Below are 517581 nucleotides of genomic sequence, written 5' to 3' on the forward strand. Positions count from 1 at the left end.
AAAGTCACTTGTAGCTTTGCTCTGTGTTGCTGTATGCCTTACTTTGCTGCTCAGCCGGATTTTAGTTCTAGCTGTATACATCTCAGGCCTGTGGGTTGGAAAAACAAACTGCAGCCTGACAACCAAGAATAAGATCTTTTATCGGATGAAAATTATTGGGGTTTGAAAGATATCAGGAAGCCTTTCTCTGTGAGTCTCTCTACACAAGACTTCTAACGTGTGTTTTTCATGTGTTGGAAGACACAATGTTAGCCAGGAAGCATAGTTTTAAAAGACAGAGCTGGCAGAGATCGCTCCATAGGGGACAGATTTTCTCACAGCCCTCTGCCGCCTCTGGCATGCAGGACTGTCTCCCCTTCTGGAGTGTTTGCCCTGCTGAGCCTAAGCAGCAAGGGTGGCAGGGCAAAGGCTCCGGAAGGGGAGACAGTCTGGCATGCCAGAGATCGGTAGAGGGCTGTGAGAGAATCTGTCCCCTCTGGAATGATTTCCACCTGTCTTTTAAAACTACACTTCCCGGCTAACATTGCCTCTCCTGGCACTTGACGAACACGTGTCCAGGCATCTCATGTAGAGACACTCTGTGTCAAACATTACCTGTCCAATTCAATGACAGGAAAGTTGGACAGTGTTTAGGGTTTGCAATATCTGATTACACACGTCTAGAGTGTCCACTTTTTGTAGGCTGGGGCTGTGTCTGAGTGGTAGAACCCCTGCTTTGCATGCAGAAGTCCCCAGGTTTAATCCCAGTTAAAAGGATCAGGTCATAGAAGATGTGAAAGACATCTACACAAGTCTCCAGAGAGCTGCTGCTAATCAGGATAGACAATACTAAGCTAGAGAAACTGACCCAGTATAAGGCAGCCTCATGTGTACATTCACTAAATTGTATGAATGTAGGCTCTATGCAGAATCACCTGAATGCATCAAGTACGGCTGCCAACCTTCAGATGGGGCTTGGAGATCTCCCAGAATTACAACTGATCTCCAAACTACAGCGATCAGTTGCCCTGGAAAAAATGGTTGTTTTGGATGATGGATTCTATGGCATTATGCCCTGTGGAGCTCTCTTACCCTCCTCAAACTCTCCCTTCTCTAGGCTCCACCCTAAAATTTCCAGGAAACCTTAGCAACTTTAGCATAGAGATTGGGAGCAGGGAGATCACACACAATCCCACTCCCCTCCCCCCCCAACCCCCCTCAAAATAACATGTGTACAGCACTTAAGAAGTGAACACCATGGTAGCATAGTTTTTAATCATGATTTCCAAATATACCAGTATCAAAAAGAAAATGATTTGTCTACACATAAAGTACCTTAAATAGCAAGTATGGTATAAAACAAAAATACTAAAACCTCCGTGCAACTGAACTGTAGCTTGTAGGTATTATGGTTGATGCTGTATAAAGAGTAGACATGGGCACGAACAGAAAAAAAACAAACATGGTGTTTGTTGTTCGTTGCCATCCACGAACAACAAACAACAAACATTGACCAACATGACCTGTTCACGAACATGTTCGTTGTTCATTGTTCATGGGGGCCAGCAGGCTCTCCTTCAGCCATCAAGATTCCTACCACACCACTCCTAGAAACCTTACCTGAGCAGGCAGCAGGAAATGCACCAATAATAAATAATAGCTTGGCCCCAGAGCCTGGCAGTTGCCCTGGAACCTGAAGGGGTAGATCCCTACCTCACCACTCCCAGAAACCTTACCTGAGCAGGCAGCAGGAAAGGTACCAGTAATAAATAATAGCTTGGTCTGGCAGCAGCCCTGGAACTTGAAGAGGTAGATCCCTATTCCACCACACACAAAGAAAATTCAAGCTCCAATGCACTCTCCCTGTCTCTCTCTCAAAATGCCAACAGCAACTGTCTCTCCCTCACTGTCTGCAAAACCAGAGCTGGGAGCCCCCCTCCCCCCTGCTCTTTGCTTCCTTGTAACAAATTTGGAGCTCCACACTTGAAAGGAAGACCTGCCTATCAAGCTAAATTGGGCTTAGATTGGGGTTTCCAGGGCAGCAGCAGGAGTTCAGGCAGAGTTCAGGCAGTTCCTGCCTCCAGTTGCCAAGGGAATTGATTGCAGGTGCCAGATTGTCGGGCTTGACGAACAGCAACAAACAGCAACGAATGAGGCTTGCAACGACCACCTGTTCATTTAGAATGGGGCCTCAAGAACAGCTTGTTCGCAAACAGCAGATTGGGCTGTTTGTGGCTTTTTTTAGTTCATATCGCTGTTTGTGCCCATCTCTAGTGAAGAGTTATAGCAGTCTAGCACAGTCATGTAATTTTTTAGGCAAAAAGAGTTGACAAAGCAAAGTTAGGCATCAGTGAACTCAGAGTGACTCTGACAGCTCCTCAGCAAGCTGTGTCACAGACCAAACCATCACCCTGTCATTAGAAGCACAACAAGCACAGCTTCCAGACTGGATGCCAAGGAGCCAGATGCTATAAGAAACATGTAGAACTGAAATGAACTTGTTCTGCAAAATTATCCTCAGAATTCTTCCCTAAGAGTTTCAATGTTGTTTTTCCCCCTGAATATGCTCCCAATATTTTATATCTGAATTCAGATCTAGTGATGTTTGATGTCAGTACTGATGTTTGATAATATCTCATAGTTATAGTTAACCCACAATGCTGTTTAGAATTGGAAATGTGTGTGTCTTGCAGTGGTATTTAGTGGCTGAAAGTTAATTCAATACATAATGTAATACATATTTAACACACCCCTAACCTTAGAAGATGAGAATGTCAAATTCATATACTGACTTTTATATCCAACATGCAAATTTCTGATTCACCAAAAATGATTTCTAATGCAAAATGCTAAATTTGAAATGCAAATTTCAAGTCTAAAAAAATTCTATTGGAAATTTGAGTCATAAAACTTTTAAATATTATAAGAATTCTACATATTTAATATTTTCCAATGTTCACACAATGTTTTTTATTTAAGGTACATTTATGTTCAATTGTTTGTGAATGTTAATTTCTGCTTACTATTTGAGTCTTACTGAAATATGTTCTCCACGGCATTCTATATTTGCTGCCCGGAAGTGCTGTTTTCCTCTGATAATTGTTCACAGACTTAAACATCTAGTGAAGTATATCCAGAAAGTGCATGTAGATTTAATAAAACAGAAACATTTTAATGTTAGAAATTGGATAAATCAAGAAAATTGCTTCCTACAGTATCTGTATTTTACAACAGCTTACTGCACTCTTTTCTGTAATTTGAATGTCTTTCTTGCCTACATGTGGCATGGGGGTGAGAATTGCTGCATAAAAACAATGGGAATATTCTTTGTTCTGGCTTTGTAAAGTTTCCCATACCAGTTAGGGTTACCAGTCAAAAGAAATCTGATGACTGTTTCATACACTGGTTGGCTTGGCTATTGTATGTTTGCTTCATACTTTGAGGAGAGCTGTCAGAGAAGTAAAACCCATTTTTCCCTTCAGACATTTCCACCTACATGCCTGTATAGTTTCGGCAGTGATTCTGCAGCCCTGAGCAAACGTCCAGAATTACTGCCACCCCGACTAACTCCCCTGCTGAGGCTAAGCCAAGGATACCCCTCACCCTTTATGAGGCAGGTGGGAGCCATTTAGCTGTCTTCTTGAGCCCTGGACGAATCATGCAAAAGCAGCCACAGCTGAGCCAGTTGCCCAAACCCCAGACAGGATGGATGCCTGCTGTTTCTTCTTCTCCTCTCCCACCCTGTGGGGGTGTGTAGGCAATTCTCCTCTCCCCAAATACAAGGCCCAGGTTTAGGTGAAGAGATAGCTCTTGTGCTGGACTCTGACCTGGATCTAACTAAAACTACTGGGCTCTGCCCCCTTTCCATACCTGGACCTGTTACAGAACTCTGGCACGTCTGCCCCTCCAACAGGTCTGCCCCGATGCCAGAATGTTTTAATTCAGCTTGACAGTCCTAAAGCCAATGCAAGTGCAAATTCTTTCTGAATGATGTTTATTCACCAAATATTCCAGTCAATGAGTAGTTTACAAAAAACCCTAGCCAAATTGATGTATTGTCGAAGGCTTTCACGGCCGGAGAACGATGGTTGTTGGGGGTTTTCCGGGCTGTATTGCCGTGGTCTTGGCATTGTAGTTCCTGACGTTTCGCCAGCAGCTGTGGCTGGCATCTTCAGAGGTGTAGCACCAAAAGACAGAGACATCTCTGTCTTTTGGTGCTACACCTCTGAAGATGCCAGCCACAGCTGCTGGTGAAACGTCAGGAACTACAATGCCAAGACCACGGCAATACAGCCCGGAAAACCCCCAACAACCACCTAGCCAAATTCTTCAAGGTTCCTGTACACATTTTGTAGTTAAAAGTGAAAATCCAGAGAATGGCAACTTTGAAAAAAGTCAATATTTTGTCCATGACTCTAACTTTAGGTCTGACCTACTTTAAAGTCTAACAATCTTTGCTTCAGAGTTTTAAGTTCTTTTTACTTTTGTAACCCATTTATGTTCCATTTGCAGAGCAATCATCCACATTTTATCTCAGGGGAGTCTGTAACAAACTTTAAGTGTCTGACAGTACATTTTTGGATACTTTAATAGTTTAGATAGGGCTACTCTGACATCCTAGCTTTCCTTGGCCGAGAGGGGAGATTTAGGTGTTCTCCCCCCCCCACATGCTGCTTCCACCTGGGTAGGATGTAAAAGGGGGCTTTGGGGAGGTGGATGGTTCGGGCCTTTTGCCTTTCGCCTGCATTTCTGTTGGGCTCCTAGTAGCGTTTCGGCCTTGGGCTGCACGCTTGGTGGCCATTTGGGGGCTAGATGGTGGCGGTGACCATTTTAGGCTATTGGCCTGCTGTTAGGTCATTGGTCTATTTTGGCCTGGGTTTCCTGCCATTCTAGTGGTGTCATACAGCACGGGGCAGTGACCTGGGGGCACATAGTTGGCCTGGCTGTAGTATACCAGCTTTAATTCTTTATCGGGGTGCCTAGTGACTGTAACCAGTGGCTGGCATCATGCCTCCTAAAAAGGGATCTGGCCCTGCCAAGGGCAAGCAGCCTGCTAAGAGGGCACCCACTAAACGGCCTGAACCACAGCTCAGCTCTTCTGAGGATGAGGATGAGCAAGTTACCCAACAGCAGATACTTCCGCGATTAGTAGTCTTGAAAGGGGAAAGGCTGGTTCTGAGGGGTCTGCTGTTGGTAAGAGCCGCTCTCGGCCTCTCCGTGGGACTTCCAGGGACGCTGTTAACAGAGATATCCTGTGGCATTTTTCTGTTCTAGAGCAAGCAGCAGGAGCGGAGGTCGGAGAGTCCAGCAGGGGCCCATCAGGTGTGGGCCAGGTGAGCAAAGCATCATCAGTGGACATTGAGCAGGAGGCTGTTGTGGAATCGGCACCGGTGGCATTGGCTGTCGACCCTGTGGATGTTGGGGGTAAGGATGTTGTGCCTTAGTCTTCCTCTCCTTGGCCATGGGGGCCTTGGGGGCAGGGAGTGCCTCAGTCAACTTCCAGGATGGCTGCAGGGGTTGGCCAGCAATTTTCTGTGGCTATGCCTGCTTTTGGCCAGCAGTCCTGGGCACCTCAGGGCCTGTGGTTGGCTGGTTCACAGCAGGCTGTACCCCCACATCTCACTTGGAGAGGAGTGGATGGATCATGGGGACAGGGTCAGGTAGGAATGTGGCCTGGATACATGGGCGGGCCATGGGGGTTTTATCCTTATTCCACCTTGGCCTATAGGCAGGTGCTATTCAACACTCTCCCCTTTGGGGATATGGCACTTCCTCTGGGCGACCACCTGACGCAGTCAACCCATGATAAGATTCTCAAGGGAGAGTTCATTGACGTCTTTACCCTTCTTTTCCGAGATTTGGAAAAGAAGGATAAAAATGATTTGGATGAGCAAGATAAAGAGAAGCTTAAGTGGTGTCGTGTTGACCGGACCTGGGCTAATTGGTTACCAGGCTTCTTGATTTATGGTCAAAGCACATCCTCAGAGGACTGCTTCTCTGTTGCAGTACCTGGATATAATCTATAATGGGTACGCTGGCTTCTCAGGTGCTGCTTGGATGCAGTATGATGAGGAGATCAGGATGAGGGCGGCTCTCAACCCTAGTTTGCCTTGGGACCTCATACACCAGCAGCTTTGGCTGCAGGTCATGTCCCCAGCGAAGCCTAACTTAGGGGACCAGTTGGCCAGTGGCTATCTGGTGCAACATCCTGCTTCATCCAGTTCACTGGCTACTACCCGCTCCACAGCGGGGCAGCAGGTTCAACCCTGGCTGCTTTGTTGGGAGTTTGCCTTTAAGGGACAGTGTAGCCGAAAGTCTTGCAGGTTTAGGCATGAGTGCCCTGCCTGTGCCGGAATGCACCCATGCAACTCCTGTCCCAGGGTAGGCAGAGAAGTGGTATTAAGAGGCCTGGAGGCGCCGGATCTGGTGGGCAGCAGGCTTCTGGTAAAGGGGCCCAGCCCGGTAAGGCTGAGGGTCCTTGAAAGTCTGTTGCAGGCTTATCCTCATAGGCAGGATGTTCTTTATTTGTTGCAGGGTTTTACATTTGGTTTTAGAATCCCATTCTGGGGGCCTCATTCCCCTTTTACGGCCAATAATTTGCACTCTGTTATCAGGATGGAGGACATAGTAAGGACCAAGATAGCTAAGGAGTGCACTGAAGATTGAGTTTTAGGCCCATTTGATGCTCCCCCAGTTCCAAATTTGAGGGTCTCCCCATTAGGGGTGGTACCTAAGAAGGCCGTTGGGGAGTTCCACTTGATACATCACCTTTCTTTCCCAAAGGTGGAGTCGATAAATGATGCCATTCCGGAGCATTTATGCTCGGTTCGATACACATCATTTGACCATGTGGTCAAGGTGATACACCGTTGCAGGGTATCTGGGGTCCACAGCCCAGCCCCCGGACTTACCTGGAGAAAACGATGGGAGACCCCCGGGAGACAACTGACCAGCTGCCTCAATAGCCAGTTGTCCGGGGTTGAGCAGTCACAGCACCCTAGCAGTAGAGTCAGGGTACCCAGAGACTCCAGAGAAGGCAACACAAACAGCAGCAAGCGTGGGAGGGGGAGAGCCAGAGGGGGAAGCCAGCCAGGGAAGGATAGCCACACCCAGCATCAATGGACAGGCAGCCCAGATGCTGGCCAGGGCAGCACCTCCGGAGCAAGGCCAGGGAAGCGCAGCCATGCCCAGCCCCAATGGATAGGCAGCCCAGATGCCGGCTGGGGTGGCACCTCATGAGCAGAGGCAGAGATGGCTGAGGCACATCACCTGGAAAGGCCCTGCCAGCCCAGTGCTGCAGGAAAGACTGAAGGGGAAGGAGGAGAAGGAAAAGGAGGCACACCTGGAGGAAGCCTCAGCTGGGCACATTCACATTCAGCCCCACCCTGCTAGAGAGGCAAGGAAGGCCAGGAGGAGTTAGTAAAAGAGAAAGAACACCTGAGAGCAGACACAGCTGGGCGGCATCAGGAGAGGGAAAGAGCTTGGAAGGAAGGGCTGGGGCAGCTAAAGGAAACCCTATAAAAGCTGACTCAGAAGAGTGTTCGTGTTGGGTTGTGTAGGAGTGATGGAGTGGAGGAGGAGTGGAGAGAAGTGCGCAGGCAACCGAGCTCTCCCGCTCGGTTGCCTGCGCCGCCGCAGATGCCTGCCCGCGGTGGCTGCGCCTGGCTCGGGGCTTGTGCTGGCGGCGGCAGCGGCGCGAGGTGGGAGGGATAGGAGGCTGGTGCTTTGTGGCGCGCGCTCCCGCCTGCCGCGCCTCCTCCGGCGCTCCCTCCGGCACCCCGCGCCGCGCCTCCTCCGGCGCTCCCTCCGGCACCCCGCGCCTGCGGCCACCGCCTACCTGGCCTTAATAGGCGTGCTGGCCCTGCTACCAATCAGTGAAAAGGACAGGTGATTAAAGCTGCAATCCCAGGTACAGTTGCCTAGGAGTAAGACCCACTGACCACAATGGGACTTACTTCTGAAGATACGTGTTTACTGTAAGCACATTAAAAATATGTTTTTACAGATTACAACCACTGAGAGTAACCTGCAGGGAAGGGCATACACTCAGATGATCTCTTTTGGTGTCTTCAGTCCTAGTTCAGTGTACAAACTGAAACAAACTTAAAAACTAAAACACGAGCTGTGTGTAGATGAAATATATCCTCGCATCTGAATAATAAGAATCTCTTTCTGTATAGAATGGAGGAACAGAAGAATTTCCAAATATTTGTAAAAGAGGAGGCCACTATGTTTGACATCCTAGTAGATCCTGGTTCCAGTTTGGCATGGTCAATAGTCTGGTGTTGTTGTTCCTTATCATTCCTAACCCAGGCATTTCAGCACTGTGACATGGCAAGTTTTAGGACTGGGATTTTAATATTAAGAAAAATTGTTATTTTAACAGGCATGCTGTAATTTATCTTTAATCTTTTTTAGTGGTCAGCCCTTTTGATGGGTGCTGAAGAAAAACCACGTCATCGCTATGAGGCCTCAGGTTTGGAAGGGTAACCAATAGATATTTATATCCCACTTTTCTCTCCAACTGGGACTCATAACAGCTTCCACTTTACCCTTCACAACCGCTCTTTGAGGTAGGTTGGGCTGAGAGAGTGACCAGCCCAAAGTCACACAGTAAGCTTCCACAGTAGAGTGGGCAGTTGAAGGTGGGTCCCCCAGATCCTAGTCCAACACTCAAACCACTGCAGTATACTGGCTTTCAGACAGTGTCAGTGGGGGGGGGGGGGGAGGAGCTGCATGGATATTGCAAATCTCAGACATCCTCTGAGTTCATGTACATTTCCCAATATTAGAGGTGGTATCTGAACTATAATTATCCATCTCTCTCTATAGTAGATATGGATATAGGGTCTACTTTCAGATACTTAAATATAATGATACATATGCATGTGTGTACCCTGTTATTTCTGTTTTCATAATGCAAAAATTTCTCTCATAGATGATCATGGGCTTATACTCATACACACATAAACATAATATTTATGGACCAGCACAAACAGCATATTTTGATTACATTTATGAATCTTACAGTATGTTTTTAATGAAAGTGCTGAGACTGGCTAACATCCTAGTAGATGTTAGTAGAGTTACACCCTTCTAAGCCCACTGACTTGAATGTGTTAGAAGAGTATACCTCTTCTATGGATTGCACTGTTAAGTGACTGAATTAATAGTGAAAGTATGTCCTTCAAACTGCAAGAAGTCATGGACAATCTCATTTTAGCTTACGCATTTTGTTTGAAATTGTGTTTATACATGATAAAGTCTCTTGACATACACAAGGCCATTAAGTGTTGCATGTTTGAGTACTGCTTGGCATATCAGTTACAGTTTATAACAGACCATTAATTTTACTCAGTTATCCTTGAAGTCTCTTTTACACAATTCCTTTTTTAAAATAAAACTCCTCTGATTTGCTTCAGCACACAAACCTTGAAATGTCTCACAAATTAAAATAGGGAGTCGTTTTCACACCTTCTGCCTGGATTTTAAAAACTCCTTTTTCCCCCTACTTCTCATCTCTGAGGAAGGGAGCTCTGAATTTTAGTTTTAGCCCAGTTTTACAACTTGTCAAGATCACTTGAATCTTGCTTCTGTCTTCTACTGTGTTTGCAATCCCTCCCAATTTAATATCATCTACAGATTTAATGATCATCCCCTCTATTCCTTCATCCAAGTCATTTATAAAGATGTTAAATAACACAGGGCCCAGGACAGATCCCTGAGGCACTCCACTTCTCACTCCTCTCCAAGAAGATGAGGAACTGTTTACAAGCTCTCTTTGGGTGCGATCTGTCAACCAGCTACAAATTCATTTTACACTAATAGGATCCCAGCCACATATTACCAACTTGTCAACCAGACTATCATGTGGAATCTTATTAAAAGCCTTACTGAAATCAAGATAAACTATGTAAAGATAAGCCAATTTGCCTAACAGGCAAAATTGGACATATTCTTGTAGCAATTCTACATATTTCAAGGTAAGTTTCATTAAACTGAATGACTTGCTGATGAGTAAGCAGTCTTCTGATTTCAAGCATACTGAAGCCTATCAACGTACAGCTGTAGTCAGGATGGGATTGTGGAGATGGCTCCTGACCAGTCTGGACCATTGCCCTTGGGCTGGGGGAGGTTTACTGCCTCATCTTCACATTGACCTGCCTACACGCTGTTAAGGGTCCTGAGCTGACAGTGGGGCAGTTTTAGAAGTGTTAAGGAAGAAAAATGCTTTTATTTCATGCCCTTTATGTTCTAGTAAATTACCAAATACTTCATAATGTAATTAACTGAAAGGGCTGGCTTAACCAATAAATGTTTATAGACTGCTAACATAAATGCATTTAACTTAACTTTCAGCAGGTAAGGTATAAAAATAACACATGTATAGAGTCCTAGGGCTTTAAGCAACTAGCCGTCTTCATTTCCCTGCATGTTGGTTTTGATGATAGGTTCCATCTCTGAAAAATTTAAGAACTTTACTCATGAAATTTTCAAATCAGTTACCCTTATAACTCATAGGGCTCAAAGATTAGTTGAAAAAATAATTTTCAGTATAGCAATTTGCATTTACACAGCAACTGTATAGCATTCACTTATTACAGCAGAGGAAGTTAGGAATGTCTGGTGACATACTGAAGAGAAACAACAACACTCCATGAACCTTGAAACCAACAGCTTATGGGAAGAAATTTGGAGGTTTATAGTGAAGGTTGGCCCCCTCACTCTCTACCTTCAGGAGGCAGCTGAATATTTTTTTAAAAAAAATTTATTTAGGATGGCTTTTGCCTAATCACTTTTTAATGTACGGGTAGTTTTAAATGTATTTTTATGTTTGCTTCTGTTTCATACTGTAAGCCACCTTAAGTTCTTCTAAGATGAAAAGGTGGCTAATAAATGTTATAAATGAGGAAAGCAAAGCAAAACTGAAGGAGGGGTAACCACTAGAGTCAGGCATAAACAGAAAAACAAACAAACATGATGTTTGTTGTTCATTGCCATCCACAAACAGGGACTCACACAAACAACCACGAACATGGCCCTGTTCAAGAACATGTTCATGGTTGGCTGTTTGTGGGGTCCAGCAAGCTCTCCTCCAGCCATCATCCAAGTTTGGTCAAGATCCCTACTGCACCACTCCCAGAAACCTGACCTGAGCAGGCACCAGGAAAGGTACCAATAATAAATAATAGCTTGGTCCCAGAGCCTGGCAGCAACCCTGGAACTTGAAGGGGTAGATCCCTATCCCACTATACGCAAAGAAAATTCAAGCTCCAATGCACTCTCTCTATCAAAATGCCAACAGCAACTGTCTCTCCCTCTCCACTGTCTGCATACTAAAGCCAGAGCTGGGAGCCCCCCTCCCCCCTGCTCTTTGCTCTCTTGTAACAAATTTGGAGCTCCACACTTGAAAGGAAGACCAGCCTATCAAGCTAAATTGGGCTTAGATTGGGCTTTCCAGGGCAACAAAAGGAGTTCAGACAGAGTTCAGACAATCCCTGCCTGAGTTGCCAAGGGAATTGATTGCAGGTGCCAGACTGTCTGGCTTGACAAACAGCAAGGAACGAGGCTTGCAAAGACCACCTGTTCATTTAGAATGGGGCCTCATGAACAACTTGTTCGTGAACAGCAGATTGGGTTGGCTTTTTTTGTTCATATTGCTGTTTGTGCCCATCTCTAATAACCACACAAAAGTGGTAATGCCAGATGAAGACAGCTGGTGCGGTCCTATCTCTGACAACCCATTACCTGTCCTAGGATGTTGCAAAATGAATAAGGGACGTGTAAATTATGAGGTGCTAATGATAGAATGGCCATGGATCTCAGAATGTTTGAGAAGTATGAAGTCCAGGAAAGAAACAATGTGAGGCCTTTTCTGCATAGGCAATTTTTGCCGCTTTTGGCCCCACACTTCTTTGGGTTTTCTTCTGAATTCTGGAAGCTTAACTCCAGATTTCAGTATGGTGCTTTCAAGATTTCTCTTTGGATTTTCTGCCTATGCTTATACCCCAATGCAGTTTTGAGTCCACTTTTTTAATCATGCAGAATTTTCCTTTCATTTCCCCCCCTCCATCCTGGGTTCGGCGCTCCTCCCCCTCTGCAGGCCACTTCTCACTGATTGGTCTCTCCATCCTCCTCCCGCTCCTCCTTTCCTCTTCCTTCCACTCATCCCCCTCCTTTTCCAAGACACTTCTTTTTTGTGTGTGAAGAAAACTTAATGACGTTATAAGATCGTAACACTGCTGTTATGGCATTGAGTTGGTTTACCCCTCAGTGCTGGCTTCTGCCTCACAGCTCTGGGTCAGCCTGCACAGGGACCTCCAGTTTGGAGCACAGAACGATTCATAAATCCTAAACAAAACTGTCTACCCAGAACATGGCTGTCCTGTATCAGGGGAATATTTTTTAAACCAAGAATAATTATGTTATAATGCTACAAAGCTATAACGTTATTATGCTTGATTTTAATTTCTTTCCCAATACAGAACAGCCATGCACCAAGTAGACATTTTGGTTTAGAATTTATAACATACACACCCGTGAGGTCCAAACCTGAGAACGTCATTAAGTTTTCTTCACAAAAAAAAGTAAGTTCATTATAAAAATATAAAGATAGTTAATTTGTGTTGTAGTTATATGGATCTCTTTTAGGTTTCTATGCTTTTTGGATAAAGGTTCTGGGTTTGGGGTGACTGCATCAACACTGCATTCTCACCATATTGGGTTTCTTTTCACTTTCATTTCTCTCTCTCTCTCTTATTTTTACTGCTTACACCTTACCGCTGGGAGCTTTTGGTTGTCATAACATCATAACATAATGGGCATACACAAACAAGGAATGGTGGTGATGTGACGGCACAGGTGACATTGACGCCAATGATGACATCTACATCTTACCAAATACCCCTCTTTATTTCATGATAGTATGGACAAAAAAAGATGGCATGCACACAGGATTAAAAGTGGTGTACAGAAATGTAGGTGGCCAAAATGAATCTAATCCTTGAGTGGACACTCAGAAAGAGAGGAATAAACCACTGGTGCAGAAAAGGCCTGAGTCATGTAAGGTAATACAGGTAATGTAACAGAAATTACACCATACATTTAGTCTTAGGAAACAAAAATAAACAGAATGCTTAGAACCTCCTTTAGAGATTTTTAAGAGGCCAGATAAACATCTTTTTGAGTAGTGTTTTTAAAATGTACGGCAGCATTTCATTGCAGTATCTGACGGAAATTATCTTAGAGACTTTCTGCAATAATAGTGAAATAAGTTGCAACTGAAAATCTGTTTATGAAAAATATACTAGTTGGCCAGGGTCTAACAATGTATTAGTACTTTTAATCAGACAAATACATGTCAATCCGACCTGTTCCACTTTAAAATGCAGGGTTCACAAAAGAAGAATTGTTAAAGCAAAATATTAATTTAGACTGGTGGTCAAAGAGCACAGATTGAGTCTAGATATCATAAAGATAGGAAATGGGGGGGGGGTATATGGAACAAACTGAATTTGAAAAATTGTTATGTGCCTCTGATGAAAAGTTGATGAAAAAGATGTATATATTTTTAATGCAAATGAAGAAGGAAAATGAGGTGGCAAAAAGTTGTAAGATTAAATGGTCACAAAATTTAGGATATGAGATTGATACAGAATAATAGAATAAAGTATGGAAGAGTAATATGAAAATAACTAAATCGGTTAATTTTAAAGAGAATTTGTACAAAATGTTCTATAGATGGTATCTAACTCCAGATAGATTGGCTAAAACGTATAAGAATACTCCAAGTAGATGCTGGAAATGTGAAAAATCTTCAGGAACTTTTTATCACATGTGGTGGACTTGTAAAGCTATATGTAGATTTTGGATAATGACACATGCATTACTCTATACAATTTGCAGATACCAATACCTTTGAAACCTGAATTGTTCCTATTGAACTGCATCCCAGATGGATACAACAAAAATCAAAAACATTTTATAATACATGCAGTGACAGCTGCTAAAATTTTATTAGCATTTTGTTGGAAACAGCAAATAACACCAACTCAAGAAGAATTAGTGGAAAAGATTATGGAAACAGCAGAAATGGATAAATTGACAATGATATTAAAACAGAAAATGGAAGAGGAGTTTTCGGACCCTGGATACTGGTTTATAATTGGATTAAAAATAAGCATAAAGATTTGAACTTGCCAAGAATGTAAAAGGACTTAAATGTTTCACTATTAATAGTATAACTTATTTACCAAGAATGTTTAATGATACACTAAGTATTGTTGTAAGCAGACTATTATGGATACCTTTTTTTCTTTTTTCTAAACTTCTTCTCTTTCTTTTCTTGCTTCTTTATATTCCTTCTTGCTCTTCTGTTTGCCCTTTATTTGAAAAACTAATACAAAATTTAAAAAATAAAATAAAATGCAGGGTTCATCTATTTTAGGCTATGCACTCATCCCAATACGTATAACACCTAGAGGGCTTTTCTCATACATTCTGCATTCCCCCTACCTTTCTCCCATTTTTATGTGCAAAAAATCTTTTAGACGTTTCAGAGGAATACTGGCAGTGATTGGATAGATTCCCATATCTCTGAGTTAATCCATTACCCATTAATTAAGAATGAAATTAATTAAGGATTACAGCCCCAGAGAACACTTTTAAATGATAGCATGCTGTTCACTTGCTTGAGAAGACAAGTTAGCTGAACAGATAGAATTGTCTCAGTTTCCAGGGTATATGGCATTTTAAAGAATTCCTTGAGATGAATATTATGTAATGCATAATATCAAATGGGAAAAACGTTGATCCAGAGATCTAAAATTTGACTAAAGAAATCTGACAACCCATCTCAAATCCAATAATTTTTTCAACACTATTTAGTAATGTAGCATTACTGTTGGTGGTGGATGTTATTTTTTCTTTCTCCTTCAGAGCCTGGTACCAAAGTTAAAAAATCCAGTGCTTTTACCACCCACTAACTGGCTTGAGGAATAATCCACCAGGACTTTCTTCAGAGTAAGCCTCCAAGAAATGATCATGAGCTGTGCCAGAATACATCCTGGTACTTACAAAGCGATAAAAAAAAAAATCAGATTTGGTTTGTTTGTCATTGTAAATACTTTAGTTGGGTTCTTTAATATGAGAACTAAAGATAATATCCTTGGTTTTTAAGGTGTTATTGGACCCAGATCTTGTTCTTCAGCTGCAGACCTGCTATATCAGACAATGGAAATTTCCCATTGATTCAATCAGAAACACAGTTCCAGGTGTAACTACACACACACACACACACACACACACACACACAGGGATACATTTTTTTTAGAAGTTGTACTTTTAATCCAAGGGGTGGAAGGAAGGCAGCATAATATAGCCCAACTTTATCAGATCTCGGAAGCTAAGCAGAGTTGGTACTTGCATGGGGTACTTGCACCAAGGAAGAATTTGCAGAGGAAGGCAATGGTAAACCACCTCTGTTTCTCACTTGCCTTGAAAATCCCTTGATGGATTACCATAAATCAGTTGCAACTTGATGGTATTATACACATACAAACCAAGAGGTTCTTTCTTCTTAATGTTAAGCATTTTCTTTTTATAGGACCTTAAAATTCTCACTTGCAGATCTGGTACAGGTACATGTGATTTAGCTTAAGAATGGGCTTTTCCTTCTTCCCTCAAGATTTTCAAGTGCACAGTGGGTGGTTCTGCTTTATATACAACTATTGGTGGTGATAGTGCTGTCAAGTCTTAGCTCACTTATGGCGACCCCTGGTGGGGTTTTCATGACATGTAGTTTGCCATTGCCTGCCTCTGCAACCCTGGTCTTCGCTGGAGATCTCCCATCTAATTACTAACCACGGCCAACTCTACTTAGCTTCCAAGATCTTTTTTTTTAATTTTTATTGGTGAGTACATAGTTATTACATACACTCCCCATCATACCTAATTTATTTCAACCCCCACCCTTTCCCTCCGCCCTCCTTGTAGACTTCCAACAGCTTTCCAACCCTTAACCTATCTTATTACTTAACTTATTTTCCATTAAATTCTTCTAAATCATATATGTATTATATCTCTTACTCTAAGCATATTCAAATTCTCTTATATATACTCTATCAAATCCACTAATATATCCATTCTCTACATCACTGTTTAAACTGTATATTTTTTATAAAGTCTCTTAATAGTAATACTAGCTTAGGTTAATTAATAGCTAAATTTTCCCATTAATGGTAAAGTTACTTCTCTCTTCTATTTAAGAAATCACAAATTAATAGTTCTCAAACTGCCACAGTCCTCCTTTCACATCCCATTTTTTTTCTAGATATTGTTTCAATTTCCCCCAATCTGCAAGATATTCTCCTGGATCAAGGTCTTTGAGTTTTCTTGTCATTTTATCCATCTCAGCCATGTACAGCAATTTGTAAATCCAATCTTCTGTAGTTGGTATTTCTTGTACTTTCCATTTCTGCGCATATAGAAGTCTTGCTGCTGTAGTCATGTAAAATAACAATGTTCTGTACTGCATTGGAACATCTTCCATTCCCAAGTTCAGTAGCAGCAATTCTGGGTTCTTATTTATTTGGGTTTGCAAAACCTCATTAATTACTTCGATTATATCTCCCCAGTATTGCTTAGCTACCTCACAAGTCCACCACATATGGTATAATGATCCTTCATGCTTTTTACATTTCCAGCATCTGTCTGACATATTAGTATTTCCTCGCGCAATTTTCTTTGGTGTTAGATACCACCTGTACATCATTTTATATACATTCTCTTTAATATTTGTACAAGTTGAAATCTTCAGTGTATTTTTCCACAAATGCTCCCAAGCTTCCATTGTTATTTCTTTATGAAAATTTATTGCCCATTTCACCATCTGGACTTTAACTGCTTCATCTTCCATGTGCCATTTTAGAAGTATTTTATAAATTTTCGAGATAAATTTTTTACCTTCTTGTAAAATCACTTCTTCTAATTCCGACTTTTCCAATCTTATTCCTCCTTTTGAACAGTCCGAGTTGTAAAGATCTCTGATTTGCCTATATTGAAACCATCCATAATGAGGAGATAACTCTTCTTGAGTTTTTATTTTTATCCTTTTATGTTCCATTATTGTTATCTCTTTATAGGTTAAACATTGTTGTTCATTATAAACAGCTCTCGGATCTATTACTTCGTATGGTACCACCCATGAGGGGATACCATCTTCCATATAGTCCTTGTATTTCTTCCAGATTGTGAAAAGGCTTCTTCTAATATAATGATGCAAAAACATAGAGTCCGCTTTTACTTTGTCGTACCACAGATATGCATGCAATCCAAACAGTTTATGTCCCTCCAAAGCCAGCAATTTCCGGTCTTTTAGCATCATCCAATCTTTTAACCATACCAAACATATTGCCTCGTAGTATAATCTTATATTTGGCAGTTGCAGTCCACCTCCTCCTTTCGAATCTTGTAATACTTTCATTTTCACAGGGGGTTTCTTGCCTGCCCACACAAAGTCTGAGATTTTCCTTTGCCATTTATCAAATTGTTTGAAGTCTCGGATAATTGGGATTGTTTGCAACAAAAACATCACACGTGGTAACACATTCATCTTGATTGCTGCTATTCTTCCCAACCATGACAAGTTTAATTTATTCCATTTTATCAAATCTCTTTCTATTTGTAACCACAATTTCTCATAATTATTTTTAAATAAGTCTATATTTTTCACAGTCAGCTCAATACCTAGATACTTCACTTTATTGGTTACCTCACAATCCATTATCTCCATTAGTTCTTGCTGTTTTTGCTTTTGCTGTTATTCTTACACAATATCTTCGACTTCTTTTTATTCACATAAAATCCAGCCAAGTCTCCAAATTCCTTTATTTTATCTATTATTTTTGGCATGTTGTCTATCGGATCTTCTACTATTACCATTACATCATCCGCAAATGCTCTGACTTTGTACGAAAATTCCTTTATTTTTATGCCTCGAATTGTATCGTCCTCTCGTATTTGAATCAACAATATTTCCAAAATCAGAATAAACAACAATGGAGACAAAGGGCAGCCCTGTCTTGTACCTTTGCTTATTTTCAGTTTTTTGGTCAAATCATCATTCACTACAATCGCTGCACACTGGTCCTTATAAATTTCTTTCACTCCTTGTATGAACTTTTCTCCCATTTGCAGCTTTTCCATAGTGGCAAACATAAAGTCCCAATTCAGATTGTCAAATGCTTTTTCCGCGTCCACGAAGAAGAAACCAACTTCCCTATCACAATGCTTGTCATAGTATTCAATAGTGTTTATTACTGTCCTTAGGTTATCCTTAATTTGTCTATTAGGTAAAAATCCAGCCTGTTCTTCTGCAATAAATTCCAACAGCCATCCCTTTAACCTCTCCGCCAAAATTTTTGCAAATATCTTGTAATCATTATTCAACAACAAAATTGGCTGATAATTTTTAACATTAGTAAGATCTTGTCCGTCTTTCGGAATCAACAATATGTTGGCTTCGTTCCATGAGTCAGGAATCCTTTGGCCTTGCAAGATTTCATTCATTACCTCTCTTTAAAAAGGTGCCAATTCATTAGCCATCATTTTATAGAACTTTGCCGTTATTCCATCCAGACCTGGTGCTTTCCCTAATTTAGTTGATTGTATAGCTTCTTTTATTTCTTCCTCTGTCACTTCTCTGTTTAACTTTTCTTTCCATTCCTCTGACATCATTGGAAGCTTCGTTTTCTCCAAATATTCCGCTATTGAATCTCTGTTCACCTCCTTTTTTTGGTACAATTTTGCATAGAATTTTAAAAAAGCTTTACTAATAGCTGGTTGATCCAACAGTATTTTATCCTCTTCTCGGGTTTTAATTATAGTTTTCTTCTCTTTTTTCTTTTTTAATTGCCAAGCTAGATATTTCCCAGGTTTGTTTGCACCCCCAAATAGTTTTTGATTCATTTTTTTCAAATTCCACTCCAATTCTTTATTATTCATTGCCGTCAGTTGTTCTTGCAGAATTTTTATATCATGGTATATTTTCTTCTTCCCTGGTCTTTTCTTAAGTTGTATCTCTTTGGCTTTAATTTTTTCCATAATTTCATGTCTCTTTTCTTCCTTTCTCCTTCTGTCTCTTACATTTAAGTCCATTAATATTTCTCTTGTCCCAGCTTTGTAAGTGTCCCATACCTTGTGAGTTGGCACGTCCTTATTCATGTTATATTGTATAAAGAACTTGGTCTCTCTTCGTAGCAACGCCATATTATCTTCTATCTGCAGCAAATCCTCATTTATCCTCCATCCTCTTCTTTTAGTATTTTTCCCAAATTTCCACATAACTGGATTGTGATCTGAGCCTACCTTGGGCATTATCTCCACATCCTTAGTCCATAACGCCAGTTCCTTGGAGGCCCAGATCATATCAATTCTTGATAATGTAAAGTGTCTTACTGAATAAAATGTATATTGTCTATTTTGGGGGTTTTGTCTCCTCCATACATCCTCCAGTCTTTCTTGTTCTTTAATCGCAAAAAAAGATTTTGGCAAAAGTCCTCTTTTTTTATGTGCACTTTTAGATTTCTTGTCTTCTTCCAAGTTTGTAACTCCATTGAAGTCACCTGCCGGAATTATTTGATCATAGGTCAGTTCGTCTAACTTTTTCTGTAAATCCTTGAAAAATTTTTCTTTTGCACCGTTAGGCGCATAAATTCCAATCACCAAGGTCTTCTTTGAATTCCAAATTATTTCCACTGCTATATACCTACTCCCCTCTTCTTCTTTTTGGAAGCCGCTGCAAATTCATTTCCAAGTTTTGCAAGTTTTAAATATTTTACATCCTGCTTTTTAATATGTCTCTCTTGCAAACACACTATATTACATTTTTGTTTTAAAAGCCAGTGGAATATAATCTTGCATTTAGAAGGTGAATTTAGTCCATTTACATTCCAAGATATAATTTTACACTCCATGATCAAATTTTAGCACTCCTTGGTAAGTCTTTTTCATCGGCTTTAATAAACATTTCCATCTCCTGACCAGATCTGATATTCCTCCTAGTTCCACCAAATTTGAAAGCCAGCCCTTCAGGTATTTCCCATCTATATCTAATTTTCAAGTCTTTTAACATCTGGACCAGCTCTCTGTACTTTTTCCTCTCCAGCAACACCAATCTGGGCAGCTCTTCCATGATTCTCACCGCTTTCCCGTCGACTTCTAATCTTGAAATTGTTTACTCACGATTGACTCTCTGATGCTTTTAGTTGTGAATTACACAATCCTATCTCTTGGTAGGTTCTTTTGAGCCACAAATTTTGAATTAATCCTGTACGCCACATCCAGAAGAGCTGCTATTTCCACTTCCTCTTTGTCCAGGTAACCTGCCAAAATTTCTGTAATATGCTCTTGGGTTGATTTTTCCAAAACTTCCGGGATTCCACGAAATCTGAGTTGTTTTTCCATTTGTTTACATTCAGCTACGGCCATTCTTCCCTTCACTCCTCTCATCTCCATTCTGTGCACATCCGCCAAAGTGTCAGCTGCGTTTTCTACTGCATTAACTCTCTGCTGTGTGACTTGTAGGTCTTTTTGGACATGGTCCATATTTTTAGATAGCTCTGCCATCTCCGATTTAAAGGCCTCTTTAAAGTCCTTCAAATTTTTTGCCATCTCTTGCATCATATCTTTAAGCTCTTTATTTCCTTCCATGACTTTTTTCTCCATCTCTTTATTTCCCTCTGTAACTTTTCTATCTAAATTTTCCAGCTCCGTCTGCCAGTCCTTTTTTGACATTGTGGGGCTAGCTTTACTTTGCTCCCACGAGTCAGCTCTTTTCCTTAACTCCGTGATGCAAATTTGTTCTTTTATTTTATTTTTAAAAGTCCGAATTTAAATTGTTTTTCCAAAAGTTAGTGTTTACTAAATCCAAAATGCCAGGCGTCTTTTCTCTATGATCTTATTTGAGGCAGCTGCCCTTACCCTTGTCCAAGATGTCCTACTTCCTTTTTCCTTGAAGTCAAAACTCTGCCCTTCTTCAAAATGGCGATATTCCATTTCCGTTGGTTACAAGCCACTTCTCTCCCATCTCTTTATGGTTGTGACGCACTTCCTGTTCCTCTCCGTTGCACAGCAGCTCTCACGATAGTGAAACTTTCTCACAGTCCACTATCTCCTCCAAGCCGCAGGTATGTAAACAATATTCGTGTTTCCGCTCTAACTTCTCTTTAAAAAGTCACTTCTTAGCAATTTTTTTGCCGGAACTTTCTCAATTATTTATTAAGTCTCTCGCAGCTTTCTAATTCTCTTTATCACTTTATTTCTTATTGTAATCTGTCCCATACTGAGAGATAGCAATCTTTACCTTCTTAGACGTTTCTCTTGGGTTGTAATCACTGCTTCAATTATCCAATCAATTCAAAGTACTTCTTTGTGTTGCTGAAGCTTGGGCATGAGGGTCTTATGTCAGAAAATGACTCCAGAGCCGCTGCAGAGATCTTGGCTGCCTGTCTTCGTGTGGGACCTCAAGGGTGGGTGGGGGATCGTTGTGTAGACCCCCCCCTCACACCCGAAATCAACGCACTCTCAAGATCTTGAGCGTACTTGCTTGTTCTCCGCCTGAGAACAGGGGGCTATGGGCAATTTGTGCCCCTCCAGCCCCTACAAACAGCGGCACGGACAGCTCAGCTCCCTGAACTGCATTAGACCTTCATGGATCCCAAGCCGGAAGTCCTTAGCTTCCAAGATCTGATGAGATCAGGCTTGCCTGGGCTATCCAGATCAGGGCATATACCACCACTACTGTAATGAAAAGTTTATATCATGGTCATAGGCCTATATTCTATGCCACTGTGTACATTATATATTATCTGTTTTTGTATTACTGCCCTGCTCTTATGGCATTGTTCTCTACTTTTGTCATTTTCTGCACTGTTTGACATGTCATGTCTGATTTTTTTTGGATTTTTTTTTACAATTTTTGTAATTGTAGTCCTATTGCATTACTGATTAGCCACACAATCCTGAGGGTGTGTGTGAAAAGCACCCTGGAAGCCACCTAGGAGTCACACCAATGTATCCTGGACTTACACCAGAATAACCTCTCCTACAACAGCACAGCAGTCCAGCACCACTCTGCCCATGCCCTCCGCCTGTGCCCAGTCACAGTGGCCAAACAGGCATAACAACAGCATAACTCTCTGCACCTGCATGCCAGGGAGCAGGGCATGGGTTAGTCAGCTCCATAAACCATTTTGGACTTCAGAACACCCCAGCAGTGGTGGAAATGTATGCCATGAAAAGTGACAGCATAACCCATAGGTGCTCATTGTATAGTAAAAGATCCTTCCCATGCCCAACCCCGTCCATGCAGCCCAATGGAGCATAGGATGCCAGCTATCGCAGGGACCAATTTGCTTGCACCACTGTGGTGGCTGAGCCCCTTTCCCCACACCCAATCAACTCCTCAGGCACCCTACATAATATCCAGCCAGGACCAGAGGTGGCCAAAGGCTCTGTTAGAAATCCCCCTGCTGTGGGGACTTAGAGCATGAGGTGGGAGAAGGTGCTTATGATGGCAGGGCAGGAGTGCACAGGGGGAACTTTGAGAAAATCTGTGCTTGCCTTGCATTCATATATGGGAGGAGAGCCATATCCAGAATTTCTAACAACTAACACTCAAGTTCCCTTGCAGGTTACCTCTCTCCTGAGTTCTGGCTCAGGGAGAGGCGAGGGCACACCAACAAGTAAGGAGGAGCTGGGGAGACAGCTGCCCTGGCTTGCTTGTGCATACCAGCCTCCCCTCTCCCCTGCCCCCAAATGCTGATCTTGTGGTTGTGGCTCACTGGGGTGGGGGGGGGGGGCACGCAGACCATATCCATGAGCCAGCACAGCCCATTCCTTCCACACTGGCAGTCATTGCCAACATGCATCCAGATATCCTCTTCACTTTCAGGAATTCAATAAAGTCTGTGTTGAACAACAACTCCCTCCCTGTCTGTTTGCTTGCCTGTGCATGACCTTCCATTTCCCCATAGGGCTGCACTTTCACACATCCCTGCGAATGGTCTCTGACTTGCGTATGGATGGGGTGGCTCCAGATGCCTCTGTGCCTTTGTGTGGCTCTGCTGCCAAAAGGGGCAGGTGTCCAATGGCACCTTGGAGGCTCCAGCTTCCCTTCCCCTGACCCCCCTCCAATTCACTGCAGGCAGCGGGGTAGGACTTGTAGTGTTGTCTGTGTGTCTGATGGGGGTGCCATAGAAGACTCATTCTCTGACAACGCTGCTGGCATCTGATAAGCTAGACAGAAGACAGCTGCATATGGAGGACAAGGCTGATGCCACGATGGGAGGAGGAGGGTGAAGCGATGTCCTAGGATCCTTGGAGCTCCTCCCCCAAAAGGCCTTACCACCATCCCAACACCTGAGCACAATTTTCAAGGTCTAACCTGCATTCTCTTCACATTTGTTTGATGCAGTGCTGTTTTTCAATGGAGCCACTGCAAGTTGATGGGCATTTGTGCCTCCCATCATCCTCAATGGGCCTCCCAACCTCTCCCGTTGTTTCTAATGGGCATTCTTGTCATTCGTTTTGGAACCTCCACCCCACTTGCCTCTAAGGAGTTGCCTTTCCAAGACTTGGGGGGCTGATCATGGGTGCCAAGGGCTGCAGATGTGACCCTTTCTGTGTCTTGCTGCCTTTCTGGTCTAACTTTTCAAGGAGAGGAGTGGGGGGGGGGTTGAAAGCAACTGGTGCTTCAGCTGCCAACCTGGCCCTTGTCAAGAATGGGGGTTGGGAGAGTGGGTGGATGGCCCCCTATCTGCACCTTCAGTGTAACTCCACCCACAGGGCAGGGCTCCTCTCAAGGCAGGAACCTGTGTTGGGGTGTGGCAAGCCTGATTGTGGAGGTCTTTCTGCCCTGTGCACCCATACTCTGCTGGGCAGGGGAGTAGCATTGTCAGCTGGCGATGGCAAATGTGGTCCAAACTGTGGACTGACTTTGCCTTTTCTTGCCACTCATGGCACTGTCAACTGCAGCTGCCCTGCAATTGGCAAATTCTGCTGGTGTAGCCAGAACAACTAGGGTGTATTCTCTCCCGGCCATGCCTTCCTGGGCTTGGCTGCCAGCACAGCTTTCCCGGCAATGTCCTTAGGGAGTGGACTAAGCACAACAAGGGAAAAACCCCGGATAGTGAAAACTGCAAGCAACAAGTCCGGGAATACACAATAAACCAACAGTTCTTATAAACAGTATATTGGTGCAAAAGTGCAGAAGTGCAAAGTGCAAATTTAGAATGAATAAATATAATGTACAATAAATACAATAAAATCTCCTGTTTCTTCTGTCCAAGTCATTATGAAATGGTAACAATGTCCATAGGGAATGCCGTGAAAAACCACAATGGGGACCCAGCAATATTCAAACAGAGAGTCACAATATTAGAAAGGGGGTGACCCCAGTCCACGCTGAAGAGAAATCCAGATGTGCCGACGGGATTATGCGTGCATGTTATACAAATCCCGTTTCGTATAGATCATACTACTTCCTGGGCACAATTAATCCTGGATGGTCACCAATTTTCTAATCTCTCCGATGTGACTACTCATAAGTTTTCCTCCCAAATTCAGTACATAACAAACATAAACCACGACTATAATGCAACGGACTAGCAGTGCCACAATTACACAGGTGTGCAGCTGCTGGCACCCTGGCAGGCCTCAAGATTGCGCAGCCCTTTTTTCATGCTATTTGATTGCATTGTTTTATACCACCTTTAGTCTCCATGAGAAATGGAGGGCTATAAGTAAGTAAATAAATAAATGGTAATTCTTATAGTTATTAAGGTACCGTAGCATTGTTTGTTGTTTTTGCTGCAGTGGGCTACTCTTCTAGAATGCATAATCAACATAGGCTGTACATGAACATTATGCCATAACAAGGAGAAAGCTGTATGGATGAAAATGTTGTATATACAGGAATGGTGAGACTTGTAAGGAGTCTTGGTTCATCCTTCATAACATAGCTAGCATTTTGTATGCCATCTGGTTAGAAGAGCACAGAAATTGACTGCAGGGAAATGGCCATCTGTTTTTGTCAATAAAGAAGCCACATGGATTGCTTGAGGATTGATGCAAGCCATTTGCAGTCCAGTGGATAAGAAGAGGCAAGCCTTGCCCTTAGCATTAGTAAAGGATTTTGAGTTTTTAATTATTATATAAAAGGGAGGGGGAAAACTTTTTTGGCTTATGCATCTAAGTAATTGTAAATTTGGGGTGCTTTCTACTGGGGTTGTAATGCTTCATTACCTACTCACAGATAATCTCTTCTATCTGATACAAGATGGCATTGGGTCTGGTACCCAAGAATGTTTGCCATTGGGATCATCTAACTGGGAATCAACATTTGAATTTTAAAAAGAGGTGATATTTTTGGGTGGAGGGGAGGAAGAAGGGGATTAATTGTGATATGGATTCTGAGAAGCCTATTGCACAATATCAGTAGCAGGTGTGCATTTGTAGACACCTAGTTAATGTTATATTAAATGTAGAAAATGCATAAAAAATGGCTCCCTATGGTAATTCAAAATATGGCTTTTGCCTATAACAAGAAAAAAGGAATAGTACTTGGCCTTTTTATTTTTAAAAACCAAGGTAGTTTCCTATTGCACTGTCTATTGAAAATCCCATCCTATTGATTGTATTGACTCACATTGTGTACTCTGCCATGAGTCTTGGTGAAAAAGTGGGCTATAAATCATAAGTAAGTTCTGCCATTTTTCCTACCTTTGTATAATAAGGTACACGTGGGAGACCTGCAAGGACCTGTGAGAACACCTATTTTCCCTTCTTCCAATATTTCCTCTTTTGCTGAAAGCCTCCATAATGTCTACCCTTTTCCTGCTTCCTCCTCTCTGTCCCACCCACCAGCGAACCTACATTTATGTGCCCCCTGTCCCTCTTTCCCTCCCCTAGCATCCTGAAAGGTCCAGCTGCTAGGACAGGACTACCACCAGGCTGTGCCATGTCCAGTTGCAGGATGAGGGATCTGCAAGGACCTGTGTGTGCTACCTCACTTTCCCTTATATCTCCCTGCCCAGATTATTTTGTGTTTCCCTCATCCTGGTAGCCCCTACATCTCCACTTTCCCTGTTTCCTTTTCACATTCTCACCCACCCTCCAATCACCCTTTTATCTTCCTCCAATTTACAGCTATATTTACTATTTACTTAATTTATACCCCAGCTTTCTTCACAATGAGAATCCAAAGCTACTTACATCATTCTCCAGCCTGGAGCTGGGTTGCCAGCTCCAGGCTGTGAAAATCCTGGAGATTTTGTGGGGTGGAGCCTAGGGAGGGTGGAGTTTGGAGAGTGATGAGACCTCAGTGGGGTATAATGCCCATACAGTTCACCTTCTGAAACAGCTGCTTTCTTCAGAGGAACTGATCCCTGTGGCCTAGAGAGCAATTGTAATTCCGGATCTCCAGTCACCACCTGGAAGTTGGCAAACCTACAAGTTGCCCCACAGAAATATGATATTCCTATTTACTCTATCACAAGTTGAAAACCCCATTGGCTTTTGCCTAAAGTTCCCTTGTAAGTAGTTCCCATGCCTCAAGAACAATATGCCATTAGATAGCTATATAATGACATTACATACTCGCCATTGCATCCACACCATCCAGGAGTTGGAGTTGTGACTGTAGCTTGGGCAATTGCTGAAGATTTGAGGATAGTGCCTGGGGAGAATGGAGTTTAGAGAAGGGAGGGCGCTCTCAGTGTGTGCCAATTTTGCCAATCAGTACAACCAGATATGTGGTTAAAGCTGGGCAATACCTTTCTCCAGTAGGCAGTAGGTGCAATGCAGCTTCCGGCCTTGTGTACACAGAGATAAGTCTACTTGTGGAGGTTTACAAACTTACCGCTGCACAGAAGTGAACCCAGATCCAGTATTAGGAGCAAGATGTTCTCTCTAGATACAGCACTTGTCCTTGGAACCAAAGGATATAGGTTTCTGCTGCTCCTGTCACAGGGCCTTGTGGAGCAGTTCTCAGTCTATTGTAAAAGACAATGTTGATCTTACTCAGCAAACAGCAATGGAATTAAGAGAGGTTTGCTAAATATCAGTAAATAGCTGAATCCAAGCTTCAATAGTTAAAATAGGTAAGGCTGATCTGATTTGTACTCCATAATACTGGGAGATAAAAAATGGCATAATGAAGGAAAACACATGTGGGATTGTTGAGATGTCACAATACTAAACTGGGACAAGAGTGAGTAAATACAATGTGAACTGTACATTTGTTTCACCTACCCAAATGCCGCTCCTGATTCTCAGTATCTGGGGAGCATTTATGACACAAAACAAGCCCTAATATTTTTTTGTCTTGAAAAGCTGGGGTTCCCTGGGAAAACAAAGTTTTCCCTTTCCTCTCTCCTTTGTTGTGCATAAGGGTACATTGTTTCCACAAAACAGAGAGGACAACAGAAATAAAGCCTTCAGGGGAGGCTGATGCTTGGAGAACATTATCTGTTAACACAACCTGTGATTACTTATTTTTATTTGTTGTTTTTATTTCAAAAGACAAAGGACTTCAGTGCATACCAAAGAATGAGCAGCCTTTTTAGCTTGTTCTCAGATAAGGGGTGTGTGTGTGTGTGTGTGTTTCCTTGTAACCACTATATATGATTCTTGGATTTGTTTTTAAAGACAATGCCTGCTATGTTGGACAGAGGAGACACATTCTTAACATAAGATACTGAGTAAGTAACCTGCAAAGCCCATTTGCCTGTGTGTGAACTGGGAATGAGCTCGTTTGGACTACAGCCTGATCAGCCACAGTCAGCAGAGTGTGTATGGAGACTGGCTGCCTCTTTCTGCTGGGCCATGAAACTCATTCTGTTCCCAGGAAAGAGTTTACATGCAGATGGAACACACATGTGATGGTTCCTTCCCTACAGCAGCTTCCCGTACAAAATCCGTGCCTAGCTTTTCCTTTCCAGCCTTCCATGATAAGTTCAATAGCAATCCTCTCCACGCTTATCTGGGACTGGGAGCAAATCTCACTGAATTCAACGAGTTTTACTTCTGATTAAATGTGTACAGGATACAACACTGGAACTGTTTAAGTATATAAAACAATTTTCTAAGGAAAGTTCTGAATTTCGTATTTTTGCAACTTACCTCAGCATTAAGCCAAATATTTCTTCCATCATATCAGGACAGGATACCCTAGTCTGTACTGCATATTATAACAAGTGCTCTTACTTGAAAATCCAGGGGAAATTCTGTTCCCTATTGAACCAATTGTCATTTTGCCAGTTGATACGGAATGTTCATAGAGGTTCTAGTTGATTATAGCTTCACTTCTGTGCACCAGATGGGTTGATGCTGCTACATGCATGATTGTATTATCCATAAAGGAGTGTGCATCTATGTTTAAAACAGAAAAAGTCCGATTTGTTATTAGAATTATTATAAAGAAATAGGAAAACTAAAATTGATTAATACTACTTTATCTGTCTTATTCTGGTACCTGACTCTGATTTAGAGAACCAGAGGAAGAGGGTGAGACTCTGAAACTAAAGTAGAACCTTTCCAGTCAGTAGAATAAAACAGATTTCACAACAGAAGAGAATTGTTCTGACAGACAGGGCTGCCAGAAAGGACGGACTGGGGGAATAAAATGAGAACAGACTTACTCACCCTGGCTGCCTGAGTTGGGCTAATTAAATGACCCAAGGTCGCCCAGCAAGCGTTCATGGCAGAGTGGTGATTTGAACCTGAGTTTCCCAGTTCCCAGTCAAATAATCACTACACGCTGGCTCCCGTGATATGAAGGATAACAGCAGCCCTGCTCAAAGGTCCTTCAACCAGTTATTAGGGAGAGTTTTGTGGAATATATATAAGCAAGGATTGTTCATTCCCCCCCCCCAAACCCAAGAGGCTGCTGGAGATGCTAAAAGCCACCATGGGTGCCAACATACCACCGAAGCGTATCTTACTCATAGTCACTGCTGGTATAGGATGAGAAATGGCTTGCATCTGTCCTTGTCTCCCAAACCTATGCCTCTGCCTCCTGGCTCCTCCCAGAGGACAGCACCTCTGCGGCATGTCTTGGATGCAGCCACCAGTAGCAAGGGATGAGGTAACAGAATATCTCAAACAACCCTCTATATAAACAGCATCCTTCCACCTGCATCTCTGCTTGAAGTGCTTCTGTTCTCATGGAAGCTGAATGTAGGGTATCCTATTTTAGACCTCAGGACATTCCTCGAGCCTAAGGAGCTTTCCTCCAGCTTACCAACAGCTTCAAACCTTTTTTAGTTAGGGTGGTAGAGTCAGATCCAGTAGCATCTTAGAGACCAACTAGGTTTCCAAGGTGTGAGCTTTTGAGAGTCATGTTTGAGTGTGACTTATTTGCTATTTCTGCAAGTGTGTTGCTATTAAGCTAATCTGTGAAGTTAATTTTAGTATAAGCTTGTCTGTTAATTCTCTACAATATCTGTGGGTTGAGTTTAAAATCATGGCCTTGGTGTTTGGGATCAGGAAAGCTTGAGTGCCTTGCATTACCAGGTGAAGACTTTGATTTGCATCACCAACCACAATTTGACTCCACTCTGTACTGCTACCTGTTCCCTTAGAGTGCAATTTGCAATCCACTGAGCCCACCTTCATTGTCTCTTTGCCTTGCTAGAGTGTTTCCTCGTGCCAATCTCCCCATACTGCCCACTGCACAACTCTGCTGACATTTCTTACAATCAAAATGTACTGCATATCCTCTTTGTAATATCACTTGCCTTACGCATGTGCAGAACATCTGTTGGCCTAAGTGACTGTGCGTAAAACTGGGACCTTGGCTCCTGAAATTTTCCAGAAAAGATCCCTTGAGTGAAGGATGTAATCCTCAGAATTTCATTAGAAAACAAAACAGTTCCCACTGAAATGTCTCCCACTGGACCCAGATTTAGATAGTAAAATGGAAGTATGTAGTAGTAAACTAAAGAACTTTTTAAAATAAGAACAAAATTAAAATGGAAAAAAATATTCACTCTCAGGGTGTACCTTGGTCTCTGATTTTTCTTCACATCTATCCAGAAGCAGCAATTTTTGGACCTCTAGGACTGCTGCAAGTAGACAATTTTTAACCCATCTACTACAATTTTGTCCACGAACTGATTTTTTTTCCTCCTCCTTAGTCCGAAAATTAACAACAGGAAATTTTGAAATTGCCTGTATTAGCATAGTCAGCCATAATCCTGCTCTTATCAAAGTGCTGTAAAGAGAAAATATGGTGAAATTGTTTGCTAGTCACCTCCACAAAGGGTTATTTTCTGCTTTCAAATGACTTGAATGCTTCAGACTAGTTCTTCACACAAAATTTCACCATAGATATTTTTGTGTGCACAAATTCAACTATGTATTTCTCCTGCTACTATTTGCCGAAGCATTTTTCTATGTAAAGTGACTCTTGATGGTAGTTAGTACTATCCCACAGATAAAAAATATATGTTTTTTAAAAATTGGATTTATAAAACATTGGACTATTAGTTATGATTTAAGACTAAAATATGGATATATTTTCACCAATTATTATTTTAAACACATCTTGCACTTAGCTACTGTAAGGATTAAAATTGGGTAGGAAGTCAAATGTACACCTTCCTTGGAGTAGTCAAGAAATAAATGACAGTTTAACACTGTCAATAAATCTGTCTTGAAAAGAGTTATTAACATTTTTGTTACCTCCTCTGTCAAAGACTTGCTTTTTAACAACTGAAGATGTACTTTCAAGTATACAACTGTGCATAGATTTCTCTGAATATCGGTATGAGAACTGTGTTACATAGCTGTATGCAGTCCCCCTTCCACCTTTTTTCTTTCACAAAATGCAACTACAGAAATTGTGGAAGGAGGATACTTAACCTTTTCCCTCTTCAGTATTTTACAGCGATTTTACTTATTTAAAATAGCATTTTTATTTGTTAACATATTTTTATCTACCCCTTCCTTCAAGGAGTTTGGGGGTAACATATTTTTTTAATCTCCTGTATCATTTTACCTTCACAACAAAATATACAAAATGAATATCCCACCTTTCTGTCCAAACAGGGCCACCATGGGGCTAACACTTACAAACAAAACATTATGTAGCACACCATAAAATCAGTTAAAACCAAATATAAAACATGTATTTAAAAAAACAAAACATGTGGCAGGAAATAGAGGTCATTAAGAAAATGCCAAACTAAACAAAAACATCTTCACTGGCCTGCAAAAGACAGTGATGGAAGGGGACAGATGAATATCCCTGAGGAGAGAGTTTCACAATTAGGTTAAGTGTGTGTGATTGTCTCAATATCAGTCCACAAGCTTCATGGTAAAAACAGGGATTTGAACCTGTTTTCCCCAAATGTTAGTCTAACACTCTAACCTCTATGAGCCAAGCTACAAGAGACGAATTCCACGAGGAGGAGCATGTGAAGGGAGTCGCAATGTTAGCTGGGAAGCTGAGTTTTAAAAGAGATGGGAAGGCTTTGTCAATTTCCCCTCTACAGAGCCAGGGAGATCACTGTTCAGAGGGTTTGTTAATTTTCTCTTTGCCTCCCTAAGGCTCTGTCAGTTTGACCTCCCTTTCTAAGTGGTGAAGAGGAAATTAACAAACCCTCTGAGCAGCTATCTCCCTGGCTCTGTAGAGAGGGGAAATTGACAAAGCCGTCCAATCTCTTTTAAAACTCAGCTTCCCGGCTAACATTGCGAGTCCCTTCACGCGCTCCTCCTTGTGTAATTTGTCTCTTGTAGTTTGGCTTTACATCACATTGGATTTCCCTTGTGAGGGAAAAGATATTAGAGCTGCTTGGAAGGGGGGAAATTTTTACCTGGAAAAGTACCATTGGAATCCCTCCCTGAAGGTCTTTCATGCAAGACTGTACAACTACAGCTACCTATTGTAAAAGAAAACAAAAATTGGAGGAAAAGTTCTGCTCTCACTTGGCCAAACTGATAGGGGCAGGTAGTGTGAGGGGAAGTCATTACTTGCAACTCTCAAGGTAAGGGACATTTTCCAAAGCACTTTGGCTATCTTGTGGCAGCTAGCCAACAGATAGCCCTAATGACCAAGCTGTTTAAACCAAGAGTTCTGCGCTGTCACCATATAGCCTCTTGGTAAAATATTCACTTTCCCAGTGTACATAATACAGCCATTTTGGAAACTGAGTAAAAACTTTTCCCATTTGTTGCAGTTTTTTCCCTACTACATGCTGACAGGATATTGGTAGTCTTGTGCGGATGTATGTGGAGTTTGGGTACATATCCCATTAAGCTGCATCTGTCAGTCATTGCAGATGGGAAATAGAGAGAACATTGGAGAACACTTTTGGAGCACTCTTTGCAAGGAGAATATAGTTTTCCTCAGCTTCCTAGGATTTTGTGGGCCAGGATCCACCTTGGAACAAGTCTGCCTCACTTTCACAAATCCTTACGGCTCAGAATTGGTGGTTCAGACAGGCCTCCCTTAACACATCTGACATGTGGAGATGATGATGAGTCAACTCAGTCAAGTATAGTGCAAGCAAGTGTCCCAAGCTACCCAAGTGGGGAGGGTTGTGGGCAGTTTTATCTTTGCTACCTCGGTGGCATTACCACTAGAGAGATGAAATTACTGTTCTGCATGGTGGTTGTTCCCTCTGCAGATGGTGTTAATAAGTTGTAGCTCTTTACCCAAATGCATTTCTCCATCTCTTCCTTATATCCACATGCAACTATGAGATCCATCATCACATGCAATTGTCTTGAAAGGAAAAGAGAACCTCTTTCCAAAGAAAGGCTGCAAAGAATGGAACTCGATTCAGCATAGACAAAAATCAATGCAAGTCTGTGAAGTGCGCAAGAGACTGGACCTGACAAACCTGTTTTCAGCCCTCAAGACAACTATTTACTCCAAATCTAGATCCATCTTTGTATTTCCTGTACTTGTTTTCCATGGAAGCCTTAAGATCACCTATCCAAAATGTGTTGTGCAGATAGAAAAGGAAGGCAATTCCAGGGGTTCCTGCTGCCTCATCCCCAAGTAGCGGTGTCCTTTGCAACTTAACACATTCCTGTCACAGGTGCTGACTGGGAATGAGCAATTTCTACAGGTTTAATGTATTAATTCCTCACTAAGTCCTTGTTCTGCCTGGAATTCTAGTTGGGTGACATCAAACATCTCTTTACATGTCTTTCTTTGGGTGGCAGGAACTTGTAACTGTGTAATGGTTGAAGTACAAAATGGTTCTCTATGTGTTCTAGATTTACAGTGCAATCCTAGCAGCAGAAAAGAGTGAGCTGTGGCTCATGAAAGCTCATACCCTACCACAAATTTTGTTAGTTTTATAGGTGCTACTGGACTCTTGCTCTTTTCTTCTGCTACAGACAGACTAACACGGCTATTTTAGTGCAATCCTAAGCAGAGTTACTTTGCTTATGACTGCACTGTTAGTGAGTTATACTTATTAGAGGCCAAAGATTTAAAGCTGTGGCTCCAGGAGGTGTACTATTATTTTAATTATTTACTGTTTGAATTCAGCAGCTCGTTCCCTTCTCTGAGTCCCTGTCTGCAAACAAAGATGAATGTGGAAAATGTCTCAGAGCAAGAGGGCTGCAAAAATGGCTATTTTTACCATTTTTTACATGATATGCTCCCTTTGGAATATAAAACATAGCACTTGGCATAATAATTAATCACATGCATGCCACTTTACAATGTTCCAAAGTTCTTTACTATCTTTATCCATAATTTTTGCTCACACATAGCAACTCACTAAAATTTCAAGTTTAAAAAAAAATGAGGAAATTGGGCTGAGATGCAACATCTCACCCAAAATCTCAGTAAGCTTTTGCCATTAGACTCCAATAATATCACACAAGCCAGTTCTACCATTTTCTCAGTAAACTACAGGACTGACCTACAACAATCACAAGATACATTTAGTAAATTCCCATGATCCAATGGGGGGGGGTTCCCACATGACTCAGATCTAAGCAGAAGATTTACCAAACACTCCTTCCACTTCTGTAAATCAATCTCTTGGAATAGAGGAAGTAGAGTAAGACAAACTCATACTCTCCATCCATAAATATACAATGAAAACTTGTTTTTGTATATATTTACACAGTACACAGTTTGTGCTATGGATGGATACAACTTGTATAGCTCAGCTTGTAACTCATCATATTTCCACTTCAGTCATTCAACCAGTTACAGACATTGCATATACTTCAGTGGGTCTGCTCTGATGGAGGGGTAGACTGGCCTTTTAACTTACTGGGAAAGTTCTTGATAGGCCATTGCTCTGGACAGATGGCAACCTGGAGCAAGCTAAGTCCCAGCAGCTCTGACAGGACAACGGGGACTAGTTGGCTTGGGCTCTTCAGTGGTACCAACTATGGGTGTCACATCACTAGTTCCCTGCCCTTACTGCTGTTTGTTGGCAGCAGCATGGGAGGAGACCAGGGGTGAGCAAATACTACGGGCTACTGGCATACTAGGGAAAACCCTAGTATGAATCACTAGTCAGCCATGAAGCTCAACTGAATTGCCACGTTTACTCTTCTTCTTGTGTATCACAAGCTTGTTCTGAGAGTAAAATAATACATTTTTTCTGAGCCTTTTCAAAGAAAAGGAGGTTCCTAATATGAAAAATTAATGAAGTGTGAGGAAATTTCTCAAATCATTGGACCTTGCTTCCATGCAGTACGCTCCAGATCAGGGTGTATAATCTTGCCACTAGGAATCATACACTTCCTGTACATGTAGTTTATATTTATATCTCCCATTAATTAAACACAGTGAAATCCTTTGAGGACTAAAGGCAATGTAGACGGAAGCCTCGTGCTTATAGCACATTTATTTGAGATTTGTAGTGTGAATATTAAGTGCATGTTTAAATACATCTTCTGGTCTTTTCTTTTAGATGGAAAATACACGGATCCTTTTGAGATGTGCAGCCTGATCCTATCCATATGTATCCCGAAGTCAGCCTCAGTGGGATTTCCTTCCAAGGCAGCATGCACAGGATTGCTGCCTTTGGCATGGTTTTCATTTACCTTTTGTAGGGGATTAGTCTGAATGGACAAAAATGTAACAAGTCATAATAAACATGTTACTCCTTGAACTTTCCTTTCTTCCATATGTTATGTTGGTATGTCGAGATAAAACAAGTCAGAACACAAGAGTTAAATTGACAGATCATGAACATTTATCCTTGATTAGGGCTATTCCAATGCTACAGCCTCTATGTGGTACTAAAAATAGTTCTGGCATGATGGTGTAATGTACAAAACCCCTTTCAACCAAATTATACCAGTGTTGCGTAGTTCTTTGCTAGGTTTCCTGGTATGTTTGTGGACAAATGGTTCTCTGAGCCTTCACATCAAAGGCACGAACTTCAATTCACCAAACTCTCTTCAGCCCACAATTTCTTGTTGGGGACACAAGCAACCAACAAAGATGCACTAAGGCCGTATCAGCCAGGACAGAAAATATGTCTCCAAATGCAGTGACAATCATTCCACAAAAGCACAGTACATCATGCTTAATTCACTTAGGCCCATGATATACTGGCCCCTTTTCAAAGCTCTTTTCTCACCTCAAGACGACTAAAAATAAATCAGCGCCAGGACATCTAAACCCATATTTTTCTCACCCAAGTTGCCTTCACAGCATTATAAGGCACAGAAAACGCAACAGGTGAGTTCCTCTTTGCACTGCATCTTGGAATTCAACACATAAACAGATAGGTAAGAAAGGCAAAGGTACAATCCACAAAGGAGTCTTCAAAGAATACTATTTACCTCATGAAAAGGAAACTTCTAGCTACTCTTGTTCCTCCAGGCTTCCCCAGCCAGATCTAAAAGGCTTGATCGGCCCTTTATCCCGCCCCGTCCCGCCTTTCTTCTCTTGCTCGTATTAGCCTTTTTGTTAATTCCCTGGCCTTGCTCCCGGGTTGGAAATGACTGCTATCTGTCTCCTGGGTCACATACCACGTTGCCTCTCCTTTGAAGCAGTAGCCCCCACCCCACACCCAGTCTGCAGAGCTTCACCGGCGTTTCCCCAGAGTTTACACGAGGAACAGATTGAAGCACAGCCACCCTTTCAACGCCTCAAGAGGAATCACCCTCTTGCAGAGTCCAGCGAGCCCCTTTCCCCGCCTCAGGCCCGGCCCGGCCCGGCCCACCTTTCTCCCCACCCACCCTCTCGGGTCCATCAGCTGCGCCGCCCCGCCCCGCCCTCGCGCTCTCCCCTCCACCCCCTCCTCACGCGACTTTCTCCCCGAGACCCCTCCCTCCTTTCCGAATCTTCCCCGGCCGTCACCTAGGAAACCAGCCGATACGGTGTAAATAGGCACCCTGCAAAAGCAATGCAGCTGGGTAACAAAGGCGTCGAGCCTCTCAAATGAGACTCGGCAGAGGGGGGCGGGGGGGGGGATCGCCAGACTAGCTCTATTTGCCCTCTCTTTCTCCTTTTGATGGAGATGCCGGAGAAGCCTGTAGACAGGATCCTCCTAGACAGGATTCACAGCACTTTAAACCAACTGCCTCGAAATTATGCAGATGGAGGTAATTCGGTTATGTTGCTGGTGAAGAAAATCAACAGACTCCAAAGTCCTCTTTGCAAGCACCTGGATGGGAATGGATTTCTACAGATTACGTTTCGGTTGGGGAATGCTACATGTGCACAAAAAGGGTCGTTTTTCATCAACTTGTGCTGCCGACTGCCGGCCCGGTTTCTCTAAAGGGTAGTATGCTTGTTGGCACGATGCGCAGCTACCCCCCTCCTGAACACAGCAACCCTAGGAGGCTAGAACTTGGAAACCTGAATAATGCATCGAATTGGAGTCGTCGTCCACCACCACCATCACCAACCCTTTCCAAAAGAAAGAAGTAACGATTAAAACAAAGAAATCGCGGTTGGCACTGATGGTTTTCCACCATGCGATCCATTTTTCCCCTTAGTCCAAGCTGGGGAAAGGAATTGTATTGGAAGAAATGGAGCGGGGTAGGAAAGGGGCTGAGGATGGAAGAGAGAAAGCTTGATGTGAAAACCAAATGCCTCGTGGTGTGTTTTGCCCACAAGAAATGAAATATTCCTTGACTGAGTGCCATCTTGCTAAAAATACTAGAATATTGGCAATGCGGGGAGGGGCTCTTGAACAGCCACGAATCTGGACTCGTCACACAATGCAGGCTTTAGGGGAAAGCAAGATGTGCTGTTGTCTCTTGAACACTCCATCACTGTCCTTTTTTCAAACAGCATTGCTTTCAAACCCAGAAACAATACGTTAGGTTTCCTGGTGTCGCTGGGAGGGAAATAATTCTCGAGCGATCTCCATTTTTTGCTTCTAAAGCAGCACTTACTATATATATGGCAACATTTCCTATCAGGGAAATGTAGGGTTCCTATGTAGGGTTGCAATCCTGTGCATAGCTAAGCGTGTCTAAACCCACTGATTTCAATGTGTGGGGGCTCTCCACAGAATCAAGATGAGCGTTGGCCAAGATGGGAAGCCCCTCTCCCCCACTTCTCGCAATTCAGAACCTTGTTATTTTCACACAAACCATCATGGCTCCGACAGGAACAACAGTTGCCTAAATGAGAACGAATTAGACTCGAGTTCCATTCGGCTAACAGCATTTTCAAGACACGTGAATGCCTTTCTTTTTGGAAAACACCCGAAAAAGATATTAGCTTCAGCCATTAATTTCATCTTCTTGAAGAAAAGGGCTTTGCAGTCTCAGCAAACATATTTTAAAGATACAAATCAAAGCTAATCAGGCTGCGGGATTTAATTAGACCCGTAGGCTGCTCGCAAAATATTTTATTTCAAGCCAATATTGGGGGGGAGGAGAAGGGAATGTTCTTTCCATAGCAGTGGTAACAGCAGCAGCTGCTTTAAGCATTTTTCACATCTGGCCTACAGACCTAATAATTTCAACTCATGATCTCGTTGGGCGAAACTTGATCTACGTGGTTTAAATACCTTTCAAATTTGGGGCGAGTGAACAATTGCAAGCAATTAAAGCAGAAACGCAAGCCTCGCTATCTGTTGATTTTGCTGTAACGACGGAGGGTGGAGAGGAGGGGAAAGGAAGGGGGTGGCAGCGGGGGCGAGAGGATGAAATCACAAACACACAAGTCAAAGCATTGTCTCTAATTTAACACTGGGGGGGGGGGAGAGGCAGACACCAAACAGACTACCAGTAAGACCCCCCCTTCTTTTAAAGAGCATTCGTCTGCTACCACAAGGGAAGGGCAATACACTCTAATGTTCTTTTTTTCTTTTTAAAGTGAAAGAGAAATCAAGGTTCCTGCCTTAATCCCATTAATTTATTTATATTCTTCGGAGTATTAATTATCAGTCCAAGGCCGATTTCAAATTATTGCAATCGCGGCTCCATTGTTCGCTCCAATTGGAGGCCCCGCCCCCTCTTTTGTCTGGAGGCGCAGTGATTGGTCGGCGGCGGGTGGGGGCTGCCGTCAGCGCTCGGGAAGCCCATTCATCTGTGCACTTGGGCGTTGGACTCCGCATCTTATTAGCGACCAGGGAGATTTCTCCATTTTCCCCTTGTCTACAGTACGGCTACAAATCTGGGATTTTTTATTACTTCTTTTTTTGTACTAAACTTGGGCTTCTAATATTTTTGCTCGACTTTTTTTCCTTCCTTTCCCCCTTTCCTCCTGCGCTGCTGCCTTTTTTGATCTCTTCAGCTTTATTTTTTTTCCAAAAAACACCAGGAGTGTGTGTATAAATATAATCGGTTCTCTTCTCTTTTTTTCCTCCTCCCCCTCTGGTGTGCTTGCGTGTGTGTGTTGCTGCTCTTCAGGCTGCTGGTCGAACAGCATTTATACGAATCCACCGCTCTTTGTTTCCTCTCCTCTTGGATCTGTTGAGTTTCTTTGTTGAATAAGCCAGCATGGGTGCCCAATTCTCCAAGAACGCTGCAAAAGGCGAAGCTTCTGCCGAGAAACCCGGAGAAGCAGTGGCTGCATCTCCTTCCAAAGCGAATGGTCAGGTGAGAAGGGGACGTGGATTTTGTTTTAAAATCTTGCATTGCATTTTATAGTGCTGCTTCCTTGGTTTTTCTCGCGGGGTGTGCATGGCTTATGAAAATCATTTCTCTGTTTTAAAATAACTTAAATGGAAAGGTGTGGCTTTTTCGTGCAGTTTTTTTTTGGGGGGGGTCTTGGTTTTTAAGGTTCGAATCTATATTTCAACCTTCCTCATTTTGCCCTGTTTTTAAGCAAAATATGGGAGGGAACAATGTAGGAAGATTGTCCTGTGTTACAAGGCAGCGTAGTGTTGTGCTTAAACCGGGAGCATCTTTGTCTTGAACAGTTAGAAGATCTTTGCTGTATGTGTGAGAGCCGAGGATGATAATGGCTGTCTTGATGGATAGTCTCCCATGGTTTCCTGTACTGTAACACTCTATTTTCGTCTCCCTCTTCTCTGGCGCGTTGGGGGGGGGGGGTCGTGGCGCTTGGTGATAAGGCAATGGCAGGAGAAAACGGGGGGTTGGGGGCGCTGGAGAGTTGTCCGTATTGAGGAAGGGGCTGTTGACGAGATCTTCTCCATCTTGCCTGCTGTACTCGTTGGGTTCATAGCCCAAGCTTAGCGCGCGTGTGTGAGCGAGACCTCGGAGGGGACGCGCGCGCCCGCATGGGGATGTGTGCGTGCGCCTGTTGTATTAACTGTTGCTATGGAATGCAGTAGAGCACCGACCCCGGCGGGGTAACTGTCGGGCAGGTTTGGACTTTTGCACGCCGTTCACATGCGGTTCGCTCTCTACCCCGTGCGCCAGAATTGTGCGCGCGTGCTCTAGTCCGGGCTTGGCGCTCGCCTGTGGAGCGAGGAGCAGCGACAGCACCACGCCTTTTCGCTGCAGCTGCTCAAGGGACTTTTTCGCCCGCCCTTCTAAGACGGAGGCTTGTGAGAAATGCAACAAATGGGATAGAGCCAGACAATGGCGGGAAGGAGGCATTCTGACTTGAACGTTGGTATTGGAGGCGAAGAAGGGGAGAAGTAAGGCTGGCTTGGTTGGGAGAAGCGACGGGGAGCTTTGTTCGCTTCGGCTCCGTAGTTCTGGCCAAAGCGCGAGCAAAGCTGCCTCCTGCCCAGCCAGCTCTTCGCTTCCAGTCTCCTCCCTCCTTGGCGTCCTGGAGTTCTCCCTCCTCCTCCCCCCCCCCCGTTTCTCTCTCTTTTTTCCAAGATGGAACCACACTGCCCTCTAGAGGTGGAGATTCGCTGCAGCAGCGTCGCCTCGTCTCAAGAGGGCTGGGGGCGGGGGCGTTTAAATCCCAGGGGGAAACATGGACAGCTGCCGCCCCTTGTTTCTCGAGACGACGCGAACTTCCCGTCGTGGTCTGATATTTAAGCGTGGCTGGAGTCGGGGGTTGGGTCTGAATTGTGCATCACCCTGGTCAGAGTCTTGAGAAGGTGTGCTGCTTTTCTTCTGGTAGGGAAAACAGCAGGAAAGTCTGGCATCATGCCTTGCCCCTGTTCTATTCCAGTTAATATTAATGAATAGGCATCTTGTGGCACCTGACAGGCAGCTATGTTTTCTCTTGTTTTTCCTTTGTTGCCACAGATTAACATGACTATGGTTGGAATCCTAGCGTTAACAAGCCTGTGTAATACAGGTCAGACAAATAACCAGCCTGGGGCTTGATCAAGAGGCTTCCAGTGTTTGTGTGGGGGGAGGGGCTTTAGAATAAGATGTGAGGAAAATGGGCATGGTCTTCAGACGTGGCGTCATAGAGCTTTCAACCAATAACACCCCACTAATTTCTTCCAGGAGAACGGCCACGTGAAGGTGAATGGTGATGCCTCACCCGCAGCAGCTGAGGCAGGCAAGGAGGAGGTCCAAGCCAATGGCAGCGCGCCAGCAGAGGAGTCAGTGAAGGAAGAGCAGACCCCTTCTGAGCCAGCGTCCGAGAAGGAGGCAGCGGAAGCTGAGAGTACAGAGCCAGCCTCTCCTGTAGAAGGGGAGTCTTCCTCGAAGACTGAGGAGGGAACTACCCCTTCTTCGAGCAACGAGACCCCGAAAAAAAAAAAGAAGCGCTTTTCCTTCAAAAAGTCCTTTAAGCTCAGTGGCTTCTCCTTTAAAAAGAACAAAAAGGAGTCTGGGGAAGGAGCCGAAAACGAAGGGGCAGCTGCTTCTGCAGAAGGTGGCAAGGATGAAGCAGCTGCTGCTCCAGAGACTGCAACCAGTGAGGAGAGCAAAGCTGCCCCGGAGGAGTCCGCTGCTGCTGCTGCTGCTGCTAGCACAGAGGAAACAAAGGAGGAGACTGGTGGCTCACAGGAGGCCAACTCAGACGAGACTGCACCAGAGAAGCCTACGGGAGGAGAAGAGGGAAAGCCAGCTGAAGAGCAGCAGAAGCCCGAGGAGAAGCAGGAAGAGGTGACAGCTGCCCCGTGTGCTACCACTGAAGCTGCCTCAGCTGAACAAGAGGCACCCAAAGCAGAGGAGCCAGCAGCAGCTCCCTCACAGGAAGCTCCATCCGAGTCTAGTCCAGAAGCTCCAGCAGCTGAGTCAGCAGAGTAAAGAATTGGCAGTTTTGCGATGATGGAACTTTTCTTCCCCCCTGTTTGTTTGTTTGGAGTGGTGCCAGGTACTGGTTTTGGAGAACTTGTCTACAACCAGGGATTGATTTAAAAAAGATGTCTTTCTCTTTTTTTGTCTCTACCCACAGATCCCATCTCAGATCATTCTGTTACCACCGTTCCAATTGGTAGAGGGGAGACTAAGCGTCTCCTTCCTCCTTGTTCCTCTTTTTTTTTTTGCATCAGTATTAATGTTTTTTGCATACTTTGCATCTTTATTCAAAATGTAAACTTTTTTTTCTCTTGTCAGTCTATGGACATGCCCATATATGAAGGAGATGGATGGGTCAATAAGGGATAGCAAATGAAGTGATAGGGGTCACAATGGGGAATTAAGTGGTGCAGATAACTTGCCAAGAAAATGTGCCACAAGAAATAAGGGGTTAGTCTTTTTTAAAAAGAAAGTTATTACAATGTATTTTGTGAGGCAGATGTTCTATAAGGTTTACAACACTACAGGTCTTGACTAAGAAGGAAGAAGAAATTCCAATACTCAGATTTTAAAAAAAAATCATAGTCTTAGGAAATTCATTTAAACCATAGGAACTTTTCACTTATCTCATGTTAGCTGTACCAGTCAGTGATTAAGTAGAAATACAAGTTGTATAGGCTTTATTGTTTATTGCTGGTTTATGACCTTAATAAAGTGTAATTATGTATTACCAGCAGGGTGTTTTTAACTGTGACTATTGTATAAAAACAAATCTTGATATCCAGAAGCACATTAAGTTTGCAACTCTTTCCACCCTGCCCATTTTTTTGTAAAATTGCAGTAATCTTGGACCTTAAAACACACACACACAATTTTAAACTCAACCAAGCTGTGATAAGTGGAATGGTTACTGTTTATACTGTGGTATGTTTTTGATGACAGCAGACGATGCTTTCTTATTCCAGTTGTCTTTGAGAATAAAGAAAAAAACCAATTTCAGATGCAATGGTTTTTTGTGTAGCATCTTGTCTATCATGTTTTTTGTAAATACTGGAGAAGCTTTGACCAATTTGACTTAGAGATGGAATGTAACTTTGCTTACAAAATTGCTATTAAATTCCTGCTTAAGGTGTTCTAATTTTCTGTGAGCACACTAAAAGCGAAAAATAAATGTGAATAAAATGTAGAATTTGGCTGTGTTTCTTTTTCTGGATACTCTTTAGCTCAGTAAGTTGACTGTATTGTCCAAATTTGTATAAAGAGGCACTTGTTTGCCATTTAATGTTTCTCTTGATTTCTAAATAATGGAATTGTGGTCTTCTAGGCCCTCTAAAAGCAGTACCTGTAGAACAAAGTTCTCAAAGGGCTTGTAGATGCATTGGATTTAAATTAAGCAGCCTGTGCCACTCTGGACACTTAATTGGCTTATATTTGGGGAAACAGAAATTAAGACAAACTAGAATGTGTTCAAAAACAGGCTTGCACCACTTGACTTTAGCTAGAGTGGGGTTTATATGTAAGCAAAGCCTTAAGGACCAGTCTGTGGTACACTAGATTATCTATTCTCTCAAGTTGACTTGACACTTTGACTGTGCGTGTTTGGAATATCTGGAGCCTCAGCTTGAGTTTTCAAACATGGATACCTGAATTCAGGTGTCAGTACAGCAAAGGTCCAATCTTACATGTGAGTTTTTAACCATTTCAACATATACTTCAGTGCTTGACTTCAAGCATTCAGCCTTGGTAGTTGGGCCTTAAAGTAAAAGCTTTTGTTCTACCAAATTGTTGAGCAATATTTTTGTATGTTACTCTCAGCCATAGGTAACAAAACATTGCTATGTTTGTCTATAAAATAGTCACTTGGTGCTTGCCTTTAACTGTTCAGACTTTTGGGCTAATTTCCACCATATTGCTCAGGGCAAATTATGCCTTAATAAAACAGTAGGCTTTTGTAAAAACAACTGCAGAGTAGTAGTGGTGTTCAAGGGTGGAAATTGACTCAAGGAAGTGTTGCTCCTAGGTTTATAGGTGAAATTTAGTGTTACACTTAACTTGCTTCCATCTATGTTTTCAGCAGTAACTTACTTTGGAAGCAATTACACTTCATTTTATGAGAGAGTGGCACATTAGCACCTTGTTCCCTAAAGAACAAAGTCAGAGCTGAATGAAGTTCAATGGATTCCATACTGAATACATACTCTTATTCAGCCGTCCACATCTTTTATTTTTTATTTTTTGGCTTGTATATATACTCTGGTCACCCTGGTATTCTCTGTAGTGTTAGAAATGTATTGACTATTATGCTTTAAATGGCCATGGGATGAAATAAATGGATGTAAAATGAGATCCTCAATACCAGTGTCATTTTTGGACTTCATTGCTTGGGGCACTTTTTATTCAGAAAACTTGCTGTAACGGGTTTATAACTTAAGGGCTGTGCATCTCTGTTGTGTGACTTATAGTAAATGTACTTTTTGGTTTAAGTCAGCAAATATAAAGACAAGTCTGAGTCTTACTGAATTTGGTACACACATCTTGAGTTGAATGGAATTCCTCCCTTTCAAGTCTTGCCTAAACTTCAGTTTTGTACCTATATTGAGTTCAGTAGACATGGGACTATTGTGCATTTTAGATTTGTTGAGGATATTGTTGAATTGGAAATGCATGTAATGAGACATGATTAGCTGCAGCTTTTTGACAATGTGCTTATATGACATACATACTGCAAACATTTGACTCCATGGAATATCTTAGATTGCTCTTAAACACTCAAGGGTGAAAGACCAGACTTTTTTCTTTTGGTTCAATAATAAATACCTTTCCCATGCCTAATTCTAGGTTTATTTACAGTGCCATAGTTTTAAGACCACTGACTTCACTGGATTTAGATGAATGTAACTGCTTACTGATACAGTGTATTCCTAGGCAGAATGATTCCGGGCATTGGATTTCTATGGGTTTAAACTGGAACAATGGCAGAGGGTTGCACTATAAATGTATCATAATAAGTAATACTGTTGCACTGTTTAAGTTTGTGTCACAGTTTAACGTATATTTACTTCTTTATTACTTCCAGAATGTGCCTGGTTTATATAAAAACACTGTTGTGAATAGAATAAGGTTGCTCTGTTACCACTTGAACACTGATCCCAGACTAATTAGTCTTGGCAAATGAGTTATACTAGTGCAGGAAAACTAGGTTTAAGATACCAAATGAAGCATTTCTTAGCGAGCAAGCTTCAATAATACTCATTTCTCCTTGAATTAGCTAAAATAGACACCACTGAAAATAACTGTCTTATCAGGCAAAGATGTTAGAAAAGACAATGGAATTATGTAAACAGTTTACCAAGGGAGTGGCAGCTGTTGAGTAGGTAGTAATTTATATAAGGCTTGATGGACAAAATGATTTTAAGTTGCAGTCCCAAGCATTCTTAGCTTAGGGTCGGCCACTTGGTGTAACTTACGAATGTGTTCTGGACTGGGATGTTAATGTCTTATTTTAAAAAGACTCGTGACAACAATTTAAGGCTGTTCTAAGCATATGACTGCATCTTTCAGCATGCTTATTTCAAAGCCACTGAAATCAATGTGGTAAATATGATGGGACTTGATCTATGCATTTCATCACCCAATTCCAAGCTTACTTTATTTTATTTATTTCAAATTTGTATTCCACCCTCCCCGTGAGCGGGCTCAGGGCGGATAACAACATATTAAAAATACAATTAAAATACAATTAAAAATTCATGTTAATTAAAAACCACATTTAAAACAGGATGGTGGACAGCCTTCACGGGGGGTGGTGTTTATACACCCGTTTTTTCCAGGCTGGCGGAGGCCCAGCCTCAGCCATATGCCTGGCGAAACAACTCTGTCTTGCAGGCCCAGCGAAAAGATAGTAGGTCCTGCCAGGCCCTGATTTCAGCAGACAGAGCGTTCCACCAGGTGGGAGGCCGGACCGAAAAGGCCCTGGCTCTAGTTGAGGCTAGGCGGGCCTCCTTGGGGCCAGGGGCCACCAACAGCTGTTTGTCCCCTGATCGGAGTGTCCTCTGGGGAATATATGGGGAGAGACGATCCCGTAGATACGCTGGTCCCAGTCCGCACAGGGCCTTATTCAGTCCTACTGATTTCACTGAGAGCTCCTATTAAGTGGATTGAAGACTGTAACCTTGGGATGATTGGTCTAAAGATGATATTTGAAGCCAGGTTTTATTTTTGGTGCTCTGTTCACTAGCTTGCAGTGGTCCCAATCGAACGCCACTTTTCACAGATTAATAATGCAGTCCTAAACTGAGTTACTCACATCTAAGCCCATTGGTTTAAATGAACGTAGACTGGAGTAACTCTTCTTAGGATTGCACTGTAAGACTTCTGCAAATTGGATGACTTGCCATTTGAGAGGAAATTTCAGCTTCAGCATATTTGGCATAGATCAATTTCCATTTAAAAGAATTTGTGTAACTTTAGCCAAATATGAGTTTTGCTCAATACTGTGTTTGCAGTTATCTATGGGTTTATTAGAACAACTTCAGCCGAAGGGAATTAACATGCAGCAGCCTATCATATTTGATTGGTATCCCATCCTTCTCCAAGGAGCTCAAGGTAGTATACATGTTCCCTTCTACCATTTTCACAACTGTGATATAATTTAGGCTGAGAGAAAAAATCAGTTCAAATTCACCCAGGGAATTTCATGCTTAAGTATTTCAACCTACATTTTCCAGAACATGACTGACACACTAACCACTGCTCCAGATGTCTCTGACACTCTAGCTTGCTTTTGTGGCATCTGTGGTATATTGAAATCCGTCAGGTAACCTGTGTTATTTAATTCTTTAAAACGAGGTGGTTATGAAGCTTGCACACATTTTTATAAAACTACCTACGATTAATGTCAATCATCCCAAGATTTGCTTTCTGTATGAAAATACTTAATCTAAGAACAACAGAAAAATAATGTCTAGTAATAGAGTTGTCGAATGAAAGTTGTGAGTATTGGCTTACTTCCAGTGTTTTCATTTTATATGCATTTCAATTATACCCCAACTTGCTCCCCAGTGGGGACCTAACGTAGCTTACGTAGTTCTCTGCATTTTATCCTCACAAAACTCCTGTGAAGCAGGTTGAGCTGAGAGAGTGAGTGGTTCAAGGACACCAGCAAGCAGTGATTTGAACTGGATCTTAGTCTGACACTAACCACTACACAACACTGGTTTTATAGTTACATCTGCCATAGTAACTGTTTGCTTCTAATACATTTGTTGGCTTTGATTTAAAATTGGAATTCATTTGTTTACATAGGGTGGGGTTGAATCTTGCCTTTCATCGCAGCCTTCTGTTTTTTTTAAAAGAAAACTTTGGTGGAGTACCCCTATCCTATTTAAAGTTTGTAAAGTGCTACAAACTGGAGAGCCAGTTCGGTGTAGTGGTTAAGAGTGTGGGACTCTAATCTGGAGAACCGGGTTTGATTCCTCACTCCTCCACTTGAAGCCAGCTGGATGACCTTGGATCAGTCACAGCTTCTAGGATCTCTCTCAGCCCCATCCACCTCACAGGGTGTTGTTGTGGGGATAATAATGACACACTTTGTAAACCGCTCTGAGTGGGTGTTAAGTCTTCAGGAAGGGCGGTATATAAATCAAATATTATTATTATTATTAAATTGGGAATGTTGATCAGTGTACCTTTGAAATACCTTCCTTTCATACAATGGGATTTTTAGAGCTAGGCCACAGTCCTTAGGCATTAGAAAAATGTTTGGGGTTGAGCTCTGTCAGACAACAGCAGGAGAAAGTTTTGCTTTCCACAGTTCCATTTGTGCAAGAGCTGTAAGATCAAGCTCTGATTGTTCACTTCTGTTCGGTGCTACTACGTACAAAAATCAAAAGGCTATTTGATACTGTCATAATAATCCAGTTTGGAAGTGTGATATGATTTGACTGAAAAGTTTTGTTGCAGGATGCTGAAATATAACTTGTTCTACAGCTTTTGCGAGTGGAAATGTGAGACAGGATATGGTCAAGTTGATTTAGTGACTTTCCTGTGTTTCCACTGGCATGAGAACTTCTGCACAAGCAAAAATGTTCCATGTGATCCAGCCCTATGAGTGGAGATGATCTCAAGAGTTAACCATCTTCTTACCTGTTCTGTGTCAAAAATTACATGATTTGAATGAAATTCCACCGCCACCTTATAAGAACAGAATACCCTTTACATTACATTTGTAATGTAAGGTCTTCATATTCCAAGCTACAACATACTCCAAACAGCAAGAAGTTTTTGTTTTGTTTTGTGTGTGTTTTTCATGTGCATACGCACATAAACTTACTTTGCTTTCCATTTTTAAAGACAAAGGTGAAGGATTTTCCAAAATTCAAAGCCTCCTTGCAAATCAATCTGTTTTTTTTCCTTCCCTTCCTTAAACGAATCTTTTGATGAAAAATGGAGCGCATGCTCCCAATATTTAGAATTACTGTCTTCCTGATTAGTATTCTAGCAGAAAATGAATGTATCCCAGTGTAAAGAAATGTAATGATAAAACAGGCAACGTCTTGATGCGTTGGGTGCTATTTTTTTTCCCTTGGAATGGAAATGACAAGTTTTGGATTTTCCTGTTACCACCACTGAACTGAAGCTATGTCAAGTTTAATATTCCTAGTTTATTTAAAATATGATCTGAATTTGGCTATATCTTTGATCTTTTCTTCCAAAAGTAATAGTTGTTTATAAATATTCAAAGAAAGGGGGGGATTGAGGCAGCCAAGTCATGAAGCTTACAGGAGTGCTGTCAGAAATAATGAACCTATTGAGAAAAGCACTGAAAACCACATAAATAGAAGTTTTAGACCTCTTACACATAACAAGCATTGAAAATAACAACCCAAAGGCCTTCTTATGTATACACTATGCATTTAAGCTTGAATGCTCTTGAGAAATTATGTGAATTACAAGATCTATTTGTTTGTTTCCCAAATGCTTATTTAAAAGTTCTGTAACTAATAATTATATAATATGTACAACAGTTGTTAGTGGAATTTTAAAGTGTTTTACAAGGCCTTGAGTTGTTTTAGGCACGGTCATGTCAGGTAATAGAAAATTGGTTGTAACTGGGTTAGACTTTAAGAAAGCAGTGCATTTACATCCATTTAACGTTAGCTTTTTTTGAGAAACATTTAAGTTGAAGGTTGTACTGTTTTAAGTAAACAGAAGCTTGATAGATTTTGGAAAAGTGCCTTCCTGATTTGTGATGCGAACTGTTGTTACTGCTAAAATTTCCTTGAGATAAATTAATATATTTACAGAGAAGATTTTATGGTTCAGGAAGTTTAAATAGAAGTGTAGATTAGAGTACTTCTGCTCTAAAATTCCTCTAGGCAAACAGGAGAATACATATGTATGACTACATAGGACAATAAACTGTCATTAATCAAATAACTGGTTATTGGGAATGCTCACTTGTCTTTTTTTATGGATTTGACTCAGAGTTCTTCAAGATGAAACAGGTTTTCTATGTATTGTGAATACACTATAAATATATTGGAAGAGGGGCCTCATTGCACTTGGAATGTAATCAGGATATTTTGCGCTAAGATAAAAGAACTCCAAACCCAGTGGAATAGAGTATCCAAACAGAAATCAAGTTAGCTATTCTGATTTCATATATCCCTGTAAGATCACTGGTAAGCGTTTTCAAGCCTAAGAATGTGAATGTAAAAAAAACACCTATAAATCTCCATGGAATGGAATTGTACCGGCTAATATGCTTGCTTAGTTCCAGGTAGACTGATTGTGATTACATTAAACACCTTTCTTCTTTGGTTAGTCTGTCTTCAGTGTTGGTTAATCTTTTTCAGTGTTTTCTGCCTTTATGCACTCTGGAAGAAGAGATTCCAGAATGGAGAAAAAAGACTACTAGCTAAACAAATAGCAAAGAAAAAAGGCATTATAAAAAGTTACAGAAATAGAATGCCAATAGGGATTTTAGGGTGGTATTTTTGTTCACCAAGAGAAATCCCAATGCATCTCAAAATGAGGAATATTGTTCTACGAATAAGCCCTACTGAATAAAATGGAATCTGTGTACGAATAGACCTCCTTATGATTGCTCCCTAAGAGTCTTTGTAGGAGAAAAGAACAAGAAAAGCAGTCATAGTAGTAATGGTGGTAGTTCAAATACAACATCATCTTAAAGGTATGTGAATATACCATTAAAGAGCCAGAAGCAGATCACATTGTTACAGTGGAAGCCCAATAGTTAGAAGCTCATTGCAACAGAAAACAGTTGAAGAGAGCTATAAGCAGTGCAGTCCTATGCATTATTACATCAGTCTATGACTATGGAAATCAGTGGGCATATGCTGGAGTAACTGCATAGAATTGCTGTGTAAGTCTCAGAAAGAAAATTTCTTGCTCACGTTTTCAAAGCATACGCCGTTTTGGTGGTACTGACAAGCATGTGCATGAACAGAGTAATCATATGGAGAAAGGTAAGAAATTGTGAGATTGCATGAACCAAGCATCCACCAATGCTGACCATAGAGGAGAAAAAAGATTATCATTCTTACTTCTCATACAGTGAGCGGAACCTTTCAAAATCTGTAAAGAACTAAACCACCTTGTATTTGGTTGCATTTTAGCCCACTCCTTTTGCACAGACAACTTCTTTTTATATTTAGCAATTGTCTGTCACTTCTTTTTAAAAAAATCTTAAATCACACCTTTTATGGCTTTTCTCTACAACCACTGATCTCCAATGCTGTTTCATTTGCAGTATCACACAAAGCCTGAAGGTACTTGAAGAGAGGAGGATAGAGTGAGGAATGTAAAAGCGTAACCGTGGGTGGCTTTCAGGCACATATTCCAATATGGAGGGGAGGTCTGCATGTACTTTTATATATGCACGCGCACACACACACACACTCTCTCTCTCTCTCTCTCTGGGATTTATTTGAGGGGTTACAGCCTCCTTTGAGGTGAATGGGGGAAATAGATATATGGAAATTTGATGTGCTTATGAAACAGTGTGCAAGGCTCTGTATTGGAATAGTGGTGTGACTTTTGTGAATTTATACAGACCCTCCCTCCCTTTATTATATATACTTTAGAGTTACAGAAGGAAAGACAAAGTCATGGGAATAATAAATACGTTTAAAAAATAGAAACAAATGTTAATGTTAACAGTAAGTCTCAATTTTAAAAAATTGAGCCAACCAAAGTTTGTCATTTTAAAAGCTCCATTGATTTCAGCAGAAGAGTTTCTTCCATTGAATCAATAGGACTTGAAAACACTAACCATTGGATGGCTGGTGCTCCTTGATTTTGGAGGAGGGAGTCCATAATTTTTCACATCTGAAATTAACAGTTCCAAAAAAATGTAGCTTGTCATTAATTGCATAAGCAAACTCTGTTGACAGTGGCATATACATATTAAATTTATGTATTTATTTAGATTTTTATACCCCACCTTTATCCTCAATTGGGTCCCAAAGTGGCTCACAACATTGTTCTCCCCTTGTCCCTTTTTCCCTCAAAGCAACAACCTTGTGAGGTAGGTTAGGCTGAAAGAGAGTGACTGGTCCAAGTGACCTGCATGGTGGAGTCATGATTCAAACCTGGGTCTCCCAGGCATTAGTCCAGCACTCTAACCACCACACCATGCTAGGACAGGGCCAGATCTAGAGGGGGGGCAGGGGGGTAGTCTGCCCTCGGCGCCGCCAGGGAGGGGGCGCCAGAAGTAGCTCCCAGAGCGTGCAGGCAGCAGCATAGGCAGCCGTGCTGCCTTTTGCTTGCCCCGCAGGACAGGGGGCGGCTGGCTTGCCGCGCACCCCCTGTCCTGCAGGGCAGGAAAAGGGCAGTGCGGCCGCCCACACCATTCACTTGCCCTGCAGGAGAGGGGGCAGCTGGCCGCCCCCTGTCCCGCGGGGCAGGTGCATGGCGCGGGCAGCCTCACAGGCTCCCACACTGCCTTTTGCTTGCCCCGCGGGACAGGGGGCGGCTGGCTTGCAGTGCACCCCCTGTCCTGCAGGGCAGGCAAAGGGCAGTGCAGCCACCCATGCCACTCGCTTGCCCCGCAGGAGAGGGGGCAGCCAGCCGCCCCCTGTCCCGTGGGGCAGGCGCATGGCGCGGGCAGCCTCGCAGCCCCCCGCACTGCCTTTTGCTTGCTCCGCAGGACAGAGGGCGCGCGGCAAGCCGTTCGCCCCCTGTCCCACGGGGCAGGCGAAAGACAGCGTGGGGGGCTGCAAAGTCGACCGTGCCATTCGCTTCTGAAGCGAATGGCGCGGGCAGCTTCTCAGCCCCCCACGCTGCCTCCGGCGCACAGCGTGATGACGTCATCAAAATGACGTCATCACGCTGCGTCAGGAGCGTGCGTGCGCCGGCAAGCGTTGCCCCGGGCACCGGGAGCACTAGATCCGGCCCTGTGCTAGGACCATGCTTACTTGATCTGTGCCAGCAAAGCATCTCATTGGACCCATTCGTGTTTCAGGCTGTAACTGACCTGGCATTATATTCCATAAGTATTTAAGTTGGCATAAGAAGAGAAGCATAGACAGATTAGTCATTAATGGCACCTGAAGAGGAGGTCTCAACTTCATTGTAATTTTTATTCTCTACTAAAACATCACTATCAGCTAGTTTATACTCATAATGCTCATTGGTGAACAATGACATCAATGATTTATTGAAATACAATGCAGTAAATTTAACGTATGTAGCTCAGAGTTACGAAATCAAGTGTGCCTTTTAAAAACAGACATAGGTATCTCTCGGGTATTAAAACAAGAGTTTTTGAAGATACAAAGAATACATTTGCCAGTTCCATTTCTATAGCTAAAACGATATTATGATGATAGATGTTCCATAGGGGACAAAAACACAAGAAGTTTAATATTTTGAGTTATTTAAAACGTTAACTGATTTTAATATAAACAGCTTGCTCATCTCTACCTGCACTCTGTTACAGTCTTTTGTCCCATCTCTTCCCCCATAAAGCCTTTATTTTCCATTCTTTCTGAAGCTTCCCATTTCCATATTGCCTAGTCAGTTCTTTGAACCACACTACCTATCACTTTTTTAAGGACTTTTTTGACTGACCAAGAGCCACCGGTGGCATGCCTACTACCCTGCTATAGACTCAAAGAACGCCAATTTGAACTGCAAAATATATCCAGGGACAATTTTGGTCTTAATGTTTCCAGGACCATACTACTGAAAAGCAAGAATGTAAGAGCCAGATGCATTTTTAAAGGGAGACTGGATCTCCTCCTCAGGTTTATCCTGAAACATTTACGTAGATCCTACATTTCCAAATGAAGGCTGGTGTACATATTCCTCCACTGATATTTTTCTGTAGAAGATAAGAACTTCATATAAGAACAAGCTTTAGGCCCATGGGTAATCACATTTGAGGGCAACAATATGGAAATATCCCCAGTCCCATAATTCCCCCCCCTTCAGGGTTCTGTCTGCCCTCAGAGGCTTCAGTAGACTGATTTCCACCCGTTTGACTGACTGGGAATTCCATGCTCCTGAATCTTATTTAATCCTCATTAGGCCAGTTGTGAGGGATGAAGATGGGTTTTTCTTTTAGCTAATACACAAAGTCATATTTTTCTTCATACTTGGGGATTCACTGTTTAGAGACCCCAACCTTGTCTGTAGATGGTTTAATTTTCTTTTCACATTTAGCTCAGGGCCAACTGCTTTACTAATGGCATAGTGATGATTGAACCCCAAAAAGTTTGTTTTTAGTTTAAATAGCCCATCATCCATCATAATCAGGCTAGAATTGCAGCTTTTACATGCAGTCCAGAAGAACTGATTTGTTAGAGAGACTCCAAACACACCTGAGTACAGCCCTATAATAATGAATGGCAGAAGTCAATTTATTAAATATAGGTACCTATTGATTAGAGCTTATGGCTGAGAGGTGGAAGAGAAATGTTCTAATTAAATAAACAGATTTGATCGCTATGTTAAAACTAAAAATGAAAAAAGTCTCCATTTTGTAGAAAGCTCTTTAGTGCCACACTGAGGTCCCTATAATGTACTACTATGAAATCTCTATTTCCCATCTGTGATATACATGGCCACAGAGGAACTATGGTGAATCTTGAGTAAAAAAGAGGTAATCAATGGAGAAAACACCTATAAAGTATAGGAAGTGCCAGCCATACTTCCTCCATAGTGCATGCTCTTCCTGAGCAAAATCCAGCCAAAATTATTGCCAGTTTAGGCTGGTTCACACACATTCATATTGATCACCAGATAACTGCAATGAAGTGATGACTTCATGGGTAAATGGCCATCACACACCACAGACAGAACTTTCATACCAGCTCATACTGCCTCTTATGAAGTGGTCTTCAGTAGAATTAATACATTCACCTGCCTGACATCAAGTAACAGTTACCTGGTGTAGAGCGATCAGTGAAGTGACTGCACACCTAAAATAGTCTAAAAGACCTTGCATTTTAAACAAATACATTGATTCCAGTGGGGCATAATCACAGCTAATATTTGCTAAGTAATGTACATTGGCTCTCCTCAAAATATAATTCTGGTCTTGTTCTACCTACACTTGTTCCTAATTGGAATTCAGGGCCAACCCAAATGCTGGTATTGCCTTTTAAAACCCTATATATCCTCAAGCCAGCATACATTAAGTATAGGGTTGCCGGGCCTATATTTGAATGTGAGGCATTGCATGACATGGTGGTATCATGTCACCATGTCATGTGATGCAGTAGGAATTTCCAGTTCATTGAGATTGGGTAAATTCCAAGAAAATCATGGACACAGCAACTGAAAGTGATGTTGCATCCATGATGTCACCCCCCCCCCAATTTTCTCCTGCTGTAAGAGCAAGCAGTGTGGGGAACAGCTACTGGGGTTGGGAGGTTGATCCTTTATGGTCCACTTACCCTGATATAAACCCACTTGACCACTGAGGTCATCTTCAAGGGCCCTGTGACTGATAAGTCAGTATTTGTGAGTAGACATGGGCACGAACCAAAAAAATTTAACGAACCAGCAGTTCGTAGTTCAGTGCCAACAACGATTCCGAGATCACAAACCGCAATGAACATTTTCTGTTACCGAACTGCTTCGCGGTTCGTGGGATGCGGAACGGTCCCCGTGGCACTTAGAGAGCCATTCCTGGGGAGTCTTTTGCAGGCTCTCCTACAGCCATCACCCAAGTTTGGACAAGATTGCAAAAGGGATCTTGGAGTTAAACCCTCTCCAATCCAAGGCCCCCAGGAAACTCCCACAAAAATCCAAGCTCAATTATACTCTCAGTCTCTCTCCCCAAAGGCTAGCAAGTGGCAAGCAAGAGCTCTGTCCCACTCCACTGCTTGCTGAAAGTGAAACCCAGCCTGGGAGCCCATGGCTATTTATAAGCACAGGTCCCATTGAGCAACGCAGGAGGTCTGTGTTTGGCCATCAGAGCTGCCTATCAGGGTTTGCAGGGATGAAATTGTTGTGCCCATGGCTACAGAACACTCCCTTCCCCCTCCCTCCCCTGGGTGTCTTCTCCCAACTTGTAACTGCTTTGCAGCTCCATGGTTGGAAGGAAGGCCTGCTGATCAAGGTAAGCTGGGCTTCCATTTGGGTTTCCAGGGTGAAAGAAGGAGCGCAGACAGAGTTCAGGCATTCCCTCGGCTCCGTTGCCAGGGGAATTGATTGCTGGCGCCTGACTGTCTGGCTTCCCGAACCGCAGCCGAACGCACCAAACCAGGCCTTCTCCCGAACGCTGGTTCGTTGGCTGTGGACAATCACAAACCGCCGGATCGCAATCGCGCGATCACCAATTTCGTGGGTTTTTGAAGTTCGTAATGCAGTTCATGCCCATCTCTACTTGTGAGTGCACTTTTCTTGATTACAAAGTGTGTGTTTCAGATTGCTTACTTTAGACTCTAGTTACCAGAGATCTGGGGCAGGGGAGGGGAGAGTAAGGGAAGGAAATGATGCAACTACTTCTGCAATGCTAAGAATGTTTTCTCAAGAATAAATAAAAAAAATACTTTATTCCATGTAGTCCTGTTTAGGATTACTTCTAAGCAGGAGAAAATTGGTCATTTCAACCAATATTTTGATTGGTATCCACGAGTTTTAGAAATTTTGGGTATTCTTTTAAGACTATGGGTGTAACTCAGCTGTTATTGAAATTAATGGCAATACTGCCCTTTTGAGATACATAGAGTATTTATTTGCTGAAATTTATTTAAAACATTTATGAGTCTGCTTCTCTCCCAGAGCTGGGGCCCAAGGCAGGTAACAAAATAAAACCATCCTGAACATTAATATAAACAGCTTTCAAATATCCTACAATATCATGAAAACAGCCAGTAAATACAAACACACACACATGAGTGATGGCCTCCTAAATGCAATTGTCAAATAAACAGCAAAAAACACTGCAAGCCCTCCTTATCCTATGCCTCCTTCACATCCCAAAAAGTTCCACCAGACAACTCTGACATCAGGAGACCACTTTCCTCACAGATGTGCAGGGAATTTTCATACAAGATGAAGACAGCCACTGAAAATGTCAGTGAGAAGTCAGTGGCTGAAAGCACCTTCATGTGGGTGCATGGAATAGGGAAAAGACAACACTGTTCCAAGGGAGGTTGCCATACACAACACATAGTTGTTTCAGAACCTAAATTAAGAGCAGCATAGAAATCTCTATAATCAAATTAGCTACTCAAGTATTAGATAAAAAGGAACATTGCAAAGAAAAAAAATACAGAAACTGTGGATAACAATAGGGTCAAGAATCAACCCTTGCTCAGATGAAATCACTATGGAGCATTCCATAAGGATGTACGTGCCTGCTTATTTATATGATCTAAATCTTGTTAACAGAGCAACAGTTGCTCTTGGGTGCATGCATTATAATTTCTCTGTAATTCTTTTCAGATGGTTGAATTAATTTTCCTGATTCAGCAAAAGTTGCATGTTGAAAAACGGCACGTGACCTCTCTGCATCCAGTAGACTTATTCAGCAGGAAACACCTTTGAGAAAAGCCATGGAACTGTTTTTGCTTCAATATTCATGTATGGCATGCAAGAGCTGGCTAGATCATAGGTAAAAAGTTCAGGACAATAATTCTGTCTTTCTCTATTGGGCCACAATTTATTTGTCAAGCTGCATGCTTATCCAGGAAACCAATCCTATATGTTTACAATGAATCCATCTGGAAGGGTATTTGTTGGAAGTGGGTCAGGGTTGGCCTTGCTGTTAACCCCCCTCCACCCAGTGTGATAACATACTCTTCATTTCTGGCCCTACCTCAGCAGGTGCGCCGTGTTTGGCATTAATACTGGCTTCTTGTGGTATGTGTAGGAGTGTCCCAGGAGAAAAAGTCACTATTCAGCCAGCTGGGAGCAAACTGAGACTATTATTCCGGGACAACCTCCAAGTCTGAGTGATCCTTAGATTCCAGCTGCCAGACAAGGATTCCGCTGTTGCTTTTTGCAGTTCTCCCATGTCCTGTGTTGTCCAAGCCTGGCTAATGTTAACATTTTGTAGAAATTACTTTTCTTGCTCAGCCTTCTCGAGAGACCAACAATTTTATATTAAAGGGTTTTTTTTAAAAAAAATACATTGAAAAAAACAATTATGGATTCACTATGGTTTTCTCAAGTTATTTCATACTTATGACACTAGCTGAAGATGAGTTTAGTTGTACCTCTGCAGAGCTTTCTAAAAATTGCTGTTTTTAAGTGTTAGCTTACATTGCTGTATATATTAGAATAAGTGTGTGTGTGTGTGTGTGTGTGTGTGTGTGTACACACACACACTTATACTTTGTCCTCACTTCCATTTTATCCTCCCAACAATCCTATAAAGCAGACTAGGCTGAGAGTGTGTGTGGTTGACCCAGAGTCACCCAGCACAGCCGACAACAGCCAAGGACTGTTGCAGCAACCACTATGTCACACATTACTTGGGTGATTTCTTGTTTGTGGGGCCAGCTGGGCCCATGCTGTGCACCAACAGGCTGGTCTACCTGGGCATACTGACAGACTTGGTGGTCAGCACCTGCAGCTGATGGTCATCTGTGGCATGATTGATACAGCCCTTGGGAACAAAAAAATGTGTCCCAAACGAGATTCAGTCTCTCCTGAGCCACTTGAAATGTGCATGCAGGGTGCTGGACCCCGGGAGGGCTTTCTGTGCCTTTCTGTGCCTGGCCAGGGTGACTGCAGGGGCTATGACCTCCCATCTCCACATCCAGATCACCAAGGGGATGAAGGAAGACTTGTGGACGTGGCTCGTTTCCTGTCCAACTTCAACAGCACCTCCTTCTGGTTTGAGTAGTCAGATGAAGGAGCCATCTTCCAGGTGCACTCCAATGCCGCAGACGGTGTAGGGTTTGGGATGTACCTGGACAGGAAGTGGTGTGCTCAGCAATGACTGGCTGCCGGGCTGGAGACTGGGATTAGCAAGGATCTTACATTCTTGGATTTCTTCCCAATTCTGGTTGTGGTGGTCCTATGGCAGGATATGTCCTGGCATACAAAAAGAGAGGCTCCTCCGGAAAACAGCAAAGAACAAAACAGAGGAGGATACAAACAATCACAAAGTTACAAAGCTATTCACAATCTATTAAAGTGCCCAGTGCAAACAGAGAATAAATATACACACTACAAACTCTCATTCAGTCATTCATAGTACCCCATATAAATAGCAATAATTTACATTTCAATAAACATCTCAATAGTCCTTCTAGTAATTCCAATCACTGTCCAACAAAAATGAGTAATCCATCTTCTTAACTCTATGTCATGTCTGTCTACCTACATGCCATGATTGTGTTGCTGACATTTATTGTTTACTACTGCTGACATTAGGCTAAAGTCATGCTACTGTGTTAATGTGTCTTAATTAATATGCACTCTCTCTCTCTTCTTACATAACTGTTGTGCAGATGTTACAGAGGACCCAAGCAAGGGCCTCTCCCTTATCCTAGAGAAATATGCAAATCTCAGCTAGCTGTAACCTTGAAGTATCTAAATGCCAGTTTCAGCTACTCTCCCAGATGCTGGGAATAAGTTGTTGTCTATCTGAGTCATAGTCATAACTAAGTTGATTCTCACAGAACTTGTGTAAGCTTGCGTGCCAAAACTCTAACTGTTGTTTGAAGCGCAGGAAAATGAAGTATAACAGAGATTGCCTGATTTGAATTGCCACTTCTGTCAAACTCCGTGATGGAGTGCAGACCTGAACTGTATGGATTCTAATAAAGCTACTTCTTATGAAACCAACATGTATTCACTACAGATGGGCTTTGCAAATCTACCTGCCAGGGACTGACACTCTATCTCTTGCAGAGCCATCAGGATAAGGTCTTAAAGTGACATGCGCAGATGAATTATGGACAAGGCAGGTAAGTGCATTGAATTCAAATATGTTGTTAATATCCTCTTTTTCTGTTCAGCTCCTGACAGGTCGGATACTACATCCCAGGGGGATGGACCCCTAAGAGCCCAATAGGGAAGCCAGCTTACTCAACCTGTTTCATCAATTCCACTTTTTCAAAGGTAACAACAGTATATATACATCCCCGATCAAATGGTCTGAAACTCATGACTCTCCTGCAAAAACTGGAATGGATATGTTCCGGAACAAGAAGGTGCATTTTTGGTGCAACCATCAGGCAGTGGTGCGAGTCATGCCGTTCTGAGAGGGTTATGCATCTGATTCAGGAATTTGTTTTGGTCTGTTTGGGTGCTAACATCGTATTTTCAGCTTGTTATAATTCAAGAGTAGATAGCAACATCATGGATGCCTGATCTCACTTTCTGGAGGAGATATTCCAGGCTTTGGCACCTGGAAGTGGTCTGGATCCCTTTCCAGGGTCGGTGTGGGAGTCTGGGAATACTTTATCTTGCAGGAATTATTGAACTCGTTGGTGCCATCCACCAGGCAAGTGTATGCAGTGGCAGTCTCATCATTTTCGGCATTTTCCAACAGATCAAAGGGGCAGGGTCAGAGAGAGCACTATTGGAATACCTGGTCTATTTGCACAGAAAAGGGTGCACCCCCAGGACTACATCTCTCCATCTTGCAGCCATTTCCTGTTTCCTCAGGATTGTGGGCTGGCCATTCTTGAGTGGTCCTGCATGACTCTGGCTCACAGGGATGCGAAGCAGCCTATCACTGTGCCAGTCTTTCAGGGATTCATGGGTCAGTTCCCCAGCATCTGCAAGTCACAGTTCAAGGAAACGCTGTTCTGAGAAAGTTTCACTCTCACTTTTATGGAGCCTTCTGGGTGGGGGAACTGGTAGCAGCCTCAGCAGGGGACTGGAAATCCAAATTCAACCAGAAGGGGAGGGGAGCCTTCGTATGACTGCACAGTGTGGCCCCGGGGGGGGGGGGCTGTCCAGTCTTTCTGGCCATCTGGGCATATGTTCCAGGCTCCTTGCTCATGCACACTGACAGAGCATTTTTTACCAGATTCCAATTATGGGCAGGGTTAGAGGCTGCTGGATCCCTTAAGGGATCTGGGGAGTTTGGGTTCCACTCCTTTAGGATCAGAGGGGCTAACAGTGTGGCAGAAGCAGGGGTGCCCCCATCTCGCATACAATCCACTAGATGCTGAGCCTTGAGGGCATAAAAGGGCATACAAAGGATACATATGGAGCCTGTCAGGTACTAATGCTTCTTTGTTCTAGTTGCAGGCAATTTGGATCCCAGAAGCAGGCTGGCTGGTGAGTAGGCACAGAGGTGGAGGCAGCGCTACATCAAGTGTACTTGAGATGGATTGCCTCCAAGGGGCTGAGGACCTGAGTAGTCAGGGCCTGGCTGCCAGGTTGTTTTGCACCAGTCTCCTTTTGGGGGGGTCCAGGAAGCAATTTTTCCCTAAAGGGCCAGATTGGCCATGGTCTCCAACTTAGCTGTGGATATTTGGAGCATTGAAAGGAGTTGGTCTTCAGGGGCCAGATCCACTGAGGTGAGTTGTGCTGATTGGGAGCTCACCTTGCCCCTTTTTAGGATCCCCTTAAGGGATCTTGGGGGAAGCTGAAATGTAAGCACCTTGGCTAGCCATTGCAGGCTACACCTCGGGTGGCAGGGGCTACCTGGCCACACCTGGACAGGAGTACGTCACCTGCCATCTTGCAGTGCCCAGCAGGCATGCTGGGGAAGCAACCAACAAGCAGCAACAGGCTGCTCGATGCAGTGGATCTGTTGTCCTATGCCTCGCCAATGCTCCAATGGCTGTAATCAATAAAAGTTGTGGTGTGTTTCATCCAAAATGCTGTGTGTGTTGTATATTCTTTTCCTGGGGCATCAACCTCACCATCACCCATATGGATGCAAAGAAACACTTGGCTGCCACAAATATATTCCACTCACATTATTGTAGTGGATGCAAATTTCTGTCCTAGTTGCTGTGCAGTATCTTATTGCCTGATTCACATCTCCTTCTTCTACACCTGAAGATGGTCAAGATGATCCCATGTGATGTTGCACTATTAGCACACAGTAAGAATTAATAGAGTTGGGCTGGGATCATCAATATATTACCCTAGAAATAGGGGCAAGTGCTTGTGTGAACTTCAGATATGTATCTCCTGCCCCAGCTTGCAGGACTTTTTAGGTCTGTGTAATTCACACACTCATGTTTGGAAGTAATATTGAGGGAAATGAAGGGGAGGCAATTCTGATACAATAGAATGAATTTCATTGACTGCAGAGGATGGATGAAAAGGTAGAAAGAGCAAGACATTTAAACTGGATCCATACAATGAATGCATTCATAATGCGAGCAGCAAAATTATCTAGTCAAAATGAATACTTTACAATTACATGGAAGATCGATAAAAGCTCCCTGTGTATATGTTCCTTTGCATGACAGTTAACCAATGTGAGAAAAGAGGAGGAGTATTAAGCCTCTGTTAAAGAGGCAAGACCATTTTTCTTCAGGCCTGTTGGCAACCCTATACCAACCTGATATAACTCCAGGAATTTTCCCCTCACCATAATGTGTGAATATATGGTGGGAAGAAATTTGCGGATCTTTCAGTTTTTCTTTGGAGAAGGAATAGGTCAAGGACACAATAACTGGAGGATTTTATCTGCAAGAAACAGAGAAGTGGTTTGACTGCAGGAACTGGGTGGGAGTTGAAATACTATTCATAGGTGTACCCCTTCATCCTCTGTGACCATCAGTGCTAACCTAAGCAGAGTAAACACCCGTCTCAGCCCACTGATTTCAACAGGTTTAGAAAAGTGTAATCCTGCTTAGGGTGGCACTGACATCTCCGGCAGGATTGCCATGTGCCCACTTCCAGCAGAGAATTCCCTGCTTTGAGTCCTCCACTCCTGCCACCACTCAACAGGCTGGTGGGGAGGAAATAAGACCAGCAATCACTGATTCGCCATTGGCATGACTTCAGTTCCAGGGCAAACCCAGAAGTGACATCATGCTACTCTAGGACTCAGTGGAAACTGAATCCTAGAGCAGCATGATATAAAGTCTAGGTTTGCCCCAGAAATGACATTACACTGTCATTGCGATGACACCCACCCATGTCCCACACCTCGGTCTCCTGCCATGTGCCAGATGTAAATATTGAGGACTTTCTGGATGCTGTTCAGCAATGGAAAGTTATGGCTTTTAAAGTATTTGTGAACCTTTGTAGGAACCATCTCCCCCCCCCCCCCCATAATTGCTGGTGGTCACAGAAAAAACAAAGTTCCACTTCTGTTGAGCTCTTTGACCAATCTTTACTATACATTAGTTCTTCTCTGAACATAAAATAAAAGTGAACTTTCCAACACCCCTGATTTCCCCACCCCATAAGCATCACATAATGTGTCAATAACAATATTTAACATTTAGCCTATTATATCCAGATTGCAAAAGCTGGCAAACTATATATCTTGTATGGTTTGTGATAGGAATAATTAAAAGTAAAGTTTTGCCACAGATTATGAAGTATGATCAATGTTGCAATATGTTGTTTGCATTTAGAATGAAATCCCAGAATGTGTCTTACAGTGCAAGGCTAATTAGCAGACAGAAGGTTTGTCTCCATAACAGCAATTCTATATTTTTTACATCATTCAGGTTCAAAAAATTCCAGCTCTTTAGAGATGACATGTTCTGGGAATGTAAAATAATTCTGGGATTCCTGACCTTGAGGTATAATGCAAAAATGCTAATCAACCATTTCTTTGCAGAGATGGGATGACAAAAGCACTGCGAACAAGCCATTGGACTATGAAACTCTCTGGAACAAATTTGAATTCAGCAGCTTTGACAAAATGACCTACTCTTTTTTCTTTCTTTCTGAAACTGATGTTTCAACTACACAGAGAATTTAAACATAGTCCTACAGTGAAAATGATTAATTTGGGGGAACTGGCACTATTTACCTTTCACCAAAAAGTATCCATGGAGGCAGTGATGTTCTTTGTCTCCCTTAACATTAGTATTGTTTCTTTCTATTTTTTTGCCTCAGTGCTAGGATTTGTACAATCATTTGTGTACCAGATATATTAACCAAAGAAGACATGTGGAACAAATATCCCTTACCCCAAATGACTATCATCTGTTTTTCATCATTAGAAGAACTACTTGTAACAACAACAACAACAATATACCACCCTTCAGGACAACTTAACACCCTATCAGAGGTATTTACAAAGTATGTTATTAATATCCCCACAACAAAACACCCTGTGAGGTGGGTGCTCCTAGAAGCTGTGTCTGACCCAAGGTTACCCTGCTGGCTTCAAGAGGAGGAGTGGGGAATCAAACCTGGTTCTTCAAATTAGAGTCCTGCACTCTTAACCACTATACAAAACTGGCTCCCACCAGATCATCATTAGCTTTACCAAATATTTGAATGAGCATGAGGCTGGGTTAGTGAAAACTGGGTGACCTTGGTTTCATCAACCAAGGAATTTTGCCATTCATTTACTAATCATATTTTTATTTAGTCCTTCTAAAGAGCACAAGGCAACATACCTGCAGCTGTATCATTTAACTTCACAACAGTCCTGTGATGTCATTTACTGACTTGCCAAAGGTATTCACATCTTCTAGGCAACTTGTATCTAGTATCAGCATAATTTAGTACAATGGCTAAATGGAACAGAACTGAACAGAAGCAATAGTGCTGTAGTAGATAGGGTGTCATACTGGGACCTGGGGCACTTGGGTTGAAGTCCTCACTCATCCATGAAGCTTGCTTGATGATCTAGGATCTCCCCCACTCAGTCTAACCTACCTCACAGGGTTGTTGGGAGAACAGAATGATGAGGACTGTGAACATTGTCATGAGCTCCTTGGAGGAAGCACAGAATGCAAAACTGAATTATTCAAGAGGATTTTTTTACTCAGATAGGAGGGCTGTACTGTAGGGAGGTAGTCTCAAGGAGATGCTTCACTAAAGAGATAGGGACCACAGACTTCATCACTATATTGCCTTATGTCCTATCTGTTGCTTTATGGCTCTAGTGGGTAGTTCTATGTTATCTAATGTCAGCCCTTGAATTGCTTAAGTTCTGTTTCAGCATACCTTCAACTCTCTATTTGATTTTTGCTGATGTTATGTCCTGGTAAACTTCCATTTACAAACCCCATGGCATTGTTTATTGAAATGTCCTTGATATTGAATCCACTAATCTAACACTATGTAATCTGTCTTGAGTCTCAGTGAAAAAGGTGGACTATAAATGACATAAGAGAGAGAGAGAAAGAGAGAGACCTGGATATAAATAATCTCCTTGGCTTTTCAATAGTAAGGCTGCCTACAAGGTAATTTGTATTTTCTGTTATAGTGCTTAGCTGTAGGCGCCATACAAACCAAGAAAACAGTAATTTCCACTATAGATACTACCAAATTCCACCACTGGAAATTAAACAGGAACTTTCTGGAATCTGTTAGGATTTGATCATTACCATTATGTGAAAGACTACTTCACTGAAGGGGAGATGATGTCATCATAGCACATTCAAGTTGTCTCTTTGTATATGCAGTAAGGCAGGGTACACAACTGAAACAAGTAGCTCATAACAGATATGGACTGGAACTAAATGCCCTCCCCTCATGGGACCAGACTGCATTGTGGCCCACAGAATGTTGTGGGGGTGGGGAGGGCCAGAATGCCACTTCTAGGCCGGGAGGTGCTATTCGTTCTCAGGAAACTTTTTTGTTGTATCCAAGGGTCTTATATCTGTGAGGTCCTGGTTTCCAACTATGATATTTCTTGGTTTTCAGGCTAGTGGGATACAACAGAGATTTTTTTTCTGTTGCAAATGCAAGCTCCTAGGAACTAACAGAAATTTCCCACGAGCAGCTTAGAATATTGCCAAGAGGTCCCATTCTGCATACCCTGCCCACAATTTCTGGCAGCACCCCTGGAACACAGTGAGAAGGGGTGTGTGTGTGTGTGTTGCGGGGGTCAAATTGACTTTTTTTGGTGTTCTGTTCCCTCCACTCCCAGAAACACCTTGCTCCATCTGTGGCAAACTATTTCTGGGGGAAGGTATCAAAATGCCAGCTCCGAGATCAGAGTCAGCATTCTGATATACCTGCTAGGGTTGCCAGCTCTGAGATGGGATATTCCTGGAGATTTGGGAATGGAGCCTGAGGAGGATGGGGTTTATGGAGAAGGGACCTCAGTTGAGTAAAATGTCAGACTGTCTACCCTACAAAGTAGCCATTTTCTCCAGGGAAACTGATCTCTGTAGCCTGGAGATCAGTTTTCTAGGAGATATTCAGGCTGTAGCTGAAGGTTGGCAACCCTATACTTCCAGCTGGTGCTCCTGTTTGCATGCAATAAGGAGTTTCTTGGGGGACAGGACTCAGAATCAGAAATTCTCAGCTTCTCAATATGATGTGATGAAAATTGGGAGAGGGCTTCAGATGGAGAGGGGGCCCAAGGACAGGTTGCACCATGTGGTTCCATTGGTAATAAGCTTCAACAGCTGCCAGAATCCTCTAATTCTGAAACCTCAACCAATTGTGGAATCCAAAATAGATTGTTTTTAAAAAATTAATTTAATTATATAAACAATGATACCAACCAAAAAGAACCATAAAACCATGAGATACAGAGAGGAAAAAATCATAATATTAAACCATGGAAAGCAGTAAAAGAAATTACACTTCACAATCTGTTACAAACCCAAGAATCATAATGGAACATCTAAACTTTGTTTCATCAAAGGAATTACACCTTTAGCACATATAAAATCCAGAGCTAGTTTCCATATTTTATCATACTCGAATAAAGGAACTACCATACGTAAATCCCCAAAGAACGGATTATGCATAATCCTACCTGTCAAATATTGCTCCCAGATTTTCTGGTACCATTTTTTGCGCAATGATCCTGTGAAGGATTTCCAATTCCTAGTGATAACCAAACGAGCAGAAGCAACCAATATTGAAATCAGAGATTTAGTATTTTTATCAAGCAGAGAATCGGCCCAGAAATCTAATAACAAAAATTCTGGGGAATATGGCAATGAAAGACTCACCATGTTGGATATCTCCTTATGAACCGCCTTCCAAAAATCCTGAACCAGATGGCATTCCCACCACATATGTAGAGTTGTGCCTTCCTGCTTACAAGATCTCCAACATAGTGGGCTCAAAGACCTGTTCATCTGGCTCAATTTGTGTGGTGTTAAATACCAGTTGGACAACAACTTGTAAAATTGGAGTTTAATGTTCCAGCAACAGAATTTGTTGGAGGGGGAATTCCATATCTGTTTCCAATCTGATTCCGAAAAGGCCAGTTTTAAGGAGTCAGACCACTTTTTTTGGTATGGTAAAGGATCCTTATGTATTGCCATTAGTTAAAGTTTATAAAGGGTGGAAATCATGTCCCATTTACCATCATTCCCATTCCAAATTATTTCCTCAAACGGGGTTAGTGGCTGAAGCAAATCCTTGGACCTGATCAGATTAGTGATTAGATGTTTTAACTGAAGATATCTAAACCAAGAAATCTTAATTCCAAATTTTTCCTCCAGTGTGGATTTAGCTAGGATTGCCCCATCTTTAATCCAATTAATAATCATCGACAAACCAGAGTATCTCCATTCCCTAAATTCACTTAAATCCTTTCCTGGTGGAAACCAGTCTTGATTAATGAAGGATGTTAAGGGAGAAATACCCGGACCTTAGATTTTCCTATATTTGTCCCAGGTTTTAAATATGTTGTCTAATAGGAGGTTGGAGGAAATCAAAGCAGACCTGTTTTTAGCAAGGGACCAGATGGTTACTGATAACGAAAATGGTGAGGAGAACAAAATAGATTATATAAGGTGACTTCAATAGACATTAAAATGAAAAATATGGGTCTGAGCAAAACTTGAGCAAAACTGTGTGATCCGAATTCTCTTCTACCAGCTAATTGAAGATAAAATCATACACATTCAACCTGGCAATGTAGATGATGACAGAAGACACAAAAACATTCACTTGCTTCCTTACTTTCACTTCAGGTTCTGCTCATAAGGGTAGGTGAAAACAGACCTGACCTTTTCAAATAATGACAAACAATGGCTATAAAAAACAAATCTATTGTCACAAAAGTTTTCATGGCCCAGGACTTGGGTTGCCAGCCTTTGGGGAGGGCGGAGGCTACAGATCTTTCAGAGGTACAGCTGATCTCCAGACAAGAGAGGTCAGTTCCCCTGCAAAAATGTCAGTTCTGGAGGATGGACTTTATGGCATCACATCCCTGCTGAACTCTCCCTCTCCAAGTTCCATCACCAAATCTCCCGAAATTTCCCCAACTGTAGTTGGCAGCCCTGCTCAGAACCAATTTTGTCATGCATTTAGTGATCACTAAGTGGGCAGGCTTATTTACATGTGGATTTAGTAAGTGAAGCAAAAGGGCACGACAAGACTTTATTGTTTTTTCCTATAACAGAATAACACTATAACCTCAACAGAACTTCCTATATTACAGGTGTACCTTTTACCTGTGTTCCTGAATGTCTTAGCTGCTTTTCTTTCAGTAATAAGATTCAATAAGAACAAAATAACAAGGATGCATTCAAAGCAAAATGTCTTGATTCAGTGTGACATAGTTAAACTGGAGCTGATTCAATTGTAATTGGAACAAGAACTCTATTATCATCTTAACTTCATATTGCTTCTCAGTTTACACAAATATATAGCATTAAGGGAAGGGGATGCTACATAAACTTATGCTTTCATGCCAGCAAATTCAGCCAAGCCAAGGTCAAACTGAACAGCAATGAGTTGTCTCAAAAGTCCCAAACTTTATGTGCTGAAGGATATCCTACAAATAGAAGAGACAATGCTGCTCATCCTATCCAATGCAGGCTTTTTTTTAAAAAAAAGTACCACTTTAAACTATGGGGATACAGACAGGGTTGACAGTGCCAGCCAGCCAGTAGTCAGACACTGTCTGAAACAAGTCGGGCCCAGTGGGATTCAATATCATTCCGCCGGGCCTGTAAGACAGAGTTGTTCTGCCAGGCTTTTGGTGGGCCTCCTCTTTAGCCTCCCACTGGGGAGAGGGAGTCTCTCCTCCTTCTTGGTTCCTGCCAGTGGTTTGTCATCATCTGCCACCAGGGACTCAGGATGATAAGGTGTGGGTTGTGCTATAGTGCCACTGGAGATGGTTGTTGTACTACTACCAGTCTTGGATGCTGTTTTATATTCTATATAAGGTTATTTTAACTGTGGATATTTATATATTGTATTGTTTTTATGTATGTTAGCTGCTCTGAGCCTGCCTGGCGGGGAGACTGGATTACAAATCTAATAAATAATAATAATAAGACAGGACATCACACACCCCATGTCCCCGCCCTTGAACCTCCCTCCGGGCAATTCTAACTGATAGGATGGATAGGGTTGCCAACTCTAAGTTGGGAAATTCCTGGAGATTTGGGGAAAGAGCTGGGGAGGGTGGGATTTGGGGAGGGGAGAGAGCTCAGCAGAGATGTGATGCCATAGAGTCCACCATCTGAAGTGAACATTTTCTCTAGAGAAACTTCTCTCTGTGGTTGTAATTCTGGGAGTACTCCAGCACTACCTGACAGTTGGCAACCCTAAGGACAGATAGTATTGGGAGGAGTTGGTCCTACTTATTACCCTAGCCACAAGATGTTCTAGGGCCTTAAAGCACTTTGAATTGTCCCTGGAAAAACATGTCTACCTAAAGGGTTCTTGAGATAATTTGCAATTCAAAAACTATACGATTTCCCTCTTCCCTGGCCATCTAAAATCTAATCTTAAAACATAATAGAGAACTATAAAGTCATCATTGCCAGTTTTGTGTTTATTGTGATTTGGTATCTTTGATTTGTTTTAGATTATAATGGTTAATTTTAATTGTTCATATGTATTTCATGATGGTGGTAGAGAGTGGCCTCAAGTCATAGCTGGTGTATGGCGACCACTGGGTTGCCAAGAGACTAACAGAAGTGGTTTGCTATTGCCTGCCTCTGCAACCCTGGTCTTCACTGGTGGTCTTCTATCCAATTACTAACCAAGGCCCACCCTGCTTAGCTTCTGAAATCTGAGGAAATCAGGCTTACTTGGGCTATTCAGGTCAGGCGATGTATTTCATAACAGAATTATCATAAATGCCTTGGACCTGTTTGTGAGCCAAAAACTAGGATAGAAATGGAACATCTTCTCAATAAAGTAAAATAAATACATAAACCAATGAAACTGTGGTCTGTCCACAAATATTTTTTTTTATATTAACCACACTTACCTATAACTTTTTCCCAAGGGAGTTCATTCTCCTTTACAAAATCAAAGATTCTCCCCCACCAACTTCATGTACTAAAAGTGAATACAGTGAACACTTCAATGAATAAAAATGGTATTGACATCTAACACTTACTCCAGCAAATACACTGTTTGGCCTAACAAACTACTGCTCATTATTCATTCCTCCCTTCCTTCCTGAATTCAGGGACTTCCTTTTTACATTTAGTGCTCATTTGACCTTTTCAAGATTTGTTTTGTTGCCACTGCTTTATTACTAGACTGCTTTACTGGGATTTCTAAATTAATGATTCAAGAACAGTCCACTTTTCTAGGCTACCTGCTGGGAAGAAGGAATAAAACTACTTTACAATTGTCTATTAAATGAATCAGCTCACACTGGAAATATCATTCACATGACTTTTTATAGCATAGACTTGGATAATCAAATAGACTGAGCATTCTGTTTGGTAGGCAAAAATGTTTAATGACAAATTAGCTGCTCACACTATTTAATGATACTTAACATTTTCAAATGCATAGGCATTTATGTCATTAAGATGCGCTCAGTGAGTTATGTGTGCCACCCTAAGGTTTGTCTAGTATGGACTATTAAAAGATACACACCTAGATGGGCACAGATTTTCTGGTATCCACTTGTACTTATCCACTTATTCTTGGCTTTTGTGGACTAGTTTATCCATTGAAATTAATTTTTAAAGAAAGGACAAACCCCACCCTACTGTTCCTCTCACAGGAAACCATAAAGAGGCAGAAGTGAGAACATAATTTAATAAGCAGAACTGTGCAGAGCAACAATGAACATCTCTTATTGTTAATTTTCATATTATTTAAGGATTATTACCGCCTCATGTCACTTCTGTGATGCTGCTGCTTCTCCTCACGTAAATGTAGCACCCCCCCCCCTTTCTGCTCAGTATAAAATAGCACCATCATTGTTTTTGACCTATTTAATTTTTAATATGAAGGTTGTATTTATATGTTCGTTAACATGTGCCTTCTGGATGAGGGCTATTTTGAAATGTGGACTCCATGGAATTATATGCCAAGATTTCTCCCCTCCCAAAATTCCATCTTTCCCAGATTCCACCCTCAAATGTACAGGAATTCCACAACCAAGAGATGGCAATCTAACCTGGAGGATAGGATTTCAATAACAGTGGTAATTGGCCGGGAGGGGGGCGGGCTACAAGCAGGGCAGGAAATGGTTATATCTAACTAGTCAGGAAACAGTGTGGGTTTCTAGGCTGTAGGCTCACTTCTGTGATATTGTCAACTGTTTATGAAGTTTCAGCATAATACTGGAATTTCTGACTCCTGAGATTGCTTTGAACTGACACATATATTGGAATTCAGAAGGGGGGCTGTGTTACAAGTTTGTAGTAGGCACAGTGAAATTGTGGCTGACCCTAGCTACAAGTTTAGTCAGCCTGCCAAGTTAACCTCCCCATAGGTCCAGAGACAGTTGCCCCAGAAGTCTCCTTCCTCTGTTTCCAACCCCACCCCCCATTCTCATATATGCTGAGCTGTCACAATATATAATGCTTTAAAAAGTTAAATGTATTCATTTATATTATTTATAGTTCGCAAAACAGAAGCAAATTGACATGACCTATTAAACAATATGGAGAAACTATCCAGTAGAAGCATAATTTCAGCAAAAGACTGTACACAGTAGAATCATAGAATCATAGGGTTGGAAGGGACTTCTGGGGTCATCTAGTCCAACCCCATGCACAATGCAGGAAATTCACAACTACCTCCTCTCCCCACACCTCCTCTCTGCTCCATGCCCAGAAGAAGGCAAAACACCATGAGGATCCCTAGCCAAACTGGCCTGGGGAAAATTGCTACCTGATCCCAAGGTGGCGATCAGCCTTACCTTGGGCATGTAAGAAGGGGCCACAAGAACTAAGCACTGATGTAACCCTTCCTGCCCTCTCTCTCATGATCTGTCAGGGTTTACAGAATAAGCGTTGCCATCTAGTTTCTGCTTAAAAACCTCCAAAGAAGGAGAGTCCACCACCTCCTGAAGAAGCCTGTTTCACTGAGGGACTGCTCTAACTGTCAGAAAGTTGGTTGTTGTGGGTTTTCCAGGCTGGATTGCCGTGGTCTTGGCATTGTAGTTCCTGACGTTTCGCCAGCAGCTGTGGCTGGCATCTTCAGAGGTGTCAGGAAGTTCTTCCTAATATTTAGCCAAGAATTCTTTTAATTTCAATCAGGGCTCATGGGGGGGGGGGACGCACCGAAACTGCATTCCAGAAGATCCAAAAAGAGATCATGTGGGTGATTGCCCCACCCACATGATTCCTCTTCCTCCCCGCTGCCTCCCCACTGCCCGTGTCTTTAGCCGCAAGCGGTAGCGGAGGCGGCAGCAGCAGCAGCAGGTAGGAAGCCAGGGGGTGCACATGGGGGGCCTCCAGAGCAGGCCCTGTGGCCAGCCGTCCTGGCCTGCGGGGCAGTTGAGACGGTGCATGGCCTGCAGCAGCCTCTGGAGCAGGCCCCGTGGCCAGTCGCCACTGCTGGCCTGCGCAGGCGTTCCTCCAGGCCTGCAAGCAGTGAGTACATGGATCTCTGATGGATCTCTGTTTTGCTGCCTTTGTTGTCTGTGGTGAGCTGCTCTAATCTGTCTAGAAAAGCATAGACTGTACCTCCCCAGATACCACTTGCAATATTATTATTTTTTTAAAAAATCTGTTTTGCTGCCTTCGTTGTATGTGGCGAGCTGCTCTAATCTGTCTAGAAAAGCATAGACTGTACCTCCCCAGATGCCATTTGCAACATTTTTTTAAAAAATCGGTGATGTCAAGGGGCATGAAGCTCTTTTTCTACAAAATGACCTCTGATTTCAACCCATTGGTTCTGGGGAAGTGGAAAACAACTCTGTGCCATCCTTTATATGACAGCCCTTAAAGTACTTAAAGATGGTTATCGTATCATCTCTCGGTTATCTTCTTTCCAAGCTAAACATACTGAGCTCCTTCAACCTTTCCTCATAGGACTTGGTCTCCAGACCCCTCATCTTCTTCATTGCCCTCCTCTGGACATGTTCCAACTTGTCTATATGTCTGTAATTGTGGTGCCCCAAACTGAACACAATATTCTAGGTGAGGTCTAACCAGAGCAGAGTGATACCATCACTTTGTGTGATCTGGACACTATGCTTCTGTTGATATGGATTAAAATTGCATATAGTGTAGTCAACAGTCCTTTCCCCTTTACCAACACCTCTCTCTAGACCATTTCCTTACAGCAGTCCTACTACTTGTGTGAAAAAGCCCTTCTGAATAATTCAGTTTTGCATAGTTTTGCAGAAAACCAGGACAGGGGGAGCTTTCCTGACCTCTTCAGGAAGGCCGTTCCATAAGGTGATGATCAGCACAGAGAAAGCATGTACACAGGCAGTTGTTGATTCTGCCCTTTGGTAGGGTGGCACCTGCAGAAGGTCCTTTTCAAATACATGGAGCTGACATAGTGGGGCACATGGAGAGAGGAAGTCCTGTAGATATGATGGACAAAGGTAATGAAAGGCTTTATATATGATAGGCAAAAACTTTGAGCTTGGTAACTGATGGGAAGCCAATGGAGTGACTGCAGAATGGGAGTAATATGCATGCTCCGCCTAACTTCTGATAATTGAGCTGCTGGATTCTGCACCAGCTGGAATCTTCAAGCTGACTTTGAGTGAAGACCTATGTAGAGTGTATTACAGTAGTCTAATCTTGAGGTCACCATGGTGTGGATCCTGGTGGCCAAATGGGCCATATCATGTTAGGGGGACATCTTCAAGGCTATACTTAGTTTGAAAAAGGCATTTTTTACAGTTGCATTTACTTGCTTCTCTAGTAATAGTACTGAATCCAGTATAACCTCCAGACTCTTAACCAATGCTGCAAGTGTCAACTGAACCCCACTGAAAGCCACTGAGATCCAGTCTGGTGTAGTGGTTAAGAGCAGCAGGACTCTAATCTGGAGAACTGGGTTTGATTCCTCATTCCTCCTCTTGAAGCCAGCAGGGCGACCTTGGGTCAGTCACAGCTCTCTGGACCTCTCTCAGCCCCCCCCCCCACCTCACAGAGTGATTGTTGTGGGGATAATAACAACATACTTTGTAGACTGCTCTGAGTGGGTGTTAAGTTGTCCTGGAGGGCGGGATATAAATTGAATGTTGTTGTTGTTGTTAAGTGGAGAGCACAACATTCTTCAAGACCTCTGCCTTTCCAACCAGTGCCACTTTTGTCTTGTCTAGATTCTGTTTCAATTTGTTCGTTTTCAACCATTTGACTGTTGGGCAGTGCCTTAAAACTTCTACTGCATCATCCAGGGATTTGGATAGAGAGAAATAGAGCTGGGTATCATCTGCATATTGATGGCATCCAGTTCCAAAGCTATGAATGATTTCTCCTATAGGTTTTACATAGAAGGGGAATGACACGGGATAAGATTGCACCTTGTGGAATCCTGCAAGATAGTTCCAAATTGAACATAGCTGGTATCCCACAGCAACCTTTTGAGTCCGTTCCATGAGGAATGATTTAAACCCATCCAACCACATCCCCAGAAGCCCACTTCTGCTTCCAAATGCCTTAATATGATGGCATGATCCACTGTATCAAAGGCTGCAGATAGATCCAAGAAAAGCAACTCTGATAGAAGAATCTGGTTGATGCCAATATTAGGGAGTTCTTTGCATATCCTAACCTAGATATCCCAGGCTAGCTTGATTTCATCAGATCTCAGAAGCTAAGCTAAGTAGTTTCAAACAAACATGGGGCTCTAATAAAAACCTCATCACAAGTCTTTCAGCACACCTCAAAGTCAGCTGAAGTGATGTAGAATAGGGGTAAAGGAGAGAAAAAGAAGGGCAAAAAATGGGGAAGTTGACAAAGAAAAGAGTAGAGATGGGGTCAGAAAGAGGGAGGCAGGGAAGGTGGATGCAAGTGAACATTTTTGTAGCTGGCTGCATTAAAATTGTGACCCAGAGTGCTGTAATAGTTACAGTGTTGGATTAGGGTCTGGGAGATCTGGGTTCAAATGCTCTTTTCCATAAAGTTCACTGGGTGACCTTGGACCAGACACACACTCTTGGTGTAACTTTAGCTCACCACTTGTTATAAGGATGAAACAGAGAAGGCGAAAACAATGTAGCTTCCTTTAAGAAGCTCAGAGTAGAATTTTTTTTTAAAAGGTTGGAGGATTGCTGCTTTTAGGGCTTGTACAAAACTCCTTCCTCTACTAGACATGTCCTAGGAGTGTTTTATAAGGTTTCAAAGCATAGTTTCCTATAAAAAATATTAAAATAATGATCAGATCAGCATCTGAGTAATCTATAAAGAAGGCAACCAGAAATGTGTGACAGGGCCTCTCATGTGTTTTTCCGGGCTGTGCAGCTGGGGCAAAAGCTGGCATTGGCTTCTTAGGGAAGTGGGGAGACTGCATTTATTTCTGCCTACCATCCGCTCTGACAACCTGTTATTGGCATCCCCTAAGAATATACAGTCAGGGTTATTTTTAATACATTATTTACAACCCAGAATCTCAAGTACTGTAGCCGAACTACTACAGGTGGTAAATGTCCGGTGCCCACTGTATATCGTCTGTGCCATCTGTGCCAGTGAGTATATGCCAATGAGACTGAGCAGGCCAATAAAAATAGCTTTCAGTAAACAGAAAATTATTGCAGCAGAATAGAGTGACACTTAACAAAGACCTTAATGACTGCATCCACAGTAACATCTCTGTTCATTGCCAAACAGTGTGTATGAAATACCACTATGCTATATAAACTTTTTAAAAAAGCACATAAGGATACTTTGCAAATATCATTGTGGTCCAATAGAGAAGGCATTTTATTTATTTATTTATTTATTCAATTTATATACCGCCCATCCCAGGGGCTCTGGGCGGTGAACAGTTAAAATTGATAAAAACAAAAACTAAAATCAATATACAAATAATAAAACAAATTAACAAGGTGCAGTGGTGGGGAGAACCTTCCCTACCCCAAAGGTGGGAGGCCGACATGGCACCGCCCCCTTCAATCACCAAACGCCTGGCGGAACAGCTCTGTCTTACAGGCCCGGCGGAACGATAATATGTCCCGCTGGGCCCGGGTTTCCATTGACAGAGCGTTCCACCAGGCTGGGGCCAGGACTGAAAAAGCCCTGGCCCTGGTTGAAGCGAGGCGGGCTTCCTTAGGGCCGGGGACCACAAGTAAATATTTATTCGCTGATCGGAGCGATCTCCGGGGAACGTACAGGGAGAGGCGGTCCCGAAGATATGCCGGTCCCAACCCACTCAGGGCTTTAAAGGTAAGAACCAACACTTTGAACCTGATTCGGAATTCAACCGGAAGCCAGTGCAGCTGGCGCAGGACGGTGTGATGTGTGACTGGTAAGGTATAACAGTCAGGACCCGTGCCGCCGCATTCTGGACCAGTTGTAGTTTCCGGATCAGGCCCAGGGGTAGCCCAGTGTAGAGTGAGTTACAGTAATCTAGCCTGGAGGTGACCGTTGCATGGATCACTGTAGCCAGGTCCTGGGGCGTCAGGTAGGGGGCAAGTTGCCTGATCTGACAAAGATGGAAAAATGCAGACTTGGCAACCGCCGTGACCTGGGCCTCCATCGATAGGGAGGCATCCAATATCATCAATTTCAAATGTGCATGATCACGTTGGAAACTACATTTTTGTAAATATATATCAGTCATATAATCTTGAAACAGAAAAGCAGGGTATAAATATTTCAAATAAGAATTGTATTTTCATATGTAAATATACATCACATCTCTTTCCCTTTCTCTCACTCCCTCCATTTGTTCTTAGAGCATTATGATAATAGCAGCCCTGGGAAATGTAGTTATTTTTAAAATGCTCTTTTATACCATGCTGTGTTCTTTTGCTTGCTTTATGTTGCATTACGCTTGTATACATTCAAGTATTTGTTATTTTGTATTGTATGCCGCTTATGCTGTTGCTTTTTTCTGCTTTTATTGTTTGCCCCTCTTTTTCATTTTTGGTTTTATTATAGTGTGTGTTTTAACTGGAAACCACCTCAGGAAACCACCTCGGGTAAGTTATGATATTTAAATATAATAAATAAACCGTTCTCTTGGGCTTCAAAGTTCAGACTCAGGAGACCTAAGGAAATTTCCTTCCTCCTACTCTATCCTGACTTCCACATTGTTAATTTTTCAGCTTTAGTTAACAACATTCTTAATTATTCAGGGGTTTTGTGAAACTTTAAGTTTCTCAACTGCATTGCTGTTTGCTTTGTAGTTATCTCATATACTGTGAACAACTTTTTGCAGTCAATGTTGCATACCTCCTATATGTTTTGCTATAGAAATGACATATAATAAGACCTGGGGTGCTGCTACGATAGCATTCTGTGTGCCCCACTGGAAAAAGGACTCATTGCCATCACAGACTCTTCCTTGCTACCGAAGGATATGCACCTTTAAAAAAAGTATTCTCTCTATGGAGGGATCTTTCTATGGGCCTCAAAGGTTATTTTTGAAGTAAATTACATCAAAATTGCAGTAGGGTGCCACCCACTAAAGACCCCTCAAGTTTCAAGAAGATTGGGTTAAGGGTCCAATTCTTCAGGCCCCTGAACAAGGTGCCCCCAGCTACTCTGCATTGTTTCCTACCACAGATGGGGAATCCAATGCTTTCTTTAGGGCAAAGAAGCTTTACCCAAATACACAAGAACAACTACTGGCCAAAAAGAACCAACAAAGCCCAAAAGAACAAATGCCAAACCAGAGAATCCCAGCAGAACCAACCGGGCAACAGGCAGCCAAAGGCACACACTTAAAAAAAAAAATCTTGCCTTAAAGCTGCAGCTGATTGCAGCAGATCTCCCACTCCCCTTTCCAGTTTCCTGAGCAAAAAAAAAAAAAAAGGAGGGAGAGGGAGGCGATTCTCACAGGCTAATGGCATTGCTTGTTAGGGGGAGCTCAACAGTCATGGCAGTTCTTTCATAGATCATATGAAAGAATTGTTGTGCTAGGACAGACAGTTGAGCTTCTCCTAACAAGTGATGCCATTAGCCTGTGAGAATAGTCTCCCTCTCCTCTCCCTTTTTTGCCTGGGAAACATGTGAAAGTAAGTAAAACAATCTGCTGTGATCTGTGAAATGGTGGATAGAGTTAATTCCAAATATTTCTGGGAATAATCAGGACCATCAGTACTGGTATATATGATAATCCTGGAAATGATTGGGATTCCTGAAAGTACCTCCCTAAGACTGATAAGGTATTTTGGGGGTATATTTTTGGACCGGATATACCAAATTGCACACCCCTATTGCTACCACATAAACCCAGAAAATTTGGAGACTGGAAAAAATGGGAGCACTGGGGTTTGGTGGAGATCTAGGGCTTCACAGGGGTTAAAATGATCACAATTTCCAAATTATTTTTCTTGCCTTCCCTTATGCATGCAAGTAATATTTTTGATCATTCTTCTTTTCATAACAAGTCAAAAAGTTACAGTGAATCAAGTCAAGCTAAAGGTTAGTTCGCTAATCATAAATACATTCTTGTCTGCTTCCTCTGGAAAAAGCATGTCCAAAGCACTGGATTACGTGGTAATCACTTCATTAAATATGCTGCATGAAAGGTTATTGTTCTAAATCCCATCTTTGTAAATATTTTCCTTGGTTCTTAGCAAACTCAGTTTAGTAGGGGCATTTCTGCTCTTTTATTCTAAAATGCATGGACTGCAACAAGGAATAATAGCCTTCCTTCACCATCACTGTTACAAAGATGAAGATATACTTTGGAGACAGCAGCCGTCTGTATTGCTGGTATAACTACATATAGAGTAGTTAATTACTGTATCAAGGGCCATTTTACTAGAGGTTCAACCATTCCACCCAGCCACAGTAGCAGCCCTGCAATATCATCCAAAATACCGATGCAATAAATGTTACCAAATAGGTATGGCCCTTTGGACTTCATACCTTGTGTGCAAAAGTGAAAACAAAGCAACCTAGTTTCAATACTGATCAGTAATTCTTAAACCTGAACTTTGCATATTAACAGCTGAAAGGCTCAGTTTGGGAAAAATTCACAAGGAATCAGGAATTACTTGTGTGGATAATTGGATGGATATTTAGATTTGATTGCAACGGCTATCTCTAGTGGATTAGTTCATGTAAGAGAGTGTTTCTCATAGACACAACCAACTGCATACCAGAAGTTCTGTTCTGGGTAGTTTGTAGAGCATAAGCAAAGTGCACAATCATGGCACTAGACCAAGCCATGAATTGTTAATACCATAGCAAAAAAAGGATGACTGGGGACTTCTCATTGGATCAAATCCAAATAGATTAGAGAAATTGAGATGTAAGGCAGATATATTGCTTCATGTTTATTTTGTAGGCACACTCATTTTGAATTCATCATCAAAGTCTGTTGAAACTTTGTGACTGCCATGATTTGATACATCAACTTGATGGAATTAATATGTATAAGGTAAGCGGACTCTATGTTTCTGCATCATTATATTAGACGAAGCCTCTTCATGGTCTGGCAAAAATATAAAAAATATTTGGATGAAGGTATCCCGACGTGGGTGGTGCCATTGGAAGTTATCGACCCGAGAACAATTTATAACAGAGAGCATTGTTTGTCATATAAGGAGGTGTTGAAAATGGAGCAAAATTTGATTAAGCTTAAAACAGGAGACGAACTATCCGCCCACTATGGATGGGTTCCAGTACAGGCAGATTAAAGACTTATATGACTCGGATAGTTTAAAATCGGGATTTAAATGGAAAAATTCTGAGTTGGAAGAAAGTATACTACAAGAAGGCAAGAAAAAGATTTCTAAAGTCTATAAGATTTTGTTAAAATGGTATACAGAAGATGAAATTGTTAAAGTCCAGATGGTGAAGTGGGCCATAAATTGTAATAGAGACATAACAATGGAAGCATGGGAATACTTGTGGAAAAATACATTGAAGATATCGACTTGTACCAATATTAAAGAAAATGTTTATAAGATGATATATAGATGGTACCTAACGCCGAAGAAAATAGCATATGGGAAAAGCAAAATGTCAGACAAGTGCTGGAAATGTAAAAACCATGAAGGTTCATTATATCATATGTGGTGGACTTGTGAGGTAACAAAGCAGTTCTGGGGAGATATCACAGAAGTTATGACTGAAATTTTACAAATTCCAATAAATAAGAACCCAGAACTGCTGTTGCTAAATTTGAATTTAGAAGAGATTCCCAGGCAACAAAGAACATTACTATTTTATATGACAACAGCGGCAAGAATTTTATATGCTCAGAAGTGGAAGGCACAAGAAGTACCATCTATTGAAAATTGGATACAAAAATTGCTGTACATGGCAGAAATGGACAAAATGACGAGAAAGTCGAGAGAACAGAATCCAGAGGAATTTTTCAATGACTGGGGGAAACTAAAACAGTATTTGGAAGTGGGACATAAGGGGAGAATTATGGTTGTTAGATAACTATTAACTCTGCAGAAGGGAAGAGATACTGATCTTTACAAGAGTAGAGAAGAGATAAGTTAGAATTATAATGTAACCGATAGTTTGTTGAAAGGTTTTTTTAAATTCAATTTATATTATCTATACTAGTAGTGTATTAAGACAGGCAAGAGAAAAAGAGATATAAGTAGTAGATTTAGACAGCGGGTTGGAAAACTGTTGGAAGTCTTAGATAAAGTGGGGAGGGGAAAGGGTGGGAGAACATGGAAATGAGGGTATTAACTGAAAATCTGTAATATTAAATTTTACTCACCCAATAAACATTTCTTAAAAAAAAACATGTATAAGGTAACAGTGTAAAATCATGTAAGTATTTCAAAGCCAGAAATTGCTTTTGCACATTTATAGAAAGTATGTATGTTTCTATTCCAGGTCAGTATGATGTACTGGTGTCAAACTAGGATCTAGGAGACCAAAACTTCACTCTGTCATGGAAGATTGCTGGGACACCTTGGGCTAGACACACACACTTAGCCTAACCTACCTCACAGGGTTGTGGTGAGGATAAAATGAAAGAGAGAAGAACAGTGTAAGCTGCATTGGGTCCTTATTTTGGAGAAAGGCAGGGCATAAATGAAGTAAGCAAATAAAGTGCATTATTTGGCTAGAACTTGATTTATTCAATAAGCTATGATCTGATAAAGACATATTGCATCAAAATGTTCTTTAAGTACTTCTACTCTGATAATTTTATATATAAAACATTCCCTACCACTGCAAAAACAATTGCAGTCACTGATCCCTGTCAGTCCTTTAAAAAATTTCAGAAATCTCTGTTTACTCACAGACTAGGATGTCAGTCGTTAAAATGTGCATTATGAACAGAATTGAAAGAACAGTATTAGGAGTGGGAACCAAGAAGTTTCTGTTTAAATTTTGGTTCCGGTGGGCTCTGGAACAATCCCGTCTCATTACTGGTTTGTTCTGGCTGGAGTGGTGCCAGCTTGGAACTGGTGTCTTTTTTCATTTTTGTGAGTTTCAGTCCATTGCATGCACATTGGCTGCACGTGTAAATGCACGCTCTTCTTTTTTTGGGGGGGGGGGAGAATGAGCCTCTGGGGCAGCTGTTTGCACACACCACTAAAATTTCAGAGAACAAGTCTATTCATGCTTAACCAAAAAACACAACATCCAAAACCTCATCGATCCAATGCATTTCTCGTCAAGCACATGAAAACTAACATAAGGCGAGCCTTGGCAGGTGCACACAATGATGGGGAACTGACTGGCAAAGTGGTGTAGGCATGGTGCAGAAGCAGGAGAGCACTCTACTGCCAGGCAGCACAGTGAAATTAAAAAAAACACCCAACTTTCCAGCTTTAGTGACAAAGCCAATAAATTTTACCTTTGAATCCTGCTGTTATGCCATGCTTCCCTGTGCCTTCTAGTTCCAGTTCCATGACGAGGGGACATTCAGACAAATCCTCCTTAATCTGCTGCAGGAACCCATGCTGGGCTTCTGGCTGCTTGCCTGTCTTTGCACTGTGCAAAAACGAGCGTAGAAAGAGAGGGCCAGGGTTTTTTCCTTCATGGGGAAGTAGAGGGAGGAAGGCCCTCTTTTTTTCCTATTTAAATTAGTAAAAGTGGGAGACTGGACAAGTTGCTTGGACTGGACAAGTCTCCCTTTCCAACTAAAACTGTTAACCCAGAGTTGAATGAAAAGAAAGGAGGAGGAATCATAAGAGAAACTCACCAAGCGAGTCCTGCTGCTGTGCCCCAAAATAAAAAATCTGTTATCAGTTCTTCCAAATGGAATACTGATTTGGAAATACTGATCTGCATGGGAGTACATGCATCTGTGAGAATTCAATGCACATGACTGCTACCTCCCCATCATTTAATGCTAGATTTAACAGTTTTAATCAGAAAAGCCCCAAAAGCCAAAAGGCGTTCTGGACCAGATGAAATTTCTCCTGGTGCTCCTTGACCCCCTATCTTTGGAGAAGTTCTTTAGTCACAGTGAGGTGGCCCTGGCACTGTGGCACCTAAGCAAAGGACAGCAGCAACAGAAGGCCACTGAACCCCTCACTGAGCCTCTCCTTTAATAATTACTTTTTCTTTCCAATTTCCCCCCTAGTCTGCATAACATGAGCCTTTGTGGTAGCTGGGAACTCAGAAGCTGAAGGAGTGTGGGCATGCCTGTGTGGATGCTGCCATCAGCCTTTCCTTGCATTGTCCATAAAAACGCACAGAAAGGGATGGCAATTGACCATGCCATGGCATCATGCCATTTCCCCTCCCTGGCACAAGCAAACCTTTGGTGATTTGATTCCTATGAGCTTCAATATCAAAGCCATACCTGTACCCAAGAAACTCTGAAAAATGCACTCATGCATGCTGCACACAATCTCATTCTTAGCAACGGTGTTAAGGGCTCAGTCTCCTCCCTTTGGATCCATTACTTTGCAGACAGACATCTTGCCAATAAGATGCTGCTAGACAACCCACCCCACTTCCTGAGCGACCTCTGCGTGATAAGGACTGAAACAGAACACACACATTTTTTGGAGGGGAGCAAGTGCTCATTACAGTCCCATTTCCCATATTTGGTTTATCATTCCATACGCTGCTTTAACAAGCCAAACCAGCGAGTTCTGTGAGTAATTTCAGCTTTTTTTCCCTTTATGCATACCCTTAATCAGTACTGACATTTATGTAGGTCAGTGGTAATGCGTTGTCAATCATTTCATTTCTGGCTTTAGAAAAACCTCAGCAATTTTGGGGGCACAGCAGTGGCACTTTGATAAGCAAGTAGATAGCTTTCCAGACAAGTATTGCTTAAGGCAGTATTTCACTTTATTATGAATTATTCTGCAAGGCGGTTTCAGAGAGCTGGTTTCTGCGCCTGTACATGGCTGCATAAACAGAATGTTATTAAGCACTTGGCTATGTCTGTTCAGTTTGCATGTTATATATGTCCAATTAGAGGTGGCTGAGAAGCAAACTAAACGATGTTAAGAGTTGGCTAAATATACAGAAGTCTTAAAAAATTGCTCATCTTCATCATCATCTGCAAAAATCTACAAAGTTAAAAAAAATTGCTAGAACCATTCACATGGTATTGTTTTCAGAAAGAATAGCACAGTTCATTCACCCCTTGTAACAGTATCCCTTCATCCCAGATCCATATTTCAAATAATCAAGTACCTGGAATCATCATAATACTCTTGTGTTTCTAGAATTCTCTGGCTTCTTCCATAGCAGAGTTTCCCAAGCATTGAGAAATCTATTCATGTGTGCATACTATGCAATAATGGACAACACAACCAAGTACAATTTTTTTTAATAAAGATATAATTACAAAAAAGAGTAAAATCAGCTCAGGAAATTTTAATAGATCAGATTAGAAGCTTAACATAATAACTCACATCCATTTTAAATACTATTACTTAAAGCCTGATGGAAGGAACAAATTTTGCCTCATAATTAGAAAACTCACAATACAACTTGCCAAAAACCAGAACACAGTTGTTTGAAAATAAATATGCTTCATGCCAAATAGTAAAAAATGAAATCAACAGTCTCTTTCCATATGAAAAGTTCCTTTCAGCAATTTTTTCACGTTAGTATTGTGTCCTTTAACAGATGTGAAGCTTTACATTCAAGGATTGCTGAGCTGTTCTGATTTTGCTCTGTTCAGAGGGAGGAAAAAAGCCAATCATTAATATAGGCCATACTTTATTTCGTTTCCTGATTATTCAGACAATGAGGTTTACAATGCTCACATTATAAAGTATTTTGGCTAGTGCTAACACTGCTTTATTACCATCCATAATGTAAAACAGGTGCATAATTAAAATAGGAAAGGTAACAAATGTTCTGAAGCAGCTACCTATTATAAAATAGCTACAGTTTACTTACCCTTTGGTGTCTGTCTTTTCACCACTACTGTCCTTGGATTTATCTTCCTCTTTAATATCTAGAAGTAATGAACAGTGGCATATTTCAATAAAGAACATTCCCAGATGACAACTGAGAACTGAAGTACTGCTAGGCAAAATGACAGTAAAAATTACCTCATGAAAAAGGATTCAGAAAAATTGTACAAATGCAAAAGTCAACTTAAGATTTTTTTAAAATGAACAAATGATAGAGGTTAAAGATGTTAAAAAGCTGAAAGTACTAAAAGAGTTAGGAAATCTTGGACAAGATGCTTCACATTTGTATCGTTTTTTCAAGTGTTGGTATTACTCTAAATTATATTTTTCAGCCAGTCATTTTTAGTTCCTGGTGTTATAATCCTTACAATGAAATTCTGAGGAAGGTCAGTATTAATGAGCCCGTATTACAGATGTAGAAGTTGAGGTGCAGAGCTGATGGCTTGTAGATAAGAGATGGGCACAAACAGCAATATCAACAAAAAAAGCCATGAACAGTCCAATCAGCTGTTCGTGAACAAGCTGTTTGTGAGGCCCCATTCTAAACGAACAAGTAGTCGTTGCAAGCCTGGTTCGTTGCTGTTCGTCAAGCCAGACAATCTGGCACCTGCAATCAATTCCCTTCAGAGTTCAGGGACTGCCCAATCTAAGCCCAATTTAGCTTGATAGGTAGGTCTTCCTTTCAAGTGTGGAGCTCCAAATTTGTTACAAGGAAGCAAAGAGTAGGGGGGAGGAGGGCTCCCAGCTCTGGTTTTGCAGACAGTGAGGGAAAGACAGTTGCTATTGGCATTTTGAGAGAGAGACAGGGAGAGTGCATTGGAGCTTGAATTTTCTTTGTGTGTGGTGGGATAGGGATCTACCTCTTCAAGTTCTAGGGCTGCTGCCAGGCTCTGGGCCAAGCTATTATTTACTACTGGTACTTTTCCTGCTGCCTGCTCAGGTAAGGTTTCTGGGAGTGGTGCGGTAGGGATCTACTGCTTCAGGTTCCAGGGCTGCTGCCAGGCTCTGGGGCCAAGCTAGTATTTATTATTGGTACAGAACCTGCTGCATGCTCAGGTAGGGTTTCTGGGAGTGGTGTGGTAGAGATCTTGATGGCTGGAGGAGAGCCTGCTGGTCCCCATGAACAACGAACATGTTTATGATCAGGTCATGTTCGTCAATGTTCATTGTTCGTGGATGGCAATGAACAATGAACACCATGTTCATTTTTTTTCCTGTTCGCGCCCATGTCTACTTGTGGAAGCCCACATATTAAGTTCTTGACAAAAGAGATTCTAGATTCACAGCTCAATCACTCAGTCACTACACTATACCAGCTCAGAAACTGAAGACAGCCCACCAAGCACAAGGTTTGACTCTCTACAATGGTGAGACCCTGATTAAGAGGGTCTGTTGGAGACTGACAGAACTCAGTTTCCTGGCACATCAAGGTTTTCCTGCTTGTAATCCTGTTGAAGCTTTGATCTAGAAGAAGATCAAAGCTCTAGAAGATACTTCAGGCGGTCAACACAATCTCTTAAATACCCACAGGTGCCACCTAAAGATTTATCTTCTTGGTATTCCAGGAGCTAGGACAATGAAACTGCATGGACCATTTCTTAATCACTGGTGGAAAATCAAACTAAACATGACTTAGAGCTCATCTTTGAACCTGCTCTGTAACATGCAAAGAATGCATATTTTACCAACACCACATTATCTCTTCAGTGTGGTGTGCCAAAGCTGTTCTAATTTATAGGAACCACCACTTATAGACCCTTTACCATCATGGCTTATACTGGAAGAGAGGAAATGGCTTATTGGTTAGTGAAAGCAGTTCATCCTTCCTTAACAAAGATATCCTGTGATCTTGAGAGAAATACTGGTGAAAACTTTTCTGAAGAATCCCTCTGAACCCTATGGGTTTAGATAATTAATGGCCATTCTTATATCCCTTTTGTGTCATATACACAAATGATAGAACAAACGATAGCATCTAATATTCTTGAATGGTTCTTACTATCTATATTCTTTTCATCTAGATTTCAACTTAGGTTTGAGTGAAACCCTAGTAAATGGCTACTACCAGAAGCTGGATGAAAAATGCCTACCTGGTAATTCTTTGGATCTCTTTGGCAATATTAATGGTTAAGAATCATTTTACTCCAGGAGCAGGAGCACATTCTGGGTTATACAGGGCTACTTTCCCTCTATTAAAGTTCAGATTCACAGCCTAAAAGTATTCTTGAATCTGGATGGATTCCTTGATATTCAGGTGGCTACAGATTGCCACCTGTGGCATGGTGGGGATGGTTATGTGCAACACAGCCTTATCAGACATGGCACCAAAACTGTGAAATTCCCTGCCTTTCCTCTGCCTTACCATTACTGATCATCAGATACCCGGCATTTTTCTGAAGGTTGATGGGATTTGATACGTACTTCTGGCAGGGATTCTGCTGTTAGATCTGGAATGAAGGTGGTGGTCTACATTTGGCTTACTAAGTCGGAGACTGTGCGAGCCTGGCATTATCCTAACCATTTTTTGTTAGAAGAAAGTTCTATTGAGAGCAGCAGAAACAGGCTAGGGAGACAGTTGGATGACAAAGGGTTAAAAGGCCTGGGAAAGAAAGATGGTGAGGTGGAAGAAAAACTAAATGAATTCTTTGCATCTGTTATCACTGTGGAAAATGGGAGGCACATACCCATGCTGGAGGCACTGTTTTTGGTAAGGGCATCTGAAGAACTGAGGTGATGAGAAATGAAGTTTTAAGACTACTAGGCAAACTGAAAACCATTAAGTCTGCAGGTCCAAATGACATCCAACAGAAGATTCTTAACGAACTCAAATATTAAACTGTTGGTCCACTAACAAGAATATGTAACTTGTCACTAAAATGGGCTGGATGACTATAAAACAGTAAATGTCAGCCCAGTTTTTAAAAAGGGGTCCATAGGAAATTACAGGCTAGTTTGTCTTAACATCTGTTTCAGATACTTTAACAGAAAATGTTATTAAAGGAAGAATTATTAAGAACATCAAGAAACAGAGACTACTGAGGAAAAATCAACACGGTTTCTGCAAAGGGAAATCCTGCCTCACAAGTCTCTTGGAGTTCTTTGATCAGGTTAACAAGCATGTGGACAAAGGTGATCTGGCAGAAATTACATACTTGGCAGTTCAAAAGGGTTTTGACAAGATACCTCACCAAAGACTCCTGAATAAGCTTAGTGATAATGGGATAAGAGGGCTTCTCCTCTCAGGGATTAAAAGTTTGTTAAATGACAGGAAGCAGAGAATAGGAATAAATGGACAGTACTTGCAATATAGGAAGTAAGCAGTGGGGTCCCAAAATGATTAGTATTGGAACTGGTGCTATTTAATTTGTTCATAAATTATTTGGAATTTGGGCTGAGCAGGGTAGTAGCCAAGTTTGCAGAAGGCATCAAATTATTCAGAATATTTAGAATGTGAAGAGCTGTGGGAAGAACTCATGACAAATGAAGTTCCACACATGGCTATGTGTAAGGTGATGCATACTGCAACAAAAATCCTAATTTTAAATATATGCTGATGTGGTCTGAATTGGCTAAGGCTGAGATTGAAAGAGATCTTGGGGGATTTTTGTGGAAAACTCAATGAATATGTAACCAAGTGTGTGGCAGCATGAAAAGAGCAAATTCCATGCTAGAAATTATTAGGAAAAGAATTGAAAATAAAATCATAAATACTGTAATGCCCTTGTATAAAACTATGGTGCAGCCTGATTTGGAATACTGTGCGTAGTTCTGTTCACCATATCTTGAAAAGGACACTGCAGAACTAGAAAAAGTACCAAGGAGGACAGCCAAGATTATTGGGGAGTTGGAGCACTTTTCCTATGAGGAGAGTCTGAGACTTTTCAGTCTAGAAAAAAGGCTAAGGGAAGACGAGACAGAGGCTTATAAAAAATTATACTTGGGGTGAAGAAAAGTGGATACAGGGAACACTTCCTCCCTTTTCCAACGAAAAGGAACTTTGGAGTTACCATGAAGGTTTTTCTTCCACACAAAAAGTGCCTACATTTTGTCCCCGGAAAAGATCACTATCATTTCAGGGGTTTGCCCTTCAGGCTGGCATCAGCTCCAAGGGCATTAATGAAAGTTCAGACTGCCCTCCTGAGATTATGGGAGGAGTACCCAAGCAGCACGATGTCTACTTCTCCTGAAATGAGAATTGTTGTGAAATAAGTTCAGATCAGAAAAATACTTCTTTATTCAACAGGTAATTAAACTGGAATTTACTGCCCTGGGAGATAATGATGGTCATGAGTACAGTTAACTCTAAAAAGGGGTTAGACAGATTCATGGAGGAGAGGTCCATCAATGACTACTAACCATGGTGGCTGAAAGAAGCCTCCATATTCAGGGCGGCAAACCTCTGAATACCCGTGCTGGGGTTGGGGAGGAGGCAGCAGAAGGGAAGGGCTCTGTCTCTATGCTCTGTCTGCTGTCCAGGATAACTGGTTGACTACTGTATGAAACAGGATGCTGGATAGACCTCTGGTCTGATCCAACATGTTCTTATGTAAACTGATGATTCTAAACTAAAGAGACCAGAGAGTGAAACTAGATTAAGATGTTAACCATTTACCTGCTTTTTTGTCATCTGTTTCTTTTTTATCTTCCTCTAGTCGGGCTTTCTTTGCTCCTTTTTTATGATCAGCAACATTTCTTCGCCCTCCTTCCCCTTCATCTTCAGAATCAGAAAATTCTTCATCACAGGCTATCCGTTTATCAGATGCTCGAACTACAATAAAAAAGCAAGACAAACAGACTTCTCAGGATGCTTTTTTCTTCATTACATAGTCACTAGATTTTTCTTTAAAGGTGGGATTCACTTCTCTTACCATGGAAATGCTGCTGAAACCAGGATCCCATGGCAAGTTTCTTCCTATGCAATATACATGGATTGCTGCCATCACATGGAGATGACAGTAGCAATCTGCTCAGCAAGAAATTATATGTTACAGTTTGTGTGTGTGTATACCACAGGGATACAGTTTTCCACTGCAGCATGCCTGCAATGGGTGTGCTTCCTGGCTCTTGTATAGGCTCCTGTTTATATGGAAGAGTTTCTGTTTTAGGACTAAGAGCATACAACTGAATTTCCAGCAGGACAATGCTAAAGCATGATCAGGATTGTCTGATACAGAAGAAGCATCTTTGACAATGATCAATTTGTGCTGAACGTATTAGCCTGAATGGCTCAGTCACAGCCAAAAGGGAGACAAACTTAAAACCTCTGGCTTTTACTGCAAACAAACAGCTGCAATATGTACCCTGCCAAATTAATCCCCTTCCTGAAGATGAAGGAAAACAAAGCTAAATGTTAGTTTCTAATCATTCATATATGACCAGTTCTATAATACTGATTAGTTATGATGTATCGTTACTTAAGTTCCAGGAATACATTGATCAGGTGGCAAATTAAAGCAATAGCCATAAAAAGGTGGGACAGAATTTCCTTAGCCAGAGTAATAACCAACCTTAAATATTATGCCAAGTACCTAGCTACCAAAGTTTGAGATGAACACAAAAAAGATTACAGCAATTCCGTATGAGAACATAAAGGGCAAAGATCCTACAGAATAATCATAAATGGTAGTAGCAAGGAGGATTAACAACCAGTTTCTCTCCAGGATTAGTTAAAGTAAGGGTCTCCAACTACCACTCTCATACTATGGGCTCTCCTCCCCAACATTAAGCCCCTCTCCCATTATTTCTTTTCAACTTTCCATTAAAAAAAATCCAAATTAGAAATCTGGGGGTCCCTGGAGTATTTTTTTTTCTTTTGCAGTACATGAAATGTTTTTAAAGCAAGGTGTTACTCACTCAAATGGTGTAGAATAAAGATATAAAACCTTTTATAGAATTACATAATTCTTGTGTATACTGTGGATATGTACAAGGTATTTTAATACATATCTTCATTGTTAGTTACTAATTTTGCCCACAATTAATATGCCATAATGTGTATGACAAAACACTGGAAACTCTAGTATTGTTAATGGTAGAAAAAGTTTAACCCAGTATCCAAATATGCTGCTAGTCCTACTGTAACTGTATGAGACTATTTTTGTGAAAACAGAACATTTTTCTTTGTATACTACATCATTTTCTACATTCAGCTTTTAGTTTTTTCTACTTCTCAGAAAACTAACACACATGGACTAACACAACACAGAATCCATCTGTTTGCAACTTTGCCTTTCATATTGGATTATATTTATAAATTTGCCTCTGAAAAACTAAGGCATTTCTAGTTCTAAATTTCAGAAATATACTAAATAGTACATTTTTATGCTAAGTTATAATATATTTAATGTTAATGCAGTAAATCTAAGTTTGATAAGAAAATATCACATATAATCTTAACTCCCCCCTCCCGCCCCTTTACATTTTTCTCCCAAAAGAAATTTTTAAAAACCAGTTGTTTTCTATGGCTTCAAAATTCCCAGAAAGTTCACACCCCTCATCTGGACACTTAGAAGTATCCCAGACCACTTCTTTGCAATATGTATACTTGTGCAGCAACAAGTGCGATGTTCTGTTAGGTAGGAATTCATGCTATTGGGAAAACTGCTCTTGTTGACTTTCTGTCATAAGAGATTCTTTGTCCTGGATGACTGTGTCCCCTACTAGTTCTTATAGCTGCTGCTTCTCAGACAGAGCTCTGCACCTTGCTCTCTTGTATTCAAATATATTAAATTCCCAAAGGAGACAAAAAGAAGGCTGGTGCTGAGAAGGCCTTATTTGTGTCATAGTCAGATTGCCTTCTTTCCATGGAGCTGACTGGACTCTGCACAAGGAAGCAAAGCCTTACTTGTGAACCCCCAGGCAGGAGAGCAAGCCAGCAGCAGTGAAGTCTCATGATGGCATCATCTCTTGCTCAGCATTCCTCATGCCGTGACCAGGAGGGTCCTGGAAAAGACTGTGAACAAGCCATGGAACAGACAAGGACTCCATCTGGCAGCTCCCAGGAATAGGTGGCTGGTTGTAGCAGAGATTAAGGGTAAAGTGCCCACTCTCCCACTGCATGAGGTCTTTAATTGGCAGTACTCTCAAGAGTACCCTAGCTAGGTCCAAGTGGAATGGGCCTTGTGAAGCAGAAAAGCTGCCCATAAACGTTACCAAGGTGGGGAGTAACTTAAATGCAGGTGTGTGTGGGGTGGGTGGGTGGGAATAGCAGGTAGCAGGCAGCTTTGATTAAATACATGTGGAGTTTACCCATCCTTTTGTTATAGCAGCAGCTAGTATAGAGAGCCCTTTTGCTTCAATAAAGGGGAATTGGGCATTGAACCACAAATCCCCCTGGGCATGCACCTACCAACCTTCTTTCCCTGCACATACGGCAGGTGTCAGAACAAGTATCAGCAGAAGCCAGGATGCTGGAGGATACTACACTGAGATAAAGAATAATGAAGGCAATTCTGTAAATGTAAACAATGAATGCTGAAAGATCTGACTGCTTAGATTTTATATTAAGTTTTCTAGTATTAGGCTCCTCCTTACTAGAAATACGTTTATCGGGATCTTCACCATCTTCATCACCACTGTCTTCATGAACAGCATCTTCAGGAATAGCTTGCATCTGTACACCAGGTGCATGGGGCAACATGCGCAAATTCTCAAATAAGCGTTGCCTGCAAGGGAAATAACATGGAGAAAAGTAACTTCATGATAAAATTTTCTTTCCTATAGAATGGTTGTTTGGATTGGTTGTTTTTTAACATGCAAAATACCTAGTTGCCCCATGAAAAGAAAGGTTGTATAACATGAACACCAAAGGCAGGCAGTGCTATCAAAAAGGAAAAATACAAAAGGGTTTATACAAGCTGAGCTATCTATATTTGAAACACACACTTTTAAAAATACCACTTAGAAGTTATTGCAGGCATTCAAGTTCAGTCAAAACTAATTAGTAACATGAAATAAAAGCAAAATTTCTTTTAGTTGCTAAACCACTTAAACAATCTACTTTGACCAGATTAATTTTCAGACTGGGCTAGTAAAGTTTTCCTCACTCCTTTTTAAATATCATTTTTTACTGCTGTCAAGAGTCCAAAATCTTATTGAGCCCTCACTTTTCCTGATTCCCATAATTATGCATAACTTATGAATAAAGACATGCCTTTATTCAACACTTTGCATTAACCTATATTCACATTGGGATAGTAATACTTACTTAATCTTTTCCATATATTCTGGAGTGTTCTGGTTTGTCATATTTGATGGGCTTATATGTAACTTGAAATCTGGTCCGAAATACTCAAAGTAGTCATTGTATGGCAATTCTGTTTTTTTTTTAAGAAAAAGAATGACAAAAGCTTCTTAGAACCCAACAACAAAACTGTCCATGACCTCCAGATCATACAACCTATTAGATCACATTGTAGAAAACACTGCTTATCGCTTTCCTTCACATTACTTGATATAGTTAATGAAAAGTTAATTTATTCTTTGGATGTAATATCCTTGGCATCAATATTCAAAGACTGATATATAAATTAAGAATTTTGTACATGAAAGGTTCCCAGAAATTTACCCAGAATACAGACACCAGCTATCCTTATAAAGGAGGTTATTTTTCAGGATTCACAGAAACTCTCTACAAGAGAAATTCAAGATCTACGTGCAGCTTCAATCATGGATATGGGCTCTGTGTGTGAGAGTGTTTCACACCCCCTCCTCCTTGCCAGCTAACTGTCTGTAGGGACATGCACTGTTTAGCAGTTTTTTCACCAGTTACTTGTCAACAATATGAGCTGGATACAGCTACATACATTATGAGTATGAACACAATGCACGTGGGCTGCTAGAATTTGGGATCTGACGAAGAGAACTGTGGTTCTTGAAAGCTTATGCTACAGTAACGTTAGTCTTAAAGGTGCTACTGGACTCTTTACTTTTACTAGAGGTAGAGAGGCAACTTTCAACCTTCAGAGTCAGGCATGTTATTTCTCAAAAACTTACCATTAGGAATTTCACAGTCTAAAGCTACAGCAGTCTCATAGGTCCAACAGCGAGCAACATTACGGATGGTATATCCACCTCCTCCAAGCATCAGAAGAGGCAAGTTGAAAGTCTTCACAACTTCCACACATTTAGCATGGCCTGCCACAATGAGAGAAATTTTAAATATGTTGAAGAAATGCAAGAACTACAGAGTGGAATGAGGACAGATACAACATCTCAGTTTGGGAATCTGCTTTTCTGTTTTGCATTTATGACAGCAATTTATACATAGATTTCCTTGATGCTGTCATAAATGCAGACAAATGCATACACAGCTTAACCAAAATTAATAATGTTTTTGTTATTTACCCTTAGAATGACTGCAATGTGTATCAGTAATGTGGTTGCAGCAAACTACTGGCAATCGTATTTCATTCATCATGCCTTGTTTTAGAGCTGGTTTTCATAAGTATATGCATCACTTGATTACATACAACTAAAGTCTAAAGATGTTTAGATCGCAAAATTGGGCAATCACACGTTATATGGAACATATGTTTCACACATTTCTTTTGGAAAAGAGTATGCACTCATTACTCAACCATCACTGTTCAGGTAAATGTCAATGTGAACCACCTTCATCTGTGAACCATTTGAGGTGCAAAAAACTGTGAAGTCTCATTTGTATATACAAGTTATACAATGACCAAACTGAATGACCCATCCCTTTGGAATTTAGTTGAAAAGAAAAGAATCAGAGGGAATAAAAAACAGAATGAAAACAGATGCATCATGATTATACAGAAAATGAAATATGCTAAAGATTAATGCTTACAACTGTCTGAAGAAAAAAAACTAGCTAAGGCAAGGCACCCAACGGCTATCTGGAATTATAGAAACACTGTCAAAGATACGGCCAGGAATATTGGGGAACAGTCGCTGGTCTTGACCAAAGGGTCATGGCAGATGTTTCTGCAGGCCAGAAACAGCTTAGTTTCTCAGCTAAGCATGCCAAACAAGGAGTCTAGAGACCCAGAACAGAATAGCCTTGGAGAAACGTTAGCAATAAAGGGGTAACACAAAAACATGGTCTTTTATAGATTAGATACCGTTTAATTCATATTAATTAATACAATGTGTTGAGGCCCAGAAGTAGAAGCATCTGAGAATGACAAAAATCTCCAAACTTCACAAAAGTAAGCTATATTTCAAAGACGGGGTGTATCAAGTGAGGGTCTAAAGGTATTCATAGGCATGAGAATCTTGTAATAGTTATTTTTAAATAAGCTTTGTTATGATAAAAAGTAACAAGAATGAACTAACTTAAAAGATATTTTAAGAAGATATTGAAGTAAAGATAACTAGAGATAATAATAACATTTGATTTATATACCACCCTTCAGGATGACTTAACACCCACTCAGAGAGGTTTACAAAGTATGTTACTATTACAAAACACCCTGTGAGGTGGGTGGGGCTGAGAGAGCTCCTGAGAGCCGTGACTAGCCCAAGGTCATCCAGCTGGCTTCAAGTGAAGGAGTGAGGAATCAAACCCGGTTCTCCAGATTAGAGTCCCGCGCTCTTAACCACTACACCAAATTGATGCAGTTTGGTTTGGTAGTCCCTTAGAAATACCAAATTCCAGTGGATTCAGTGGAATTTGGGATTACTAAAACTGAAAAGGGAATACTGAATCAGAGTCAGTATTCCCAAACGGAAGTTTATCAAATTAATTTGGTTTAATTCGGTAACATTAGATAACTACAGCTGGGTTGTACCTTTGCTGTTCCTTTCCTAAGGAACAGCAAAAAAACAGTTTCTCCCCCCTTTTCCCAGATGGGAGAGGGAAGATGGGAGGGGAAGTGAAACAGAGGCAGGAGAGAGGGGGAATGAGGAAGGGATGGGGAATGAGTGGTCAATCCTTGCAGAAGCTCTCCTTCTCTGGCCAACAGGATTCTCTAGAAGGAAAGTGCCTTTTTTTTTAAACTGCCCTGCAAGGAGTTAAATAGGCAGGATTGCCTCAGAGCAGCCTCCAAGTTGTGTAGTGTGTTTCGTTTCGTCTTGGAGATTGAGACACTACCTGTCCGCTTCTGGCAGTTGGCTCTCTCTGACCTGCTGCTGGAGTGGATTCCTGCTGCCCAGTGGATTTCTGACTGCTGAGACCTAGACTGCTGCTGCACCAGGAGGACTTCTGCATCTTCTTGGTTTCAGAGTCACAGACTCAGTGGTTTTTTTCTGTCTTTAAAGGGGATTGGCCTGGTGTCTGGGAAGGATAGGGTTGGGGGAAGGGAAAAGTTTTAAGTTTCCCTTTTTTTTGCTGTGTATGTGTGTGTGTGTGTGGGGGGGGGTGATTTAGTGTGGCTTTTGTGTGTGGGGTGTGTGCACACTTTGGTTTGGCTTTTACTTATTATTTAGTGTTCATTTTGCTGCTTGTTCTTTTTTGGGTGGGTTTTTAGTTTTATCCTGTTAGGGTGCTTTGTTCTTAGGTGTTTTAGAGTTTCTGCTAATTAAATTTACTTGTTCTTCGAGGAGGTTTATGTTTTCCCCTGCTGTGGGTGCTTTCTTTTCATAGTTGGCATTAGTTGCTGTGTAAATTTTAGCTGGTTGTTCTTTGGAGAGGAGCTGTTTTCTCCTGTTGTTGGGGCTTGGGGTGCTGCGTTCTTTACAGAAGTTTGATTGGGGTTTTTTTGCTGGGTTCTGTTTTCTGTTAACATAGAAATGTGGCTTGGTTTACTGTAAGGTTTGCTTGTTGTTCTTCTGGGGGGGGGGCTGTTTTCTCCTATTGTTGAGGTCCTTCCTGTTAAACATTAATTTAAATTAACTAGCAGTATTTGAATGCACTTTGGGAATTTCAGAAAGGGTGGTGAACTTTTACAAAACGTTTTATTGGTTAGGCTAGCTGTAGGTCTTGTAAAACAAAACTGTAGAGCCAGTTTGGTGTAGTGGTAAGAGTGGCGGGTCGCTAATCTGGAGAATCGGGTTTGATTCCCCACTCCTCCACTTGTAGCTAGCTGGGTGACCTTGGGTCAGTCACAGCTTCTAGGAGCTCTCTCAGCCCCATTCACCTCACAAGGTGATTGTTGTGGGGATAACAACAACATACTTTATAAACTGCTCCAAGTGGGTGTTAAGTTGTCCTGAAGGGTGGTATATAAATCGAATGTTGTTGTTATTATTAATTTGTAGCTTTTAGAGAATGACAGAGGATTCCCCCCTCCCCTTAATAGGCTTGTATAGGAATTAAGAATGGTTCAAGTGTATTCTAGTCAAATTATATAGATAAATAGGCTGCCCATGGTGATATTTAACTATGCTTTCCCTGCCCATCTTTGCTTCCTTTGTTCCAGGCTTGGCACATTAGAAGCAGTTTTTTGGAGTTTGTTATAGGCTAACCTGTAGACTGGGTTTATGGGTATCACTTGATCCATGAAGAGGAATTAAGCTGCTGCTTGCTACTTGCTAGATAGTGCCACATACTTAAATAGTGCCTTTTAAAAAGAGATTTGTGTGTTCATCTCCAGGTTTAGACCCACAATCATTAGCAATCTTTCAGAGTAGGGGTGGGTGGGTTTTTAAAAAAACTTTTTGGCTAGGTGCTTTGGTGAATTGGTAATTTAACTGTTTAATAAGATTAGTGTAGGTTACAAGGGGCAGAAGAATGAATGACAGGAGACCAGAGAGGGGCCTTGGAGGAAAAGGTGAGGGCTAAGACCAGAGGGGTGGAAAGGAGGGCTGTGACTCTCCCCCCACCTGTGAGGAGGAGGTCCAGCACAGCTGCCATTCATCAGCCTGGTTTTTGGTGACAGCAAGACCTGAGGCGGCTGCAGGAGCACAACTCCCATAGGTGTTTGAGGCAGCAACTGGCACCAGCGTTCCCTCTAGTGTGCGCTCATGCACAATTGTGCACGGAATCTTACTTCTTGGTGCACAGGATTGCTCTCCTGGGGCCTCACCTTCCTGCTCAGCTGGCGCCCTCTGAACAGTAAGGATGGGGCAGGATTGTGCCGGGGCAGGATTGGCCCGTGTGGCTGAGGGCTCGGGGATGAAAGATGGCACAGGATGGGGCTGGGCCAGGCCCGCGCCACTGAGGGCCCAGGGATGAAGGATGGCGCAGGATGGGGCCGGGGCAGGCTTGGCCTGGGCCACTGAGGGCCTGGGGATGGTGCAGGATGGGGCCATGCAGGCTTGGCCTGCAAGGCTGAGGGCCCGGGGGTGAAGGATGGCACAGGATGGAGCCGCAGCAGGCTTGGCCCATGAGGCTGAGGGCCCAGGAATGAAGGATGGTGTAGGATGGGGCCAGGGCAGGCTTCGCACAGGCCTGTGTGGGACATTATTTTTCTCCAACCTACATCCCTCCCCTATGGTCGTCAGCTGCAAGTTATGAAATTCCTGGAGATTTAGTATGTGGAGCCCTCTCTTCGCAGGTGTGGCATAGGCAGGCCAAGAGGGGGGCAGGCCAAGAGGGGCTTCCTGCCAGTAAATGGGGCAGGGGGCCCCAGATCTGCTGTCCCTGCCCAGCCCCTTTCTCAACAGGCTCCCATCATGACCAGCTCTGGGATGTCCACAGAGATGGAGAAACTCGGTCCCTCTGGGGACGTGAGCTGCATGAGCCAGAATTCGGCAGACTATCTATCAGTCTTGAAAGTTGCTTTCCACCAATCCTCTGAGCTACTAGGCCAAGAAAGAGGTGGTCTGGCTGGACCTCTCTCTTGTGGCTTTAGAGGCTCCTCTCATTCCCTCCGAAGAGCATGTAGAGCAAGAACATCTTTTCCCATGAGGGTGACGCTGTCAGCTTGCATTACACTCGCCTGCTCCACTGGAGAGTTGAGCAGTTGGTCTTCCTGAAGGTCAACATGCCACTCTCTGATTTCCCAACTCTGGATTTCCAGGGTGAATGAGGTGAGCCCACCTAGAGGCTTGCATCTTCTGCGAGTCTGTGTTAGGGATGTGGGGAAAAATGCTCTTCCCAAGATTTAAGTTAGGTAGAAAACCAGAAGACAGTTGATCCAATTTGCACAACAAATGCACACTCTAATTTGGAACCCCCCATCCCTACACATACACTACAAAACCACCAGCCAACATTAGCATAAATATGTGCAGATAACTGAGAAAAGAGGCCCCAGAAATGTTGTTCTCTGGCCACTGGGAGGGAAGAATCAGAGAGATGTTAGGGAAAGTAGAGAATGGCACACCATGTGTCACAGAGGAAAACCCAGAGAAACACCCAAATGAAGCTACATAATGCTATTGTGTAATATAATGGATGCAATGTGTTGTTCTAATGTTAACTTTCCTCACTGCAGGGATGGGAGGGACAGCGAGTGATGAAAGGTTGCCACAGCCTGTACATCAAGACCCTGAGCCAGTGAGGGTAGCTGCAGAGATAGAGGATAACTTGAGTTTCCCAAAAGTACATCTCATTCTCACTTTCAGCTTGCGGCTGTGAGATCCATCATAAGCAACCGTTCTTGATTGCCATTGCCTTGGGCGTGAGGCTGGGTACTGCTTGGTTCTGTTCTGTGCCCTATTGGTCAAACCCAGAGCCTGGCTGCTGTGAATGACACTGATTCTGCTGGGTTAAGTTGTAAGACTGTTCGTTGCTGCAGTTTGGTTTGGGTGGAATAGATGTGATTCTCTGGTGTGAATGTTAGTCCTCATAGGGAACAATGGAGAGTGGCTGGGCAGCTTGCTCAGGGGGTGCTGGAGTTGGGGGGGTTATTTATTTGGTTCTGTTCGGTTTTCCCAGGGATGAGTTTGCAGTTGAGAGTGTGCCTTGGCTGTGGCAACCTTGCACTGGTGTGTTTGTGGCCCTGGGAAAGAACTAGGAAAATCTCCCATCATTGGAAACAATGGAGAGTGGCTGTGGGCAGTTGTTAAGGGGCACCTGGGGGGTGAAGGGGGCTTCAGATTGTTTCTGTTGGACTTCCTGCATTTGGGAGCGTGCCTTTGGCCATGGAAGCCTTGCTCAACGAGTTTCTGCAGTGGGAGTCAGTTTTGACTTTTTCCCCAAAATAAGAACAAATGGAGTGGCTGGGGGAACCTTGTTCAGAGGTTCACAGAATTGGACCCCAGGGTCCAATCTTCATAAAACTTGGGATTACAGAATTTTTTCTCTCATTCAGTATTACCAAACCGATTTTTTTTGCACATACCTATAGGTAACTTTGTATAGTATTTGAAGTTAATTAGTTAGCCAAGTATGTGAGCCCTTATTGTCATAGTTATAGGATGATTTTAAAACTTTATCAATATGGGGAGCTGAATTGATTGGGAGCTTCTTGCTTTTGACCTGCTGATCTTTGGGTAAGATTTTTTATGGGTTCAAGTAACTGCTCTCCTTTAATTGTATATGTAGTAATAATGGATGGTATATTTTTATTTTGAGTTAAACAGTATTAAAGATACAAATAGCCAGGGCTTTTTTTCAGCAGGAACATGGTGGAATGGAGTTCCAGAACCTCTTGAAAATGGTCACATGGCTGGTGGCCCCGCCCCCTGATCTTCAGACAGAGGGGAGTTTAGATTGCCCTCCACGCCACTGGTGCGGAGGACAATCTGAACTCCCCTCTGTCTGGAGATCAGGGGGCGGGGCCACCAGCCATGTGACCATTTTCTCCGAAGACAACCCACTGAGTTCCACCACCTCTTTTCCCAGAAAAAAAGCCCTGCAAATAGCTATGTTGTAATAAAATGGAAGCAAAGATTGTCTAATAGTATTATTTCTGTACTATACCTATAATGAACCAAAGGTATTGCTGAGGTGTATCTCTTGCCAGGAATTAAATGATCTGATTTAGGAAGCTAACTAAATGCCTAGGGCTTCTTAAGTGCAAGCCTATATCTGAATTGGGCCTGACCACAGTAATTCAGACCAAGTGGAAAAAGGAACGTGTCTCGATTCCTCAGGAACTATTCTTAATATTAAGCAAATTACTTTGAAAGAACTAAGCTTCAGAACTCCCCTCCCACACTTAATAGTAGTTTTTTAAAAATCCATGCATACAGAGTTGTCATTATAAAAAGGTTCTGTTTTTTACCTTTAACAGTAAGATTAAAACATCCCAGCCTGTCACCAGACAGTGAATCTGCCCCACACTGCAATACCACAGCACTGGGCTGGTACATCTCCATTACTTTGGATATAATCTGTAAAGAAGCAGATACTATGAAATTTTTTTAATTCAGTTGCATGGTATTAGCATTTTAAATGGGATTTAGAATCTACTCACGGGCTTAAATATCTGTCCATATGATTCATCATCTATTCCATCTCTCATTGGAAAGTTGACAGCATAGTATTTGCCTTTTCCAGCACCTATGTCCTAAAGACACAATAAACACAAGGACAAAGAATACAATGGTGTTAAAAGCCACAGCACAGTATGCCAGTTCGTGTTACTTAATTCAAAACTATTTGCACCCAGAAAAGTGCATAGAAACACTTAAACTGCTATCACAAGCGCATAGAAATTTGAAATAAATGTATTATTACTATATACAAAAGCAGTATCAGATATGTTAGATATGCCAGATTAAATCTTCAGATAAATCATTTGATCCATGCAGTATAGAAGAAATCAATGTACAAGGAAATATACCCAGTAGAATGGAAGGATACACATGTGACCATACGAAAGAATCAGACCCAAAAGCAAAATTAAGATTGTATTAATTTCTTCAAACTCAGAAAAGTGTGGCTTGTAGTCATTATAAGGAAAAAATATAAATGCTCTTGCTCTTTTTCACCAAAAGTGGGTATGGTGTAACACAGACACAGACAGGCAGATTCATTTTAAAGGATAACCAATTACCTGGGAATGGGGAGTAATGTCATGTGCCTGTTCGGTCAGATCCGTAAAGTCACATGCTATTACATCTATAAGAAACATGCCACAATTCACTAAATGCACAAAAATATTTGATTTTTCTCCACTCATCAACATTTGCAAGTAATTTTAAAGATCCTCTAAATATGTTAGTAGCATAACAGCTAATGTATTTTTAAAAAAGTAAAGGAAGAAGCTATTCTTACTCCTGCACAGAGAAAGAGATATTGTACAACAACATGAAATTATAACAGTATTTTCAGGAGGGTGGGTATGTTAGTTTACTGCAGTAAAGAAAACAAAGAGCCTTGTAGCACCTTATTGCTTTAATTCTAGAAAAAAAATCCTCCACACTACATATACCAAATTTTTAAATTTTTTGAGGAAACGTTTAGAACAAGACAGCTATTGCAATGTGAATCCTGGTGGATTTATGAGGTAGGATCAAGGGTATCAGTAGGTTTGAATCAGGACTGGGATCTTCCTTGTTTCATTTAAATTTAATCCATCTTGCTTTGATTTAGTGTATGGTCCCATTAAGTACACTGGTATTTAGATCTGTGTGTGCTTGCCATGCTGTGACAGAGGCATCCATCGGATGAAAGAGCAAGTACATCTGGTGTATGAATGAAAGTACATTAACGTAAGTAAATGAAAAATACACCATTTAGTCGGTCTGGGTCTTGCTTGTAGATAACTGCCCCTGAGGAAGCTCGTCAGAGCGAAACAAACGCAGCTAGCAGTTTGTTGGGAAACTTCTGTCCCAAGGGAGTTCCACAGCTGGATACTAACCTTGAACATCCAAGATTACAAGAAAGAAGAACACAGTCAGTGTTTTTGAAGACTATCGGTCCTTCAAAAACACAAGGACTTTATAAATTGAATGAAGCCGTGAGGCCACAGAGAGAAGTACCAGGAGCGACTATTTAAATTTACACGGATTGTACTGGTTTATATTTGGCTATTATATAATTGATTTATTGAAGAGTGGTTTGATGGTTGTAGATATTTATTGTATAGATATTATTTATTACCTGTTTTTGTACTATTTATTCAAAGCACATAGCACTTTCTACACTGTTTGTAAAAATGTTCTAAAAATTTCCTCAAAAAATTTGAAATATATAGCGTGGGGGATTTTTCTAGGAGTATAGGACCATCTTCTCCCACAGAGAGCCTCTTTGTTTGATACAGGCACCTTACTGCTTAACAAATTTCTTGTGCCACTGATTTTTGCGGGGCAGAACCCACTTCAAATTCACATGACTTGCCTGCATGGACAGTGTCAGCACTCAAGTCATTTCTTACTATACCATGTCTTAAGGTACTGTGGCTTGCAGCAGTTCTGAAATTAAAAGTTTTGCACTTTTCTTTTTTAATGATACAAAAACTTTTAAAAAACAGAAATTGACTCAATGTAGAGCTAATAAGCGTAGCTAACCTTTTAAACATTCCACAACTAGAAAATGAAGAGTAAATTGTATCTGAGCATATTAAACCAATTATAGAAATCAAATGATCCAGAAGCACAGGGCAATTTTCTTCATCAGCCATATTGGGCTCTCTAAGCCTCTCTGACTGACCTTGCTGAGTTGCTTTTCTTCACATTATCAGTGTATTTGCAAGTGCAACCACGTTTGCCTTTAAAAAAAATTATTTAGATCCACAGTTAATGCTGATGAACATACCTGGCATGTAACAAAAACATGCTAACCATACTTGTTGATACCAGATAATGTGAAAATAAGAACCGTAACATCTTGTAGTCCATCAAACTGAAATAAAGAAGCTCTCTCAAAGCTAGTAATACATTACTTTGGGTTTATGATTCAGGTTTTTAACTCAAATTGGGCCAGATTTGGAAAGGTTCAGGATTACTGAATCGGCCCCAGCATTGCTGAGCCGATTCAGGAATCCCGAAGCAAAGATTTCTGAAGTGATTCATATCACTTTGGGAAGCTTCGGGCAAAGTGGCAGCAGCTGTGACCACAGCACTTTTCTAGCTGTTTGCATTGTAAACAGCAAGAAAAGTGCTGCTTGCTTTCAAACTTCCTGCCCTGCCACTTTTTCCCCCCACGGGAGGGGGAGGAGGCAGCAGAGCAGGAAGTTTGAAAGCCACCCTTTTCATGCCACTTGCAAGCGGCACAAGAAGGGTGGTTTCCACATGCACCGCCACTTTCTTCACCCAATGGGAGGGGGAGCTTCAGTGCACTCTATAAAGATTCCTGGGTGCATATCCCTACATTACATGTCTATTTAAAAGGCATTCAGCACCAAGCAACAATAAAAATAGACACTGTTGCCAACAGCTAACTAGGGATGAGCATGTAGCCTGTTATTGGCTTAACAGGTTTACCTAATAAGAAGTACAACGAAAAAATGCTCATTACTAATATCATAGACTCTTATGTTGGAAGGAATCTTACAGACCATCTACTCCAACCCCTGCCCAATGCAGGAATAGCCTAAAGCATCCTCAACAAATATTTGTCCAGTCGCTCTCTGAAGACTGTGAACGAAGGGGAATCCATCACAATCCTTGGCAGCCAATTGCACTGCAGAATAACTCTTAATGTGAAGTTTTGCTTAACGTCCAGCTGGTACCTTCCCTCCTGCAGTTTAAACCCACTGTTTTGAGTACTATCCTCTGTGGCCAACAGGAACAGCTCACTCCGCTATGTGACAGCCTTTTAAATACTTAAAAAGAGCAATGTCTCCCCTCAACCTCCTCTTCTCCAAACTAAACATTTGCAGGTCTCTCAATCTTTCCTCGTAGAGCTTGATCTCCACACCCCTGGTCATCTTGGTTGCCCTCCTCTGCATCTGTTCCAATTTACCCACATGCTTTTTGAAATGAGGCCTCCAGAACTGCACACAATACTCCAGGTGGGGCCTGGGCAATGCAGTATACAGGGGGATAATGACACCCTGTGATTTGAATGTCATGCCTTTGTTAATACACCCCAAGATTGTGTTCATCTTTTTGCTGCTGCATCACACTGACTGCTTACTTAGCTTCCTATCCATCCACATTCCAAGATCTTGTTCACACACAAATTGCTACCCAGAAGTGTATCCCTCGTCCAGTATACATACATTGTATTCTTGTTACCCAAGCGGAGAACCTGGTATTTATTCAAGTTAAATTGCATCTTATTCAAATCTGCCCACTTTCCCAGTGTGTTCAGATCTCATTGAATTCTATTCCTATCTTCAAGGGTGTTTGCTACTCCTCCCAGTTTGGTGTCATCTGCAAATTTAGTAAGTAATCCCTTCACACCCTCATCCAGATCATTTATAAAAATACTGAAAAGCACTAGGCCCAGGACCAAGCCCTGGAGCACTCCACTGAAAACCTCCCTCCAATCAGACATGATGCCATTGACAACTACTCTTTGGATGTGGTTATCTAGCCAGTTCCCTATCTATCTAATCATTCTAGAGTCCAGTCCATAGTCCGCCAGTTTATCTATAAAAACATGATGATGAACTGTCAAAAGCTTTACTGAAATCCAAATAAACTACGACAGCTTTCCCGCAATCCAGTAAGCTTGTCACTCAGTCACAGTTGGAGATAAGGTTGGTCTGGCAGGACTTGTAGAGGACATATCTGTGCTGACTTCCTTGTATCACCATGTTGTCCACCAAATGCTTGCAGATTGACACCTTTAATTATCTGTTCCAGTATCTTCCCTGGGGCAGAGGTCAGGCTGACTGGCCTGTAGTTCCCAGGATTGTCCTTTTTCCCTTTCTTGAAAATTGGGATATTTGCCCTCCTCCAGTCTTCTGTCACATCACCTATCCTCCAAGAGGTGTGGAAGATGATCGACAAAGTTTCTGCAAGTTCTTTCGAAAGTTCTTTAAGCACTCTTGGGTGCACCCCATCTGGCCCAGGGGATTTGTACACATCCAATGCAGCAAGGTGCTTCTCTACAACTTCTCTGCCCATGTCAACAAGCAGCCCTGAAGCCATGTTTTGCCTACTACCATCTCTAGGTGGGCATGTTCTCTCCTTCAGGGAGAAAACTGAGGCAAAGTAGGCATTGAGCCTTTCTACCTTTTCTCTGCTCTTTGTCAGTTTCTCCATTTTCATCCAGCAATTGGGGTATCGCCCTCTTCGTCTTCCCTTTGGTCCTCATGTATCTAAAGAATGTCTTTTTGTTGTGGCGACCCCCCATCCCGGCCAGTCTCAGTTCATTCCGAGCTTTGGCCTCTCTGATGGCTGCCCTACACTGCCTAGCTACCCCTATATATTCTCCTTTGGGTGCATTTTCTTCCCTCCATTTCTTGAACATCTCCTTTCCCCTCCTTAGCTCATCACAGAGCTCTCTGTTCATCCACACTGGCTTCTTAGATCCTCCGCCGCATTTCTTTCCTGATGGGGTGACAGCTTGAGCCTGCAACAGCTCTTCTTTTAGGAAAGCCCACCCTTCACTTGTTCCTTTCCCTTCCAGCATTCCTGTCCATGGAATAGCTCTCATTGTATCTCTAAGTTTATTAAAGTTTGCCCTACTAAAATCTAACCTGTGAGTCTGGCTACAAACTCCCTTGGTACCCTGCAGCAAAAGAAGTATCTCAGAATATAATTTCATTGTTCCATTATGTACGTACAGGCAGTATGAAACAGGAAAAATAATGGTGCTCTAGACCAGAAATTCCCAAGTTTTTTGGTATGGTGACCCACCAGTCTAAATTTACTTGGTATGGTGACCCATTTAGCTAAGGATTTCTGGCTCCCTAGATGAACTACAATCATGGTGCCCATATAATCCAGCATTCCATTTTCTACAGCAGCCAGCCAAATATTTTTGAAAACAAAAATCACACAAAGGGCAAGGGTGCAGCTTCCCCAGTTATGAACCCCAAGAAAGCAGTACTCTGAAGTACACAGCCGTTGCTATTAAGGCTACATTCCAGCCCTTGACCACCTTCTCCTCCATTAATTCTTCTAGTGGTCAAAGTGTCAGACAAGGACCTGGGAAGTCCAGGCTCAAGTCCCCATTCTACCACTGAAGCTTGCTGGGTGACCTTGGGCCAGTCACACCCTCTCAGCCTAACCTACCTCACTGGGTTGTTGTGGGGATAAAATGGAAGAGAGGACAACGATGTGATTGCTTTGGTTCCTCACTGGGGAGAAAGGCAAGGTACTGAATGAATGAATGAATGAAACTCAGAGCCACTTGCTCTAGTAACCATCAGGACACATTAAATTTTATTTAATTCCTTATTCTTCAACATGCATATGCAGCAAAGAAAAAAATACCAACTAATGTATTACATTGACCTGACTTGGATGAGCCAGGCTAGCCTGATATCATCTGATCTCAGGAGCTAAGTAGGGTTGGCACTGGTTAGTTCTTGGATGGGAGACCACAAAGGAAGTCCAGTGTAGCTATGCAGAGGCAGACAATGGCAAAGCACCTCTAAAGTCTCTTGTCTGGAAAATCCCAGCAGGGGTTGCCTATTTTTGATGGCACTTAACTTTCCATCTAAACTTAGAAGACACAAATGGCTCTTTTACAGCTGGGAAAGAACCCCTATGTATGGGAAGGTAAATACTACTCAACAGCTGTTTGTTCAAAACTGCTTAACAGTGAGCACTATACCACCTTCAGAGTGGTTAAAGTGCAGATTTTCATTAGCGCTTGCTCTGTGATAAGAGGAAAGATTTAACCCACACATTATTGTTTGTCTGAGGAGGGAAATTAAGATGTTTCCATTACAGCAACCAAGTCTGTCCATAAAACACATCACACATGGGGGAGACGGGATGGAAAACAGGATTATTACAAAGAGTCTTCTCTTCTTCCAAGTGGAGAGTTCATACAGCTCTCCCTGAAGTCAAGTACCTGAGACTGGGGGCCTTTCTTTGTTGTCTCCTCCTCTGCCAGCCAGGCTGGAGTTGGAGTTTGAGGAGGCATGCCCAGGGGACATCACAATGACAAGGTGTGCAAAGATGACAGCAGCAAGGGGATCTATGTGGTACATCTCCCACAGCAGGTAGAGAGCAGTGAGCTGAGAAAGAGGTTGTTACAAAGGGAGGAGAAGGCAAGATTGTGAGAAGTTGGCCAAGAGGAAGAGGAGATAAAGAAATCAATGCAAAGTGCAGGAGTAGCCATTAAGGAGGGTTGGCTTGTGACCCACTTTCGGAGCTTTCGTGATCCACTTCTGGGTCCTGACCCACAGCCTGGGAAGCACTGTTTCTAGACTTTCTGCAGCCCACTCAAGCGTCAATAAAAGTGGCAAAAAGTTTTGTACCTCAAACAACAAGAATATCTATATATTTCTATTCTTGGGAAAACAGAAATCTTCTCTGGACCTCACCTACGGTATTATACACTTGTTTAGATCCACAGTTAATGTATGGCTAGAATATATGTGTGTATATGTACTAATGTTTAAATTTTTAGATGCGAAATGTTTCTACTGACTTCTCTATTGCAAAGGTTTGACACCTACAGGTTTGATAGATATTCTAACTGTCACACTGTTATGAGAAAAATATAAACATAGATTACTTTTGAGTTATTGATATACAATCCCAAAAAACTACTTAAATTAATACAGTGTTAGTAGCATTAACTAAAGTGACAGCTAGAAAAATAAATTTAGTAAAGGTAGATAGTTAAAATGTATTAGAATATAATGAAAAACAACTGCCCAAGCAGTAATAAAACTCACAGCAATGTTAAAAATGTAACAATGTGATTAATTATAGATCTTTCTGAACATTTATTAATATGCGTTAAGTAGAAAAACAAATGGGAATCAGGTTTAAAAACATTTGCAGAACACTTGTTTAATTAAATTTTATCTTTATGTTTGAACTCACCCTCAAATCCCCTGTGCCAGGGAAATATTCACCATATTTATGGAATGATACTGTCATTACACGATCTGTTGTATAAAATGCTTCTTCAACACCATCACCATGATGGATATCAATATCAATGTATAGTACTCTTTGGTGGTATCTGAGGAGAGGAAACAGGCAGACTTTAATAAAGTAGTGCCAATGAAACCCATTAACCCACTACATTCCTTTGGGAAAGCAAAAAGATCATCTAGTGTCAGATTCTACCTAGGTGTCCCTTTCCATTTCTCCAATAAGTTATCAGCAACTGGCAGCCACTGCAAACAGCTAGGTAGTCTACTATCTCAACAGTAACTGAAAACAATGTATATCAGTCTTCAGGAGACGGTCATCCATGCAAACGACTGCATCTCAGCAACGCCAATAACTTGATAATCTATTACAGCAGGGTAAAATCAGAGTGTTGCTTTAGGGTTTAGCTTGAACTTAAATTTCACAGGATCCCTCTGAATGACTTTTGTTCTTTCACTTAGAGAGAAACCTTGGAATATGCCTGTTTACTTTGGCACATTTTTATTTAGCAGTTTTAGAATTGAGATGGTTTTACAATTAACAGAATGTCTTTAATCTTACACTCGCCCCCCTCCAAAGATACACAATGAAAGTTTAAACGCTACGTGAGGTACAGGTGTCAAGAAAGATCTGGTTAATGTTAACATCAAGCCTACAGTCCACTTTTCTAATACTTCTACACGCTAAGTTTCATTTGTTGCTTCAGCATGAACTTACTTCAGTAATTCAAGAATGGCAAGCACAATATCATTGACATAACAGAAACCAGATGCCTCTGATTTCTTAGCATGATGAAGTCCTCCAGCCCAATTAACAGCCATGTCTGTCTGCTGTCGGTTCAATTTTACTGCTCCAGCTAAAGAAGCATTGTGGAGAAAAATAAAATTTAAAACAACTGGTAGGAATGAAAACAGATAATACACTCCATTGTCTGTTATAAACAAGACCAACTGTTTCATTGTTACACATCATTGTTACACACCTCAATTCTACTCTGGATTTTAAATGACTTTTTAGAATCTTCCAAAATCCTGAGGTGGATGGCCCAGGCTAATCTGAGCTCATCAGATCTTGGAAGCTACCAATGCTGGCCCTGGTAAGTACTTGGATGGGAGACTGGCAGAGAAGTCCAGGGTCCCTATGCAGAGGTAAACAATGGCAAACCACTCTGTTTGTCTCTTTCCTTGAAAACCCTAAAGGGTTGGTGTAAGTTGTCTGCCACCTGAAAGTACTTTACATACACACAAAGCTGGGCAAAATATGGCATGCAATATAATGAACTGCTAACTTTCAACAGATATTTCTATATTTTTCAGTGAAAATTTTTACTTTTGAGTTTTTATTCTAGCTTCCTCATTATCAACGAAGCTATAAAAACAGATTATTTTATTACTTCAGTATTAAATGTCAAAATACCTTCACACCAAAGACTTAGAAAACAATGGTCACAAATGTCTAGTCTCTTTAACAGGCCTTTAAAAGTAAATAACCCATAAAATAATCCTGAAGAGGATATACCTACCCACAGAGCCTCCTGTAGACAGCTGGCAGAACTCAAACAATCCATCAAATACCGGACAGTCTTCACCAACATTAACTATGTAAAACAAGATTATTAATATTTAAGTGTTGCTATTGAAATGTGTGCATTAATACTTTTAAAAAAAATCTTGAACACAGTCAACATTGATAAAATTTTATTTCACTAGTTGAATAATGTAATTAATCTCAGCTTTATGATAACTATGAATCTGGGCAAAAAAAAAGTTTACAGTGAGGTAAGTATTGATATGCTCTAAGGAATTTGAGTGACTTTTAGCTGGGTTCATAACTTACAGTAGCATCATTTAACAAACTATACTTATGATGTTTTAAATGTGTAATTACCAATACTTATACTCAATTTTCTTTTAATTAATGGAAAGCATTTAATTAACAATGATACAATTCTTTGATGGTTTATCAAAGAATTGTATTATTAATTAAATCAGTTCATATTGAAATTAAACATTTTAGTGCAAGTTAAGTAATAAGACTAATACTGCAGCTGTTCCCTATGTTGTTTGATATCCAGATAATCTAAACTGTAGCAAAATTCTCTGTACACCGGGTTGATTCACATGCGACACTAAGGCCAAATCACATATAACACTGGCCAGTTGCAAAACCATGCACTCCCCAATGGGTCTGTGCACTTCTTCCTCTCTCATAACATTATCTGGGTGAAACTGTAATTAATTCAACCTTTAAATGGAAGGCTGAAATCAGTTTCTAGTTTCAATGTTTGGTTTAAGAGCTGGAGAGAATTAATAGTTGGAGTTGATCATGATTACACTAGTACATACATGACGTTGTTCCATAATTAATGCTAAATGGTGAAGTGGGAAGGGGAAAGAGGATGCAAGTCTGAGCAGGATAGGCGAGTGCCCAGAGGGTACTTCCAATGACCAATGCAATCAGGCAGCATTACATTGGAAGCAGATGTAAAGCTGAGCCTTAAAACCAGTATAGTAGGCAAAAATTCAGAACAACAATAACCCAAAGGCAAAATGAGCAAATTTTTATATTAAACTAAAATAGAGGATGAAATAAAACTTCTAATCCTTACAAAGTAAGCAATGTCGTTGATATTATGAATCTTTGCGGGTGGTAAATGCTTAGACGCTTTTTGTTCATCAGATAATATGGGGGAAAGAGTGGGGAAAATATCTGGGGGAAAGAGTCTTTTTAAAAGTTTGCATTTAGTGCACATTACAAACTTACATCTCTGCATCTGTTTGCTATATTCAGACATATTGTCGGGTCTTATCGAGCGAAGAAATTTAATGTATTCATCACTGTGGTATTTGGTCATTTCTTCTGCTGTAGCTTTGTGTGGCCGCTAGTGAACAAAATGGGTCCGATAAAGAAAAAGCTGTAGCAATATTACATATATTTCTATTTTAAGCAAATTTGATCACACATTGTTTCTATCACACTTGCGACAAAGTAGTTATTGCATGATTTTTACAGTTACCACAAGGCTGTGGCAATGTGTCAATCACGTAAGAACTTTATCTAGCATTATAGTTTTCATCCACAGGCTTGGATCCAGCCAAATGTTTCTACAGCATAAATATTTCTTGCATCCAACCTCCTTTCCCACTGCAGCCCACAATGCTCTCAAAATGCTGCTGCTTAGGGCCAGAAGCAGCATTTCAGGGGACATTACTGGATGCAGTGGGAAGGCAGAAATGTTGGACTGGATTCAAGTCATAGAGAAATATGTATAGCAAATGAATTAGCTATTTGCCAAATCCTTATGAATGCTATTTTTGATGTAGGATTTTCACAGGTATTTTGATAGGTATTCTTCCAAGACAAAGTCCCACCACCATCAACCTTTACCACCTTTTCCCACTGTTAGTCTGCAATATCAGTTTCTTTGCAGAGTAAGAAAATGAGCCATTACATTAAAGAAATCCATTGTTCTCAGAAATTGCACAACTTCTACTGGGTTTCACAACTGACTGAAATAATAATGTTATAGCAGAAAGGCTCAAATTAACTGATAAAGACCAAGGTCATGAAAAGAAAGGAAGTTCTAGTTCTAAAAACCTTCTATTTGCAGAAAAATGAACAGAGTTTTGATACACTTTAAAGACTAACAACAATTTACTCCAGCTAAAGCTTCTGCAGACCAGAGCCCACTTCTTCACATACAATTAGATTTCCATTATGGTGTCATTTTATATAGGAGATATGAAAAAACAGTAGCTAAAATGGTTATAACCAAGGCTATTGTACTTTGGTCACATCATGAGAAAACAAGGCTCACTGAAAAAGACAATAATGATAAGAAAAGTTAGAGGCAGTAGGAGAAGCAGAACGAACGTGAGATGGATTGACTCAAAGAAATCCATGGCCTTCAGTTTACAAGACCTGAGCAAATATTAATGATAGGACATTTTGGAGTTAATTAATTCATAGGGTTGGAAACAACTTGACAGCGTATAATACGCACACAGGAAAAAACAAAGAGCAGTATGAAGGAGCCAGGAAATCCAGGAAGTACTGGGTGAAATTGAAGTTATGTAAAATTCAAATCGTATTAAGAAAAATACAGAGATAATTCACTAGTTATGCTAAGCTAGTTAACATCTGTGATGAGTGTGGACTCCCAGGTATTGTTGTCATCTAATGAGATTAAAACCACGGTCTTATTCAACCCAACGGGGAGGGGAAGAGGTATATGCAGATCACAGAACATAAAGTAATTTTTTAAGGTGATACAAGACTTGTGTTTATTTTTTGCTGCAATAGTAGCATGGCTTAACCACTTGACTTTTTTTCCTGTTTGCAAATCTTCCTAAAAGATAAAAAAACATGTTGAAGCCTTTTGCCTGAATGTGTGTGATTAACCGTAGCTGTTATGTTAGGTAACATTCACATTTCTCCAAAGAAAGCATGCCAAAGACAGAAAGCGAAGCCAAAAACTTCTAATAATAATTCAATTTTTAAGACACCGCAATAGTCAAGAATACTTCCAAAGATGCTCTACTTTATTTGGCCAATGGAGGAAAGATCTGGAAGATTAAACATTCTTTGCGTTGGATCTTGCAATTCATTGGCACTGATGGTCACCAATCCTCCTGGCTTTCCCCTCCCTGCAGCAGTCCTTTCTAACCTTGGGAAAGTTTATTCCTCAGGGGTGTAGGGCCCACGTAGAGCAACAGCCACATAGACTGGGAGGAAGAAGAGGGTAAAATCACTTTCTCCTGCCTCCTGTACGAACAGGATGATGGGAAAAGGTGTTGAAAAAAGAAGAAAGTGACTGTTTCCCCCATTCCCCTCCCCACTGTAGGATCCTGACCAGAATGGCTACTAATTCATATGGGTCCTATGATCCCAGGAAATGTGATGAGAAACAGCTGTGGGGGGGGGGGGAAGGGGAGAGCCAAGAAGACTGGCAATTTTTGTGTGGTCTGCACAGGTTCCTTGTGCTGGACCCAACTCATTGTTCTGAATCTTTATAAATAACCTAAACATGTGGCACAATTAGCCCAGCCGTCTGTAGCCATGTTTGCTTGGGTTAACTACCTCTCTGTGACAAACATTTCTCCCGTTTATTGTCTACACCACAAAATATTGATCTGAAATTCCAAACTAAAAGAAAATTAATCAGAACTAGCATGTGTAAAAAATTATTTATCTGACTGTATTTTATCAATAGTCATCAACTTTTAAATGATGACACTGCAGGGGTATACTCACATAAATTTCCATTTTCCTGTATAAACCATAATTTAGCAATAAGTTATGTGTCATACGAATCCTGTGAGGCTTCATTGGGTGTCCTTGCCCATAGTAATAATTCCCTATATCACCTAAAAAAGAAATAAAAGAATCATAGTTCAAAACATAATCATGACTTTTTTCAGGTTTCATTGGTTAAGACTTGCTTTCTTTAGTAAAAAAAAAAAAGATTCACAAGACAATCCTCATCTCATTCCACTCTGTCAAGCATTCCTTCACTCATTTGTAGAGGCACTCCAAATTTCTGAAGCACAGGACAAAATCATAGCTAAAATCTAGCACCTCCTTCATACCCTTCCTGCATCACACTGGTGATCATAAATAATGGAGGACTACCACGACCAACAAAATGTGTGAACCTACATTTTAAAAGAGCACAGTAATACTCTAGTGAGGATATCTGACATCTTGACTTTTTTAAAAAACTGTAATCACTGACTTCTTAGCACAATCAGAATGGTGAAGTGTTTAGAGCACTTAACCGGGATCTTCAAGAACCAGGATTGAATCCCCTCTCTGCTATGGAAACCTGATGGGTGTCTTGGGCCAGTCACACACTGGCTTGACAACACAGAATTTCAGACTGCTAATTATACAGCGAGAACCTAATAATGTCCATTTTTCTTTCTCAAAAGCCAAACCTTAATTATCTCCCCTAGGGGCCCAGTTTTCCCCTTAAAAGCTCAACAAAGACTAGTGAACAACAAAGGAGGTGGCTGCACCTGCCTGTCAGTCTCTCTTGGCAGTTCTGGAACTTCAGATAAGCAAAAGCAAAAACAAAATCCTACTTCTGAAGAATAAGTTATCCACTATACTCCCCACCTTTGGCACAAAGGCTACAGCTCACCAGCCCAAAACTATCCATGCGGTATACACAGAATGCAAAATATTGCTTGAGAATACCTTTCTGTCTTCTTCTCAAATGTAACTATCAAACACACTTATCCAAGTTTACTCCTTCTCACCACTTCTAACACACGTGCTTCTTTGGCTGTGATGCTACTAAGCACATTTATTTGAAGGCAATTCCCCAAGAAAAAACGTTCAGGAGTGAAACAATTCAAACATTATAGCTAACATATCCATTAATGTTAGCTTCTGTTGGACAGAAAGTATGATTTTATGCCTTGTCTCTCTCAATTGATAAAAAAAAATGCTGGAACTACTTTTATGATGTCTGAGGCAGAATTCTCACCTTAAATTCCTGTCACATCACGATTCAACAAAGCAGTTCCCAAGCCCCTTAAATAGACCTTTAGATACTGAGAAAGAGGCCACTTTCTCCCCAGAAAACACCAACAATATCCTGCACAATGATCAGGACCAGGACTGCTAGCAAACAACTGAAACTGCTGCTTTAGTAAAGGAGGGTGGCACAATTTCAACAAAAAGGGATGGAGTTCCCTTTTGTACAGAAACTCTGGATGTTCAATTCTGTGTCATTGCCTCAGCAAGGCAGTTCTCAGGACTGATCTAATATTGTCCCTTAAATGTACCAGGCAACACAAACCACTTAAAGAGTATAAAACTACTTTCACTAAATTGAAATACAAACAGTGCCTAAACGCTGAGAACAGTCACAATTCCACTTTCCTAAAAGCAACTAGATTGAAACTGTCATATCTACAGAACAGCATTCAATTTGTGTTGTTCATGCAAAAACACTGTCTACTGGACACAGTTCACATTTTCCACTTATCTGAAGCATTCAGAATGCCTTCAGATACAGAAAACTCTGCCATATGTATTGAGAAAATTTTACCGAGCTCTATATCCTTATAATTGCCCAAGAATTGAGTCAGGGATGCTATGTGGCCTCATGTGAAGAACTGTGAGCATCTGGACTGAAAATGTTCAAAACAAAAAACAAACCAATACACACAAACTAAAACAAATTATCTGCAGTGTTGATCTCAGACCCTAGGAGGAGACTATAGTGAGAGAAAACCTCATGTTTTCATGATATACCACAATATGACAGCAAAATTCTACGTTTAGTTGCATTTGTCTCTTAATTTTTTACACAGCATCTTTATGAACTTCTGCAATGAGGGCAAACAGCCAACCAACACAGGCAACATCATAGTCTAGTAATCCCTATTAGCTAATCCAGAATATCTTCATAAAACTGCAAGAAGAGCACTGCTGGACCAGACCAGTCCATCTACTCCAGCATCCTCTCTTAATCACCAACCAGTTACTATAGAAGGCCAACAACAACGAACAGTGGTCAAGGCCTTCCCCTGAAGTTGCGTCCTGGCACTGGTATTCAGAGGTTTACTGCCTCTGAATGTGAAGGTTCCTTTTAGTCACCATGGCTAGTAACCGCTGATAGAACTATCCTCCATGGAGGATATCTATAGCCTCTAATTCCATATTTATTATCTTTTATTCAACTTGATTTATACCCTGCCTTTCTTCACAATAAAGATTCAAAGCAGTTTATATTATTCTCTTCTCCATTTTATCTTCATAACAATCCTGTGAGCTAGGTTAGGCTGAGAGTGTGCGACTAGCCCAAGGTCATTCAGCATACTTCCACAGCAGATCAGGGGTTTGAACATGGATCTCCCAGATCCAAGTCTGGCACTTTACTCAGTATACCACAGGGGCTCTCTTTGTCAGAAGTTCAAAAATCTGTAGGGAAACCAATGCACAGATGCAAAAGGAAACAGACTTTTCTGTTTCCAACCAACAGACATGTGTTTCTTCTTCTGAAGAATATACAAAGTTCTTTCTTTGACAACTAGCGTGGTATAGTGGTTAAATATGTCAGACTAGGACCTGGGGAGACTCAGGTTTGATTCTCTACTCTGCCATGGAAACTTGCCTACCCACACACTCGGTCCATCTTCAGATGACCCAGCTTTAGGTGCCCCCACCACCTGAAGCTATACAAGTGGCACCCCCAAAAAAGGACCTTGGATTATGGTGTCAAACTTTGGAGCTCCTTCCTCAGGGAGATTCATCTGTCTCTGTCTATCATTCTCTTTTGCCAGAGGGTGATTTTTTTTTAATTTACTTGGAATATTCTTGGTAACTGTTATTGGCCCTCCTCCCTGGTTTTGGTGTTACAAGTTTATATGATTTTATTGACTTATTTTATATATTACTTTAAAATCTGTTCTAACGTGTAACTCTTTTAATGCTTGGGGACTCTATCTGGGTAGAAAGGCAGCGTAACATTGTTTTAAAATAAATTAATAGAAGTTCCGTGGCTCTCCATTTCTGTTTGGTTTTTGTTTAACAGATTAGAAACTCAGTATCTGTCACCACTTCCAAACTGAAAATGTTGTCTTTTCACCACTCTTTAGCCTCCCTGGTTTTGAAAGTGGAACTACAGTTAAGAGATTTCCAAAGTATGCTATTCCATTTTAAGAGATTCGGAACAGAATCCCACCATTAAACAGAAACAGTTCCTGCCCCTAAGATACTTAGGTTTTATTTGTAGGAAGGAGGTTGCAGCTGCACAACTGAACTTTGAAGATCAGGAATAAATGCAGTTGCCCGAGAATCCTCCGATGTGGTCCAAAGAGGTGCCAATCTTTGATCCAAATTCAAACCTAGCTGCTTCTGCGGGTTCACTTGGGCCTTGATCCCGTTTACACTTAGCCAGCACGTCCGAAAGAACACAATGGAGATCATTCTTATTTAGGGCTGCGTTGTGTATTGCCGAATTCTGTCGGTCAAATAGGGAACATTTTGTTGCGATGCCAAACGAAGAAAACGGCCGCCACACCCTCACCCCCCTTAAGACTCTTTTTGCTAATGGATAGCTCTGAATGGACCGGTCCAGATGGAGAAGGACGGGAGACTGCAAACAGTGCAAAACAGGGGCGAGGAAGAGAATGGAAAACAGAAAACGAGGCCGGCATCTTCTAGACGCAGGTATTGCAGACACAATAGCTGAAGCGAGCAGAGACGAGGGGAGAGGAGGGGCGGGGCTGCGCAGAACAGTCGGCGGGCGACGCGTGCGCCGGAGAGGAGGCGCGCAGGGGGGGGGGGACCGACGAGGAGGCAACAAGCACTGGGAAAATAACCGGGGGGCGGGGGGGACGACGACACGAGAGAGAGAGAGGAACAGTCACTTCCATTATCCCCCCCATAAACTCAAGCACCGCCCCTCAGTCCATCCCTCACCATCATAGTAGTAACAGACTTTCTTCTTGCCACCTCCCTGACTGTACGCCATGAAGCTGCCTGAAGAAAGCCGGGCTGGGCTAGGCTAGGCTGCGGTGAGGGAAGGAGAGCGCAGAGAACGGCGGGAACCGGTAGCAAACGAAGAGACACCGGAGCCGGGGCAGCGCAAGGAAGACCCAGTCCCACCTCCTCCAGCGACGACTGATGCGACTCTAGAGAGCGACTGGGGGGGGGGGAAGGAAAAAGAGAAGCCCGTCGCCCGTCTGTGCTTCATATACTCCTCTTGAGTAAGGGGTTAGCCTCAACAATAAGCTGAGTAAAAGCACGCCTTTTCTTGGTGGGAGCTTCAAGACGATATGCGAGAAGTTTCATAGGCAATGAGAGGAAACGTAAAACTGTCCTCCCCCCCGAAATGTCACACAATAGTACAGTCCGCGTACAGTTGTGCGCCGCATTCTCTGTTCTTACCCGAATTCAGTAGGGCGCATGCGCAGAAGCTATGTCGCTTGGCTGTGCGTGAAAGCGAGGATGGGCCGCAAGCGTGGGGAGTTTGGTTGCTTCTCTGAGGACCGCCTCCTTTCCTTTGCTTTCTGAATCAAATATTTCTAATAAAATGAGCTGCTGGAACATAATGAGAAGTAATGCGAAGTCAAATTTCTTTCGGTGGTCAAAGGGCTCTGCGGCAAGCCACGTTTTCTTTGGAAGGTTCCCTTTAGCAGTTAACAAGAAAGGGTGGAGAAAAGAGAGCAACAAATTCGTTCTGATTGAAGAATTTCTTAATCTTTGCGGTAATCATCGGCAGATGTTCGAATATACGCCTTTTTATCTCCGCTATTACACACACCTCTTTCCTAGGTGGTCAGCCATTTTAAAAGAGGGCAAAATGTTTGGTGTTCGGAACCCTTGTCCTTATTTTTATTTTTCAGAGGTGTAATAGTGTGTGAAATACCAGAGAATACTGACACAAAGACATACCAAAATGCGGGTGAATGTAGTGAGATGCGGTGTGAGAGAAGTATAAAAGCATATTCTTATTTTGAATAATGTATATGTTTACATGCCATATACTGCCTTTCCAGTGACCTTTTTGAAGTGGCTTACAATTAATACTGCAGTCCTAAACAGAATCCTGCTCAGTTCTATTGAGTGGGCCTCACTCCCAGGAAAGTGTTTTTAGAATTGCTTTGCAATACTGTAAATGAAGCCATTAAAATCATGATGGGTATTGACAGGATCCTGGCATCTTTGAAGGCCGCTACTTGTGCAGACGATCATTACCCATTTTGGCTGCTAAAATCTTGTAAAGGCCAGAGAAAAGATCCCTTGATGTTTATCAGAATTAAGTCACTATGCCAAAGTACTTAGCCTAAGCCACTAAAAAGAGGTGTTCACCCACTACTTAAAAAAAATCCCTAGACAAAAATAATGTGGCCAACTATCGCCCAGTCTCCAGTATTCCCTTTCTGGGCAAAATGATTAAGAGAGCAGTAGCAGACAAACTCCAGGTCTCCTTGGATAACTCTTGTGCTCTAGACCCTTTTCAGTCATGCTTCAAGCCAGGCTATGGGACAGAGACAGCTCTGGTGGCTTTAGGTGATGGTCTCTGTCTGAATGTAAACCAAGGCTATGTTTCCTTGTTGCTCCCCCTAGATCTGTCTCTGGCTTTTGATACAGTAGACCATGCCATCCTGTTCAAGTGTTTGGAAGCAGAAGTAGGTATAAAAGGATGTGCCGTAGACTCTCAAATAATTCCTCATGGAACAAACTCAAAGGGTTGCTGTAGAAAAGAGCAAGAACCTAGTAGTACCTATAAGATTAACAAAATTTGTGGAAGGGTATGAGCCTTTATGTCACAGCTCACTTCTATTACTACAGATAGACTAACACAGATACCCATCTTGATCTATCTCAGAAGGTTGCTGTTGGTGGCCAGCTATCTTCATTGTGGGAATTATCTTGCAGGATTCTACAAGGCTCAGTGTTATCCCCTGTGTTATTCAACCTCTATGTAAAACCTTTAGGAAAAATTATTCAGAGTTATGATTTCAATGTGCAGCTGATACCCAGCTCTACATTTCTCTGTCCAAATTCCCTGGTGATCTGCTAGAGGTACTGAATTGTTGCCCAAAAGCTGCGGCCAAAAGCAGGGGAAACAAATTGAAACTGAACCCAGACAAGATGCAAGTGATGGTGGCTGGGGAGGCAGAGATCCTCCTGAAGAACATTGTATTCTTCACTTTCTAGAGGGTTCAGTTGACCCTTGCAAACTTGGTTAAAAGCCTAGGGGTTATATTGGATCCAGCATTGTTGCTAGAGAAACAAGTAAATGCAGCTACAAAAAAAGTTGTCTACCAACTTATACTAGCCTGGAAGATGGCCCCCTGCCTCAGCAGGGCTGATCTGGCCACTTGAGTTTATGGTAGGGTAACATTGAGACTAGACTACTGTACTGCACTCTACATAGGTCTGTCTTCAAAGCCAACTTGGAGAATGCCATAGCCTAATTATTGTCAGAAGCTAGGTGGAGCATGCATATTACTTGTCACTCCTTTGGCTACTTATCAGTTACTGAGCTATTGGCTATCACCTACAAAGTCTGTCATGACCCTGGCCCCTCATATAGAATCATAGAGTTGAAAGGTACCTCCAGGGTCATCTAGGCCAACCCCCTGCACCATGCAGGAACTACCTTCCCCCTCAGACCCCCAGTGACCCTTACTCCATGCCCAGAAGATGGCAAAAAAATGCCAAGATCTCTGACCAAACTGGTCTGGAGAAAATTGCTTCCTGACCTCAAAACGGTGATCAGCATTACGCTGGGCATGTAAGAAAGGGCCATGAGAATTAAGCACTGATGTAACCCTCCCTGCCCTCCCTCTCATGATCTGCCTAGATTCACAGCATCAGCATTGCTGTCAGAAGGCCATCTAGCCTCTGCTTAAAAACCTCCAAAGAAGGAGAGCCCACCACCTCCCAAGGAAGCCTAGTCCACTGAGGGACTGATCTAACTGTCAGGAAGCTCTTCCTAATGTTTAGCTGAAAACTCTTAATTTAAACCCATTGGTCCGACCTTCTGGGGCAACGGGAAACAACTCCACGCCATCCTCTATATGACAGCCCTTCAAGTACTTCAAGATTATTATGATATCACCTCTCAGTCCTCTCCTCTCCTGGCTAAACATTCCAAGCTTCAATCTTTCCTCATAGGACTTGATCTCCAGACCTCTCACCATCTTCATTGCCCTCCTCTGGAGACATTCCAGCTGGTCTGTATCCCTTAAATTGGGGAGACGAAAACTGAACACAATATTCTAGGTGAGGTCTAACCAGAGCAGAGTAGAGTAATACCATCACTTTGCGTGATCTGGACACTATACTTCTGTTGATATAGTATAGTGTCCAGATCTTCTCCACCACCACTCCCCTTCTCCCCCACAGCACCTTCATTCATCTGTACGTGGCCTTCAGATACCGCCGTGCACATGGGCAAAATCAACAGCTGCCAGTACACATGCCTTCTCTATGGTATCCCCCACCTTATGGAATAGCCTGTTTTAGAAGTATGTAATCTGGCATTTGCATACTGGTTAATTAGCCTGATTTATGCAGATCTCGCATAATCCAGCTATGCCAGTTCAAAATAGAGGATCCTGGAACAGATCCAAAAAGCTGGAATCTAATGGGCCAGATTAAATTAAGTATAGTGGGTGTAGGTAGACCCCCTTCTCTCACACACACAGGCCTTTCACTGCCTTTGCCACCTTGGCAGGTAAAGTTCTGGAGTCCACCACCACACACCATCTGTCTAGCCTCCACTACAGCAGGCAGAGAGCCCTGACTCAAATCCTCACACACTCGCCTCTTTCCTTTTCCAGAGTCTCCACCAAACAGGCAACCATTTCCCTGTTTTTGCCTCCCTTCACCCAGCTACAGCTCAGGGCTATTGGGAAAAAGGGAAGCCAGAGGTACTGTCCTTATATTTATGCTACCATTTAAACTACTAGGCCCATTTAACGTGACCAGAGTGTCAGCTTGTGTGTGTGTTTTATTTCCCCTCAGCTACACTGTCTCACCTCCTTGCTCATCTTTGAATAGTCCTTTGAATACACACACACAAAAATACCAAGGTGTATTATTTGATTTTAATTGTTTATTGATTTATTGTTTGACTCTTGCAAGCTCTTCAGAGGGACCTTGCCATATTACAACAAACCTTGATGCGCTAGCATGACCAAGAAACCATTCAAGAGGAGAATTAAAGTTCTTCACTTGGATATAAGGCTGAGGAGAGGGCAAAATGTGCCCATTAATCCTGGCCTACCCCGGCTGTGACAAATGCTCATCTCCCACCTGAAGACAGTTTCAGGAGTGTGGGAAAGAGAACAAAACATTTCTAAGGGCCTCAACAGACACGGCGTTTTCCATGTGTAATGGGTAGCTCAAAGATGCAGTGTCTATCTACGTAGTTATGGCCATCACCCATATGGAAATAGTGGAGAAAGGGGGGTGGACCTTCAGCAAGGAGAAAACATGTAATGCTGACTCTTGAAAAAAGGAAATTGGGACAACTCTGGGTCCCTGGAAAAAGATTCCATCTGCTCCCCCCTACCCCAATATGACCTCTTGGCTTCCCAATACCATGAATAGAATAATAAATGTTCATTAGACACGAAACAGTAAAAGAAAAGGGACAAGATTATTAAAGAATAGATTTTACTTAGGATTTACACTGTGCAGATTGCCATAGGATATGGTTCAAAACAAATAAAAACAAAACCCAAGCAGAATCAGAAAGACTCCCTAGACAAAAGACTTAGCCTGAATACTGATGTGTAATACATATTAAATACAGACGAGAAACAAATTACCCGGGAATACGCCACATTCAATGAAGTGAGATATCAGCCTCTCGCAAAGTATTCAGCTGAAAGATACTTTAAAATATTTCGGTTCCCCCCAAACAAAAAGCAAGCTCAGAACAATGTAAAAATGCTTAATGGGGAGGTAAAATGAGGAGATCTAAAAAGTCAGTCATATACTCCATGGAGAAGAGACATGTTAGTCAAGTTCTCCAAATTGTGAATGTACCCGCCATCCCCCCTCTCCTCTCTGGCACAAGAGCCTTTAATTGGCACTAGAATATCATTATAGCAATATAAAGTTATAACATAAGGTAAAAGTGCAAGCACCGAGTCATTACTGACCCATGGGGGTACGTATCATCACAACTAGACATGGGCATGAACAGCAATACGAACTAAAAAAAGCCATGAACAGCCCAATTGGCTGTTCACGAACAAGCTGTTCATGAGGCCCCATTCTAAACTAACAGGTGGTCGTTGCAAGCCTTGTTTGTTGCTGTTCGTCAAGCTAGACAATCTGGCACCTGCAATCAATTCCCTTGGCAACTGGAGGCAGGGACTTCCTGAACTCTGTCTGAACTCTGAACTCCTGCTGTTGCCCTGGAAACCCCAATCTAAGTCCAATTTAGCTTGATAGGCAGGTCTTCCTTTCAAGTGTGGAGCTCCAAATTTGTTACAAGGAAGCAAAGAGCAGGGGGGAGGGGGGCTCCCAGCTCTGGATTTGCAGACAGTGAGGGAGAGACAGTTGGTGTTGGCATTTTGAGAGAGAGACTGGGAGAGTGCATTGGAGCTTGAATTTTCTTTGTCTGCTGCCAGGCTGCTGCCAGGCTCTGGGCCAAGCTATTATTTATTACTGGTACCTTTCCTGCTGCCTGCTCAGATAAGGTTTCTGGGAGTGGTGTGGTAGGGATCTACCCCTTCAGGTTCCAGGGCTGCTGCCAGGCCCTGGGGCCAAGCTAATATTTATTCTTGGTATATTTCCTGCTGCCTGCTCAGGTAGGGTTTCTGGGAGTGGTGCAGTAGGGATCTTGATGGATGGAGAAGAGCCTGCTGGCCCCCACGAACAACGAACATGTTCGTGAACTGGTTATGTTCATTAATGTTCATCATTTGTGGATGGCAACGAACACCATGTTCGAGGTTTTTTTCTGTTCGTGCCGATGTCTAATCACAATGTTTTCTTGGCAGACTTTTTACGGGGTGGTTTGCCATTGCCTTCCCCAGCCATCTACTCTTTACCCCCAGGAAACTGGGTACTCATTTTACTGACCTCGGAAGGATGGATGGCTAAGTCAACCTTGAGCTGGCTACCTGAACTCAGCTTCCACCAGGATCTAACTCAGGTCATGAGCAGAGTTTGGACTGCAGTACTGCAGCTTATCACTCTGTGCCACAGGGCTATATAAGTACCAAATTTTATGAATTCCCAGCTTTCATTTGGAAAAAAAGAAACTTCTAGCACCTTCTGTAGTATAGATATATTAGGGGGAAAGTTTACCTCTGAAATGGAAAGGGCTGGAATCTTACTTTTAAAAAAAATGAAAACTGGGAATTCAAAGAGCCTGATACACATGGAACCCTGGGATTACATCCTCCATCTCTTTCTCTTGGCGTCCCTGCCAGGGGAAAGGAGGAAAGGAAAAAAAGCAGCATGAAGAAGGCTTCTGCCTCTACTAAAGCTACTTCATAGCATGGTAGGTACAGGGGGAAGGTAGGAAGTTGATGGAAGGGTGGCAACAGTGTCACCATCTCAGTGTGTGCATCCTCCTTGGTAGATTCCGGATTCCATTGTCACCCTCCTCTTGTCCTCCTCCATTTGTCCCTTTTATGTTTATTAGTATGGCTAATAAAGTCCTGTCAAGTCTGATGGGCCTTATATGTAAGCTAATGACCCTGCACTTTCTCCCAATCTTTTAAATTGTGATACAGAAGAGATGGCCCATGTGGCAGTATGTGAAACATCCTCTTTCCTTCAAGATGCAATGCTCAGAGGCAAAGAGCTTTCTCTAAGTTATTTTCTGTTTGTTAGTCTCTAATTATGTTCACATGTGTATTACTTGGCTTTGATCTCACTGCTGCTAACCATAATTATAAAACTGAGGATGTCTTAAGGCACGCTGTTTATGATTATTTTCCATGTAAAAAAAAAGTTTAAAAAGGAGGGCATCAAGAGGCTCCTCTCATCTTTTGCTACACCATTGATAAGAAGAAAGGCAAGCAGATAATTCAAAGAAACAACTTCTAGGAGATTCAAATCAGAGACTACAGACTTTGACTATCAAATCCATTTAGTGCTTTTAGAGTGTTTTTAACTGTATGCTTCAAGAGCTGAGTTGGTTGAATTACTCTGCTTTGAAATTCTATCATACCTGTATACCTTTAATTTCTGTTTAGTTTTAGTCTGTTTTCTGGGCACTGTACACTCTCCAGTACAGTGCTTCATAGTAGCTTGAAAGAATGCAAAATCACAACTAAATCAAATTAAAAATCTCATACATAGAATTGTGCAAAATGTAGCACATTCCTGCTGCCTTGGAATCTAACACATGAGGGGGTTGGATAGTATAATCCAAACCATAGTTAAACCCTTATGAACTCAAAGACTTTGATGGACTCAGAACAGTATTGTTTAGACTGTTTGGGAGTGTGCTGCTAATTTGGGAAGCCTCACTGAACATTAGCTCTTTTGAAACCATTGTTGTGTACACTACCCAAAGCAATTTTTTTTCTGTTCAACCTCTTTTGCTTCCTAAAACTCCTGGTGATCATCATAAACTTTTCCTTATCCAAGGCAGCAAAAGCAGAAGCATTCTATCTCTAGATATTTATTTTCATTATCATATGTAAGATAATGATAATGATAAAGCCTAGAGGCTTCACCGTACAGGCAACCCATTCCCTGTATTTACCTCCCCTCACTCAGCTACTGCTCAGGACTATTGGAGAAAGGGAACTTAAGAGTAGAGATGGGCACAAACAGAAAAAAACCTGAAGATGATGTTCGTTGTTCGTTGCCATCCACAAACAGGGACTCATGAACAACCACGAACATGGCCCTGTTCACGAACATGTTCATGGTTGGCTGTTCGTGGGGGCCAGCAGGCTCTCCTCCAGGTATCATCCAAGTTTGGTCAAGATCCCAACTGCACCACTCCCAGAAACCTGATCTGAGCAGGCACCAGGAAAGGTACCAATAATAAATAACAGCTTGGCCCAGAGCCTGGCAGCAGCCCTGGAACTTGAAGGGGTACATCCCTATCCCACCACATGCAAAGAAAATTCAAGCTCCAATGCACTCTTTCAAAATGCCAACAGCAAGTGTCTCTCCACTGTCTGCAAAGTCAGAGCTGGGAGCCCCCCTCCCCCCTGGTCTTTGCTCCCTTGTTGTAACAAATTTGGAGCTCCACACTTGAAAGGAAGACCTGCCTATCAAGCTAAATTGGGCTTAGATTGGGGTTTCCAGGGCAACAGCAGAAGTTCAGACAGAGTTCAGACAATCCCTGCCTCCAGTTGCCAAGGTAATTGATTGCAGGTGCCAGACTGTCTGTCTTGACGATCAGCAACAAACGAGGCTTACAATGACCACCTGTTAGTTTAGAATGGGGCCTCATGAACAGCTTGTTCGTGAACAGCAGATTGGGCTGTTTGTGGCTTTTTTTGTTCGTATTGCTGTTCATGCCCATCTCTACTTAAGAGTTCATTTTCCCTATACACACTGCCACCCTTTACTTAAACTTGGGCCCATTTAACATGACCAGAGAGATTGAGATCATTGTGGGTGATATTCTTCCTCAGCCAATGACTTCAATTCAGCCAGGGTTAAACAAAACAAAAAGAAACTTTATTTACAAGATGGAGCATAGGATTGAATGGTTTTAAACTCATAAATATACTGGAGTTAAATGGAATATTCTGCTGTGTTCGCTCAGCAGCATCCAAAACCATTCTCTCAACTTCTCACTCTCTCCAATGGACTCCAACTGTCTGTGGCTCAGCATTCTGCCCCCTCTCATTGGTTGGTTTCTCAGGAGAGGCAGAGCTGGAGCCAGTCCTATCTATCACACATGTATATGGGCAGCTGTTGATTTTGCCCAGGTGCGGGGTGGCACCTGCAGAAGGCCTTGTTCAGATGAACAAAGCTGTCATGGAGGAATGAAAGATGCAGTCCTGTAAATACACTGGACTAAGGCTGTGAAAAACTTTGTATGTGATAGCCAATAGCTTGAATTGAGCCTGGTAGCTGATATATAGCCAATGGAGTGACTGCAGAATGGGAATAATATCCATCCTCCTGTTAACTCTTTATAATAACTGAGCTGCAGTGTTCTGCACCAACTAGAATCTCCTAGTTAACTTAGAGGGGAGACCTATGTATGGTGTATTACAATAGTCAAGTCTTGATGCTGCCATAGCATGGATCCAGATGGCCAGATCGGTCATGTCAAAGTAGGAGACCATAGTCTAGGCTAGAGTGAGGTTATAAGAAAGCATTTTTTGTAGCTGCTTTAACTTGCTTTTTAGTGGTGCCACTGGATCCAGTATAAGCCCTAGGCTCTTAACTGAGTCTGCAAGGGTCAGACAAACTCCATTGAAAGTGGGGAGTGCAATGTCCCTCAAGATCTCTGTCTTCTCAGAAAGCATCATGTCTGTCGTGTCTGAGTTCAATTTCAGTTTGTTCACTTTCAGCCATCGACCACAGCTGTCAGGCATGAACCCAAGATTTCTGTTGCATCCTGTGGTGATTTGGATAGTGAGATATAGAGCTGGGTGTCATCTGCATATTGATGTCATCCCACTCCATAACTGCGAATGAGTTCTCCTAAAGGCTTTACATAAAGGTTGGATAACATGGGAGATCAGATTGCACCCTGTGGAACCCCGCATGATAATTCTCACTCTAGAGATAGCTGATATCTGACAGCAATCCTTTGAGTCCATTCCATGAGAAACAATTTAAACCAGTCCAAGGCACATCCTTTGATGCCCACTTTTGCCTCCAAATGCCTCAACAAGATGGCATAGTCAGCAGTGTCAAGGGCTGCAGATAGATCCTGGTGGAGAAACGCACGGCCTTTGTCTATATTCAGATGCAGCTCATCCACTAAAGTTACTAGAGCTGTCTCTGTCCAATGACCTGGTCTGAATCCAGACTGAAAGGGTTCAGAGCATTAGAGTTATCTAAGAAGAGCTGGAGTTGGTCAGCTACTGCAGTCTCAATAACTTTTACCAGAAAGGGCAGATTAGAGACTGAGTGATAATTAGCCATGTCATTTTTGTCTTTGAATTTTAAAAAAATTAGCAGATGGATAACTGCCTGTTTGAGCGGTCAGCGGAAGGTGCCCTGAGTTAGCAATTGAATTACAATAGTCAGATATTGGGGTGTGTAATAAAAAAATCAGTATTTTTCATATTCACGTATCTAGAATACCATATATATTCAATATTCCTAAAATTCAGGTCTCAAAATACTGGTATAGTATTCAGATTCAGTTTTTATTTGCAATTCAGCTCCATTATTCCCTATGAGGGAATTTTTCTGAGCTGGAGGGGCTGTTTTTTAAGCAAACTATACCCAAACTCTAGGGAACCTTGTATTGCCTGTCCATTAAAGACCCCCAAGTTTTAAGCAAGTTGTTCCACATTGTCCAATTGTACAAGCCACTGAACAAGGCATCCCCAACCATTATCAATTGTTTCATATGGGGAGGGAGGAATCCAAGGCTTTCTCTAAGGTACAGGAAGCCTTGACCAAAAACACAACAGCAAATACTGACCAAAAGCCTCTCAATGCAAACAGAAGTAACAAAGCTCAATGGAACCAACATCAAATCAAACCTTGCAAGCCACTAGTACCAAGGCAGCCATCCAGACCTGGCAATGACATATGACGAGCAAGTAACACACACAGGAATGCTGCCTTCCTCCATGCTCATCCTGTTGCTGTGGAAATCTGCAAAGAAGGGAAACAAGCTACGACAACCTTTACAATACAATTCTCAAATATTACCAAATCTATCTAGATTATTTGGGAATGAAAATACCACGGAATATACCCAAATAAGACCTAAAAGATTTGTGTGTGTGTGTGTGTGCATATTTTTAAACCAGATATACCAAATTGTACACCCCTTAAAACAGTACAAAGTAATAGGATGAAATAGATCATTTATAATATTCAAAAATTTTAAAATCTTTAACCCATTTAACCATGGCTGGCTCAATCCAGGGGTTGGTTGAAAGCTACATTTTAGCGTTCCCAAATAGGCAGTCTCCTAATTAGTTGGGAGGAAATAGCTTAAAGGAGACAAAGCAAGAGGGGGGTAACTGAGCTTCTCCATCAATGTTTTTGAGAATTATTCTCTTAGAGAACTTTTGAAATAAACCAGCCAGATGTTCAACTGAAAAGGTTTTTATTAAAAGAGAAATGAAAGAGTAAACATAAAATCATACACAGCACACATATGAGGCTAACTAAGAGGAAATCAGGGAAGAAAGGGGAGAAAGCAGTTTTGGGGAAGGCTATAATTACATCTTGAAGATGGAGGTTCACAGAGGCCTCAGTAAAACAGCCAGTGTTTCATGGAGAGAAGGCCCCAATGGATTTGGGGATGTTATGTGCGGATCCAAAACACACACATACACTGGTTCCTAGGGGATCCAGACACAGGACAAAATGCTTGGATAATGAGGTGGGAGAGGCTTGATGGTTTCACCAGAGGTGGACTATAGAGGTAAATGGGGCTTGAAGTCCCCACAAGTACCAGGTGGAAAAAGCTACCAGGTTAGGTGAACAGTATTAGGTGGTGCTTGATTAGGGTAAATGAGTGAGGGCAGATGATGCATCTCACCTGGGCATGGAGGGACCATTAGTCACTCAGCCGCTCTGACTCTCCCTTCTAAAATATTTTCCCAGTCTGTTACTTGGCTGGAATCCATTTTGTTTTATTTAAGGCCAGGCAGTGTATGATATTTGAGGGAGGATGTTTTATGGCTTTATATCTCTAACCTGCCCCTCAGCAGGAGGAATGGTCTGACTGCTAATATTAAGGTACCACATTCCATTCTATGCTGTCAATGGTCCCCAAGTTGGATCTATGAACCACCAGCACAATGCAATCTGTTTGAGCTGGGGAGATGGATCCTTTCCCCCAACACCCCTGTCATTCCTAAAAGGATGAAAAGGACAAGAGGAAGAAGATGATTTTGCCTACTTTTCCCATGCCATAGCCTCTTCTCTGACCACAGTATAGGCTTCTTGAGACTATCAAAGGGCTGCTGGGGAAGTAAAAGGTGGGGAAAGTTTCTCCACAAACATCTTGAAATTTGACTGTTTGGGTTTGATCAACTTTATCATGTTGTAGACTAGGCGGATGTAGCTAGTACTAGTCAGTATTTATTTACAACACCTATATGGATGCTCCAGTGGAAAACAGATTGTGTGACTCCTCATTGAGGCTTGCCTAGCACCTGCTTTAAGACCAGATACAAACTAAATTGTCCATCAGCAAAACATAACTCTCTTGCCTTCCCTTCTTAATTCAGCCTAATAATCTCCACAAAACACTGCTCTTCAGGGACAGGAGAACCTGTCCTGAGGTATGACATGGGGTAGTGGGAAGAGGGAATAGATGGAAATTGCCAACTTAGTCTGGATCCAACTCTTATTTTTCTTTAGTAGCCAGCCAAAACAATTTTTTTTACTTTAAAGTGAATTTTTAAAAGCTGTTTTATGGCTTGCTTCAAGCCTGAGGACTGTATAGAGTTGCCAGCTAGTGGCTAGCACACAGGAGACGGGGAAGGGGAGGTGCTGTTGCACTGATGCATGACGTCATTTCTAGGGTGATATCATGGCATTCTAGGATCCAGTGTAAACTCTATAGTTGTTCTACCAAACAGCAGCAGAGGCTAGGGGGTTGCCAATGGGAGGTGTTCTGCACCTGGCAACCCTACTGTTTAATAATAATCATTTTTAGGCTATTCAGTGTATGTTTTAAACTATATTTATGCTTCAGCTTGTTTTTAATGACTTGTTTTGTTTTGTTTTATGGTTATAGTCATGAATTGCCTCAAGCAGGTCTCTGGAGGGGCAGCTTAACATATGTTTAAAATAAACAGATATTTAGTTCCTGCTTGTCCTGCTCCTGCTGTATCTTTTTATATGAAACACTATTTGCTATTGATTATCTCTTGCTGAATTACACTGCTGCAAAACTGCCCTAAAGCATACTGCTGGAAAATGTCATTAAAATGGTAAGACACAGCTATCTGTATCGGCTAATTCTCTTTCAACAGTCATTAAGAACAGCACTATAAAGAGCAATTATTCTCCTAAGATATATTTTAATATAAGCTCTAGCCTCCACACATTATTCAAATTTTGAGAGCAGAGATAACAATTGTAACTTTTGCAAAAAAAAAAAAAAAGACGAAGGGGAAGGGTGATCACCTTCTATTGCAGCTTTGGGGAAACTAAAAAGACTTTCTTCATGTAGACTTTGAAGTGCATAAAGACAAGGTCAGTTTTGATTCAACCCATCTCTTTTAACTTTTGAAAAGATCTGGGCGCTTTCTAAATGAAATGGGCCAAGTGACAATTAGAATTAAAATTGCAGAGTCCTTTTTTAAAAATTAAAAAAACTCTGTTCTGTAATACTGATAAACCCTGTACTTAATAAATGTTGGAGTAGCCATTGCAGTAGAGAGATGCTTACAGAGTTAAAATACAAAACATAGGGGGAAAGTAGCAAATTAATCAAAACAGAATAATTCGGGCTTTGTTAAGATCACCATGGTCTTTTCATATCTGTATATAAATAGTACCTTCAGAGCTGACAGACCTTTTTTCCTTCCCCTAAAGGACCATCTCCCTTGCACACATACAAAAAAACTATCTATGATAGCAAATTCTACAGAAATTATTGTAATAGGGAAAAGACAGGTCAACTAGGTCTCATACAATTTCACTCTTAGGCCCAAACAACATGTTATATTTAACATGTGGTCCCAATGGGGATTGGGAACAGGATGCCAGCTGTAGGTGGAAACTCCCTTTAAAGTGCCACAGGTGTCTGAGTCAGATCAGGACCATGGCATGTGATTAAGGAGTGGCTCTGTCCTTCCTCCATGATATTTTCCTGACTTTAAAAAAAGCCCCAGAGAACATTATTTCAGTACATGGGCAGACCCCGAAGGGGGAAATAATACCCCCTGGAATCATTTTGGGCAGGAAAGCAGCATGGGGAAAAGCTAGGGCTGCCAGGTCCCCTGGTGGAGGTGGGGGAACCTACGCCCCCCCCCCACTACTCACTTGGCTGGCAAGGGGAAAGATGGGAGACCAGGACTCCTGGGTTCACTCTCAGTGTGGTGTAGCAGCATCAGTCCTGGAAATGACATTGTTGTGCTGCACCAAGAGCATGCACACATGAGGAAAGAAGAAAGGTGAGTGCTGGGATCCCCCCTCGTACCAGGAGGGTACAGGAACCTGGCAACCCTAGGATTCTCAGTCCGAATCAGGCCCCCTACTGCATTTTAGAATTGAATTCCCATGGGGAGCGTATAGCTGCCATATGGCTGCAAGTCCCTGTGGTGATCATGTGTTAAATTAATGTATAGTCTGGGTAGGGTTGCCTGGCAAACACAGGGAGGGCAGCAATATGGGAGAACATTTTTTAATGCAGCCTCATGTACTTACCCAAAGTCCTTACTGGAAGAGACAAAGGGTAGCTCTAGAAATTGCCCAGAGTAAAACCATAAAGTGGGATCCATCCAGCACCAGGATATGGCAGTCCCAAGTCTGGGCCTCACTGTGGCAAACTTTAGGTGTATTACTTCAACCTGTAGGCGGGTTTTCATATGCCTGAACATGATTGAATGCTTCTCCATGAAATAAGGCTAGGATGATACAGAAATGGAGCAGAGAAGTAAATACCTTTTAAGTAAAATATATTTTTTTATATATGCAGGATTGTTTGGATTCAGTCCTGTGAGTCCTACTTATCATCTGAATTCAGAAAGCCCAGGTGCAGCTTAACTATTTCAATGAGAGTTCCAAGAGATTTTTTATATATATATTAAAATATTTGTACCTTGCAATTCTCTTGGGGCTCAAGGAAACTTACAATTCCTAATTTAAAAACACTCAAGGTACAATAAACCCCATAATGATTTGTATGCAGCACTGGGCTGCTAGACCCTGCGGGGTGCAGTGAGTGGGAGCAGCAGTGGGAGAAAAATAAAATAAAAAATGGCTGTTGGGTCTATGGCATGACATCACTATTGTAGAGAACCTGGAATTGATGTCATGCCCCTCTAGGAATCACTGATTTTTTTCCAGAAGAGAAGCCGGTCCTCTCTATGAATTGCCAAAAACTCTCTTGTTTTACTGTAGAGTTTCCAGCTATACCTAGAGAGGCATGATGCTACTTCTGTTGTTTTCCCAGAAGTGACATGATATCATTGCCAACAGGTGCCACCATGTCTCTTGCCCAGCTGTTCTCTTGCTGGTTGCCATGCTGGGCCTGCTAACCCTAAGTGGCAGGAAGGGTACATTTTGGAACCCCAGTACAATTGCAGGAGCTAGATTGCTACCTGTTAAGAGAAGTAGCCATGTTGGTCTGTTGCAAAATAAGGGCAGAATATCAAGCAATCAGGTATGAGACGTTCCAGTACAGAGCATGTATGAAAAGCAAATCTAGTCTAAAACAATAAATGAACTCATCAAAATGAATGCAGACTGCAGTCCACTCCTAAATGGCAATGAATAGACAATGTAAGGTTAATAGTGAAGTAACAGTGCAATCCTAAGAAGAGTTACTCCTAAATTAACCATAAAAAGAGTTACTTCAATGGACTTTGACTGAAGTAACTCTTTTTAGAATTGCACTGTTAATCTCGTACAGAGTCACAGTTACTTTCTATCATAAATTATCCATTTCTGGATTCTGCTAAGCCTGATAGTATCAAATCTGCATATACATTTAATTTTAGGAGTTTCGTGCCAGGGTCTCCCTTTGAAACTAGTTTTGTTTGTTTTTAGGGAAGTACAGCTGCTTAGTAGTTCTTCAGTAAAGTCTCTCTCTTAAAATACAACTGAGGCTTTATACAAAGGAAAGTTTTTCTATGAATACAGGCAGGAAGGGAATTGAGGGGATAAGTGCATGATGAAATCATGGGTGCACATAGGTCACATGGGCTAGAAATGCTCCAGATGCACATCCACTTACTCATCAAAGCATGCTGCCTTGAAACACAAAAGATATTTTTATTTTGACTGAGCAAATTGTCCTTCATAAGTCTGCGCTGAAAGCAAAATGTCTGAAAATACAACAGTACATGGTCACTCCAAGCCTCTTGCGGGCAAATGAGGATCAGGAAACAACATGCCCTTATCCCAACATGCTGAACAAAGTGCATTGACCAGGTTCTGCAGCCTAGCTCAGGAAGTCGCATCTCCTTGTTTTCTAATGTTTTTGTTTTCTCTGGCAATTATGGCATTGACTTTTTAGCTCAGTTAGTTCCAACAGGCCTGATGAACTTTCATTACTCCAAAGCAACTGCCCCTCCTTCTGAAAATGGTAACTTGGAGAATTTTTTAAAAGGTCACCAGAATATAAACAAGTGCATCCTGGCATGAACAATCACATTGGGTATTTATTCCCTTGTTTAGAAAGTTCAGACCATTCAATAATAGATGGAGCTGAATGAATCTAGCTTAACTACTCATCCAGAATAGCAAACAGGCAACTTCAACCAATTGCAATGCCACAAATTTGTTGCAAACCTATACAATGAATGTTTTCTTTAATAATGCATCAGAGGATTAAAAAAAATCTATGAGTGTGCAAGTTACAAATGATTCAAAAAAAAGATCATGTTCTAGGGACCAAAAGGGTCACTGGTGGCTAATGGCATTATATATTGAGATGAAGTTTCTTTGAGTGCAACTCACTGAATTAGACATTATGCAGGCAAACATGTGGTACCAATTCTATTTGGGAATGTATAGCTGAAAGTCACTGTTACAGGGGAGGATCCGCTGATAGGCAGGAAAGAGCTCAGCCTTTCTTCTCCCCCTGATTAGCCACTGTTTTCATCCAGGTTTGCTTCCATTATGGGGGAGAAAAGAAGGAAGAAAAACTGCTTAAATTTTCCTTAGGGGGACACTTGCAGTTGGTGGATATAGGAAGAATTAAGGGCTTTTGTCCCATCATCAGTTCTTCCCAGAAAATGTCTTCTGATCACTCATCAGTTTTATGAGAGGAACATAAAGAGATCAACATGAGATTGGAACCACACATTTCTCCTTGTAATGAATTGCTATGCCCCCAAATATTTACAGAGATCATTATGGGGGGAAAGGTTCACATTGTAAGCTGAAAGGAATGGAGAAGATAATTCTATAATCCATTTTTCTTAAGGCCAGTTGGTAAACCAGCAATTCCCATGTAATTGCTGGGAGCACATGGAGTGCTGGTGAGCCAGGATGGCATGGAGGCATTGCTGTACCTCTGTGTGTATGTGTGTAGATATGCAGCTATTGCTGTCTTTTTTGTCTGCTTCTTTCTCATGGTCAGTTTGGGGGGGGGGTTCTTTGTATGTGTGTTCTTTTTCATGTATTCCCCAACTCACTTCTACTTTAAGTCTGAGTTACTGAATATAGCAATGAAAAGAAAATCATTACTGACTTATTGGTGCCCTCTTCTTAAGCCTTTGATGGCTATTTTAACATTTAGGTACTTTGTTCCAAAGGATACATATAGCTGAGGTCTCCCACAGAGGTGTTTGTGCTATGACATCCTGTATGGAGCAATACTTCTGCATCAAAAGCAGTTCATTTTTTTACAAGAAATGCTGAGATTGTGTGGATAATCAGGAGTACAGAAGACGTCTCGGCACCAGAGGAATACAAACCCAAAGTCTGTTTGTTCTCCACTCCATGATATAAAAATAGAATAACACATGGAATCAACAATGCACTGCCTTTTCGTGAAGCTAACCGTACCCTTTCCTGCCATGATGCTCCCCACATGACAGGAGTTCCAAGTCTTTTGCATCTTTCTCTGTAATAGCACAGTCATTCTGTCCTACCACACAATTTTTTGTCAGAGGATGAACAAATGGTTTGATTTTCAGTGATTACAACTGTGGTCCTATTCTAATATTATTTCTCTAACAAATGTTTGCTTGTTGCTGACGGAGATCCAATTTACATACAACAAGAAACAGCCAAGGGCAAATGCCTTGTGAAAGTGGAATCGTGAAGGAGATTTGAGAGCTCCTCTTTCCTCCAAGCCCTCAGGAGCATGGAAGGAAGCTGTTCAAGTCACTTGTTCTAATGTTTCTATATCACATCCATTGGCTGTAGAAAAGAGAATACCTAATGGAGACCTGTGAAAGAAGTTTGGCTTTTTTGTTTGCTGTAAGGTGGTTGCAGGAGGGATATTTAGTCTAAAGTGCTTGTTTAATCTAAAGTGCTTGTTTCTCACCTCCATAATAATTCTGAACTTGCAGCTTGCTAGCAAAGAAACTATGGATTTCAATGGTTAATTATGTCTAAAGAAATCCAAGGTTGCAAGGTTGCACCAGACATATCATGAACTCAGATAAGAGAGAATGCAAAAATTCTATTCAAACAGCTCACTGATTGTCTTACAGTACAATTCTAAAGAGAGATATACCCTTCTAAGCCCATTGAATTCTGCTTATGATTGTACTGCTAATGTCTTTAGAAAGTGGTTTAAATGGGACTGTGTAGTCCTCCTATCCTTAAAGATTTTTTATTACGTGACTGCATTTTCACAGTACAGTTGCATGTAGACATGTTAATCTAACTTCAAGCTCATAGTTTACCAAGAAAGCCATGCACAGAATTACATTGTTTTTATACTGGTTTGACTGTCATGAGATCCTTCAAAGAATGTTCAGAATGACAGTTTGGTAAGGATGCTGAAAATTGTTTTTCAGAGATCTCTAGATTCTTTCCTAGAACTATGATTTCCACGGTCCCATTAGAAAAAGGAATGTCTTTCAAACAAGCTTAAGTGTGTAGTGTGGTAATGTGGACATTCATACACATGTATGAAGGTGAACATGGATTTAAATGAGAAAAAAGCATATGTAAGAATGCAAGAATATGTATACAGTTTGGACCCACTACATATGACAGAAAACCATTCAAGCTATTTACTTCCCTATACAGACAAAGACTGAAGTACATACTGTTTAGCTCTTGGTATACCTGTAGAACCACTTTCTGCATTCCTCATTAGGCATGATAGTACTAAATTGGAAGTAGTAATAGCAGCAGCAGCAGCAGCAACAACAACAACATCAGAAGTAGTGGTGATAGTAGTGATGATAACAACAACGCATATCAAAGTGCTGGCAGAGTGTCCTCACAACAATAGTTACATCACATGAACTGATTAAAGAGTAAAGAAAGTTTTATTTAGCAACTAACATACTTGATAGTAAAGAGGAGAGATAGACTTGTAGCTCTCTAGGTGGCTAAGAGAGAGAAGTTCTTAGAGGAAGGAGGATATTGCCCTGACAGTACCAATCTCAGCTTAACCTACCTCACAAGGTTGTTGTAAGGATGAACTGGAGGAGAAGAGAATGATGTAAACTGCTTTGGTTCCCAATTGGGGAGAAATACAAGGCATAAGTAAATAAATAAATAAATAAATAAATAAATAGATACAAGGAAATGACACTCATTAGGTGCTGTTCTCACATTCCTGTTTAATTAGCACTTTCTGCTCCTCCAAGGATTGTCTTCTCTTAATTTGTACACCAGGCATTGCTTTCTCCAACACAAAGTACCTAAGTGAAAGAAGACAGAGTCCTATCCTAGTGACAGAGGGAGAGGAGGGAAGGGACAGAAAAGTGGGGCACTCGTTTCAGGACGGTTATGTTGAAGTGAAATATCTTAAGCTTTATTTCATTTGGAAATGAGGGCTAAGAGGCTCTGCAATCAGATGAGATACCGGAAGATCTATCACTGGATATCAAGCAGCTGCCAGAGAAAGCCCCAGTTCTGATTATATGATAGGACGGTTTAACTGTTCTCCATGCACCATTTTCATAGTCTCAAATAGCCTCATATGTATGTAGACCCTGGGTATCTTTCACACATTCCTGTATGTTGATGTGTTAAATGATAACACTTTCTGTACTTTGGGAAAAGGCAGGATTTTTGCAGCAATCAGAATGGGGAAGTGGAACATTATGCTGTCCTTCACACTGTCAAATAAACTTTCTCTATGCTAAATAACGTCTTGCAGTTTGAAAATTTTCAACCCCATTCCAACATTTTTGGAAAATGTATAGCCCTCTCTGGTTAGCCAATATGTCAGGAGCGTACGCTTCTGATATTGTCATCTTGATTTAATTGATTGTCCTTTTTCTGATTATTACTGACTGCGGTAGTTGCTTTCTGAAAATTAAAAGATGTATTAAAAAGTACTCCGATTTTCATTAATGTTTGTTGTCACCTATGTGCTATGTGCAGTCAGAGGGTTTCAGCGGTTAACACACAGACACCATCTCTTGGTTGGAATGGCCACAACTTTATTGATTTACAGCTGGATGGAGCATTGGCCAGGCATGTGGGCATGGATCCTTGGCATCAGCAGCCGTGGTGCTGATCTGATGCATAATTCGTTGGCATCAGCAGGCCCTGGTGCTGACCCAATGCATAACTCAGCAGCCCACTTTGCTGGTCTACCATGGCAAGCGTTGTTCTGCTGCCAGCCATGCTAGGCAGCCCTTGCCTCCCAATCCACCCGGGTGAGCTGGCTGACTGCCTCGCTCACTCATTTTGAATCTGCCCCAATGCCTCAAAATCATCACAGGAGGCAGGCCAGAGGCCCAACTCCCACCAACACTCCGACTGCTGTGTAAAGTGGTTCCCCCCAAGTGGTTCCTGACATTGACCCCCAGAGGAATGCAAAAAAACCCCCCAAGAGGCCCGGCCAATTTGGCTTTGTGGGAAAAACTCCTTCCGGGCCCCCGCAAGCAACTGGCTCTATGGACCCTGGGAGTCTCGGCCACAACTGCATCCTCCTCTTGCTCTCCAACTCCTGCCTCAGTGTTGCCATTGTACACCGTGCTGGGGGACGCCACCTGCAACTAGAACAAACAAACGTTAGTGCCTTCCCCCTTCCTGCCTTAGCCCAAGTGGGCCTTGGATGCTGGACGGCCGATGGTCTGTATGCAATCTGCTGACAGCCCCGCCTCTGCTGCTGTGCCTGCTGACAGCCCTGATTTTCATTAATGTTTGCTTTCTTTGGTTTTATTTATTGAATTATTAAATCACTGTTAGCAGATGTTTATTAACATATTAAATATGCAATGCCTACAATATCAAATAGGCGTATTTTACTGGCACAGTGTAATTTACATGCATGTAATAACTGAATGGAGCATAATGAAAAATCACAGGCTGACTTAGAGAAATTGAACTATTTTTTCATTGGACCACAGCAGCAGCAGTAATGGAGTTCGGCATATGCATTGGCAAGTAATATTTGAGCATAACTTCAAAGCTGGGAGATTGCTGTTTGTTGCTTGATCTTGACTGATAAGTGAAGAAACTATTATGAGTGCTTGTGGATGTTATAGTAAGAACGATAAGTGATTTATTTGCCTGTCATAGAGCCCTAAAATTGGAAGGGGCCTCACAGCTAATCCAGTCCAACTACCTGCTCAATACTGGAAATTCAGAGCTCGAGCATTTCTTGACAGTCAGGAATAGACTGTGTGAGCGGATTCTTTCCTTTGTGTCAGAATAAAAAATGCAAGGCAAGACAGCACTTACTGTGCCTACGGTTATCATTCTGTAGACAGCAATCCCTGTGGGTTGAGGCCTGGAGCACAGCACTCTCATGTCACTTCCGGTAAAAACTGAAAGTGACATCATTAGATGTTCTAGGAGTTACAAAGAACCATGAGAGTCTAATGTAGTAATTTGGGTTTAATTTTTTATTAGTATTACTAGCTGTGGTTTTTGATTTCTGAAAAAAAACCTTCCATTAAAAAGTGCTCCCATCTTCATTAATCCAGAGGAGTTAGCTGTGTTAGTCTGTAGTAGCAAAATAGTAAAGAGTCCAGTAGCACCTTTAAGACTAACCAACTTTACTGTAGCATAAGCTTTCGAGAACCACAGTTCTCTTCGTCAGATGCATCGACATTGGTTAGTCTTAAAGGTGCTACTGGACTCTTTACTATTTCATCTTCATTAATGTTTGCTTTCTTTGGTTTTATTTATTTAATGATTAAATCACCATTAGCAGACAATCATTCAAGTATCACCTTTAAGGTAAAACCATATCATTTTTGTAAATTCTAGACATCGTTTCTGGCTTTTAACTGTAAGTTACATCAGTGTACCAGCACAATGCCAGCATGCACTCTATTTCTAATCTCCCATTTCCTCCTCCTGGAAGGGGATTTAGAAAGATGTAACTCTTCTTAGGATGGCACTAAAGACTAGTTCACAAATTATGGAGTACACAAGATAGATCTGAACAGCATGATGTGAGTTGTGACTTGTGAGGCCTCCTCAGTTCTTGTGTGTGCAGTGCCTGATCTGGATCTGAACTGCATTTCATGTGGAGATAGGGCTTTAGCCTTCTTCCCATGCCATTTTACGGTACTGAAATTGTACTGTTTAGCTAGCTGGTGAAACTCACGTGCATCCCAGGATAGAATCATAGAATCATAGAATCATAGAGTTGGAAGGGGCCATACAGACCATCTAGTCCAACCCCCTGCCCAGTGCAGGATCAGCCTAAAGCATCTCTGACAAGTATTCATCCAGCCTCTTCTTGAAAACTGCCAGTGAAGGGGAGCTCACCACCTCCCTAGGCAGCTGATTCCACTTTTGAACTACTCTGACCATGAAAAAGTTTTTCCTAATATCCAGCCGGTACCTTTGTGCATGTAGTTTTAGCCCATTGCTTCGCGTCCTACCCTCTGCTGCCAACTGGAACAGCTCTTTGCCCTCCTCCAAATGACAGCCTTTCAAATATTTAAAGAGAGCAATCATGTCTCCCCTCAACCTCCTCTTCTCCAAACTAAACATTCCCAAGGCCCTCAGCCTTTCCTCGTAGGGCTCAGTCTCCAGACCCCTGATCATTCTTGTCGCTCTCCTCTGTACCCTCTCGATTTTGTCCACATCCTTTTTGAAGTGAAGCCTCCAGAACTGCACACAATACTCCAGGTGTGGCCTGACCAAGGCAGTATAGAGAGGGGCTATGACCTCCTGCGATTTCGATGCTATGGCCCCTTTGATACAACCCAGGATTGAATTAGCCTTTTTTGCCACCACATCACACTGACTGCTCATATTCAGTTTACAGTCCACTCTTACCCCAAGATCCCTTTCACATATACTGCTGCCCAGAAGTGTATAGAAACAGTCTTTCTCATCTGGCCAAACAGCAACTCTCCTAGAGTGTTTCAGATCAGGGGGAAGGCCAAAGCCCTTCCTCTACATACAGTGCAGTCCTCATCTAGATCAGGCACTGCATGTATGAGATCTGAAGAGAACCTACAACAGACATCTGACTGTTTGCACAGGGTGGGATCTCCAGATGCAATCCATTTTCCTCCTTTAAGTGTGAATCAGCCATTATATACATAGTATCTCAAAAATATTTTTGTAATAAGCAGGATAGAAAGAAAGAACAGATAACAAGTCTCAGCAAAAATAATCTCTGATGTGAACATTGTAAGTCACTTCAGATGGTTTGTGGTGGTCTACTCAGTAATATTTATTTTCATTGGTGACCAACATTTTAAGCTTATTTGATCCAATAAACAGATACTTGTAGCAAGTTAAGAATAATATATTTTTTAAACATCCATTTTACTCTTTTGTTTGCATCCTGCTTGGAAATGCTGGATATCATTTTTCCCCACTAACTAGCTTGGATTATTTACACTGATTCAGAAATTTTTGCAAAAACAGACACTCTAATGCCACATATGGTGCTCCACCGCCTGTTCATTTTTAATACCTATACATGAACATGCTTTATGCATTGAAGTGAATGGAATTTAAATGAATGAAGCAACCTATGATCCGCTGAAGTGAATGGGAATTTCACCTATCGATATTGGAATTCTTTGTTCACAATAGAAAACATTGAGCTATCAATTCTATTCAAATGGCTTACTGTGATTAAGGTGCAATCTCCTGTTGTGTATGTGTGTGAAGATACAGCCCATATGGAATCCATCCAAGCAGGATATGTTTTGACAAACTATAGTAAATTTTGCAATCTTAAAACTGGGCAAGTAACTTTCAAGCACTTTTCACTTTAATCCTTGAGGGGGAGCTCTTGCTCATCAAAAGAAATGGAAATAAAGATCTCTCTAGTTCATCTTAACACCCATATTGCTTTTGGACAACATTAGGGTGTTTTTCATTCATAACATGATTTTAAATAATACTTGTCTTCATTTAGCATGGCTTTTAAGAAGTGGTACTGCTATAGGCACTGGCTACAGAACTCCTTTAACTGCAATTGAACTATTTTGTGCACCTGGAAGATCTTCTTTCCACAACAGTTCCCCCATGTGATGTTCTAGGCTGGTTTTGATAATATTCCTTACTCAATTTCATTGGTTGTTGCTTGCAGGCTGGAGCAATCTCTGAAGCATGTTCACATCCTATGATGGGACATAGGATGGCCCATCTGAGGTAAGAGGGTGAAGTGGGGCTGCTGTACTTTGTAAACCGCTCTGAGTGGGCATTAAGTTGTCCTGAAGGGTGGTATATAAATCGAATGTTGTTATTGTTATGCATGCATTGCATTCCTCCATAATGGCCTCAGATTATGGCTCAGGTTTTGCTTTCTGATCCACTTACATATAATGAAGGCTAATGAATGACCTTTATATTTTCCCAGATAGGAGCATGCCAATTTAAATGATGTCAGCAGCTTTGGGGTGGGAGTGGGGCTTTTCCAATGGCTCTAACATAAATCTTGGTTGATATCCAAATGACTTTTCTTAAATATTTGCAGTTTTGAATTGATAATTACATTTCTGTGTATTTCCTGTTCAGGATACCTGCTCTTTGAAACAGAACTTGTACTATAAATTGCATGAGAATTTGTATTCTGGCAGGAAGGAATGCTGCAGCTGGGGCTGTTCCGAGTTCTCCTGATCTGCATAGCATTCTTCTTCACATCAGCTGTCTCAATTTTGTTTCTAACAGCAACTTTTCAGAGCCATCTTTCCATGTAGCCATTATCACTGTTCTTCATCATCATCTGCATGTGCCATACTTGCTGGGATTTTAAAATTGAATGGTTCTTAAGCCTATTTCTATAAAGTCTTGGTTATTGTCCTCTTCAGATAGGCCTGGGACTTCATACGTTTTCCATCTTTAATGCCATAGGGCCAGTTCAGGTAATACGCATATCTGGTGCTTGCTGGACAGTGCTCTTCATCTCCCTGTTTGTGTGCTGTGCCCGTCCTGCCTCTAACGCCAGTCAGCATCCATGCATTGCCATATCATCTGTGTAGAAGAAATCTAGATTTAATCTTATCTGATGACTGGGTCAGATGATGTCTGACCACAAGCCACCCTCAAAGATCTGAGTTCATGGAATTTTGGGGATCATATTGCTGGTATGAGATTCTGGAATATCTAGTCATCATAGTTTAAATATTCACTAAATTAATAAAATAATCAAATAAAAATCAATCCATGTTGTTGATTGTCTTGCATGTTATGGAATGTGAAGATGTTTAAGGGAATGTGGGAAAGGAAAGGCATTTTCCTTTGTTTCCTAAAAGTTTTAATGGATATTACAAGGTAGGATTTGCTTATTCTGGCTACGCACAGAAAATGTTTTTTCAATGGGTGCTAATGGCTAGAATATGTTTCTCAAGTAGCTTTGGATGGTGGCAGCTACTATTTACTAAATGCACCTACTATACACTGGCTGTGGCTGCTATTCTGCCTGTTTATTTGTGGCTTAAGAACCAGTTTCAAACTGGAGCAAACTGATGCATCCCCAAGCTGGTCACTTTTGGGCTGAACAGGGTCTTTTTTGGTCTCTCTCAAACTGTCCCAGAGACATTCCCTTTTTCACCAGCTTCACACTGCTTTTGTTGTGTGTGTGTGTGGAGAGGTTATGTAGTTAAATAAACCTGGTTTACTCTTGCACCTCTAGCTAAGGGTTAGGTTGGTAGGATTTGTGTAGGCTAGATGTCTTTCAATCTAACATCAAACATACATCTGCGGGTGGAGGAGCTAGCCATATCAGACACGGCTGGCTTACCTACTTTCTCTGCTTAGTGTTGAATTTGAGTCCCCACTGATAAGAAACACAAGGTCTCTCTTGGATCATCTCTGATTTGCAGGAGCCAGGAAACGTAAATTGTATCTGGAGGATTCTTGAAACATAGCTTTCTCAGGCAGTTTGACTTTGGCCTATTGATATGCGTCCTACATGCCTGCATTCCAACTTGGGATGTGTCTCTTGAAGGCATTTTGATGCAGAGATAATATTAGAGAGACAGAGGAAAAATATGGCTACATTTTGGTCAGTTCTGGGAGCCTGAGTGCAATGCTGGAAGTCAGCTCCAACAGACATTCAGCGGTACATGTGTTGAACATGACATAAGAATTACTCAACACACATAAAAAGAAAAATCGAAGGTACACTGTACGTGGATTGTGTGTATTCACTGTAACTTGTGAACACTGTAAGTTGTGAATTTGTGAACACTGAATATCATCCTTTGATCCTACATGCTGATCAGTGTCGGTGAATTATGTTGAACAGTATTTTTTGGCACATTCTTAGTAGGCAGGCAAGGAAAACGTGATGAGCCCAGGTAGTTTTGCCCCAAAGCTGATGAACCCGTGGAGACGTCACTAATTACAGCCCCAGCACTGAGGCAGCTACTTTATCAGACATTCCCCTAGTAATTTATGTTGTGATAGATATGACAATGCACGTATTCCAATTCTTTTTATAACATTGACTCAGTTACAATGCCACAAGCTCTTTTGGAATCATTTACCATGACAAAAACTCCCCCTTCAAAAAACAAAACCCTCTCTCATACAATGTTTAAACAACTGAAATGATCAGCTTCCCACAGTCCTTGCCAGATTTGATTCTGAGGAGTTATACATGAGAGAAAATAACCAGAAAGGGTTTGTTTTGATTCATAATAGATCTTTTGTCCTCTGCAATATTGTAGCAGATCTTTTGTCCTCTATGATGACCTTTACTGGAGTCCATATACCTTACATTCAAATACACTGGAGAGAGATTGTAGTTTTTCAGAGAGCTGAAACTGGTACAAAATAGAGGTTTGTTGCCTGTGGCATGAACATTCATCCTACTGTCATGCCTGCTTGCAGGTCTGCCATTTTTTGTTGTGTATTAAGACCAGCAAAACCTGGTTGACTGGCAACAACAGCTGGGCCAAAGAAATGAGTTTGTACACTACAGGGAATGATTCTTCTACTATCTCAGAAATGATTGTCTGACTCTAACTGGACTATAATTTCCCAGGCTTAAAACAAATCTTCCATTGCTGAGACATTTTGTTGCTGTAGTGGAATGTTAATAGATAGCATTCAGTGGAAGATACATTTCTTCCATTTCTCCGAAAGCCCCTTTAGACCTTCACAATATAATGAAACTTCCTCTTAGGCTTCCTGAAAATTTAATTAGAATGCTGGCTGCATCCCTTTGTACCCCTCTGCTTTAATATCTCTAAATGACATCTTTTATTAGGTCTGTTAGTGAAACATGACTATGCCCTCCTCACAACTGGGCTGCCCATTCTTAATCAAGCAATGCTTCTTGCTTTAGTGTTCCCAACTGAAATCTAAAAAGAGTGCCCCAGCCTTTCTGTGAAATTGAAGTTAAACTAACTAGTCCATAATCTTTGAGAGCCCCCCTCTCGACATCCCTTAATCATGACATTAAACTGGCCAGTTTCCAACCTTCAGGGTTCCCTCTCAAAATCTCATTAACTGTATGTTAAAAAGATCACCTCTATATTACCTTTAACTACTTGTTGTTTTCTTTTACCATCAAAATTCTTGGACTTGTTAAGCATTACAGCTTTATATTATTTACTTGTGTTTTTCTTTTTAATTTTAAAGTCTTGCTGAACCCTTTTCTCTCTGTAGAAAGGGAACCACACTTAGTATTACCTTAGTATTAATGATATAGAGAAAGCAAAAACCATGGAAACCAATGCATTTTTCTGTTCCTCTCAGTGCAGAACTAGAACCCTGTCTCCCAGACCAGTTAGAACAAAGAAAGGTTGTCTAAAAGTTAGCCACAAAATTCTTATTCTATATACTGTTCTTTATTTTACAATATTGAAATGCCCACCATTTTTGCTGTATTCAGGGACAACCTACCTCTTTATGACTGCCTGTCAGTGAAGGCAAGGCTGCTGCAGCACAGTAGTTCAGCTGTGAACCAGCACTCTACTGGTCCAGATCCCACTACTCCCATGAGCTCAATAGGTGGCCTTGGGTAAGCCACTCCTCTTATCCCCAGCTCACCAGCTATATTGTGGGGATAATAATAACACTAACTTGTTCACCGCTCCGAGTGAGGCACTAATCTGTCTAGAAGAGTGGTATATTTATTATTATTATTATTATTATTATTAGTATTAGTAGTAGTAGTAGTAGTAGTAGTAGTAGTAGTAGTAGTAGTAGTAGTAGTATCTGCCAGATGATGACAGAGTTTATGCCTGTGTACATATGAGCCATCAAATCACAACCAACTTATGGTAACCCTAAAGAAGGAAAGGTGGTTTGCACATAGGTGACAACACTAATTGGCCAATATTTTAAATAGATTTAACCGAATTCTGCTTTTCAGAGTTTACCAATCAGCATTCTCCAAAAATGATGGAAAACCTGGATGGCTGCTTTTTTGGGAACCTAATAGACTTCTGTTTTAGACTAACTGGTCCCCTAAAAGTAGCAAGCACTTACTATTTAAATCCACAGCACATTAAACTGATGATGAGCAGAGATGAGGAGTACAAGTCCATGCTGTTCTCTATTAGGCCATGTGTAAGGAAGAGATAGGCAAGATCTCCTTCAACATCCCGACCTTCCTCCAATGAATTTAACTCCTGTGTTGGGACTTCTGTCTTGGTGTTATGGCAGTCTGACATGATCCAGGGAGCTGGATCATCCGAGTTGCTGTTTCTTAGGCTGGTGAGGTGCCTCGACCACCCACAGCCCTCTGATTTCAGGGAGAAATCGGGCAGGAATGCTCTGCATCCCCAAGAGTGAGTGATCTCGGCTGAGGGAGGGGGGTTCTGAATTAAGGATTCTCCCTCAGCCTTGAGGTCTCCTTGTAGAAGGGTGAGCCTATATCTCTGCAGCAGCTTTGGAGTCAACGAATTGGCATAGGATCGTTGTACCCTAGCTTCAGTTATGGATTTGATCGCAATTTAGCAAAAGAAACAGTAATTACAACCCCAAGGAAAGAAGAGGAGGTAAAGATTGCTATCTCCCCTAATGGGCTTGATTTTTAAACAAAGACCAAAAGTTATTAAATGAGAGACAGAGTTAATTAAAGCAGGAGAGCCAGTAAAAAGTTTGGGAGTGAGAACTGTGAGACTCTTTAACATATAAAGCGTAAAAGATCAAAAAAGAACTTTTTGTTTACATACCTGTGGTTTTGAGAAAGCGACGCGGAGGGAAGGAGTGTGGGAAGTGGCAGAAATATCGCAAGAAGGAATTTGTTTGTTGGAGCAGTGAGCCACGTATAGAAGGGCAGGAAGTGTGCTGGAGTAGCAGCGGAAGAAAAACAACAAGGTGGTAAGGAAGAGCTGGAGAGGAAGCGGAAATTCACCATTTTGGATAAGGGAATGACTGGAGACTTCACAATAGAGTTCACCATAGACAAAAGACGTCCGACATTTTGATTGCTGGAAAAGGTACGTATTTTAGTAACTTTTAAACCTGACACGAGCGCAAAAAGTGACAAGTGAAAACGGAGTTGAGAAAGAATTTATTAAAAGATATCAAAGAGGCAATAAAGTCAGAAGTTGCAGAGTTGGTGAAAAATATTGATGAGTACTTTCAAAAGATAACCTTACCAACGTTACCTGATAAACTGAAAGATAGATTGAATGCCAAAATTAAAATAACAGAAATAATGGAAGCGATACAGGCAACAAAAACGGGTAAGGCACCTGGACCAGATGGAATATCAGCTAAATTTTATAAAGTAATGGCTGATGAACTGATACAATTGTTGCAGAGAGTAATGAATGGAATATTAGAAGGAGAGGGAGTACCGGAAACATGGAATGAGGCAAACATTACATTGATACCAAAAGAAACCCAAGATTAAACTAATGTTATAAATTATAGATCAATATCTCTAACAAACAATGACTATAAGATATTTGCTAAAGTATTGGCGGAAAGGCTTAAAACTTGGTTGACGGAGTTTATTACAGAAGAACAGGCAGGTTTTTTGCCGGAGAGACAGATAAAAGACAATTTAAGAGTAGTACTGAATGCCATTAAATATTATGATAAACATTCGGGGAAAGGGGTTGGCTTTTTTTTTGTTGACACAGAAAAGGCTTTTGACAATTTAAATTGGGACTTTATGTTTGCTACAATGGAAAAGATGCAGATGGGTAAGATGTTTATCCAAGCAGTAAGGGCAATATATAAAGACCAATGCTCAGCTATTGTGGTAAATAGTGACTTAACAAAAAAACTGGAATTAAGGAAGGGGACGAGACAAGGGTGTCCACTCTCTCCACTGTTATTTGTGATGGTATTAGAAATTCTACTTAGACAGATACATGAAGACGATATGATAAGAGGACTGAAAATAAAAGGTCATTCCTATAAAGTGAGAGCCTTTGCTGATGATGTGATGGTGATAGTTGAAGATCCAATTCAAAATATGCCAAGATTAATGGGAAAAATAAAAGAATTTGGTGACCTTGCAGGATTTTATATTAATAAGAATAAATCAAAGCTACTATGTAAAAATATGACTAAACAAAAACAACAAGAATTGATGGAGATAACGAAGTGTGAGGTGGTGCATAAAACAAAATTTCTAGGCATTGAATTAACTGTGAAGAACATTGATTTATTTAAAAACAATTACGACAAGCCAGGGCAACAGATAGATAAAGTTATGTTGAAATGGAATAAATTGAATTTATCATGGCTGGGTCGTATTGCTGTGATTAAGATGAATGTACTTCCAAGGATAATGTTTTTGATGCAAACAATACCAATCGTGAAAGATAATAAGCAGTTTGATAAATGGCAAAGGAAGATTTTGAGCTTCGTTTGGGCAGGGAAGAAGCCTAGAGTGAAAATGAAAGTGTTATATGACACCAAGATTACAATTACCAAATGTACAACTTTATCATGAAGCCATTTGCTTAGTTTGGCTGAAGGAATGGATTTTATTGAAAAACCACAAATTATTGGCTTTGGAAGGATATAAAAATTTTTTTGGATGGCATGCATATTTGTGGTATGGCAAGATTAAAATGGATGCTATGTTTTTGCATCATTTTGTGAGGCGGAGTTTATTTAGAGTGTGGCAAAAATATAAAAGATATTTCGAGGAAGAGACTCCATTGTGGATTATACCAGCTGAAGTCGTAAACCCGAATGTAGAACATGGTGGAGAGGAGTGGATGACGTATAAAGAAATTTTAAGAGTGGAACAAAATACATATATTATGAAAACTAATGAAGATTTATCATTTCAGTATGGTTGGTTTCAGTATAGACAAATTAAAGACTTATATGATGCAGATCGTAGGAAAGTAAGATTTAGGATTAAAAATTCAGAGTTAGAGGAGTGTTTACTTCAAGAAGGGAAAAAGTTGATATCTAAAATATGTAAGATTTTGTTGAGATGGTATACAGAAGATGAGGTGGTTAAAGTTCAAATGGTTAAATGGGCAATAAATTGTAATAAAGATATTACGATGGAAGCTTGGGAACGATTGTGGAAAAATACAGTAAAAATTTCAACATGTACCACTATAAAAGAAAATGTTTATAAAATGATTTACAGATGGTATCTTACACCAAAAAAGCTAGCTAATGGTAATAGCCAAATGTCAGATAAATGTTGGAAGTGTAAGAAACATGAAGGTTCCTTCTATCATATGTGGTGGATGTGTGAAAAGGCAAAGCAGTTTTGGGGGAATATTGTGGACGTAATGTCAGATATTTTGCAGAAAAATGTTGTTAAAAACCCAGAACTGTTACTGTTATGTATGAACTTAGAAGAATTTGATAGTATGGACAGAACAATGGTGTTTTATATGGTGACAGCAGCTAGGATGTTATATGCACAACTTTGGAAGACACAAGAGATACCATCGGCGGAAGATTGGATCCAGAAGTTATTGAACATGGCAGAAATGGACAAATTAACAAGTAAACTTAAAGAACAAGATATAGAAGAATTTATTATGAACTGGGAGAAACTTAAGAACTATATGGAAAGAAAGAGGGACATGAAGGGGAAAATTTGGTCTTTGGATAACTTGTAAAGGGGGAAGGTAGTTCTTTGCCGGTAGTTGAAATATTTAAACAATAGATAATGATAGATAAGGGATTTTTATTGTTAAATATAGTTTAATAGAAGAGATAGCAGATAGACTGCAATTTAAATAGGGGGGGTTGGAAAACTGTTGGAAGTCTATTATAAAAAGGGGGGAATGGGTGGGGGAACTGAAATGGGATGGAGATGTTAATTGAATGTAACTCCTGTGTTATGCTTGTGTCTTGGTGGAAAGTGGGAACAGCCTGCTCCACTATGGTAATTCCTTCTGAAAATGCCATTCACATTGTAGATAGATTACATGGAAAGAAAACTAATTGATTCCGAGTTGTTTTCTTTACCTGACTTCACATTTGTGCAATGTCAGATTTAGAAATTCATTGCTTTCCAATGATAATTTAGATCACAATTAGTATCTTAACATCTTTGCTTATACGTTGTGCATGTTTTTAAGTGCAAGTTATCTGCACGTGAGTGGCATGATTGCAAAGTTGTCTTGGATGTCTTGCTACTTCATAGGCCACCTTTTCTCACAACATTGTTCTTAGTGAATTAGACATGTCTGCATTCACATCTCTGATATGTATACTGTTTGCTTCCATTCCACAGCCAGCACTTCCCTTTTGCTTGTCGTAACCTATCTGTGAAAACTCCATGCTTGCTTACCATTTCTCAGATATTTTGTGCTCAGCTCAGTTTAGCCAAATGAAGATGCTATAGCAGCCTCACTGAAGAAAGTGGGAATGGGTCTAACCAATACCTGACTGTGAGACTGCCTCAGAATCCTATGTGTGTCACCTTGTGCTTCCTGGAGGTAAGGCAAATATGAATTAAATATTTTAATGACTGCTTCAAATGTAATTAATTTGTTATTCAAATGGCACTTGTATGTAGGAAAAGGCATGTAAACTGTATGTGTGAGTATCTATTTCTGTCTGTCTATGAATGGTGACTTCTTATTTTGTTGTGGAACTGTGGCCAGTAAAGGTATACTATATACATGCCGTGAAATAGCCAGACATGCAACAATTATTTGATCGTGTACAAACAACAATACTCAAGGAGGTGTATGTAATTTTCTATGCAGTAGTCCCCTCTGTGCCAGAAATGTGCGAAGTTTCAGCTACCTGAGAGCCACTGAAAGGTATAGAAGGGATTTTAGAATGAAAGGAGAAATCTGCACCTGTGACACCTATGGAATAAGATCTATACATTACACGGAAGTGCTTACAGCCTTGACTGCAGAGTGTCTTATTTTAAAATGCTTCCCTATGTTAAAAGCTGCCTACATGTAGTGAACTAGTGCACCAAGGAGAAGGGTATTACTACATGCAGGGAGATTTTTTAAAAATTGTGTGAAGAACATTTACAATATGACTTCTTGTCTAACAAATTGAGCTGGCTGTTTGTCTAGATTAGTTGCTAGTTACAAAAAAATATCCACATGTTCTAGTGCACCGATGAGACCAAATGTTTCTGGTCATGGAAGCAATAAATTACACGGATATTGGTCTGATCTGATATTTCCCTGTAGCTTTTCCCAGGGCTACTTAGTTTTACAAACGTTCCTTGATCCCAAGCAGGGTGAACTTGAGCTACAGCCATGGGAAATGTAACTATTTGAAACTCATTGTATTTCCATGCATGTCTTTCCTTTATACAAATTTGATCTTATAAATTTCCCCTGAAAAGGTCAGTAATAGGATGCATTAGAAACCATTCCAGTGATTCCTAAAACCTCAGAAGTCTATTCGGCTAATTTTTTTTTGTTTGTTTCACAAATAGGCAATAAATTGGTATGCCCAGTCTTATTTAGGATAGTATGTTTAGAGCATAATACATTTTGACAAGGCTGCTTTTGTACAACTCTCCTTCACAATGGAAAGGGTCCTGGTTTTTACCATGTGCAGAAAATAGAGCTTTCCCCCTGTATAATTTTATCAGCCTTTAGATTAAAAAGGGTTAAATAGTATTAAGCAGGTAAAGATAGCTTCACATGAAATGGTAGTCCAGAAAGAGAGTGGCTGGGGCAGCTTGTTCTCACACTTACAGAACTGGACCACAGGTTCCGATCGTCCTGAAATTTGGGGATCTTTAGGGGATAGTCAGGTTCCCTGCAAATCTGGTTGCTTAAAAATGCCCCCCCCCCCAACATCTGGACGTTTTCCCTCACAGGGAATAATGGCCAGTTAAATCTGAGATTCTCTAACCCAGATCAGAGAATCTGATGGAGATGTCAGAATCCTGGATTTTTTAGAACATGAAACCTGGATCTGGATCAACCAGATTTTTTTTTTGGTGCACACCCCTATGTGTCATTGAATAAAGACTATTGTTTCTTGAACAGGTTACTTCTTTGAGATCAGTTTTTCTTTTCTTTTGGGGAATTGCTTCATGGGAGAACAGGATGAAGAGGCAAGAGAGGCCAATACTTCTTGAACTGGCAAACACTTTCAAACACTTTTGCAGCCATCACTGAAAAGTCAGTAAAAAGGCTTCCAAAACATGTTTGTGAAAAGTAGGCTGTTTTTGCTTAGCTCTGTTTGATTCTAAGTTTGTATTCCAATTCAGTAGTATTCTCATTTAGTAGAATACTTCCAAATAAAATATTTAAAAATTATTTTTTAAAAAATCTTCTAGGCTAAAATAAATTATATCTTTGAATCAGACAACAGATATTCTTGAAATTAATTATTCCTACTGCTCTCTCAATCACTTTGTTAGGGGTGTGTGATCTGGGCCTGGGGACCAGGGGGAAAGCCAGATTTATGCCTATCCAGTGAAATCTGGATGTCCCATTGAAGAACATGGATTCAGTCCAGGTACCTGAGCTCTGTGCTGGTCCAGCCACATGGTCAGCACCATTACACACGAGCATCTGCAGGAGCAGCTTGTCACCCTCCCACCCGCCGCTGATTAAGGACTTTTGGGGGGCACTGTCACAACTTTATGAGTTGGCGGTTTTGAGGCATTGGGCCGGATCCCAAAAGGATGAGTGGGCCTTTGGGACTGCTTGCCCTGATGGATCTGAAAGCAAGGGTCGCCAAGCAGGGCTGGCAACAGAACAACGTGTGCTGAGGTGCCAGCAGGAGGATGGCGGGTAATGCATTGGTCAGCAGCCAGGCCTCCGAAGCTAACAAGGATCCATGCCCAGATGCCAGGCCAATGCTCCATCCAGCTGTAATCAATAAAGTTGTGGCCATTTCTAACCCAAAGAAGTGTCTGATGTGATTTATTAGCCACAATGCAGTCTGACATAGCACATAGGTGACAATCTACTCTGCCTGCTGCCTTGTGCTCATAGTGATTTCAGCCAGGCAGTGATTTCAGCTCATGCGAGTAACTTTATTGCAAATGCTATATACACACACGCTCCTGAAGGAGCCGGATATATACATTCCAAATGACTCCCCCTTTTAGTAACCCCCCCAATGAGAACACAGACAACTAGGATCCTTCATTTGCATGTGATGACAAAGGTGACATGTTCTTTGTGTTCTCATTGGGTTAGCAGCAGCCAATCATTCCTCCAGGATATGAATCAATTGCTGCCTTGTAAACTAGGATCCTTCATTTGCATGTGCTGACAAAGGTAACATGTTTACAAGGCAGCAATTGGTTCATATCCCAGAGGAATGGTTGGCTGCTGCTAACCCTCTTTTCCAAAAGGATTGTAGACCTGAGAAGCCCCGCTTTACTCAAAGCTAGCCCAGTACATAATAACACCAGCAGCATTGCATTGCTGTCCTGCTGCAGCGCAGAGCTTGGCTTGGCTCCGTTCATGCTGCTGCCCTCTTGCTTGCTGCCTGTGGCTGCCTGTGACAACTCCCTGTAGTTCCCTGAGGCTCCCTGCTGTGGATAAATACTCTGGCCCAGCAGAGCTCAGGTACCTGGATTGAATCTGTGTTCTTCAATGAGAAATCCAATTTCACTGGATAGGCATAAATCTGGCTTTCTCCCTGGTTCCCAGGCCCAGATCACACACCCCTAACAAAGTGATTGATAGAGCAGTAGCTGACGAACTTCAGATCTTCTTGGAAAACTCTAGTGCTCTAGAGTTTCCAGTCTGGATTCAGACCAGGGCATGGGACAGAGACAGCACTAGTAGCGTTAGTGGATGATCTCCGTCTGAATATAGACAAAGGCCATGCCTCCTTATTCCTCCTCCTTGATCTATCTGCAGCCTTTGACACAGTAGACCATGCCATCCTGTTGAGGCATTTAGGAACGGAAGTGGGCATCAAAGGATGTGCCCTGGACTGGTTTAAATAGTTTCTTATGGAACGGACTCAAAAAGGGTTGCCATCGAAGATCAGCTATTTCCAGAATAGGAACTAACTTGTGGGGTTCCACAGGCCGCAATCTTATCTCCCGTGTTATTCAACCTCTATGTAAAACCTTTAGGAGAACTCATTTGCAGATATGGAGTGGGATGTCATCAATATGCAGATGACACCACACTCTATATCTCGCTATCCAGGTCCCCACAGGATGCAGTAGAAATCTTAGATCACTGCCTGACAGTCGTGGTGAAATGGCTGAAAAATAACAAATTGAAATTGAATCCATACAAGACTGAAGTGATGCTTGTTGGGAAGGCAGGGATCTTGAAAGACATTGTACTTCCCACTTTTGATGGAGTTTGTCTGACCCACACAGACTCGGTTAAAAGCCTAGGGTTTATACTGGATCCAGTGCTACTACTAGAAAAACAAGTTAAAGCAGCTGCAAAAAGTGCTTACCTGGCCACCTGGATCCATGCTATGATAACACCAAAACTTGACTGTTGTAATGCATTATACTTTGGTCTCCCATCTAAGTTAACTAAGAGGCTCCAATTGGTGCAAAATGCTGCGGCTCGGCTGTTAGCAGGAGTGAGCAGGAGCATGAACATAATTCCCACCCTACAGTCACTCCATTGGCTACCTATCAGTTACCGTGCTCAGTTCAAGGTATTGGTTATTACATGGCCTTGGCCCAGCATACCTATGAGATCGCCTCACTCCTTATGTCCCTCCATGGCAGCTTCCCTTATCTGAACAGGGTCTCTTGCAGGTGCCAGCCTGCACGTGGGCAAAATCAACAGCAGCCTGCACATGGGCTTTCTCTGTGGGTGCCCCGACCCTATGGAAAGGTCTGTCTGAGGAGGTCAGGAGAGTCCCCACTCTCCTGGCTTTCCACAAACGATGCAAAACCAAATTATTCAAAAAGTCTTTTTACTCAGATCAGAGAGAAGTATTATAGGGAGGGGTCTCAAATGCTTCGCTAATGAGTTAGGGACCATAGGCTTTACCACTACATTGCCTTGCATATTATCTGTTTCTCAAATATGTACTCTTATACTACCTGTACTTCATGTTTATCTAATGTCAGCCCTAGAATTGATTATGTTCTGTTTCAGCAATTCTTCAGCTCTGTATTGGATTCTTGCAAATGTTACATCTTTGTAAAATCCTATGACATTGTTGTGGAAATGTCCTTAACATTGTATGGAAATGTCCTTGATACTGATTGTACTAATCTCACGCTATGTAATCCGCCTTAAGTCTCAGTGAGAAAGGCGGACTGTAAATAAATAAATAAATAAATAAAATGTGAAAATGGCTAGATATACAGGAATTTGTACGTTTGGGCCAAGTCCTTATTCAATTGAATACCTATAAGGTACATATTATGAATTATGTTTATAGTCACTCCCCAAGAAACTCAGGGCTGTGTGCCCAGAGGTAACTCCAGTTTATCTTTGTATTAGTCCACTCCTGGGAGATAGCTTAGGCTGAGAAATGATGATTGGCCCAAGTTCAATGAATCATTGCACAGCTATGGTTTGATGTCATGTCTCTGCGATCCAAGTCTAATGTTCTATCCACTATAGCACATTGGCTTTCAGTCAGTGACCTCACAGACATATCTGCTGATACAACGCGCTAGCCCATGTATTCAGTAGTATCCTTCCCAAACTAGAAATGGCATTACCAGATCACTTCATGAGGTCCTTTACCTAGATTGAATTTACCAGTGATTGAATTTTCTATCTCTACCACTGGTTCCTCTATGCAAAATGCAAAAGAAAAAAATGTAGTGGATGCAATGTTACATACCAATCACAAATGTGACTGGAAACTGAAACCATAAATAATCTTTCCACTCCATTCACAGCTGAAAAAAGTCATGGTTCCTGCCAAACTTTGGAAGCTGATTGAAGCAGATGAAATTAATTATTCACACATTGCTCCTGAGTAATAAATACCGTAAAGTCAGCTTGTGCCAGCTTTGGTACTGCAGCACAATTCTGTATTAAGCCATGGTTGTTCTCCCCATTAAGACCAATTTTTGAATGTTAGACAGGAAATATCAGCAAAGCATTCTGTTACTAATATCTGCTGAGATTTTCAAGGGGACTGATAGAATTAGCATCCCAGCTGTTACTGAGTTTTCTTCCAGCATTTTAATCCATTCCTGACAGTAGTTTTCAAATCAGAACTCTGAATTAGTTCTATTGATTTCAATCGCATTATTCCAGTGTAAACAGCTTGAAGACTGTGATTATGACTCTGGACTCCATAAAACATCTGAAGATAGAATTTTCTGACCGATTTTCATAAGAGTCACTTTGTCATGAATTCCAGGGAGGTAGCTAGCTGTTTTATTCTGTTGCAGAGAAAGACTTTTGTGGACTAACTCATTTAGCATGGCATATGTTTTCAAGAGCAAGCATCCAGATTGTCAGATGCATAAAGCATTCTCAACAGTTGGCAGATATTTGTATACAAACACAAGAGAACACAAGGGTGAAAACAGAAGTGGGCAGTGTCTGAGAGAGTTGTTAATGGAGTGAGGCTAGAAGTCTAGCATTCCAAAGGCAGGTGTATTCTATTACTTTGCACAGCAAAGATTTTAAAAAATCCAGGCAAATGACTAAGCAATCTAATTAGAGAAGGGGACCTCCCATTCAAGGATTTGTTGGTGTAGCTGGATGATTACTCTTCCACAGTCCGTTGGAAACAGAATTGAAAATGAGATTCCAACTAGCACGATCCTGAATGTAGAAATACAGCCATTTCTATCCTGCAATTTTCTATCCATACACAACAGTTGAGAGCTAACTATGTTTACTCAGGAGTAAATCTCCTTGATGAGACTCTTTCCTCCCAATCAGCAATAGTACTGCAATAGATCCCTTAATCACTCAGTTTCTTAAATCACTATCACACCAATTACTCTTTCCTTTGTTGAATTGATGTAGCCCTTTTCAGACATTCTGTTTTGCTGCTCCATCTGTTGTGTGTAACAGGAGTGTGCACTGCTTCTCATTCTTCTGATACATGGGGCCACTATTTCATGTCAGTGTGGCATGTAGCACCTTTTGTCAGCTTTGGCTGAAACCCCAGCTATGACTCTTACAAAAAAATGGCTTCAGTGAGCCATACTCCTGTCACATGCAGGTTGGATTAGGAAGGAAGGACGGAAGAAGTAAGCAAACTTACTTACTTACTTACTTACTTACTTACTTACTTACTTACTTACTTACTTACTTACTTACTTACTTACTTACTTACTTACTTACTTACTTACTTACTTACTTACTTACTGTAGTGCCCTCTGTGTGGGGCTGCCTTTGAAAATTATTTGGAAATTTCCTAAATTCAGCAGCAGGATTATTGTTGGGGATTGGGTTCAGGGATCTTATCCCCTTTGTGCTGAAAGATCTACATTGGCTGCTCCACTGTTTCCAGGCACAATTCAAAGTGCTGGTACTTGCTTATAAGACCCTAAACAGCTTGGGGCTGAGGCACTTGAAAGACAGTATCCTTTCTCTGGCCCATGGTGTCTAGCCCACCTGTTAAGATCCTCTTCTCCGCCTTGCTCACTGTGATTCCTTCTGCAAAGGTAAGGCAGGTAGTAATCAGTGGCAGGGCTTTTTGGGTGGTGGCGCCTCATTTTTGGAATGTCCTACCCCTTGAGGCTTGCTGGCACCTACTGTACTTGCCTTTAGGTGCCAAGATAAAGTGGTTTTCTTTACCCTGGCTTTTAAATAAGAGGTTCTTTTTGGATGTTTCATGGTCTACTCATTTGAGATATGGTCTGTTAAAATCATTTTAAACTGCTTTGTTTCTTTTATCTTCTTCTATTCCCTGACTCTTTTAACCGGTGTGGGTGGGTTTTTTTGGTATAGTTTTTGTTGATCTGATTTATTTCTTCTTCTGGGTTAGCAGATTTATTGATTGATTTTAATTAGTGATTTGCTTTACTAAGTTTTATTGCATTGCTTGGTTTCATTTTATGTTGTGAGCTTCCCTGAACAAGCCTAGGGAGGCAGCATAAAAATGTCCTAAATAAATAAATATGTATTCTATGTGCATACAACTCAAGAACACATGAATGCATTCTTTCAAAAATCTGTGGCCTGTTCATGAAAACCAAAGTCATACATGCATGGAAAATATGCATGTTGCCTTACAGTGAAATCTTAAGCAGAGTTACTCCAGTCTAAGCCCATTGAAATCAATGGGCTTAGACTGGAAAAGCTTTTCTTAGGATTGCACTCAAGTGACTATACATATAGTCACGTATATAGTCACATATTGAGTGACTATATATATAGTCACTCAAAATGGTGACTATATGTATTGGTTGTATCATACACACTCCAGTCACACACCATGCCTTCAGAACACCCAAGTAGAAACAAAATAATCCTTGACACATATGGAAAAGGACAAGTCAAAAGAAACAATCTTTAAGAAGCTGCAAAACACTAAGCAGAGAATTACTTGGGAGTACTTCCTCTGAACTGGGAGAGGAATAAAGTTAGTCACTTTCAAAGGCAGCCTCTCTAGTGCTTACAAATCTGCTGGAGACAGGCTTGTGTGATCAGATCTCCTGTCTCATTAATTCCATATGATGAAGTTGACTCTGGCTCATAAAGTGAATGCTATGGGTTTTTTTTAATCTTCCAAGTGCCACAGCACTCCTAATTGTTCTGTCTAAATGTGTCTTCATAATCTGAATTAAGTTAGTTTCTGAAAATTGCTCCGGTAATGGTTAAATATAAATCTGACTGCAAGCGAACCTATGGATGGGGGATAATCTAGGTAGGAGAATATCAGGAAAAGGCAACACATGGGGATATTTTTTTCCTCACACATTATCTCATAACAATAAACCATATGATCCAAACTGTCATGAGATATATATCAATTGTTGGACTGTATCATCTCACTATTCAGGGAGAGGGTATCTGGGTATTTGGAGACCCATGAACTCAACTGGTGGCTGCTGTGGGGCAGCTCCTTTTAAGATCCACCATCACTACCACAGGTTTTCTATCCTATCTTGGAGGGCAGAGACTAGGTGCCACCATTAGAACAGTTCCCAACCTATCTGAAGAGCCTTCCTCATAAGAGGCCAGCAGAGGCAGGCAAGCATGCATAACTTCCCACACCGCCTTTGGAAAGACAATGCAAAAGGGGAACTGACAAAAGGAGGGAGAACATGGAGCCAAGGAAACCTCTTTCCTCTTGTTCTAAAGCCACTGGAGTATCCACCAGAGACAACGTGGGGCAGGCCTGATAGAGAGACATGACTCTGATCCTCTTTTACAGTGGACTAGTTTAATTGAAGGTCTCTCAGTTGTGTGCTTTGCATCAAACCCTTAATTGTTAATGCATATGAGGTTAGTTCACACATTTACCCAGCTGGTGATTTATTAAAGTGTAGTGGGAGTGGATGTTCTTTCTGCCCAGACATTGAGGGTCATGCCTGAATTACCCCTATAATCATCCTTACTATCCTTGTAGGAATTCTCCTATTCTTCTTACCACAGTGCTTCTGTGGCATTAGCTAAAAGTGCAAATTCAGTCTGAGCAATAGAAAGGCTGGGTTCTTAAACTGAGAAATACCTGTGTGAAAGGGCAGTCCACAAAGCAACCAGCAGCCTCTTCAATTTTTGCTTTGCTGTAATTGAATGTTTGCCAATCCCAGAACTGTTTCACTCAGGCAGGATGCCAAGATATTTCTAGGAATGTACAGTCCAAAATTTCCTCCTCAAAGTTCAACCAGAACAATTCATGTTTCATAAATATTCATAAAATAAATCCTCCAAATATAAATACAATTATTTAAAATATTGGGGAACTGTCAGTATTTTTGAATCCAGTAGTTAATCTGGTATTTTGTATTATTTATTTAATTTATATACTGCATCTCCAGAGATCTGAGGAGGCTTACATAGTTAAACAAAAACAAAAGAATAACTGTGCTTATATACTGCTTTTCTAGCAGCTCTGCTGTAACTTAAGAGTTATCTAACTTATGTTTTTTAAACAAGCTGGGGGTACAAAGACTGCATAAAACAACATTCAGCAGCCTAAAATTATATCAGTAAGACAGTCAAGTGAAAGAAAGATGGTACTGCTCAGTTAAAAGCCTATATAAAAAGAAATGTTATGGTCTAGCAGCTAAAGGACAATAAAGTACGTGAACCTCAAGAGGTTCCAGGGGAGTGCAATGGGGTGATCAATCTAAAGGGGAGATCTCTAGTACGAAGGAGGAGGCCTGTCTCTGGTGGCCACCTACCACACCACTTCATGCAGAAGCACAGAGACCAGAGCTTGGGAAGAGGATTTCTTGGAGCCTCACTGACCTGGTCAGCTCAGTTCTTTTTGCCATCCCACCTCCCGGCCAAAGTGGTAGGACCACAGCATAGGGTAAAGGCTTCCCTACTCAGGTCAGATAGCAATGGAATAAGTGAAGGGAGTGCCTCTTCTCTTGCACCTTCACCAGCTCCAAAGTGGGCAACAGTGTCTTTATGCAGCCCGTTACAAGTGGGCATAAGTGAGGAGGGACCACATGTTCCCTCTATTGGAATATATGTTGCAAAGTCTGACATTCAGTCATTATGGGGTTAAATGTATTTACTCACTGTGCTATTGTTTGTATTGATCTGGAAGAGAACCTGGTACAGAACCAATAGCCTGGAAGCCTGGGGAAACTGAGATATGTTTGTAAACTGTTATTGGTCAATAGGTCAGGTGATTTCCTCTCAGGGTCAAGAAGACAGAGGAAGAATCCTCATTGTTGTTACTTCTCCTTGTTCTCATAGTCTAAGTATGTAGCATGCAGCAAGATGTAGCTCACGGCGTTTATTTTGTAGCAATCCTGTGTACCTTTTCCCTTTAGAAGTAAATGTTTTTAAAAAGCAGACATTTGACTCTCTATTGATTCAAGATCCATTGCACCTCTGATCTTAAACTATTTTAACCCATTTTTCACAACACCCTCACCCCTTGTGTTGCTCCAGGTATGAGGCAGACCATGGTATAAAGCACACCACAGTATAGTTTTAAACAAAATGGAATATATGAGCAAGGACAGCTAATCCTGCACTCCACCTTACCTTATCACACCCCACTGTTTGAATCATATTCAGTGTAATCCTAAAGAGAATTACTACAGTCTAGCCCATTGTACTAATTGTTTCCTGGCCTGGCTCCAATAATGAGAAGCCCATTGTGCTAGGAGGTACACAGTTCCTTAAAGCTTGCATAAGAAAGCAACACAGTGCAGCAAGGAAAAGTGCCAAACAAAGAGTTCCATTCTCATCATCCATGGGCTCAATTTTTGTGAAAGAAAGAAAGAAAGAAAGAAAGAAAGAAAGAAAGAAAGAAAGAAAGAAAGAAAGAAAGAAAGAAAGCTCCCTTCCAAGCCCAGACTCAGATAATTTCTTCTCAGTGGGAGAAAGGAAATATATCTATAATTATTTTATTTCCTATTGAAACCAATAGGGGGAAAAATATCATATTGGTTTTTCTGACTTGAATCCTCTGTTATAAAATTCTTACTAATTTTTGTCTAATCACATGTGCATCTTATGCTAGCTTTAATGAACTGTCTGACTATTTCTGTATATCCCCTTGTTGTAGTTGTCTTTCAGACTGATTCCTTAGCCATATGGGCAGCAGTAACAGAATGAATCACTGTTTAAAGCTGTACTTGAAGAAAACCAATAGTGCTTTTTGAGGAGTGTTTTACATCAGCTTTCCAGATGTTGAATTTCTTTTAAATTAACTCATCTACCTTTTATCAGTTTCAGACAGTCTAGAGATAGTGTCTTATATTGGCAATTTTGTTTATCACTTATCTCTCTTTCCATCACACATGTGTTTCTATCTCTTGGTCTCATACAAACATATGTAACACAATTTGATTCACAAAACAATTATGTTGACTGTAACTTGTATTTAAGCCTTTAAACATCAAAATCTTACTGACCACAACCCAAAGAAGCTTCAGACAGATCTGAATATATTTTTCACCTTGAATGTTGCACAGCAAGACATTTTTTTGAATTTCTCCAAGTTTCAAATGCAGCTTATTGAGGGCATGGAAGAAAGGAAAGAACCATAATCTTATCAAAGGATTGGTTGCATCGGTTGTCCCATGCGGATCTCATTTCTAGCTATGGGAAAGATAGCTCCAGAAGTGCATAAGACTCTTTACCTGTCTCATAGAAAAATATTAAAGAAAACTGTGCAGATTATTAGATTCTGCTGGATCTCATAAGAATGCATAAGTAAGTCCCATCAATTTCAGTAAAGCTGATATCCAAATAAACGTTTCAGGATGCAGACTCCTTCCCACTGAAATCAGTTATCTAAATGGGATTGATTTGAATCTTCTGTTCCTCCCTTTAGTGATGGAACAAAAGATATCCAGCATTTTCAATAATGCCCCTACTGTGGATACCTCACCATAGTAGTATGCTCATGTCCCACGCAGTACATCTAAAGCTCTTATTACAATTGATATAAACCTAAATATTCTGTATAAATTTGCTGGTATTATGGATTTGAAGGAAGACAAGTTCCAGGAAAGCCCTAATTCCACTCTGTTGATGACCATAAAAGCATTCAGCAAAGAAAAAGAATAAGCCAACTGCACATATAGCAATTTTAATCCATTCCATTTTTAAATACCACAATAAATTTAATTTTCACAATAAATTAAATAGCCATATTCAGTTTACAAAATAGAATTACTTAGTGAAACCAGTATTTACAAACAATATACATTATATACAGCAGGTTTCTCTTTGTCAACATACAAGCATAAGGAAAAAAATGACTTTCTTTTTGACATATGATTGACATGCTACAAGTGCCAAGATGATCTATACAATAAAAACAATAGTGCAAACTCACCACAGGAAATTTGAAACAATGTTGATTGCATGAGATAATTTCTCTTCAAAAAGTAGGAAGAGTTCCAACAGAACAACTCAGCATCATACTTAGGATAAATCTACATTTCCAACTTATATTGGCTTTATACAGGGCTTTTTTTCTGGGAAAAGAGGTGGTAGAACTCAGTGTGTTGCCCTCGGAGAAAATGGCCACCAGCCATGTGACCATTTTCAAGAGGTTCCAGAACTCCATTCCACCGCGTTCCAGCTGAAAAAAAGCCCTGGCTTTATAGCATTTTAACTGTCACCATCATTCTAAGAATCCTAGGACAGTGACAGTGCTTAAAATTGTCCATTCAGAGACCACAGCATGAATCCAGTTCCCAGCATTCTCCGGAAAGAAAAGGACAACCAGTATAAGTCTGAAGTGTAGCTTTACACATTTAAAGGGTCAGTATTCTTCTCACAATGTGTATCCATAATAGCCTAATTTAATTTTTGCAGTGAATTCTAAACAGCCTTTTCTCTAATTATATTTGATAGTGATATTTTACAGAGCAGAGTACTGACCCTTTGAACTGAAAAGCTGAGTTACTTTCTTTAAATGACATCTTCTCATTTAACAGTATAGCATAAAATGACGCAGTTATGCAGAGAGTAAATTTTGTTATTCACTGCTCTGCAGAAAAATTGATCCCGTCTTATATTTGGTCACACACTGCATATGTACAAGTATGCATGAAAAAGGGGTTACTTTGATAGCTGTGTATATGAAAAGTGCATATTTTTACTCTAATAGAGACACGGTTGCATATCTCTGAGTGCAACACACAGTGTTGTATGAAATTTACTTTAGGGCCAGTTAAATGTCCTCCCTGTGATCTGGTAAAATTTCTGATTAAAAGGGTGAAAGAACTTGCGCAATTTGGTAATGACAGAGGAATCCACCTCTGGATGGATGCGTCCCTTGCTTCCCGCCAGGCACTTGTTAAAGACAATGTTAAATCGCAAGCAGTAAAACCCTCTGGTGGCATTGAAATATAAATTATATTGACTTATCCTTGGAGGAAGATTTAAGAACTTCTCTACCAGCTGGAGTTCTGGCAGTGGTTCTGTAATGAGACGATCACCATCAACAATATGAAACTGTTCAATGGGAAAATATTTTAACCACCTCTCCAGGTGTTTTGTGTAGATGCTGGTTCTTACTGCCTTGTATTTAGTGTTGACTTCACAGGTATTTGAATCAATGGCCAGCTTCTCAAATTTGTAGTAGGTTTTATTCTTCCGCTCCTTCCCCTCCAGCACCTGAGTATAATCAGAAATAGCTCTTGTTGTGGGTTCCCTGACAATGATCAGTAATTTGATGGATGAGTTCATTTTATATATCCTTTCAGGTACCTCCTCCGTGATAAAGTATGCAGGACTTTTCTCAATTGTTATTTGATGAGGGTAAGAAAATGGCATTTTTTTCCTGTACCATTCAATGCCCTTGGCATAGTTCTCATCATTATCAAAGAAATGGATTTCTTGAGAAGCTTTGACCACTGCTGGGTGGAGATTCAGCATTTCCAATAGTGCTCGTGTGCCTCCTTTCCTCACTCCTATTATTATGGCCTTTGGGATTTGTTGGACCAAACTGTGCAGTCGAATTTGCTCCTTGCTGGCATTGCCCTTCCGGAACTCATGTAACAACCCACGTTTAAACTGAAGAGCTCGGACTGGAATTTCATCTTGGCCATGGAGTCCAAAACGACCATCAATAGGGCAAATGGGCTGCAGCCTGTAATGATCAAAATAGATATTGAAAAAAGGAGAAAAAACACTAATTTATGTTATTACAGAAGCATGTAAGATGATTCACAGAGCCCTGTTACCCTGGGAGGAGATGGGCTTTTTGTAGTATGATGAATCAACAGCAAAATTATCTGCTTGCCCATATGTGAGCATAGAAAGCAGGTCTTTGTCAGCTCCTCAAAGTCTTGCACTAACCCACTCGTGTTTCCAGTAAAACAATCAGACAACTACTTTGACAGCTAAATTCTTCCCTTCTAAGAGGATTGTGCCAATTGGAATCGTCACATTTTTCCCGGCAAACCATGTCTGCTGCTTACATACATGAAATCTGGTAAATGAAAACATCAAGTGGATATTGAAAATATCTGATAGATATTGTCAGTGTTCAAAAAGTTAGAGATACCTCAGTGAACGGTAATAGTCAGCAGAACATAATTATTAACATGTATTTATATGCCTGAAAAATTGGGGCATTTATATCTAATTCCAATCACTCACAAAATTTACCTCAGATTTCATCATTCATATGTGAAAGTCAACATTCACTAAACTTCATGCATTCTCTGTAACTTAGTGCATTATGTAAAAGATTAACATGATGCAGAGAAGTATGTTTGTAAACAAACAGGGAGCATGTTCACAAGGCCAGTCAGGGTTTCCTGGAGTACATTTTCCACATGCCTATTCACATTTATAGATCTACATCCTCAGTTTGTAATTTATGGAGTTTGTAAACTATTGTAAACAAAGTTGATGTGGAAAGTGGAAATGGTCTCTTTGCTTTTCCTGCTTATTTTAATAGATCTGTTTCATAATCAGCTGCTGTACAAGGTTAATAATATGACAATGCATGCTTAACAACTTCAAAACAAACTTTTTGACAAAGTTATGATGTTCCCACATCCTCAAACAATAGAAATAGAACCAGAGGCATTTTAAAATTTAAAAATAACTAACTAGTTTGATGATAAACTAACTAGTTTATTTATTTTAGAGGAAAAGGGTCAGGTGAAATCAGGTACTTCAACACACATATATATTTCTTGAGGAAAAATCAGAACATGCAGTGATTTCAGTTCTTATGCTCTTCACAGATAGTTAAAGGCTTCTGTTTTGAGGCTTTGGTTCCCTTGGTTTTCCCCAAGCACTCTAGTATGCTTTCTTTTCATATTTTCTTTCTCTTCTGGAGTTAGGAATGCTGGTACCCACTTTCTAGTGCCCCAATCCTATTCTCTCCACACACTAATGCTTTCCTTCAGTTGTTAACTGAATCTGAAGGTCTCCACAGGCAGTCTCCAACCACACTCGACCAGGGATCTCTTCACTCTCCTAAGCTACGTCCTTGTTTGACTAGGTAGGAGAAATCACCTCTCTTTAGGAGATCTAGACCCTTTTTTTGGCCTACTTGGGAGTCTGCACCTATTTCTCAAACCTCCTTACAACTTTCCCCAGTTCTCCTGCCGGTATTAAAGCTGCTCTCCTTCAGGACTGTATCTCCTATCCCGTCACACTGGATCTCTCCTAGCTAGGACTGAAAATAGATTGCTACCCAATCAGATCCCCTGTAGTAGCCTGCCACTCAAAGCTCTCAGAATCAATGAGCAATTAACCCATAACAATCCTGCAGCTGGGTATGTACAGACTTTCCATGGTTTTTTAAAACATACAGTCCGTCACATCTGTAAAATAAATTCTTTCTGAACATTTGATTTTTTTTTCATGCCCATTTTTGGAATCTTATTTGATGACACCTATATTTTTCTTTTTCCCTACACAGGATGCAGCTAAATTAAAAGGAAGCTACCCTGCACTGTATAATCATTAAAAAGGATGAAAATAATTTAGAATAGGCTACATAAGCTTATATCCCAAGACAGACAAACATAGATCTGTTGCTTTCTTGTAATCAAAGAAGTTGAACTCAAATACACAACGAACTCATTGGGTATATTTGTGCTCATTGCACAAAGATTTAAATGTAGTTCTGTGTTATGCACAGTACTATCAGGATTTGTTCATATTATGTGCAATAGCAAACATGTTCCTCATTGCATGTACATTCAACAGAAAATCATAGCCTGTATAACATAGACACATTTCATGTGCATGTGAAATATAATGTATGTATAATGCATTACATTTAATGTGTACATTATTTTTAAAAAAATGAATGGAAGAGAACAGATGTCACCCCCTTTTTGTCATTAAGGACAATTTCTTAATGACAAAATTGTAGATGGGGGGGCAGGGTAGTAATCAGTACCCTCTTGTATGTATGAATAGCCAGTGTGGTAGGTCTTCCAAACTTCTGGAGCTCACACAGGGAAGTCTTTGGGGTAATCGCTAGAAGAAGATGGCAGGAAGCCACCGTCGGTACTTATTAGGTATTACTTATTGTAATGGGTCTGGAAGAGAAATCAAGGGCTAGTGAGTCACCAACTACCATCAGAATGGACTTCACTAGTGAATAAAACTGTTTGACAGTGTGGTAACAAACAAAAATTAAGAATAAACCCTTTTCACCATTAGCATATTAAATATAGGTCCTACGGAATTCACTACTTTGGGAGTTCAAGGAGTCAAGTACTGTAGCTGGATAATTTTATGACCATTAGTTACATATGTAGCTGTGCAAACTTAGATTGGTAATAAGGTTAATTAAACTTCATGCCTCAGGGCACAGGACAAATCCTGCAGGAGTTAAGAGGGAATTTGCATTGCATACTGTCAAGAAACTGGCTTTGCCTGGTCTGTTTCTTGGCAGTCTATATCCTTGATTCAGGCTTCTTGGTCTGGTTGAGCACAAGAGTGTCTGTCTCTGGAAATGGGGTAGTAAGCATGACTTGCAGTTTTCAAGTTGGAACTCCATCACACAGGTGCAAAGTGACATCATAGTGTCAAGGCCAAGCCAGAAGAGAGTCTTGCACCTACACTGCATCATCCTTGGAGCATTGACTGGTTAACTAAGATCAGGTCATGTTGCTAGCTTGACAATAAAGGAGGAGGGTCTTAATTCTAGTCTGTTCCCTACTTTGTGTAGCCATAGGTAGACTGACAGTTGCTGCTTGTTTTGCTGTGCTCTGGATTGGATTTTCAGAATCTTACCTTTGGACTTCGGAGTTCTGCTTGGACTTTGTGCTTTCAGTCTGACAAAGTAACCGAAGTGTCAAAGGACCAAAGATTATAGTATTTTAGGTCAGCTATTTTGATTTTGTTATTTTCTTCTCCTGTTTGCACACTTTTATGTTTGTATTCTTTTGCACTCTGTTCATTATAATAATATAATAAAAATAACATTCAATTTATATACCACCCTCCAGGACAACTTAACACCCACTCAGAGCAGTTTACAAAGTGTGTTATTATTATCGTCACGACAATCACTCTGTGAGGTAGGTGGGGCTGAGAGAGCTCCAAGAAGCTGTGACTGACCAAAGGTCACCCAGCTGGCTTCATGGAGGAATGGAGAAACAAACCCAGTTCTCCAGATTAGAGTCCTGCCACTCTACACCAAACCGGTTCTTAAATTTCTGTGGAGTTATTTAGAGTTTAGTGCTTCAATATTAGTCTAGTACTTTGGCCCATTTTGGTCAAAGCTACCTAAATAGTTGTTTTGTGGGACTTAATCTGCAGGTGTCCTACCTTGCAGTGTTGATGTCCTGATAGGACTGGCAACTTGTCTCTCAGTTCCACAGCTGAGGATTTAGTTAAGAGAGACTGATGTTGGGACATTACTCTGGGTAGTGAGTGTTTTGTTCTCTCTCTGTCACTCAGGCCCTTTTGTTGGACACAGGGGGCCTTGACACATACTGCATAACTAGTGGTGGCTATTCTGCTCTTATTTCAAGTCTGAAGGTTTGCAGAAGTTGGTGGTATAGTGCTGGTCTAGGAGCATGATCTTCTCAGTATATGTAGGGCTTTCTTTTCTGCAATCAATCAGGGAACTGCTATGAATGAAAGGATATTAAATACGTGAGAATGCAGTATCTGTCAGCTCCTTGAAATGCAAGGTAATACTACTTGGTAGGTGAATATTTCCCTGGAAAATCAGAGGCCAGATATAGCTGAGCTCTACTATAGCTAAACTTGTTGGCCCTGGTATGGATAATAAAATCTACCCACAAGACACCCCAAATCCACCCACAGTCAATGTTTATAAATAATTGGGGCATACTACAAGTATAGAGAAATATATTGCTTGGTAAATTAACCAAAAGGAAAAGGGGAGAAGAAAATTAAAAACAGTTTAATGAGAACAGAAAATGCCTTAGGAAAGATCAAACACTGAGAGCAATTGAGTGCTGTTTAAAGAAAAAAAGGAGAGGAAATCAGACTGTTTTAGCCCTTGAAAAATGTGAAAATCCTGGAGGGAGGAGATTTTGAAGGGTGTGGTGGGTCTTATAAATCATTCCTCTGTCCTGCAACTGCCTGTGTGGTTCCAGCTTGTAGCTGGCAATTAATCTGGTTAACAACGTAGGTAATGTCTAGTTACAGAATGCATTTTTGTCCAGGCAAGCAGATCTGTTCATCACCAGGTACATGCTTACAAGGACAAATATATGGTGTTATTTGAGTTATTTGGTATATTTTGCAGCAATTCCTGCTGACTTGAGGAATTGCCTGCATGGTGGAAGTTGCAAATGACCTGAATTTCAGTGAACAGGTGCTTCGTTATGAACTGGGACACAGCCAGCAGTAATAGGAAAAGGGTTACCTGTAGAAATTCTCCCTTTCAAATAACTAATAAAGTGTTCTTCAGGCAGATGCTGCAGGGTTATACATAGTGTCATTCATTTGCTACTCACTCACACATTTCAGAAAGAAACATGCATAAATACATCATTTGATGATGCCTTATATCTATAGGTTAATAGCACAGCCATGGGCACATACATGGCACCACAATATGCTAACATATTCATGGCAGACCTGGAGCAACGCTTCCTCAGCTCCCATCCACTGAAACCACTCCTGTACTTAAGGTTCTTGGATGACATCTTCATCATTTGGACCCATGGGAAGGAAGCCCTTGAGAGATTTCATCAGGACTTCAACAACTTTCACCCTACTATCAAACTGAGCCTGGACCACTCTACAGAACAGGTACACTGTTGTGGACACCACTGTACAACTACATAATGTACAGATAAATACCACCTTATACCAGAAACCCATTGATTGATACTCTTATCTACATGTGTCCAGCTACCACCCTAAACATATCACTCGGTTGATTGTCTACAGCCAAGCCTTACATTACAGTCCTATCTGCTCCAATGTTTTTGATCAGGAATCCCACTTAAGAGATTTACAACAAGCATTTTTGGGGCTACAGTACCCACCAAATGAGGTGAGGAAACAAATCGACAGGGCCAGACTAGTACCCAGAAACAGCCTGCTCCAGGACAAACCTAAAGGAACTAACAACAGAACACCATTGGTTGTCACCTATAGTTCCCAGCTCAAACCCATCCAATGTATCATCAGTGATCTACAGCCCATCTTGGAAAATGATGCCTCTCTCTCACAAGTCCTGGGTGGAAGACCTCTCTTTGCCTACAGACAGCCCCCCAACCTTAAACAACTTCTCACTTACAATCATGAATCGGCTAGCAGAGTCACCAGCACAGGTACCAGGCCCTGCAACAGACCCAGATGCCAACTCTGTCCTCATATCTACCCAGGAAACATGATTACAGGACCCAATGGCATCAAGTACGCTATCTCTGACTCTTACAGCTGCTCATCTTCCAACATGATATATGTCCTCATGTGCCAACAATGTCCATCTGCTCTGTACATTGGATAAACCAGCCAACCTTTCTGCAAAAGAATAAATGGACACAAATCTGACATTAAAAATGGCAACATCCAGAAACAAGTGGGAGAACACTTCAATCTACCAGGACATTCCATCAAGGACTTAAAGGTCACCAATAGCTCAACAGAAACCTTTCAAAACCAAAATCTAACAGGAAGCTGCTGAATTGGGATTCATATGTAAATCTGACTCAGTCAGACATGGATTGAACAGAAACTATAAATGGTTATCTCAGAAGTAACTGTCTTTCAGGCATTCTATTTAGATTCAGCTATGGAGGGGAGGGGTTATACCCAGCCGGGATTGTGCACTCCACCTCTTTCATGACTTTTGCAACTGATTTGCATCTACTCCCCCCTCCCCTCACCATCTATATATATCTGGTCAGTTTCTTCATACCCTCCATGAATCTGATGAAGAGAACTGTGATTCTTGAAAGCTTATGCTACAGTAAAGTTGGTTAGTAGAGATGGGCATGAACAGGAAAAAAAATGAACCATGTGGTTCATGGCTTGTCAAATTTCATGAACCTTGAACTTTCACGAACCTGCCCTGGTTTGCAAACTGGTTTGTTCGGTTCGTGAAAACATCACATCCAGGTCTGAAAATAATCACTTCTGGGTCAGCAGAAAGTCACTTCCGGGTCAGCAGAAGGTCTGCAGGAAGTCCATCCCCTGTTGTCTAGAAAACTAATTGTTTGGCACCAGGCTCTCTACAGTGACAAACCAAAAAAACGAACCAAACAAACCAGCCTAAAGTTCGTGGCAGTTCGTCAGAAATGGCATCTGATGAACCGCTGGTTCACGAACCATGAACCCCCGGTTCATCACAAATTTTGGTTTGTATTTTGGTCTGTGTCCATCTCTATTGGTTAGTTTTAAAGGTGCTACTGGACTCTACTATTTAAATACATTCTAGTTCCCCTAGTGCCACCACCTCTCTTTTTAAAAAAATGTTCCCATTTTTTGGAGCACAACTGTCACCAAAATAATAAAATAAAATAAAATTTTGATATTGTGAAGTCGTGTCCTAACCCCTCTCCCCAACTCTGCCATATTTGGAGTCAGGAACCTTTCCTATGCTTGGTAATGGTGAGCTGCTTTATGCCCCTATTGTGTGTGTGCACGCATGTACACACACACATGTGAGAAAGAGTGTGTTGTATGGGCTTGTATTCTTGGTCAGAAGTGCAAACCTTTGACATCCATAGCTTCCTTATTGCTTGAAGACTCCATTCTCAGACAGATCCTCTTTGTCCAGCTTATTCAGTCCTAGAAACTCATAGCTAATTAGCATAGCTAATACTCTTCAGCCCTGCAGCAATCTTTCACGTGCAGTAGGATTCCAGGCTTGACAAGCTGACTCTGCACAGTCATGCATAATTTTAACTACCACTGTAGCACATTAATTGCCCACTCATAAATTTCAGAAAGGAAGAGGCATAAATACATCATAACTTTTTGTTGATACTAGAGGTCAACCACCAGATACATACAGGCAAAAATGAACTACCGTAATTACTTTGTAACTGTATGTTGCTTTAGTTTCCATCTGAAAACAACTGGCAATGCACATGGAATACAAATAGACAGGCAGAAATGCATTCACTTGGGTAAGTTGCAGCTCTTTCAGTTTACTCATGTCCCCCAAACCCATTAAATAGAACGGAAATAACAATGAAAATCAATACTATAGCAGATTGTCTTTCTGGATGTTAGTAGTTAGATAAAGTGTTGGAACCTTTTCAATTATTTCCAGTAGTTAGGAGGAAGCCATTGTGTGGGGGGAGCCCCACCTAAAGCTGCTTGTAATTATGAATGTCACCCATATATGCTACTTCAATGACTTACCTATCCAAGCTCCCAACTCTGGCAACTAGATATAGGAGACTTCCAATAGCAAGGCTGCCTAGCACAAGGAGCTTCTGTCTCAGCAACACCTGCTGTTTGAATAGCATGGCCCTCCATCAATCTTCAGGACTTCTTTAGTCTGCAGAGACCAGAATATATAAAGCACTCATGAGCAAGTGGCAATATACCGGCTTGCATGTATTAACAGGTAGTCAATCAATTCCTACAAGTGATTAACCCAAACTTGTGTCTAATGAAGCAAAGACACCCCCACTTCTTGGCCCCTTCCTCATAAGAAAAGCAAACAAGCATCTCCGCATAGTGTAAAATCCTGACTGTAATAGGTAGTGCCAAATTCCAGCACAGCCAGGTCTAATGGGTATCTGCCTAGGTCCTTGGTCAGGCAAAGTAAAGAGAAAGTAGGGGCAATTATGTACATGAACTTTGCAATATCGTTTAACAAGACTTGGAAAGCAATTCAGCCTTTTAGAGCCAAATATTCTGCCTTCCAACATCCACATACCATGGGAACAGGAAAAAAGATTGTGTGTAAAAGGGCAGCGGGGAGTGATCCTTGGTTTCCAGTTGTTGCTTCTTGGGAGTAAGATAGATCTGATGGTGATGCAACCTGTGTGAGCATGTTAAACAGGGTGTATGAGAAGTGATTTGAAGCTCAGCTTGGGTAGACAAGGCACGACTGTTGAACTCTCCACCTTCCTAGATTCCTCTTCAAATAGCTTTACCCTAACCATTGTTCTCTAAGCAAAAGTTACTTCCATACTTTGAGCCTCAATGGGAGAAATGGGCTAGTGGAAGAGCAGGTGGAGAAGGTATCACATTCCCTCCTATCACATTCCCTCCCTCCCCCTACCTACTTTATAATAGTCTGTTAACTATCATTTCTGTACATAGGTGTGCTGCTGCAGTGTCAAAGGAACTTCTTAGCTAACTGAAAAGACCAAAGTATCAGATTGCCAATGCAAAAGTTAAGTTAGTAGAAATCATAGGTAAAAGGTAAAGGTAGTCCCCTGTGCAAGCACCAAGTCATTACTGACCCATGGGGGGACATTGCATCACAATGTTTTCTTGGCAGGCTTGGGGGAAGAGAGGATTTTATTTATTTATTTAAAAATTTGTATGCCATCTTTCCACTGAAACAGAGTCTCTGAGGCAATAAAAACATTTAAAACATGAAAAACAGCATTAAGATCTGTATGTGCATTAACAAAACAGGAAAGACATATGGACATACAAATACACAACCAGGGAGGAGAACCAATGAGTTTATTGGAGGTACACCAAACAAAACTAAAAAGCAGAAGACAATGATAGAGGGAGACAGGTGAACCTTTCTGGAAAGGGAGTTCCATTGTTTTGGTGCCATGACTAAGAAGGACCTTTCTCAGTTTGCCACCCATCTAGCCTCAGTTGGTGGTGGCTCCCAAAGCAAGGCCTACAAAGATGACCAGACTAGACAGGTAGGTTCATATGGGGGTAGGCAGTCCCACCTGTACACAGGGTCCACTTTCTGATCTCTTAATAAGTTCAAACAAATTCCCTTCCCCACATATGTATATGTGAGAGAATGCGACTCACCCTGCGGCTGCTCGTAGCCTTAGCAGGGAGTCGTCCTTTGCTGCCCCGCCTGGAGGAAAGGAGGCAGGCTCCCTTCCTTCCCGGGCATCCGGGGCTTTGGCCAGGGGGCGGAGCCAAGTGCCATTTTGAGGCAGCTCCTTCTTTCCCTGGCTGCAGTTTGCAAAGCGCTCAGCTGGAGAAGGAGCGTGTTTTCTCCTTCCTCCGAGCGCTTGGAGCTGTGGGCCTGGGGCTGGGCGGGCTCAGAGCTTGCGGAGGCAGCTCTTGAGGCCCGCAGGGACCCCGGGCGGAGGCTTTTTGCTGCCATTTTTTCTTGCGGCGGCTGTTTGTGGCCGTTGCTGGCCTCTTCCCGGCCGTTTGGGGGCCGAGCAGGCCTGGCGGCAGCAGAGACATCTTACTTACAGTGGTGGTGGATGCTTAGTGGAGGAGGCGGCTGCAGCAGCAGCTTTACACAGCGCAGTTTGCTCCATTGGCTCTTGGCTGGCCATGGAGCACTAGTGCCACGCCGGGAAGGTGGCTGTTGTGTTGCCCACTCTCCCACCATCCTGGCAGGCCAGCCAGCCACTCAGGTGGTATTGGTTAAAGCAAGTACATACACAGCATTCACCCCCCCCCTCGCCAGGGTGTAAGTCACAGGGCACCATTGGAGGAGGGCAGGAGGTTTGGAATGGGGGGCCCTACGTGAAGGGGCCAATCCTTATATAAGCCTCTGTTTCGGCTGATTTCCCGCCTTGGGGGTCATTTTCCCGCCCGGGGGCAATTTTTATTACATTAAGTGGCTGCAGTTTGTTCATTGCGGTGGCCATTTGGAAGCTCTGAGGGGGGAATTTCTGACACCACCCGGTGGTGGTTAGATGTCAGTGTATTAGACAATTTGATAGCTCTTGCCATCCTGACACCACCCGCTGGCAGTTGAGGGAATACCTCCTCAGCACACACTCAGCACATAGGTTGAGAGCTGGGGCTGTGAGCCATTAAATAAAAATAAAATTAAAGAGAGTTTATTAGTCACATTGGTTAAGGGGTGTGGCTGTGAATTTGTCGGTAAGGTACACGGTTACCGCGGGTATAATGCCTTCCAAAAAGGGGACAGGGCTGACTAAAGGGAAGCAGCTGGCTAAGCGCCAGGCACCAAGGAAGCCCCCGCCGGCCATTTCCTCATCAGATGAGGATGACAGTGGGCCCACTAGGAGGGAGCTTCTTGAGAGAATTGCAGCTTTAGAAAAGGATAGGATGCCAGGGCAATCGATGGCACCGGCTAGGCCGCGGCGGGCTGCAAAGAAGGGGCCTAGGAATGAATTTTACAATGACTTCTTTTCTCATCTGTCTGCTCTTGAGGGATCGTCCAGGGATGTGACGGGGGATGAAGGTCCTTCGACCGCGCTACCTGAAGGTGGTGTGGAGGTCGAGGCAGAGGGGACAGCTGATGGAGGTCAGGTGGCCATAGCCGTGGAGCCGCCTTTTCAAGAGGGTAAGTCAGCTATGCCTCAACAGGCAGCAGGAGGCGGCTGAGGCATCCCAGCTGATCTCCTACCCCTCGCCTTCGCTGGGCTGGCCTGCATACGATTCTCACGTGTGGGGTGCCCCTTCTGTGGCATTTTCTGTGTGGCTGGGTTATGCCTCAGGGCAGCATACCTATGGCTTTCTGGCCTGCGGGGGGTCAGCTAGGTTGGGCAGCCACAGTCTGCCTCTTCCTACCCCTGGATGGCCAGGTGGGTATGGAGCTCATTTGAGTTCCCCCCTTTGGGTTTTTCCCCATATGGCACTGTCCCGTATAGTGCTTTGCCACCCGGGGACACGGCTTTGCCGCTGGGGGATCATTTAACCCAGGCAACACGGGAGAACATTATAAGGGGCGAATATGTGGATGTTTTTACCCTTCTCTTCAGGGAACTGGAGAAGAAGGATAAAGATGGCATAGATGAAAGGGATAAGGAAAAGATCCGGTGCAGGTGGATTGACAGGTCCTGGGCTCATTGGCTTCCTGGTTTCCTGATTTACGCTGGAGTTTTGGCCAGGGCACAGCCTGCCAGGGCTCTCCCCCTGTTTCAATATATTAACATTATATACAGGGGTTATACTGACTTTGAGGGGGTGGCGTGGCTCCAGTATGATGAGGAGTTCTGCATGCATGTGGCTTTGACCCCGAGCCTTCCCTGGGATCAAATATTGATCCACCTTTGGGTACAGGTGAAGGGCCCCTCCAAGTCCAACACTGAGGATAGGACCGATAGCGGTCATGTTATTATCCGGCCCACGCAGGGTACAGGTTCCCGCACCTCTGCGAGGCAGCAGGTTCAATTACGGCTGCTCTGCTGGGACTTCACGTCCAAAGGGGTGTGCAACCAACGGGGGTGCAGGTACAGGCACGAGTGCCCTAACTGCACTGGCCCCCACGCCAATTCCGCCTGTCCTAGGGAACGACAGGGAGGACAGGGTGGAAAACGTTTCAGGGGTGGCAGGGGTAAGCAAGGGCCTGGTAAAGGGGCCCAGCCCAGTAAGGCTGAGGGTACTTGAGCGGTTGCTTCACGTATACCCAAGGCGCGTAGACGCTGAGTATTTGCGTTTAGGTTTACGTTCGGGTTTAGGATCCCTTTCCAGGGTACCAGGACACCTTTCATGGCAGCCAACCTTAGGTCAGTGGCTGGCATGGAACATGTGGTCCACCACAAGATTTTAAATGAGTGTGCTGAGGGCAGGATATTAGGTCCCTTTGATGCCCCTCCTGTCCCATCCCTGAGGGTCTCTCCTTTGGGGGTGGTGCCAAAAAAGGCGCCGGGAGAGTTTCGCCTCATTCACCACCTGTCTTTCCCCAAAGGGGGATCGGTGAATGATGGCATCCCTGAGGAACTCGGCACGGTGCACTATACTTCCTTTGACCAAGCGGTCAAGGTTGTGCGCTGGTGTGGGGTGGGAGCTGAAATGGCGAAGTGCGATATCAAGTCTGCCTTTCGCCTGCTCCCTGTTCAACCACCAGACTTTGATCTTTTGGGTTTTGCATTTGAGGGCAAGTTTTATATGGACAGGGCTCTGCCTATGGGGTGTTCCATATCTTGCTCCGCTTTTGAGCGCTTCAGTTCCTTTCTGGAATGGGAGTTGCATCGTCGCTGTGCCTGCCCAGACACCGTTCATTATTTAGATGACTTTATGGTGTCTGGGCCTGCTGGCACGGGGCAGTGTGCCAGGTAGGGATGTATGTTTCGGCTTTCCAAATGCCGAAAGAAAGCCGAAACAAAAGTGTTTCGGCTTCTTTCGGATAAGCTGAAACGTTTCGGAGAAAGCCGAAACGTTTCGGCTTAGCCGAAAGAAAAAAAGCCGAAATGTTTCGGCTTCTTTCGGCTTTCTTTCGGCATTCGAGAATCGCCATTTTGTTTTTGCTAGCCGTTTGCCTTAGCAAGCGGCTAGCAAAATCCTGCTGGAAGCAAAGGCTTCCTGCAGGCTCTTAGAAGAGGGGAGGGGGGGAGAAGGAGTGAATCACTCACTCCTTCTGTCACCCCCCACCCCTCTTGCAAAGGAGGATAGGGAATCCTGCTTTGCCTTGCAAATGCAAGGTGCAAGCATTGCATTGCACTTTGCATTTGCAAAGCAGCAGAGATTCCCGCCAAAATTAACAGGTAGGGGAGGGGGAGCAGGAGGAGGGTGACTCTTGGAGTGTGGGTGGGGAAAGGCAGGGGAGGGGGGACTTTAGGAGTCACCAATCCCATTGCTGCATTCTTATGCCAGCCAATAGATTTTAAATCTTTGGCTGAGGCTGCAGCAGGGGATTTAAATTTGGACTGGTCTGGAACACTTCTGTTGCTGCTGCTGCCTGAGAGAGGAGGAGAGAGACTGCATCTGGAGGACATCTGCCTGGAGGATCATCTGTGCTGGACGTCCTGAGAGGAGACCTGGTAGGCCTTTTTAAAATTTTTGTAAATTTTTTTGATGCTGGGCAATGTGCTGCTGTGGCCTGCCTCTGCAAAAAGGTGTTGCAGTTTATTCTTGGCATGGCCTGGGGGACAGGTTGGGCAGACAATGTTTGATGGTGGGGGGGGGGGGTTCAGCATTGGTTGTTGTGCTTGCCTTCTTTAAGCTTGATCTACTGTTTTAAGATTAAAACAAGAGTGTGCCAGCTTTGGGCCTACACAGGCCAGAAGCTCTGCTGGGTGTCTTTGGTGCCATTCTTCTGGCTAGCTCTCACAGTTATGCTTCACAATCTGGAATGGTGTGGCTTGTTTTTCTGTGTCTGGTTGCCTGCTTCCAAGGCTTCCCAACAGGCTCCTGACTCTGAACAACTGTGCCAGCCTGTGGCCCACACACAGGTCTGCTGCTCTGGCTTTGGTAACACTTTTTGGTTGCTGGCCTGGCACTCACAGTTTTGCTTCACAAACTGGAATGGTGTGGGCTTTTTTTTCCTGTGTCTGGCCCCCTGCTTGCAAGGCTTCCCAACAGGCTCCGTCCTGAACAACTGTGCCAGCCTATGGCCCACACACAGGTCTGCTGCTCTGGCTTTGGTAACCCTTTTTGGTTGCTGGCCTGGCACTCACAGTTTTGCTTCACAAACTGGAATGGTGTGGGCTTTTTTTCCTGTGTCTGGCCCCCTGCTTGCAAGGCTTCCCGACAGGCTCCGTCCTGAACAACTGTGCCAGCCTGTGGCCCACACACAGGCCTGCTGCTCCGGCTTTGGTAACCCTTTTTGGTTGCTGGCCTGGCACTCACAGTTTTGCTTCACAAACTGGAATGGTGTGGGCTTTTTTTTCCTGTGTCTGCCCCCCTGCTTGCAAGGCTTCCCAACAGGCTTCGTCCTGAACAACTGTGCCAGCCTGTGGCCCACACACAGGCCTGCTGCTCCGGCTTTGGTAACCCTTTTTGGTTGCTGGCCTGGCACTCACAGTTTTGCTTCACAATCTGGTTGTTTATCGTTGGTGGACGTCTTCTGGACTGGACTGCACTTGATGGACATCGGCCTGCAGATCTCTGCGTGGAGGATCAACATTGCTGGACATCTGTAGTGGAGGACTGGTAGGGTTGTTGTAAAATTTGTTTTTTGAGCTTATGTCTGCGGCTGTGCCTACCTGCGAGCATATGCTTTGGCTTGGTCTTTATGGCTTGGGCTAGGGGGGGCATTTTCTGGTTGGGCAAGAGGACATTGTTTGGGGGTTAGGGGGGACCAGCATTGATTGCAGTTTTGCTTCACAATCAGGTTGTTTATCGTTGGTGGACGTCTTCTGGACTGGACTGCACTTGATGGACATCGGCCTGCAGATCTCTGCGTGGAGGATCAACATTGCTGGACATCTGTAGTGGAGGACTGGTAGGGTTGTTGTAAAATTTGTTTTTTGAGCTTATGTCTGCGGCTGTGTCTACCTGCGAGCATATGCTTTGGCTTGGTCTTTATGGCTTGGGCTAGGGGGGGCATTTTCTGGTTGGGCAAGAGGACATTGTTTGGGGGTTAGGGGGGGCCAGCATTGATTGCAGTGCCTGCTTTCTTTCATGTTTCATTTGTTAAGTTTGAGTGTGTGGTGGGCTTGAACTAATGTTTCACAGGACTAAAAAATGAGTGTGCCAGCTTTTGGCCTGCACAGGCCAGAAGCTCTGCTGGGTGGATGTGTTTTGTTTTGCTGCTGGTTGGCCCTAGCCTTTCAGGGGGGGGGGCTGACTTGGCTTGTGCAACGGGGCCTTGAATTTTGGGGGTTGCGTGTGCAGCGTGTGGTATTGACTCTATTAACATTTCCAATTTTCTTGACAGCATCGCGGAGGAGAGGAGGAACAGCTGCAAGACCGCCTGAACATTGCTGGACTGCAGGACTGGTGTTAGTGAGCGAGTCCGGGTTCATATTTGGGTGGGCTTGGGGGTGGGTTCTTGCTAGCTTGGGAGGGGGGAGGCTCATCTTCAGAACACCACATCCACACCCCACACCGACATACCACAGATACATTGTTCCCGCTAAATAGTGTCTCTTAGGTAGGTAGGCCAGTTGGTAGGTGATCAGTGGATAATTGCCCTCAACATAATTATTAGGGAAACCAAGCCTAGTTTTTTTAAAAAAACTAAATAGGGACTCAGCAGGGAAAGCATTAGTGAGTGAGTGTTAGGTTTGAATTATATTTGAATTATATATATATATATATATATATATATATATATATATATATATATATATAAATTGTAATAGCTGTCAATAGGCTTCCCATTAGTGCCCCCATAACTAGGGTTCCACTGCCCATCTCTGGCACCCGTGGTGGTGCCAGGCCGGCCCGGGCATACTAGTGTGTGAGTGTTTAAGGCTTAGTCACCTGTTATTGGGGTTTAGGGCCAGCTCAATTCCAGAGGAATTCAGCTGATTGGCAGGCTCAGGTTCCCTGACATAAATAGGGTTGCTTAAAAAGGCACTTGATTGTTCATCTCCAAGTCACAGAGCCACTAGAAGCATAGATTTAGAGCAGGTTAGTTAGGTCTTGAAAACAAAGTTGACCTTTGTTTTCCAAATCTTTTCTGATTAGTTAGGGTAGATTTTGGGTGGGGAAAGTATGTCAGAGAGGAAAACAGAGAGGGGCCCCGGGGGAAAGGCTAGGGAGAAATCTAGAGGGGAGGAGGGGAGGGGGAGGGGGACTGCTGCGGCAGCCCCCCCATCTGAGCGGAGGAGGCCCTCCCCTGCGCTGCTGCCGTTCACCAGCCTGGCTTCTGGTGACAGGAAGAGGGTTCGCAAGACTCTCTTTCCTGAGGCAGCTGCTGGAGGGCCACCCCCAACCCAGAGGCGTGAGGCAGGTGCTGGCACTGGGCGGGGGCCTGCTGCTGAGGCTCCTCCTCCTCCAGTGGTTGCGAGCCAGCTGCTGGAGGAGGGGCAGCATGTGGTGTCTCCTGGGATGGGCGTGGAGCACATGACTTTCCCTGCGCTCCCGCTCATCCCAGGAACCCAGAGGATGTTGGAGGAACTGCCCGTGAGACCCCCCCTAGGGCGGTCCACCCCAGTTTCCTCTGAGGCCAGCAGCAGGCCTCTCACAGCTGTGCAGGAGGAGAGGATGCGGGAGGAAGAGGCAGAGACTGTGGTGGAAGAGCCCACATCTCTGCCCCTTCAGCCTCGTCCATCCCCACCTGCCCGACCGAGAGTGGGACACGGTGTGTCCGGCCAGAGCACCTCACAGGAGGTGCCTCAGGGTGATCCAGAAAGCGCTTCTCCTGGGAAGCGTGGGATGCCCTTTTCCTCCGAAATCTGGAAGCACTTCCAGACAATGGAGAATCCCCGAGCAGCCCTGTGCCTGCATTGTAGGCGGCGCGTCAGCCGTGGCAAAGATGTGTGGCATCTTACCACGTCTGGGTTGAGGTACCATATGAAGAGGCACCACCAGGCGGTGCTTCTTTGGGAGGAGGGTTCGAGTGGCGCCGCACGGCCGCCAGCTAGCCAGAAGGAGGCAGGCTCCTCTGGTGCTCTCCCCCTAAGGGTACCTGCAGGAAAGGGACGCCAAGCCTCTCTCCCGGAGATGCTTGGTATGCAGGGCACTAGTGTGCTCAGAGAGGGGATCCGGAGGGCGAGCCGGCACATCACGCGCCACATCGTCAATATGATAGCAGTGGATGGACAACCGTATTCCGTAGTTGAAGACTTCAGCTTCTCAGGGCTGCTCCAAGATTGCTTTCCCTGGTACGCCATCCCTGCTCGCACGACGTTGAGCAGATCGGTGGTGCCCTCGTTTTACAGGGCTGCCAGGGATCATGTGAAGGCACAGCTGTCCCGGGTTGCCGGGAGAACTGTGCACTTCACATCGGACAACTGGACCTGCCCAAGTGTGCAGCAAGCGTACCTCTCGCTTACTGCTCACTGGTGGGAACCCGAGTCGGTTCTGGGTGGGGGCCGGGGGGAGGTGCCTAGCACAGCTAGACAGGGAAGGATGGGAGACCGCCAGGCCGGCTACTGCAAGGCCTTGCTTCATGCCAAGGTGCTCGACGTGTCCCACACGGCGGAGAACATCGCTGCCACCTTGCGAAGACAGTTGGACGAGTGGATAGGCCAGGGACCCGCCACCGTGGGATGCATGGTGACGGACGGTGGCAAGAACATGAGGGCAGCGGCGCATCTAGTGAGCCGAGAGTGCGTCTACTGTGCGGCTCACAAGCTTCACCTAGTGGTGAGAGATGCGCTGGGGTTGGGCTCCTCGAAGGAACACTTGGATACCCGGACCCGTGAACTCCAGTTACTTATCCAGAAATGTCGGAGGCTCACGGGTCACTTCTCGCGCAGCGTGAAGTCCACGCACGAACTGCGCCAGACACAGGTCAGGACAGGTGTGCCAGAGCACGCTCTGATCACTGACGTCAGCACTCGCTGGAACTCCACCTGCGCCATGCTTGAGCGCTTGGTGGAGCAGAAGGCCGCACTCCATGCGTGGCTCTCCGAGAGCCGCAGTGCGAGTCAGGTGGGTGAGTTCAGCCGGGAGGATTGGCTCACCATCACCCAGACAGTGGAGGTCCTGAAGCCCTTCAAGGACTTCACTGTGGCGGTCTCGTCAGACACGGCGACCCTCGGTCTGGTTATTCCCCTGGTGCACACGCTCCAGAGGAATCTGGCCACCCTTGCAGACCGGGTCGCGCCCCGTGCTGACCTTGTTCCAGCGGTGCGCGCATTAGTGAGAAGGCTGCAGCTTGGCATTGCTGCCAGGCTAACTCCTCTCACTAAGGAAGAGTCATACATGTTGGCGACCGTGTGTGACCAGCGCATGAAGGGCACTTTCGCCGAGCGGGACGGGAACCTCACCCAAGCCAGAGACGGGCTCTGCTCTTGGGTGAGGCGCAGGCAGACCGCGAGGGGACACCTGTCAACAGGGGGGACGCAAGAGGGGCCCTGCCGTGCGGGTCCCTCTGACGCCCCCTCTGCGCAGGCCCCCCCGCGGCCACCACCGGAGTTCCGATGGAGATGGCGATGCTCCGGTGGGTCCTCGTCCCCTCTGGGGTCGTGAGGACCGTGAGAGAGGATCCGGCAGAGGCGATGGTCAGGGACTACCTCGCGGAGCCCTGTGAGTCGCTCTCCACCGATCCGCTCAGCTACTGGGCCAGGAAGGAGTCGGTCTGGCCGGACCTCTCCCTCAAGGCGCAGCGGCTGCTCTCATGCCCTCTGACGAGCGTGGAGAGCGAGCGCGTCTTTTCACATGCGGGCGACATTGTCGGCCCACATCGCACTCGCCTTCTCCCATGGAGAGTCGAGCAGTTGACCTTCCTGAAGGTCAACTCTCGCCTCTTCGATTTCTCAGGACTGGACTTCCAGAGTGACTGAGGTGAGCCCAACTTGTGGCCTGCATCCTCTGTGAGTCCGATCCTTTGGAATCGCGCTCTCCCCTGTATAAAACCCTGTATATACAGTTAAAACCGGCCAGTAGAGGGAGGGTGGTTAGGAACCAGTGGCAAAGGGAAAACTCCCAGCAATTTGAAAGCCCCCCCCCAGGGTATTCAAAACATCTCCCATCACTGAGACAGACCCTGTGGGACCAAATTTATTCTGAAAAATAATGCCCCAGAAACATGGATTGCTACTGGAGGGAGAAACAGGTTAGATAGGGATTGCTTAGGTGGGGATTAGGGAATGGGAAAATATCAGATCCTGCAGTGAATGTTTAAAATGTTTTTATCAGCTGAAATCTTTGTAAAAAAAAAATGAAGAAGAATTGTTGTACTGTTTTTTAAAAGTTGATGTACTGTTCATGTAAAAAAAAGAAAAAAAAACCAAAAATGTTGTGATTATGTTTTTTCAAAGTTGATGTTCTGTTCATGTAAAAAAAAGAAAAAAACCCAAAAAAATGTTGTGATTATGTTTTTTCAAAGTTGATGTTCTGTTCATGTAAAAAAAAAGAAAAAAAACCCCAAAAATGTTGTGATTATGTTTTTTCAAAGTTGATGTTCTGTTCATGTAAAAAAAAGAAAAAAAACCCCCAAAAATGTTGTGATTATGTTTTTTCAAAGTTGATGTTCTGTTCATGTAAAAAAAACCCCAAAAAATGTTATTCTGTGTTTTCTGAGTTGATGGACTGTTCACGTTTAAAAAAAGAAAAAAACCATAAAAAATTGTTGATGTTAATGTTGGGTTTGCATGGTCAGGGGATGCGGGAAGAGTGGTGGATAGGCACCGGCCAATGATGATCTCTCGCAGATGTTCCCGAGTAAATTCTGAGGCTGGTGTGGGGGTGGGGGGAGACCTCTGCAGAACTGCTCCAGAAATACCAGTGTCCAGTGCCTTGGAAGTGCCCAGTTCAGCTTTTTGTGTCTGAACTGAAAGCATAGCCACAGGAAATGACATAGGTTCTGCTGGACCCTGTTGCAGTGGTTCCCCCCCATTAAGTCGTTTTATGGAGGGAGAGTTGTATTAGGCTGGTAGTTATGATCATCTTGTCTAGTGTGGGCTTCTGTTTCCATGCCCTGTTGTGCCCGCTTACTATGCAACCTGTGGATATCTTCAAAACTTTACTGTTTGTCCATTTCAAAAGAAAAATTGTTTTTAAGATTCTCTGATGTGTAGTTAATTGTGTTGTGTTGTGCTGTGGGGGACAATAAGTGTAATATGTTGTGATTTGTTGACCACTTGTAATTTGAAAACGATAAAATAAAGTTTTTTTTTAAACTTAATAATTGTGTGTCTGTGTTCCCTTCTTTGATGGGAGGTTGGTTCCCAGCATAGGGAACAATGGGGCAGGCTGGCCAGCCTGTTCCTGGGGTACTGGGTGTGGCGCAGCTGAGGGTGGTTTTGGTTCTGAGAGGGGCTGAGTGGAGGATTTGGGTCTGTGTGTGGCAGCTGGGGTGGGGGAACTGGGTTTGTGTGGGGCTGTAAGGAGTGGACTATGGGGGATGAGAGCACTGGTAGTCCTTTGTGCCCAAGTAGGCCCCTGCTACTGTCCTGGTGTGGGCTTCCATGCCTCTATCAGTTGCTGGCCCTCCTTTGCCATCTTTTTCAGAAATTTTCCTAGGGCTGCCAAACTCCTGGTTGGGCTTGGAGTTCAGGTTAGATAGAGTAGTTCCCTAGAGAAACTGGCTGCTTCTAAGGGCAATCTCTTTAGAGGGCAAATGTGGACCATGGATTCTGGGGGAGATCCCTACTCAGATTTCCCTTTCCACAAGTCCCACCCCCAAATTGCCAGTAACTTCCAAGGCCAGAGTTTGCCACCCCAGAGAGATCCCGTTTCCACCCTCTTAGCCTTGGCATGAAAGTTGTAGCCCCCATGGAACACTTCCAGGTTCCTGATTCCAAGCTCAATGACACTAATGTAAGTCAATCCAGACCTCCATCAAAAATGGATTTTAAGTAGCAGTGGGATTGGGCTGCATTTCAGTCATTCACATATCTGGTTGTGTACCCAAACATTTAGCTTATGTTTTTTAAATCAGCGTATGGCACTTAAAGACACTTTTAAATGGTTTTCAAAAAATATTTTTATTATGAAGTATTTAATGTGGCATTGCTCAAGGGCAGGCCTTTTGGCCAAATGAGCAGTATCAGTACAGTAAAATTTAGACAAAGCTCATAGGAAGAAAATGCATTCATACTGTGAAGTAGGAAGAAAGTTTTAATTTACATGTACCATGGACTCCGAAAAAGACATGTAAGTGGCTTCCAGACCAAATCAGGCCTGCTTTCTCCCTTGAAGATATCATATAATGATAGTGCTTATGTCACATCATGAGAAGACAAGGTTCACTAGAAAAGACAATAATGCTAGGAAAAATTGAAGGCAGTAGGGAAAAGAAGAATACCCTAGATGTGGTAGATTGACTTCGGTTTGCAATACATGGACAAGGTTTTTGGGATATTTTGGAGCTCAATAATTCTAAAGTACACCATAAGTGATTTGAATGCATAAAACATACAGACACATACACATAAAATGTATATACCCCCTCCCCACCAAATTAAAGGTTTATCTTATGCCCTGGTTTTCTCCCCCATGGGAACCTATAGTGGTTTACACATTGTTGTTCTCCCTTGATTTGTTTTACCCTCATCACAACCAGGCTAACAATAGACAGCTGCTCCATGCCCCACATTGGGAGTGACTTCATCCACCGATGGCCTTCTTAGTAGTTGGAGGGGGTGGAGGGGGGTGGAGGGAGACAACGCACTCCAGCCCACTCTATCTGGGGCCTAGGTGACCAAATTGCTTGGCCTTGGCAAGGAGCCAGTGGTGGGGCGGCACTGGTTCTGGGGCCCCGTCCAGAACATTTGTCCAGGGCCCCAAAATCACCTAGACTGCCTCTGGAAAACAATTGTTTACTTAGGCTGAGCCAAGAACATCCATCAAGCCTACAAGGCACAGAATCAGAGTCTGCCAGATTCTAGACCAACACTCTAGCCATTGCACTACGGTGTATATCTAAAAATTGTTCATACCCCCACCAGCAACTTGAACATTTTTCTCCAAAAGGCACACAACTTGGCTGGGTCTCAAAAAGGACTATGATGCATGGGCCTGTCAATGCATACTGTTACTAAGGCTCTGGCTGGGGGGAGGGGGGCATTGTGCCAATGCCACCCTGGCTTTGGAAGGGGACAGTAAAATAGACGAAATAATCTAGGTTCAGTGCCTCCCCCCTTCTCTGTCTCTCTCTCTCTCTATAATGTGTATGAAATCATTACTGACATACTATACCATCACTGAAGCCTAGAGGATACTTAGGGTCTGTTCACACACGCATGATCATTTCATGGCAATGCTCTGGCATGATGATGTCTGTTCTAGGAAGTGATGTGATCATCACACAAGGCTGGGGAGCACGCACAATTCACAGCAGGCTGATTTGGGCCACAAGGGATCCTGCTTTGGCCTGTAGGGCCCAAATCAGCCCACTGCAAAGCACAGGAATACTCTCAGGGCAGCCAGATGACAACAGTGACATCACGGCAGCAGCCCCAGGAGCGTACCTTGAAGGCTCATTCCCTGACTTTTCCCCTTCCAGCCAGGTAAGCAGTGACAGGGGGTGATAGGTGAGAGTGGGGGATCCCCCACCAAGGGGAAACGGATCCCTAATTGAGTCTGAAGTTGTGGAAATCAAATGGGTCATTAACTCCATATTGCTTCTGTCTTTGAGGGACTGACATGCACATTATAGTTAACTCCAGATTTCTTGATTGTCAAGGAATGCATGTGGTGGGGGGTGGTAGGAAGGGTGGGAGAAGGGCCCCTGAGGGTAAGGGTGGCATTTGGCATGCAAAATGCCACCCCTGGCAAGACAAGCCTCCCCCAGCTGTTACTGGTAGAGAAAAGAGCACCTACTTGGGGAGGCCATGAAATGGCCCCCCCAAGTGGGAGCAGGCTGAGCCTTGTTGGGGGGTGGGAGGAAGGGTGGGAGAAGGGCCCCAGAGGGTTGGGGGGGATTTTGTTGCAGTGGTTCCCCCCCATTAAGTCATGTTATGGAGGGAGAGTTGTATTAGGCTGGTAGTTATGATCATCTTGTCTAGTACGGGCTTCTGTTTCCATGCCCTGTTGTGCCCGCTTACTATGTAACCTGTGGAAATGTTCAAAACTTTTCTGTTTGTCCATTTCAAAAGAAAAATTGTTTTTAAGATTCTCTGATGTGTAGTTAATTGTGTTGTGTTGTGCTGTGGGGGACAATAAGTGTAATATGTTGTGATTTGTTGACCACTTGTAATTTGAAAACGATAAAATAAAGTTTTTTTAAACTTAATCATTGTGTGTGTGTTCCCTTCTTTGATGGGAGGTTGGTTTCCAGCATAGGGAACAATGGGGCAGGCTGGCCAGCCTTCTCTGCAGGTGGTGGGGGGGGGGGTCAGGGGGGTGGTTATCTGTGTGCCAGGGCAGGTGCTCTTTCCCAGGGACGATTTGGCACTGCCACCATTGTGGCACCCCTTGTCTGTGCGGAATTGCCCTGGGGAAGAGAGTTTAGGGGTTCCCAAAAGGGGAGGGCAGGCCAGCCTGTTCCTGGGGTTATGGTGGGTGTGGGGCAGGTGGGGGTTGATTTGGGTCTGTGAGGGGCTACTGGGGGGATTTGGGTCTGTGTGTGGCAGCTGGGGGGGATTGGGTTTGTGTGGGGCTGTGAGGGGTGGACTTTGGGGGCTGAGAGCACCTACTTGGGGAGGCCATGAAATGCCCCCCCCCCCAAGTGGGAGCAGGCTGAGCCTTGGTGGGGGGTGGGAGGAAAGGTGGGAGAAGGGCCCCAGAGGGTAGGGGGGCATTTTGCATGCAAAATGCCACCCCTGGCAAGACAAGCCTCCCCCAGCTGTCAGTGGTAGAGATGAGAGCACCTACTTGGGGAGGCCATGAAATGCCCCCCCCAAGTGGGAGCAGGCTGAGCCTTGGTGGGGGGTGGGAGGAAGGGTGGGAGAAGGGCCCCTGAGGGTAAGGGGGCATTTTGCATGCAAAATGCCACCCCTGGCAAAGGAAGCCTGCTTCTTCATTTTTTCCCCATAGGAAATAATGAAGAAGATGAGCAGCAGCATGCTAACACTATGCTGCTCCTTCGCTTTCTTATGGGAGGATGGGGGACCTGCTTTGGGGGGCCATAACATGGCCCCCCAAAGTCCAATCGGTCTGAAACTTGGGTGGTTGTTAGAGAAGGGTTAGAGGAAGGTCCCCACCAATTTTGGGCTTATTCGGTGGGAAAATGCCTCCTCCAGGCGTCCTGGAAGACGGAGGCATTTTCCCATAGAAAAAGCCGAAAGAAAGCCGAAAGAAAGCCGAAAGCCGAAAGAGATTCTTGTTTCGGCTTTCGGCTTTAACGATAGAGATTCTTGTTTCGGCTAATGCCGAAACAAGAAAGCCGAAAGTTTTTTCCTTGCACACCCCTAGTGCCAGGCTGCTGGCAGGGTTCATGGAGCTCTCTGAGGAACTAGGGGTTCCTCTGGCTCACGAAAAAACGGAGGGACCAGCTGTTGTCCTGATGTTTTTGGGCACTGAACTTGACACGGTTCACCAGACCTTGAGGTTGCCATTGGAGAAGGTGGTTGACCTTAGAGCCAGGTTGGAGGACTGCTTGAGCAGAGACAAGGTCTCTCTCCTTGTTGCAGCAGTTAGTTGGCCATTTAAACTTTGCCTGTAAAGCAGTGGCAGCGGGGAGGGCTTTCCTCAGGTGGCTGTGTGATGCTATGGGGAACTTGCGGTTGCCCCATCATCGCTTGTGAATTAACAAAGGGATGCGGGAGGATTTATTGGTGTGGAAGGAATTCCTTGCCACCTTTAATGGGGTGACCTTTTGGAGGGAGGATCTGCTGTTAGAAGCAGAACTACAGGTCACCTCCAATGCCTCTGGGTCCAGAGGCTTTGTAGTCTTTTTCAGGGGGCATTGGTGTGCTGACCAATGGCCCGCAGATTGGGTAGCCCAGGGATTGTCCACAGACCTTACGTTTTTGGAGTTCTTTCCCTTGTTAGTGGTCATGTGGCTTTGGGGATCACAATTGGTGAACTAAGCTGTCCACTTTTGGTGTGTCAGCTTGGCTGTAGTGCATGTGGTCAACACCATGGCATCTAGACCCCCCAGGGTGATGAGGCTGGTGAGGGCCTTTACATTACAATGTTTGCAGATGAACATTTTGTTTAGGGCCAGACATGTTCCAGGTGTTAAAAACGGTGTGGCAGACGCTTTGTCTCACCAACAGATGGAACGATTCTGGCGGCTTGCCCCCTGGGCCGACAGGCAGCCAGCGAGGATGCCCCAGGAGCTATGGGAGCTTGGACAGCGGAAGTAAATAGAGTGATCCAGCTGTCCATTGCCCCCAGTATGCACCGGGCCTACGACCGTGCGGTAGGGCAGCTTTACCAGTTTAGGGTGTCGGTGGGGCTCCAGCAATCGTGGCCCATCCCGCCTGAGCACCTGATGTACTTTTGTGTAGTGCAGTGGGGGCGGGGCCTTGCTGTGAAGTCCATCAGGGGTCAGCAGGCCGTTTTAGCCTTTGCCAGCGAAGCACGTGGCTTACCTGAATTCATGGGTTTATTCAGGATCCGAAAGATACTGGAAGGCTGGGCCAGGGAGATAAAAACGTCAAGTGACCCAAGGCAGCCCATCTCCCCATCAGTGCTGAGGGGGCTGGGGACCGCGTGGGTGGCAGTCTGCTCATCTATTTTTTAGCAGAAGCTTTTTCATGCTGCTGCCTTGATGGCATTCTTTGGGGCCCTCTGAGTCAGTGAGCTGGTGGCCTCATCACGTACAGACGCGTCTGGATGGGCCTTGAGTGCCCAAGACATTAAATTTGTTGGGGACAAAGTCTCCATTGGGATTAGAAGGTCCAAAACAGACCAGCGGCAGCAGGGGACCACCTTGCTTTTGGGCCCCTGTGCCGAGCAGGAGCTGTGCCCTGTTAAGGCCCTTAGGGACTATATCGCGCTTTGTGGAGATGACCAAGGGGTCTTATTTCACCACAAAGATCAGGCCCCATTGATTAAATATCAGTTTGGGGCTGTGACAGAAGGGGCGCTTAAGAAAATTGGCCTGTCGGGGGTCAAGTTAGGCACCCACTCCTTCCGGATTGGGGCGGCTTCGACAGCAGCGGCTATGGGGTACCCTCAGCAGGCAATACAGATAGTGGGCAGGTGGCGGTCTGGGGCATATCGTTCCTATATCCGGCCCCTCCTCAACTTTAAATGGCAAACTAATTGCTCTTTCCTCAGGTGCCGTGTCGGGCCAGGTGAGGAAGAGGATCCTGATCTGTGGCCACAGCATGGTGTTCTGGGCAGCCCACCAAGCCAGGAGAATGCCGATTGGATCTCAACTGGGTTTGAGTGCTGTGGCCACGGTGGAGTGGCAGGGCTGGTGTGGCCTTAAATGGCCTGGCCTGCTGCCCCTTCTGTTTCGGGGACGGAAGGGTCCTCCCCCACACATTTTGGTCATTCACCTGGGTGGTAATGACCTCAGGTTGGTACGGGGCAAGGCCCTGTCATTGCAGGTAGCTGAGGACCTGAGATTTATAAGCAGCCGTTGGCGAAGCGTGCTTATAATTTGGTTAGAGACGCTGCAACGACGGGTTTGGCAGAAAGCCTTAGATCCCAAGGCCATAGAGGGGGCCTGTTATAAGGCTAATCACGCCATCAAAAAATCTTTGGGGCAAGGCTTGGGTATCTATTTGCCACACCCCAATATTAGGGCTGGATTTGCCCACCTCTACCGAGGCGATGGTGTGCATTTGTCACCTGAGGGCAATGACATTTTTATGGATGACCTGCGGCAAAGGCTCCGGGTGGCTCTAGGTCACCTGTGGGGCGCAAGGGTCTAAGTAGAGGCTTGACCCTTGTGGTGGCAGATTTTGGGAATAGGTTGCGGGCTGGTGAGCACCCTGTGGTGCTTCCCTTTGGGTGGGGAACAGGGTCTGCCATTAAGGGCGGTACACCTGCTTACGGCTACCGTACACTGGCAGAAGCCTGCGGGGATCCCCAAGCACAAGGCCTTCCCTCATGCCGTATGGCTGGGGCGTTAGGTGCTTGATGGGGGGATCCATTGCCTGGCTGGCCGGGTTGCAGCCATTCAAAGGATGGCCTACACCCGGGGCATGGGGCTCGCCCAGACAGGTCAAGGCGGAGGTCCGGAGTTGACCCCAGGGCTTGACCTGTACTGCTTAGTTGGCCCTTGCCTTGTTTATGTTATGGTCATTTAATAAACAGCCCTTTAATTCCAAGCCTGTGTCTGTCTCTTCATTCCGGCTGGGGTGGCAATGGGTGTTGAGTCATATCTGCAGACTTTGACATAAACAAAACAAAAAACAAAAGTTAAATTAAAAGCACTTTTGATTCCACTAGAGTTCTTCTTTACTGTCTGTTGCATGTCATAGCTGTGGATTTGTAACATCTTTGAAAAATGTGCATTTTTAAAGTGAACATATAAGCAAATGTAAGAAAACTGTAAGGTCAAGGTCAAGCAGGCAGATAAGTCACTTTTTATGTTTGCACATAAAATACTGACTCAAACATTTGTTCAAAATAATTGCAAATAAACTCCTTAAACAAGAATGCACTTCCTGCTATTTAATTCCCACACGTGGCCCTTCATTTTCTTGTCACAGCAGGAATGATGACTTTCCTGGCTCAACAAGGAAGTCCTCTAGAGTGTGTGCTTGCAAAGTGTGCAAACAAGGTATTTTTTTGATCCTCTGCGCATCACCCCACAATCCCCCGTATCTTGGTTTGGGTCCCAGGAAAACTGGCAACCCTAGAACCAGTTTATATTTTTTCATCTGCCAACATGGGCTCTGGGGGATGAAAGGTTATGCTAAAATAAATAAGATAGCCTTGAAGACGCCATAAAACTCTTTGTTGTTTTGGCTGCAATGGAATAACATGGTTATACTTCTGAGGTTCATCGGCTATGGCAGAGTTATCATTGCTCTCAAAAAACTCTTTCCCATTGTTGGTGTTCTATGAGGCTGCTCTACTTGTGCCCCAGGGAATTATAATTTGAATTATCCCACAGATTGTATTTACTTCTGAACCTGGCATTAAATATTCTATGCAATAGCTCTGATATGTGTGGCAAGGCTAGAATATCCATCAAGCATCTGTGTTGATTCCCCATGTGGAAATGGGGTTTGGCATGCTATGCTTCATTTCAGTTTAATGTTTGAATCAGCTCCGAGAACCCTGGGTGAGCAAGAAAAACTATTGCAAATAAAGATATTGACAAAATGACTAAGGGAAGAATCATGGGCTGTGGGCACCTATGTCATCCCCTGACCAACAGTGACTGAAAGTGTATGCTATTATTCTTTTGTGTGTTAGTAGTCTAGAGAGGACAGTTAGTGATTTAAGATCTTCTAAAAACAGGAAGTGATTTTCAAGAAAAAGGGGAGAAAATTGCATGCCCCTAATTAATACTATACTCTGCCCTGGATAGCCCAGGCAAGCCTGATCATGTCAGATCTCAGAAGATAAGCTGGGTCAGCCTTGGTTAGTAAGTGGATAGGAGACCTTCAACAAAGACCAGGATTGCAGAGGCAGGCAATGACAAACCATCCCTGTTAGCCTCTTGCCCTGAAAACCCCACTAGGGGTCGCCATAAGTCAGCTAATTACTTGATGGCACTCTCGTCTTCCACCACCACCACCAATATACAGGATCTTGTTATTGACTAGAGTGTAATGATATATTATCACTATCTTTATACAAAGAGTTTTTGCCCTCCTGTTATATCAGACTTCTAGGTAACATGTCTACTACAAGAGTTCATTATGTATCAGAAAGAGGAAACTATACAAGCATGGAAGAAAAAATGAACTACCCAGGGCAGATTCCTGAGACACTGCATGAATAATCTGCCACAATCTTCACTGCACAGAAGTTGGGAAAATTCCCACACCTGAGCTCCTCTTTTCTTATTAAGGTGATAAATCTGAAAAACTGTCATAAACTGCTGTGTAAGAAGGCACTGAGGAAAGGCATGATGAACTATGAAATAATAATTTATCAGTCCCAGATGATATGGTCCTAAAAACTGTCAAATAAGAAATTACAGAAGTACCAGTGTACTTATTCAAGGCCTCAAATTAGACCAGAGGATTAGCAAATACCCACAACACCAAAGACTTTTTTCTTTTCTGCACACACAAAAAATGGCAGACCACTTAATCTAACATGTAGGTTCACCCTCGCAAACAAGTCCACAAAAAAATACAGCTCACAAAAATGCTCAGCTGCTCATACATACCCTAAAATAGACCTTTGCAGGCTAAAGGAAAAGGATTACCACTGTTTGTAAAGCTTCCAGGCTAGATTTCCTGCATGAGTTATGTTCTTTCTATAGAAAGCTGGAGGAGTTGCTAGTTCCAGGCTTGTACCAGTGCATCATATATATGGGTCCCTTGTAGTATGATCAGTTCTATAGTGCCATCGGAGCTGAGTGGAATAGTTTTGATGCAACATTTTTCCTTCTCATGTTACTATTACATAATTACAGCTCATTTAGGTGTGTTGCAGATCCAAGGTTTATCAGCATAACCCTTGGACCATCGTCAACCCTAAATCACGCAGACAGAAGGCCTCAGATTAAAGTTGACATACCAATCCTTGCTTCACCTTTTTGGCAATGCCACTGCTCATGGAATCAGGCTAGGGGAGCCATTACCCTGCCCTGGGCAGCGGACTCCCTGCTCCCACCCTCCACCCCCGTCGCCGCTTATCTGGCCAGCGGGGGGCGGGGGGAGTGTGCTTCCTGGGGCGCACCCTCAGGTGGTGTGGCATGCCCCTGGGCAGTGTGGTACACTCTCACGCCCACAGCAGCCCCATTCAGCCCAAAATCATTCCCCACAGCAGGCCCAATCCCACACCCTGGTGAGTGTGGGAGCACTCCCAGGCCTCCCCTTGGCCCATGGGATGACATCCCTTTCTAGAAGTGATGTCATTGCGCACAGCCCCGGTGCCAGGGTTTCTGGCGCTGGAGGCCAGCCTCGCGCGCCCGTACTCCCTGGACTGTGTGATGACATCATCGCATGATGATGTCATCACACAGTGCTGCCGGCAGGTGGCTGGGGTGGAGCGAGGAGGCTGCCCGCGCACCGTGCACCGCCCCAGCCACCTGTAGTCCCTGGCTCATGGCTGCTGCACCTGCCCAGGGCCGGGCAGTGGTGGCGGGTGGTGGCGGCGCGGGGCTGGCCGGTGGTGGTGCGGGGCTGGCTGGCAGTGGCGCGGGACGCGCACCTCCGCCTCTGGCACCCCCTCTGGTGCCCCCTCCAGCCCCGCGGCTCCTGCCTCATCGCCTCAACAGTGGCGCTGGCCCTGATTGCGTAAACAGGAACACAGCAAGATAAGTGCCATGCCCCTAATCTCCCGCCAGGGGAGTTGGGGAACCTGGCAACCCTAAATCAGGCAGACAGAAGGCCTCAGATTAATTACAATCTAAGAGCTGTTTCAATCACACTTTCCTCCTATCTATTATGAAGGTAGAACTTTAAAGAAATAATTTTGCTGAAATTCAGTAAAACTTGAAAATGTTAATTTATGTCGAATGCACTGAGGAAGAAGCTAACAGCAAAAATCATGTTCTAATGCTACATTACATTTACAGCTGCATTATCTGTGTAGATTCCCCCAGCACTGCTTTGTCAGCATATTAATACCATACACTATGGTAAAGGATCAAAGCAGAAATGCCCAAATTTGCCATGTGCACAAACATGTTTGTGATGTTTAGCAGAAAAGCAAGTTGGGATACTCAACACTGCTCCTGTAATATAAACAAGCAGCCACTTTACAGGATCAATTTGTACTAGAATAAAAGAACAATGTAATGGAGTAATGCAGACATATCACAATGTGCAGGTGCACAACAAAAGAGTGCTCACAGAAGAACTAACATGCAATAATAGAAGTATGAAGGGGAAAAGCAAACAGTACAGGAGAAGGCTTGTCTTACAGCAAATCCATGTGCACATTGCAGGTGAACAGAGCGTGGTAAAACAACAGCAAGACGTTGAGCCCCACCCACTTTCTTCGACTCTACACGGATTTCCCAGAGTTATGAGAAATATATTCCACTGTGTGTGTATGGGGTCAGGGGGAGCATATACCATCAAGTTATTTTACTTTCCTAAGCAGCCAAGCTCCAGTAGATTTTCCCCTTTCAAACTAAGAGATTCAAAATACTATATTCTGTATGGTGCCTTCATGAGTCACAGGCTACAGTTCTGTGCTTTAAAATGGCAAGACAGCAAGATCAATTCACAGAATCATAGAATTTGAAGGGGCCTTACAGAACATCTAGTCCAACCCCCTGCCCAATGCAGGAACAGCCTAAAGCATCCCCAACAAGTATTTCTCCAGCCACTCCTTGAAGACTGCCAATGAGGGGGAACCCACCGCATCTCCAGGCAGCTGATTCCACTGCTGGATTATTCTTAACATAAATAAGTTTTTTCCTAATGTACATCCAGTATCTTCCCTCCTGTAGTTTAAACCCATTGTTTTAAATCCTATCTTCTGCTCTCAACAGGAACAGCTCCCTTCCCACCCCTAAGTGATAGCCTTTTAAATACTTAAAGAGAACAATCATGTCTCACCTTAACCTCCTCTTCTCCAAACTGAACATTCCCAGGTCCCTCAGTCTTTCCTTGTAGGGCTTGGACTCCAGGCCTCTGATCATCCTGGTTGCTCTCCTCTGCACTTATTCCAATTTGCCCACATCCCTTTTGAAATGAGACCTCCAGAACTGCACACAATACACCAGATGGGGTCTAACCAACACAATATATAGTGGGAAATGACATCCTGTGATTTGGATGTTATACCTTTGTTAATACACCCAGGATTGTGTTCACATTTTTTGCTGCTGCATCACACTGACTGTTCATATTTAGCTTCCTATCCATCTACATCCAAGATCTTGTTCACACACATTGCTACCCAGAAGTGTATCCCTCATCCAATATGCATGATTTACATTTTTGTTATCCAAGAGGAGAACCTGGCACTTATCCATGTTAAACTGCACTTTATTCAAATCTGCCCACTTTCCCAGTGTGTTCAGATCTTGTTAAATTCTATCCCTGTCTTCAAGGGTGTTTGCTACTCCTCCTAGTCTGGTGTCATCAGCAAATTTAATGAGTTATCCCTTCACACCCTCATCCAGATCATTTATAAAAATATTGGAAAGCCTTGGGCCCAGGACAAAGCCTTGTGGCACTCCACGAGACACCTTCCTCCAATCAGACACGACACCGTTGACAACTATTCTTTGAATGCGGTTATCCAACCAGTTCCCTATCCATTGGTACATCCTAGAGTCCAGTCCACAGTCCACCAATTTTCAATTAAGGAAGACTGTATGATCCTGGTAGAGAAGTGTTATGAAACTGTGTATCACCTCTTCCCACAATACTTTTAAAAAGTGTATGTTCTTAGAACTATTACGGAAATAGCAAAGCAGTATTTGTGAGACTATTTGGGGCAGCATATTACGGTCTCAAGGTTTGGGTCCACATTAATCAAGGATTTAGGCTAATGAGGCAAGCAAATGCTAAAGGGCGCTAATTAAGTACCTTGAAGTAGACATGGGCACGATCGGAATTACGGTCTGAAAATTGCCCTGATTTTGGTGTTTGCGCCATCAGGACCTGGCTGATCGGTTCCGTCCACGGCTCCCGGTTCAGCGGTCGGGTGGGGCGCTCTATCGGGTCTCGATCGGATCGATTGGTTTACATTCGGGATTGCAATCTGCAGACAGTCTGGCGCCAGCCATCTGTTCCCGAGGGAACGGAGCCCCCGTGGAAATGGAGCCTGGGGAATGCCGGAGCTGTTTGCCCTCCTTCTGTCGCCCTGGAAACCCGAATGGAAGCCCAGCTTTCCTTGATCAGCAGGGCTTCCTTCCAACCACAGAGCAGCCAGAAAAGTGCGCGCCCATCTCATCCATTTGGGAGAAGAGAGGGGAGGGCGGGGGAAGGGGGTGTTCTTCTGTAGCCATGGGCACTCGAATCTCATCCCTGCAAAGCCTGAGAGGCAGCTCTTACGGCCAAACACAGACCTCCTGCGTAGCAGACCCAGGCTTTATAAATAGCCATGTGCTGTGCAACAAAGTTTCACTTTCCGCTCGCGGGAGGAGTGGGACAGAGGCAAGCTCTCGCTTGCCGCTTTTGGAAAGATAAAGCACAAGAGAGAGAGAGGGAGCTTTAGCTTTGGGCTTCAGTGGATGGGGAATTAGGGAATAGGGAGCTATCTCCTCTAGTTCCAGGGCTGCCACCTAGCTCTGGGGCCAAGCTCGGTGGGCATCTCGGCTGAGGGCTCAGGTCTGGGGGGGAGTGTTGCAGCTGGGGTTGGGCTCTATTCCTATTCTCTCTCTCTGCTTCCAGGGCTGCCGTCTAGCTCTGGGGCCAAGCTCAGTGGGCACCTCCTTGGCTGAGGGCTCACACAGTATTACACACTCTAGTGCCTGGTCACTCTGGTCTGAGGGAGTGTTGGTGGTGGGGCGCCCTCCCACGTCGGCCTTCCTGATTCCCGATTCTGTATCGGAAACGGGACTTGATCGGCAAGGTTCGGGTACCTGGGTTCGGCGCCGCCGCAGAATCATGATCAGCTAAATCGGGATTATTTTTTGGATCGTGCCCATGTCTACCTTGAAGCATTTAGGCGTCAAAAAAGGAACAAATTTCTTTTGTAGCTTAATGCAGGCAAGGAGACAACACAAGGCATCTTGAGGTTTTATCTTACTTTGCCTCTTACAACTCGTTATAATTCCTTCTCTTTCTCCTCCCCTCCCCTTGTTCTCCTTTCTCTTTCAGTATAAAGGGGCATAGCTCGTCCAGCAACAGACTACAGTCTCTCTAATGGGACCATAACTTGCAAAACTGCTACTGAAACACAACATACCCCTCTTCTTCAAAATAAAATAAACTAGCTAATCAAAAGTCAGTTACAAAATCTTCAAGACTTTTAGGCAATTTTTTTTGTCTTATGTTCCTTCTCATTACTGGAGCAGTACAAGAAGGACTAGATGGTAGAATAAACTCTAGTATTCTGTGTTCTTCTCTTCTGCAGTATTTTCCTGACTTTCTAATCCAAAAGAAGAGTCAGCATCCTCTTCTGTTTGTACCTTCAACAGTGCTGAGATGTTCTATTTTCTTCCATCCTTGTGGATACTATGTCTGTAGTCTGCAATGGGATTGAATATCTGGAATGTCCTTTTCTGATGCTATTCAGTAGTTTGGCACGAACAAAGCCTCAAATTTTAAACTCATGAGTAGCTTCCTTTAAACACTAAATGTATTGTTTATTCTTATCTTGTTTATCTTTAACATGGTCAAAAGAAGCTATATCAGGTGATTTTCAGAAAAGGAGAGTCTTGGGCAAGTAGTTAATCTGGTATTAGACTTCCATCCACTCAGCAGTTCAAAGGGTGGTACGCTTGTTGGCAGCTTGTATTGCATGAAATACCGCTGGCCATGGTTTTGTTTCCTGGCAAGCTGTAGATTCCTTTACCAACCTGTAGATTAATTGTACCCCATTTATGAAATGATCAAAATTTGTCATTGTCCAGTCCTGGTGGTTCCCAAATGGCTTTTACTAGGTCTGATTTTGACAACGTGTCCCCTTTGTGACACAGTATGTCCTAGCTAAGTCATGAAGTCTGTTCAAAATTGACCTTTATCTTTGCTAATGGTAAGTCCACATTACTGTAGTTCTTTTATAATTCTCTTAAGAATAGCATCATGTTCGGAATGATCTCTGCTATATACCAGAATGTCATCTTGGAAGTATGTAACACCTCTGGTATCTCCAAATATTGCATGCACCTTTCTTTGGAAGGCAGATACTGCCAAAGGCATCAACTGAAATTGGAATGAGCCTTCTGATATGATTAAGGCTGTATACTTTAGGGATTCTTCTACTAAAGGAATCTGGTGGTAAACATAGTGGTAAAGACCTAAGTATCTCTGAAAACAAGCAGCATTTGGTTGATATTGAGCAGAAGTCTCTCAAGTCCACACATGTCCAAATTGACGCACTGGTCTTCCTGGTTAAAACAATGGGAGAAACCCTCTCTGAGAAATCAACAGGTTCCATGATATCAGCTTTGCACAATTAGAGAATCTGTTCAGTGAGTGCTTGTCTCAGTGCAATGAATACATTTCTTACTTTATGCTGTACTGGCGCAGCATATTCTTTGAGTTTAGTCTTGTGCTTGAACTTTCTGTCCATCCCGAGCTTATCAGTGTAGACACCTGGAAGCTTAATGTCTGTTGAATTTTCCATAGTTTGTAGGACAAGTTCTGTACTATTAGGGACCAGAATAATTTGGAGATCTCTCTGATGACTCCAGACAGATATAGAAACAGCTTCTCCCCCCACCCCCACCCCCCATGTGAATTACAGCCTTTGTATTGTAGATTAACAGTAAATAAGCCTTTGATAGCAATGAGAGACCCATCACATCCTTCTGGGCAAATATCTGAAGGGCAGTGATGGGCAGTTAGCAGCAAATAGCATTGTGTACAGATGATGAAGAATTATAGTTTATGGGGAACTGTAATCTGCTAGCATCCTAACCTCATGGTTATTGACTTTCACCAGGCAAGGTGGAGAAGGATATGCTTGGCAACCCTGAGAACTTGGTCAGACGGATATGTGCTCACATCCACCTCAGCGGCAATCTCTGAAAAATGGTTAACTGCGGACTTACAGGTGCTAACAAAATGTCCTTTTTATTGCGCTTCTTACATGTTGCTACCTTTGTACAACACTCTGAAAAAGGCATTTGGTGGCTAGGATTGCCTCACAGATATCAATGATAGGTATGCTGTGGTTGCAAAGAAGATGTATTAGCTGGTGTTTTCCTTGAAAATATGTTGCCAACATTTCTGTTATGTACAGCCTGAATGTTCACTGGCTCAGGGATTACTGATTGATATGACAACAATTTAGCACAATGTTTCCACTCTTTAGGCAATTTCTACACTTTGGGCAATTGGATCTTGCCACATTCAGGCTCTTTGTCATGAGAAGTTTTTGTTTTATATTTTAAAATTGTCTTCTTGAACTCCTGGCCCTAATGATCTCATCTGTAATATTAGCAAATTCACAAGTTGCGCAATTCACACCGTGCTTCTATGTGTTGATCAAAGGACTCATGTGGCAATTGTGAGAACTTGAAATGTTCTGATATAATATTTATAATAACGAATTAAAATGGTCATCTAGAGCACAGATAGTAGCATCATATGGAGTAGAATCTTATGGCAATTCAGTGACTAGAGAAAGATTAGGGATGCCAATCCCCCACTGGGAGCAGGGGATATCCTGCTCCTACCCTCCACTCCCAGGCTTCTACTCACCTGGCTAGTGGGGGAGGGAGGAAAGGTGGGGGAATGCCACCGAGGGTGCACTTCTGGCATGGCATGACGGCATCACCTCTGGGAATGATGTCATCACACTGTCCCTGAGAATGCTGCTGCACTTCTCAGTGGGCTGTTTTGGGCTCCAAACGAGCTGAATCAGGCTCTTTAGGGCCCGATTTGGCTTGCTCCTGTACCTGCACGATGAAGTCACTTCCCAAAAGTGACATCATCATCTAGGTGCAGAAGCTATGTGCATGCACAAGAAACACCCCATGATGTCAAAAAGGTAAGTGCCGGGTCCCTCACCCTCCTGTCAAGAGGGTAGGGGGACCTGACATCCCTAAGAAAGATGCCTTATAATTTTCTGCCCTTCAGGACCAGTCAATGTCATGGGGTAAAGTAAGTTGTTTCTATAGCCAGCAAATGATTTCTGAAATAAGACTTCCATTGTTCTCATGGGAGTGGAGATTCTCCAGAGACACACATGAAGGAAGGTGGGTGTGAAATCTGCTCCATTGTGGTACTACTAAGAGCAAAGTGTGAGCTTTCAAGAAGCTGAAAAATTGGTTGCAGGACATATGTGAATGGGATTTTTGGGCTCAAGAGTGTGACAGGTCTTTTAAAATGCAATACTCAGGCAAGCAGTCCATATTGTATTGGAAGCTATTAATTAACATCAACAGGGGAAATAAGCACTGTATATTCATTTGGTCTTTCCAGAAAGCCTGTAACAGGCTGTTATGTCCCTCTTTATTTTTCAGTTAGATTTGGCCTTTAACCCTTTTCTTACACCCTCTGGGTAGATTGCTGCCACCAGGAATTATATTCCAAAATAATTTAAATTTCCCCTTTAATAACATGCCCAAGTGTCAGGCTCCTTTATGGGACTATGTGGCCCTGAGGATAGGAATGGGATATATAGGAATGACAGATACCCTGGGATTAAAAAAAACCAAAATAAACTTTTATTTTTACAAGAAGTGTATTGGTTTCACTCTAGTATTTAAGCTTGATAGTTTCAAAGATAGTTCTCAGTTCTTAAAAGTTTCCACACATAGGCTCAGTCACACAGATCTTCATAAACTTTTTCCCTATAGAGGGTTTCTCTCTCAGGCGCACACACAGTTTGCCTGTCAAAACCAGAAAGTAGGATGAATGTCCTCTCACAGACACACACAATTCAGGCTTTCACACAGGTTGCCTAAATGAACTAGAATGAGAATCCTTTCAGGCTTCCACACAGGTTGCCTGCTTTGCACAAACTGAATCCTTTCTCTCCACTCAGTAACTTAAACTGCAGTTCACTCTGCCCACACTCTCAGTCATCAACCAATCATCTCATGCAGTCATCCTGCTCTTTCACCCCACTCTTCATCTGTACCACACTATGCATTTAAAGAAACACACACACTTAACATCATTCCACAGGCTATGGGAAAAGTGGTCCCCAGAGTTTTCCTCAAACCTTGTAGTTGCAAATCTGCAGCAGGTACTTACCAAGCATGAGAACTGAATGTATTCTCTCTGTGATTCAAAATATTTTTGGCAATTTGTTTTGTAGCTTAATGCTCTAATTTCTCCTCTATCTTTCTTCTCCCCTCCCTTTACTCTCCTTTCTCTTTCAGTATAGAGGGTCCTATTCTGCCCAGCAACAGACTACAGTCTCCCTAATAGGACCTACTTCTAAACATTAACAGTGAATTAACTTGCAAAGTTGCTATTCAAACACAACATTTTCCAAGAAGCAATCTGGCGAGTAGCATAATCAAAGGCATCAGAACAGCTCAGAATGCCAACCAAAAAAAGGAAGTGTGTGTGTGGGGCAGTGGGGCGGAGTTTTAAAATGACCATTCCTGAGTTGGCCAGATAAGGGCTGCCTCAAGGTACTGGGTAGGGAGGGGGGCACTCAGAGAAAAGCATAATCTAACGGGCTCATTTTCTTAAGAAGCATCTTTGGAAATATTCCACAGGAAAAAAAGTCTTCCCTGCCTTGCAGCTACAGATTTGAGGTTATGGAAAATATAACAGAAGAAAGAAAGATTTAAAACCCACAATTGCTCCAATGACTGCAGCATAAAATAAATTCAGCTATTGTTTTCCACCATTGCTCAAACCCAGTCCTAAGCAATTCTGATACAATATTTAACAGCTGGTACTGAGATGTATATTGTGCTTGTTTGACAAGACCATGTGTGCCAGCAGTGCCCAGGAGAATAGGATCCAGATTCATCAATTTAAAGTGGTGTGGCAACAGGATATTCAGCCGCAGAGATGAGTGGAAATAGGAACTTGGGTTCCCTACTTAAAGTCCCATATTGTAACCATTACTCCACACTGTTCAAATTATTTAAGATATATATGTATATCAATTAAAGTTATGGTTGGGAAAGTTGAAACTTTTCCCAGTGTTGCCCACCACCCTGTGACAATGGAGAACATGGAGGGGGGACTTTTTCCCCTTGTTCTGGAGCAAATAGAGCACTACAGATTTGTTTCTTAAAAGCACCAGGCAGGGGGATGCAGCCTCATCTTTCCCTTCCATTCTACTAGTCAGTGCACATGCATCTACAGCACAGAATGGCAGGATCTGCTGCAGCTGCATGCAATGCCAAACCTTTCAGGTGGCGGGAGAATAAGGAGCAGGCAACTGGGGGAAGTGACATTGCTGTTTGTGGGATTGTACCCCTAAAAACAGTGGTCCCTGGGCTGCTGCTCCTTTTGCCCATTGTTGGACTGTAGCTTTTGAAACTTTCTTAGCAACATGGCAAGAAGAACTCAAGTACGTTCTTGAAATTACTCCCTGTTCTATTACTACAGCAATGGCTGACTGACTGTGGTGTTATGGAATGTTCCAACTGCTAAAAATCTGAACAAAAAAGACCAGGAATTGAATGATTTTTGTGCTCTTGTGTAAGAAGGTATGGAGAAATTAATTGGCAGTATGACTGCAGTGGCGAGATTAGCTATGTATGAATGATGTGTGTGAAAGTTATGGGGTCGTGAGCAGGGTAAGTAGTGAGTGAATATGTATAGGAATGGAGACTCATATGAATGGCATGGCAAGAACTAGGTATATGGAAGATTATAAACAAAAAGCTATGAATGGTGGGTTCACTTTTAAATTAGTTGCAATGAAATATAACAATGAATATTTTTGTAAGGATTATGATCTTTACTTAAGTTGCCTTCTTGACATTTGTTACTCTTATTATATATCCAACCTGAATATAGGATTACATATCCAATGTGACTTCAGTAGTAGTAGACTCTCATTTTTGAATGCACGAACATCACTTATGAATATTGTTATGAATTTACAGAACACTACCTCTAACAAAAATAATTTGAGGGGAAAAAATTCACACACAAACATAGTGTTGTAGAAACCTACCCATTAGTTTGGTTTCACAGGGAAGTTTAAGGAGAAAGTAGTAATTCTATAGGGAGAAAAAGTCCATAGAACATTCGATTTATCAAGTGGCTTCTAATTTTTTTGTTGTCTCTTTGTTTCCTTCTTTAACTATAAAATACAAATTGCTGTGAATAAAAATGGTGGAAGTTTATGAATTATACACAGTTATAGACCTTATTACCGATCTGTGCTCATCCTCTTGAGATTCACTGCAGGAAATGCTTTGAGCAAATTCCAAATTTTGAAATGGGTTCTCCATTTCTGTCTCTCATCCAGCTTTTGATATTGTGCATACATTATTTATCATAGCTCACCACTCTTTCGTTAGCTCAAGATGTCCTCTGGCACCATGTCAGCAGAATGATGTTCATTTCGCATTTGCAATTACCAAACTTAAAAGAAAGTCAGTTAATTCTGCCTCTGTTAAGCTCTCTCATTTAACAGCTTGTTAAGGGCTGAGATGTGAACTGAATATCATTGTGACCCAGAATCATAATTATTCTTTTAATCCTTCAATTTCATTGGAATATGCAAGTATCAGTTTGTGTAAGAAATACTGCTTTTTTTCCTTTCAAAAGAGAGGATAAATGGATTCTTTTCCTCCCACATCATCAAATTGTCATTAGAGTCCTTCTGATGTTCACCTGAATCCAGAATAGTCTACTACCACATGAATCAATGCAATCTATTTGAAGGTAATTTTGAACGTAGTTCCACTTGGAATGTTCCTGCCCCAGCAGCTAGTGACTAGACCTATGTCTCAATTACACAATTACAATTGTGAAAGAGTATTTTCCATTTCAATAAATAAAATGTGGTCCTAAGAATATCCTACTTTTTCTGGCTCACTTCCTCTCCAGTTTCTCTCAGGTGGTGCCTGTCTCTTCCACTCGCCCCTTATTCTGCCTTAACACTGACAGTGAAGTAACTGCTGGCTATCAAAACGATCCCAGGGCTCAAAACAGAGTATCATTTTTTTCCACATGAGAATGCTGGAAACTACCCCCTCATACTTGAAGATCCAAGTCAGTTCATAGCTGGCAACTGAAGCAGTTGTTTAATTCTCTACATGTGTTGTGACCCGCCCTGAGTCCGCTTGTGGGGAGGGCGGGATATAAATATAATAGTAATCATAATAATAATAATAGATGTGGGATGTTAGCTCCTTTTCATGTTTCTTATGTGTAGGATTGCCAGGTCCCTCCTGGCAAGTAGCAGGCATGGGCACCCATGGCCCTGGTTGATGATGTCATTCCAGCATGACCTGGAAGCGACAGCTTTGCACCAGGACTGATTGTGTAACACTTGGCCCAAAACATAGTGAAAACTCTATGTTTTGGGCCAAATGTTAAAGAATCGGTCTTGCCACAATGCCATCACTTCTGGGTCATGCCAGAAGTGATGTTATCTACTGGGGCCACAGGTGCATGCCCTGGCTTGCCTCCTCTAGCTGATCAACTGGTGATTAGTGAGCAGAGGCATAAATCGCCAGGAAATTGTCTGCATTTGGTGGCATCTGGCAAGCTCACTTACATGCACGTTTCATTCTGTAGCCCGTTTACAGAGATAAAGAAGGTGAATTTTGAAAGGGGGAAATTGACACAAGCTAGGATTATCTGTGTTTCACTTTGGCTTGATTAGCTGAAAAACCAATGCTGGAAATTTGATAACACAGTGGTTTGTGGCATGACAAGATATGAGAATATTTTGATGATGCAGAACTGTGATAAAATGGGATCACATGATAATGAATTCATGCGATAATTCCTTTTGAGATTTTTGCAAGTCAAACCAAAACTGCACCAAAAGTTGGGTCCTGCTCATAAATAAGCTTGTACCAGCACCATCACTGTCTGATGTCCCAAACTCTTCTTCACTTCCCTAATTATCTAGCGGTGGCAGTAAAGGAAAGCTATTGCTGGAGGCATCTCTGGAAGATTCCCCTCTCCCCTCCAGGAGATAATATGAATTACAAATTTCAATTATTGACTACGTTCTTAATTAGTTTATCGCCTATCTATAAATATAGTATTCCAGATCCAAACGAGTATGCAGGACAACACCATTTGTTTTGGGGAGCTTTTAAGGTTACCCTCAAGTGACAGCTCCCTTTTCCTCCTAAAAAAACCTCTCAATAACACTGAGCCAGAATATTTTCCAGAACAAAACTTTTCAGAACAAAACATTAGATAATCAGTCCAAGAAGAAATGGACTCCCTCCCCCACACAATACTCTAATAGTGTAGATTTAATTATGCACAAGCACTTTGATTCTTGTACATATCTGATGATGCTTGGAAAGCACATTTGCTTTTCAAGAATATGTAGTAGATAGGTGGATGACTACAGCATCTCTGGTGGAAGACTTGGTATGAAAGACAGAGCATGCCACAGAGCCTACAATAACTGCCAGTTTGATTTCTGACTTCAGTTCAAATTGCTAGTTATAACCTTTAAAGGATCCACATAGCTAAAGGACAATCTATCCTCATACACCCATGTACCAACTACAATCCTCAAATTGTAGTATACAAGCCATTCCACTACTTAAAGTAGGTCATATGGCATGGACCAGAGCCTGTGTTTTTTTGTATTGCAGTTTCCAATCTATGGGATGGGTTCCCTAAGGAGATGAAGGGGCTCTGTCTTGAGAAATTTTTAAGAGGTGATGGAAGGCCATTTTGTTGAATCTGGATAGTGCATTTTTGTAAATGTAAGGTGGCACTACTTAATCTTCTGTAAAATGCTTCATAAATGTAAGAACTCTGAGCAAGCTGTTTATGTAATTGCTTTGTAGAAAAGTGTTGCCTTTGCACACTGACGTCTTGCCATTATGGAATATGATTCCTTCCTTTGTATCTGTTGCCAGGCATTGCTGTTTCTTAGACCCTGCTACTTTCTCTCTGGAAATGATTTTTTCTCAGGCTACATTTTGGCCATTTCTTCCAACTTGTAGAGATGATGAATAACTTTTACCCTTGTGAGTAATGACATAAAGTTGAATGGGACTACATGGTGACTGAATGATATTCATGTTATGAAACCTGACCCTTGGGGAATTGCTAATGATGTAAAGAGTCATTCATCTCCAGGTGACTAGTTTGAACTCTGTCTATTCATATTCAAGTCAAAGAATGAATTGCTACACACCCTTTCCCCAGTATTGTTTTAGTTAGATTCTTGTTTGGTTTTTTAAAAATGTAATACATTTGAAATACTTGATGATGATAAAAAAGTAGAGTTTTATCAATACTGAGGGTTTTACGAATTGCTACGCTTGTGCACCACCAACTGTTAGAATCTCTCTCTCTCTCTCTCTCTCTCTCTCTAAAAACAGGTGTCCTGACTGACTCATCAACACCCAGCCCAAACCCCTGTACCTAGAACATTCCTTTCATGATGTAAACGCCCACTAAGAAGGGATTTTAAGAAATTTGCCCCTTAAGGCAGTAAAAAGGGGTTAAATGTGTTTTTCCAAAGGGATACAGCTTCCCTGTGTGGCTGGTAGGCTGCTGCCTGTTTGCGCCCCCACCCACTGCCACTCTTCCTTGATTGGGCCAGCCTTTCAAGGTCATTTGCATATGTGGGCTGATGGGGCTCACAACATTCCACACCTCATCCCTCCCCCACCCCCACCCCCCAAGACAGTTGGAACACAGAGGTCATTTGTGTATGCGGCCTGATTGGCCCTCACCTCCTATATTCTAAACAGTATTCAGTCGCTATTGGGAGTCATTGAATGTGTTCTGAGGTAAAATGCACCTGCCAGTCTTTCCCTAAAAGTTCACTAGGGTTGCCAACTAAAAAAAAAAGTTACATACCCATAAGTATTATAACTGGATTTAAAATACCATAGCAAAGCACAGGTATCAAGCTAGTAATAAATATAAGCACAACACACTGATCTGCTGCAACATGATGGAAAAGAAGTCGCCCAGTAGACCTCAGCCTCCTGAAGCAATGGTGCTTTGAGAAGCCATTGATGAAGATGGCTTCATTTGAGCCACAGTGTTTTCAGTATCAGGTCAAACCCTTGGACCAGTAAAGAAGTAATAAAGAAGAGAGAGTATATCTGTACTTCTACCTTTCTCTCATTTTTGAGCAACCAGAATCAGGCCCCACAAATCTTGGGTTAGTGGTATGGACAAAATATACTTTCAGGAAAACCTGAGTGCAATCTTTAGAAACTGAGCACCAAAGAAGAGGACCAAAGCTTCTTCCTGGATCTTAGTCATGTGGCTCACTATCTCTTAAGAAAAGAGACAGAATTGTCATTTAAGTGTGTTGCTGTAGCTGTCTTGCTTATAAAGGGAATAAAATAGTGGCTTCAAATTTAATGTGATGAGAAAGGATGAATATTACATTGGGTGTTAATGGGAAAACCCATTGAGTTTCTTTGCCTTAGGAGAAAAATCATTTGAAAAGGAATTTGCTCAGCTGCAGCATATGGGGGGAGGGGGGTTGAGCCTCAAGATCTGTAATACTGGAGACCATAAATACATACTTTCACATAATGACCTTTAGAAAGTTATCGTTCCTGAAGAGCTTCCACTTTCTATATCTGACAACAGATTAACCCCAATGATGTATATGGGAGAGGAGTTGCAGACTAGGGGTGTGTACCAAGGAAGTTTCTTCTTCACTTTCAGTTCCGGGGGAGGGGGGGGTCGAAATAATTCCATTGCTGGAACCCAGTTTGTTTTGAGTTGGCTGCTGCCAGCTCAGGAACTGATCCATTTGTTTCTTTTCATTTTCATGAGTTTCAGTCCATTGCACATATGTTGGTTGCACATGAGCAAACACATGCTGTTCCTTTGAAGGGGGGTGGGGAAACGAGGCTCTCTTGCAGCTGTTTTTGTGCTTAACTTAAAATAGCATCAACTGTTAGTCCCTTTCCTGGTCTAAACTATTGCTCCACTGAGATTTTCCCCAAGCACAGTAACACACACACACCAATGGATCTGTAGAAGGTGAGTGTCAGTGGGTGTAGCAGCGGCAGCACACAAGTGCAGTGCAGCAACATTAAAAACAATTCTGATTCATGTTCACTTTTTTCTTTTTCTGTAGTGCCAGTAACTTATTACCTTTACATTCTGTTGTTACCTGTTAATTTCATGTTTCTTTGTGCTTTGTTTCCACAATGAAGGATGAATCCAAATCCATTTTTTGATCCTCAGCATTCCTTGGCCAAATGATGTGTTCTTACTATCAATCTTCTCCATTCTTCTCCATTCTTCTTCTTCTTCTTCTTCTTCTTCTTTTTGAAAGTGGGGGACTAGGTAAACGTTTGGCATTTGACTCAGAAAAAGTGAGAGCCCTGAAAGACTATGGAAGCAATTGTAAACAGATCTATTCAGATATAAGTCCTATATTATTCAATAGTGCTTACTCCCAGGTGTTTTTAGAATTGCCGCCTATGACTGATGTCTGCACATTCCCCCTTCTAAATGTTTCCAAACTAATAGGTGGGGTAGGGATGTTTTCACCTTGGGAAGACTCACACAATTATGAGTCAATGGCATTGCCTGCCTGCTGCTGCCACTGCTGCAAGGTAAGAAATAAAATGAAATGAAACAAATAAGCTATTTGGTGGGACAGTGCCATTACAGTTTGGTTTCCCAGATTTGATTCACTATTCCTGAAGCTGCTTTTACTATTTGGACCAGAAATTTCTGTGTGTATTTCTATCTCATTTATTTTGTTTTACATACCCCTAGAGTCTGAAATAGGGGTGTATATAATGGAAAACATGAGCTGAAAATACACACACAGAACTCACTGGTTCAGAAATCAAACAGCTTTGATTGAAGTGCAGACTTTAATCATAGGCTGCAATTCTAAAGACACTTCCTTGCGAGTAAGCACTATTGAATAACATGGGGATTACATCTGAGTAGATCTGTTTAGGATTTCTCATCCTCCATTCTGCAAGCCATTCACCTACTTTGCCCTTTCAAAAGCAATCCTGCCAGGAAGAGAGAAATTTATGGGAAAACACAGATCTGTTTAGGTGGTGGTGGTGAGATACAGACAATCAAGCTGCCTGCTTGCCTGCCTGCCTGCCTGCATTTGGGCAATGGAAATCAGTGGTGATTAATATGAGAACTCCTCCTCATCATGGGAACAAAACTACAAAGCATAAGGAAACCTGGCACTAACAGGCAATAGCAGGATGTAAAGGTAATAATTTATTGGCAGTATAGAAAAAGAAAAAAATAAACATAAAGCAGGATTGTTTCTAATGCTACCCCTTTGCCAGCCAGCTTTCCATCATAGTGTGCACCTGCTGACATTCTACTTCTTCAGGGTCTGTATGTGTGTGTGTGTGTGTGTGTGGTATAACTGAGGGAAATCTTGGTGGTTCAATGGTTTAAAGGGAGGACTGTGTTCTGTGCAGTTTTGGTGTCATTAAGGGCAAAGACAGCTGCCCCAAAGTGTCTGAAAGCCCTCATCACAAAGAATGGGGCTGAAACTCATGATGATAACTAAAAAACCAAACATTAGATCTGAGCTGGCAATGCCCCTGTCCAGGGTCTGAGGCTCAGCCCCCAGACTTACTGGGAGGAGGGGATGGGAGGCAGCAGGGGGGGACAGCTACCCAGCCACCCTGATGGATAATAGAGGGGGGAAAGAAGCACCCAAGCCACAGAGGGTCAGATGGGGCAGGTGGAAGCTAGCTAGCCCCACTCTCTGGTGGAAGGCCAGTGCACCAGGCAGAGAGAGTGAGGACCACCGGGAGGGGACCAGACCAGAGGGAGAAGGCACAGGAAGCAGGGACAGTCAACCAGCAGCAAGCCAGACAGCAACCTTACCGGCAGTGGAGGAAAGGCAGCACAGGGCCATGCCCCAACCTGCAGGCAGGCTAGAACGGATTAGCAAGGACCATGTGAGGCTGAGAGCAAAGCAAACACAGGTGGGGCTGCCTGAGGCAATCAGCAAAGAAAGTCCGGCAGCCAGTAAAGAAGACACAGGTGTGGCTGCCCAAAGCAGCCAGCAGAGCAACCCCAGGTGTGGCTGCCTAAGACAGCCAGGGCTGTGGCTAAAGTGAGGGGGGCGTGGCTGGCAGGTGGAGCCAGAAATGGGTGAAGGGATATAAGGGAAGTCCACTGACCAGGGCCAGTGCCAGGGGCTCTGGCACCTGAGGCGAGATACCCACTTGCATCCCCCCGCTAACCAATTTTAAAAAACAGAAGAAATGTAGGAAAAATGAAAAGCACAAAACTTGAAACTTCTTACATTTTTAATTTAATTTTTGTTTCTTAATTTAAATTTTAAATTTAAATTTTTAAAATAAGTGTGAGAATAACAATCTTTGTTTTTCTTATTGTGAGCCAAAAATCTATTTTGTGAGCAGAAACAGTGACTTGCATTGAAGTTTTGAGCACACCTCCTTGTGTGTGTGTGTGTGTAAAAAAGTTTCCCTCTCTCTTTCTTCCCACCTCTCTCTACACCCAGAGACTCTTGGCAGTAGAAAGAGGGCTTCTCTTACAGGGCCTGTTTGGAGGAGAGAGATGTTTGGAAGGTGGAGACTGAGCTGAAGCCTTCTCTTTCTCTCCGACCCTCTCCAAGCCTTAAAATATCGATCACCTTTGTCAGAGATCCCTTTCCGGAACTACTGTCCATGCTCATCCTTCACGTCCCCTCCTTGGTTTTGAAGTGAACGGTAGCTGACAGCTAAGCATGTGGTGTATAAATATTGAAATAAACTATTGGGGAGAGGGGGGAGGTGGGGTGATATATGTAAACTAGGGAATGAGAGGACAAAGGTGATAAAGAGGGGGCACAGTGCGGGGCGCTACTCTGCTGGAGTGAAGGGGGAGCAGCATTGAGATCGGGGAATAGGAAGTGGGAGGGAGAACGAAAGGGAGAAGGGTGGAGGAAAATAATAGAATTTAAAACAACAACTTTAAACCTAACAACAGTGATTTGCTCCTACCTGTCGCACAGGGACTGAAAGGGAATTGTGTGTGTCTCACCTCACTTTTTCCTTCCTCTGTGGTGGTACACACACAACCAGCCACTCTTTCCACCAAAGCAGTCCCCCCTCAAAAGCTCGAGGAAAGGTGAGAAGTAGAATTGATGCCAGCAGGGGAGGGAGGGGGAAAGGGATGTACTAAAAAGAATGACAGGATTGCCAACTGGAAATAATCGGAGAGGCTTGAAGGCTCATTGGAGAAAATGGGAGCCAGGAATGCCAATTTACTTGCATGGGCTCCACTGAAATGCATTACAACACAAAAAAAGAGCAAGAGTCCAGTAGAGAAGAAGTGAGCTGTGGCTCATGAAAGCTCATACCCTACCACAAATTTTGTTAGACTTATAGGTGCTACTGGACTCTTGCTTTTTTCTACTGCTACAGACAAACACGGCTACCCATCTTGATCTATTAACACAGGCCCCAGACTGGAATGACAGTCCCTGGGAGAAGAATCAGTGGTCTGGGACTGGAATGGCAGTGGGTGTGGAATGACAGGGGGTGTCATTCCAGTCCCAGAGCCCTGACCCTATTACCAGGAGCAGTTGTTCCACTCTTCGACCTGTCATTCCAGTCCCTGAGCACAGGTTATATTACTAGGGACCGTCATTGCATTCTGGGGGCTATCATTCCACTCCCAGAGTATTTCATCTGGTCCCAGAGACCTTTATGGAAAATCCATTCCACATTTTCTTTGCAACTTTTTTTGTGTTGTGATGCATTTCAATGGAGTCCCGGCACATAAATTGGCATCCCTGACTTCCATTATCCCCAATGGGCCTTCAAGCCTCTCCTATTATTTTCAATGGGCAATCCTCCTGTCATTCCTTTCAGTTCATGGCGGGGAAGGGGGGAAGCAAGAAAGAAAGGAGGGAACAAGGGGGGGGGGGGAAGGTCAGATGGGAGCTCGCTGCTCCCCAGCCAGCTAGAGTCTCTCTTGTTCGCAGCAGCTTTGCCCACGGCTTAAATTGAGAGAGAGAGAGAGAAGAAGGGGGGGAAAGGCAGAGAGAGAAATGTCCCTGCTGATGGGGCTGAACTCGAAGCTCCTTGGGTGCTGGATGAGCAGGAAGACAGGGCTGCCCTTCTGCACTCCAGAAGAAATGCCTTGTGTCAAGAGAGAATTCCTGCGTGAGCACACAGGAGCGTGCACACTGCAGGGAACGCCGATCGATCATTGGGGGGCCAGCACGGCACCTCCTTCAGAATTCAGCGCTCAAGGCGGGGGTCGGCTCCGCCTCAACAGAAGTGGCAGCAGTGCCACCCACATGGCAGGGTGGGTTGTGTAGGAGTGTGGTGGAGTTTAGGCAAGTGCAGGGCTTTTTTTCTGGGAAAAGAGGTGGCGGAACTCAGTGGGTTGCCCTTGGAGAAAATGGTCACATGGTTGGTGGCCCTGCCCCCTGATCTCCAGACAGAGGGGAGTTTAGATTGCCCTCCGTGCCGCTTGGCACGGGGCCACCAGCCATGTGACCATTTTCAAGAGGTTCCGGAACTCCATTCCCCCGCATTCCCCCTGAAAAAAAGCCCTGGGCAAGTGTGAGAGAGAAGCTGGGAGGAGGAAGAGTAAGGAAGATGAAGGAGATGAGGAGAAGTGAGTCTGTAGGCTTTGGAAGGCAAGGAGTAAGGGAAGGCAGCTGGGGCTCTGTCAGGTTGAGTGGACTGAGAGGGAGCGAGGGTGATGTATACCCCCCTCATTCCACAGATCGGGAACCTGCACAGCCCCTGATGGCCTCCCAGGATCAAGGTCAGGCATGCCGGCGCCTCACATAGCGGCACCCCTGGCAGAATCTGACAGCCCCATCCAGAAAAAACAGTACATAGTTTCTTTGAAAACCCCAAATCCATTTTTTTTCAGTGCACCCTCCTAACAGACCCCACTTTTAATTACTTTCATATTCAGACTCAAAGTCACTTTTATGAAAAAAATCAGGGGAATTCAAGTAGCAGCTGGGAATTTCTAGTAGTACCTCCTGAGAGAAAACCTCCCAGAAAAATGCAAGTTAAAATGCACAGATGCTATGCATGCAATCTTTTTCAATTACAATCTGAATTTATAGTCTCATAATAAGAACTTAAGAAATAAAAATGCCAATTGTTTACAGTTCAAAGCAGTTAATTGTATTGTTTCTAGCTAATTAAAATAAATATTATAGTGTTGAAAACAGATGATATTTATTTGTTTAAGTTACCTTTAACTCATGTACACAGTTTGTCTGGGGGAAAAAAAACCCTTCAGTTCCTTGTATGAGCCAAAAGATACAAAGATATAGAATGTTATGCAGTAATATCATCAGAACTATTGCATTATTGATTTAGCGGTCCTTCTTAAAAGATCTCCAACTAATATCTGATTTGAAAGCCATAAGTTTGCTATATTACTAATTTAATAATGGTACCAATTAATCATTCATGCTTTCAAGCCAAATTTATTTTTCCCACTAAATTTTGTATAACATGCTTGTTGAAAGGATTCATTTTAAACTGTATATCTAGTAAAATGCTGTTACTAGAAGGCTAAAAGACACCACAGTGTGCTTACTCCTGCTCTTCTTTTGCAAGGGGCTGGACATAAAAGTTACATAATGAGAATAGCCGTGGAGCTTATCCTTTTAACAAACAAAAGATAATGCAATTGAGCCTGCTCAGTTGCAGAGAGAGCAATTGAGAAGACTCCACAGGGATGTCTAATGCTTCATATTAAAAAATGGAGCTGTGTACTCGTCCAATATTTGAATTTGAGTGTACATTTGATCTGCTTCTTTATTGTAGTTTCCTAGATATCTGTGGCTTTCTCACTGTTGATGTTAGTGAGATGGCCCTCACCTACTCACAGCTCCCTCTTTAGACTGGACATTGCCTGAAAAGCCCGAAATTGACAAGTTCCCCCGTATAAGTTCCTTACACTTCAAGGATAAGACCCCTGCTAAGATGAATTGATATCTGCAGTATCTCCCTGCTACTGCATACGGGTTGCACTGAATCCTCAGCTCAGACCTAATATGCACTAAACTGAACCCATGGTGAATAGATGTTTTCAGCATATGATGGCAGAGCTACCTGAAATTCACAAGGAGAGTGTAATGATCAGTTTTTTATTCAAATTGCTTTATGAAACAGTAAGCCCAACTCAGTATCTGCATTTCTCCTAATGTACTTTTTAAATGAATGCTAAAGAATTCTTTGACTGGTTCTTTGATTGATTGCTGAGTGCTTCACACTGGAAATGACTTTATCACATGGTGATGATGATTGCTCACCCCCCCCCTTTGGCCAGCCTGCTTCCGCCAGCTGGTCAGCTGAGAATCAGTGAGCAGCGGTTGGAATTCCTGAGATTGCCTGCCATAAGGAGGTACCTGGGAACCCTAGGTATAGGTGCAAGTGATTATGGCTGAAATGGCAGGACTAGTTGAAGAAAAACATGCTGTTCATAACTGAGATGGGGAAGACTTTTTTCAGCCAAAATAGACAACTATTGAAGATGCTAAAAGGTTCCTTTCAAGTCATTTCCCCCTCTTAGGTTATGAGACTAGAATAATTCCCACAAGCTACTGTAGAGGAAATGGGGCTGATAAGTGATAACTGAGATGAAGACATTGATCTCTTTATTTTTAACTAGAGCTTTTAAAAGGAGGGCATTGCTACCCATAATATTCAAGTGTCACTTTGCATGGCTGTTTCCTCCCTGATCTTTTGGTCCTTAATTGACATCGATTTTTGTATTCTTTTGCAACTTTTATGAAGTTTTTTGTTCAGAATTGGTTTTTCACATTATTTTGTTAACATTAATCTTTTATACTGTTATTTAATGTATTTCATACATTATGACCTATGTTTTGCTGCACTGTAACCTCTTCCATCAATTTATCATACTGAGTCTTGTAATCTGGGCTTTGAAGCTGCTAAGTGGACTCTTGAATGGTTGTTGTGGGTTTTCCGGGCTGTATTGCCGTGGTCTTGGCATTGTAGTTCTCTCAGTGTCACTGAGAGATCTCTGTCTTTTGGTGCTACACCTCTGAAGATGCCAGCCACAGCTGCTGGCGAAACGTCAGGAACTACAATGCCAAGACCACGGCAATACAGCCCGGAAAACCCACAGCAACCATCGTTCTCCGGCCGTGAAAGCCTTTGACAATACATCGGACTCTTGAATGTTTAAGGAGCACTTTCTCCCATATGAACCTACCCATCCACTCTTTGAAAGCCATGCATTGGGTGTCTCCCTACCATCTGAGGCAACATGATAAATAGCCTTCTGGTAGTGACTCTGAAATTTTAGAATTCACTCCCCAAAGAGATTTGTCTGTCTGTCTCTACTACTGTCTTCTACTAGCAGGTAAAGACTTTTTTGTTTTGTTTAGTATAACCCCTGTAACTGTTGTTGGCCTTCCTCCCTGGTTTTAGTGTTACATGCATTTCTATGTTTTTATTTAATTATATATAATTTTAGATATGGTTTTAATGTTGAAATTTGTTAATATTTTGATGTTTACCACCTTGAGGACACTATTTCGGTAGCACGGGGACATAAATAAGTTGTTTGGGAATCACAATTTATAAGTACGTTGGCTGAACAAACCATGGATTACTTTGAATTGGTTGACAGAATCTATTATAGGGTTCTCTTTGGTGTAGAGCCAGTTTGGTGTAGCGGTTAAGAGCATGGGACTCTAATCTGGAGAGCCGGGTTTGAGTCCCCACTCCTCTACTTGAAGCCAGCTGGGTGACCTTGGGCTAGTCGCAGTTCTCTGGAGCTCTCTCAGCCCCACCCACCTCACAGGGTGTTTTGTTGTGAGGATAATAATGACATACTTTGTAAACCACTCTGAGTGGGCATTAAGTTGTCCTGAAGGCTGGTATATAAATCGAATGTTATTATTATGTTATTATTATTTCCAAATACTGACAACAATTTTAATATTGAAACTACCAGTTTAATTCTCTAATATAATTGCTTTTGTCTTGTATCTAGGCTTACAGCTACTTTTTCCCTTTTCTTGAACCTGTCACCTGAACTTCCAGGATGCTGGAAAATTACATGAAAAATCATTAAAAAATATCTCAGCACTACTTACTACTGTTTCCTGTTCTTCAGATCCAATTTCATGATCATATGCTAGACCAGTGGTTCCCAACCTTTTTGGGTATGGTGGCTCACAAACCCAAATTTATTTGGCATGGTGACCCACCTAACAAAACCGAGCATGCATAAGTCAATAAAAATGCAAAAGCCAGGTACCACCATCATAGGCTTCATGGCCCATTTTTGGGTTTGAACCACAGGTTTGGAATAGCTACTCTAGACCAATATTTCTTTATATATTTCTTTCATGCCATATATACACTTATCTCTTATGGATTTAGCAGCAATCACAAGATCCTTTGGCCTAAATCCAAGGAAAGTTACATTTAAGTCCCATAGAAATCAGTGGGAATTAAAATAGTAGTGAGTAATTTGAGTTGACTTTAGTTGTTCCTCTTTAAAGATCAGCACAGAGAAAAAGAAGTACCTTGGCCTCGCTGCATAGTTTGTGGCAATGCCCCACAGCTGATGAAAGGTAGCAGTGTGGAACACTTAGGCAATAGCCACCATGAAGTAAAACTACCCAAAGTCCATCCAGGCACAAAAAAACACCACTGCTTATGGCACATGGATTTGTGAGCAATGTGTTTAATGTGATTTAAGCAAAATTTACTTTATCATCATTGAGGCTATCAGCTACCAGCAGTAATAAAAACAATGATTCTTAATATATGCTATTCAAACTACACTGAGACTTCCCATCTGCATAGGAAAATAGCTTGCTCATTGATATTTAAATATGATTGACATAATTTGACAAACATTGTTTATTAGTTTGCTTTGTAATCACATGAAATGCTGACAATTATTATCCCAACTGAATGAAAATATGCTTCACAAAGCAGAGTAAATAAGAGTAAATAAGTATAGTTGGAAGGTTTTCTTTCCAAATGATTGCTCCAAGCTCCTAATGAGCATGCAAATAGTTCTTCACTATTCTTTAATGAATCTCTCATTTTAATTTCTCATTTTGACCACAGTAAGGAATGATACATCTCAAGCTCTTCTCAATGCAATTTTTAAAATTACTATTATGAGTACTATTAATTGTTAATGGCTTTCAATTTTTGTTCCTATGGACACAAGGTTGGTTTAAAACCATTGGGATTTGATCCAAATATAATCTTCCATTACTGAAGTATCCTTCTATTTGTGAAAGGGCCACTTTGGAACTGACCCATGATTTGGATTCAACTCAAAGTGCTTTGCTATTTCAGCAAGAGGGGTTAATTTGGGAGATAAATAATGATCCTGGGTTGAAACCCTCCTCCGTCTCAATGCTGACCGTTCTTTTGCATTGCAGTCCAACTTAGCTCATGGTGTTATTCAAAGATAAATAAATGTTCTTTTAAAATGTTTACTTTCTAGAATGAAAAGTATTATGGAAAAGAAATAATTTGCCTTCACAACAGCTCTTAGTTAGAGAGCTAGCTGCTTGTTCAAGGTCACTTGTTCAATTTTATAGCTGTTAAGTGGATGAACAAGCTTTCTTATGTCAAAAGGAAAAGCTCGATCCACATCGCCATGCCAGTCACTCCAACAGAAATGTAATTGTAGCAAAACTATTTCCATTGTCAGAATTTTGAAATATTTTGAGCTCAGCAGCAAAATCCTTTTGCTTTTAAAAGCAAGCCTCCCAGGCCCAAGGGAGTCTGATGAAAGAATAAGCAACACTATTTAAATAATAAACAAAAACAGGCTGTTAATTAGCTTGTTAGCAGTCTAAACTTTTCCATGTGCAGTAGGTGAGAATGTGAAACAATGCTCATGAACTAAGGAACATTTCTGATGAAAAGTCTTCCTGGTTTGTATGATTGGCTATGTCTAATAGCTGCTCATAGTGGTTGCTTCATAGATCAAAAATTTTGGGGTGATATTGAGAACCACCAGACATGCTTTTACTAAAGAGGAGAATCATTAGTTTTCATATGCCTAATTACAATAACATTTGCTATCATATACCCCAACTACTTCAATCTCCCAGGAATTTGGTGGTATGTAACAATGAAGCAAGGATACTCCAGTGTCCAATTAGGCTTTTCTGGGAGGATTAATAAGTCATGTCTCACCAGTCCCATAACACCCAGAAGTGTTAATCTTCACCTCATCATTGTAATCTTAAAACAAAATTCTGTGGATCAAGAATTGCAGTGTGTTAGAGTTAATTGCCCCTTTAGAGTGAGAGAGTCTTCAGCCTCATGTCCAATAATAGACAACTGTATTCCCTAAGGTATGTTGCACAGACCAGCAGAAAAAGCAAAAATCAGTGCTGTTTTTGTTTGTAGCATTATATCAATACTCAGAGCTACTCAAGTCTTTTCCTTTCCTAACTCCAACTTAAGAGACTGTGCTTTCCCATTGTGATTAAGATTTTTTAAATCATTTTTTTCTTCTAGCTGTTTGTACCCTCATTTTCTCCAATGCAATATATTGCCAGAGCAGAATAATTTGGAACAGGCTGTACTTTGGAAGCAGCAGAGTAGTACCAAATATTATTTAAAGAAAGTAAAGCTTTCATTTCATTCAAATCTCAAATATTGAAAGTATTTTAAGTAGGTTTTTTTAAAAAGATCACACCTACTATTACATTAACTCTTTATCCTTTACTTTGAAAATATTTTGCTTGCAAAGAGATTAAACCTACATCCACACACAGTTTTTTGTGTTCATTTTATTGCTGATAGACTACCATGTGCATCCATATGGTAGTTTTTCTAGCACTTTCCTTGCCCTAGTTCCCTGCAGGCATCCATCCCATGCCATCTGAGGTCTGTGAGGGAAATTTCAAAAACTGGTACTTGACATATCACTGTATCTTAAAACTGGCAATTGACTTATCTCTACATCTTAATACTATATAGCTATATGTCAACTATCTTTAAAAAAAAATCTCCTCCCCTCCAAGCACTTTGAGCACTGGATGAGGTGGTGGCTCTGAAGGAGGGGGATTAAGGCAAGGAAAATAGCACTGATATGGATGGAACCTGCAAAAAAAGGAAGTCTTTCTGCCCAAACAGCAGGCAAAGGTTCTTTGACTGCCATCTTTCCAAAAGATCATACCTAAGCAGGGTGGGAAAGATCACAGCAAACTGGAGAAAACACAAAAACTGGGTTAGGAAACAACATCGCATGGATTCAAACGGGCCAGTTTGGTGTAGTGGTTAAGAGCATGGGACTCTAATCTGGAGAGCCGGGTTTGATTCCCCACTCCTCCACTTGAAGCCAGCCGGGTGACCTTGGGCAAGTAACAGTTCTCTGGAGCTCTCTCAGCCACACTCACCTCACAGGGTGTTTTTTGTGGGGATAATAATGGCATACGTTGTAAACCGCTCTGAGTGGCCATTAAGTTGTCCTGAAGGGCAGTATATAAATCGAATGTTATTATTATTATTATTATTAAAAAAACTCCAACCTTACTGAGTTAGGCATGAAACTGGAGCGAAACCTCTGTGTGGAAGAGATGCTGAAACTTCATTGTGTGTATGTGATAGATGACACCTATCCTTTAGACCCAACCTCAAACCATAGACATTTCACCTACATTAGGCCTTGATCTTGGAGACATTTTATACTTCTATCCAAGAACTGTTTATACCATTATAGTTACACCATTCTCTCTCTTAAGAACTCAAATGGCATATATTTCCAATGCAGTCTCTCATCCAGGAGCTGACATAGGCTGATATCTTTAGCTTCAGCATTAGAATCATTTCATGTGTCTTCATATTGTTCACTAGGCATTCTTTAGGTATTACAAATGTCTAGTATCTCTATGGTATCAGAAAAGTGAGGCTTTGGGGCACTTGCTATGTTAAATTAGTCTATACTTACATTGTGTTCAAAACTGAATCCAAATGTAAGATCCTTGCATTTCTTAGATGCTAATTTTCCTTTAATGTAGAAGAATGTTGCCATATAGCTCCCTGATTTTTAAAGTTTCAAATGAACAATGTTCACTTTCTTCCTTGCAGAATTTGATTCGTTTTCTCTTTTACCAAACTGTTTTCTCAAAGAAGAAGCTACTGACATCAGCTGTGCTTGGCATGTCCATTTCATTTCAGTAAAAGAAGGAAATTTGATGCCTGGACATGTGTAGCCTTGTGGAAAAGGGTCTTATTTCACTCACTGACAAGCATAGCAGTGCGCCTGGCAGTATTTCCCAGGGGACAGCCTTGCTTAAAAAAAAATCAATATTGACTCTTGACACATTTTCATTTACATCAGCGCATGACTTTCAGTCTGGGCACAAATCAATACCCAGCTTTTAACACTGCTCAACTAGTTTGTTCTATGTAAAATAAGACTGATTTAGCTTGAGTGGCTTGTTTTTTCCACAGGGATACAGGCAGGCTGTCCACCATTAACACATACTGAGGCCTCGGAAGGAAGTTTGCTGCATTCTGTGAATGCTCAGAAGGACTTGAACTACTGCATTAATCACATGACATTTACTTGGCCACCACTTACAATCAATTGACTTTGTACTTAGGCTGGGCCAGTTCACACTACTAACGTGCACATGGGCAGCACCGCAAAACAATTTGGAAATCTAGTCAGTGTTGGCTCAGTGCCTGCAACTAGCTCAGTGTAGCAGTTATCCCATGAAGGATGATGCTTTTTTGCATAGCATTACAAATGCTTGGAGAGCGACACATAGTGTGAGTCACAAAACACTGTGCATTGTGACAGTTATATACAGCTGGCTGGCCACCCAGGCAAGATTTCCAGGGAAGTATGGTTGTGTGAATCAACCTTCTGTGAAAACTGCTGGATGCTGCCTCTGTGCTATCTCCAGCTCAAGAACAAAGCTTGAAAATGAAAAATTCAGACTGCAATCTGAAGAGTATGTGTATGCACAGAACCCCTAAGCATCTGTCAGTTCAGATTGGTCTGGGAATCTGGTGTAAGAATAGTTTTAAAAAAGACTTGCCAACTTGCATGTGATTCTATTACAAGTGCTCGCATACCACCATACAAACCACCTTTTGGACTTGGGGAATTTAAAAAAGAGTTTGTGTGCTATGGAGGTTTATACTGGGGGGCACAGAACAAGAAATTCTGGAGAGGGAAAGAGGAAAAAATCAGGTGTGTGCACAGAGCATGGGCAGACGGGCCTTTGTAGTGAAAACTGTGGAAACTTTAAAGCTATGAGGCATTTTCTCCAGTTTTAAATAAACTCAGAAAATAAATTTCATTCTTATCAAATCTAAGCTAATTGTGTATAACTTAGTAAATAGTACTGTTTGGTATATTTATGAAATTTAAATGTATAAATGCCTTACTTTTATTTAAACTTATTATTATACATCTGGAGTTATGACTACCAGTACTTTTCTCTGCCTTCATTTTTACTGAAAGCTACCTCTAGAGGTTGCAAGGAGGAATATCAGCAAGATGAGTTCCTTGACTTTTAGATCTTTTCTGTTCAAAATCATATACTCTCTCTAGGGTACCAGTCCACCTCTCAACTGGCTGGCAGGGGGAAAAGGGATGAGAACAGGTCTAGGAACCCCGGAATGCATTCCCAGAGCACTTCAGCATCATTCTGGAAGTGACATAATTCCCAGCATGATGCAGAAGCGACAGGTTGCACTAGACTGGGGGCTATTTTTACCAAATCAGCTGTGCATGTTTGCTAGATGAGTCCTCCCATCAGGCCACTCCCACCACAACCCCCCCCCCCCCCATCTCCTGCTTTCACGCCAAGGGGACCTGGCAACCAAACTTATGTCAATATACAAAAATAATCAGTCATTTATTTACATCATTTATAACCCATCTTTCTCCCAGTGGGGACTGAAAGAGGCTTACATCATTTTCCTTTCTCCCATTTTATCTTCACAAGAACTCTGTGACGTAGGTTAGGATGAGAGGGAGTGACTGGCCCGAGGTCACCCAGCAAGCTTCTATGTCAGGGTGGAGATTTGAACCTCAGACTTCCAGATCCTAGTCCAACACTCTAACTCTACATCATGCTGGTGTTGCCTCCCCATCTCCCTTCAGCTCCCTAAGTTCTTTACAATGCTGCATTTGAAGGCCAGGAGACCGTTAGGAACAGTGTGGCATACAAAGCTGACTTCAGAACAGAGACTCAGCAGAAATTTCTTCCCTGCTTATGGAAGAGCCTGCACGAAAGATGGGAAGACTATTTTTGATGATTGCCTGTTCTGGCTGTAGTGCCCTTGCACATCTCACATTTTCCCCAAGGGCCCTCCAGGGAATGGCTTTTCAGAGAGCTGCAGGGGTGGAGTTGAAGGTGGGAAAAATCATTTCCATATGTTTATACTGTTCATGGTAGTATAGCATCTAACCCAATTGGTCAACAAATCACATTCCCTAAATGCCAATACACAACTGTTTTTTACATTTTAGCCTCCCCCTTCTTCCCAGATGCATGGGTAGTCTACACAAACACCCTCCCCACTTTATTCTCACAAGAACCCTTTGAGGTATGTTATGCTGAGAGGTAATTACTGGCCAAAGATCACTCACTGAGCTGCTTGGTGGAGTGTGTATTCAGACTCAGTTCTCTGCAGTGTTAATTCAACACTCTAGTCTCCAGACTTTTTCCTCAGTGTAGCTTTCATCAGTGGTATACTATTCTTCAGATAGATCAAGATAGCTAGCCATGTTAGTCTGTCTGTAGCAGTAGAAAAGAGCAAGAGTCCAGTAGCACCTATAAGACCAACAGAATTTGTGGTGGGGTATGAGCTTTCGTGAGCCGTAGCTTACTTCTTCAGATAGAGCTAGAATGTGAGTCCATCTGTCCTTATATCTTGGAGAGTGAAGTGATTACAGAAACCTAATGATAATAGCCAGTGAATGACAATAGCAGTCGTGATTGAATAAGGTGGGGTATGCAGTGGGGTATGCAGTGTGGAGAAATGAGCATTGGTAATGAGACAGGAAGCCAATGACACAATTCACTTCTGGTGTATGCATCATCTTGAGCTTCATTATGAGTTGCAATTTAGCAGTCTTTCCTTCTAATCTCTCTTTGAAATTCCTCTGCAGGATAACTGCTACTTCTAGAATATTCAGTTACTGACCTAAAAGCAGGGCTTTTTTTTAGCTGGAATGCGGTGGAATGGAGTTCCGGCACCTCTTGAAAATAGTCACATGGCTGGTGGCCTGAACCCTGGTCTCCAGACAGAGGGGAGTTTAGATTGCCCTCTGTGCTGTGGCATGGAGGGCAATCTAAACTCCCCTCTGTCTGGAGATCAGGGGTGGGGCCACCGACCATGTGACCATTTTCACCAAGGGCGATTTAAACTTTAAAAAACTCCTCCCTTGTTCCAGCTGACCCAAAGTGATGTCATTGTGCGGTCCCGAATTCCACCACTGAGTTCCACCACCTCTTTTGCCCTACCTAAAAGTAGCAGTTATCCAGGACATTCCAGGATATTCCGTTACTGACCTAAAAGTAGCAGTTATCCTGTCAACAGACAAGCTGCCTCATTTTGTTCCTACTGATGCTACTGAATTGTCTTCAAGAACAAGGTGGGGTATTTTGTGTGTGTGATGTGCCGTCAAGTTGCTTCCAACCTAAGGAGACCCTACAGAGCTCCAAAATGTCCTATCATTAACAGACTTGCTTAGATATTGCAAACTGGAGGACATGGCTTCCTTTATTGAATCAAGCCATTTTGTTTTAGGTCTTCCCAGGGGTCATTTCGTAGAAAAAGAGTTGGAGGAACTCATTAGCATAGCTCATTAGCATATGTCACTCCCCTTGACATCACCAGAAATGTGTCATTAGCACAACTGATTTGCATATGCCACACCCCCTGACATCACCTATCCTGGCTGGTTTGGACCCAATCCTGGCCATTCAGGGCTGAATTTGGGCCCAAAATGGCAAAAGGTGGCTGAAAATGGCCAAAAAAACGGCCCAAAATGGTCAGGATTGGGCCGCTGCTGAGCAGAAGAGTGATCCACCACCTGCCAGAGGCCCAATCCGGGCCATTTTGGCCCCAATCTAGGATGAAACGGGCCCAAAATGGCTGAGAGTCATGTGGGTGGGGCCACCTGACATGTGACCTCTTTGGGGAACTGCCAGAACTGCGTTCCTGCACATTCCTCCTCAAAATAAGCCCTTGGTCTTCCTATTTTCCTACTGCCTTGCACTTTTACTAGTATTATTGTTTTCCAGAGAGTCTTGTCTTCTAATGATGTGACCAAAGTATGATAGTCTCAGTTTCGTCATTTTAGCTTCTAGGGATAATTCAGAGTTGATTTGATATAAAACCCACTTATTTGTTGTTTAGGCCATCCATGGTATCCACAAAACTCTCCACATTTTAAATGAATCAATTTTCTTCCTGTCAGCTTTCTTCGTCGTTCAACTTTCACATCCATACAAATTAATGGTGAATAACATAGTTTTTTTACCTTGATCTTGGTCCCTAAAGAGACATTTTTATCTTTAAGGATCTTTTCTAGTTCCCTCACAGCTGCTCTTCCAAGTCTCAAACTTCTGATTTATTTAGTATGATGTGAGTATAGAGGCTGGTCTGTATCAACATACAAGCTGTTTCATTTTGTTCCTATGCTACTGAATTATCTTCAAGAACAATATGGGGTATTCCACATGGTCAAATTAGCTCAGTTCACTCTTCAAACTGCTTCTCATACTCTTTTGAGTTCTGCATGGTGAAAGGCTGCATCTGCTGCAGAATCATATTTTCCCCATGTTTTTTACAGTTTTTTTCCTGCACACATACCCCGATTTTTTTAAAGTAGAGTTAAGGCAGTTTTTTAAAGCTCAGAATGTTTTCTTTGATGTAATAACTGGCCTGGCCTTTTGTCCTCCCCTTTATCCCCACAATCCTGATTGGCTGAACAGCTATGTATAACCACTACCTTTTTCTTGCTCTCACCCCACTCTTGGCTCCCAGTTTTCTTTTTTTTGAAAAGGTACATGTGTATGCTAACCTTGGCATTATAAAGTAAATCGTCTTTTTACCAACACAAACTGTAGGATGACATTTACGTCAATCTATTTTTTTCACGTATTTTGTTGTTAAGCTTTTCTTTTTTAGTTTTTTCCCCCAACAACATTGCAACATTAAGCTTTTATCAGCAAGGAATCCAGCAAAAGTGTCATAGGAGTCTATTGAATTATCTTCTGCAAGAGATGAATTTATTTAGGTGTTAATAAAGTCACAGAGTTGAGCTTGGTGAGATTCAGCATTCAGAATGGCGGTTGGAAGAAAGGCACCTCCTTTGCTGCCATCACTATCACCTCAAAGGCCTACAATATACTCTATATCACGTGTTATGTCTCCTCACCCTTAATAATAAGGTATCTTCTTGATTAAGTAAGGAGTCTGGGGAATGACCCTGTATATTTCTCTTGGTAGTTGGGCTCCAAAAAGGCACTGTTGAGATTTCCAAAATCCTTTTAACATTCAGGAATTCTATCTGATTATTAGACTCTAAGGACAGACCAATTTAATGAGTCCTAACTTACAAACAGCTCAATCCTATGGGCAGGGGGGGGGGGGGAGACTGAAAGTGCTCAGGGAGTCAATGAGGTCGGATGCTAGCATATCTGGCACTAATGTCATCATAAACCCTTGTTAAGTCAGCTGAGTGCCCAGGTGCCATTCCATGTGAGTCTTCTACTGGCGTAGGGTTGCCACTGGCTGCCACCAATGGAACTGGGATGTAAACCCCTGTGCAAATGAGGCAGGGGAGTGGACTGGGGGCAGAGCAGGAGTTAGTTGGTTTCCTAAACTACTCCAGCCTCAGGAATGCCCCCAAGAGCAACAGAAAGTCATGCCATGAAACAAGGTGGCATAGCTCATAGGAGCACATTAGAGAAAATTTGACTGCCCTCCCCAAATGGCCCAAAGGGGTACAGGATGCTGACTAAAGCCACTATCAATCCACTTGCACACCAGTCTTGGCACCCAGTCATGGCTTACACACCCTATGTAAACTCCAGCCGGGGTGCCCATGAACTAGGTAAGCAGGGGCACAGCACGAGGCTGTGTCCAAGAGCCCTCTGCTGTGGGGACTTACAGCAGGAGGCACCTCAGTGGGGGTGGGGGAGAGTGCGCAGAGCAGGCACTTTGTGAAACTGGGTGAGCACTTTGCACTCACACTGAGTGGAGAGGTAAGTTCAGAATGTCTGACTAACATCTCCCATTATGGAACCCTAACAGGTACCCTTGTCTCCACAGTCTTGGCTTGAAGGAGTGAGGATGCACTGACAGGTAAGAAGGAGCTGGGGAGCCACTGCTTTGGTTTACTCATCCACAGCCACCTTCCCCGCTCTCCTTGCAAATGGCTGACACTTCCCCCCAAACGCTGGCCTCCATGAATGAGCCTGGTGGCATGTGTGAGGGAGGACCCTGCTCTCAAGGCACCATGGCCTATGCCTGACAAAGATGCAACCACTCAGGGAACCGTGCTCAAAAGAGATCCCTCAGAGTTCTGAGCAGAGGCAGAAGCAAAGCAAGTTAACGCAGTTGAAGAGCACTTCCTGGCTGGATGGGTAAGAGCCATTTAGATGTTCACTGCCTCAGTAGCGATGGAGTTTCCAACCACCCCCACGTGGGGCCATGGATCCTCCCAAGGTTCAGCACACCTGGCCTCGCCATCACTGTTCATGTCTCTATTCTCATTCAGGCAGGTGGCAATCCAACCAGGATACATGGGTGAATGTCTGTCACAAACCCTGGCAATCCTCTCAGACTACATTTCCAGCCCTGTTCCAGCAGCACTGTCCTGACCTGTGACTCAGCCTCGCTTGCTCAGAAGCAGTAAAACGGCTGGCTCGACCTGCCTCCAAAAGTCTCCTGGGAGCAGCACATTCTCACACACAGTCACCACCCCAGATGAGGGGAGTTAGCAACCTGTGTCCAGACATCCTCCTCACATTTGGCAGTTCAATATAAACTTCTTGTACCACAACTCCCTCCCTGTCTGTTGGCTTTCCTGTGGATGACTGTAGCTCGACACCCCCCCAACCCAACTTCTGTCCCCATTTGTCACTTCCCTGTAGGGCTGCCCCTTGACACATGCCAGAGGATGGTCTCTGGCTCCAAGCTGGCAGGAATAGGCTGGCTCCAGAAGATGGTCCAGGTGCCTCTGGATGTCTGGTTTATTTTGCTGCAAAACAGAACAGCGGTCTAGTGATACCTTGGAGGCAGATGCCACACTTAACTTACCACCTCCCTTTCTTCCCCCTTAGAAACCCCGCGTGGAGCAGGGTGGGACTTGGGGGTGTTGCCTGTGTGCGTCTGCCATGAAGGGGGGCTTTAAGGAGTCACATTTCCCCACAGGACTGCTGGCATCTGAAAAGTCAGGCAGATATTTGGCACATGGAGAGGCAAGGTTGATGCGAGCGATGCGCCGGCCACACCAATGGATCTCAGGGGCAACTCATTGGCAAAGGCCAGCCCACTCTCCCTTTTGCAGCTTGCAGAAGGGTGGAGTCAGACCAAGGGCTTCAGCCAGTCCATCTCTCCCCCCACCCTAATGGGGTTCATATCACATGCACTAGACATGCTATCCCTGCACCCTTTCACTGAGCCATGCTGATTAGCATGCTATTCTCTGTAGCTGCAGGTGATGTCGGAGTTGCAGAAGGGTCTCTTGTCCTGCCTGGCATGTTTTTAGGGGCTTGGGGGCTCATCCTGAGTGTCAGGGACTGTGGGTTTGAGCATGACAACAAGCCTGGCCAAGGAGTTCTTGGACCTCCTGCCTTTCTTTTTAACTTTTCTGGGAGAGGGCTGTGTGTCTTGGGGTAGGGGAAGGGAGGGGGTGGAATTTGCAAACAACTGGAGCTCTGGCTGCCAGCCTGACCCTTGCAGGCAATGAGGTAGGTGTTCTGTCTGCTGTTTGGGTGTGTGCCTTTCCAGCCCCAAGCTGGGGAGTGTGTCTCTCCAGCCAGGTGACTCTGTTGGGGTGCTGCATGATTGTGGGGTCTTTTCGCCCTGAGCAGCTGCTCTTTGCAGGGGAGGTGAGTGGCCAGGCAGCCGCCGCAATTGCAGCTGGCAATTGGCTCTGCCTTTGATGGCTCCTGCTGGAGCTTCCATGGAAACAAGGGAGCATGCTCTTCTGGCCATGCCTGGCTGGCCTTGCATGCTGGTGTATCTCCCTCCTAAAAGTGCTTAAGGATCCTACTAGTGGCACCAAAGTTAGATGGGCAGCCGCCTGCCCGTGTGCACCTCATTGGAGATTAGGACTGCACTGCAAATGGGCTTCTGACCACGTGGAAGGTGTAGATTATATCCAAAGTACTAAGAAATGTATCATGTACCCTTTCTTCTATGATGCATCCAAATGAGAGAACAGATGACAGGTCATTTTCTAAATTACTAAGAGTATAATAATAATAATGAACAAAGCTACTTTTGAGCTTGCATCTTAAAGGTCACAAAATTATAAGTGTCTTGAGGTTCCAGATAAATTACTAACATTATCCAAAGACAAAACAAATGTCAAGTTACAACAGCCAAAATGCTGAACACATTTACGTATGTAAATTGTATAAGAAAAGGTTCTTAAATATACTGCAAGGAAATTTTCATGCTGAAAAGGTACCATGCTTAAATTGAAATGTGAGCAAAGACATCGCTATGGAATATGTCATGGAATAGCTACTCAGGTCAACTGAAACATTGGGATACATTTAGAGCAGAGAAATATTATATATCCCTTTATAGTACAATAATAAAGGTTGAGTATGCTTTTGTGTGGTGAGCATTCACATTATTTTACCACCTTGTAGGTGAGCATGCAGAATTGTTTACAATGTTGGTCCAACACATACTTCAACTAGAAATAAAATGAGCCATGTATACTAGTTGCTCTGATATATGTCCCCACGTACATTCTTATGAACATACAATAGTTTCTCATAGTAGTATTTATCTATTGACTTTCTGTACACACCATTTGACTGTATATGTAGCATTGTCTATGATAACACTTTAGTTAATAGTGAGGCTTTTCCAAAAGTCTGGATTTTATCCATACAACAGAGTTCCCGCATGTGTAAGGAATCCCTGAATCAGGAACTTACATCTAATAACTAAACCCCTTTAAGTAATAATACATCAAAATAAGCACAATATTCATTCTTCTACTCATCTATCCCCAGCAGTCATGCCAGTAAACCATTTTTTAAAGCTATGGTGGTGTCAGTTCAAGATTGTAACCAAATTATGCGACTTGACCATACTATGATCAATATAATATCATAATATGATAGAGCAGTCCCTAAATTTGGGCACACATAAATTTGATATACTAATTATATCAGCTATCTTCTCTTATCAACTATATCATTTATGATTGCTGGTCTAGTTTACTGGCTAACAATATGAGCTATGAGTTAGAGTTAGGAATCTCATGGTAGACATGTACTTACTCAGCAATGTAGGCCCAATAGGAAGCTTTACTCCTTTCACAAGCCTTTGCAATGTGGTGTGCCCTACAAGTATGTGTGTGTGTGTATACACGCACGCACGCACACACACACACACACACAGATGGAGGGTTGAAAAATATGGAGGTATCAGACAGCTCTCTTATTAAAAGAAGTCCTAAGGGTGTGTAAAAACTCTCCTGCAAATAGGCTGTAGGAAAGAGTGTGAATTAATGCCAAGGAAACTGCCAAATGATACATACTTCCCTAAGGATTAGTTCTGATTGGAAATCCATACAGTTGTTAATGCTCCCAGAAGTAGCAGCAATTTCTCTTCATGTTGTCTGTGCCATTCCGACTGAACAGACAGATGTTACTACTAGAAAAAGAAGCTGTGGTTATTAACCTGAAACTTGACCAAGGATATGTTCTGCTCTTTGTCATTTTTAGATTCTCATAAAGGAGTAAGGAGCCAGTGAGACTGGTGAAAAGTAATAGATTTGGATCAAGGGAAAGTTGGTTCATTCAGCTTAGCTGGTCTAAGGTCTTAACGAATAATCCTCTCTTGGCCTAAGTTTCCATGTTTAAAAAGGGAATATCAACAATTAGTCTTACAGGGATATTGGACTGTATCTTACCTCTCTCCTCAGCATAGTGTGAAGTCCTCCAACTGAAGTTGCTCTCCCCTGAAGGAAGAGCCATTAGGAAAGCTTCAAATTTTGCTGAACAAAATTTGCCACTGAAACGCTGAATGAAGTAAGGTTGGTTAAATTATTTGCACAGTGGAGAAGTTTATTTTTCTGTCATTTTTGTTGGTTCTGCTTTAGGATCTATAGTACTAAAATATTTATGCACTGAATATATCAAATAATTCTGACTGTCTGCATTAACAAAAGTTTTAAAAATTTTTACAAGAAGAACCTGTATGAATTAATTAATTAGATCCAATAATGGGTTCTCAAACTAAATACAATATAAATCAACGATGCAATACAAATTAAGACTCTACCGATGTAACAAACAAATGGCAAAAAAGCAACAACCTCCAGCATTATTACAGATCACCTAAAGGCTTTCTGAATGCCAAAGCACATCAGAGTATCAAAGCCACATATTAGTACAATGTACAATCTTGTTCAGAGAACGAAGCCTTTAACATTTACGAAATTTGTTCATTTTACAGTCCATGTTCAAAGTTAGCTGTTGAGTTTGAATGTAAAAGTGATATTTATATGTAAGGCAGAAGAATGACACTATGAAGAGAATCATACAGCACGTCATTGAGCATACAGAAGAGACAATGGCAATTTTTGTGAGAGCTGTGTTCTAGAGATGTAGAAAGTAGAAATCCTTGCTCAAAGAAGCTGTCACAGAAGCATCTGAGTAATCCTCAAAGACGGTGAACTGCTTCTGAGCAGTTCCTTGCACATATCAAAGACAATTCATAATGTTTTGGGTAGGTGTTGTGTGAGGTAAGTGGAAGGGGCTAATGATAAGAACAGGTAATTCTATGTTGTCTTCTTCATTAAAACTACTAATAATATTCATTTTGATAACCTGTGTTTTATCTTACTCCTTCTATTCTCTTCAATATGGGACAAACAATTTGCCCCCCTTTATACATCAATTCCAATACTTCTATACACATACTTATTATACACACTTATTGTCATTTGCTTAGGCTTCTGTTCTATATGTTGTTCTTTATCTATACATATACCATAAGTCTAACAATTAGACCTATCTTTGAATTTACGTATGTATGTATATACTCACTCTATGTTATACGGTTATCTTTCCAAAAAATATAGATTAGTTAATTTCTATCCCATTAATTCTCATAGTATCAACGCTATTGCTACTTAATATAATACTTAAAAATCATATAAAGTTGCTTAGAATTTTTCCATTAACTCTCCACCCCCTCGGTATAGTCACTTCTCTCCTCCTGTGTACCTCAATAATTTTCAAACTGCCACAGTTCTCCTCCCACCTCCCATTTTTTCACCAAATATTGTTTCAGCTTTCCCCAGTCCATGTTAAACTGCCCTGGATCAAGGTCTCTCAGTTTTCTTGTCATTTTGTCCATCTCCACCATGTACAGCAATTTGTAAGTCCAGTCCTCAGTAGTTGGCACTTCTTGTACTTTCCACTTCTGCGCATACAAAAGTCTGGCTGCTGCCGTCATATAGAATATCAATGTCCTATGTTGTGCTGGGATGTCTTCCATTCCCAAGTTCAGTAGCAGGAGTTCTGGGTTCTTGTTAACTTGAAATTGTAAAATCTCACTCATTACTCTTATTATTTCCCCCCAGTACTGCCTAGCTACCTCGCAAGTCCACCACATATGATACATTGATCCCTCATGTTTTTTACATTTCCAGCATTTATTAGACATATTCGAGTTCCCTAGCGCAATCTTCTTTGGCGTCAGATACCAACGGTAAATCATTTTGTAAATATTCTCTTTAATATTGGTACATGTCGTGATTTTCAATGTATGTTTCCACAAGTATTCCCACGCCTCCATTGTTATTTCTTTGTTAAAGTTTATAGCCCACTTCACCATTTGCACTTTGACTGTCTCATCTTCAGTATACCATTTTAACAACACTTTGTAGATCTTAGAAATTTCCTTTTGGTCTTCTTGTAAAATTACTTTCTCTAATTCTGAGTCTTCCATCCTTATCCCTCCCTTCGCACAGTCTGAGTAATAAAGATCTCTAACTTGTCTATATTGAAACCAGTCGTAGTTTGGAGACATCTCTTGTTGCGTTCTTATTCTTATTTTAAAGGATTCTATTTGAGTTATCTCCTTATACGTTAAACACTGTTGTTCATTATCGACCGTTCTTGGATCTATTACTTCATATGGAACCACCCAGGAGGGAATTCCTTCTTGTAGGTATTCTTTGTACTTCTTCCAAATTGTGAAGAGGCTTCTCCGAATATAGTGATGCAGGAACATAGAATCTGCTTTTACTTTATCATACCATAGGTATGCATGCCATCCAAATAATTTTTTGTATCCCTCTAAGGCCAGCAGTTTGTGATTTTTCAATGTGATCCAATCCTTCAACCATACCAGACAGATTGCATCATAATAAAGTCTCAAGTTGGGCAGTTGCACTCCCCCTCTTTCTTTTGCATCCTGTAACACTTTCATTTTCACTCGAGGCTTCCTGCCTGCCCACACAAACTCTGATATTTTCCTCTGCCATTTATCAAATTGCTTGGAGTCCCTAATGATTGGTATCGTCTGTAACAGAAACATAACTCTTGGTAACACGTTCATCTTGATTACTGCAATTCTTCCCAACCATGACAAGTTCAGCCTATTCCATTTGATCAAATCATGCTCTATTTGAGTCCATAATTTCTCATAGTTATTCTTAAATAGATCTATATTTTTTGCAGTCAATTCAATTCCCAAGTACTTCACCTTACTTGTTACCTCACAGTCTGTTATTTCCGTTAATAACTGTTGCTTTTGTTTAATCATATTCTTGCATAAAATCTTTGATTTCTTTTTGTTTACATAGAAACCTGCCAAGTCTCCAAACTCTTTTATTTTTTCTATTACCTTAGGCATGTTTTCAATTGGATCTTCCACAATTAACATTATATCATCTGCAAATGCTCTGACCTTATAGGAAAAGTCTTTTATCTTTATACCACGGATTGCATTATCTTCTCTAATCTGCATCATCAAAATTTCAAGAACCAAAATAAACAACAATGGGGATAGCGGGCAACCTTGTCTTGTACCCTTTCCAATAATCAGTTTTTTAGTCAGCTCGTCATTCACCACAATTGCTGCACTCTGGTCTCTATAAATTTCTCTCACTGCTCTTATGAACCTTTCCCCCATTTGTAGCTGTTCCATGGTGGCAAACATAAAGTCCCAGTTCAAATTGTCAAATGCTTTTTCAGCGTCTATAAAAAAGAAACCAACCTCCTTATCACATCGCCTGTCATAGTATTCTATAGCGTTTATGACTGTCCTTAGGTTGTCTCTGATTTGTCTATTTGGTAAAAAGCCTGCTTGTTCTTCTCCAGTAACTTCGGCTAGCCACCCCTTTATTCTCTCCGCCAAGATCTTTGCGAAAATCTTGTAGTCGTTATTAAGTAAAGAGATAGGTCTGTAGTTTTTAACATTGGTCAAGTCCTGTCCTTCTTTGGGAATCAATGATATATTTGCTTCACTCCAGGTATCTGGGATCCTTTGGTCCCTCATAACACCATTGATCACCTCTTTTAAAAACGGTACCAGTTCATTGGCCATTGCCTTGTAAAACTTAGCTGTGAGTCCATCAGGCCCTGGCGCTTTTCCCAAGTTTGTTGACTGTATTGCCTTCCTTATCTCTTCTTCTGTTACTTCACTGTTTAGTTTAACTCTCCACTCCTCGGACATTACTGGCAGCTTCATTTTCTCCAGATATGCGGCTATCGCATCTTTATTCACTTCTTTCTTATCATACAATTTAGCGTAAAATTTATAAAAGGCTCTGCTAATAGCGACCTGTTCCAGGTGTACTTTATTGTCATCACATATTTTATTTATTATCGTTTTCTCCTTTCTTTTCTTCAATTGCCATGCCAAAAATTTCCCAGGTTTGTTCGCCCCTTCAAACGACTTTTGATTCAGTCTTTTCAGATTCCATTCCAATTCTTTATTATTCATGGCCGTCAACTGCTCCTGAAGGATTTTAATGTCCTGATATATTTTCTTTTTCCCTGATCTTTTCTTCAACTGGATTTCTTTGGCTTTTATTTTTTCCATAATCTCCTGTCTCTTCTCCTCTTTTTTCCTTCGGAGTCTTCCATTTAAGTCCATTAATACACCTCTGATTACTGCCTTGTACGTGTCCCATACCTTGTTGGTTGGTACTTCTTGATTCATGTTGTACTGTATGAAGAATTTAGTCTCCCTTCTCAACATTTCCATATTTTCTCCCTCTTGCAACAAATCCTCATTTATTCTCCATCCTTTTCTCTTAGTTCTTTTTCCAAATTTCCACATAATTGGGTTATGATCTGAGCCTACCATAGGCATTATTTCTACTTCCTTAGTCCAAAGTACTAAGTCCTTTGAGGCCCAGATCATATCAATACGCGATAAGGTAGAGTGTCTTGCAGAGAAAAAGGTATACTGTCTGATTGTGGGATTCTGCGTTCTCCACACATCTTCCAACGCTTCCTGTTGCATTAATCCAAAAAAAGTCTTTGGTAATAATCCTCTTTTCTTTTGTGTAGTGGCTGATTTCTTGTCTTGTTCCAAATTCGTAACTCCATTGAAGTCTCCTGCAAGTATTATCTGATCATATGAAAGTTCATCTAGTTGCTTCTTTAAATCCTCAAAAAAGCACTCTTTAGCTCCATTAGGCGCATATATTCCAATCACCAACACTTTCTTTAAGTTCCAAATGCATTCCACTGCTATAAATCTGGCTTCCCCATCTCTAATTATCACCTTTGGTTGCAGCTCTTCTTTTATATATAGTACCACTCCCCTTTTTTTCTTTTTTGAGGCCGCTACAAATTCAATGCCCAATTTACTTACTTTAAGGTATTTTACATCCTGATTTCTAATATGAGTCTCTTGTAAGCAAACTATATCACATTTCTGTTTTAATAGCCAGTGGAAAATACTTTTTCGCTTATTAGGTGAGTTAAGTCCATTTACATTCCACGATAAAACTTTGCACTCCATATTCAAAGCCTTGTTGTTGGTAAGTCTTTTTCATTGTCCATCATGAACCTTTCCATTTCCAATTCAGATCTGATGCGCTTTCTTACCCCTCCAAATTCAAAAGATATCCCTTCCGGTAATTCCCATCTGTATCTTACTTTCATGTCTTTCAAAGTCTGGACTAACACTTTGTATTTTTTCCGGTCCAAGAGCACCGATCTGGGTAACTCCTTCATGATGATAATTGTCTTGCCATCAACTATCAATGGATCTTGAAATTGCTTAGTCACTATCATTTCCCTTACATTCCTTGTCGTAAATTGCACTATCACATCCCTTGGTACCTTTCTCTGGGTCGCAAATCTGGAATTTATTCGGTACACCACATCTAGGAAAGCCACAACCTCCTCCTCCTCCTTTTCCAGGTATTCAGCTAACACTTCAGTCACCTGTTCTTGTGCTGTCTTTCCTTCTACTTCCAACAAACCTCAAAACCTCAGCTGCTTTTCCATATATTTACTCTCCGCAACTGCCATTCTTCCCCTCATTACTCTCATGTCCGTTCGCTGCGTCTCTGTAAGGTTGTCCATCGCCTTCTCCACATCGTTAACTTTTTGCTGCGCTGCCTGCAGGTCGGTTTGTATCGTCTCCATTCCCTTTTTTACTTCTGCCAGCTCATTTTTAACTGTCTCTTTGACATCTTTGACTTCTTTCACCAACTCCAATTTTGTTTTTTTAAGCTCCTTTAGCATTTCACAAAATTTTTTGTCCAAGTTCTCTATGGCTGCTTGCCACTCTTTCTTCGACATCGTGGGGCTTGATTTACCTCGCTCCCACGAGTCTGCACGTTTTCTTAGCTCCGTGGCGTCCAAATTGGTAGTCCTTTTAATTAATTTAAAAGTCCCGGTCCTTTAAATGAACAAAAATCGCTTCAAAAATCCAAAATGTCGGGCGTCTTTTCTCTATGGTTTCTCTGTACCCTTTTGTAATCCAAGATGTCCTACTTCCGCCCTTGCTGAAGCCAAAGCCCTTCCCTGTTCAAAAATGGCGACGCCCTTCTTCCTGTCTTCCAGTAGGGGCCGTCTCCTTCTGGTGACTCTATCACTATTACGTACTTCCTGTTTCCCGACTCTCCGCTGCAGCTCTCACGATGGTAGAAGTTTTCCCACAGCCTGCTATCGATTCTCAACCACAGGTATGATAAACAAATGTCTCTTTTCTGAAATTACTTCTTTTTACTTAGCCCTTTTTGGAATCTATTTCTTGCCGGGTTTCCCCCTCCTTATAGTAAGTCTGTTGCAGTTTAAAAAGTCCTTTTAAAACTTCGTTACTTTTAACAATCCATCCCAATTCAGGAGATAGTGATCTTTACCTTTTCAAACGTCTTTCTGGGTTGTAATCACTGCTTCAATCTTAAGTTCTCTTTCCGTTTGTTTTCCCCCTGTTGAAGCTTGGGCACGAAGGTCTTATGCCAGCCGCACTGGCCCCGGGTCTGTCGCAGAGATCTATGCCGACCTGTCAAAGGGTGGGACTTCAAGGGTCGAGAGAGAATCCTTAGCGCAGAACCCCCCCTCGCCCGAGATCGATGCGCCCTGAGGTCTTTGAGCGTTCTTTGCCTGTTCTCCGCCTGAGAGCAGGTGGCCGGGGGCTATTTGTGCCCCTCCGGCCGCTGAAACGGCAGCCCGGTCAGCTCTGCACTTAGAGCTGCGTTAGACCTCCATGGATCCCAAACCGGAAGTCAGAAGTATTCTAGGAATTTTGTATGCAAGATAGCTGAAAGGCTGTTATTCTTCAAATACAATATCTTAATTAAACCACGTCTAGTGGCATTACCAATTTCTAATTGAAAAGTCCTTGAGCAGAACTTCTGTAGCGGTGGCAGGCACTGAATGCTATTTAAGCTTTGGTGAAGATTTTGCATGTGATACTGTTTTTAGTTTTAAGACTTCAAATAACCTATTAAAGGCAAAATTCTTGACTTCAGGTGAATTGATAAGAAGGGTTATTTTTTTATTCAACATTGTATTTGCTGTCCACCTTTTCTTTCCATCATCCCAATTATTTTATGTTACTTCCTGGCACACGCTTCCTAACCGAAGAGCTAAATTATAGTGAATAATATATATGTTCTCATCTCAAGCTTTCACAAGCTAACGAAGACAATTTTTATTCAGAGAGTTGAGATTCAGTATATATGACATATCCTCTGACTCATAACTTTCTCAACATTTCTTTTTCCAGAATTCTGTGGACATATCAGTTTGTTTAGCTGGAACTCTGAAAGGTTCTAGGCTGAGGTCAGAGTTTAGCTCCAGCAGGATTTCAGCCCTATTTCTACCTTCTTCCTATATTGTATCTTCCAGTGGAATGGTAGTTGCTGCTTTTCCCACCTGTGGGTCTCTTTCCTCCCCCTCCTTCTCCTTAGAACTGTCATCTGTATTCATTTTAACAGAAGTCTCCCTACATAAAATCTCCATTTTGGAAATTCACTTTTCTCCTTCTGCTTTTCTTCTATGATGGTGTAAAGGTCCAGTAGAATATGGACTTTAGCTTGATCTCCTATCACATCTCTTCCCAGAATTATTGGTTCTTCCTGATCAGTGTTAACAGCAACCTGATAGACACCTTCCTATCCCCACCATCCCATTCTCACTTGGGCTACAAGAACCTCTCCTGGTTTCCCTCTACCCCCTTTCAAAAGCATATAGTCATCAGAGATTATCTTATATACTAATAACCAAGTGGCTCTGATCTGAGGATACTTAAATCCAGAGACTGGAGCTATGAAGAGACAAGGCAGATCTTTCTACACATCAAAAAAATGCCCCAGGTTTGCAGAAAAATCTGAAATCTAAAAAAATTATATTGTGGGTTTAAAAAAAACCCAAAATGATAAAAAGAGCACCTGTAGCTTTTAGTAGATGTCCTCAGTGACAGTTGCTAGGCAACTGTAACAGGTTAGCCAGTATTCTAGACTTGGTTTCTGACAGTAAAAGGCAGGGGGAAAGGACAGGGCCCTTTCCAGGTCTGTTTTGATCTTTGATGGAAAATCATTGGGGCCAGGCCCAGAAGCAACCACCGAATGACTTGATGCTACATGACCTGTATGACTCACCCAGGCATAGCTGCTTGCTACTTTTTAACAGCAGCCCCCCCCCCTCCACAAAAGCCAGTGTAGTGGTTAGAGTTTTAGAGCACGATCTGAGAAACCCAGGTTCGAAGCACCACTGTGCTGTAGAAGCTTACTGGATGACTTTGATCCAGTTACATACACTCAGCCTAACCAATCCCTCACGTTGTTTTGAGGATAATATGGAGGCAAGGAGAATGATGTAAGCTACTTTGAGTTCCCATTGTGGAGAAAGACAGTATGTAAATGAAGTAAATTAAGAAATATATATGAAAGTGGAGGGCAGATAAAAGGTGTTTAGGAGTTTTGAAGGAGAGAAGAACATAGGGAAAGGTAAGCAAAGGAGGCTGACAGGAGGAGGGAAAGAGGAAATAGGGGGAAGGAGATACAGGGGAAAGTAAAGTGCCCCCTGCAAGACCTTGCAGATTCTCCATCATGCAACCAGGCCCAGCTCAGCCAGCACAATACAATTAGGCCAAAAGGAGATGATGCTTGGGAGGAAGGGGGGCAGACAAAAGTGAGTGAGAAGAAGAGAAGCTGGGGAAAAGTGCTATGGGAGGCAAAGAAGTACTATGGGAGGCTAGAGGACATGGTGGGGGAGAGGGAAATGAAATACCCCCCCCCCGCAAGTCCTTGTAGGTCCCTACTTGTATCTTCTGGTTTCACAAGGGCCGTTTCCACACGGCTTACCTTATTTTGCAAAATCGCGAAATCTCATGCGAAATCTCACGAGAGGACGCTGTTATCGTGTCTTCTCATGCGATAACAGCGTCTTCTCGCGTGATTTCGCTATTTTGCAGAACAAGGTAAGCTGTGTGGAAACGGCCACGGTCTGCTCTTATCAGGGTAATCAAAGATCCAGTATCTAAAATAGCTAGGGTATTTTCTCCACTTAATTTTGTCTTTTTTCTCAATTTTGTGTCCACATATGTGTTTCTGACTTGGATACCCCTTAAATATGATTTCTCATTGACTGGGTCTTTTGCAATCACGTGGGACTATTTAGGTTTTGTTGACTGCTGAGGTAAAGGTGATGAGGCCCTTGGACTGTCCCTCTTTTTATCAGAGGATGTCGTAGCTACCCTCACCCTATCCTCAGGAGCTATCTGCTTAGCTGGTATTGTAGGACAGGCGTTTACATAGTGCCCCCTTTCTCCACACCTAAAGCATACTCTCTCTTTCTCATACTCAATCCACTTTCCCACCATTTCGCTGGAGCACTGGAGTGCTTCACATCTCTGTAAAATGGTTGTTCACTTATGCCCTCTTTCATTCTTCCTCTCTCCTTTGCTCAGGTTTGAATAATGGCTAAACAGAATATAGTTTTCTTTTCCCCTTGTCAAACCCTTCCTTGTTACCCATCAGTCTGTCTACCCACTCTGCTGCTTGTATGACATTCTGAGGTAACTTGACCTTGACAAGAATTTTTATATTGGAGGGAAGTTGGGATAAGAATTGTTCAAGTATAATCAGATCCCTCACTTTTTCTACTGTGTCAGCTTTTGCTGAGGTAATCGATTTGTAAAAAAGATCTCCAAGCTTTGCCCCAGAAGATACATATGACTTCCCAGGGTGGAGTTGTAAAGTTCTGAATCTCTTTCTGAAATGATTAGGCCCTAACTTGAACCTGTCATATATTGCCTGTTTAAAATGTTCATATTTCATATGCATCTTGCAGTTTGCCTTTTATGAGGCTGGGTAGAAATTTCATAAACTACGTGGTAGGAATGTTCCAATTTGGAGCAGTTTCTCAAAATTAGCCAAGAAAATCTGGAGATCTTCCCTTATCACATATGAAGAAAAATCCTTAGGTGTCATCCTTTGAGGATTTAGACCCTCTACTTTAATTCTCTCTCTTCTTCAAGCTGGTTTCCCACCTAATATCCTCATATCGTTTCATTCTCAAAATTTAATTTCTCTGCCTCAGGTCTAAGTTTCTCTTCCTATTTTTATCTGTTGCTCCCTCTCAAACTCCAGCTTCTTTGTTGCTCCCTCTCACATTCCAACTTCTTTTCATCAAGTCTATGTTGCTCTGCTTCCACTTTAACTTTCCCTTGTAATCCTAGAGCTCTTCTGCTCTTTCAGAACCTCTATCTACTCTGAGGATGTAGAAGTTACCTCAGAACTTGCCAAAGTTCCTACTTTATCACTCCCCTTTATCTGGTGTTGTATCAAGGACATGCTTAACATCTCTACAAATTTTCCTTCATGAGGGTTTCCCAACACTTTTCAAGTGAGAGTCTTTTTTTCATTCCAAGAAACTGACATTTCTTTCTTGTATCTGTGCTCTTCCCAACTATTTCTATTCCCTCTTTCCCTTATGTCAATATCCCCCTGCTACCACCACCTGTATGGTTTTTGTTCTAAACTGTCTTGGACCTATACTACATCACCTCCTTACATTACCTTCAACTTTTACCTCACGACGGCGCTGGCCAAACCAACACTCTTATTTTTCTTCACAAGCACAGGACTTCAGAGGTTCTCTACTCAATATTTCATCTTGAGAATACTTTTTCTTGGGGGTTTGAATCCCACTGCTAACACCACCTGTGGCATTTTGCCTGTTTGTGTGACCTATGTATTGTTGCTTCCCAAAAGGATTTTGTTGCCACCAAAGGTCTTAGATCTCTTCTGTTTAACTGTTATCATAGGAAGGCTTTGTTATAGATAGCAGTATGACAAAATAGTAAGTGTGTGAGGGTGGCTTTGATTTAAAAATGGATCCTATATTCCAGATGAAACAGGTTTTGCTTAACCAGAAATAGAATTTATTTATAAGTACAGATGTGTGATGTAAGTACATATGTGTGATGTGCAGTGTCTTGATGAGTGTCTTGGTTTCAGAATAGGTTCTTACACTTGGTAGTTTCAAAATAGTTATATATATTTCCACTCAGATCTTCACTGATGGAATAAACACTCCTCTGAACCACACTAACACAGATTCCCTCAGGCTTTTCCACACGGCTTGCCTGACCTAGATAGAATGAGACCCTTCCAGGCTTCCACATTATTTGCCTAACTTAGCCAGAATGAGACCTTCTCAGATATATACAGAAACTAATAAACGTTCTCTCTGTTGCAAGTTAGGCTGTGTTCATCCACAAAGGAGAACACTCGGAGCCAAACTACACAAGAAAAATTACACGTGTACAGCGCATGAATGCACTTACACGTGTTTCCCCATTGGTTTCCTGTTCACTTGCCCACTGCAGTCACACTGCACTCAATCCCCATGTTCAGAGCATGGGTTTCTTCCCCAGTCCTCCCAGATGAGGTATGGTATCCCATGATGCACCTTCTCTTTGTGCATGCTCAAACCTTCCTCTGTAGCTTTTCTGAGAGGGTGACTTATTTACTCAATTGGATGTATCAGGGAAAAAAAACCTCTGCCAGCTTTCCTGGGGGAGGGGCTAAAACAGGGGTTCCACATCTCTGCTGAGATCTTATAGCTTGGCCCACCAGGAGGGGGGGCATCTATGCAAAGGGGGGCGGGGAATTCTCCATTTTGGGAGCCACGGCAGCATTTCTTGCTGTCAGCCAGAATCAATTCTTTCCTGCCTGTTTGTCCTCAGCCACCTCTGATCTCCATTATTCCCTATGGTGAAAATTATGGGGGCTATTTAGGGGGATGGGGTGGCATTTTGCAAACTAAATCTACAAAATTTTCAGGGGGCCTACAGCTAACCATTCTCTAAACACCCCCAAAGTTTCAGGGAGATTGGACTTGGGGAGCCATTTTATGCCCCCCCCAAAGGTGTCCCCAGCCATCCCATTTGTTCCTATTGCAGGGAGAAACTAACAGCAAATGCAGAAGCACATAGATCATGGATTCCCAAGGGTCTAATCTCTCTGAAATGGGGAGGGGGGGGTCTTTAGAGGACAATTAGGAGTAGGTCCCCTGCAAATTCTGTGGTCTTTTCATCTACCTCAAATGACCTCCATTGTTTACTGCTTAAAGCTTTCTTCTAGCACCTCTACTTCATCTTCAGTCTACTTCAACTTCTTACAGTTTATACCCCAAAGGAGCCTGGATAAAATCTAAGACCGACTTCATATTCAAATGCAACAACATCTCCTTTGTATTAATTCATTTGCCTGAATAAGTATACAATTGCTATACTTCAGAGTATTTTCTGTAAGGTAAACAAGCAATGAATGCAGTTATGAGTATGCCACAAAGTAGACACAGACCATGCATGCTAAGAGAACCATCCCCTACATTACATGTACTGGCAAAAGGTTTTCTCAAAGCTGGCATATAAATGCTAGGACCACACCAACATTTTCTAAGAGGAAACGGTTGTTGATTTACTGCCAATTCTCCAAGAAGCCTTGTGATGGCTTTTGCAATGTCATTACATATATACTGGTTTAGTATCCCAGACAAACTATGCTTAATCTCTAACAAGAGTAGTGCAAAGATTCAAACTTACTCGCAAGTCCCAACTGCACTTTTCTGTGGTAAATGCATGCAGTTTGTAGTTCCCACAAATTGTGATAAGTACGGTTAAATGCTCAACAAATATATGCAAACAATTTGTGTTCAAATTGTTTATATATATTCTCAATTGGGCAAAAAACAAATTGGATATGCATATTTTCATGCAGCTTTCCCTTGGATTACCCCTGTCCATTGCGGCCACCACTTCTGTTTCCTGTCTTCTACTTGCAACATTCTTTAGGTACATAAAACAATCACATTTTGCAGTGATTGGCTTATAGAAGTGAGGGTTCTCTTGTTGTACTTTACATGTTCCTGACCAGATTTTCATGAATAGGAAAGACACTGAAGATTAGGAGTAATTTGGGCATGTATATTCTTGCAATGCTTTGTCAGGGCTGTCCCCGAAAAACTGTTTTCTGCTCAAAAGAAAAACAACCTACTACTAAAATTTAATTTCTACTTCCTGGGTTTAAGCCACATTCCTCTAAACGCAGTGTGTATACCCAAAATATCCAAGATGAAATTGACCAGTCAAGCATACATGATCACTAGTTACCTGCCCTCTGTGCCACATATTGCCATCACACAGATGCTAAGCTACACACAATGCTACTTGTGAGCAAAATCTTCAAAACTGAATCAAAAGTTTTGATTCAGTAAAAAAATGAGCATTTGAACTTGACAAATTTGACTGTCCATCACAATTTTTGTGACATTCTCAACATCCCTAAAGGGTGTGAAGGAGAGATGCATATCTCTACACACAGTGGACACGTACTATGGAGCTGCAGGTAATTATGGTTGTCCTCTGTGATTGGCTGTGATGTAACTTGGCTGCCTCTTCCTTAAGGGAATGTGGACGAGCCAATGAAAATATATATCCTATATATGTTATTATCCTATACATACATTATTATTACATATATATACATATTTTACTGACACAAATAAGTTATTCTCTCTAGTTCAAATGACTACTGGGGGTGGGGTGGGGGGAGGACATAGCATTTTGCTATCCTAAACCCTGACACTGAACATTTTCAGCACTACTGTTGTCTACATACGATAAATATATTTTTGTGATTAACCAAGAGCTAAGACATTTAGCTGATTATTTAGCCTAGATTCTCTGTCTCCGGTTACTGTTTTAAGTATATTTCACCGAGAGTTACATAAATCTCTTAAGATTTCTTCCCAGGTGGATGTCTGGCAACTGTGGAGTCATTTGAGCCTGTTAAGGTGTTACCCACTGGAAACAGCTTCCCAAGGGACAGCAGGGGATTAACAGAATTCTTATGGCTGTGGTTGCAAGCAGTAAAGAGAATTAGATAATGGGAAACAGAGTTCAGCTACCTTATTTTTAACTCAATGGCGTGATCTTTCTTGGCTTTCAGAGGAATTCCCAGACAACTAACTGGATTGTATTCTCATTGCATATTTCAGTTTTGCTAATGGAGGAGAGAAGAAATACATTTTAATTGTTCTCAAACATATTCTTCTGAATTTTTCATTCAAACACCTCATAACAATTCAAAATAATTTATCTACCTCTCCTTTGACTTGCTTCAGTTCGATGTATTTACATTCACCCCTTCACTTGTCATACCTCTTTTTGTTTCAGTGTCCTTGTCTGCTGCTTTATCTATGTTAGTCTACATAGAATTCTTTACCACAGTGCAAATACTATTTCAAAAATAAGTATCTTCTCTCTTCTCTGTTCTTCTTAAATAATTTATCTTTCCTCCTAATAGGATACATGTTCTATTTTCTTTTTTACTAGAATATTTTTACTTCTCTTTCCATAATTTATATCATATACTCTCCTCTGTCTTCTATTATTCAGTACTGTAAATCATTGCAAGAATCTATTCCTAGGAAAGAAGCCCATTTATCACTGTCTTACACAACCATCTTGGCACTTTTTCCAGATGGCCTCCTATGCAACAAGCTCTGTGAACTAATCCTCAAGGAATCATACTCTGTCCTCCTTTTTTTAAGGACACCCCCCCCCCACCACACACACACACACTTCTGTCATCTTGCTCCTGGAACTGAGACTTGAGTATACAACAATTTGTGGGACCAGCTCGAGAGATGAGGGGTGAGGCCAAGGTGACAAAGGAAACAGAGACATCAAGTGGAGTTAAAAGGCCACACGCATGTTATCCACCTCGGATCTCAGTGAAAAAGACAGACTATAAATAAGCAACGGCAAAGGACAGGGGGACGGTCCCAAACTCCAAAGCAAAGGCACACTAAGGACACACCAAAAGACCGCTGCTGCAATCCAAAGCTTTATTCATAAATGTCGAGGGTCAAAATCAAAAGGATGGGGGGGCGCCCACTCTCTCCGGCTGCTCCCGGCAGGAGATAACGGGTTTGCCTGGCTAAATTGTCCCGTTTCGCAAGGCTCACAGCTTCATCAAAAGCCACAAATGAATTCTTAGTGTTAAGCGTATTCCTTTACTACAAAGTAACCTGCTGGACAAGAGTCAAGTTTCTTCTTAGTTTTAGTTTTAGGACAGGAGAGGAAATATTGTTGAACTAAAACTAAGAAGAAACTTGACTCTTGTCCAGCAGGTTACTTTGTAGTAAAGGAATAAGCTTTACACTAAGAATTCATTTGTGGCTTTTGATGAAGCTGTGAGCCTTGCGAAACGGGACAATTTAGCCAGGCAAACCCGTTATCTCCTGCCGGGAGCAGCCGGAGAGAGTGGGCGCTCCCCCATCCTTTTGATTTTGACCCTCAGCATTTATGAATAAAGCTTTGGATTGCAGCAGCGGTCTTTTGGCGTGTCCTTAGTGTGCTTTTGCTTATAAATAAGCAACAACAATAATAAAATAATGATTGGAGCCTTGGCGCAGCATGGGACATGGATTCAAGCATTGGCTGACCCGCCTGCCAGCTGATGACCCCCCTCACAGCTTCAAACTGCTTGCTAAGGGGGGGGGAACCACAGATGACAGTAGATAGGATTCCACATGGGTGTAAACCACTGCATAGATCCTCTGCCACCTGGGAGTGAGCATGTCCCAACAGGTCCCTACCTGGGCTTGTCTCTGCCAAGCATTGCACCCATCCCTTAAGGAGACCCCCACCTATGGGGAAACAGTGGATGCAGGCTGTGTTTTCCCTCAAAAGGATCCATGCTCAGTGCCAAAACCACCACCCTCTTGTGAAAGAATAGAACAGAAAACAGAACTGCATAGTAGACCCAGATGCCAACAGAAAAGAACACAACCCTCCAAACACAGAAGCTCAAAACCTAAGCAGAGAGAGAGAGAGAGAGAGAGAGAGAGAGAGAGAGAGAGAGAGAGAGAGAGAGAGAGAGAGAGAGAGAGAGATGGGTGGGACACTGCTTGGAGACAAGTACCAGAGGGGCCCAGTTGGCTCCAGAATTTAAGCCCAGCTGGAAGACCTGACTGGAGATTGTGCTTTCCGGGTTCAATGGCAGGGGCCACCCACAAGAGCACTGATTGGCTGGCCAGGCGATTGGAACTTATTGGTTGTTGCACAGCCCCACAGCGGCTGCTGGGAGCTGCCCAGGCCCTGAAGAGTTAGGGGCAACCCTGCACTGCACCACACTCAGCACCCCGCAAACAGGGGTCCCAGGTAAGTCTGGGACTGGTTCTTCTTTCTGTTTTTTCCTCAGTACATTAGCATCCTGACAGTACCTCAGACTTTGAGGTTCTTTAACTGTAGACTCAATATTTCACAGGTGAAAATAAAAGCATTCCTATGTATGAATGGGTGGGGCAAGAAGAATACTTTGGCAGGTTATCCCAATCTCGTCAGATTTTGGAAGCTAAGCAGGGTTGGCCTCGGTTATTAGTTGGATGGGAGACCACCAAGGAAGACCAGGGTCACTATGCAGAGGCAGGCAATGGTAAAGCACCTCTGTTAGTCTCTTACCTTGAAAATCTCAGTAGGGTTTGCTATAAGTCATCTAAGATTTGACAGCACTTTCTGCCACCAATGTGGTGGACAATGGAAATGCATCCAACATGCATTTCACCCCTTCAGTTCACACTGTACCTGCATTAGTCCATTTACCCAATATGTTTGTTGTGAGTAGAAGTAGTACCGTGACAATTCTGCTTTTGGGGAGTGGGGGAGGGAGGTTGCTTCTACTTTTATTGTTTAGCTTTAGGGACCAGAGTAAATAGCAGTCTGATGGTAATGATAAAGACCACAATAACTGGCATGTAAATGTTAAGTATACTGAATTACATGAGCCTATAGAAGCCAGCACCAAAAAATTTGTCATCCAAAGTGGCTTTTCATATTAGGTTAGGAAAAAAGTATGTAACATACATTTACCAAATAGAAGCTGCATTATATGGAAAGAAAAAACAATCTTTTAAAAATCTTGTTCTCTTTCAAGCCATCAGGTATGTACAACAGTTTTAAAATGGTTCTCAGCATCTAGAATGGTTTTGTTAGGAAGGCTACATACATAACACCTCAGGCACAAAAGACCATAGAATTTATGGAGGCCAAAACATCACACAGTAGTATTTCCAACCAAAGGTAAAATGATATCAATTGGGAGAAAAAGAAAAAAGAAAGAAATTTTTGTAATTTTAGTGAATTCTATTAAATAATCATATATTAATTCATGTGTAGTCATATTGCAAATATACATTTTTATGTAACTAGATGCACTCTTGTAGGCCTAAAGCGATTTTTAAAAAGAATGTTAAAGCTAATTCTTCTTTGAAATACTCAGTTTCCTAGAGTTTATCTTTCCCCAATTTTGCATCTTAATTAGTATTGTGCATTTGTCTCCATGATTTAAGATACTGAATTATGTATGGGTTCAAAAGAGTTCTATGATGAAGGACGAGGATTTGAGTGAGCATATGACCTGACCAGAAGACGATTTCCAGCACTTTGTCATTTAGTACAGGAAAGGTTAGGTAGGTTACAGTGATACATGAGCCTTCATGTTCTGAACTGAGCAGCACAGTCAAGTTTATCCTGTGATTTTCATTAACAGCAAGTAGCTCTCTCTTCTAGTTAAAAAAATAGATGTACTGCAGTCACCAAACTACTGATTTTGAATTAGACACACTAAGATGAATATGGCAGTTGTGGAACAGCTTGTAAATTATTAGAGCCATGACATTGTCTTTCCATGTAAATGTGCCCATGACTGCAGTCATTCAGATCCATGAAGGTCTCTGCTAAATCTGATCTTTTACTAGTGTAATATTTGGGATCCTATACTTTCACAGCAGCAACATCAAAAGAATAAGTATAGTAGTAGGAAAGATGACTCATATAACAATGATCGTGGCCATATCTGCAGATGCTAGCAAAGTATAGGGATGAAAGTAATGCTATTTCATCCATCCAACAGAAGCTTCTCCAAGCACCACCTCACTATGTGGAGGCCCTCAGTCATATACCAAGGGGAGTGGCATACCAGGGAACACAGGGAGCACCCAAGGCTCACAAGCAGGGGCTTGGATCCCCCAAACAGTCTGCTGACTTCTTGTCATGGGAAAAATACCAAGACTGACAAGGATTCCAATCATAGGAACCCACATCACCCAACTGCATACAGCAAGCATAGGTAGATCTGAAAGAAAGTTTCCCAATTTTTACCAAAATAATTTGGTAAAACTCGGCCATTGTAGTCTATGGGAAAATCAAACTGGGGGAAATTTGGTGGGCTGGGGGGGTCCTTTTCAGCCAAACTTCACCAAATTTGAAGGGAACATACTCTTGACTGTCCTATAAAGACCCTCCAAGTTTTATGAAGATTGGACCCCAGGGACCAATGTTACAGGACCCCAAAGAAGGTGCCCCCAGTTATTCTCTGTTATTCCTTATGGGTAAAAATATCTGGGGGCTATCTGGTGGGACTGGGGTGGCATAGTTCAAGAAACACCAAATTTACAGAGAACCTACTACTTACTTTCCTCTAAAGAATGCCCAACTTTTAGGAAGATTGGACTCCAAGGCCAATTCTATAGGACCTGAACAAGGTGCCACCAGCCATTGTTTCCTATGGGGAAAAAGTCAAAGCTGACTTCCATTGCTGGAACACACTGTGGCAAGGCTGCCATGGCCAAGGCACACTCCCAAATGCAAGCTGAACTCATCCCAGAGAAAGTCTAAAAGAACCAAACTGAAACATGGGAATGAAATCCCTCCAGAACCAAAGCGAAGCAAGGGGACCAACATTACATCATAAAATCGCATCCATCCCACCCACTGCAAGGACCCATGGTATGAAAAAGAAGAACCTGCCGTGGTTACAACAAACTAGTAAGGAAATTCAAAAATTTAAGGAGAATTTAAAGAATTTAAATTCAAAAATTTAAAGAGCACAATAGCACAGTAATAATTACAACTTATATTCATTACAAAAATGCTAATGCTTTCCATAAATAACAATTGTTTGTTCACATCCTATAAGAAACCATAACAGTGAAAGTCCAGTCATTTACAATCAACCACATGAACAAACTGGCAAGGGAAGGGAGTCCCAAAAGATCCTGGATCCATCCAATGTTGTCTTAAATCTTCACTTTTGATTGTTCTTACTTAGGTGGTTCCAGCACAGATGACTTTCCAACTCCCAGGAGGGAGTGGTCGAGGAGGGACCCCCAATTCTGCCAGGAAGAAACCCCACACTGTGAAGAGCTCAACAGGGATGCCAGCTACTCTCCTGTTTCAGATATGCTTTGTCAAGAGCCTCCCCAAACAGGAGCAGGCTACCTGAAGTACATAATACACAATCAAACCTCTCCTAAAATATTCACCCATCTATCCAATATATTATTGTGTACTTACAATGCTAGTTGAACAAGGTAATTCCTCACTTCTCTAATACCATAATAGGACCCCAAATAACATGGAAGAATGAGGATCGAGTTAACCCATATATACATGTGGTCTCCCAGATATAAAACAATTTCCTTTCAACTTAAAGGAACAGAGAAACAAAAGTATAAATATATGCATAGCTAAAAATGTTACATGAAAATCAAAAGTCACAAATAACAAGACCAATCCAGCATTTAATCCCTTAGAAACAAGAGTGTCAAGCTCAAATATCCAGAACGATTCCCTGCGTAGCAGTTCACGCTGTAGATTGATATGCCTTGAAGGGGTAATTACCTGCAGAACCGAATATCTAAACTCTCTTGGGTCCTTATGCTTGCTTAAAAAATGTTGCACTAGAGGTGCCTCTAAAACCTTGTTCTTAATACGAGAGATATGCTCTTAAATTCTCACTTTGACAGGTCTAGAAGTGCTCCCAATGTACAATAGATTACATGAGCATTCTATAACATAGATGAGGAGCTACAGGTGGAATAATTTCTGAAATAAAAGTAAAAGAACAATCAAGAGTGAAGTGAAGATTTAAGACAACATTGGATGGATCCAGGATCTTTTGGGACTCCCTTCCCTTGCCAGTTTGTTCATGTGATTGATTGTAAATGACTGGACTTTCACTGTTATGGTTTCTTATAGGATGTGAACAAACAATTGCTATATATGGAAAGCATTAGCATTTTTGTATGAATATAATCTGTAATTAACAGAACTACTGTGCTCTTTAAATTTTTGAAGGGCCGAAGGGCGAGAGCTAAAGGGCTCTTGCCCTGTGGCTCTTAGCCTGGGGATCTGCCTGGGGACCTGAAACTCTGCTAGTATACTGGTTCTGCTGGTACTCTAGGTATATATTTGGAAGGCAATCATGTCTACTGAAGCCCCCTTCGCAGTCACCTGCATGGACTGTGCCATGTTTGTTTTCCTCCCAGAGGAGAAGACAGAGTTCACTTGCCAGAAGTGTAAGCTGGTCAGACTTTTGGAAGAAAAGGTTCAGAGCCTGGAGGAAAGGATCACCACCCTTCAGGAGATCAAGGAGGGAGACAATTTTATTGACAACAGCCTGGGGGCTCCGCACGGCCAAGAAGAGGAAAGTCAAGGAGGAGGGGAAGGAGCCGATCTCCCTTCTGGGCCTCCTCTCAGATCTGCAGTACAAACCCGAAGGCATCAACGAAGAAGATGCTCTGGTCCACTTGAGCTCAAGAATCGCTTTGAAGTGCTAGGGATGGTGACAGAGGTGACAGTGGAAGGAGAACCGCAAAGATCTGGAAGAGGGAGTGCAGAAGACATGGGGCCTCATGGAAGTGGGAAAAAACGGAAGGTGGTAGTCGTCGGGGTCGCCTTGCTCAGGGGTATGGAACGCCATGTCTCTGGAATCCCCTATTCCGAGAGATGTGTTGCTTGCCGGGAGCCAGAATTCAGGATATTACCGACCGGCTGCCAAAACTCATCAAGCCTGCTGATAAGTACCCGTTTGTGCTGATTCATGTGGGAACGAACGACACGGCTTCGAATACTGTTGCAAGAATTAAAGAGGATTACGAAGCCCTTGGAAGGCAGTTGAAGACATTGGGGGCTCAGGTGGTATTCTCTTCTATTCTTCCAGTCACAGGAAGAGGAGCACCCTAGGAGCGGACCATACTTGAGGTGAATCGTTGGCTGAGATGGTGGTGCCGGCAGGAGCGCTTTGGGTTCTGGGACCATGGGATAGGTTTTCTTAGAGAAGGCCTTCTAGCACATGATGGGCTTCACCTCTCAAGGGCAGGGAAGAAAACGTTTGGAACGAACCTGGAGAACTTCATCAGGAGAGCTTTAAACTGATGCCGCAAGGGGCAGGGGACGATCGACATGGCGACTTCAATGATGAAGTGAACACAGTGGGGACCCACCTGGGTAGGAAAGGTCAAACAAAGGTACAAGGCTACAAGTGTTTATATACCAATGCCCAAAGTATGGGCAATAAGAAAGAAGAGCTTGAGCTTCTATTGCAAACAGAGGGCTATGACATAGTAGGAATTACTGAGACTTGGTGGGATGATTCCCATGACTGGAATGTGATAGTGGATGGGTATGAGTTGTTCAAGAAAAACCGGAAGAGTAGAAGAGGAGGTGGAGTGGTGTTGTATGTGAGGAGAGGGCTTGATTGTCAAGAAGTTATGGAGAATGGGGCGGACAGCCCGGTGGAAAGTATATGGGTAGAAATAAGGGAAGGAAGGACAAAGGGTATTGTTGTTGGAGTCTGCTACAGACCACCCGACCAACGAGAAGAAATGGATGCTGCCCTCTTTGAACAAATTGGCAGAGTATCCAGACATCAGAACCTTGTAATTATGGGTGACTTCAACTTCCCCGATGTGTGCTGGGAGACAGGCTCAGCAAAGCGTCATGAATCACGCAATTTCCTGACCTGCCTGGCCGATAACTTCCTTTTTCAAAAGGTGGAGGAAGCTACAAGGGGTTCGGCCATACTAGACTTGATATTAACCAACAGGGAAGAATTGGTAGATGAGATGAAGGTGGTGGGGACCTTAGGGGGAAGTGACCATGTCCTTCTTGAATTCCAGTTGCTGTGGGGAGCCAAGGAAGTTCGTAACCAGACTCGTAGGTTAGATTTCCGTAGGGCCAACTTCGATGAACTCAGAGGCTTGATGAGAGTCATTCCATGGGGGAGTGTGCTGGAAGGAAAAGGAGCGAGTGAAGGGTGGGCCATTCTCAAACACGAGCTTTTGCAAGCTCAAGCCTTCACTATCCCAGCAAGACGGAAACATGGTAAGGGCTCCAAGAAACCGATGTGGATGCACAGAGAGCTCCAGAATAAGCTAAAGGAGAAAAAGGAAATGTTCAGGAAATGGAGAGAAGGACAGACCTCTAAAGAGGAGTATATGAGGGTTATTAGGTACTGCAGATCAGCCATCAGAGAGGCCAAAGCTCAGTACGAGCTGGGTCTGGCCAGGAGGGCTCGCTACAATAAAAAAAACTTCTACAGATATGTGAGAAGCAAATGCAAGGTAAAAGAGGCAATTGGACCACTGTTGGGAGTAGATGGAGAAACTCTGGTGCAGGACAGAGAAAAAGCAGACAGGCTTAATGACTTTTTTGCCTCTGTTTTCTCCCTGAAGAACTCAGGCACATCTTGAGATAGTAGAAAATGTGGCAGGACACCTGAGTGGCTAATTGACATTGACAGAGAAGTAGTGGAGAGGCATCTGGCTGCACTGGATGAATACAAACCCCCTGGGCCGGATGGGGTGCACCCAAGAATGCTGAAAGAACTTTCCAGAGAACTTGCAGAACCCCTGTCCATCATCTTCAAGGCCTCCTGGAGGACTGGGGATGTGCCACAAGATTGGAGAAGAGCGAATGTTATCCCAATCTTTAAGAAAGGGAGGAAGGATGACCCGGGAAACTACAGGCCGGTCAGTCTGACTTCTGTTGCTGGGAAGATATTAGAACAGATTTTAAAGGGATCAATCTGTAAGCATCTGAAGGACCGCTCAGTGATCCGGGGAAGTCAGCATGGTTTTGTTCCTAACAGATCCTGCCAGACCAACCTGGTTTCCTTCTTTGATCGAGTGACCAGCTTACTGGATCGGGAGAACTCTGTTGACGTGATTTATCTGGATTTCAGTAAAGCTTTTGATAAGGTCCCCCATGACATTCTGATGGGCAAACTGGAAGACTGTGAAGTAGACTATAGGACAGTTCGGTGGATAGGGAACTGGTTGGAGGACTGCACTCAAAGAGTGGTGGTCAACGGCGTTTCATCAGATTGGAGGGAGGTGTCCAGTGGGGTGCCGCAGGGCTCGGTTTTGGGCCCAGTACTTTTCAATATTTTTATCAATGATCTGGATGAAGGAGTGGAAGAGCTGCTCATTAAATTTGCTGATGATACCAAATTGGGAGCGGTAGCAAACACCCAAGAAGATAGAATTAAAATTCAACAAGACCTGAATACTCTGGAGAAGTGGGCAGCTGTGAATAGGATGCAATAGGCTGGATGAATACTTGTAAGAGATGCTTTAGGCTGATCCTGCACTGGGCAGGGGGTTGGACTAGATGGTCTGTATGGCCCCTTCCAACTCTATGATTCTATGATTCTATGAATTTCCTTACTAGTTTGTTGTAACCGCAGCAGGTTCTTCTTTTTCTTACTGGTTGCCTACTCTGTGGCACCCCTCTTTTGTGTGTGTGTGTGTGTTAGGACCCATGGTATGGCAAGACCAGGCAAACTTGTTTCCTCTCTGTATGCCTTTTCAAGTGCCAAAATGGCTGGAGAAGAGGGCCCTCATAGCATTTTTAAATGGTCAATTTTTTTAAAATGGCATTATCATCCGTGGGTCAGACCTCTGATTGCCATAATGTCTAGTTTGGCCCTTAGCTCTAAACTGGAACTCAGAGAAATCCTCCAAACAAGAAGGTATGATGTAGCACATGCCAACATCTTTTTCTGCTTGCTATAGTTACTGCAATGCGCGTTAGTGTACTGCTATCCTTCTTTGGTACATTTCGCACTCGGTTTTTAGAGCGCGTTTGTACCTGTTCCACATCCCATGTTTGCAAGGTTTTCACACTTAAAAGCAGTCATGGGATGCAGTCCCACTTTTTGTCCGCTGTATCCCCGATTTTTCCCCCTGCGGACATACCCCGATGTTTTTTTAAGTTCGCTGCCGACTGGCAGCTGGCCCGCATTTTGCTAATGTGAACACTTTTGCCTCCTTTTTGCTTCTCTCCCCCCCTCCTTTTCCCTGGGAGCTGATTGGTTTGTGCAGAATTAACCACTCCCACCCTCCTCAGCTCTCTGAACTCCTTGTCCACCATTTTTTTTTAGTAAAGCGAGCTGAGGGTCATAAGGCTGCTTCTTCATTGGTTTCCTTCCTCCCGGTATGCATGCTGTTTTATTTTTTTTCAAAAGCCAGGAATGATTCGTAAGCTTGCTGCTAATTCCCTGCTAGCTTTAAAATCAAGGAAAGTGTTAAACAGCTGCTTTCTCCTTCCTCCCTTAGGGTATGCACACACATTCTTTTTTTTTTTAAAGACAAGAATGGGTTGCAACGTTGTAATGTTCCTGCACTTTCTTCCTGGCTTTAAAAGCCAGGAAAGGATTAAATGGCTGCTTTTCCCTCCCTCCCAGGCATGTTTCAGACTTTGCCAAAGAGGGGGAAAAACCCCAAGCATTTTGCACAGCCCTTTGGAAACAAGCCTCTGCTTCCTGGGAGGAGATTAATCAGCAGCATTTTAACCCTTTCCTGGCTTGATTTAAAAAAATGAGAGTGGTACATGTTTTCCCCCAGAACTCTGCCACCAATTGCCTCTCCTGTGGGCAGGGGACAGCCCAATCAGCAAAAACGGGGGAAGGGTTACAACATTGCAACGTTACTACGCATGCTCAATTTTTTAAAAAAAAGTGTGACGTGAATTGCAAGGCCCCAAAAGCCCAAAATTGCACCGAGGTTTTGAAATGAAGCACAGACACCAAATCGAAATTGCAGTGGATAGTGTGAAATGAACAGGTGCAATGCCGAAGCCACTGCGATCGGGGCGAATGCTCATAAATGGCGGTTTAAACCGTAAGTGCGAAAAGGGTCCTTGACACAAACCTGTATAGGTTTTTAGTAGGCTGAATGTATGACTTCATGAGCATGCCATCCTCTCCGACCTAGGCCTCACATATACATGCCTTAAAAAGAGAAGCATGAAAAATGCTTATTATATTTCTGAATCACAAGCCATTAGACTTTGCCGGGATTAGGACAGGGCACTCAAAACACCATTCTTCTCTAGGCAAAGCCAGGATTTTAGAAAAAGATATTATTTCCTTTGACTCATTTTTGCCTCATAAGCTGAAGCATAATGTCTTCAACCATAAAATATCATGACTGATCTCTACATATAGTTCTCCTTTGAAATCCTTGCATTCTTACATTCCAGCTCATCAGTTCTTGGTAGTTCAGGTTGATATTAGAAAGTACTGTATGACCAAAAACAGACAACAGTTCATAGAGCTGTAACATATCAAGGTGTGCATATAACCACTTGGAAAGCTGGTTAACATATTTATATTTATTACTCTTTTCATTTTGCTGATCAACCTCACCACACACTACTTGAACGCTGAAAATAGAGGCAGACAGGAGAGGGAGAGAGACAGAGTTGAAACTGTAGGAAGTTCTGAGTCAACCAGAACTGATCTTTTATTTCTGGAACATCTTTTAACTTACACAGTGCCATCCTAAGCACAGTTAGCTCCTTCTACGTCTATTGAAGTCCATAGACTTAGAAGAGTGTATGTATGTTTAGGATTGCATTGATAATTGCCTAAAATACTGGGACCTATTTTCCAGTTTTCTTGAAATTTGGCAGAAATTATTCTTGGCATGAGCTGTATAATCCAAAAAACATAATCCATCTTGGTTAGGAAACAAAGATGTGGGCGCTGGAAACGTGTTTTGACTTTAATTGTGCATGAAACTGGAATTCTTTCTCATATCTTCTTAAAATTTGGCAGGTTAAGCTTTTTCAGTGGCAGGTATAATTTCTACAAATCCCATCCAGATTGGATTGAAAGCAGAGTCATTACAGCCAGAAATGTGTTTCCCATTGAATCAAAAGGAAACCAATGGGAAATAAAAACAAAACTGAATAAATGTGAGGCAAGTGAAATTAAGACTAATTAATTTTTTAAAATATAAATGAAATGAAATGAATTTTTTTTTAAATGTACTGTCCTAACTGTTGTATGTGAAGCCAATCTGAATAAACATAACAATTACAGTTATTTTCTATCTGCCTTACAACTTTATCAAAATTTATATTTCCTGTTACATATATTTCCACAATTTTTTTTAACCCAGATGATTTGCCACAGGCTTCTCTAATTACATACTGAGCAGGAAAGTTAGGAAAATGTTTCATCCTCTGATAGAATAATGATACTGGCAACTTTTTTTTTTACTAACCCAGGAAAATTGCATTCAGAGTTAAAGGTCAGTAGTAGGGGTGTGTACTTCAGGTTTCCGATTTGGGTTTTTAACCTGAATTGGGCCCAATTTGGAATGATTTGGTATTTCCAAATCGGCCCCAACATTGCTGAGCCAATTCGGAAATACTGAAGCAAAGCTTTCCGAAGCGCTTTGAAACACTTCGAGTACAGCAGCAGCCATAATACTTTTCTTGCTGTTTGCAAACAGCAAGAAAAACACTGTGGCTGCTGCTGCTCTATCTGAAGCTTTCTGAAGCATACCAAAGTGGTTTAAATACCCGAATCTTTTCCCCACTTCAGTAAACCCTTTTTTCTATCAAAGTTTAATGAAAATCATAGAAAGGACTTAATTGTGGAATAAAACTAAAGAATTTCAACTATTATTTCCTCAAATAAGAACTTTAGCTTCAAGACGTGTTGAAATTTTAAAAAATGTGAATTTTATATTTTAAAAAGTCAGGATTTTTTTCTCTTTAGGGCTTTAAATGTTAAACCCAGAATTTTAAATTGAGCCTACAAATAAACTGGCAGCCAGTGAAGCAGAAAAGTACTATGGTAAAAAGTAGGTTGGCCAGCTTGTCAACTTTGGCCTCTGTCCCTTGCCACCACTCCATAGGACAGCAGGTAAGAAATGTGTGCGTGAGTGAAATAGCATCCATTGATGCTGTGATATCACTTCTGGCCATGTAACTGGAAGTGACATCACTGTAACACATGACATTTAGGATTCACTTGAAACTCTATGGTTTGGGTAAGTCCTGTCCTCCTCAGTCTCTGGGGCAGGGCTTGCCAAAGTCACACCAATTGCACATTTTTGGGCAGAATGTATAGAGAAATGACTCAACAACTTCTTTGACATTGCCACCTCTATATTAATAAACAATGTCCTCCAAGTACAGCCACTTCCCCCACTTAGTTTTCTTTCTGTAAACAGAAAAGCACCTCAGACATAAAACAGTCCTTCCCCAATTTGACACTGGTCTCGGCCAGTGAAACAGAATAAAAATGGAACATTACTTTTGGCAAAGAAAACAGATCCTTGAAAGCACTGAAGCCTTATAGTTGCCTGTATGTTAGCACAAACCATGGAGTCCACAAGAGAACATTTACTTCACCACAGAAAGATAGGAGCTTGAGGCAGAAAAATAAACCACAACGTTCAAATCACTACTGATTAATAATTATTAATACTGATTAATAATCCCCCTCTTCGTGAGCGGCTTCAGTGTGTCAATGAAGCTGGGAGCAACACAGTTAGGAGCACAGGCTTGATCAAGAGCCTAAACTCCTGGAAAAGTCACTCAAGGCAGAATAGTCAAAGCTGAGACACCATATTAAGATGCACCTATCCCCTTCAGGAATTAACAGTCACATCAGCAGAAGAGAACTGACTGTTCCAATGGTGATGGGAGTGGAGGAATTCTTGAAGGCTAACTACTGGGCAGAAGCAGTGGTGATGCTGGCAGAGTATCTTTCACAGACAGCAGTATTTCCCATTACTATTTATGGATGTGAAAATTGGACAGTGACAGGAAGACAGGAAGAAAATTTATTCATTTGAAATGTGTTGCTGGAGAATTTTGAGGATACCATGGTTGGTCAAAAAGACAAATATGTGGGTTCTAGAGCAAATCAAGCCTGATTTTTTCCTAGAAGCTAAAATGACAATATTGAAGCTATTGTACTTTGGTCAGATCATGAGAAGACAAGACTCTCTGGAAAAGTCAATAATACTAGGAAAAGAAGACAACAGTAGGAAAATAGGAAGATCTAAAACGAGATGGCTTGACTTAATAAAAGAAGCCACATCCTCCAGTTTGCAAGATCTGAGCAGGTCTGTTAATGATAGGACATTTTGGAGGTCTTTCATTCATAGGGTCGCCAGAGGTCAGCGGTGACTTTACGGTACATAACACACATACTGATTAATAATCATTCATGTTTCAAAAGGTTCTGGGTGTTGTGAAACATGCTGCCCTATGCCACCATTTTAAGTGTTTTTTGTTTTTTAAAAAAGCTATCCGTAATAGCCCAGGCTAACGTGAACTCATAAGCTAAGCAAGGTTGGCCTTGATTATGAATTGGATGGGAGACCACCAAGGAAGACCAGGGGCTATTAGTCTCTTGCCTTGAAAACCACAGTGGGGGTTGCAACTACAACTACAACTTGACATCACTTTCTATCACCACTCATGTATATGATTGCATTGATTCCTACTAATTTGCCCCCCAGAACTTGGAATAGCGCCCCCCCCAAAGGTACCAGTACTATGTACCAGGGAGTACCACCACACACAAAAAAAAGCCTTACATTTTTTGGTGACCGTTTGCTTCTCTATGGTACAGTGAAATTTTTGTTTTGGTTGTACCCCAAATACAATTTGTGTTAAGTTTTTCTCACTTCTTTTATACCTGTATTATATGGTCAGAAAGGCTCATCCTACCTTCTTGGAACAAGTAAACAGGAGATTTAAAACTTGTTTATATGGTTTATATCCAATCACCTTGTCAGAAAGGGGACTTATACAAACAAGGGGCACAGTGAATGGCTCATATGAAGAATCAAGAGCAGTGACTGTTAAGTAGAGTAATTGTGAATGTGACATCATATATCCAGTGGCCACTTACATCTGCTGCTGGTTTAGAAAAAGACAATTTGATAAAAGACTTTTGCTCCAATTAATGAATGAAGAATTCCAAAGGTATTGGATGTTGGTAGAAACTTTAGCAAATGCCAAGATCATTTCTTTATATGCGCCCATTCCAGGAGGGACAAACACTCTTTTAAAACAGAATGCTGGGCATTTCACTCAATAACTGTTTATTTGTTTCTTTGATTACCTGGGCTGAACTATTATATCAACATCAAAAAGCTCATGCTGCTTTCAGTTAAAGTATTTTAGGAAAAGTTATTACATAAAGAGATTTGTTAATTGACAAGGATCAGATGCAGATTATGTCTAGTTCATTTATCTTGCAGTTTTCATATTTACAACAAAATTACCTGATCACTACAGATTATTTATCACCATCATTTATAATCACCTCTGCTTTTACTTTGTTCCAAGGAAATCTACAGTCCCTAAAACCCAATAATAAATCTTACGGCTAGAAAGGAGCTTCTGAATTTGTTGAGCCTAACTATAGTGATTTAATATACTCTAAAGGTCTATATGACCAAGGGACTCTGTGCTGTTCTTTGGTTGCCATTTTTCCACTGTTTGACAATCATCAGTTTCAACAAAAAGGCAAAATTCTGATCTCTATGTCTTTACTTTTGAACAGTCATTCTTATCCCAAGAAATTCTTTGGGACAGGATGCCCCCATACTAGGTTAATGTTTTTTTAAAAAAAATTGTTCAGATATATAGAATTGAGCAGGGATTCTACTCCCCCCCCAACACACACATATTTCATCATAAGACTATGACTACAAATTTGACCTCAGCAATGCCCATTCTTTGTTCTTATTATAACTTATTTGATCAGTCTAGACTTATAAAATTGGTTTATGGAACTGTGCTCTTGGAATGAGGTATTAATTGCTTTAATTTCTTCCAATTATACTGGCCTGCAAAGTGATACTCTGCTTCTATTGGAACTATTTTAAAGCTCTGCTCTGTTAATACCTCATCTCCCTGTGATTTCTTCACTGCTCTGCTCAGCTCTTTAACTTCTCAGTCTCTGTGGTGTTTCTTTACTTCTTTTGAGTGATTAGTCACTCAAATCATATATTGATTTGTATATCCAAACTATATACAAATCAATTTCAGTCTAACTAAAGCTGAAAATAGCTTGGTAACATGTTGCTTCAAAGTGATATGAATGTATCACTGGACAAAGTTATTTTGGTAGAGCAATATGCAAGCTTTTGAGTGGCACAAATGGCCCACATGCCACTAATATTATAGCCTGTAAACACATATGGATTCTTGTCTTCCAAAGCATATTTCCTTCCCCAGTCTAGGCTTATTTGGAACTTCTGCATGCCAACATTCTATTCCACCAGGGCCTCGGCTTGCTGAAGTCCAGGATGATGACAAGAAGCAGACTTGCTGAAGGCAAACAGCCATTTACAAAGTACTAATTTACCCAAACAAGCATATAGCCACTTGATGCACTAGTTACCTGTATTCATCTGCCAGATGATAAAGAAAAGTTTAACTCCACCTTTACCTGATACAGGGAAATAGGGAACTGGTAATACTTTCCCCCACCACTGAGCAGAACAATACAGATAACCAGTTTATCAAGTGGTTTTATACAAACCACAACAAGCTACTTCTTGGTAAATGATGATACACACCCTTCCTTCCTATCACAAAGTAAAACAAATTCATATAAAATGTTCATAATTATCTATTAATCAGGTATATTTAAATACTACATTTATGAAATCTCAGATTTCTGTCACGTATGGAAATACCTACTTTACCCATCACCAGTGAAGATCAAACTCTCAACAAAATGAATGAATGCATACATATTTTTAGCATTTTCAGGTAAATTACAATCTATTGTTGTTTTACACAATGAACTTTTGGCCATGCTGAAGATCCTCCTTTTGCATTAGAGTATAAGTGGAATAGAAATGAGGATTCTACAGAACATATTTTCCTTGAAAAATTGGCAATTCGTTCTCCCAGGGGCACACTCCTACTACATGTTTACTCCGATCAATAACCTGGATTGTTCTTAAACTTCTTCCTTTTCAAGAAGAGCTGATAACTGTTTATTCATCAATTCTGGGACAAAAACAGCCAGGCAGCAGACAAAAAAATTAAGCTAGAAGGTGAAGAGTGAGGTGACATTTTACAGGGATAGCACACTTAGGAACCAGGCTGACAAGAACTTTGACTGTGACAGCTTGGCACTGTAACTGCATTTTAGATTTTTTTTTTTTAAAAAAGTGAAAAACACAAAGGAACAGCATAGAATATACTAGGATGCAACTACTTGATCATATTTGTCATCTTCTGTCCTTTAAAAAAAGTAAATGAAGAATGGCAAGTCCAGACTAAATGGCCGGTGCTGAACCATTATTAACCAGAGTGAGAAAGAATGGATTTTTATTAACCTAGAACAAAATTGATGTTATGTAAAGAAACCTGTTGAGGTTATGCTCCAAACTCAACATGATGCCGTTCACAGGTCTAACCCATGGAAGCTTCTGCCATTTTAAAGGATTTTAAAATGTTGCAATAGCCTGATCTTGATTGGTTCTACAGTGCAGTGGTATGAGAAGCTGTTGTTTCTCCTCTCTGCACCTTTTCAAGTGTCAAAATGGCTGCTGTTTCAGCATTTGAAAAGGCACATGGGCGGGGGGAGGGGTTATGACAAGAGCACCTCAACCCATGCACTACAGGCCCAATCAGAAGGGGGACCTTAAGGCATTTTAAAAATGGCAGCAGGATCCATGGATGTTGTCACATTTTGATTGGCCCTATGATGAGCCTCGGGGTATTCAGGAAAAAAATCTGGTTTTCTAAAAAGATTGTAGCTTGGGGCTAATCTCTCCAAACTCACATGGCATCAATGCAAGACTCAAATGTCATACACATGCACAAAAGAATCAAACTGCTGAAACAAACTGTAGAAACTAATGGTGGTGAAGAGGCAGCATAAACAATGATGGCCAACAGTCGGAGGGAAGGAAGGAGACTAGAAGGAGGATTTGGAGCAGGCAGCAATGAGTGGAAGGAAGGGTGGAAATGAGATTCCCTTTCTCACATAGTTCTTATTGCCATTAATTATGCTAGTTTAATTTGAAATGTATTGCTGCCCTGTATTTTGGTTTACGCAAAGGAATATATGAGCCCAATAAATCTCTGCTTTTATTTCCTTTAGAAGAGCTAAAACACGCTTTCAGTAGTGTATTTTTATACTATAAAATAAACCTTGTAAGATATAATAATTGCATTTATCTATCAACAGATTAGTTTAGGATGCAAGTCCGGCATTAAAAATGACCTTGCTATATGCCTTCCAAACTGAACTGAATTCTGCAGTATTTAGGATTTGTTGATATCAGCATTCAATGCATGCTAGACTGACTCTGCTCTGAGAAACAAAGTTGCTCTAGTTACATAACTAGAGCCTGTTTTTAAGCTTGCAAGTTTCAAAGTCTACCGGAGGTCAATCTGTATTATTATATACTTCTACTATACCATATGACACTTCCTTTTCCTGCTCCCAAAGCCTTCTTGCATTTTGTTCCTTAGAGAAGGAGGCTGGCTAGCAAATGCAAAAGGGGATCAATGGTATTTGATTGTTTTCCCCTTTTAGGATACAGATATATCCAAGTACTCAAAACAGTCTAAGCAGCAAAAACAAACATGCAAGCCAAGTAATTAATTTAATGAGATTATCTTGCCAGTTGTGACCATGTTTTAGTGGAACTGATAGTAGAAGCTATCCAGGCTACCACTAATAGCCTACTGTAATAGAGGTCGGCATTCTCACAGTTTGTAGTAGACTGCTCATCAGATCCACTTTTAAAACATCTTATAAAATAACTCTACAGTGAAAGAATGAGAAGGAAACCACAAGCATTTGGTGCTTTGGGTCCCCATTGGGAAGAAAGGCAGAATATGAAGTTTTAAAAGACTGTGCTGATATTAGAGAGAGATATTAGATCAGGATGATTTAAAGCTTCACTTAAGCTTTTTTTTAATTTGGAAAGATTATCATATAGATATTTTTAATGTTTGATACTGATATTATTGGTAAAACAACAAAGAGTCTTGCAGGATCTTAAAGACAGACACATGTATTTTGGCATATACTTTCCTAAGCTAGAATTCACTAATTCAAAACAACACTTTGTCCATGGTTTCATTTTTTTTCATTTGCAAGCCAACTTTGGTTTACACAAATCATAAATTCTTAGCTGAGATGTATTGAAAGGAACATCTTTTTCAGTTTTCTAAACAAACCAAGTAAACTCGCTGTGAGTTAAATATTTTTGGAATACACACAGCTACACTGAACAGAAAGACTTGCGTCTCTCACACATAATCCTCAAAACTCTGTGAAATAAAACCACCAGGAACTTATAATTCTTTTAAAACGAATGTGTTCTTGTATACATTCCTGTTCTTATTTAGTAATCTATTAAGGAGAGAAAATTCAAATATGTATGTGGATGCTTCCCACTTGCAAGAACTTCTCTGTTTTGATGAAATGCAATTGGAAGGGTTATGAAGTATATACACACAAAAGAAGTGTGACTTTAAATTCAGATGAATGTAGCATCTGTGAAAGGCAAGTTAAACCAAATAGTTTCTTGCATCTGCAGATTACACTGCAAGATACAAAAAAAGGACAAAATGGATATTCGGAAATGATTCTATAAATCCATGAAGAAAAAATAAACCACTCAAAACATGTCATGACTCCTACATGCAAGATGCTTAAGATTGCTTGCTGTTGTTATTGGTAGCTCTTTGACTCCCAGGAGTGTTGTGTTAGCTTTTAGTCCATTGCTGTAAAAACCCTTACCAAGGAATGCAGAGTAGATATTGTATGTGTTTTTCTATGGATCAAAGCAGATTAAGAAACAAAGAGTAAAATCTGACTTTATGGTGATGCACTAAAATGCTATGTTTGACAATGATGGTAAATTATATCCTCTTTAATATGTAATAAAATGCTATTTTATTTATTAATATTAATTTTATATATACAAATAATAATAACCAGTATTTGCCAGTAAATAATTATTATTTAACAAGGACAACAACTACTTACAAGATGGCTATGTATTTACATATTCAAGGAAGCTTTTAATATATGCCTTCAGACATCCTTAACCCAGACACAAATGATGCAAAGCTGTAAATCCTCATAGCACTATTTCATTCTTCACCACTGACAACCATAAACATGGACTGTAATTCTTGTGCTCTGAAATATCTATATACAAGTACTTGCTTGGCAAGTGGGGTAATGCAAAGCATGCATTTTCTTCCCTAGTAAGTATTTTTTTAATTCAAGGGTAAACGTCAAAACAATGCTGTAAAACCAATTAAGAAGAAAGAAAACAAGATTAGAGGTGCTACTTGAATTATTTATTGTTGTGCACTCTTGCCAAGCCTTTAAATAAGTAGTTAATAGACCTTACAGTAACTCTCTTTGCAATATAGTAATTTATTTAATGCACTATTCAGCAATGCACAAACATTAATCTGAAAGACTCCATGATGATAATCTACACAAAGATTCTGCAATAGAAAGACCATGTGTCATGATTCATACTTGAAAGCTTTTGATGTGACATTGTTCAATCACAGTGTTGGTTATCCTTTAAGTAGCATTTAATGAGAAAACAGTCTTAGGTAGGCTTGCCCACTATTGCTAACTGCCACTGAGACTTTTCTGGCTGCCTTCAACAGAAGGTGATTAGTAGATACTATAGTACCTAGTTAATGACTCTGTTAGAGATGGGCACGAACCAGAAAAAAAACAAACCATGTGGTTCATGGTTCGTCAAATTTCATGAACCATGCACTTTCACGAACCTGCCCCTGGTTCGCGAACCGGTTCGTTTGGTTCATGAAAACGTCACATCCAGGTCAGAAAATCGTCACTTCCAGGTCAGCAGAAGGTCACTTCCGAGCCAGCAGAAGTTCACTTTCAGGTCAGTTGAAGGTCTTCAGGAAGTCCATCCCCTGTTGCCTAGGAAACTGATTGATTGGCACCAGGCTGTCTGCAGTGACAAACCAAAAAATGAACCAAATGAACCAGCCTAAAAGTTCATGGTGGTTCATCAGCAATGGGATCTGACAAACCGTGGTTCACGAACCATGAACTGCCCTGGTTTATGCTTAATTTTGGTTTGTATTGCGGCTTTTGCCCATTTCTACTCTTTGTACATGCAGTGCAGCGTCCATAGCACTTGGTGCTATGATATGATACAAAACTTAACAAATAACATATATCTACCTTGAAAACTAAGTTCCTCATTATATACTGCTGTGAAAATGACCTTAGTCAGTTAAAACCAGGGATTTGATAAGAATCTAGAAATCTTGTATTTAAGAATTTTAAGTTAACTATGTGTTCTGCACATATTGTTGCAAGGTATGGTCAGAGCCTGTGGATTGAATATGGTTGCTATACATTTTATGACCCCAAAATGCTAGTGTATCACTTGAAAAAAATTGTGTCCTCTGAATAAATTGACCATTACACATATATGACTCTCTGAAATGTAGCCACAGAAAAACAGCATTTTGTGAGTGCTTGGGGCAGTATGCCAGAAAGTTGAGTTTCATGTAATGGAAGAGGCACACAAAAGCCTGGATCTGGCAGGCCTTGACTGTGTCAAAGTGCTTGAGTGAGTATGCCCTCATTTGGCTCTGTGAATTGGTTAGTACCTGAGAATTGAATCAGAAACAAATATATGATCTTGGCTTTAAAGATTTTTTTTAAAAAATAATAAGATGTATCCATTTTTAAGCTACATTTAAATTATCTGGGCTTCGTTCCAGATTTTTACTTCTTTTTGTGCTTGTTTGAAAAATAACAGCAAGCCCTCATTGGTATTAACCTGTAACTTTTTGTAATAGATATCGTTTTCTCATGGGAAACTGCCTTCCTGAAATAGTATTAAACACTAAATGTTGTGGTAATTGTTACAATTAATAACCAACACAGGATACTGCTGGGCAGCTGAGACTGTGCGTGTGTTAACAGGCAAATCTTATATCTGAACATCCCTGGCCTTAATATAAGGGTCAGCTTTGGTGAGTAATTGGATGAGAGATCTCCAAAGAAGACCAGGGTTGCAGAGGCAGCCAATGGCAAACCATGTCTGTTAATCTCTTGCCAGGAAAATCCCACCAGGGATTGCTATAAATCACCTGAAGGCACTCTCCACCACCATATCTGAATAATGTCCATTTGCTCTAAAATTTTGGGAACATACACAGAATTGGCGGTTTGAATGCCAATATCACCATGGATTCTTAGATTATTGTGTTCACTCTTACAAATGCAATTTCAGCCTAGAAAGTGGTTGTATAAGATCTTAGAGAGCACATGGCAATTGAAATTCTAAGCTGGAACTTCAATTACAGTAAAAACATTGATATCTGTAATTCATGGGGAATGTGCATTGTTGCTCAATCAAATGTGCTGGTTAATAGACTGTTACTCTGATGATTGCTATATTTTTCTCTGTATGCAAAAATTAAGTTGACAATTAAAACATTATTAAAACAGTGTATCTACCATTTATAAAACAAGTAAGATACTGTAACAGACTAGCTTCATTTTTATTCCTCAATCTCACACAAGCAGCCCCCACAATTCATCAGTGGAGGTTGGGGCTATCTTGCCAACCAGCCACACTCACAGCTCATCTTAACCTGACTGTACTTGCCAGTTGCACTGCACTCCATGGCATCAGAAGGTATCGGATTCAATACAAAAAACAAAGAGGGGCAAAGCTGCAGGGCAACCACAGGAGCAGAGAACCCCCTGCCCAGCAATTGGTAATTGCAGGTACAGACACGTGAATACAAAGGCAATATTTATGTTTTATCTGCACAGTCGTAAACACTCTCTCGTCAATATTTGAAACATAATTATGTTTTTACATAATAAATAACAAGCAGCAGGAGCGTTCCTGCTGGCAGACCGGTGCAGCCCTCAGAGAAGAGAGGAGTGCAATTGCTTTTTGAATTGGGAAACATCATTCTGGACTTTATTGACTTTGGGGAAGGTGGTCCTCTCCATTTTGGCTTGTGGTTGTGCTTGTTATTTATTATGTAAAAACATGCTTATGTTTCAGGTATCGGATTCAAAGCTGCTGTTGCCACAAGTTGTAACACTGGGAACGCTAAAACAAGGCTCACCCCAGAACAAGGCAACAAGGAGAAAGAGGGAAACCCACCCGGGATGGATCCTGAAAGACTTACATTTGCTACTGCTGAAACAAATGTGCTTTATAATTATACATACATACATACATACATACATATATATATATATATATATATATATATATATATATATTCTTCTAAAGGCTAATGCTCTCTCATCAATGTAACAAATGTGCTCAGCATCAAACAGTGATACAAAATTACAATAGTGGGTTTCCCACTTTTTCCTTGTTGACAAGTTGTAACACTGGCAAAAGGCCTGATTTGTCACTCACCCTTTTTACCCCAAACATATTGCTACTCCCAAGCTGATAAACTTCCACAGGTACTGGAAATGGATGTCTGATGGCTTTTAGAATTTTTCTAGTAAACTGAATGAGGCTTTGAATCGTCATCCATGACTGGTGCTGGTTAACAGATTTGTTTAGATAACATTAAAGATGGGCACAAACTGGAAAACCACGAACCTTCACGAACCCACCCCTGGTTCACGAACTGGTTCGTTTGGTTTGTGAAAATGTCACATCCAGGTCAGAAAAATAATCACTTCCATGTCAGCAGAAGGTCACTTCCGGGCCAGCAGAAGGTTGCTTCCGGGCCAGCAGGAGGTCTGCAGGAAGTCCATCCCCTGTTGCCTAGAAAACTGATTGATTGGCACCAGGCTGTCTGCAGCGATGAAGCAAAAAAAGAACCAAAATGAACCAGCCTAAAAGTTCATGGCAGTTTGTCAGAAATGGGATCTGACGAACCGTGGTTCGCAAACCACGAACCGGCCTGGTTCATGCTTAATTTTGGTCCATATTTCGGTTCATGCCCTTCTCTAGATAACACACCTTTTGGAGCTTTGGATCTGCTGGGCATGCAGAACATCCCAGATTTAATACCAACCATCTCAAGTTGAAAGGACAAAGTAGTAGGTGAGACCCTGGAAAGCTGCTGCCACTCTGAGTAGACAGTACAAACCTTGATGGAACAATGGCTTGATTTCAAATAAGCCGGCTTCCTGTGTACTACATTTCTGTTCATTTCTAAGTACTGCTCATGGCAGGACTGAGTCTTCAACTTAACATGTACTTTAAAAAAACCATCTATTCTGTGTTCTATTTACCTAACCATGAAGAATTTCTTACACTAAAATGTTGATTATTGCATATATGACTCACAAATGTTGATTATTGCTTATATGACTCACTTTTGAAGAAAAGTTTATCATAAAATATAGAAAAATAAATGTCTTATTAGAACTATGTTTTATTAGTGATCTTAAATTTTAAAAATACAAGGGTACTATTTCACTCACTATGGAACTGCTCCAGATACTAAATTAATGTTGAAAAAGCAATTCAGAATTTCCCAAGGATCAGAATCAATTTAAATTATAGTACTTTCAACTAATAACTTTTCTGATACTTAGTATATAAAAATAAATAATGCTTGACAACTAAGTGTAAACATAGAACTACCTGTTATTAAAATCAGAGCTCACTTCTTGAGAAGAAATATATTACCCAACTGTAAAATAATATGTTTGCCATTCAGTCTAATGTTTCAACATTATAGCTCAATCTTCTAAAAAGCTGACACAGAAAATAGCAATGTAATAAACCAATTCATCATAATAGGTAAAAGAAAGCACTGGAATAAATTGTAATAACCTTTCAAAAACTAGCAGCTTTTAAAAGTATTAATTTCTACTCCAGATAATTGGAAAGGACACCTGGGTGGTCAGACAATATTTTTTCATGGGATTGCCCTGTCAGGAACTCAGATTGTCTTTGGAGTCAGGAACAATCGTTTAGCGTTAAATGACAGTGAATCTTGCAAATGGGTCTTCCTAGATGGTATTGCCATAAATTACAAAACTGAGCTTCCCTCAAGGTCAGCCATAAAAGAGGGCAGGTATCAAATGGCCTTTGTAGAGATCTGAAGTACTCCTCAGGCTTCACACAAATGGACACTGTGGTTGTGTTCCTGCCATAAAATCAACTTAATGGACTGACAATATAAATTACCATCAAACTTTTAATGATATCCCCATACAGAATTACAAAATGCAATGAGCACTGTTTTAAAACAGAAGGAGCTCTGGTTTCACATTTGCTCCCTGGAAACATTGTTACTTAATTGTGAAGTACTTACAATCTTGAAACTGAACAATGAATTTCACATTGTAAGCACACATGCTTTGGTGAAACTCAAAAGGAAATAGCAGTTCAAAGACAGATAATAATGCTCATACTAATGCAATAGATTTTTATTTTCTTCTTGTAACTTCTTTTCTCTGCATAAATATTAAGAGCTTGTCCATATAGCTCAGAAATGTTTCTCTTAAAAAGTAGTCACTGATCTCTCCTGCTGCAAGATGGGAGGTATTATCCCTTGTCCTATTACAAAAGCATTGATCACAATGGAAATGTAAACAGAACATTGTGAACTAACCATGATCACCAGCAGTCAGGTTATGTATTCTAGATAAATCTTCGCTGTCATATATGATTTGCCACAATGTCATTGTCAGCATATTCCATTTTTCTTCTGACACATGGACTTCTTTTTATTTTGTTGTACTTGAATGGAATAATTTTTTTAAAAAGTTTCCTGACCATTTTATACTTTGGTAATCTAAGGCTGATCTCCAAAGGTTTGTTATGGTAGTGAACTAGGAGGAATGCCTTTTCTTCTACTCTGTACAGAGTAGAATTGGTTGGGCTAAGTATCTTTTTTATGAACATGAGGGCGAAGTTACAGACCCTCAGTCAACTGCAAAACAACTGTCCCTGGAAAAAACCTTAGGCCATGGCCTAAGTTCAAAATTAGAGACCTCCTCTCAACTGTCCTTTCCAAATTCAGTATATTTGAACATTCCAACACTTATTCAATAACTGTTTATCAAGTGAACCCCAAAAGTTTGTGGTATTGAAAAATAAAACAGGAGATGGGTGGTACTTTAGCAAAACGTACTCCAATATAAACTTTCATAAATCAGAATTTATTTCAGCATATGGATGAACTGTACCTCTGTTCAGTTGTATTGAAAGAAGTTTATATGATCTTAAATATTTAGGCATGCAACTGTATATTGAAAACAGTTCAGTTATCAACATCTTTAACATGACTAAGAATCGTGTGAATTCTTCAAGATGAATATTATGTTGTTTATTTATTTAAAATATTTATATCTCACCTTATCTCAGACTCAAGGCAGCAAAAAGAGCCTCTTTGGCAGATACACAAAATGTTATCCTCAACTGTTCTTTAGGTGTATATGTACATATGAATACAGACAAAAAGATAGCACACAATGGGACAAAAAAAGTAATAATCCTGTCACATTTCTATGCACAATCTTTGAAAAAGAGAGAGAGAGATCTCATTGGGAATCATTTTAGTAAACTGCTAAAATCTACGGATTACAGTTTCTCAGTTTAAATGTGACCTTACACCTCCTTCAGCAGAAGAGAAGGCATGTCCTCACTTGCCTATTTTATATATTGGCCCACACTGTTCTCCTATTTAACTCAGATGCAATGTTATGTAACTCTGCCTTTCCACATTTTCTGATTGCTCCTCCACCTCTAGTTGTTCAAGGCATTTGCCTGATGTACAAGACAAGCATTCTTGTTAATTTCATCTCTCTATTGTCTTGTCAGTTTTCCTTTTCAAAATAAAAAGAGTAGTACACGCTCCAGGCGTGTGAACAAATGACCTTTTCAGCAAACAAAAACCTTGAAAGTGCTTAAAGTTTAGAGCCAGGCAGGAAGATATTGTATGTGGGATACAGGGATGTTCTCAGAAGGCAACCGATCCAGAGGAGCATGGAAGAAGCAACTGCTGCTCTGAATCCTTTCCTTTGCTTGAACTTGCAGTACTTACCCCACTTTCCCCATTCCCAATCAACAGTTCTGCAAACAAGAGCTGTTGAAGCAGCACCCATTGCAAGTGAGGCAAAAACATGGTGGCAAGTTTTTCTAATATTTAAACTACTGGCATCTTTACATGTTGCAAAAATGCACGTTTGGTTGGAGAAAACGCCAAACCACCTCATGTTTAATGTATGCCCTGATGCTTATGTTTAAAATGGGGGGTGGGGAATCAGCTCCCATGCATGTGTGGACTGGCACGAGGAGCATCTTCCTTCCTTCCTCATGTGCTTTTACTAGTAGAGAAGGGCTGTTGGGACGTGGCTATTTGTCTTACAGTCAGTTCCTTATGTTTGTCCAGAAACTGCCCATATTATTTAATCACTACTGGGCAGACATGTGGAACCAGCTGTAAGACAAATAGCCCTCCCCCATGGCCCTCTTCTGCTAGCTGAAGTGTGTGAGGGGCAAAGAAAGTAAGAAAGATGCTTCTCCTGCCTCCATACATACATGAGAGCTAATTTGTCCTCCTCCCCACGTTAAAGATAAGCATTGGGATATAGGAAGAGGTCAACAGATTGGCACACCTTCCTTGACCAAAGGGCACTCTGCTCCACTAATACTCATAAATGCTTAACAATACAAAGTTTCTCTCTGCTACGTGCAGTTTCCCTGTCTCTGCTAGTAACTGGTTAACCGGATGTTAGCAAAGACAGACATCTATTTCCTTATTCATTGTTCCTGGGGATTATGCAAGAATGCACAGGCTATGCTTAAATAAAACGACCACTGCCCGGTGGGGCAGACTGGTGTTCGAATCTTCACCCTGGGTCGTGTCATTCCTACATGTGGCGTCGCGAACAGGGACCCCGCTCATCAACGCCTGGCATAGGCCCCTTGAGTGCACTCCTTCGTCGCTGTCTCAGTGACCCCTTCATTGGTGAGTATGGGAGGACAATTTTCACATGCCCAGCGCAGGCATTTAGAGGAACTCCGGTTCCTGTTTCAGAAGTCCGGCGGGACCGTGACTTCTAGTCAACTTTGCTCCTTGTTTCAGGAGCTTAATAAGCTGTGCCCTTGGTACCCTGAGGAGGGTTCTCTCTGCCTCAAGGGCTGAGAGAAAATCGGCCGGGTTCTTCATGCCCCGCCACGAGCTAATGTAGAGTTGTTGCATACCTGGCACCAATGCAGGCATGCAGTGGAAAAGTTTACACCCATTCCCACGACTGCTCAATTGTCTAAGGAATGCCCACCAAAGTATGCTGATGTGTAATTGCTTCCTCCAGCACCGCTCAGCTCCCCCTCCCCTCCCCAACCTTCTGCGCCTCCCGGTAAAGATTTTAATTCTCCACCTTCCGCTGGAGGAGTCCCAGGGTGCCTTGTGTGAGAGGTGCTGGAACGTGAGTTCGGGCAGGCAAAATCGGGCAGAATTAACTGAAATGCTTGCTATCTGCCCAGTTCATTTTACTGATCAGGTTGATGATCAGGGCCGCCGGATTGTGGAGTATAAGCCTCTCTCTTATCCTGTTCTTACTGAGTTAAGGAAAGCTATTCAAGATATGGGATTGCAAAGCGGTTATGTGCAAGGCATGCTTGAGGCTGTCATGCGTAATCATACCCTAGTTCCGGAGGATTGGAAAACCATGATTCACATGCTTTTAACTCCTGCACAATATGTGGTTTGGGAAAGTGAGTTCCTCCAGCAGTGTGTGCTAAGAGGCACCAATTCTGGCGGAGCTTACACTGCTGAGCAACTCTATGGGGCAGGAGATTTCAGTGACCCTAATCATCAGATAGTCTTACCTGCAGCTACGCTGGAGGTTGCTTCGCAATGTGCTTATCGTGCTTTCCAGTGGGTTCCAGCTTCTGGCAAGCCGTCTCAGACCTTTTCGAGCATTCACCAGAAAGCCACAGAGCCCTATCCAGATTTTATCAATCACCTCTAGGAAGCTCTTAGGCGTCAAGTTGATAACGCTGAAGCCCAAGAGGAGCTGTTGATTAAATTAGCTGAAGAGAATGCTACCTCTGAATGCCGAAGGGTTATCACAGGTCTGGGAAAAAACCAGGAGTTGGCAGAAATGATTAGAGCTTGCCAAGATATAGGAACTCCCTCACATCAAGCCTCTTTGCTTGCTACCACTCTCCGCCAGGGTGTAAGGCCAGGGGGGAAATGTTTTAACTGCGGCAAGCCTGGTCATTTTAAAGCAGAATGTCGGGCTCCTGGGGGTGGAGGTGTAAAACCGAAACCTACCAGCCCAACTGGGAAAGGAAAGCCTCGAACCAAATGTCCCAAATACGGCAAGGGATTTCATTGGGCTAGTGAATGCCGCATGGGAAACTCCCGAGCGGGCCCTTGTCTGGCCCCAGTTCAAACTGAGGCAAATCTAGGCTAGAATCCTTGCCTAATTCTACTATTTTCAATTCCCCAAGTGCCACTAAAGGCAGTGTGGGGATTGATCTTTTCCTACAAGCTGATCTTACTTTCCAGTTCCCCGGAGAAGTGCAAGTCACACCTTCTCAGCTCTCTGGTCCTTTGCTTCCTGGCCATCTGAGCCTGATCTTACCTCGCTCCTCTAGTGGAAAAAAGGGAATCTTTGTAGTCCCTGGGGTTGTTGACTCTGATTATGAAGGAGTCATACAAATGCAACTGTGGACTAATTTGCCTCAAACCTTGCCTCAAAATTCTGCACCCGCTCAGTTAATTCTTGTCCCCTGTGTCTTGCCCGCAGGGGGAGCCGACCGTGAGCATGGCATGGGAGGTTTTGGGTCTACCTCCACTGATTCACTGGTAGGACTGACTACCACTATCTCTTCTGCACGCCCTCAGCAACATATTTTTATCCAAGGCCGTAAGTTTAAAGGTATTATTGATACTGGAGCTGATGTTACTGTTCTCAGCCGCTTGCAGTGGCCCCGAGTGGCCTCTAGAGGCCTGTCCCAGTGTTTGGGGCGTAGGGAGAAAACAGGGAGCTCAACAAAGTGTACATTTTCTTTCTGCTTCTCTTTCTGATTCTGATCAAATGGTGCAGTTTCGCCCTTATGTTCTTGATATTCATGTTAATCTGTGGGGGCGAGACTTGCTAAGCCAATTTGGCACTGTTGTCACAGTGGGTGAATGAAATGTCTCTCACTGCTCTCCCCCTCAAGTGGCTTGCGAATGAGCCTGTGTGGATTGATCAGTGGCCTCTCCCGTTGGACAAACTTTCTGCTTTACACTCTTTAGTTTCTGAACAGCTAGCCGCTGGTCACATTGAACCAACGACTAGCCCATGGAACACCCCTGTTTTTTGTCATCAAAAAGAAAAGTGGCAAATGGCATATGTTGCATGACCTCCGTGCTATCAATGCCTGCATTCAACCTATGGGTCCCCTGCAGTGTGGGACTCCAAATCCTAATCTTATTCCTCATGATTTTCAATTACTTATTGTAGATCTTAAAGATTGCTTTTTTACAATCCCGCTCTGTAAGGCAGATCGGGAGAAATTTGCCTTTACAGTGCTGGTGGTTAATCATAAGGCTCCCACCCAATGCTACCACTGGAAGGTCTTACCCCAGGGTTGAATAGCTCCACTTTGTGCCAACATTTTGTTGACCGGGCATTACGCCCTTTTCGGGAAAAGCACCCGCAGGCTCTTGTCTACCATTTTATGGATGATTTCCTGGTGGCTGCGCCCCAGATTCCACCAGGGTGGTTAGGAGACCTTACTCAGTCTCTCCACCCTTTTGGCCTTATTGTGGCCCCTGAAAAGGTGCAAGTTGTGGAGCCTTATACCTATCTCGGGCACCGGATGCTTCACTCCTTTGCTGCTCCCGTGGTTCCTTGTTTAAAGCTTCCGTCTCCGCTTACCCTCGTTGCTTTGCAGCAACTCCTAGGCACCTTTAATTGGGCGCAACCTTATTTTTCTTTACCTACCAGTCTTTTGAGCCCATTGTTTTCCTTACTTACTACTGTGAAACATCCCAGTGATCTTATTACTGTTCCCCTGCAAGCCCAGGCAGCTTTGCAAAAGGTAAATGAGATTTTAGCTCAACAGTGTGTAAACAGAATCCCTGCGGGGCTTGATGGCCTCCGCCTTTTCGTCCTTCCCACTCCCCAAACACCCACTGGAGTTTTGGGAATACTGCATCTTGGGCAAGTCTTTCTTGTAGAATGGTTGTATCTCTCTCATGGCTGTCACCAAAATATCCTTCCATATCCTCATGCCAGGGCTGATCTCTGTGCTATGGCACGAGAGCATGCTGTTGAGCACACTGGTCATGATTTGCTGTCTATCACTATGCCTTTTCCTAAACATGATTTCAATCACCTCCTGCGTACTTCCCTACAGTTTCAAGTTGCTCTTGTTGACTTTGTGGGAGAAATCCTCTTTCATTTACCTAAAGATCACCGCTTTTCTCTCCTGCAGTCAGCACCTATTTTCCTTCTATCTCTTCAGTCTCCTCAGCCTGTGCACGCAGCGGTCACAGTTTTTTCTGATGGTGGCCATTCCCGAGGAGCCATTGTTTACCAGAGCAAGGGTCGCTGGATTACTAAATATTCAGCGAACCAGGCCTCTCCCCAGCGAGCTGAGTTTGCTGCGGCTATCCTCGCATTTCACACCTTTGCCCATCAACCTTTCAATCTTATCTCTGATTCACACTATGTTTGCAAGCTAATTAGCTGCCTTCTCGGTGCTTATCTGGCACCCCGTATCGATTCTAATCTTATGGCTCTATTTCTTACTTTGAAATCCCTCCTTGTGCAACACTCTCATGCTTTTCATGTTGTCCACATCCGCAGTCACACCTCATTGCCTGGACCTTTATTGGACGGCAATGCCCGTGCTGACAAAGCGGTCCATTCCTTGTTTTCTGATCCCATCTCCAGTCATCAATTTTTTCACCAAAATGCCAAAGGCCTCACTCAGTTATTTAATATTCCTCTGTCAGAAGCCCAAGACATTGTGTGTGCTTGCCCTCACTGTGCAGGGTTTTTGCATGTCCCTGAAGGGGGGGGTCAATCCTCGTGGCCTAGGGCCCAATGAGCTTTGGCAAATGGATGTGACTCATGTTCCTGACCTCTCCCCATGGAAGTTTGTTCATGTTTCTATTGATACCTTTTCTGGAGCACTTTGGGCCACTCCTCAGCGGGGAGAAACTGCTTCTCATGTTATTTCCCATCTCCTCGCTGCCATCACTGCTTTAGGCCGTCCACAGTGGTTAAAAACTGATAATGCCCTTGCTTACTGTTCTTCTACCTTTCAACAATTTTGTGATCAATGGAATATTTGTCTTTCTCATGGCATTCCCTATAACTCCACTGGCCAAACTACTGTTGAAAGGGCTAATTGTTCCTTCAAAACCCTGTTGCAAAAACAATTAAAATGGGAAATATAGAACCCCCAATTTAGCAAACATTACACAGCAAGTAAAAAGTTCTTTTTACTTTAAATCAATTAAATTTCTCTCAAACCCCAGGAACCATGCCTTCTTCTCCCTATGATAGGCATTTTCGGGAACGACCACAGCTGCCCCAGCCATTGGTGTTCTATCGAGCCCTGCCTGACCGGACGTGGTTGGGTCCTGTTCCCTTAATAACCTGGGGCCGAGGTTTTGCTTCTGTTCTTACTCCTACAGGTCTTTTGTGGGTTCCAGCAAAGTGTGTCCGGCCTGCACATGGCGTGGCATCAAGTGACAGCCAGCCCGGTGCCCAAGATGGAAAAGGTCAGCCTGAAGCAAGCTCAGCGACCCTTCCACCCCCTTCCGAAGGGGCCAAGGGCACTGCGAACCCCATTGGTGACATGGGGAGCTGTCAAGCGGACGACCAGCAAAGCGCAACACGTCCTGCAGGCCAACAATCAGCCGGAGACACCCGAGAATCTGTGTGCTGCCATCTTTGCGGTTATAACTGCCAATTCACTTCTCATTCTGTGTGCTGTTTTGTTTTCTGATCCCTGTCCAGACGAATTCCTTGCCTGACCGCCTGCAATATAATCTTTGGGAACGTCTCGCAAAGCAGTTTAATGTTTCCTCCTTTTGTCTGAAAGAATCCACTGATATGCACATGCTTTTAGCTTCTTGTTTAATCCCAGTATGTACCCCCTTGTCCTATCTGTTGAATGATACTAACCTTAAGATGTTTATAGACCAAACACAAATTGGGTACTAGCAAATGTATGATTGGGGAACTACTTCTTATCAATTACCTCCTAATGCTTTATCTTTATATACCCCTTTTATAGCTTCTAATGCCTCTGTTCACCAGACTACGTGCGCACGCATTGTGAATTGCTCAACCAACCCCCAAAAGCCTCACTGTCTGTCAGTTGGCCCAAATGTTATTAATTGTTCCACTGTTGAAAACGTAACTTTTGCCTTTGCTTATACTATTTTGCCCCCTGGATGGTTTTTCTCTTGCGGTTCCCTAACCTTCAACTATATTCCTGCCAATTTGTCTGATACGGTTTGTTGCTTAAGTCGTCTTACTGTTGTACTCCCCACCAAAGATTTGTTAACCCCCACTCGAAGACGCCGAGCTGCTATGCTAGATTCCAGCTGTGACTCTACAGTGAATCTCCTAAGCGATGCAGAGGCCATGGCCCTTGCAGCCTCTCTTGTCGGCGTTCCAGTGCTCACCATTGTGAACCATCGAACTCTTAGCAAAATAGCTTGCAGCCTGGCAAAGACAATAAATGCAACTTCTATTGCAATTGCTGCCTTGAATGCTGAGCTCATAGAGCTCCACCGCGCTGCTTTGGACAATCGCGCTGCCATTGATTATTTGCTGTTGTTGCACCATCAAGGTTGTGAATCTGTTAAGAATATGTTTTGTTTTAATGTGTCTGATAATTCACAAAAAATATCTGTTCAGTTGAACAATTTACATAACCTAGCTTCTGATATTAAGCAAGATCTGCTGCCTTCCTGGTGGGCCTCATTATGGTCCTGGCTGCCTACCGGATGGCTCGGTCTCTTTGTCCAATATGGAATTGGGTTTTTAGCATGTTTAATTCTAATTTGTTGCCTGTTACAGTGTCTCCCTGCTCTTGTAACTATGGGGTCGAGGGTGATTGCTAAACAACCTCATGTGTATCCATTAATGGCCCCTCAGGCCAAAGCTTTAGCCAAACAACTGCATTATTACAAACTGCATACTTCTGATGTTGAATCTGGCTTAGAGTCAGATACTGAAAAGGAATGCTTGTTGTAAATTGATTCCTGCTCCTAATACTTAAAAGAAAAAAGAGTGGAATATAGGAAGAGGTCAATGGTTTGGCACACCTGCCTTGACCAAAGGGCACTGTGCTCCACTAATACTCATAAATGCTTAACAATGCAAAGTTTCTCTCTGCTACGTGCAGTTTCCCTGTCTCTGCTAGTAACTGGTTAACCGGATGTTAGCAAAGACAGACATCTATTTCCTTATTCATTGTTCCTGGGGATTATGCAAGAATGCACAGGCTATGCTTAAATAAAACGACCACTGCCCGGTGGGGCAGACTGGTGTTCAAATCTTCACCCTGGGTCGTGTCATTCCTACATTGGGTCACACATTAAAATGCAAAGTGGGTTGGGGATTCCCCCAACCAAACTTGCATTTGTGTAATGTAAAGAGGCCCTTTGTCAGAAGATCCCAGATTCAAATCCTCCCTCAGCCACTAAATGCAATTGTAAAGCCACCTTCTTGCATGGGCATCAGTTTAAAACTTTGATACAAGAACAATTCCTCAGTTTTATCTTGCAAACTACACACTATCCGCAGAAGTGAGTCTAAAAAGGGCTTTAAATGGCACACATGACATTCCTTTAATGGGAAACTACACCCCCCAGACTCACTTGGGTGACCCAGTTTGCAGTGGAGGGGCGTGAAGCATGGTGACTGCCATGATTGCGACTCTCCTCAGGCAGGCCCACAGCCAATAAGTTTAAACTTCCCAGCCTCCCAATAAGTTTAAACTTCCCAGCCTCCCAATCAGGGCAGCAGGGGAGGTTGCTGGCAGGGCAAGGGAGGTGGTTTTCTCTCTGGTCCGCCGGCTGGGTATTTAAGCCACAGCCAGCCTTGCCTCACTTCACTCCCTCTTGCCCTCCTTCCATTTGGCTGCAGTTTGGCTCTGTATGTGGTGGATACTCTTTCATTTTCTCTGCCAAACCATTTTGCTTGGTGGTTTGGCACTGGGATCAGATTCCTTTGGCAGAAAGCAAAGCCTGTGTGCCCCATCTCCTCATCAAGAGGATTCCCATAAGGAAACTTGGGAGTGAGTTATGGTGGTGCATGCCCAGCTTGGGAGCTGCAGGGGCATACTCACTCCCAGGTGGCAGGGGAATCCATGTTATCTCTCATTTGCTGTCACTCCTTGATTCCCCCCCTTTAGCGGCAGATGGGGGGGGCTGGTTATTGGCTGGTAAGTGGGTCAGCCGGTGTTTGGGATACAACCCTTATGCATTGTCAATGCTCCTATTGCTGTCATTTATTAAAGTTGTGGCCAGTTTTTACTCCAGTCAACGGTGTGGGTGTGTGTTTGTCACCATGCTCTCCTCCCCTCCTCTGCCATCAATGCTGGGCTACAAAATATTCCCAATTTTTATTAAGTCCAACTTCACAGTAAATGATGTGAATGAGTAATGTGCATTTAAAAATTAAACACATGCTCAGTAATATAAAATATTCCTGGAAGTGCTTTTAAAATTTTGCCCTTATATGAGCCCAAGTGATGTTAAATATAGGGTCTGAGCTAAACACTCTGCTGATTACAATAATTTAGGAAGATTTTTCTGCAGGCAACTTCTTTCCAGTTCCATAATACTTGAAAATTTCCAAAGTAGAACAAAGGGGCTTTACTTTTAGCAGAAAACAGTAAGAGGAGAGAGATGTTGACTGATCACAGGGGCATTCCAAAATCCTGTGGTTACAGTCAAGAAGAAAACAGATTGTAAAGGTTCGTGCTGTTTGCACACCTTTGATAGTCTGCAGGTGCTGCTTTTCTTCTTTACTCTCCTACTATAATGGCAAAACTTTTCCTATGTGCTAATAATCTTTTGTATGTTTAATAATCTGTATTTATGTATGTTTTACTGTCTTGCATTGTTCTTGTAGCAATAAAGCCTCTCAATATACACGTATGAGAGAAAGACTTGACATGAATGTATTTGGCAATGAGGTTGTGAAGTACAGCTATGCTTCAGGATCAGTAAGGGGGTGGGGGGGGGAGGATTGCAAGCAAATGCCCTAAATAGTATCATTCTTTGACTTTTACACAAGTTTCTGAGGAAGAATGAGATGTACAGATGCTCCCTTTCCAAGAACCTCTTGCAGGAAATGAAAGGATTATAAATGAAGCCCTTCCTCTGTCAGAGAAGAGGAAGAAAGGGAGAACATAATCTCATAGTTTTGCATGGCTAACACTTCCTTTCTTCCCAGACACCTGTGCACATGTAGAAAAAATTCCCCTTCCGCCTGCTCCCTTGTAACAGATAACAAAGGGAAAGGGAAGCAGTTCTGAGGTGCTTTCTTTGTCTTATCTCCAGATGAAAGAAAAAGAAAGGTAATGGGAAGGTAAGCACACAGGCAAGCAGACAAACTGACATCCATCTGGATGTCAGGCAGCACTTCCATAGCCAGACTGCAATGGTTGCCTCTTTTTTCTTTGGTTTCTTAGGATTTACTGATGGGTGCAGCAGTCCTCAAGGGAAGAGAGGAGAATGAAATGTATGTGTGTGTATGAGAGAGAGAGAGAGAGAGAGAGAGAGAGAGAGAGAGAGAGAGAGAGAGTCATAAATTCCTCCTCAGATACAACCATCAGCAGACTGATCCTTTATGGTTTTACAAAATAGGGCCACTAAGGGCTATGAAAGTTCTTTCCGAGTAAGCACGCACAGGGCTGTAGCCTTAGTTGCTTGTAGGCCTGGAGATGAGTTGCTGCCCTCCTCTTCCAGGAAATCTCTTACTCTTGTTGCAGTGGTTAATTTCTTTCCCTGATGAATAAAGAATTTCTTAATTTTAACAGTAGCACTCAATCACTAGGAAACAAACGATCCTGAGGGATCTCAGGGCCAGCGGGTTTCAAAGCAAATGTTTGCAACTGGATGGCTCTTGGTTTCACATGTCGATTGTAATCTGGCAACCAAATCATTGCCTGCATGTCTCTACTACTTTTACATGATTGCAAGGGAACACCAGCTTCTCCCAATATTTATTCATCTCTTGCTTGAAAGGCTGCAGAAATCACAACTGCAAAAGGAGGTGAGTTCTCACATCCGCCCTTAGTGAGAGTTGCTATATGTGCTATAATTCAGAAGTAGGTCAACCACCCTGTTTCCAAAATATCACTCTGATTTCTGAACAATTTTTCAGTGATGTTCTTTGAGCATCTCTGCACAGTTATTTTGAAGGGAAAAAAAGAAATAATAGGAGAATGATCTGCTGTTGGACATTATTTTTAGCTTTTAAATAAATCTGTCATGCCATTTGAAGCTCAGCCTAATGACAATAATTATACAGGCTCTGAAGAAATCCGATTAGGTGAGCTAGGAAACCCATGGCAACTATTGTCGCTCACTTTCTTGTATGACAGGATTGTCATTCTGGTAATCACCAGAGCATATATTTAATGACTGCTTGAACTTAGACCCCTTCCTTTAAAATAGAAGAAAAAAAATATCTGCAAAGTTAGAACTTGAAAGTTCCAAGCCATAGTAACATACTGAATCCAACAGCACTACACTAGATCAGAAGGCCAATATTAACCTTGATTCAGAAAGCCAAACAATTTAGCTGTTGATATGGGAAAGAAAAGGGCAACGAAAAATATATGAAGCATAAAAAGACAATGGATTGTATCCTAAGTTGCTGTACCATTGATGTAACAGCAGGTATGCTTTCAGAAGGCACTTCTGTTGGCTGAGGGAAAGAAGGTAATTTATCACCATTTCCTCCCTCCCATTGCTGATATCCACTGTTACCAAGGGCCCTCAAACTAAAGAACCATGCTGAAAGTGATATAAAATCTGTCCGTGATGTTTGATCTCTGATAGCTCATTCATACATTCAGGACATCGCCTGACGCTAGTTAAGTGGCAAACTTAACTTGAAAACATTCACATATTTGTAAGTATCACTGCTGAACACTAGGGGTGTGTGAAACAAAACAAACAAAATACACACAGAAAACACTGCTTCATTTTGTTAAAGCAGATTGTGGAACAGTGAACCAAATCCGGGAAAACGAGTTATGATGCCACACTCCCACCCAAAAGTGTGTGTTTTGTTTCAGTTCTTCCCATGTAGTAGCAGCAGGCAGGCAGGCAGGGACTAGGCTGGCAGCATCTTGTTTTCCCTAATAGCATTCTACCAATTGGATCCCAAGAGAAGAGAGTCCTTATGTTATGTCATACCACCTAATTAAGTCCGTTGGCAGGAAGGGGGAATGTGTGCAATGCACATGAATGCATCTTTTTTTCAGCACTACCCAGGCAATGGCACCACCTAATTAAATAGATTAGCAGGAAGGGGTAATGTGCACAATGTCCACGAGAGCATCATTTTTCTTTTGGTGCTGCTTGGGCAACAGCATTGTCTCCCTGCCAATCAGATACCCCTCCTTGACAATAGGCTTTGGAAAGTTTAACCCCATCAGAGGTTATGGAACGTGGTGTGCAACAGCATAATCCAAAGGTAGTATTTCAGGACTTCTTCCTCGTGACATCATTCTCTTCCTTTTATTGTCACACAACTATCTTTTCTCTCCATCTTGCACCATGGATGCAGGACTTGTACTGCCATCCATGCCCATCCTTAGACTAGATAGGTAGATAAGAATCTATCTGTCCTCTTTCCTATCAGAGTATGGAATTCCTGTAATAAAGAACTCATTTCTTTTCTAAACCTAAACCAAGTGTAAGTTTGTTATCTTCTCTCATACACTCACACCAACTAGCAAGCTTCAAACACCCATCATGTTCTTTATGCAATTGATATACTCTGCTCAGATATATATAATGGCCTCAGACAGTCTCCTTTTTGGGGGTCCATTGTGTGTGTGTAGTGTACTGGAGGAAAAACTCAGTGGATTGATGGTTTAGAGGGAGGGGGACTAATGGTTAATGCAGTTTTTGGTTAAGCATGAAAACAGCTTCCTCAGAGACTCATTTCTCACCCCCACCCTGAAAAGAACAGTGTGCATGTGCTCAGCCAGTCAACACTCGCCTCACCTCACCGGCATTCTTTGGGGTCCATAAACACCAAGCTGTGTTGTTGTGTATGGTCAAACTTGGTAGGTCAATTATTTAGAAGGAAGATTGTACTCTGTATGATTTTGGCACATGCAAAAACAGCTGCCCCAAAGAGCCTTGAAGGCCTCATTGTAAAGAATGGGGCCAAAATCCATAATAATGAAAAAAACAAATGGATTTGTTCCAAACTTGCAATGCTGACCTGGAAAACTCCAGTAATGGTAAATAGTATGTTCAGAAACCCCAGATTCAAAACTGAAATGAAAATTTTCTCAGCGCACACCTCTATCAAACACAACATATTTGACAGACACTTGCAAATGTTATACACAGGACATTTGCAAAATGTACATTTACACAAACAACGGTGCTTGATTTCTCCCTTCCAATTCTTTATCTCCTCATCAGTTTTCCCCTCCCCAAGCTATATACATCTTAGAATTCTGAAGCAAGGACTAGTAACCTACTATGTAGAGGATAGATCCAGTCCAGGGATTTCCCCCCCCCCCTTCAAATGACTCTTCCCAAGTTTCCCCAGCAAGAAAGCCTATTTGGGATTGATAAAAATTGTGACTCTTGTGGCCTTGAGAATTAAACCCAAAGGCTAAAAAAACTACAATTCCCATCAATCCTATCCCTCAAGTAAATTCTGTGTGCACACTAAAAGCAGTTACAGGTCAGCTGCTTAAGTGATGAATGTCACCTACTATCTTCATGAATATATTCAAACCCCTATTTATTATAAATTGTGAACAAATCAACAGTACAGTGTATTCAATTTAAAGTGAGAAAAAAAGATAGTTGTGAGGAGGAATGTTTTGATTTTTGAACAAATTATTACAGAGAATTGTAACATCATTAGTTGATGCTGTGGTCATCAGGTGAAGAACATGCATGTGTAAAACAGTTCTTATGACTTATTTTATTCTATGGCTGGTAAATAGATTCAGACTAGAGATGGGCGCAAACTGAAATACAAACCAAAGTTCATGATGAAACAGGCCGGTTCGTGGTTGGCAAACCGGCGGTTCGTGGTTCATGAACCAGCGGTTCGTGGTTCGCAAACTGGCAGTTCATCAGAGCCCATTTCTAACAAACCACCATGAACTTTAGGCTTTGGTTCATTTTTTGGTTCGTCACTGCAGACAGGCTGGCGCTGATCAATCAGTTTCCTAGGCAACAGGGGATGGACTTCCTGCAGACCTTCTGCTGATCTGGAAGTGGCCTTCTGCTGGTCTGGAAGTGACCTTCTGCTGACCCGCGATGATTTGTTGACATGGATGTAATGTTTTCAAGAACCAAACAAACCGGTTCACGAACTGGGGCAGGTTCGTGAAAGTTCGTGGTTCGTGAAATACAACCAACCATGAACCACATGGTTCATTTTTTTTTCTGGTTTGTGCCCATCTCTAATTCAGACACCTCTTTTTTTTTCTTAGGTTTCTTTATCCAGATATTAACTGGAGCTCATGTGTGGGATACAATCTCTAAATATAAGAGATAAATAGTTCAATAGTAGAATGCATGCTTTTTGTGAAGATTATTCCTGATTCAAAATCTGATGACTCTAACTGGGGAAAAAATCATGTAATACTCATGATTGGGAGATTGGGAATAGCTTTGATAATATTGGTTAAGATCAACCAGTAGCCTGAGCTAATATAAGGCAGTTTTATAAGTAACATATCATTTTACTAGAACCCCTCATTTTCTTATTAATGACAGCTTTTACAGTTTCTCAGTTATCTGTTGGGCTGATGGTATTTGATAACTGCAGCAAGAACAATAGGATGGGATTACATAATTTCCTGCTGCTCAGTTGCTCATGATGAACTGGGAAAGCATGAAATTGGGGAACTGAGCATACAGAGCTCATTTTCTAAGGTTGCTTGAGATGCATTGCAAAAAAAAATACTGCAACCTGCCCCTTTGATGGAGGAAAAGCATAGTTATTCATAAGGCTTGAGGGATACATTAGAAAAAGAAGAAAAATCATGGCATGCATCTAAAAAAAGTTTTGTTTAAAGTGGTTGTTAAAAAGATAACTGAATGTGTAGTACAGTTCATTCTGTATATTTGTTGCAGTTGGAAATAGTAAAAATATATGTGCAATCCAATGAGATCATTAGCAATAGTTAAATTGGAGATGATTAGTTGGAAAGGTATCATAACCAAGACAATGAAATAGAGACACAGTGGTTTAAGTTCCAGTGTCTCCAACTGGTGAAAATTACCCCTCTCTAGTGCCTTGAATGAGTAGGATTAAACTCAGAGGGTTTGATGTACTTTTTATTTGTAGCTCCCAGAAACCTTTCAAAGTTGTGGCATTGATTGATTGGCTATATTAAGCATAACCACTCTACTATACAAAACTACAATCAAGAACTGTGTGAAAAAATTAATTTGCAAAAAAAAAAATCCCATATAAGTTCCTCACTATCCGTTCCTTAATTTTTTTGATATCACGACATGCCAAGTGTTTTTTAACAATGCACTGGAATTGATAGAAAGTACATTATGACAGTCATAAATCTGAAATGAATGTGACCCTAAAAATTGTTATGGGGAAAATTTGATGATGAATATTCACTGAATATTCTCTAAATATTTGTCTTACTCAATGTTGTTTGACTTCTCTATTTTACATTTTGTGGGAAGAAAGTGAGACAGGAGTGGGAAGAAAGATTGAACAAAGATCTGTTTTGTTATCTCTGTTCTGTTCATGATTTTTTTGGATTCAAGCCAGTATGTCATGTTGTATACTATGCAATCTTTCCATAGAGGATGAGTAAGACTGTGTACAGAAGTACATCATTTCAGTGGTGAGTCAGTTTTGGGCAAATTACATTCTTGTACCTTGGATTTATTTTACAGGAAACCTGTTCTGTTCCCATTTGAAACAAAAAAGTACAGTGCACAGTACTGCACAGTGCTCTTGGGTCAATCACATGACCGTTTTTCACCCTTCTTGTTTTTCAAATGTAAATAAATTTGGCACTTCAGTGAGCAGCATTGCTGCTTAAGACTGGGGCCAGGCTTTGCAGCCTTGCTCGGCGGGTAGACAAACCCCCCCTCCCTACATCCAGGGATTTTGGCGGGGGTGGAGCAAGCTGCCTTAGTAGGCTGCTCCGCTCTCCTGGCCAGCAGTCACGTTTACACTCGGAGGAAGATGGAGACTTTCCAGGTCTCCCCGAGTGAAAGGAAGGAGGCCTATCTTTGGGTGCCTTCCTGAGTGACTGTGCAGGCAAGCGGCAAATGGTGAGGGACAAGAGCAGAGCGGTGACAGGAGGTGGTGCAGCGCAGGAGCCTCGTGTGGCTTAGCTTTGCACTGGCCCCTGCTGCAGGGGCCACTTGCCAGCTGTTTTCCTGGCAGTGTGGCGCCATGGCTGCGGGGTTGCGAGCTGGGGTGGTGCCATTCATGGGTGCCATTCGTGATGCCCCCCCCCCATTTTGGTTTCTTCCCTGCCCAGGTCAGAGCAGTAGCGCCTGGATGGGATTCCTTGAGGCTCTTTAAGGGCTCTGGTGAGAATGTAAAGCGCCCCCTTGCTTTACTTGTCCCTTTCCTCACTGGAGGCATAGCCTTTGGGTGGCCTGGTCTGGTGGGTGGGGGATGAGGTGACTTAGTAGCTGCACTGTGTGTGCTGCTCACGGCATCAGGGCCATCCCATTCCAGGGCCCATCGGGCTGGGTGTGGCCTTTTGGGGGCTTTGTCCGGTTCCCACCTTTGGGTGTTGCCTTGCTAGCAGCATTTCTGGCGGCATCTGGTCCTAGCCTGGCAGCTATTTGGTGTATTCTTTTTGGGTGGTGGCCATTTTATGGCAGCTTTGGGTGTCAGACATTTTAGTGTGGCTTTTGTGGCTTCAGAGGGCATTATTGGTGGTCACTGGTGGGAAGTCCTTCTGGGGGAATTACCAATTTGGTAAGGCTTTGTTTGCTTCCCCCCCTTTTTTCTTCCCTTTGCTTATCCACTTCCACCCTCCCCACTTTTTGGATCTACGTGGGAGCATGTGCCCAGGGATGTTGCCTAAAAAAGGTAGCAGCCCATCCAAGGGCAAGCAGCCAGTCAAGCAGCCAGTTCATAAATTATCTGAAATTGGGGGTGAGGGGTATAGTGGCCAAGTTTACAGACGATACAAAATTATTCAGGATGGTGAAAATCGCCAACTGTAAAGAGCCCCACCCACCCCCAACTTCAAGTATATTCTAATAAAGCCTGAAATTGCCGAGACTACAAGAGAAAGAGACCTTGGGGGCATAGTGGATAGTTCAATGAAAGTGTTGACTCTGAGTGCTGCTACAGTGAAAAAGGCAAGCTCTGGGCTGGGGATTATTAGAAAAGAGATTGAAAATGAAACACTAATGTTATAATGCCCTTGTATAGATCTATGTGGTTTCATTTGGAATACTGTGTGCAGTTCTTGTCACTGTATCTCAAAAAAAAACATTGCAAAACTGGAAAAAGGATAGAAGAGGGCAACCCAGATGGTTAAAGGGTCACAGCACTTTTCTTATGAGGAAAGGCTGAAGTGTCTGGGACTTTTCAGTTCAGAAAAGAAACAACTAAGGAGGGACATGATAGAGGCTTGTAAAATTATACATGGAATGGAAATAATAGATAGAACTTTTTCTCCTTCTCCCAAACATGAGGGCATCCAGTGAAGTTGATGGGCAATAGATGCAGGAGAGACAAAAGAAAATACTTCTTTATACAATGAGTGATTAAAATGTAGAATTCACTCCCAAGTGATGTATTCATGGCCACAAGCATAGATAGCTTTAAAAGGGGATTAGGCAGATTCATGCAAGATAAGTTTATCAGTGGCTACTAGCTATGGTAACTAAAGGGCACATCCACATTCAGTGGCAGAGAACCTCTGAATATCAGTGCCAGGAGGAAACATCAGAGGAAGGCCTTGGCCTCTATGCCTTGTTGTTGGTCTTTCAGAGTAACTAGTAGGCCATTGTGTGAGACAGGATGCTGGACAAGATGGACCACTGGATTGATCCAGCAGGGCTCTTCTTATAAGGGCCAAGGAAGAGGCAGCCAGCAGTCAATTCAGAGGCTGTACATGAAACCACTGATGATTCAAGTACTGCAAGCAATACTCCCCCCCCAACAGAAAAACCACCCCCACCCCCCCACCCCCCAGGATATTCCCTCATAACTAGGCAATTAAGCACAAGGAGACTCTAGATCTTGTGCAACTACTGGGGTGTATGGAGCAGTGAACTACTTGATCATCCCAGGTGAGGCATTCTGCTTTGGGTAAATTGCTTGGTCACTCACTACGGATAAATTCATCAGAAGGAGTGGCATAGAGGCTGGAGGATAAGCCTTGTTTTCAACAAATTTACTTGCATGGATGCAAACAGGATTGTGGTCTAAATCAATGGTCTTTAACAAAACACCTTGGGGGTTGTAGGCTTACTATTATTTTGTGCTGAATTTCAGCAGACAATAACCTAGAAATGGCTGTATTTTAATAGGGTAATACTTGTATGAGATATGGTTAGCTTTTGATTTCAGCATTAAAAAAACCTCAGTACAAATCTCATACGTAGGTGACCTATGCATGATTAACTTTTTGTGGTTGAATGCAAGTTAGGTCATATAGTTGATTAAAGCAGATATTTTAAAGTGTTTTCTTGTATTTAATTTTAATATAATCACCATGTATGGTTTATGATTGCTGTCACAGCATTTGAACATTCATTGGCCGTTTCCACACGCTGTTAAAGAGACGGGCCACTTACTGAACGCTAGTGGGTTTTTTCACAAATTCCAGATGCCTCCGATTTCAAAGCAGAAGCAGGCAGCTTGGCTTCCGTGTGTTCAGCATCTTTTCTGAGAACGGGCTTTCCCACTCTTTCCTGTGCCTGCTAAAAGACACTGAACAAACGGAAGCCAAACTGCCTGCTTCCGCTTTGAAATTGGAGGTGTCTGGAATTTGTGGAAAAAAATGCCAGCATTCAGTAAGTGGCCCATCTCTTTAACAGCATGTGGAGACAGCCATTATTTATGAAAGAGCTTCTAAATGATATTAAATCTTTGATCTTCAAAAGTCTTATAAATAAATATGGCTTCTTTGTTGTTTTTGATGGTGATTTTCAACACAACTTCTGTCTCACATTATCATACAATTATAAATTTTAGAATAATTCCAAGCTCTATTACACAATTGGTGGGATCCTATAATTCCATTCTAATAAGTAATTGATCCATCAGAGGAAGATTTCTTCTGATAGATGAAGCCTTCCTATAATTGATTGACACTCCTTTCACTGGGGCAAGGCTTCTTAATGAGTAGAAGGAAGATGTAGGGTCCAAACTGCTGACTATTTTTTACTCCAGAAAAGTTCATTGGGATCACTGTGTTTTATTTAGCATATTTATAACCAGCCATCTTCTTTCTGTAAATAATGAACATGTACAGCAGGAGACATCTGTCTGTAATGACAGAAGGGAGGGCTTACCTCTTGGACAGGTGTAGAGGAAGGTATTGTAAAGTTCCAAAACCAGGTAGGTGGGGGGGGAGGTTTGTATTGCCACCAGCTGCAGAATGCTTTGGAGGGAGGTGCCCTTTCTGCTGTTTAGGGCCGAGACAGCAGCAATCCGAGCTAGTTCAAGTGAAGAAAACAGAGACTGGGATGAAAATTGAATTCTTTTCTTATTTCCATGAAGTAGTAGAGTTGAAGAATTTCCCGGGTATGCTGAGGGCCTAGTAAAAACACCAATACTAGTAACATTAAAAGTAAAAACAAAGAAGCTTATCTGGAGCCCTTTTGCTCTCACAGTTTAAAGCGCCATTTTTGAGCAGTCGCAGTGGCTTCGGCTTGGCACCGATCCTTTCACACTTCCCAGTAGTTTTGATTTGGCCTCTTGTGATTCCTTTCAGACCTGCCTTGAAGCCTCTGTTCAGTTTCACACTTTTAGGGCATTTCAGTGCACGTCACTTTTTTTTTTTTAACTTTGAGCATGCGTAGTAATGTTTCTACATCTTCTGACTGACAAGCCCCCCTCCCCCATGCTGAGCACACAGGGAGCCAGGGCTTGGATGAGGCGGCTTGGATGAGGTGGCTCTCATGCTCTGCAGCCCATCTGGGGAGCATGAGAGTGGGCGTCCCAGCCAAGCCCTGGCTCGGCACATCTCAGCTGAGCTAGGGGTGGGTATGAGTCTGCTCCCCCTCACCATGCCTTACCTCTGGGGAGGCAAGTCCTGCCTTACCCCAGGAAAAGTGGGGTGGGTGGGGGTTGAAAGGGCGGCATAGAGGGAGGCTTGTCTGTCCGAAGATGCTCAAAGTGTGTATTTTTTTAAAGGTGTGGTGCAAATTGAAGTCCTGCTTTACCACTGGGAAAAGTGGGGTGGGAGTGGGTGGTTGTCAGGAGGGCTGCAGAGTGGCCCAAAAAATGGTGGAAAAGGAGTTCAGAGAGCTGAGTTCGGTGGGTGTGATTAATTCTACACAAACAGATCAGCTCCCAGGGGAAAGGAGAGGGAGGGGAAAGCGCTGCAAAACATTCACATTAGCATTAATTGGGTCAGCCCCGACTGGGCGGCTGATTAAAAATTAACGTCGCGGTATGTCTGCAGGGAGAAAAATTGGGGTAATGAGGGGGAAAAGCAGCACTGCATCCCATGACTAGCTTGCAAGTGTGAAACCCCTGCAAACATGAGATGCGGAACAGGTATGGACACACTTTAAAATCCTAATGCAAAAAGTACCCTGACTATTTCACATTAATTAATCTGAAATAAAATTGTGTGATCTTGAGTATGCACTTTCCAAGGTTTACGTTAACAACAACATTCTTTATTCAGTTTTCTTCAATGGGTCTAGATTAATGTCGCTTTGGAATTGATTAATCTGCTAATGAACTAGCAAAACTTCTACCGAGTCCTAATATTTACTAAGCAGATTGGACAGACTCTGGCCAGCTCTGGGGACCACCAGTCCTTGTATTCAGAAAAGCCAAGATCTCAACTAATGTTTCAAAGTTTATATGGTGATGATGATGAATAATGAAACTGAGGTGTAGGGGACAGAGAAAATTACTTTGTAACATCATCATTCTAAAAGTTCTGCTCCATGGTGATGAGCTCAGAATAAAATCCAAAAAGAAACAGAAGAGAAATGCAGGAACAAGTGGTCATTAATTATATTATAATTATTCATTATATTATAATGACAAATAATATTTAAAACAGGAGCACATGACATGATTTTTGTGATAATAGCTAATAGGCCCATAAGCATCATCTGCTCTCAGGTTGTTCATCAGATAACTGAATGTGTGAAACCTACATCTGGAGGAACTAGGTTAAAATTTTAATTTTGTGCTCCATCTTCAGTATGGCAAAATGTAGTTAACAGCAGCACATGTTAATGATAGATAAGGGAATTGTTGCTAATCGTATAATTATGCTGCTCTTTTCATAGCAGAATCTGGCAATAGAGCCTGCCATATCATCACATTATTAGAGTAGTTACTCTGTTTGACAGGAATTCATTTTCACACTATCTCAGAAAGGCAATTTTTTGTGACTTAAAGAATACAGACTCAAATTTTCTATACAAGATGAACTTTTTGCAATGAAAAATGGGAGAATGAGATTTTCACAGTGTTCAGTTTATGGTTTTGGAATTTTACCTATTCAGATGTTTCCATTTTAGGTCCCCCACCCCCTCTCCAAATACTTCCTAACTCTAGTTTGGAGATTTAGACTGAAGAGCCATCAGTATTCTGATAACACAGCTCTGTTTCTCCTTTCCAGGTGAGATAGTGGATGTACTGGATGACTATCTGTAGGTTGTAGCATACTGAACAAATGTCAGTAAAACTGATTTACTGATGCCCAACAATGTAGTTAGTTACAGATTTAACCTGTTCTTGGTAGAGTTGCACTACTGAAAAAGAAAGTTTGCCTCTCAGGAGTGTCATTAGCTACATACGTCTTCCAGCACCATATTTCAAATCAATCATTTTTCTTCCTGTCAGCTTTCTTCATTGTCCAAATTTCACATCCATGCAAAGTAATAGAGAATACCATAATGAGGATTATCTTGATCTTGGTCCCCAGAGTCATTTGCTTTAAGGATCTTTTCTAGTTCCCTCATGGCTGCCCTTTCAAATCTCGCTCTGATTTCTCTTTTGGTTGATAATTGAGCCAAGGAATAGAAAATCTTTAACAATTCCAATTTCTTCATTGCCAGTCTTAAAATTGTGTAATTCCTCAGTAGTCATTCCTTTTGTTTTTTTTGTTTTGTTTTTTTGATGTTCAGCTTTGGCGCTTTCTCCTTTAATCTTTTCAAATCTTCACTATTTTCTCCCAATCATGTGGTGTCATCTACATATCTCAAATTGTTAATGTTCCTTCCTCCAATTTTCACTCCACCCCATCTACATCTCATCCAGCTTTTTATATGTTCTGAAAATAAACCACACTGAAATAAATAGTTCTTCCAAGTAAATGTGCTCTACACTGAAGATAGTAATCTTAAATCAGTTTTTATATGATTGCTTCACTTATATATGTTGAAATCCAATGGATCATTCCTTACTGACTGATATTAGAGGGGCTGCAAAGATAATTACAGAATAAAAGACAAAATACATGGTTAACTCCATTTTCATATAGTTTTAGTTTTCAGAACAATTTTGTGCTTTGAATTTCATTTGGTTCTTTATAATCACCAAGATTCTGACAGCTGATTAAAATTCAGAATTGGCTTCTCCTTGGAAAGTAATTTATATGTGGAACAGATATAGGAAAACCGGCAATATACTGCTGTGAATCAATAACATTTTCATATATATGTAATTGTGAAAGTTGCTGTGGGAATTCACTGTCATTTTAACAGTGTATGAGAAATATATAATATAAAGCAATTCAGTTTACTACTCAGAATCCCAAACTCATTCTGTTTTGTGGGAGGAACAAAGAATATCTTCTGGCACACTGCCTCCTACGAAGTTAGCAAACTTAATTGGAGGATATACTGTGAAAGGATAAAAAGGGTTATGCCACAGTAGTAGTTCTATACTGGAAAGGAACAATTAAGAGTCTACTTCTTGGACTACATCTCCACATTCGTTATTTTAAAAGAAAGCAATAACCAAATTGATTTTATAAATGACATTTTTATTCCATTCTCTTTATAAAGAACTCCAGGTGGAAAAGATTAGGTCAAGCAATGATGACTAACAGTGAAATCCTAAGCAGAGTTACTCTAGTCTAAACCTATTGAAATCAATGGGCTTAGACTGAAGTAACTCTGCTTAAGATTTCACTGTTAGTTCCCTAATCAGTGTCATAGCTTAGCAGAGATCAGAACTCTATTTGGTCAACTATCTAAAGTGCACATTTAGGTCTTATGTTATTTATTCCTTCCATTCTTTACAGTGTCCTGAGTTGAACAAGTAAGCATCTATAGTCATTGCCACTCAGCTACATTTTAACAATAACACATTGGCATAAGATATAACATCATACTATGATCTGAATCAACAAACTAGAAACTGCAACAGTGGTTTGCATCTGATTTGCAGACAGGTAACATTTGAAAGAAATGCACATATTTTGTTTGCTTTTATCTTGATTCTTCATCTATCTTTTATCTTTTAAGTTATCGTGTTCCATTTTAAAACTTTGTTTTCAAATATTTCATTGGGAGAGTTCGAGGAAATACAGTATCTCACTCTCATTGGTGTCCTGGGGCTATCATGTAAGAAAGCAGCAGAAAACAATTTCAAGGGTGATCTAAATAATGGAGATTGAATAAATTGCACTGAAGTGCCAACAACTTTATTAAATGAGATACTTAGCAGCTGCTGTTATAAAGTATAATCTATACATTATATATTTTGGTGGACAACAATATGTCCACATAGAATGTGGATCTTTACTTTCATTCAAGGAGTTCCTATGTGTATTTCTGAACCTGCAAATTTAGGGCACAACCTAGTCAACCCTAAACACAACCCCTTTACTTTAAGAGCTCAGCATATGAAATATAGACTTGCCCACAATCTCCCATTGAGGATGGAACCGTGCATTACATTATGCCAAACTTCTTTCTGGTCTTAACATAAAAGCCATACCAACACAGATTGAATACATTCAATTGAAGCAAATCTCTTTATTATCAGAGTGTGCTTAAGGTCACAGCTTAAAGTACTCATGTGTTATAAATGAATGAGGAAAAACTCATGTGGCATAATTTTGATCATTGATCATATAGGAAGCTGTCTTATACCAAATCAAATAATCAACTCGGGCTGTAAGTAACTTTCCAAAATCTTAGCAAGGCACTTTGCTAGCCTCTATTAACTCACCTTTTAAAATAAAAAACTGGAGATGCCAGAGATTCTTCATCTAAAATATACATCCTACCATGGCAAATACTCCATTAGTGCAATCCTATGAAGAGTTACTTCAGTCTAAGTACAAAGTCAGTTAACATAGATGAGTAAATCTGCATAGGATTGCTTTGTTAATGTATTATATTTATACACCCTGTTTAGAATTTTCCTGGGCTACATTACGAATTCATTACATCTAATATTTCCCACTATGGTTGCTTGCTTATTTATTGCAAAAAATGTATGCTGCCTCTCCAGAGATCCTACTTGAGGCAGTTTACAAAGTAAAACATAATAGCTTGAGTTCAGTGATGAACAATCAGAAATGCAAACAGACAGCACAGTTCTGTTTGCGCAAGATATTGTGCAATACCTAGCACTTCCTCCCGATATGTTATAGTGTCTAGAAATTGCTAGCGCAATGTCTTGTACAAACAGAAAAGCAGTTTGGGAAATGTATTGTCGAAGGCTTTCACGGCCGGAGAACGATGGTTGTTGGGGGTTTTCCGGGCTGTATTGCCGTGGTCTTGGCATTGTAGTTCCTGACGTTTCGCCAGCAGCTGTGGCTGGCATCTTCAGAGGTGTAGCACCAAAAGACAGAGATCTCTCAGTGTCACAGTGTGGAAAAGATGTAGGTCATTTGTATCTACTCAGGAGGGGTGGGGTTGAGCTGAGTCATTCTGTAAGAGTTTCCCAGGGTGTGGAATGCTAATGGCGGGAGGCTTCACTGAATCCTGAGGAGGTTCTTTTGCATATGGATTGGTGCTTGATGTGCTAATCTTCTCTGCAGGGCTATTGTCGGGTGTGGAGTGTTTTGTTGGCCTGGTGTTTTTCAGAACTGGAGCCCATGCTCTGTTCATTCTTAAGGTTTCTTCTTTCCTGTTGAAGTTTTGCTTATGCTTGTGAATTTCAATGGCTTCCCTGTGCAGTCTGACAAAGTAGTTGGAAGTGTTGTCCAGTATTTTGGTGTCCTGGAATAAGATACTGTGCCCTGTTTGAGTTAGGCTATGTTCAGCCACTGCTGATTTTTCAGGCTGTCCAAGTCTGCAGTGTCTTTCATGTTCTTTTATTCTTGTCTGGATGCTACGCTTTGTGGTCCCGATGTAAACTTGTCCACAGCTGCAGGGTATACGGTATACTCCTGCAGAGGTGAGGGGGTCTCTGCTGTCTTTTGCTGATCGTAGCATCTGTTGTATTTTTCGGGTGGGTCTGAATACTGCTTGAAGGTTATGCTTTTCCATAAGCTTTCCCATCTGATCAGTAATTCCTTTGATATATGGCAAAAACACTTTTCCTGTAGGTGACTGTTTTTCCTTGGTTGTTTGATTCATCCTGGGTTTGATTGCTCTTCGGATTTCATTTCTGGAGTAGCCATTTGCCTGAAGTGCGTGGTTTAGATGATTAATTTCCTCATTGAGAAAGCGCGGCTCACATATCCGTCTTGCACGATCCACTAATGTTTTCATTATGCCTCTTTTCTGTCGGGGGTGGTGATTGGAGTTTTTGTGTAAGTAACGATCAGTGTGAGTTGGTTTCCTGTAGACCTTGTGACCTAACTGAAAGTTTGCTTTGCGGATGACCAAGGTATCCAGGAATGAGAGTTTTCCCTCACTTTCTTTCTCCATTGTGAATTGTATGTTCAGGTGGATGTTGTTGAGATGATTCAAAAACTCCCTCAATTCTTCCTCCCCATGGCTCCAAATGATGAATGTATCATCCACAAACCGGAACCATACACTGGGTTTGTGGGGTGCTGATTCTAGAGCTGTTTTTTCAAAATGTTCCATGTAGAAGTTTGCTATAACTGGGCTGAGTGGGCTCCCCATGGCCACCCCATCCATCTGTTCATAGAATTCGTTGTCCCATTGGAAGTAACTGGTTGTCAGACAATGATGGAATAAGGCTGTTACATCCTCTGGGAAAATCTGATTAATCAGTGCAATAGTGTCTTTTACTGGAACCTTGGTAAACAGGGATACAACATCAAAACTGACAAGTATGTCTTGTGGATTGAGTTTCAGAGAACTGATTTTGTTGATGAAATCTGCTGAATCTTTGATGTAAGACGAGGTTTTCCCGATGTGGTCCTGCAGGAGATCTGCCAGATGTCTAGCTAATTCATATGTCGGTGAACCAATGGCACTCACAATGGGTCGGAGTGGGACTGAATCTTTATGTATTTTGGGGAGTCCATATAGTCTAGGTGGCTGTGCTTCAGTCTTGCATAGTTTTCTGTGCGTGTCGGGATGTAGTGAGGAATTCTTGATCAGCGCATTTGTTAGCCTGGTGATTTTGCAAGTGGGATCTCGTTTTAGTTTTTTGTAGGTGGAGGGGTCCAGGAGTTCCTTAATCTTCTTTTTGTATTCCTCCGTTTTTATGATCACTGTAGCATTGCCTTTATCAGCTGGTAGAATGATGATGTCTGGATCTGCATTGAGGGTCTTGATGGCATTCCTCTCCTTGCGTGTTAAATTGCTGGTGGGAAGCTTTGCCTTTCGTAGAATCCTGGCTGTCTCTCCTCTTATTTCTTCAGCTTCCTCTTCCGGTAGATGACGGATGGCAGCTTCTACATTTGCAATGATGTCTTCCACAGGAATTCTGGTGGGGGTGACTGCAAAGTTTCCTCCCTTTGCCAAGATGGAGGTTTCTTCTGGTGAGAGTTGACGGTCTGTCAGATTGATGACAATGCGTGCATTGTCGAGCATTGGGCTTGTCTGTCTTTTTTCCTGTAGTTTGTTAAACTTCTGCTTCTGTCTGGATGTGTGGTTGGTAAACACTTGTTCCATCTTCCTGTAGGTGAGATTATCGACCTTGTCCCAATCCTGACTTCTCATTATATGGCTGGTGTTGATATGCAAGCAAAATAGCTCCTTGTCTGTGGCAGCAAGTTCTCTGCGGGTAGTGTGGATTCTCTCACGTAAGAGGGCCTGTTCTAGACGGTCATAAATGCGGTTCGCCTGTGTGGTTTTGAAGATTCTTTTAGTTGTGAGAAAAGATGGAATGGTTCTTGTGTCCCTGCAGCGTAGAAGAAAGGTCAAAGAACAGAGTAGATGTGCTTTCTTGTTCCGAAGTGTTTCCAATCTTCGGGTCTGTTGGAATGTTTCCTCCCCGTAGAGGTGTTCGATGTATTGTCGAAGGCTTTCACGGCCGGAGAACGATGGTTGTTGGGGGTTTTCCGGGCTGTATTGCCGTGGTCTTGGCATTGTAGTTCCTGACGTTTCGCCAGCAGCTGTGGCTGGCATCTTCAGAGGTGTAGCACCAAAAGACAGAGATCTCTCAGTGTCACAGTGTGGAAAAGATGTAGGTCATTTGTATCTACTCAGGAGGGGTGGGGTTGAGCTGAGTCATTCTGTAAGAGTTTCCCAGGGTGTGGAATGCTAATGGCGGGAGGCTTCACTGAATCCTGAGGAGGTTCTTTTGCATATGGATTGGTGCTTGATGTGCTAATCTTCTCTGCAGGGCTATTGTCGGGTGTGGAGTGTTTTGTTGGCCTGGTGTTTTTCAGAACTGGAGCCCATGCTCTGTTCATTCTTAAGGTTTCTTCTTTCCTGTTGAAGTTTTGCTTATGCTTGTGAATTTCAATGGCTTCCCTGTGCAGTCTGACAAAGTAGTTGGAAGTGTTGTCCAGTATTTTGGTGTCCTGGAATAAGATACTGTGCCCTGTTTGAGTTAGGCTATGTTCAGCCACTGCTGATTTTTCAGGCTGTCCAAGTCTGCAGTGTCTTTCATGTTCTTTTATTCTTGTCTGGATGCTACGCTTTGTGGTCCCGATGTAAACTTGTCCACAGCTGCAGGGTATACGGTATACTCCTGCAGAGGTGAGGGGGTCTCTGCTGTCTTTTGCTGATCGTAGCATCTGTTGTATTTTTCGGGTGGGTCTGAATACTGCTTGAAGGTTATGCTTTTCCATAAGCTTTCCCATCTGATCAGTAATTCCTTTGATATATGGCAAAAACACTTTTCCTGTAGGTGACTGTTTTTCCTTGGTTGTTTGATTCATCCTGGGTTTGATTGCTCTTCGGATTTCATTTCTGGAGTAGCCATTTGCCTGAAGTGCGTGGTTTAGATGATTAATTTCCTCATTGAGAAAGCGCGGCTCACATATCCGTCTTGCACGATCCACTAATGTTTTCATTATGCCTCTTTTCTGTCGGGGGTGGTGATTGGAGTTTTTGTGTAAGTAACGATCAGTGTGAGTTGGTTTCCTGTAGACCTTGTGACCTAACTGAAAGTTTGCTTTGCGGATGACCAAGGTATCCAGGAATGAGAGTTTTCCCTCACTTTCTTTCTCCATTGTGAATTGTATGTTCAGGTGGATGTTGTTGAGATGATTCAAAAACTCCCTCAATTCTTCCTCCCCATGGCTCCAAATGATGAATGTATCATCCACAAACCGGAACCATACACTGGGTTTGTGGGGTGCTGATTCTAGAGCTGTTTTTTCAAAATGTTCCATGTAGAAGTTTGCTATAACTGGGCTGAGTGGGCTCCCCATGTGACACTGAGAGATTCCTGTCTTTTGGTGCTACACCTCTGAAGATGCCAGCCACAGCTGCTGGCGAAACGTCAGGAACTACAATGCCAAGACCACGGCAATACAGCCCGGAAAACCCCCAACAACCATCGTTCTCCGGCCGTGAAAGCCTTCGACAATACATCGAACACCTCTACGGGGAGGAAACATTCCAACAGACCCGAAGATTGGAAACACTTCGGAACAAGAAAGCACATCTACTCTGTTCTTTGACCTTTCTTCTACGCTGCAGGGACACAAGAACCATTCCATCTTTTCTCACAACTAAAAGAATCTTCAAAACCACACAGGCGAACCGCATTTATGACCGTCTAGAACAGGCCCTCTTACGTGAGAGAATCCACACTACCCGCAGAGAACTTGCTGCCACAGACAAGGAGCTATTTTGCTTGCATATCAACACCAGCCATAAAATGAGAAGTCAGGATTGGGACAAGGTCGATAATCTCACCTACAGGAAGATGGAACAAGTGTTTACCAACCACACATCCAGACAGAAGCAGAAGTTTAACAAACTACAGGAAAAAAGACAGACAAGCCCAATGCTCGACAATGCACGCATTGTCATCAATCTGACAGACCGTCAACTCTCACCAGAAGAAACCTCCATCTTGGCAAAGGGAGGAAACTTTGCAGTCACCCCCACCAGAATTCCTGTGGAAGACATCATTGCAAATGTAGAAGCTGCCATCCGTCATCTACCGGAAGAGGAAGCTGAAGAAATAAGAGGAGAGACAGCCAGGATTCTACGAAAGGCAAAGCTTCCCACCAGCAATTTAACACGCAAGGAGAGGAATGCCATCAAGACCCTCAATGCAGATCCAGACATCATCATTCTACCAGCTGATAAAGGCAATGCTACAGTGATCATAAAAACGGAGGAATACAAAAAGAAGATTAAGGAACTCCTGGACCCCTCCACCTACAAAAAACTAAAACGAGATCCCACTTGCAAAATCACCAGGCTAACAAATGCGCTGATCAAGAATTCCTCACTACATCCCGACACGCACAGAAAACTATGCAAGACTGAAGCACAGCCACCTAGACTATATGGACTCCCCAAAATACATAAAGATTCAGTCCCACTCCGACCCATTGTGAGTGCCATTGGTTCACCGACATATGAATTAGCTAGACATCTGGCAGATCTCCTGCAGGACCACATCGGGAAAACCTCGTCTTACATCAAAGATTCAGCAGATTTCATCAACAAAATCAGTTCTCTGAAACTCAATCCACAAGACATACTTGTCAGTTTTGATGTTGTATCCCTGTTTACCAAGGTTCCAGTAAAAGACACTATTGCACTGATTAATCAGATTTTCCCAGAGGATGTAACAGCCTTATTCCATCATTGTCTGACAACCAGTTACTTCCAATGGGACAACGAATTCTATGAACAGATGGATGGGGTGGCCATGGGGAGCCCACTCAGCCCAGTTATAGCAAACTTCTACATGGAACATTTTGAAAAAACAGCTCTAGAATCAGCACCCCACAAACCCAGTGTATGGTTCCGGTTTGTGGATGATACATTCATCATTTGGAGCCATGGGGAGGAAGAATTGAGGGAGTTTTTGAATCATCTCAACAACATCCACCTGAACATACAATTCACAATGGAGAAAGAAAGTGAGGGAAAACTCTCATTCCTGGATACCTTGGTCATCCGCAAAGCAAACTTTCAGTTAGGTCACAAGGTCTACAGGAAACCAACTCACACTGATCGTTACTTACACAAAAACTCCAATCACCACCCCCGACAGAAAAGAGGCATAATGAAAACATTAGTGGATCGTGCAAGACGGATATGTGAGCCGCGCTTTCTCAATGAGGAAATTAATCATCTAAACCACGCACTTCAGGCAAATGGCTACTCCAGAAATGAAATCCGAAGAGCAATCAAACCCAGGATGAATCAAACAACCAAGGAAAAACAGTCACCTACAGGAAAAGTGTTTTTGCCATATATCAAAGGAATTACTGATCAGATGGGAAAGCTTATGGAAAAGCATAACCTTCAAGCAGTATTCAGACCCACCCAAAAAATACAACAGATGCTACGATCAGCAAAAGACAGCAGAGACCCCCTCACCTCTGCAGGAGTATACCGTATACCCTGCAGCTGTGGACAAGTTTACATCGGGACCACAAAGCGTAGCATCCAGACAAGAATAAAAGAACATGAAAGACACTGCAGACTTGGACAGCCTGAAAAATCAGCAGTGGCTGAACATAGCCTAACTCAAACAGGGCACAGTATCTTATTCCAGGACACCAAAATACTGGACAACACTTCCAACTACTTTGTCAGACTGCACAGGGAAGCCATTGAAATTCACAAGCATAAGCAAAACTTCAACAGGAAAGAAGAAACCTTAAGAATGAACAGAGCATGGGCTCCAGTTCTGAAAAACACCAGGCCAACAAAACACTCCACACCCGACAATAGCCCTGCAGAGAAGATTAGCACATCAAGCACCAATCCATATGCAAAAGAACCTCCTCAGGATTCAGTGAAGCCTCCCGCCATTAGCATTCCACACCCTGGGAAACTCTTACAGAATGACTCAGCTCAACCCCACCCCTCCTGAGTAGATACAAATGACCTACATCTTTTCCACACTGTGACACTGAGAGATCTCTGTCTTTTGGTGCTACACCTCTGAAGATGCCAGCCACAGCTGCTGGCGAAACGTCAGGAACTACAATGCCAAGACCACGGCAATACAGCCCGGAAAACCCCCAACAACCACAGTTTGGGAAATGTTTACCTTAGTACAAATAGTACAAGATCTCCCCCCACCCCCATAATTTCTGCTTGTACTAGGACCCTTGCACATGCAGAGATCTTCTGGTGAATCCAAGCCTATAAAAACAAAATGCCATAAAAGTTGTTAACAATTTAAAAAAAACAGAAGCTTGATGGGTGATCTTGGGCCATTCACACACTCAGCATACCTCACGAGGTTGTTGTGAGGATAACATGAAGAAGGAGAGAATGTTGTAAGCCACTTTATATCCCCATTGGATAAAAGTGGTATATAAGTGAAGTGAAAAAATTAAAAACCCACCATTTCAAACAAGGTAAACCACTGGGCAACTTATAATAAGTCTCAAAACTGTTCAATTTCTACCATCATGCAACTACAGAGGTTCATGCGTTGTGGGAAACAACTAGTCAGCTTCCTATTTAGAAGTTAAGAAGTTGTGAGGTCAGATGAATTTATATCCAAAAGTATGTGTGCAAAATCTGAATATTAACAGCAATAGTCTGTTGAGAAATTCCTTTTCAATATCGATTATAATTAGAAATTCCAGAAAAGGAATTGTGAATGGTATTCCAGGCACTTTTATAATTTTCAGTCAGAATGTGTGACTTCTTCCTCATTCTCAATGGTTTTTTAAAGCTCTGGCCATATTCATATGAGACACCTATCAGTTTATACATGTCATAAATCTCCAATGTAAATGTTTTTCTCTAACATTACCTGTAATTTTTTAAAGAATAAGTGCACTATAGCCTTATTTATTTGAATACTTGGTATAGCACCTAAAACGGGTTCCCAATATGCTGCCTATGGATACCATGGCAGTAGCTGACAAATTTCTCGGTGTCCACCAAGTATTTTTAGAAAGTGGGTGGGGCTAGATGGGGCTTTTGCCCAGCAGGGCTTCTTATTGGTCACTGGAGATCCAAATAATGTTGTTTCAGTGGCAGTGCTTATTTTATTCTCACTCACTTCTCTGTTCCAGTGTATTTTTTAAACTACCTCTCTTCTTTCCTAAACTTGTGCTTCCTCTGAGTGTGACTCTATTTCCTGTGGTGGGCATTTCGTCTTTGGTTCCACTTCACGAGGAAGTCATGAGTTCAGAATTCCAAAGATGCCCACAGAAACAACAAAGTTGGGGATTCCAGATTTAAAATGTTAAGATAAACCTACATTTTAAAGGCTTTTTATTTTAGTAATTCAGGGGTTTAAAGGAAATTCCCAGCAGCGTCTGAGTTCTCCTGCCAGCTTCCCAAATAATTTTGAGAAAACAGTTTAAATAGTAGTTGTGGAAGAGCTGTAGGGTGGCTGCTGTGATCAAGGCCTGTGTGGCTTGCAATGCTTATTCCATATACACTTCAAATTGTTATTTATTATTAGGAGAAGCCCCCTGATTTAGATAGCTCAGACAAGCCCAATCTCTTCAGAAATGAAGCAGGGTCAGCCTTGAATAGTTATTAGTTGGGAGACCTCCAGGAAGACTAGGATCACTATGCAGAGGCAAGCAATGGCAATCACCTCTTTTAGTCTTTTGGCTTGAAAAACCCACAGAGGTCACCATAGGTCAACTATGACTTGATGGCATTCTCTGCCACCATCATTGGGAGCTATATACCAAATATTTGTGACAAACCCCAGTCTTCCAAACTATTAAATTTATTTATTTATTTATTTATTTATGGAATGTATGTGCTGCCACTCCATTGTCCTGCTTGAGGTAACTTATAGCTAAAAACAGATACTTCAATTGCTCACACACTTTGTATTGTACTTCTATACCCAGTATAAAATATAGTCTAAGAACAAGGTTTTAGGGAAGAACAATGTGAAACAACAAATGCAGGTTTTCTACCAAAAAAAAGTAACCTAATTTTGAATTTCTCATCTGCTCACAATGGGTAGTTTTCAGAACATTTAAAGGTATATTCTTATGGCATATGACTACACAAAATGTCAGCACCCAATACTGTACAACAAATCCAATGAAACAGAAACTGAGGGGCCATGATGTCATAAATCATGCCACATTAAAGGCAGGGAAGCAAGTACCCATTTGTCATTGTGGTTTTTTTTACAGTCTAAGCATAATGAGACTAAGACTGGCTACATTTTCAGTAGGGATACATTAACATTAGTTAACAAATAACTTTTCCTTTCCAGTCTTCATGAGAAATGTATATTTCTTGAAATGTCAGGGAAGGATTTGGAACCCACTAGTTTAGCAGAACTGTCCCTGGAAACATGGTAGCTTGTAGGCAGTGAAAACTGGTCAAAATGAATGCTGTTGAAGGAATTTACTAGGAATTTATTTATGTCATTTATAGTCCACCTTTCTCATTGAGACTCAAGGTGGGATTACACAGTGTGAGATTAGTACAGTCAGTATTAGACATGGGCATGAACCGCATTATGAACCAAAAAATCCCACGAACTGCCTGATCATCTGTTCGCAACCTGGCGGTTCGTGAGGGTCCATGGGCAATGAACTAGCGTTCATTGGAAGCCCAGTTCATTGTGTTCGCCTGCGGTTCGTGAAGCTAGACAGTCAGGCATCATCAATCAATTCCCTTGTAAACAGAGCTAGGGGAATGTCTGAACTCTGTCTGCACTCCTTCTGTCGCCCTGGAAACCCGAATCAAAGCCCAGCTTACCTTGATCAGCAGGTCTTCCTTCCAACCATGGAGCTGCAAATTGGTTACAATTGGTTACATGGGAGAAGACACCCGGGGGGAGGGAGGGGGAAGGGGGGTGTTCTGTAGCCATGGGCACTCCAATCTCATCCCTACAAACTCTGATAGGCAGTTCTGACGGCCAACCCCTTGTACACTAGGCCAACATCAACTGGTGGCTCTAATTGTATCGAATGGGAGTTTCCTGGGGGCCTTGGATTGGAGAGGGTATAACTTCAAGATCCCTATTGCAATCTTGACCAAGCTTGGATGCTGGCTGGAGGAGAGCCTGCTAAACACTCCCTGGGAATATGGGCTCTCTAAGTCCAATGGGGGCCATTCTGAGCCCCACGAACCTCAAACCGGTTCATCAGTGGGAAAAGTTCATTTCGGTTTGTTAGTTCGGGTTTGTCAGCAGCATCGAACCATGAACCACTGGTTTGTTAATTTTTTTGGTTCGTGCCCATGTCTAGTCAGTATCAAGAACATTTCCATAAACAATGCCATAGGGTAAACAGATACAAGTTCACCAAGACATAGCATTAGCAGGAATCCAGTACAACATAGTGGTGAAGTCTATGGTTCCTAACTCATTAGCAGAGCATCTGAGACCCCCTCCCTACAATACAGCTCTCCAAGCAGTACCTGTTGGAGAAAAAGTGGGCTGGATCTGGGACCTGCATCCAAATGGCCACCAGCTGCATATCAAAGGGATGTACTGCAGGCATCCATCCGGCCCTCAGAAAGGTCTCCTCACAAGCAAGCATCCACCTGGCCCTTCAACAAGGTCTTCGCACAAGCAGTCAAGCCTCCCTGCACGTGCCCAAGTTAAATAATCTGAATTAACAGCAGCTGGAAAAGGTAGACTAAGAACATAGCTTAACTACAAGTTAAACGAATGCAGAACTAACAATTAAGCCTGAGCATTTAAGGGAGGGTGGGATTAATCTACAGGGCACAGTGTTCTGAATGTGTGCATTCCTTTATACTGGCTGCCCTCAGAACCATTTCATGATTTTCTTTGTCCTCTCAGGCCTCACTGACAAAGCAGTAACAAGATAACATATCACAGCACACTGAGAGATATTTTACAGGGCCATGCCAAAAATATTCAATATTCCATTCAGTTGATAGAACGTATACCATGGGCTTCATAATCAGGTTCAGTAAGCATGAAGACCATAGAGAATAACAACATTCTGGAAAACTTATAACAACAAATGCATAATTCAAAACACTGTCACTGCACAAGGGAATAATAATAACTTCTATCTATTTGAAACAAGACGAAGATACACTGCAAATGCTGGTTTCATAGTAAGTTCTGTTCCCTCCAATCTTTGGTTGTGCCCCTGTCTATCAAAATAACAGCATAACATGTGACTGCATTCCTGGTATCCATCTAAAAAATAAAACAAGTACAAAACAGATGTGACACAGTAAGTACTGAGACTGAAGCTCTCAGTATTTTATTTTTCTAAAATGGCAGGCATATGCCATGCATCCGATTCATTCTGGGAATGCAGAATGAGAGGAAGTCAACCTAAAATAAGATGGTTTCTCAACCTGAAATGCCCTCACAAAGCTATTATTGACCCCATAGGAACAACAAAGATAATGAGATGCAAATAACATCTTTGCAATTTCTGACTGACAAAACAGAAGGAGGGGAAACTTTGGCCCACCTTATCCTCACATTTTGGTCCTGATTTGAATGACGCCCCCCTCCCCCTGCATATGCTATTTAAGGGATATAAAACTCCTTGGCATCATGTCTGATTTTGCTCAAAGAGTCTTGTGAGATCTTAAAGTCTAACTACAGGAACTGTTGTGCTTCAGAATTTAATCCCTCTTCCTTCCTGTGCCGCCCCCCCCCCCCGGTTTGGTATAATGGTTAAGAGCAGTAGGACTATAATCTGGAGAACCGGGTTTGGTTCCCACTCCTCTAGTTGAAGCCAGCTGGGTGACCTTGAGTCAGTCACAGCTTCTAGGAGCTCTCTTAGCCCCACATACCTCACAGGGTGATTGTTGTTGTGGGGATAATAATAACATACTTTGTAAACCTCTCTGAGTGGGCATTAAGTTGTCCTGAAGGGTGGTATATAAATTGAATGTTGCTATTATTATTATTAATGCCACCTTGAGCCAGGTAGGGTATAAATAAGTAAGTAAATAATCATTCGTTGCCCTGGCATAAGACCTTTTAGTCTTATGTGTTACAAAATATGCCCTCAATGCCACAGCAACCTGTGAAGTGTTCAAAAACCCCATTTTGGTAAAAAGATGAAAAGGGAACCTGAACTTTTGGTGGATTTTAAAATCCAACTGCAATAAATTCTGAACCCTACTTGGAGGAGGACTCTAGGCACTTTCACAGTAATTTCTCAGTAAAGGTCAGGAAAAGAGAAGCACTCATTGGAAAGTATTTGGCCACATTAAACTAATGCAGTTCAGCAGGTTCTTAAAAATGATACCCTTGGGTGGCAAAGTAATTTGTTAGGGAAAAACCTAAGCCCTTTGCAATCTCCCCTGAGAAATCCAGGATGACACAAAGGATAGAAGTGCCGCTTTGCCCTGCATTGGTTAGACTTCTTGGAAAAATCAATAAACCTCCAATGGAGAAGTCAATGAATATGCTTAAAGATTTTTAATTCATAAAATAAGAAGGATTCAAACAGATTGAAAATCAGTGTGGTACAGTGGCTAGAGCATTATCCTAAGAGTATGGAATGTACCAGCTTCAAGTCCTCACTAAATTATGAAGCTCTCATAGTGACCTACAGCCTTTGCTCTCAGGGCCAAACTACAAGTGACAGCTTCCCTGGGTTTTAAACCCATGTCAGCTTATTGATTTGTAGTTTTTTAACACAGACCTACAAGCCTCCACTCCCCCGCCCCCGAACAGGCACACAGTGGGGCAGCTCTAATCAAGTGGGCTTGCTTACTGGCCATCCCATCTGAGGAAGACACAGGAGGAAGATGGCAATTCTGCTGTCCTTCTCCACGACTCTCTGATCTGCCTGACCTGCCTCCCCTCGCCCAGCCTAGTGCTGCATCTGTGTGTGGAAATGGGAAGGCAAAGGGGCCAGGCAGAGGGAGGGCAGGGCAGGTGCTGAGTACACACAAGGAAATGGATGACTCTAATCCTCACTCCATCCCAGCTCCTTCCTGTTTGGAAAGGTCCCTGAATCCATTGCTGTCAGCATTCACAGAACCCTGTGCAGGGTCTGTCAGCTAGGCAGAATCTGTGCTTTCATTTGGGTGCTTTTGCAGTGCACTCCCTCTTTCAGGATAGTTACGTGCTCATGAATCACTCTATGCTATTCCTTAGGAACACTTTGACCCTGCTTTTCAAAAGAAAGAAATTCAAAATCTGTCCATTTTTGTACATGGTGAGGATTGCCAAGTGACACTCCCAGGCACAGTGAAAAGCCCGGCAATCTCTTGCACCTTGAACACATTTGGAAGGTGTAGTTAACAGCAGGGAAACAGAGTATGGGGCTTGCTGGCCAGGTCTACAAATCAAACTACAAATAAATTAAAATGACAACAGCAGAGATGAGTTTAAAATCCAGAGAAGCTGTCACTTGAAGCTGACAGGGTTGTTGGGATGAAAATGTGAAGGAATGGAAAACCAGATTTGACTGCTGTTGCTCCTTTGAGGAAGGTAGGAGGAAGTGTGATAGAGACATCTCAATTAGGTATGCAAAAGCAATTTTCACACATTCAAGAGCTTTCATGAGAAGACTTTTTCTCCCTAAGGACATTGTTGAGAGTAGGACAAGAGACAATGTGAGAGGAATTTACTGTATTCTCGGAGAAGGAGAAAGAGAAGGAGAAGGAAAGGAACCTGCAGCTAGAAGAGTACTCTTGGAATATACTTGGAAGGTGATGATGTCGACAGAAGGCCCCTTTCCAGTCACCTGCATGGAGTGTGCCATGTTTGTTTTCCTCCCGGAAGAGAAGACGGACTTCACTTGTCAAAAGTGTAAGCTGGTCAGATTTTTGGACAAGATTCAGAGCCTAGAGGAGAGGATCGCCATCCTTCAGGAAATCAAGGAAGGGGAGGATTTTATTGAGAAGAGCCTGAGGGCTCTGCACAAACATGAAGAAATAAGTCCAAGAGAAGAACAAAGAGCCCATCTCCCTTCTGATCCTCCTCTCAGTTCTGCAGTACAAACCAGAAGACATGGACTAAGGTGACGTTCTGGTCCACTGGAGTTTAAGAATCGTTTTGAGGTGCTTGAGATGGTGAGGGAGACAAGAGTGGAAGGAGAACCACAAAAACCTTGAGGAGGGAGTGAAGAGGGTATGGGGCCACACGGAAGTGGAAGAAAACGGAAGGTGGTGGTTATCGGGGACTCTCTGCTCAAGAGTATGGAATGTCATGTGTCCAGGCCAGATCCCCTACACCGAGAGATGTGTTGTTTGCTGGGAGCCCGAATTCAGGATATTACAGACCGACTGCCAAAACTGATCAGACTGACTGATCAGTACCCGTTTGTACTGGTTCACGTGGGAACTAATGACATGGCCGTGAATACCATTGCAAGAATTAAAGAGGACTATGAAACCCTTGGAAGGCAGTTGAAGACAGTGGAGGCATAGGTGGTATTCTCTTCTGTCCTTCCTGTCAAAGGAAGAGGAATGCAAAGGGAGCAGACAATACTCAAGGTGAATCGTTGGCTGAGGTGGTGGTGCTGGCAGGAGCGCTTTGGGTTCTGGGACCACGGGATAAGTTTCCTTAGAGAAGGCCTTCCAGCACATGATGGGCTTTACCTCTCAAGGTCAGGGAAGAAAAAGTTTTGAAAGAACCTGGAGAGCTTCATCAGGAGAGCTTTAAACTGATGCTGCAAGGGGAAGGGGACGATCAACATGGGGATTTCAATGAAGAAGTGATAACAGCGGGGGCCCACCTGGGTATGGCAGATCAAACAAAGGTACAAGGCTACAAGTGCCTATATAGCAATGCCCGAAGTATGGGTAATAAGAAGGACGAGCTTGAGCTTCTCTTGCAAACAAAGGGCTACAATATAGTATGAATTACTGAGACTTGGTGGGATGATTCCCATGACTGAGATGTGGTAGTGGATGGGTACAAGTTGTTCAAGAAAAACTGGAAGGGTAGAAGAGGAGGCAGAGTGGCATTGTATGTGAGGAGAGGGCTTGACAGCCTGGTGGAAAGCATATGGGTGGGAATAAAGGGCGGAAGGACAAAGGGTATTGTTGTTGGAGTCTGCTACAGATCAGGGAGAGGAAATGGATGCTGCCCTCCTTGAACAGATTGGTAGAGTATCCAGACATCAGAACCTTATAATTATGGGTGACCAACTTCCCCGATGTGTGCTGGGAGACAAGCTCAGCAAAGCGACAAGACTCACGCCACTTCCTGACCTCCCTGGCCGATAACTTCCTTTTTCAAATTGTGGAGGAAGCTACAAGGGGCTCGGCCATACTAGACTTAATATTAACCAACAAAGAAGAATTATTAGATGGGGTGAAGGTGATGGGGACCTTAGGGGGAAGTGACCATGTCCTCCTTGAATTCCAGTTGCTATAAGGGGCCAAGGAAGTTCATAGCCAGACTCATAGGTTAGATTTTCGGAGGGCTGACTTCAATGAACTAAGAGACTTGATGAGAGCCATTCCATGGGGGAGTGTTCTGGAAGGGAAAGGAACGAGTGAAGGGTGGGCTTTTCTCAAACATGAGCTTTTGCAAGCTCAAGCCCTCACTATTCCAGCAAGACGGAAACATGGTAACGGCTCCAAGAAACCGATGTGGATGAACAGAGGGCTCCTGAATAAGCTAAGGGAGAAAAAGGAAATGTTCAGGAAATTGAGAGAAGGACAGACCTCTAAAAAGGAATATATGAGGGTTACTAGGTACTGCAGATCAGCCATTATAGAAGCCAAAGCTCAGTATGAGCTGGGTCTGGCCAGAGGGGCTCACTACAATAAGAAAAACTTCTACAGATATGTGAGAAGCAAACACAAGGTAAAAGAAGCAATTGGACCACTGTTGGGAGTGGAAGGAGAAACTCTGATGGAGGACCGAGAAAAAGCAGATAGGCTTAATGACTTTTTTTGCCTGTTTTCTCCCTGAAGAACTTGAGCCCATCTAGAGATGGTAGTAGACATGACAGCATACCTGGGTGGCTAGTTGACATTGACAGAGAGGTTGTGGAGAGGCACCTGGCTGCACTGGATGAATATAAATCCCCTGAGCCGGATAGTGTGCACCCAAGAGTGCTGAAAGAACTTTCTAGAGAACTTGCAGAACCCCTGTCCATCATCTTCAAGGCCTCCTGGAGGACTGGGAATGTGCCACAAGATTGGAGAAGAGCGAATGTTATCCCAATCTTTAAGAAAAGGAAGAAGGATGACTTGGGAAACTACAGGCCGGTCAGTCTGACTTCTGTTGCTGGGAAGATATTAGAGCAGATTTTAAAGGGATCAATCTGTAAGCATCTGAAGGACCACTTAGTGATCCGGGGAAATCAACATAGTTTTATTCTCAACAGATCTTGTCAGACCAACCTGGTTTCCTTCTTTGATTGAGTGAAGAGCTTACTGGATTGTGGGAACTCTGTCGACGTGATTTACCGGGATTTCAGTACAGCTTTTGATAAGGTTCCCCATGAAATTCTAATGAGTAAACTGGAAAACTGCAGACTGGACTATAGGACAGTTCGGTGGATAGGGAACTGGTTAGAGGACTGCATCCAAAGAGTGGTTGTCAATGGAGCTTCATCAGATTGGAGGGAGGTTTCCAGTAGGGTGTCACAGGGCTCGGTTTTGGGCCTGGTACTTTTCAATATTTTTATCAATGATCTGGATGAAGGAGTGGAAGGGCTGCTCATTAAATTTGCTGATGATATCAAATTGGGAGGAGTAGCAAACACCCAAGAAGAAAGAATTAAAATTCAACAAGAAATGAATATGCTGGAGAAGTGGGCAGCTGTGAATAGGATGCAATTCAACAAAGACAAGTGCACAGTATTACATCTGGGCCACAAAAATGGAAAGCACAAATACAGGATGGGGCATACACTTCTGGGTAGTAGTGTATGCGAAAGAGATCTTGGAGTAAGAGTGGACTGTAAACTAAATATGAGCAGTCAGTGTGATGCGGTGGCAAAAAAGGCAAACTCAGTCTTGGGTTGTATCAAAAGGGCCATTGCATCGAAATCGCAGGAGGACATTGTCCCTCTCTATACTGCCTTGGTCAGGCTGCACCTGGAGTATTGTGTGCAGTTCTGGGGGCCTCAACACAAAAAGGATGTGGACAAAATTGAGAGGGTGTAGAAGAGAGCAATGAGAATGATCAGGGGTCTGGAGACTGAGCCCTACGAGGAAAGGCTGAGGGCCTTGGGAATGTTTAGTTTGGAGAAGAGGATATTGAGGGGGGACATGATTGCTCTTTAAATATTTGAAAGGCTGTCATTTGGAGGAGGGCAAGGAGCTGTTACAATTGGTAGCAGAGGATAGGACTTGAAGCAACGGGCTTAAACTACATGCAGAAAGGTACTGGCTGGATATTATGAAAAACTTTTTCACGGTCAGAGTGGTTCAAAAAGTGGAATCAGCTGCCTAGGGAGGTGGTGAGCTCCCCTTCACTGACAGTTTTCAAGAACAGGCTGGATGAATATTTGTCAGGGATGCTTTAGGCTCATCCTGCATTGGGCAGGGGGTTGGACTAGAAGGTCTGTATGGCCCCTTCCAACTCTGTGATTCTGTGTAACTGAAAATAGTTCTTGCGTATAAAATCTATTGAACAGCAGAATAAATTGCATGGAGGACACATAATTTTGAGACTTGGATGAGAAACTTGTGTAGATAACTTTTGAGTTTTGTTGTGGGAATGGGGCTGCCACATGAGATCCCTACATTTCTATTAGCTGGGCATGAAGGAAATTACTTGGTTCCAAACACAACACTTGGAACCATCAATTAAGAGCTGATCTGTAATTGCTCTGCACTACATAACTCCTCTTCCTCGGAAGTTCACTTACAAGTAGAGATGGGAATGATCCGCATTACGATCGGAAAAAACCCACGATAATGGCGATCACACGATAGTGAACCGGCGTATCATGATTGGCCATGGCCAACGAACCAGCGGTCGGGAGAGGCCTGGATCGGGGCAATTGGGCTCAGATCGGGGATCCGGACACTCAGGCGCCAGCAATCTATTCCCCTGGCAACGGAGCCAGGGGAATGTTTGAGCTCTGTTTGCCCTCCTTCTGTTGCCCTGGAAACCTGAATGGAAGCCCAGCTTTCCTTGATCAGCAGGGCTTCCTTCCAACCACGGAGCAGCAAAGCAGTCACAAGTTGGGAGAAGACACCCAGGGGAGGGAGGGAAAAGGGGGTGTTATGTAGCCATGGGCATGCCAATCTCATCCCTGCAAACCCTGATAGGCAGCTCTGACAGCCAAACACAGACCTCCTGTGTTGCTGAATGGGACCCATGCCATGGGCTCCCAGGCTGGGTTTCACTTTCTGCGTGCAGTGGAGTGGGACAGAGCTCTTGCTTGCTACTTGCTAGCCTTTGGAGAAAGAGAGAGAGAGAGATGGAGAGAGTTGGTCGCCACCACAACCCACCTTCCCACATAGCTGGGAATACCAGCGTGCCCTGCTTTGGCATCCACGATCCACGGCTCGGGAACGGGAGATGATCGGTGTGGATCGTTAATTTGGGATCATCGCCAGCACTGATCCATGATCAGCTGGATCGTTTATTTTTGGGGGGATCGTGCCCATCTCTACTTACAAGCAATTTGCCAAAGATCCTGACAGAAAATACCTATTTTTGCCTGATTAACATATCCTTAATCTTGCTTATTCAGATGGATTTTATGCATGGTTGACCAAGGGCCTGCTTACCTGCCTGTTGGATCACTCTTTTCAGTGCTCCCTCCCTGTCCTCCCTCTCCAGCCTGTTTGTCTTTCCCATGGCCCAGTTTACTATGACCAAATGGCATGGGAAAGATACAACAATGAAATCAGGACAAAGATAACAGAGATTCAAGGCTAGGCATGGGTAGTGTGGAGTAAAAGAAAGGGGTAGGAGACATTTTACTTTAAAATCTCCCTCCAAAATCTCAAACATAATACTAAATGATGACAGGCACATTTAGGAGGTTTCTTTCTTAAGTGTGTATATTTACACAAATCCATTTATGATTAATACAAAACTATATAATTTTCAAATTAATTTTCCTGAGACCATTATGGCTCAAATCCTGGGCAAAAAGGAAGAATAGGAAAAACTCTAGCAGTACTCTTTGAATGATATGCCAGATGCAAAGATGTAGTCCGTGCACGTTGTTCTGAGTCTCAAAGGGCTTTATTAAAATAAAAGCATATGCAGTGGCTACTGATGTGGAAAAAGTTTGCTTGGGTGCTTTAGGGATAATTGCACAATACAGGATGTTTCATCCCTGGAAACCTATGCAAAGACCCAGCAAGTCCTCTGCCCTTCTTCTTTGGACTGTGGCAAGTTTTGCAGTACAGCTGAACATGGTTTCAATGCAAATGAATCGTATTTGCACTGTTTGTGTCTGAAGTATATAGTTGGTTTTGTTACAACATTGTGATATGATCTTTCAGTGAAATAAAATCTCTCTGTGAATCATACATGCTATTTTTGTAATGAGGGATTTCTACATGCCTTTGTACAACCATACAAGCCGATTTGTGAATATTATCACTCTACTGGCTACTCATTGGTTACTGGGCTCAATTTAAGGTTTTGGCTATCACATACAATGTACTTCATGGCCTTGGTCCCTCGTATTTATAGAACTGCCAATTTCCCTATGCTCTGCCACGGCACTTTTGCCCATTTGAACAGGGCTTCAAAAGTAGGGCTGCCAAGTCCCCCAGGGGCAAACTAGGGGTGCAGAGGCCTGAGGGGCAGGGGCAGCAGAGTACTCACCTTCATCAGGACATCATTTTCTAGTGTGATGGGGGAGCTGCAAGTCACGCCAAAGAGGCAATTTTTAATGAATCTTGCTTCAGCATGAGCTACAGCTTCCCAGTCATGCTGGAAAACAAAGTCATTTTCCACCATGATGGGGGAGTGCAGGAGTGTGTGCACTTCTTCCTCCCCCCAGTGCCTTTCCCCCCGTCAGCCAGATAAGCAGAGCAGGGTGGGAGGGGATCCTTTGTCCCAGCTGGGGAGCTGGCAAGACTGTCTGCAAATGCCAACCTGCAACTGGGCAAAAAGCAACTGTTGCCTGTACAAACACATTCTCTGTAGTGGCTCCCACTTTATGGTATGGCCTGCTGGAAAACTCCTTCTCTCCTGGCTTTCCACAAACAGTAAAACCAAATTATTCAGGAAGGTCTTCTTACACATGTAACAGGGCTGTGTTGTAAGGAAATATTTCAGAGATTGCTCTAAAAAATCTTTCAGAGCAATGTGTTAGTCAAAGGATTGTGTACTTTCTGTAATATCCTACTTTGTACTTCCTTTTGCTGCAAATATGATCCTACCAGATAGTTTTGTGTTGCTTAATATGTCATATCCGTCTGCATATGCCTTGTTCAGCACTTCCCCCCCAGCTCTGTATCAGATTTCTGCTTGTTTTCAAATTTCTGCAATCCTTATTCTATTGTATTGTTTATTGAATGTTCCAGTCACTGATCATATTGACATACACAGTGTAGTATGCTTTGAGTCTTAGTTAGAAAGAAGGACTATAAATTACATAAATTAAATTAAAAATAAAACACTTGGGTAAAATACCCAATTTGTCTGCAGGTTGTGGCACAGCACCAAACAGAGTACATTTGTACTTCAAAGATACCCAATTGGCAGTTCATTCACTTGATCTGACACCTAACTTTTTAAAATTTGTCCCTACCAAATTTTAATCAAGGTGTTGGTTACAAATGTTGTCCACCATTTTCCTTGTAAAAATTGTTTCCAAAAGTGTATATATGAGATATATCCTATATTTTAATGTAGCATTTTTCTTTGAGTTCACTTGTAATGTTTTAGCTACTTTGGTCAGTTTTGCAGGGGTTCATTTCTGTAGCTATATACTTTTCTAGTTCTGACCCACTGCTAGACAAATAGAGGTGGAGCGGCCTCTGTCCAGCTTAAAGACCTTTCCTTAAGGAAACAGTAGCATTTGTTTCTACCTTATTCAGCAGTTGGCCTCTGTTCTGTGAATCCTATCAGCTCAATTTACTCTGTCATGGAAACCTACATCCAGCAATCTTCCAGCCCCACTGAAGTAAAATTCAGAATGCATACGATCCCCAAATTTCTTCAAAGAGAAATGATTTCAGAAGCATTTAAAAAAACTAACAGAAAAAAAGTGAACTCTTAAAAAAATCATAATGGACAACTCTGGGTAAATGCATATTTTAAATGTCTTCATTAATATATGTTGTAAGAACAGTCAAAATTAAAGAATAGCTAAGGGAAGTAGATTACAGCAAAGCTTTTGACTGTGTAGATCATGAAAAGCTATGGAGAGTCTTAAAAGAAATGGGGGTGCCACAACATCTGATTGTTTTGATGTGCAACTTGTACTTTGGACAAGAGGCTGCTGTCAGGACAGAATATGGGGAAACAGAATGGTTTCCAATTGGCAAGGGTGTCAGACAAGGATGCATATATCTCCCTACCTGTTCTACCTCTATGCAGAATATATCATAAGGAAAGCTGGATTAGATCTAGAAGAAGGTGGAGTGAAAATTGGTGGGAGGAACATTAACAATTTGAGATATGCAGATGACACCATATTACTAGCAGAAAATAGTGAAGACTTGAAACGACTACTGATGAAGGTTAAAGGGGAAAGTGCCAAAGCAGGATTACAACTGGACATCAAGAAGACAAAAGTAATGACTACCGAGGAACTCCACAACTTTAAAGATGACAATGAGGAAATTGAAGTTGTTCAAGATTTTCTATTCCTTGGCTCAATCATCAACCAACAGGGAGACTGCAATGAAGAAATCAGAAGAAGATTGAGACCTGGAAGAACAGCTGTGAGGGAGCTAGATAAGATCTTTAAAGATAAAGATGTCTCACTGGGAACCAAGATCAAGATAATCCAAACTATGGTATTCTTCATTGCCATGTATGGATGTGAAAGTTGGATGGTAAAGAAAGCTGACAGGAAAAAAGTTGATTCATTTGAAATGTGGCGCTGGAGGAGAATTTTGCAGATACCATGGACAGCCAAAAAGACAAATAAGTGGGTACGAGACCAAATCAAGCCGGAATTCTCCTTAGAAGCTAAAATGACAAGACTAAGGCTATCATACTTTGGTCACATCATGAGAAGACAAGATTCTCTGGAAAAGTCAATAATGCTAGGAAAAGTGGAAGGCAGCAGGAAAAGAGGAAGACCTAAAACGGGTGGCTTGACTCAATAAAAGAAGCCACATCCTCCAGTTTGCAGGATCTGAGTAGGTCTGTTAGAGATAGAACATTTTGGAGGTCTTTCATTCATAGGGTCACCATAGGTTGGAAATGACTTGATGGCACATAACACACACACAAGGCAAGCTTTCACTTGGTATCAGGGTCCATTCCTGCTATCAAAATCTTGCAGAAAGATGAGATTTGGTCATTTAGAAAGCCATAATTATTGTAAAGCTTTCCAAACTAACACCACGCTGTCTTGTAGATATGTTACAACTAGATTAACTTTTATTTATAAATGTCTATTCGAACTATAGAGTTGTCATACTAATGTAAGTTAACGAGTTGCTCTCATAGTTTATTTAGTCAATGGCTTGACATGTTTTGGACAAGAGCTACAGTCCTCATACTGATGTTCTTTGTTAAATAGTGACTCTACAATCTAGTTCTAAACTGCTCCTTTGCTTATATTGACATTGACCACTGAAATAAGCGTGATAAAAGGAATGAGATGGAAGAAAATGAAAGATAAAAGCATATAAAATATTCATTACTGACACTAATTACAAGCATCAAGAACAAAAATAATAACTTGATATTAGCAGGAATAATGACACATCACCCCAAACAACCATGTTTAACTCCTTTCAGCTATTCTAAATTCTACACGAATACTTATTTCAATAATATGGAGAAAGAGTAAGGAGAAAAATCTTATTTGTGGTTTAAATTCTACAACTTTGACTTGTGTCTACTACTAACAGGTGATGATTCATGGATGCAAGATCCAAGTGCAGTTCAAAGTAGCGTTATACCCTTCTAAATGTATTGATGTCAACGGGTTTAGAAGGGTGTAACTCTTCTTAGAATTGCAATATTTGTCACTGTGTTTAAAGCCTATGCTGTCTTGGATTGCATATATGGAAATTATTAAAAAAACTAGAGAATTTTTAAAAAATCTAACACACATTGTGATGCCATTTAGCATTGGTGCATCAGGAAGGAGTTAGTGTAACAACTTGGAATTCAGTTCTGCAAACTTAGTGCACTTCGGCAGAGACATTCCAACATCTTAAGGCCATTTCAAGCAGATATTGCCTGACTTTAGTATTGGGAGGTAGGAGTAAAAGAACATTTATATCAGTGTTCTGGAAAATTATCAGGAACTGGCCCCCTTATTGGTCAATGTGAGCCCAAAGCCTATAACTGCTCTAAGATCCAATGGAACAGCACATGCAATGGTGGGAATGCAACATAATGTGACAAAGAGTAATTGGAGGAGCTTTGGTGCCTTGCTCGCGATTGCCTGGCTGCTTCTCAAACTGCCTATGCAGAGCTGCTAAACAATTTAGCTTCAGGTTTTAAATAATATTTTGGCAGTCACTGGATGGTGGGGAGGAGCAATCCTAAACAATCCTGAGGTGTAAGTCCCAGCTTATTCAATAGTGCTTATTCCCAGGGAAGTGTCTTTAGAATTGCAGCCTATGATTGAAGTCTTCCAGAGCTTTTATGAAGTTCAGTTGATTGAACAGATCACTTGCACCACCAGCCCCCATAACATTTTTCCTCACAGTGCCTCAATTGCAAGGACTCGATTGGCAGGAAGACAATGCCATTGTCCAAGCACAGCTGGGAAAAAAGAGGTGAACTCATATGCATTGTGCACACACACCCTTCAAGTTAATTAATAACATAAGGGCTCTCTCCCCTTAGAATCTGATTAGTGAAGTCTTTAAGAAAAACAAGATTCGGTCATGCTAGGCCAGTGCCTGCCTGCTGCTGTCATTGCTGCAAGATAAGAACTGAAACAAAACACAAATTTTTAGGTGGGAGAGTGTTGTTATAATTTGGTTTCCTGGATCTGGTTCATAATTCTGGAATCCACTTTAAAGAAATGAAACAACAATGCCCATGTGTATTTCTGGCCTGTTTGTTTCATTTTGCACGCCTCTAGCGTATATCTCTCTATCTGTATTTATTGAAGCTAAATTGACTCATTAGGGTGAGCAGTCCTTTTGAAATATATCTGAAATCACATATCAAGTATGATGGAAATAGTAATTGAACTAACATTACCTATCATTATTTTAACAAATCAGAAAAGAACCTCACCTAATACGATACATTCAGAGTAAGTAAAGTTTTGAGGCAAGCAAAGACCTCATATTGTGTCTGATCTGTCTCAATTAGTCTTAATCATTTTTGAACCACAATCCTTTGCAGCAAAGTGGGAATTTTAATTTGGTGAAAGCATGGATTTTTCTAGACTGTGATAGAGTTTTTTTAAAAATCAAGTGATTGTTGTATATGCTAAAGTAAGAGAGAGAATGGCACAATGAAGTCTCACTTTTTCAGTACTTAGATTAAAAGCTTTCTGCAGTTTAGTCAGAGAAAATTCACTTCAAAACATTCACTAAATTTGAGTCATTAATAGCAAAATCCTCAACACAGAAAGGGTTATCAAGTAAACTATATCAGGCAGTCAGACAATAAGAAACTCCTTCTCACTTATACAGGCTAGGGTATGCATTTGGATACCGACCCAATAAATGTCCAGTTTTCCCACAGCTGAATCAGCAATATCTGGCACAGTGAAAGTTTGAATCAGAACTGGGAGCCCCCCTTCCCCTTGCTCTTTGCTCCCTTGTTGTAACAAATTTGGAGCTCCACACTTGAAAGGAAGACCTGCCTATCAAGCGAAATTGGGCTTAGATTGGGGTTTCCAGGGCAACAGCAGGAGTTCAGACAGAGTTCAGACAATCCCTGCCTAAGTTGCCAAGGGAATTGATTGCAGGTGCCAGACTGTCTGGCTTGATAAACAGCAATGAACAGCAATGAATAAGGCTTGCAACGATCACCTGTTCATTTAGAATGGGGCCTCATGAACAGCTTGTTCGCGAACAGCAAATTGGGCTGTTCATGGCTTTTTTTTGTTCGTATTGCTGTTCATGTTCATCTCTACTCTTAACCACTTGAATTATTTAAAGGCAATACCTGGAACTTGCTTGAAGTATGGAGACCATGGCCCAGATCTTGGATTTCTATGTTGAATCTTTACCTGGACTACAGACAGGTTTGGTTGATTTTGATTATTATTAGTAGCTAGCTTTTCTCTTTCTCTTGAAGTTTAGTTAGGAAGGGGACATGCTTGTGTTCTCTCGGTTGGGTAGAAGGGGAAGGTGTTTTGGTGTTATTAATATACCATTCTTTTTTAAAGTATTGCTCATTGGTTGTGGTTTTGGGGAATGCCATTTAGTTTTTAAAAGTTGCTCCAGAAAGCCTGCCATTTTCTCTATATAGGAAATATTGGGGGGGGGGGAGAGATTGGTAGAGCACCTTCTTCAAGGATATGTAAAATCAGACCCCTTGTCCAATTTAGTGGAAAATTAGTAGAGACAAAGGGCTAGGTTTGCTAAATGTTTGATGCCTCTCACCACTTCTCACCTGGCCAGTGGGGATGGGGGAGACATCAGGAAATTGGAGAGGCAGGATAGTGTGAAGTGCACTGGTAAATGACATCCTTTCCAGCACAATGTAGAAGTGATGAGTTGCACCAAGGCCCAGTTCTCTAAAAACAAGCCCCCCCTCAACTATGTTTTGGAATGATTCTTAGATAATTACCCCCAAGCACAGCCTGGCTCTTCCACATTACACCAAACATAATGTCATTTGTTGGGGAACGCACACAGGTAACTGCCTGCTTGCTGCCCCTGTGCTCCTGCCCTCCCACCCCTGGTTTACCCTTGGGGTAAGCTGGCAACCCTGCTCCAGACAGGGCTGTATTGTAGGGAGGGGATCTCAGATGATCCACTAATGAGTTAGGAACCATAGACTTCACCACTATGTTGTATTGGATTTCTGCTAATGTTATGTCTTTGTGAACTTTTATCTATTTACCCTTTGGCATTGTTTATAGAAATGTTTTTGATATTGACTGTACTAATCTCACAGTGTGTAATCCGCTTTGAGTCTCAGTGAGAAAAGTGAACTACAAATGACATAAATAAATAAACAAATGTGCCCTTTCTGAAATTACAATAAGGACTTAATATTTTTTTTCAAATGCACACCACTAATACAGGCAATGACAGACAAAAGATCTATCAGTCTGGTTCAAGCTGCAGATAATAGTGTTTATTCTTCACTGACAGTCAGTGTATATGAAAACAGTTACAACTTAACAGGTGGTATTATGTGCTGCCCAAATTAGTCCCCATTTACAAGACAAACTCTATATCTGATGTCTGCAGGAGATGTGGGGATGCACAGCATCGGAAGGGATGCACACGGTGTAGTGAGGGAGGAAAGGGACAGCTACCTAGCCAGCCAGATCTGCTGAATAAACCTTGGCAATCAATCGGGTGACAGATGTTGCAGCCAGATTGCCCTCACATCCCATTAAAACAATTAAAACATTTCAAACATTAAACCAGTATCCAAAAGATGTATATATGCATTTGTATAAATAAGTAAATTTATATCAACAGCAACAATTTATTAAATATTAGAATAATAATAATAGAGTTAGTAATGTACAGAAATAAGTAATACTAACAGTGTGTTTGGTATTTCAGGGAGCTAACCAGCCATGATGCCATTGTATCTCAGAGATGTGCTAGCATTCTTCAAAGTAAGCTGGAGTAGTGACTCACTGGTGCTGAACTATGGCTGCCAGTGTGGCAATGCCACAGACCCTTGTCAGAACGCCATTGGTTGAAGTCTTGGTATCTGCAGGGGAAGAAGCAGGCCTGGGGTGTGCCAGCAGTTAGTTAGCTGTGTAAGCTGCCCCAGCCTGCAACCCTCCCCAAAAAACTGATGTAAATTTACACCATCCAAAACTGCAGTGCATCCCATAGGTGCCTATGCAATGGAAAAGGCAAAATCCCCCTTCCCCCTCAAGACCTGATATAGCACAGGATGCCAACAATGTCCATAGCAAACCACACCACTCCCAGTGGTGGCCAACACCACTTCCTCTACACCCAATAAACCCCCCCCCCATGACATATGTCTGAGCTAGGATGCCCTATAGCTTGATAATTGACTGGTAGGCATAGGACTCTGTCTCTGAGATCTCTGACTTGAATATTTAGAGCACACAGTGTTCCACCCTGGTGGTGGGTAATGCACAGAGAAAGCATTTAGGACCCCAGGTGGGCACTTAGAATTACACCCAAAGCGAGTGGAGCAAATCTCCTTGCTGTGAGTGACTAACATGTCTCATGTCAGAACCCTTACAAGTACTCCATGTCTAGAGATGCACACTGAAGGAGCAGCCACACATTGACTAGGTAAAGAAATGCAGCAGGTTTTGGCCCAGAACTCTGCACCCACCTCCCCTTTCCCCATGCACACACACAAAGCACCTCCTCATATCTGTGTATGGGAGCAGCCTGAGCCACTGCACCCCACTGTGAATTTTTAGTGGCATAGGTTGCTAATGCTATAGCAATGTAAAATGGCACCTGACAACAGAAAGATGAGTTGTGGGGGGCAAGAGTGGAGAGGAGGTAAAAGGAGAGTTACAGGGAAGCAAAAAGGAGGAAAGGAGAACAGAGGCTAGATGAGGAGGGCAGGAGCTGGAAAGAGTTGGGAGGAAATTGGGAGTTGGAGTCAATGGGTTTGGTGAATTGTGGGTAGACATGGGCACGAACAGCAATACGAACGGGAAAAAACCATGAATAGCCCGTTCATCTGTTCGCAAATGGGCCGTTCGTGAGTCCCCATTCCAAACCAACAGGTGGCCGTTGCAAGCCTTGTTCATTGCGTTCTGCCACTGTTCGGGAAGCCAGACACTCAGGCGCCTTCAATCAATTCCCCTGGCAACGGCAAGGACTGAACGCTGTCTGAACTCCTTCTGGCTTTCCTTCTGGCTTTAACCTTTCAGTTTCCAGCAGACAGTCCAGTTTTTGCCACTCAGAAGAGAAATAGACAGCAAGGTGCGGGGGGGGGGCATGGATCATACCTTTTCCAGGCTGCAATCTCTCTGAAACTTGAGGGGTCTTCAGAGGACAGTGAGGACTATGTCCCCTGCAAATTTGGTAGGTATTGGACATTGGGAAGGTCAGTTTTGTAACCCTCAAAGTAGCTTCCAACAGGCAGTACAGTTTTTGCCACTGTGAAGAGAAAATGACAGCAAAGGGGGTGGTGCCGGCTCTCTGTCCCATTGGCACTGGGAAGGAGAAGCCCTGTGGCGCCGGCTCTGCCCTCTATCAGAGGGACAAGGAGATTCTCCTCATCTGTCTGACAGCGGGCAGTAGTGGCCCTGCGGCGGCACCGGCTCTGCTCACTGTCAGAGGGACCAGAGGAGTCTCTCCTCATCCCTCTGACAGCGGGCAGAAGTGGCCCCGTGGCAGCGGCATCTCTGCCTGCTGTCAGAGGGACAAGGAGATTCTCCTTGTCTCTCTGACAGCAGGCAGAAGCGGCCCCGCGGCGGCACTGGCTCTGCCTGCTCTCAGAGGGATGAGGAGATTCTCCTTGTCTCTCTGACAGTGGGCAGAAGTGATCCTGCAGCGGCACCAGCTCTGCCCACTGTCAGAGGGACTAGGGGAGTCTCTCCTCGTCCCTCTAACAGTGAGCAGAAGCGGCCCCGTGCCGGAGCCGGCTCTGCCCGCTGTCAGAGGGACCAGGGGAGTCTCTCCTCATCTCTCTGACAGCTGGCAGAAGCAGCCCTGCTGTGGTGGCAGCTCTGCTCACTGTCAGAGGGACCAGGGGAGTCTCTCCTCGTCTTTCTGACAGCGGGCAGAAGCGGTCCTGTGGTGGTGCCAGCTCTGCCCACTGTCAGAGGGACCAGGGGAGTCTCTCCTCATCCCTCTGACAGCAGGTAGAAGCAGCCCCACAGCGGCACCGGCTCTGCCCGCTGTCAGAGGGACCAGGGGAGTCTCTCCTCGTCCCTCTGACAGTGGGCAGAAGTGGCCCCACGGCAGCACCAGCTCTGCCCACTGACAGTGGACAGAAGCAGCCCATGGTGCCGGCTCTGTCTGCTGTCAGACAGACGGAGAGAATCTCTCCGTCCCTCTTGCACCCGGCAGCAGCAGCCCAGCAGCGCTGGGGTGGGGCAGGGGGGTGGGGGGTGGGGGTTGTGGGGTGTTTAAAGGGCCCTGCCCCTTGCAATGGCAGGAAAGGGCCCTTTAAACTATCATCTGGCAGGCAGCAGATGATACCTGCCAGCTGATAGTTTAAAGGGATCTTTATAGGGCCATGAACATGAACACCAAACATGTTCGTTAAGGGGACATGTTCTGTTCTGTTCATTGTTCGTGGATGGCAACGAACAACAAACAGGGTATTCAGAATTTTTTCCCCGTTCCTGCCCATGTCTAATTGTGGGTAGGCGAGAGGGTAACCAGGATAGGTAGAAGAAAGAGCAAGGGGGAAAGTATGTTTAGAGGAGAGGTAAGTAAACGGCAAGGAGGAGAAAACGGCTGAAAGTAAAAACTCCTACACTTAGCAGGCAAGCTGCTGGAGGTTTACAGGCAACATGGGGCCAATGGGGTTGATTCAGGCTGTGGGGCAGAAACCTCTGTGATCTAGATCAATGACTTCTAAAACACAGTAAGTGGAACAGAATGGTCAACGTGAATATTAAGAGACTGTACTTGGCACCAGTCCTGCCAGCTCCAATTATGGGGCAATCAATTATCTTCCTGGAGAAGGGAGTTTAAAGGACATGTAATACATTCAGTTTCCCATAACATCTACTTGAAATCAATGAGAGATTTCACCATGTTATCTGGAGAAAAATGTCATCAGTAAGGAGATGATATGCAATGCTATCTCCCTTTGCCATCAGTTTCTAGTAGGGGATTCTCAGGTTCTACAAACCATTGGTAATCACTGTATATGTAGAAGAATCTGACTTATTAAAAAAAAGACATTCCTAAACCTTACCTCTGATGACTGAGCATGTGCAGACACTGGAAACACAAACTCTTCAGAAGGTGACACCAAATTTCTGGAGACAGTATGCCTTGGAAACCAAAGGGTGATAAGCAGGAGAATAGCAAAAGAAGGTCACAACATTTGGGACATACTCTAGAATGCTGGGCAGGCTGAAGAAGAAATTGATTTGAATTGTACATCAATGTTCAAGGCAGGATGCTCCAGCAGACTACAAAAGAGGAAGGGCGAAGTGTATTGAACTTCAGCATTTGGCTTCCTCAGCAATATGAGTTCTAATGAGATTTGAAAACTGCATTTAGTTATTTGTGTTTCAATGCTCCATATATTTAATGCTCACAAATAGTAGTTTCTCTCCACTGTACAAAAGAGCAGGGAAGAAATGAATAAATGAAACCAGACAAGCCAGACAGGCATTGTGCTTCCCTACTGAACTTGTCAGGTTTTACTTGCTGAATATACCACTCAGTTTTTGGCAACAGCGTGGCTTTGTTAAGTTTCTAAACCTTCCCAATTATGCACATTTGAGAGTGCATAATTCTTTCGTTTGAGCTTATATTATCTGATGTACCTCTTTCAAAACTATTCAGAAGCATCATCTGCAAGGATCAAGAGCAACTGCGCTGATATCTATCGGGTTTTATCCTCAGCTATACTGAACAATGTTTAATTTTCTTCAAAAGGCTTTTAAAAGGGAGACAGAACATACCTACAGTTCCACAGAAGTGTTTTGACATTAAGCTTAATAAAGCATGAAGAACTCATTAATAAATAATGTTCTGCTAGGTTAACAAATAAGGCTGAATGCATTTGTTGGACCCAAGAGTAAATTGCATCAAACACGCAGCAAAGTGAGTTAAAAAAACTGCAGCATCTTTTCTGCTGAAGTGTTTGGCATTAACTTAACACATTGCTGCACGATTTCTTTCTTTTTTTTTAAATCCCCACTTCAGAAGTTCATGCATCCTCAAATTTAGCGTGGCCTGTCAGTGTTTAGCTGCTCTCTGTGAAATTAAAATGTAAATAAAGAAGAATTTGTGACAACGAGGTAGTTATATAACATCTAGGGCTGCCAGTCCCCTGCCAAGGGCAGGGGATCCCCTACTCCCATCCTCCACCACCCCTATTTACCTGCCTGACAGGGAATAAAGGCAGGGCAACGCACCTCCAGGAGCACGCTCCCTGGTGGCATGGTGTGCTCCCGCTCACTGTAGTAGGCTGAATTCAGCCTGATTCAGGCCACTGTGGGCCCAATTCCTGCCCAATTGAGGCCCAATTCAACCCGATGTTGAGTGCAGGAGCCCTCCCTGGGTGTCACATGGCCTGCATATCCCAGAGCGTGCACGTGGAAAGCATGTAGGCAAAAAAGGTAAGTGCTAGGTCTCCTGCTTGGAGAAAGAGGAGACCTGGCAACCTTAACACCATCACTAATATTTGTTATGGGACCAGCAAATACCATCTTACGTTTCAGAAGACAAAAAAGAACCCCATGGAGGGGAGGGATCACACCCAGCCTGGATTATACACTCCCCCTCTTTCATGACTTTTGCAACTGATTTGCATCTACTCCCCCCTCCCCTCACCACCTATATATATCTGGTCAGTTTCTTCATACCCTCCATTCATCTGACAAAGAGAACTGTGATTCTCAAAAGCTTATGCTACAATAAAGTTGGATAGTCTTTAAGGTGCTACTGGACTTTTCACTATTTTGCTACTATAGACTAACATGGCTAACTCCTCTGGAACTAGCGATGATGTCACTTCCAGAAGTGATATCATCATGCTGGGGCTGGAACTGAGCATGCACAAAGCATGCATGCAAAGGGATTAAAAAATTAAGAGCCAGGGCCCTTTTCCTATTTATCTGGGGAAGCCGTCTGGCAACCCTATCCAGATTTACACTCTAAAATATATCTTATTTAACCTGTGGTTACAACCAGAAAATTATATGTGTATGAAAGACTGCTTCCATGCATGAATCTCTTCATCTGCATCGTGGCAAATATAAAAGGGTAACACTATAATATCTATATAAAGGTGTGCAAAAACTGGTCAGATTCAAATCTCATTTTTATGTCATTTAAAAACTTCAGTTGGCTTATTTAATACTGAAATTAAACAAGCTAAGACAGCTTGCATCCCATAGTTGTTTCCCCCGTTTCAAAGGAAAATAGATCTTCGGGTATAAAGTCTCTTCTAGCCAACTGAAAGAAATTCTCAAGGACCCTTCACTAAAAGAATGCTTACCCTCCAAATTTCAGTTGATAGTATAAAGCACTCCTAGTCTACAAGCAATTAAAATTCTCATTTGCAGAGTGAGATTGTGTGCAAGCAAAGCCTTTGTTCTTTCCTCATTTGGGGGCTGGCTTCTTATAAACGGGGGCAGGAAGACATATTTAAGGTCAAATTGTCATTAGTATCTTATTTCTGACCTGCCTTCCATTATGTGTAAATAAAGTCTTTGACCTTATCTAACTGGTGGTAGAAGCAGCCTCAGAAACTGAAATAGCATATAGAGTCAGAAAGATCTTCCACTGTGAGAATGGAAGGATTAGAAGGAAGTGGAAATGCTTTCCAGAAACAGTAATCAGAATGAGCTGTCTGGCAGGAAAATCAACTAACTCTTGTGGTTTAATGATCTTGCTCTTAGGCACATATCTGCTGAATCACTGCCTCCCATTACTCTCATTCCTGTTGCCCAGGAAAAACAAAAACCAGTGAGTAGTAGCCAGAATACCAGTCCCCTTAAAATATTTAAAACCACACCTGAATATTCAAATTACTATATTTATGAATAACAAGCACCTGAAAGATCAACAAGGTTTCCAAGGTATAAACTTTCGAGAGTCAAGCTCCCTGTCTGACAAATGGAACTTGACGTTCAAAAGCTTATAACCTGACATCTTGTTGGTCTTTCAGGCACTACTGGACTCAAATCTTGCTCTTCTACTGCAGACCAACATAGCTACCCATCTGAAAATATATTTATGAATAGGGTTGTTTAGATTACATAATGATTAGTAAATTTCTGATGGCACATAACTTTATCTTCTTACTATCTCTAGAACAAAGACTTCTCATTTTCTTTGACAAATATACAGGAAGAGTTCTACATAGAAAGATTTGGTCTCTCTATAGAACGGGCCTCCCATTCACTATAATGGTACAATGTATCCCAGTAGAATGCAAAACTGGATGAAAGCTTTCATAACTGAAAGATTGCATGGAAAACAGAAATATGGGGAAAGGGTGCAAAAGGTTGAGGACATCAGCATAGATGCCTCTCCCATTTGCATGCAGGGTATGAATTGTCCTCCTCATCCATACATATCAGTACTATTTCCTTTACTTTTCTACATGTGTTTAATTTTTGTAGGAGAAAAATGTTACAGATAGTATCAAAGGAGAAAACATTCATATTCTTAATTTATCATTGATTATAAAGTGTGTCTATACCATTTTACAATAGATCACACACCCTCTTAAGAAATGACAATGGTTGTTTATACATAGAGAGAGGATTTATTTCAGTAAGAGGATTCTGCTGTAGGAACCCACATGGTCACAGACACAATGGTTTGCCAACCTCCAGGTGGCAGTTGGAGATCCCCTGGAATTAGAACTGATCTCCAAGGCAACAGAAATCAATTACCATGGAGAAAATGCCTACTTTGGGATGTGGACTCTATGGCATTATATTTTGTTGATGTTGCTGTCCAAACCATGCCCTCCAAACCCTGCCCTCCCCAGGATCCCCCCCCCCAATCTCTCAGAGCTGGCAACCCTACAGACACACACAGCAGAAATTCACACAAAGGCATTCTCATCTACCAATCACAAACTTTAGAGCTCCCCATGATATTCACTTAGGCCCCTCATTGCAGGCCTTCCTGAGACATTTGAAATCCTTTTTCTTTTGGAAGACATTTGGGAAAAAATGGAAATGTTATGCATGAGTTTCACTGTACTTTTTATCCATTGTTGGTTCTTAATATTTTACCAGTTTTAATTAGGGATGACAGGTCCCTTTACCCTACTGTCAGGAGGGTGTGAACATGGGGCTCACTATTTTGGTGTTCCTTGATGTTTCTTGTGCACACACATAGCATGTGTGCACTCCCACACCTATGTGATGATGTCACCTGTGGGAAGTGATGACATAGCGCAGAGAAGGGAGTGCATGCACTTCTCAGCGGGCCAATTTGGGGCTCAAATAGGCCCAATTTGGCCAGTTTGGAGCCAAAATCACCCCGCTGAGAAGTGCAGGAGTACTCTCAGGGGTGCCATGATGACATCACTCCTGGAGATAACATCGTTATGCCCCCCCAGGAGTGCACCCATGGCAGCGTTCCCACCTTTCCTACCCCGCCGGCCAGGTGAGTAGAAGCAGGGGGTGAAGGGTGGGGGTGGAGGATCTCCTGTCCCCAGCGCGGGAATGGCATCCCTAGTTTTATTTGTCTATTACATTTTATATTTATACTTTTTAAATGGTGATTTCATAATATTTTATACTATTTTATTTGTAAACTGCCTTTAATGGTTATTATTTCTGGAAAGGAAGCACATAAATCAACCAAACGAATTAAGCTATCAATAATTAAATATTGCTGAATTATGTACAATCAATTCAGCACAGAAATAACAACTTTGCGCAAAAGACATTATTGCTTTCTTATTCATAAGCATTTTGTGAAAAATTCATAAAACATATCTGCTGGAATTAGACTATGAGGAACTAACACAAACCATTCTATTTTTTTAAAAAAAATCACTGAGTGAACTATTTCAATGTTTAATTCTAAGATATTACTAATTTAAAAGACATTTGAAATTTGAAATTAAATTTCTTTTAAAAAGAAGTAAGATATTTACAATGTGTCTGAAGTGTTAAAATATATTTGAAGTGCTATATGACAGCACTTTGAGCATGACACAATGTCTTCTGGTTCTGGACCCATTTATTCAATATATTTATCATTTACTTAGAGAAAAGGTTTTCCCTGGTCAAGGATTTATTTGTTAATTTACAGTGCAATCCTAAGAAGAATTACTCTAGTCTAAGCCCATTGAAATCAATGAACTTAGACTGGAGTAACTCTTCTTAGGATTGCACTGTAAGTTATCAAATTCTTCTTAAGATTGCACTGTTAGTAAAAGACAGAATGTAATTACTTGCCAGTTCTCCAAACTTATCAGTGCTATTTATGATGGGAGTGGCGGTGGAATCAGGACATTTACTGTATGTTTCTTGGGTGGGGAATGATGCAGATGGAAGCATGTTCCCTCCAAGCTCAAGTGCCAAATTATATATTAGAATTCCATAATTGGAACTCCTGATATTTCCCTAAAAGGCAGCCATGGGAAAGGCACTATGGGTCGGGACCATTGTGCTGGATCAAATGAGTTTAATTCTTTTACCCTATAAAAATGGCTTCCTGGACTACATGAAGTCTCAATATGGAAAACACCACCTTATTTAACACAAAAATTCCAGTTTGGAAATTGTGCAGGGAAGGGGAAGAATTAATCCATGGACTCAACTTAGATTGGCCCCTCATGTGGCTGCTTTAAGGGCCAAATAATAGATCAGGAATTTCAGTTACAGAAATCTAACATCACGATTTTCTTCCTAAAATGTCAAATTATTTCCATCTGCAACTCTTTATTTCTTACGTTGTGCATCCTTGCACAGATCTTTAAACCACTGACCCCATGTGGCAATTTTGACAGAAAAACTAATCATTTCAATTAAGTGCTTCACTTTGCAAGTAATGTCATCACAAACTACTTTGCATGTATTAAAAATAAGTATCACATTAGATGGAACAATTTAACTATATCACATTTTACCTGGTAAAGCTAAGAAGCATTGCATTATGGATGAGTTAAAGAGTTATATGTTGAAAGCATGTGTTACCTGAAGCTGAAGTTTGCTAGATATATCACATTATAACATATAAATCTGCATGATGATGGCAGGATCCTGCTGTGAGGAAGATAGGAAAATTATTATAATCTGAATTTCTAAATTGAATGAGCATTTTGCTCAGCAGAAATCCCTTGACTGAAAATAGCATGAAATTACATCCTGCTGTTTTAAGTTACCTATGTGTGTATGTGCTCATTTTTAACTGTGCTAAATTTTCTACATTGCTATTTAAGCAAAGTAACTTTGAAAACCTACAAACTTCTTGGACTTCGGAACCTATGCTTGAAGTGGATAAGTAATTTTAGAAGCAATCTTTATTTTATGTTGCAGTAAGTGATGAACCAACTCTGACAAAGAGGTCATGCCTCTTAACAGTCTCAGCATGCAATTCTTAAAGTTGTTTTTATAAATAAGGGACATTATGGAGAAAAACAAACATAGAATAGACCAAGAAAATCCATTTAAAAATTCCACTCCAGCACAACAGCCACACCTCTGCCACCAACACTACTGAAGCCTCTTCCATATTCCTACCTTCCATATTCAGAATATTTTTCTGAATATTAGTTGACCGATACCTCTCATTTTGATAATAATTTTAGCATTTAGAGCTTTTCCCAATCTGTAAATTATGTCAATTGTTGCGTATTTATTCAGTCCCTTGAAAAATGCATTTGTATGGGTTGCTATGATTTTAGGAGAGTGGGTGTGTTATCAGAAGTTAATCTCATACCAACGAATAACAATGGTGGATTATTCTGAATGAACAATGGTGGATTATTCCGAATCATGAACATACCAAACATTTATCAGCCAGCAGAACCAGAGAAGGCTAAAGGCCAAACGAGACATAATTTTATATATATATATAGTTTGGCCCTGAGGTGATATTGGTCATGGTGTTAAAAACAATGTGGTGAGTTCTGAAGCTTTCAACCTGCCTAATTTCCACCAACCCGAAGACAGCTCTGCAGCATTCTCTCCACCCACGCACTTAAAAGTAAAATTTTAGAAAGCAATGGTTAAAATGGGCATAATGACATTAAGAAAACCCTGATATTCTTAAAAAATGCTCTTCAAAGAGTATAGGTTCACTTTGGTGCATGACTTTGCGTTAATAATATAATCATTACAATTATGTGTCCTTTAGACTGCATTTCAAAAGCATTCAATCTAAAACCACTTATGTAATACATAATTAATATTTTTTTCAGGAAGAAGTAATCCAGCCCTACAAGCTATGTAGTAAATAGGATGCATTATGGTAATCAGAAATAAAACTATTATAAATCCATGTTTAAGTGAACAAAATATTGCTATTTATACAAATTACTTCATTGTATAGATTATGGTGGCTGTTTTTTCATATTTGTTTGGCTTTAATATCTGTTTTCATAGATCTAATTGAAAGGGTTCTGTATTAAATAGGTAACTTGTAGTATTACGGTTGGTGGCTCATACAACTAAGCTCCTCTATGACAAGCATTTGCTAGGGTCTTGGGAAACTCTGATACTGTGATAATTGTAGAAATCTGAGCACGTATATTAATGTTTTTGCGACCAAAGCATTTGGGTTACTCTTGAGGCAATAAGCAAATCAGCATTTTTTAAAAAGGACAAATCAAATATTGTACTTAAAATGGGGGGAGGGATTATTTATAGTGAAGAATTCTGTGACTCTTTAAAAGATAAGAAGTTCATGGCCAAAGACAGCTATGGGAGCAAAACAGTTAACTAAACACCTTCTGCAGAAGATTGGTCTGGTTGGTTAAAATTAATGCATGATATTCATCTCCATCTCCCTGACCTGATTGGTCAAGGCTAGCCTGATCTCGTTAGATCTCAGAAGCTAAACAGTGTTGGTCCTAATTAGTACTTGGATGAGAGAACGTGAAAGGACATCTAGGGTCACTATGCAGAGGGAGGCAATGACAAACCACCTCTGTGCGTCATTCATCTTGAAAATCTCAAGTTCAGCAGCAACTTGATGGCACTTTATACACCCACATTCATCTCCATCATCACTTCCCCCTGTAGTTGCCAGGCCATAATATAGTGGTGACAGTAGAAGCACCAAGTTTACAACATTGTCCTGTCAGGGCAGCTCTAGACCTACATTACCATAGACCACAGCACCAAGCCCTCCAAACCCTCCTTGCCTACTGCCTGCCCACTGTGCCTAGTGTCTTAATTTCTCCTTAACCCTTCTTTGGGTATCCAGCACCCCCAATTTCACAGTTTTTCAAGCTGTTGCTTATTTTCTGCCACTTACTTTAGTCAGTCTATCTCTTGCTCAGTGACCCTAGCTTTCTCTCTTACTTCTCCCAGAGCACAGAAGAAGACCTGTAACATTTATTTGAAATTCCTATTCTCATGAGCCATTTTTAAAGTGACAATAATGGTGGCACACATGTGTCAGAATCAGGCCTATTTCCTATAAAATGGGAGACAGGGTGAAACTAATTTAAAACATAGCAAGCATAGATGGAAAAGGGGATCTGAATCCCTCCTCCATCCAAACTACATCTGTTTTTCAGAGAATGCTTCTGGTAAAAAATAGAGAAAATTATTAAGTATCCCCTCCATCTGCCATTTTATGGGAAATCAGCATGATCTGTATTAAAATGTCCTGTCTCCCCAGACTTATTTCCAGCCCTCAGACATTCTCTGTCTATTCCTGAAGGTCTGAGCTGCAAGCTGCTTTGGTCCCCAAGAACCTAAACTTTCTGAGCCACTGCACCAGCTGAGTCAAGCTGTCCCAAGACCTTTACTACTATTCTGTTAAAAGATATCCCCATTTACAGGCAACAAGTAACCCAAGGAGGTGCAACAAAGCAGTAACAGAAATCCAAAGAAAATGTATACATATAGAAATAAGTAGTATCAAATGAAACAAAGGTATTTTGTAACGTGGGATTGCCAAATGAAGTTCAATGTTACTACGGAGTGAGAGATAGTTATAGGCTAAAGGAGGTTTTGCCAAATGAGGTGTAGTCCTGTTTCAACAAACTCTTTTCAACCGTCTGTTGCATCGTTCTGTATTTTGGGGTTAAACACCACATTACAAGGTTGACCTGTATTTTTTCTCTCTACTTAAAAAAAGAAAAAGAAATACTATCCAGAGGAGAGAACATAGCAATGGGAAGGAAGTAGTTAACAGTTACCCTGAAAACATTCTTCCAATCCATCCTAGCTACTTCCAGAAATGCAAGGGGGAAACGACTGATAAGTCTCTCTATTTTTTCCTCCAGAGAGGGAAAAGCAGCTGTATGGTGTTATTTTAGTGACAAAATGGCCTCTGAGGGGAAAGTGTGAAGCACCTGGTCTTCTAATGCTGCTGCTGCAATCAAATGTGCATCCTCCTGAGGATGCATTACATAGTCCAAATGAAAAAGCAGGAGACCAAACAAAGGTTTCCTGGGTAACATATATTTTGCCCTGCTTATGTTTATTAAGCATGTGTGTGGTACATTGATATTAAGGGGATGTTTGGACCACGTACGTTAAAAAGGAGGTTAATTCAAAAAGGTGCTCAGCCTTCAGCCATGAAGTTAACAACTGTCTGTAAAGTCTACTTTTTGTTCATTAAATTTCAACATTCCCTATTTATTAGTGGTTCCAACTGAAAGAAATTACTTCCTCTTACTAGTTTCAGCAAAGACTGTTCTTGATGCTGCTGTTACATTTATTATGCAATTTTTCTTGAGTTTTGAAACCTAATTAGTGTCACTGGGATATATGTCTCTTCTGATGAAGGACTACATGTTTTCTGCCTCCTACTTAAAGCTTATATCCAGAAAAAGCATGTACAGCATGTATACAGTAGTCATAACCTACTAAAAGGCTTAGAGATTGATTACCAAGCCATAATTCTGCTGAGAATGTGTGTGTTGTCAATCAAGAGGGGATATTACAATATCATAACACTGCTAAGTTTTAGCTCTGTCTTTATTAATCACCAGACTCCATAACATTATAATAGACAAGGCAGATAAATTAAAAGATCTTGTTAATCATACCCCTCATCCATTTCCCTTCAGAAATTCAAATTAGATGATAGTTATTCTACAGGACATCTAGATAGCCATCCACTTTGGATCTAGTTTTATTTATACTTTGTCCTGAGCCAAATGGGTGGATATTTTTCAATATTTTAAATAGTTAATGAGGTTGCTATAGCAGACCCTTGTTCTGTGCTGGGACCAACATCTGCTAAGATCCACATAAAGGTGAAAAAGTGGAGAAAGGGAATTCTGAGAAAATTCTAGAGGTAAAACAGAATCCTTTGTTAGATCCACAGGCTAGGGTCTATGCAACAGGTTGCTTGTGGCTGTTAGATGAGATAACAGGAGCTTCAAGATCTAACTAGATACTGATTCATGATCAGATCATCTGTTAGGCTAAAAGATAATGGTTTGGATCCACTGTAATGTTTCTACAGGCCTAAGGATTTCTGCCCGCAGAGTATGACATTCTCGGCATCCCCCTTCCACAGCAGCTAGGATTTCAAGGAGAAAGTTGTGATATACAACCCAATGATTAGTTCAAGATCACCCGGTGTGCTTCATGACTGAACAGGGATTTGAATCCACATTTTCTCAGTCCAGGCCTAATCACAGCATCATTCTGTGTAAGAAACTAAAAATAAATATCTGAAGTATGCAACTTAAAAACAAGTAAGAGACACACACAAAATTCATTTTTAAATTATTCAGAAACTTTTCTGATTATATTTTTTAAAAGTTTTCTCTGAAAAATGTAAACATATATATGTCAATACTTACAACATTCCAACACAACATTGAGTTGCATGCAACAAACATACATAAATCATACATTCAAGTTAAAACCAAAGAAGTCAATATAATATTGATATTATAGCGTGTGTTCATAAATGCAGCAAATGGTTACCAAAAGGGCAGTAATACTCACTAACCTAGTATAATGAGACACACTCTCACTCATGAAGTAAAACAAACATACTCATTTGGGTTGATAAATATGAGCAGTATGAGGTAAGATCTGAGAATCCCCATGGATGAAAGGAACTGAGGACAACACTTATCTCTGATCAGTCCTAGGCCAGAGAAAACCCCAAAGTCCAAAGGTTTTTAATTGAGATAAGTGGACTAGAGGGAGAACACATGCCAGACCTTCTGTTACTCTCCTCTGCCCGAGTTTACCTGGTGGCCTCATTAAACTAGTTTCAGATCCACTTCTTCCACTGGACTAGCATAAATATAAATCACTAATCAGTCTCCTCATGAACACAGTTTTTTTATCCCATGCTGTACCGTTCGTTTATATTTTTATTATGAATTTATTACAAGCACAGCTATTTTTCTTTAGGGGGCATAGCATTCCATATTTTGCAATCAGGTCACATTCGTTTCTGGAGACAGAAAAGAAAAATCTGTTGAAATCACTGGATGCTTTTTTCCAGCAGCAAAGTTGTCCCATATCATTCCTGCTGATTTTTCTCTCCCAAGGCTCAGATAATGTTATATAGTACTAATGTACGGTAAACATAAATGACAATAAACACCCTCCCATACACACACTAGTAATTTATATACAGAAACAAACATTGCTAAATCTTTCAAATACTCCACCAACCTTTTTATCCTTTTGCTCATCCAGAAGATCTGGTACATCTACTTTAAACGTGCTTTCAAAGAAGAAATTGTGCCTGCAAGTCTCCAATGTTCAGATACTTCAGAGTTTATGGAAGAGATCACTGATACGATAAAAAAGCTTCAGACGCAAAACAGATGACAAGCCATGCCTTCTCAAATGCGATCCCACTTCTTAAGGCTGCAGAAGAAAAGGAAAAGAGTTATTGTTCTGAAAAAGCAATAGTATTTAAATGTGTTATATAAATTTGAAACAATAATGCAGGACAAGGCCACTTCTCTGTTACTGTTTTTAAAAAATGTGTAATTGCCTTCTAAGCAATTCATTCATAACCTTATTACATAGTTTTTTTAAAAAAACCCTAAAGATAATGTATTGAAACCAGACTAAATTGGCCATTCCACTCCCTTCCTTCTGCAGACCCCACTCAAATAATTCCTCAGGGCCCCCTATCTCAGAGAAGCAATATTTTGGAGAGATCAGCAGGCCACCGCGGGAGGCAGGAAAGTTTCATTCTGCAGTTGGAAAATTTAATCTGGCTCCAGCTCAACAGAAGAAGATTTGCACTCCTATGCCTTGATCCAGTTACAGCAAGAAGTATGCATTTCTTGATACTAGGATACAAAAGGGGACTCCATGTATTTACTGAATTTCTGCATCCAACACCCAGGAGTTTCTGACTATGACTTCAGTTCTCTCTCCCCAGTATTGTTGCCAGGTCCTCTTACCCTTCCAGTGGAGGGGTGGTCTTGGCACTCACCTTTGCATTGCCCTGAGAGTGCTTCTCCTGCACGGTCCCATGCCTTTGTGATGATGTTACTTCTAGGAAGTTCGGGGCCCAAAATGGCCTGCTGCAAAGTGTGGGAGCATTCTCAGGGTAGCATGATGACATAGCTTCCAGGAATTACATCATGACGCAGCCCTGTGAGCACACCTGGGAGGCCTATTCCCTTTTCCCCTCTGCTGGCCAGGTGAGTGGGGGGGGGTGGAGGGTAGGAGCAGGGATCTCTCGCCCCCACCGAGGGACCTGGAATCCCTACTCCCCAACAAGTGATCACCCTCTGTTCAATGGGAAAGACCTCATGCCCATGAGCAATTTCATACAGACAACTGCTGACAAAAGAATCAACAGATCATATACGTATTCTGAAATATTGATGTGTCTGACACTCATTGCTTCAGCTAATGCAATGTACCTCAGAAGGTTCAGGTGCTTAAGAACCAAAACAGGTTGCAGCCCAGAACTTTAGTATTAAAAAGTCAGAGAACATATTCTCCTTTAAATTACGACTTTCTCCTTTAAAGTGAGGCAGAGTTCTACAGTATAAATAATTTCCCAAGTACAAGTTAGTCTTCTAAAATAATTACTTAATGCATCATGATTAACCCAAATGCTTTGTTCATGGAAACATTAATCTGTCTACTCAGCTTCCTAACATTATCACAGTATCAGAATCTTCCCAAAAGCACCTAATAAATGCTTTACACAGAGCAATATAAATAGTTATATGAACCACCAGCCATAATACTGTAAGATAAACATTTAATGCAGAAAATTTTGAATGTGGTATATGAAAATAGATGTTAGAGACAGGAAAATATGAAATAATACATACCAAAGCCTATGATCTACTTTTTTATATTTTCCATTAGTTTGTGCAAATTGACTATGTAACTGGTTTTGATCTATATTATATTATATTATGAGTTTTGACATTCAGTCAAAAGGAAACATGGTCAAGTTTATGCCACTTGAAGATCCAAACACTGCTTTTTAAAAATGTAACTTTATTAAAAGTAGTTCCATGAAAACATAACTTGTCTCCTTGCACTCTGATTCAGTCAGTCTAAAGAAAATAATATTATTATAGAAGTTTGGCCACAATGTTTCTCAAACAACTGATAGCATCAGTGGACTTTGAACAAAATTCTTGAAGGAACTTCCTTCCTCTCACTTTAACACTTCTCTTCTTTAGGCTGCTCACTGAAGCCTGCTTCTCTCACAAGCAGGGGAACGGAAGAAATGAAGAGAACTGTACACATACAGATCATTGTAAAATATTTCCACCGTACAGTACTGTTCTCTATCAACATCTTTAAAAATTCCTTCTTAAACTGCAGCATACAAAGTGAGCTAACAATATTTCCTAGCATTTGACACTACAACCATACTAATGAAATTATCCTGCCATTCCCTCATTTTCTTTGATAATCTGTACTGTCTTGCAGCAGTCTGCAAGTCAGCACAATTTTTTCCACCTCCAGTTTACATTTATGTCATAATCTCATTTTAGTCTAAATCTTGCCAACTTTAATTATATTTACTCCAGGTTCTGAATGTGTTTTTCTTAAAAAAAAATCCAGAGTGAACAGTTCTAATTTCATCTAAGGCAAACAAACAGAAAACAGACTTTCCAGCTCCAGATACTCAGGTAGGGTTGCCAACTCTGAATTCAAAAATTCCTGGAGAGCTGAGGGTGGAGCCTGTGGATGTAGGGCTGCCAGTACCCCAGTTGGGGGTGGAGGATCCCTCATTTCCAGCCTCTGTCCCCCACTACCACTCACCTGACCAGTGGGGGAAAGGTCCCAGTGGGGGCAGGCCCAGGAGGCAAGAAACCTCTCAAGCCAGCCACAGCAGGTGCACTTTCCATGGGCACAACAATATCACTTCTGGAAGATCACCCAGGTAAGTGCCAGGCTCTTCTACTCCCACTAGAAGGTTAAGGGGACCTGGCAATCCTATGTGGAGGACAGGCTTTGGGGAGGAGAGGGATCTCAGCAGGGCATATTGCCATAGAGTTCACCATCCAAAGCAGCCATTTTCTCCAGGGGAACTTATCTTTGTCTTCTGGAGATGAGTTGTAATTCTAGGAGCTCTACAGGCCTGGCCATGGAGCCATACTAAGCAGAGTTCTAAACCCACTGACTTCAATGGACTTAGAAGGGTATAATTGCACTAGATGGCACTTTTTACTGTTCAGCATCATCAAGGCAGCAAAGAAAATGTGTGAAGGAGGCACCCTGGCAATCTTAAAGAGTGGTTCTTGCCAGGCAAGTAGCATAACCTGCACAATGATGTCCATTGTGCTGGCAGGAATTATGGGTTAATATTACTGGCCAATGTGGATGATGCGAAACAGATATGTACTTGACCTAAACCTATGCAACCAAGGGCTTAATCTGTGTAAGAATCTAGCCCAAGGCCTATACTGAAAGCCAAGAATAAGGCATGAAATATTGAAAATAACCAGATGAAAAAGTGCTTCTGAATATGAGCGGCATGTTTTTTCTTTCATCACCAAATCAACACAAGCATCCTGAGTAGGAAGGAAGGAGCATGCCTTTCTGACAGGCCTAAGCTTTTCTTAAAAACTCATTCATTAGGAATGAAATATATGTCTTTATACCTATCTTACATTTTTCATCCAGAATATGTTCTTCTATACTCAGCCTTGAAGCAATATGTGTCAAAGCCCATATCAGTAAAAAACAAAATGATCAGCATGAAATTAATTTTGTGTAAAAAAAAAGTAATTTGTGTAATTGTGTAAATTGTGTAAAAAAATTGTGTAAATTGTGTAAAAAAAAGTCAATTTTTAAGTTTAGGGCAATGTAAACATTTCTTGAAATCAAGGTATTACAAAAATCAGCATCCCTGTCCTCTCACTGGCCAGTGTGACAATTTTAACTGTGCAATGCAAGATGAAGCATTAAATGTGAACTGAGATCATAACAAATGTAATACATGGTAATATGAAAACAAGGCAAATAAATTGAGTTAAAACAAAGAATGGCATGCAAAAAATCATATCCTTTGGAACAAGATTCACATGTATTAAATGTGGAATCTAAGTATAAGATTTTGATAATATAAAGATGATGGGCTGGCTACAGACAGTAGGAATGTTCCCATTACTAGATTTACTCCCTCCAAACACTCATGTATTCTGCACCCACTTAGGATAATTCCACACTTAACACAGAAAACATTGCTGCATGTTTCTGTATAAAGGACAAGTTAGATCCAGGCTTTGACACAGTCCCATATTGGGCCCTAGTTGTGCCCCTTTCATGTGCCCTTGGCAGGGTTAGGCCAGTATACATGCAGGACTAGGTAATAGGGATCCCATTTCCCCAGTGGGGGTGGGGGATCCACAGCTCCCAGCCTCCACCCTCTGCCACCTCTCACCTGGTCAGTGGGGGGGAGGGGAGGCACAGGAACTGGCCGTTGATTCCTGCAGCATCATACTGGAAGTGATGGGCTATACACAGGGCTGATTTGATAAGACTCAGCTCCCAATCTAGCAATGAAGAAGTGGTCCAAAGCGTGTGAGGTAAGTTGTCCTGGCATGCCCCCCAAACCTGTCCCCCAGTTTCAAGTCTGGACGAGATGGCAATCTTAGAAGGAAGATCAACACTAAGATGCAGTGCAAAAAGGCTTGAGATTCAAAGGGGGGGGGACACTGGCCAGGCCAGCTGCCTGTCATTCTCACCTCTACCTAGTGATATAGATAACTCTGCCTCAATGGGAGTGGCCCAATCTCTAAAAGAGTGGGTCTGAGATTACTAGGGGTAAGTGGGGAAATAGGAGTGGGATCTGAGGAGAAGGAAGGAAGGAAGGGTCATCCAGTTCCTCCAAAAGGATGAAATAGATGCCCCTGACTTGCCCTGAAGACAGGACATCAGGGAGTGCCCTAAGAAAGAGACTCGCCAAGCTAAGAAGGACAAGAAGAAAACAGATGGGAGGTGCTAGGAAAACCACCTCACTACTGTGAAGATACATGGGACAATCCTGTAATGGCTAAGAAAGAGACACACCAAACTGAAAAGGACAAAAAGGAAGCAGATGGGAGGTGCTAGGGGAACCGCCTCACTGCTGTGGGGATAAGTGGGACAGTCCTGCAACAGCCGAACTCCTTCCACCACAGCTGGGGACAGAATGTGGCGCTAGAGGAACAGATGTCCATGTGCCACACTTTGGTGTGTGGTGCCCCCATGGGGTGATTCCTTCCCCAATGCTATTTAACATCCACATGTGCCCCCTTGCCCAGGTGATTCATAGCTTTAGGTTGGGTTGCCACCAATATGCAGATGACACCCAGTTCTATCTGTTGATGGATGGCCAGCCAGACTCTGCATTGGATGCCTGGGCCAAAGGTCTAAATGCTGTGGTGGTATGGTTGAAACAGAGCCGCCTGAAACTGAATCCCCTGAAGATGGAGATCCTGTATCTAGATTGTGAGATGCCAGGTTTGGGGCTCTGGCTCTCAAACCTTGACAGAGATGCAGTTCCGGTCTTCATTGACAATGAAAAGCCTGGGCATGTGCCAGGACCTGGTTTCAGTGATCCATGCAATGGTTACCTCCAGATTAGACTACTGCAACTTGCTCTATGCTGAGCTTCCCTTGGTCTTGATCTGGAAATGACAGCTGGTCCAGAATGCAGCGGCACAGGTCCTTACAGAAACTCCATTCAGGGCACATATTCATCCAGTGCTGTGCCAGCTGCACTGGCTCCTGGTTGAGTTTCAGATCCAGTTCAAAGTATTGGTTCTGGTATTCAAAGCCCTTAATGGACTGGGGCCGACATACCTAAGGGATGTCTCTCCCATTATGTCTCCCACAGGGCCTTGCGCTCTGCAGATAAGCAACTATTGGTGGTCTCTAGCCCAAGGGACATTCACTTGTCCTTGACCAGGGATAGGGCCTTTTCAGCTCTGATTCCAGCTTGGTGGAATGCACTCCCATTGCAGATTTGGTCCCTGTAGGATTTGTTGCAGTTCTGCAGGGTCTGTAAGACAGCGATGTTCCGCTGGGCCTTTGGTTGAGGACTTTCTTCCTGACTGCCATGCCACATTTTTCATCCTACCCTGGGTGCCATTCCGCAGCTGACCCTGTAGAATTTGAGTTTATATCTTTTATAGCGGCTTAGGTATTTTAACAATGCCTGGAATTGAACTGCTGTGATTGGTGGTAACTTTTATAGTTTATCTGTTTTTAAGCCTGTATTTATAGATGTTTTGTTGATGCTAGCTGCCCTGAGCCCATTTGCAGGGAGGGAGGGATATAAATCTAATAAAATAAAATAAAATAATATAAGATGGAACGGATGGAACTAACGATTGAAATTGGGGGGTAGAGGGGCAGGCTGAGATAATTCTATTGACTATGAGGGTCTGATTAGATGGTAAGTTATATGCAACTCATGTTCAATGTGTGTCCTACCAATCACATTTAAAAGAGGGGGGAGGAGCAAATTGGCTCATGAGGAGGCAAGAGGAACCAGGAGACATGGGGCAGAACCAGGATACATAATCAGGAGACTGTGACAGTAAGACTAACAGCCTACTCCCATGGGTCCATTTCTGCTTGCATAAACTTGAGGGGTGGGAGAGAATAATGAGGCTCCTCCTATTCCACACACATTTTGGAGCCCCCCTCCCATTTTAAATGGGAGGCATCAGGTCACATATTGCCCAATCAAACCCTGGGTAAAAAAGAGTAAGAATCCCCGAGACAGACCTGCAGGGAGGGCTTGAAATCCACATTAATTACTTATTATTTAAGCTTGTATAAACTACAAAATTCCAGAGACAGAGGAGAGCAAGACTATGCCTGTAGGTCTTACTCCCAACTACCAAACATTGAACGTAACCATTTCAAGAGGCACATGAATAGGAGAATGTTTGTACATGGCCATATTTTATATTAAAACTTCCGTGTACTACCTTGTGCATGCAGAAATTGTTTCCTATGCAAATAAATGAGTCCCTTTGGTTTGTTGAGATGACATAAAAAAATAATTTTGGCAAAAAAAGTTCTTTATAGAGCGCAATATTTATTATGAATGCCACCACCTAATCTGAACAGATTCAGCACTAATACTTTAATTTTCCTGAAGTGCAGGCAACTGGAATCCTAGATAGTGGACTCTACTATATCCTACCAAAAAGTTTCTCTAAGCAGAATGTAGAATCTATCAGCAGTTGATAGAGACATAAGTAGACATGGGCACGAACCATGGAAAAACTGAACCATGCTGTTCGTGGTTCGTGGCGTTTTCACGAATCAGGAACCACGAACTCCCACAAACTGGGGCAAGTTCATGAACCAGTTCGTGGTTCGTGGGGTTTAAATGCCCCTTTCCAGCCACTTAGCAGCTTCAGGGAAATGAGCATTTAAACCCTACGGATCAACTGCTTATTGGGGAAATCCCCAACAATCAGCTGATCATTTTAGGGGTGTGTGCTTCTTCAGGAATGGATTCCTGAAAAGAGCCCCTTTCCTGATGCTTGCAAGCGGCAGGGCCCTTTAAACTATCAGCTGGCAGATGGCAAAGGGCGATCCCCCGCCGCCTGCCAGCTGATAGTTTAAAGGGACCTGCCGCTTGCAAGCGGCAGGGCCCTTTAAATGGCTCAAAGCCCACAAATCTCCCTGAGCAGTTTTACTAATCTTATACCAACTCATTTAAGTTCCAGCAAAAGTCCTTCAGATCTTTTACTTCAACAGGACTTTCAAAAGGAGCTTAATATATAGCTGATATACATGCAGGTGGAGCCCTGAGGATGGAAACAGCTGGATTTTCAGCACTTCCCTCCTCCCAAAGAAACAAACTCCTCCTCAATGATTCTTCCACAAAACAAACCTGTTGGTGCTTCCTTACATGCATTTGTGCATTCTGTCTACTTTTTCCCTTAGGTTAAAAAGAGGTTTGCAATTACGGACGAAAAAGATTGCTGGTGAAGTACAAGCTAAAAAAAAAAATTAAGTGCACTATGTCTTCTGCATGCATTATCCTTTCTTCTGAATAGACTGCCATTATATTTTACAGATTATCTATGCTTTAGAAAAGAAGCTTTCTTTAATGTTTCCCCCCAAGTGAAATCTTGAATTTGTATTTAAGAGGCATGTTAAGCTGATAAGTGGAAAGTAGACTGAATTTAAGACAAGTACTCCCTCTCTTTTTTGAGGATATTTTTAGCTCGGAATACACAAATAAATAAGCCTATACTAAAGTAGATATAAAGAGCAATTCAATCAGTGCCTGTCTTGATCTGAAAAGCACTGTCAATGGTTCTGCATCCGGAGGTAGAGAAACCACTATGACTTTGCCCATCTGTCATAGGTTCTATCACTATATTTATGTGAAACATGCATCGGAAGTATTGGGAACATAGCTGTAAATGTACAGTTTTTACTTAGGCTTAATGTATGGTATTTAAATCCTGATCAATCACAGCAAAGTATATAATCCTAACTACGCAAGTATGCAGTAATCTTGACAGCCTACAATTAAAAACTGAAGGCACTGGGCAGCTTCGGATATACTTATTTTTAGTTTGTTTGTCATCATGAGTGAACACTTGATTTTTACCTGAAACCATTCACAAATTTAGCAAGCAATCCTACTGCTTAAAAATTCTTGACAAACATTTGTGAATATTGGGTAGGACACTCATAAAATACAAGTCTGCTCACTTACATACACATAAATGCCTATCCCATGTCAGCTCCCTCTTCCCAGTTTCCCCAAGCCAAAATCCTCATCCTTCAGAAAAGAGGGGACCCGGCACTATGTCTTATGTATGCATTATCTAACATGGGAATGGTTTTTAAACAGAGGATAGGTTCCAACCTATCTTTTCAGTAAATCACTCTTCTGAAACTTCTCTGCTAATGTTGATAGGAATTGCAGGGGTTTTTTTTTGGTTTTTTTGCAACCTACTGTACTGCATGAGCAAGCTGGAAAAACTATTAAAACTTCCCATCGATCACAGTAATTCAGCTAATTCTGAACCATGTTTACAGGCCAGGTTGGTATTCGTGTGATGAGGAATACTGTCAGCTGAACAGATACAAACACATCCAAAATACATCATGATTTAAATAGTGATTAACTCACCAATGTGAACCTAAGAGGTACAAGAAAGACAAGGAGCAATGAGAGGCATTCACCCACCTGAGTTATGTATTTCTGTATGCTGTGCTCTCTGTTAAACACACTGCCATCCCCGAAGTAGGGCATATTGTACTGGAAATGCTTTGTGACCCAAAATAGAGATTTTATCGATACATGCTCATCATAAAATTATTATATTTATTTATTTAGTATGTTTTTATCCTACATTTCCACCAAGGACCTCAGGGCGGTACATATGGTTGTTCTTCCTTTCTTTTTACAACAACACTGTAAGGCAGGTCTGGCTGAGGGAAATTGACTGGCTCAAGATTACCCAGCAAGCTTCCATAGCAAGCAAACATTTGAACCCAAGTCTCTACAGTCTTAACTAGGACACACACTATAAAATGTACACACTATGCAATATGCATATTATAGGCACTAAAATAACAGAGAGCAAGACCACTCTTTCTGAAAAGGAAAATCTCTGCCATTTTGCACCTGTAACAACAGAGAACCATGCTGAAGCTCTTAGTATTTTCTGAACTTTTTACAAATAACTGAAATTCAAAGTTCTTTAAGTACTTCTATAACCTAACCATGAAAAAACGATATATCTATGAAATGTCTACAGCAGCTATAGGAAAACTAGTTAAAACAGAGAATTGTTACTCAAAACTAGACTGAATAGACAACAGCAGTTTCTCAAAGGGCCTTTTGAAGCAGCATTAATGTCATTTTCAAAAATATGTTGAAGTTCTGCAAACTTTTATTCTGTTACATAAAAGAGAGAACACTACATTGCTCTCTTACCAGTGACCTCAATAGAATAAGAATGATGTTGGCTGGTTCACTTTCAGATTTTATTTTAGGATATAGTGTATCTTTCTCAAAAAGAGACAACACTAAGAGACATAATTTCTCAAAGACTATTGCCAGTCTGAACAGGAGATAAGCAGCTTTTCCCTCTTCTTTCTTGCAGTCCTTGCAGAAACATATAAATATTCACAACTTTATCTACTCTGATTATTTATCCTTTGCACAGCCACCCATATTTTCTGCAAGAAGATAAGCACCAAAGAAACAGTATGCTATTTTCCATCTTCATGAAGGATGCGGACCTGTTATCTGGAAGTTCTCTATCATCTAGAAATCCATCATAGCAGCCCTACAAAATGATACAGTGTAACTAGTAGAGCAGCCTTGGCCAATGTATCAGAAATATACTGACATTCTGTTGAATTCTGAAGAAGAAAAAAAGAAATATACTGATGATGACTCTTGTATAACAAATCTGGTCATATACACACAGCCTTTTTAAAAAAACTTCAGCTCAGCTAATTGACTGACATCCAAGGGACAGTAAAGACAGGACTATATCCCCTTCCCGATTAGTTAGATTATAACTTTTTAAAATGGGGCACCTGAACATAGCTCTGGATGCTGGATTGTAAAGGAAAACAATCTATTTTAAACTCTATAGATAGCTAGGGGGGAAATGGTAAGCATCCCATTCTTGTGTCATTCTGCTGTTCCACATCGCCTAAAGCACAGCAACTTTTCCCATTTAAAAAGCTGTCCAGGCTACTATTACACATGCACCATATAATTTGGTTTGGCCACAGTCCAGATATAATGGCCAAAACATGGTTTGCTGTTTTAGGAATAAGCCTGGGTCTCTTCAGGTTCACATCCTCTTCCCTTCACTTCTTTCTTCATATGAAGGACCTCATGAATGAATTCATGGTAAGCCATAGTTTTTACATCTAAATAGCTTAATTAGGATTAAAATCCAGATAATAACAAATTACAATTTGATACAAATTTACAAGATTATCATAAAAATGACCACACACAAAGTGAAGAAGAAAGTGTGTAAATGAGAAAATTCTCCAAGCTCATTCTACTTGCCTCAAATAGGTCACTGGCAGAGGCAGCACACAACACTCCATAACTAACTAATTGCCCCTAATGTCTGAGCCACACAATAGGAAAAGTCAGTAAAGTTGGGAGGCTCACATAATACTTGGGAGGAAAGTATTACAGTAATAGCATTAGGCTTTTCTTTTCATCTCCTGACACTGCTGATTCATCATCTGTCTCCCTTTCCCCGCTCTCTACTAGAAAAGCCAAAGGAAAGGAATGGATTCTGCAGATAAGAAAATTTTAACAACAACGATGATGATGATGATAACATTCGACTTGTATACTGTCCTTCAGGACAACTTAATGCTCACTCAGAGTGGTTTCCAAAGTATGTTATTATTATCCTCACAACAAACACTCTGTGAGGCGGGTGGTGCTGAGAGAGCTCCAGAGAGCTGTGACTAGCCTAAGGTCACCCAGCTGGCTTCAAGTGGAGGAGTGGAGAATCAAACCCAGCTCTCCAGATTAGAGTTCCATGCACTACACCAAACTGGCTCTCTTTTCTGTGACTTTTGTAGCATTACAGCTCTTACCATTGTATACTGTCTCTGTACTGCTAAAGGACATCTACATGATGAAATTGTTTCAAAGCAATCAGACCCCTGTGATTTATGGGGGAAAATAATGGTATCTAACTGGGTTTAGACTGAAACAGATCATACTCTCTAGAAGGGGGGGGGGGTTGACAGAAAACCCTCCTATGTGGAATGCAAGTACTGCACAAGTTCCTATCAGCAGAGATGGTCCTTCAAGTACGTAAAACTTGGGACATGAAGGTAAGCACCAGTATCTTAAATTTGAAACAAATTTAAATAAACAAATAGCAGCCAGTGAAAAAATTTCAGTGGAATGTGCTATTGGTTGGCAAACCCTGATAACAAATGGGCTGCTGCATTTTGCAACAGCTGAAGTTTCCAAATTGTCTCCAAGGCCAGCATATTACAATAATTTAACCTCAAGTTTACCATAGAATTGATCAACGTGGCCAGATGTTTCCATAAATAGTATGAATTTTTGAGTCAAATACAGCTACTCACAGTAATTATTCTAAAACAAAACTTGTATCTAATAAGACACCCTAACTTTTAAAAGAGTCCTTCAATGAAAGCTGCACTCCATCAATAATAAGAGAGAACTACATCATTCAATTCAGATAGTACAACCAGAGACACCTCATTCAGTTTTTTATCCCTTAACCCAAATCTGCATGGGTCTATTTAGTACTACTTTAGCAGTAGCCAAGTTTCTCTTCCAATTAGTTAAGGAAAAAACTTAATAAATTTTTAACACTATACAGATTACATACTAAAAATTTTGCCGTTTAATTCTAATTCTAGTGTGGCACTGCTCAGTGCCGAATAGGCTGCATGAGCAGTATCATTAAAGTAAAGACTGTCTGCACCAGATTTGCTGCTATGATTAGTCACTCCAGCCACTATACAGTTTCCCCCCAGCTGTCCTGGGAGCACTTATACCACAACTTTTTTTAAAAAAAAAATCTGCTTTGTGATAACTGGCTGTTTCCACATGCTGTTAAAGAGATGGGCCACTTACTGAATGCTGGCAAATTCCAGATGCCTCCGATTTCAAAGTGGAAGCAGGTAGTTTGGCTTCCGTGTGTTCAGCGTCTTTTCTGAGAACAGGCTTTCCCACTCTTTCCTGTGCCTGCTAAAAGACACTGAACAAACAGAAGCCAAACTGCCTGCTTCCGCTTTGAAATCAGAGGTGTCTGGAATTTGTGGGAAAAAATGCCAGCGTTCTGTAAGTGGCCCGTCTCTTTAACAGCATGTGGAAATAGCCACTGTTTCCCCATGCATACTCTTTATTCCATTTTTATTGTTCCACGTTCTTTCCCCCCTCTCCTGCCACCTGTCAGCCCACTCGATTCTGATTGGCTATTCTCATCTAGCCAGCCCCTCCCTCTCCCCTCCTTTCCATTTCCCTGCTCCCCTCTTTCCTCTTTTTTTTAAAAAAACATATTTTAAGACCAGCACAGGATTGATGAATTGTTGGTTTGAAAACAGGCAGAGGGAAATTCACTTTTTATTCTTTTTGGTTTAGTACTTGCGGGGATATTGTATAGGTGGGGCTAAATAGCAGGGTATCATGGGATAAAAAGAGAATCTTTTTATCCTGTGGTGGAGAAACAAATGCTTAGGAGCAACAGAGAAGGAGGCAGGAATGGAGCTTTGCCAGCATTTCATCACTGCTCTGATGAGAAGTGCGAACAGCCACATACAAGCCGATTCCATGCCTTTCAGCTTGATTTCAGGGAAAGTGAGGAGTTATGCCCCCAATGCAGAAAGGGCTTTAGTCATTTGACCTTTACAAACAGGCACTAGCTCAGTACAAAGATGGTAGCTCCTGGTGACTGGTTCAAGTACATGTAACTCCCACCTCTGTTCATAAACAAATGAGCTGAGTACAGGAAGGATTCCTTTAATTAAGTTCAGAGTCCACGGAGCTACAGGCCCATAACAACCCCCCACACACCATACTTTACACCTTGGCCAACCCCTTCATCCCAAACATTCATCCTCTCCTTTCCATGTGTCCCCCCCCAACCCCTCTCCAGCTCTTTCTCTATCTCTTCCATTGCAAATGTCCCCCTTTCCCTTCATGTGCTGTGTTCCAAATGTGTTGCTCCTTCTTTGTCCTTCCCTTCTCTCTCCTTACCCTGATACTACCTTCTCCCTTGTCTGCTCCTCCCTCCTCCCTTTTATCTCTCTCCTCTTCATCACATCCTATCCTAACTCCTCCTGTGTTCCTTTTTCCTCATACTGTCTCTGGCCTCTCCTAGTCTCCTCCTAGACTTGTTGAAGGGCCTGTTTCTGCTACAACAAGGTCAGAACTGGAGTTACGAGTTCCCCTGGAGCTTAAACTGGGGGACGGTGGGGTTGCTAGGAGGGTGCCAGGAGAATCTACCTCTCGTATGCAGTTCATGCGTGCTCCTCCTGTGCGCTCTAGATCGCTTCTGCACTGCTCCAAGAATGAAGTAATTGCTAGCATGACACAGAAGTGATCCAGAGCATCCAGAAGCACGTTCCAGGGCGGTTTCAGCCCATTCTCACTCCTTTCCCCCCACCAGCCATTCCCTACCAGGGGAATGGGATCTCTAATCTGAACTTGCAGCTGCAAGACTGCCTACACCATATAGCTGATGGATCAGTATAAGTCGAGTGGAACCACTTGCTCTTTCTCTTTGCCCCTAGATGTTGTGGATCCCCAGATATTGTCTCCGATGCAGGGTGTGTCCACAGATCTGTTCATGGGGTCTGTGTGGTGGCCAGGAGGCTACAGTCTTGTCTAGGGACTCACGTAGGTATGGCAAAAACTGAACTTTGCAGTTCTTCCCAACCACCACTGCAGATTCTTTGGATCTTACTCTGCATCTACCATCACAGTACTTTGAATATAGCCTGTTAAAAAGGATGTAAACCAATCTGATACTGCTTCATCTAGACCTACATCCTCGGTTATTTTAAGATTTTTTTCAAAGTTTAGTTAGTTAATTAAAAGAATGGACAGATTGCAGATTAAAATCCTAGTATCTAATATTAATGTATCACTATTTTGTAACATTGGAACTCTTATGCTACTGAGACAGAGATCTCTTTCCAGCTGTTTGCTGATGGCATCCTTGGATTCCTGCTAATTGGCTACATACCAAAGCAAACATCTCAGCTAATTTGAGAACACAGTACTGATTAGTTTTAGATAGACCATGAATATTTATGAAAATGAGACCAATAGCAAGGTAAAAATCCAAGATGAAAAATAACAAATATAAAAAGCATTTAGAAGCTCATTGGTACAATTAATAACTCTTTTGAAATCAGGAACACCTGACAAAAATATTTCATTGTCATTATGTAATACTTCTGCAGAATGAAAAACATGGACTCATGCTGTCTAAAGAGAAATGTTGCTGGGACAGCTGTTCGTTTTAGCATCACAGAGCTTTTCTTCATTCAAAAACAAAAATAAAACCAAAAGCAGGATTTTTTTTAAGTTCGTGAATTCTGTTGCTCTATAGTTTACCAGGAAACATAAACCCACCGAGGGAGAATATAACAGAAGTGTCTTCAAGCACTGAATGAATGAAGTAATTCTGTAAGTAAAATTTTAATAGATGCTTTCCGTTGCAGGCTATGGCAACAATGTTCTTGTTTGCCAAATGTGACATCCAAGGCCCAGAAATGCTCTACAGAATTGCCAACAAACATTTCAGATACACTTTCTGGCCATTATTAAGGCATGGCATAAAGAGATACAAAAGTAGTCTTTATTGGGACCAAAGTACATGTTGTGCAGGAGATTCATGATCTCAAGTGTCTCCCAACACTTTTTTTTAACCCTAAAAAGCAGTTACAGGGATGGGGGATTAAACGTGCTTCTTTCAAGACCATAACAGCCCTCAGCTGCTAGTAAGAAAAGAAGACAGATAATTGAAGCACAATGGGAGTAGGTCAGTTTTGATCAAGACAGTGAGAAAAAATTAACCTCCCCTTCTCAAGTGCCATGACCCAGTCCAAATCACCATCCCTCACCATGACTACTGCTTAGGGTCAGAAACTTAGGGTCAGAAACATACATTAGGCATTTTGATTAAGGATTTACAACATAATGAGCCATCAGAGCACAGCAAAGCAATTTATTATATACAACTTTATTTATTTATTTATTTAATTAATTAATTAAATTTATTTATTTAGGTTACCTAGGGCTATTTGCCTCCTGTTTGACCCTATATTGTGTTGGATGTTTTCCTGATTTATGCGCAGCATTCAATACCTTCACAGTGGTGATCTTGATACTGAGATTTCTCTGAGTTTCCTGAATGCTGCTTCTCCTGACTTTTCCCTCAATGCAAGAACATGCTGGGTCTGACACCTGTGCAAATGTTAATATTCACCTTCCTTCAACCCTCCCTAGACCCATCCCTTGCTTGATGATTGGTTTGTCCACCTCTTCCCCCCCCCTTTGCACCTCCTCTCTTTTCCCCACCCCTCTGGCTTCTTGGGAGTGCTCAGTCCATGAATCATGTACTGCTAGGTGTCTCTCTCTGATCAGTGCCTACATTCTATCAATACACTATACAAACTCCAGGTGGGGCATGAAGATCTCCCAGAATTAACAACTCCAAAAGACAGAGATATCCAGACTACAGAGAACTTTGGAAGGGGAATTCTATAGCATTATGCAGTACCAAGGTCCCTCAACTCCCCAATCCCTGCCCTCTCAAGGTCCCCCCCCCCCACAATAATCTCCAGGAGTTCCACAACCTGGAGTTGGCAACCCTACTATAAACCTTATCTAAAGGTTTCTGGATTAATTGAAACTCAAATCATATCTGCTACACAGTGTAATTATACAGCACTATGATTACAATCACGGCAATTGGGATCACTCCGGTCAAAAAATGCAAAATATATTATCCCCTTGTGTCATGGGGAAATCGCACAAGACTTCACAACAGATTCTAGCCTTAATCTTTCAGAACAAGATGTTTTAGCCAGAACTTGTATAAGCTACAGTTGTGGGAGGAGACAGGGGTAGAGAGATTCTCAGGCAGGATGTTGGCTATTAGTTGCTTTAGCAGTTTAACAACTGTGCAAAACAAATGACATGCAATGAAGTAAGAATTTTCAGAGGATCTTTCTTCCAATCAGAACTTTTTCCCAATGGGGCGGGGAATGCACAGACGAAATTAAATCCAAAACAGAGACGGAGGTGCATAATACGAAAACGGGCCAAATAGATGAGCTTTCACTTCTGAAAAGAGGAGCAAGGAAAGAGTATGAAAAGGCCGTTATGGTCTGCCTTTCCCAATGAGACTCAAGGAGGATTTTACATATATAATATTTGTTATCCGAGAATATGCTAAAAACACTAATGTAAATACAACATATGTAAGAATTTTTTTTACCAGAGACCATCAATTTACACAACTCTTGGAATACTGCAACATTACTTAGCTTATCTGATTCATAATCAACTCATTTGTTGGGTAGAATGCTTATTAGTAAGATGTGAAAATTTAGAAATTAAAAAAAAATTGAATGATGTATGTTTGCAAACTCATGGATTAGCACATCAGCAGAAGGAAGATATGAGCTCCTTATACAGTAATAATTTAGTTTGTGTGTGACAATATTCATTATCATCTCTAATGTGCTGAATTATAATTATGAAATCAGCAATTTAATTGGCATCTACTGCAATGAAAACAGCCTTAATCAATGTTATGATGGGAAAGCAAGAGCCTACTAGTGCTTTTAAAACTCAGCCATATTATGAAGTATTCAATCAATATACAGGTAAATGGTCCGCTGTTGAGATATACAGAAAAAGATGGGATGTGCTATATTTAGACATATGAGGAGAACTGATTCAGGAAACAAATACTTATTGTACCAGAGGAAAAACAAAAGATATGTTCTGTACTAAAGTAAACTGCCAGAGATACCGAAACTCGAGTGATGTAATGGCATGCCAGTCACTAAAGAGCCATCACATGTTTAAAAAAATTAGGAATATAAAGTGTACACATGCAAATATTATGTGTGAATGTGATAAACTCACTTGTCACCAAACCATGAAATGCAGCAGCTGTTTGTTGGCTGTATACTGAATGGTAACTCAGTTTTTCCTCTCTGTATTGTGTGAAAGGGTTCTATTCAATTTTATGACACAATTCTTACATGCAAATGCAAGAGGGCTCAGGAACATCTTCTTTAAAGACATCCCTTGCCTGTAATCTGCTTACTTTTTGTAAGAAATAATTAATAGCCTCAAGTAATTGTTCCCCTTTAATTATCGATGTAAAATCAAAGGATGGTATTATGTTCTTTGAAGGTAGTTAATGTTAGAAGCGTAAATAATTAATTTTTAATAAAGGATAAAGTGGAGGCAAGAATTATTTGGCATTTTTTTTTACATTTGTACTATATCCAAATGAACCAAATATATTTTGATGTGTACCTCTTGCCAGGAAATTAATGATTTGATATGAAAAAGCTAACTAGATGCCTAGGACTTCTTAAGTGCATACCTATTTCTGAATTAGGCCTGAAGAGAGTCATCCTAAACACTACTATACATGGTTGTTCTAAGGATAAAACAGAGGGATGGAGAAAGATGTTGCAAGCCTTTTCGAGTCCTCATAGAGGAGAAAAGCAGAATATAAATGTCTAAATAAACAGATTAGTAAAAAATAAGAATAGGAATGATACTTCACAAGGAAGGTAAGACTTATGCAAGACAATGCATATTAATACACTTAAAAATATCCACAACACAGCAAAGACCAGCTTCCATGTTTGTTAACTGAGTTTAATCACGAGGAGACCCACAAGCAAAACCAGCAGAAATCAAATACAGAGTTGAAGAAATGCTAAAACAGAACATAGGCAATTAAGACTGCTACATTAAACAGCATTAAATAACACTGAACTACCTAGTAGGATCAACAGATAGCACACGGTAGCACATAGTAGTAAAGTCTATGATCCCTACCCTCTACTCACACATCCTTCTGAGATGACTTCCTTACAGTACAACCCTCCTATCTAAATATAAAAGCCCTCTTGAATGATTCAGTCAGACTGCACTTCCCCTGGTTCCTAAAATTAGATCACACTACTCCCAGTTTCTATCATTATGTTGCACTACCCTTGTTTCAATAACTTTTCATCTAGTTAATTTATTAACAGTGCAATCCTATGTAGGGTGCTGAAAGTGCTTAGGAAGCTGACTAGGAAGAACAAAGTTGTATCCAGCCCTCTACCATTGTAAACCCACTTATGTTAGTGGATCTCTCCGGCACCACTGAGCCCAGGTTCCCTGCTGGCACTTGGCTGTGGTGGCCGGGCATGGGCAGACCTGGGGTGTAACTCCTTGTGCCGGTGGGCCAGGGGCCGAGTTAGTCAGTTCCCTAAGCTGTTTCAGGCTCAGGAACAGCCCTCACCATGGTGGAAAGTTGCGTCACAAAAAAAGGAGGTATAGCCCATGGCTGCCCATTTTGCTGGAAAATTTACCTTCCCTCCATCTGCCCCTGCCCAAATGGCCTGGAAGAGGATAGGTTGCTGACTACAGCCACAGCCAATCCCCTGCACGGGGCTGTCAACTTAGGCCACCCTGTGATTGGTGGATGCCTCAGGGCTTTGTGCCCGGATGGGCTTGCAACGCAAGCACTGCTCATTTGCAAAAGTCCTTAGGGAGAAACAAGGGTGCCAAAGATCCATGAGTGGGCCTATGGCAGCAGCAAAGAGAATCTTAGGTTTGCACTGCCCATTACACTTTTCCCATATATACACTGATCACAGTCTGCCCATAGCAGCAAAAAAAGCCCTGAATAAATTTCTTCTAATCAGTCTCACAACATCCACTTACTGGCCTGAATAGCTTTGTCCTGCAACTGTACTCTTCAAGTAGTCTAAATAGGTTGTCTTTCCTTAACAGGATCACGTTGATGGATGTTCTATCTGGAACATAGTAGCATGTTTTATCTATAGACAAAAGTGATTCCAAAGGCCAAAAGATTTGTCCTTATCTTTTTAAAAAGGATGTCGTATTAACTGATAAGTAACTAAGACCCAAGACAACTGTTCTGTCCAAAACATGCACTCACTTCTTAACTTCTAGGTGCTGCTGTCCAAAAAGCCTGTAATGGCCCATTCATTTCCAGTCCTTGACAAGGGGCTCATTAAAGGCATTGCCCTTTCCACACTGTCCTGTTGTAAGGTCACTGCACTTTGGTAAATCTTACATCCACAGCACCATTATAGAGTCCTTCTTCACACAATTGCCATGCAGAATGGTTACATTTGGGGAGAAATAAATAAATTGCTATCTAGAATCAGCTGTTCAGATCTTTCTAGTGGTCAATATGTCACTATTTATACTTCCATAGCATTTTTTCTCCCAAAATATATTGTGATGGCTTTTGATATCCTAAAAATGGAGCAATTGTTCTAGCTGTCACCATTCTGTTTCCTAAAATGCTCATTCCCATATTATAAGCAACCTGTGCTGATATAATACTCCCCTAAAAAAAAGTAATCTGTTTTGAGATCTTATATTGAAGTACTTCTATAGGAAATAGATCATCTAATGAAATATTATATGGCATAGAAAGCTGCATTTCAATTATATGACACACTCCAGAAATTATCATTGTGAAAAATTAACATTTAAGTCATGAAATGTAAAATTATTTGAAATATCTGAATCCTATGAAATTCCACTAGAACTTTATTGTGTCATCAGACTTGGGCCTGGTAGGTTCTGATGTGGAAAACGGCAGGTAGACTATAATAGACATGGGCACGAACAGAAAAAACCCCAAACACCCTGTTCATCATTCATTGCCATCCACGAATAATGAACAACGAACATGGATGAACATGAACTGTTCCCGAACATGTTCGTTGTTCATGGGGGCCAGAACCACCCTCACCCTCACCCCAACCCCCCTACTTAGCCCCCCTCCCCTCAAATCCACTTACCTGGCCCTTTAAAGAGCCCTTTAAATGATCAGGTGGCAGGTGACAGGGGCCCTGTCCTGGCAGCTGATTGTTTAAAGGGCCCTGTCCTAGCAAAAACAGCAGTGTCTGCTGGCAGCTACTTTGAGGGGTTACCAACTGACCTTCCCAATGTACAATACCCACCAAATTTGCAGGGGACATAGTCCTCACTGTCCTCTGAAGACCCAAGTTTCAGAGAGATTGCACGCCAGGAAAGGCATGATTCATGGGTCCCCCCCCTTTGCTGTCATTTTCTCTTCACAGGGGCAAAAATGGGACTCTCTGCTGGAAGTACTTTGAAGGGTTAAAGCCAGAAGGAGTTCAGACAGCGTTCAGTCCCTGCCTGTTGCCAGGGGAATTGATTGAAAGGCGCCAGACTGTCTGGCTTGATGAACGGCTGACGAAGGCAACGAACAAGGCTTGCAACAACCACTTGTTCATTTAGAATGGGGCCTCACGAATGGCTTGTTCGCGAACAAACGAATGGCCTGTTTGTGGGTTTTTCCCATTTGTAATGCTGTTTGTGCCCATGTCTAACTACAAGCCCCAACAAAACAGCGTCCTGGAGAATTTGAATTACTAAAAACAGCTCTCCAGTAATAATAGGTTAATTTTAGATATGTACTGACCCAAAGAAACATTTTTAATTCTGATTACTTGTTCTTAACTTCAGGGAGCCTGTGCTAGTTCAAATTTGAGGAGTGCCCCAATAGTAAATATGAAAGCAAATGTGGTCAAGTAATGAACTATGTGGATTTGATTTGATATTACATTTGATATTACACTGATGCAACATAGTATTATTTTTGTTCTGCTGTCATCCTAGCTTGATGATTCTAAGTAGGTCCTGGGGCCAATGCCTTTTAATCTACACATTTATAAGTCAGTGATATCAGTGGTGCACATTGAGACTATCAAATGTGTTTATATTTCCAAATAACACAAGATTACAAATTCTTCAGCAATCTATGAAAAACACTGAAAGGAACCATCAAAATTAGTTACTGGGCATCTTGAAAATAAATGGCTGTAATTTCTGTTGGAATAGGTGACTCAGCATGCCTTGGACATTGCTAGGCAATTAATGTCTGATCAGCAAGGAAATTGCTAATCAGGAGTTTGCAGAGTTAGTGAGAATGGCTTCTAATTCTTCCTCTCTTCTTGTCTCTATTGAAAGATTTTCTCTGTCTTGCCTCATGGTCTACAAACAAAGAGGTAGAAATGGGGAATTTCCCAATTACACCCAAGCAGCCACGATGCTGAACTAGTTGGCTTTGGTACAGAGAAAGCAATGTTTTAGACTAGGATTCTTTCTTTCTTCTACAAGAAATAGCTGTGAATGGCATCTACCTCAATACAACTGTTTATCAGGGCAGGACATAGAAAGTACTTTAAAACCACAACTAGTGTCACACTACTTGTGGTGGCTCAACCAAAGTAGGTAAACTTAGATTTTGGCGTGAAAATCTGCCTCAGGGTGGGGGAAGTGAAGGTGGGTCTGTCATAGCTGCTGACTGGGTAACTCTGTTACCAAACAAAATATAACAATTTATAATAATTTCAGTACATGTTCAACACATGCTGGCATTGTGCCAGTTAATTTCTATTACTTCTGGTAAAAGCCTAAGTTACATGGTGGATCCGCTAGCATGTAACTCTATAGTAAAATCATAGTATTTCTTTTGTAAATGGCTAGAGCAACTAAAGATGCCACTTACATTTTTTTTACTGGAAGTGACATTAGCACATCAGTGCAACGCTGCTGCAGCAGGTCCCACCCCCTCAATGCCTCTGGGATTTGCTGGCTATGGACCAGCCACCCATAGCCCTAGTTATTTAAAATTTAGCCTGGAAAACTTTGACATGAAACTTAGAATTCAGCTGCCTTTAAAATAACCTAACATTACACTTGCCTGAGGCAGATACAATGATGCCATTGTGTATGGCAGCTTGAGAATTTTATTGGCAATATTTTTTAACTGGTAAAAACACTGCCGTCCTTATTTCACTGAGGAGCACCCGAAACACAATTTCAGTGAAATTATGATGAGTACATAGAGTACTGATGTCAAAGCATATTTGCATTAAAGAGGCAAAGTTTGAAGAATGGTTATTCTTCTGTATTAAAATTCCAGCACACACATTTCTTTGAAAAATTCTGTTAAAAATAACTGGAATTTTCCATATTTTTTAAAAAGAAAAGGAGATGCATGTGGAAACTGATGATTCAATGCCATGCTAGTCATTTCTGAGTTAGAGAGGAAATAATTAAAGCTTGTGACACATGAAAAATAATTGTAAACATAATCCTATTTCATATGCAGTGTCATTACTATGAGAAATATGATTTGTTTTCAAATGAATAAAACCTAATTTCTCCCCCCCCCCACCACCATCTGTTCATTCCACTTTTCATTGCTAGGTGAGGAGCTGCCACAGAAGAGCAAAGAAATCCCTTCCTAGAGGACATCAGGAAACACCACTGAAGGCACCGATTCTGAGGCAGAAGTGGAAGCCAGAACCAGCCTTCCCATTAGGCAGACCTAGATTATTGCCTTAAAAGGTTTGCAAATAGCAAGTGGTTGCTCCAAGCAGTGGGCCCCCATCCCCCTTCATACAGTCCCTAATTACAACCCTTCTATTTGGCTCCTCTTCATCCTATGGGAGTCTCAGCAGTGGTTAGGGTTGTCAGATGGCTTTCCTTTCAGAACCAGATGGGGACCTTTTTGTTTGTTTCATGCATGCGTTTTACATCCACATAATCCCCACCCCAGCTGATGATGTCACAGAAGTGACATCATCACTGGAGCTTCTGGTAAGAGGCCAGGCGGGCTGGCTGGCCAGCTGCTCCATGGATGCAGGAAGGTCGGGCATTTAGGCAAGCAGGCTGGGTGCACTGCTTAGCAGGGTAGGTAGTTGGACACGTGGACCAGCCGGTCCTGGGACATGCAGCAGGCTAGATGGTTGGGCACATGAGCCTGCTCCTCCCCAAGCACAACACAGGCTGTGTGGTTGGGTATGCGGGCCAGCTGCTCTTCGGGCATGTAGCAGGCTGGGCAGGTGGGCAGGCTGGCCATTCCGTGGGAATGCAGCAGGCCAGCCTGCTTACCTCCCTTGAGTGCACCCTGGGTATGTATGTGCATCATGTGTCAGTTTATTTTTCTTTGTTTCCCCTGGACAGACTGCCCAAAAAAATGGACTGTCTGAGGGGAAAACCGGACACCTGGCAACCTAGGCAGTGGTGCATACAGAGCAGTGAAGGCCTGCAGAAGGAGAAGACACATATAAACTTGTATTTAACAGATTTACTTACTTACTTACTTTATATCTTGTCTTTCTCTCCAATGGAACCCAGAGCAGCTTATATAATTATCCTTTTCTTCATTTTATCTTCACAACAACAACTTTGTGAGATAGGCTAAGTGTGTGTTATTAACCCAAGGTAACCCAGCAAGCTTCCATGGCAAAGTGGGGATTTTATTCAACTTTGGTGCCCTAGATTCTAGTTTGGTATTCTAGCTACTACACTGATACAGTGATGTTTAGTAGGAGAATCTAGTTAATGAATTTTCAGGTTATAAAGACATTCATATAAATGTTGATCAAATGTATGCTTGGTTTAGAAAGTTATTCAGTCGAATGTTTCTGATCATTTCAAAAATAATCATTCTTCCTTCAAAAACATTCAAATTTACCCTTTATGTATTTCCCTTTTTATGAAAGTAATACTGATTTACAGAACAAGCTGGATAATTGTCTAAATAATTCATTCAAATTGGCAAGACAAATAATTACAAGTTAAAGTCATACCATAAATAAAAGCATTAGGCAAGGTATCCTTAAATATATATTTTTAAGCAGTACTATCCGTGGTGTTTATATTGTGTACATTATAATGGAAGGGTTTGTTCCTTCCTTTGGTACGTGCGTTGGTTTAGGCTCACAGAGTGAAATCCCTGCTCATTAGTTCTGTTTGTTAGTCAGTATTACAGACTGCCTGAGGTCCTTTGTCCAGAAATCAGTCACTCCCATTCCTGTATCTTCTTTGATGGAACAGAAATGATTCAGCATGCCTGGACACTGTAGAGGTGGGGAGATCACTACTTTTTCTACTTTTACTAGAACCAAACTGTATATGTGTGATGCCTCAGTTTGCTGATCTGAAAGCATCTACCTGCCTCCTCTTTCTCTTTCTGTGCTCCTTTGTTCTTTCTTTCCTGCTGATCTTGCAAGAAGCAAGACACTTTCTGCAGAGCTCTCCTATACACCCATACTCCCACCTATGTGCAGTCAGATTAGCTGGCTGCTTGTAATAGGAAATACTGTTATTTAGATAAGGTTTCAATGTTTTATTTTGCTTCTACAAAATGTAAGTGAATGTGAATCAGCTGCAATAAAAGTAAGCCTTTCTGTTGTAATATACTGGCTTGGGTTTTTTTTAACCACACATGATTCCATGCTTTCCTAACTGTGGAACTTTGCTGCAACAATTAACAAATACCCCCAATAGTCTCGCTAATGTTGTTTTGAACACCTACAGGGCTTTTTTGAGGGGGAACGCCCTGGAACGGCATTCTGGTAGCTCTAGAATTTGCCCACATGATTCCTTCCTACTTCGGCCACACTGGCTTGGCAGAGGAGGCTAAGCTGCTTTGAATTCATTCTGCTTTCTTGAGTGAATGAGAGAGAGAGAGCAAGCAGACACTGCTCAGGCCTGGTGCGGGCTCTGCAAAGGAGGCTAGGCTGCTTTGAGTTCATTCTTTCTTTTCATTCCTCTGCGAGTGAGTGAGTAAAAGAGAGAGAGAGAGAGAGAGAGAGAGAGAGAGCAATCTGGGGCTCAGTGCGGGCTCTGCAGAGGAGGCTTAGCTGCTTTAAGTTCATTCTGCTTTCTTTTCATTCCTCTGTGAGTAAGAGAGAAAAAGAGAGCAAGCTGGGGCCCAGCGCTGGCTCTGCAGAGGAGGGCTAAGTTGCTTTGAGTGCATTCTGCTTTCATTTAGGGGTTTCTGCATATGCTGCTTTGAGTTCATTCTGTTTTGTTTTCATTGGGGGAGTGGGTGGGTGGGGCTGTGTGTGTATGAATGCTGCTTTGAGTTCATTCTGCTTCCTTTTCAGGGGTGGGGCTGTGTGTGTGTGCTGCTGCTTTGAGTTCATTCTGCTTTAATTTCATTCAGGGTGTGGGGGCTGTGGGGGGCTGTGTGTTCATTCTGCTTTGAGTTCATTCTTTCCTTTCATGGGGGTGGGTGGGACTGTGCATGTGTGCATGTGTGCATGTGTGTGTTGCTTTCATTCTTTTGTTGACTAAAGTTGACATTGTTATGGTTCCCACAGCTTTTGAATTCAGATTGGTTCTGTGTTAGTTCAATATGGTTATTTGTATTAATTAAAATACCAGTTATGGTTATTCCAGTTTTATGCTAGGAATGGATAGCTGTGTCCAAGTTACAGAAGGCTTTCATCAACATATTCATCAGCATATAGGTGTTCTTATGTCTTAATAGCTGTAACTCAAATGGTTCTCCCCATCCTCAGCTGATTAACATCACTGAAATTGCAGTAAATATATGGGTGCTAAGGAAGTTTTTATGAATATTGTTTGTCTGGGACATTGGATTATTTATGAGCATTTCACAATGTCACAGTGGCTTAGCCACTGGTAAAGTAGAGCTGGCAGGCAACAAAAAAAAACCATTTTAAACTAAGTATAAATCTAATGCAGCTAAATTTGAGTATCTAATTTTGAATTGCTCCAGTAAAGCAAAACCCTCCCTGAAAATTTGAAAATTCAATATTCATTAGATTAGGAATTTCAGAGTGTGGAATTTTGAGAAAGAACTTTGGAACTTTTTTTCTGTGCTGGCAGAGGGAATCTGTTAGAATTTAGATTTGTGAGATGTTTTGGATTTTTAGAAGCCTTTCCTTCTTGCATATTTTAAAATATGATTCCAAAGAAATGAAATGTTTGGGAAAGGGAATGGAAGATTTCACTTTTTGTAGAGGATACAGAAAGGGAAAAAACCCTTTCTCATAATAGTGTAATTTTCCAAGCTTACTAACATTTACCTCATTCAATGCATTGTGCTAGGTTCCGGGAAACAGCGTCACTTCCAGGAAGCAGCATCACTTCTAGGAGTGACATCATCACACATTTTTCTGGAGCATGCACATGCTTTGCATGCACACTTGTGATAATAAAGAGTTCCACCATCTCTTTTCCCAGAAAAAAAGCCCTGAACACCTATCTCTACTGTGAGAAACTAGTAACAGGAACCAGAGTATTTATCTTATTCTTGACGTGCAAGCAAAAGGAACATCACATGGTGGTCTCCAGTGATAAAAATATTCCTGATTATAAAATGTATAAGAAGATTTCTGTATAAGAAGATTCCAGATGGAGTAGTTCAAGCCTCCATGTGTTAGTCCAGTCACACCATAAGCCCTTAGAGGCACTCTTTTCCAAGCCCTTTGGAAAAATTCCTGCATGCTTACAACTCCTACAGGATGTCTCTACAACTTCAAAAGCATGGCATCCAGATTGTTTACACAGGCTTCTCATAGGAGTTTGAAGTCTTGCCCTGGTACAAACTGGCAGGGAAGGGGGATTATTGAGGGAATGTGAAGTAAAACAAAAATTCTTCACCTGCTGGTGGAAGATGGCAACAGAAGGGGACCGGTGAATCTCCCTGGGGAGAGAGTTCTACAGTCTTTGTGCTACTGCTGAAAAGACTCTCTCCTATGTTGCCACTTGCCCAATCTCAGAGTATGCAGTCCTTTAGATATATAGGTCCTAAAACATGTAAGGCTTTATATATATATAAATATATATATATATATTTCCTGCCCAGGAAAGGCCATAATCGGTTAACTAGTTGAAACTCATAAAAGGTACTCTGGCCACAGCTGCTACTTGCTTTTCCAGCAGTAGGCCTGGATCCAAGAGCACCCCCAAACTATGGACTTGTTCCTTCATGGGGACTGTGCCCCATCCAGAACAGGTGACTCCTTAAATCAAGGGTCAGACCTCCTGCTCACCAGTAATGCCTCCATCTTGACAGGATTAAGCTTCAGTTTATTAGTTCACATCCAGTCCAAAACTGCCTCAAGGTTCAGGATTTCTGCAGACTCCCTAGGATTTGCTGGGTAGAGTGTTATATGCATATCGGTGACATCCCAGGCCAAACCTCTGGATGACCTCACCCAGTGGATTTCTGTAGATGTTAGAAAGCATAGGAGACAAATGGAATCGCATGTTAGGGAGAGCTTAATTATCTGTCCAATCACATGATGATTGTCTCATGAGATCTATGAGAAAATAGTCATAATTAGACAGTTTAGCTCTCTGTAACATGTGATTCCATTTGCCTATGTAACTTGCCTTCTTCCCTAGCCCAGAAATCCTGGAGGGGGGCAGGGAACAAGCTGCAGCTTCATTGTGAGCCTTCAACCAGGTTGGTTTTGCGGTATTTCCCATTTCTGTTGAGCTTTGTTAGTTCTTCCTCGGAGAATTTGGGGCATTGGTGGTTGCTCTTATGTGTTGGCTAAGGCTTCTTTGTCCTTGGGATTCCATCACCAATAGAATACAATGGAGAACGAATGAGGGGAGCGTAGTATGAAAATATACTATCAATTGAAACAGCATCCTAGGCCTGTTTCTAATAGTTGCAGAGCTTGCACTGTGTTTCACAGAGGTTTCTCCCTGCTCCTCACCCCACATTCTAAATTCAAATGTATTGTCATTCATGGTCTCAACAGGGAACATGTTCACCTCAAATAGTTTGAATAAAGAACTTGGATAACTACACTAGCTCTGCTAAAGACAAACAAATGCATAGCTTTACAACTCAGTGTCTCCTTGGATGGCAATATTGTTGCTTTCTGTTCCAAACTCAAGTAAATCATGACTACATCATTTTTTAAAGTAGATTATCAATCCAAATTGCTGACAGGTGCAAATTAGAGTTCCATGATCAAATGGAGTGGGGAGGAAGGGAAGGCTTTAGTCTAAGGAAAGTTCAATAGGATAATGTTTTAGATGAGGCTTGCCAACACTGACCTACAGATTGGATTTTCAAAAGAGAATAAGAAGATTGATATTCTACAGCTCTGTTTAGCTTGGAAAAGAAAACTATGGCACCTTAAGTGAAAGACACAGTGCAGGAGACTAGGCGACAGAGTGGATAGAAATACTTTTTATCAGACAATACTTTAAAAAAACAATCAGGTAATACAGTACTAAGCAGACAGCCAAATATTGTTTTGACTTCTGCAAATTAAAATAAATGTTCATTGCTTTAGGCTATAGATAATTTAATTTAACTCCCATTTGCACATTCCAAATTAAGCAAGTAGTAAAAGGTGAAAAGGATTGGGAGAAAGTCAAACAGTTTCTCTTGAGGGTTCATTATGTTATCCAACATCTTTTCCATTGCTATTTCTTCTGTCATAAGTAAAATACAGAGCTGTCTATATTTCTGATTCCACTGTGGCTCATCTAAACATTCTGTGAGTTTGAAGAAGTGAATGGTAAAAATTACAATGGTTAATGAATAACTAAGTGGAAGGAAAATTAAAACAAGATTTTGGGTTTTTTTTACCGAGGCTCCCATTACCACCCTTCTTTCAGCTTTTTAATGCTGATGCCTTATAGCTTTTGTGCTATTTCTGTCCAATGGCTTATTTTTAATATTGTTGTGATTTTAATTGTAATAAGCCGCCTTGAGCAGGACTCAATAAATATTGTGATCTGAATATTAACTAAAAGAAAATGACACATCAACAGAAACTCATCTTCTATTAATTGTTTTTGCCAGCACTGAAAGAAATTTTGTCAGGCTCCAAAAATGATTTTGTTTTTGTTTCACTGCCCTATATTGTAACTGGTAAAGCCCAGGCAAGCCCAATCTCATCAGATCTTGGAAGCTAGGTAGGGTAGGCCTTGGTTAGCAATTGAATGGCCGACTTCTGAGGAAGAGCAAAATTGCTATGCAGAGGCAGGCAATAGCAAACCACCTCTGTAATTCTCTTGCCTTGAAAATCCCAGCAGAAGTCACTGTTGTTGTTGTTGTTGTTGTTAATATCATTTATAGTCCAACTTTCTCACTGAGACTCAAGGCAGATTACAGAGTGTAAGATTAATATATTCAGTTTCAAGGACATCTCCATAAACAATGTCACAGGGTAAATAAATACAAGTTCCTAAAGTAAGAGGTAGAAGTAGAAGTAATAAGAAGAAATACAAGTTCCCATTAGTAAGAATCCAATGCAAAGTTGAAGAAATGCTGAAACGAAACATAAGCAATTCTAGGGCTGACATTAGGCAACATGAAGTCAGATATGATTTGATGGCACTCTCCACCACCACCAAACATCAGCAAATAGGATCAATGGCTCAACAGGCAGGCAAAAGGCAAAAAGAGAGAAAGTGAAGAAATATTCTATTTTGGTACCACCTGGGATTTAATTACATTGAGTATCACTATAATACAGTTTATGAACATGTTTAAAAATCATGATTATAACCACTTTCACTTTTCACTATGAACACTTCACATTTTGGTCATGCACAAAACAAAAGAGGGTTTCTTTTTCTTTTTCTTTCTTTGGTAGTTATTGAAAAGGCCATCACAATCTATCTAAATTCCCAGTAGTCTATTTGAACTGGTAGGTTAATGCATATATGATATGTACGATACTTGTACTCCCTGCTTTTGATGGGGTTCAGTTGACCCTTGCAGACTCAGATAAGAGCTCAGGGGTACTGGATCCAGCACAGCTGCTAGAGAACCAAGTTACTGAAAATGCAAAAAGGGCTTCTTCCAACTCAGCCTAGCCTGGAAGGTGACCCCCTACCTTGACATGCCCAATCTGGCCACCTGGATCCACACAACAGTAACAAGACTAGATTATTGTAATGTAATGTACATGATTCCCACCCCCACCCCCAGTCAATCCAGAGATTCTAACTGGTGCAGAATGCTACAATGTAGTTATTATTAAAAGCTAAGCAGAGTAGTCATTTATTCATTTATTTACTTTATTTATAATCCACCTTTCTCACTGAGACACCAGGAGTATTAGACATTGGGGGTCAGTAGAGTCAATTTTGAAGACATTTCAATACACATGTGTGATGGACTCAGCTTCAGATGCTGAGATTTCCAGTCAGTGAGCTATGATTGACGTTTCCTCCCCCACCCCCCTCGCCTTATGTAGCAGTTGTGGCAGTTGGGGATGGAATGTTGGGGAAGCAGTCAGTTGGAGTTGGAGAGTAAACAAGGGAGTGAAAGGAGAGTTGGAGTCTGGCTTTTGACCAGAGAGGGTCAGCCAGAGAATCCTCTGTGTGAGGAAGAAATGTTTGTGAAGCACTGTTAGTCCTCGGACTAAAGTGGGGAAAACCAGCACTAACTCCTGCTTAGATTTGAGAGATCTGGGAATTATAGTGGGCCAAGGAAGTGGGTAGAAAGGAGTCTCCCCTTCAGTGCCAGGAACAGGGTTATAGCTGATAACTATAATGCCTGCCCAGTATCGAGTAAGGGTTTGTCTCAGTGGAGCACCCTTAAGTCTGGAGAGGAGGGGAAGTCGTGTTGTGTCTGTGCTTTGAAAGGGAAACATTTGTGAAGCAGTGCCAAGTGAAGCCAGCAACCTAGTAAACCAAGTGTTTTGTGCCTCACACCAGTGAAGTTCCTGTACAAAAACCTTTCTGTTTCTTCACTTCAAACACCTGCCTACCTGCCTTTTGACTTTAACCTACTGTAAATAAACCTTCTGTTACCTTTTGAACCTCCCCAAGCCTCGTGTGCCAGTTTCTGCTAAAGAGAAGCACAAACCCCTGATCTGTTCCCTACTAAGACTTGGCTGGGTAACCATTTTTAATAATCCTTAAGGGTGGGACAAGAAGGAAAGTTGAAGCTTAACATCAACCACGCTACCAGAGGCTTCCCAGCCCAGCATACCGCTTCATAGGCTTAAAGAGGAGAAGTTTTACCTCAGGGTAGGTGAAGGTCAGCCTAAGCCTGAGTTGGATGTGGGTTTGTGGCAACATGTAATAGGGTATGTACATGCAAATTTGCTAAGATTTAAAACCAGCAGAAATCCAATACAGAGTTGCAGAAATGCTGAAACAGAGCATAATTGATTCTAAGATTGACATAAGCAATTCTTTACTCAGTCAATTGGCTTCTCAATTCAAGGTACTGGATATCTCATACAAAGTCCTTCACAGCTTTGGTCCCTCGTATCTGCAGGACTGCTCCTCTCTTTATGCTCCGTCATAGCAGCTTCACTCATCTGAACAAGGCCTTCTGCAGGTGCCACCCAGCAATTGGGCAAAACAGTTTGTTTCAGTTCTGTATTCCTATTTCTGTTTGTATTCAAATTTCTGCAATCCATTCGCTGTTGCATTGTTTTGGTCTTATCAATTCCACTGTGAAATCCATCTTGCATTTCAGTGAGAAAGGTGGACTATAAGTCATGTAAACAAGCAAAAAAAAATTGGTTGTTTTTCTCCTAGAGAAGAATGTAAGCATTTGTATGCTCTGTTCTCTATGAGGTAGCCACGTAACTTCATTGTAGCAAAAACAGTAATACTGTGACTAGCTCACAAGTTTTCATGGGCATCTGATGCATTTTAAAAGAGGATCAGGAAATATACTGCAATTTACTGTACTAGCATTACTATTTGAGAATTCCAGAACTTAGGCTACTTTTGCATTATGATTATGTACAGCTTCTCAAAAGTTTTTTCTAATCAGATATTTATTAATTTCATTAATTAAATTAATAGATTAATCACGGCACAAAGCTTATAAATCAAGAGGGAAACATTTCATAACTTTTCAGAGTTATGAAACTTATGGTGCTCTTCAATTTATCTTGAATTAGGTCTAGAAAAAAGTTAATGAAATGGAAATGGAGTAAGACCATATGAACCTACAGAATTGAGAACACAGGTTACAAATATCTAAATAAATACAAATAAAAAAGTGAAGGCATCCAGGTGAAATGAACTTCAACCACAAAGTCCAATGAAGATAAACACAAGCCCTGTAAATGCACATACCAGTATATAAGGCAACACTTATACAATGGAAGACGGAGAGGGAGTGAGCATTTCTGATCATTCCTGATCATGGGGACAAAGCATCAGCACAAATGGCTGTTCTCAGGTGTGGCAAATGTCTCCAGGATGGAGTAGGGCCCATGTGTTTTTTCTGACTTCCTCTTTACATGCATTGCCTTACATACCGATACTCTGGGTGTTCAGCACTACATATACATGCTATCTCTCTCTCACACACAGAAACCAAGAATTTACCCTGCAAACTGTTCATGTCTTCACTGTGAAGCAATTCTAACATTTCACACACACGCACACGCACACTTACAGTTACATGTTTAACCTTCCCTTGTCAGACATTGTTGAGACTTAATAACTCACAAGTAAGCACTATTGTTTTCATTTTTTACACAGTGCCAAACAGATCAAAGACAATTGTCAATTAGTAAAGCTTTAAACTGGAAAGGAAGGCAGCACAGTATAGCCCAATCAATCTAATCAGATCTTGGAAGCTAAGCAGGGTTGGTACTTGGATGGGCAACCACCAAGAAATACTCTGCAGAGGAAGGCAATGACAAACTACCTCTGCTTATTACTAGCCTTGAAAGCCCCTGACTAGAGTCACCGTAAGTTGGTTGTGACTTGACTGTATATATGCACACAAAGTCTAAAATTATTGCAATGATTGGTATCGGTGTCCCTCAGAAGATACAGGCAATTTCTATAGAGAAGCACAATTTCCTTCCTTAATTGCACCGCCCTTAATTGCACCTTTGATTTAATGATGTTGCTATTGTGCTACATCTTTGCTCCAGCCAGTTGATAACTGTATAAGAAAGGCCCTGTACATGTTTTGATCGACCACAGAGCTGAGAGTAACCAGGGTCGTAGGCTGACAAGAAGACCGACCAGCGCAGCATCTGTGGAGACATGACCTGTAGGCTTTGTCGGTCGGGTGCGAAGAGGCCTAACAGAGGTTTGTGGTCAGTTGTGATTTCAAAGTGCCTCCCATAGACATAATCGTGAAACTTCTTCACGTCAGCAACTAAGGCCAGGGCCTCTTTATCTATTTGTGCATAGTTGCGCTTAGCCTTTTGAAGTCTCCTTGAGTAGTAAGCAATGGGGGCCTCCTGCCAGTCTGGCAACCGGTGACTCAGGACAGCGCCAACTCTGTACAGTGAGGCATCACTGGCTAAAATGAGTGGCCTTCCTTCATCAAAGTGCATGAGGACGAAGTTGGAAGAAAGGAGCTCCTTGACAGCAGCAAATGCGAGCGCGTGCTTCTTGCCCCAAGCCCAGGGGACGTTCTTTTCCAGCAATCGATGGAGAGGCTCTGCAACCAATGCCTTATGCGGCAGGAAGGCATGGTAAAAATTGCAGAGGCCCAGAAAAGCTTGCCACTCCTTCTTCAAACATGGAGGTGGGGCTTTTGTGATGGCCTGCCCCTTACTATCAGTTGGATGGATGCCGTCGGTGTCAATGAGGAATCCAAGGAATTCAACTCGTGGAACCCCGAACTGGCACTTTTCTCTTTTTACTTTCAGCCCTGCATCCTGGAGACAGCAGAGGACTTCTTGGAGGTGGATAGCAAGCTCGGTGGAGGACGTCACAGTGATCAGGATGTTGTCAAAATAAGGGATGACGCCAGGAATCCCTCTAAGCTGGTCTTCCATAAGCCCTTGAAAGATGCCAGGGGCCACGCTAACTCCAAAGTGCAGCCTTTACCTTGAACGCACCACGGTGCATTACAATCGTCTGAGCTTCTGCTGTGATGTCATTGATTGGAAACTGTTGATAAACCTGTGCCAGGTCAATTTCAGTAAAAGTCTTTCCTCCTGCAAGCGATGCCAGGAAATGATTGACTACAAGCACTGGATATGCGTGCTGCTGGAGCGCTTTGTTGATGGTACACTTGCAATCCACACAGATGCGCACAGTTCCGTTGGCCTTGATGGGCATGACTATAGACTAGGGATGTGCGTTTCGGCATTCCGAATGCCGAAAGAAAGCCGAAACAAAAGTGTTTCAGCTTCTTTCGGATAAGCCGAAACGTTTCGGGGAAAGCCGAAACGTTTCGGCTTAGCCGAAAGAAAAAAGCCGAAACATTTCGGCTTTCTTTCGGCTTTCTTTTGGCATTCGAGAATCGCCATTTTGTTTTTGCTAGCCGTTTGCCTTAGCAAGCGGCTAGCAAAATCCTGCTGGAAGCAAAGGCTTCCTGCAGGCTCTTAGAAGAGGGGAGGGGGGGAGAAGGAGTGAATCACTCACTCCTTCTGTCACCCCCCACCCCTCTTGCAAAGGAGGATAGGGAATCCTGCTTTGCCTTGCAAATGCAAGGTGCAAGCATTGCATTGCACTTTGCATTTGCAAAGCAGCAGAGATTCCCGCCAGAACTAACAGGTAGGGGAGGGGGAGCAGGAGGAGGGTGACTCTTGGAGTGTGGGTGGGGAAAGGCAGGGGAGGGGGGACTTTAGGAGTCACCAATCCCTCTGCTGTATTTTCATGCCAGCCAATAGATTTAAATCTTTGACTGAGGCTGCAGCAGGGGGTTTAAATTTGGAGCTAGACTGTCTGGAGCACCTCTGTTGCTGCTGCTGCTGACCGAGAGAGGAGAAGAGAGACTGCACTGCACCTGGAGCCTGGAGGACATCTGCCTGGAGGATCAACTGTGCTGATGGACATCCTGAGAGGACACCTGGTAGGCCTTTTTAAAATTTTTGAAAATTTTTTTAATGCTGGGCAATGTGCTGCTGTGGCCTGCCTCTGCAAAAAGGTGTTGCAGTTTATTCTTGGCATGGCCTGGGGGACAGGTTGGGCAGACAATGTTTGATGGTGGGGGGGGGGGTTCAGCATTGGTTGTTGTGCTTGCCTTCTTTAAGCTTGATCTACTGTTTTAAGATTAAAACAAGAGTGTGCCAGCTTTGGGCCTACACAGGCCAGAAGCTCTGCTGGGTGTCTTTGGTGCCTTTCTTCTGGCTGGCTCTCACAGTTATGCTTCACAATCTGGAATGGTGTGGCTTGTTTTTCTGTGTCTGGTCCCCTGCTTGCAAGGATTCCCAACAGGCTCCGTCCTGAACAACTGTGCCAGCCTGCGGCCCACACACAGGTCTGCTGCTCCAGCTTTGGTAACCCTTTTTGGTTGCTGGCCTGGCACTCACAGTTGTGCTTCACAAACTGGAATGGTGTGGGCTTTTTTCCTGTGTCTGGTCCCCTGCTTGCAAGGATTCCCAACAGGCTCCGTCCTGAACAACTGTGCCAGCCTGCGGCCCACACACAGGTCTGCTGCTCCAGCTTTGGTAACCCTTTTTGGTTGCTGGCCTGGCACTCACAGTTGTGCTTCACAAACTGGAATGGTGTGGGCTTTTTTCCTGTGTTTGGTCCCCTGCTTGCAAGGATTCCCAACAGGCTCCGTCCTGATCAACTGTGCCAGCCTGTGGCCCACACACAGGTATGCTGCTTTGGCTTTGGTAACCCTTTTTGGTTGCTGGCCTGGCACTCACAGTTGTGCTTCACAAACTGGAATGGTGTGGGCTTTTTTCCTGTGTCTGGTCTCCTGCTTGCAAGGATTCCCAACAGGCTCCGTCCTGAACAACTGTGCCAGCCTGCGGCCCACACACAGGTCTGCTGCTCCGGCTTTGGTAACCCTTTTTGGTTGCTGGCCTGGCACTCACTGTTGTGCTTCACAAACTGGAATGGTGTGGGCTTTTTTCCTGTGTCTGGTCTCCTGCTTGCAAGGATTCCCAACAGGCTCCGTCCTGAACAACTGTGCCAGCCTGTGGCCCACACACAGGTATGCTGCTTTGGCTTTGGTAACCCTTCCTGTTTGCTGGCCTGGCACTCACTGTTTTGCTTCACAATCAGGTTGTTTATCGTTGGTGGACCTCTTCTGGACTGGACCGCACTTGGTGGACATCGGCCTGCAGATCTCTGCGTGGAGGATCAACATTGCTGGACATCTGTAGTGGTGGACTGGTAGGGTTGTTGTAAAATTTGTTTTTTGAGCTTATGTCTGCTGCTGTGCCTACCTGCGAGCATATGCTTTGGCTCGGTCTTTATGGCTTGGGCTAGGGGGGGCATTTTCTGGTTGGGCAAGAGGACATTGTTTGGGGGTTAGGGGGGGCCAGCATTGATTGCAGTGCCTGCTTTCTTTCATGTTTCATTTGTCAAGTTTGAGTGTGGGGTGGGCTTGAACTACTGTTTCACAGGACTAAAAAATGAGTGTGCCAGCTTTTGGCCTGCACAGGCCAGAAGCTCTGCTGGGTGGATGTGTTTTGTTTTGCTGCTGGTTGGCCCTAGCCTTTCAGGGGGCGGCTGACTTGGCTTGTGCAACGGGGCCTTGAATTTTGGGGGTTGCGTGTGCGGCGTGTGGTGTTGACTCTGTTAACATTTCCAATTTTCTTGACAGCATCGCGGAGGAGAGGAGGACCAGCTGCAAGACCGCCTGAACATCGCTGGACTACAGGACTGGTGTTAGTGTGAGCGAGTCCGGGTTCATATTTGGGTGGGCTTGGGGGTGGGTTCTTGCTAGCTTGGGAGGGGGGAGGCTCATCTTCAAAACACCACATCCACACCCCACACCGACATACCACAGATACATTGGTCCCGCTAAATAGTGTCTCTTAGGTAGGTAGGCCAGTTGGTAGGTGATCAGTGGATAATTGCCCTCAACATAATTATTAGGGAAACCAAGCCTAGTTTTTTTTTAAAACTAAATAGGGACTCAGCAGGGAAAGCATTAGTGAGTGAGTGTTAGGTTTGAATTCTATATATATATATATATATATATATAAAAATTTGTAATAGCTGTCAATAGGCTTCCCATTAGTGCCCCCATAACTAGGGTTCCACTGCCCATCTCTGGCACCCGTGGTGGTGCCAGGCCGGCCCGGGCATACTAGTGTGTGAGTGTTTAAGGCTTAGTCACCTCTGTTATTGGGGTTTAGGGCCAGCTCAATTCCAGAGGAATTCAGCTGATTGGCAGGCTCAGGTTCCCTGACATAAATAGGGTTGCTTAAAAAGGCACTTGATTGTTCATCTCCAAGTCACAGAGCCACTAGAAGCACAGATTTAGAGCAGGTTAGTTAGGTCTTGAAAACAAAGTTGACCTTTGTTTTCCAAATCTTTTCTGATTAGTTAGGGTAGATTTTGGGAGGGGAAAGTATGTCAGAGAGGAAAGCAGAGAGGGGCCCCGGGGGAAAGGCTAGGGAGAAATCTAGAGGGGAGGAGGGGAGGGGGAGGGGGACTGCTGCGGCAGCCCCCCCATCTGAGCGGAGGAGGCCCTCCCCTGCGCTGCTGCCGTTCACCAGCCTGGCTTCTGGTGACAGGAAGAGGGTTCGCAAGACTCTCTTTCCTGAGGCAGCTGCTGGAGGGCCACCCCCAACCCAGAGGCGTGAGGCAGGTGCTGGCACTGGGCGGGGGCCTGCTGCTGAGGCTCCTCCTCCTCCAGTGGTTGCGAGCCAGCTGCTGGAGGAGGGGCAGCATGTGGTGTCTCCTGGGATGGGCGCGGAGCACATGACTTTCCCTGCGCTCCCGCTCACCCCAGGAACCCAGAGGATGTTGGAGGAACTGCCCGTGAGACCCCCCTGGTCCAGCCTCGTCCATCCCCACCTGCCCGGCCGAGAGTGGGACACGGTATGTCCGGCCAGAGCACCTCACAGGAGGTGCCTCAGGGTGATCCAGAAAGCGCTTCTCCTTGGAAGCGTGGGATGCCCTTTTCCTCCGAAATCTGGAAGCACTTCCAGACAGCGGAGGATCCCCGAGCAGCCCTGTGCCTGCATTGTAGGCAGCGCGTCAGCCGTGGCAAAGATGTGCGGCATCTCTCCACGTCTGGGATGAGGTACCATATGAAGAGGCACCACCAGGCGGTGCTTCTTCGGGAGGAGGGTTCGAGTGGCGCCGCACGGCCGCCAGCTAGCCAGAAGGAGGCAGGCTCCTCTGGTGCTCTCCCCCTAAGGGTACCTGCAGGAAAGGGACACCAAGCCTCTCATCCTGTGAGGGGTGGACTTTGGGGGCTGAGGGGACCTACTTGGGGAGGCCATGAAATGCCCCCCCCAAGTGGGAGCAGGCTGAGCCTTGGTGGGGGGTGGGAGGAGGGGTGGGAGAAGGGCCCCTGAGGGCTGGGGGGCATTTTGCATGCAAAATGCCACCCCTGGCAAGACAAGCCTCCCCCAGCTGTCAGTGGTAGAGAGATTAGAGCACCTACTTGGGGAGGCCATGAAATGCCCCCCCCCAAGTGGGAGCAGGCTGAGCCTTGGTGGGGGCTGGGAGGAAGGGTGGGAGAAGGGCCCCTGATGGTAAGGGGGCATTTTGCATGCAAAATGCCACCCCTGGCAAAGGAAGACTGCCTCTTCATTTTTTCCCCATAGGAAATAATGAAGAAAGATTAGCAGCAGCATGCTAACAATATGCTGCTCCTTCGCTTTCTTATGGGAGGATGGGGGGACCTGCTTTGGGGGGCCATAACATGGCCCCCCAAAGTCCAATCTGTCTGAATCTTGGGTGGTTGTTAGAGAAGGGTTAGAGGAAGGTCCCCACCAATTTTGGGCTTATTCGGTGGTAAAATGCCTCCTCCAGGCGTCCTGGAAGACGGAGGCATTTTCCCATAGAAAAAGCCGAAAGAAAGCCGAAAGAAAGCCGAAAGCCGAAAGAGATTCTTGTTTCGGCTTTCGGCTTATTCGAAAGAGATTCTTCTTTCGGCTTTCGGCTTTCGGCTTTAGCCGAAAGTTTTTTCCTTGCACACCCCTACTATAGACATTTCCCATCGGGCATGAGAGACGTGCTCAAGGACTCCTTGAGCTATCAGGTGCTCCAATTCCTCATTGATGTGTGGCTTGAATGCGAAGGGAACTCTTTGTGCCTTGAGATGGGTTGGCTGGACTGATGTATCAAGGTCAAACGATACCGGTGGGACGGTGTAGCATCCCAAGGACCCATTGAAGACGGATGGAAACTCGGCACAGACGGTGTCTAGCTTGGATTGGCCGACTGGTTGTACTCCGGTGACTTGGATGCCCAACGCCTCGAACCAATCAAATCCCAGCAAGCTAATGAGGCGCCCCTTGATAATGACAAGACAAAGGGGCCCATGAAAGTTCCCATAGCTGACTGTGACGTGGCCGATTCCTGCCACCGGAATCCAATGATCCTGGAAGTCTGTCAGGATGATGTTGCAGGGTTCAAGCTTTAGGTTCTTTGCCTTGGGGCACACTCGGTTGTAGGTTGCCATTGAGATTATTGAGAGCACTAACCCGGTGTCCAGCTCCATCTCACATGGTGAGCCTTCTATGAGCATTGTGACAAGGATTTTCTCTTTGGAGCCGATTTTGGTGCTCAGCACGATGGTCTTGCCTGCACACCTGGTCATGGAGTGACATTCTTCCAGCTGAGAAGAAGTTTTTGCTACTAGCCAATGATGGCACGGAGATTGCTGGGCTGAGTTTCCCGCTTTGACAGCTCTACAAGTCGGCGCAATATGGCCCCTCTAGTTACACTTTTGACACCCCACATCGCGAAATCAGCACTGACGGTGTTCGTGGTCCCCCCCCACAACTCGCACGGGGGGGGCGCCTTGGTACTTCTGGTGGCCCGGACGCTTGGGCTGTGCTGCTTGTGTGAGAAGAACTTCATCTTCACTTTCCTGCTCACTTTTGATGTTCTCTTGATGGACCAGTTCTGACTTTTTTGATAGCGCTGGACTCCTCGACTGCCGCACATCTTTGGAAGACTGCTCGGCCGCTTCTACTGCGACAGCTTCTTCATATACCTTGATATCGAGGCTTTTTTGCAAACAGACACTGCTGTAGTTTTTTATCACAGAGGCTGCACACCAGACGATCACAAAAAGCATCTTCCAGGTCAGTGAATTCGCACAGCCGGGCCAGGTTCTGCAAGGCCGCAATGTAGGTTGCGATTGTTTCACCCAGCACTTGGTCCTGCTTGTAAAAGGCATGGCAGCTGGTGATTTTTGAAGGTTGCAGAGAAAAATGCTCTTTTAGTTTCTTCTGGATGGTGCTGAGTGACACCACTTCAAGTGTTTCGGGCATGACTAGAGCATGGGCGATTTCAAATGTAGGACAGCCACAGGCGCTGAGGAAAGCTGCTTTTTCCCCACGCACCTCCAGTGATTTCATTAGCCATGAGTTAAAATTGAAAACGTAAGACATAACAGTCACAGTCCTCAGCATCGTTGTTGAATGACTCAAACTGGCCCTTGGTGGCCATACTGTTCTGTCATTTTGGTGCACAATAGCAGTGGAGGTGACACTTCCTCACTGGTAATGCCTTCGCTGGTGCTGCAGGGCTGTCTACCCACCAGACGTGACTCAGCTTCGGCTGCGGGGCTGCCTACATGCCTGAGGTGATTCAGCTCTGGGTGCTTTGGGACTGCCTACCCACCTAGCATCCCAACCTCATCACCAGTAATAAGTACTGAGCCTAGTGCTCAGAATGATTTCAGCCCAGAGTGATTTTAGCTCAAGACAACATGCTTTATTGCATGCCAGAACAGCCAGACAACTTCAGTTAAACAGAACCCCAATATACACACACGTACCCCACCTCTGAATTAACCATCAACCAATAGTAACAAGCAGTCTAGAATACCATCATTTGCATGAACTATATACAATATAACATATTTACGCAACAGTGATTGGTCTTTATTTAGAGAGGACTGATTGGCTGCTGCCAACTGTAACAACCAATGATAGATCAAGCCAGAGGAGCCTAACTTTTATTGAAGCTAGGGCCAATACACAACACATACATGCTTGCATAAACCATACATACATACATACATACATACATACATACATACATACATACATACATACATACATACATACATACATACATACATACATAATCAGTTTAAATTACATGTAAGAGGGCCCAATGGTCTCTAGTTTCTTCATTGTTTGTTTACTTCATTTATATCCCTCCTTTCTCCCAAATGAGGACCCAAAGTAGTTTACAGCATTTCCCTATATTTTATTCTCACAACAACTGGGCTAGACTGAGTGTGTGTGCTAGCCCAAGGTTACCCAGCAAGCTTGCATGACAAAGTGGGGTTTGAAGCCTGGGTGGCCCAGATGCTAATCCAACACTCAAAACTCTAGACCACACTGGCTCTTACCATACGGAAGACACAGAATCAAAATTCATAAAACTTTTAATAAAATCAAACACTTATACTAAAACAAATTCAGTTTCACAACAAAAATTATGAATTAAGCCAATCAATATACTGGTAAAATGAACATATACTATTAACATCTGCCACTATAGTAAATTATTTTAGCTTCTTTATTTCTATTACCCCTTTTATTTTCCAAATTTCTGTGTCACTTTTTATTTCAAGTAATTAATTCATTCTCAACAAGTCATAAATGTGTTAAAAACTTCTAAAACTTGAATATTAAGTGAAATTGTCTCAACTGCAGATTTGCAATATGTGCAACTCCCTCAGCCGCAACTTAAAATTCAGAGAATACAGTCACAGGAAAAATTGACATCATGAGATTTAGAATAAAGACTATGGCTTTTATAACAAGCACAGAAGTACAACGCAGCTTGTGAAGGAAGAAAAGAATACCTGCCTTTGTAAAAAGTAATTTCACCAGTCTGAAATAGATACAGTAAATACAGCATTAAAAGAGGGAAACGGGTAAATTGCATGTTTCCATATCTTTCTGAAAAGCTCAAATTTCAGCAACCTTGCTATTTTTGTCACAGCTTGTGACAAGAACGAGCTGTCCTTTTGCAATTAGTTTGAAGTATCAAAAACCTTTCAGTGCTTATGATAAAAGAGTGTCAATTTTTAAATGACTTGAGAAAAATGTTACGGTTATATCAATTCATCAGCTATCTGTCATACAACACTGTTAACTTATGTTTGTTTCTTCAAACAAATAATTAATATAGTATTTACTCAAATGCAAGACGGCTTTTCCCCAAATATGCCATCCAAAAAAAAAAAAAAAAACACCCAGGGCTGGGGGGGGAGGTGTTCATCTTAAATCTACTGCTAAATACAGTTATGTCCTTTCTGGGCAAAGAGCGTCATCTTACATTCAGAGTCATCATCCTTTCAAGTAAATACAGTATATATGTACTTAACCTTTAACTTGAAACTTTCTGTCCTTGGCTCCTTGAGAAATATGAGACAATATGAGGAATATTTTCAATAAAATAAAGAATGTTGTTTGTATATTTCTACTTGGAATTACAAACTATATTTTTAGATTGATTATAATTTACATGCAAGTGTTCAAAGAAGCACTAAATACTACATGATTTGGTTTCTTAAAAGTATTTTTCTTATCAAACACAATATTCACTGCATAAGAGCATTGTAAGCTCTAAAAGACAAATTGCTTAATCTATTGTTCTTTTTTAGTTTCAGAATAATTAGCGGCTTATTGTACTTAAAAACGATTCACATTTTTTTCTAGACAATTATTTTTTTTCTAGACAATTATTTTTTTTCTAGACAATTATAAAAACTATTATTGAGTGAATAGAAATTTAGTCAAATAGCTGCCAACAAATTATACTTTTCACCTCATAAGCTGTGAAGAACAGGATGGTTCTTTTAAACTGTATATACCAAATATGAGAAATTAGTGGTATATGTTGGCAGAAATTAGTGGTATATGCTGGCTTCTCATAATTATGCAAAGTTTAACATCAATCATTTTTATAAAATCAACAGAGATACAAATTAACTTCATAAAAGTATACAGAGTGCTATATTGCATACCTTCACTAAAGACATATGATTATGTATAAACTTTCTTTTGTCACATAGATTCTTTGGGAATGCTCATGTATTTTTTTTGTTAAGTCAACTACATTTTTACTAGTATTCTCGATTATAGAGATTTTCCTTTTTTTAACTTCAAAGAATCCTTCCTATATCAGTTTATCTGTTGTACATGTGCTATAGAATCTTGTGCACCACAGAGGGTCATGGGGATTGTGAAGTATTCTAGGGTACATGTTCCGATGTCTTCAGTGCTAGGTATTATTGTTGGCCATTTTATTGTCCACACAGAGGCTAATGGTACAACTCAGAACACATTCAAAACTTAGGGTTGCCAGGCATGGCCCAGCAACTGGCAGGAGATGGAGTAGGCAGGAACTTCCATGGGAGGAGTGATTGGTATCCTCAATGACATCATTCTAGTACAACCTGGAAGTGATATCATCAAGCTGGGGGTGGTGCTTTAACATTCACTCAAACTCTTGGGTTTAACCATAAGGTTTGGTGAATTCTAGAGCATCAACTGGCAAGATGACATCATCTATGGGTCACATTAAAAGTGACATCATCATACTAGGGATTAGGCTTGTCATCTCCCTGTCTGAGGTGGGGGATCCCCTGCCCCCACTTACTTCCCCTTGGTCCCACTCCACAATGGAATCTCAGTGTGCACTGGGTGAAAACTCTCTTTTGAAGGCAGTTTTCACTTTCAATGTGCACACACTGCCCTCATTTTCCAATGGGATGAAAGAAGGAGCCATGGTGCATTCATGCTGAATGTGAAAACTACCTCCAATGGGGTGGTTTTCACCCAGTGCTTGCTTAGTGAGATTTTTTAAATAAATAGGAGGCAACTCAGAAATCTAAGGATCTGGATCCCTTTAGAAAACATGTTCTCTGACAGTACTAATTTTTTTTCTGCAATATGAACCCTAAAACTACTGATCACTTACAGGTTTATACATCCCTCCTAACAAGTACAGTGCTTGAAAATCAATTTGATTCCTACTAATGCTATGTCTTTGGGAACTTGTATCAATTTACCCTATAGCATTGTTTATAGAAATGTTCCTGATATTGACTGTACTAATCTTACGCTGTGTAATCTGCCTTCAGTCTCAGTGAGAAAGGTGGGCTATAAATGACATAAATAAATTAAATAAATACATACATCTTGCCAACAGCGACCTTTTTGATGGCTATCCTCCGTTTAAAGAACCACATACCCTGCAGCAGGGGATTTTCATCTTTTGGTAGAATACGTTTTTTATGGCTCGGAGCACAGCGGGAAATGTAGCGGGAAGTCGTGGGGAAGGTGTTATGTGTAGGGATGTGTACCCAAAAAAGATTTGGGTTTCTCACTCTGAGTTTACACAAAGCAGGAAAACAATTCAGAATAACTCAAATCCCAAAGGTACATGCTATATTTCGTTCCATGGTCCTGTTGCTTTCTTCTGCCCATCGGTTGTGGCAGGTCCTGACACCTGTTATGTGTGCGCACACGGAACTGTTGTAAATGCCCACCAATTATTTCTAACTGTCTGACAGAGATGCTTGAAAAAAATGTGAGCAGTTTCAGGTCAAGCAATGGGACCCTCACCCATTGCTACTAATTTGTTATGCAGTGAAAACAGCACAGTGATAGTACTTAATTAAGGTTTCTGAACTGATCATTTCAGTATGTATTTACAAAAAGATTTCGAACTTTCACCATGAGATATCTTTACATAACCAATTCCAAAAATTCCTTAATTAACAATTGGCCTGTGAAAAAGAAAGAAAAAGGAAGTTATGTATATATGGGAGGCAATCAGAGCCCTAAGCTAAGGGCTTAGTAAAGGCCCCTTCTAATTTTATTGCCTTTCCTGACAGGTTCTTGGACATACATGACGGGACAATTATCGATAACATTAATTGCTACAGAATTGCCTCCAATGTACACATCAAGCTGCTTCTCCCTTCCCCAGGAACTGGCAAACAAATTAATTGTATTACAAATCAAGAATCCAAGTTCTAGATCATCACTATTGAGTTTCTGGTGTAGGTGATTAGGGCTGAATGGGAACTGGGGGCACACAACATGAACATTAACTAACTGAAAAGGTAGTTAAAGCGATTTGAAAATGAGTGAAAATGCATGTGGAATGCAAAGCAATGCCTGAAATGTTTAGATAGGGTTGCCAACCTCCAGGTGAGGGCCAGACTTCTTCTGGAATTACAACTGATCTCCCAAAAACAATGATCAGTTCCCTTGAAGAAAACAGCAGCTTCAGAGAGCAGACTCCATGGCATCACAGCCCTGCTGAGTTCCCTCTCCTTTCCAAACTCTGCCACCAAATTTCCACAAATTTTCCAACCCAGAGCTGGTAGCCCTATGACTATGGTACAACTTACTGCTAAGGAATTAATCACAACACAGAATCTCCTTCTCCATTCAGGACAGTATTGGTGATCACAATCTAAACTTCCAGACAATCATTGAGGCAGTGTGGAGAATCTGATCCCTATCCTATCTACTCCACTGAGCAAAGTTCAAAACCTTCCTCCATCACAAGGATCCTTACTCCAACTTAAGTGGCTCTTCCATTAGAGGAAAGAGTTATGTTGGATGAAGGCTTCCTGAAGGATGGTTGGATTCCCCCCTTATTGCTTGTATTCCACACCTGTTGCATATAAGAAGTGACTGCAATATAATACAGGAAAAGTATTCACTCTGCACTGCCTTCGGTGACATCATATAAAAAATTAGATTGGCTACATGATCATGGTCATATTAACTGTGAAATTCTTTACTGGCTAGAATCATGTTTGAGATAGAAGAAACTCTCAAAAGTGGTGCTGAAACATAAAACATAAGTTTAAATGGGTATATATGGGAGATGATCAGGACTATAAACTCAATTTTAATGTGATGCTGGCCATATAGAAAGTTGCTGCATAATGTTTTTCTTGCCCAAGATTACCTTTAAACTGAATTTAAGTATAAAATTAGTTGTTGTTTCTAGAAAATAAGAAACTGTTTATGCCATTTCTGTTCCATGAGAAAAAATGTATATATAGTTTTGTTCTTTTTAAACATTAGATATAACATAAAAATCAAAGTGTATGATCATTCACTGAATAAATTAAAAGTATAGTTAAATATTTACCTTTTTTAAAAAAATCTGGTTCTGTCAATGTGTTATTGCCTTTGCACTTCTGGCATTATATGAAGTATGATTCATCTTAGCCATGAACACACAGGATATCCACAATGATGCCCAAAACCTTTAATCCCCCATCTCATCATTAAGACTTTTAGAGATCGTAGAAAGTCCTTTATTTGCTGATTATGTCTAGACAACATGGTTCTGAGGACAAAATACTGAGGAAGATTTAAGCAATTTATTAGTTTACTAATCTATATTACAAACAGCAAAATGTCCTCTGCCAAAATAGTATTTAATCACAGAATGTGACCCTGCTATGATAAATGAGAGCTGAATGTCAGTTTGTAGCTGCATACTGAATTGTTTGTACTACCTCAGAGAGTTGAGATCTTAAGATAAGCAAGACATGTATTTAGAATATTACCATTTGAAGCAATCTTGCTACAGGAACTTGTTTATTGTTTATTTGCTCTCACACACAAACAATCAGTGCCAGCTCAAACAATGCAGCCCCCACCCGCCTCCACATAAAGAAAAGTGTCTCAAAAAATTTCCATGCAGTAGGATTCTACGTGGTGAGCTATAGTATTTCAAATCCAATCATGTGTAAAACCTGATCATATGCAGCTCTTACTGTACAGTTGCATAGTCCCAACATTTTGCATGTTGCTGGAGCCATCTGCACCATAAGGGAATTTTAAATATTACTCTTAATTTTTGAGCTGTTGGGAAATGAATTGGAATATTTGAACTCACAAAGGGGGGCCTATCTGGGATACTGGAACTTATGCCTGTTGAGTTTTGATTAATGGGATGTTATATCCATAAGATCTATGATTTTATTGTTTTTATCTATTGTATTTTTATCTATTGCTGTAACCTGCCCTAAACCTGCTTGCGGGAAGGACGGGCTATAAATTAAATTAATAACAATAGTAGTAATAATATTAAATTCCAGATCTATAACATACTCAAAAACAAAATCCAATGACTCCCTCTGCTTTCATTTTGAATAAAATGTCAGAATTGCCATGATGAATCCATGAATAACTCAGCACAATGTTTCAGCTTAAATCAATTAAACTAACAGTGTAGTCCTAAGAGTGCAGTCTTTCTAAGCCCATATATACACTTAGAAGTGTATAACTTGAGACTTCCGGCTTGGGATCCATAAAGGTCTAATGCAGTTCAGGGAGCTAAGCTGTCCATGCCGCTGTTTGTAGGGGCTGGAGGGGTGCAAATTGCCCATAGCCCCGTTTTCAGGCGGAGAACAAGCAAGTACGCTCAAGACCTCGAGAGTGTGTTGATCTCGGGTGTGAGGGGGGGTCTACGCAACGATCCCCCACCCACTCTTGAGTTCCCACTCGAAGACAGGCAGCCAAGATCTCTGCAGCAGCTCTGGAGTCATTTTCTGACATAAGACCCTCATACCCAAGCTTCAGCAACACAAAGAAGTATTTTGAATCGATTGGATAATTGAAGCAGTGATTACAACCCAAGAGAAACGTCTAAGAAGGTAAAGATTGCTATCTCTCAGTACGGAACAGATTACAATAAGAAATAAAGTGATAAAGAGAATTAGTAAGCTGCGAGAGACTTAATAAATAATTGAGAAAGTTCCGGCAAATAAATTGCTAAGAAGTGACTTTATAAAGAGAAGTTAGAGCAGAAAAATGAATATTGTTTACATACCTGCGGCTTGGAGGAGATAGTGGACTGTGTGAAAGTTTCAGTATCGCGAGAGCTGCTGTGCAACAGAGAGGAACAGGAAGTGCGTCACAACCATAAAGAGACAGGCGAGAAGCGGTTTGTAACCAACGGAAGTGGAATATCGCCATTTTGAAGAAGGGCAGAGTTTTGACTTCAAGGAAAAAGGAAGTAGGACATCTTGGACAAGGGTAAGGGCGGCTGCCTCATATAAGATCATAGAGAAAAGACGCCCGGCATTTTGGATTTAGTAAACACTAACTTTTGGAAAAACAATTTAAATTCGGACTTTTAAAAAGAAAAGAAAAGAACAAATTTGCGCCACGGAGTTAAGGAAAAGAGCGGACTTGTGGGAGCGAAGTAAAGCTAGCCCCACGATGTCGAAAAAGGACTGGCAGACGGCACTGGAAAATTTAGATAGAAAAGTTACAGAGGGAAATAAAGAGATGGAGAAAAAAGTCATGGAAGGAAATAAAGAGTTTAAAGATATGATGCAAGAGATGGCAAAAAATTTGAAGGACTTTAAAGAGGCCTTTAAATCGGAGATGGCAGAGCTATCTAAAAATATGGACCAAGTCCAAAAAGACCTGCAAGTCACACAGCAGAGAGTTAATGCAGTAGAAAATGCAGCTGACACTTTGGCGGATGTGCACAGAATGGAGATGAGAGGAGTGAAGGGAAGAATGGCCGTAGCTGAATGTAAACAAATGGAAAAACAACTCAGATTTCGTGGAATCCCGGAAGTTTTGGAAAAATCAACCCAAGAGCATATTACAGAAATTTTGGCAGGTAACCTGGACAAAGAGGAAGTGGAAATAGCAGCTTTTCTGTATGTGGCATACAGGATTAATTCAAAATATGCGGCTCTAAAGAACCTACCAAGAGATATGATTGTGCAATTTACAACTAGAAGCATCAGAGAGTCAATTGTGAGTAAACAATTTCAAGATCCATTAGAAGTCGACGGGAAAGTGGTGAGAATCATGAAAGAGCTGCCCAGATCGGTGTTGCTGGAGAGGAAAAAGTACAGAGAGCTGGTCCAGATGTTAAAAGACTTGAAAATTAGATATAGATGGGAAATACCGGAAGGGCTGGCTTTCAAATTTGGTGGAACTAGGAGGAATATCAGATCTGGTCAGGAGATGGAAACGTTTATTAAAGACAATGAAAAAGACTTACCAAAGAGTGCTAAAATTTGATCATGGAGTGTAAAATTATATCTTGGAATGTAAATGGACTAAATTTACCTTCTAAACGCAAGATTATATTCCACTGGCTTTTAAAACAAAAATGTAATACAGTGTGTTTGCAAGAGACATATTAAAAAGCAGGATGTAAAATATTTAAAACTTGCAAAACTTGGAAACGAATTTGCAGCGGCTTCCATAAAGAAGAAGAGGGGAGTTGTATTGTATATAAAGGAAGAGCTGCAGCCAAAATTAGTTTTATGTGATACAGAAGCCAGGTATATAGCAGTGGAAATAATTTGGAATTCAAAGAAGACCTTGGTGATTGGAATTTACGTGTCTAACGGTGCAAAAGAAAAATTTTTCAAGGATTTACACAAACAGTTAGACGAACTGACCTATGATCAAATAATTCTGGCAGGTGACTTCAATGGAGTTACAAACTTGGAAGAAGACAAGAAATCTAAAAGTGCACATAAAAAAAGAGGACTTTTGCCAAAATCTTTTTTTGCGATTAAAGAACAAGAAAGTCTGGAGGATGTATGGAGGAGACAAAACCCCCAAAATAGACAATATACATTTTATTCAGTAAGACACTTTACATTATCAAGAATTGACATGATCTGGGCCTCCAAGGAACTGACGTTATGGACTAAGGATGTGGAGATAATGCCCAAGGTAGGCTCAGATCACAATCCAGTTATGTGGAAATTTGGGGAAAATACTAAAAGAAGAGGATGGAGGATAAATGAGGGTTTGCTGCAGATAGAAGATAATATGGCGTTACTACGAAGAGAGACCAAGTTCTTTATACAATATAACATGAATAAGGATGTGCCAACTCATAAGGTATGGGACACATACAAAGTTGTGACAAGAGGAATATTAATGGACTTAAATGCAAGAGACAGAAGGAGAAAGGAAGAAAAGAGACATGAAATTATGGAAAAAATTAAAGCCAAAGAGATACAACTTAAGAAAAGACCAGGGAAGAAGAAAATATACCAGGATAAAAATTCTTGCAAGAACTGACGGCAATGAATAATAAAGAATTGGAGTGGAATTTGAAAAAAATGAATCAAAAACTATTTGAGCGTGCAAACAAACCTGGGAAATATCTAGCTTGGCAATTAAAAAAGAAAAAAGAGAAGAAAACTATAATTAAAATCCGAGAAGAGGATAAAATACTGTTGGATCAACCAGCTATTAGTAAAGCTTTTTTAAAATTCTATGTAAAATTGTACCAAAAAAAGGAGGTGAACAGAGATTTAATAGTGGAATATTTGGAGAAAACGAAGCTTCCAATGATGTCAGAGGAATGGAAAGAAAAGTTAAACAGAGAAGTTACAGAGGAAGAAATAAAAGAAGCTATACAATCAACTAAATTAGGGAAAGCACCAGGTCCGGATGGAATAACGGCAAAGTTCTATAAAATGATGGCTAATGAATTGGCACCTTTTTAAAGAGAGGTAATGAATGAAATCTTGCAAGGCCAAAGGATTCCTGACTCATGGAACGAAGCCAACATATCATTGATTCTGAAAGGCGGACAAGATCTGACTAATGTTAAAAATTATTGGCCAATTTCGTTGCTGAATAATGATTACAAGATATTTGCAAAAATTTTGGCGGAGAGGTTAAAGGGATGGCTGTTGGAATTTATTGCAGAAGAACAGGCTGGATTTTTACCTAATAGACAAATTAAGGATAACCTAAGGACAGTAATAAACGCTATTGAATACTATGACAAGCATTGTGATAGGGAAGTTGGTTTCTTCTTCGTGGACGCGGAAAAAGCATTTGACAATCTGAATTGGGACTTTATGTTTGCCACTATGGAAAAGCTGCAAATGGGAGAAAAGTTCATACAAGCAGTGAAAGAAATTTATAAAGACCAGTGTGCAGCGATTGTAGTGAATGATGATTTGACCAAAAAACTGAAAATAAGCAAAGGTACAAGACAGGGCTGCCCTTTGTCTCCATTGTTGTTTATTCTGATTTTGGAAATATTGTTGATTCAAATACGAGAGGATGATACAATTCGAGGCATAAAAATAAAGGAATTTTCCTACAAAGTCAGAGCATTTGCGGATGATGTAATGGTAATAGTAGAAGATCCAATAGACAACATGCCAAAAATAATAGATAAAATAAAGGAATTTGGAGACTTGGCTGGATTTTATGTGAATAAAAAGAAGTCGAAGATATTGTGTAAGAATATGACAAAGCAAAAACAGCAAGAACTAATGGAGATAACGGATTGTGAGGTAACCAATAAAGTGAAGTATCTAGGTATTGAGCTGACTGCGAAAAACATAGACTTATTTAAAAATAATTATGAGAAACTGTGGCTACAAATAGAAAGAGATTTGATAAAATGGAATAAATTAAACTTGTCATGGTTGGGAAGAATAGCAGCAAACAAGATGAATGTGTTACCACGTGTGATGTTTTTGTTGCAAACAATCCCAATTATCCGAGACTTCAAACAATTTGATAAATGGCAAAGGAAAATCTCAGACTTTGTGTGGGCAGGCAAGAAACCCCGTGTGAAAATGTAAGTATTACAAGATTCGAAAGAGAGAGGTGGACTGCAACTGCCAAATATAAGATTATACTACGAAGCAATATGTTTGGTATGGTTAAAAGATTGGATAATGCTAAAAGACCATAAATTGCTGGCTTTGGAGGGACATAAAAAACTGTTTGGATGGCATGCATATCTGTGGTATGACAAAGTAAAAGCGGACTCTATGTTTTTGCATCATTATATTAGAAGAAGCCTTTTCACAATCTGGAAGAAATACAAGGACTATATGGAAGATGGTATCCCCTCATGGGTGGTACCATACGAAGTAATAGATCCGAGAGCTGTTTATAATGAACAACAATGTTTAACCTATAAAGAGATAACAATAATGGAACATAAAAGGTTAAAAATAAAAACGCAAGAAGAGTTATCTCCTCCTTATGGATGGTTTCAATATAGGCAAATCAGAGATCTTTACAACTCGGACTGTTCAAAAGGAGGAATAAGATTGGAAAAGTCGGAATTAGAAGAAGTGATTTTACAAGAAGGTAAAAAAGAAATCTCGAAAATTTATAAAATACTTCTAAAATGGCACACGGAAGATAAAACAACTGTCATTCAGATCCAGCCCAGGAAGCGATATCTCAAGGCAGTCAGCATCTCCGCGCCACCCCTGGGAGCGCAAATGAGGGCTGCTCAAAATGCAGTGGCTAATGAGGGTCGGTGGCACTTCGTCCAGTTTAATAAAACGCGTAGCACCTCTGAAGATTCCAGTCACAGCTGCTGGCAAAACGTCAGGAATTACAATGCCAAGACCACGGCGATACAGCCCGAAATTCCACAACAACTATCGTTCTCTGGCCGTGAAAGCCTTTGACAATATAACAAACTTCTGTGTTTGCATGCCTGACTGACATTGTCATTAGCCCCTCACTCAACAACCTGTCACACATGCCCACTCACACATCCCCACAAATGTATCAAGCTGCACCCTGTCCAGCCTCCCTGCCCCCTTCTTCCCCTCAATGTGGGGTGGGAATTGAACTGCGGCCCATGAATGTATGTGGGGGGAAGGGAGAGGCACTGAGGACTTTCATTCTCTAATAGCCTGAGCTGCTGGCATCTGACAAGCCAGGAAGATGGTTGCCGCAGGTGGAAAGCCGCTGCCAGGGCGTGGGGGATGTGTTTGCAGAAGCAGGGATGGACTTGGCATCGGGACGGTCTGTCAGTTCACTCTGGGGGGGGGCATCTCCCCAGTACTGGGACATGGCTGTCAAGGTCCAGCCCCCATTCTCACTTGGTAGAAATGCAGAGATATGTTCAAGTTGCGCAGCAGCAAGTCTGAGTGAGCTTTTCATTCCCCTTGTTTCCAAACAGCCTCCCAGGCTCCCACACGGTTCCCAATGGGCGTTCCTGTCACTACTTATGGTTGCCAGTCTCCAGGTGGTAGCTGGAGATCTCCCAGAATTACAACTGATCTCCAGGCAACAGAGATCAGCTCCTTACTATCTGGCCCTACTTTTCAGGGAGGGGAAACCTTTTTTTTTTGGTGGTGGGAGCAGTGGTGGGTATTTGCGCTGCTGGTTGCCCCTCACCTGAATGTCAGGGGAAGGTGTGGCCATTGGCTGGTATGAGCAAGGTTGTCAGGGGAACGGTGGGCAGGACCTCCCAGGGGCCGCTGCATCTCGCCTTGCCACGCTCAGGCGCCGGTGGGACTATCCTGCAAAAGTCCATAGGGTGCCGTGTAGTGCCGCCCCATTTACACTGGTGCACGAGCGACGGTGCTGCCTGGGGGGGTTAGGATTGGGCTGCCCATCTGGTGTGCACTTTTTAGTTCTTCAGTCTGAACTTTTGAGGTTCAATTTTGTAATGAAGAAAGTTCATCAAAAATAAGCTTCTTTAACTCTCCTAACCTCCATGTTAACTGTGTACTTCCCAAACATTTAGTTTTTCTGCAAGTAGCATCTGTTTTTTTATGGGCCTCCTTGAATACACGCAAAAGAGATATATTTTAACAAATATTTCATAAATACTCATTTGGGCCAGAATAAATTGACTTTTGTAAAAGGTCCAATTCCTAAATGGATCACTAGTCCAACATGGCTGGTGAAACAACAGATATATAAACTTTGTTTGGAATCACGATGAGCTCAGAACCCATAGTCTATCCTTCAGATTCAGTTACTATAGATATTGCCACATGATAGGAAAACAGCTGACCTTCTATGTTAATACTAAGTCTTTCAAATCTTGCCTGATTTGTTTTTGTTTTTTAATTATTTGTTTAAATTTACATATATACAAAGTATAAACTATAATAATTTATATTAAAAATCCAAAATAATATATGTATATATAAATGTTACTTTTACTATTTCAATTCTTTTTAAATATCTTTATTCTAGTTTTCTCATGTATCTTCAAATCTAATAATATTTTAGTTATGTTTGTATATTACCTCTTTCCTTCTATCATTCTCTGTGTTTAATTAAAATTTGTTCTTATTTTTCAGCTATATAATTTAAGAAAAAAATCCATTTTTCTTGAAATTCTGAAGATGGTCTATTACACATAAAGAGGTTAATTTTGCCATTGTCACATATTTTTAGTTTATTTTTCCATTCCTTCAGATCTGCGCATTCCACTATCTTCCCATTTTCCTGCAACTATTACTCTTGCCACTGTCATCATATACAAATAATTCACTATATTTTTTGTAATATTACTTGGTAAAATATTTAATAGCATACTTTTAGATCCATCGTAACGTTTAAGTTATAATATCTTTTGCATTTCTTCATGTATCTCTGTCCAATATTTTCTTGCTTTCTTGCATGTCCTCCTCACATGATAACATGTTGCATCTGTATTATGGCATTTCCAGCACTTCTCATAATAGTCTATTTTTGCTATATATTTAGGGGTAATATACTATATAAAGAACATTTTAATACTAATTTCCCCTTAGTATTTGACATTCAGTAACCTTAATTTCTTTAGTTCATAAATTTTCTCACTGACTCCTGTGTATGTTTTCTCCAAAATTTTGCATCCATTTCATCAAATAGCTTTTTACTTGCTCTGTTTCAGAATAATACTGCAATAACATATAAATCTTTCATAATATATGTCTTAAATCTCCAGTGATTAATTGTTCAAAAATCATTTTCTTTCTTAGACTACCGCCTTCTTTAGCTATTTTTTCTCTGAATTTGGAAAACATTTGATGATATAACAACCACAGAATATTTTTTACTTTATCTTGAACTGCTTGACAGGATTTAATTTTCCCTTCTTTATCCAACATATACTCATATGTTATATGGTCAACTTTCTTTCATGTACTATTGTCACAACAGACATCAACTAGGGATGTCAATGGCAAAGTTGGCAAACATATTCTATTTCTGGATTGAAACCATATACTTAATAAACTCTCTCAAGATATTATTACCATCTTGTATTTGAATTGTTTTTAGTGATTTCTTAGTCCATAGGTAATTATTTATTCCTTCTATAATATTATTTCTAGTTTAACGTTCCTTTTATTTGGATTTTTAATACACTCTGACACCCAGACTAGTGCAGCTGCTTGATGATATAATTTGATATTTGGTACAGCTAAACCTTCCTCTTTTTTCCATCCTGTAATAATTTAAATCTTATTCTTGGCTTCTTTGTACTCCATATTGTTCTTTCCACTCCAATTTGTTATAATCTGCCATTTTTAAAAAATCTTTTCATCTATGTGAATTGGTAATATTTGAAACAGAAAAGTCAACTTTGGTAATATTTTCATTTTGAGTGCAGTAATTCTTCCTAATCATGAAATGTTCAATCCTTCCAATCTTTGTAAATCTTCAATAATGCTTGCCCAATTTTTCTTATAATTATCATTATAAAGATTATCATTTTGTCCTGTTACATATATTACCAAATATTTTATTGACTTTTTTTTAGTAACAACATACGTTTTTCTCTCTTTCTCTTCTTCTGTTTTGGTTGCCACTAATAACATTTTGTCTTCTTTTTATTCAATTTATATTCATAATAAGTTTCAAATCTAATTATTTGATCCATTGTATATTTCTGGGAAATATTTGGTTTTGTTACTGATATAATGACATCCTGGTGGCGATAGAGCTCTGGACAGACCAGTTCAGCAACAAGAAGGTTCTCTTCTGGTGCGACAACCAAGCGGTGGTGCGAGTAGTAAACAGGCAGACATCACGCTCAGAGCGTGTCATGCGCTTGGTGCGTAGGTTGGTTCTTCAGTGCCTGCAAAACAACATCGTGTTTGGAGCCCGCCATATTCCCGGAGTGGACAACAACATAGCGGATGCCCTTTCTCGCTTTCAGGAGGACAGGTTTCGAGGGATGGCTCCAGATGCAAACCAACACCCAGATCCCTTCCCGGAAGAGCTGTGGGAGCTTGGGAGCACCGGATAGTGCAGGGAGTGCTGAATTCATTGGCGCCTATGACTAGGCGGGCCTATGGGACCGCAGTCACGGCTTTCACGGCATTCCTCTCGGAGCAGCCCGGCCGGGCAGGAAGGGACGTGCCGGAGGAGGCCCTGTTGGAGTGCCTGGCGTGGATGGATGAGGCCGGATATGCACCTAAGACCATCAAGAAGCATGTGGCGGCTATTTCATTCTTCTGTAAGGCGACAGGGAGGGCAGACCCAACAAGCAGCTTTCTGGTCCGCAGGGCCATGGTGGGCTGGGCCCGCCAGGAGCCACCTTGTAGGGACATCTGGCGGCCCATCACAGACGGAATCTTGCAGGTCCTGTTGCAACATCTGGATGGGATATGCCATTCACCCTTTGAGGCCACGCTGTTCGGGGCGGCTTTCAGCCTAGCGTTCTATGGGGCTTTTCAAGTTAGCGAGTTGGCAGCGGCCTCAGCGGGGAATAAGTCCAGCAGAGCATTGGTGCGGGCAGATGTCTCGATCAGGGGTGGGACACTTAAGATCAGGGTCCAGCAGTCCAAGACCGATCAACTGGGGCACGGAGCGACGGTCCGGCTCCGTGCCGTGGGGCGGGGGGCCCCTTGCCCGGTGCAGGCGGTCAGGGCATACCTGGACAGGCGCCCAGCCACACCAGGCCAGCTCCTAGTGCACGCTGATGGCAGACTGCTCACCAGGTACCAGTTCACAGCAGTCATGCAGACCGGCCTGCAGGTGGCGGGCCTCCTGCCAGAGGCATACGGGTCCCACTCCTTTCGCATCGGAGCAGCCAGCACAGCAGCAGAAGTGGGCCTGTCTGCTGACATGATAAAACGTTTCGGCAGGTGGACCTCCAGAGCCTATCTGGGGTATGTCAGGAAGGAATGTACTAATGCTGTGTGATTCAGTTACAGGCACGGCACCCCCCCCCCCAGACCAGAAGAGGCTGCATGGAAGGAACGATCGGAGTGACAATGAGAGCAGCTCACGTGGGGGGAATAGAGTGGGCCCCCTCGAGGGCCCTGGCAGAGATCACATGGGCTGTTTGGCCAGTCGCCTTCGGGGGCCAGGGAGGAATTTTTCCCACAAGGGGCCAGATTGGCCGAGGCCACTTGGGGTTTTTTCGCCTCCCTCTAGGCATCGAAGTCGGGGGCCCCCGGGGGTAGGGGGTGGCTCCATCTTTCATGGTTACAGCAGCTGGAGCGTTGGCGGGAGGCGGGCCTTCGGCTGCGTCCGGTGGCGGTTTTTCGAGGCATTGGGCCGGATCCCATCAGGGTGAGCGGGCCTGCGGGTCTGCTCACCCCGACGGATCTGGAAGCAAGGGTCGCCAGGCAGAGGCAGCAACGGAACAGCATGTGCCGAGGTGCCAGCGGGAGGCTGGCGGGTGATGCATCGGTCGGCAGAGGGCCTACGATGCCAACGGGGATCCAGCAGAGATGCCAGGCCAATGCTCCATACAGCTGTAATCAATAAAGTTGTGGCCATTTCTAACCCACGCAAGTGTCTGGTGTGATCATTTAGCAGCAACACAGACTGACATAGCTCCTAGGTGGCAATTATTACAATACAAATGAGGACAAAATTTTTGAGAGTCAAACTAGGCAAGATGCTACAAGATCAATAATAAAAAGGAGAAAGATTTAACTCCTCCCTTCCCCAAATCTGTATTCCTAATCTCAGTCAGTCAGCCCTGGAGTCAGCCCTGGAGCTGCTGTTAACCTTGTTGGGAGAACATTATAGACAACATACAAGAAATCAGTATGTTTTCCCCAAGAGGGAAAATAGATGTTTGAGGTCAGGAAAATGACACACTGTAAGGATTAGGGATGTGCATTACAAAATTCCTGAGCCAAAAATATACACAAAAATCATGTTTGGGGTCATTAGTGTGGTTTTCTGGAATGGTAATACAACTGTGTGATGGTTGAGAAATACAAAAGCCCCTCCCCCCAAAATCAATGTTGTTTTTCATGTTTTGGTACTAATGCAGCAGGTATCTTGATCTTCCTTGATTCTACTGAAATACTCACTCTGAGCTCTTTCAGCCTAACCACAGAGTTGTTGTAAGAATCAAATGAAGGAGAAGAGAATGTCATAAGCCACTTCAGGTCCACTTTGGGGAGAAAAGTGGGGTATACATGAAGTTTAAAAAAAATGAAAGAATAGGGCAAAAACATTTTTCAGTGTTAAATGTCTGTATTTGAGCTAATCTCCTTTTAGTGAATGTAGTCTGCCAACTTTTTCAATAGGAAATATATCACTATGATTGATTTGACTTTCTGTAATACAAGGTTGATCTATCAAGTGCCTGCTTGTATAGACTTTTAACTTTCCATATTACTAATCCTGAAAAATTGATTCAAATGATCTAAAGCAGGTTAAATTTGGATGAGCTATGGCAATAGAGGGAAAATGTATTATTAATCTCTTTGGACTGTATTATAAATATTTGATAGTATTTAATTTGAATTAAAATTATACTATATTATTATCACAGCAGCTAAGGTACTATTGGTTATTATTGAGAGGGAGGGAGTCTGACAAATATGAAACTCTCAGCTAAATTATTGACATTTTTCTCTGGCTCAGATAAAAGACATTTTAGCATATTTGTTGCCACAGGTGGTACAAGGAAGGTAAGGTATCTAGGCAGGCAAGCAGCAGCAGGGGGAGGACCTTGAGATAGATTTGCTTGGATGGGCAATAATGTTTGAAACAGCAGGCAAGCAGGGGAGTTCAGACTGCAAGGGAAAATTTGGCATAGCATAGGGAGGGCAGAGGAAAAGAAAGTACCATCCCATATCTTTCAAGATTTGAATACCTTACACATGTACTGTATGCAATCCTAGTGGTTACAACTTGCAGTTAATCAACAAATCTCAGAGCCAATCTCTTTCTTCTCTCCCCCTAAGGAAGACTAGCCCTGTTCACATGTAACAGTGAAAGCATTCACATACTGCCAGTACATGCACATATATGGATCCCATTCCCCCAGAGGGGCAGGGGATCCCCCCCATCTCAGCTTCCACCCTCTGCCTCCTCTGACCTGGCTGGAGGGGAAGACATGGGAACAGGCTTTGCAGGGCTCTTCTGTGAGCTCTAGAGCACTTCTGTGTTGCACTGAGAATGATGTCATCTAGGTAAGTCCTCTTGGCGTGCCCCCCAAACTCCCCCCATACCCCAGTTTCAAGCCCAGGGGACCTGGCAACCCTATGCATATATCTGTTTGTAATAAAGAGCCTATGAGTGCATACTTTACAAATGAAACAGGGGACCAGTACCTGGATATATCTACAGAATCAATCATGTTAAACTGTACACGTGTTTAATGTTACACAGGTTGTGTATGCATTCACTGTAACTGTGAACAGGGCTATTGCGCCCTCTCTATGCCTTTATTAATAAAATGTTATCTGTTTGTAAAAGTGAAACCAATAAAGGTAGAGACTGCAATAACAAAATGAGCCAGAACAAAAAACAAAACAAGGTGGATTTTTTCATTATAGGCTGGGAATTTGTGTTTTTTCATATTGATGCCAATAATTATGAAACACCTCCATTTTGTAATTATTATTGTAATTAATAATCCAGTCTTGCTGCTAATTACAATTTATATATTAGTAATAAATCTCAAAGAGGTGTAGAAACAGTTCCAGGACGAAGGTTGGATTGGGGGAGAAAAACGGTATTGGAAATGGGCCCCAGTCTTCCTTCTGGGGGCAGTAAGGAGTACTTGCCCAGCTAGCCCTGAGCAAGAGATGCCTAACCAAGCTGGGCAGCCAGGCAGAGTGAGGCTGGGCAGGCCAGTGGCCCTGTTGTGTTCAGTCTCTAGCTGTGGCAAGGCCAGGGAGGGTGACCCCATCCAGTCCCTCAACACAGTAGGTTGGCTCTGTCACATCCCTAACTACAGCAAGTCTGGGTGAGATAGCCCATCCCTTACTGCTGCAATGCCTGGTGGCCCTTTCTTTCCCTTTGATAGGGCCCAGCTGAGTGGGCAAATCCTGTCCCTTGCTGCAGTGAGGGTAGTCCAGAAGTGGTGGTCCATCACTGCAGTGAGCCTTCCTTTCTTGCACCTGTCTGTCTTTTGAAACTGGGGTCACCTGAAGAGATGACACTGTGATCCATATGGCCCAATGGGAGGTGGCCCCTCAGGTCTTAATGGTCATTCTGCCCTGACCACGATATCTAGTCCACCTTAGCAATAGCTGCCCCAGACTTAGCTTTGAGTCCCACTATTACTCTTCACAGAAGCTCAATTTTGTAAAAACTCATTTTAAAAAGATGCAGCTTTAAAGAATCCCCAGCTTCAGTAATTTTCTTTCATTGAATTTTGGAGCTCCATTGTATCATACACAATGAGAATCCCCTGCTGTGCATGAAGCACATTCCTTGACTCAAGGAACAAATCTTATACACAAAAATAAAAGCAACAACTAGTATTGTTATGTTGGTTATTATACTTCACTGTCTAGTAAGTTCGTCCTTCTCCTTATACACGTAAAATACCTTTCCCTATAATCTGGTAGGCAAGTTATCTAATCCACTAGGCAATTAACTTTCTGTGTTGTCTACCTGGCTTATTCAATTTTCTGGAAGACTATGAACATACTAGGAAGTCAGATATCATTTATTTTTCCTCTTGATTAGCATTGGTTTCTCTTAGTAATTGCACTTATATTCACATATAATATATAAAAGTAAAAGACATGCAGAAATTCTGGAATGAGTAATAAAACTGGTAGATTGCTATGCTGTCATTGCTGTGCATGTAGAGAAGGAATTAATTACCACCTTCCCCACATTAAATAAATAGTTTGATGGAAGAGGAAACCTTCTTTGTATCTTATGATGATACAAAGAAACTTATGCAATGGGGAAAGTAGTAGACTTTTCACACTCATAATTTACAGTGTTTCTGCGCCTGTTTTGCATCCCATGTTTGCAGAGGTTTTACACTTGTAAGCTAGCCATGGGATGCAGTGCCACACTTTCTCTGTGTTGGCCTTGATTTTTCCCCCCTGCAGATATACCACAATTTTATTTTGAAGCCACTGCCGACTCATGGATGACTCGATTAATGATTAATCCTTTTCCCTGGGAGCTGATTTGTTTGTGTGTTACCCAAGTCAGCTATCTGAACTCCTTTTCTACCATTTTTTTGGCTGCTCTGCAGCCCTCTCACACAAGTGAAGCAGGCTTGCAGCAGCTCAGTTGGGGCAGCCATTCTCCTCTGCAACCCTCCTGTCAACCACTCACCCCCACCCCACTATTCTCAGTGGTAAAGCAGGACTTCCATTTGCATATCACCTTTTTTTAAAAAAAAATGAGCATGTGTAGTAACGTTTCAACATTACATCTTCCGACTGACAAGCCCCCCCATGTCAACCCTTCAACCACCCACCCCCACCCCACTGTTCTCAGGGGTAAGGCAGGACTTCTCTTTGCACAGGGAGGGAGCAGACTCACACCCCGCCCCAGCTCAGTTGAGGCTCACTGAGCCAGAGCTCAGCTGGGTTAGCCACTCCCCTAATCTGCAGCTGCGGCTTGCTGCACACTCAGCTGAGACATGCTGAGCCAGGGCTCAGCTGGGGTGGGTGCTCTCCTGCTCTGCAGCCGCAGCTCACTGCTTACTCAGCTGAGATGTGCCAAGCCAAGTCTCAGCTGGGGTGGCCACTCTCCTGCTCTGCAGCCCTCCTGGGCTGTGGAGTAGGAGAGCAGCCACCTCAGCTGAGCCGGGGCTCGCTGCATGCTCAACTGAGACACACCAAGCTGGGGCTCTGCTGGGGCAGCCAGGCTGCAGACCAGGAGAGCAGCTGCCCCAGCTGAGCCTTAGCTTGGTACTCACCTCCCCTTGCAAAGGGAAGTCCTGCCTTACTGCTGAGAATAGTGGGGTGGGGTGGGTGGTTAAAGGGTGGGCATGGGGGGCCTTGTCGGTCAGAAGATGTAGCAACATGGAAACGTTACTATGCATGCTCAAAGTAAAAAAAAAAAAACAGTGATGTGCACTGCAGTGCCCTGAAAGCCCGAAACTCAACAGAGGCTTCGAGATAGGTCTGAAAGGAATCACAAGAGGCCAAACTGAAACTGCTGGGAACAGTGTGAAAGGAGTAGGAGCCAAGCCGAAGCCATTGCAATCGTCCCCCCCAACTGCTCAGAAATAGCACTTTAAACTGTAAGTGTGAAAGGGGTCTAGGAGAGCTGATATTTTCACTATCCTACTGCAAATGATAGGTAGGGGGTTTTGTTTGGATTAGTAATATTAATATTACTAATGGTGTAGTGGTTAGGAAAAAAATCTGGGTAATCCTGGTTCAAATCTCTGCTTTGTCATGCCTTTCACTTGGTGAGCTTCTGCAAATTATTCTTTCTTAGCTTAATCTATCTGATAAGGTTGTTGTCAGGATAAAATGGGCAAGGGAGAGCCATGCATGGGTTCTTTGAAGCACAGGTGATATATACTTAGTGCAAATCAGTAACAGCTAGTGTAATACCTAGCAGTATGTTCGGATGAAATGCTTGCATTTTGAGAGCTACACATCCTCCTTCCCAATAGAATCTCAGCCAATGAAGACCAGGTCACCCAGTGTCAGTGTTGAAGGACTGGAATTATTTATGTACAGAAAATAAGTACTGCATTTTAGTATTTCTCATAGAAGTGAATGGAACCCCAAAACAATGGAGTGCAATTGCAAACATTCCTTTCTATTCCTGATGACTCAAACCTTTGAAAATCAAGCCTGCTCTTATCTGGGCAGTCTTGCCTCTTAATCTTCAAAGCCTGTCTTCTTGAGTTCCTTCTCATGGTCATGTTCATGATAGAATGTTGGGAACTGGCTTTTTATACATCGGTGACTGCTTTATTTAAATTGATACATTAAAGATACATAGAATTCTCTGTGATTGACAGGGGCATATAAAACAGAAGTAATGTTTAAATAATGAAGCACTCTTTATCTTCTACAGGGAATTGGTCACAGCACAGTACAGCACATTTATATTCTTCATCTTAAATGAGGGAATATTCCTATAAAAAGCAACATTTTCATAAATAAATAAATGAATAAACTAAGATTTTGAAAGGACTGTTATACTGTTTTAAAATGTCCTTGGAGCATTTGCTGCATGCCTCATGTTATTTATTTACAGGATAAGTATAAGAGCCAATCAAGATAGCTTATGTCAGCAATACAAAAAGAAACACAATTATTGCAATATGATTAATATTCCATAAAGTTTTGCATTTCAACAGTGTTAAGAGCCTTCACCCAAAGTCTCATCTCTAAGTCATAAGTACAATTAACAGTAACCTGCTTGTACTCCACTTTGAACTGAGTAATCAAAGTGTAGAATACTTGCTTCAAACCAATGGTGTTCAAAATCTAACCATTTCAAATAGCAGCACCAAAAGGGACAACTAAAAGCAAATCATACTTTTGTTTGTACAGAAATAGTGCATTAGTGCTCCATTGAGAATTTTGCCTTCCTATTATAAAGAAGATCAAAAAGCTAACTCTCAAAAAATTATGTTAAACTGTATGCACATCTATGCTTTTGGCTCTTATACTGGTGGACATGACTCTCGTGTTTGAAACATATGGGTTTCTTCTTGGACTTACATGCTCTACCTTGAATTTTGAAAAGGCTGCACTATAGTAGCATTTAGCAACAAATAAACTCTAGACTTGAGATTGCACAAAGCCCTTCTCAGGGTTCCATTTGAGGCATGGTCTGATGTTCTTGTCAGTTGCCTTTGCAACCAAAAATGGCTTCTGACATCACATAAGGTCTTGCAATATCTCAGACAAAGTACTTGGTGGTTTTTTTTAAAAAAATGTCTGACATTGTAGAGTTTGAAAAAGTACAGACAAAAGCAAATAAAATGAGCAGGGGCTAAGAGCAACTGCCTAACGAGGATCAGTTAGACACTTAGGGCTGTCTAGCCTAGCAAAAAGAAGACTAAGGGGTAACATGATAGAGGGCTATAACGTTATGTATGTGTGGAGAGAACCTCTCTCATACTAGAACTAGGGGCATCCACTAAAGCTGATGTGTAGGGCTTTTAGAACAGATAAAATACTTCATACAATGCAGAGTTAACTTGTGGAACTCACTCACACAAGATGTGATGATGGCTATCAACTTGGAAGGCCTTAAAAAGGGAGAGAACAAATTCACAGAGAACAGGGCTATCACTAGCTACTAGTTATGATGTGTATTTACTCCCTCCAGTACCAGAGGCACTATGCCCCTTTATATCCGTTGTTGGGAAACACAGGCAGAGGGATGCGGTTGCAGTTATCCTGCCTGTGGGCTTCCTAAAGGCAGCTGGTTGGCCACTGTGTGAACAGAGTGTTGGACTAGATGGACCTTTGCTCTGATCCAGCATGGCTCTTCTTATGTTCTTATGACCCCGCACAAATATTACTATTAATTTTTAAAATATTTCCCCCTCCTTTTTAATAGAAACCTGATTTTTTTGCAAATCTAATGTGTCCCCTGGGTTTGCATAAAATCTTGACCCTAGTTCTGGGCAAGCCCATTCTCCAGACTATTTAATCTGCACAGGAATCACCCGTGTTTATTAGATATATGTGTTTCCTGCTATTTTCAGTGAAATCCTAAAAAGAGTTACTCCACAGCAACTCTGCTTAGGATTTCACTGTTATTGATTTAGAAATTTATACATTTAGAAAATGTATATGCTTCCTTTCCAGAGATTTGCTCAAGATGACTTCTGTACCTCACTGCTAAAAGAATCACTGCAAGGAGAGGTGTAAGGATTAAGTGGTAAATTCTCTCTATCCTGGGCCAATTCCAGATGACTAACCTTAAGGCGCTTCATGCCGCCCTCTTCCGGATCGCGATGGGGAAAATGCGAAATATCGCGTTTCCTCGAGCGAGTTTTGCGCAAAACTCGCGCGAGGAAACGCGATATTTCGCATTTTCCCCGTCACGATATGGAAGAGGGCGGCATGAAGCGCCTTAAGGTTAGTCATCTGGAATCGGCCCTGGTGTATGTAGGCATTTCAGCGAGGTAAGTCTGGAGCTTGAAAAATACTCCTGTTCAGGTCGCCATTCCCCCCAGAAGTCTGTGCTGGACTTTTTCAAAAAGCTACAAGGTATGGTAGTCCAACATGTAGGGCTCACATCTGTTTACAAAAAAGCACAGACACTCATAAACGTACAAAGAAAAGAAATGAAAGGCATATTCCACATTAATCTAGAAGCCAGGTATCTGAGGCTGCTCCACACTGTCAGTTATGCAATCACAAATGGAGCTCTTAAAACCATAACAAGATTACTGATTCCAGCATCACTAAATGGAGCAGGATTCCCACTCCATTTCACTTTGTTGTGATCTGTCGGTACAATTTCTATCCAGCAGGAAATCCTTTTTTTTTAAACAATGGTACAAATGAAGCATCCCACTTTCCAAACTCTGTGGGGAGACCATAACAGAAAACCCCAATCAAAGTCCAGCTATATGTTTCATACCATTACCAGGGGAAGTTACCATTTGTTATTCAGCAGCCATCAGGGAGCACATGAAAAGTGGAAAGGTGAGAAAGGTGAGTTGTTATAGAATGGCAGAGGGGCCTAATTTGATGGGGAGGGGACATGGCATAAGTGTACAAGAGAGAACTGGACCAGTGTGTATAAAAATACCAAGTGACATTTTATTATATGGAAAACGAGAAATGTAAATTTATTATCAGTGATATCTAAAGAATATTACTAATTTTCTTCTGTCTCTCATTCTTCAATTTCTTCCTCAATCTTTTCTAAATAATCAGCAGTGCCTAATATCATCAGGTATGAGATGAAGGTTTTTTGATTGTAAGTAATTTATGTGTGTTATCCTCACTTCAGTTTTAGGGACACACTAACCTGGTTTCATAGTGAAAAATAGCTTTGGACAACACCATCTTATAAACAGTGATAAAACAAAATCAGCTTTTTGGTATTTTGTGACATACTAGATGTGTGGCAAAACAAGTAAGAACAATTAACAGATTAGGGAAGCATATGAAGTAACTACAGATTCTTCAAGTTATAAGATTGAAGCCATTTTTTACAAAAACTTGAAAATGTCAGGAAACCATTCCCTATATTTAATGTGCTATGTCACAGTGAATAGGACATGTTATGAATTATTAACTCAATCCAGCTTTCAAGGGAAAGCTACATAGTCACATCAGGCCTAGTTCGAGTTATTGAACTACTAGGAAGTTAGTGATAATGGTAATAAAAATATTTCTGTCTGTGCCCCATCGTTACCAAAATAGGCAGTCTCTAATTAGTTGGGGGAAATCAGCTTAAATGAGAAGTAACTGGGATTCTCCACCAACGTTTACATAGATTTTTTCCTTAAGAGAACTGTCGAAATAAACCAGCCAGATGTTCAGCTGGAAAGGTTTTTATTAAAAGGGAAATAAAAGGGCAAACATATAAAAACCACACACAGCACACATACAAGGCTAACTAAGAGGAAATCAGGGAAGAGAGGGGAGAAAGAAGTTTTGGGGAAGGCTATCATTACCAGTATTATGTTTGATTCTGAATTTAGTTAGCTTCATCTGAAAAAGTTTGGGGTGGGAACATGTAAATCAGTGCACTCTGACACTACAACACTTCCAGTGCAAAACCTTAAATAACATCATCACATCACTTTAGCATTCCCCATAACTCTGACTTTACCACAGAGTATGCTTAAAGCATCATCCCTATGCAAGGACATTTCTTCTAGGTTCACAGTTGAGGTGATGTTCTGGTATTGGAACAACACCGATTTTCTCATCCTCACCCCCGCAAGTTCCTACCAAGCAAAAGTGCAAGATGAAGGCTGCTGGGTGGCAAATCCCACACTAGAGTAGGAGATCTAGCTTGCCTAACCCTAAAGATTTGTTCTGTGGCTCTCAGGAAGCCATACATCCAGAACAAAATGAAAGACTGCAGGATAAGAACCACTCTACGTTATTAAAGGGAGTCCTTTACAATACAGACCACCCGGTGAACCAGTTCAGCCATTATTCACCTGCTCCATTAGCATAGATCTTGAGTTCCTGTTTCCTGCTACTGTCAAGTGGGAACATAAAACATTATTTAAGAAGTTCTTCTGACCTAGGATTTTATGTCCAGTTCTTCCCCTGCACTGTCCTTTTGCCACCAAGACAGAAGAAGGTATTATTCTGCCACACTTGAACTACAGTGCCATGTTACAAGAACAGGCAATTCATGAAGCTTTACTCTTTCCCCCTCTTTCTTTCCACCTATCTCTGCCACCTTCCTCCTCCTCTCCTCCACTCCCCTTGCCTGGTTTCTCCATTCCACTGTATACCTTCTTGCAAGTCCTGCTCTCAAGATCCTCAACCCCACCTCACATTCCTCTCCTTCGAACCCACCATAACCCCGTCTCCTTCTCTCTTTTCTCCCTCTCTCCACTCTCTCTTGGGGCTCCACACACACATAACATAGGTGGAATCCCCTTTGGAATAGCTGTGGGAGAATGCATCTTACTTAAATGATACTACCTAAAGGTTTTGAGTAGTGCCACACTAGAATCCACATAAACAGGATAAATAAAACCTCATTAAATCATTTTTTACTTCCTATAACGTATGGAAAGAATTTTGCAACAGCCAAAGTAATACCCCGATCCAATCTGTCCAGAAGTCTCCCAGATTTTTCTCCCAATGATACACCACAAATCTTTCATATTTTAAAAAATGGGCATTCCAATAAATAGTGTTCCAAAATATCATTTTTTCCTCTTTGAGTAGGGCACCTTCCTAGAATGACCATTCTTTACTTGAGATGGTATGTAATTCAACTGAGCTAGCATAAATGTTCTCCTGTACTGGGGAACAGTCAATTGCTTAATATGAGTGGGGGGAAGAATGCATCTAATTTAATGGGACACTTTCCACAAGAAATTGTTGACACTGCTGTTGTTGATTAGTTATTCTTCAATTTGCATAATATATTTATGTGATTTTTTTAGTGATAGAATATTTACCAATCTTAGTGTATTTTTTGCATTGCTTTTGCATTTTTTCTTTCCTTGTTTTCTTTCTGCTTTGCTGTTTTCAATAAAGATCAAACATAGTTTCATGTCAGGTTGCTATCTTTATGTCCCCACCACAATTTCACCAGAAATATCACCTCCGAGATTGTTCCTGTTTATACACCTATATTTATACATATAATTTGATCCCTTGCTTTGCGGTCAGAAGGTAGATGTGTCAAGGCCACACATGTGCAGCCAGGAGGGTTGCCAGATGGAGCCTGAGAGATTCTGTGGTTTCAAAAATAGTTATGTATTCTTTAAGGTATATTCAAAGACTCAGTCACAAAGACCAATTTTCCACACAGTTTTTCATTCACAGAATAATTCTGTCAAATAAAATAAAAAACTGGTGGGCGTGAGACTGCCCAATCAACAAATACAGGGACAGAGACAGGGAGAATGGCGGGGTGGGTGTGTGGGTGAACAAACTGGCTTCCAACAATACAACATTACTATGCATGTTCTGATTTTTTTTTAAAAAAAAAATGATGTCTGCTCCAGTCCCACAAAAGGTGGCTTGAAACAGACACTTCTCATCTCATCTGGAATAAGAAAGCAAACCCCAAATCACCTCGAGGTTGTGCAGTGCAGAATGCTAGGAGCCCAAGTCGATTCAGAACTGATCAGCATGAATACTCAGAAGTGTGGGCTTAAAGTGTGTCATGCAGAATGGGCCATAGTTACAATAGCTTTATTTACAAATGAAAGAAACAATAAAATGATATAGGGCTATTTAAAGATATATAGGGACAGGCATATTAAAAATGAAGCAGGGGAGCTTGGTGAGCTAAATTCAGTTTTCCTTCCGTGCCTTAATTTGCCTTGCTGTATTTCTTTCAGCGTTTTGCTCCAAACCCAGATGACTTCCTGCACTCATGTCTCATCAGAAGAAACTGCAGTGAAGCAGGATCAGATAGGGAAAGTTTCCTGTGTCCACACACTCCAGATTTGTTTTAAAATATATCTCAGCTTCACAAATAGATGGCCATACATATGCACACCAGGTACTTCTACAACGATAACACTTATGTGCTTAAAGACATTGGAAAGATCTCAGATCCTTAGTCAGCAATGCTGTCGCACATGGTGAGATGATCTGATTCTTCATCATCACAGATCTCTCCTATCTCCTAAGCAGCATGCTACGCACATCAACATAAAGTTCCTTGATTACAAAATGAGAGTGAGCTCCTGATTAAAGTGATGCTCCTTAATAAAATTAACACCATAGTCCTATGCTAAGCAACTTTATGCCTGTGAAATAGCTGAATCCACTAAAGTACCAGGTTGTTGCAGCTTGTGGTTGCTTTTGCCCAGTCTGAAAACTAAAACATCTCTGTTACCAAAGAAGAGACAGTATCGCCCTTGTTTAGGTCATTAAAATTTATTGATTTGTATAGTAAAGGGTGAAATTGCTTAAAGTTCATCTCCTTTTTGCATCTGCATATTCTTTAAATGTGACATTGGATACATTGCCTGCACTCCTCCTATATGAGAAATGACTGCAAGATTAGCTGAGTTCATGGGCACACACTGAAAGCCGGGAGGACAGAGGGACCTAGCAACCTTATCTAGGCATCTAGTTTGCTTTCTTGTATCAGAATATTAATCACCTGGCAAGAGGTATTGTAACAGCTAACTAAACTTCAGGATGAACTCTTCTAATGCGGAATGGGACAGAAAAATCCCAAAATTTCATGCCAGTATTGTAACAAGAATTCTGTCTAAGGCAGCATTACTTATACCATTAGCATTTTTTCTTATTTGGGTATTTATGTGCTGACTGATTTGTAAACAATTACATTTGGTGGTGAGCTCCCCCTCACTGGCAGTTTTCAAGAAGAGGCTGGATGAATACTTGTCAGAGATGCTTTAGGCTGATCCTGCACTGGGCAGGGGGTTGGACTAGATGGCCTGTATGGCCCCTTCCAGCTCTATGATTCTACGATTTACAAATCAGTATGCGTATAAAGACCCAAATAAGTTTATGACTCAGAAAATGGATAGCAATTTAAGCCTTGACCTTCTCTTCATAGCTACATGGCACCAACTGGCATTAACAAGAATACAACAATGACTCTACTGTATCTAAAGCAGTAATGAGAAAGGGATTTAAAAAAAAGTCCTGAACCTATTGAGTGGAAATTCGTCAAAAGAGGCACTTGGAAGAACTAACAATATGTGATTGAAGCAAATTAATTGCTTGCAACTACTTCATGCCCTAATGTGTTAAAAGGTCATCAGTTTAAATTTGTCTCTGGTATTTTCAGCTAGTATCGGTTTTGACACTAGTTTGTGCTTAGGCTTTAGAAGACACTGAGGTTCAATTTAAAGTTCAAGTTCTTCAGTTTAATGGGTATTCTTCTTTATTCGAAGTTTGTGCTCTAGATCCTGTCTTATTCATTGCATTAATCACCTTGGAGAAAGATATTCTGGTTTCACTTTCCAATCTTGTTTGGAGCTGTTGCTAACGGCTTTTAATTTGGGAAGTCTATCTTTGGGTTGACTGCGCCTCACTGGCTTCAGTCAATTGTTTCCCTAGCCAGCAGAGCATTTCATTTTTCCTGAAGGTCAATGCAGACTGCCAAGGCTTTGAAAGCACCTTAGTGTTTTCATTCATGATACAATTTAACATTGCAGTAGCATTAGGGTAAATGGAAGGGGCATCTATGTATGTGACTTTTCCTATCAACAATTACAGAATTTATTATGATACACAGTAAATAAATCCATAATTGAAGGAGAAACTAGAAATAGTATTCATTCTTTAGTGTGTTTTCCCCCTTTCCTTGGTGTCGCTAGAGATTTAGAAAAAATATTTTTCTAGATGAAATGTGCATTGGCAAGAACTTGTATAAGTGGTCCACACAGTATTATTAGGCAAGTATCTGCTCCAATTACAGCACTATCAAACTGAAATAAACAAGAGATAGAGTTAGCTACATATAGATAAAGGTTCCCATCAAAAGAACAACACAGTGGCCATCTGTTGGATATAAAAATAAGGGGTGGAATTGATCCAACACTGTTTAATTTACCTCTGTCTGTCTCTCTCTCACACACATACAAATTGATTGCCCAATGAAGTATTAAAAAGATAAAATACATGAGAATTTAAGAAAATCCTGTTGTGCTGTAAGCTAACAGCAAAACTTGCTTGAACTATGACAATGTTGCTACTAGAGACGTGCTCTGAGAAAAATTTCATTTCAATTTCAAATCCAGGGTGCTCAGACAATTTACTAACATTGGGTTGTTGTTTTTTCAGATGGGGCCTTGCAAATTTGGATCTAATCCTTTTGGTTTTTTTCGTTATCACGAATTTTGAGCCCTTACTTTGCAATGAGGCTTTCAAGGCTCCTTGGGACAATTACTTTTGCTAAACACAGACCTTCATCTAGTTCTTTTACGAGTCAGTTTTTAGACTTTCATTCCATTGAAACCACAAACTACCCATTCCAAATATCAGAGGTTCCCAAACATTTAGAAATGGAAGCTACTGAATACAGAGACATCTTTTAATGCTCACCAAATATAGAATTTGACCTTTGAAAACAGAGTCTGTCTCTCACATATAGGTTTAATGTTTACTACTGTGCATTTTACGTGCATTTGAACACTGTCTGGAAACTCATAACAAGACTGCAAGATTGCCATAAGGGGAAGGGGGAAATTTTAGGATTGCCAAACCTCTGCTAGCAATCCCTGGGAATGTTTTGGGGACAGAGTTTGGGGAGGAGATTGTTACAAATATTGTGATATTACTTCTGGTTGAGCACCAAGAAGTGACATCTCAGTATCCACAGTGCTGTAAAATTTCCCTCCATTCTCTATGATAAATACCATAGAAACTGGAAATCCCTAGAGCATTGAGGACACTGTGATGCCACTTCCAGGTGCTCAACTGGAAATGATGTCACAAAGTTCATGCATCCCAGCAGGTGCAATGATGTTACTTCTGGAAGTGACAAACTGGCCCTTGTGAAGCACGGGAATGTGCCCGCCGCTGGGTGAGATGATGTCATTTATGGAAGTTGCGGCTGGCTAGAGCATGCGTGCTGTGTGCTGGCTTCCACCAGGGGATTAGCAGCCCTAACTGGCTGCCTCTGTATTGTATTCAGTGTGCTGGTATTGCTGCCCAGCGCTGAGTGGGCAGCGGGAGGCGGGGGGAGAGCGGCGGCAAGGAAGACACAAACCAGCAAAATGGGGTTAACAAGGCCACAACTTTATTAAACCGTTACAAGGATAGGAGCATTGGCCGCATAGGGATCGGATCCCTCATCGCCTGGCCCGCCTGCCAGGCGATGCCCTCCAGCCCCCGCAGGCCGCCCTGCGGAGGGGAAAACCAAGGGATGGCAGTTGGCGGGGTCAATCGGGTGTACACCCCTTATTGACCCCCCGCCACCTGGGAGTGAGGCTTTCTGGCAGGCCCCCGAGCTGAGCCTGCCCCCTGACCTCACCCCTGAACCCCTTATGGGGGTCCCCATAAATGGGGGTTAGATGTGGCCGCTAGGCCCATCTCCCCCCCGGGGGATCGGATCCCAATGCCAACCCGCCCAAAGTTGTGACAAGAGAACTCAACCAGAATGATACATCAACAGGAATGCACATCATACAGGGAGTGGTGGGTGGGAGATCGGCAGCGAAGGCGCGAATGCCGGAGCCCCCTCGGCTGCTTCCTTAAATAGGCAGCGGACGGACCGGAGGGAAGCCTGGCCTCTCCAGGTCCGACCCGCGCCCAGCCCCCCCGCCCCCGGCCGCGCTGATTGGCGGGGGCGGTTTAAACTGATTGGCTGGCCGGCGAAGCAGCCGAGGGGGAAGATGGCGGCCGCCCATCCTTCCCCCGGCCCCCGCCGCCCGCGCGGACAGCAAACCGGCCGCCAGGTAAGTCTGAGGCCGTTGCTTGCTGCCCAGCGCTGAGTGGGCAGCGGGAGGCGGGGGGAGAGCGGCGGCAAGGAAGACACAAACCAGCAAAATGGGGTTAACAAGGCCACAACTTTATTAAACCGTTACAAGGATAGGAGCATTGGCCGCATAGGGATCGGATCCCTCATCGCCTGGCCCGCCTGCCAGGCGATGCCCTCCAGCCCCCGCAGGCCGCCCTGCGGAGGGGAAAACCAAGGGATGGCAGTTGGCGGGGTCAATCGGGTGTACACCCCTTATTGACCCATTAGCAGCCCTAACTGGCTGCCTCTGTATTGTATTCAGTGTGCTGGTATTTTCCTTTAAGACATTAAATGGTTGGGGACCTAAATGGCTTCAGCTATCTGAACCACCTCCTTCTGTAGTTTCCAACTTGCCAGTCAGGGTCCATATTTCAAGTAGTATTTCGTGTGCCCTTACTGGCTGGTGGTGACTAAAAACTGGGATTTTTTTAGTGATAGCATCCTGCTTGCAGAATGTTCTCCCCCCATCTACCACTCAAGTGGTATCTACATACTTATTTTTAGACAATGGGCTGCTGCTTTTATGTCTGCTTTATTACTGATTTTGTTGGTTGGTATTTTTTAAAATACTGCTGTTGACTGTTGTTTGTTTAGTTTATTTAGTTTAATTTATTCTAGTTTTTTAGTTTCATATTGTATTATTTACTGTTCTATTGTATGTTGTTAGCTGCCTAAGCAGACTCTATTTTATTTACTTCATTTATACTCTGCCTTTCTCTACAAAGCAGCTTGCATCATTCTTATCTCCTCCATTTTATCACCACAACAACCCTGTGAGGTAGGTTAGGCTGAGCTAGTGAGCTCCCATAGCAGAGCAGGGATTAGAACCTGGATCTCCCAGATCCTAGTTTGACCATCTAACCATTATACCACACTGGCTCTCTAGGAAGGAAGGAAGGACTGCCTGTCACAATCAATTTCCATCAAAATATAAAAAGGGCAATGAGAGAAACTCATTGTGGGACCCAACCTTTTGTTATGTCTCCCAAGTTGATCAGCTCTTATTGTCATTCCACAGTTATACTAATTTATCATATACTTGGTTCCAATTGAATTGATTCTGCAGAGATGCAAGACAAACTATTTTGACATTAAATACCCACAAGAACTAAATATGATAGATAATCAATTTACTACTAGCATCCACAGAAAATGTACCACAGGCTTTTTGTGCATAAATGAGAAGGTGGAGGGTGGGATAGAGGCTGATATTCAAATGTATTCAGGTAATATAAAATGTGACAAAATCCAACATGCCAGAAATTAATCATTTTCTTGACAATATACTGATGTGGTGAGAAAACCTCTGACATTTTGGCTCATGTTCAGATAGACAGTACATATTCAGTAAATGCATATACATTTTATTATGTTACCCTCTATAGTCTGGTTAGAAAATGGTGGTGTAGGAAATATGTTTATAACTAAAAAGTTACTACACTTTATTTTGTCCCATGTATGCAGAGGTTAGAGCTAAATTTCTTACTAACTTGTTAGTGGGGCATAACTTTACCTCTGATATTGACAAATTAAGTTTTTTTTATCTGATACTGATTCATTTGTCACTAGCAGAGTATCCCTGTTTGCCTTAGCTGCAAAAAAGATTAGGGCCAAGATTGTTTCCTCAGAAACCTAACTTTTTTTCATAACTATCTGGTATTTATTAAGGTCCCATTTTAATTGTATTTTATTTTTGTTATTTTAATAACTGTATTTTATGTTTGTAAGATAGATTTCTATTTTTACTGTTCTTAACTTTGTATTGTGATGGCCTTTGGCCATATACAATTAAACCTACTACTACTATAACTAAAAAGTCAAGTAAAATTGTGCTAAACCCACATACAGAGCTTTCAAGTGGTCACTTTAAAGATCAAATTGCTCAGGGAGAAGATCCACAGAGCACTAGTGAAATCTTATTCTAAAAAGTGCAGCCAATCTGCACAAGATTTTAATACATCAATTGACAGTCGTTCTAAGAAAGAATGATCCCTTTAAAGAAACATTTCTGGATATCAAAGTTCATATTTTTTTACAATTTGTTAAAAATGGTTAAATATTTTCCAAATCAAGAGAAAGATGCATTCAACAGGCACTAGCCACAGAGATCGATGCAAGAAGAATTACTACATGTAATGGTCCCAAAGAGTGTTTTAGTGCATACATTCCATTCAATGATGACATATGAGGAGATGAAGAAGCAATGCAGACCACACATCATGGCTTGCAAGGCACATTGTAAGGCACATGTGTATTCACATCCAGTCTCAATAAACCAAGCGTACATTCATGCAAGTGGGTTCATTTCAAATAATAAAAATTAGCATTGCACAAAACATATTTGGATCCCAACTCTCTTTTTAAAAAATCATGAAGCAAAACATAACCTTAATGGATTACAGTAATTTGTTCGCCAAGAACTAAGGTTTACAGCATTATTCACAGCTACTCATTTAAATAAAATTTCCAAGTCTTGCTTATCCCTATGAGTGGCCCTACTACAGCACCAAGGCAACTGGAATGTGGAAAATATTCATTTCCTTAATTTTAAATTTTCATAACCATAAAAGACCAAATTTATTGTATTTAGTATACTTCATTAAATAATGATTATTATCAAGTATCTATAAGACAAAGTGAAGAGAGTCAAATGCCGGGAGAAAAAAAAAATGTTATTCAGTTATGTCTGCTGCAGAATAAAATGAATGAATGCCATGTTCAACTCTAACTGATATGAATTATTATTTTATTCTAAATGCCTGACGAAGTATAAAAATACAAAGGCTTACAACTTCTAAAAAGATGGGATGCTTTCACACAGAGACATTTCTCTGTGTAACGCTCATTATGTTTGCAAATGGACTGCCATTCACAGTGGCACTTATGCAGCAGTTCTCCTCACATGAGACCCCTGTGACTACAATTTCATCCCCCTCTCCTGGACAGTTTCTTATTGGGCATTTCTAGGTTGATATTGTTTATGACTGAAATACATAGGATGCCATGATTAACACCACAAGAGATTCCTGGGCTCAGAGAAAACACTCTTGTCACAAAATCCTTGGGTTTCAGTCTGAGAGGAACTGCTCCTCCTTTATGGAGATAGATAGGCAGTGAAGCAATAACTATTTGCATTCCTGCTAGGAAGAGGCAAGATAGATTGCATTTGGGGATACCCTGAGTTAGGGCCATAAACAATGAGGACATGCTCCAGGACCAGAAAAATGGATGGGCACAACCTGCCAATCTCTTCTTCCTTTTACTTGACCTATCCTTCTCCAACTACCATACTTCCCTCTGGGTTATGCCCACCATAACCTCAACAGAGATGTATGTTAGTAAATAAAGATCTTATTTTTCCTAAAGGTTCTGACTCTGTTCAGAACTTTTACACACACACTTGTGCATGTATTCATGCACAGACCAAAATCCTGCCAGGGTTAGAGTTAGTTAGTAGGCAGAGTGAGCTAACACATACATACCTAGATTGGCTCTGTCAGTGCCTCAAACCATAGCTAGTGAGAAAAGGGTAGAATTTAAGTGGTGGCAACATAACCAAATTAGAGCAAGAAGGAGGGCTAGGAGGGGACCAAACCCTCTCACATACATGTAAATCCCCAACTGCTTCTCAGACTTATATGGGCAAGGGAAGCATGGAGGGGATGGAAGGGGATCACTACATTTCATCATTTAAAAACACAAAAGTAGCTGTTTTCATTGCAATTTCAAGGGAAACTGACATAAACAACAATGGATAGAGATAAGAGATTTACTTTTTAATGAAAGATGGAAATGAGTACATTGTTGTAATTGGTCCAGATAACTATGACCTACCATGATTCAGGTATAAGCATACCCTGAAGCCCTAGGTATAGGGTTGCCAGCCCCCCACTGGGGGTGGAGGATCCCCCGCTTGCACCCTCTACCCCCCGCCCCCACTTACCTGGCTGGTGGGGGATGCATGGGCCTCCTGTGGGCATGCTCCAGGGTGGTGTGGCACACTCCCAATTCGGCCCTGAATCGGTCCAGATTGGGCCCACATTGGGCCAGATCAAGCTGCTGAGTGTTTCCCACACTCCTCAGCAGCAGCCCGTTCTGGGCTAATTTGAACCTGAGCCGGGTTGATTTGAGCCTGAGTTGCCCCCTCCTGAGCACAAGAGCGCTCCCAGGGTGGGTGTGGCCCACATGATGATGTCACATCCCGACACGCACAGAAAACTATGCAAGACTGAAGCACAGCCACCTAGACTATATGGACTCCCCAAAATACATAAAGATTCAGTCCCACTCCGACCCATTGTGAGTGCCATTGGTTCACCGACATATGAATTAGCTAGACATCTGGCAGATCTCCTGCAGGACCACATCGGGAAAACCTCGTCTTACATCAAAGATTCAGCAGATTTCATCAACAAAATCAGTTCTCTGAAACTCAATCCACAAGACATACTTGTCAGTTTTGATGTTGTATCCCTGTTTACCAAGGTTCCAGTAAAAGACACTATTGCACTGATTAATCAGATTTTCCCAGAGGATGTAACAGCCTTATTCCATCATTGTCTGACAACCAGTTACTTCCAATGGGACAACGAATTCTATGAACAGATGGATGGGGTGGCCATGGGGAGCCCACTCAGCCCAGTTATAGCAAACTTCTACATGGAACATTTTGAAAAAACAGCTCTAGAATCAGCACCCCACAAACCCAGTGTATGGTTCCGGTTTGTGGATGATACATTCATCATTTGGAGCCATGGGGAGGAAGAATTGAGGGAGTTTTTGAATCATCTCAACAACATCCACCTGAACATACAATTCACAATGGAGAAAGAAAGTGAGGGAAAACTCTCATTCCTGGATACCTTGGTCATCCGCAAAGCAAACTTTCAGTTAGGTCACAAGGTCTACAGGAAACCAACTCACACTGATCGGTACTTACACAAAAACTCCAATCACCACCCCCGACAGAAAAGAGGCATAATGAAAACATTAGTGGATCGTGCAAGACGGATATGTGAGCCGCGCTTTCTCAATGAGGAAATTAATCATCTAAACCACGCACTTCAGGCAAATGGCTACTCCAGAAATGAAATCCGAAGAGCAATCAAACCCAGGATGAATCAAACAACCAAGGAAAAACAGTCACCTACAGGAAAAGTGTTTTTGCCATATATCAAAGGAATTACTGATCAGATGGGAAAGCTTATGGAAAAGCATAACCTTCAAGCAGTATTCAGACCCACCCGAAAAATACAACAGATGCTACGATCAGCAAAAGACAGCAGAGACCCCCTCACCTCTGCAGGAGTATACCGTATACCCTGCAGCTGTGGACAAGTTTACATCGGGACCACAAAGCGTAGCATCCAGACAAGAATAAAAGAACATGAAAGACACTGCAGACTTGGACAGCCTGAAAAATCAGCAGTGGCTGAACATAGCCTAACTCAAACAGGGCACAGTATCTTATTCCAGGACACCAAAATACTGGACAACACTTCCAACTACTTTGTCAGACTGCACAGGGAAGCCATTGAAATTCACAAGCATAAGCAAAACTTCAACAGGAAAGAAGAAACCTTAAGAATGAACAGAGCATGGGCTCCAGTTCTGAAAAACACCAGGCCAACAAAACACTCCACACCCGACAATAGCCCTGCAGAGAAGATTAGCACATCAAGCACCAATCCATATGCAAAAGAACCTCCTCAGGATTCAGTGAAGCCTCCCGCCATTAGCATTCCACACCCTGGGAAACTCTTACAGGATGACTCAGCTCAACCCCACCCCTCCTGAGTAGATACAAATGACCTACATCTTTTCCACACTGTGACACTGAGAGATCTCTGTCTTTTGGTGCTACACCTCTGAAGATGCCAGCCACAGCTGCTGGCGAAACGTCAGGAACTACAATGCCAAGACCACGGCAATACAGCCCGGAAAACCCCCAACAACCATCATCTTTGTTCCTTTCCTTGTTGTGTCCTGTGGGTGTATGGGGTCAGTGTGGCATTATTATCATCATCCATTTATCCACAGTCCACCATATGTTTGGGCTGGAATTTTTAGTCCCTCACTAACTTGGATTTTATCCAAGAATCTAGGAGTCAGTGAGGTATCATCTTAGTATGTGGCATATTCCAAGTAGTGCAGCTATATGCAGCTGTCCAGTTGTTATCTTGTCTATGCTGATATCACCTAGATCAGGGGTCCCCAACCTTTTGGCACATGGGGGCCACATTAGAGTGCTCAATGCCTAAAGAGGGCCACAGCTTAAATCAAAATGTAACAAAATCATTAACCTGCCTATTTAGATCAACAGTAAACATTCAGAGGTCAATGAAGAAATGTCAACTTGAATGCAATCCATTTGGGAACAATATTTTACTGTCGAATCTTTTTATCTAGCTACACATGCTTACCTAGGAGTCTGTAATTTTTGTGGCTGTTTTCTGATAGCCAAGGCATTAATGTCCAAGTCAAGGTTTGCAGCAGGCACCCTTAAAACGTCATGCAAATGTTCATCTGTAAGTCTTGAGCTACACATGGATTTCACAGTTTTCATCTTGGAAAAAGTTTGTTCACAGATGTATGGGGTGCCAAAGAGAAATACCTTCAGCAAATATCTTTAGGTTGATAAATCAATCTAGTAGGCTACAATAGGAATTGAACAGACTATTTTCTTTGTAATTGTCTCTGAGATGATCACTGGCTGGCAAATCAATTAGTTCCGTTTGAATAAAGTTACTTGCATCTTCTGGTGCTACTTCGAATGGGTTTTGAAACATTCTTATTTCTTTTCTGTGCTTACGGTAATCTGTGAATTGGAAATCCACCTACAATAGGTTCAGTGTTTTGACATGTCCTTCAACATGGAATTGTAAATTCACGTCTTTCTCAAATTTTAGTTCATTGCAGCATGAGAAGTTTGAAAAGTTGCTTTCACTAACTTGCTTCACAAAAATGTTTAGTTTTGCTTCAAAGCTTTCAGTTCATGGATACATATCACACACAAGCTTTCCTTTTCCCTGCAACCTTAGATTCAACATGTTCAGATGCTCTGTGATCTCAGATAAGAAAGCCAAATCAAAAATTCATCCAGGGTCAGAAAGTACTTGTTGACCTGCTTTCTCTTTGAGAAAGACATCAACTTCATGGCGAAGACTGAAAAAAAGTTTAGGACTTTGCCTCTGCTAAGCCACCTGACTTCTGCATGGTACAATATGTCTCCATATTCTGCATCTGTCTCTGAGAGAAAATTTTGAAACTGATGATGAGTAAGGCCTGATGTAATTAATGCTAGATACAACAATACGTGGCATGCTTTCCCACTAAAGAATCTTACTACACAAGGCTTGCTGATGGATCATGCAGTGAAATTGCATGGGAAGTGTACTGTTTAATTTCAATATCTCTTCATTGATTCTTGCATTTATACCAGTTTTACTTCCCACCATATTTCTTGCACCATTACTTGTGATGCTTTTCAATTTATCCCAACTCAGACCATGATTTTCTACTGATTTACACACCTTCAAGAATATGTTTTCTGCAGTTGTAGTGCCTTTCAAACTCTGCAGTAATTCTCAAGCTGGAATGTATCCCCCAGAAAAATATTAGTAGTTGAGCAGTGTCATTGCTCTCATCTAATGCCAAAGAAAAAAAAAACCAAAACTTTTTGCCTTGGCCATCAGTGACATATGCAGCTCCTCTTTTAGTTCTTCAACACGTCTGGTAATTGTAGATGTCAACAAACTGACACAACTTACACAAGATATATTGTCGAAGGCTTTCATGGCCGGACAACGATGGTTGTTGTGGGTTTTCCGGGCTGAGACAGAGATCTCTGTCTTTTGGTGCTACACCTCTGAAGATGCCAGCCACAGCTGCTGGCAAAACGTCAGGAACTACAATGCCAAGACCACGGCAATACAGCTCGGAAAACCCACAACAACCAACTAACACAAGATACCTTATCTGGGCACATTTCCTCCATTACTTTAATCATGCACTTTTTAACAAATTCACCACCAGTGAATGGCCTACCACTCTCAGCAATACATTTAGCAACACAATAGCTGGCCCTCACAGTAGATAGGTTCTCCTCACTGTGCTTTCTAAAACTATTCTGCTGCAAAATGTAGATTTTTTAAGAGAATTTATCTTGTATGCTCACACCTCTCCTTAAGATATTGAGTATATATTATTATATAGCTCTTGTGACAGGATTCAGAGTGCCTTCTAACAGTACACTTTAATACTGAGAAAGTTTCAAGACATATCAGGCAAACTGCTTTATCTTTGTTTAAAACAAAGACATACTCAGTAGTCCATTTGTCATTAAAGACACAGTGCTCATCTGCAATCTTCTGTTCCTTTTAAACAGCACTTTCTTTTGCAGACATCTTCTTACAGAATTTTTAACAGAGCAGCAGTTGCAGAGTTTCAATATTATCCTTGAATAAATAAAAATATGAAAAGTATAGTTTTGGGGATCTAACTCTTCCCTTTCCCATCAAACTCACCCCACTCTAGCTGCTATTAGCTGGGGGGTTTCATTTTGACCATGGTAAAGAAGAGACCCATGCCTCTGCAGTTCTCAGGAGCATTGAACTATATGCACAGGCCAGGAAGAATTTTTTTAAAATGGATTATGAATCTGATCTACCAAGTGGCGGAGCTGCAATCCTAAGTACATTGAATACTGTGAGAGCTATTTCTTAATAAACACAGTTTTGAGGCTTAAATCTACACATGCTAATACTTTGGGGGTCCTCCAAAAAAGGGCAGATAAAGAGTGAATGAAAAGGCAGCCTCCCACCTAGAGCAGAAGATAAGCCATTAAATTGGCTTCAAATTATATATGGGGTGCACATAGGCATCACTGCCTGCCAACCAAGCCTCAATCATGAGAAGCAAAATGGCAGCTGGGTGGAAGGGAACTTGGCTGGAGGAAGACGTGGGAAGGGGGATCCCAGAAGCTTCCCTGCTAAGGGAGTACTCCTTCCCACTCAACCCAAGGGGCCACTCACTGGCTCCTGCAATCACAGATTCATGAGAAGACTCCTAGCTGGAGTGGGTGGGGGAGGAGAGGCAGAAGCAAGCAAGGCAAAAAGTCAGAGCTACCAGCTCTTGTTGAAGAAGGAAGAATGCTTTTTCCTGCAGCAGCAACTTCACCAGTAATCTTAGAAGCCACTTGGAGGAGCCTTGATCGGTGGAGCCTCTGAAAATGCTCAGTATGAAAAACACTTTGTATCCTTTTTTTGGAAAAATACCAGCCCTTTTACTGTCCTTTTCCTGCCTTTTTTTTTTTTTTTTGGAAAAGACATCTTCTGTACCCTTTCACACAGCTTCTTTATACACATATATAGCCTTCAACATGGTAAGACATGGAGAGGGGGAGCAAAAGTTGAGCAGGATAGGTAGCCAGCAAAGCACCCCAAATGGCCAAAATGCTAGTATGAAGGATAAGACCAAGAGGGGGGCTGGCAGAAGGAACCATGGAGACCAGAAGAAACAAATGTTGCTGTTGTGTTTTTGGCAACAAAGGAACAGGAAGAACAGCAATAGGTGGTGCCTCTTGAAGCAAGAAGAATAGTGTGGGTCCAAGGGAAAATGCCTTGGGGGTGATAGCAGAAAACAAGCAGGTTGGAGGGCCGCACAGAAAGATCTTGGGGGGCCACATGTGGCCCGAGGGGCACAGGTTGGGGACCCCTGACCTAGATGTTTAGTTAGTCCTTTTGTATGTTGTTATTGTTGTTATTATTTATAGCCAGACTTTCTCACTGTGACTCAAGGCAAATAACAGAGTAAATCAACATGATGTGTTAGTTGGCTGCTTCGATGTATGGCTGACATGGGAGCTTTACTGGCAGGCTACACAGCTCTATCAACATGTCCTAACAGTGTTAAACAGAAATATATCCACTTCATGAGATGCAATACTATGAGTGTATGCCACACTGACTCTTCTAGTCTTAAAGATGTCACAAGTCTCTGTTATTTTTATTTACATTTTAAACACATTTTTACAATAAGAAAACAAATGAGAAAACAAAATGATAATATGCATTTTATTTGTGTGTGTGTGTGTGTAAGAGTAAGGGTACATGTATTTCCTTACCTAAAAATGGATTTTGGAACTTCTGAGTTTCAATTTTCAATGTTTTATTGCTGAGTATTTATATTTTCATATAAAATATGGTATTTTTGACAGATTCAACTCTTTCTTTCTAGATGAATAAAAATTCACCTTGGTATCTGAAAGTCAAGCTGTGCTGTTTCTCTTCCACACTCCAAGCATCAGTAATAAATATTCTGCAGGCCAAATTAAGCTGCTAATTACAATTGTACCTCCCCACTGTCTTTAAATTAGGATCTAAATGGTTTTCCATAAGATATAATTGAGTTGAGCATATGTAAACAGTTCTGTTGGCTATTAAAAGAGGCAACTAATGATTCAGCATTAGTTACATTTCCTTTCATAGGGCAAACAGGAAAGTTGATTATCTACACTAAAAATCTGTTGTTATTCTAAATTTACACTTAAGGCTGTTATTTTAGCATAATCAACTTGTGGTACATTTAGCCTCTACTTTTTGACACATTAAAGAGATAAAGCAGAGGTTTGAAATGGTATTAAAAAAAACTTCTGTAGGACAAGTAATCATGCAAACAATAGTAGCCTTGCTTAGGGGGAAGGAAGAAACAAACCAAACACTGACAAATGATGTAAGACCAAAAGGATGTGATTGAAACAACATGGAAAACCTTGTTTCTAAAGTTAGAATAATTCATTAACTCAAGATACAAAATGTGTAATGATAATATTGATATGAGCTCTTCTAGGGAAAATTGTATATAGGTACACGTTGGTTCATGCGATTAAAAAAATCTAACCAGAACAGTGGTAAATATCTATTTATTAGGACCACTGAAACAGGGTTGCCAGCTCCGAGCTGGGAAATTCCTGGAGATTTGGGGATGGAACCCAGGAAGGACAGGCTTTGGGGAGGGATCTCAGTTGGGATGTAATGTCATAAAGTCCACCCTCCAAAGCAGCCATTTTATCCAGGGAAACTAATTTTTGTGGCCTGGACATCAGTTGTAATTCCAGGAGATCTTTAGCCACTACCTGAAATACCACATAATAGCAACCATACGCTTTTGAATTTCCCAGAACTTTTAATCATGCTGTATACACTAACACAAAACAGAGGACAGCATGGGAAGAGAAAGGAAAAGATGTTCAGGACATGCTAGAGGAGCCAACATTCAGCAAACAAAGAACAGGGCTTCCATTCCTCAAGAAGTAAAGTTTGGCAGATGTTTTTCTCTCCCTTGCCTGACAAGCTGTATCTGCTAAAATTTTATCTTCTATATAATTTTGAAAGTTACAGGAACCTTGTTCTCTTTCATTTTTAGAATACTGTTTCAGTATCCAAACAGTCAAAATTGCACTGCCAACCTTTACAGTGAAAGCATTCCTAGAAAAACAGACACAAACACTTTTGAGATGTTAAGAGACATGTTAACATATCATTTTTATAAATAATAAGGAAATCACAGAATAGAATACATTTTTAAATGTCTTTACACAAACATGGATGCTAACATAAGCAAATATGTCCATTTTATGAACACTTACTTGAGATTATTTGCCCTGCAGTGGGAAATATACAGATACCTGCATGGGTAGTACCTTGGGTGCATGAACAGAAGCAAGCTGGATTCAGAACTGCCTATAAAAAGTGGGATATACATGCAAACCATAACAGTATATAAATTAAAGGAATAGATTGATTACAGTCAAAGACTGACTCAACGTCTTTCTCTGACTTAAAGAAGTAATAAAAAAAATTAGTTCTGGAATTTGGATTACCAAACAAATATATTGTCAAGTAGACAGAACATGGAAAAAATACCCTCAAAACATTTTTTTTAAAAAAAATTATTGGGTGAGTAAAAATTAATATTACAGATTTTCAATTAAAACCCTCACTTCCATATTCTCCCACCCTTTCCCCTCCCCCCTTAATCTAAGACTTCCAACAGTTTTCCAACCCACTGTCTGAATCTACTACTTATATCCCCTTTTCTATTCTTAACTATCTTAACACACTAGTAAAATAGATAATATGTATTAGATTAAACAAAACCTAACATCAAACTATCAATTACATTATATTTCTAATTTATCTCTTCTCTTCTCTTGTAAAGATCAGTATCTCCTCCTTTCTGCAAAATTAATAGTTATCTAACAACCATAATTGTCCCTTTACGTCCCACTTCTTTTCCAAATACTGTTTTAGTTTACCCCAGTCATTAAGAAATTCTTCAGGATTCTGTTCTCTCAACTTTCTCGTCATTTTATCCATTTCTGCCATGTACAGCCATTTTTGTATCCAATTTTCAATAGATGGTACTTCTTGCGTCTTCCACTTCTGAGCATATAAAATTCTTGCCGCTGTTGTCATATAGAATAATAAAGTTCTTTGTTGCCTGGAAATCTCTTCTAATTTCAGATTTAACAACAATAGTTCTGGGTTCTTATTTATTGGGATTTGTAAAATTTCAGTCATAACTTCTGTAATATCTCCCCAGAACTGCTTTGCTACCTCACAGGTCCACCACATATGATATAATGAACCTTCATGGTTTTTACATTTCCAACACTTGTCTGACATTTTGTTGTTCCCATATGCTATTTTCTTCGGTGTTAGGTACCATCTGTATATCATCTTATAAACATTTTCTTTTCTTTTTTTTTAAAAAAATGTTTTTATTGGATTAGAAACATATAATAACAATTATAATCACATTCTTTAATTTCTTCTAATTCTAACCCCCTCCCTTTCCCCCCCCTATTTGTTGACTTCCAACAGTTTTCCAACCCCCTATCCACTTTCCCTCTACTCCCTTCATACTTATTTTATTTATTTATTATAATATACTTTCAAATTCTTCTAAGCACTATTTCCACTTCCTTTCACATATAGATTGTCATATAAGTTGTCATATAAATAGAAACCTCTTAATCTATCTTCTTCATTGAAACTACTAACAATATTCATTTTGATAACCTGTGTTTTATCTTACTCCTTCTATTCTCTTCAATATGGGACAAACAATTTGCCCCCCTTTATACATCAATTCCAATACTACTATACACATACTTATTATACACACTTATTGTCATTAACTTAGGCTTCTATTCTATATATTGTTCTTTATCTATACATATACCATAAGTCTAACAATTAGATCTATCTTTAAATTTACGTATGTATGTATATATTCACTCTATGTTATACGGTTATCTTTCCAAAAAATATAGATTAGTTAATTTCTATCCCAATAATTCTCATAGTATCAACACTACTTAATATAATACTTAAAAATCATATAAAGTTGCTTAGAATTTTTCCATTAACTCTCCACCCCCTCGGTATAGTCACTTCTCTCCTCCTGTGTACCTCAATAGTTTTCAAACTGCCACAGTTCTCCTCCCACCTCCCATTTTTTCACCAGATATTGTTTCAGCTTTCCCCAGTCCGTGTTAAACTGCCCTGGATCAAGGTATCTCAATTTTCTTGTCATTTTGTCCATCTCCGCCATGTACAGCAATTTGTAAATCCAGTCCTCAATAGTTGGCACTTCTTGTACTTTCCACTTCTGCGCATACAAAAGTCTGGCTGCTGCCGTCATATAAAATATCAATGTCCTATGTTGTGCTGGAATGTCTTCCATTCCCAAGTTCAGTAGCAGGAGTTCTGGGTTCTTATTAACTTGAAATTGTAAAATCTCACTCATTACTCTTATTATTTCCCCCCAGTACTGCCTAGCTACCTCGCAAGTCCACCACATGTGATACATTGATCCCTCATGTTTTTTACATTTCCAGCATTTATTAGACATATTCGAGTTCCCTAGCGCAATCTTCTTGGGCGTCAGATACCAACGGTAGATCATTTTGTAAATATTCTCTTTAATATTGGTACATGTTGTGATTTTCAATGTATGTTTCCACAAGTATTCCCACGCCTCCATTGTTATTTCTTTGTTAAAGTTTATAGCCCACTTCACCATTTGCACTTTTACTATCTCATCTTCAGTATACCATTTTAACAACACTTTGTAAACCTTGGAAATTTCCTTTTGGTCTTCTTGTAAAATTACTTTCTCTAATTCTGAGTCCTCCATCCTTATCCCTCCCTTCGCACAGTCTGAGTAATAAAGATCTCTGACTTGTCTATATTGAAACCAGTCGTAGTTTGGAGACATCTCTTGTTGCGTTCTTATTCTTATTTTAGAAGATTCTATTTGAGTTATCTCCTTGTACGTTAAACACTGTTGTTCATTGTCGACCGTTCTTGGATCTATTACTTCATATGGAACCACCCAGGAGGGAATTCCTTCTTGTAGGTATTCTTTATACTTCTTCCAAATTGTGAAGAGGCTTCTCCGAATGTAGTGATGCAGAAACATAGAATCTGCTTTTACTTTGTCATACCATAGGTATGCATGCCATCCAAATAATTTTTTGTATCCCTCTAAGGCCAGCAGTTTGCGATTTTTCAACATGATCCAATCCTTCAACCATACCAGACAGATTGCATCATAATAAAGTCTCAAGTTGGGCAGTTGCATTCCCCCTCTTTCTTTTGCATCCTGTAACACTTTCATTTCCACTCGAGGCTTCCTGCCTGCCCACACAAACTCTGATATTTTCCTCTGCCATTTATCAAATTGCTTGGAGTCCCTAATGATTGGTATCGTCTGTAACAGAAACATAACTCTTGGTAACACGTTCATCTTTATTACTGCAATTCTTCCCAGCCATGACAAGTTCAGTCTATTCCATTTAATCAAATCATGCTCTATTTGAGTCCATAATTTCTCATAATTATTCTTAAATAGATCTATATTTTTTGCAGTCAATTCAATTCCCAAGTACTTCACCTTACTTGTTACCTCGCAATCTGTTATTTCCATTAATAACTGTTGTTTTTGTTTGGTCATATTCTTACATAAAATCTTTGATTTCTTTTTGTTTACATAGAAACCTGCCAAGTCTCCAAACTCTTTTATTTTTTCTATTACCTTAGGCATGTTTTCAATTGGATCTTCCACAATTAACATTATATCATCTGCAAACGCTCTGACCTTATAGGAAAAGTCTTTTATCTTTATACCACGGATTGCATTGTCTTCTCGAATCTGCATCATCAAAATTTCAAGAACCAAAATAAACAACAATGGGGATAGTGGGCAACCTTGTCTTGTACCCTTTCCAATAATCAGTTTTTTAGTCAGCTCGTCATTCACCACAATTGCTGCACTCTGGTCTCTATAAATTTCTCTCACTGCTCTTATGAACCTTTCCCCCATTTGTAGCTGTTCCATGGTGGCAAACATAAAGTCCCAGTTCAAATTGTCAAATGCTTTTTCAGCGTCTACAAAGAAGAAACCAACCTCCTTATCACATTGCCTGTCATAATATTCTATAGCGTTTATGACTGTCCTTAGGTTGTCTCTAATTTGTCTATTTGGTAAAAAGCCTGCTTGTTCTTCTCCAATAGCTTCGGCTAGCCATCCCTTTATTCTCTCCGCCAAGATCTTTGCAAAAATCTTATAGTCATTATTGAGTAAAGAGATAGGTCTGTAGTTTTTGACATTGGTCAAGTCCTGTCCTTTGGGGATCAATGATATATTTGCTTCACTCCAGGTATCTGGGATCCTTTGGTCCCTCAAAACACCATTGATCACCTCAAGGGTCAAGAGAGAGTCCTTAGCGCAGAACCCCCCCCTCGCCCGAGATCGACGCGCCCTGAGGTCTTTGAGCGTTCTTTGCCTGTTCTCCGCCTGAGAGCAGGTGGCCGGGGGCTATTTGTGCCCCTCCGGCCGCTGAAACGGCAGCCCGGTCAGCTCTGCACTTAGAGCTGCGTTAGACCTCCATGGATCCCAAACCGGAAGTCCCATGGATTCCCAAACCGGAAGTCCTTATAAACATTTTCTTTAATATTGGTACAAGTCGATATCTTCTATGTATTTTTCCACAAGTATTCCCATGCCTCCATTGTTATGTCTCTATTACAATTTATGGCCCACTTCACCATCTGGACTTTAACAGTTTCGTCTTCTGTATACCATTTTAACAAAATCGTATAGACTTTAGAAATCTTTTTCTTGCCTTCTTGTAGTATACTTTCTTCTAATTCAGAGTTTTTCCATTTAAATCTTGATTTTAAACGATCCTTGTCATATAAGTCTTTAATCTGTCTGTATTGGAAGCATCCATAGTGAGAGGATAATTCTTCTCCTCTTTTAAGTTTAATCATATTTTGCTCCATTTTCAACACCTCCTTATATGACAAACATTCCTCTCTGTTGTAAATTGTTCTCGGCTCAATAACTTCCAGTGGCACCACCCACATCGGGATACCCTCGTCCAAATATTTTTTATATTTTTGCCAGACCGTGTAGAGGCTTAGTCTAATATAATGATGCAGGAGAGTCTGCTTTAATTTTATCATACCATAAGTACGCATGCCAACCAAAGAGTTTCTTGTATCCTTCAAGTGTTAAAAGTTTAAAATTCTCTAACGAAAATTCTCACACCAAACATATTGCTTCATGGTATAGTCTTATATTTGGTAATTGTAGTACCCCTCTTTCTTTGGCACTTTCATCTTCACTCGAGGCTTCTTCCCTGCCCATACAAAGTCCGATATTTTCCTTTGCCACTTATCAAATTGTTTATTGTCTCTTATTATTGGTATTGTTTGCAATAAAAATATAATCCGTGGTATTACATTCATTTTAATTGCTGCTATTCTTCCCAGCCATGACAAATTCAACTTATTCCATTTGATTAAGTCTCTGTCTATTTGTTGCCATAGCTTTTCATAATTGTTCTTGAATAAGTCAATATTTTTAGCAGTAAGTTCTATTCCTAAATATTTTACTTTATGTGTTACCTCACAATTGGTAATTTCCATTAACTCTTCTTGTCATAAAACATAAAATCCAGCCAAATCCAGCCAAATCTCCAAATTCTTTTATCTTATCCAACAATCTTGGCATGTTTTGAATTGGGTCTTCTACAATAACCATTACATCATCTGCAAAGGCTCTGACTTTAAATGTAAATCCCTTAATCTTCATAACTCTTATGGCATCATCCTCTCTTATCTGCATCAATAAAATTTCCAGTATCATGACAAACAACAGTGGAGACAATGGGCAACCCTGCTTTGTGCCCTTCCGTATTTCCGTATTTCCAATTTCTTAGTGAATTTATCATTTACTACAGTTGCTGCACATTGGTCTTTATATATAGTTCTTACCGCTTGAATGAACCCTTTTCCCATCTGTAACTTCTCCATTGTGGCGAACATAAAATTCCTATTTAAATTGTCAAAAGTCTTCTCTGCATCCACAAAAAAGAAACCGACTTCTTTTTCACAATGTCTATCATAGTACTCTATTGCATTTATTACCGTCCTTAAATTGTCTTTAATCTGTCTGTTTGGTAAAAATCCTGCTTGTTCTTCTGCAATAAATTCAACCAGCCATTCTTTGAGCCTCTCCGCCAATATTTTCACAAATATCTTATAGTCATTATTTAACAATGATATAGGTCGATAGTTTTTAACATTGCATAAATCCTGCTCTTCTTTTGGAATCAATGATATGTTAGCCTCATTCCAGGTTTCAGGAATCTTTTGTCCCTTTAAAATCCCATTCATCACTTTTTTCAGGAAAGGCACCACTTCTTTTTCCATTACTTTATAAAATTTAGCTGTTATTCCATCAGGTCCTGGTGCCTTCCCCAATTTGGTCGATTGTATTGCTTCCATAATTTCTGCTTCTGTTATTTCAGCATTTAATTTTTCCTTCCACTTCTCAGATATCATTGGTAAATTAATTTTGTCCAAATATCGATCAATAGCATTCACATCCACCCTTTTACTCTGATATAATTTAGCACAAAATTTATAAAATGCTCTACTTATAGCTGGTTGGTCCGTTAACATTTTGTCATTCTCCACAATCTTGGTTATCATTCTCTTTTCTCTCCATTTTTTCAATTGCCAAGCTAAATATTTCCCCGGTTTATTGGCCCCTTCAAATGTCTTTTGTTTTAATTTTTTCAATTCCCACTCCAATTCTTTGTTCTCAAAATTTTTTTTGAAATGATGGACATTTTGTGTATAAGTAAACCAGGCATATCTTTGAGTCTGTTGAACAGAAGCAGCCAATATTGCAATTAAATAACTGAATTAGGTTGCAGGCGAGTGCTAAATGGGGGGAGGAGAGTGGGGAGGGGGCACGGCGACAAGAAACACACGGACACAGTGCTGGAGGTAAAGAGGCCACAACTTAATTGAGATTACAGCTCAGGGAGCAAAGGCGCGCATAGGGCACAGATCCAAGCATTGGCTGACCCGTCTGCCAAGCCGATGAACCAGACGCCCCCTCAGACCCCTGCTGAGGGGGGGAACCATGGGATGACAGTCAGTGGGATGACAGGTGGGTGTACACCCTTGTGTGGATCATCCCGTTACCTGGGAGTGAGGTGGACTGACAGCCGTCTGGGCACGCACCGGCCATTCCTCACTCCCCAGACCCCTTATGGGGATCCCCATAATAGGGAAACTGTTGCACACAGGGCTGGGCACAGCAGGCAGGAGGCTCACTGGTACTGCAGGGCTGAACACAGCAGGCAGGAGTTCAGTATTGCAAGACAGCAAACCAGGGTCCAGGAGTCAGGCCAGGTGCCAGGGTCAGGCTATCAGTCAGGGAGTGAGAGAGCGGCAGGCAGAAGAGTAGTCAATAGGCAGGCCAAGGTCAAGTCCAAACAAGCAGTAGAGCAAGGTACACGAACGTCCAGGTAGCAGGGAGTGGCGAGCTGAGTTGCTTCCACGCTTGGTCTTCTCAGCATCTTCCTTTATTGCTGTTCTAATGAGGGCCAGCTGTTGCCTCTCCCTCGAACAGCTCTGCCCGGCGTTGTGCTATTAGCCGGCTACTCCTCCGCCTTTCCAGAAACGCTGCCTTATCTCTAAGTTTCCTCCTTTCAGCTGGCCCCAGAGGCTCGGATTTCGCTCTAGCCCTGGGGGAGTCTTTGTCTCTTACAGCCTCTGTGGAGGTTTCTGGCTGTTCCTCGTCCCTGACGGTCTCTGCAGAAGCTCCAGGCTGTTCCTGCTGAATTCCCTCTGGAGCAGCAGCAGTAGTTTCTGACTGCTCCTCCTCTCCCATAGCTTCTGCAGGGGCTTCCGACTCCAGAGGAGATTCTGCTGGCCCTTCCTGCTCATCCTCTGAGGAGGACTCTGAGGCAGTAGGTAAGGTGGCCAGTCGGGGCTGGGGCTGACTCATGACAGAAACTGAGCCTGAGGGCCCTGTTTCCCCCCAAACTGATCAGTGCCCAATGCCCCAATCCGCAGCCTGCTCACTCCAAAGTTGTGACAAAAGGGAGGGCTGAGCGGGATGCCGCCACAGGCCAAGTGCTGAGGGATGGGGACCAGCCATCTGACCAGGGGCCCACGCTGGATGTGCCTGAGTGGAATCACCTGGCCCCTGGCCACTCCCCGCCCCTTCTCAACATGGTGGCCACCATGCCGCCTCCCCGCTCACCTCCCCCCACATCGCCCACAACTCAGGCCCCCAGGTGAGTCTGGGAGCCGCTATTTGTATCAATAGACAAAAATAAGGAACATATAAAAGAAACTTACACTCCAGCCTCAATGAAAGTGCTCTGATATCTATAAATTCTCCAAATATTTTACTACCCTTTTCAGTTGTGCATATTAAAGTAGCCCAAGAAAAATGTACAGCCCTATTCTATTTGCATGTTGACATAGGAATAAGTTGCACTATATTCAATGCAATTTACTCCTAACTAAGTATGCACAGAATTGTACCTCTCTTAGATGAAATTGCGTGACACAGAATAAAGAGATCAGGAAAACTTTACTTCTTAATTGCTGTTGTTGAAGGCACTAGCTGCCATTGAGCACTGTCCCAAATACGTAATCTATATTTCAAGACCTGATATCCTGTTTCCTATATTTTCAGATGCCATATTGGAACAGTTGCTAAAACACATTCAGATTGTCCATGAATGGAATGATCTCTTAATATAGGCTTTTAGAAGAAGCAATCAGTATTATTCAACAACCACTTCCAGCTTCAGCCCTTTCCCCACGTCTTAAAAATAGCGCCCCACTCACAGAACACTGGCAGCACTTTTGCATAATTTCTGACATCTCCATCAGAAATGGTGATGTCAGAAATCATGCGAAAGAGCCGCCAGTGTTCCATGAGTGGGGCAATATTTTTAAGACATGGGGAAACAGCCTTCATCAACCGACACAATCCAGATTTGACACATTCTAAAAGCAAGCAAGCAAGCAAGCAAGAAATGATATACTAGTCATCATCAGGAAATAAGCTGTATATGCAAGTAAACCATAACCTGACAATGCTGGGAAAAAACCCTGTAAAAATGCCCTGCCTGCCAATCATTCCAAATATGCTATAAACCTATAAGGCTAATTGAGCAATATTAGATATCATAATAAAATTATCCATTGAGTATGTTAGTTGGAGGATTCAATACTCGAATGTTCCTAAGAAGAGTGAACTATGAGGGACTCTGTTTCATAACTTGTTTTATTTTAAAATTAAAACAAGCCTCATACAAAATAGAGATAAATATATGACAACAGTAATGGCAGGGGCTCTCTCTTAATAAACCACTCATTATTAATCTCAGTCAGACTGAAAGATGATCCAGCCAGATCACAGGACCACAACGGATTTCCTCTTATGCTTTGCAATCAACTGAATGTATTGAACTAGAATTCTCTAAAATATACAGAACATTCTACTCAAGGAAGATTGAATTTCCCAGGCAGGTTCGAGATATCATTACCATAACGTTGCCAGGTCCCCTTACCCTCCCAATGGGAGGGGGGAAGGCACTCTCTCTGTCTTTTCTCTTTGCACACACACTTCACAGCTGGCTGATTTGGGCCCCAAACGGGTCCAATTCAGCATATTTGGGGCCCAAACTGGGCACCAAATTGGGCCCCAAGGAGGAAGCGGTCTCGGGAAGTGACATCATCATGCTGCCCCAGGAGCAGGGTGGATAAAAATCAATGATTTAAAAAAAAAATAAAAAAAATCAATTTGTTTGATTTAAATCGGATTTTTTTTATTTAAATCGGATTTTTTTTATTTAAATCGGATTTTTTTAAATAAAATGCTTTTTGAGGAAAATATATTACCATCCAAAGGTTATTCCATCATGAAATAAAGATTAGTTTTTAATTATGTAGAATAAGGCTGTATATGTTTAATTTTTTTGGTAAATAAATTCCATTAATCCATTCACAATGTCATGCTCTTCCAGAGGTTTTTGTAAGATTATTGGGCAGTTTCTCTGCCTACAAGATATTATCACAGATGCTTGGTTTTGCAGTTCTCAAAACTGAATTTGTGTCAGCTCAGCAGAGATCACATGCCTCTTCTTCACAGCAAAAATGTTATAACATGAACAGAGTTGAGAAAAAGACCTTAATCCTATTGTTCTACAAACCTACGAAAACAGAATCAAGCCCTTCAGTGCTAAGTTTCAAGAAGTTCAGTGAATAGAAACAATAATTTTCTGATTGTTTGGAGTGGAATAGATCTGCACAAGAAGAAACTAAGTGTGAGGAGGGAGGGGCAAGCAGTACAAAATGAAAGTGAAACTTTTTGAGCACAATACTGCACAAGTCTTTGGATCTTTTGTGTGTATGACCTGAGGTTTATCACATTCTTTCCTTGGAGGAAAAAACCTATAATGGGCAGCAGGCCGTAAAAGAGACCCAGTTTGGGAATACTTTAATGAAGTTCCTTTACCTATCGGTAAAGCAGGCATGCGTGCAAAATGCAAACACTGCAACAAAGAAATGCAAGGCCTGGTGGCCCGAATGAGGCAACATCATGAGAAGTGCTGTGATGAAGATGACCAAAGAAACACATTTGAACAGGCAGGATCTTCAGGTTGGTAAACATTTTTATTGAATCATATTTCTAAAGACTGCCTTGAACTGTCATGTTTGAGCAAAATTATATTTCTTATTATTACTGCATGTTACTGTCATTTGGTACAGTTATGAAGAAAAGCAAATATTCCTTTTGGGGCAGTGCTGTACAATAAGCAGAAATTGTATAAACAATAAAATAACAGCATTGACTTTTTTGTTTAGGGGAATTCATCGTCAGCATTAAGGATTCTGGAAACTATCCACCTTCAAGATCACCATCCTCCTGTTCTACAGTTTCAGAGTTATCCATCCTGGATAGTGCTTCATTTGCATCATCATCAGACACCCACAGTATATCACCTAAAAGAAAGAAAAAACCCTTCCCTCCTGGAACCACCATAGATAAGTTTGTGATAAAAACTAGCAGATTAGAAAAAGAGTTAATTGATGAAAAAATTGCCCAGTTTGTTTATGCAACGAACTCTTCTTTCTGTCTGACTGAGAACCCACATTTCATTAATATGGTTCAGTCACTGAGACCAGGATACAGTCCACCCTGCAGAGCAGATGTTGCAGGGAAACTGCTGGATAAAGTGTATGACAGAGAAATGGAGCAATGTGCAACAGCTCTGGAGGGTAGAATTGTTAACCTAAGTATTGATGGGTGGAGTAATGTCCACAATGATCCTGTTGTATGTGCTTGTATAACAACAGAAGAAGGGGAAGTCTTCCTTGCACAAACAATTGATACGTCAGGAAATGCACACACAGCAGAATACTTACAAGAAGTGGCAGTAAAAGCTATAACAACATGTGAACAAAAATTCAAATGTCTAGTACGCAGTTTGGTCACAGACAATGCTGCAAATGTATCCAAGATGAGAAGAAATTTAGAAGAGCAGGAAGGGAATACAAAGCTAATAACATATGGTTGCAGTGCTCATTTGCTGCACCTCTTAGCCAAAGACTTAAGTGTTCCAGAAATAAAGACTAATGTTGTTGAAATTGCTAAATACTTCCGTAATAATCATTTTGCTGCAGCAGCTCTGAAAAGGATGGGTGGAACCAAGCTAACGCTCCCACAAGATGTTAGATGAAACTCTGTGGTGGACTGTTTTGAGCAGTATATCAAGAACAGGCCTATTCTGATGACAGTTTGTGAACAATCTTCATCTACTTGCATATTAAAGTTATACCAGCAAGGATTAGTCTTTATGTAGAAAACTATTATTTAAATCAAGCCTTACTGACTAGTGATTTAAATCAGTTTGATTTAAATCAAATCCACCCTGCAGGAGCATACATGGAAAGCCTATTCCAACACTACCACCCCCTGCTGACCAGGTGAATGGTGGCAGGGGCGGAGAGTAGGAGTGGGGGATCCCTACTGCCATATATCCACCGTGTACCATCAGCAACTCAGTAGAAGAATGTAACACTATACAGTATTCTGGCTGCTTCTTTTAGATAAAAGTGAATCCACCTGCATTCTTAATAATAATATTAATAACAACAACAACAACAAAATTCAATTTATATACCACCCTTCAGGATAACTTAATGCCCACTCAGAGTGGTTTATAAAGTATGTCATTATTATCCCCACATCAAAACACCCTGTGAGGTGGGTGGGGCTGAGAGAGCTCCAGAGAACTGTGACTAGCCCAAGGTCACCTAGCTGGCTTCATCAAGTGGAGGAGTGGGGAATCAAACCCAGCTCTCCAGATTAGAGTCCCGCACTCTTAACCACTACACCAAACTGGCTCTAAGATGACTAGATGACCAGTGTAGTATAGTGGTCTGTGTGTCACACTAGGATCTGGAGAGACAGGTTCAAATCCCTACTTGACCAGATAAGCTTGATCAGCGATCCTGGGCCAGTCATTCTTTCCCAGCCTAACTGTCCTCACCATGTTGTTGTGAGGATAAAATGGAGAGGAGAACAACATTGTGAGCCACTTTGAGTCCCCATTGAGGATAGAAGCAGGACAGAAATAAATGAATAATAAAGTGATTTTAAAAAAAAATTCTTCCTATGCCTGTTGGACAGAGGAGGCCTTTGCCCTGCCATGTTAGAATACCATCTGTCAAGAAATGATGTCCTAATGTGGCATTAAAAAAAAACACTACACCTCCCCAAATGTATCCTGACAGTATAGTTCAACAGAAACCTTTCAAAAACAAAATCCAACGGGAAACTGCTGAATTGGAATTCATATGTAAGTCCGTCAGACTTGTATTGAATAGAGACTATGAATGGTTATCTCATTATCAGAAGTAACTGATTTTGTTAACAGAAGCAAACTGATCTCATCAGAAGTAAACTGATTTGAATCTACTCCCCCCTTCCCTCACCACCTATATATATCTAGCCAGTTTCTTCTTACCCTCCATGCATCTGACGAAGAGAACTGTGGTTCTCGAAAGCTTATGCTACAGTAAGTTGGTTAGTCTTAAAGGTGCTACTGGATTGTACTATTTTGACAGTATGAAGTTACTTTTATTTAGCCCTCCCAGCATTCCACACTCTGCTAGGTTTCTTCCATATGAGGCTTTCCTATTCCATTTCGTCCTTGGTTTTGTAGTGCAACTTTAGGCTGATCACTTTGAGGCAATAGGGATCAAAATAGGTCATCAGGATAGCCAACCCTATCTCCAATCATTATTTTATTCCTACATAAACTATTGTCCTAAGAGTCTCCTCCTCTCCACTGTTTCTGGCGTCACAAAGCCCATCCTAGATGGGAATAGAGTCAATGTCCTAAACAAAAATGATATGTCCATTTATCACCCAGGCTCTAATCTGCCCTTTCTAGGCAACATGACTGAGAGACCAGTAGCAGACCAAGTCCAGGTCTTCTTGAATAACTCTTATGCTCTGGACCCTTTTCAGTCTGGCTTCAGCCCAGGCTATGGGACAGGGATGGCTTTAGTGGCTTTAGTGAATGACCTCAGTGAATGTAGACAAAGGCCATGCTTCTTTGTTGCTTTTCCTGGATTTATCTGCAGCCCTGATACAGTAGACCATGCCACCTTGTTAAGGCCTTTGGAGGCAGAAGTGGGTATCAAGGAATGTGCCTTGATTCAAATTGTTCCTCATGGAATGGACTTAAATGTTTGCTGTTGTATACCAGCTATCTTCAGGGTAGATTTCCAACAAAGAGTTGGAAAAAATGCAGAAACAATGCATCAGCAGATTGGTATGAGATAGATGGATATTAAACAAAGCAGAACTATCCATTAGGAGCATACTTGCAGCAACATGCAGCACATAATAGTATACTGTATTTCTCTGAACTGTTTCCTTAGAGCACAGCCCTATTGCCTATGTAAGAAGCCCCTTCAGAACAATTTTGTTTTGCATAGTTTGCAGAAAGCCAGGAGAATAGGATCTTTCCTGACCTCTTCAGGCAGGTCATTCCATAAGGTGGGTACAACCACAGAAAAAGTGCATGCATGATAGCAGTTGATTTTGCCCATATGTAGTGTGGCACTGACAGAAGGCCCTATTCAGATGATCAAAGCTACAATGGTGAGGTCCCATAGATATGAGAGAACAAGGCCATGAAGAGCTTTGAATGTGATAGTCATGGCTTTAAATTGAGCCCGATAACTGATGGACAGCCAATGGATTGACTACAGAATGGGAGCAATATGCATGCTCCATCAAGCTCCTGAAAGTAAATAAGCTGCAGTATTCTGAACCAGCTGGAGTCTCCAATTTGAGAGGAAACCTGTGTAGAGTGCATTACAGTAGTCTAGTTTCGATGTTATTATGCCATTGACTGCAGAGGCCAGATTGGCCATGTCAAAGTAGGAGGCCATTTACTGGGCTAGACTTTGTTTGTAGAAGGCACTTTTTGCAGCTGTGTTTAGTTTTCTAGCACCAGCTCTGTTTTAATATAACCCCCTTAACTGAGTTTGCAAGGGTCATCTGAACTCCATTGAAAGTGGGGAGCACAATGTCTTTCAATATCTCCACCTTCCCAACCAGCATCACTTCTGTTTTTCCTGGGTTCAGTTTCAGTTTATTTGCTTTCAGCCAATTGACTACAGCTTGTACCTCCTGGGACCTTTGCCTTCAGGGGCCCCACTTTGGTTCTAATATGGGCTCCCAGCTAGAAGATGAAGTCTGCAGCCTGCTGAAATTAAGATAACAGCACCAATTGTTAAGCAGCAGCAAGCCATGACAAAGGGCTATGAAACTGCAGTGAGTTTTTAAGCAGCAATGAGCCATGCCAAAGACAATGGAATGCAGAGTAGCTCCTCCCTAAAGCCCACCTCAGGCAGAAGCTACCAGAGGGCCATCCCCACCCCCACCTCAGAGCTTCCTCCCTGAATAATTTGATCTTAGCAAAACAACCCACACCTCCAAACAGATTCCAGCCAGCTCACTTCTGCTCTTCCCTAATCCTACCAATCACTCAGCCATGATTCTATCTTCCCTTCTATCTTCCCTTCAAGGGAGCATTCTTTTATTTTTAGTCTTTCTTGTTTGTGCTTATTGCTAGCCTTGCTCATTTTGCCCTATACGAACCAGGACCTCCACCCCCCACCACCTGCCTTGTAATATTAACATAACTTCACCACTACATCTTGCCCATCTATGGGGAGGCTGGATTTTCATCACTCTAATGCCTGTCTCCAGGAATCTTTATCACTTCCCCATTCAAATGTCAATGTTTCTTCCCCTCCTCAGTAACTACTTGACAGCTCCACCCTGAACATTCTCCCACCTGGCAGTTAACTTTAAACCTCCCAATAGAATTTGAACTTTTTGGGGCTCCAACCAAATCCAGAGCAAGGAGCAACCTGCTCTTAGAACCACAAGCATTTTTACAGTATAAATACAGCCCCCAAATCACTAATATTTTGCAGCTGTGTTTCCTATTGCCCCTGTGTGACTTGACACAGGCTCTTTGGAGACATGACACGGTCTCTGCCTCTACACTCCTCTCTTCCACTCTCCACATCAGGACTCTACATAATTTCCAGACTCTACAGGACAGATTTTTTCCCTTACAGGCAGGTAGCTGTTAGAGAAACTTTTTTGGTTTGCTGTTTTTAAAAATCTCTCTTTTGCTCACTCTTCCATTTTCATAACAGTTATTTAATCTTGCTTGTGTTGATTCAATAGAAATTCATCTCAAGAATGCTTATTTCCCCCTCATTCTTTCAGATGCTGTGCTGAATTTGGACTTTGGTACATACAGGTTAAAGATCTAAAAACATTGTCTTAAATACCCCACAATACATGTGTTTGTTCTGTGCCAGCAAGGGAACATCTTTGCTTGTTACAGGGCCTTCATGTATATAGCAATTTTTTGTAACAAGCTGACAGGCACCAACTGAGGGGGATTTCTGCTTGTTTCCCAATTTCTGTTATCCTTATTATATTGTTCATTCACTGGCCCAGTCAATGATCACATTGACTTGTGTATTCCGCTTGGAGTCTCAGTGAGAAAGGCGGACTATAAATAAAATAAATAAGTAAATAGATCTCCCTTTCAGTGGTCTGACAATAGAATGGCATTTTAAAAGTAAACAGGTATCTAAGTATTCACTGAGTGTAATATCTATGACTGCAATCAAGACAATTCAAGGGAAGTGGGTTTTCTCTCCTGGCTCAGCTATCTTCTTTCCCCATGACAAAATTGCTTGCTGGGCCTCTGTTTACTTTAATATTCATACTCACATTCAAAAACATCGAAGAGTGATTTTATTTTGATTCTTTAATGTGAATGCATGCATGTAAAACGTTGTTTCATAGGAAAACTGCTCTCTTGTTTACTTAATTGTCTAGATATTTTCTATAGGTTAATCTATCATACAGATTTCAAACAGATAAATAATGAGAGCATCTGCAGTTACATTTAGTTCATATAAAGTGCCTCCATAATGTATTGGCAGAATGCATTAATATTTCTTTCAGATTTAAGCTCAGCATAATACATAATATTATGGCACTGCTACTGCATGCATAATCCCTTATAGTATTCTAGCTTCTATTAATTCAGCTATTCACTACAGCTTTTGAATCAGGATCCTATCAACAGTGCATAAAAGAGCACTGAGTAGTAGCACATTTTGTCTATAATAATTAGTTGGTGTCCGTGTTTTAAGTAACAGAGGAAATTCCTATGATCTATGGCTCTGCTTGTTGGTGGACCTGCCGACTTAGTCACACAGTTAACAGGTTCAGTAGGAAACACAGTGTTCACCAGCCAAAATCACTTGTGAATCTGCACCATCAGCTGTCTTAATCCCCTGCTAAACTGCTTTGCACCTGTACTATGGATGCAGTGTTTCATTCAGTTTTATTTCCTTCCACCTTGCAAAGCACCTGTGCCTCTGTACAGTATGTGGAATTTATTGTTTCTCAGGGTAATGGATGGTCAGGAAAAATAGTTAAATGATATGAAAAGGAGCCACTACCATAAGGCTGGGCAAAAAGACGTATGTGCAAAATAACTGTGATAATAGTATAGACTTAAATGAACACCAAAGGGTAAGCCTTTTAAAAATATGTTTATAATACCTAATTAATTTTCTTACAACCTGCTGCCAACTGGCAAGTAGTAAGGCTGGTGTTCTTAGAGAGGAGGTAGAAGCCAACACTTCAAGTTTCCATCCTGCCAAAATAATAAACAGCAGAGATACATATACACACTTACAAAGATGAGAGATAGCAACCATGTCAGAGGATTAGACTATCTCCATGCAAGTCAAAAATATTAAGTCAGGATTTGGTCTGGGATGTCTTGGATGTTTTTATTTTATTTTAAAGCATTCATGTGGCAACCCAATATACATTAATCCATTTTTCATGTTGCAGGCAGGAGAGGTCTATTTTTCAACAATACCATTTGAAGTATATTTCCCCATGATCAGACTTTGATTTGTGAAGTCAACTGAGTACAAGAAGGTAAGACAAGGGAAGGAGCAGCATGCTCCCCTTTTTACTTAATTGTCTTCCTCCTCTGCTGTCTGCGTAAGGATCCCAGGCATGGAGGATGAAGCTTGCTCACACATCACTTCATGTCGCTTGTGCTCATCCTGCAAAAGAGAATTTTAGTTGTCTATCAATTAGGGACATTTTCTTCTATCTACCAGAAACTGAGCAGAGAGAATCCCTTAAATGAGAAGGTAAATTAGTTCCTGAGAATCTCATCTTGACTGTGTGAAACAGAAACAGTTAAACCCTGAAAGGTATTTCCTATTGAAACCAATGTAAACATCTATCAGACTAATTTCCCAACATTGACTTAGATTTAACAAATAATCTGAATCCATTTTGGCTATTTTCCCACATCCCTAGTAAAGAAAACTGGGTTAAATGGGCCAAAGTTCTGACTAAATATAAGAGCTTCATAGGTCTATAAAGTACGTAGTTACAAGAAAGTATAGTAATTAAAGGTGCAATCTTTTAAAATGTATTTTAACATGGTGAAAAAACAGATGAATACTTATACATGGCTATCATTTACTGAAATCTGAAACTAAAATATGTATGAGTTAGCATCCAATGCTGAAACCATCAATAGATAATCAAAGTACACTTGAGTGGATTTATTTAATAGGGAAACAAGTTCATTAATGTTGCTTTAAGTCTGCATCACAATATTACTATCTTTATGAACTAGCCAGGCACAGTTAACATTACATTATTGTGGATTCCTTTACTCTTCAAACAATGATTCTGGGGATGGAGCCATATTTTGTTGCACAATCTGACTTTTCCACGAATGGTCAGATTCTAAGAAAACCTGTGGCTCAGTCCAGTAAAGTCTGCAGCTATAGTGCATATAAGAAATACATTTGTCTTTTGATTAGTTTCACTAGGTCATTAATATCTCTATTACAACTTTAAAAACAAATTTCTTTCCCATGCCCAGTGAAATTGTGTGTGTGGGGGGGGGGGGACAATACATTGAATAAAATTTGTCAAGGGCCTTGAGGTGAGGACCAGTAAAACAGTTTTGAAGGTAGTAACTTAACTGCCCCTAATTTATTTCAATACTCTGAACCTGCCCGCACGGTTCATTTTTTTCCCGGTTCGTACTCTCAAAGTGCTGACCATTCAGTCAAACTACCATCCATAACAAGCCTTCCTATATTACAAGTTACAACAAGGAGGTCTAACATGGAAGCCTTTGGTGGCAGTGAAAACATTTTGAATTAAATCAAAACATGCAATGGAAGTGTTCCTGTTGGAGAACGAAAAAGACTTACCTAAAACAAGCAGACTTTAAATATGGAGTACAAATTAATATCATGGAATGTAAATGGACTTAATTCACCTTCAAAACGCAAGGCAATATTTCATTGGCTTACCAAACTAAGATGTAATTTAATTTGTTTACAAGAAACCCATATAAGAGACCAAGATAATAAGTATTTACAAAATAAGAAATTGGGAAAAGAATTTGTAGTGGCAACAAAGCAAAAAAAAAGAGGAATTGTTATTTATATAAAAGAAGAATTGCAACCAAAACTGATTGTTGGTGATAGAGATGGTAGATATCTGGCGGTGGAATTTGAGTGCAATGGGGAAAAAACATTGATTTTGGGAATTTATGCGCCTAATGGAGCAAAAGAACAATTTTTTAATGAAATAATGACTCAGTTGGATCAAATGACATATGATCAAGTGATTGTGGCAGGGGATTTTAATGGTGTTGTGGACTTACAATTAGACCAAAAAAACAAGTATGAGTAAGAACAAGATGGGAAAATTGGCAAAGTCCATTTTTGAACTTCAAAAACAAGAAAGTTTAGAAGATATTTGGAGAAAGCATGACCCAAAGAATAAGCAATACACTTTTTTTTCAGCAAGTCACCAATCATTGTCAAGAATAGATATGATTTGGGCATCCAAAGAATTAGCAGTGTGGACTAAGGAAACGGATATTTTGCCAAAAATTAGTTCAGATCATAACCCTATATTGTGGAGATTTGGAATGAGAAGGAAAAAACTGAGATGGAGATTAAATGAAGATCTGCTTAGCCAAGCAAATTTGGATGTTCTTAAAAAAGAGACTAAATGCTTTATTCAATACAATGTGGATCAAGGTGTATCCGTTCATAAAGTATGGGGATTCCTATAAGGCTGTTATTCGAGGAGTACTGATAGATTTAAATGCCAGAGATAAGAAGAATAAAGAATTGAAATTGAAGGAAATTCAAGAAAAGATAACACAAAAAGAGCAACAATTAAAGAAAAGATCAGGTAAAAAGAAATTGCAACATGAGATTAGAATGTTACAGGAACAAATAAAAGTGATGGAAAACAAGGAGGTGGAATGGGAACTGAAAAGACTGAAACAAAAATCTTTTGAAGGAGCCAACAAACCTGGGAAATATCTAGCATGGCTGTTGAAGAAAAAGAGAGAGAAGAAAATAATAAGTAAAATTATAGAAGATGGAAAAGAGCTATTTGATCAAAATGCAATTGGGAGAGCATTTTATAAATATTATGCAAAATTATATCAGAAAAAACCTATTGACAAAAGGCTAATGGAGGAATTTTTTCATAAAATGAAATTGCCAGGGGTGCCTAAGAAATTGAAAGACAACTTGAATGCTAAAATTACAGTAACAGAAATTATGGAGGCAATACAAGCAACGAAAGTGGGAAAGGCGCCAGGACCAGATGGAATTACAGCTAAATTTTACAAAGTATTGGCGAATGAATTAGTACAATTGATGCAAAAAGTAATTAACGCAGTATTAGAAGGGCAGGAAATACCGGAAACATGGAATGAAGCCAATATCTCACTGATACCGAAAGAAGCACAGGATTTAACGAACGTTAAAAACTATAGACCGATATCTTTTTTTTTTTAAGATTAAATTTTTATTGAACATTTGTTGCAACATATAACTTACAATCAGAAACATCATTTCAAGTCGAGTCAAAAATCCAGTGTACAATACATTATTAGCCTTATATTATGAGAAATAACATTGATACATCCTTATGACAACTCAGTTATGCTGTTAGTTTAATAGAACGAAAGGTATCCATTGTTTGTCACAACTTGGAATATTTTTGAGTTGGGTTGCAGATTGTGTTTTTCTATATATTCCAAAAAAGGAAGCCATTTGTCAATAAAACCGGTATTTTCTGTGAAATGTTCTGCATTTTGTATATCGTTGCTTATTTTTTCTAAAATAAAATGATTCCAAACTTTGGTGAACCAAGTCTCAATTGTTGGAGGTCTCTTTGATTTCCAAACTGTCGCAATAACACTCTTGGCTGCAATAAAGAGTGAAGCAACGAGTTCCTTTCTAATCTTGGGAATCTACAGGTTTCCCCATAGGTCTAAAAAAATCAGTTTCGGATCAAAAGGAATTTCATAAGTAGTGATGTCTTTAATTTTCATTAACACCTCCTCCCAAAATTGTCTAACTGTTTTACATTCCCACCAGCAGTGAGCAAAGGTTCCCTCCTCACCGCAATTTTTCCAACATTTAGGGGATGATCTAGTTGATATTAGTGCTAGCTTTTTGGGAGTTAGGTACCATCTGTGTATCACTTTAAATGTTTGGAGTTTAGTTACAATGACTTTCGAGTTGAATATGCTGGATGACCATATATCCTTCCAAACCTCTGAGGACTTTTCAATGGAACAGTCCTTGCTCCAGCTGTTTTGGCAACTGAGATGTTTATTCTCCACTGTGTTTAACAGTATTTTGTACAATTTAGCTATCATCCCTTTTTTTTGGTATGAAGATGAATTTAGTATTTGTTCAAATTCTGTCAGAGGTTCTTTCATGATGTTTCTTAGTTTTATTATCTCTGCCATGTGTGAAAGTTGTAAGTAGCTAAACCATTGTAATTTTTGTCCTAATTTTCCCTCTATTTCAACCTTCTCTATTAGCCCTGACTGTGTGGCGATATCAACTAGTCTGGTAACTTTTGCCTGTCGCAGAGTTAGGATGAGTGACTGATCCCACCCCAGCAAGAACCATTCTTGATTTATAAATGTTGAAAATCTAGACAGTTTTGGGGTAATTTTGACTTTAAATTGGTCCCACGTCTTTAATATAGACGCTATCACAAAACTGTTTTTGATACCTTGAGGTCTATTATTTGTTTTATTCCAAATTATGTCTGTGAGGTCACAGTGCTTTAAAGGAGATTGTGAGATCCTGATCCAATCCGGCAGCTCAGAAATAGATGTCATTTGTAGGAGATTGACCAGTCTCGCTGCTGATTGATATAATAATAAATCTGGGTAATTGAAACCTCCATTTACTGTTTTCCTCCTCATAGTATTAAACGCAATTCTCGGCTGCTTGTTTTGCCACAGGAATTTATTAAGCAGAATTTGCCATTGTGCTATTAATGATCTGTTTATGGTGAGAGGGATCGCTCTGAACATATAAAGAAATTTTGGTAATATAAAAGCTTTTATTAAATGAAATCTATCATACCACGTGAGTTTTAATTTATTCCAATTAGCAATGTCTGATTTAATTTGGTTTGTTAATTTGAGGTGATTTAGTTTTATCAATTCATTTAAGTTAGAAGAGATATTAACACCTAAATAGGTTAAGTGTGACGGGGACCACTGAAAACTATGCAGTTTATTTATTTGTTGAATCATTTTGTTGTGGATATTAATAGCAAGGTAGTAGGATTTTGTTTGGTTGATTATTAATCCTGATATTGCTCCAAAGTTTGTAAGTAGAGAGGAGAGATAGGACAACGAATTTAATGGTTCAGTCAAGTAGAGCAACATGTCGTCCGCGAACAAACTGATTTTGAATTCTGTGGAGTTAACCTTTATTCCCTTTATCTGATTATTTTCTCTCAGGGCAGCCGCAAAGGGTTCTAGAGCAAGTGCAAACAACAAGGGAGATAAGGGACAACCTTGTCTGGTGCCTCTTTTAATGTATATGTTTTCTGAGTACATAGCGTTTATCTTGATGTTTGCTATTGGTTGATGATAAATCGCACTAATTGTATTTAGAAATTTTTCTCCAAATTCCATATATGACAGTGTTTTTAAGAGGCATGATAGTTCTACCGAGTCGAAAGCTTTTTCGACGTCTAATGATAACAAAATAGCTTCCATGCTGTTGTGAGTACAGTGATCTATAAGGTTTAATGATTTATAAATATTATCTGTAATGTCTCTTTTTGGTATAAATCCTGATTGGTCTGTGTGTATGTAGTTGGATATAAATGTGTTTAAGCGATTCACTATGATGGAAGTGAAGATTTTATAATCGTGGTTGAGCAGTGATATGGGACGATAGGATGCTGCTTTCAGAGGGTCCTTCCCCTGCTTATGAATTACAATGATGTCAGCTCTTTCCCAAGTAGGTGGCATTTTACCCTTGTCTAGAATTGAGTTGGCCAAATTAGTTAGATGCGTTGTCAGTAAATTTGTATATTTTTTATAAAATTCTGCCGGATAGCCATCCGGCCCAGTAGCTTTGTTATTTTTAGCATTTTTTATTACATTTGTTGTTTCCTGGATGGTGATGGGTTTGTCTAGAAGTTTTCGGTGTATGTCCTCTAATTTCTTTAGACTTTTTAGTGAATTTAGAAAGTGGGTTATTTTAGCTTGGTCAGGGTTTTTTGAAGAGTATAATTGCGTGTAGTAGTCTTTAAAGACCTTAAGAATTGGTTCTGATTTATTCTGTAATACGTTTTTACTGTTATAGATTCTGTTGACATAATTTTGTGATCTTCTTTGTTTTACTTTGTATGCTAATATGCGAAGGGTTTTTGGTGAGTTGGACCAGTGTGTCTGCTTAATAGCTAACAACTGTTTGTATATTGTGTGGCTTTCCAGGGTTTCTAAGATTTTCCTTTGTGTTAAGAGTTCTTTATATGTTTTTTTGCTACCTGTTAGTTTATGGTTGGTTTCTAAAGCCTTAATATTACTTATTAACTCTTGCTTTTGTTTCAATTTTTCTCTATTTATTTTAGCCGTAAGGGCTATTATGTGACCTCTAGTCACTGTTTTAATTGTGTCCCAAAGTATGTGCGCTCCAATTTCTTCAGATAAGTTTTCTGTGATAGCTGTTTCTATTATTTTCCCAACTTCTTTGGTTGCATATTGGTTGAATAATAAGTGCTTTGGTAGGCACCATTGGTTACTGTTCTGAGTTTTGTCATCTAGGTTAATTGTCATTGTAACCCATGCATGGTCTGAGATCGTATTACTTCCTATTTCAGTTTCCTCTACTTTGTGTATCGTGGTATTGGAGCTTAGTATGTAGTCAATTCTTGTATATGTGTTATGTCTTTGTGAAAAATATGTGAAATCCTTTTCTCCTTTGTGGTAGTGCCTCCATGTGTCTATTAAATGATATTTCTTTAGAATAGCTGCTAGTTTTGTTGTTTTATGAATGTTTTTTGTGTGTAGTTTGTTGAAGTTCTATTTGTCTAGTTGGTGTTTTATTATGTAGTTTAAGTCACCTCCGATTATCAAGTCTCCTTCCTGGAACGTAGTGAGTTTCTGCAATGCTTCCTCTATAAAGTCTAATTGATTTATATTAGGAGCATACAACGAGGCTAGCGTGATTTTATGTTCCCCTATTTTCCCTTTAACGAAGATGTATCTGCCTTTTTTTGTCCTTAAGAGTTTTTGTTTGTTGAAATTGTATATGCTTTGTGATTAGAATGGCTACTCCCCTTGATTTGGAGTTGCCAGTTGCGTGGTATTGTGCTTGTAGCCACCTAGCTTTTAGTGAATCAGTATTGTTATACCGCAAGTGGGTCTCCTGCAGAAAAATAATTTGTGCCCTAGTATGGGCTAAATTCGAGATCACTCTCCTTCTTTTTATTGGGTTTCCCAAACCTCTGACATTAAAAGTTAAAACTTTGATTTTAGAACACATTTCTGTATTGGGTTGTAATAATTACTTGTGTCTTACTCTTTTATTATTATTATTATTATTATTATTATTATTATTATTATTATTATTATTATTATTATTACTATTATTAATGTTCCACTCTAAAGATTCCGACTTGGCTTTATATTCTTATAATCTGAAGTATAGTCTCCTACTGTAATTTGAGTTTTCCCAGTTATATGCAGTCGTTCTTTGTAATACCAGTTTTTTTTATTAACCTTCCTCAAAAAAAAAATAAGTGTAATATCTAGGTCTTTTTTACTTTCTTTTTAGACAGTATGAAGGCTAACAATAATGGTCTTAAAAGATCAATCAATAGTTTAATGTTGTATCACAACTTGCATCTTCTTACTAAAGTATTGTAGTATAGTTAATAACAAGGTGTTACTGATTATCACAATGTTTTCCCTAATATGCTGTTTCAAAAATACTATGTTTAAACCACACTCTTCAAATTAATATATAGATATCATGCATTTCATTCTTTTCTTTCTTCTTGTACCATGAACCTTTCAGATTTTTAGAGTTCAGTCCAGTTATACCAATTAAACCCCTCCCGCTCTTAGTCCTGGTTCGGTTCTTTGCTGTATATGCACCTTGTACAATTATTCTTTGCCCCTTTTATGATCTTCCCTACTATTATCTTTTTTCCTTCTCTTGGCTTTCTATCTTTGTTGCAATCTTCAACCTGCTTTGCAATTGTCCTTTTCCCCTCCCCCTCCCTATAGCCACCCTAACCCCCCTTCCTTTTCTTTTACTCCCCTCCCTCCCCTTCTATGCCAGTAAGTTGTAACAACAACCTATAACATATAAACTTTTAATACGTTTCTTTATATATATATATGTGTGTGTGTGTGTGTGTGTGTGTGTGTGTGTGTGTTTATATAATTTTTCTTTATTTTCTTTCCTTTTATTAATTTTTTTATTAATTTTTTTATTATTAATATTATTATTTTTCCTTATTCTTATTGTTAAGATTACTAACTATATAAATCTATTTGGCTAATATATGACGCTAATTAACTATCCCAAAATCCTCCCCCTTCCCCTTTTCCTCCCTCCCACCCTTCCTAAGACCACTTTGTACTATAATAAGTTGAGAAATGCCACTTAGTGGACTATAAAATCAATGTTCTATCTTGTTTTCCCCTTAGGGTTTATTCGATTTTAGCTCTCTCAAACTGGTGAGTTATCTTCACTCACCGGTTGTGGAAATCAACCTCCCTCCTCGTCCACTTATGAGAGCTAAATAAGGTTATATGAGCTAAGTTAAGAGCCCCCCTCCCTCCCCCACAAACCTCTGAATTTATACCTCTATTTACAAATACACTACTTTATATTCAAGCAGACTGCTATACTGATGATCATTTACCAGCACGTTGAGAGACAACAATAGAAAAAAATTGTGTCTCTGATGGGGATCTTGCTCCCTTTCTGAGGAGATAGTAGATCAGAGGATTTTCTCTTCTGGTTTTGCTTGTTCGTCTCCATTGGAGTTTCCAGCCCGACTGCATTCAGTAGCTCTAGTCCCGTGTCAATATTCGTTGCAATATACCTTTTGCCTTGGTGAAAGACCATAAGTTTGCATTGATCCAGCCATTTATATCTTCTATTCGCTCTTTGCAGAGTCTCAGAAATTGGTTTAAGTTCTCTTCTTTTGGCAAGCACTTCCTTTGGCAGATCAGCGAAAATATATATCATTTTGCTTTCATATTTGAATGATCCCCTTACTCTGGCTTCTTCCATTATCTTCCTTCTTGTCCTTTGATCTGGTATTTCGATGATTATATCTCTCGGACGATCTTTATTTTTAATTTGGTGATAGGGTCCCACTCGGTAGGCTTTTGTGATGTAGGGGTAGACTCCTTCCTCAAGCTGTAGTTGTTTAGCTAGCCAGTTGGCAATGAAGCTTGTGAGATCTGTGTTATACGTGTGCAGTTCATCCATCCCCCGTATCTTAACCTGATTTTGTCTGGCATTAAGTTCAAGTTTCATTAGTCTGTCCTGTTGTTCTGTAATTATTCTCTGCATGTCGGTGACGTCCTGTTGAGCCTTCACACTCACTTCCATAGCTTTTTCAGCTGTATAATTAACTGATTGTAAATCTCGTTTTATCTCTGTAAGTTGTGCTGTGATCGGGCTAATAAGTTTGGCCATTTGGTCTATAATATCATGCCTTAATTGCGCTAGTTGGGGATCCAAATAGTTTTCTGGGTGGGTTACCTCAATAGCGCCTTCTTTTGCGATGAGTTCCGCCATTTTTTTCCTCCGTTCTGCCGCGTTCCTTCCCCGTCGTTTCTCCTGAGGCCGCAAAGAAAGTTTGTAGGTTTTTCACCACCTTCGGATTGTTCTTCTTTTTCTTGATGGAGTTTGTGAGCATTATTTTCCTTGATTTATTTCCCCTGTAGTGCTATTTAGCGAGGTTTTAGAGTCGGGAGGGTCAGAGCGCTCCTAACATGCGTCCATTCCTCTCCGCCGCGATGCCACGCCCCCAGACCGATATCTTTGACTAATAATGATTATAAGATTTTTGCAAAAATATTGGCTGAAAGACTTAAAACCTGGTTGGTGGAGTTTATAGCAGAGGAACAAGCAGGTTTCCTGCTGGATAGACAAATAAAAGATAATTTAAGAGTAGTACTGAATGCAATAGAGTACTATGATAAGAATCCAGGGGAAAAAAGTCAGTTTTTTCTTTGTGGATGCAGAAAAAGCTTTTGACAATTTAAATTGGGACTTCATGTTTGCCATGATGGAAAAGATGCAAATGGGCAAGATGTTTATTCAAGCAGTGAAGGCAATATATAAAGACCAATCTGCAGCTATAATCGTAAACTGTGATATAACAAAAAAGTTGGAAATAAGTAAAGGAACAAGACAAGGATGTCCACTATCCCCATTGTTGTTTGTGATGGTATTGGAAATTTTATTGAGGCAGATACGTGAAGATGATATGATAAGAGGCTTGAAAATTAAAGGATTCTCATATAAAGTGAGAGCTTTTTCTGATGATATTATGGTGATAGTGGAAGATCCAATCCAAAATATGCCAAGATTGATGGAGAAAATAAAAGAATTTGGGGATTTAGCAGGATTCTACGTAAATAAGAGTAAATCAAAATTAATATGTAAAAATATGTCTAAGCAAGAACAACAAGATTTAATGGAGATAACGAACTGTGAGGTAGTCCATAAAACAAAATATCTAGGTATTGAGTTGACTGAAAAATATTGATCTTTTAAAAAACAACTACGACAAATTATGGCAGCAAATAGATATGGACATGTTGAAATGGAACAAAATAAATTTATCATGGTTGGGTCGCATTGCTGTAATTAAGATGAATGTACTTCCGAGGATAATGTTTTAAATGCAAACAATACCAATTGTGAAAGATAATAAGCAATTTGAAAAATGGCAATGGAAGATTTTGAACTTTGTATGGGCAGGGAAGAAGCCCAGAGTCAAGAAGAAGGTATTATATGATGCTAAGGAGAGAGGCAGATTACAATTACCGAATTTGCAATTGTATCACGAAGCTGTATGTTTGGTTTGGTTGAAAGAGTGGATGTTATTGAAAAACCACAAACTATTGACATTGGAAGGATATAACAAATTTTTTGGATGGTATGCGTATCTGTGGTATGAGAAGACAAGAGCTGATGCTATGTTTTTACATCATTTTGTGAGATGGAGTTTATTTGCGGTTTGGAAAAAATATAAGAGATATTTAGATGAAGTGACTCCAATGTGGATTATACCTGCAGAAGTTGTAAACCCAAAGGTGGAATATGACGGAGAGGAGTGGAGGACATATAAAGAAATTTTAAGAGTAGATTGCGATAAATATATACTTAAAACCAATGAAGAACTGCCGTTTCAGTATGGTTGGTTTCAATATAGCCAAATAAAAGACTTATATGATACAGACCATAGAAAGGTAGGATTTAGGACTAAAAGCTCGGAACTGGAAGAATGTTTACTTCAAGAGGGGGAAAAGATGATATCTAAAGTATATAAGATTCTGTTAAAATGGTTTACAGAAGATATAGTTAAAGTACAGATAGTGAAATGGGCAATAAATTGTAATAAAGATATACCGATGGAAGCTTGGGAAAGGTTGTGGAAAAATACTATAAAAATTTCAACATGTACCACTATAAGAGAAAATGTGTATAAAATGATGTATAGATGGTATTTTACGCCAAAAAAGTTAGCAAATGGTAATAGTCAAATGTCAGATAAGTGTTGGAAGTGTAAGAAACATGAAGGTTCTTTTTATCATATGTGGTGGACTTGTGAAAAAGCTAAACAATTCTGGGGGGAAATTGTAGAGGTTATGTCAGATATTTCACAGAAAAATGTGATTAAGAACCTAGAATTGTTGTTATTAAGTATGAACCTAGAAGAATTTGATAGAATGGGCAGAATGATGGTGTTTTATATGATTACTGCGGCTAGGACGTCTTATGCACAGTTGTGGAAGACTCAAGAGATACCATCAGTGGAAGATTGGATTCTGAAATTACTAAATATGGCAGAAATGGACAAGTTAACAAGGAAGTTGAAAGAACAAGATACTGTGGAATATGTTATGAGTTGGGAGAAACTTAAGAATTATGTGGAAAAAAAGTGGGACATGAAAGGCAAAATGTGGTCTTTGGATAATTGTTAAGAGGGGAGAATAGATCTTTACTTTATATTAGTTAGAGGTGAAAATATGGATAGTGTATAAGTAAGAATGATATAGTATATTTTATATTATAATCTTGAAAGTAATATTAGAGACTTATTTTAAACATGGTAGATATAGATATGTTATACTATGTATTATAATGTAGAAATTAATATTATAGGAGATAGTGATGTAATGTAGATGAAGAGAATGGAAAACTGTTGGAAGTCAACTGAAAAGGGGGGAGTGAGTGGGAGTGATATAATGTGAGGGATATTGATATTGAATATTATTATTTGTGTATACTGACTCATCCAATAAAAATTGGGGAAAAAACATTTTGAAGAAGTCAGGAAGGCAGCAATATATAGGCCACACAAACAAAAGGGAAAGCGTTCTCAAAGTAAAACTTTGGGTGAAGTAGAGAAAACCACTGTGTGTGAGTGGAATTAAAATGAATACGGTAATGTAAGAAGGAGTTGAATTTAAAGGTTCAAAGCCAAAGGCTGGCAAACTAAACAAACCATTACAGGGTGGTATCAATAATAAGCAAATTGTACTTGGATAGGAGACCCCCTAGGAAGTCCAGGCTCACTACACAGAGGCAGGCAATGGAAAACCATATCTGATTGTCTCTTGCCTTGAAAACCCTACAGAGTTGCTGCAAATCAGCTGAGACTTCATGGTTCTTTACAAACGGTCTAGTTCAGTACAGTACTGTGATTGTACCTGCCTGGTAGCCATTTATATTACTTCTTTATCCAGAGTACAGGCAACAACTATTGATCTAATTACATTTCATGGATTGGTCATAGCTTTTAAAAAATATTTAATGAATCATCACAGATTAATCCAACATTTGATTGAAGAAATAATTTCCTCTCAATTATTTACCCCTCACTCTTCTTCCAGAAGTTCTACCAGAGAGACAGCCTGTTCCTTATATTTACTTCCCTTCAACCAGCTACTGTACAGGGCTATAGGGAAAAGGGAACTTAGTTTACTTCCCCTAATATACACTGCCACCATTAAATTAAACGTTTCCCATTGGTCATGACCAAAGCATTTGATGTTTGTCTGTGTGCTTTAATTCCCCTCAGCCAGCAACTTCAGGCCAGCCAGGATTAAACAGACTTTATTTACAAGATGAATAAAGTAGGAGAGAATAATTGAACACACACAGAGAGATATTTTGCTTAACCATGGAATTGTTAATATGTAACAGAACAGATTGACAGCCAGCTATCCTTCTGCTGCTTTCTCTCAGAAGCTCCAAACCCAATGGACTCCAATTCTCACTGCCTTAGCATTCCATCAGCTCTCACTGGCTGTTTCTCAGGAGAGGCAGAGACCAGTCCTGTCCATCACACAGGTATACTTTTTCCTGCATAGGAACTGAACGGTGCAGGAATACAGATTTTGCATTAATATGTCATTAGCAACAACCACTAAATATAAAACATATTTCAGCCAAAACACCAGTTTGAAGTATCTAGAGAAATAGGGTATTTTGTACCACAAAATAACAGTTTTCTGGGTTTTGTAATGCCAAGAGTAAGAACATTAGCGTTCTGTTGCTCAATAGCTAACAAAATAGACATGCCTAGAAATTACACTGAGTTCAGTGAACGTAATGTTGGAATTGAGGCGACTTAGGATTTGTGGGCACTGAAGGGGGGCACTTTTCCTTCTACACTAGAACCAGACTGTGTCATGCCTCTCTTTGTCTCAGCTAGAAATTTCTTGGACTTCTCATTCTCTTTCTGTGCCATTGTTTTCTCTCTCCTCATGATTTTGCAAGAAGCAAGATGTTTCTGCAGAGTTCTCCTGTGCAAGCATGCCAGAAATGGACCTATGTTCCCATGCAGCTGGATTAGCTGGCCACTTGTAATAGGGAATAGTGTTATTTAGATTGTTTTTATTTTTCTTCTGCTTCAACAAAAATGCAAAGGAATAGCAATCAACTTCAATAAAAGCAAGTTTTATTTTTTACAATATATTGGCTTGAAGAGTGTTTTCATTACACGTGATTCCATGCTTAATTAACTGTAAAACTTTGCTACATTAACTAATATATATTCCCAATACATAAAACATAGTACAGGCCCCGAATCTGTTTTCTTCTTATTTTGTACTTGTGATTTATAACTTCCACATAAACGTCTTATTCACTAATGCGTGCAGCTTTTGCAGTCCTGGTGAAAACAAACATAGGTTGTAGCTGACTTCCAACCTATGAGGTTGCTTATGTTCAAGATATCTGTCTAAAATTACGAGTCTTAAATCTATATATTTTATAGTACATGTGGCTATAACACATACTCAGATTATTGCCAGTAGAATAAACAAGATATTCCAGGCTAACATGGGCATTTACCTAGGAATAAATTCATATCTAGTGTTCCAAATTATGGCATCTGCATATCACTGCCAAGCAACATTTTCTCATTCCCAGTATTAGAAAAATAATGCAGAATGTATTTTAACACCTGCAGACATTCCAAAGCATTGAGTATCCCCACTTCACCCTTTACATAATGCCTGCTGGCACAGCTGTTTCACTTACAGATTTTGTTGTTGCTGCTGCTGCTGCTTCTCCTGCTGCTTTATCCTGTAACTGACACAGCTTTTCTTTGTGCTGCCACAGCTTCTTGTACTTTACTTACTTCTTTATGTGCCTCCTCACATCCCAGTTCTCGGAATTACGTGATGTTGACTCTTCTGACTTGACTATCTTTTCACTTCAACCCTCTGTTTCATTCTATAACCTGACCTTGCCTTCACCTGCACATCTTTTCTCTACACCACATATTGTGCTGGGCATCCAGCCATGGTATTGGGACTAAGCACAGAATATACCCCACTGTTTTCGGGCATAGATTGAAACCCATTAGCCATCTGTTCCCTCTGATAATTATGAATAGACTGTACCCCAGCCTGATCTATAACAAGAATTCTGACATCTCTTACTTTTTTATCCTCCCAGATAGTCTCTGTTTAAAGGATAGACACTGTCCTTCTGAATATTGTACAGTATGAAACCAGGTATCAGACTAAAATTTAAAATTATCTTTTCCTTCTTCATGCTTTGTTATGCACTGGCTGTTTCCCCACCCTCCTCCAGCTGCTATCAAATTTATCAATGGCTTTCCTTCCAGGCATGAAAAAGGTGTTTTTTGTTTCCAGCGATCACCCTAATGAGGCAAGCAACCATCTTCCAAGGGCACATCAAAGTGATGCAAAGCCATCTTCTTTCACTCAAAACAAAAACACAGAGAAACTAGGTTCAACTTCTTTATCAGTGATAGATACCTGCAAATTATATTTTACAGTTTTGAATGACATGAAGATAGCAGTACCACATGAACCCCTGTTACATAAACATTTCGAGGCAGAGGACTCTTTTTTCTTGTTGCCATTTAAGAATAGAAGAAGCTTCTCTCCTGAGAGTTCTAGAAATGTTTAGAAAACTGTTTTTAAGAACACAAATAAATGCCTACAATGCATGTTTCTTCACTGAAACCAGTTGAACCGAAATATCAGTGTTGGACTAAATGTTCAGGGGTGAACAGGATTAAAATTTTGTAACAGAATAATGTGACTGTTGGTATTTTTATCCTAAGCTGCTGTAAATCATTCTGTGATTTTACAGTTATACTTGAAATTTTAAGGATTTTTTTAATGCTTGAACTTCTGAAAGACAGATCATTTTAATTTCAACCACATGGTTTATTTGAACAATTAAAACAGCACAAATATAGTACTTCAAAGTCCCATGATGCATTACTTGAATTTACTGAAATGACTGAGCAGGCAAATGTAAAATACAATCACAACAGACAAATCAAGGTAACTTGATTCTTCAGAGTGTTCAAGGTACCTGATCCCAATGACAGGTAGAATACCCACAACCTGTCTTATTCTCAGCTTCTCAAGTTGGTCCCTTCATAAAGAACAGATACCTCCTGTCAGAACAATGCTACCTGAGTACTTAACTGTTAATTGATCCAGGAACGCATCCTTGGTTCGGTGAGGATCAAAGTGACACTTGGATTAAAGCTCTTTTCTCCTGCAGAGAAGCATGAAATGCAGTCTTTGCATGTCTCCTGAAACTATATTTACTCAGTAAACTCAAAATCAGTGTTAATAGGAGGCTCTTCACTAAACTATCTTCATTTTAAATCAGTTTTGTTCAGTTCTTCTGAACAATGCCATTTCATTTCCTAAAAAGACTATCCACCGATTTTAGTGAAACTTGCTTCCCATTACTGTACTTAAAATCAAATCAAATTATTTGCAGAGATAATACTGAAGGGTAACAAAGTGTTAACACTTTATCATCAAAATATTTTATGCTTTCCTTTCTTCTGTTATAGCAGAGTCTTATTCATCTTCACTGAGAAGATAAATATTTTAAAAGATGTTCCCAGATTTATAAATTGAAAAATTATATAACAGATTGTCTAAGAGCAACAATCTTTTCCAACTCTTTGTTCCTATAAAATAATTATTCTATATTGTGGCCCAACTATCTGGATCATGATTAGACATGGGCACGAACACCGTTACAAATGCAAAAAAGCCACGAACAGCCCATTTGTCGGTTTATGAACAAGCTGTTCATGAGACCCCATTCTAGACGAACAAGTGGTTGTCGCAAGCCCTGTTTGTTGCGTTCGTCCGCTGTTTGTGAAGCCAGACAGTCAGGCACCTTCAATCAATTCCCTTGGCAATGGAGGCAGGGACTGCCTGAACTCTATCTGCACTCCTTCTGTCGCCCTGAAAACCCCAATCTAAACCCAATTTAGCTTGCTGGGCAGGTCTTCCTTCCAAGTGTGGAGCTTCAAATTGGTTACAATTGGTTACATGGGAGCAGACACCAGGGGGGAGGGAGGGGGGACGGGTGTTCTATGGCCATGGGAACTTCAATCTCATCCCCACAAACCTTGTTAGGCAGTTCTGACTGCCAACCACAGGCATCCTGTGTTGCTCTATGGGACCTCTGGTTATAAAAGGAAGCGTGCTCCAAGGTCTAGCTTTCAGTTTCAGCAGGCAGTGGAGCTGTTGCTAGCCTTTTGGGAGAGAGACAGGGAGAGTGTGTTGGAGCTGGGATTTTTGTGTGTGTGGTGGGATAGGGTTCCAAGGCTGCTGCCAGGCCCAGGGGCCAAGCTGAGTGGGCACCTCGGCTGAGGGCTAACACAGATTATTATTATTATTATTATTATCATCAGTGCCTGATCTGGTCAGGTTTTGGGGAATGCTGGGCTAGGGCTCTACCCCCTCCCTTTGGTTCCAGGGCTGCTGCCAGGCCCTGGGGCCAAGCTGAGTGGGCACCTCGGCTGAGGGCTAACACAGATTATTATTATTATTATTATCAGTGCCTGATCTGGTCAGGTTTTGGGGAATGCTGAGCTAGGGCTCTACCCCCTCCCTCTGGTTCCAGGGCTGCTCCCAGGCCCTGGGGCCAAGCTGAGTGGGCACCTCGGCTGAGGGCTAACACAGATTATCATCATCATCATCATCATCATCAGTGCCTGATCTGGTCAGGTTTTGGGGAATGCTGGGCTAGGGCTCTACCCCCTCCCTCTGGTTTCAGGGCTGCTGCCAGGCCCTGGGGCCAAGCTCAGTGGGCACCTCGGCTGAGGGGTCACATTATTATCAATGCCTGATCCAGTTAGGTTTCTGGAAGTGCTGGGCTAAGGCTCTACCGCTCCCTCTGGTTCCAGGGCTGCTGCCAGGCCCTGGGGCCAAGCTCAGTGGGCTCCTCGGCTCACCCTGATAATCAGTGTCTGATCTGGTCAGGTTTCTGGGAGTGCTGGGCTAGGGCTCTACGCCCTCCTTCTGGTTCCAGGGCTGCTGCCAGGCCCTGGGGCCAAGCTCAGTGGGCACCTCGGCTGAGGGCTCACAGTGTTCTCTCCTTTTCTCTCCGCCTTAATTCTTGTTTGCTGGCACAATGAGGCTTTGGCTGGGGGTCAAGGGTGGTCGTGGGGGAAGTGCAAAGATTGTCCCAGTTGCCCCACGGGAAGCAGTACTGGGCAGGGCTCTGGGGCAGCAAAGACTCCCGCTCTCCAAAAATCACCTGTGGGGACCGTGGAGGAGGCTGAAGAGCTCTTCCTGCCAGGGGAAGGGGAACTCTTTAAACTCTTTGAGGAGGAGGAGGGCAAGGGATCCAAGAAGGAATGGTTGGGGTTAGATGAAACATTCATCCCATCCCCATCCCAAACTCCTGGCGCTGACCCTGCCTGCAGTTCACCCCTTACTCCATCTTCCGTTGCCAGCTCCACAGCGCAGCCAGTAACCCTTCGTCCTCCTTCCCCTGGAACAGTTAGTGGGCCACGGTTCAAACTCTGTATAGAGGCACTTTCGGGCCACTCCAAATGACTGCCGTGTGTTGCAGTGCCGGGTCTGTGATGGCCTGGTGCACATGGGCCATCCCATGTGCACCCAAAGCACCTATCATCAATGGTTCTGAGTAGGCACCGGAAGACGTGCCACCCAAGCCTGTGGTCTTTGTCCTCGGCCAGAGAAACATCCAGTGGGGAGAGGCAGATGGCTACCAGCTCCTCTGAGCCAGGATCAGTGGGAGGGTCACCAGAATCCACCTGAAGCAAGAAGCCTTGCCCCAAGGGTGCTGCTCGTGGGAGCAGAATGGTCAGGCCCTTGGGGAGGTTGCTGCTGGTGGGAGCGAAATGGTCAGGTTCTTGGGGAGGTTGTTCCATCGGGGTTGGGGATAGTGCCGTTGAAAAAGCTGAGGTCAAGGGCTCAGGAGGCAGCCATTCGTGTTGTGAAAGAGATGATTGCCCTGCAGGGATTCCCCGTCTGTCGTGGAGGGCGTGGGCTTCCAAAGTCTGCTTCAGCACTTTGCCCCATGGTTCACCATGCCGTCACGGCGCACCATTGGGCGTCAAGTCCTGCCTGCCCTCTACCAGTCTGCATGAGACATGGTGCTCAGGGAGCTGTCGGCTGCCAAAGACTGTACAGTACACTTCATGGCCGACCTCTGGAGCGGCTGCCATCATGGCTAACTTGCAATCACTGCCCACTGGTGGCAACCAGAGGACCTCCGCTGCCCCAGGCCAAGAACTGGCACCCAGAAAAGGTGCCATGCTTGACACCAGGCTACAGAGTAGTTTTTCTCCAGGCCCAGGGGATGGACGATGTCCATACTGGGAAGAACATTGCCACCACTGTAAAGGTGGTACTGAGGGCATGGACAGCAGGGGCAGAAGGGTTTGTCCGTGGCTTCATTGTGACGGACGTCGGAAGCAACATGTTGGCAGCCCTGAAAGAGGCATCCCTCCTGGGCCTGGTGTGCATGGCGCACAAGCTTCACCTGGTGATAAGGGACATGCTCAGGCTGGGGAGCAAGCCAAAGGACAGCTGGGACGAGGGAACATTGTGGACACGCAATCTGCTGGAGAGCTGCCGCTGCATCGCTTCCCACTTCTCCCGCAGCATCAACTCTTCCTGCGAGCTGTTCCAGAGGCAGGGGGAGGGGGGACCCTGAGCACCAACTCTTTCAGGACCTGCCCACCTGCTGGAACTCCACCTACAATATGATGTCATCTGATGGAGAAGGGCCTGTTGCAGGACATCCTGTCATCTACAGACGTTCTGAGGAGGGGAGAGGAGCTGAGCCTCAACTCCATGGAATGGAGAGTCCTTGCCCAGATGTCCCGGATTCTGAAACTCTTTAAGGAGGCCAACAAGCTCTTGTGCTCGTATGAGGCCAGCCTGGGTCAGGTCATCCCCCTGATCCACGGGCTCGACCAGTTCCTGGCCAAGGAGCTCGAGCATGAGAAAGAGCTGCTTCCCAGGGTCTGGGACTTTGTGAGGAGGATGCAGGCATGTGTGGCTGAGCGCTTGCATCCTCTGCGCTATGAGGTGCCGTACCAAATGGCATCCCTATGTGACCCCCAGATCAAAGGCAGCATCGCCATGTGGGCGGGTCAGAAACAGGTAGCACTGAGGGAGTGGAAAGCAGGGGCAGGTGGTATGTGGGTAGGTCAGGTGGCCAAATCAGCTGTGTCAAGGGGGCTATCTTCCAGGCTAGTCTGAGTTGTGAGAGGGATTTTTTTGCTGCTGCATTTACTTGCTTCCCTTGCAGCAGCACTGGATCTGTATAACCCCGTAGGCTCTTAGCTGAGAGAGCCAGGGTCAACTGAACCCCATCAAAGGTCAGTACTGTTACCCTATATGGGGGTCTGTTTGTGAATTGGAGGAATTAGCGTACAAGGAGTGGCAGTGTGAGGGGGTAACTAGCAGGATCACCACCTATGTATACCAGGATTGTTCCCTTAGAGAACTCTTTGAAATATTCAGGTACATGTTCAACAGGAATGATTTTATTAAAGGAGCAGAAAAAGCAAACACACAGGAAATCACGCACAACATATACACAGGGCTAACTAGAAAATAGGGAGGAAACAGGAGAATAGTACAGAGTTGGGTGATATCTACCAGTCTAGAAGAGAGAGGACATCTGTAGAGAGTAGTGGCTGAGTGAGCAGCACTTCGTGGCAAGACGAAGGAAGCTCAGACATGCGTCTGAGGGTGTGCATAGGATCCCAGGACACACACACAGCTATGGTGGAGGGCAGCTCTATTATACCCCAGGGCATCAGTTTTGGGGCGCCATGTAATTACTGTTATCTTCTTCAGAAGGGAGTGATTACTATCCTGGTCCCTTTTTTGTAGTAAAAAAGAACTAAACAAAATTCAGAATTTTGAATGCAGACCCTGTCTGCCTAGATTTATGAATCAAAGCTGGTTTGGGGATTCAGTACCACCAGTAATTATCAAGCTTTATATTCAAATTACAAGTTAAAGGTTTCATTATTTGTTTGATGACAGTCTTGTCCACTGACATCTGTGTCCTAGAAGTGACATATTTTATGGCTTGCATCTGATTTTTCTTCAGCACAAGAGGAGTCACTTTGGATTATAAATCAATGTTGATATTTAAAAGTGTGTTGCTCTGAGATACCTAAACTATTTCTTTCCAAACTACATCTGAATCTACCTAATGATTTAAAGGGGTGCTGTGTTTGTATCTCATGCACAGCTCATGCACAGCTAACTATAAAATATATTCGTGTGTTTTAGACTTCCATGGCAGAAGTCATTTTTTTCCCTATGTGAAAGCCAGAGTACAACTGCCAAGCACAACTACCATGAAGGTCCTTAAAATAGCTACAAAGTTTGCCCACACAAAAAGGTGAAGAAAATGACACTAAAATGAAATGTGTACAAAATACAGATCCTTGCTGTCCTCTTTGTGAAACTGAACTAACACTGCAATCCTAAGAAGAGTTACTCCAGTCTAAGAACATTGATGTTCTACCAAATATTGACTAACGTCTATAAGACCACTGGGGGCTTCAAAGGACAAATCTGGCTTGCTGGGAAAGTCTTATCTCTTAGCCACAGGTCATTCCTTGATTCATTCATTAATTTTAAACTGCATGCCCTGCCTCTAAACCGAATATTTCCAAGGCAGCTTCCATATCATAACAATTCAAACAATTCAAAAGTCAACACAAGAACAGCAATAAATCCAACTGACCTAAAAAACTGTTAGCAAAACCAGCATATTGAAGAGGAGAGAGAAATAGAGGGTGCCACTCATCCATACATAAGTAAAATTAAGCAAAAGCTTTAGTGAAAAGTCTTAACTTGACACCTGGGTCTAAATAGACTAAGCACCTATTGGACAGCTCTGAGAAGAAATTCTACAGTCCAAGTAGCACATCAGAAATGAATCTGTTCCTTATAACCACTTGCTTCATCTCTGAAAGTGGGGGCTTCCATAGAAAAATCTTTGAAGAAAGATCAGAATAACAGCACTAGGTTTTAAGGTTTAAGGTAGAGTGATGTATATTGCTGCCATCTCTGTTTGCTTATTCAGGTGAGATTATGATTTGTGTTACACAAATTATGATGTATTAAAATGACAAATATTTTTCATTCATTTTAACTTTTATTTAAAAACGAAACTTCAAAATATTTCTCATAAGTTATGTATACTATGCAAAAAAGTAAACAAGCTCTGCTTTATAAAGAATGCAAAATAAAACTTATTCAAGTATGCCCATAGCCATTAGATATTTTGTCACAAACACTCTTGTAGCTCAGTCTAGGGGGGGAAATGTATCAGGAAATAACTGAGTCAAAAATGCAAAATTTCTGCTTCAGCCACACACAGGGTCAATGGACAGCCAAGTAACTATCTTATTCACTCAATCTTGTTTATTCATTTTGGTAGATGATATGCCTCAAATTATTGTTCCATGTCTATGGAATTTGCTACTATCTGAGTTTCACCAGATCTAAAAGCTTGGCCTTTTTAGGCAGGCTCTTAAAACATTTTTGTTTAGGCAAGCATTTCATCTTTAATGTAATGGAGATCCGAACTGTTTTTAATGTCCCTTCTGGTGTACAAAAGCTGCTGATTCAGTTTATGTTATACAGTTTTGTTACTGTTGATGTTTTCAATTGTACTTTTAGAATTTTTATGCCTGTCTTTTCTTTAAGAACATTTGTGAATTGAAAAACAGATTGTAAAAAAATAAATAAAATACAAACAAGAGTGAACATAGCAGTTAACTGTAATACATTCGGCAACTGAGAAACAATCAAACTGACTAAGTCTTAGTGGCATTCATATTTTCTCTGTCTTTTCCTTTCACATCCTTCAGGTTCAAATTCTAAGATTCAATAATGCCACTAATTACTAGAGATGGGCACGAATAGCAATATGAACAAAAAAAAAGCCACGAACAGCCCAATCTGCTGTTCGCAAACAAGCTGTTCATGAGGCCCCATTCTAAATGAACAGGTGGTCGTTGAAAGCCTTGTTTGTTGCTGTTTGTTGCTGATCGTCAAGCCAGACAGTCTGGCACTTGCAGTCAATTCCCTTGGCAACTTAGGCAGGGATTGTCTGAGCTCCTGCTGTTGCCCTGGGAACTACAATCTAAGCCCAATTTAGCTTGATAGGCAGGTCTTCCTTTCAAGTGTGGAGTTCCAAATTTGTTACAACAAGGGAGCAAAGAGCAGGGGGGAGGGGGGCTCCCAGCTCTGGTTTAGTTTGCAGACAGTGGAGAAGGAGAGAGTTGCTGTTGGCATTTTGATAGAGAGAGTGCATTGGAGGTTGAATTTTCTTTGTGTGCGGTGGGATAGGGATCTACCCTTTCAAGTTCCAGGGCTGCTTCTAGGCTCTGGGCCAAGCTATTATTTATTATTGGTACCTTTCCTGCTGCCTGCTCAGGTAAGGTTTCTGGGAGTGGTGCGGTAGGGATGTAACCTCTTCAAGTTCCAGGGCTGCTGCCAGGCTCTGGAGCCAAGCTATTATTTATTATTGGTACCTTTCCTGGTGCCTGCTCAGGTCAGGTTTCTGGGAGGGGTGCAGTAGGGATCTTGACTTGGATGATGGCTGGAGGAGAGCCTGCTGGCCCCCACGAACAGCCAACCACAAACATGTTCATGAACAGGGCCATGTTCATGGTTGTTCATGAGTCATTGTTCGTGGATGGCAATGAACAACGAACATCATGTTCATTTTTTTCTGTTCGTGCCCATCTCTACTAATTACCATGTTTTAATATATTCTGAACACAAATGGTGTGTCTGAATTATGTAACTCCAATTAACTGTGATAACTACAAAGATCTGAAAAAGCAATTTATTTTATTCAAACCCTCTTAATATTTTTTTGAAAATCATGTGAAGCATAGTATAAGTAAATTAACATTTGGAACCTCAAATTCTCTTTCACCAGATAGACAAGGGATAGATAACCTTTTGGCCCAAGTAACAACAACACGAAAAAAATGTCATCATGTACCAATGAAGATGTTGGTATATTTTAAAATGGAAGATGAAGATTAGGATTGTACTTAGTTAGATACACTGTATTTGTTGCTATTTCCAGGATGGCCCTACCTCATGCAGCCCCAGTAACTGCTTAGCAAGAGACAATTCCACCTTGGGAGAAGGTTGGCAATTCCTGCTTGGGAAATACCTGGAAATTGGGGGGGGGGGGCGCTAGGGATGGTGGGGTTTGAAAAGTAGAGGAACTTCAGCAAGATATAATGTCACAGAGTTCACCCTACAAAGCAGCCATTTTATACAGGGGATCTGTTCTCTGTCATCTGGAGGTAGGGTTGCTGGTCCCCGGGTGGGGGTGGGGGATCCCCAGCCTCTGCCCCCCCACTCAATTGGCTGGCGGGGGGAAGGTGGAGAATGGGCCTTCTAGGGACCACTCCCAGTGCAGCTCAACATCACTCCTAGGAATTATGTCATCGTACAGGCCCTGGGAATGTTCCCACACTTTGCGCCGGGCTGTTTTGGCCCCAAACGGGAGTGAAGTATGGGAGTACTCACAGTGCCTGCACGATAATGTCACTCCTGGAATTGATGCCATTGCATTGCACCACACCAGGAGCATGCGTGCACTTCACACATAGCGAGTACATTTGGAACGTGAGTGCCAGGTCCTTCCCGCTCCAGCTAGGAAGGTAAGGGGACCTGGAAACCCAATATGGAGATCAGTTGCAATTCAAACAGATATCCAGCACTGACCTGGAGGTTGGCAACCCTAAGAGTTTCATCTTCTCAGATGGTAGCACTACACAGCAAGGAGGTAGCCTCTCACAGCTACCTCATCATCTGAGCACAGTAAACTATGTTATGTACTACACAGCACAACACTAATTCTGACTTAAGGTTGTTGGGGTGACACTCACTGGAAGAAGCATTAGGAGCTCTGGTTGATGGTATCACTGCTTTTGATTTTTAAAAAAGTAGTCCCAGAGCGGCACTCTCTTATTTTATCTCCACTATACCCCTGCTTTCAGTCAGGAGCAAGGTCATGCGCAACATGCTGTGGATCTACTTTGCTAGACTGATGGAATACCTGGTGCCAGTTTCTCATTTTTTCTTCCAACTGAGGACAGCCCTGCATTACACGTGCTATCCAGAGGACTACATATTCAGAGTGTACATAGGGCACAGTAAATTATACCAGCTGGTATGCTTGTTTAGTCTACGCGCAACAAGCAAAGAGACAGCAAATAAAAACAACTGTAGTCTTGCTTGACTGTTGACAGCTATGACAACTTTGTGCTCCTTGCAGAGGCTAATTTCTCAGAGAGGCAAGGTCTGTCATTTTGGTTCCAATACCTAGAACCCAGAGGAGCCCTTCTGAAACCTGAAAAGCTTCCAGAAAACCCCTCCTGGGTCCCAAGATGGTTTTACTCAGTAATAAAGACTACTGTTCAGAAACAGAGAAATCTTAATTAAGCAAAACTGTTAAAAGCCAGTTCAATCTCGGCAGATCTTTCAGCTGTCTAGCTGTCTAGATAACAGTCAGTACCTGATAGTTGGTAATTAACTCCACAGCATACAGCAATATCTTGTGTGTGTATGATGTGCCATCGCCTCTGAACTACAGGCCAGCAAAATGTAGAGAGACAGGTGGTGCCCCAGAAATCAATATTGAGGATGACAGAAAAAGATACAAACTGACTCCTGCTTTTGGCTTGCTCTACCAGATGACTTAAGTTAACCAAAGGAATGCCTTGCTTTAGGGAATCTTCTAGAAATACCACATCACTGTTCTTATCTTTCACCTCCCAATTCTAAAATCAATTAGCATTGTTCTCCCATTGAATACCCAGGAGAAGGCCACGATGAACAAGAGGCTCTTGGACCAGGTGCATCTCATTAAGAGTTGAGCACTTGGTTTCAAATTAACCCTTAGATGGAATAGGGCTCTATTGCATCATAGCAGCTGTTGAAGAACAGAGGCTTCTCTTTAGTACTGTCCATGAGTGCATGAGCACACGAGCGTCATTCTGAGAATGGGGCAGGCTGTTGTGCTGCCCAGGAAACACTGCTGAAACTTCTCCTTTTTTTTTTTTTAGACAACTTTGTTTCAGTTTGTTCAACTCTCAGCCATGGCTGTAAGCAGTCGGCTTGGCCTCTGCCATCTTTAATAGCCATTTGACATGGCTACCTGTGATATAAAATCACAAGACTCATTGATCAAAATGGCCATTTGTACTGCAGCCAGGGGAATTCCAGCCAACAGTTGCTGAGTCCCTCCCAGGAGATCAAGGCATAAATGTAATGCCGCATGTAAATGCAGAGTGACCAGTGGTGTTTAGTTTTACAGGTTCCCCAAGCCCCGTAAAGGATCCAGCGCAACAAAAGTCTCACAGAGTCACCCCCACTTAACACATTCCTTTCCCTCCTTCTGTGATGAGATCTCCTGTCCATGATTGAGGAGAAAATCAACTGGCATTCATAAGTATTTATAATTCATTCCTGGGAAGGTACATTCCCCAACTAAATTCATCAACTTAGCTCCAGTGGACTTCATTAACAAACTGCCCTTTTGTGCAGATTTAGGAGAAGATGTGCATTATCTTTCACACGCCGCAGCAGATACCAATCAAGGTAATCAAACCTTTTGTTACTCCCATGAACTGACCATTGGAGTCTTTGTTCCAACTGCTAGGTGAGCTCCCCCACCTCGGGGCACGTTTTACCCTATAAGAGTAGTGCCTTGGCCCCATTCAAACTGTGCAAGCTTCCAGGCTGCTCCCTTAGGGTCTCTTCCCTAAGCCTCTCTCTCTCTCCGTACATGTTTACTGGATCCAAAGCACTATTTCCTTGAGGTTTGCCCCAAGCCTCTTGCTCTCCTAGCTGAGAACGCTGGCATTTGAAGTGGCCCTCTTCCCCCATGGACTGGACTACTCTTCAGGATAGGTAGATATACTTTGCCCTCCCTCACTCTATTCCAACTTCTGCCTAGCTTCCTAGGACTCTGTGTGTAACCATTTTTACTATTTACCCGGCGTGTATGTGCATGCATTTTCCTCTTTCAATAAAATATTACTCTTTGAAATTTAAGCACCAGTCTTGTTTGTATTTTGGGATGGGACCCCATAGATATTGATGGAAAAGATCGCATAGTTACTGGCCTCTCACATAGCTGCCTTCCTTGTTTGCTAATTCCCCCCACAATTCTCTTACTCGCAAGAAGACCAGTTCAGGTAACATGGTAAAGGTCTCTGCCACTGTCTGCAATGCTAGATGAAGCACTGTCACGATAGATTCAGAAGGTGCCAATGACTATAATCTAGCCAGATTCCTCACATAACAGCATTTCCACACCAAACTCCTGTATCAAATTCTGGTATTACAGCTAAGGCACAGTATCCTCATTAAATTCATTCTTGATTGAAAGGACTTCAAGCAATGGAGTTTTCAATTATGTCCCTAGAGATGTTGCTCCAGTATTTAACTACCCTCAAAATTAAAAGGAAAAAAGTGAACACAGTCCAAGTGAGTGTTAAAATGCTCCTTCTTTATCATCTATCACTGAATCTCATTATGCTGTTAATCTCACAGACCAAAAGCCTGCTGCCATCTCCACACATTGCTGTGTTTAGATTTTGAGTAAATTCATGTTTGCCTTCACTGGATAAACACTAGGGCTGCAAGGTCAAGGAATCTCCTTCTCCACCCCCTGCTGCCACTCACCTGGCTGGCAGGGGAGAAAGGCCCAGGGAACAGATCTGGAAGGCAAAAAACCTCCTGGGCCAACGCTCAGCAGGCGTGCTCCCGCCAGATGCAACAACATCATTTCCTCAAGTGATGTCATTGTGCCCAGTGGCGGGCATACTCCTGAACTTCGTGGCCCTAATTGGTCCCTAGGAAGCACAGGAGCATGCCCACCACTGAGTGCGATAACATCACTGGAGGAACTGCTGTAGTCACACCTGGTGAGAGCGCACCTGCTGTCCACTGGCCCAGGATGTTTTTGACTTTGCACACATGCAAGAAGATCCTACAGGTAAGAGCCTACAGGAGCATGCAAGAAGATCCTACAGCCCCGCCCCCCCTCCTGGCAGGAGGGTAGAGGAACCTATCAACCCTAATAAACACAGTGTTACACTCTTTCAGTCTTTCACAAAAACAAGCAGAAGTGTTGACTAATTCTTAGAGCTTCCTCTGAATTCTGTTCAGTTTAAAGAGATAGATTGGTGGCCATTCTGTGTGGGTACCACAAAACAACCAATAACTGCCATGCAGAGTCTCTACAGAAGCTGTCAACAAGCAGGAATAAGATCATGGACAAAGGGAATATGATTGCAGACTTTATTATGTATGCAGACTTAATTATGAGCGAGAAGTTACACTATTTGATTATACTCTACAAGATACTAAGATATTAATATTGTTCACACAAAATGGATTCATCTAATCAATAGGGGTGCAAAAGGGTACAAATCTATATTAGGTATTCATAGGAAGAAACTCTGCTCAACATGATGCTGCTTCATCACTACCTTGTGTGATCTGAATGGAAACTAGATGCTTTTATTGTGCTTGCCTGTCTCTTTTTGACACTACCTTCCCCCCAAAAGTTAAGATTTCCATGCAAATTATACATAATATGAATATAACAATAGGAACATTCTTGTATAGTTAAGGTCTCTTTACAATAGAAACTTTAACTGTACAAAAATTTAATTATGTGCTGCATTTGTGCATAGAATTAGGCTTGCTGAGGTCTCAGAATGTATCTACATGACAATACAATTTGTTTCTCTGTGAAAATGAAAGTATTGGCTAACAGCTGCCTGATTTCACTTTCCCACATTGCAGTCCATCCTGGATTTAAAGAAAATTTAGCTACAAATATGTTGTAATTAAAAAACTTACCTTTGGAGCCAATTTCTCTTATACAACTTGAACCAATATACTAATTTAAATAAATTTTATCTTGAGCAGCTTTTCATAATTTCATAATTTTATATTTTCTAAATTTCATGTACAAATTACTGTTACTGTCAAGCTCTAGAACCCAAACTGCTTTTCCAGTACATGTCAAATTCAGGATGAATCTAACAGTAAACAGGAAAAGGGAAACAAAAGAAAGCAAAAAATGCTCCAAGAACATGCATCCATTGCTGAGTTTTGAAGGAAGACAATGTGTTCAGGGAAAATCCAATCAATATGTAAATAGTTTTTGAACATTCACTGGTATTGACTTAAATTTTTATGTTCTTCTAAACTGTGATACAAATAGGGGTGTGCGCGTCAGGTGTCCGATTCGGGTAAAATACCCAAATCGGACCCTATTTATAAAGATTCGGGATTCCTGAATCGGGGCCAGCATGATGGCCCCGAGTCAGAAATCCCGAATCAAAGCTTCCATGAAGCATTCGGGTAGCTTCAGAAGCTTTGGGGCAACTTTAAAGGGTCCCGTGCAAGCAGCAGTTCCCTTTAAAGTATCAGCTGGTAGACAGCTGGGGGAGTCCCCCCTCCACCGCCTAACAACTGATAGTATAAAGGGACCTGCCCTTGCAAGCTGGCAGGGCCATTTAAACTATCAACTGGCAGGCGGCAGTAGGGGGATCCTCCCCAGCCACCTGACAGCTGATAGTTTAAAGGGACTTGTCACTTGCAAGTGGCAGGGGCCTTTAAACAGTCCAACCCCCCTATAGCCCTTGCCCCCACCCCCCACCCCAGCCCCAGCCCCAGCCCTCCACTTACCTTACCTCGGATGTTGGGGGCGGGTGGTGAAGGCCTCCTCCCCTGCCTTGCAGACCTGCAGCAGAGGAGAAAGAAAAAAATGCCCTTTCCGCCCCTCAAATGGCAGCCACGGCTGCCATTTGAGGGGTGGAAAGGGCTCTTTTTGGCTTTCTCCACTGCAGGCCTGCAGGGCAGGGCAGAAGCCTGCAAAGTGCCCTCCTGCCCCTCAAATGACAGCCACTGCTGCCATTTGAAGTGCAGGAGGGCCCTTTGCAGCCTCCTCCACTGCCTGTGCAACAGTGGAGGAAGCCTAAAAGGGCCCGCTCACACTACAAATGACAGCAGGGGCTGTCATTTGAAGTGCAGGAGGGCCCTTTGCAGCCTCCCCCGCTGCCCACATAACAGCGGAGGAAGCCTAAAAGGGCCCGCTCACACTACAAATGACAGCAGCAGCTGTCATTTGAAGTGCAGAAGGGCCCTTTGTAGCCTCCTCCACTGTCCTGTGGGCCTGCAGGGCAGCGGAGGAAGCCTAAAAGGGCCCTTTCTGCCCCTCAAATGGCATCTGTGGCTGTTATTTGAGGGGCAGGAGGGCCCTTTGCAGGCTTCTGCCCTGCCCTGCAGGCCTGCAGGAGAGGAAGCCAAAAAGAGCCCTTTCCACCCCTCAAATGGCAGCAGCGGCTGCCATTTGAGGGGCAGAAAGGGCGTTTTTTTCTTTCTCCTCTGCTGCAGGTCTGCAAGGCAGGGGAGGAGGCCTTCACCACCCGCCCCCAACATCAGAGGTAAGGTCAGTGGAGGGCTGGGGCTGGTGAGGGGCTGGAGTGGGGGTGGGGGCTGGGACTATGGGGGTGGGGTGGGCTGTTTAAAGAGCCCTGCCACTTGCAAGCGACAGGTCCCTTTAAACTATCAGCTGTCAGGTGGCTGGGGGGAATCTCCTCTGCCACCTACCAGCTGATAGTTTAAAGGGATCTGTGCTTAAAGAGGCAGGGGGGTGATGGAGGGGGTGCTGGGAGAAAACCCAGCCCCCTGAGTCACTTTTGAGTGCTCCAAATCTTTACAGAGCATTGCGAAGTGATTCAAACACCCGAATCCGAAGCAGCTTGCCACCTCGGGTTTTGGGTGTTCCCAAATGTTTTCGGGCTGCACACCCCTTGAGACAAAATTTCAGCTACTGTTTAAACTGAGGGGTAGAATTTTTGTCCCCAATCATGTTCAATTCAAAAAATGGAAAGAAAAATAGACATTAATGTATTATTTATTACTTCACTTATACTCCATCTTTCATCCCAATAGAGACCCAAAGCAGCTTAAGTCATTATCCTCTCTTCCATTTATCCTCACCACAACCCTGTGAGGTATGTTAGGCAAGAAATGAGTGACTGGCACCAGATCATCCAGCAACTTTCCATAGCAAAATGGAGATTCAAACCTGGGTTGAACATTCTGTAGTCCAGCATCCTAATCACTGCCATGCTGGGTCTTAATAGCAATGCTTGTTATTCAGAGTTTGGAGATCAGCATATTTTTTTTCCTAATGCATACCTCTGTTGATTGATTACAATATCAGAAGAGATGAACATTACAGGAAGGGAAGGGATTCATTCAACACTTCAGAAACAGTGCGTTTAAAATAGAACTGCCAACTCCAGGTTGAAAAAATTCTGGAGATTTGAGGGTGGAGAACAAAGTTTGATGAGGGGAGGGTTCTCAAGAAAGTGTAATGACATAGAGGTAGACAAGCCTCCAAAGCAGCCATTGTTTCCAGGGGGACTGATCTCTGTAGTCTGGAGATCAGTTGTAATTCCAGGAAATCTCCAGGCCCCATCTGGAGTCTGAAAGAAGCACTTTGTAGTCAGCTTGGGATTTTCTACCTTATAAATAAGATGTCTTGAATCCTACCAAAAATATCCACGTACAGAAGAATATTCAGCAGCAGAATGTTACTTTTTCATCTATCCTTTCCCACTGTTCAAAATTCTTCCAGAAATGCTGCTTCTGTAAAACAGGGAGAATTAGAAGTCTGCCACAGTGGTGCTGATTAGACATGGGCACAAAATGGAAAAAGCCCAAAATGACAGTTTCGTGTTTCGTCGCGATCCACGAATCATGAAACTTCATGAAATTGGCATGTTTGCCGAAACGATTCATTAGTTTCATGATTCATCAGAACCAGGGGCGTTTCAATGACCCCCTTCATACCTGGAGATGCTAAAATCGTAGGGAGACTTCAGCAGGCTCTCCTCCACCCAACCTCCCAGTTTGCAATACGTTGACTGGGAAGGGTGGTAAGGGAAGTGCTGCCAGAGTGCATGACTGAAACAGGGACTGGGAGTTGCTGGATCAGAGGAGGATGAAGGACCGGCCGTGGTGGAGCTGGGTCGGGAAGACAGAATGAGAGGTGGGGTGGGGTGAGGTGGGGTGGGGTGGGGTGGAGGAAAAAAGGTTCCCTCACCCAAAGACCTTCCCACAGCAAGGCCAGGAGCTGGAAATAAGAGGCTTGTTTCAGTCTCTTTAAAGCAGCAGCAGCCAAAAGCACAATCCCAAATCCTTCCACACACTTTCCCACTCCAATCCCAGCAAAACGCTGACATAGATCAGAACAGGAGGTCTGTGGTTGGCTAACAGGTTTTAGAGGGGCGAGATTGGTGTGCCCATAGCTACAGAATGCCCACTTCGGTTGCCTGGGGGATTGACCCCCAGCTCCTGGTTGTGTAGGGCAGAATGGAAGCTCTTCAGAGGGCTAGGAGAGCTGCCAATCAAGGATAAGTAGGCTATGATTGGGGTTTCCAATGGCAACAAAAGATTTGGGATCATTGTTGCCTAGGAAATCAATGGATCGGTGCCAGCCTGTCTACAATTACGAATTTTTCACAAAGCTAATGAAACAGGACAAAAAGTTGTGAATTTTGTGATAACCGTGACCCCACAAAACGCTGTTTCACGACACATAGAACGGTCCATTTCGTGATGAAATTTGCTTCGTATTTCGATTCGTGCCCATGTCTAGTGCTGAGGGAGGGGGTGGATACAATGCAAGTATTCCCTTCCTTCTATCAGCAGAAATCCTCTGCAAGATCCCATCTAGGGTTGCTCACCTCCTTTACTGTCAAATCAGGAGATGAGGGGATCACTAGGCAGGCAGGAGGGTCCCAACTCTTCTTCACACATGCACAGAATGCATGCTTGTTCTATAGAGGCCCTGATGATGCACTTCTGGTTGAAAACTGGAAGCTTCGGGGTCTCAGTGCAGCCAAAATTAGCCCCCAAAATAGCATCATCAGGGAATCCAGAGCACACACATGCACCATTTTGTTGTGTGCCCAGTGGCTCCCAGCCTGCCTCCCCCGCTTTTTCCTCCCTACTAGCTTCCTGCCCTATCTAGTCATCTGAAAAAATCTATTTTGTTATTTTACCTCTTATTTTACAATTACTAAGTTATCTAAGTGCCTTTGATGAAGGGAATTTTGGTTTCTATTCATTATTCTTTCAGAATTCTTTGAACATTTAGCAATTCTATCCAGTACGTCTGTTGTCTATCATAATTTATCATAATAAATAATTTTGTTATGTTGAAAACTCGATAACTCAGAATGATAAGCAGGTTGTTTAAAATTTAGTTGTTTAAAATTAAGAGTTAAATACTTCAGTAAGACAAAGAAAAATACTTTGCAGTCAGTTTGGAATTTTCATATGCATGTTGTTTAATTAATTATGTAATACTGGACACGATTTACACATCAGGAGTCATTTAATCAGTTTGAAAAATACCAAACACTATGCAGGCCTTTTAAAAATCATTAAAATTCAGCAGATCAGCCAAACTCAAGACTGCAGAAGGAAAGAGTTTAAGCTCCTTCCTTGACCATTAAAGAACTTAATGTGATTTTTTTAAAAATGACAGGTTTGTGCAATGCTCAAATCCAACCACTGCTCTGCAACTTCATTCTTCACTGGTTCCTTTCCTGCCTCTACCACAGAAGGCAGTAATTGTGTGGCCAGCTTGTACTGCGCATTCTAAATAGCAAGATGCAAACACTGAACCTCCTTAATTGACTTGAACTTTGACTTCTTCCAGTTTTAGACATAAGCATCAAACAAAGAGTACTGAAGCTGGACATGCCATAACCATATTTGTAGACATCTCAAATATAATAACTTTAACCAGTATACTCTTAATAAATGCTGCTTTAAAATATCAGATGTGATAGAGTCTATTTGGGTGGGAGACTAGAAAAGTGTGTCCACATCTTTATTGACTCACAATAAACCTACAGCAAAACCAATTATGGGAAACAGATTTCTTCCTGCCTCCTTTGCTCATGTCTATACAAGTTCTATCTTGAAAAAGCACACAATTTTTCCCTATTGATAGAAATTACATTTAAAAGCCTTGCTTGAACCAAACATTTTATTGTATGTACTGATTCTTCATAGATTTGCCAAATTGTAATTTCTAGTTATCTCTCTTTCCAAAGACTCTACTATAATGCAGCATAACCACTGTATTTATGACTGTCCTTTGAGACTATAACAAATGCACACAATTATTCAAGATTATTCCAGCCATTAAGTTACAAGATTTTATTGCAGCAATCTGAATGGATGTATATCCTCTCTACCAGGGAAAAAAATGGATTGAACATTGCTCTTTTTATACAATAATAAAGAAAATGTTTATCTAATTCCCACCAGATGGAGAGCTAGATTTCTTTCTCTGAAAGCATCCCATTGCATATCAAATCCACAGAAACAGTGATTGTGTACTACGGAAATCATACTTTTTAACCATTTGAAGTATATAATGTCAACAAAAAATTATTATCCTAGGTTATGAAGCAACTCGGCTGTGACAACTTTTCTTCAACTAACAATTTTTAAAACACTGACCCTTTTAAAATCATTTGGCCCATTAAGATCCACATAATGTTATATTGGTATTTTTCATACTGAAGATCTCCCCCTCTGGATCCAGAGCTTCATGGTGAACCACATAAGCAATTCAGCTGATAGTAACCCTATTCTGTAACATCTTTTCTTCCACAAGTGTGCTTTAAAATGATTACCATGGATGCAGGACAAGTGTTACAACAGAACAGAATTTCCGACATGGATTTTCCTGGGATGGTCATTTGGTTAGCTATCATAATCCTACTCACAAAGATTTTGCAATCTGATATATTTACCATCTGAATTCTTTTGGAGGACTCACTGAGCCAAACAAAAGAAAGTTGCAGATGAACAGAATGGTAACAGAATGGACCCTTTTAGCTCAACATCCTTACTGAATATGTTTATTTCCACCCTTTTCAACTCTCATTTTTGTTTCATAAAATGTATTCTGATAATGTCTTAAGACTCCCCTAAGAGATAATCTTTTCATCTTAATGCATGAATTTTTGGCTTACAAACATTTAGAAGTACAAAAGAATACCATTAAATGGCGCAATATTAAACTATATGAACTTTGTTTCCCTCAATTAATTGTTTTGATCAAAACAATCAGCAAAATAGCTTTGGGTGTGCATCCATACACACATGCACATGCACATATATACAAAACTAAATCAGTGTTCTGCTGAAAAAAATTGCGGAGCCAGTTTTTAATGTGACATATCATCACTTCTTCTACTCCAATGTATGACACAATAGCTGTTCAAATATTATCATGCATAATCTTGTTACAACTCTTTTAAATGCTACATAATCTATATAGAAGCGTAAACTGTGATTACAGTACCATGGTTTATTTCAGTGGTATGCAATACATTTGTTGTAACACTATTTCAAGGGCCAGAATCCAAAGAGAAACACACAGGAACTTCCACATGAGTAGTGTTGTGCAGTTTCTCTTTATTTTTCTCAATTGCATCCCCCCCACCCATGCATCAGAAATTGCTCTTAAAGGTCCTGCGAGTTTTAGAAGTAGGTTTTCATTTGATGCAGGTAGCTGAAATCTGGATGGGTTTTCTTACTGCATTGTGAAGCTTTCCACACAGCTCTATGGTTCTGAGCAAGGTATTTTGTTTTCAGATCCATACTTTGTTAAGCTATGATACCTCACTATAATATCCATGCAGAAATGGTCTTTTAAAGCATTTGCTTAACAGGCAGAACATCAAAGTGATACTTGTTCTGCCAAGAAACCCAAGAATAATCTTACTACTCATACTTATTTGAAAATACACTTTCCATAGATTCTAACAGACTTTACTTGTAGATATCCTCTCTGAAAATCAACAGTACTTACCCCGGAGAACGTGTACTTCACTTGACTCCCTAAGAATAATTAAACATGTTAAATGCCAATATATTATTTTGTTTGGAAACCTTCACCTTAGAAAGGCATATTTCAGATAACTATCATCAAGTGTTGATGGAAGTCTATTTTAAACAATGAGATTGCTATAAATAGAATGGCTGCTTACATTAATACATATTTCATGGAAAGTACTGTTATATTTCCTTTATCTCCACAGTGGATAAGACACTCGATCAGTAAGAAGTCACTATACACTATACTAAACTGTACTGAACTCAACTGTTTATTAAGTCCAAATGAAAACTCCTGAGCTGTTATATTTCTGTTTGGCCACTGATTTGACAAAATATGTGCTATGATATGCATATGGTATAAATATGCAACACCCTTAGAAAGGATAAAAAATCCCAGTTATACATAAGATTCTGCAATAAAATCAAGCATATAATATTATAATATGCAACATTAAATTGGAGAAAGGATTTCCACCTTTTCATATGCAGCTAATGAGATGTTCAAGAATAAAGGAGAATAGATCTACCTTATAATTTTATTTCTTCTTGATTATGATAGTTAGAATGTATAGTTTTAATCTGTCTATTATTGTGTCTATATAATATTACTATATTATTGTCCCAAATAACTAAACCCCAGATCTGAAAGAAACAAACAAAAACCTTACTGCTGAATTAAGTACTTTGAAACTTTATGCACAGTACTTACTATCATACTTTCCTAGTGAAAAAATAGCTATGAAAACATATAATACAATAATATTCTCTATAATTTCAGGACTCAGATATCTTGGATAACTAAAACATTTTTCCTAGTACCATGCATTTGAACTGGCAAAATATGTGCATGAAGTATAGGTAACATGTCTTCTCTAAAGAAGGAATGTTAACAAGTGATGCTACTTTAAGTAATCAATAGATATCCTTTACTCTGGCCACTGGATCAGTGCCCCAACTGTGACCAATTTTATGTTCCTAGAGACTTTAACCACACTAGCATCCTAGTCATAGGCACATGAAATTCCCCTCCCCTCCCCAAACACAATACTGTGCTTCTGACGAACCTTCCTTCTTTTCAGGAAGGGAAATCGTTGTGCTTTTTAGTTCTTTAATAAATGAGACACAATCTGCAGGATGATTAAAAGGCACATTATCTGTAATCCACTGACTGCTTAGTCAAATAGTCTCACAGAGGTCAACGGTACTGCTTCTGACTTAAGTAAATGGTTTCTAGACTGTGACCACTGTAGTTCAAAGGCTTTCTTTTCCTGTATCATCTAACCTTATTTTAAAAAACTTATAATAATTAATTGCATTTTATTGCTTTCCAGTCTGTCTTATGCATCCCTCCAGAAAGTATATAAGATGGGTCTGATGCAGACAGTAAGATCCATATGCTTATGCACTTTTCAATTCCACAACAGCAAGCTTAGAATAAGCAAGGTTTTGAAGTGAAACATGAAGGGACATTATTGTCAAAGCATTTCCCTCTAAAATCAAGGAGAAATATAGAAATCGCTTAGCAAAATCCATTAAAAAATTTCCAGCAATTACCGGTGTTATATGTTTCTCACAAATCATGCCAAACAGTGTGAAAGAAAAAATAGAGAGAAAGCCCGCCTAGCCCCCTCTCCAAACCAATGCCTCTGACATTTGTCAGCCAGAGCTACCATAAATCTGCAAGAGGAAAAAAGTCCCTGGTTAAATGAAGCTGGGCACTAATTTGATATAAAACATTTTGCAAATATTAAGGCTTCCCTTAAGGGATCAATATTTCACAGTTACAACCTGCTATTAAATACACGATGAAAAGAGATGGGTTGGGTGGGGGGAGGAGGGGAAGGAGTTGATGAGTTTTCATTCCGGATGCTTCCTTGGTCCGAGTGCAAAAACGCACAGAGGGGAGTGAGCATCAAGGGAATCCAAGGAAGAACACTCGGATAATACTGTTGACTCCCCCCCGCACACACGCACACACACACATACACCGAGAGCTTAGTAGCTCCTACCTGGAAAACCTCACCCCTTTCATGTACAGGTAGCTCCTACCTCACTCATGTACAGCACAGCCCTGAATAGCAGACGCTTTTTTGCCGGAGTCAAACCGGCAAGCCCTCGCTAACATTGCCCTCACACACCACTGGATCGCACGCATCACTGCCACAGCTCACCCCTCGGCAATACCACGAGCCAGCCAGCTGCCGCCTGAGCGATGCCCTCAGCAATGCCCAGACCTGCCGCAAGAGAAAACGCCCGATACATTCCCAGAGCCCGTGAGTCCCGTTGAGTACCAAGGGGCACAGGGCTGCAGCCCGAAGCAAGGTTTCGCAACAGTATCCGCCACTGGGAGGCTGCACCAGAAGCGCAGCCCCCCAAGAGAGCCCGCACGCACCGCATCCTCCGAACGAGCGAGGAAGCGCCCAAACTGCGCTCGCCCTGCTAGGAGGCGGCCCCAGAAACCCTCCTCCGCCCCAGCGAGAGGGGCCGAACGACGGGCTCCCCTCGCCGAGGCAGCTCCCGCAAAGCCAGGAAAAGTCCTGCGGCGGAGGGCGACAGAGAAGGCGCGAGTGTGTGAATGCCCGCCAGCCTCCCACCACCCTCGCGCGTTTCTCCCTTTCCCAGCCTCCTCCACCCCGGTACGCTCTCCTCCTAGCTCAGGGATTATGGCACCGCTGCGCGTTTACCGGGCATCCTTGTCCAGGAAGCAGGTCTCGGAGCTGTACCAGTAGAAGCCGAGGCGGGAAGCCGCTGGCCGCCGAAGAGGACCTGTAGAGAGGGCGGGAGAAGTAGCGGAGTTCAAGAGGAGGCGTTTGCTGCACATCCCAGAGCGGCTGAAGCCACCAGGTGCAGCAGCAGCAGCAGCAGCAGGGCTCGCTCCCGCGGCGCAGGCACAGCGCGCCTGGCAGCAGCGGCAGCCCGACTCCCTTCTCTTCCAGCCTCCTTTGCTTGTGAGGAGCAGCAGCAGCAGCGCGAGGCGGAAGAGGAGGTGGGGCTGGAGCACATTCTTCTCCTCAGTTCCACGCACAGCATACAAACTCTCCCGAGTTCCAGGCGGGGAATTCGCTCACCCTCCGCCTTCCTGGAGCCGCCGCAAACATCGCCCGTTGCGTCTCCCTCTCGCGCGCTCCTCGCTTCGCCCTGTGGCGCTGTTTGGACGCCGCTCCTGCCGGTGGTGGCAGTCAGCACAGCAGCAGCCCGGGCGCCACCGAGGCTCTGAGGCACACGCCACGCAGCCTTTTCCCTGCTCCCGCCAACCCAGGCTGCCTCCTGCCCCCACAGCACTATCAGCGGCGAAACTGGAAGCGGCCGAGGGCGGCGCAGGTGCCTGCCGAGGACGTGCCAGTAAAGGAGGGAGACAGCTGAAAGCTTCGCCAGGGTAGAGCCGCTTTCTTCGGGGCGCTGTTGCCCGGCTTCCTCCTGGCCTTTCAACGCAGCGTGTGTAGCAGTCGAAGAACTCGTCGCCCTTCCCAAGTATTCTCTGCGGCTTCTGTCAGGCTTTGCTACCTCACGCTGTTAGCCGCGCTTCCTCTCCTGCTCCTGGGGGAGGAGGAAGGGAAGCGAATTGTAACAGATGCCAACCGTGCCACAGATTGGTTGGCAGATTCTAGAAGGGGGGGGTGCACATGTCCCCCTATGGCTATGAGGAGTTTTGCAGGGCTGGGATGTCCTGACTCAGCACATCTCATTCCTCAAGCCAACTGCTAGCTGTCCTCCTTGCTGGTGGTCCACATGGCAAATCACAGGGTAAGAAAAAGCCTTAGTCATTTGTATACCTGAAGTGAGAAAAGGCATCTTTCTTGCTGAAGCAAAACACGCATACCTTTTTTTAAAAAAAGAAAGGCACACCTAGATGGTGGTTTGAAGCAGACACCTGAAACAACTGCTTCACCTTGAGCAGTTTTAAGGTTGGTCTTAGTTGACCTGCTCCCGGCAGAGTAATATTTCCACATATCACTACAAAGGCAATAGAGGCAGCTCCTTTCACACATGGGCATCACTGTCATAAACAATACTATTTTATTTATATCAGATGTTTCCTTTTCACTAAACAAAAGGCATCCAGAAAAATAAAACTATACATCAGCAAAACAAAATGAAGAAAAAAATGCTTTCAAACAACAAAAACAGCAACATTCAAACTGCAATATGCTTATTTGCCTCTAAATACCTTCTGGAATAATGATATTTTAACCCAACATCAGAAGTTAAGGAGCCAAGACACCAAACAAATATCCTGAGGAAAAGTGTTTCATAGTCTGGGCAGAATGGCTCAGAAAGCCCTGCTTATTCTCCTTGCTTTCGTAGCCATGGGCATGCAAAGTACGGCCCCAGCAGATGATCTAAGGTAGGCTTGAAAGGGTCCTTCAGTTCAAAGGTCCACACCAATGAATTGTGCCCAGAGACAAACTTTGAATCAGAGAAGCTGGCACAATATTGGGACTAGGTGTTTCCCGTGATGGATTGTCATTAGTATTCTCTCTGCTTCTGAGCAGACACAGCCCCCCAATAAAGCGCATTACAGGAGTTCAACGTGGATGTTAAATCATGCATAGGGTATGTGTAATGAAAATCACAAATCATTAAAATCATGAAACTGTTTCCAGGTCTTACTTGTGACTCTCTGAAATGAAAATGCTAGTCCTCGCTGCTTGGGAGTCACAAAACCTTCCCTGAAAAAAAATCTGTTCTTTCCCTCTAAATTCTATGCTTACCTGCAATGCAGATGAGCTTCCATTTTACTCTGAATCTGTACTGATTTCCTGAAGAATTTCTCCCCTCCAATTAGATCATTTCAAGGGAGGAGCAAAGAGAACTCCCAGCCAATCCCAAGCTGCAGAGAGCTGCATTCTCCTTCCCCCTTCCCTCCTCTGTCCCTGTTTACCCCTCCTTGTTGGCTGGAAAGAGACTTTCTTTTCTTGTGGAAATGGAAAGCCTAGGCTTGTTCAGCGGCCTATAGAATTCAAACAGTTTTCCCAATTTGCTTGAAACTTGGGGATTCCTTGAAGGGCAGGCAGAAGACACACTGCTGTGATTTTGGTGGCATTGGGTTGAAAAACGATTACTCTAGCCCCTCTCCCCTAGAAGTCCCCCATAGGGAATAATGGAAATACAACAATGGCCGGAAGGGACTTGCTCAGGGAGCCATAGAATGCAAACACTTTGCTCAATTTTCTTGAAACATGGAGGTTCTTTATATTAGAGAGAGGACTGTGTTCTGTGCAATTTTGGTGTCATTAAATGCCAAAGAAGTTGCCCCAGCGTCTCCAATTGGTCCCCCCTCCCCTTTCCCATTGAAAAGAACAAAAATTGTGAGAATGAAAAAAAAAACACTAGCAATTTTTTAGCTTGACCCAACAATGTTCCACCACAAATGACATTAAACATTTCACTCAAGAATACAAAACCACAGTGAAAATTTTCTAGATGCACAATCCTAACACATAGTGTTAAAGCATGCATACTGTCTGGCCTATTTTCTCCAGAACTGGTCCCTTCTGGCAAATTAGCCTAAGATGATAAAATACACTTCTGGTCACCTCAGCAATCTGTTTCTCCAAAAGTAAGACTGGGTCTAGGGTACATCACAGGTGCAACCCTGATATTTTTCAAGGAGAATACCACTTCATCCAAAACAGACAATACTACTTCCACATCATTGTTACTGTCCAACAACATTTCTGTCTTGTTTGAATCAAGTTTCAGTTTGCTCTCATCTAGACTTATACTGATTTATGATACAGAGTAAAAAACTGCTTCCCTGGAATCTGGTGGAAAGTACAGATAGAACTGAAAGACATCGGCCTTTTGATGACACTAAACTCCAAAATTCTTGATGAGCTCGCACAGCAGTGTTGATAGCATGGGACAGAAGACAGAATGCTATGGAAGCCTTAGGCCCAAATCCAGTATAAAGTGCAACAGTCCCTCAGTATCATCATCTGATATCTACCCATGAGGAAAGACTAGCACTATCATAAAATGGGTCCGGTAGTCCAACTTTGGTTAGGCAAACAAAAAATGATGACAGGGACTGGTTTACAACCAAAGGCAGTTTCTGACCTGAAAAGAAGTATGTGACTTACCCATCCTCCACTCCAAAACAACTTAGGAACTTCAGCCCTTTCCCAATGAGTTAAACTGAAATGATTTAAAACATTAAAATCATATATTTTTATTCCTTGTGAAGGTGTGGAAATGCACAGCATGACTATAAATCCAGCTACAATCTATGAACCATTTATATTCTGCTGCTACAAAAAAAATGTACTAATTTTTTTCCTGCTGTTGGGTCAGATATCAAGCCTCCCCCAAGAGTTAACTAATGCATATTTGGTTGCTTGATTTTTGGTAGATATTTTCATTGCCATATAGAAAAGTGATGTGGAGTGAGTAAAATATGTTAGCTATGTAAACACGAAAGTTCAGTAAAGAAGATATGCTACAGAAAAGTAAAATAAGTAAGGTCAATGCTATGTTTTCCTCTTGACCAAAGCAAAGCAGTAACCTAATAAATCATTTTAAAACTTTATTGATCTGGGAAATAACAAAACTGTAAACTTGTCAGTTTGACAAGTAATCTGCCATAGTAATATATCACAATAGACATGGATAACAGACATAAAAAGCTACAACAATAAAATATTCAATTATCCAGAATTTTTTCACCACCCTGTATTTGCTCATGTGCTTGTGCTTTTAGACTTTGGTAGAATAAAACTAGAGAATTCAAGAAGGATTTAAAATACATTTTCATTAAATGAAGATCAAGGAATGATACAGTTCATAGTAAATAGGTATCTCTGGTTTGGAATCAGTATAATTATTTTAGGAGATGAGGATAGATTTGGAAATTCTATCATTTTTGTTCTGAGTACAATACTAAATGATAGTTAAAATAGCAATAGCAGCAAATGTAGTGGCTGTGGGTGTTAGGCAGGGATAACAAGCTTCAATGAAGTGGGACAAGCCTTTAAAAAAAAGACTCTAGGTCAAATGAGGATTTGGAAAGTATTGTGAATTGTGCTGAACAAAATTCAGGTGTTGCATTGCCTGATAACTGATGGGGGAAATGGGCAGTGCAATCCTAAGGGGGGCGGGGAAAGTGAATAGAAACCGAACTAAGGCTTGCGATGGCAGAACTGGCTCCTATGTGTGCATAAATGGCCTTCCGTCGGCGGTGGCATGAGGCACACTACCACTGCTGGGCCAGCACCAGCATGAGCAAGAAGCAGCCGGGTAGAGGCAGAGAAGCAGCGTAGGGCCCCGTGTCAGCACAGGAGGGGGCGGGGTGGAGGGCAGGGCCAGAGTTAGTTCACTCCCTAAGCCCTTCCAGAATCGGGAACGCCCACAGCAGCACGAAAGAGCTATGCCACGAAAAAGCAAGGCGTAGCCCATAGGTGCCCATTAAATGGCGAAAACTCAGCCCCCTCTCCAAGTGCCCAGCTCCGCCCCCATGGCCCGAAGGAGCATAGGATGGGAACTATCATGGGGGTCAGTCCGCATGCCCTCCCGGCATGGACCCTCCTCCCTGCACCCAATCACCTGCAGATGCACCCTATAAAACATCCAGCCAGCACTGCCCGCGCTCTCAGGTAAGTGAGCACATGGCTGAAAGCTCTGCCCGTTTGCTGTGTGCCATGGGCACTTTGAACACAAGGCGGGAGAGAGTGCCCACGGTAGCAGGCACTGAGTGCACTTTGGGGACTTTGCAAGAAAAGTGGGAGAACTGTGCACTCGCTGAAGGGAAGAAGGGCAAAGTCCAGAATGTCTGGCTAATTAACAATAGCCACTCATGTTTCCTTGCAGGTTATCCGACTCTGAAGTTCCATCTCAGTAAGGGGCAAGGTAGCACTTACTGGTAAGAAGGAGATGGGGCGGTGGTTAAGCCGGCTCACTGATTTGTGCTGGCCTCCCCATCACCTGAACCTGCCTGACCACTAGCCGTGGCGGGGGAGAAGACGGTGGAGGCAGCCCCTGCCTGACCCAGAGGCAGTTGGCCAGAAAACCACTCTTGACCAGGTGTTTGTAACTACCTGTTAACTTTCTCCCTTAAAGGTACAATCACCCCAAGGCAGAGTGCTTCCTTGCCAGAGGGTCTCACATCAGCTGGTCACTGCCGCTGCCACTGCTGCTCTCTACTATGTGCATCTTCTCAGATGTTGGAGTATGGGCTTTGTCTTGGCCGTGGACCAAGGCAAAGCCCACATGTGTGTCTTTCTCTTGCAGGCACGTCCTAAGCATGTCTGCTTCTCCCCCTGCCCCAATCCTCTGCAAGTGGCAGTCGGATCCAGCCCAGGAACCAATATCTCACAGCAGTCCTCATCTCAGCCTCGCCCCTGGAAGCAAGAAGGAGGGCTGCGTGAAATGCCTTGGCTCCCTTTCCAACCTAAAAACAATGGCACTTTTTCCAGTTCAATAAAACAAGTTGAAAAACAAACTCCTGTGTTTGAATGCCTGACTGACATTGTCATCGTTATCCCCTCCCTCAACACCCTGTCACACATTTCCACTCACACATCCCCACAAATGTATCAAGCAGACCCCCTTCAGCCTCCCTGCCTCCTTCCTCCCCCCAATGTAATGTCAGGCAGAGGGGTGGGAATTGAACTGTGGCCCATGTATGTCTGCAGGGAGGGGGGGAGACACTGAGGACTTTCATTCTCTGATCGGCTGAGCAGCTGGCATCTGATAAGCCAGGAAGAGGTCTGCTGCCAGGGGGTGGGAGTTGTGTTTGCGAAGCAGGGATGGGCTTGGCATGGGGAGGGTCTGTCAGTTCACTCTGGAGGGGCATCTCCCCAGTACTGGGACATGGCTGTCAATGTCCAGCCCCCGCTCTCGCTTTGTAGAGATGCAGTGATGTTTTCAAGTTGCGCGGCAGCAAGTCTAAGCGTACTTTTCATTCCCCTCATTTCCAAACGGCCTCCGGGCCTCCCACGTGGTTCCCAGTGGGCGTTCCTTTCACTCGTTGCCGGCCCTGCCTCCCCCCACCTGCTCCTCCGGAACCTGGGGACTACTTTGGTTACCAGTCTCCAGGTGGTAGCTGGAGATCTCCCAGACTTACAACTGCTCTCCAGGCAACGGAGATCAGCTCCCTACTGTCTGGCCCTACTTTTCAGGGAGTGGGAACCTATTTCTTGTGGTGGTAGCAGCGGTGGCGGGTATTTGTGGGTGCACCAAGCCACAGCCTCTGGCCTGGCCCTCATCGGAAATGGGGGCTGGAAGGGTGATGGGGGGGTGTTCGATCTGGACCTTCACTGTCACCTCTGCCCCCCTCCCTGGCAGGGATGCCTGCCCTCTGATGGGGGCCTATTGGTGGTGGCGGCAGCAGGGGGGATCGCGGCCTCTCCATTGGCTGTGCTGCTGCTTTCCCCTCGCCTGGATGTGAGAGGAGGGGTGTGGCCATTGGCTGGTGTGAACGGGGTTGTCAGGGGAACAGTGGGCGGGACCTCCTAGGGGCCGCTGCATTTCGCCTTGCCATGCTCGGGCGCCAGCGGGACTATCCTGCAAAAGTCCATAGGGTTCTGTCGAGCACCGCCCCATTTACACTGGCGCATGAGCGATGGCACTGCCTGGGGGGGTTAGGATTGCACTGTTAGTGTCCCAGTGTATCCTAATCTGTTCCAAGTCCTTGGAATATGAGTGTATTCATTTGCCAGGACAGGTTCTTTGTACAGGGTTTGCCTGATCATTCATGAATCATTCATGTGTTGCCTCCCCTCTCAATAGGCCTTTATAACCCTGGGAAAGTTTATTACCAAGGGTTATTTATTTATTTATTTAAAAACATTTATATGCCACCTTAACAACCAATTCAGGGTCTCCTATGTGGCAACCATTAAAACACCAAAACATTCCAAACATTAAAAAACATTAATACAAATATTCATAAAACATTTAAAACAATTAAATAAAATATATAGTCAGCAGGGTAGAGACAACATCATGCCCTCTCTTTTGCAGCTCCCTACAGGGTCAAACATGGCAGCCACCAGGCCCTTTAAGTGAAGCACCCATTTTCAACTGGCCCTTTGGACAGCCAGCTGTCTTACAATCAGCTGTTGAGAAGCTCCTCACTGGGGGGTGGGGAGGGGAGTAACAAGGCAGAAATTGCTCAGGAGGAAATATTGATCCCTCCCAGGCTGGGCCACAACTTCAAAAGGCTTCAGGGAGAAAACCGAGAAGGACAGATTTGCTCTGGCTCCCAGGTCAGAAGGGAATACATCTAGAGGAGAGGAGGTAGATTAGAGGTAGATTAGATTTTGACCCTGTGACTCCCGAGGACATGGACAGGATACTGGGTAGGCTTAGCGCTGCTACTTGTTTATTGGACCCATGCCCCTCCTGGCTGGTGGTGGCCTCCCGGGAGGTCACACGAGGCTGGCTCCAGGGAATTATTAATGCTTCTCTGCGAGAGGGTTTCTTCCCAGCGGCCCTAAAAGAGGCGTTGGTGAGGCCCCTCCTCAAGAAGCCTTCCCTGGATCCGGCTGTATTGGCAAACTATCGTCCAGTCTCCAACCTTCGTTTTGTGGCGAAGTTTGTCGAGAGTGTGGTGGCGCAACAACTTCCCCAGCACCTGGAGGAAGATGTCTATCTGGATCCATATCAGTCGGGCTTCAGGCCTGGACATAGTACGGAAACGGCATTGGTCGCATTGGTTGATGATCTCTGGAGGGCTCGGGACAGGGGTTGCTCCTCTGTCCTGGTCCAACAGGAGGACAAGTCTAACAGCAACCCCAAGCTTTGAACCTTCTCCTTCAGGGATCCAGTCAGTGCTAATGTAGAGTCCAAGTTGGAATGGATGCAAGATATTTTATTTACCACGTACTTAACAAAATGATCACAGCAGGCTGCAGAAAAGTCCAACCCTTCTAGTAGTCCAAAAGCCTAATAGGCCCTTGACTACAGGTAGATTTCCACAGGTTTACATTGTGAGAGTGCAATGGTGGTGGAGAAATATGGTTTCTTCACTGCCATCAGTACCATGAAGTAGGCTTTAAAATGATCTATAGCCTGTGCCTGTCAGATTTGTTTCAAGTCTTTCTCCATTGTTGCTCCATCCATCTTCCTTTGCCTTTTCATCACCCACAGACTTTCAGTAAACCAAGGGGCTGCCCAGGCCCTTAGGGCACCTTGAAGTGACTGAGAAAATTGTCTTAGCCAATTCGTCATTCCAAAGGTCAACCAAGGCATTGACAGGAGTGCTGAGCATATCAACATGAAAGCCACCAATGCCATCTGAAAATCAATTGGATGAAGCAGGCTTTGGTGGTGGATCATCTTAATCTGTTCCCCACCCCTGCAGACTCTTACAGTGCAATCCTAAGAAGAGTTACTCCAGTCTAAACTCACTGAAACCAATGAGCTTAGACTGGAGTAACTCAGTTTAGGATTGCACTATTAGTTTCCTTATAAGTCTAGTCACCAGTAGGTAATGATGTGTCTGTGACCCATCATCAATCTCCCTACCACCTTCAGATCAGTTTTGTCCTGCCTAAAGCAAAACAGATTAAGCTTATGCACAATATGTGGGAGCTATTATTACCTGATACAGGCCCATAATTTTCATGGAGACCATGAAATCCTGAGCTACTCCTGATAAGGGAGCTCCCACATAGATTCAGTCATTCATTCAGTCACTCACTCATTCAATCATTCATTCATCTTATCTACTGCCTCTCCCCAAGTCTGGTGCTCAAGGCAGTTTACTACATATAAAATACAAACATTAAAATCAGTAACACAATATTAAAATGATACAAAGACATTAAAAACCAATAATATAGTAAAATACAAACAGTAAAACCTATAGTAGAATACAAGCATTAAAACCCATACATCTAAAAGAACATGCTGGATATAGTGTATATATTGAGTTGACCTTTAAGAATCACGTTTGTAAGGAAGATACTTGATGAAGAAGATGCGTTAAATGATGGCTTGATAAAGCGTAACAACGTGAAACGGGCTGTTACAACTGCTGGCGCACCCATTGCCAACAACCCAGGAGACCTATTTTCCATCTTGGCTTCCGTGGGAATATCACTGTCATCCTTCTTTGACAGCCTTTGCCTACAGGAAGAAGAAACAACAGATTTAATATCAGACATTGCATCATTTGAATCTAGCATTCCTCGGAGCAGACTCTTGGTGCTTAGTACATAGACATTGCAACTTTGGACTGTTGAGCATTGGTTCTGAATATTTATGTATGGAGTAGAACATAATTTATAATCTCCTTTGAAAATCTGCACTTGGCACTTACACTTTGAATAATAAATTATATATTGTTAGTGTGGTCTCCTGGGACCTGTGGTCCCTTTGTGTATTCTGGTTGTTGAGACCAGTCCTTTCTTTTGCATTCTATCCCCAAATTTCCAGGTATTTCCCAACATTAGTGGCAACCTTATTGGCTGGCAGCAAGGTGGGTGGTACAGCAAAAGAATCCCATCCCTTCTTGCACTCCCAAGATTTGATACACACTTCCAAACCCAACAGAGTCCTGGACAGGACATCAAGCCAAGGGGATAGAATCCTGATAGATTACACCAGTAACTCCTCCCAGTCCATATCCATGTGAGAACCACAAGGATATGGGATGGGAGTCTATATTGGGGAGGGACAAAGGGATAAAAAGGTCCTTTCTTTATGCCAGCACTCTGGGAGGAGGAGAATATGGGAAAGATCTGTGATCCTTGTGACCCCTGGCTATCAAGGCTCCCAGTAGGGTCCTTTTCTCAACTAGGACTACAAGTAGCCCTGGTAGATTCTCTCTCCGTTCCCATACTTTTTTTGTCCTGTCAAACACATTCTTGTGCTTTTTTCCCTGTGAGTGTGAACTTTAATCATTTCAGTGGGATGATTTTGCATATTGGTCTAGGAATATCCCTCAGGTAAAAGGTGCAATCCATGATAATTGTTTCTCAGTTGGGAAGCATGAGGTGGGAATATAACCAGAAATATTTTCTCTCTGAAACCAAAGAAAATGAATGTGAATTAAACTAAACCAAACAAAACTAAAGATATAGCTAGGGTTGGAACATTCCTAGAATTTATTGAATTCAAGAATGGGAAAGATAGTATCTGGATATTGACACAAATTTGTGGAAGACTTTGTGTAATGATACCCAAAAATCTTCATATGCCATAGTTTGCTTCATCTTCATCTTTACTACAAACCTGCTGTTTGAGTTTGCAGGGATGGATAGTGGATAGAATGATAAAATCCCTGATGATCAATGTACTTGACACATGAAGAATGCCCTTGAGTCAATTTCTCCAAACAGAAATAACACTCATCAAGCCAAATACAGGAACTGCCAAGACTAGTCTTCATGCAAAAGAAAATCTAATCATTAGCAGTTCATCTAATTATCTGCAGGCTAATTCTGGGCCCCTTTATAAAGTTAGAAAGTTTGCTGGGAGGAGAAACCTGCCGAGTAGCTGGATACTGGCTAGGAGTTACATTCATCAGAGTTATTTTCTCTCTTCTTCCTTTTGTTTTTCTTGCTGTTTTTCCTCCATATAGTTCTCATATTTGCCTTGCTTCTGTTGTTTGATTTTCTAGCTAGTTTAGTTACCAGCAGCTGTGAGTCTTCATCTCTCCCTCTCCCTATTTAAGCCATCCTGATGATCCAGCTGAGGAGCTGACTCCAAAATAAGTATGAGAACCATGTAATTTGGCCCTTATCTTAGTTAGCAATCAGTGATACAAAACACAATGCAACAGATATCTAAGATATCGGGATGTTAAGAGAGTGCTTTGAATTTGAGGTCATTGTTTATATCTTCACTGCCAAGTTATCTTCCTCCTCACAACTGGATTGCTGTGACTGAGCTGCTGACATACAGTAGGACAAATCAAGAACTGAAAGTTTTAAAGCAATTGGGCTAACTTGTCTTTTTTTACAGTTAGAGTGATAGCTCTACAATAGGTCATTTGGCTTAGCTATAGAGTTGTTTGTGAGTAAGAGTTAAAGGGGAGGTCTTCTGTCTGGCATTTTTGCTTTCTGCATCCTCAGTGTCAATTGAGATGCCAGTTTGGGATGTTCTCCAAGACTGGCAGGACAGACAGAGTAGCAAGGATTTCATGTTCTATTCTTAACACAACTCAAAATGAGGAAAGGAGAGTGTCAGGTTCTGCCAAGGGCACCACCCTGTGAGATGGCAGCCTGCCTGACTTCAGCCTTAAAGGACTTTCAGAAAGTGTGTGAGACCCCACTCTGTGGAAGAAGGAGGGTATACCTCACCCTCATATCCTCTCAGAGCGGGACCACAAGTGACGCCTGACACAGGTTGGACACTAGTCAGCTTCCCTCAGGTTTTGATGGGAAATGTAGGCATCCTGGTCTTGCAGCTTGACTCTCTGACTGCTGTCCAATGGACTTTTCAACTGTCACTTGTCCAACATTCTGCCAAGCTGCCTACATTTCCCATCAAAACTTGAGGGAAGCTGGCAAGTGTCCAACCTGTGTCAGGCATCACTTGTGGTCCCGCTCTCAGTCTACTCACAGGCCCGGTCAACCTGACAGACTCCCAGCTGCTTTCCTTGATAGCTGTCCCCAACCTACTGTTGGTCCCGGTTCCTTCACTGCACCCTGTGGGTGGACTTCCCTTATATCCTGTCCCTCATTCCAGGCACCACCTGCCAGCCACACCCCTCTTTTGCCCTCTGGCCTTGACCTTGGCTGCCTCAAGCAGTTGCACCTGGGGTAGCTAGTCTGGCTGTTTTGGGCAGCTACAGCTGTGCTCTCTTGGCTGGCTGCCAAGCTCTCTTTACTAAGGGCCTCAGGTAGCCCCACCTGTGGCTGCTTTGCTTTCAGCCCCACCTGGTTCTGGCTGATTCCTTCTAGCCTGCCTGGAGGCTGAGGCGTGGCTGTGTGCTGCCCTTCCTCTACTGCAGGTAAGGTTGCTGGTTGTCTTGCTGCTAGCTGGCTGTTCCTGCTTCCTGGGCTTTCTCCCTCTGGTCTGATCCCCTCCTGGCTGTCCTTACTTCCCCTGTCAGGGCTCTTAGCCTCCCACTGGAGGGTGGGGCTAGCTGGCTTCCAACTTTCGTCTTCTGACGCTCTATGGCTTGGGTGCTTCTTTGTCCCCTCTGTTGCCATCCTGTGTGGGGCCTGAGTGACTGCTGGGGTGGCTGGGTAGCTGTCTTCCAGCTGCCTCCCATCTCCTCCTCCTGGCAAGTCCAGGTGCTGAACCTCTGACCCCAGACAGAGAACAAAAAGAAAAGGAGAGCAGTCAAAAAAGGATAAATTGGAATGGACAAAATTCAGGTCCAATTAAACAGAGAGTGGCCAGCTTTGGCTAATGCTAATGCGGAAAAGGAACAAAATGAAAGAAGAGTGATAGTATAAGCAGACTGAAGTCAGTTGACAATCTGGTACGGGGGAAAAGATAAGAGAACTAAGTGGGAGACAGATATGAGCATCCACTATGAATAATGAAATAAAGGAAATGGGAATCAAATGGAATAATCACCAAAAAAAATCTGGATATAGTGCTTATCAGTCAGAGCCTGATACACATGTGCATGCACGTTTGTATGCATGTGCAAGTGCATGCACACATCCATACACCTACTTTTGCAGACTGCAATGGAAAAATTGATTTGGAAATGCTTTCCACAAAGGAAAAACAGTAACACAGCTTTATTAATTTATCTGATTCTGCATCTGTTGTCATGTAACATAGTAGTGATTTGCCATTCAAATTCCATATTGCCATTTTTGAATGGGTGAAACCCACTAAAATATATGCATTTATGTGAAGCATGCAATTTTTATGAAGATTTTATTTATACCCCACCTCTTTTGCAACACAAAACTGAGGGAACTTACATTGGCTCTGTAGGAGTTCACCCATCCAGCTGTTTTCCAGACACAGACCTGGTTAGCTTCAGCAAAGTTGCTATAGCATGTGTATTGTAACCATTTTATAAGACAGGGGCTCTACTTCATTCCAGTGAGTAGGTTTGCATAAGTAATCTTCAGGAAAGGATGACTGTAGGAAATTGATTTGGGTCTAATATGGGTGGGAAACTGAAGGAAAATTATTGATGAAGGACAGGTACAGGTGGACAGTTAATTTGCCTTCTGTGAAATTGGACTCATGTGTAGAAACAAATATGGGATCATAAGAGTGATTTGGAATCTATCTTGGTCTAGTGTTCATTTTAAAGAGCGAATTACTTTTAAGTCTTGCAGGTTTGGTTCTGAAAAATGGCTGCTGTATTACAGCAGCAAATAAGGAGTCAGTATAGAGGTGGCGTTTTAGGACTCTCTACAGGGCCCCAGGGTCCATCTGTATATTAGAGTTGAAGGGACACCAAAAACAAGCAGATTTTCTGCCCCCTTTTCATGTGTCAGTGTGTGCTGAAGCAAGCTAGAGCTCCAGACAGCACCCTGGCATCAGTCAGCAGCCCAGAGCAAGCCCACCTCTTCCTTCACTCCCTCCACTGGGAGGGCAGGAGCTTGTCCTTCCTCCCTGCATTGGGATTGGAATTGGGCACATGGGAGACAGTGACAGGGTCCTTTTCCAATAAACTCTACCAGGATTGGAGTCATGGCACTGCAGCAGGCCACAGAGCCAGCCCCTGTGAAGGCAAGTGAGTGGAGGCAGCTTCCACACTTTTTGAGTTTTCCAGTGAGTCTTGTCTTCTCATCGTGTGACAAAATATGATAGACTGAGTTCACTCATTTTAGCTTCTAGAAAGAATTTATGTTTGATTTGATCTAGAACTCACTTATGTCCTGCTTCAAGTGGCTGCCGAGTCTGCAGAGTGCTGCTGACAGGTAACAAGGTCCAGCTGGCAAGGTGAGGAATGTGCAAAGTCCGTAAATCAAGGGAGTAGTCAAGGACAAGCCAGGTCGGAGGTCAGAGAGACAGTTCCAAGGAGCAAACGCAGGCAGCACAGTAGCAGCTCAGAGAACTCGTTGAAGCCACGCTGAAAGGAGCCCTCCCTCTGGCTTTTATACTCTGAGAGCATTCGGTCAGCTAGCACAGCTGCTTCAAGTCTCCTCCTCTGAAGCCCCTCCTTCCTCTGAGAAGGCTGGCCTGTTCAGAGCCCGGAGGCGTGCAGATTGACGTCGGGTCTGTAAGTCCCTTCTGTCCCTGCTACGCCGACGTTGCTCTCGATAGTCTGGAGATGTTGGAGGGGATAAGGAAGCTGGCTGCATCTGGGCTGGTGGCTCTGGGTGGGGAAGGGGAGCTTCTGGCTGGGATTCAGCATCTGACCGTTCAGCTGTGGTCGGCTTCTGGGAGACAGGCTGCTCCTCCTCAGGAGGAGCAAGGCTGTCAGCAAGCATCAGCTGTTCCAGCTCCTCCTCCTCTGAGGACTCGTCAAGCTCAGGCTGTACTATGACACCATCCCCTCCCCCAGGGCCCCCCACACTGGATGGGGCCGATTTCCGTGGATAGGCCCGGTGGAAGCGGCGTACCAAGTTGGGGGCATGAAGATTCTCCGCAGGTTCCCAAGAGCGGTCCTCGGGTCCGTACCCCTTCCAGTCCACCAGATACTGCAGTTGACTGCGTCGTCTTCTGGAGTACAGTATTTGCACTACTTCATATTCCTCCTGGCCCTCTATCATGACAGGTATTGGTGGTGCCTCTGGGTCTCGGAGAGGATGTGGGGGTGCAACGGGAACAAGGAGGGACCGATGAGACACAGGATGGATACGGAGCGTAGAGGGTAGGTGTAACCAGTAGGCCACGGGATTGATTTGGGCAGTAACTAGGAATGGGCCAATAAAGTGGGCATCCAACTTTCGGGAGGGCCTCTGACTTTGGAGGTGTCGAGTTGAGAGCCACACCTTGTCCCCAAACTTGAGAGTCTCTCCTGGCTGACGCCTACGATCGGCAGCCTCTTTGTATGCCTCTTTGGCCTGGTGTAGTTGGTCCTGCAGGACCTTATGCAGTGCCTGCAATTCCTCCACAAAGTCATTGACAGCTGGTACTGGTGCAGTGGGCATGACCGGCAGGAAAAATCGGGGATGGTACCCATAATTTGCCATGAACAGGGTCTGATGGATTGAGGTATGCACTGAGTTGTTGTATGCAAACTCCGCCAGGGGGAGCAGCGGGGCCCAGTCATCCTGCTGGTGGTTTACATAGCACCTGAGATACTGTTCCAGTGTGGCATTGGTGCGTTCCGTCTGGCCATCAGACTGGGGGTGATAAGCGGAAGATAAGTATACTTGGGTGCCCAATAGGGTGTGTAGGGTGTGCCAGAAGCGGGAGGTGAACTGGGTCCCCCGATCAGAGATCAGGTGTTCTGGCAATCCGTGGAGGCGGAAAACATGGTGTAAGTACAGCTGGGCAGTTTCGCGGGCAGTTGGGAGTCCGGAACAAGGAACAAAGTGAGCCATCTTAGTCAGGAGGTCCACCACCACCAGGATGCTTGTGTTCCCTGCAGAAGTAGGGAGGTCTGTGATGAAGTCTATAGATACAGCTTTCCATGAAGAGGATGTGGATACATGGATACAGGGTCGTAGAGGGCCTGTGGCAGTGTCTTGCTGGGATAACACAGCGCCAACTGCGACACTGGAAGCATCAGTCTCGACCACAAAGGGTAAGCTTGGGTCTGGGTAACGTAGGAGCAGTTCCGTTGCAAACCGGGTTTTTAGCTGCTGGAAGGCCTGTTGCACTTCTACTGTCCAGCGGAAGGGTTCTCGGGGCCGTAGCAACTTGGTGAGGGGCACTGTTAGGAGGGCAAAGTTTGGGATGAATTGCCGATAGTAGTTGGCGAAGCCGAGGAACCTCTGAATGTCTTTCCGATTTCAAGGTGCCTGCCAAGACAGCACCACCTCCACCTTTTGAGGGTCCATCCTTATGCCCCGTGGGGTGATGAGATGCCCTAGAAATTCTATAGTGTCTAAGTCAAATGCACACTTCTCCAACTTAGCATACAGGCCATGTTGCCTCAGGCGTTTGAGGACAGCCCGAACATGTTTGGTGTGTTCAGCGGGGTCCGGGGAGAAGATCAGGATGTCATCAAGGTAAATTATCACAAAGTGATCCAGCAAGTCCCGGAAGACATCATTCATGAAGTGCTGGAACACAGCTGGGGCATTACAGAGGCCAAAGGGCATGACTAAGTACTCATACTGGCCATACCAGGTACCAAACGCAGTCTTCCACTCATCTCCAGGGCGTATACGCACCAAATTGTAGGCGCCTCGCAGATCGAGCTTGGTGTACCTTTGGCCCCCCCGTAATCAGTCCAGTAATTCTGGGATCAGTGGCAGTGGGTAGCGGTCCCTGATGGTGATGCGATTGAGGGCCCGGTAATCATTACGTAGGTGCATTTCCCCGGATTTCTTTTTTACAAACAAGACAGGGGCTGAGGTAGGGGAAGTGGATGGACGGATGAATCCTCTTTGCAAATTCTTTGCCAAAAACTCTTGTAGGGCTTTTCGCTCAGGTTCTGATAGGGAATACAACCGCCCAGTGGGCAAGGGGGCATCAGGAATAAGGTGGATGGCGCAATCATATGGCCAGTGTGGGGGCAACTGGTCGGCGCCTTTCTCTTGGAAGACATCCTGGAACTCTGCATATTTGGCTGGGAGTGCAGACAGATCTGGACTGGTGCTCCCTCCCAGGAGCGCAGAGGGCGCCTCATGGGGACATGGGGTCTGGAAGCGTAGGTTCTGCTTGCTCCACTCAATCAGGGGGTCATGCTTCTTCAACCAGGACATCCCCAGCACTACTGGGAAGCGAGGCATGGCAGCGATGTCAAAGCTGAGCTGCTTCTGATGGTTCCCTATGTGCAGACCTAGAAGGTGGGTTTCCTGAGTAACTGGACCCGAGCGTAGAGGCCGACCATCGATGGCTTCCACCAGAATTGGTGTCTTTTTGGTGCATGTTGGCACTTGGTGTTGCCTGACAAATTGGGCATCCATGTAGGACTGGGAGGCTCCAGAATCCACCATGACGTACACCAACAACCAGCGCCCCTCTGGTAGCTGCAGCTTCATGGGAATCAGAAGATGCTGGGGCCCAATATCAGGAGGCTTTTGGTGTTCTATGGGGGGTCCAGAATGATAGGGGTGGCCTCCCCTCAAACCCTGGGGTGTAATGCTGACAGCCGAGGCTTCCACTTCCCTGGACACCGGGGTCAGGCTTCGGGACAAGTAGGAGCAGGAGTTGGATTCCACAGCAGGTGGTTCACTTTCGGAGTGGCAATGTACTTCCCTGCAGCCCTGCCGTCAACTCTCCAGGCGACCATCAATACGCAGGCAGAGTAAGATCAGGGCTGGGAGATTTGGAGGGTGCTCAACTCGGGCCACCTCATCCAGCACCTCCTCAGACAATCCCTCCAGGTACTGGTCCATGAGTGCGGCCTCATTCCAGCCCAGGTCCTGTGCCAATAGCTGGAAGTCAGTGGTATAGTCCCTCAGAGTAACTGGCCCCTGCCGCAGCTGCCGAATGCGGTGGTTGGCCCGCTCTGCCTTCAGAGGGTCTGCAAAGATAGCCTTCAAGTGCACCACAAAATCAGCAAGACTACTCAGCAGTGGTGAATTCATGAGCAGTAAAGGTGTCACCCACTTGGCAGCGTTCCCCTTTAAGAGGCTTAATATAAAACAGACCTTGGTCTTGTCATCAGGAAAATCTTGAGCCCGCAGCTCCATGTAGAGCTGACACTGTGCCAGGAATACAGGGAACTCTTCAACATTCCCTGCAAACTTCTCTGGAGGCTGCACTGGGCATTTCTGGGGAGGTGCAGGACCTGGCCTCAGGGTTACCTGCTGCTGCAACAAGGCTATGGTCTGAGTTAATTGCTGCACCTGCGTCTGCAGCCACTGGGTCTGGGCAACAAGGTCAGTGGCAACAGCAGTGCCTTCTTCCATTGTGCTGGAGAATTTTGAGGGTGGCTTCAAACTGTCCTGCTTCAAGTGGCTGCCGAGTCTGCAGAGTGCTGCTGACAGGTAACAAGGTCCAGCTGGCAAGGCGAGGAATGTGCAACGTCTGTAAATTAAGGGAGTAGTCAAGGACAAGCCAGGTCGGAGGTCAGAGAGACAGTTCCAAGGAGCAAACGCAGGCAGCACAGTAGCAGCTCAGAGAACTCGTCGAAGCCACGCTGAAAGGAGCCCTCCCTCTGGCTTTTATACTCTGAGAGCATTCGGTCAGCTAGCACAGCTGCTTCAAGTCTCCTCCTCTGAAGCCCCTCCTTCCTCTGAGAAGGCTGGCCTGTTCAGAGCCCGGAGGCGTGCAGATTGACGTTGGGTCTGTAAGTCTCTTCTGTCCCTGCTACGCCGACGTTGCTCTCGATAGTCTGGAGATGTTGGAGGGGATAAGGAAGCTGGCTGCATCTGGGATGGTGGCTCTGGGTGGGGAAGGGGAGCTTCTGGCTGGGATTCAGCATCTGACCGTTCAGCTGTGGTTGGCTTCTGGGAGACAGGCTGCTCCTCCTCAGGAGGAGCAAGGCTGTCAGCAAGCGTCAGCTGTTCCAGCTCCTCCTCCTCTGAGGACTTGTCAAGCTCAGGCTGTACTATGACAACTTATTTGTCTTTTTGGTGGTCCATGATATCCATAAAACTCTACCCTAGCACCACGTTTCAAATGAATAAATTTTCTTCCTATCATGTTTCTTCATTGTCCAACTTTCACATCCCCACATAATAATGTGGAATACAATGGTATAAATTATCTTGACCTTGGTGCCCAGAGATACTTCTGTACACTTTGGGATCTTTTCTAGTTCCTTCACAGCTTCCCTTCCAAGTTTCAAACTCCCTCTGACTTCATGGTTGCAAAGTAATTCACTTAGGGCAGCAACAAACTGGTCCAGCCTTGAACTTAAATCCCTCCTTGTCTTGATTCAGTTTATGGCCGTGGGTAGGTCACATTTCCAGCCATTCCAACATTCTATTTGCAACTGTGAACAACAAAATGAAGTTTACAGGCAGAGCATGACTATCTCCATTTGCTAAAAGCAGGGCTCATTTGGAGGGGGAACGCGCAGGAATGGTCTTCCGGTACAGCTGAAAAGTGGTCACGTGGGTTTTGGCCCTGTCCACGTGATTCCTTTTCCTCCCCTCTGCCTCCACTCGAAAGGAGGCTAAGCTGCTTCAGTTCATTCTGCTGCCTTATTTTCATTCGTGACTGCGTAAGTGCAAGCTGGGCTGCTGGGCCTGGATATCCAAAGGAGGGTAAGCTGCTTCAATTCATTCTGCTGCTTTATTTTCATTTGTGATTCATGAGAGAGAGTGAGTGCAAGCTGGGCTGCTGGGCCTGGATATCCAAAGGAGGGTAAGCTGCTTCAATTCATTCTGCTGCTTTATTTTCATTTGTGATTCATGAGAGAGAGTGTGTGCAAGCTGGGCTACTGGGCCTGGATCGCCAAAGCAGGGTAAGCTGCTTCAATTCATTCTGCTGCTTTATTTTCATTCATGACTAGTAAGTGAGTGAGTGCGTCCGTGCAAGTAGGGCTGCTGGGGCTGGGTCTCCAGAGGAGAGTAAGCTGCTTTGAGTTCATTCTGCTTTATTTTCAGGAAATACCTTGAGATTTTTGGGGAAAGGGACCTGAGGGGTGGGTGTTGCCTTCTGACACACTTCCAGTGATGTCAGGGGTGTGTGGCAAATGCTAATGAGATATGCTAATGAGTTATGCCAATGAGTTCCTGCAGTTCTTTTTCTACGAAATGACCCCTGGCTATAAGCATTTGATATTCAGAGAGACAGAAAGAGAGACAAAGACAGAGAATCTGTTGCCATGTCTTAAACTCTGATTATGTATCCCACCTTTAAAATAAGTAAATGTTTTCTATAAAGCCCTCTGTATGTTTAATTCCTTGATTATAGAATGAATATCATGTGTTATTACTTAACATATGACCAATAACTTGGCTCAGTTTCTTGAGATATCTTCCCTGCATAGAAGATTTCTGATTGTGGCACAGTGATTTGAATTGTTTTAGGCTGAGTTGTGGTATTCTGACATTTTGACTGGATGGTATTGATGATGGCAAGAGAGCTTTAAGCACATGCTGTAGAAATACATCTTAGATTAACAGAACATTTTCTGATGGTTCTACTTTCTGATTCACTTCCTCAGGCTGTGACTCCTGATCTGCTGATCTTTGTTCGAACAGCACATTCGTCTTAATCTGTTAGGCACAGCTCGACCTGCCTGATCAACACTGCTCTGCTGCTGACTTTGTGTGGTTGGGTGGACTTGTATCATTTCCACCTTTTAGAGGCACCAGCCATCACAATTTGGGTAGATTAGTATGGCATTACTAAAGGAGAAATGGTAACATTTTACAGCCACTTTGTACAAGGATAAAAACCATGGTAAGATGCATGAGAAAATAGATTTAGGAGCCAGTTATTTATTCCTTATTCATCATCATCAAATGAAATCCATGCTGAATGACAAAAGACAGCTGAGTGGTTTCTTTTAAAGTGTTATGTAAAATATTACAACTTGTATTTACCAACAGCACAAGCAGCTATAAAAATCAACCCAAATGCTATTGAATGGGAGGAAGCATGGCTGTTTGCCAAATCTGTGATCCATTAACCTATTTAGTTCATTGCTGGCAAGAAACAATAGCATACAATCAAATTGCTATATTTTAAAGACAATGCATTTTCTTTTCATGCCTATACTCACTTTCCCATATTACATTTTAAAAGAAGCTTTTAACAATGGAAGCATTGCAGTTAGATTATATTGTGGGACTAAAATATGAGCAATGCTGACTGTGAACAAGCAGCTCTCTGAGGTATGCTGTGGAAGAGAGAATGGAATGGCCACAACTAATCTGAGCATATCGCAGTATTTTTATTGAATGTGGGAACATCTTATGTGGCTGAAGTCATTTTAACAGTGCTATCGGAACTGCTTCACACAAACACCTTGTCAGAGAGAACAATTTCAACATGGTTGTGTTTTCAAATTGCTAATGTGTCATAGACTACATATACATCTGAACTCCACTTTGAATACTTAAGATATCACTTACTAGTTACATGCTTTAAGTCTTATTTAAGGGTGATTGTGTTAGTCTTTAAGCAAAATAACATTAAGAATGTCCTATCATATATTTCAGACCAATTCATTTTTTTATGTACAGAGCATGGACTTTTCTATTTCCTTGGATGCTAATGATACTAAAGGGGCATTCATCAATAAGTTTTGTACTTGGAGAGTATGTTAGTCTCATAATGTGAGTGGAAGTTCTTGCAATGGTCCTCTGTGCTGCACATTAATGAGATTAATGCTGCACATTAATGAGTGGCCCAGCAGTGCACTTAGGATATGCCCCAGCTAGGGTTGCCCACCTCAATGGAGGCCTGGAATTCTCCTGGAATTACAGCTGTTCTTCCAACCACAGATATCAGTTCTGTTGGGGGCGGAAATAGCAGCTTTGGAAGATAGACATAACAGCCCTGCTGAGCTCCCTGCTCATACTAAAATCCACCATCCAAGGCTCTGCTCTCAAATATCCAGGAATTTCCCTACTCAGAGTTTGCAACCTTAGCTCCAGCCCTCTTTGCTCCCTCTGTCTGAAAAAATACCCTTAGTAATTCATTTGCTATCATTTGGGGTAAAACTTATAAATTATTAAAATCAAACTGTCCCAGTTTCATCTGTCGATCATTCCTTGAACATGTGTGTATATGAGAGAAAGGTGTGTGCGTGCGCGTGCACGTGCGCATGCGCATGCGTGTGAGAGAGTGAATGAGTTAGAGAGAGAGGGGTATATTATCCCATACTTTTTCATGGTCTATATAATACTGTGAGCTTAGAGAGTAATGAGGCTCATGAGAAACTGCATCCAGAATGGCTGTCAGTCTTTTTTTTTTTTTTTGCTGAGCATACACAAAACAGAGATTGGTTAGAATCTGCAGCGATGAAACACTACAAGATAAACAAAGTCTCATGCAGTCTAAATACTTGTTCAAACCCTTAGAGCAAATTTATGCCATGAAAGATGGATCAGCTGTCCAACCAGCATCCTAGCATTTCAAGCTGACAAACTGAAAAAAAGCTAATCCTTTGGTATACATACTTTTCATGATCCTAGTGGACACGGCTTTCCCTTTGGATCAATCAAAACATGGGGTGCCTGTTGAAAATTCCTGCCAAAGGTAAATTTAACCTATAAACATTTACTTTAGGATCCTAGGGATTTTGTTCATGCCCCCTCCTCCACATGTAGTACAGTGTACAATGGCATAGTGAATGCAGAGAGGAAGGCAGAGTTATAAGTCTAGAAATTCTTCACTGATTCCTCCACTGGGCTTTATAATGAAAAATGGCAAAGATGCAAAATATACATGTTGATTTCCCCTCCCCCAGCACCAAAATAATCAGTGTATATATATGTGTTGTGTCTATCTCCACCAAATGACATTTTGTGCCTTATTGCAAAGTCACAAGGAACAGAGGTTGTTTCTTTCATAATACCTATGGATCTGACTGTAACATGTCTTATTCCTCCTAAGGCCTTGACTGACATAATTAAATTATGGAATAAATTTCTCTCTTGCTAATTCATATCCCACACATCCAGTCAAATACAGCTCTTTGAGGATGATTACTTTGAGACATCTGATGTAATGATCAGAGAGGTTAACTGTTATTTCACAGGGTTTTTAGAACTTTTGCTTTTTAATCCAATTTTATCCATTTTATCTTCTCAAACACAGCCATGCCTATCCTATGTAGACTGCTAATAGACATTTTCTGCAACATTGGTAAAATCATGGGCTATATCGAGCCAGTTTTTTTACTCAATCTTGCCCAATTCTTCTTCTAATAAATCTCGTCTTGTGTAGTTTTTGTTCATGCAGTCCCCATGATCCCTAGCATAGTCTTTTTAGTGGTCAAAGGGCATTATATCATCTGTCTGTGTTGTTGAACAAACATATTTGGCATAAGGTTCTGCCACAGGGTTTCTGCCTTGATATGATTTTGCCATGATGCCCCCTCTTTGATACACACCTAAACATGGTGAAGGGATCTGAGAACATCAGTGGAGCTGAGAGCAGCACTGTAAGGAGTGCAGGCTCAGTCAAGAGTATAAACTGCTGGAGGAGTCACTCAAGGTGAAATGGTCAGAGCTAAGACACCAGACTAAGATGCATGCTCCCCCTTTAGGAATCAATGGTCATATCAGCAGAAGAGAATTGACTGTTCCAATGGTGATGGGAGTGGAGGAATTCTTGAAAGTGAGTGGCTGGGCAGCAGCAGTAATGGAAGGTGATACTGGTGGAGGATCTTTCACAGACAATGACAGTGTCACTTCACTTAACCCTGGTTAGTATTGTGCCGAAGAAGGAAATGGTAAACCACTTCTGATAATCTCTTACCTTGGAAACCCTATGATGAGACAATCCAAAATGAAAGAAGATATAGTGATGAAAGATAGGATGCCCAGGACGGATGGCACTCAATTGGCTACTGGGGAAGAACCAAGAACAAATATGAATAGGGCTGTTCTTAATAATGGGAATGGATTAAAGCCAGAAGGACATCTAGTTGCTGATGTGAATAGATGCAAAGGGAATGTCCAAAGCCGTGTGACACATATAGTAGGAATATGGAACATGACAAGTATGAAGCCAGATAAGCTAGAAATCGTAAAATAAGAAATGGAACGTTTAAATATTGCAGTCCTGGGTGTGAGTGAACTGATATGGACTGACTCAGGACATTTTCTGTCTGAAAACTTTGATGTGCCTCTAAAATTTTCTTAGTGTGATTCTCTGGTGTGAAGGTTGGTCCTCATAGGATCAATGGAGATCGATGATGTATAGGGACACCTTTTGGGAGGGGGGCATAACATGGCCCCCGAAGTCCAATCTCCTTGAAACTTGGTGGGTCATGGGAGGAGGGTTAGGAGAGGGTTCTCTGCAGGTTTTCTGCATTTGGCTTGCAAAATGCCACCCACAGCCACCTAGGAACCTCCTCATTTTCCCCATAGGGAACAATGGAGATTGCCAGTGGATAGGGGCATCTTCTTTGGGGGGGGCATAACATGGCCCCTTGAAGTTTGATCTCCCTGAAACTTGGGAGGGTCTTGAGAGGACAAGTAGAAGTAGGTCCCCTGCAAATTTGGTGCATTTTGTTTTCAAAATGCCACCCCCACCCATCGAGAAAGCCCCACTAGCAGTGGAAGCACTGTTTCCTCTTGGCTTCAGAACTACCGAAGCTTAATGAAGTGTTCCAAAGCACTTTGGTAACCTTTACTGCAGCATTCCCAAAACACTTCAGCAATGCTGAGGCTGATTCGGGAATGCCAAAACATCCCGAATTGGGCCTGATCCGGGTGGAAAACTCAGATCCAGAACCCAAAGCGCATATCCCTGGTCGTCATAGGTGGGGTGCAACTTGATGGCACATAACTTACACACACACACACACACACACACACACACACACACACACACACACACACGATGCCTATTAAAAACTGCTTTCAGTTAGAGGGTGTTTATATGTCATATGTAGTTAGAGGGTGTTTATATGTTATATGTGGTGATACTTTAAGGCTGAAAGGCAAAGAGAAAAAAATCTTAAATTAGTGTCAAATGGTGAATTTATTAAATAAATTGTGCTTTGATGATGTTGTGACTGATTACACAATTTTTAGAAGCCTGGAGGGCTGCAGCTGCAGGCCTCTTAAGGGTTAATCCCTTGCAGAATCAGAAAGCTTTGAGTGACAGGCTACTCCAAGCAGTCTGATTGGGTAGCATGAGATGGAAAGAGGGGGGTCCTTTTTTAGGCCTAGCTGAGAGAGCAATCAAGTATGAAGAGCTGGAAGGTGGAGTCTTAACAGAAAGCAGTTTTAACACTGGCAGGAGTACTGCAGAAAGTTGACAAGGAGATTTGGGAAGTAGGTACAGACTCCCAAATGGGTCAAAGAAAGGAGATAGATCTTCTAAGGAGAGGAGATCTTCCCTACCCAGTTAAACTGGGAGGTATCTCTGGAGAGTGAAGAGATCCCTGGTCTGGTGCGGTTGGAAACTGCCTGTGGAGATCTTCAGAGTCAGTTAACAATTGAAAGAAAGCACTGGTGTGTGAAGAGAAGGGAATTAGAGTACTAGGAAGTGGTACCAGCATTCCTAACTCCAAATGAGAAAGAGAATATGAAAAGAAAGTATCCAGGAGTAATTGAGGAAAACCAAGGGAACAAAAGCCTCAAAACAGAAGCCTTTAAGAATCTGTGAAGAGCATAAAAACTAAAGTCGGTGCATGTTCTGAATTTATGTTCTGAATTTACCTCAGAGATATATATGTCGAATTACCTGATTTCACCTGACTTTTCTCCTCTAAAATAAACAAACTAGTGATTTTTGAATTTTGAAAATGCCTTTGGTGCCATTTCTGCTGTTTAAGGATGAGGAAATGTCATAGATGAAATTCAAGGGGAATAGTTCTGCATATTTTAAAGATCTGCATGCTTCCTCCAATGCTCAAAGTTAGTGTCTCCCAGAGCTTAACCAGGAAAGTTCACAGGCAAGCTGATTGTATAACATTCTAGTTATAGAACATGTGTGTGGCTTCTGCTCAAAGCTTCTGCTCCTCTATGTCCTGATATTAATATAAAATGAAAGATTATACCAGAAGACAGAAAAATAGGCACTGTAATTTTATTAATTCAGATGACAACAATATATTCTCTATAATCTCTAGTTCTGTCAGACTTCCATTTTAAAGGCAAGGTAGTAGAATCTCTGCAACTCAGACAGCTTACCATGGTACAGAAGATGAAACAACTGGTATCTATAGCTACACTTTCTGAAGCTCCATATTAGCAGACTTTTGAGTTCTCTTAGCAGTACATATTGAGGATATTTGTTAATTAATGTGGCAAAGTTGCACAGTCAGGAAAGCATGGGATCAAAAGTGGTGAAACACTCTTGCAACAGATAAAATTTACTTTTTGGAAACTGATTTACATTTGGTTAAGAGTGGCAGGACTCTAATCTGGAGAGCTATGTTTGATTCCCCACTCTACCACTTGAAGCCAGATGGGTGACTTTGGGTCTGTCACAGCTCTTTCAGAGCTCTCACAGTCCCACCCACCTCACAGGGTGATTTTTGTGAGGATACTAATAACATACTTTGTAGACCACTCTGAGTGGGCATTAAGTTGTCCTGAAGGGTGGAATATAAATGGAATGTTATTATTATTATTTACATGAATTTCTGTAATAGCAGAAGAAAATAGAAACCTAATCTAAATAACACTATTCCCTATTACAAGTGGCCAACTAATCCAGCTGCTCATGAGTGGAAATATGGGTATGTCTCTTGTAAGATTGCACAGGAGAGAATTCCAAAATTGTCTTGTTTTTGCAAGACCATGAAAAGAGAGAGAGAACAAAGGCACGGAAAGGAAAGGAGGAGTCAAATAGAAGTTTCCAGATCAGACAAAGAGAGGCAGCCCACAAATATATAGTTAAACATATAGCACCACCACCCCCAATCACCTCTATTCCAACAGGATGAATACATGTAGCCTGCAAGAAATTGTTCTTTATGAGAAGGGATTATAGCTCAGTGGTAAGAAACATGTCTTATGTGCAAAAGAAGGAACTAGTTTGTGCAGTTTGTAATGTACAGTTTTGAAAGATTAATCAGAAACTATTATAGCAATAACAAAACTTAGAACCAAGGATGATAAACAGCACTTCTTATTTATCTTTCTTTTAGCCTCTTTTGCCACAATATGTGAATAATACAAGCTATTAAACACAAGCTGAACTCAAAATAATGTAACTTCAATAGTAATATGAAAGCTAGGATGACATGTATGGTGCTTGAAGTTTTGTCTACTGCTTCAACATTGCAATATGTCTTCCACTGCAACATTCAGAATGTACTACTTTTGTCCCATCTTGTTGTTTAGAAAGGAAGAAAAGGCAATAGATGCATAAGGAAGAATGATTACGTGGTTAAATAAGGAGTAAAAGTAATATTAAGTATACAAAGAAAGAATGCATAGAACTCTAGCTATCAGTAAATACAAAAAAGCCTATATGTAGTAAAATAGATAGTAAAGAGTTAACTGGAACCTGATTATGGGATGGAAGGAAACTCTACCCCTAGACTGTTCTCTTACTTACTTTCATTTTCGGAGTTAGTTGGTTGTTGGTTGAGAATAAAACAGTGTTACATTCAGCAACTCCCATGAGTGCAGTGATTCATTGCATTATCACAGTGTGATCACAAAACTGGCACTGATGGTGGGCTTTTAAGCATGGCCTCATATGGAAAAAATTGGGGAATTTCATCTAGAAGATAAGGATTGGCAGCAATATATTGAATGACTGGGCCACTATTTTCAGGCAAATGAGAGAACAGATGCAGCTAAAGAGAAAACATTTCTCATTGTCTGTGGTGGGAAAACCTAAGAGCTTTTGCTGGGCCTATTGCAGCCTGAGAAGCCCGGAGACAAAAGTTTAACAGATTTGCAAAAGGTTTTGACTGAACATTACACTCCTAAAACTAATGTCATTGTGGAACATTTTAAATTGCATCATTGAATGAGGAAAGAAGGAGATTCTGTATTAGATTATATAGCGGAGCTCAAAAAGCTTAAGAACACTGCTCATTTGGAAATGTTTTGGAGGATATGTTAAGAGATAGATTTGTGTGTGGAGTGTAAGATGAAAAAATTCAAAGGCAGTTATTGTCAGAAGGGAACCTGATTTGGGCCAAAACTAGAACAGAGCAAAATAGGCTCCAAGGCCCTGGAAAATAACATAATAACATTTGATTTATATACCACCCTTCAGGACAACTTAACATCCACTCAGAGCAGTTTACAAAGTTTGTTATTATTATAACCACAACAATCACCCTGTGAGGTGGGTGGGGCTGAGAGAGCTCCCGAGAGCTGTGACTGACCCAAGGTCACCTAGCTGGCTTCAAGTGGAGGATTGGGGAATCAAACCTGGTTCTCCATATTAAAGTTCCGTCGCTCTTAACCATTACACCAAACTGGCAAGAGAAAAATTGCAGACATATACTGGGGAAAATATTCCAGTCCTAAGGTCAGTGTGAATCCCTGTGAATTATAAAGGGCAACAGTGTGATTTACAGGCTGCAGTGATAAAGAGGGATAGACCCAATTTATTGGGCAGAAACTGGTTAAAATAACTGCGATTAGACTGGGAAGAAATATGCCAAGAGAATTTGAAGGGACTGCCAGCAGTACAAAAAGTCCTGAGCACTCATCCGTCTGTGTTCCAAGGACTGGTTACCTTAAAAGGTGTTAAATCAAAAGTATATATATAAGGGAGGGGAATCAGCCAAAATATTTTAAACCTAGGCCTTACCCATTGCTATTCAGGACAACATTGAGGCAGAACTGGACAGACTGGAGAAGGAAGGTATCATCTCTCCTGTGCAGTTTTCAGAGTGGGCAACTCCCATAGTCCCTGTAACCAAACAAGATATATTTGTGGTGACCAAACCATTCATATTTGTGGTGACTATAAAGTTACACTAAATCAAGCCTCAAAATTAGACAACTACCCGATTCCCCCCATGATTTCAGGCCCCCACGAAAAATGAACAATGAACATGTTCGTGACAGCATCATGTTCGTCAATGTTCATCGCTCATGGACGGCAACGAATCACGAACAGCATATTCGTTTATTTTCATGTTCGTGCCCATGTCTAGTTGGGAGGAGGTCAATATTTTTCAAGTTGGACATACCCCAAACCTAACAACAAATGGAACGAAGAGGATTGCAAGGAATTCACCACAATAAATGCTCATAAAGGCTTATACCAATGCAACCGACTACCTATGGCATTTCCTCAGCCCCAGGCATATTTCAGAGAGCTATGCAACACCTGTAGAGGGAGATTCCTCAACAGAAATCTACCTGTTGAGGGGTAGAGGTTGAGACTAGAGGCAGGCACAAACTGAAATACGATCCGAAGTTCATCACGAACTGGGCCAGTTCATGTTTCACAAACCAGCAGTTTGTGGGAGCTCATTTCTCACTAACTGTGATGAATTTTAGCCCAGTTTCTTTGGTTCATATTTCGGTTCATCACTGGAGACAGCCTGGCACCGATCAATCAGTTTCCTAGGCAACAGGAATGATGGGCTCTCTGAAGACCTTCTGCTGAGTTGGAAGTGACATTTTCACGAACTGGTTTGTGAACTGGGGCAAGCTTGTGAAAATTCGTGGTTCTTTAAAGGTGACAAACCATGAAATGCACAGTATGGAATTTTCCCTGTTTGTGTCCATGTCTCCTTAGAACTGATAGTATTCTTATCACTGACCCAGACGATAAGCAACACCTTTCAATGCTTGAGCAAGTACTCCAAAGTTTAGAGGAAACCGGCTTGCACTTAAGACAGAACAAACACTTTTTCATGAAGCCTGAAGTACAGTATTTGAGATATAAAATCAACAGAGAAGGGGTGCAGCCTCTGACTGATATGGCTATTGAAAAGATACTGGTATCACAAAATACAACAGAACTCAGATGCTATTTGAGGATGTTGAATTATTATCATCGATTCCTTCCAAACATCCCAGCTGTCTTGGAACCCTTACACATCCTCTTGAGGAAAGAGACTGTCTGGCACTGGAGACAGGGGCAAGAAGCCTTTCAAAAATCTAAGAAACTGCTGAAATCTTCAGATCTACTGGTCCATTTTGACCTCACAAAGGATCTTGTGTTGTGTTGCTTCATCTTATAGCGTGGGGGGTGTATTGTCAAACCACATGGGAAGTCAAGAAGAATAGCCGCTAGCATATGTTTCAAGGTCACTCAATAAAGCTGAGCAAGGTTATTCACAAGTGGAGAAAGAGGGCCTACCATTATCTCTGGCCAAAAAAAAAAGTCCATCGATATCTGTATGGGAAACAGTCCATGATTGTAACAGACCATAAACCATTCATTGGACTCTGCCACTATGGCAGCCACCTGGATACAACGTTGGACCCTAACACTAGCAATGTACCAATATAAGATATTACGGGGTATTAGGCTTGTGATTCCGCCCCGCCCCAGAAGACAGCAGGTTCTACAAAAACTGCATGAAGCCCACCCTAGAACCTCGTACATGAAGGCTTTTTAGCTCACAACTATATCTGATGGCCACATCTAGATGAAGATTTAGAGCAGGAGTGCAAGCAACATGTTCCATGTCAAAACAGCAGCTTTGGCACCTTGATATCCATGGAAGTGGCCCAGATTTACCAGGACCTTTTTTTCAGGAAGATGTTCTTGATTATACTAGATGCCCATTCCAAATGGATGGAAGTGCACCCAATGAACTCCACAGCCTCAGATCTAACATGTGACAAACTTCAACAGACTTTTGCTTGTCATAGACTTCTAGTGGTACTGGTTACAGATAATGGGCCAAATTTTACCAGCCAGGAATTTAAGGAGTTCCTGCAGAAGAATGTAATTAAACACATCCAAACATCCCCCTATCACCCATCTTCAAATGGCTCAGCAGAGAGAGCTGTCAGAACTTTCAAGGAAGTAATGAAAAAGATGTCTTATGGGACTTTGGAGACCAGGCTGGCTCAATTTCTCTTGAAATGTAGAATTACCCCCCAGACCACCACAGGGGTGAGTCTAGCTGAGTTATTGATGGGAAGGTGGGTACGGACCCACTTGTATTTAAGGTATCCCAAACTAGAAGAGGAGGTGCAAAGGAAACAAATTCTTCAAAAAGGTAACCACAATTACCTAAAGATAGAGACTTGGAAGTACAAGATCAAGTCTATATCAAGAGTGTTATTATCTTCCAATCCATCTGGATCCCAGGTAGGATCCAAGCACAGACAGGGGCTCTGTCTTTTAAGACTGGTTTACCTGATGTCTGAGTCATCAGGCAGAATTAAGACCACATCTGCAGGAGAACTGATGTGCAAGAGTCAGAAAAATGGGGAATAGGAATGCCCAGAAAACCAGAGAACTTGTGGCATTTCAGAGACAGACACCCTCTGTAATTTGATGCCCATTTCCAGGTCACCAATTAGGAAAGCTTCCAAAGAAGCTGACAATTCCAGATTCATGGATAATGATGCAGTGGAACCATGCCACTATCCAGTGAGAGCAGGAAGACCTCCTGGGTATTTGAAAGACTATATTCAGATGATTACTAAAGAAGGAGAATAAAGAGAAAAACTAACCTAAAGGGGGAGGGATGTAAAGAGTTAACTAGAATCTGATTATGAAGGGAAACTCCTGCCCTAGACTGTTCTCTTACTTACTTTCATTTTCTGAGTTCATTGTTGGTTAAGAATAAAAAAGAGTGTTAACATTCAGCAATTCCCATGAGTACAGCGATTTATAGCATTACCACAGTGTGATCACAAAACTATGACTATATGAATATCTGTTTGATTGATATGGATCTAGCCTAATATTTAAGAATATTTATTGTTTGCTGCAGCTTTTTACAATAGAGAGAGGGAGAGGGAGAGAGAATCCTCCCTCCGCTCTTCTCCTTGGTGGAGAACTGCATCGCAGATTCTCTTTCTCTCTTGTAAAAAGCTGCCCTGGATTTCCTGCCCACCGAGCTCCTGGAGGAAAACTCAAGCTGAGGCTTTTTGAAAGAGACACAGAGAGAATACCCCCACCACTCTTCCCCCAGTAGAGAATTACAGGGCATGGGTGTTCTTTGTAAGACTACACAACCCAGGGACCCGACACATGCCTGGGCATCTTGTGTAGTTTTCCTCTTGTTTTCAGACTAGAATGAGGTTCTGGTTAGCAGACTTGCTGACAGGATCAGTACGTGTGTGCAAAGTGGTCACTATGCTACCATATTGTGATAATAACATAGCAAATACTAACAAAATTTTGGAAGACTCTAGGCTATACTAGGCCTTTCCAAATGTGTCAATTAATGCCTGCAACGTGCTCCATGGACACCCAGTAATTTGAAAAATGGTGTTTTCCCATTTTTCTGCAACATAGACTCTTACCTACAACACACACTAGATTCTAATGTCTAGTGAAGACATTTCTGTCACAGTTCTTTCAGTTGTCCACTCCAGCAGCTGAAACAGTAAAATAATCTTAGGTCATGGATTTATAATTCCAGTAAAGCTGTTCCTTGGCTGAATGGTAACCATTATGGTACTGCCTAGGGGTCACCCACAACGTTCAGCTTTTGACACTCTTCTAGCCCTAAAACTCTGACCAGCATGAGCGCTAGAGACTCAGATTGTGTGTCCAACACATATAATTATATATCGTGTGCTTGTTATGTGCCATCAAGTTGCTTCCAATTTATGGTGACCCTATGAATGATATATCTCCAGAACATCCTATCAGTAACAGACTTGCTCAGATCTTGCAATCTGGAGAATATGACTTCCTTTATTGATTCAAGCAATTTCATTTTGGGTTTTCCTCTTTTCCTACAGTCTTCAACTTTTCCTAGCATTATTGACTTTTTCTCATGATGCGACCAAAGTATGATAGCCTCAGTTTTGTCAGCCATTTAGCTTCTATGGAGAAATCAGGCCTGAATATAGAACTACTTACGTTTACAGAAAATGTTGTGCCTGCATAGTGAATTTTTAAGCATTTGCTTTTTCATAATTATCCTTCCCCTCCATGTTATATCACAAATCACTTTAGAAACTACTCACTTTCAAACCTTGTTTTTTAGGCAGCAGGAGGGTGTGCTGTTGTTCAGAAAAAGGAATTTTAAATCCACTTTGGGTTCATGGAACTAGTTTTGCCATTCTTTTCATTATGGCTCTGGCCAAACAACATGTTCTTCTTTGAGCTTAAGTGTTCAAAGAAGAAGGAAAGAAAGAGATATTACATGGATACTGGATGCTAGGTTAAGTCTGGTGTACTGTAGAACAAAGGGGCCAGAAGGAAATGATCTTAATTAGATGATGAATGATGACTCAGGATACAAAAGTCAACTAGACCAGGATACAAAAGACCAACAAGATTTCCAGGGTTTGAGCTTTCAAGAGTCAAAGCTTCCTTCTTCAGATACATTTAGAAGAAGATGTAGGGTTGTATCCATCCAGAAGGTGGAAGGGTGGGTTTATTTAAAGAAAGGGTGGGTATAATAATACTGTAATTAGCTTGATAGAGTGGGTGTGAAAAGCAAATAAGCAGCAGCTGTAGTGAGAGAAGAATCCAATGTCCCTATCAAGCCCTGGTTGGGGGACGGGTACATTTTTCTGAATTTTCAAATATACTCAATTTCAGCAATTACCCAATTACTTTGTAATTTACTTGGGAAGTTTCTGTGCTTGAGAACTGCTATTGCTATGTCAGCAATGGAATATCCATTGGAAGTAATGGAATGTTCAATTAAAGATTAAAATGTTCTCTCATTAGTTTTTGAATGTTGTGATTTTTAATATCAGGATATCCGGTTGAAGATATCCAGTGTGTTTCCCGTAAAGATAATTATGAATTTAAATGGAATGCCTACCCTTTGCCTTTAAAATAATTTTAAAAAAATCTGTGTTTTGTAAATGTCCTAGTGGAGAGGTTCAAGAATATATAAACTCGCAATTTTTTAACATTTTTCCTTGTAGCTAATTCTTCCCATGCAGCTTTTATTTATTTTAGAGAGTAGTCTTATTGAAATTCATTATTTATTTAGTTATTTAAAATAGTTCTATCCTGCCTCTTCAGAGAAATGCTTGAGGCAGTTTACCACTAAAAACCACAGCATAAAATACCAGCCATTTTGAAAAAACACAAATCTTTGCAGCTATTCGCAAATAAACAATTCAGGAATTCCAGCTCAGTTAGTGTAAAACAGAACTGTAAGATCATAGTTTTAAATTATTATTAACTTCTTTAACTCTTTAATTTAGAGCCCTGTGGAACATTGTGATAGCCATAGTCATTCAATTTATAGATGAGGAAAAAACCTCAGCGTAATTTCCCATGGAGTTTAGCATCATGGGCAAAGAAAGTCAATTTTACAGTGTTTTTATTATAGTACAAATGTTAGCATAGCTACAATTTAGTTGATAAACAGAGGTGAAAATTAGTAATTAGAATCTTGCCAGAGGTCATTAATGTCATATACCTGTTTCACTTCAACAACCGTATTAGTTACTTCTATTTGAGAAGGCAGTTTATAATCAGAGAACCCAAGTAGTTGATTTACCCAATGAAAAATCAAGCTGTAGATTGACTCCCTGGCCACTTGAGCAAGTAGTGGATGCTATTGTGCATATGCATTCACTACAAGAACAGGAGAGGAAGAGGAAGTGGTGAATAGACTTGTTCACTTCATTCACATGAAAAAAGTATCCAGCAGAGAAAAAGTTATAGAATGGTTGAAACTGATTAATGTGTTCCTCCTCTTCCTCCTTCTCCTCTCTTGTTTTGATCTTGTCTGTCAGGCACTATGCCTGCTATATTCTATAGAATGCATTGAGATGTGGCACTGTAGGTGCATTGAAAACAGCCTTTGAAGAACCATTGAAGAGCCGGCAGGAAAATTGTCTTCCTCTACCTGTCTGCCATCTGGATGCTGACCATCTTTTGGCTATTTATTTAATTTATTTATTTATTTATTCAATTTATATACCGCCCATCCCCAGGGGCTCTGGGCGGTGAACAGTTAAAATCGATAAAAACAAGAACTAAAATCAATATACAAACAATAAAACAAATGAACAAAGTGCAGTGGTGGGGAGAACCCTCCCCCACCCCAAAGGTGGGAGGCCGACATGGCACCGCCCCCTTCAATCACCAAAGGCCTGGCGGAACAGCTCTGTTTTACAGGCCCGGCGGAACGATAATATGTCCCGCTGGGCCCGGGTTTCCATTGACAGAGTGTTCCACCAGGCTGGGGCCAGGACTGAAAAGGCCCTGGCCCTGGCCCTGGTTGAAGCGAGGCGGGCTTCCTTAGGGCTGGGGACCACAAGTAAATATTTATTCGCTGATCGGAGCGATCTCCGGGGAACGTACAGGGAGAGGCGGTCCCGAAGATATGCCGGTCCCAACCCACTCAGGGCTTTAAAGGTAAGAACCAACACTTTGAACCTGATTCGGAATTCAACCGGAAGCCAGTGCAGCTGGCGCAGGACAGGTGTGATGTGTGACTGGTAAGGTATACCAGTCAGGACCCGTGCCGCCGCATTCTGGACCAGTTGTAGTTTCAGGATCAGGCCCAGGGGTAGCCCAGCGTAGAGTGAGTTACAGTAATCTAGCCTGGAGGCGACTGTTGCATGGATCACTGTAGCCAGGTCCTGGGGCATCAGGTAGGGGGCAAGTTGCCTGATCTGACGAAGATGGAAAAATGCAGACTTGGCAACCACTGTGACCTGGGCCTCCATCAATAGGGAGGCATCCAAGAGCACACCCAGACTCTTTACCACTGGCAAAGTTGCCAGTGGTGTCCCATCCAGGGCAGGGAGCTGGATCCCAACATCTGGCAGCCCCCGTCCCAGCTGCAGGACCTCCATCTTCACTGGGTTCAATTTCAGCCTGCTCTGTTTCAACCATGCCGTCACAGCCTCCAAAGCTCTGGCCAGATTGTCTGGGGCCGTGTCTGGCCGGCCGTCCATCAACAGAAAAAGCTGGGTGTCATCCGCGTATTGATGACAACCCAGCCCAAACCTCCGCACCAACTGGGCAAGGGGGCGCATATAGATGTTAAATAACATCGGGGAGAGTATCGCCCCTTGGGGAACCCCGCACACCAAAGGGTGACGGGGCGATAGATCTCCCCCGAGTGCCACCCTCTGTCCCCGACCCTGGAGAAAGGAGACCAGCCACTGTAAGACTGTCCCCCTAATCCCCACGTCGGCAAGGCGGCTGGCCAACAAATCATAGTCAACCGTGTCAAACGCTGCTGTGAGATCAAGTAACACAAGCAGCGCTGACCTGCCTCGATCCAGATGCCTGCGAAGGTCGTCTGTGAGAGCAACCAAGGCTGTCTCCGTCCCATGGCCAGGACAGAAGCCAGACTGGAATGGGTCCAGGACTAGAGCATCATTCAGGAATTCCTGCAGTTGTACCGCCACTGCCCGCTCAATCACCTTGCCCAGGAACGGGAGGTTCAACACTGGGCGGTAACTGGATGGGTTGGTGGGTTCCAAAGATGTTTTTTTTTCAGGAGCGGCTGCACTACCGCCTCCTTTAACACTCCTGGAAAAACCCCAGAGCTCAGGGAGATGTTAACAATGGCCTCCAAATGGTCCCGTAGCCCCTCTGAGCTGGCCTTCACCAGCCAGGATGGGCAGGGGTCCAGAGGACAGGTGGTTGGCCTCAACCCCTGCAGGATCCTGTCAACATCGTCCTGAGAGAGCAGCCTGAAATGGTCTAATACGGACCCAGAAGACGGCCAAGGGGTCTTCAGTTCCCTTACTGTATCAACAGTGGGTGGCAGGCCACGGCAAAGGGACAAGATTTTACCTGCAAAATAGCTTGCAAAAGCCTCGCAGCCAATAGTTGAATTAAGAATTTGGTGGTCTCCCTGAGAGAGAGAGACCAAGGGCCGAACTGTTCTAAATAATTGAGCCGGGCGTGAGCTAGCGGACGCAATGGAAGCAGCAAAGAAATCCCTCTTTGCTGCTTTCACTGCCACCTCATAGGCTTTCATAAATGTCCTATAAGATGTTCTTGCCTCTTCGTCGCGCCCCCGCCTCCACACTCACTCTAGTCGTCTCAGAGACCGCTTCATCTGGCGAAGCTCCTCGGTAAACCAAGGAGCTACCCATTTACGGGCTCGGAGAGGATGGCAAGGGGCAATAGCGTCGATGGCTTCAGAAAGACGGTCATGCCAATCATCCACCAGCTCATCTAACGTACTGCCAGGGGGTATCGGATCCTGCAGAGCCGCCTGGAAACCAATTGGATCCATAAGCCTCCGCGGGCGAGCGTAAATCTGCTCACCGCCCACCCGGGAAAGGAGCGGCATGCTCAGACGAGCCTTCAGAACAAAGTGATCTGACCATGGCACTGCATCATAGGCATCCAGGACCACCATTATCCCTGCCCCAAAAATCAAATCCAGCGTGTGACCTGCTTGATGCGTGGGAGCCGAAACAAACTGGGAGAGTCCTAGGGCCGTCATGGAGGACACCAGGTCAATGGCCTGCATGGAGGCATCGTCGTCAGCATGGACGTTGAAATCCCCGAGAACCAAAAGTTTCAGGAATTCCAAGGCCCAGCTGGCCACCGCCTCCAAGAGACCAGACAGGGAAGATGCAGGTGCAGTAGGCGGTCGGTACACCACGCATATTGCCAACCTCTCCTCGGCGTCCAACGCTAGGCCCACACAATCAATGCCAGTAATTTTTGGGGTGGGGAGTGGTCTGAAGGAGAAAGACTCCCGAATGAGCAAAGCCATGCCTCCCCCCCGACCACTTGTCCGGGACTGGTGGAGGACCATATAACCTGGGGGGGCTAGTTCTTTAAAAGCGACCGTCTCGCCCTCCCTCACCCATGTCTCAGTCACGCAAGCCAGGTCCACATTCAATGCTGCAAGATAATCTTGCAGCGTTTTGGTCTTATTATTTATGGACCTGGCATTGCACAGCGCCAGTGTCGGAGAGTGGTTTAATATCCTAGCCCCACAACAGGTATATCTTGGGATGGGACGCGGATTGGAAGGGCACCGAGCCCTACCATGTCTCAATGCCCTTCCCTTCCATAATCTGCTCCCACCACCATACCTCCCGTGTCCCTGGATCACTGGGATCCCCGACCCCAAGCCAGCCTCCTCACCAATGACCATAGTGCTAACCCACCACCCTCACAAAATCAACAGCCCGCCAACTATCACAGACTAAGCTATCAAACATACACAAAACCCCAATACCCTACCAAATTAACAACATAGACTACAATAACTAACACACATAGTATAAAAACAATAAACAGTAACAAGGCGAGCAGTCCCCTAGCAGCAGTCTTATAGGCTGGAGCAACAAGGGGCGGGGCCGGGCAGATGGAAAGCCCAGCCCTTGATGGAAGCAGCTCCCTTGGCAGCAGCAGCAGCAGCAGCAGTGCAGGCTACAACAACCTTTGTAGGCTGGAGCAGCAAGGGGCGGGGCCAGGCAGATGGAAAGCCCAGCCCTTGATGGAAGCAGCTCCCTTGGCGGCAGCAGCAGCAGCAGCAGTGCAGGCTACAACAACCTTTGTAGGCTGGAGCAACAAGGGGCGGGGCCGGGCAGATGGAAAGCCCAGCCCTTGATGGAAGCAGCTCCCTTGGCAGCAGCAGCAGCAGCTGCCAAGGGAGCACAATGCTGCTGCTTCAGCCATTATGGCCAGCCACAGCCACTTGTTCTAGGATGTGCATGGTGGGAGGAGGTTAAAATAGTGAAAAATAACATGAAAAATAACAGAAAAGTATGCTTGGGAAGAAAAAAAGGAATGGAAATGGGGAAAAAGGCTCACCTCTAACCACTATGAAACAGATGAACATGAAAGTTGCACTCATTCTTACCACTTTCTTATCCAAGAAAGAGCAAGCGAATTAAAGTGACACTCATGTATGTTGCCTTCTCAAAGGCAGGCCCTGCCTGCCCCGGACTGGGCTGAGACCACCACCTTCTCCCTGAGCCTGTGGAAGGCCGGACAAGATCCCCCACCTTACTCACCTACTCACTGAAGTGCCATGGGAGCAAGAGCCAACAGGGCGGGACGTAGTGGCCAGAGCGACACGAAGCCACGACCCCACCAGAGAGGCCCACCGACCAGCTGAGCCACACAAGAATGTGGCAGTCTGCAGCGGGCCCCGACAAGTGGTGGCAGAGCAGCAAGGTGACACAGTTGGCTGGGTGGCCACAGGAGTTCTCTGTGCCGTGGCTGCCGCCGCGGTCAAACCCAGGCTTCCAAGGACTGAGCAAAGGGCGGGCCATGGTGGCAGCAAGCCAGACACTGAACGGAGGGAGGGCCAGGAAGCCCTGGAAGGAGGCGGGGTGTGCAGGAGGCCGTGGCTATTGCCTGACTGGCCGGGAAGCTCAGGGGAAGGAACCCCTGTATGAGGGACAGAAGCAGGGCCAATCATGGGGGCGGGATTGTCAGAGGGGAAGGGAATAAGGGGCAGACAGATAAGGCAGGGAGGGGGTGGATCAGAGGAATCCTCACATGAGGGGCAGGGGCTGGGCCAAACTCCAAGGGGATTCTCAGGTGGGAAGGGAGAAAGAGACAGGCAGGTAATGAGGAATGAGAGCAGATTGGCTGTCCCTCAGGGGGAGAGTTGGATGGGTGTTATAAAGAGGGGAGTTCCCCAGGAAGCCAGGGAGGAAAAGTTGAGTGTGAGTTGGCTAGAGAGAGTGTGCAAGTTCATAACCCAGTGGGCAGGAGGAGGGAGTCGGCCACATAACCACCACCCCTGCCTAGTCTGAGGCTGAGGGAACTCTCCGGCCAGGACACCCAGGAAGATGCCGGAGGACGGCGAGCGGGTGGCGGGCGAGGCGGTGGCTCTCACACAGGTTCCTGTAATTTCCCCAGCTCTTTCTTTGGAGTTATTGGAATAATAAATAGGTCAGATCATATGGGCACAGTACTCCATAACTTTGTGAAAGTCCTCTGCCTTTCCAGCTTCCTTTTTTTCAGATGTTTATGCATGCCTTTCTTTTATTACAAACTACAAATGATCCACATAAAGCCTCAGCTTTAAATTATTCTTGTTGGACCTATCTTTTCCGAAAAGACTAATTTTTAAAAAGCTGTCTGTTCTTGAGAATAAGTGGACAGAATGGGGAAAATCCACTTGTCCCCAATTA

The 517581-nt window shown here is 42.1% G+C and overlaps 3 protein-coding genes and 1 pseudogene across 5 annotated transcripts; 2 read left to right on the forward strand and 2 right to left on the reverse strand.

The window, feature by feature from the left end:
- The first annotated feature begins 38534 nt into the window (after positions 1–38534).
- Positions 38535–43893, forward strand: MARCKS (myristoylated alanine rich protein kinase C substrate). 2 transcript variants are annotated; one of them, XM_054995943.1, is made up of 3 exons: positions 38541–38588; positions 38839–39027; positions 40807–43893. In XM_054995943.1, the coding sequence occupies exons 2-3, from the start codon at positions 38929–38931 to the stop codon at positions 41554–41556; spliced, it is 849 nt and encodes a 282-aa protein (XP_054851918.1). In that variant the 5' UTR covers positions 38541–38588; positions 38839–38928; the 3' UTR covers positions 41557–43893. The 2 variants fall into 2 exon arrangements, with proteins under 2 accessions (XP_054851909.1, XP_054851918.1); XM_054995934.1 differs by having other exon boundaries at positions 38535–39027.
- A 39202-nt stretch (positions 43894–83095) lies between these two features.
- Positions 83096–117027, reverse strand: HDAC2 (histone deacetylase 2). The gene is made up of 14 exons (XM_054976299.1): positions 116834–117027; positions 112652–112764; positions 110162–110279; positions 108921–108995; positions 108116–108254; positions 107345–107486; positions 99916–100008; positions 99724–99832; positions 92702–92842; positions 91914–92022; positions 91241–91371; positions 88320–88475; positions 83691–83748; positions 83096–83461 (listed from the first exon to the last, which is right to left on the reverse strand). The coding sequence occupies exons 1-14, from the start codon at positions 116883–116885 to the stop codon at positions 83431–83433; spliced, it is 1467 nt and encodes a 488-aa protein (XP_054832274.1). The 5' UTR covers positions 116886–117027; the 3' UTR covers positions 83096–83430.
- Positions 117028–162287: 45260 nt separating this feature from the next.
- Positions 162288–477766, reverse strand: HS3ST5 (heparan sulfate-glucosamine 3-sulfotransferase 5). 2 transcript variants are annotated; one of them, XM_054969835.1, is made up of 4 exons: positions 477592–477766; positions 337294–337491; positions 171922–172060; positions 162288–164236 (listed from the first exon to the last, which is right to left on the reverse strand). In XM_054969835.1, the coding sequence occupies exons 3-4, from the start codon at positions 172026–172028 to the stop codon at positions 163306–163308; spliced, it is 1038 nt and encodes a 345-aa protein (XP_054825810.1). In that variant the 5' UTR covers positions 172029–172060; positions 337294–337491; positions 477592–477766; the 3' UTR covers positions 162288–163305. The 2 variants fall into 2 exon arrangements, with proteins under 2 accessions (XP_054825810.1, XP_054826479.1); XM_054970504.1 differs by lacking the exon at positions 171922–172060.
- A 17061-nt stretch (positions 477767–494827) lies between these two features.
- LOC129324386 (uncharacterized protein K02A2.6-like) lies at positions 494828–509606 on the forward strand (annotated as a pseudogene).
- The last annotated feature ends 7975 nt before the right edge of the window (positions 509607–517581 follow it).

The sequence above is a fragment of the Eublepharis macularius genome, chromosome 1, assembly GCF_028583425.1.
Source record: "Eublepharis macularius isolate TG4126 chromosome 1, MPM_Emac_v1.0, whole genome shotgun sequence".
Lineage (NCBI taxonomy): Eukaryota > Metazoa > Chordata > Lepidosauria > Squamata > Eublepharidae > Eublepharis > Eublepharis macularius.

Excerpts from the sequence above, each read along its gene's own strand:
- MARCKS (XM_054995934.1), top strand. The coding sequence starts at position 38,929 with ATGGGTGCCCAATTCTCCAAGAACGCTGCAAAAGGCGAAGCTTCTGCC. Across the intron at positions 39,028-40,806 it reads CTTCCAAAGCGAATGGTCAG|GAGAACGGCCACGTGAAGGT; the intron begins GTGAGAAGGGGA and ends AATTTCTTCCAG.
- HDAC2 (XM_054976299.1), bottom strand. The coding sequence starts at position 116,885 with ATGGCGTACAGTCAGGGAGGTGGCAAGAAGAAAGTCTGTTACTACTAT. Across the intron at positions 110,280-112,651 it reads ACAGGAAAATGGAAATTTAT|CGGCCACACAAAGCTACAGC; the intron begins GTGAGTATACCC and ends TTTGTTCACTAG. Across the intron at positions 91,372-91,913 it reads GAATATATGGAAAAGATTAA|GCAACGCTTATTTGAGAATT; the intron begins GTAAGTATTACT and ends TTTCCCTTGCAG.
- HS3ST5 (XM_054969835.1), bottom strand. The coding sequence starts at position 172,028 with ATGCTATTCAAACAGCAGGTGTTGCTGAGACAGAAGCTCCTTGTGCTA. Across the intron at positions 164,237-171,921 it reads AGAGTTGGGAGCTTGGATAG|GCTGCAGCCCATTTGCCCTA; the intron begins GTAAGTCATTGA and ends TGATCATTACAG.